Source organism: Fusarium oxysporum, chromosome VIII (genome assembly GCF_013085055.1).
Source record: "Fusarium oxysporum Fo47 chromosome VIII, complete sequence".
Classification (NCBI taxonomy): Eukaryota; Fungi; Ascomycota; class Sordariomycetes; order Hypocreales; family Nectriaceae; genus Fusarium; species Fusarium oxysporum.
The window spans coordinates 2,980,080-3,490,190 of NC_072847.1; the positions used below are offsets into that span (position 1 = coordinate 2,980,080).

Below are 510,111 nucleotides of genomic sequence, written 5' to 3' on the forward strand. Positions count from 1 at the left end.
TCTTGTGGAAGATGCCCGTATCCTGGAGCTGGACAGACTCACTAAATGAAACCATGAGCTTCTTGTGGGCGGGTGAAGGCGGCGCTCTTCTGGCTACAGGGCATTGGTCGAGGATCTTGTGTAGTGTAGCTCAAGCGGGACGAGACGCAGGTCGTGAAGAATTGATGTTCAGCATTGGGTCAAAAAGAGATGGCGACAGGCTTAAGTGTCAGATCAGTGGTAGAGCCATAGAAATGTGCTTCTTCTCGTGGTGATAGGATCATGAAGGGACCACTGTTCTCGACGCGATACTAATTAGTATTATGTTCCTTGTGGTAAAATATCACCCGATAACTACAAAGCTGCCATTCTCAGTCCACCGTTTGTAGAGCTGCTGGGTATTATTGACCGCGAGTGTGTTTTCTGCGCATGCGTAGGTTACTGACCTCCGGACGGTGGCATCTCTCAGCCTCTTCTATAGCTCAGGGAAGACACCGCCGTTAACGTACTTTCCGATGGCAGCTCATTAGTTTCTACTCAGGTGTCAGCCAAAGAAGCTCTCAAAGTCTTCGTGTGGTTGTGACGAGTGTGGTACCTTGACACGCCCCAGAACAAGTCAGTGGCCAGGACGCCGCGCCGCGTAACGCTCCCCCGTGACTCGTAGAATTCTGGCTTGAAGATGATCCCATGGAGAGTGTACTGTCACAATAGTGGTTTCTTTCAGTGGCGGTTTGGGACGGCGCTTAGCATTCGAGGATTGGACTGCGAAGCTGAACACTGGAAAACACGAGCAGCTGAAAGTGAGGAGGATACTGGAGAGGGCAACTGGTACTTCGATGACGAATAAAAGAGAAAAGAGTAAATCAGAGAAGTCTAGATCTCAAATGAGATGTAGCATGGGAGATTTTGGTGACTTTCGTTGTTGATGTTCATTGTTGTTGGAGTTGGTCTGTGATGGTAAACATAAGATTGAATCTCAGCGCAGGTTCAACTACATGGGTCTTTGAGCCACGACCCTGAGCAACGGTGATATTCCATATTGCAACAGCCGCTACAGTGCCCATTTGACATTTATACAGCAAAAGGAAAGCAGGAATTTCTATTCCACTTTACAGAATGTCCTTCAAGGGCTGTGTCTGGTTCAATACGATATTTCACAAATGGTTCAGGGTAGCCCTCTTTCACTTGGAACCTCGAACCTCGCATCTGCGTCTGAGCAACGTCACACATGATTACAGAACTGGTAAAATTGCAAAAGTTGAACCAAGACATGTAATTCTATTATGTCTAATACCACTGAAATAGAGGAGGACCTCTCGAAATATTGGAATCGGGTGAATGGAACTCGTCAATCTGCAATTTATTAATTGACCCCTCACATGGAAGCGGTGGACGTTAGAACTCGGACACAGGGATCGACAGCAGCCGATGAGACATAAGCTTGACCATAGCCATAACACATCGCTCTCGCAATGTTTATGATGCATGGGCTACTTGGTTGAAGGCGGTACAAGTGGAATATTCAGTTTCTACCATTGCCCTCATCTTCTCCCAGCGCCGCCAAGCCCCCAATCTGCTTGTACACAGTAGTGTGCAGATTTTATATGCAGCCCACTTAGATCATCTATGCAACCTCACATAAAGAACACCTCACCTCACACTCACCACATCATCGCCCTCACAAACGCACCATGAAGATCCTCCTCCACTCTCACTTCCCAGCCGGCCATGCCTACCCAATGCAAGCCGTAGCCCAATCCCTCATCCGCCGCGGCCACCAAGTAACCTGGCTCACCAGCGCCTCAAACGAAGCGCGCGTCCTCGCTGTAGGCGCAACATTCGTTCCAACAAGCGCCATAGCCATCATCGACGAACCCTTAATCGCTGCCAATGAAACTGGTATTCTCGACAAGGAGTATTCGCGGCTTCAGATCAGGCTTCTTGCGCAGGTGACGGATTACCGCCGGGTGTTGAGGGACTTTAAAGCAGATGTTCTGCTCGTCGATGTGATGCCGTATGGAGCGAGGGCTTTGTGTGAACTGGGTGAAGTTCCGGTTTATGCGACGCTGGGGGTAATTCCGATGTATATGTCGAGTTGGGGAGCGCCGCAGGCTGTTTCGGGGGAGAGTCCGGCGACGTCGTGGGTTGGATTGATCTGGAATCATATTCTTCATCTTGTTAGCCAGTGGATTCTTCTGCCGTTGCTTTTGAAGCCGATCATAAATGCCCAAAGGAGGGAATTGGGCTTGAAGAACTTGCCGTATGGGGAGCCGATCGAGTCTTTCACTTACAGCCCCTATCTTCATATTCAGGCGTCATCGCCGTCGCTGGAGTTCAAGCTACTGCCAAAGCCGCCGCAACAGCGGGAGCATACCAAGTTTGTGGGACCGGTAGTTACGCAAGTACCGACAAGTCTCGCCCAGCTACCCCCTGAATGGGACGAGATCGTTGCGCATCCCCGTGTTGTTGGCATTACCCAAGGCACACTAGCCATGGATCCAACATCATTGATCATTCCCGCCATCGAGGCACTCTCCGATGATCCAGATCTTCTCCTTGTAGTGGCTTCACCGCATGTAATAGAGATCACATCGAGAATAGGGGAGCCGCCAAATGTGCGCTTCATCAGATGGATACCGTACCATCTCTTCCTCCCACAGCTCTGCCTACTCATCACCAACGGTGGTTATGGAAGCATAACTCAGGCGCTGTCGCATAAAGTGCCACTGATCTGCGCTGGGCAAACAGAAGATAAGAAGGACACAGCGGCGCGGGTTAGCTGGGCGAGTGCAGGCATCGATTTGAAGACAGATAATCCTTCGACAGAACAGGTTCGAAGAGCGGCGAGGACAATACTGGACGATCCAGGGTTTGTGGAGAGGGCGGGGCATCTGGGCGACGAACTCAATGAACTTGGGGGCGCAGAACGAGCTTCAGAGCTTTTGGAAGAACTGGTAGAATCTAGAGACAGATGAACATCAGCAGTTGTCAACTAGAAGACTTGGAAGAGCGGGAAGGTGAAAATAATGCCGAGTGGCAGATGGATAGATTTGGGCAAAAGCGGCACGAAAGAAACACGATCACGAGCACATCAAAAGATTTAGAACGGGATTCGATTCATTGCTGGAGCCTAATAATCCACCAGTCCGGTTCCATAAATCCGCCGTCGATGATGATGATAATGACTTCCTTTTTTTGTTACAGGTAATATGTCCTGTGATTCAGATTCTGGAGAGGGTCAGTAAATGATAATAACTTGAAACGACGTACTCCAGGCTTCGAAGTGACTTACCACAAACATTTCAAAAATGGCTCGTAGAGATCGTACTCGAGATACCGGCTTGGGTAATGGTGCTTAGAAGTCCCAAACGTCTTCGCGCCAAGGCCACGCGAAGGCCAGGGGCCAGCGACGGACAACCATGGGCCATCCGTAGGCTCGGAAGATCAGAATGAAGATGAGGAGAACAATCCATTCCTGGATGTTGAGCCGGAGAGTAGCGCCATTGGGCAGGGGAATGTTAATGACGATGACCATGATGGGCAGTTCTTGGAATCAACGGAGACTTGAAGAACGTCTTGCGGTAGACAAAGAAGCAGTGCAGAATGAAGAGAGGAAAGCTTGAGAGAACTGAGCAGGAATGACGAGGTCAGTGTTTACTGTTCAGTGTGTTCAGGGGAAGAAGAACATAAAGCACATACCAGAACAAATGTTCAAATGAAAGCTTTTGTTGAAAAAGTGTGGTCGGAACACGAAAATGAACAACGTGAAAGTGTTGTGCGGTGGTTGTGTTGGAGGTAGAAAAGAGCAGGAGGGGAAGAAATGGGAGTGTTGCCTTGGCCTTAGTGGGAGGAGCGGGAGTGCGAAGGCGGGCGCCGTCTGAAGGGCCAGTGCGAGAGACAGCGGTACGTGACCTACGGTACAGATGACCTCGAAGTGCGAAGAGAGACGACTGATGGCAATTACGACTTGGCGAGACGATTCGACTACGAATATATCGTGTTTTTCGATATCACGGACGAGCTATGACGATCCTGCACTCGAGTGCATCCTCCGATACGATCCCCAGGACAGATACTGGATGAAACGAGACGACTCTACCCTCAAATAGCATGCAATATCCATGAGATAGTCCTCAACATGATGTATCCTTCGTATCCCAACTTGTATCCGCTGTGTGGTGGTTTGGCGCCGATGTGACTGTCGAGCAGCAACGATCTCGCATCCGAGTGATTGCCTCAACACGATCCCCAAGCCCAACAAAAGATGAAGCAAGGCGATTTTGTCCTCGTGTAGCGTGCAACATCCATAAGACCATCGTCCCCGTAATAAATATCTTGCATCTCATCCTGCGCCATCCTTGTGGTGGTTTTGCTACGATGCCACTGGCGAACCACGATGCGAGCGAGCCACCAAGCAAAACAAAAGATGAAGAGAGGCGACTAGATCCTCCAAGAGTGTAAAGTATCCTTGATATCATCCTCAATCCAAGTAATACTTCTCGTTCCGTCCTGAGTTCTCCCTGTGTGTTGTTTTGCTACGATGTCACTGGCGAGCCACGATGCGGGCGAGTCACCAGGGAAACACGGGAACTTTCACGACATATCAAGATGCGAATGCGCAGATAATGTGACCAAGCAGTCTGTAGTCAATGCCAGGATATTCATGAGTGACATGATCATCTGGAGAGGCGTATCGCCGTCACTCAAGCAACTGCGCGAGACGTCGAGCCCAACCGCCAAAACAACATATCGCGATACTTCACACGCTTCCCAAGAGCGTAGTAAGCCCCTTAGTCTCATTATACATTCAAACTACGCACGCAATGTTCCCCTCTACGCGTATATCAAAACATGTCACCAAGACAAACTACAGAGTTAAACAACAACATCATATCATACATCAGTCATAGTCAAAGCAAGTTTTCTTCTTCGAGCCACAGCACAAGACCATGAACCCAATGAAAAAAAGAAAAAGGGTGGGTGCCCCGTCGGGCGAAAGCAAAAATTATTCCAGGCTGATCGAGCAGCATTGGTGGGCGATCACCAAGGCCATAAGACCCGATGATTCCCAGCCCTCAGGCTTCATGATCCCCGAGAGCCACTGGATGTTTGGCAGTCCATGTTCATGAGTGCAAGCACCCATAAACATGGCATGAAAAGAAGAGAAAAGAAAAAAGGTCAGTCACTGGGAGAAGAGCGAGCTTATATACACAGGGGAGCCCGGGCGGTGAGGGCGAGTGATCTGGGAGGCGGCAGTATCCCAGCAGCAGATCCTCCGGGATAGTGGAGATGCAGAGATCTGACAGCTGGTGACGTGCAGCAAAGTGCTCCGCCCAAAGCGGGGGCAGGGGACCGTTGAGTAGTGGCGTGGGGCGGTTGGACGTTATATCAACGACAAGGCCGGACACTCAGCCGTGATCTTGCGACCACGCACAATAGGAAAAATAGTGCACCATTTTTGCGAAGATGGGGAACTCTTTAGCTTCCGAGAGATATTTTTGAAGGTATTTTTAATTGTTGTTGTGGTTGCCCTGAGTATTTTCGAGGGTGCGTTTTGAGCCTCATCCGCGTCCACAGGGGTTTTCGAGGAGTGGGCATGCGTCATCGCGCCGTAGCTACACCCCAGAAATAGAATGGCGAGGAAATCACTGGCACTGAATTGTGAGATATTGTATACAGCATAAATGCAAAAATGGACGAGCAATTGCAATGTGCATGTATTGTGGATGGTATTGACTACGGATCTACGATATGGAATTACATCAAGTACAATTGTGATGAATGCACAGAACACACATCGAAGCGTTTAAATGAATCAAGGAAGACCGCACAATAATTACAAGATGCATGGACCCGAGATGGTTGAGGCCCTCGCCGAGTGGCTTGGTCGCTTCAGGAGAACCAAGCTTGGGGAGGCAAAAAGTCTAAACTCAGGACGTTTGTATGCTAAGCAACAGAGAAACTTAGGTCAATTCAGTGCAACAAAGGAGGTATCTAGACTATGTTGCTTAAGTTCAGCTTGGAGCCGTTCCAAGTCACGAGCTTCTTGCTCCCCTGGGCTAGCTCGTGGAGACAGATCCCCTCTGCGCAGCTCCACAAGGACGAGGGGAATTAAATCGAGGCGAATGTAAATTATGTGATTAGCTCGAGAGGCTCTTGAGATCTCTGAACTTCTGAAGAGCCTACATCCCAGTGAATCAAGGTCCGATCTTGAGCTCGGGGCTCGGGGCTCTGGCCTTCGCCTTGCTGCTATTGTCCTAGGCAACCTCGAGCTCTCCGCACAGAGGATCAGCTGGCTCCACTCTTGCTGGTATTTATTCCATCTCCCGCCCTCTTCATCTCTCTCTTCTTCCTTTCCTCCTCAGCTCCAACACCAACACCTTTATCCTCCTCCATCTCCTCCTCCCACACCATCATCATTATCCTCCCTCACTCCTCTACCCTCTCTCTCTTATACATACACCATCTCTCCTCATCACCTGGACACACGACGGCCCTTCAATACACAAGCATCCGTTCGTTGACACTCAATGTGTTCAATGCAGCACTCTGTCCGCGACTTCGTTGGCCTGGTTCTTGGAGTTACTTCCCAGGGCTGGTTCACTGCAGTTCTGCACAGCGTGTTGCCTTGGGCATATTGTGTTGTATTTGGTGGGTGGTGGCGGCCTTTTCACCCCGGCCGCAGCCGGGAGTGCCCCGAGCCATTCGTGGCTCGGTGATGCATGGTAAGTTTCACTTTTCTTCTGGCCATTGCATTTCATCTCTTTACACTTTCTTTATGTTTCTTCTCCTCATCTTTTCGCTTCCCTTCATCTCACCTTATGGTATCTCACACCTGCCCTCAGCCGCCACCCGCCACCAAAACCCCACGATCATCATGGGTCTCCTCGCGAAGCTCAAGTTCAAGCTGCGCAAGCGTCTTGCGCAGGGTACTGTCGAGCCAGTCGCCTACGGGATACTCGGGCTTGTCAGCCTCGAACGAGTGTGCAAGGTATGTTCTTTTGACACGACACTGGTAGCTTGACCCTGACCCTTTGCAGAATATGTCTTTACAGGCAGTGCACTTGCATCTGCTACCGACCAACTTGCTGTCAACATGAACAGCATATCCTTCCAGCAGGCTCCTAGTGGCATTGACCGCGGCCGCAACCAGTCCTTCTTCGCGATGAACGCGCCTCAGGGAAACCCATTTGCAGCAGCTGGCGCTCTGCACATGCCATTCCCCCTCTCAGCTCCACCAGCAGCCTTTTTCACTGGACAGCAGTTTGGCCCCCCTGTCATGACTCCCAACAGTCTCGAACGAGCGTGCAAGGTATGTTGCTCTTCGCTTTGCAGTGTGAATTCAGTTCTGACTATGGGCAGACGTTCACTCACACCTGAGGATACGCGCAGAGTAATCAAGATCGCTACGATGCAGGCCGCCGAATATGCATCTAAACGGGCCACGGCCACGATGCACCTCCTCCGTAAGTCCATCCCCCCTCACACGCTTTTCATTTTCTGACTCTTGCGCAGTGCACCTTACTGACCAGGCATGCTTGCCTCGGGCACTGGTTGCGTTGGAGTCACAGCTCGTCCGATTGTGCAAGATCTGCACTGTATGTCTTGGTATGAACGGGATTCATATCATTGCATACAGTGTCGAACTTGCACACTCGTTCGAGCTGCGACACCAACGCAACCAGGACTTTGATGGCCTTCGCACACTTGACACACCACAAATACTCACTCTCTCTTTATCGCCCTCATTGAAATGCCTGGGAGGATTGGCTTGACTTGACTTGGCTTGGCCTGGGCTTGGACTTGGACTTAGACAGGATACTTGGATACGATACCACAGCTCAACCAAACACTTGAAACTCATCTTGACTCCTATCTTGACACTCATAAACTCGTGCACTTAGTAAATTCTAGTCTAAAGGCCTTGTACATTTGCACTTAACCTAGGATAGAGGTCCTGAATCTAGGTTTCTTGCCCAATCGAATGCTTGACGCTCATCTTAAAAACTTAGTGACTGCGGAATCTCTGCTCATCGCCTCATCAGACAGTACTTCCACTGAAGTATGATTCTCGCTCATTCAACGACTACCAGCTCATCCTCCACGTCAATCAAATCCCCCGCCTGCACCAAAACAGCCACGCATTTTCCGCCGACAGGACTGCGAATCTCAACTTCCATCTTACTCGACTCAATACAAACCAGAACATCTCCCTTTTCTACAACGCTCCCTTCTTTCACCATGACCTTGTAACATCGACCCGGCATCGTCGCCTTCACTCGTTCACCACGAAGACCCGAACTATCCAGACTCGGGCTGTGTCCATTGACAACAGGCTCGACTTGATACGGAAGAACCAATTCATCGACAAAGGGCGCGTTGGAAATGGCCCTTGCTTGCTGATCTGCGGCAGCGGTGATGTCTTCTTTGTTCGTCGTAAGCCACGTCTCGTACTGTTCAAGATCAAGAACACCATCACTGATCTGAACAAGCTCAGACCTCGCTGTTCCGTCCAGCGCCGCTTCAGTGACGGGATAAAACGAAATCCTGTCAAACCGCCGAAAGAACCAAGCCTCAGTGTCAACGAGGTCAGCATCCCAGATCTCAACTGTTCGTCCGACAAGCTGATACCCGCCAGGCGAATCCGTCGCGTAGATACACATATACTGGCCCCCGATACCAACAGCGCCGCGAGGCGTGAAAGAGCGCGAAGGATTGTACTTTGTTCCGAACAGGCGATGACGTGGATCCAAGGGGATTGCACATGGGGAGCCCATGAACACATCCCCTAGTCCAAGGACCACGAATTCTGCGGCACTCAAAACCTCGGTAAGATCAGGGATACCGTTGAGCTTTTGGAGGAAGTCGATGTTGCTGGGAAGCCAGGGTGCATTTGGACGAATTGTTGCTGTGTATCGCTCGATGGCGGCGCGGCTGATACTATCGTCGAACGCGATGGGAAGACGAACGCTTCTTGAGGGGACTTGCGAGGGGACTTTGTACGAGCGGATATGATCTGCTAAGCGTGATAGCATCAATTCTGGGGACAGGCCGCGAGTGTAGGTGACGTGGAGGCTGAAGACGCCTGGGGTGAGTTCCTCAACGCCAGGAATGGGTTTCTTCTCATGGTTCTCGCAGAATGCTGATATCTCGAAGTTGTGACGAAGATTGAAAGCGGAAGCATCACCGAACTCCAACAGAAATGCCCGGTCACCTGCTTGGAGGACAGTGACCCTTTGGCCGTCATGTTTGATGGTACCGATGGCGGCGGGAATTCTTCCCAACTTCTGTACCAGAGCTGCTTCATCAGACGGAATTCCCTCTAAAGCTTCAAGAGGTGAGAGAGTCTCAATGGCTTTATCAAGATCCCTTTCTAACCCAATCGCAGTCGCAACATCAACGGGATCGAAACGAATCGTATCCCCAGGCCGAACCTGTCCCATCTTCCACAGATCCGCAGAGCACACCACGCACAGCACCACGAATCCACCGAGACTCGGGCCATCGCACCCAAGAACGACAGCTTCATCTCCAGTGAAGCTAACGCTACCTATTGAGTACGGAGCGTCATGGATATTGGAAGGATGTAAGCCGGCTTCACCGCCGCTTTTGCGAGACCATTCTGGTTGGGGGCCAGTGAGACGAACACCAAGGCGGTTACTGTTGTGATGAACCTTCCAGTTGCTGAGGTACAACGCCCTGACGCTTTGAGGGGTGAAGTAGTCTGGAGCTCCGTGAGGGCCGGGTATGACTCTGATGGTCCATGAGGCCTTGGGGTGAGTTGGCACAGGCACTGGCGATATAGCTTGTGCCTCACTGACGGAAGCATCTGCAGGACCGGCGGCTAGGATATCACGCGCCTGGAGCTTACGACCGCCAAAGCCTCCCAGCTTTCCAAGTTCGAAAGTCGCTCGACTGCCCATCACGACTGGGACTTCTATTCCTCCTCGAATAGCAAGATATACACGATGGCCATGCTCAATGACCCCAATGCTTAGTATCTGACCTGCTTCGACACCAATGGCTTGGTTCATTGAAACAGTCACATCGTCGATTGTAACTTGCGCAACACCACCAACGGCGGCAATCACAGCATCACAATGGAACTTCAAAGATGGGCCTCCCAGAGTACATTCCAACCCAGCGGCGTCTGAAGGGTTGCCCACGAGACGATTCGCCAGTCGAAAGGAGTAAGAATCCATCGGGCCCCCAGGAGGGATACCGATGTTCCAATATCCAGTACGGCCGGGGTATTCTTGAACCGTGGTCAAAGCCCCAGGCTGAAGGACTTCAAAAGAGGAGGAGTGGAACTGGAAGGAGTCCAAAGATTTCGTCGTGTAGTCGCCGGACTTGAACATGGGAGACGCTATAATCTGGCGAAGATATTCGAGATTGGTTTGTACGCCTTCGATACGAGTGGCTGCAAGGCCTTTGGCTAAGTTCTCGATAGCCTCTTCACGATCGGACCCCAAGGCGATGAGCTTGGCCACGAGGGGATCGAAAGCCGTCGTGATCTCAGTGCCGAGTTGAATCCAGGTATCTACTCGAAGGGAGGGGGGGAACTCAAGAGCAGTGATACGACCAGCGCAGGGGCGGAAAGACTGAAGGGGGCTCTCAGCGTATACGCGGACCTCAATCGAAGCACCAGACACTTTGAGCTCCGTATCGAAAAGGTGAGTTGCGTTTCCATCGGCAACATTGATCATACACTCCACAAGATCCAGGCCAGTTACTGACTCAGTCACAGGATGCTCAACTTGCAATCGAGTATTCACTTCCAGGAAGTAGAACTCCCTCGAATCGATATCATAGATGAACTCGACTGTGCCGACATTGCGATACTTGACCGACGAAGCGAGGCGAATTGCAGCCGCTCGCATTTCCGCCCGAATTGACTCAGGGACCAATATCGCGGGGCTTTCTTCAACAACCTTCTGATGGCGCCGTTGTAGAGAGCAATCCCGTTCGCCAGCAGCAATTACACGACCTGTACCGTCTCCGAGGACTTGGACTTCAACGTGGCGAGCCCGTTGGATGAACCGTTCGATGAAAACGCCTCCGTTGCCGAAATTAGCTTCCGCTTGCCGTTGAACGCCCTCGAACGTTGTGGCCAGGCTCTGCCTGTCTTTGCAGTAGCTTAGACCAATGCCGCCGCCACCAGCAGTACTCTTCAGCATCAAGGGGAACCCAATTCGCTCGCCTTCTTTGAGAGCTTCTTCCAGTGATGTAAGGAGGGTGTCGCACCCAGGAACAGTGGGAACACCCGCTTCGACTGCAATAGCACGGGCACGATGTTTCAACCCGAGATCAGCCATTTGCTGTGGTGTTGGTCCAATCCATATCATGTCTCTTTCTTCAACAGCAGTAGCAAACTCAGCATTCTCAGAGAGGAAGCCGTAGCCAGGGATGATGGCATCAGCTGAAGATTGAACAGCCAACTTCAGTATCTGCTCCATATCCAGATAAGTCTCAGATACTGAAGAACCTTCAAGCTTGAGGGCAAGATCAGCTTTGCTAACGTGTGCGGCATCTGCGTCTATCTCAGAGTAGATGGCAACAGCTCGAAGACCCATTTTGTGTATCGTCTCGATTATACGAACCGCGATTTCGCCACGATTGGCTACAAGAATTGTCGAGATAGCAATCTTACGAACCCCGTTTGTCAAAAACTTGGACCCCTTCTCGAGAAAAGCGTGATAAACTCGCCAGCCGCCGTGGCTGGTGATGTCAACAGCTTCATCGAATCCACAAGGCTCGCACACGAACCCCTTTACCCAAGACCCATCTTTGAGTTCGATCGAGCCGATTGCTAGCGGAGGAGTTATTGTGAGCATGAAGCTCGCGAGGGAGGTCTTGGGCAGGTTCCAGACTTCGACCTCAATTTCTGCACCTTCGTCGGTGGGCACTCGCTTCAGACCTGGCTTCTTGGGGCCGGCTGCTATGTTAAGCGAGTATAGCCGATAAGACGATGATGTCTTTGTGACACCCAAGAACCTTCCTCCACGAGTCACTACATCCTTGTTGAGAGGAAAGCCAGTGAGGTGCGCACCAACCACAGCAATGGGGATGTAATTAGACGGGGCCGACGATGCTGCAATGCGAGACTCGCGAGCTCTTACACCAGTCGCACCCAACAACCTTTCTTCGTCACCAAACCACTCGCGAGCCCAAGACAGGAGAAACGGCTCTTGCCAACGAGTCGAGATCAGCGTCACACCAAATGGAAGCCCATCTGGTCTAAAGCCTGCAGGGATAGAGAGCGCCGACCAGTCCAGAAAGTTCACGAAATTGGTATAAGTGCCCAGAATCGAGTTCTCCTCGACCGGGTTCTTGACAAGCTCACCCAGCGTGGGGAATGTCGGAGACGTGGGTACCAAGAGACCATCAAACCGAGCGAATTCCCGCTCAATTTGACGTGTAAGTTCCTGTCGAAGGTACTCACCCTCAAAAACGTCCGCTGCTGAGAGGGATTGGGCTCTGATGATAATCTTTCGCACGACAGGATCCATTTCTTTGGCAGCGGCATTCTCGATAAAGCCCCGGATGGCTTCGTACCGCTCGGCAACCCAAGGACCGTTATACAAGAGCTGCGCAAGTCGAAAGAGGAGGGAGAAGTCCACTGGAACGAGACTCCATCCCAAGGCTTTTGCTTTGGCAAGAGCCTTGTCATATGCTGGAGAATGGCCGTCTCGACCAAACCAGTCTGGAGAGGCACATATTGCAAGAGAGAGCTTAGTGAGACTTGCTGACCCTCCGAACTCGTTATAGGGAGCAATATCGGGGTCAGGCCGCTCTCTCGAATATGCATCATGGATGTCATATCCTTCGGCGACAGATAGGGCTGTCTCTGCATCGCCGACCGTAAGAGTGAATATGGACACACAATCGAGAGATTTGCATGCCGGAAGTACGCCATGAGTGCTTAACGCACCACGAGTCGGCTTCAATCCCACGATATTGTTGAACCCCGCTGGAACTCGACCTGAACCTGCCGTATCCGTACCAAGAGAGAAGGGCACAATTCCACGAGCAACAACAACAGCACTTCCAGAGCTGGAACCTCCGCTGACACGACTGGGATCGAAGGAGTTCGGGACAGCACCGTATGGCGATCTCGTACCAACCAGGCCAGTAGCGAATTGGTCGAGATTCGTCTTTCCGATGAGGATTGCTCCAGCGGCCTTGAGCTTCGCAACCACTGTAGCGTCTGAAGTAGCTGGGGAAGAGCTGAATGTTGGGCATGCGGCGGTGGTGATGAAACCTTCGGCATTGATGTTATCTTTTGCAGCAAAGGGGACTCCATACAAGGGGAGGGACATGGAGTCAGCGCACAAGGTCTGAAGGCTTGTCCACTGGGCTTTGATTTGTTCAGAAGAAGCTAAAGAGATCCAGGCATTGGTTGTAGAATTTGCTGCTCTCTCGATTGAAATGAGGGAGAGGAGTCTTTCGATGCCATCTCCACGAATCTGGGCAGATCTCCACTGGGAAATTGTCAAGGGGAATGAATCCGTACTGCCGTTTGGAAGATCTTCCACGCCGTTGATGGCAGTATCAAGTTCAGTCATGGTGTCTGGGGGATAAAGGAACACGATCTTCAAAGGAAGCTAGGGGAGGTTATAAGCGCAAGGTAAGAACGACACTGCTGTTTATCGAAGCAGTTTCTTGCACAACCGAATAGCAATATTTATACTAATTTCTCGACACAGATCAAGTCGGATGAGCCTGGAGGTAACACCGCGGAATCGTCTCAACGGGTTCGAATTTCCTTGATTCGTAAACTTGCATAGCCTCGAGGATCAAGAAGCCGAACGATTTCATGTTCACTGATAACACAACAACACCTCTGTGATCAAGAGGACGAACCTGCCGAAGGCCCGGCGGCCAAACACTGAAGCCTGGCTGTACTGTATTATACGAATTGAGTGCTGGATATGCACGTGGATGAGTGTGAGAAGAAGTCAAGGTTGAGTCTGGGGGTTGAGATTATGTGGAAAATTACGCTATCGCCGAGTCTAAGCCGTTTACAAGTCCACCCTTCGGCCGTGTTGTCCTCGGACATTTACCCCGTCTTCAGGTGCGGGAATAACAGGCAAGTCAATGGCCTTCACTTCATTGATCAACATATTTTCCAGGACAATTGAAGTTCAATTCTTTACTAATTTTGTTTGTTTCATAGATCGTCAGCTCATAGTCCACGATAAGAAGACCCAGAAATAAATCGGCCAATCATGGAACTCGCCGGCGGCTAAAGTGGTTGTGAACCTGGCCCATGATGGACTATCTGTTTTGGCCGGCGGCGATATCGTATATTACCAGTCAATTTACTCGAAAAGGATATATCGTTTCAAGAGTCGATGCATGTCTGAGGCAAGGAACAATGCAGATGCGAGCTCGTGATTGAGACATGGCTCATGCCATTGGATCCTCGGCTTGCGGGTTTAAAGTGGAGGGACTTCCGCTGTGTTGCGACAGATCGACATATGTCTTCGACTTTTTGTGTGTATCACAGAAGATATACTCGAACTGAAGTTATTCAGACATGGCTAATTCCTCTCTTCAACCAAATCAACTCAAGTCTCACAATGAGTGTCCCATATGTCACCTCAGATCGGTATATCCGTTTCCCCGTATTTCCGACCCCGTGGGGCATTTCCATCTCCGATGAGTCCTTATCGTATTACGACCTTACCGTAGCAGGACGAACTGATAAGGCGCGACCCCCGATGGCGGATCATCAACATGCTCACTATCACGCCGTACGCCCACGACACGACCTCGACTCCCGCTTCGTCAACTGGTCGGCCCACAGCCAGAAGATGGGCCCCTTGTCTCTTATCACAAGCCAGACTCAGACCTAGACGCCCGCGTCCTGTGGGGTCATGTTCTCGCACCCGCTTCACGGCGCTGGTCCGTCTGATCTTTCCCGGTCCGGCTCCGGATCTGGCCGTCCTCTGATGGCTGCCGCCGGGCCGTCTGTCGGTAATACTAACGCCCGTGCGAGACCATGTGACACGTGCCGAGTTCGTAAGACGCGGTGTGTGAAGGAGGAGGGTCAGACGAGATGTGTTTTATGTACTTTTCATAACCAGCCTTGTACGTTCCTGCGTGGGCCTACACCTCGTCAGAGAAGACAGAATCGGGAAAAGGAACGTGAGAAGCAAACTGACGCTCGAGATGGGGATGAGAATCAGGGAATCTCTACGACATCGCCTGTCGCGGGCTTTGAGACGGGGGCCTCCCCGTCGAGTCGACATGGTGATGCTGCGTCTACTCCCGCGAGTGTGGAAAGCAACCAGCAGTTCACCCAAATACAGCAAGTGATGCCCTTTGAGGAGAATATGCCTGAGCCGTCGCGGCCTAGTATTCTCAGCAATACTCTCGGCTTAGACCTGAAGACGCATGCTGAATATATCGGACCAACCGACTATCGTGATCCTGTTCTTCTCGACCTCCATCGCCCAAATCTGTTGAACCAGGAAGCTCCACCGCTATCAACAACCTCAACGTTTGCTAGGCGATTGGACTATCAGACTGTCTTCCTCGTTCATCCTGATGAATCTACTGCTTCGGAGAAGATGCGCATTGCAGATCTAGATGCCATCGAAGCGACTGTTCACCCCCTCGGCCGCACGCTGGTCGATCTCTACTTTCGAATCGTTCACCCCAGCTTTCCGATCTTGCATAAAGATGTCTTTATCAGCAAGCACCGTTTATCTCATCGACATTTTGCGCCGTCTTTACTTGCTGCAGTCTATCTGGTAGCTCTCGATTGGCAACTCTACGACAGTCAGCTTGCAGGACGCGAAGTCGAATCTATCCCGGATCCAGCAGCTCTTGAAGAACTAGCTGAGCGAACTATCAACCAGGATATGCGACGGCCCAAGCTTAGTACGCTGGAAGCTGGCTTACTTCTCCTACAACGAAACCGAAAGATTGTCGAATCTGGGTCTCATACACACCCCATGTCTAACCGGATGTTTACAGCTCAAATTGTCGCCATGGCTCAGGATCTGGGTATCCATATCGACTGTAGCTCTTGGTCAATACCTGCATGGGAAGTTGGTCTGCGGCGAAGACTCGCTTGGGCTTTGTACATGCAAGATCGCTGGGGAGCATGTGTTCACGGACGACCCTTTCTCATCCAAGACAACGACTGGGATGTTCGGCCTTGCACTGCACCAGACTATCCCGAGCTTGGTCAGATGGATCCGGAAGCCAACCCAGATCATACTTCACCTATCATTGTTGGATGGGACTTGTTCATTCGTCACATCGAGTTGACACAGATCCTGAGTGATGTGATTCGAACATTCTACAGTGCCGCAGCCACTCGCGTTGGGGGAACACTGGATCAAATGGGTGTCGTCGCTGCTGTTGAACTGGCGAAGCCTCTCGTCTTTCGTCTTCGAGAGTGGCACGCGAATCTACCAGCTCGACTGCAATTGCAAAATACCCAGCTCAGAGAATTATGTGCCAATGGAGCTCTTCATCTCGCCCATGCAGCAGTAGAAATCGCACTCCATCGTGCTTTGGTCCGAATCACAACACCAGACACACCTGCCTCTCTCTACGAAGTTTTACGATCAACAGCTCGTGCCAAGCTTCAGTCCGCCATTGAACTGCTAGGATCTCTACGCCCCGAGCACACTGCTGCATTCTGGGGAAGCGCCGCAGCTTATCAAGCAGCCGAGATAGGATCTTTGGCTGGTCTGCTCTGGGCAACTGCAGACTCATTTGATGAGATGGCGTGGTGTGCATCTCGAGTCGACGAACTTAGATGGGCACTGAGAGTCCGTGGTGCAGCGGCTCCATTCGCTAGAGAAGCATTGAGGCTGCTCGAGCGTGATATCGGTGGTCTTGGTATGGTTAAGACTGCCAATGACAGCATCTCATGAAGAATGAGCCGACTTACAAAAGGACCAAGCCACATTTTTATCTGAATCAATAATGACGCTATCATTGTGTGGCTCAACTTGAACACGAAGCAAACACGAAAGTTGGTGAGACAAGATGTCTATGACATCACCTGTACGACACTTAACGCGACGCGTTCACCACTTTCCGTCAATCTTCCCATTTCTCAACGTCTTTATTCTTGACATCAACAATCTGTCAATTCTTCAATTTTGTTGTCTACAACACCATTGACTATCCAAAATGTCTGATTCAAAGCACGAAGACGTCGACAAGACCAGCAATGGCGAGGAACAAGCTGCAACTGGCGAGAAGCACCAGATTCAGCATGACTCTCATGATGCGAAGCGCACCAAGAAAGAGGCTGGCCAGACGACTCTTGATGATGTGGTGATCATTTCGGATGATTCGAAGGATAATGATAGCGCTGCGGAAAAGGAGGAGGATGAGCCCAAGTCAAAGTCTGATGCCAAGCAGGAAACCAATGGCAAAGACTCGAAGTCAGAGGACAAGCAGAAGACTGAAGGCAAGGACTCCGAGACAAGTGGAAAGCAGGGAACCAACGGCAAAGATGCTGTCCAGCCTTCTGAGGAAGCTGATGTCCCTTCAAGCATCCTCGAAAAGGGCATCATCTACTTCTTCATCCGCGGTCGCGTAAATCTTGAAGACCCTGAGAGCGTTGATGACATCGCTCGTTCCTTCATCATGCTCCGACCCATCGCAAAAGATGCCCGTCTCGGCGACGGTCCCATTGCTGACTCCGGAAACACTCGCATACTTGCTCTTCCCAAGAAGACCCTTCCCGAGAGTGGAAAAGAGCGCTACATGGTATTCGTCGAAAAGTCTGGAGCCTCATATGATGAGATCAAGAACTCCTTCTTGTCCGCAGACGAGTATGAAACCAAGACAGCTGGTATACGCCGTACACCACCTGCTAAGCCTGTTGGCGAGGGCGTGTATGCCATCACGTCGACTGGTCGAGAGAGTCATTTGGCTTATTTGACGACGCTGCCTGAGAAGCTAGAGGAGGTTCAGAAGGAATTGGGACTGAAGGAGAAGGGGAGCTTCATCATCAGCACCAAGAACCCTCAGTATCCGGGACCTCAGAATGCTCAGTTGCCTCAGGGACCTGACTTTCCCAAAGAGTGAGTCTCCTCATCTTGTTTTGCGAATCAATGGCTAACATGTCTAGAATCATCGATGAGTTCCGCTCTCTGCGCTGGCTTCCCTCTAAGCCATCCCACTTTGACTACCCTAACGCCCAGATCCTTCTCATTGGTGAATCAGACGGTATTGAGAAGGCTGTTGAGCCTCAGAAGAAGGATCAGAAGGAGGGAAAGGAGGAACCGGAGACGGTGCTTGAGCATCTTGAGGATGATGATGTGAAGCGCATGAAGCATCTTGCCGATGACCAGTCTGCAGCTATCTACGCGGACTTGCATGTCCAGGCTAAGGATTATCCTAAGATGCAGACGACCTTTTAATGGGAGACGGTTGGAGCTGAGAGTGGGTGGACTATGTGACCATGGGTATGGTCATGTACATCGGAAAAGGGCGGAGTGAACTGAGCCCATCTTTGAAGGAACTAGATAATAAAGATATTTACAATGACAGTTCAAGATCACTGTGCCATCGCTGCGTGGTAGGTACCCTTGTGCTGGGATTTGTTATGGACGGGATGTTATGCTACGGTCGCTTCTTGTTCCAAGGCCACCATGTCCTACCCTCTAATCCTTTACATACCGTCAGTCAAAACACTTTTGAAGGAGTCTGGCAACTGCCCATTCCGATATTTCCACAGTCGACTCAGATCTCCCATCATAGGAACCCTATCCGGCCTCATACTCCCATTCTTCGACCCCTCGTCACCCGTCACAACAAAACCTGGGGGGAGTTCAGCCTTGGTGGTCACTTTCATAGTACCGTCCGTCCTAACACGAACTTTTCTGTGCATAAAGTCTCCCTCCGTAGCAGCTCTCGCCCTCTGAAGCGTCTTTTCCAAAGGGAACATATCATCAAGATAATGCTGATTCAGCTGATGCTCCCCCTCTATTAATAAACACCTTCCCCGCAAACCGATTCTCATTCTGCGTATAATGCCTCGTGAAATTAAGAACTCCAAAACGACACGCAGAGTCCTTCTCATTTACATAATGTTCAATATGAGGAATAACAGAAGACCTTGTGCCGTTGCCACGGTAGGGATTGCTAAAGTGGTTGGCGAGGTTGCCGAAAGTGTAGACTTCGAGTTTTTGAAGCTTGTCGAGGGGCATTTCATCGAGGAGCCAGTCGATGATCATGCCGCCTTCTATTCCGCATTGGGAGTGGAGGATAAGGATTACTTTCTTCTTGTGATCGTCAAGAAGGGCGTTTTTGACGAGGATGTAGCATTCTCGTACGTCTTGAGTTGCGTAGAGGAGCGCGCGTTGGATAAGACATTGGATGAGATCGAAGAAAACGCCGGCACTACGAACATTAGAATTGATGATTATGTGAAGAGTTATTTCTGGGACTCACGTTCAGTTGTGAATACCAACTACTGGCCGATGGAATGTTCGTGAGATCAGGTCGATATTCTTCTGGAACCAATTCTTGCTAAGGCCGCGGTCAGCAATGTTGACAGAACAAGTAGCAGAACCCACCCGACGCAGATACCGTTGAGGAATATCCAAGCCTCGTCGTCATGACGAGGCCAACTCCTCGTAAACCCATCTTCGGTCGACTTCAACCCACTACTGGGAATTCCCTTATTAAAATGCCAACAAACAAGTTCGCTGCAAAGAACACCCCAACATAACCGATATACACAAAAGTCGGGAGAAACGACAGTGTAAACAGAGAAACGAGGAAAGCGAACTGGGTTACAGAGAGAATACAGTGGATTGTGATGCCGATGAGGTTCTCACGAGAAGGATAAAGTTCACAGAACGGACCGGACTTCCAGGGATAAAGAGGTAGGGGAGATAAAAGAAGTCCTGGAAGAAGAGTTTTATGTCGGAGAGGAAGAGAAAGAGGGGCGTTCCTGTGTAGGGAGGGGGTTTGCGGATTGGTTCGAGAGCTTCGTTGGAAGGGGGCTCCATGTAGGGGAGCTCTGAGTCTGAGTCTGAGCCTGGGTTGGAATACATCTTGACTTGTTAACTGACCATTGAATAGTTACAAATACTATCACATGTTGGTGCTCCTGGAATGCGAGAGGCGTAAACGCCATGACTACGCCCACAGCAATGGCAATTCGCTCGTTAATTTGAAGCCACTGGCATAGAGTAAATTCACTTCTATTCTCAATTCCTTCTGCCTTGCCCTTAGGGAGCAGAAAATCTTCTGATCCTAAGTTTATGAAATACTTAACTTAGTCTAAAGATCTACTGAGTTTATCCTAAGTTTACCTAAATTTATCTAAGTCTTTTAGTCTTTTAGGATAGAGACCCTAAGTTTTTATGCCTCCCCTTGCTTGCCAGCGTGTGAAAGCATTCCGAAAGCAGACGATACGAGAAATTGGCTGGAACTGACATATCTCGGTGGATCTGTACCACGACTATCCATCTTGGAAAATTGTGATGTGTTAGACACTGAACTGGGCTGTACATGGTACAGTAGTGAGATACCAGATCGAGTTGCTGCTGAAGGCCAATAGTGTCGCAGTGTATCTCGATTTGTCCCATATTGTGGTAGAATTCACCCCACTTTTGGGCATCATCTGTCCTAGCGTGAACGTCACGCACTTGTCTTCGGAGGTTTCTGTACTTATACTAAGGGTGAAGCTGCTCTTGAGTACAACCGACATGGGTAAAGAGGTGGAGTGAAACTTGTTTGCTCGCCCTTAAAGGGACACTGAGGCAAATTAAATAGCCTTTCAGAACAATCTAGCTATCCCCGTAACATAGGGCACTTAACTGGGCTTCTCATCTTTTGGCCTAAGGGACTAGTGATATGTTATTCACTGCCGAGGGCACTGATACTTCTCTCGCCACGTTATGTCTGGGAGGCAAGAAGACTTAGGATCTCTAATCTAAGTGATGATAAGATTCAGGTAAACTTAGGCAAATTTAGTAGACCTTAGACTACCTTAGGTCAGAAGTTTTGAGTGTTGTGATGTATACAGGAGGTAGTTGATGAGCAAGATGTCTTTAGTGATTTGTCTGCGCAATGGCAGAAACCTTGTATTTTGATGTTCTTTGGGTAGCTAATTGGCATGTAAGTGACTTTAATCCAGCTTACTTTCTAATTATTGCAAGTTTTGGGCTTCAATTCCGCAACGATGACTTTGCCGGTTTGCGTTGATGGCAGCTGTTAAGCATTTCCACCAAATTTGTTAGTGTACACTAACATTCTTGGCGCGTCAATTTCGACGAGCTCATCCAATGCGACCAACCTCATCCATCTTCTCAACACAGCCACTGGGTTCCCTTCCATACCAAAATGGATGTCCCCGTCGCTGCCAATATTCTAGGCACACTCGGAGCTGTAAGTCCCCTTGTCTGCCCTGTTGAAACTCCTCTGCTGATGTTGCTAGGTCTGTTGGTCAATCCAGGTTAGTCCTCTCACCCACGTACAAGGCCACCACTAATACTCTGTAGCTGATTCCTCAAATCATCGTCAATTACCGTCGCCATAATGCAACGGGTCTTCAACCATCGATGATGATGCTCTGGGCATGGGCAGGTGTTCCGCTAGGCGTGTACAACATCGTCAAAGAGTTCAACATCGCCTTACGGATACAGCCTCAGATCTTGACGCTTTTGAGTCTCGTAACATGGATTCAATGTTACTACTACGAACGAGTACGAACCCTAAGTCCATCCACACGTAATGAAGCTAACGAATGTCAGAAATGGAGTGTCTACCGCTCTTTACTCGTTGTCGTCCCAATCGCAGCCGTGATGGGCGGAATCCAAGCCAGTCTCATCATCGCCCTTCGCATCGCCAAATCACGCTCGCTAGAATGGCCTCTCATCCTCATGGCATCTCTGTCCGCAGCCTTACTCGCAGCAGGCGTACTAACCCACTACTGGGACATCTGGAAGCATCGAACGGTCCGCGGCATATCATTTCTGTTCGTGGCCATTGATGCCGCAGGCGACGTGTTCTCACTTGTGTCCGTGTTCTTCCAGCCTGAACTTGATGTTCTTGGTATTGTGATCTACGCGACAGAGTTTGTTCTGTGGTGTGGTGTTTTTGCTTGTGGTGGGTATTACAACCTGTTGCCATGGGTCAGAAAGAGGTTTGGGAGTGAGGGTAAGAGGGTTGAAGGTGAGGAGAGTGCAGGGAATGGGGTCATGATGAATGAGAACATTTCTTCTAGTTCGGTGTTCAGGACGGTGAGTGGGAACGGAGAGGGCGTGAGGGCGAGGAATGCGCATCATGGATCTCAAGATGTTGAGTGAGCATGGACAGAGAGGACGTTGCAATGCCCCCAAACTGTCGGTTTGCCAACATAGAGGAAGGCCTCGGGATATCAAATTAGAATCATACAACAATTTCCAAGGCTATCGCCATAAAGCGAATTGCACTGCTTAAACTCATCACAGGACATAGATGTCCCTCACCTTGTGTCGGTTTGGCTCGTGTTGTCCAGTTCAGAGTCATGTCTTGCGCCTATAGCCAAGCTATCATAACCTTAACCATAAGCTTACAACCTGTCAATTGTCTCTCGTATTTCATACTACCAACTCAATAAATCGGCGTCCCCAAGACTCGATTCCAGACTCATTCTAGAGCGTCCTGCTCCCGCGACAGGGGCTTGCTTTTAGTGGATCTAGCCCCTTGAAAACGTCACCCTAAGACTATCTCGGCTTTCCACTTCCATCCATTCCATCATGTCTCTTCCCGCGACAACCCAAAACAATCTTCACATCGTCATTTCTTAGCAAAACAGGGCCCTAGTGCCATGTTCGAGCTCCAGCCGCAATGCCTTCAAGCTGGTCCTCCTCCAGCCGGCGACTGATGCTGAATAAACGCTTCAGTCGCATGGCCATTGCTGGCCTCTGTACCGTCGTCTTTCTCATTCTTGTCTTCTGGGGTGCCATCCATGGTAGCTATGGCGTATCCCAATACTATTCTTTTTCGACGACGAGCTCTTTTCGCCCCGTATCCGTCGATCCTGAGGGTAAGACAACACAAGACCTTTGCGCAACGTTCCCCAAGCATTTGCTACAGACGATACAACCTGTTCTCAAGATGGGCCACGCCGATACGAAAGAAAGACTCGATGCTCAATTCGATAGTGTGAGCGCTTGCTTTGGAAAGGGTGAGCTGCTGGTCATCTCGGATCTCGACGAGTCGGTACACGACCATCAAGCGATCGATGTCCTCGCCGACTTGCCCGCCATTTACTACCACGACAACCCCGATTTCGTGAACTACATGTGGCAGAAGGAAATGCGGGCAAATGGCACCCTCGACGTGGACTTGGAAGCAACAGCGCGCATCCAAGGTTGGAGGATGGACAAGTTCAAATTTCTCCCGATGATCGAGCGCGCATGGAAAATGAAGCCAAACAAAGACTTTTACTTCTTCTTCGAGACAGATACGTAGGTTTCCATACCAACACAACTTAACACGCCACTAACGGTTACAGTTACGTCTTCTGGGATAACGCTTTCCGCTTCCTCCAAACCTTCGATCCCGATGCGCCGTTATACATGGGCTCTCCCTCGCCGGGTACGCACGACGTTAAACAAGACATAAAGACATGGTTCGCAAACGGCGGACCAGGCTTTGTTCTCAGCCGTGGTGCGATGAGGGCACTCCTCGTCCGTAAGACAACGCCCTACGGGCAGTACGTCGAACCGCCAGCTACGGAAAAGTGGCTTCCCATGCTTCGGGACGATTGCTGCGGTGATAGCGTTACGGGATGGGCGTTGTGGAACGTTAGTGTCCCTCTGAGGGGATATTGGCCACTATTCAACCCGCATCCTTTGCACAGTATTCCGTTCAGCGACAAGTATTGGTGTCAGCCTGTCATGACGCTACACAAGTCGTCGCCGAAAGACATGGTTGACGTTTGGCGGTGGGAGTTTGCGCAACGGCAGCTCGGGGTAAGTTGAACACCCGTAAGCTTTGTTTCACGTACTAACTGTCACAGCGCCCGTTACTTTACTCTGACGTATGGAAGTTTCACCATCCCGGCGATCGTGAAGTTGCAGAGAATTGGGATAATGGGAAATGGGATTTTACAGTTGCACCGCCCGAAGCAAAGATCGACTCATTTGAAGCATGCGGCAAGTACTGCAAGGACAGCAGCGATTGTCTACAGTACAATTGGCGAGGGCGCGACGAGAAAAAGTGTGTTACCTCCAAGTCCTTCCGAGTCGGCGAGCCACGACAACCGGAAAAGATCATCGAGCCTGAAGTCAAAGACGACAAGGGCAATGTTATACCACTACCACCAGATCGCCAAGATCGATGGGTGGATTTCAAGTCAGGATGGCTGACTGAGAGGATTGAGCAGTGGAGGTCGAACAGGAATTGTTCAGAAGTGCAATGGGTTGGACCCAGTACTAAGAGAATCTTCTGATGTGATACCAGGGTCGTTGAATATACATACTGTTAGCCAGGCGTTGGGGGTAAGGGCATCACAGGTTATATAACATGCATTCCTAGCTGAGGTAGCGATAGCATCTTCTAGGCGAGTCTTTTTGCTAGGTATACTTGTCATCATATCATGAATACAGCATCTCCGAGCGAGGCATCACTAAACGGGCCGTAGAGTGAAATCTCACCATTCATCGATCGACAAACCCCCACGAACCATTAATTTAACTTAATCCCGGTTCACATCCGCAGGTCCAGAACACCAACTAAAAAAACTCTGTAGTCTACTTTAGCTCAAAGAGCTACAAGGGTGCTTGAATGCAGCTGAGGCTTAAAACGGCTATCGATGGTGATGAAAAATTGCCTCATTGCAAATGATGCTATGCTATCATATGACATTAATTTGCTTGGCTGCGGCTAAAAGAAACAGCGCAGCCAATTTTTGAGCTCTCAGCTAGTTTTTCAGAACTCAATTGCTCGTTGCAACCTCATGATATCTTCGCCACATTAGTTGTCAAGAGCAAAATGGGAACAGAAAGTCAAATAAATGCCGCGCAGGCACCGATAGGAACGAGAGATGAGGCCATCGCCATTGTAGGTGAGGAGCAGCACTCAATTGATCCCATCGTCGCAGCGCGCGCCGTTCGAAAGATTGACTTGTTTCTCATCCCCGCCATGATCATAGGCTGTACGTTTCCCTGTCTCCCCCTCAAACTGTTCTAACATATATAGATGGACTTGTATACTACGATAAAGCCATTCTTGGTTCAGCTGTTCTCTTCGGCATGACGACGGATTTACACCTTACCATTGTTGATGCATCGACTACACCGCCAACAGTTGATACCCGTCGTTTAAGCTGGGCGACGTCACTGTTCTACTTTGGGATGCTGGCGGGTTTGTATCCCATGACATTTGCTCTTCAGAGGTTCAACATCGGTCGTGTTCTCGGTGGTGTGGTTGTTGTGTGGGCTGCTATTTGTATGCTCACTGCTGCGGTGACGTCCTACCAGGGCTTATACGTACAGAGATTCTTTCTCGGTTTCGTTGAGAGTATAATCCCCACTGGGTTCATGTGCATCGTCTCGGGGTACTATACGCAAGCTGAGCAGTCGTTGCGACAGAGTTGGTGGTTCTCGTCGACTGGACTGTTCACCATTATCGGTGGAGCGATGAACTATGGTTTTGCGCAGATTACGGGTGGTGGGTTGAAGAGATGGCAGTATATCTACCTCCTCGCTGGATCACTCACCTTTTTGTTTGGACTATTCTGCTTCATCATGCCAAATTCGCCTGTATCAGCTTGGTTCCTCACTTCTGAAGAACGATTCGCTGCTGTCGAGCGTTTGAGACATGGACAAACCGGTGTTCGTTGCACCAAGTTTAAAAGCTCCCAACTAAAAGAAGCTATCCTCGACGTCAAGATCTGGCTCGTCGCACTTATGATGGCATCAGCATACACCGTCAACGGCGCAGTAAGCGGTTTCGGACCCCTCATCGTCTCGACCTTCGGCTGGAGCACCCTCCACTCCATCCTGTTCCAATTCCCCCTCGGCGGACTGTGCTTCATCGTGATCCTCCTCACAGGCTGGCTTGGCTCCAAGTTCACCAACATCCGTATCTTCATGCTCATCTTCACATGTCTCCCCGTCATCGCAGGCTGTGCCATCATCTGGAAGAGCGAGTGGAGTTACCGCGCTGCTGCACCGGTGGTGGGATACTCGATCACAGGATTCTTTGGGGGAACGGTGAGTCTGATAATCACTATTGGAATGTCGAACGTTGCGGGTCATACGAAGAAGAGCTTTATGGCTGCTACAATATTTGTGGCGTATTGTGTCGGAAATATTGTTGGGCCGCAGCTAGTTTGGAGTCAGACGAAGAAGGATCACTATCCGGCTCTTTGGCTGGGGTTGATTATCTGGTAAGTCTTGTTTACATTGTTCTTGCTTCGTGGCTGACTGTTTTAGTTATATCATTTGTATTTGTGCGTCGACTACACTGTACTTTGTTCTGAGGAATGAGAACAAGAGGAGGGATGCGCTGGGGCTGGGAGATGAGAGCGAGAGAGCCAAGCTGGCGTTTCAGGACTTGACTGATAAGGAGAACCCTTACTTCCGCTATGTTTACTAATAACTAGAATATGGCATTGATAGACAGGGATAGAGAAAAGTTGCAGGGGGTTTGGACGGACCACAATACACGATAGAAGTTGGTCACATAAGCAGTTCAGAACAAGAGAATCCTACCAGCGTCATGTACCAGCGAGCATTGAACAGCCTTTCCATAAATCATGGCATATCATTAACTACCGACAAGGTACGGAGTATCTCATAAACAATCCCATTCCCTCCCCTACTTTCGAGGGGTCTTATTGTTCCTGATCTCAATAATCAACTCCCCCAGTGTTCATACCACAGACGAAAATCTTTGTCTTTTTGAGCTTACCCTCTACAGCTTCGAAGGGGTCTCGTTGTGGTTCTTGATCTCAACGATCAACTTTCCAGTGTTGATACCCTTGTACAGATCCACAAGAGCCTGCTCAGCAACCTTGAGACCACCACGAACAACGGTCTCCGTCTTCTTGAGCTTACCCTCCGCGATCCACTGAGCCAGCTCAGCGCGAGCAGCGGGGAAGTCCTTGACGTGGTCGAGGACGATGAAGCCCTGCATTCTGATGCGCATGGTGACGATCTGGGAGAATGCTCGGGGGCCCTGGGGCTTGGCGGCGTTGTATTGGCTGACGAGACCGCACTCGATGAAGCGAGCGTGTTCCTTTGCTCGCATGAGACACATGTCGAGGATATCGCCACCGACTGAGACATGTTAGTTCTGCCATGCTTGAAAGTTAAGAGGGACTTACCATTATCGTAGTAGACATCGATAAAGTCCTTTGTCGCCTCAGCGAACTTTTCCTTAAAATCGTCCGCCTTGTAGTTCAACGCAACATCGAAGCCCAACTCCTCAGTGAGCCACTTGCACTTATCATCACCACCCGCGATACCCACGACTCTCGCACCCTTGAGCTTAGCGATCTGGCCTGCTACACTTCCCGTCGCACCAGCAGCGCCCGACACAACGACGAGCTCACCGGGCTTAGGGTCAGCGATCTTGGACATGCCAACCCAAGCAGTCAAGCTGGTCATTCCAAGAGCAGAGAGCATGTCCTTGGGGTCTTGGAGGCCGGGGTACAGAGACGCAGGCTCGAAACGACCTTCGGGGAGAATGGCGAATTCGGTCCAGCCTGTTAGGGCGGAGACGATGTCGCCTTCCTTGGCCTGCTTGCTCTTTGAGGCGAGGACGCGGCATGCACATGAACCACGCATGGTTTGGCCGATTTGAACGGGAGGGAGATACGATCTCATGTCTGAGGGTGTTTTAGTAAAGATATGTGTTACGAAGGAAGGGGGGACGTACCTCGGAGCCAGCCTCTCATAGCGGGGTCAAGAGATAGGTAGAGAGTCTCAACGAGGATTTGACCATCTTGGAGATCAGCTGGTGTGGGAGCTGGAGATGTCTTTTGGGTAAAGGTTTGACCGGGGATGATGTCGGTGGTGGGACGCTCAGCGAGCACGATGGAGAGGTTATCACGGGCCATTGTGAAACAGTTGTGTTGTGTTGTTGTTTACTTGGTGTAAGGTACCTAGTGTTGGTGTTGGTGTAAGATGGTGTTGTGTTGTGGAATGTTGAGCAACAGGTTTGTGTCTCTCGATCTGAAGTTGTAAGACAGTAGGTCGATCTTTCCAGTATTTATACCAATGGCATATATGTATTTATCTTTTTTCACGATGATAAACACCAAGCGTATCACACTTCTTTCGTCCTCTGAATAAGTGAGTAAACAAAAGATCTAGTAAGTAGTTCCAATCAGTCTCAACAATCCGGGGACTCACGCCCTTTAGTACCTCAATTTTTCTCTTCCCACTCACGTTCCTTTAAATAAACCTTAGCATGCTTTCTAGTGCGGCATGTCTTGTCTATCTGGGGTTGTTATCTCCGTGAGTTTTAGAGCGGTGTTTGGTCAGCTTCCCACTGCCAACCACAGTATTAAAAAAAACGCTAGGACGCGGGACGCTATTCCCATGAGGACATATCCCCGTAAGTCAGTGTAAGAGTTCGGCACCGGCGCCTTCGGGGATCGACCGGCGGTGGGGAACGACCGGTCGAAAAAAAAGCTGGGGAGGTGATTCAGCTCTTTTCTTTGTCCATGTTGAGAAAACGTGTCCGGTCGTAAGCAGTGCCGAGGTTCGGTCGCTTCGCCTTAGGGGGTAATTGGGGCCTTGATTTGAACTCAGCTTTGATCTCAGGTGTCCAATGGTGCGTCACTACATGGCAATTGAGCTTTTTCTCTCCAATTCCGTCTCTTGTTTTGTTCTGTCTTGGTAATCTCTCCGACGGACAGAGTGATAAACCTCGGTATCCGTCGGTGCCGTGTTTGAAGCTTCGTCCGGAGGATTCGTAATACTGGACGTGTATGTACCTCATGGGATTGGTATATCTAGAGATGACGTTTGTTTGAAGAAGACGCAAGCCTCGGGACCCCGCTGGACGTTTGGCCGAAAGGTTCTAACGATGGAGATCTTTTGAGGCGGTAACATTAACGCTTCGCTTCGCTTCCGGACCCGATCTCTCGGCCGAAGTGACATGGATTGCTATCGCCAATCAATGGACGAACTCGGTAGTTGAGGGGACTATAATGCAGGTAATATCGTAGCCAAGTCGATTACTGTGTATGTGGTGGATGGTTGTAAGCACTCTTTTCGTCCTTCTGGATCGTCTTACGAGTCGGCGTGGCCTTTCTTCGTCTTGCAACATCCGGGCCTTAGTTCAATGTCAAGTTGTTTATTCTCCGATCTGATCTGCATTAAACGAGAGGCACATTATGCATGATGTCATTCCGTTCATCTTGAACATTGCTCAAATTGCTGTCAATCTTGTATGTCTTCTTCCAAAGATACATGGTAAGAGCTCAGGTTCGACGCTTTTGTAGGTCGTCTCTGAACATACTCAATTAATGTAGTCAGAGTAAACGGATTTCAAAGTCTCCAAGTCCGCCTCAGCATTGAAGTCTCAGGCTCTGATTGCCGTTTACGGACATACGGCGTCTGAGGTTGCATTGCGTCCGCTCGGCAGCCGAGACCAACACCTTGAGCCCACTGTTCTCCCCTCAGAGTCCCGGTCACTTTTTTAAATACCTCTAACTTACAGAACTTTAAAAATGTGATCGGACATATAACCATTGTCAGGGCTTTGAAGCGGTCATGGAAACTCACCGTTCTGGTATCATGATGAGGCTGGCGTCTACGAGCCGGTTGAATACTACTCCACCGAAGTGTCTCGAAGTCTTGTGCATCTATGTGAACGCAATTCGAGGGTTACTTCAAGGTTAGGTACCAGGAAATAATGGCTCTGTTAGAATTGGTCCATCTATGTCGATGCGCAGCGAGGAAGGTCTCTAGATAGGTATGTACACCAGAGCATGAATAATACCCAGCGAACAAAACAGTACACAGAACAGAATAGACTAAGGAGGCTGCTAGTGATCTGATCTGATCTGCATTCGCCTTGGGACATGTCACCTTCGTCTCCTAATCGCGCACAAGTAGTCCCTATCATCAAGAAATGTTTATCGTCTTTCACGGCACTTTCATCTTCAGTGTGTAAGTGACAGCCTTCTCAAATCCACCTCACTTACACTCCACGGCTTTCGGGATGATAGACTGCTTCATGCTGTAGGGCAACACTGTCATATCATGAGGTGCTTCAGATACCCGGACCTGTCACTTTCTTGTAGAGCTTGAGTCACCATTAATCCATCTGTCAAGTAACTCGGCCGAACAAGAGCGAGTCTGTGCTTTTCCTGTATCACTCACACAAATGGCATTGTCAGCTATCGAGTAACCTCGAGCCCTGCTGTGGATCCAGCATGGCTAAGGGCCATCGTCTGCAGGATACGATCAATTGATCTCGAATACCCTTTCTCTTCCCAGTTAATCTCTTGGCTGTGCATAGTATGAAGTACGAAGACTCGGCTTAAGAGAAATTAAATATCTTCGAGGAGTACTGAATGGCTGTTAGTGACGTGGATAAAAATTTACTATCTTCTAAAATGCATGAATCTATAAGTACATGGTCGACCTACTTATCACTGCGATAGCTTCGAGAGAAAGAGTTGAAGCTAATATCATACCGCAAGCAACAGGGACAACGATTCAGCCAGCTGAGTGAGTTAAACAAATCGCGCATAAACCAGGACGCTTCACCCATAGGGGCTCACTCAATTCAATTGAAAGAAAACATACTCCTTAATACCTTTTTGAGTGATAGAAAGGCCATCAATCGACTTTTTGCAGTCTAATTCTGACCTGAAATTGTTCAGAAGTCTCTCAGTTATGTCATTTGATAAAACGCGCTCTGGTCCCGGGTAGGCAGCTCCACCCCAGACAGCTGACTGGCACAACGACTTCCCTGCCTTATCACGCAATTCATCAAGGAGACTGGACAATTATGGGTTGGCGAGGTATGGACCAGATATCGCTTGAAGGTGAGGATTGTTGTCTCCTTCAACAGATGAATCGCAGCGTATCCGTAGGCAAGCTAACGTATTCCACGCAGAAACAGTTTCAGTCTTGGCGTTTCAACGAATTCTGTTACACTCCACGTTTTACCCATCTGTTTACTGAACCTTACCATTCTTCGAGGTGCCAGACGACTTCAGACTCCGAAATAGGAACATAACCCATGCAAAGACCCTACTGATATTTGAAAACTAAAGCATTTAAGACTAACCTAAGTATTCTCCTGTCAATTGTGATGGAAGTATTTAGTTTGGATCACTGAAGCAGAAACAAGTGCCGATGAGTTTCAGAATAATTGGTAGCGTCAATTAACCAGATCCCGATCACGATGTAACTCTACGATCTCCCATCTTAAACACGCAAACTAACTCACGCAAATCACCCAATAACAGCTCATACCAACTCTCGAACAATTCTTCCGTTAAATTTCTCCGTCTCCCACCACCGCATCTATGCATGAAACTCTAATCTGTCGATACACCCGCCAAATCACCACCACTACCACTACCACAATCTGACCAACACTCGATCCTCACGGTTCGATCGGGCCATTCCAAACGGGCCTTCGTACCAATCGAGTTTGGCTCGACCGTTTTCCATCATGTCCACCCCCGGCCATTGGCGTGGTCACCCCTGCAAATACCCCAGTTGCGAAATTAGAGGGATCGTGAAAGCGTGTATCAGCCCTACCGAAGGAGCTTCTAGACCTGTTTGTCACCAGAGGCGTTCATTTCATGCTGCAGGAATGAGATTGGATGATGTGCCGGGGATCCGATTAGTTTGATTGTAGGATGCTAAATAATAAGCTCATTCTCCCTCTTCGATCTGGGTTGTTACCTTTGACACTTTCTCTCATTCAGTCACTCATTTCTTGACACCGAATCTCGACGGTTCCGGTTCAGTTCATTCATTCATTCATTTCAAGTAAATTCACTCTTTTTGTATCAAATCTCGTTCTTGGCAAGTCCCAAGATAGTCACTTGGCACCTATTTAAACATCTGAAACTTGTTTCTGTCGATTACGATGAAGTTCTTCCTCCCTATTCTTCTCGCAGCTCCCGCTGTTATGGGCCGAGCCTGCAAGGTCCGACACTCGCACTCTTCTGCGGTTGAAGCCGTCCACACTCAGTACCCTGTTCCCGAGCCTGTGATCTCCCAGGCCCCCCAGGTCGTTGGCCAGAAGTCTTCTCCCGTCGAGGTCAAGACTGCTGCTTCCAAGCCCAAGACCACCAAGTCCAAGACCTCCAAGCCAAAGAAGGTCTCTAAGCCCAAGGCCTCCAAACCGAAGGCTTCTAAGCCCAAGTCTACCACGACCACCAAGCCCAGCACTCCCAAGACATCTACTCCCAGTACCGGCTCCAGCTCCAAGTCTACACCTCTTGGTGACGGTGCTTCTGTCTCTGGATCTTCCACCTTCTACGGCGGTAACCTCGCTGGTGGAAACTGCATGTTCTCAACCTACACTCTCCCCTCTGGTATCCTCGGAACTGCCTTCTCTGGCCAAAAGTGGGACAACAGCGCCAACTGCGGTGCCTGTATCGAAGTCACCGGTCCTTCAGGCACCATCAAGGCCATGGTAAGACCCTCCACACTAATATTAAGTACTAAACTGACTCCATCAGATCGTCGACAAGTGCCCCGAATGTGACCCCGGCCATCTCGATCTCTTCCCCGACGCCTTTAAAGCCGTCGGCGGCACAGACGGCATCGTCAAGACCTCGTACAAATTCGTCGAGTGCGGCATCACCACTCCCCTCGTGCTTCACAACAAGGAGGGTACTTCCGCCAACTGGTTCTCCATCCAAGTCGTCAACGCCAACGAGCCCGTCAAGAGTGTTCAGGTTTCCACTGACGGCGGTAGCACCTGGAAGAGCACTGAGCGCAAGGACTACAATTTCTTTGAGAACCCTGCTGGCTTTGGGAAGACTTCTGTTGATGTCAAGGTTACTAGCAGCACTGGAAAGAGCGTTGTTGTTAAGAACGTTGGCGTTACTGCTGGGGCTCAGTACAAGGCTAGCTCTAACTTCTAAGCTGTTAGTGTAAGCTTAGGTTGCTGAGTTGGCGAGAGTTGTGTATCAGTATTATGTGGCGCGTTCATGTGCTGAAGTATTTGGCGGCAAGTGTAGGTTAGGCAGCTGGCTGCTTTGACTGGGAACTTGTTGATGAGATACTTGAGCACTGAATGATGATGTGAGATGGGAGTATAGTTTCTTCTTCAAGTACATATTCGACATGAGGACTACCTCCAAAGATTTGAATCAGGGTGCCAAAATAAACTGGTCTAAAGGTATACTAAGATATCCTAAACTTACCTAAGTCTTCTCATCATTTAGAAAAGAGGTCCTAAGTTTTCTTGCCTCACCTTGTGAGCTAACGTTGCGATTTTACGGGTGCGGGTATGAACAGTTTATTACGGAAGATCCTCTAATTGATCTTCAGAGCCTACTTACTGTGCTGATTCAGAATCTATTCTGCTGATGGTGAGGGAGGATGGTATACCGTTGGCTCGGTTATGAGACTACCAAGACGCTTGGCTCGTTACTAAGAAATGTTCTCAGCATGATCTCAATCGTCAAAGACTGTTCTCACTGAACTTAGGTTTCAGGAGTGTCGTGAACCTTGGCCGAGACCCTCAGATCATTACCGTTTTCGTATGCACTATCAATTTACCCGTCTTGGGTTGAACACCCGACTTGGCAAATGGGCTTGTTCAAATGACAATTCCATTGTATTCGCGTAAAACCTGCTTCGGCCGAAATGGTTAGCATCGGATCATCTTGTCTTTCTACGGGATACAAGACCTCCCGTATTGGATCAAAGCTTCTCTAATGACTTTTGAAGAAGATCTTTTGCAAAGGCCACTGGCTAGGAGGTCAATAAGTATAAGACGACAAACATCAGAAGTTTTTCTTGCTCCCTCTCACCGTCTCCATGATTATCGTATCCCCTGATCCTTAATTACCCCGAATAATTTTGGGGAATTTGGGGAAGAATTCGGGGAATGGAGAGAAACTTTCGGCCCTTTCCCCACACGCCGCCGCTGATGACATAGCCAAACGGTTCCAAGATATCAGCTTCAACGACAATTTCCCGCCTTTTCGACGCCCAATGCCCCAGAGACTTTTAATTTAGGCAGAAGAGAGATAAACATGATTCGATCAGTCATTACAATCCATCCCCAAGAATGCAACCAGCATCAGTGAGACAGTGGAGCCGCAACATGGCCTCGAAATCAGGCACACACGAACACAGCGATGATCATTGCTCTTCTACACCTCCAACAGAATAACATGCGCTCCAATCAGGTTCATCCAAGACTTCTAGAGTCTTTCGAGAAATCGTATTTCGGATGTCAACTCTGCACGGTTAAGGCGCTGTTGGAGTACCGCAATGTGACATGGCGACAGGGGTTCCCATGTTAATCGATGATATCATTTCTTGGAATGTCTGTTCGCGGAGCCGCTCATATTTCCGCTGAAGTATCGAATCTTAGACTCACGTGGTATTGTAAGTGAATGAAACACTGTTTGTAATGTATACTGCATCGCCGCGGAGAAGAGATAATGAAGTTATTGCTAGAAGTGAGCTCACGATGCGAAGCTTGAAATGCATCATCATCCTAAATTTAGGGGGAAATAGTCAAAATTTAGGATTTCGTATCATGTTAAGCTAGTTCTGCCACTTTGCATCAAAGCAAGGCCAAGCTCAGAAGCCAAGCCAAGCCCACCAACGCCATCTCCCACGAGCGACGATCACCCCGTGGGCAAAACTCCACGAGTGCATGACGTTAAGCGGGCCCCCATCACATCGCAAAACCTCACTCGCGCGCTTCTAACCTTCTCCACGCCATCCTTGACGATGCTCCCGAGGGTGTTCTTATATAAAGAACAGCTTCAGCCCGACTGAGAACCTCACTGTTCAAGAGACTGCAGTTCTTTGAGTGTCATTCACAACATCCATCATGTATCGGATCTGGAACATCTACGGTACAGTTGCCTCCTTTTGGATAGGTGATTATGGCTAATGTAAACAGCGCTCGCTGCCATTGGCACGATCGGCGGCATGCTCTTCGGTTTCGACATCAGCTCCATGAGCGCCTGGATCGGCTCCGACCAATATCTCGACTACTTCAACAGTCCAGGCTCAACCGAGCAAGGCGGCATCACAGCCTCCATGTCAGCAGGATCTTTCGTCGGCGCCCTCGTCGCAGGAGGTATTGCCGATAAGCTCGGTCGAAGAAAGGCTCTCATGATCGCTTGCCTGTTCTGGATCGCGGGTGCTGTTCTTCAGTGTTCTGCGCAGAATGTGGGACACCTTATTGTTGGTCGTGTTGTTAGTGGTGTGGCTGTTGGTATTACTAGTTCGCAGGTCCTTGTGTACCTTGCTGAACTTGCGCCTTCGGATATTAGAGGGAGGATTGTTGGAATTCAGCAGTGGTCTATTGAGTGGGGTGAGTTTGACAACATCCTACGGCGAAGTTTCGTGCTAATGTTTACCAGGTATCTTGATCATGTATCTCATCTCTTACGGGTGCTCCGTTGGAGTTGATGGGCCCGCTGCCTTCCGCATCGCATGGGGAGTCCAAGCCGTCCCAGGTTTCATCCTCCTCGCTGGCCTGTTCTTCTTCCCCGAGTCGCCTCGATGGCTTGCTCAGCATGATCGTTGGGAAGAGGCGCACTACAACCTTGCCCACCTTCACGCTGGCGGTGATCTCGATAGCCCTCTTGTGATTGCTGAGATGGAAGAGGTCCGCGAAGCTGTGCGCATCGCTCGTGAGTCCAAGGATATCGGCTATCTTGGTCTCTTTGCGCCTGGAGTCTGGAAACGCACGGTTGTTGGTGTGAGTGTTCAGATCTGGCAGCAACTTCTGTGAGTGTACCCCTGAAACCCGTGGAAACAACTGCTAATAAGACCAGGGGCGGAAACGTCATGCTCTACTATCTCGTCTACATCTTCAACATGGCGGGAATGACCGGAAACACCGCTCTCACATCCTCCATCATCCAATACGTCATCTTCCTCGTCACAACCGGCGTGGTTCTGCCCTACATCGATCGTCTAGGCCGCCGACCTCTCCTCATCAGCGGAGCTTTGATCTGCGGTGTTCTTCACTTCACCAGCGGAGCAGTCATGGCTGTTCACGGCTACCCGGTTGATGGTATCGAAGGTAACGACATCCTTACCTGGGCCATTTCAGGAGCTCCCGCCAAAGCCGTCATCGCCCTGGCATATATCTTCGTTGGTGTCTACGGTCTTACCTGGGCACCCGTTGCGTGGATCTACGCCAGTGAAGTCTTCCCCCTAAAGTACCGAGCCAAGGGTGTTGGTCTCGCCGCCTCTGGTAACTGGATGTAAGTTACTCCCCCCACTACCGGATCAATTAAATTTACTGACAAATGAACTCACAGCTTCAACTTGGCACTCGCCTTCTTTGTCCCGCCATCGTTCACCAACATCCAGTGGCAGACATACATGATCTTCGGAACATTCTGTATCGCCATGACGTTCCACGCTTTCTTCACTTATCCCGAGACAGCACGCAAGACTCTTGAGGAAGTTGATGTTCTGTTTGAGAGTAATGTTCCTGCTTGGCGAAGTGCAAAGGCTAGCGGTGGGTTTGATGAGAAGGTTCAGGAGGCAAAGCGTACGGGTGGTCTGAAGGGGGAGCTTGAGGAGAGGGAGGCGACTCACGCTGAGACTGCGTGATGTTGATAGTTTGTTGAAGTATAGTCTTTGAGTTACAAAGTTTAGACATGCCCATGTACCCAATCATATTCTGTTATATCATCCAGTACTGAACCTTCCGTGCAGGTGTCCGTTTGACCTCCCCAGTTCGACACATCTCGCTCGTCTATTGCTCAAACAATCCCACTGATTGGAGAAGACTTGAGATTTTGATCTTTCGCAAAACCAATCATTCTGATAGGCAATCAGAAAGTAGGATACCGAGTTTGGCTATGCTGCATGTGTTCTCGGACACTGTGATCCCAGTGACATCCGATGCCTAGACAAGCATATAGGCGAGGGTTTGATAGCATCATGGCGAAGAATATTTCACAGAAATTCGTTTATCCGTGAAGTTTGGTGTCGAGTCCTACTACGCTTTCAGGCCCGCACACAATTTCCTTAAGCCTGATCGCAACGAGTCTGGACCATCTGTTCTGGGCACATCCATCCTCGCCATGACCGTAAAGTTCACAAAACCCCGTACGCAGTCGATCGCCAGTGCTTCATCAGGGACTTTGACTCTTCATCGAGCGGCTCTAAAGCTTCGTCTATTTTCTCAAGACCTGAAAAGCCAGCACCCCGTACTCGTGCTTCAACTGGCTCTGGAGAAAGCAATAATGGAGCGGTCTACCTCCTTTACCACCCAAACAGCAGCATCGAAGTTCAAGACCACTCTGATGGAGAGGAACTTGCGCCCGAGGCCAAAGATCATGTTCCTGGACGGCTTCACCCGCGCTGCAATGAGGGGTTTTTACTCGCCAAGATTGCGGACAATCTCAAAGAGTTGGGAAAGTTCAACAAGGAGTTCCGCTTTCTTCCCATCACCAAAACCGCCAGCAAGATCCATTGCGCTCAACTCTTTGAGAACAATGAACACGGGCTCACTATTGGACCTGCTCTTGCTATGGTGAAACGGGCTGCCTAGATGAGCACAGGCCTGTTGAGACTGATAACAGAGGAGAGGGACTATGAAAGACACATGGGCATGAGTTGCTGATAGGATATTCGGCTGGTGGATAGATGGACGCTTTTGTTTTGTCCTTTGTCCTCTATATGATAGGTTTACCTGAAGAGTGACCCTTCAAACAAAGAGGGAATGACCGGGCCATCAAATGACAGACAACAGAGATGTAATTGTTTTATCCCTCATTGAAATGTTCCGATATGTAGTTACCCCATAAAAACAAGCAATTCACAACGTCCCTGCATCAAATCCAATTCGACTGCCGTGGAATTGAAGGTCAAACGGTCCAACGGTCGAAAAGTCCATCAGCCAAGCCCGTTCGAATACACAATTGTCCCACAATCCCAGGACCATGTGTCGTAGTCCACAAACCCTAGTCCCTGACTTGCGCCACGCCTCGTTGTCAACGTCGCATCAATCTTGGGGCTAAAAGTGTCAAGCGGGATAACTTCGAACCGGGCTGATCCTTCAAAGGATTATGCTTAAAATATGGAAATTCGTTTACAGAAGACGAGGACCCCATATGGGGAAAAGGTAAGATAGATCTTGGCTAACACTACATTTTTGAAACCGTAAATTGTTGATCATCGGGCTGGTGAGCGTTGTTTTCGGGACCGAGACCAATGAGGGATGTTGATGTACGAGTAATGGGAGCTGGGGATAGTGGATAGCATCCACTGTGTAAATGCACATGACTACGGTGGATGTGACGATAGACAAAGCACTGCCGTCTTACGCGCAATGAGACGTGCTCACCTCACCATTGCACCACGTATTGGAGATTTTGTTGTTGGCCACTCACGCATCACTAACCTCAACCTCAAAGAGGCTATTTACCATAACATTCTCAAACAACCCAATGATTCATCCAAGCAAAACAACCGTTATCAAGCCTAAATATCCCTTCGCACTCGCATTCATTCAGATACAAAACAACATCAAGCCGTCATTAAAATGACGTTCCACCATCCCACCTCGAAAGGCCTTCCCAAAAACGACTTAGACAGCTCGAAAGCGTTCCCCCAAAAGGCTTAGCGCTACAAGGGTGTCATCCTAGCTTCCGAGACTCAATTTACTGGATCTGATAGCGCTCGGGGGTTCTGATTGGACACAAGTTCGGATTCGCTTGTCGCAGGGCTGAAGCGCTTGGCATGGGTGCGTAATGGGAGATGGATTTGGATAGTCATTCGAGGGTGGTATTGAGATGGTTTCACGGTTAAAAGGTTTCCACTGACGTGCAGGGTTGATGGGTGAGGTGAGATGTATAAAGCAAAACAATCTTCCGACTCGAAAAGGCTATTCCACTCCTGGCCGTCATCCATCAACCTTATCTCTTCCGCCCCCTCACCTCTCCCTCTCAATCTCAACATCAACTAAAATAATCATCATGTCGCAGGTACCGCCAGACAACTTGGTCATCTTTGGCCCCGACGCAAATTGTACTCTCGCTCTATGTCCCGTAGAATGGAGCGTCTACCAATACCGTCCATCGCTCGCCGCGAACATCACCTTCATCGTCCTCTACGCCATCGCCATGGGGACACATCTCGTTTTAGGTATCAAGTGGAAGCAGTGGTTCTACATGAGCTTTATGATGATTGGGTGCCTGTTTGAGATTATTGGATATATTGGAAGGATTATCATGTATAGTAATCCTTTCAACTTCGGCGGTTTCATGGTGCAGATTGTGTTTATCACGAGTGGTCCTGTGTTTTACACAGCGGCCATTTACGTGACACTTTCCAAGACGTACGTTCTCCTGTCACAATATCACGGCCTCTCTGACAACGCAGTATCAAATATTTCGCCCCCGAGGTCTCCCGCTTCAGACCTGAGCTCGTCTGGTGGATCTTCATCCCTGCCGATGTCGTCTGTCTCGTCCTCCAAGCTGCAGGTGGCGCATTGTCAACCGTCAGTCAAGGATCCAGCCAAACTGGTATCGACATCGCCTTAGCCGGTCTATCTCTACAGGTCGTCATCCTCGTTCTCTTCTGCGCTCTTCTCGGCGACTATCTCTGGCGATACTTCCGTAGTGGAAATGTCAGTGCTATGGGCAGACGCATGAGGATCTTCTTCGGATTCTTAAGCGCCGCAGTTATTCTTATTCTTGCGCGTTGTGCATTCCGATGCTATGAATTGAGCAAGGGGTATCGAAACTCGGATCTCATCACGGATGAGGGGTTGTTCATTGGCCTTGAGGGAGTGTAAGTTGCAAGTGTCTTTGCCGGTGACCTGTACTAACTGTATTCAGGCTTATTGTCATTGCAGTGTTCTTCTTGTGCATCAGCCACCCAGGTCCTGTGTTCAACGATGCGATGACGACGGTGCCGGGCACCTCGCAGAGCGATGCCGATGCCGAGAAGTGAGGTCGAACGAAAAGTACTTGATGTTTTGGTGATGTCGATGCCAGGATGATATCTGGGGTTTCTGTGTGAAGTAATAGAATATAAAGGACTATTGGATAGAAATATGGAAGAGTACATGAAAGCACGATCCAGTCTTTGTGTCGAACAAGTGACTTGGTATCCCCCCACTCTGCTGAGTGGCCGAGAACAAAGACCTATGGTGAACGCTAATCACTTCTAATAATCATATCCCTGGGGTTTCACCTTTGCAATGTATATCCCAGGTTTCTGTATCTTCCCTACATTCAGCGCTGTACATTGGGGGCTATGTTTTAGGTGGGAAGAGTGGAGGCTCAGCGCCAGTGCTTGCTTCTGAAGACTGGGGTCATTCACATCACCACAACAGATACAGCCACAAGTCACATCTTACAGTTTATCATCAAGTTCTTAGACGAAAGGATTTCGCATTTTCTCTAGCTTGTGGGCTTAAGCCACCGCTGGTCAGAAAGTCCAGCCCAACAGAGCGACTTAATACCAGAACAAAACATCATTCTCGAGCTCATAAACAGGGGAACATCGAGTCAACCACCATTTCCTTTCCTTTGGTCTCCATCAACCCTCACTCTGATCCGTTTATCATTCAATCCGGATTCTTCCCCAGTGATCTTGCCACGATTACTTGGAATCGCAGTTGCACCAGCAGTTCTTCTCACAGATAGGGTTCCATTCATGACGACGGAACCGGCCGTCGTTGCCACAGCTGTAGGACCAAGGGGCGTAGTAGCACTTCTGGTACCAGAAGGCGCACTGGATGTTGCAGGATGCCATCTCTTCACCCTTGGCGACGAAGGCATCGGGGGTAGCGACGGGAGCGGTAGTCTCAGTGGTAAGGGTGGCAGCCTCAGCGGGAGTGCGGACAACTCCAGCGTTGACGAGGCCAAGAAGGAAGAGGACTGCGATGGTCAGAGAAGGCATCGTGTTGGGGGTGGTGGTGAACTTGCTGAAAGCGATGAGCTTCATGATGAGGGATGTCTCTGGAGGTAGAGATGATTGAGTTGGGTAGTTTTTGTTGTTGTGGTTGAAGGAAGTTGCTGTGATACGATGTCAGGTGTGTGAAGGTTGAAGGGTGAGGATGAGAGGTTCAGAATTGAGGGAGAAGCTCGTAGCTTTATAGCTGTGGTAAATAGCCACCGCGCCTGAAATTGATTCTAACAGTCACAGCTGTTCAGCAATGATTCACTGTGAATAGCCTCCATTCTGACCTTAGTTCGCCGAATGAGTCCGCTGGTTGGTCATGCATGGGCGGTGGTTCGGCTGCCACTGTGCCGGGTAGTATGGTTCATAGCTCATAGCTGCCAGTGACAGAAGAAGGGATTGAACATCGCTATTGGTCTCTTGATACCGAGTGTGCAAGTGGATGATCCAGGTACAGGATGATAAGAGGGATTGTTCATGATCCAGACAGAGGGGATGGATGAACTGGGATGAAGCAGAACATCAGCCACAATGCGAACCCAGGGAATAGCGCACGGAACTTGATGACACTTATCTCAGAATACTTCCATTAGGGTTGTATCTACCATCAGAACACCAACATACGGGCCGATCGTGCCGGCAAGTTGACGTCCTGAAAGATGGCGGTTGTCTCTCACAGTCCTCCATGAGGCTGGAGCTTTTCTCGTGGTACCTCAGCCTTGATAAAGCCCCCCTTCTTACGTGAACGACGAGAGCAACATCAAATCAATTGTAAAGCTCTTGAATCCTTGATCTATAGCTGTGGAAAGCCACCTGATACAGGACTCCATGTATGCAGCGCCTATGTCTCCAGGCCCGAGAGACACCCTCTTTTCGAGCTGACTTTTCTCCTCTAGCAATTGCTTTGGAGGGAAGGAGATGACATTTCTTGTTTCCGGTATCTTTCACTTCCCATTCTAGTTCGCATTGTTTATGAGGGAAATGCTTGTTCCCTATGGTCTTCTGACTCTTCTCATTGAGAGCTGGTTCCATCTCCTAACCTCTCTGCATCCATCCGTAGCTCGAGTGCAGAGAACTTATGGCTCTGATCCTTAATTGTAAAAATGTTTAGATGAATTTAGGGTAATTTAAGATAAGCTTAGTATACTCTTGGACAAGTTTATTTTCGCCCCTGATCCAGAGTCACCGCCCTGATGCTCAATTCTTAAGATGAGATACCAGCCTCACGTTCAATCTCCTCCTTACTAGGACACCACTTATCCTGCAACTCCTTATCCGTCGACTTTTCAATAACACTCTTCTCCCACCACTCACCCCAACTCGTCAAGAAGATCCGATCACGGTCCTCGGGGAAGTCACTTCGAGTCATCGCGGCAAGGACACTTTGTGCACCTGTCACACAATCAGTTACACGTTCCAGCACAATGGTGCGCAAACTTACCCTCGGGGATTGACTTTGCGTCAGCCATGTCGGCTGTGATGCCCATACGTCCCGCAAGACCTGTACCCGGGATGAGACCAGGTGAAACAGCAACCACGTCGTTGGTATCAGCGAGTTGGCGACGCCACCACTGTGCGCCGAGGAGGCCGGTGAATTTGGTGTTACAGTATGTCGTGCTGGCGGAGGCACCAGATCCGGCTTTGAGTTCAGTGTCGAGTACGCCTGTACGAGATCAGAAAATGAGACTTAGTCTTAGGTGATTTGACTTACTGGGATCAGAGACTCGTCGAATAGCGCCGGATGAAACAAACACGATCCTCGACTTAGACTCAACCAACTTCTCCCTCAAAAGATGCACGAGATAATGCTGCGCTACAACCAATCAGCATCTCACATCCAACCTCACTTGGCAAACTTACAAAGATGGTTCACGACATGCGGTTCACACCACTTCGACCCATGCGGTCCCGGCCCCTCAGCAGCAACACCTCCCAACCCTGCATTAAGCAACAAGTAATCAATCTTCTCTCTCCCAATCTTATCAAGCGTCTGCTCCGCGAATGACTTGACGCCCTTCAAATCATTCAACTCCAAGGGAAGAACAGTGACTCCGTGAGATTCACGGTCGAATTTAAGCTCATCGTAGGCTTTCTGTGCATTTTTGGTGTTGCGTGCGCCGAGGATGACTTTGTATGGTTGACTCTGGCTGAGGAGCTGTTTGATTGCTTCGAAGCCCTGTAGATGTTAGTGTTTGCTACACAGCGCTGTGGTTTGAGGGCTTACGATGCCGGACGAAACGCCGGTTGCTACGATTGTTTTTGCGAGGGAAGTCATTCTAAACGATTAATTGAGGATGAATTGCTTGTAAGTGTTGGGTGCTGACGGGTTGTTCTTAAGGGAGTTTTTGGCGGGGTTATCGGATATAAGTGACGTAAACACTGTTGACTTCAGTTCACCAGCTTGCAGATTGTGTAAGCGGACAAGAGAGTGAACAGGGTTCATAGCGAAAAGTGGTCTTAAATCTGAGGTAATCAAGATGAAATTATTAATTGTCTATTCATTTTTACTTTTCTAGGCCGGGCCCGTTACGTGTTCATGTGTTGGGCTTGTCAAAGTCATGTTCTACGGTCTATGGTTTCAACGTTCTCGACCCCAACAGCGAGACCGTGTTCACTCACAAGTACGCAGGACGTCTTCTCTCCCGCCTTGCTTTGATCTTGATGACTGGTTTTGCGTGGTTTGAGGATCTGATAGCGTTAGATATACACTCTTGTACGTTCAAAGTACTGAATGTGTGCCAGAGTAATGATCAGGCTCTTCCCAGTACATTCTTTCAGTCGAGGGATGCTCGAATGTCATGGGGTGGAATAGAGGATGAGTCGATATCGTAGATAAAACTCAGCAGGTTTCAGAGCTGCAATGAGCCCATCCTTACCTCGGAATCGGTCCAAGACCCAGCCTGCAAAACAGTTAGCTTCATCACATCACAGTCCACAGAATCACTTGCATAGCTTTCTTCCACCCAGCAATAGTACTCCTCGGAATCCGAAAGTGATTCTCCGCATCCGTCGTAGAAGGCGGCACCATTTCTCCCCCCCGATCAACACGATGATGAAGCATCCACATGATAACCTCCTCCTTCTTCCTCTTCGAATAACTAGCCTCCTTTCGCACAATCGGTGTAGTCCGTAGCACTTTACGTTCTGACAACGGCTTTGGCTTTGGTCCTCTCTTCTTCTTGGGCGGAGGTCCCATATCATATGTTACTTGGCCCCTGGATGAAGACTCAGGTGCTGGTGTAAATGCTACGGAGGATGGTGCGGATGTTGAGGCGATGGAGTGAGCGGCTGGTGTTGAAGCAACTGATTGGGGAGCTGGAGTAGATGGCGCTGGCGTAGGAGTAGCGGATTGAGGTCCTGGAGTTGGAGTTGGTGTAAATCGAGGTGTGGCTAGTGGTGTAAAGAGAGGAGATTGCTGAGGTGTCATGACGGGAGTACCTTGGGGTGTGAAAAGGGGACTTTGAGTAGGAGGTTGTCCTGTTTGAGGAGCATAGTGAGGGTGTGCCATGTATGGGGATGGCGGCATCTGAGGATGAGGACTATGTGCCATTTGCGGACGAGGACTTTGTTGCATATGAGGATGTGGAGATTGAGGCATCTGATGGTGAGGTGGCTGCGGCATATGGGAATGTGGAGACTGTGGCATGTGAGTATGTGGTGACTGCGTCATCTGAGGGTGAGGACTCTGTGGCATTTGATACGGAGACTGAGGCATCTGATGAGGCGAGTGAGCCATGTAAGGTGAATGCGGAACCTGATGAGGATGAGGATACCCCATATGCGGATGCTGAGCCATGTGTGGCGATGGCGGCATATGAGGATGAGGCGACTGTGGCACCTGGTGATAAGGAGAATGCGGCATCTGAGGATATGGAGACTGAGCAACTCGAGGTGACTGATGCTGAACCATTTGAGGGTGTTGAACCTGAGCCGGAGCTAGAGGTCGTTGAGCCGTTCGAAGTGACTGAGCCACGTGCGGTGATTGCGGAACTCGTGGTTGTGAAACTCGGGGTGATTGAGAAGTCTGCAAAGGTTGAACTGCTTTTGAAGCTTCAGCCCCTTCGGATGGTTGAGGAACTGCTGGTTCAGCTTTTGAAGACTCAACAGCCCCTGAATGAGTCACCTTGGAGGCCTCATCGCCCTCAATTAACTCAACCACCGTATCATTCTTCTCCGAAGCAGCCATCACGACTATCACAACCCTTCAATGTAGTAAAGAGAAGCTGAAGGTGATGGTTATCCAGAAGCTATTTGAAGTCTCCACTGATCCGACGGAAACTCAACAAACTCGGTCAAGTTAGCGTCACGCTAATTTTTTGGACCATAAAAACGATCAATTCAGTACTTCACCGCCGGCCAAGTAATGCCCACGCTCTAAGTATCCTTGCTCAAACTATTTTGCTGCCAAAAGATCTACCAATCAACTCTTTGCTTGGTCTTCGTATTGAGCAGGGGTTTCCAGTTTTATGTTGTCCGACTTTCAGCTTCGCAATTGTATACTTCGGAAATAGTGCATACGCGTCTTCTTGGATCACAAGGGTTGTAATGAGAGACGCGGCTTAAGAATGAGAATGTTTTGTAAGGAGTTTACATGAGATGGTTGAGTTCAAGTACCGGCCGTTCTAATGTCAGGACTTTCACTCAATTGTTAAATAATGGCCGGAAGAGCCCCTGTATCATGTATCTGGTGATCTTATTTCCGTGAACATCTTCTGTTCAACGAACTGTACCGCAACTCAACGTTCACACTCATAAGCAAGTGTCCATATATGTCAAACAGGCCGATCTTGCAGCCTTCTATTTCGGTCTATGTAACCAGCTCAGCTACAACATAAATAGTACTTTTAAACTCTCTTAGTTCTCAACTCCTCGGGCAACAGAGCAACCTTCTCATTAAAGAGCTTCTCAGCATCAGCCCACACCCGCGAAGTCTTGCGGTCCTTGAGCGTAAGCAACGACTCCTTGAGACCCTCGCTAAAGGCCTCACTAGCCTCGCGGGGAAGCATTGAAGGAAGGTGATCAATGCTGATGACAGACAGGGGGAGGTTGTTCTGGTCGTCCTTGATCTCGACGGGGACAGTGGGATTCTCGAAGGTGGTGTTGATGGAGTAGATGGGGATGGGGTTGTGAGGGTTTGTGGTGTCGCACGAGACGTCGATGACAACGGCGAGGTTGCGGCCTTGCTTGGCGAGGAGTTCTTGGTTGATGAAAGGGGGAATAGGCTTGGAGAGGTAGATGGCGTTGAGGAAGACATCAGCCTTGGCGATCTCCTCATAAGGGCCTTGAAAGGGTTAGTTGCCATCATTGAAAGAACACATACAACTTACCATCACGGTCCTTGGTCTCGTTCAAGTCCCAACGGGTGATGTTCTCATCAGGCATGCCAGCCTTGAGGAACAAGTCAACGGCACCCTTACCACATCGTCCAAGAGCACCGAGGACGAGAGCAGTAGGCTTACGTCCCAGAGCCTTCTCCGCCTTGGCGAGATCCTCGCGAATCTGGTTGACGAGCTCATCCTCGTTCAGGTAGTATCCGCGGCCATCGGTGAATGTCTCGACTGAAGGGAGCTTAGAAGACGAGTCCTGCAGCTGGTGGGCAAGCGTCTTTATTCCGAGCGCAGCTCCTGCAAAACCAGCGTGGAAACCGAAGCTGAAGAGTCGTTAGCAAGTGAGACAGAGACGATCTGGAGTTTGCTTTGTTGCGAAGTTCAGTTGTCGATGGTTGAAGCACCCGCAAAACCCGCGTGAACCCCAGCCCAATCCAACACTGGTCAGACTTCGTATTCGGACTGCATGAATCCAACTTGGAAGGCCGTAGCAAACCTCTCAACCTTCCCAAGACCTCGCTTGAGGTACAGCACGGATACTGCTTTGGTCTCGATAGTAGGAACCCGGAGTGAAGCCCCATGAACTACGAGCTTTGGTAGATGAACGGTGTAAGAGCCCATTTACAGAGCTCATACACCCTCGATCAAACACCGGCAAAGCCCACTAACTCCAGGTTCAGATCGATTTCCCAAGAGATACCTCTTAGCTCTCCATATTCCAAGATCGTGTCGGGAAACTCAAAACTCCAGTGTACAACCGGGGCTTTGTGTATGTAAGACCCCTTTGAGGTTCTCGGGCAAAGATGACAAGAACAACCCCATTTGAAAGCTTGACTTCTGATCCAGTCAAAGGCCTTATTTACCGACCACGCTCTTAGAAGCTCGAAGCTCTAAGTGCGTTGGTTGTGGGGTTGGGGCGCGAACCCGCCCTCTCTTCAACTTCGAAATCTTCAAAAAAGGGGCAAAATCGCCACATTTCAAGCTTCATTTTAGGGGAAAAAACTTACGCCGAAACCCGACGACCTTCAGCATCGTGCAAGAACTCCAAGTCATACAAAACTGAGCCGCCTTGTGCCCAGCGACCGAGTACCTTCTCCCAGCCCCCTTGATTCTAGGACGTGATGCGTCAGTTGAGATTTCGTCCGGGTCGTGGGCTAGCAATGTACCTTGTAGCAGTGGGCAAATGTCTATGTCAAGTTAGCAAACGTCACTCTCTCGTTCCAGACATCTGACATACGATGTGGTCATTCTTAAGAGGGAAGTCCTCCTCGGGTATCTCCTTCAGCCCCAGGATGATTGTCCCAGGCTCAGCGTTGGGCCAGACACCCGTGTCGACAAGACGAGCACCAGCAGCCTCATACTCTGAGTCCTCAAAGATACGCTTAAACTTGGGGTCGGTGGACGATCGCTCGACGGAAATGGGGTATCCAGCATCGACGAGTGTCTTGATAACGGCGGGGGAGAAAGATCGGTGCTCGAGAGGCTTCTCCTCAGCGCGAAGTAGGATGTGGGGATATTCAGACATGATTGTGACGATTCTTAAGCTGTCAATTCTGAAGTTTCGAAAAGAATTAGCTATTTGCTTTGAATATTGCGATCGAATTGCAAAAGTTGGATGCGAGTGGCGGAGAAGAGTGCAGCGGGTGAAAAGACTCAATGAGGATTCAATTGACGCGACGGAAAACATAGAAGGGAAGAAACGCACAGTAAGACGCGATTGTTTTATAGAGGGATGATCGAAATAGGAAGGATATCGCGTACCTGGTGTATTGGATGTTTTTTTTGTATCTGAGTCACAAAAAAGAGTCAAGGTGTGAATATTGGGATGGTCTGCTCCTGGATCGGCCTGAGACTGCGACCCCGGCGAAAAATGGCCCCGCTCCCGCAGCCGAACAACCCCGCGGTGGGGAGCATTATTTCTCTTTTGGGTTTAGCGAGGGGAATTCGAAGCTGTTTTGATGATTGCATCATTAATTCAGGTCCTAGCTCTGAAGCTTGAGTGCAATGGAACTGCCGTGAATTCAATGCGGAAGTATTTCACGAGAAGACTGCGGTGAAGCCTGAGTTTCAAGAGACTGGGATCTATAGCTGTAGAGGCTTCAATTTTGTTACTTGGATTAAACTTCATTACGAGGTTGACTAGCACCGATCGGAGTTTGGTGACCAGTGCTATTATTCCCTTCCTTCACCTGATGATTCAAATAAAACTTAGGCCAGGCTGTTCCAGCATCGGCATCATGACATATTCATATCATTCAGGGGCAATTGTGTGACTTGAACCTTGATAATAGAAATTGAGTATTCGCAATCTCATCATTATACCTGTGGTGACTCGGAATATTGTGAGTCATCAAGATACCTTACGATTTGCTTTACTTTGTGACCCGTGCAGCTGTCAACATCAATTGAACAGAAGAACACCCCAAATATTACCAATTTTCAAGCACTCAGCTCTTCAGCTCTTCAGCTCCCTCCCATCATCATTATTCCCCTTAGTCCCATTAAGCCCTACCAAGCTTGACCAAAATGATCCATCTCACTCCTGTTCCTGGCCCACTTCCCAGCCAAGCAACCATCGATCGCCGGAAATGATGCGCTCATTCAACAGATCCGATCGCGTTCCTTGGACGACAGCATCAGATCGGTCCAACCTTGTTCAGGTGAGACCATGCACGCACTTAAACGTCAGAGTCAATTTACTTCAATTAGGTTGAATCGATCACCGTAAGCTATTAGCGACGCATTGTTTGTACCTTTTTTTCCTATGACGCTACGATTAAGAGATGGCTGGAATGACGACACGGCTGAGACCAAAAGCAATAACATTGGTTACAAAACCTGGGTGATGGTTTAGACAAATCTTTGTTTTTCTCATCAATTGATTGCAATTACTCAATTCTCTTGATATCACACATATTTCAATTCAAAGCTGTAAACAAGGCCGCAATCATGAAGGGCAACGATGAAGTTATCCAAGAGTTCAACGAGGTCGTCAACATGACGGCCTCGGAGCTCGAGAAGTGGCTCAAGTCGGATGATTCCAACAGTGCTGGCTGGCCAAAGGAGGATGAAAACGGCGAGACTGTCGGACATGACAGCGGTCGCAAGATCGTCGAGATCTTGAAGGAGAACCCCAAGAAGGAACCTGAGAAGTACACCGATGAGCAAGTCCAGCACATGCGCAAGGTTGTTTCCTACTGGTAAGTCTCTCACACTATTTGCGACTGATATCAGATGCTCTACTGGTCAATCAGATGTTAACACCCCGCAGCAAGCGACATCTTGCTCAAGAGACAAAGGCCAACAACGACAAATCGCCTGAGGAGGTCAAGAAGACAAAGTCCTACGCGTCGCTCAAGAACTGGGGCCACGATTTCCTCAAGGCTCAAGGCAAGGAGAATGGTAGTGAGAAGAAGGAAGATAGGGAAGAAGCGAACGACGACGCTGAAGATGCCGAAGAAGAAGGCGATGATGATGAGAAGCAAACCGGTGAGAAGAGAAGAGCGACTCGAAGCCAGACTGGTTCCAACAAGAAGCGCGAGACTCGCAAGGGAGAGTCTACAAAGTCCAATGATGAAGAGGAAGAGGAGGAGGAGGAGGAGGAGGAGGAAGATGATGATGATGAGAAGAAGCAGGGACAGAAGAAGCAGTCCAATGGCCAGTCCAAGAAGTCCAACGGATCCTCAAAGAAGGAGGAAGATGCTGAAGAGGAGCAAGATGATGATGAGCTCGGTGATGACTCTGGCACAAAGAAAGGACCAAAGAAGGGTGAGACTGTGAGCTGGAACTGGGGACAGGGACAGCCCAAGGGCAAGGTCTTGGATGTCAAGGCTGAAGAGTGAGTATTCATAATTATTTATGAGATGGGTTACTAACATTGAGTGCAGTACCACGATTACGACGAAGAATGGCAATGAGGTCTCCAGAAAGGGTGATGAAGAGGACCCTGCTGTTGTATTGGACACGGGCAAGAACAAAGCTATTAAGAAGGCCCATGAGCTGAACTAGACGGTTTCTATATGGGTTTTTCATTGAGTGGTAATAGAGGAAAGGAATTGTTTATATTTTGCTGGATCTTAACATCGTAATACCATGTTTGCATTTCAACGCTGGGCTTCTTTTCACTTCTCTGTGAAAATAACCCATTGACAAAAGTATTCTCAAGACACACAGTGAGCGCCTACGCGCCATCATCAATTGACACCACCAAGATATCGACAAAAATTACAAAAAAGAAAGCACATCTCAATCATGAATATGTATTTATAGGAACAGCCCGATGCGGGGGTCGAACCCGCAACCTTGAGATTGTGAACTCTTAAGAGTCTCACGCTCTACCGATTGAGCTAACCGGGCGTGCTTCGCCGGGTGATCAAGCCCGTGTGTTGAGATCAGTAGCCAGAAAGTGGTATTATATTGACGAGATGACGTAGTATCTATTGACGAGATCTTGGTGTTCTGTTGTTGGGTGCTGGTGAGGTTGTGGATGGGATAAGCTTTTGTAAGAGCCTAGAACATGTTAGTGAGTCGGCCAGTAAAAGCTTGTGTTGTTTGTTGTGGAAGAAGAGGAAATCACTCTGCTGAGACAAACCTTGGCTCAAATTGGTGGTAGCCCTTGAACTCAAGGATTTGGATGATTGAATTGGGAAAGCTTTGTGCAAAGTGAAAGGATTATGAAAATGCCCCTCTGGCTATTCTGACGACATTCTATCGAGAACCAGCATAAGTTCCGTGTAAATAAACTGTTTTGATCCAATGCCATGTAAACAAACAGGACTCGCCTCAATCTATAGGGTAAATCTGACGTCGATGAAGCTTCATCGTCACAAGCCAAAGACCATGACAGCGCTTAGAACAGTGGGTCTCGATTGAGCTTCAACCGTTTCATGATACCAACAACAAACCATGATGGAGATTACCTGCGGCAAGAAATCAATATACTCCTTCACATCTCGATTCCAAGTAAAGCCCAGCTAAAACCACTTATTGCCAGCTGCTTTCACGCACCTCTTCTCGAGTTCTCTTAGGCTCGTGCAACGAACAGCGGGTAAGCTAAGTTAGTGGATGTCAGCGCAATGTGGGGTCCGCGCCGCCTGTTTCATGAGGAGCTGCTTGCTGCAAACGGGCGCAGCACTTCCTCGAGTTAAGCTTTCCTGGAATCTTATCGTCAACGGCAACTCTGTTGCTTGCTTCCATTCCCTTCCCCTCTTTCATTACTTCTACAACGGCCTCATTTAGCGTTTCCTTTCTCTAACGTGTCATTAACATTATCTACCTTCAGCCTGTAAACTGCCTTTCTTTTCTTTGTTCTATTCGATTCTCGTTTTTTCGCGATTGCGCGGCATGATTCTTGACCTCCAATCGCAACCGTCATGACCAGTCACCCTCCATCATGTGAGAGCACCAACTCGAGATCATTATGCTCAGGACTAACAAACAACAGGATTGAACCCTCTATTCGCGTCCGTCGGGCAATTCATGCCAATGATGCGACTCTTCTCCGCCGAATTCTGAAGACACATCCCAATCTTCTCCTCAACCCCGACTCTTCACCATCCGGCCTCTCCAATTCGAACATGCACCTAGCAGCCTCCCTAGGTCACCGCGAAGTCTGTGAAGTACTCCTGCAACTCGGCCACGAAGATCCAGTCCCCGCACTCAACGAGACCCATCAAACAGCGCTGATGCTCGCCTCAGCCGGTGGCCATACCGAGGTTGTACAACTCCTCTGCGAACACGACAAAACATGCATTCTTCGTCGCGACATTCGAGGTCGTGATGCCGTGATGGAAGCTAGTCTTGGCGGACACGACACTATTGTTCAACTCCTCCTTACCTTTGTCCCAGGGGGACCTTACGACGCAGTCCGCCGTGCGGACGTGGAAGGAAATACGGCACTACATTTTGCGAGCGGGAACGGAAACTTGCTGGTGCTGCGAACGCTGCTGGCGGCGGGCGCGGATATACATAAGCGCAACATTTGGAACTGGACACCGGCTGCGTACAGCGCTACTGTTCAGGCTGAGGTCTATTTGAAGGGTTTGGTGAATGAGGTTGGAAAGAGACAGCAGCAGCAACAGAAGAGGGAGATTGAGTCGGCTAAGAAGGGAGGCGGAGTTCGAGTTGTTGAAGCCACAAGCGATGAAGACTGATTCAGGCAGAGTTGCCGAATCTGCCAATGCGGCTCTTCCATGCCGCCTGATGTGCGTTGGATCGCATGACCTGATGTCGACATCAACACCAGCAGAACCGGCTTCACACATCCAATCATTTCTTCGACTCTTATCAAATGCCTTTCGCCATCTTTTGTCAATTTGTCAGTCTACAATACTCAGGAAAGCGTCACGGAGTTAATCTGAATTGAATCGATTCACTATGCATTGTCCATCAACTGTTTTTGACCTGCGCCATTCACAACCAACTGTCGCCCTATCTGAATGGTGTTGCATGTTCACTCACAGCATGTCCTGTCGATCTAATGCATGATTACAACCATTCCAGCTGCTCTGACGAACCAGATATTCACTGCATTTTCAGGCGGACAACCACTACGAACCAAGCCAAGTGATTGGATACCAGGCATCAACCGAGCCGTGTGGCAAGTTCATGTGTGACGCACGACACGCTGACAGGGTTGTACCATCACGAGGCTGTGTTCGTTAGCTGCGTATCACATCTGAAGTTGACCTGAATAGCTTTGCCCCGGGAACTTCATCCAATCGTACCCCGCATCGCCGTCGTTTGAGAATAGCTGCGAGGTTGACGTAATGGCTGGTGAATAACTTTCAGCTCATGAGTCTCGTGACTCCTGTGAGAACATACTCACGAACAACCCGATGTCTTGCCTACACTACCTCTGCTTTGGAACCTGATTCATCGCCAAGACGTGTAGTTGATCATGTCCAGATCTCTGTCCCTCAGCAGCATAAATAAACACTTCCATCGTCTCACGAACTTGTTCCTGTCAACCAGCCGTCCATCATTCTCCTCAGTTCGTTTTTCAGACTCGTCCTTATGTCCAACTCAAGCCCGGTTCACTGTAGGACTATTGAGGACGTCCCGCTGCCATATCCCGCTTCCAAGCTGATCATCACCCAACGTCTTGAAGCATCACAAGAATCACCTTTCTGGGCGTGGATCATTGTTGGTGCATTCTACGACAGACAAGATAACGTCCTTTGGAGCACCGAGATCTTCGCTGGTCGCTTGGACATCGATTCGGACTCTGAAGACGAGTCTAGTGATACTTCGTCTGTGGCGGAGAGTTACACCGAGGAGACAGGTTCTTCAGGTAAACACTGATTCCTTGAAGATTTGCCTCAGACATTCATGCGCAGAATGCTCTATATAAGGCATTGTGTCTTCCGCAATTCTGACTCTCCTCAGATATCTTCTCTTCCTACCAAGAACGATCTTATCATCACAACGAAGCTTTGAACTATCAAGTGCCTCCGGCCCACCGAGTCTTTCCATATTGGAGCCAATCTCCGCCATACGCTATACCACCAACTTGGGATCCAACAACCCAAGGTCAAGTTCCCGGCTTCTGGCAAGCATCTTTCGATCCGAACGTTCGTCGTTGGGTTCATACCTGGCAACCTCTCTGACTCCCCTCCCCTCCCCTCTCGCGAACAACCACCATGTCTGGTTGGAACCCAATCAACGGTCGTGACGCTACAGGCTCACGACCGAACTACTCACCCGTTGGTGCACCGATCCCATCGCAGGGTCAGCCGTACATTCCTCATCTTGGTGGCCCTGGGTATAACTTTGGTCTAGCTTCCCCCGTGTATGGCTATATGTATCCCGGCACAGCTGCATATGGCCAGCCCGTTTACGGATTCCCTCCTCAGGGGCCAGTTGCTGGGTTTCAGACTCAGCAGACTTACGCTCATCAGCCCAACGGGACTGGTAACATCCTTCCTCGCCAGGCGCAGCCCATTCCTCAGATTGATCCAAAGATGCCTGCTGCGCAGATGACGAACTCCTCTGGTGGTGTTGGCTGTGAGCCGGGATACAACTACTTCTTCCCTGCCAACCATACCAAGGTGCATGTATTCAAGAGCGATATCCCCCCTTGGCAGCTGCAGGCGAACGCGCAGATTCCCTTTATCGCCTCGCACATCCCCACCTCGACGAAACTAGGCGATCTCCTGAAGGGATTCGGCTGCACCAATCCCTCAGCCAAGAAGAACATCTGCTTCGAGCTCTACAGTGGAGGAAATGGCAAGTGGTACAAGGGGTACTCATTCACGGGCGACGACAAGGATGAGATCGGCAAGACCATGGATGAGGTTGGCTGGGATTCATCCAGGACTGGAAACAAGGGAGAGAAGCCTGTTGTCTGTCTTTGGTTCTGCAAGAGCTGAATTGGTTTGATGCTGCAAAAGGTGATTTGGGACAAAGATAGCTGCTGGACGTGGATTTTGTTACTGTTGTTCTTTGCTGGTGGAACGTCACGTATATTTCATCTTTGAGCATTGGAGTTTGTGGTTTATGTCGCTGGCTTTGTTACTAGCTACGCAATCAATTGAGACGTCTGAATTCCTCCCATGATGCTTTCTTCAGTAATCTCGAACCGTGATGTTATAGGTCCAAGATAATCTTGGTTACGCCAAGATGTTGATCCGATGTCGTGACGCTAGGACCCCTGTACTAGAGCTTTTGGTTGCATGATCTGCATGAGGTACCAAGTCTATTTCAACGCCGTGTACGATGTCACACGAGAGGAACTGTCCGGTAAGAATAGCATGGCGTTACGAAATAGAAACCTTAGCTTTACCCAAAAAGAAAGCTGAGTTACATAACTCCATCCTCGCGCTTAGCCCCACGTTCTCAGGTACCGCAACACCAACGCTCTCTCTTCAGACTACTATACTACGGCTTCCTCCCGTAAATGGAATAACTAAGATTCGGTTAGTGTTGATACGTGATAGCATGGCCCGGAAGCTGAACTCACATCGGCCAGTAGGCGTGAACCTTCCTATCCCCCATAGTCTTTCTCACATCCATCAGAAACACAGTAGTATCCTCCACACTCCACCCGTGGCCCCTCGTCAGCGCCGCCATAGTAATTGCCTCCAAACCACTCGAAAAGTTCTCATAGCACCAAGCCCCCAGCTCTTTATACTTCTTATCCTTCGGCCACGAATTACTCGGCCACCTGAACCTCTCGATCTTGACATCCACGAAGCCAATCTCCGTCATAAGGTCTACTAGCGCTGGGATATCTACATAAGGACGCCCGAACCGCTCTGATGCCTCTTGTAGGAGCTTGAGACACTTGAGGAGTGCGTTATCGGGCTTTACGGTGCCGTCGTCGGATTTGATGGTGAGATCTGCTTCTTGGAGTTCGAGATAGCCGTTGGGGGTTAAGTTTCTGAGATTTGGTTAGATGTTTTATAGCTGGGATGTGAGAGGAGGATGTACTGGAAGCATTGGGTGAGGTATTTCTTCCAGTCGCTGATGCAGGATGTCATGAAACGGCTGTGTATGTAGTCAAATGGCTTTGAGTAGGTCCACTCGTCTTCGATATCGTCAATCTCAAAGGTCACGTTAGGGGGGATGCTGTACCACATAGTTAGCACTGTACAGACTAACTGATAACTATTTCATGCAAATATATAAAACTCACAAGCTTGGTTGAATAGGGGAGAGGTCGACGCCGATGACCTAGATCGTCAGTTTCTCCAAATCGATGGAAAGGATAGTTCGAATTGCACTTACTTCTGCTTCTGGATGTTCATCCGCAAAGTCCATTGCCCAAATACCCGTGCCAGTTCCCAGGTCCAAGACATGGTTCACTTTTGCGTCTGGATGACATGGTGGTGCGAGGCCAAGCTTATCGCCAAAGGTGAGAAGGAACAGATTATGCTGTAGATCTGACGGTACGCAATTAGACTTAAGCAATAGGCAATAAAGACCCAGGTCATACCTAATCTTTCATTCTCCCTCTCATCATTCGGCAAGACATACTCTAGAAGTAGAATTAGAAGGCTCTGGACAAGTTGAGACAGTGTAACTTACTGCCGTCTTTGTAAGCATGATACGTCCTCCCGTTTTCACAGCGGTAATTGAAGATTGACTCAGATACACTCGCTGTAGTAGATGCAGAGTCCTAAAGCCATGCATATTAGCATCTAAGATATGCCATGGATTGATTGGTTACTATACCTCACCCAACGTGGACTCATTATCCTCCTAGACCAATATGGTCAGATGTACTCACAGAAGCTCAATGTATCTGCTTACCTGCTCATCCGGTATAACAACAGGCTGTTCGTTCGTCTCAGCCATCTTAGCGTGAATTGATTGCTTCTGTTGAGATATTAAACTGCCTCAACCATTGGGAGGATGGACTGATTCTTATGGTGAACATGCATGCTTGGCGAGACCTGTGATTGGCGAGAGATGTTGCCTGTCATTTTGCATGCTTGTTGGTCATACATGCCAGACACGACCAACAACACCATGTTCCCCGCCTCTGCATCAGGAAATGCCACGTGTTGTTACTTGGAAGAGAAGTGGTCCTTAAGAAAGGAACACATCTTTGTGTTTCTCTGTGCTCCGAGTATATAGGGAGTAGTCTAAGGATTATTGAGATAGTTGGTGCCTGTTGGTGTTTAGGATGATCGAAGATGGGACACTACCGGGTGACCAGCGCTTTTATCTATCCTAAGTTATGAAAAGCCTCGGGTATATTTCTTTGTAATCTAGGATAGTTTAGGATAACTTATGATGAGTTGAGATCAACTTGGATGACCTTTTGTCCTTTATTTTCGACTCCTGATTCAGAGTCTTTAATCACTTGTCATCCTCTCTATTCCTTCACACTCTCATCACTCTTCTTCCTCCCCTTCCAATGCGTCCTAGCAATCTTCAACAACCCCCAAGCCAGTAATCTATACACCACCACACAAGCCGCCAAGCACGCCACATTAACAACAGGGTCAACATCAAAGTTATACAACTCCAACACCTGCTGCCCCGTCTCAATCGGACACTTCCCATTCTGTAGTCTCTGCTCCTCATTACACGTAAACGTAATATCCCGCAGTGAGTACGGCGCTACAGCTCGTGTGCCGTACCGAATAGGGGAGAGGTAGTTGAACGCTTTGAAGAGCTCCGGCATGTCGATGGAGAGAATACCAGCCATTGTGTTAGCCAGCGCGAGGAACACGCCCATGATGTTGACAGCGAAGCCGGTGTGGCCGAAGAGTGTGTTGAACATGATACCAAGGGATTCACCACATGATACGATTCCAAAGCAAGCAAACACTGAAACAAAGTACAGCGTCGCAGTCCGTGGCAGATCAACAGCAATAACTCCCAAAACACCAAAGATCATACAACTGATAATCTCAAACGGCACCTCCAGAATCGTATATGCCGCCAAGAACGCATGCACACTATAAACCCCATCATCATCCTCTCTATAAAACACATCCCTTTCATTCGGATAGATCGCCGTGTTCTGCAACATGCCCACAAAGTAAAACGCTCCAATTTCCTGCACAAAGCCCATTCTGTTCTGGACAGAGTAGTAGTCGTTGTCGAAGGGCGCGAAGAATAGGGCGAGGACGATGGCGAGGCCGATTACTTGCATGAGGCGTGCAACGATGAGCTCGGGTTGGCGGTAGGTGTTTATGGTGGCGCGGTGGAGGAGGAGGGGGAGGGATGTTGTTATGGGGGCGCGTTTGCGGATGAGGGCGCCGAGTTCCGCGGGGGTTGAGAGGTTGGCTTTGTTGAAGGAGCGGCGGTGTGTTGTGTTCTGGTTGTTGTGTTGTTCAGGGGTATCTTTGATGTCTTCATCTCGTGTACCAGCAGGCTTTTCGTTGGTAGAAGAACTCTCTTCTTTCCAATGATCGATCAGTTTCTGAACTCGCTTTCGAGACTCCAACTCTCTTCCTTCCTGTTGAAGATCGATAGTGATCATATCGAGTGCAAAGTCAGCCGGGTTGGTATGTGTTGGACACTCGTATCCATGACGCGCAAGATATCCGAGCATGTCCTTTCCAGGACCAGAGTAGACTTGCGAACCGCCTCTTGCTAAAAGTAAAACGTTTCCAAACTCCCTGAACAGATCGGATCGAGCTTGATGGATCGTGAGAATAAGAGTTCGACCTTCGTTGGCAAGACCTTGAAGAACTTCCATGATAGAATTCGCGGTAAAAGCATCCAACCCAGAAGTTGGTTCGTCCAGAAGAAGAATACGAGGATCAGTGAGAACTTGTACTGCGATGGAAACTCGACGTTTCTCTCCTCCAGAAATACCCTTGACAAGTTCACCGCCGATGAGGTTATCAGCACAATCCTTCAAACCCATCTTCAACAATACATCTTCTGCCCGACGGTTCTTCTCCTCTTTGTTCATGAAAGACGGCAGGCGAAGACCAGCGGCAAAGCGGAGTGTCTCACGAACTGTAAGTGATGGCAGCAGCGCATCATCGTCTTGACAGACATATGAACAAACTGATCGAATAACCGAATCCGAAGGGACAGCGCCGTTGAAAGTGAGCTTTCCAGCTGGTCGATACTTCGTCCCCACGGAATTCCGCAGTCTCAGAGCCATTGAGTTGAGAAGTGATGTCTTTCCACTCCCCGAAGGACCCATAATCACATTCAAAACTCCCGCGCTGAACGTCGCATTTACAGGATTAAGAATCGTCTTTGTTGGTAATTTCTTCCCCAATTGAGTTCTCTTATCCAAAGCAAGCGAGAATTGGTTGAGTTCCAGGTCAATGGCTCGAACGTCTGCGACTGATCGTGCAGTCATCTTTTCTTTTCCAGCAGAAAGATCGGTATCTGAGACACGAGCACGCGCAATCGTCATTTCGACTTTGAGAATATGAAGTCCAATGACTGAAAGCACGACGAAGAATATGACGAAGGCGAGGCACACAAGGATTGGCTTAGCAACCCAGGCTTTGGGGAAACCGAGAGATGCCATTACATATGAGCCCATGTACTGTTTACATCGCGGGTCGGATTCGTCGCCGAAGGGACAATCGTAGAAGCTCCCTTCAAACTCGTTTCCGCAGTACGCGCTAAAGACGTAGAACTACGCATGTCAGTATTAGACATATGAGTGAGTGTAGGATCATACCGTGTAAGTAAGCCATTTGAGCCATCGGACGTAGACAGGCAGACTGTTCACGTTGATGAACATTCCACACGCCATACTCTGCAGCGTAAAAACCAGATTTGCTATCACACTCGCTCCAGCAAAGTGTCTAACCGTAGCAACACACGTCATGGCACACGTTACAGCAATGTACTGGTTCAGCAACGTGATCGCAAAGAAGGTAAAGAACTTCTCAACATCACGATCAAATCCAGCCATGAAGTAAAAGATAACCGAGAAGAGAAACGGCGCAGCCACATCTTCTGTAACCATTCGTGCGATTCTTCGTGAAAGTACAAATGGGAGGGCATCGACGCATCCTTCAGAGTTCTCGCGGTCGAAGGTGGGAATGTCGAACGTCATGCGGTAGACTTCGAAGATGAGGATGAGGTATCCCTGTAGACCGGCGGCTGTGTATAGTCCACCCTGACGAGATCGAATGCCGGCTTGGTCGCGACCGAGATCGAAAAATAGGTATCCGCAGACAAGACCCATGAAAATAGCTTCGGTGAGAGTAGCTGCCATACCGAGGGGATCACGGTATGTAACTTTGAGGGTACGATCGGTAAGAACAGTGAGCTGTCGCACGAAACCCGCATGCTCCTCTGCCTTTTTATCCTTCTTCTTCTTCCCATCGCCAACATCAACAGTATCAAGAGGTCGATGCCGCTTTTGCGTCGCTGCGTTCCAAGCACTCTTCAACCTCTCAACCTTGGCAGAAGTTTCTTGTTCCAACTCAGGAGTACGATTATCAACGGCCGCAATGTCAATGATGAACTCAGCAGGATTAACGAAAGGAGGGAGTTGAAACCCTAGGTCTGCGAACCAAGGAACAGCATCTTTGATAGCGCCCGAGAACACAGGGCTACCTTTTGTAAGAACAATAAGATTATCGAAAAGATCCCAGATTTCAGAACGAGGTTGATGAATCGTCGTTATGATCGTGCGCCCCTTTTGCGCAAGGGTCTTGAGCGTTCGTACAAGCTGGTATGCACTCGTCGCATCAAGACCGGTCGTAGGCTCGTCGAGGAAGAGGACCGATGGGTTGGCGAGGAGTTGTACACCAATACTCGTTCGTCGTTTCTCACCACCTGAACATCCATGATGCTGCGAGTTGCCAATCCGTGTATCGGCGCATTCTTTCAGTCCAAGTTCAAGAATGACTTCTTCAACAACTCTATGGCGTTCTTCAGCGGTCGTCGACGGCGGTAGTCGCAGATCAGCTGAGTATCGCAACGTTTCCCTAACAGTGAGTGTCGGTAGCAGAATATCCTGCTGCATAACATACGCAGCTCGAACATTATGAACTCCAACTTTCCCGTTAAACGTCACAGCTCCCTCTTGACTTAATCTCGAGCTCAGAACTCTTTCAGCGACTGTGTTGAGCAGCGTTGTCTTTCCCGAGCCACTGCCTCCAATAATAGCCGTTAACGTTCCAGGTTCAAGATCGGCGTTTACGGCGTTGAGTAACGGCTTCATCTTTGGAGCGGTGCTGAACTTTGAGGAGAACAAATCTCCGTATGTCGAGGGAGCAAGCCATGACGGTGCTGTGTCAACTGATACGGCCAAGTTGTGAAGTTGAACATGAACAGCTTGAACATCGTCGAGAGAAAGATGACCCCCGGAAAGATGGTGAATACCAGGATCTATCGAAAGATCCGGCGAACTGGTTCTGTCGATCTTCTCAACGTCGGGATCATGATGCGACATGATTGCAGTTTGTCGTAAGCGCGATCGAAGGCCAAATGTTATCTGTTGGTCCAAGCCCGGGACATTATAGCATCAAGAGCAGTTATATCAGTAAGCTCGTTCTTATTATCCAGAATATTCAGGCTGGTTTAAATCTATGACGCCCAGTATAATAGCCTTAAAAAGAGGAGCAAGAAGCGAAATCTGACAATCACCACTCCACGAGAGATCCCACTGCATAAGACCCAACGGTCCTCGTCCCAAAGAGGTAATTCATGGTCAAGTCTGTATACATAAACGAGCTTCCAAGGTTAATACCCGAGAAGAGCGCCTGATTTGCTGGGTTCGTTCTAGAGTCGGGTGAGGTTTTTGATGGGTGTGGAGATCGAGGAATGGAAGCGAGGTTGCGGGGGCAAGGGTCTAGGCCGAAAGAATTGATCGAGAAGGAGATGGGCTTGTGATGCGTGTGATTTGTGGAATTGCGTTGGTGGAGGGTGCATTGTTGCTGACGTGGAAAGGGTTGATATTTCGGAGTTGGTCAGTTCCGAGCAAGGATGGATTGAAGAGGGAGGTCAATTCACATGCTTCTTTATACTAACAACACCAACCAAACTATATCTCACTGTCATAGAGGATGACTGTGTAAGACTCCTTCAACAATAAGCACAGTAGTCCCCAATGAACCCCTCAGAAAGTCAATCTCACTTGGTTTCTAACCTTCATGATCAATGCCGCTTACACCTCGCTTATCACTCCCATGATCCCTGGAAAGAACTTTCGCTAACATGTCCCAAAGAAAACATGTCTAGCGCTTGGCGTCCACTTCGGCTGCGAAACGATGCAACCGTCTCTTTCGCCTAAGCCGAGGGTTTCTTAAGATTCGATGCGACTTAAGCGAGCTCTTTAACGGTTTTCGCGAGACATGGTTTATTTCGTATAGCATGATGATACGGTAATCTTTATCCGTTTAAGAGTGTTTTACGGGGTAGCTAATAAGAATCATGAATTGAACAATGCGAAAGATGCTGTGGAATGGAATTGCCTGGGGGCAAATGACTTGAGGTCAAGAAATTGAACGAGGGATGAAGCTAAGAAAGGTAGATCTCAAATTAATACGAATATTGCTCATCTAGATCGAGGTCTCGATTCTTCTCATCCCGCCAATTGACTAGACTAGAAGCATAAAGAATAGAACAATAATAATAAATAACGACCTTCAATAGATCGGAGTAGAACCTCCAAATGCCTCACACCAAATCACAAAATGCATCGTCAACCCCACAATTTCTCCAAATCATCTTTCTTCGTGCTACGCTCAAGACACATCAAAAGCTCACATGTACATCAAAGACAATCCAATGACGCCACAATCTCATCAATCTCGAATCTCATTACTCATGCTATTCAATAAGAAAAACACAAACCCAAGACATAGATGATAATAAAATACAATTCTATCCGCCAACGCCCAAAATGCTATCTCGTCATCAATCATTTCAAAATGTTCGCTTCTCAGTGATGCTCTCGCCCAAAGGCTTGCCAACCACAAACCCAGAGTTGGCCGCTCCAAGCTCAAAAACCTTGTTACCACGCAGCCAAGTCTCCTTCACACGACCAGTGAATTGATGGCCTTCCCACGGTGAACAGCGGTTCTTCCATCGCATATCACCCTGTGAAAACGTCCACTCGTCTGCATCGTCGAAGACACAGATATCTGCATCCATACCGACTCTGATAGCGCCCTTGCGATGCGAAAGACCAACTTGGGCGGCTGTGGCTTGGCAGCAAAGACGAACAATGTCGGTGATGCTGGGTGTCTTGGAGAAGGCGCTGCGCTTCTTGGCTGCGGTGTGAAGGATGGGGAGACCAAGACCGACTGAGGAGATGCCGCCCCAGGCTGCGAAGAAATCACCGCGTTCCTTTTCGGCGTTCTGGGCTTCAGAGTGTGTTACGTCGATGCCTGAGTCATTGTGAGGGATGTTGGGTCGGTCGGTGTCGAGATGCTGAGGGAGGAGCTTGAGTTGGGGTGTGCAGGGTGAGTGATCCGACACAACAGTCTTGATGCATGAGTCCTCAGCGACGAGCTCTTCCCAAAGACCATCGCGGTTCTTTCCCTCGCGAATAGGAGGACAGCACTTGTGTCGAGTGTCGCCCTTCTCGATCTCCTCAGCTGTAAGGCCGAGGTAGTGGAAGCAAGTCTCAGCTGTAATGTTGATGCCTGCCTTGCGAGCTGCCTTGAGGAGAGGAATGCACTGGGTAGCAGACAGGTGAACGATGTGAAGGTGTAGCGAGGGGGCAATGTGTGCTTGGCTGAGAATCTCCTCGATGGCATATGTTTCGAAAGCAGGGGGTCGAGATTCGAGGAAGGTCTTGTATGCGGTGAGTTCACCGGTGGGAGCGAGCGGAGCTTCTGAGGTCTGAACGTCATCGCCGACGGATTGAGTAATGGGAGGGATCATTTCGGCGTGGAACATGAGAGTGGTAGGGCTGTCCTTGAGAGTCTCCATGGCGAGGGCGATATCTTTGGAAGACACAGCAGGGAACTCATCAACCTATGAATGTCAGCTTGCGACTCAACTTACAAAACAGGAAACTTACACCAGACTCGATCAAGAACCCTTTAAATCCTCGAACACCAGCTTCAACAAGAGGTCTCAGCTCATCAGCATTACCAGGAATAACACCGCCATAAAATCCAACATCAACCCAGCACTGTCCCCGACTCGCCCTCAACTTCTCCTCAAACCCACTAAGAGTGGTCGTAGGAGGAATAGCATTCAGCGGCATATCAACGACGGTAGTGACACCACCGCTAGCAGCAGCACGGGTACCAGTCCAGAAGCCTTCCCACTCCGTACGACCAGGCTCGTTCAAGTGAACATGAGCGTCGACGAGACCGGGCAGGAGAAGCTTAGGAGTATGGTCGACGTACTCTGTACCAGCAGGGAAGCTTGTTGAGGGGAGGACTTCGGGGATGACAGAGATGATCTTTCCGGTGATGGGGCTGACGACGATGGAAGCAGGAGTGATGGCGAGAGAGTCATCGGGGAGAGTGACGACTACTCGAGAGGATACGAGGGCGGAGAGAGGACCCTCAGGGTATTGCTCAGCGTTTGAAGTTGTCATGATGGGCAAAAACAGCGTTGCTGAACCAAACAGGGGAGGAATAAAGAAGAGAAAAAAAGAGAACGAAACTCAATCTCAAACAAAAAAGATAAAGCTACAGCTCATCAAAAAATCCGGGGAATCCTAGTTTCTATCCCTTTTCGTCCTCGTGCTTCTCGCCGAGGTCTTCTCTTATCCCTTATCTCTACACCTGTTGGAGGGGCTGACCACGGGATTGGTGGGGTTGTGTTGGCTTCAAAGATAAGACCAAACGTCAGATGAGGACGGCGCAGATAAAGATAAGAGCGCAGGCTAAGATCGAGTGATCGGAGAATTTCCTTATCAAAGAGGACAAGACAATTGGTTCAACGAGTGTTGCTCTACAGAGAAGAAGGGGGAGAGGGAAGAAAAAGCCACCCCCGGAATCCGGGAATGGCCTCGCTCTTATCGAGATTTCTCGGCTCGGGGAAATATCGTACATATTTCATTATTCGATCAAAACCTCAAGTTCCAGTTTGCTGTTCCTGATCCCCGTTCCGGCTTTCAGGTCCCACTTACAGAAAAGCTTAGCTTATCGAGCCTCGAAAAATCCAGAATTTCAGGGTCCATCGGACACTGCCGACGTCCGCCTGGCCAATCAGACACTGAACCCTTTACGCCGATGGTGATTGAATCGAGTAACCATCGAGTAATGCCATCGCAGGATAGGTAAGTTCCCAACGGTGCGGCTTCGGATGAATTCGTTAGTTTTCGGGTTTTTATGGCTTTTCTTGGTGCACTGTGGCTATTCGGGGTCTACGAGAAGAACAGTCAGCAGGTGTGTTCTCGTGTTGAGGGCTGAATGACTGCAGAACACGTTTTCATTACTCGATCAAAAGCCCATCGTCGTGGTGTTGTTGTTGCCCCCGCGGAGGTGCATTGATCATGATCTAACTGAGGATTACTCGATCACCTAATTCGGCAACACTCCATCATCACAGCGAGTATTACATGGGTATTACTCGATCAAAACACCAAGTTCAGCATACACACATCCTCCATACCCGAGGTTACCAAAGTCTAAAGCTCCCTTGCCAAGCTCACGCCCTCTTATGACACGTTAAGTACAGTAAATAGTAAGAACAGTATAATCATACATGCATCACTTTCCTGTCCCGTCTAGACGTTCTCGTTCTGTAACAAAGGGAGTCTAAGCACAATCATACAGTACACCGCCATGCCCCAGCTGACCAAAAACCCTCCCATGACTTTTTGACCAAAATGTTGCTTTTTCTCTCGTCCTCCGTCATGAAAAAAAAATAAATGTGATGCGATGTGATGTGATATTCGTACACGGCGTATATCCCGCCTTTTTCATCTTTCCCTCCCTTGAAGTAATGTCCGTTACTTCTGTCGCTTGAGCGACTTATGCGCCATCTCAATCAATCCGTCCTTAGCCTCACTCTCGGGGAATTCCGCAATCGAGGCAATAGCTTTATCCACGTATTCTTGCGCGAGAGCCCTCGTCTGCTCAATACCGTCGCTCTGAAGAACCAACTCACGTGCCTGTGCCGTTGTTAGCATGGATTATCTCCAACAGATATGATTCGTCGGGTGACAAAGAGTGAATGCAGCCAACTTACCCTTTGTACGTCACCCTCCTGGGCAAACTTGCGGCCAACGAGGGCTCCGAGTTCCGGCATCTGCTTCCAAGCAAATAGCAGTGGTGCCGTCGCGAGTCCCAGCTCCAAATCTGCCCCCGCAGGCTTACCCAGATCCGATCCGCTCTGTGTATAATCCAAAAGGTCGTCTACCAACTGGAAAGCCAATCCCAGGTTTCGTCCATACGAGTAAGCTGCATCGACTGTCACAGCATCCGTGTTACCCAGCAAAGCGGCAGCTCGGCAAGACTTTGAGATAAGCGATGCAGTCTTGAGGTACGTCTTTTGCAGGTAGTATGTGACAGTCTCCTCCGACCACTTGGGATTCCTCTCGTCCCGCTCCGTGTTCTTAAGCTGCATGAACTCGCCCTCCACGAGGTTAGCAATAACAGTAGCCAGCAGCTCGACAACCTCTGGGTTTCGAAGACGAGCCAGCGCAACAGATGCCCTGCCTAGCAAGAAATCACCAGCCAGAACAGCCATCTTGTTGCCAAACTCTAAATTTGCCGAGGGCGAGCCACGTCGAGAAATAGAGTGATCGATAACGTCGTCGTGAAGGAGAGAAGCCGTGTGGATCAGCTCCGTGATTTCGGCAAGCCGTCGCTGGCTGGGAAGAATATCGGAGTTTGCATCGGGGACTTCTTGTTCGAGAGATGATAGAGGCTGAGCAGAGGGGTTCACATCGGCGAGGATCTGAGCTGGCGATATCGAAGTGTCGACGCCACGGTGAGTAACTATAGGAGCCGTAGGAGGAGTCTTTGGGCAGAGATATGTAGCTCTGCTCATGAGGAGAACGATCAATGGTCTGACATGCTTGCCCTCAGCCTGGGTATAATATTTGGCAGCACGGTCAAGCGAAGGATGACCAGATCCGAGGAGTTTTCGAATGTTGCCCGTGAGGAACTTCATCTCTTTGGCGACAGTCCGCAGAGGATCGACATGCATTGCATCTTTGGAAGCCTTCTTGACGACATTGCTTACGACGTTGGAAGCGACTTGAACAGCCGCACCCCAGGCTGAGTCCCTTCGAGGACTAGTATGCAACGAAGCGCTGTGTATCCTCGAGGGAGATCGACTGACGGTCAATTGTCTGCACAGAGCGCAAGCCGGAGCAGCAGCGCTTGTCCTCGTCCACAAGGCCTGTCTGTTCATAGTGCCGCGCACCACCGAGGCCCCCGGACGGAGCATCGTAGCGGACCTTTATAGATAATTCCCAGACGGTGAATAAATCGAGTGTTATAACGGCATTCGTTTAATTATATCGTCTTGTCCGGGACGTTCGTAGGCGGTGGTAGTTTCGAGATCGTCAATGGCGAGGGAAATTTTGTTCGATGGCTGCTGGATTCTCGATTGATCCGATTCTCTAAACTTTTCCAGCTCTAGCTGTGTTCTGCTAAGCCGGGGGGTTTGCGGGTCCGTTCGGCGGGCAGCCGATAACAGGCCGTCAAGAGACGGAATGTGATTGGACAAATTGGGTATGGGGCCGTCGAGCTAAGCGTCAGCGGATGAATCGCTACGGAACTGGCCTGGAAATAGATGCCTGTTGATCAAGCTTTAGCCTTTGATACGTTTCAATTAAGCATCAACGACAGCTCACCACGACTTTACCACTATTGAGCTTGTACCGGTTGTTTGAACACGATAACTTGCATAAGAAGTGCTACAGAACAACATGGTGCTACTCACAATGACGTCCTCTATTCTGGAGGCGTTGTCGATTGTCGAAGCTACAGAAACATCACAAATCGAAGATCATGACGGAACAGAGGAACAAGAATCACAACAACCCACCAAAGAACCTACTTTAGACGACCCGGAACTTGGAAATCCCATATCGCATGGCCAAATAGTTGATCTGTGGAAGCAACTGAAAGCTCAAGGCAACTCAAACTTCACCCTCGAACAACTTCTTCGCGGCGCATCTGTCTACATCCCTCCTCCACCTCCCAAACCCGAACCCGTAAGTCATCCCAGATCTCCTCTTCTTCGTTCTTCATACTGACCACTGTAGTCCCCCGAATACAAAGCCCTAATGGCCCGTCTCCGCCGCGAAGAAGAAGCCCGCACCTACGAACGAATGATAAACCCACCTCCCCAACACGAAACCTTCAAAGACCACTTCCCCTCCAGCGCCGCTGCCTTCGCCGCCGCAAACCGACCAACATCCTCCGCAGACCTCGGCGACGACGACATGGCGATGGAAGAAGTGCACAAGCAAGTCACGCTGATCATCAACTTCCTCGTCAGTATCGCCGGCGTCGCAGGAACATTATGGGTTACAGCTCGGTGGTGGAGTTTGCCGGCACGGATGTTTCTGACGATGGGTGGGAGTATTCTTGTTGCTATTGCGGAGGTTGTGGTGTATAATGCGTATATTTGGAAGATGGACCAGGGGAGGAAGAAGCATGGGAAAGTTAAGGAGGTTAGGGAGGTAGTTGAGAGTTGGGTGCTAGGGAAGGATGAGGATGAGAAGAGTGTTTTGATCAAGGAGAAGGATAGAACGGAAGATGGAGTGAGGAAACGAAAGACAGAAGCGAAGGTCGAGACATGATCTAAGCATATACCGTAATATCATAATATTTAATTAGAAGAGAATGAGGACGCCAGCTTCACAACTGGCAATGCGATATTCGCTTTACATCGATATTGAGGCTTCTTTATAGCAATTGACAAATTCGATATGGCCATAATCTTACCTGGATAAAATCATGATCATGATTCAAGCAAAAGCATGGGCATTGCGTAGCAGCCATGATGGTGGTGATATCATGGCTCGGGACCCATGTGACTGCGCGCCAGGCGCGTCTTAACGCGTCTTCCCAATCCAGTGGGGCATCTATCACTTTCACTGTTTTCTCTCCTCGGCAAGCCTCAACTTCGAAGTCAAGACCGCATCCATTGTTTATTTATTAGTCCCTTTCTTTCGTTCTTTCCCAAGTCGTCTCCATTGTATATAAAATTCCCTTCTCCTGCGGACATTCCATACGCATTGGCAGTGCGGCGTGTTTACGTGCACCACGCGACAGCAACACGGATTAAGATTCATGTTGGGCAGCATGACAGTTAATTGAAGGGCAAACTCCCATAATGTATGATCCTCGAGCTTTGATCGTACCAAGGGAAATGTACTGACTCAATCAGGTGTGCAAGTCCAGCGCCATCGGTGCCGCGATCGCGCGTCAAACCATTACGAACATATGGCAAACGAAGCATTCGGGACGACTCACCGAAAGAGCCAAACACCAAGAAACAAAGGGTATTAACAGAAGTAACAGCTTCTGAACCAGCATCCAAAGGCACAGACACGGCGCCGCTGGAGAAGGTCACAGAAGAGGCGAAGAACACACCTGAATCGACAACAACGAACAAACCCACTACCGAGCCAGTCAAGAAAGGATCAATCTTGAACTTCTTCAAACTTGTACCTCCATCGTCTACAGTTACCTCCAGCCCAAAGAGCGACGAGTCTCAACCCGGAACCACACCCCCATCCTCACCACCGCAACCACCAAAGATAGAATTGCGAAAGAAACCACGCCTACTACGCTTCCGCGGCACATCAACACCATTACTAGACGACGAGAACACAGGAGATCATACACAAGGCGAGGACACAGAAGCCGAAGACTCCGGCACCAAACCCGCTCGACCAACTGCTCGGGAGAACTCTTTACAGCGTGAATCGAGCACAAGCGATATAAAACCAGGAAAGAGGGGGAAGGCAAAGACACCGACTGTACAAACGACACTAAACTTATCGTCACAAGCAGCGTTTTCGGAGTGTAAGGTGTGTAATACTGTGTGGAATCCGCTGTATCCGGATGATGTGAAGTTTCATACGAAGCAGCACGCGGCTGTTTTGAGGGCGAAGAAAAAAGAGAAGGAGAGTGAATTATAGAACTTGATACCCATTTATGAATGATGAATTGCATTAGAATCGAAGCCTTGTGTTAGTGTGATTGGATCTGTTGACAATGGAGCGCTGTGGTTAGTTCGGGTTCATTTGAAGATGGTAGATCCCTGCTACAGACGGGTAGGGCTGAGCCAACATGCGACGTAGATCACCGTCACTTCAAAGAAAACGGGAGAACACTTGGGACTATAATATCTAGTGATCAAAACAATCGAGATTTGAGGCTAATTCAGGATAACTTTATCAGCTTAGCAGGCTCCTCAAAACGTCTATTTCCGGTCCTTGATGCAAGGGTTTCAAGTCTAAAGCGTTATCTTGAAACCTTCACAATGCACTTATGCTTAAAAAGCCACAACATAGCCTTGAATCTGACGACGCATAACGGTGAGTCAATGTCACAGATCCTGGTTCATAGCCCACATCACGGTGATGCGTGGCTGTGCTGATGATGAAATATATACAAATGCGTCAGCCCAGCCTGTAATCTCATTCTCTACAATAATCTGAGCCAGTCACTAAAATCATGCCAAGAAAAGCAGGGAATGGGTGCATTACATGTCGGTAAGTCTTGGTATTTCGTGGTAGCATGAGGGTTTGGCTAATAAGAGCAGCATTCGTCGTGTAAAATGCGACTTGGCGAAACCTTCGTGTCAAAGATGTTTAAATTCTAAACGTCAATGCGATGGATATCTACCTGAGGACTCAACGGTTACACGACGTCAACTTGCAGAGGCAGCTCGGCAAATGTCAGTGATTGGACCGATCTCACAAGCTTTATCTCAGTATCCACGGGATAGAAGTCGTTCAGCGACACCGACAAATCTAACGCTATTCGATGTATTTCGTACATTAACTGCTCCGTCGACTGCATCGTTTATACCATCGCAATTCTGGACAAGGGAGTTACTCCAGCTGGCGCATTCTGAACCAGCAGTATGGCACGCTACCCTTGCTCTGGGGGCGCTTCATCAACGACATGAGCTGTTCTGGCAAGGTCATGGGTATCACAGCGGTGAGAAACTATGGTCGCAGGCAAATGAGAACTATGGCCGTGCGATAACGTGTGCTCGAGATGTGAAGGATCCAACACAACTGCTTGCACTGAGTCTTGCGCTTTTATCAGTTACAAACATGATGGGTCGATGGTCCGAAAGTCAAGTTCACATCATGGCTGGTCATCGGTTGCTAAGTCAAGCAGGACATGGTTCCGAGACGTCGGGTGCCGCAGAGATATTGACGAGGTTGGACTTGATGGCCATGACATTCTCTGATTCATCAGCGCCGTATCCTTATAAGCTGGCGCCGAGAACGGTGTGGATTGACGAGTACATGAAGACCGCAGAGATAGAGAGCTATGGCCAGGCTGGGACTGCGTTGTTTGGAATGATGAGAAGACTCATGATGTTGTCTGAGACGACGGTAGCAGGAGATGAAGAGGGTGCAGCAAAAGACCTCGCGATGCTGCATCTCACAATGAAGGATCTTAGCTCTTGGGAGTACAAGATGGCCCAGTTCGAGAAGAAGCATCCAAACCCCCACGACGAAACAGGCGCCGTGTCCATCAGGTTGTACCACACCATGTTACGCATGTTCCTATCAGGGGGCGCTTTCGGCCCAGAAACACGATGGGACAGATTCCTAGGCCACTACGAACGCATCCTCATACTCGCAGAAACACTCTGGTCCAACACACCACCATCCCAAGTCCAATCCCCCTTCTCCCTAGAATCAGGCTTCATCGTTCCCGCCTTCATGGTCGCCCAGCGCTGTCGCCATCCCTGGCTCCGACGCCGCGCAATTAGTTTTCTCTACAAGATCAAGCGACAAGAGGGGATGTGGCACAGCGACGGTGCAGCAGCAGTGGGCCAACGAATAATGGAAATTGAAGGACAGAAGTACTTTGATAGCGATTTAGCTTCTCCGTTAGAAGCTATGGAAGATGTTCCTTGGGAGGCGTGGGCGGAGACCGAGGATATTCCTGCGAGGACGAGCTGGGCGGGTATAGAGAGGGTTCCTGAGATGATGAGAATGAGAGAGACGTTGGTTATGGTGGATGCAGTTGAGAAGAGGGTTGAGTTATCGCTTATAATGAGTTCAGGCGATGATATCGGGAGTTTTGGAGAAGTGAAATCCGAGACTGTGGTGTTTGGATAAGAAGATGAGCCAGTAGTAATCACAACAGCGTACATCGATTTTCGTATTCGAGTGACGCGTTCGTATTCGCATCTGAAATACCCAAGATCACCAAACGGACCCCGAGATTCCCGCTTCCCATTTATTTTTCCGATATTATTCAAGATTGGCCAATGGGATTGTTTGGAGATAATCCTTCTGTCGTGGGGATGGAAATGGTTCGATGGCGGATCTTGAGTTTCCGATGTGCCAAGCGGGTAAACGGTGTAAGACGTTTGGGTGGAGGAAGGAACAAGGCTGTGGTGAATCAGTTTGTGTAAACTGCAGACTTAAGTTGATTGGAGTATTTAAAAGAGGCGTACTCAGCTTCGTCTTACAAACAACAATAAACATTTCAGCTTCTCGCACTTCCACTTTGACTTCACTTCTTGCGCAGCAGACACAGACACAATGGACACTCTCATCGAAAGCGTCAACGCAACAGCGAAAATCCCCCTTCACCCTTTCTGGCCATTGAACGCAGACGTTCCTCAATATGCCGCCAACACGCTATCCTCCCGCGCTCTCGTAGCATCCTTCGTCGTCGGCGCAAGTGCCATTCTCGGAGTAACACTGTCCCTGATCCAACAATCTCGTCGAAAACCATCAAAGACGGATATATTCATGACACTGTGGTTTGCTCTCTGCGGATGCATCCATTTGTTCTTCGAGGGTATGTACTCCCCCTTCTAATATCGGGTTGTTAGTGGTGCTAATGGATCAGGTTACTACGTCGTCAACTTCGTCGACATCCCCAACAGACAATTCCTCTTCGCCCAGCTCTGGAAAGAATACTCCCTCTCAGACTCACGCTACCTCACTCAAGACTCCTTCCTCCTTCCCATGGAAGCCATAACCGCCTTCCTCTGGGGTCCAATGTCGTTCTTTTGCGCATGGAGCATCGTCAAGCAACATCCCCTCCGACACCCTATCCAGCTGATCATCAGCGTTGGACAACTCTACGGCGATTTGTTGTACTTTGGTACTTGCTACTTCAACGAGATCGTTCATAGCATTGTGTACTGTCGCCCGGAGCAGTTTTACTTTTACATGTATTATGTTTTCTGTAATGCGATTTGGATTGTTGTTCCGACGGTTTGTGTGGTTCATAGTGTTGTTCAGACGAAGAGGGCTTTTGCGAAGGTTCAGGAGGTTGAGAGGGTGAAGAAGGGAATGTAAATGGAGGATAGTGATAGAGGAGAAAGGTGACGGACAAGTTGATACTGGGCTACGGAGGATGAAGTAGCAATAGTAAAAGTCACTCCTTTTCACTTCAACGTAATTGATTAAATCCCGTTTCTCTTCTCACACCTTACATACATTAGTCGAAGGTGTCATACCAACAGGTATGATCAAATCGCTTCCGAGACCCTGATTAGAGTAAGTTACCTTCGCTTTTGCCCGGCCCCTTCTCAATCCCCTTCTCCCAACCGCCATTTTCACCTTCACCCTCATCATCCCCTTTCTGCTCAAGCTTATCCGCACCTACACTCCCCCTCTTATTCTGGGTTTGCTTTCTCGCATCATCAAGATCTCTATTCCTCTTTATCTCTTCCTCAACATGCCTATGAGACCTCTCAACATCCTGTCAGTTACTCACAAGCTACTCCTCCTCTGCCCTGCCAATTTAGCTCCTTCTTCCCCAGCCCCGAGAGCTTCAGTCATTGAGCCTGGCAATCTGAACCTTCTGCCCATATGCGTTTTCCGTAATGTTGTAGCATTTCTTAGCCCATTCTACGGGCTTCTCTGTGCTACCCTTGAGAAAGGTTCCCTCGAAAATCACAGTAGACTACCTACCAGAGAAAAGTAAACAAGCCATGTAGATAATTAGGTGATTAAGTACAACGAAATAGCATACAAGGAATGATTCTTATTCAGCGATTCCGGGCATCGCTTTCGTCTCAAACACTGGTTTACCACCATCTTTCCACTCACAATACTGCACACTTAATCACTACAACAACAACAACACTCACAAGCATTCTGAACTGCAATGAAACCTGTTGCGCAGTTCGTCAGCAGCTTTACCGACCGGATAATCCTATCCTTGTCCCCTGCTGTCTTCTTTGTAGAGGGGGAGTCCAAGCCCAAACCCGAGAAGGACAGTGGTGCCGATGATTACTCTGGCCATCAAGCTTGTAGGAATGCTCATCGTCCAAGGTCTCACTTTCACCATCGGGTTCGAAAGCCAGACTCGCGATGCGTTCAACAAGGAGTTCACCGGCCGCCAGACGAGCCGTAGCGGGCTGTCCGTTAGCATTAACTTTAGTCCCAACTCCAGCACCAAACATAGTGAGACTCACTCACACAGCTCATGAGCGAGGTGTTTTGTCTGTTGCCCCTGTGGCGAAGCCTGCTTGTGCTACACCTTTTTCTCTCTTATTGGTAACAATGGTGCTTATCTTTGGAGGCGGAAACACTTTCTTGGTTTAGTGGTGCCTGAAGTTGAGGACGTCTTTTCGATCTTGTCACTGATTAGAAGTAAATCCTTTAGTCATGTTATGGGATTGAAGGTACAGTATTGGTGTTGGCCTTCTCCCGCTTGTATGTTCGAGCACGATGCTATTATGACCAGCACCACTCATAAAGATCAATTGTAAAATGTCAATACAATTCATAATACTCATTTTTATTCCTTTTTGCGACTCATAAATTACCTTCAACCTCAAGCATCCCAGCTATCTCTATACGTACATGAACCGTCACATAGTCCTCCTATCCATTCTCTTCCAATGTATCCATTTCTGCGTTCCAAACGACTCACAAACTCTCTGCAACTTGTCAGTGAACCCAGTTCACAAAACCCACAAGCACCAAAACTTACCTCTCTGTTATCCTTGAAGTCCGTATAAAACCCATTCCAGATCTCCCTCTCCGCACAGGTCGTCTCATTCGTAGCACAATCCGGCTGATTCTGCAGTCTCACTTCGGGATCATTAATCCACGGCTTGGGAACAGGCCAGTCCGAAAAATGCACAAACTTGGCCTCGTTCAGCACAGCATTCGGATCCCACTGCTCCCTCTCACTACCAAGATACGCTGAATGGTCTTTGGCTCTAAACTCCGCCGTGAGCATATCGTATTTCCTGTGAGGCAAGACAAGAGCGCTGTCGAGATATAGACTGTTAACAATCTCCATGTCGTAGTCGTTTGGCCCTATGCTGTTCATCTTTTGGACGATGCGCTCGAATTCAACCTCGTCGGGTTGGATTAGCATTATTTGGGAGGAGAGGATCTTCTTGGGTGGGTTGTCGTTGTAGAGCCAGTATGCGCGGGGCATTGCGACGGGACAGGGGGGGAGTTCGAAGAGTTCGTCCATGTGTTGGAGGACCGTGCTGTCTGAGTCGAGGGAGAGGACGCGCTCATATTGGGTTTGGTTGAAGGCGAGGAGTTTGGTGAAGGAATCTGCCCATGTTTCTAATAGAGTTAGGGAACAACGTGAAGTTGGACATTGTGATGAACGTACCGTCTTGTCCATCGCGGTGCTGGATCTCAATGGGCTGAAGAGTGACATTATACTCATCTCTTGCCCTGATTAGAAGCTTTCCACCATGTGAGCTTGAGTACTCGGCCTCTGGGTCAAGCATCTCCTGCGGATACATCAAGAGTCTGTCCGCCTTGCTTCCCAACCGATGCAACGCCTCAAATATCATGACCGAGTTGCAAAGGTAGTCCTCATTTGTCACATACTGAATGTAAGCGAATCTAGACCAGCCGCCACCATCATCAACGGTCTCGTTTTCATACTTCCCACCACTCATCTCCTGAAGATCCTCCTCATCTTCAATGTTAACAAAAGGAAGAACCTCATCGTCATCAACAAAGTCTCCAATCTCGCCCTTATTTTCAAGATCTTCGATATACGCTACTGAGGTTTGATGAGGCGTTGGGACGGCAGTCGTGTCGAATGTCGAGGTATAACCTTCTTCTTCTTCTTCAACAACATCCAAGGCGTGATTCTTCCATCTCCCAGGATCGGGTACAACTGCGTTGGAAAAGGGGGAGAGCTTAATGAGGAAGTAGAAGCATATCGTGACGATGGTGACGGGTGGTAAGATCCTGCAGAATCGCGACATGAGTGTTGACGCTACACCCATCTTGTGTACCTAGCTCCGCGACAACACGAGAATTAAATTGTATAAGATTACTTGCAATAGCTAAGAAGGAAGAATAATTGAGGTCAAGACATTTTTGCCGTCGTGGACAGGAAATAGGGACTCGAGGCAAGGGAGGGAAAGAGCCAAGTATCAAGGGATTAGGTTGGATGAATACAACCCTTTGCAAGGCTGATGTGAAACCATGTCTCACAGTCAACTAATCAACATCCTCTCTGTAGATCAATGGTATTTAGAGACATGAAATATTTAATTGATGTGGTTTGCCGTATTGGACACCATGCCAGGTGTTCGTATGTCTCAGAACGCCAAAAGAAACGAAAGAAAGGGAGACCCCACAAACGGGACTCGATAGCGCAATGCTTCATGCTGAATAGAAAGGGGTCCAAGCTCACACTCATCGGGGAGCAAGAAGACTGAGGACTTCAAAAAATAATACCAAAAAAAACTTAGTTAAGACTCCTCTAAACTTAGGCTACATTTACCTAAATATTTTCGTCGCTTTAGGGTCAAGGTCCTAAGGTTTTTTGCCTCACCTAGACACTCTCCCTGAAGAGAGACCAGAATTACATACGCTAGGAATAAGTTTAGGGTGCGTCACATTTTGCTTAACCCTCCTTAAAGCCAAGGGAGTTCAGCGCATGGTGTGTACCAAGAAATTCTCCATGACGATACCTTGAACCAAGTCGTAGAAATACAATTTTGAACGCATAATTGAATCAGTCACCGCACGTATAAGGCGAATAATATTGAAGAATTGATAGCTGTCAACGCGCAGTTCCAAACCGGTACGAGATGTAGACATTTCCTGGGATGACTCAAAGGCGCTCAATTGATCTCTGGCATCTGTAATAGATCTTTGTCATATAATATAACGATTTTTTCCTCCTTCCTTCTTAAATGACAAATTATTTTCTTCTACAGTTCTATCTTATGTGTTCTCACGATAACCTCTCTCCTGACCTCGCACCCACAGTACTCTCACTCACAAGATGGAGTCGTTGACTTCATCGTGGAACTCTCCGACCATGAATCGGGCTGAGGTATATGTGACTAGCATTCGATATACCATAGCTACAAATGGATTCTCGATTCCTTCGACAGTGATAATTGCTTCGGAAAGGTAGCTGAGGGTGCTGCTCATCTCAGTACGAAGACGATGATTGGTGATGGGAGTGATGAAAGCTCTATCAACAGTTGATCCGTACATAGTCGTCTCACCGTTGGAGGCTAAATCGACTGTCGAAGCCAGGTGACCTTGAGCTATCGCGAAGGGTCGATATCCGAAACTTTGGTGTCGTTCGTAGGTACAACAGTGATGTGCTTGTCACGGCCGTTAACAGTGACGTTTAATTGAGTAGGTTCAACGTCAACTCCGTATTTCGTACTGCCCAAGTACTTCCAAAACCCTCCAGATGCGAAACCAGTATACTTCTCTCAGGCGTGACGGAAATACTGGGGTCTTTGAAGTGCGCAACTCCCATCGCCACGATAGCATTCCCGTCACTCAAGTCAATGTAGGTCGATAACTTAGAAGCTGGCATCGCCTAATCCTGGGGCAAATCCAACTTTGTAGGATTGACCGACGCAGCTGTACCCTGTTCTGTCCAGCCTTTCGTGAGTGCGAGTGAAGTTATAAAAGGGCGACGCTGAAGCCGCTCCAGCGGAAAGGCCTCACATCATTTGAATGCCCTCAAGGGGTAATAAAACTTCTGACTTGAAATCATCATGCCAAAATTAACTGGTCTAAGTGCCTGCTAAATTATACTAAGTTATATTAAATTCACGTAAGTATTTTTATCACTTAGGATAAAGGTGCTAAGTTTTCTTGCCTCCTCTAGAATGCCCCCCCCGAGTAGGTGAACTGACCAAGGACAATGTATTTTATAGGCCATGTTGGTCGAAGTTCTAAAGCATAATCGTCAATTTATGAGATATTATTCCAAGTCAGAATCTGAACACGATCTTGAATGTACTCACATGTCTTAATAGGAGTCATAACCACAGTCCAAACAAAACTCAGAACCATTGCATTGACACCTACACAAAGAGATTCAACGGAACTATATAACCACCTATTAAATCTCAGTCAATGCGCGGAATTGTCATATCCTCGCACTCTCTCATCTGACCAAGACTCATACTCTTCGTTCAGACGTTTTCGCTCACCAAGACTAATAAGTCGACAAATAGTAACAATTTGGAAACTCAGGCATTGATTGGGGATGGTTTGAACGGTAAATTGAACTTACGGGCGATTGTCTTCAACGAATTTAGGGAATGGGCCTGAGAAGGGTGTTCCATTGATGGAGGCATAACAGAGGTGGCGGTGGGTGAAGTAATGTGTTGCGAATTAAGCAGCATGTATGTTGCTGGCATTTTCTGCAGCGGGACGGTGCAGGCGCTTATTTCGTGTGGGAGGGACGGGAAGGATTGACAAGCAGAATAGTGAGGGTGTTGGAAGTGGGTGGATATTGATGATCCGGCTTTGGAGAAACGGCCGGGCAGCACTGTTTAGAGTGCATTGAGTTCAAAGCCAACGTTGAGCTCGATTGCCGAACATCCATGATTAGGAGTAAGGAGGATGTGAACAGTGGGCCAATTACCCTCTATTTTGACACTTACACTCTGCTCATATCTCCGAATGCTATCTCGTCTTCTTTGTCGTATTCTCAATCTCCCATGTCTGATTTCGGTTATCGTAGTTGGCTCGGAAGTCGCCCAGATCCCGAACCTGGAGTAATCCACTTGATGCCCCAACCTCGACATCATAGGATGAGAGGATGTAGTGTCACTTGACTTGGCCTGTGAACCTAAACGAGGTAAGAAACCTAAACTTATGGCCTCTATCCTAAGTGATGAAAAGCTTTAGGTAAATTTAGGATAGATTTAGTGAGCTTTAAGATTAGTTTTCTGGGTCCCAGAGAAGTCGCCTTGCTCCCACACGTGAACATATATGAGCATTTCTTCGCTTGTGTTCCTGATATTGAATTGAACTGCCTTATTTTGCTTGATCAGATTGCTGTGATACCTCAGGCCTTGATTGAAGAAGAGCTCCTGCTTCATTTCGGTACGATCAAGTCCATGATATTTCCCATTCCAAGGTGATCAGGTTCTTGAGTGAAACTTCATATCTCTTCTCATCAGCTCTCTTACCATCCATCGATGACTTTACCAGTGGTTGGACTGGTGGCCTTGAATCCCTCCAGTCAGTTCAAGATCAGTTCTAGTCCATAGTACGGAGAAAGCAGAAGGCCGGCCGGATCTCAAAGTTACATGCTTCTTTAGAAAACTGCCCTTCTCTGGGGTCAGAAGAGTCACCTCCAAGGATCCGGCTACCCTCGAAAGTTACAACGCGACCATCATCCACGCCAACCATAGCAACATGGCCAAGTTTGGCCTTGTGGACGCCAGCTATTTCCGTGCAGCGCCGTGAGGCGCCAAGGCGCTCAGGCACTTACAACAAAACCGAGCCGCGCCTAGCTGCCTTGTGTCCCTACTCCGCTGGGCCGATGCTCAAGGCCTCAAGTCTCGTCCTCCTCTCCTGCACCATCGATGTCTTCACCGAATCACTCCTCCGATCAGAAGAGGATTCAGCGCAACCTGGAACAACTGCGCGCAGTGATTATGACCGGGCCAGATACTATTAAACAACGCCGCGCGCAGCCTGAGAACCTAAACGGCGCAAAGCAGCCTATGGCCAATCTATCACCTATAACACGGAACGTCACGCGGCACGATATTTCCGAGTGGCGGCAAGACAATAAGTATATCTTCGCCGGCTATTGCCCACTAGAAGCAGGTTATTTGCAAGTTATCAAAAGTCTTACCTTCTTGCATAATAAGACCTGCAATATATATACCTATTTAATCGGCGCTATACTGCTACCACTCTTTGCGACCGCCATTCTCCAAGCCATCTATAGGCCACAGCACATCGACATCATAAGAACCGATTTTATCATATTCACTATCTTCTTCTATTCTGGCGAGAGCTGCCTAATTTTCAGCGCTGTATATGATCTTATTAGAAGTCACTTATACAAGGTAGAATAGTTCTAGCACTAGATAGAGTTACTAGGGATTATCAATAGTACCGTTAGCACCTTTATCCCTGGGATCTACTATATATTTAACTGCAAACTATTTCTGCAGAGAATTCATTAGACTATTATTTATTACCTAGACCACTTAGATATACCCTCTGCTGCAAGAGGTAACAAGTCTTCAAAGCATACTAACCAGGTCATTAGGTTATATTTTGCAGATCTGCCATAGCAGCTCTCATCTCCATACCTAAGTTTAGGACGTTATAATAGCAGAAGGTCAGGATCGGCGCCTATGTGGTGCTCGGTGTATCCGCTTTTATCCCCTTATTATACGGCGTATAGGTCTATAGGCTAGAATATATGCTTAAGCACTTAGGCATGAAATGGTATCTTATGGAGCTCCTTCTATACGGAGGGGGCTGTGGCCTTTATGCAGTACGAACATCTTGTTTTCCCTTCCCCCGGCCTTTCTATATTAAGGGAGCCATCTCTGACCTAGGAGTGCAGTTCTAAGTCCCTAAGTGCTTTATACTAGGCTATTTTGATATCTGGTTTATCTTTCATTAGATCTTCTTTACATCGATTTTATGCGCCATATATGTGCATATGATTGCATTAACGCAGGATTTCACAGCGTGTTATACTTTGGATATATGCCACATTTAGTCTATTCATCAAGCTAGGGGCAAAAGGTTATAAGGGCCGGGGATCAGGATTAAGCAAGAAGATGCGCATGGCATGCTTCCGTTCCAATATGTTCTATCGCAATTACAGGGCCAAGCTGGTCAGATGGGGGTCACATATTAGGAATTTAGTTGCCAATCAACTAACGGAATCTAAAGGAACACTTCAATCTCTCATAAGATTCTACTATATAAACTGGTTAAATTGAGTAGTGCCTTTGGGTCTGAGGCAGCGCGTTTATTTGACCAATGGTGCTATTCAGCACACGTTAGATCTTTATGCCTTTAGTAGTTAGTCGGAATTACAGGGCCCAGCACGCCATAACCTCCAGACCCTGCAGGGGCCACACTCCCTTAACCACAGCCACACCGACGTCACTCCTCGTTCCACCAAACCATCTTACATGATACCCAACGATAAGAAACCCAAACAAACAGAACAAACTTTGTCAACAAAAAGACTCGCCCGTCGGGGTTGGAGCAACCATGTTGTCAAGGTTTTTCAACCGCTCGTATGCCGCAGCCATGTCGTCCCGCGGAGAGTACCAACCCCTCCCAAACAATGATGAACCAGAAAACAACACCATGGAGGGACAAGATGTCAGAGCTGGGAACTATCGTGATGCAGCGGCTATGTTGCTCATCAAAATGGGTCGTTCGCCGGATGAGCAGATCACCATTTCGCCAGCTGACGATGCCCGGATTCTACGGCGTATTGACATTGCGTTACTGCCCCTCATGCTCTCAGTGTACTTCCTCCAAGCTTTAGACAAAGCAACATTATCATACGCCTCAATATTCGGCCTTATCGAAGACACCAACCTCGAAGGCGATCAATACTCATGGCTCGGAAGTATTGTGTATCTCGCGCAATTAATAATGCAACCACCGCTCGCCCTCGCGCTAGTCAAGTTACCCATCGGAAAACTCACGAGCGCTATGGTGTTGGCGTGGGGAGTCACGCTTGTTCTAATGACTTGGGCGAGCAATTTCAAGACATTGATGGTTGCGAGGTTCTTTCTGGGTGCGTTTGAAGCTAGTATTGGACCGAGCTTTATTGCGATTACGCAGATGTGGTGGAGGAGAAGGTATGTCTGGTGGGTTGATGGTGTGAGATGTTACTAATGTTTTGAAGAGAGCAGACGTTGAGAATTGGATCGTGGTATTGTATGAATGGGTTGACGTGGGTGGTGAGTGTGATGTTCTTTATTGATAGCCTGAGCTAATGCTTCACAGCTCGGGAGTCTCATTACTTATGGACTAGCACATATTGATTCCAAGATGAAGCCCTATCAGGTATACCAAACTCACTCTTTTCCATGTCGCTGTACTTACACCAGTAGATCATATTTCTCTTCTTCGGCGCAATCACAGTAGGAGTGTCCTTCGTCATGTTCTTCTGGATGCCTGATTCACCCACCGAAGCCAAGTTTCTTACCGACGAAGACAAGATCATTGCAATCGAGCGTCTTCGCAATAACCAAATGGGTGTCATGTCTCGCGAGTGGAGGATTTCTCATGTTGTTGAGACTTTGAAGGACCTCAAGACATGGTGCTGGGTTGCCATGATCTTTTGCATCTCCGTACCTTCAAATGGCATCTCGACTTTCGGGCCTTTGATCATCAAATCATTTGTGTCGGATCCCTTTGAGACGATGTTATTCAACGTCCCTGTTGGTGTTTCGCACATCATCGCTGTGTCGGCGAGTGCTTATGTTGCCATGAAGTGGAAGCTCAAGGGCCCGGTCATCGTTATGCTGTGTATCCCTCCCATCGTTGGATGCGCCATTCTCTTACACTTTGCGCATAATCTTGAGAACAAGGGGGTTTTGCTGGCTGGCTATTTCTGCTTGTGCACATACACTGGTATCAGTGAGTATCTCCTCATCTCTTGTCGCGCTTCACCTAACAGCATTCAGCACCCTTGATTTACTCATGGTCATCACAAAACACAGCCGGCGACACAAAGCGCAAGTCCACATCAGCACTCATCTTCATCAGCGCCTCAGCCGGCAACATTATCGGTCCTCTACTCTACTCTCCCGATGAAGCACCAGCTTACACCCGCGGTCTTCGCGCCAACCTCGCACTATACATCATCGTTATCGCTCTCGTGGTACTCACTTCTCTGCACCTCACTCGACTGAACCGCCTTCACAGCCAGCGCAGAGTCGCGCTTGGAAAGAGTGCCGTGCTTGTCGATCGAAGTCTGGAGACGGCGGAAGAGGCGGAGAGGATAGAGCATATGGAGAGATCATTGCGTGGAGGGGTACTGCGTGAGGCGGAAGAGAATGAGGATGATAGGGTTACTGAGTCGGGAGATTTGGAAAGGGATAGAGCGGATCGGAAGGATGAAGATAAAGGCTTTGGTGATATCACGGATTTGGAGAATGAGGATTTCTTGTTTGTGTTTTGATACCCTGGCACAGGAATATTCAATGACGTTGCGACTGTTCACATAGAGATACAAAGATTCAGTATCAAAATTTACATCTTTCTTCAACAATCCGAAGGCAACGATACTGAAGTATTTGCGCTATTCTCAGACTGATCCGCCAAGCTGCCAATGCCGTTCAGTCCCGTCGTCTGGTGCGTTGTCTAGCTCATGCATTTACCCCAGCTGCCTGGGCTTAAGGAGCATAAAAAAGCTTGGGATCTTGAGCAAAGACGCCAAAAGTAATTCGTCAGGTATTGTCACATATTGCCCTGTAGCTGCCTCAGTATTTTAGTCGCTTAGCGTCGATTTCTTACCCCTCTAGCCAGGGACGCAGCATTGCCACGATTGTAGCACCGCCACTCTTGGCCGCTCAGACCCCAAAGCAAGTCAAGCCGCAGATGACGACGCAAAAACATGGATTGGAAGTTGGACATGAAGAGCTGAAACTGGTCAGTGAATTGCTGAGTAAGAGGCTTGGATGCCTCCACGTTTCTTATATCTGACTATTTGTTTGCTACACCTTCAAGACCTACTCAATTCACTTCGTTATTCACTTGTTCTTTGAAGCTGAAGTGATTCCCCACCTCCAGCCCCTCCAAGTGCCCCTCCATCATCACGGATATTCCACTGAGACAACGAGCTGGGCATTGTACCTGGTCAAGTGTCCTTCTTATAACCTCCCTTCTCATTGCATTGATCGCAGTATTTCTATCGAATACCTTTACGTCTATTACTTCAGTCAAAATGGGTGGTGGTCCTGAAGGTTTCCGCACCGTCGCTTACTTTGTCAACTGGTATGAAACTACCCTGTATCGAGACATTGAACTCAGCTAACGAGAACAGGGCCATTTATGCCCGACAGCATCGTCCTCAAGATCTTCCCGTAGAGAACCTCACACATGTTCTCTACTCATTCGCCAATGTCCGCAGCGACTCTGGCGAAGTGTAAGTCACACCCAACGCTCATCTCAATGCAGCCCAGCTAACATCATCAGCCATCTCACCGACTCATGGGCCGATACTGACATTCACTGGGATGGCGACTCCTGGAATGACCAAGGCACCAACTTATACGGCTGTATGAAGCAGCTCAACCTTCTCAAGCGTCGTAACCGCAACCTCAAGGTTCTTCTCAGTGTTGGAGGATGGACCTACAGCAGTAACTTCAAGGCTCCTGCCAGCACACCCCAAGGACGCGATACCTTCGCCAAGAGCTGCGTTGACCTTCTCAAGAACCTCGGATTCGACGGTATCGACATTGATTGGGAGTACCCTCAGAACGCAGATGAGGCTAGAGATTACGTTGAGCTGCTTGCTGCGGTTCGACGTGAGATGGATGCTTATGCCCAGACTTTGAGCCAGCCTTATCATTTCGAACTGACCGTTGCTTGTCCCGCTGGCGCGACAAACTTCCAGAAGCTCGACATTCGTGGAATGGATCGATATCTTGATTTCTGGAATCTGATGGCCTACGATTATGCTGGGTCTTGGGACTCTGTTGCTGGCCACCAGGCGAACTTGTACCCATCTCCCGACAACCCCCAATCAACACCCTTCTCTACATCCGCCGCCATCGACTTCTACGTTCGCAGCGGCGTATCCCCCAGGAAAATCGTTCTCGGCATGCCCCTCTACGGCCGAGCTTTCGAGAACACCGACGGTCCAGGCCGCCCCTACCAAGGCGTAGGTGGAGGAACCTGGGAAGCTGGTGTCCACGACTACAAGAAACTTCCCCTCGAGGGTGCTACAGAGTATGGGGACAGAGGATGCTGTGCAAGTTACTGCTACAACCCCCAGACACGAACCATGGTCACATACGACACGCCGCGAGTTGCCTGGGACAAGGCGGAGTATGTCAAGAAGTGGAAGCTCGGAGGTGCAATGTGGTGGGAGAGCAGTGCGGACAAGACTGGTGAACAAAGTCTGATCACGACTGTTGTGAATGGGTTTGGTGGACCGGGTGCACTTATGAGGCAGGATAATTGCATTGAGTATCCTGCGAGTAAGTATGATAACTTGCGAAATGGATTCCCAGACAATTAAGGCGAAGTGGATTTGGTGGGTCAAGAAGTAAGATGAGCGTTGAGTTAGGTTGACGCTTTCACTCTTGGGAGAAACATAAGTAAATGAACAGTATGAATAAATCACGGCCTCAACAAGAATGAACCAAGACAAAATATTGAGTTCACGAATACTTTTGCATGCTTCATTTCATAAAGTCTCATCGAATCGATGCTGGCTAGATCCATCCACGTGACCATTCACTAGCCACACCAGCCTCAACTGGTCCGTGCGCAAGCTGCCAGAAAATTTCCACCTGGAAAAAAAGTGTGAAAATCTTAAGCCTCGAGCCATCACCAAACCCATTCGACGCGGAATCATTCCCAATTGCGGCACCGGCAGGGAACGACAAGATGTCGCACATCGACTACGCTCTATACGAATCCCCCGTGGGCTATGCCCTCTTCAAGGTGGTGCATCAGCAGGATGCGGTGGGCCTGAAATTGAAGGAGACTCAGGCCGCCGTCAACGACCTCGCCAAGTTCGGCAAGATGGTCAAGCTGGCCAACTTCAGCCCTTTCAGGTATTTCCAACTCGGGTGTGCGATGCTGATGGACGCGCGATAACTGACACTTCAAAAAAGGGGTCACGTCGAGGCTCTTGAGAACATTAACCTCGTTACTGAGGGTATCGTCTCGGACTACCTCAAGTCTGTCCTCGAACTCAACCTTCCCCAGACAAGCGGCAAGAAGACCAAGGTCGTTCTCGGTGTTTCCGAGAAGAACCTTGCTGGCGCGATCAAGGGCCTCTTCCCCGGCCTCGAGTGCGAGACTGCCGATACCTCTGACATTGTCGGCGACGTTATTCGCGGTATCCGACTCCACGCCGACAAGCTTCTCGGTGGACTCAAGTACGGCGATGTCGAGAAGGCCGGCCTGGGTATGGGTCACGCCTACTCCCGTGCCAAGGTCAAGTTCAGCGTCACCCGCAACGACAATCACATCATCCAGGCCAGCGCGACCATCGACTTCCAGGACAAGGGCGTCAACCAGTTCTTCATGCGCGTTCGCGAGTGGTACGGATGGCACTTCCCTGAGCTGGTCAAGATTGTCTCCGACAACTACACCTACTGCAAGCTTGTTCTGGCCATTGGCGACAAGAAGAGCTTGAACGATGACAAGCTTCACGACATTGCTGCCCTCGTTGGTGAGGATGGTGAGAAGGCTCAGGCCATCATTGACGCCGCCAAGGTCTCCATGGGTCTCGACATCTCTGCTGCTGATCTCGAGATTGTCCACGGCTTCGCTGAGGCTGTTGTCAAGCAGGCCGACAACCGCAAGTCCACCTCCGCCTACCTCGAGAAGAAGATGTCCGACATCGCCCCCAACCTGCAGACTCTCATTGGCACTCCCGTTGCCGCCCGCCTCATCTCTCACGCTGGTTCTCTGACCAATCTCTCCAAGTACCCTGCCTCTACTCTCCAGATCCTCGGTGCCGAGAAGGCTCTTTTCCGTGCTCTCAAGACCAAGAGCAACACCCCCAAGTACGGTCTCATCTACCACAGCAGCTTCATTGGCAAGGCTGGTCCCAAGAACAAGGGTCGCATTTCTCGATACCTCGCCAACAAGTGCAGTATGGCCAGCCGTATCGACAACTTCTCCGAGGAGCCCTCAACCCGCTTCGGTGAGGCTCTCAAGCAGCAGGTCGAGGACCGATTAGAGTTCTACGCCACTGGCAAGAAGCCCGCCAAGAACACCGATGTCATGGTATGTGTATTCTGAAGCGCAATCACTGATCAATCCTAACTATTCTACAGAAGGGTGTAATGGACCTCCTCGACGACGGTGATAATGCTGGCTCCGACGAGGAGATGGCTGACGCTCCTGAGCCCGAGACCAAGAAGTCCAAGAAGGAGAAGAAGGACAAGAAGGAAAAGAAAGAGAAGAAGGAGAAGAAGGAGAAGAAGGAGAAGCGCAAGAGGGATGAGGAGGAAGCCGACGCCGTGAAGGAAGACGGCGAGAAGAAAAAGAAGAAGAAGAGAAAGTCCAAGGCTGCGGATGACGAGTAGAGCTCTTCCTATTGTTTGAGAGCGTCTGGTTTATGCTGTCGCCTCGGCAGAGCGTTCCAGGAACACGGATAATGGGAGATGCATCTTCAGTCATGATAGACGTTGCGCAAGGGTAGTCGGACTCTGGTCAACGTCTCCCGCCCAGCAAAATCTCCTCGCGCGGAGTCTCACACGACTCGCTCCAACAGAAGCACCGCCCTGTCTCAGGGCGGCGAAAGCGATGGATGGCGCGGGAGACTTGCTTCCAGGGCCCTTGCGCAATTGTTTGAGGAGTTTTTGTAGGATCTTGATCTCTGGCTTATGGCTTTTGGGCGTTTGAGGGCATTTGGCTTGATTGTAAAAGACTGTTTTTCACTACGAGGGAAAACTCATACCCTTTGTTTACAAAAACATGCAAATTCACTGAAGACTACGTTTATCGTGATTGGGACTGTGAATGTAGGCCATGGACAGCTGTGAGTGTATGCTGTCATGGCGTGGATGAAGACACAATGGTTGATGGTGTACAAGACAGACTCAATAGCAACTGAATGAGTGACATTTTATGGTAGCTAACGTATGCTATCTGAGACCTGCTGTGCTCTCCAGCCATCCATGTCTGATTTCTTGGTGTTGAGGACATGCCCCACCAGGGCAAACGAGGCTCTGGCGAGATGAAAATTTCACCAGTGGACACCAAGAAATTCATGCGAGGCTGCGAAATTCAACTGATAAGGACTGATAACAATGAGCGATTACGAGGGTCTTGGCAATTTTACAATGAGTTTGGGGTGTTGTAGAGCAGGCGTCGATGGGGGCGCACAAAGGGCATCCCAGACGGCGAAATTTGGTGCAGCTTAAAGTGGCAAATGATCATGTCAAACAGAGACATTCATACACAGGGAAAGTCACAGGGGAGAACGGCTGTGTGATTTAACAAGTTTGTCGTCTCAATCAAGCATGCATTATCTCAGAAACCGGATGTGCTTTATGCTACAAAAGCCCGTCAACGCCCATTTTTGGCACCCAATCCGATCCGTCATCAATCCCAATTCAAGTCCCTTGGTCATGCATTTATTGCTTGTCGAAGACGTAGGTGAGGTGGCAGCGACCACAGTACTGGCGGTCCTGCATGGCAGCCATGAAGACACCAGCGCCGCACTAGAGAGTCAGTTAGTCTCAAATGATCAAACCATCAGAGTTGTAGGGAACTTACGGTGTCGCTGGGGCACTCGCGTCGAAGTCGCTCGATCTTACCATCGGAGTCGACCTTGTAGTACTTGAGGACAGCCAGCTTGGTCTTCTTGCGCTTGTGCTTGATCTTCTTGGGGGTGGTGTAGACCTTCTTCTTGCGCTTCTTGGCCATACCACCACGGAGGCGGAGGACCAGGTGGAGGGTGGACTCCTTCTGGATGTTGTAGTCGCTCAGGGTGCGTCCATCCTCGAGCTGCTTGCCAGCAAAGATAAGTCGCTGCTGGTCAGGGGGGATGCCCTCCTTGTCCTGGATCTTGGACTTGACGTTGTCGATGGTGTCGGAAGACTCCACCTCAAGGGTGATCGTCTTCCCCGTGAGGGTCTTGACGAAAATCTGCATCTTGCCTAACTGAGACGGTTAGAATCCAGGTTCTCCCAAGTGTGAAGCACAGATGTCCGGCTGCGTCGGGCGGAGTGTTGTCTCGTTTTTGTGCGATGACTCTAGTTTTCTTCGAAGATGAACGAAAAGAGGCTCAAGGTCGAAAAAAGCGTCGAGCATGCGCGCAGAGAGAATTGCGATTCGAAATAACAAAAGAGCAATCCTCAAGTGAAAGGCAATGAAGCCCTCACAGAGACGGGTATTTGCAGCATCTTTCAGACGTACCTCGACAATAAAAACTATTGCCTTCCTAAGCAATCCTCAGATGGTGCGAATTGGGGTTGAAGAAGATCGACTTTTGGTGGAGGGCAGCGCCCGTTCAGAAATTACAACCAGCCCATCCAGTGGGGTCAGTCACATGATTCAGGGTTTTCACTTTTTTGCGGTCGCTCAGCACGCCCCTCGTCCAACTGGTGCGGTGGATCCGCTGACCTCAGCCGTCTCTGCAGGCGATCCGCTTGAGATTCGGGAGTGCTTTGCCCTACTGCCCACCAAACCGAAAAAGTGGACTGGCCCTCAACGTCAATCGACTAAACGCACATTTCAGAGTGCGCCTCTTCTCTTCTTCTTTTTCCTTTTCTCTTCACTTGCGTGGACCTGAATATTTACATCAGCAGCAACCGTCAAAATGGTCAAGAAGAGAAAGAACAAGTACGACTTCCCCCCCCATCCGCCTGCAATCGCATCGCATACCATCATCGCCGACGGAGACGAACAACACCAACGTCGCGATGATGTTCGACAACGATTGAACGGCACATCTCTTCACACTTTGAACCGAGTTACTAACAAGCCTTCTCCAGCGGCCGAAACAAGAAGGGCCGCGGCCACGTCAAGCCCATCCGATGCAGCAACTGCTCGCGATGCACCCCCAAGGACAAGGCGATCAAGAGATTCACCATCCGCAACATGGTTGAGTCTGCTGCTATTCGTACGTCCCATCCCACTCCTCGCTTCTCTCGATCACTCGCTTACAATTATTTATAGGTGACATCTCGGATGCCTCCGTCTTCGCGGAGTACACCGTGCCCAAGATGTACCTGAAGCTGCAGTACTGCGTCTCTTGCGCCATTCACGGCAAGATTGTCCGGTACGTTGTCCTCCCCGGGAGTGTGACAACTGCGCCCTGGTTGCGTATGTGCTTCAGATGAGCCTTGGAGTACTTTTATGAAACCATACACACTCCCAGCCTGTTGCGCAGTTGATGCCACACTCCCAGTACGTTCTCCCCACCGAATTTGAGCTGACCAGATTATCACAGTGTCCGATCCGTCGTTGGCCGACGCAACCGTGCCCCTCCCCCTCGCGTCCGCTACAACAAGGACGGCAAGAAGATCGTCCCTACTGCCCCTAAGGCTTAAATGGGTTGATATGGCTTGTCTTGGGATGGAGTCCGGTTATGATAGCATCATTCAAAAAATAACGGATGGGATGAATACCTTTGGGATTATGAGTCTAAGAGATTCCAAAATTCAATCGGACGACGTTTGATGTCCACACGTCATTGACAAATATCTTGCTGTTCCTCCCTTCGCTTTGTGTGATTGATGTGACTGTTTTTGACTTAAACGTTGATTGTATGCGGCCGAGTGTCACGTCGCATCCAATGACCTGCTGTAGATGAAGGCGTCGATATGATCCCATTAAGCAAACTGTTGCCAGGCTCATATTGCCGGTCGGCGGGCACCTATTTGCTGTTACTTTGGATGTTTCAATTGCTGTAGGAGCATTTGAAGATCATGTAGAAGTCGGCCATTCTTTTTCTGTGCGCGATTCCATGGTTATGTCCTGCAATTTGAGTGTTCATAGTTTATTGTGGCGAACTCCATGGGCCAACATGAGATTATACACAAATTGAAATGACATTTCTGCGACAACCAACCCATAGCGCACCATGACCAGATATTGAAAGCCAATCAACACATAAAGCAAAATCCTCAAACAAGGCGACGATGTCTAGATAAAATTATTCGACGAATTACTCTTCCTTGCGTTGCTGATTGTTCTCTCAATATTATACACCCAATCTACCCTAAAACCCTCCATCAAACTGCTGCACCAAATCCGTCCCATTCTCCGAACAAGCAAACGCATCAACACAAACACCCCCACCACAACAGCTTCCCGTCAAGCACAAATACCCATCCCCACAATCCCCATCAGCTTCACAACTTCCCTTGTAATTCGTACACTCTGTCCACTCAAATGCAATGCCTACACCCGCAGCACTCTTACCGCAGACACAGCCCGTGCCTGGGATGATAGCGTCGCGGGGATATGAACATGTAGCGCCTTCTCCTTCTGCGACAGCGCTGTTGGGACAGCAGGCGATGCGTGATGAGTCCTGAACTGTGATGTTGTAGGGTTTTGTTGTTTCGGGGGCCCAGTTGAGGGTTGTTATGGCGGGGATGCGTGTTGCGCCGGCGATGAGGGTTAGGTTGAGGGGGATTTCGCCTTCGTGGAGGGATTGGCAGATGTCGTTTTCGAAGCTTCGACGGGTGTTGTATACGTCGATGTAATCTTCCAAAGCACCCTGTGAAGTCTCTGTGCTCTTGGTGAAAAGTGCTCCGAGAGCTTGCCAGAGTTGAGTGTACGCCACGACAGCTGCATCGGCCTCTTGCTTTGCTCTGTCGCTGGACAGACCTTGGTTGGCAAGGTCTTTGCGAAGCTGTTCAGGGTCTACGATGTCTTGTCCTGATTCTTCAAGCGTGGTGACGACAGTGGACAAGTCAGGACATGCACCGCCGAACGGATCTGTGGAGATGAAGTCGACGATCTTGTTCTTGATCGCCAACTGACATCTCAAGGAGCCAGACTCAGATCCCGGAAACGTACACTCAAAGTCCCAACGCCCAGTATCATCGTCAACAGCGACATCTGCACAGACTGTATCGCCTACAAGAAGCTGAGGATACTGTCTGACCGACCTGTCAACGGGATTCCCGCATTGGTCATGTAGGTACAGAACCTGACTGAAGTCCAAGTCCTCGGCGCGCTTGTGCTTGAGTGCAGCACATTGTACACCCGCCAAGTCGGCAATCTGCTGGTACATATCGTCAATCGAGATTGATATGCCGTACGTGCAGTTACTCCCCGAGAAGTGAATCCCCTCAGCGTCAAGCGTGACCAAATACCCGTTAGGATCAACGACCGAAAGCCTTCCACGATGAGAAATGTCGACATAGTAAATCCCGCCTTGTTCATCGCGGACGGTGAGATACAGCGGATTAACGCCATCCTTCTCAAACTCAACAGACTCGATGTAAGGAATGGGGATTGAGACGTTGTCTTCTCGGAGTCTGGCGTTGTATAGCAATGCTCGACGGGTCGAATCACCGTCTGGGTTGGGGAGAGTGTAGCATGTTTCTTGCGAGATGGCTGCGGTGCGTGTAACGTGGGTGAAGTTGGCGGCAGGGAACTCGGGAACGTCAGTTGTTGTTGCGTTACTGCCTGGTGACGCGGGGCCGTTGGAGGCGCCGGACGTTGAAGTTGCAGCCACAGGTCTCGAGGCGGATGTAACGGTTCCAGTACTTCCTGGTGCAGAGCCCGTAGTGTCACCGCTCGGAACAGCACTTTCACTGGCAGTAGTACTGGACACCTCTGAAGAGCCTGTTGGAAAAGGCGGAGATGGAATTTCAGAGGTTGGTACACTGATGGTTGGGAGGGAGATGACGCCTGAGATGGACGACGTGATGTTCCAGCCAACACCGCCGCTTTGAGAACTGGTAATAATCTCTGACTCTGTTGAAAGAGCCACGATTGAACCAGACTCAGAAGAGCCGGCAGTCGCAACAGAACCAGAGCCCTCAGATTGCCCAGTTGTTGTGTTCCAACCAGTCACCAAAGTCTCACTTCGGCCCATGCCTGACGTTGCTTGAGAAACGGTCGGCAAAGATACACTTGGTAACGGAACCAGCGATGACGTCCCAGTCTGCGATACACTGGTCGTCGGGACGGAGACATTACCTCCAGGCGCAGAAGTGGTGCGATTCCAGCTCGGAACTGCGCTGCTTTCGGGCACCGAGCTTGTTCCACTCCCAGGCTCAGTCGTGATCGACTCACCCGGCAGCGGCAGTGTTGGAAACGGTAACGTCCCACCCCGAGTTATACTGATTGACGGTATAGTGAAGTTAACCCCTGGTGGGGCAGTGCTGTTCCAACTGGGGAACTGATTACCACTAGTCTCTGGGTTTGTCGTCAGACTGTCGCTTGGGAAAGGCTGAGTTGGAAACGGGACAAAGGTTTGGGATGGGGATATACTGATGGTCGGTATAGTCACGTTGCCACCGGATGGTCGAACAGTGTTGTTCCAGCTTGGCGAGAGACTGCTTCCCGATGTTGCTTCAGCTGACGAGAATTGACTCGGCAGTGATACCGTCGGGAACGGTATGAAAGATTCGCTGGCTGTACTGATGGTTGGTACTGAGGAATTCCCGCCAGGAGGTAGAGAAGTGGTGTTCCAGCTTGGAGACAAACTGCTCCCTGTCGTCGCCTCTACTGAGGATGATGAAGCTGGGAGTGATACCGTTGGGAATGGCACAAATGAACCAGTGGTGCTTACAGTTGGTACTGACAAGTTACCACCTGATGGGAGGGAAGTGCTGTTCCAACTTGGGCCCAAGCTACTGCCCGAAGTGATTTCTGTTGAAGAGAGTTGAGCCGAAGCTGATGGCAGCAAGGTACCAGTCGAAGCGCTGATAATTGGTAGCGACGTGTTACTCCCAAAGGGGATGGAAGTACTGTTCCAGCTGGGATTGAAGCTGGTCCCTGAAGTAAACCCTCCTGAAGACGTTTGAACCGAAGCTGACGACGTTGGGAAAGGGTCCAAGCTCCCGCTGGAAGCACTAGTTACGGTTGCAGATGTGTTTCCTCCAGAAGGAAGAGACGTGCTATTCCAGCTGGGTCCGAAGCTACTCCCCGAGCTTGTGACCACCGAAGATGCTTGGCTTGATAGAGACAACGTTGGAAACGGAACGAATGTGCCACTCGAGATACTGACTGTCGGTACCGAGCCATTACCTCTCGACGTGGTACCATTCCAGCTTGGACCTACACTCCCGCTTGATGAACCACCAGAGCTTGCGGAAACCGAGGCCGTTGGGAACGGCAGGAACGTCCCACTGGAGATACTGACTGTTGGTACTGAGCCATTACCCATCGAAACAGAGGTAGTTCCATTCCAACTTGGCCTTATAGTACTACTAGATGAGGCCCCAGTGATGGTAGAAGCCGAGGCTGTAGGGAAGGGTACGAAGCTTCCACCGGAGATGTCGGTAGTCGGAGCCGATCCATTGCCTCTCGACGCTGACGTGGTGTTCCAACTTGGAGCCACACTACCACTCGACGAGCTCCCAGAACTAGTGAAGTCCGAGCCTGTAGGAAATGATACAAAACTCCCACTTGAGAGACTGACAGTTGGAATCGAACCATTCGCTGTTGAGGCTGAAGTCGTATTCCAACCTGGTCCTACACTCTCACCCGTTGTCCTAGACCCAGTGGTTACAGACACACTTAGAACCGACTCTGTAGGGGTAGGTACAAAAGGCCCTGTCCCAGAAATACCGCCGCTCAGGGCAGTCATACTCGAGTTCCACCCTGTCAATGTCCCAGTCGGACGTGTCCCACTCTCCACAGGACTCGACGTCGAGTTACCAGGAAAAGACCACGGTGGCGAATCGGTTGTAGCGCCAGATCGTGTCGTTCGGGTATCTGATAGTTGGGATGTTACACCCGTGTTGGACTGGAGAGTTTGGGTCCGGTTGCCAGATTGGGAGTGAGATGAAGTAGGTGCTCGGTCTTGGCTTGAGAAGGATGCTGAGGAGGGACCTTGGGTATCTGCTGGTGACTCTGTGGTGGTGTTCCATGAAGCTGCTGAACCTGATCTTGTAAGGCTTTCGCTGGCTGATCCTGTAGTTGGACTGCTGCTGTTGGCGTATGTCGTCCTGGGAACATCTCCAGTCATCTCTCGTGCTGTCGTCTCTCCACCAGACGCTTCAGTCGTCGAATACGCTCCCCCAGTCGTCGTCTTAGCATACGTCCCCGACCCAGGCTGTCCCACCGACACCTCCGTCGAATCCGAATACCCCCTCGTCCTAGACTCATCTGCATTCGTAGTGCTGAAACTCGCACTCGTCACAATACACTCGCACTGAAACTCATAAGCAATCATCCAAACTTATCACGAGCCACTCACATATGAAGCTATCCTTGTCTGATTATACCTCACATACTCCGCAGGCGTACTATATCCCGCACCGCAATGATTCCCCTCAAGAACACTAGAACAAAACTCGCCATCATCTTGAATGAGTGATGAGTAAAGATCATCATGTGGACAAGCGATCGATTCGTTCCAGTTTGCAGGAAAGGCAGTGACCAAGTGAACGACGAGGGGGAGTAGCATCAACATGATGCGTAAACGAGTGTATAGCGATGAATGAGAATAGCCAAAGCTTGGCTTGATTGTAGGCGGTACTTATAGGACGTACAGCAGCCATACCCCAATATCTTCAGTCCTCGAGGCCGCCCACGTATAATCTGCCGAGACACAGCATCGTGACATCCAAGACTCACATACAGAGCCGAGAAGACCGGCACTTGGTGCGTGGTACGGCATCTACATCTGCGAGATCGAGGCGGGTATCTGCAGGGGCTCGCTTGGGGATCCTTAATGTCCCAGGTTCTCAGGTCTAGACGCGCTCGGTGACACGGGAGTTGGTTCCTGGATCGTGGGACGCGAGTGTGATACGAGTGGTGGGATGGGAGGACGGGGTTCAGGTTGAGTCTTTCTCACGATGTATTGGGAGATGGCAAAGGGAAGATGAGTTAGAGTGACTCGGCATGTGAATGTTAGCTGGACACGACGGGATTGTTCCCAGACGGATGAGGTTCTGTATCGATGAGTCGAGGAGAGGTCAAAGATGAGGGATATCAGAAAACACCAAACATTGGATATATCATAAGTCTAGCCACCATATCATTAAAATACCCGCCAAAGCCATATCCATAGTCATCATCATCGTCATATACAAGCCCTCTCATCCCTTACCGAAAGGGCAATATCGTCGTATTACCCCCAACCTGCGTCCGCTGCTGCGACGAGTGTCCCGGCGGTCTCGCGATGTAGTCCTTGTTCTCAATAGTGACACTCTTGGTCATATGATTGACCTTGTACACGCCCACCAACCGCGCCGCAAGCTCAAACATGTTGTTGCGCAGCGAGATGACGATGAACTGGGCGTTCTTGGTACGCTCTTTGATGTAGTTTGCGACGATCGAGACCTGCGTTGAGTGTTAGCATAGTGGTTCAATCAGAATTGAAGGTGGATTCGCATGTGAAATGTCCACGCGAGTGTGGTCGAATTGTAGCCGAGTGTCTTGGGTTAGGGTCGTACTCACGTTTCTGAAATCCAGCGCAGCATCGATCTCGTCCATGACATACAGAGGAGTAGGCTTGTAGTGATGCAGAGCGAAAACGAGAGCCAGACTGCTGAGCGTCTTTTCACCACCGGAAAGATTGCTGATGTTCTTCCAGCTCTTCTTAGGGGGCATGACGCTGAAGAGAATACCTTCGCTGAAGGGGTCCAGACTGTCGACGAGTTCGAGCTCTGCATTTCCACCCATGGTGATCATCTGATACATTTCCTTGAGTCGGAGGGAAATGGCGCTGAAACCTTCCATGAAACCTTCCAAGCGTAGACGGCGAAGGTCGTCGCATCGCTTCTTGGCAGAATCTCGCTGTTCAATAGCAGTCTGGAGATCTGAGGCACGAGCAGCGTGCTCTTCCACTCGTCTTCGGTATTCGGCCAGAACACCGAGGTCGACGTTGACATTTTGAGTCTTCTCCTCAAGAGCCGCAATCTCGCCCTTCAGTGTCCTCTCGTTCATATCGGCAAGCTCGTCGGGTGTGTATCTCGGAAGCTCGTTTGGCTGCCCATGGACAGACTCGTCCTCGTCCTCTTCCTCTTCTTGATCCTCCTCTTGCTCTTCGTCTTCTTGGGGAGCGTCGGTCATGTCCACATCATCCTGAGGGGCATCGTCCATGTCGACGTCATCATCGTCATCCGTCTGGGGCTTGGGTTGCGACTTGGGTTTCTTGGACCGGCTGCCTGAAGAACCTCCAGTAAGGTCGTCAATGTTCTGCAGGACAATCTTCGACAACTTGTCGTCCCAGTGACGAAGTCGTGCTTGGTTCTCCAGAAGAGCCTTCTGGTTCTCCTCAAGCTTGTTGCGCATCTCAATCTCAACCGCTCTTGTCTCGTTGAGCTCAGCCGTCTTCTCGTCAAGCTCGCTCTTGAGCGCCTTAAGCTCCTTCTTCTTAGCGGCCAATCCTTCTTCGGCTTCCTCAGCTTGTGCTTGAAGCTCTTCAGCTCTCTCGCCCTGGTTGTTGATGTCGTTCTCGAGCTTCCCAAGATCCCGGGTAGCAGCCTCAAGCTCCTTGGACGATTTTGCATGATCCTTCGCCAGCTTGATCTTCTGCTTCTCCGCCTTGACCTTACGGACCTCAGCATTAGAGATCTCTTCGTTGTTGGAAGAGATCTCCTCCTTTATAGAATCGACCTTGGCCCTTTGCGCACGAAGCTTCTCACCACCAACTTCCATGATCTTGTCTTGCAGAGCCTTGATCTCATCCTCCACGCTAGATGTTTCCCCGTGAAGTCTTTCGATCTCCTTGTTAAGCTTGGCGATCTCTTTTTGCAAAGCAGCGATGCGACTGTTGTCGGTAGCTGAGGGCTGATGCTCCTTGCTGACTTCCTTCATGCGTCGTTGCATATCGGTAATGTTTCGCTCGGCGCTCTCAATCTCAAGGCCAATCTTCTGCATCTTGGTGTCCAGCTGAGGAATCTGCTCGCCCAACTCCCTGAGTCGCGTTTCGCATTCGCGTTGATACTCTTGAAATTCTTGGAACTTGGTCTCCCAGCCATCGCGATCACTCTCAAACTTGGCGACCTGCTCCTTGCTGACGTCTGAGACGAGCTTGGAGGACATGAGACCTCTCTTGACAGTTGAGCCACCACCAGACATGGTACCGGACTTGTCAATGAGCTCACCATCGAGGGTGACGACTCGCCATCGCTTGGCGCCATATGCGATTCTGTTCGCTTGGGCGAGGTCGGCAGCGACAAGAGTATCTTGCATGGCGTGGTAGAAAGCAGCTCGGAACTTGTCTTCCTTGGCAGTGACGAGGTCGAACAATCGAGGAGCGTTCTCGGGTGTCTGGATGGGCGACATGTCTCGAACTCTCAGCTTATCCAAACAGATAAAGTTACCACGTCCAACATTGTTCTTTCGCAGATACTCGATACACTGCTGACCAGCCTCGACAGTCTCAGTAACAAAGTTGTCGAGGGCACCGCAAGCTGTTGAAATGGCGACATCGTACTTCTGATCAATCGTACCAAGATTACCGAGACGTCCATGGAAGCCATCGATTCGACCAGACTCCTTCATGCGCATCAGGGCAGCGAGCACGTTACCACGAGCCTGTGTGTTAGACAAGCTTGAGCGGGCCTCGTCGGCCTTTTGGCGTGCGTTCGAGATCTTTGAGCGAATCTTGGGCTCCTGCTCAGAAAGGACCTTGAGCTCCGACTTCATGTTCTCTGCCTCCTTTAAAAGCTCGGCCTTCTCGGCCTGGCAGGACTTGAGCTCAGCGCGCTTGGCAGTCTTGCCCTCCTCAATGGAAGCGATCTTGGTCTCAAGCTCTTGCAGGGCGACGGCACCGGCGTTGGCCTTCTCTTGAAGAATGTTGAGCTCACTCTCAGCGACAGCGACAGCGGACTGCTTCTGATTGATCTTCTCATTCCAAGGTTCAAGAGACTTTTGCTTGGCAGCAATCTGATCGGAGAAAGCTTGTGTCTTGCCCTTTAGGCTCTCTCTGATTTGAGCAAGTTCAGCCTCAGCAGTCTGGATCTGTTCCTCGAGTTCCGCAATCTCCTGGGTCCGGTTCTCGATCTCCTCTCCACACTGCTCGATGGTCTCGTCGGCTTCAGCAGAGTTCGTTTCGGCGTTGGCGATAGCCTTCTCAAGCTTCTTACGCTTATCGTCCAAGAACTTTCGCTTCTCATCGAACTTGACACGCTCCTGCTCAAACTTGGCCATCTCCTTCACCAAGGCTTGTGTTGACTTCTCTTGTGCCTCAAACTCCTTGGCGCCCTTGGCGTAATCCTTCTCGAGGCTCTTGATGATCTGTTCGCCTCCGTGGTGCTTCTCTAGCTCGGCGTCCAATTGAGCCTGCATCTGGCTGATAGCCTCCTCTGTAACAGCAATATTCTCGTTGCACTTGTGAATAAACAATTGGTAAAGAGCAGATTGCTTCATAGCCAGCTCGTTCTCGTCGCGAATGTAGGCGATCGCCTTGTCCTTCTTGTCTTCAAGGCTGTTCTTTTCCTTCTCGACGTGCTGAACGCGACCGCTCTTTTCCATGCAGACATCATTGAGGGTCTCTACCTCGGTAGCAGATTCTTCGATGGGCGCCTTGTACTTAGAGGTGCCGATAATATCCTCAAGATATTCGAGGAGACCATCTTCGTGTTCGTTGCCAGCCTTGGCCTTCATCTGAGCAATCGACTCGACCTCACCTTGGAGAATCAGGAATCGCTTGTGGTCAAGATCGACACCGCGATCGCGAAGGAGAGTGGTGACTGTCGTAAAGTTGGATTCTTTGCCATTGATGTAATATTTGCTGGAGTTGTTCTTGAAAGCTTTTCGGGAAATGATGAGCTCAGAGTTAGGGATAACCTCATGGCCGCCACCGGGCTGGGAAAGTTAGTCTAGGATCGCAAAAGAACAAGGATTTCCTTACCTGGTCCATGACCTCCTGGAAGTAGACAGCGACCTCGCAATGATCCAAATTCGGAAACTTTGCTGAGTTGTGAATGAGAGCAGAGATCTTGCCCTGTCGCATCTTGCTAGCTCGGAAACCGAAGACGAACAGCAGAGAGTCAATAACATTTGACTTTCCGGAACCGTTGGGCCCGACAACTGATGAGAATGAAGCATGGAAAGGACCGACTTCTTGTCGGCCAGCGTAACTCTTGAAGTTGTTGAGTATAAGATGTGTCAGAACAATTCGAGACTTGGGCGTTGTGTCTTCAACAACAGGGACAGCTAATGTCCGTGACTTGAGCACAATATCCATTGGCTTCTCCATGATGGTATCCATGGGTTTGATCGGCTTGATGGTTGCCTGGGTGTTGTCGACAACGGAAGTATTCACACTAGAATCAGTGATATCGGCCAATGCAGAAGCTTCCTGAGAAGCTGTCGGTGAATCTGGCTTCGGTGTAGGAGGGGCCAGGTCGGGAACTGAAGAGATTGATGATCTCGCTGTGCTCTTCCGCTTACGAGGCGACGCAACCTTTGCAGGAGAACTCGCCTCTGCCTTTAGTGTCGTATCGGCATCGAGAAGTTCGCTAGCCTCTACTGAAGCAGCTGGAGTAGGCGCTTTTCTAGGACGCCCTCTCGCCTTCGGTGCAGCAGCGGGCGTAGGTGCTGGAGTCGTCGATTTGCGTGAACGAGTCTGTCTTCGGGGCGCCGGCTTCTCAGGCTCAAAGTCCTCCTCCTCATCCTGGACTCTAGAGCGGTTGGAAACATCGTCTTCGTCGTCAGAATCGATAATGGCGGTGCGCCTTGTTGCGCGCCTTGGCCGAACAGGGGAAGACATTGTGAAGGAATACTCTCGTCACAGACAAGAGAAAAATGTGAAGGAGTGTATGCAAACAATGAATAGTACAAATAAGCGACAGCTTGGGTCGGTGTAACCAAGGTCGACTGGGTTGTTGTGTCGAGGGAAGCTGTACAAATTAGATTGGTTGCGCCCCGCGTTGGTTTGTTTAGAAATGTCCAAATCGGTCGTGTAAACAATACGTACCAACACAGGCCGCGGGGCGGCTCTTATCACGTGATCTCGCGACGGAGCCTTGATTGCCCGTTTCGCGATAGCTTTGAAGCTCTTGACGAGCTATCAAAACATTGGCTTGTGTTACGACAACAGTCAAGTATCCCGTCGCCAAAATGTTTGACTACACCAACCTGCACGAAGTCTTCGCGGAGGGTCTTGCCAACCCGTACGATCGTGAGACCCAGCGAGACATTGAACATTCGCGCAAGACATTTGATGGCGCTCTTTTCATTGATCGAGTCCTACGGGCCGTGGGCATAACAAAGGGTAAGTTTGTCGCACGAGCTGATTGCGACTTGCTAACTTATGATTGTAGCTAAGATCTACCCTCCCAAGACCGACAATGCGTTGAAGCAATTGCATCAGCAAATCTGTGAAGCCATCATGTCGACGCATCACAAGTTCTCGATCTTCTACTACATCCTCCTCGATTTCGACCAAACATCAGGCCGCGAGAGCGTCTCTGATGCATTCGTGGATGCGTCAGGTATACCCAAGAAGTACCAGATCTTCATGAAGGGCTTGTGGTATCTGGATCGTCAGGAATTCTCGGTATGTTTTGCGTTTGCGATTGCGAAAACAAAGACTGACAGGACTTTACAGCGAGCGCTCGAGTACATTTCGCATCCCTCTCTTATTCCCGACTTTGCCGACGATATTATGACCGTGCTCGTCCACTCTGCTCAGGATCGCGATTACAGCATTGCGCTGTCATATTTCTACGCCGTGCAGCCAGTTCTCAAGACCTCAGCCGCACTCGAGCTTCTTTTCGGTGCAATGGCGAACACCAACATCTCAGAAGCGCTGTTCTACTCCCGAACGCACCCTCCCCATACTCGCGAGTTGCTCTTCCGTCAATTGATCGCCTCTGTATTGGATAGCCCCCACGACGAGCTTTCCGAGCGCGCCAGCCAACTCACCTTTTTGCCTTTCGACAAATCTGAGGAGGCCTGGTTCGAGGAGTATCTGCTCCATGGCAACGGAAAGACGCATAAGAAGGCAAAAGATACGCTTGTCATGCGCAAGATTGCCTGCGATCAGTTCTCTGATGTGACAAAGATCCGACATGGTGGTCAATGGTCTGGAATTCTGGAAGGAATCAAGGGTGGAATTAATGGACATGCTGAATAAAGAGCTATTGACATGGGTGTTCGCATTCTCGATAGTCGTGCATAGCGTAGGCGTTTACTTGGTCATTTTTGTCATTTAGAACGTTCGAGACTTAGTATAAAGCTGAGTCCAGCCTAAACCTGATGATATACTCGTAGTGAGAATATGGTAATAATAACTCCTGAATCGTGCTAGCATTGCCATGATTTATTACTATTGCCTATCATATGAACGTTTTCAGAAGACAAGCTGGCAAGCCTAGCAGCTATTTTCTGGAATGCTATCTGTTGCGGCACGAGAAGAGAACAAGAGCTTCATATAAAAAGCTGATGGAATCCCCCCACCTGAGTTCAAGCTTCAATAATAAGGGTCAGGATAAAAAAGATCATATGATCATTATTCACAGTGCTAAGCTAACTTGACCAAAATGCGTATGTCCCTCTCTTGCTTCTCTTCTTCTGTTTCACCACCAAATCTCGGAGAATAATGTCGTCGAATATTCACTAACCAATTTCCCAACCGTAATGGTCCACTCTACCGAGAATGGGGCTGGATAGTGAGGCGCCACCGGGGATGACCCGGGTTTACGGTCATATCCAATGAGAACGGAGAACAAGCAGATCCTCCTCAGGGTCTCGACTGTGGAACTAGATAAGCTCAGTGGAACTCATTGACCTTGAGTTGATCCAAGGAGCGTCTCGCCCGTCTCCAGAACATCCTTCAATAGTTTGATCTTTGAAGTTGCAACTTTAGGTAAGCAGATAGAGACTCGGGATCCCACCTTCAAAGTTCAACGGCATGCGTCATCCCCAAAAAGTTCCCCGAGACATTTAAGTTTCCAAGTTCTGCAACGGTCCAATTTTATCACCGTAGTTTAATTTTCGCAGTCAAACTTTTCTTGTTGATTACAAACTCATTGTCTACCGAGTAACCAACCGGTCGGCAGCCTCGGAATATGCAAGTTGATATTTAGAAAAACCCCTGCGGGATTCGCGGCCCTGGATATTAAAGGTCCGAATAGCTTCCTTGGCTTTATCCCAAAGCTTACAGATCCATAATTCGAGATAAGCTACAGCATGGGCTGAGACCCCTATCGCAAGACATGCATGTCCTTGTTCTTCTTACAGGATGGTTCTCAAATGCATAATGTTGATTAAAAGGCAGGAGGCACGCACGTGACTTTATCCCAAACCATCTTGTTGTCACGGTTCACCTCATCATTGGTTCGTTGAAGTGTCGAGGTGACTACGCCCGAATAGGTAGGTTGTTTGAAGCTTCTTGGAACCCATGGAAGCCGAGCTGAAGACGAGGCAACAGGCGATCAATGCGTGACATTCTGGTTCCATGACAGCGCCAGAAGCGGCAGCTCATAGTCAGCACGAAGCGCCATTTACCAGGGTAGACAATGCCTCACAGTTGAAGATTCAATTGCCGCGGTGGTGAAGAGTTTTTCGCCACTATGATCGTCATATCAATTCTCCAAAAACAAGAGTCAAAATGGGGATAGTCTTATTGAGCACCTGACTTTGTCTAATCACAACGCTGGTCGTTCCGTTTCAGTGGAGTTCAAAAATGGGTCGAGTTCCCAAACTCCCCAGACCCAGCATCGATATCATCACGAGCATCAAGTCTCCCCGTGGGGGGCGCTAGGGGCGTTGATAGCGCGGTTTTTTTCTTCACTTTGCCCCCCTTACAAAATGGTTTCAAGCCTAACCGTTGGGTCCATGGTCCGGTTTTTCCATGAGTCGGTGTCCGGGGAAAATGCTTAGCCAAACTGGTGGTCTGCTTTTTGTGCCATCGACTCTTTAATACTTCCCCATTTCTCTGTTCTTGATCTGGTTCCCACTTCTCAATTGTCGTTTTTTTGCGGGGGACTCCATTTTGTTACCTTAGGAATACTGCCGACGATGCATCATGAGGGATGATACCCCCAATATCATTGCTTCGGCCGCCATAACACTTCCTCTCGCGACCTTGGCTCTTATTGCCCGACTTATTGCGAGGAAGATCACGAAAGCTGGATATGGCATTGATGATGCTTTCGCCGTTGTTGGCTGGGTATGTTAAACTCTCATATGGATATGATGTGTTCTGACATGGCTCAAGTTGGGCTCATTGGCCTTGTTGACGAACGGAATGATATGGATCAAGGATGGACTGGGAAAGCCAATGGAAGTTGGACTTACAGACGACTTGACGTTTCACGATAAAAACCGACTGGCTTGGATACATATGTGGACGACGAGCTTCACTTACACCTTCGCCATCGCCTTCTCGAAATTCGCCATCCTCGCTTTTTACTGGCGTCTCTTCCAATTCTCCGACATCCGAATCCCCATTCAGGTCCTGTCATGCATCACAGTGGCATGGTTTCTGCTGCGACTCTTCATGGTGTGTTTGCAATGTCTACCACTCACAGCATTATGGGATGGAGACCAAGCAACGAGGGATGCTAAATGCCATATCCGCGAATCGACGTTTTTCTTCTCGACGGTTTTGACGCATGTTTTGATCGACTGCGCCATTCTTATTCTGCCCGCCATCGAAATTGGGAAACTTCATTTACCCAAGGGCCAGAAGGTTGCTGTGATTGCATTGTTTGCGTTTGGTGCAATGACCTGTCTGGCATCCATTTTCGTCCTCGTTGAGTCATTCAAGTTCAAGTCGGATTCAAAAGAGATGACGTTACAAATGGGACAGCACTATGCTTGGTCAATCGCCGAGTGCAATTTTGCTGTCATTGCTGGTATGTTCATGTTGAATACTGCCAGTTTGACCTGTACTGACTTTTCACAGCTTGTCTTCCCATGCTTCGACCAGTCGCACGCAAGATCCTCCCAGGCTCATTCCTCACCTCCAACAGCGGCGGTCAATCAACCCAAATCAGCGCCCCCTTCAGCGCACCATTCAGCAACGGCATCCGCCTCACCAGCGTATCCAAGACGCGATCCCGCGAAAACGACGGCGGAAGCTCAACACACGAACTTTCCAACAACCCACCAGATCTATACGACATAAGCGAATGGCCACACGGTACACAAACCACGATATCAAGCCCTTTTAGGAAATATACATCTGCCAAGGACTATGAGAGCAGCGAGACGGGGATCCGTGTTGACGAAGAGACGGCTGTTTCTGTACAACGGCGTGATGATAGTGTATGAAACAGGGCGGCGACCCTCGGCGTTTTGGATGTGATATCAGCGAGGCTGAGTTCTTTTTTACCTTAGATACCACTGGATAAATACCAACAGAACCTTGATTGTCAAGCAAAACGTCCATTGCGTCGTAAGTTGTGTCATCTGCGTCTCACTCCAATGTGAGGTCGAATTTGGGTTCTGCACCAGCACAACGGTGTCGGCCCGTCAGCCTCAACCTTTTCAGCATTCCAGTTGCATTCGCTTGCACGGAATTAGCCAGACCCAAGCAAGGTATTGGCAACATGGGCGCTGGGGATTTAAATATCACGAGTTTGAATTTCAATGCCTGAGGCATAACATGACGTGAAGTCGTTATGCCGAACATTGCCGCAGCTATTGCTCAGCTAACTCACCTTGCTCCGCAAAGTACGGAGCCCATCATCCAAAACGAGGAATTATATGAATCGCAAAACCATTCTGGCCGTGAGCTTTCGGCGTTGTAACTGTTAAGCCGACGGAAGGATTCTGGCTTTTGGGTTATCAATGTCTTCCACTAAGCAGTTGAGGACCAGGAGGCAAGAAAGCTTAGGACCTCTTTTCTAAGTGATGAAAAGGCTTAGGTAAATTTAGCTAAATTTAGGATACGCTTAGTAGGACTTTAGACCAGTTAACACCTTGATTCAATGTCTGAAGTTTTCTTGCTCCCCTAGGCCGGGCTATTCACCCCGAACTTCAGTGTCGGTTTTCAATGTCCGGCGACCGTCCGGGTGTTTCCGCCTGTCCCGCGGGAGGGAAGTTTACGGAGAGAGGGCCACTCACCGAGTCATCTCTAAGCTCTTGCAGTTCAAGGTGAGAGCTTGTAACTTGCTGATGATAGAATTGAACCTCACCTCCAGTGACGTATTGCAAAACATTCATTTGGCTTCAATATGTATGATTCAACAACGCAACATCAATTAAAGAAACAATTGACCATTTAGTAAAATAATTTTAGCTATTATATCCCGTAAATATTGATCCATCCCCTTTTGTCCGTATAAACATCTCCAAAGGTACTGCAAGTCCGTGCGATACCCTCAAAGCTCGGCCCGCTTAATTCAGAACTTGTTTTGCTTTCCCCACGATCCCATCATTCTCCCGATCTTCCCACCTTCAATCCCGCCCAAACCCTCACAATGGCTTCATTCATGCGCATGAAGGCCGCAACAGGCCTCTCCGGCCTATCACGCGTCGCCATCTCCCGAGCCCAACCCATCGCCAGCCTCACACACAGCGCCATCCTCTGCCAGCGCGATCCTCAACGACGACTCTTCAGTAACTCCAGCATCTTCAATGGCTCGTATATCGTCTCCGTGCCGCCCATGGCAGAGTCCATCACCGAAGGAACATTAGCCAGCTTGCCCAAGAAGATTGGCGAGGCGGTTGAGCAGGATGAGGAGATTGCTAGCATTGAGACGGACAAAATTGATGTTCTCGTCAATGCTAGCGAGCCTGGTGCTATCGCTGAGTACTTTGCTGAGGAGGGCGATACCGTTGTTGTCGGTCAGGATCTCGCGCGTATCGTGACGGGCGAGGATGCTGGTTCTGTTAAGAAGAGCGAGGGTGAGGAGTCAAAACCTAAGGAGGAGCCCAAGAAGGAGGAGTCAAAGCCTGCTGAGCAACCCAAGGCCGAGGAGAAGCAATCTACTCCTGCTGCTGAAGCCCCCAAACCTTCAAAGCCCGCTGAGTCCAAGCCTGCGCCCAAGGAGTCCAAGCCTACACCTCCCGCTCAAGGTTCATCAAGCGGTCCCTCCCGCGGCGAGCGAGTTGTAAGTATCCCGCACATACGGCCATATCGCCCGTAGCTGACCGAGTCTGTAGGAGAAAATGACACGCATGCGCAAGACCATCGCCGCGCGCCTCAAGCAATCCCAAAACACCTGCGCCTCCCTAACAACCATCCAAGAAGTCGACATGACTAACATCATCGCCTGGCGCGCCAAGTACAAGGAAGAAGTCGCCGAGGAGCACGGCGTTCGACTGGGATACATGGGCGCTTTCACAAAGGCTACTACACTCGCTGCGCAAAAGGTTCCCCAGATCAACGCTATGATCGACACCGAGAAGGAGATCATCACGTATCGCGATTATGTCGATGTTAGTATTGCTGTTTCGGCGCCTAAAGGTTTGGTTACGCCTGTGTTGAGAAATACACATGAGTTGAGCATTGTTGAGTTGGAGAGGGAGGTTGCTAGCGCTGCTAAGAAGGTAAGTTCTCTCAGTGAACGAGAAGGTGACAATGCTGACTGTTGTAGGCTCGTGATGGCAAGCTTACTATGGAGGACATGGAGGGCGGAAGCTTCTCCATCAGCAACCCCGGTATCTTCGGCTCCATGTTCGGAACTCCCGTTATCAACTACCCCCAGGCCGCTGTGTTCAACATGAACGGTATCCGTCAAGAAGTCGTCGCCATCAAGGGCGAAGCTGTCATCCGACCTGTAAGTCTTTCCCTTAGTCGATCCATTGGTTCAAGCTAATTGTTGGCAGATGATGTACATCAGTTTGACCTACGACCACCGTCTCATTGACGGCAGAGAGGCTGTCACCTTCTTGAACACCGTCAAGAAGTACATTGAGGATCCTTCGCGCATGCTGCTTGTCTAAAAAGTTGTTGTGTTAGAGTAGAGTAGAGAGTTCATTTGTATGCTAGAGCGATTGGGTTTAGACGGAGGAATGGACATTGTTCTGCATGGCTGGCGCTTTGTAGAGTTGGACTAATGCAGATGCTTACTACGTCGCATGCATGTGTTTATCGTGTGATTGAGGAGGTGGAGAGATCTCTTTCTTGAACGCGGGGCCGTGCTTCGATATCTGGTTGATTCTGTAATGTGTAGACTACACTCTATGCCGTGATCTCGCTCTTCATACAAACCGTCCCATCCTTCTCAACAAGAACATCCCAAGCCTTCTCACCTTCAGCCTCCTTAGTCGCTGAGGTCCGGATGCGGTATGTTTGACCAGCATACAAAGGTGACATGGCTCGGTATGTGATGCCTGTCGGGCTTTCACCGTTGCCATGGATGTCTCGCCAGTAATCCAACAGATTGACCAGGTTGAGTGGTCCGTGGACAACTTCAGCGGGATGGCCTTCAACATTTCGAGTCCAGTCTTGGTTATAGTGTATCATATGCCCATTGAAGGTGAGGGCTGAGAATCGGAAGAGGCCGACTGGCGACCAGCGGAGTTCTCTTATGGGAACACCTAGTTCTATTAGCCAGCATCAGTTTACATTGCTCTGCAACACTTACCTTCACTCTTTACATCCAAGTCTCTGATAAGTGACGGCCCACGGACAGAATCCTCGAGCACTCTTGGCTCCTCTCTCACAGCACTAGGATCAATCTCAGGTCTAAACACCCAAGACCTCCGATCCGTCAACGCCAAGCCCTTCGACCCCCAAAACTCCTTCTCAACCTCCACAAGAACCATCTCCCCCGCCGAGCGACTCCTCTTCGGTGTCGCGCTCAGCAACCTCGTCCTCTCTTCAACTTGATCACCTACCCGAAGCGACACATCACTAGCCCATGTCATCTTACCACCAGCCCACATCCTTCTCGTAAACGGTTTCGAGGCATTATAGGTGGTATCGCTTCCATCAGCGCCTAATTCAGATTCTGTCCCATTTGGTGTGAAGTATACGAGATGATAGCCTGGTGGTACGGGTGTTCCTTCAATTGGCGGCTGCTCAGACACGTCCTTGCCGTTGAGGGTTGGACGGTTCAGTGTGAGAGCTAGTTTTTGGAGTTGGTTTGCGTCAAGAAATTGACGGCGGATGATGGATTTATTGGAGAATGTTTCTAGAAGGTGGGATGCTGCGTCTGAGGCAGTGGCTTTGAGATTGCGGAGAGACATGATGGGATGTGTAAGTGATGCGGGGTGAAGTTTGGAGGGGACAAGAGCAGTTATACAGTCGGTGATCGGCCAATTGCTCAAGTTGCCGATATTTTATAAAACGTCAAAACATCATGACTGAGCATTGAACAGGGATCGTTTATAATTATTGACAACAGACCTTTCCAATTGTTACTGTCAAGGCTACAGGTTAGGTAGTGTCTACATGTAGACACGTGAAGCTACGGCTAAAGGGAAGACTCCGCCACGAGTGCGCTCACTGAATAATGTGAGACAAACATTTTGAAACTCAATCAATTCAACCACATGTATTCCAACAATCTTAAAATTCACTCCCAAATATTTTCTCTCTGCAGCAATTGTAAGCATCAACATCTTGAGTCTGCCCTTGAGGTGTAGTTAAAGCTCCGGCTCCACTTTCGGCAGGCGGTCAACTTCCGGGTACAAGGGTATTCAATCTCCGACCAATCACATCGCCTCCATTATTATTCCGCTCAGATTTCCCCAGATAATTTTCTGTGACCCATCCTCCGAGGCCGGCTTCGCAAACAAAAAACATGAAGCTATCCCCAACCTAAAACTCGCACTCTGTTCCATCCACCCGACACCGTCGCTGTCTCGATCCAGAATTAACTTTCTGGTATGGTATTTGCTCTTGGTTACTGATTGAGCTTTCACAATGGTTGCTTTTGTATGTATATCCTCGCCGAGTCCCCATCATGGGACCTAGGACATTCCCCGCCACTGCGTCTTGAACACTTCCCTTTATCTCTTGACCACTCCCTTTCAGTCTTCTAGAATATATACTGACAATCTGTATAGAGGAGAGCAGTCGCTCTCAACGCTGTTGCCGTCGCGCGACTCCAATCCCGAACCTTGACATCCCGCTCCCGATCTCTCGCCATCGCCACACAACACCGCGCCTACACGTCACCGAGTGCCCGTCGACAGTATGCTTTCCATTCTCAACTCGAGAGCTCGTCTACTCCTAATCCTTCGGCTTTCCAGTACCAGCGGGCGCCTGTGGTGGAGAATCCCCAGACTCTCATAGAGAAAATCGCCCAAAAACACGCCCAAGGCCTCGCTTCTGGGAAGAAGATCAAGGCTGGCTCGTACATTGCTTTGCGGCCGCAGCATATTATGAGTCACGATAACACCTGGCCTATAGCTAAAAAATGGCTCGATTTGCAAGCTTCTAAGATCCATGATAATCGTCAACTTGGTGCGTTGTTGTGCCCTATAGACTGGGGATGTTATCTAGGTCTTACCATGGGACTGGAGGGGGGATAACTACCTCCTACCATGGGATACGCCTTACCAAGGGAATGGCTCCACTAATTCCTTGACAGTGTTTACGTTAGACCACGACGTGTCAAATATGTCAGAGAGTAACCTCCGGAAGTACTCTCTAATTCGTGAATTCGCCGAGAAGCATGGGATTACGAACTATCCTGCCGGGAGGGGAATTGGACACCAGATTATGATTGAGGAGGGTATGGAAGGATTGAAATGGCTTAATAAAATAGTCCACTAACGCTCGGATAGGATATGCTTGGCCAGAGACAGTTTCTGTGGCTAGTGACAGCCATAGTAACATGTATGGAGGTATGATACTCTCCCAAGGTTAGACTTTAGGCTGCTAACACACATGTAGGTGTAGGTTGTCTCGGTACTGCTGTCGTTCGTACAGACGCAGCCGCCATCTGGGCTACAGGACAGACCTGGTGGCAGGTCCCCCCTGTCGCAAAGGTCACTTTCACTGGCATTCTTCCCCCCGGCGTCACCGGAAAGGATGTCATTATTGCTCTTTGCGGCCTCTTCCGCGATGATCAAGTATTGAACCACGCCATTGAGTTTGCTGGTGGTGAGAGTCTCACTATTGACGAGCGCTTGACTATCAGCAACATGACCACGGAGTGGGGTGCCCTCGCAGGTGTCTTCCCTGTTGACGATATGCTTATCTCATGGTACCGCGGTAAGGCCACCACTAATGCCATGTTCAACGGCTCTTCGAAGGATCGCATAAACCACAAGCGAATCGACGAGCTCGAGCAGAACAGAATGTCTGCTGACCCCGGTGCCACATACGCCAAGGAGCTGTATCTCAACCTATCTACTCTTTCACCGATCGTCTCAGGACCCAACTCCGTCAAGGTCGCCACCCCCCTGAACAAGCTCGAGTCCGAGAACATCCCCGTGAACAAGGCTTACCTTGTGTCTTGCACCAACTCTCGCGCTTCTGATATCGCAGCTGCTGCTCGTGTCTTCCGTGAGGCTGCCAGGGAGGGTAAGCCTGCCAAGGTTGCGCCAGGTGTCGAATTCTACATCTCTGCGGCATCCATCCCTGAGCAAAAGATTGCCGAGGAGGCTGGAGACTGGCAGGTCTTGGTTGAAGCTGGCGCCATTCCCATGATTTCAGGATGTGGACAATGTATCGGTTTGGGTAAGGGACTTCTTGAGCCTGGTGAGGTCGGTATTAGTGCCAGTAACCGTAACTTCAAGGTAAGACGCTGTTCCGTCTAGTAAAATATGACCCGAAGCTAACACTTATTCAGGGCCGCATGGGTTCTACGTCAGCCAAGGCATACCTCTCCAGCCCTGAGATCGTCGCTGCCAGTGCTCTTCAAGGCAAGATCGCAGGCCCTGGTTGGTACCAGAAGCCCGAGGGTGTTGAGAAGGTCATCATTGGCGAGGGAAGTGGTGACTTTGTTGCTGACAAGGCTCTGTCCATTGAGGATGCTCTCGACAAGATCATCAACGAGGCTGATGCTTTGATCGCCGCTGCTGAGAAGTCCGAGGGTGCCGCTGAAGAAGCAAGCCCTGCTGCTGCTGCTGCTGCTGAGGAGGAGTCGCTGACTGAGATCCTCCCCGGTTTCCCTGAAAAGGTCGAGGGTGAAATTGTCTTCTGCGACAGCGATAACATCAACACTGATGGCATCTACCCCGGTACGTCAAGTCGTCCTCATTCCCGACGACTCAACTAACAGCTTGATAGGCAAGTACACATACGAGGATAACATCTCACCAGAGAAGATGGCCGAAGTCTGCATGGAGAACTACGACACCGAATTCGGCAAAATCGCCCAAGCGGGCGACATTCTCGTCACCGGCTTCAACTTCGGCTGCGGCTCATCCCGCGAACAAGCCGCAACCGCCATCCTCGCCAAGAAGATCCCGCTCGTCGTCTCCGGCAGCTTCGGCAACATCTTCAGCCGCAACAGCATCAACAACGCGCTCATGGGCGTTGAAGTGCCTCGCCTCGTCGAGCGTCTCCGCGAGACCTACAAGAACGATACCGAGAAGCCGCTTACTCGACGAACGGGGTGGAAGTTCGTCTGGGATGTGAGGAGGTCAAAGGTTGTTGTTACGGAGAAGGATGGGAAGCAGTGGGAGCAGAAGGTTGGGGAGTTGCCTGCTAATGTGCAGGAGATTATCGCCAAGGGCGGTCTGGAGAAGTGGGTTAAGTCGAAGATTGAGGCGTGAAAAGTGTGATTTTTGTGTAATATAGAGGGTATTTAGATGTTGGAAATAAGTAAAAGTCTTGAACCTCATGACACCCAATCCCTTGGCTGGGAGAGGCAAGAAAACTTAGGACCTGTATCCTAACTAAGAAAAAGACTTAGGTAAGTTTAGTATATCTCAGAAGGCCTTTAGACCATTAATTTTGGCACCCTGATTCAATGTCAGGTTTTCTTGCTCCTCGGGGCTTGGCGAAGGCTTTCCTAGATGACAAAAGTACGTAGGTAAGCTTAGTTGTTATTGAGAGGACCGTGGGCTGGATATTTTTGGCACCTTGCCCCAAGCTGCTCTCCACATCGCATCATCATTCAACACAAAGAATACTTCAACATCATCAAGCTTATCAACTGCTCTAATTTACTGGAACTGCAATCTGGCATTAAAATCACAACGCAGTGAAGAGGAAAACACTCAGCCCGAGGATGATACGTAACCCGACTGTCAAAATGTCACGATTAGCTTCACGATGCCTCATTCACCTCCGCCCATCGCTACCTCACCCAGCACAACGACACGCCTTCTCAACAAACCCCCCAAGGCATCTCATGAGCCTAGCAGGCTTCTCAGACAACCAACTAACAGTCCGCGACGCCATCAGCAAGATATGCGCTGAATTCCCCAATACATACTGGCAGTCCCATGACCAAGATGAGCAAGACCCAAAGGAGTTCCACGCCGCTCTCGCAAAAGCCGGTTGGCTTGGTATTGCACTTCCAGAATCCTTAGGGGGCTCAGATCTAGGGATTTTAGAGGCCACAATGATGATGCAGACGATCACAGAATCGGGCGCCGGTATGGCGGGTGCGCAGAGCATTCATGCTAATGTCTACGCGACGCAACCTCTTGCCAGGTTTGGGTCGAGGGAGCAATTGGAGGAAACTATTCCGAAGATTGTGTCGGGGGAGTATAGAGTGTGCTTTGGAGTCACGGAGCCAAACGCTGGGCTTGATACGCTTCGTCTAGAGACGGCAGCGAAAGAGAACTCGGATGGTTCATTCAATGTCACGGGTCAGAAGATCTGGATAACTTGTGCGCAAGTAGCTTCGAAAATGATCCTCCTCGCCAGAACTACACCACTAGATAAGGTTAAGAAGCCAAGCGAAGGCCTGTCCTTATTCTGTATTGATCTCAACCGTGACCAACCAGGCCTCGAAATGCGGCGGATCAAGAAAATGGGCGGCCGAGCAGTCGACGCCAATGAAGTGTTCTTCGATAATTACACCATCCCCTCCTCATCTCTCATCGGCGAAAAAGACAAGGGTTTCAAAATGATTCTTCACGGAATGAACGCTGAGCGCTGCCTCCTAGCTGGCGAAGCCCTCGGTCTCGGCTACGCCGCCCTCTCAAAAGCAGCATCCTACGCCAAAACTCGCGTTGTGTTCAAACGACAGATCGGAATGAACCAAGCAATTGCTCATCCGTTGGCAGATGCGTACATGAAGCTTGAAGCGGCGAAACTAGCGACGTATCATGCTGCGAGGTTGTATGATGATGAGAGTGGTACTGTTGGACAGGATGAGATTGGGGTCGCGGCGAATAGTGCAAAGTACATGGCTGCTGAAGCGGCGTTCACGGCGTGTGAGAGGGCGGTGTTGACGCATGGCGGGATGGGGTATGCGGTTGAGTATGATGTTGAGAGGTGGTTTAGGGAGTGTCTTGTTCCGAGGATTGCGCCGGTTAGTAGGGAGATGATATTGAACTATATCAGTGAGAAGGTTCTTGAGTTGCCGAGGAGTTATTGATGAGTAGTACCAGACTCCTTGTTGGTCGATATGGCCAAGGTAGTAGAACAGCGGGAGCCTAGAACAGACGCTTGGGAAGCCTCTGAATCACATCGGTATTGTTTATTTAACATTGTTAGATTTAGATTACATGAGGTCCAAGACTCTCCTTCACAGCTTTGACTTTTAAATAACGATACACTGATATCACATCTTTTATCAATGAAGAGGTCTCAGCTGCTCATGGTTGCGAGTCCGATCTCGGCCAAGTGCCAAAACTGCCTAATTAGGAAGTAAGTGTTGCAATCACGAAGTCGCCTGGGCCATTCTATAAAATGTATACAACATTCTTGTGACAAGTCTGCTCAATAACATATGATTCCCTGATGCATCTCATCGGCATTTCATTTGTTGACGATAGTGCTGCAAAAGACTTATCGGCTCTGATCGGATATCCATGGTCTTCGGATGACAGATCTACACCCCGCGATCGCCCTCATTTCGACATTTCGCTCACTCATCACCATCACCATCACCGATCAACAAAGAGACAATTGAGTATCTCATCCCTTCAAAATGGCACGAACACCAGTTTCTACGAAAAAGGCCCCCGCTGTGCCGCAAAACCTGATGAACCAGGCCATCATCGCCAATGGCTTCGTCTTCACATCTGGCGGCGTCGCAATGGACCCCAACACAGGGAAGATGATTGATGGTGACATTGAGGCTCACACAGTACGTCAGTTCTCTCTTGAATCCCGAATCAATTGCTAATATGATTCCTATTCAGCGCCAAATTATTTCCAACCTCGGCGCCATTCTTGACGAAGCTGGCTCGAGTCTCAATGATGTGATTGAAGTCAACATTTACTTGTCTGATATGAAGTACTACGCCAAGATGAACGAAGTCTATGCTGAGTACTGGGGCGAAATCAAGCCTGCTAGAACGTAAGTCAGTTGCGGGATGCCTATGGGATAAGAGTGCTGACCGTAGTAGATGCGTTGCTGTCAAGAGTCTTCCGATGAACGCCAATATTGAGATCAAGTGTGTCGGAGTCATTACCAAGCCCAAGTCAAAGCTGTAAAGGAGGTTGCCGCTGATTCGGGGCTGGTCTTTGGCTGAATGTAGAGGCTCACGATGATATTCCATAATTAGTAGTTACTAGGTCAGTCGTTATTACTGCACTCGACTTGTAAGATCCTCTGGCCAATTTGTTCCATAATTTATATCCTGCCTATTTTGTAAGCACACCGATCATGTGAGTAGGTGGCCTCCTCGTGCTAGGCTGTTATTCAAGTGCACAGGACACAAGACTGAGCATTGACTCCTCATTATACCGAAACCTCAAGGCGCCGTTCGCCATGAGGAAGAGGGCAAACTCCCCTTGGGCGCGGGTTATGCCGCCCGCATCTAGAACGCTCATCCCGTGGCCTTGTCTGCAGTAGCCGCGTTTAGCATTGACGTTGGCGCCACATGCGATCAGCAGCTTGTTAATTCTGGCTGCATCGGCGCTGCCGTTGCCCATAGCCTTGTACGCTGCTTCGTGGTAGTGCAGAACTGTCCTGCCAGAGTAACCGCGGTGGTGAAGATCAGCACCGTAATGGAGAAGGACTTGCACAGCATCGACGGTCTTCAACCTCACAGCGCAAAAGAAAGCGGTCTTGTCATCGTCAAAGATGGGCATGTTTACGCCGACGCCAGACTCGCATAGAAGCCGCACCATCTTGACAAGGCCTGCCACCGTCGCGTGAAGCAGGGGAGTCTGGCCGTGCTCGTCACGGGCATTGGGGTCGAGTCCCAGGTTGCGAAGCTGTTTGGCAACATCAGGGGGCCCCGTGAACTTGGCAAGATAGTGCAGCACACAACGCCCATCGCGACATCTGGTGCGCGGGTCAGCGCCGTGCCGTAGAAGCCCTGAGATAATGACGCCTGCGTGGACACCGTGCGTCGCGGCGAGATGGAGGGCAGAGGCTCCATTGCCGTCTAGAGCATTAGCACCAGCACCGCCCTGTAGCAGTACATCCATGAGGCCCCTCTCCCACGCTTGCAGAGAGCACGCTATATTCAGTATGGCTGTGTAGAGGGTCGGATTGCCAGATGAGTCCATGGCATTTGCATCAGCCCCGTGTTGCAGGAGCTTAGCAGCAAGTCATGTCAGGTACTCTACAGTGCCTCCAGACTGCGCAACGGTGTGTAAAATGTGTTGGACGGCTTTCGACAGCGCGTTGATATCTGCGCTGTGTCTGAGCAATACGTCTATGATATGCAGACATGCTGTAGGGCCGGAGCAATGGATTGCTGCATGAAGCGCAGTCAAGCCACCCTCGTCCCAGCTGTTCGCGTTTACGCCACTTTGCTCAATCAGCGTGGTACTAAAGGAGTGTTGCATCGCGTTGCTCAGGGCCGAGGCTCCCTTATCCGGTATAGGCCGGGCATCTCACGATTCACCACGATCAGCTTCAAGGGACAGTGGCTCGTAGTCGGAGTCACGAGGGCTGTCCAAGATGGAGCGTAGCCTGGAGAACAGACACCCTATAGATTCCACGGAACACTCATCCAGTCCATCTATCAGGTAGCATACCGGGCCTCATGCCGAGCCTGTGACGACCTTCTTGAAAACCCCCCACAGAGCCACAAACGATGACAGGAGATAGTGTGCCTCCCCCCCGCCCTTCATTATTGTATTTCCTCTGCCCGGCCTGCCAGAGATCCATAACAGCCCTGGGGCGGTATGTGGGGGGTTGCAGAGGGGGAAGACTGGATGCCTTGAAGACCTGAATAAACTGTGATTGATCCAGCATATTGAGTCATTTTTAAGCTCAGGAATGCCCCGAGATATCTTTCATCGCCATTTCAAGCCTTGCAGTTCGGAAGGAATCATCTTTAAGACGGTGAAAGGAAATTGTGAATCTGTCGCATGGTGATTGGTTGATTTGCATAGAGTCATGTTACACATATGGCGATACTCACCCGTGGCTATTCTAAGACCTAGACAGATTCGACTTCCATTTTGATTCAACCTTTACAGAGGATAATTGCCCAAAAACTCAGGGGCTAGTGTAGTATTCAAAAGAAGACATACAATAAGCCTCCCACAACTAACCCTAACGTGATGAACGCGGACGAAGCCAAGCATCGAGCAGCATCACTCCCCTGAGGAACATCAGTAGGCTCTTCCCCACCTGTCTCACTTGCTCCCGTGAAGTTAGAAGATCCACTCAATTCCAAACGCTCCAAACCTCCCTCAATCTTATCCAGCGGCGCAACAAACGCCATCTGACTCCAACTAAACTGCGTATTCCTCCCGCCATACACAAAGACCTCAAATCTTCCTACCACTTCACCATCGCTGAACACAACCGTTCCATGCAGGACGTCCGTCACCAAAGTGATGTTGACAGGAGTCGATACCTTGACAGGTTTGTGCGTGGATGAAGTGTTGACCCATATACGACCTGGAGCTCCAGGGTCAAGATCCAGCGCGTCGTCTTTTGTAACCTTGCGAAGGGGGTACTCCCATCCATCAGCGGTGAAGACCATGTTTCCACTCTTATCCAGGGATAGAGTATTGTCGAGACCGGAGAGGGTGAATGGGCCGGTGACGGAGAGTGTGAGGGTGTAGTTCATCCCCTTGCTCCCGTGACCAAGGTGAACTTCCTTTCCATCACCACCTGAACGAGTCCACGATACCAACGTACCATTAGCCCCAAGAGATAGCACCCTATCAAGGTTCTGATCGGGAGCTCGAGGAGAGTAAAAGTCAACACTAGTATCACTCGTCTCCTCCAACAACTTCGGTCCTCGACTTCCACTCCAAGCCCTCCCTCCCACTACAGCAATACCCCTCCGCATAGAGTAATACGCTTCAAGTTGCGTAGTCGCATCGGGACCATTGTCATTCCACGCAGCCAATGCAGCACCCCTCAACCTCTTCTCATCACTCTTAAGCTGCAGACTCGTATTCACAGGATTAAAATCAGCAGGCGTCCACTGCCATTCCTCCTTATCCGCAAAGTTGAAAACACGACTCTCGTTAAAGAACTGCGGGTAGCGCGCTGGGAGAATGGGCATGTGGTCGTTTTTGAGACTTGTGTAGGCCCACCAGTCTTCTGAGTTGATGACATCGTAGCCATCTTTGACGAGTTGCACGGGGTCTGATTGGCCGTATTGCCAGTGCTGGATGATGACGTTTTTATCGATTGTCTGGTTGCGTTTTGATGGTTCGTGAGTACCCCAGATTCGACTTCGCTTGTTGGCTGTAGAATTGATGAAACGGCTCATCTTGTTGACGAAGGTGATATAGTCATCAGCAAGCTCGGCGTCGTATTCGTCGGCGCCAATATGGACTTCCTTCGTGTTGAACCATGGTAGAAACTCTTGCCAGATACTCTGTACCGTTGGTAAGGTTTCCGGATGCGTCAAGTTCAGCAAATCCTTCTTGGCCAGGGCAAGCTCAGGTTTCCATTTGGTAAGATACAGAGAATGGCCAGGTGCCTCAATTTCCGGAATGACAGTTACTCCTCGAGAAGCGCAGTGACTCTGCAGTTCCATAAAGTCATCCCTCGATAACGTCTCGTTCTCTCGTCCATGAAGAATACCCAGCAGCGATTTGTCTCCCGGTAACAGCGAAAAATGCGAGTAGACATCCCTCCAACTGTCATTCTTGCCACGATTCAGCGGATAGTTATCACTAAGATGATAATGGAACTCATTCATCTTGAAGAACGAAGCATAACTGCACAGCTCTTTGAGAAAGTCCTTCGAGTACCACTTTCTCCCTGCATCAAGCATATATCCTCTGGTAGCATAAGCCGGGGCATCTCGACCAAGGGTACTCGTGATCGTCCCGTTGCCAGCTAGGAGAAGTTGAAGAAAGGTCCTGGTTCCCCACCACATTCCTCGAGCGCCTGATCCACCGATGAAGACGCGATTGGAGTTGATGATGATCTCGTAGCCTTCTGATGTCGATTTGCCGTTCTCGTATCTGAGATCAGAAGATTCTCCGGTGTATGAACCAAGAGAGATCCCGCTAGCATTGTTAGAAAGCTTGTCGACGCGCTTCAGTGTCCATTTTGATCCTGTGATCTTGGCAAGATCATCCTGAAAGGTTGTCGCGAACTCGTGAGCGGTAGGCGGAATCAGGGTGAGGCCGTCTTTATCCGACACAGACCCAAATTCATCGTCAATGTATATAACCTTTGGGCTCGAATCAACGGACCAAGTCTCTTCCACAAAAGAATCAGCTTTTTCAAGGATTGGAGGAATGAGGTCTTGTGCTACAGCCAGTAGAGGCGAAGCAAGCAGAATGCCCGCGACCAGATATTCCTTCAACATGACTCCACTATGTTTAAGCCCAAGATGCAAAGTGCAAGTTCCTTACTCCCATCATAAATTAATGCGGGCATCGTACTGTTTGTTTTTCCTCTGCCGATCTTGGTGAGATCCGGTCTTGACTCCGCAACAAGTGCGGGGATGTTACTTGATTGCAACAACGCGGATGTAACTGTAACCATGAGCTCTTATCATCCATTCGCAAAAGATCCCGAGACACACCTTCTTGTTTAAGCTTGGGCTTTAAGTTGACTACCCTAGTCTTGTTCCAATTGTGACCATTCCGACCGAGAAATGCCATGAGTTTACGACCATGTCTGTAGCCAGCCATACCGAGGCCATTCGGATTAGAAGGGAAATAATATTTTTTTTGTTACCCCAGGACTCATGTTGTACTTAATTGAATAATAATAGTCAAAGGGCTAGAGTTGCCAAACAGTCAATGCAAACTAAAATGATCAGATAATGGAACATCCAGTGACGACCAAATTTAAAGGTACAATGTTATAAGCAATTATCTATTCTAATATAATCATTAATGGTACGAAGAAATCATAAATAACAGTGTTCGCTTCAAAGACTCGCTCAAGCTCAAGCCAACTCGTATCGCTGCGTCAATGGTCGCTTCTGCTGTGACTCATGAACATACATCTCATATATCCGTCTCTCATCTGCTGACATCTCATATGGAGGCAGCTTATGCCTAGGAACGTGCATTTTTTGTGGTGGTAGATCACTAGGCCACTTTACCGAAAAGCCATCAGAGTTATCTTTATAAAGCGACGATTGAGTCTCAGACTGTTGGCCTTGAGCTCTACGGCGCCGTCGCCAGAAGAAAATGCCCAGACCTAGAGCGATGAGACAGAGTGCAGCACCTGCCCCTACGGCAATTCCAACCTTTGTGGCGGTCGGCATGGAAGGTTTCGACTCGACTTCATCTTGTTCTGAGGGACTGGCCGCTTTGGTTGGAGTGCTCGATGGCGATGGCGTTGGCTCATCGTCCCAGACACCTTTCCATGAAGCTTCCCAGTTGTTTCCACCCTTGCTGATTGTCTTATCTTTGGTCTCAATTGACGTGACGTCTGTCGTGGCTTGAACTCTGGGACCTGGTGCTTGAGCCAGCCACCAGGTGTTGGCATCAGGATGCCAATTCGCTCCGACGAAGGCATCTTGTAGGAATGATCGTCCAAGGACGTATCTTCCATTGTTATTTACATGGCATGGGAAGTAGGGGATAGGGTTGTCGACGATCGGTTCAGAAAGAGTGAGGTTGAGATGCATGAATGGAACTCTGATCTTGACGGGGTCGGTGTTTGTGTCTGATATGAACGAGAATGATAAAGCGGTCGCGGAGTTGACGATTTTGTCGTATTGGTCTGATTTTGTGTCCCATATATAAAGACCAAGATCCGAATTAAAGTTGACGGGAAGGTGTTCGGCGATGTTGTCGCAAGTGGACTTTGGAAGGGTGAGGTATGGGGAGCATCCGTCCACAGTGACCTTCAGACCGCTGCTGATGGAAGAGTTGCCTTTGGCCAAGAGATCACCCTTGGACTTGGAAGTAAATGGCGAGTGATCGCCAACACCTTCGATAGCAATATCCCAAAGTGTGATTCCATCACCTCTCGGACTTCCACTCAAGGTAAGGACTTCCCCAATAACGCGGTTCTTGTCGTAACCACCGAACCAGAGAGACCCAGCTATGGATGGCTTGACGGACCCGATGTGCATGCCATAAGAATTGGAGGGCGTGTACTCGTTCTCCCAAAACCATCCAGGTGGCATACTGCCATTGGTAGCAGGTCTTCCATCAGGTTGTTCAAAAGATTGGTTGACGGATTTTGGGCCGCCCAAACTCAGACAGCCCGCGAAGAACGGTACGGTCTGACCACCCGGATATTTAATCTTCTGCGCATCAAGCAAAGCAATAGTCGAGTTGATGGTGTTGATCTCACCAAACATTATGTCGTCTCTGTAGCGAATACTCGTGTCGCCTTCGAGGTTCACACCTTGCATGAAACCATCCAGTTCCACGAGAATATTCAAGCCAGTTCGGTCGCCGGTTCTTTTGTCGTAAGTACCCGCTTTCGAAGCATAGCAAGTTCCTCGTTCGCAGTAATCATCGCTGATAAGCCATGTTTCCCACGTTCCGCCAGGGTATAGGGAAATGGAAGTGGGACTGCTTCCAATCTGGACATGGACACCACGCCAGGGACCATCAGGTCCAAATGTGTCGTCTGTCCATTGGATTTCTCGAGGGATTTGGGCAGCAGACGTGAGAATGATGAAGACAAACATAGGTAGGATGACTTTCCAGGCCATGGTCAATGACCCGCCTTTGGGAGGTATTAACGAAAGGATTGATTAAGGTAGTGTAACAAAGAACGGAAGAGAGATCAAAAAGATGGAAAGCAACGGATCATGAGCACATGCAAAGAAAGTCACAAGAGAACAGAAGCAGAAAGAAATGGGCGGGACGAGCACATAACCATAATTAGAATTTGCAAGGCTCAACCAACACGATAACCAAGTCTTGGGCGTCACCAGGCTGAGCGACCTATCGCCAGCAGGTCAATTTACCTTGGCCCACTTGGTCGTGTAAGAGAACAACCAACATGCATAGGGGATTTTCAGCCACGGGCGCTCAGGTATGTGACTATACCTTTATCTGCAGGGTAAGCGCTGGAAATATGACTGTGATGTTTGTTAATTAGGTATATGTACTTATTGGCGGCACCCGATGATTAAAAATACTGAGTTGGTCAGTTGGGCTCAACCAACAAACAACATGGCACGAGAAGCAGGTTTCAGGAGAAGTGCACGCCAAGTCAGCAAGATATCATGTCATGAGGCATGAAAATAAGAAAGTTGAATTAAAACTTGATGAGAAAACAGTAAAGCCAAAGTAGAGTAAGGTTAAGCATAAATGAAACTCGCGATAGTAATAGACTCCATACACTCATAACTCGAAGCGAAGAAAATAAGTCTCACCATCGCGTTTAGCCACCCAGTATAACCTGAAACAACCCAAAATAACCGACCCCTGTCTCTGCATTTTTTAAGCTGTCTCAGCGGTTAACGTCCTCAAATGGTAGGACGTTGAAACGTGGTGGGGAAGACATGGATTGGCGAACAGCCACTAGATTTGCCAAGAAGCGATTGGCTAGCACAGCGCTTATCGTCGATCACAGGGGTCTAAGCGCCCGAGACTGACGACGTGAACAATCGCATGTCCTGAACTTTCTTCCTTTGTCCCCTGAACTGTTCATCATGTTTCTGCGTTCTGCTTTTAAACATCAGTTGCCGTTCAAGCTTATGTCTTAATCTAGGCACTATTCCCTCTTTGAAACATCGTCATTTTTTTCTTGCCATCTCTCTGATTGCGGGTCAATCTCGAGGTCGTCCTTTCACCCCACCTTTTGAGCATCTCATTCCTTAGCTCAAAGATCGAGCAGCGTCTTTCTCTTCCATCGCATCATGTCATCTAAGCGCCATCGCGTTGTTTTTATTGCCGTTCTCACTACCCTTCTCATCTTCTACCTTCAGAGCCAAACAGGCCAAAGAACATCATCATGGCTATCACGTGCCGAAAAAGACGTTGACTGGTCGCGTTTTGCGTATACACAATATGTCACGAACAGCGAGTATTTGTGTAACTCACTCATGTTCTTCGAAGCTCTGAAACGTTACGGAAGTCGACCTGATCGTGTTATGATGGTTCCTGAAAGCATGCTTGAGCCAGAGATGGTGAACTCAAGTGATGCTTATCTGTTGAACAAAGCGCGCGATGAGTATAACGTCAAACTTGTCCCGATTACAATTCAGACAAACTGGGCAGGTGACGGTAAGTATCCCCGCTCATGACCAAAGAATATGGCTGATTGGTTGTCTAGCTACTTGGGCAGACTCATACACCAAGCTTCTGGCGTTCAACCAAACTAAGTATGATCGTGTACTGTCCATCGACTCAGATTCTCTCTTGTTACAAGCAATGGATGAACTGTTCTTCCTACCAGATGCACCTGTGGCTATGCCTCGAGCATACTGGATATCACCCGAGAAGATCCTCTCATCGCAACTCATGCTTATCCAACCTTCCGAGACAGAATTCTCCCGCATCATGGAGAGAGTGCAATCAGTAAAGTCTGGCGAGTACGACATGGAAATCGTCAACCAGCTTTATGGCGATAGTGCTTTGATATTTCCCCACCGCCGCTACGACCTTCTAAGCGGCGAATTCCGCAACGACAAGCATGCTCACTATCTCGGTTCAGAACTGGAAACATGGGACCCTGCTGCGGCGTATAGTGAGGCTAAGCTAATTCACTTTTCGGACTGGCCACTACCGAAGCCTTGGAAATCTATGCCTGAAGAAGACCGACTTGCGGCACAGCCTAATTGCACACGAATGACAAGTGGCGAGGAAGACTGTACGACGAGAATAATTTGGAATTCGTTGTATACTGACTTTAGAACGAAGAGAAAGGTTTGTTCAACTCTTCCAGTTATCCCTTTTCCGTATACTGATTCGAGTTCTCTAGGAAATCTGTGATTATCGTGTAGAGACAAGAGAGTCTGCCGCAAGTGGAACAATGTTGATCTAGAGTTTAAGAGTATGGTGGAATCTACCAGAGGGCCGAGTTCCGAATGGAGTTTGGGTTTGTTAGATAGCAGGGGCATTGCACATGACGAGTCCGATTTAAGCAACTCGGTCAAAAATGATTACTTAGATAATGGTAAACAGAACATAGAGCCCAACTGAACATTATTGAGTGCCTTTGCCCTGTATCAACAAAGTGTTCACACCGACTCTAGGACATACTTCATGTCCTTCGCACATTTCTTGGAGAATTAGAAGATTTCTGGGCGGATAATACATGCAGACGAACTGTCCTCATCTTCGATTACTTCGCATGTTCAGAGATATCACAGCTTCATGAAAAAGTAAACTAAGGGATATCAAATAAAAGAGAAAACAGGTAAAGTCTCTGTTGAACAAATGAACAGGTCTAAGCCATATACATCGCTGCAGAATAGCGTATATAATCACACTCACCACCCTATTTAGACACTCACCACCAAGAAATCAGTTCTTAACAAATCTGACCAAGATTCCTCATTGACTCTATTATTACTCACACATAATATCTCCCTACCATTTATAATGTTTCCCTTCAAAAACATCTTCCAACGGCTCAAAGGGCTTTCCGTTCCTAAGTCTCATACCAAGGAAGCCCAACCACATCCCTTCGCAAGCTCCCAGACTCTTGAATTGATCACAAAGGTGAACGCAAACCCCAACCCCCTCCTGAACTCCCAAATTGAGAATCACGCTAACAATAAGGCCGAAGGCATTGTGACAGAGAGCTTCTGGCCTAATATCCGGAAGCATATCCTCGCCGATAACCCCAACGCTAAACCCATGAAAGCTATCTGTGCCATCTGCTGGGACGAGCTACATGTAACATGTATCTCCACCCCCGATGACAAACTCGACATCGCTCTTGTTGCTCCGTGTGGACATGTTATGTGTCCTAAATGCTGGCCACGCCAGGTCTTCGACTACTACGCCGTAGACTTCGTCGCAAAGAGAAAGTGTCCTATTTGCAAGACCGGACTCGAATGTGTTGCTTGCAAAAAGACTTGCAATAAGGAGATGATCCCCACGTATGGCGGAAAAGCGAGTATCGAGTCTTTTCCCGAGACTGCTCCAGAGTGTGGACGAGAGTACCGTCCTTGCTGTAAGGACTGTGCTGAGATTCTTGATTGGCAAGCGGATGGCTTTTGGTTTGAGAATGTTGAGGAGCGGGAGAGCTTGGATAGCTCTTGAGCCTGAAGTCGAAATGTGTAAGATAGGTTGAGAAGAGTTGGTTGATCTGCTTGATAGGTTGCACACTTCAGAAGCCTCGATGAATTTGCAGTTAGCAGTGTTGCTTGTTTTTGAGAATTGTTTTTTTTTTTTTTTTTTTTTTTTTTTAGTTTTAGTGCTCAGCGTTTAGACAGATTGGAAAATTGATTTGCATGATTTGACTGACATCTCTCCATCTTGTTCTAGTATTTCCAATTTCCCGATCACAATTCTTAGGCCAGAGTTGACTGCAGTTCCACAACCCAAGTCATTATGCCTTCTTGTTTCCCAAACTTAGTATCTGAACCATCAATCGGCCGTAAGTTATGTTCAATTGCACAAAAGGAGAGCCTCAAAATTCGTATAATAACATGAGTACTAAAGAAAAACTTGATAATGTCGGGACTTCGACAAAGCATCTTTTGGCGGCGGGGGTGTCAGGAATTCAGGGCTTGACAGAAGCGAAACCGGGTGCTCGATGGCTGTGTTGAAATGCAGGTTCCAGTGCGGCTGAGCATCTAGCTTTATTTACTAGCAACATCTCAGCATGGCAAGCAACCAAGACTCCAGGCACAATGACCCTTATAAATAGTCTCTCCTTGACATCATTGTGAAATGGTTCATATCATATATACCGAAAATGAAGAGCTTCGGTCAAGCCTGGCGCCGACCCAGAACCTCAAGTTCAACGGTGGCGGAATCTGCCCTTACTGACTTCCCAAACGGCGTCAAAATCTGGCACAGCCCTACAGATGCAGAAATCGACATATGCTTTATACATGGCCTGTCAGGCAATCGCGATAAAACTTGGACTGCCCATGGTCAACACAATCCCTGGCCTACCGAATTGCTTCAATCTCGACTGGCCAAAGCTCGTCTTCTCACTTACGGATATGATGCGTACGTTGTGAAGAAGTCTGTCTCTTCAATGAACCGGCTGATCGACCACGCCAATAACTTACTACACGACCTCACCGCTGAACGCGCATCTTCTGGCATTATTAGTCGGCCACTTATCTTCATTGTGCACAGCTTTGGCGGTATCGTTTGCAAAACAGCATTGATTATCTCACGCCAAAGTCCTGAGTCTCACCTTGGGCAGATTTACAAGAGCACAAGGGGAATTGCCTTCCTTGGAACTCCGCACCGGGGTTCGTGGGCTGCTGATTGGGCAAAAATACCTACTTGGGCGCTGGGTCAAGTCAAATCGACGAACCGCAACATATTGGATGTCTTACAGACCAAGAACCAATATCTCGAATTCATTCAAACTTCATTTCTATCAATGATACGCGAGCTTCGCGAAACAGGCCGGCCTCTGCAAATCACTTGCTTCTTCGAGGAACTGCCCATGCCCGGAGTTGGTACCATCGTCAGCAAGGAATCAGCCTCGCTCGAGGGCTACAGTGCCTTCAGCATCCACGCCAACCACTCTGAAATGGTAAAATTTGGCTCAGCCGAGGAAAGCGGGTTCAAGAGGTTACTTGGGGAATTGGTGCGGTGGGATGCTATGCTTGGAACGGGAGACTCAACTGCCAGCTCTGTGGCTGAGCTAGAGTCGGATGGGAAAACGCCAAATGCAACCTCATCCCTCCAAACGACAACTGGGCATATTTTCAATGCGAGTGGAGGGACGCAGCATAACAACATGGGAGCAGGGAATCAGTTCTTTGGAAATTTCAATGGGCCGGTATATTTTGGTTTGCCATCTACTAAGTAGCTAGTTTTATACAGAATTTGGGAGATTTCCTGCGTCGGCCCGTCTTGTTCATGGAGTACTATGTCACATCTCAAGAGGGCACCGCCACCACACCTTGGGGTTGAAAGAGGCGTTGGCGATCCAATCAGCCAACAGCACTAAGGCAGGCTGTCAGCACAACAGGGCGTCCTGCGTGGACAACGCATAAAGTACTTGCCTGTGAAAACGGACAAAGGTGTTCTAGGACTCCAGCTGAAAGACCATGACGCTAAAACAAAGATCAAGAAAAAAAACAGGTTTGGTCCATGCTAATAGCTGTCCAGGTCTCAAAGGCTGTTACTCATCGAGATCCACGGATGCAATGCTTTTCCTACTTTGTTAGCCTAAGTTATAATTAGAATAAAGTACAGTGCAGATTGGGCTTCAGCTCTCGCCCAGAGGCAATTTCAGATAACATCAAAAACACGTTCAAAAAGCATACCGACTGCTTATAACACCACTCGCTCGCTAGCTGTCAATCGTGCCTTACCGCATATGACGTGACATGTCGTCAGGCGAGGCATGGCGAGTACAGCCATGATTGAGAGTGGCCCCTCTCCGGAAAAGTCCAGACGTGATGTTATCATTCGGAAACCAGTGAAAAGCAGTACCAAGCAAGTAGAACAAACGAGTGCAATAGTCGAAGCATGCAAGAGTGACGACAGCCCAAGAGATGATACGCCTGTATCGACGTGGGGAAACAGTTTCAATGTTTCCGGAGGAACTCAGTATAATAATACAGGGAACGGTAATCAATTCCTCGGTAGTCAATTTCACGGTGAGGTAAATTTTGTTGGAGGGAATGGGGATAGCGGTAAGTCAATGCGTTCTTGCCTCACAACTTCCATTCTAGGTTCTGACCTTCCAACGAAGGAAACCATTCCCGAGAGGGAAGGAAGGCCCAGGTCCTGAAGCGTCTCGCGACTTCCCCATACCGTGACCGGAAGGACCGGAATCCCTCTGCTGTCCAAGGGACTTGCGAATGGTTCATCTCTCATCATCTTTATCATGAATGGTTGGGCCACGAAGCTTCAAAAATACTTTGGGTTTCTGCTGATCCCGGATGCGGCAAATCAGTACTCATCAAACACCTCGTTGACTCGATCATTCGGATCACTAATTCCCAGAAGGTCTGCTACTTCTTTTTCAAGGATGATTTCGCCGATCAAAAGAGCCTTCTAAGCGCCATGAGCTGCATCATTCAGCAGCTCTTCATGCAAGACACTACGCTACTATCGGACGAGATCCTCTTACAGTTGGATGCAAACGGCCAATGGATAACTGGGTCTTTTGTTGAACTATGGCAAATTCTCATCAAGGTTGCCGATAGCAATCCCAACACAGAAATTATTTGTCTCATTGATGCAGTTGACGAATGCAATGAGCATGAGAGGAATCAATTCTTCAAGGCTCTTTGTGAACTTTGTGGCTCCAAGAAAAGCCCGAACTTGAAATTTCTCATTACGAGTCGACCTTATCGCGAAATCGGAATGGGTTTCAAGCCATTGGAGAACTTGAACTTGCCAGTCATCCACCTCAGCGGCGAGAGCGATGCTGAGATGAGAAAGATCGTCAAAGAAATAGATATCGCCATAAGAGAAAGAGTCAGGACTATTAGCGTCAAGCAGAAACTCACAGATGATGAGCAAGGCATACTAGTCACACGGCTTTTGTGTTTTCGGAATCGAACGTATCTCTGGGCGCATCTGACATTGGATTTGATCGAGCACGAGCTTGACATCAACAAACAGAAGATTATCAACATCACATCGCACCTCCCTCAAAACGTTAACGAAGCCTACGAGAGAATATTGTGCAGGACCTGCAGCGTTGAAAAGGCAACCAGGATGCTTCACCTCATCCTCGCTGCAAAACGTCCTCTTACGCTGGAAGAAATGATAGTTGCCCTCGAGCTTCAGCAGCATCACAAGTCTATTGATGACATGGAGCTAGAGCCTGAAGACCGCTTCCGTGACAAAATCAGAGACATTTGCGGATTGGTTACTGTTAACGACTCACGAATCTTCCTTCTTCACCAGACTGTTAAGGAGTTTTTGATTTCCAAGGATCACGCTGAACCCACCAGCCCTAACAGTCTAAGCTGGAAACACTCAGTACTCGTAGGCGGCCCTAACATGACTCTGACCAATATCTGTATTTGGTGCCTCCTATTGGACCACCCATCGAAGGAGCGGCGTAGTACCGTCTCACATCCGAAACATACCAATGGGAACCCTTTTCTCAACTACGCTGCTAAACAGTGGGCGAAACATTTCAATGAGCTTCCAGCTCATTACCAAAAAAAGATGACAAGAGTGGCACTAGAGATATGTGATGTCAGAGGTTCTTGCTTCTCGGCTTGGTTCTCAATTTATTGGACAAGTCGACACGCCCGGGCCATTTCAGGGCATACAATCTTGATGGTAGCATCTTATTTCGGCCTTGAAATCATTGTGAAGCGACTTCTCAGGTCTGAATACTCTCAGCTAAACGAAAAAGACGAGACTTACCAAAGATCGGCGTTATCTTGGGCTGCAGGCAACGGCCATGATGGTGTCGTGAAACGTCTGATTCGTGGCTTATCGATTGGCCCGCGGTCCTTGAAAATCGTACTTCGACAAGGGGCCAAGATCAACGACTTTGATTCAGACAATCGAACAGCCCTTACTTATGCTATCTGGAATAGACACGTATCCGTCGTTCGACGCCTGGTCAAAGCCGGTGCATGGGTTGACGTTCCCGATGTCTTAGGAGCAACACCAACCTCGTATGCAGTCACAAGCGGAAATGTCGAAATCGAAGATCTGGTGCTACGAGGAGATGTTCCTAGTAGCACAGAACATAACGAGGGGGAAAAGCTTCTACTCTCCGCAGCCAAGTACGGCCATATTCATGTAGTGAGAGTGCTTATGGAAGCTAGTAAAACGAACGCCAATCCGAAGGATGACTGGGGCTGGACACCACTGATGTGGGCTATAAACTACAGGCATAGTGCAGTCATCAAGCTTCTCCTGGAACACAACTCAGATGTTAATATCAGAGACAAGACTGGGATGACCCCCCTTCACTTCGCTACCCGATACGGCCAATTCGAAATAGCAAAGCTCATACTGCAAACCGGTCGCGCTGACGTTAGCATACCAGATCTTGCTGGGCTAACTCCTCTCGATTTGGCTCTAAGTTTGACGAGAGATGATATAGCTCAGCTGATATTGGAAACCGTAAATGACAAGAATGTCAGCAGAGCCGAATACCAGGAGTCTGGGATATCTCGGTTTGTCAGATACAATTCTTGTTCCACTCTGAAATACACTCTTCAGCGCAATGGCAAGCAGTTCAGCGTTAGAGATTGCACAGTTGCTATTCTTGAAACCGAGAGCGATTGGGCAGACAAGATTAAGGTTTTGCTCGACTTCAAAAAGATAGACACGAGTCTTCCTGATGCCAATGGCGACACTGTTTTGCATCAGGCCGTCCAAATGCAAGCATACGAGGTACTCAACAGGCTCCTCATAGTAGCCAAGGGTTCACTCAACAGTCGAAATAAGCGCGGGCTTACGCCACTTGCTCTAAGCTGTTTGACCCAGAACCTGAACATGCTTAATATTCTTGTACACAATGACCAGGCGGATGTCAATGTTGCTGATAACAACGGCGATAGTCCGCTTCATCTTGCTATCCACGCAAATTCAGAACCGGTCACGGCACTCCTTCTTTCGACCAAAAGGATCAGCGTCGAGATGAAGAACAAGGAAGGGTTTACACCACTCTCTTTGGCATGTTTGACAGGAAACATAACGACCTATCATCGTCTCCTTCAATCCTTCCATGCAGATATCAACAGCCAGGACATTCATGGGAGAACGCCCCTTCACAACTGTATCTGGTTTGATGAAGTGTACATGATTCGTTTCATTCTGAAGACACCAGAAGCAGATCTCAACCGTACGGATAACCTCCAACAAACGCCGCTCTTATTTGCTTGTTATCTTCGCAAATGGAATATTGTTCGAATACTGTTGGAATCGGGAAACACAGACGTTAACAGAAAGGGCCCTAGAGCTAGAACGGCATTGCTTCTGGCGACTCTATATGGAAATTCGGAAACTGTCAAGCTCCTTGTATCCTTGGAAAAGATCAATGTTAACGTACATGATGATGAGGGGTTGACAGCATTATCATATGCAGCTCAAGAGGGGAATGAAGAGATCATCCGAATGTTGCTTAGCAAACCTGATCTTGACGTTGATGCCAAGGATGATGCAGGGATGACTGCCCTAGCACATGCCGCTAAGAGGGGGCATTTAGGGGCTGTCGAGTTGCTTTTGAACGAGGGTAAAGCAAACTCGCGGATTAAGGATAACAATGGGAAAACTCCATCGGCCCTGGCTTCGGCTGAGGGACACGTGTGGGTAGTCGAGAGCATCTATGCCATGATGGCAAAGAAATAGTTTTAGATATAACCTCAGTCTATAAAGGTATAGCGGAATTACTTCAATCGAAATCAAGATAAACATCGCTATTATACTGGGGATCAGGATCAGCTTTGAGCATGTGTATGAATAGCAACGAATGCTTATCACATAACTTCTATCAGGAATATTAAGTCAATTTACTCTATTACTAGTCCAGGCATTCTAAACGGGTGACTCAGCATGCACAGAGGCTTTCGAAGCTCCGTTTCGGTCTCCATACCATGACCTCCCATCATAAGTATTCATGTCATGACTGACCTGGTACGACTTCGAGACCACAATATCAGCCATCCTCACAGTCTTCGAAACGATCCAGTCCTGACTCCCCCTGACACTCGGTTTCAATCCCTCATTAATACTTGGCGTAAGCTCATACGGCCCCGAAATATCCTGCGTAAGCGTCCTATTACCGCCCCTCGTCCCATGAGTCGTCGTCCGATACGACGAAGTAATCTCACTCAGAGCATTACCGTTCCAAAAAGACTTGGAGAAGATCGGTCTCAGAATGGGAATGTTGACGGTGAGAATTCCAACGATGGTCTCTCGAACGCCCCATGCGTTAATTGTTAGTGCAGACGGGTTTGCGGAGAGGGTGAGGACGACGCGGGTTATAGCTGCTGCGATTACGAATGCTCCTGAGGAGAGAAGGAGACCGATGACGAGTTTTCTGTGGATGTTAGAAGGGGTTTTGGGGGCGGGAAGGGGAGAGACGGACTTGCGGAAGGGGACTTGGAGTTTCCACAGGAGAGGCATTGGAATTCCGAGGATGAGAGCGTCGGTGCTAGAGAGTTAGAAATGTTGATAGAAGTGAGAGGGTTGACGTACAGGACGTTTAGGACTGTTGTTACAAGAAAGTTCTGCATTTTGAAGGAGCATTTCTCTGTAAGAGTTGTTAGTTTACTTGGTCACTATCCTGTAGCTGAGCACGACAAACCTCCGGGATCGGGCACAACCCTGTAGTAGCGTCAGCCTAACTCATCTACACAAGTATTGAGACTTACTGCCAGTTCTTCTGGGTAGGAAAACATCCAAACGTAATCTGCATATAATCAGCTCTGCCCTCAACCCCAAACTTGACCGAGAGCTCGCTTACTGTGAGGAAGACAGCAAGGTAAGACACAGCACACAAGACCGACACAGTCTTGACAAACATATTATGCCACGTTCCAATCGTCATTCTCGAAAAGAAGCATAGCATTGTTCCCTTGAGAGACCAAATAAGCGCTGTGTATGCGTACCAAGCTGCAAGTTCGAGTTTAGAACCCGTTTCGTATTCGTGGATCTCATCTTTCGTCAGAGCTTTGGGATGTGAGTTTGCAATTCTTTGTAAGGGATCGGGAGCACTGACTGTGTGTCTTTGCGGCGACGCCAGCTTCGATGTTGGTGCCGAGGTAATCTGTAGAGTTAGACAGGAGATGGGAGATGTAAGTCATGGGGTCTTACAGATCAGATGTACGGTGAATGCATCGACAGCGTAGAATATGAGAACAAGAACAGAAAAGAAATCATCGCCTTGTAAGCTCCTCCATCCAACAGTCTTGAAACGAACTGCAAAGCGCGAGAAAAGAATAAGCGTGCCGAAGACATAAAGTGTCCACGACTCAATAATGAACTAATCAGATCAGCCAGTTCCAACAGCAATAACCATAGCAACATACGGACGGCCTATCTTCAATCTGAGGCATATTTTACAGCCAAACTGACAAACACAGAACAGAGCAGGGGGACAACCGAACATGCAGGGAACATCTCCATCTTTATTACAGAAACTAAAGCTGCATGAACTACAAGCTAACACAAATGCCCCTTTCACATCGGGATCCAAGCGGCTTTGAAGATTCGCGGCTGCATATGACTAGACCCCGGAAGGGAATAGGGCTGACACTCCAGCCTGAATAGTTTCGTTTCACGCATTGTTCTGAACGCACGATGAGCCATGGGATATCTAATTGAGACAATAGCTTTTTCGTCTTTTCTAATATATTAAATGCCTATTGTTAATAAAGATTCTTTGAAACGGCGTTTGTTTCACGAGTGAAGGAAACAAATTCCTTACGATTTTGAAGTGCCGATCTCTTTCGGGATTGACGAGTCATGGATCTCCGCCCGGGAATCTAGATCGCGGGAGAAAGCGGAGAATAATTCGATCGTTTCATGATGATCGATCATTTTTGACTCGATAAGCTTCTCAATTGAGTTATCTCTGCATGATCGACATGCTCGAATGGGTGGTCATAGGAGTTCTGCCTCGAACTTCTTTGCCTCATCGAGCAATTGACTTCATGACTCTCGCTTAACCTTGATTTATGATGCAATTCAACACACCGAGTCCTGCAAGCGCTGACTTATCAAGAATGACCAAGATCTTGACTCGACAATCCTGACACTTTTACCTCATAGCCAAACTCTAGATAAATTGCACCACGTTTCATATGCAGACCGTCTTGAACTCAATTGGTTTCCTTTCAGCCTCTGAGAGGTGGCTTGGCCCAGACCAATGGATCTTTAATTTTCTTTGGGGTTTGTGGCTTGACTAGCCGGTTAGACAACCCGCCTCTGCCGACCGGCGATGTGGGAGGCGGGCCGGTGACGGACTTACGTACGGATGATTTGGATATGTGGCGATGTATGTGGAGGAAGGAGAGTTGCGGATCGGGGAGGCAAGATGGATTAACCTTCGAGTAAGTCGCGAGAGTCCTTTCAGATTAGATGGCTCGGCTCTGCAGGACAGCTCTTATCCAGGGGCCTCGATTCAGCTAGTAGAATTTTGATAATTAGTAAGGGTAATATAGCTGTGGTCAATACGGCTTTATCTAATCTCAGAGTCGAATTCATGTTGCCGCGATTTGCAAAAGAGCTAATCTCAATGAAGTGTGACATTCATGTCATATAAAAGCGGTTGGAATAACTCATCAACTTGATGCTCCTCAGCTACAAGACGACAACGGAAGGGATTAGACCCTAGACACCCAGCTCACCATCCAGGAACCAACTCAACATTCAACTTCCACCCCGAAATAATCTTAAACAGCGTCAACGCAAAATCATCTCCTATCTCCCTCCCCTCATCCGACCCATTCTGCAAGTCAACAGGAGTAAACCTATACCGTCCAACGAGGCTCGCAACAAAACAGGACAGTTGATCTCTAGCATATTGCTCACCGACGCAACGCCGCGGACCACCCCCAAACGTCAGAAACGAGTACGCGTGGTCCGCTCCGCCGCTGGGATTATCCAGCCATCTCGATGGATTGAACATCCGCGCATCAGGTCCCCAGTGCGCATGGTCGCGGTTCAGCGCCCACGGCGAAAAGACAATCTTTGTGCCTTGGGGTATTCGCTCTCCTGCAAGGGTGATGTCCTGTGTTGGCTCGCGCCAGAGGAGGGTGTTGATGGAGTGGTAGCGTAGTACCTCGTTTGTGACAGCGTTGAGATATTTCAGGCTGTGCAGTTGAGGCTGGCTAACATCTGATCGAGGCTCGGCTACATGCTCCCTGATCTCCGCTCGCAGACGGTCTTGGATATCGGGGTGTCTGGAGAGCAAGTGGATGGCCCAGCATGTAGAACCAGCCACAGTCTCTGTCGCAGCAGCAAAGAAGTGAACAGTCTGCTCAACCAAGTCCTGATGCGAAAAGTGTCCAGTCTGCATCAGCAACGTGAGCATATCCGGATCAGGCCTTCCCACATATTTCTCAATATTTCGCTCGTGGTCTGTTGTTATATCCTCGGCCGTATCACGAACCAGAGCCATGATACTATCGATTGTCTTGACCGCTCGCAGAGGCAGCTTCAGCGCGATCTGGGGTCCGATGAGGGACGCAGCACGGAGGGTAGCCTGGCCTCGCTTCGTGGTCTTGAACATCTCAATGTAGGCTTTGCCAAAGCGGACCTTTGGATCTGAAGAGCCTTTGGTGCTCTGCCCTGATGTGACTCTCTGGAGGGTCTGGAACTCGGTGCTGAAGCCGAAACGACCGATGATGTCGATACTTGCTGCTGAGACCAGTTCGATGATTCCTACAACGCTGTGTGGGGCAAAGGGTTCTCTCTCTATGTGTTGAGGGAGGATGTCAATGGCGTCGACAGCCAAGTTCCAGATATTAGGGAACCACTTCTTCATCTGAGCAGGACTAAACACCGGATTAAACCTCTTGCGAGCCTGTCTGTGGTGATCTCCCTCCTGGATCAGCAATCCGTGGCCAGCGATGTTATTCGCCAGGATCCACTGAAGCTCAGGCTTGATAGTCTTGTAAGCATTTGATGATAGCAACTCCTGCGCGGCTTCAGGGGAGGCAACATAGATGCGCTCCTGGTTGAAGACTCCCATGTACCTGATGATTCCCTGGTTCGGGAGCTCATCCATCCATGTTTCTATCTCAGAGACCTTGGGCTCGTGTATGAGACGGAATAGAAAGGGGCCTTGCTTGGGAGAGGGGAGATGCTTGAGGGGGCTGAAGTGTGGTTTGATAAAGAGGCGGTTGATGCAGTGTAGTACTGTAGCTACTATGGCGAGGATGGGGAATATCCATGACGGTTTAGTGAGGTATGTTGATAGTGACATTGTAGAGAGGCAGACTGGGTGGAATATCTGTGCTGAGTTCTCTCCTTGCAATGGTCAAGATATCAGGAGTGAGAGGCAGTGGACATATCATTTTATGTACACTTACATGGCGGAAGTGAGCAAATACCAGGAGGGATCTGCCGAGAGTCGGACATCTTCCTTCAGGCCTATATCATCTTAGTCTGTCGCTGATCTACATCTGAGATTAGTAAAGGTTGAGTAAGTGTCTCAAAGGACTTGTAGTTCGCCTTATAAACGGCGACCTACATGAGGACTACGATGAATCTGGTCACAATAACCTAAAAAGGCCAGTTTAGATCACATTCACTTGTTGATCAGAGGTAAAGACGTGCCCTGACGTCAAAGAATATGCTCGACTTTACAAAAGCGACAAGATCATCTCCCAAATCCCGTCTAATCATGAAGATACAGCCCGGAGGTTCACCGAGATCTGATTCCATCCACGAAAGAGAGATGGTTCACCATCCCATAGGGCCAGTACTAAACCGGTCATGAAACTCTCGGTCGAGGTTACATCTCGCTTACGACCCCAGATTACGGGATTTGTCGGTTCCCCATGAAAGGGTAGTCCCTAGCGTTGTAACTCGGAAAATCCGGGGTAGCTGGGCAGCTTAAAGAGTCATATGCAAATACCTTAACTTTGAGACGATTATCTCATGGATATCAAGCTGTTATTCATTAACTCCCAACTCAACTCTTCTCGTTTCACATTCCATATCAACATGCACAATCAAACTATCAACGATATCGAGAACTCCATCTCTCTTGATGACCCTCAAAGTCCACCCTCCATCCCCGATGGCCTCAAAGAAGAGGACAGACCCGTCAACTGGCCCTCCTCCAAAAAATGGTCTATCGTAGTCAGCACCTCTCTCGCAACCTTTGTCGTCTCCTTCGGCAGCAGCGTCTACTCAGCTGCCATCCCACACATCCAAGCCCGATTCAGCGTCTCACCCGACACCGCCCTACTAGGCATCACACTCTACGTTATCGGCTTCGCCCTTGGTCCGATGGCATGGGGTCCCGCGTCGGAACTGTACGGCAAGCGACGACCCCTGTTTCTCGGCTACACTGTCTTCTGCATCTGCCAAATCCCCTGTGCACTCGCGCAAAACATGCCTCTACTCTTGGCGTTTCGATTCCTCTCCGGTCTAGCTGGTTCTTCGAGCCTGGCGATTCTGGGGGGTATGTATGTCGACTTCCTCCGCAGACCTGCGGAGCGAGGAATTTCCACGGCGGTTTTCAGCGTTGCGACTTTTTGCGGACCGACTGTTGGACCTATTGTTGGAAATCTTGCGACACTCAAGCTAGGCTGGCGATGGACGGCGTGGCTCACTCTGATAGGAGGTCTCGTCTTTGGGAGCGTCGCGTTTCTGCTGACTCCTGAAACGTCCGAGGTGGTGATACTGCGCCAAAGATCTAAGGGGAATACCTCGGTTACCCCATCTCGGATATATCGTCCAGAACGGGGTATATCGATATTTCTACAGAGCTACCTCACAAAGCCAGTCAGGATGTTTTTGCGTGAGCCAATAGTAAGTCAGCTATCCCAGCATTCGGAAACCTTATTGATGATCTGCAGCTTATCTTCTTCACCATCTACATGAGCCTCGCTTATGGAATTATATACCTCACGTTTACTATGTACCCTTTTGCATTTGTCACAGTCCGCGGATGGTCCCGTATGGACGGAAGTCTTCCGTTTGTTGGGATGACCATAGGGGTGATCCTGGCCTGCATAGGGATTGCTCTGCACAGCATCTACTACATCCAGCAGAGCCGAGTTCATGTGCCGGAACGACGTCTGCCGCCCATGATTGCCGGGTCCATCTTCTTATCCGCAGGTATACACACCAAACTGCCCTATCTTTAAATCCCGGTCTTACATATTTCAGGCATATTCTGGTTCGGCTGGACTTCGAGCACATCAGTTCATTGGCTGGCACAAGCTGCTGCTGGGGTCTTCCTTGGTAGCGGCTCCATCCTGGTCTTGATGTCTGGCGTGGTCTACCTGATTGAGGTATATCTCGTGCACGCCAATAGTGCCCTGGCCATTAATAATTTCCTACGTTGTGTGATAGCGGCTACGTTTCCTTTGTATGCTACAGACTTGTTAGTGAATGCGGGGCTGGGTGTTGGTGGCTCGGTTATTGCCTCCATCTGTCTCGCCCTCTCACCTGTTGCTTTTCTTTTCTGGCGATATGGTCGCACTATCAGACAGTGGTCAAAGTTTACAGAGGATTGAATGTACTCCAAGTTCTCTGCTTGTAAAATCACGTGAAATAGAGTATTATTGATTGCTTAGCTCGCATGCCCCAGGTCGAGCGAGGGTACGGTGTCTTGACGCTTTGAGGAGTCATGGACAAGCACGGTAGTTTGATGAGGAGAGTTGAACAATTCTATGAGAGCCTTTGTCATTTCGGGCACCGTCAGACTGCAGTTTGGGGGTCGCCAGTTTCTCACCGCCTGGCGAGGTAGACTTTGCAATCAGGCTCTCAGTGAGGCTCACTCTGCAGCCCAAGCCACCAACGTAAACCTGGTCTCCCATCAGCCGATCTGAGAAAATATTGCTTACTTTCTGTTGTATTATCTATAACAGTTTCGTATTTCGAGAAATCTAATTACTAAGGCGTGGTTAGTATGCATCATGTAGATAATTCAGCCAAAAATACTAATGTATTTCTAATTTTTGACACCTGCACGCTTCTACTGTAGAAAACCAGAGACATCCATTCGTATATTCCCATCACTTTCTGTATATCACAGCCTTTCCTTATGCCCCCGAATATCCATAAAGTAAAAGTGCATGGCCAAAGAACCTAACCTTGTTTCTCTGAGCATGTCATGGCTAGAATCTTTATTCATTCCTCCACTTAACCAAGAAGTCGAGAAACTCATCAAAATTCGCTCTATCACCAACCCAGAAATCAACACGTCGACCATTCATTATCTGCTCTAACTCCAACTTCTTTCTCAACTCCTCTATCGTTAATCCCCTCTGATTACTACAATTATTCCCGAATACTATAAGTGAAACCCCAGAAAGGGTAGGCTGACTCATTAGCATGAGAATCTGTCGACGAACGTGAGGTAAAAGCTCTGTATCTCCTGTGTCCACTACAAACATGACACCGTCGACTCCTCGAGAGTATTTTCCCCAGTTCAGCCGCCACTCAACATCTTCACTAAGATCCCAGATCTTCGCGATGACCCCGTTTCGTTGTATACGTGTGGTGCTGAACCCGACGGTGGACATTGAGGCCGTGGCTGAATCATGGTGTGTGATGCCACGGAGAAGATCTGATTTACCGCAACCTGGTAGTCCGACCATTGTGAATTGCATTTCGGAGTGGCTGAAAAGCCTCGACACCCAATCATATGCTTGCTTTATAATTTTCTTCTGGGCCCTTGAAGCTCGGTTCTCGCGGTGTCTTTGAGCCGTTACGCCCCTGACTCGGGAATGTGTGCTCGGAGGATCCTGATCTGAAACCGTCTTCCGACCTGACGCCGCCTCAATTTCATCAAGTGTCGGCAGGCCTCCAGCTCCTTTCAGATAGTTGACATGTTCTATCATACTCATCGGAGTACCAAACATAGCTGTCCAATCATCGGTCCATGTAGGGGAGCGAATGAGGTCAATGTTTCGCCCGGTACACATTATTAGATTTGTAAGGAAGTCGGCGAGATGGTTTCTGGAATACTTCGGTAGGAACTTGTTCCCTTTGTCGGTATGCTTCATAAAGCCCTGTAGCATGGCTGTTACTTGTAGTCCCTCAGTTGACTGAGATATCACTACTGGATCCAAAGCTTTTCGCGCAAGACTAACTGCCAGGTGATGTTCGTCACTGAAATAGTAGTGCTTGGCAAGATTTGCTAGCTGCCCAAACGGCGATGCTATCTTGACTTCCAGTTTCTTCTGATTCTGAATATCCTGGAAGATATCCACAAGAGGTTGTATCAATACGTCATCTGACGTGACAGCCATGATATGGCCATAGGCGGTGCGGTTGTTGATATTCACGACCCAAGCACCGGAATCTCCTCGTTGTAGTTCTGATATGATAGTCAGAGTCTCACTCATATCTTGTCAGGAATGCCAAACACTTACTGCATCCCAAGGCGGGCTTATGTTTTGCTTTCCAAGGCCGTATCCAAACCCCTGAAGGGAGCATCAAATCGACCGGTCTCTTTGTGAGGTCAAGCTTGTTCAATCCGCCTCGCCCTCCACAAACAAGAACTTCGCAGGCCTCTGGCTCCGAAGCCGCTCGGCTCAAGAAGACCACGTCATTCAGAATGTCCTCGAGAGGCTGTTCACCCAGCGTCACTAGTCTCTCATCAATGCAGTTTGGCGGAACGAGCTGATCGGCCAATCGCAACAAGGACCAATCAGTTCCAATGTGTAGTACTTTGCCTAGGGGACCAGCATCAGATCTATCAGAAGCCGTACTAGCGGCAGCCTTGTCATCCAGTAGTTGCTCAGTTGGTCTTTGGTGGGTAGAGACCGTGTCTACCACGAGCGGCGGAGGAATATCATCCCCGTATTCGCCTTCATCAAGTTTGACGTCGAGCATAGAGAAGAAGCTCTTGATCCGAGATGAGGCATCAACTGTGTCATTAGAACGGTGGCTGGTGGTGAGAGCCAAATACTCATCGCTGCTTTCGATAACGCCGCCGATAGTACTGATTCGGCGGTTATTCCCCGTACCGATCGCGACTAGTGCACCGCAAAGAGTGCCTGGATTGGCGTTCAGTGTCTCAACCTCGATGCCCTCGTCTGCCAGGAATCCGATCTGCTGTACAACATAGCATACAGGCATAGGAGGGCGATATCTTACGCGAAACAATGCCGCATGCAAAAACATCACCTCTCCCTCGTCGTACAGTCCTGTGAATTGAATGAAAGGGACAGGGAGATCCTGACTTTCTCTACCCATTTTAGAGGCCAACGCGCGCTGGGGCATCAGCATTCTGCTGATCTTACGGAAATGACCCAAGGGATTTTTCTCTGGAGGCGCATTGCGAAGATAGTCGATGTATTTCTCGTACTGGGTCTCAGCCTCGCCATCAGGGAACTCGTCGACTGTTATAACTTGAAGATCATGAACAGAAGTACGTTCAACTCCAAACAGGCGGAGTAGCTTATTGCCACGCTTTACCTGTACGGTCCTTTTTGCTTTTGGAACCGGATGACTTTTCCCTTCTGTGGAATAATTCGTATCCGTCGCAACATCATCGGGGGGGTTCGATGATTGACTTTTCTTGGCGCCATTAGATAGCCGAAAAAAACGAGGGATCTTGGATCCTGATGGTGAAGTCGTGCTCCTCTGAGCTGATCGCGAAAGCTGAGGAGCGACTGGATCCTGTTCTAAGGAAAACTCTGTTCCCGCGTCTGCAATTCCACCATCTTGGTGCGTGTGATGAGGCAGCATGACTTAGCGAAAAGTCAGTTTGCCTACTATTTGAATTCGCAAACGGTCTCTGAGATGAGGGGAATTGAAAACAAGGCTGCAGGACAAGGCGTTGTGAGATCAAACGGCACCGCCACCGCCATATATGCACGTCTCATGTGACCCCCATGCATAATACCAGAGCCTGATCTTCTACCACCGCCTTTATTTCTCCGTCCTTAGGTATTTTTATTTCTCTAAGCATGGTTTCTGCACCTAATGCTAGTAGTGTTATCCAGACCGAGCTGGACCCAATAGCTAAGAGACGGCGCATAGCTCAGAGGCTCTGGGGCTTGGATTTACAAAGCTCCAGCCGCGTGGATCAGCTCAGTGCTTACTTCGACCATTTCCGAGACCAGGCTGGCCAGCTCAACGTTTCGATGGACGATGTATTCACCGCAGCCGACATTCTGAAGAACAAACCTGACTCTACGCGACAGCATTTGAGAAATACTATGACCTCAGCATTAAACCATGGCCAAAGCACCAAGGATACTACGACGAGCCACGTACAGCATAACAGTGCGGTACCTGGACCTCAAAATATCACAGTCAGGGACAGCGTAATAGAAGAAACTATTGTTGCCACCATAAGAGTGATGCTAGCAGTAAATATCAACCTTGACTCAAGGACAGTATTTCTGGCGACACTTGGTCTTAACTGGGGCGAAAGCCAATCTTTAACAAGTTTCATAAAAGAGACCTTCCCAAAGCACGCCTATAATGATGAGCCCCATACACCCTTCATGGCGAGTCGACTTCGCGCACGTTACCTAGAGGACCACGCCGACGTTCAACTTGAGTGGACTCATCACCTTCCTGATCATCTGGTGTTGAACATAGGCAGCCAGACCAAAACCCTGCGAGTTTTCGACCTCGTGTCACTCCTTGAGATGACATACGAGGTGATGAAAGACGAACCATGGGAGACATCTGTTGAAGATAGCTTAAAGCGGTATGTACAAACAAATTCACAATCTGGATTTGACTGATCTATAAAAGAGGATGTTACACCCCAACATTCCTTTATGAAACTCTACAAACTATTCGACTGCTATTCCCACCCCAAGACCAACAATGGCTCGATCGGAAAATCGAATTCAACTCCCGCTGGTATCGCTGGAGAGGCAACGATGTCCGACTAGTAGATCAAAGAATATCAGCGCCGCTTAAGTGCCATCATGGGGAGACTGTGTACGAGAGGCCACTTACTACACGGCGAGAGCTCTTTGAGAGATATCCTCACTGGGCAATTCGCCTGCATAGTTTATATGCTGAGTCTGAAGATCCTGCACCTGTTTCTCGACCGGGACGATGGGCGCAGCGTAGAAGATCCCCTAGACATGCGTTTTGGTTGACTTTTGTTGCATTGGTAGCAGCGGCACTGTTTGGGATTGTAGCGACTATAATTGGAGCGGTACAGGTTTGGATATCGTGGTGTCAGTGGAAAGGTCAAGGTTCCTCCATTTGTTGACTGGATGAATAAGATTCACATAGACATTGGAATTCATGGTGCAAAAACTTAAAATACACTTATGAATCCTCCAGTGTCCTCGTCTTCATAAGACTAAAATTTTAATTTACTAGCTCAGCACTATTCAATGATTAGCGAGAGGGGAGAGGGTTTTGTTCGAGGTAAGGCGCGTGGTGCGAGCATCACTTATCAGGTACATTGACTTAAATGGCACTCCCAAAACATGATTCAGGAGAGACTTTTGTTCTTGATGCGTGTCTAATTTGTCTGCTGAAGCTGCTTTCGATACGTATCCAAATCAACAACAGACCAAACCCAGTGGATCTTGCCTGCATCAAGCCAATACATGACATGCTCATGGAACTTGACACTCTTCCCATTTGGTTCAGCACCAGCCCACGTCTTGACAGGAACACCGGTAAACTCCAATCTGGCCGCAACTCTCCCTGCGTCCTTATCGACGATGAGATCTTGAATGTCAAAGTACAGCCCTTGAATTGCACTTTGACTCTCTGAAATCAGAGATATGTACTCTGCGATGGTCTTTTTCACGGTATTATGCGTTACTACTGGCTGACAGAACTTGTCAAACTTTGCCTCCATAGTCTTGTCGTTGATGCTCTTGATGTATTCGCGGTACAGTGTTGCAAGGTCAAGAGAAATAGGTTTTAGTTCTTCCAGCGGCGAAGGAGTTGTAGTTTGCTTTGCTGAGCAAGAGTCGCCATCTTTAAGTCGTTTAATAGTTGCCAAGCGACCATCGACAAACCATGTGAGGATAATCTCCTGACACTCATACCGTTCACCATCGGGAAGTGTTTCAGTCTTGAGGACTCTCGCAGCGACGGCTTGGGCGTTGACATCCACCACACAGCTATCGAGTTTCACTGAGACTCCAGTGGCGGTACGTAAATTTGCCATGAAGTCGTCGCGCTGCTGAGTGGCAGTATCGATCAACAGACTCGGCTGGAACAAGGATTCAAGAGTTTCCCAACTCGTCTCATTTCGAGCATTTAAAATAGACTTTAGGAGGTCAATAAGCTCGGATCGTGATTTCAAAGAAGACATGATGGAGTTTTACAATAGTATCAGGTGGTAAATTGTAAGAAGCAAGTTGTTCACTGTCTCCGAAGAAGTGGAGGTTGCATTTATACCTGGCTTGGCTCGTTGACAATAGCGCCCTTCGAGAATCCTTCACCATTAGTCATCAAAACTCTGGCTTGGCGATGCCATAACATCAGTTCATGTTCGATAATGTTCAACTAAGAGATTTCCATTCCTTCCCCAACGAGCCTGGTAACGAGGCTGATAAAGTAAAACAAGAATCCTCGCTGATGCGAGCCTGTATAAGAACCACTCATACACGGTAACTGGCAGTAGTTGGATGAGAACTTGTATTCTTTCGATCCGACTGATCGATAATTGTATCACGGATCACAAAGATACATGAACTCTCTGCAGCTGCCACATGGTAATGGTAACCATCGCATACACTCACTGTCGCGAAGGTCCCATGGATGACAGGAAAAGGATAGGAATTGGTTTGCATTGGAGGTGGGTTTGGCGGAGCGTAATGTCACCTATAGCCTTTGAAAATAAGCAAAAGGTGGGAGGATGCGAATTGCTACGTGTTCTCTCCCTTGATGTCAGAATCCATAACGTGTCCAACCGGTATAACAAGGTCAATGTTATCCAAAGATAGACTTTCATGGATATCGATGTTCCGCTCGGTGTTCTCAACCTGTATTATAGAAGCTAGACCGAATACCATTTCATAAGATGCGATGCAAATACTGAACGGCTAAAGAGGAGCCTCTCAAACTTCGACATAAATCAGTTGACAATACCGGGAGTCGGGGCCATTGCCCACGGTGTCCGGCTAAGAACCAACTGCATCACGATCGATTTATTTGACTTACGCCACGAAGCCTGAATGTTATCTTGCAGGAAACTTGATATTCGAGGCATTGAGTCTGATCATTTTCCCATCCAGACAAACTGTCGATCTACGGCCGACAGAAGACACACCGCGGCCATCCTCATGTTTAGCAAGGCAAAGTAGGAAAAGCTTATACGAGCAGTAGAATCGAAGCTCAAATGTTTAGAGTTGATGCCTCTGCGCGATCCGGATGAGATTGAAGAAACCATGGACGTTCTGCATTCATCGATTTCTGGGCTTCTTAGATCTTTTATGACTCCTGTTTGGCGTACAGGCAGATCTCGGCACAACAGAGTCTCGCGTTGTATGATCAAATGCTATCGTGAGGCCGGCATTGATCCTCGCGGTCTCCCTCGAAGGTATTTCACTAGATACTGAATCGAAGCGCCAAGTTATGGCTCTTCATCTCGGGATGGGATGGATGGTTGGAGCAGACGGTGAGCCGGAGGGAACATCTGGCGTAGATCGAACCGGAATCACGTTGGGCTCATTGAGCAAGGTAGGATAGCAGAGAAGCTGGAAGATCCGAACGGTGGAGAAGGTGAGTTGTTGTCGAGACCAACCCTGGAAGGGATGCTTCTTGAGTCAACGGAAAAGAGTGCCTCGCATTGAAGGTGCCTCTCTCACGCCCCATAAGGGACTTCAGGATAAGTAATGGAACGTAGCATGTAGGTAAGTCCGTAATTACCAACAAATGCATTTGTCTTCTGTTAGAAATCTAGAGTAAGATTCCTCAAATGCGACACGCACGTAAATATCAGCCTGGAATTTAATGACCAAACGCTGGAATCAACAATGCCCGACGGGGACAAACTCCCAGTGACTACAGGCACCATTCGTGGCGAATGCTGTGTAATTCTGGTTTCCAGTGGATTAGAGAGGTCTTTGCGTCGATCAAATTTAGTGGATGGTGCACTATCTCCGGGGCGTTGGCTGTCCCATAGTCGCTTAAACTCAGCGCCCAGCGTCCCCGGCCTCACCGACAAACAGTGATGATGGTGAATGTGAGCAGAAGCCCGATTCATCACCGCCATCAATCACAGCGTTAAGCACTGTAAGTCACGCGACAGTTCTAATCCCAATATACTTTACCGACGAGACTTGCATGAGTTACATAAACAGATAACAATACAAATGGCTTCGTGCAAATTGCCGCTCACAATCGCTGTATCTCAGATGTCGAGGCATTATTCAGTGTCTCTCACTGCACCCACCAGAAGCTGACCAATCCAAAGCCCAGCATTGGAAAATTTGCCCCATCAACCTCGACACTCGCTCAGCCAAAATACCAGTAACACTGACTGATTGACTGCCCTGTCAACGTACGGACGTCACCACCACTTGACTCATCGAAGATGAAGAAGTCAATAGCATGCGGCGCATGTCGCTCCTCCAAGCGCAAAGTGCTCCTCTCCCCTCCCCATCCCTCTCACAGCAACTGACTCACCCTTCTCAGTGCATTCACTCAGGCGGTCCGCCCTGCACGCGCTGTCGCGACCGCGGCGACGAGTGCGTCTTCCCGCCCAAGGGCACATCCTTCATCTTCCGCCGGAGCCGTCTCGAGCGTCATCGGGATGAACTCGGAGCCGGGGCTGGGAGCCGGGCTGACTCGGAGCTCATCCGGGCCGGGAACTTGGCCACCACAGACCCATTCGGCTTCCTGACGGATGAGGTCAAGAATAGTTATCTGCGCTGCTCGTACAAGTGGTCGTTTCACCATATTCCGAATCTCCTCATTGCTATTCGTGAGAGGAGGTTGGATCCTTTGCTGGTTTGGGCGATGCTGGCTATCACTGTGAGGTGCGGCATATGATTCCTTCGCTTATCGTCTCACTCACATGTCGCAGGTTCTCGCAGGCTGCACCGCCGGGGTATGCGACACAGGTCGAAGCAAGCAATACATTCGCTGCTCATGCGCGGTCGCTTGTTCTGTCGCTTGTGGACCAACCGACCGTCCATCGCGCTCAGGTTCTTCTCATGCTGACTGGGCATTCCTGGGGCGCTGGCGAGGGTAGAAGAGCATGGGTTTATCTCGGTATGGCAGTGCGCATGGCCCAAGTCCTCGGGCTGTTTGAAGAACCACCACCAGCGACAACTCGAGAGGACTTTATCGACGCTGAAGAGAGGCGTCGCACCGCATGGACATGCTTCCTGATGGATAGTCTTCTCAGCGGAGGAAAGGGTCGCGACAGGATGTTGTCGGGTGATAAGATGCGGATACAACTCCCATGTGAGTCGGATAGCTTCAATTTCGGCCAGATCGTGCTGTGCGAAAGACTCGATGGCTCATTGCCGGACGGGTCCGCGATGGGTACTGTCCACGGCAGTCTAGGTATCGTAGCCAACAGCATGCGCGTCGCTGATGTCTGGGGCGCCGTCGCCAAATGGGCTTGTACACGGCACGACAACACTGTACCGCCATGGCAGCCTCAGTCCGAGTTCCAGATGCTGCTCTCCCGACTTGAGCTCTGGAAGAACTCATTGCCCGAACGGCTGCGATATGAACTCTTCCTCCTACGAGCGCACAGCGTGTCCAACCAAGGCCAAGCATACTGCTACATGCACTGCATCTACTTCATGAGCGTCATCTTCCTCTACCGATCTTACCTCCCTGAAGTTGAGATGCAAAAGGCTAGAGTTGGCGATAAGGATTGGGATCAATGGTCAACGTGGTCAAGCAAAGAACTCGAGAAAGTGGCCGAGCAGGTGTGCGACATGCTGCAAGAGATCCGCGCCTTTGGCTTGTACTTTCTACGCGGCCTCGTTCCATGGATTGGCTTCACCATTTACACGGCCGTCGGAACGATGCTGTACTTTTATCACTTCCCAAATCCCGGCGACACGGCGCATCAAGTTGAGAAGCGAAGGGAGCATATTGTCGAGGGCCTCTTGTTCCTCAAAGACATGCGACAAGCTTGGCCGATGGCTGACACCTGGGTAAGTCATCCGTCTCATGCCAGTAACTGTACTGACGGATCACAGCGCGAGAAGATCAAGGCGATGCAGATATTCTACAGCAACATCAAGGCCGACGGTGATCTCGCAGTAACACCCAGCGAACGACGAGAAATGCGCAACGCAATCATCGACTACGGCGCTCTCCAGCCCGATCCCGTGCGTCAACCCGACGCCGAAAGCACCGACGAACAAGTACGTCACCCCATCGCTCTCATATTCATTTACTAACAATTCCCAGAGCGCTACAGACGGCGAAAATGACCAGGCCTCGTCAAACGTCGACTTTTCCTTCATCGCGCCCGCAGACATTGACCTGTTCGACACAGATTTCGCATTCGGCAGCAACATGTACGCGACGTTCGCCGACGCAACGCAGGGCTTCTGGGAGAGTTTCCCTGGAAGTATGGACATCGCGGGCGACATGGTCACAGAGAACTGAGTGGTTTTCTTACTGCCAAGCCGGGAAATGTTGTAGGGCGATCGGCACTGAGACCCATCGTAACCTCATGACAGTGAATGGTGGGTGAGCTGAGTTCCCCGCGATTGCATTCAGGCTAAATGCAATGTTAGCCATCACGACAGACCAGCAATTATAAAAAGTCACCACTCATTCACGACAATACCTAATTCTCACCTCAATCTCATCGCATCAGTCAAAATGCCACAGGTCACAAACCCCATCCTTCCGGGCTTCAATCCCGACCCGTCAATCTGCCGCGTCGGCGATGACTACTACATCGCTACATCCACCTTTGAGTGGTTCCCCGGCGTTCAGATCCATCACTCCAAAGACCTCGCCAACTGGACTCTCATCGTGCGTCCAGTGAACCGCAAGAGTCAGCTCGACATGCGCGGTGAGCCTGATAGCTGCGGTGTCTGGGCGCCCTGCCTGACGCACGATGGAGACAAGTTCTGGCTCGTGTACACGGACGTCAAGCGCAAGGACGGTTCGTTCAAGGATGCGCATAACTACATTATCACTGCGCCTGCTATCGAGGGGCCGTGGAGTGATCCTGTGTACGCTAATTCCTCTGGCTTTGATCCATCGCTGTTTCATGACGATGACGGTCGCAAATGGTTCAACAACATGACCTGGGATCATCGCGCTCGGCCTCATCTATTCTCTGGTATCTTTCTTCAAGAGTTCGATCCCAAGCAGGGTAAACTCGTGGGACCAAAGAAGAACATATTCAAGGGCACAGATCTGGCTTATGTTGAGGGATCGCATTTATATAAGCGCAATGGATGGTACTACCTCTCTACAGCAGAGGGTGGCACAGGCTACACCCATGCCATGACCCTCGCGCGATCACGAAACATCTGGGGTCCTTATGAAGTTCATCCCCAGAAACACGTCGTCACTTCAAAAGATGCACCCAACGCAGCGCTCCAAAGAGCTGGACACGCTGATATCGTGGATACACCCGATGGCAAGACCTACATCGTGCATTTGACCGGGCGCCCTGTTACCCAAAAGCGACGTTCAGTCTTGGGTCGAGAAACAGCTATTCAAGAAGCTTACTGGGGCGATGACGACTGGCTGTACATCAAGAACGGTCCCGTCCCAAGTCTTCACGTAGATCTCCCTGCTGCACGCGACGACACAGCGTACTGGGAAGAAAAGCGATATACTTTTACCGACAAACTCCATATTGACTTCCAATGGCTACGAACACCTGAACCAGAGCGCATCTTCAACATCAAGAACAACCAACTCAGTCTCATCGGTCGAGAGTCCGTCGGTTCATGGTTCGAACAAGCCCTCGTCGCGCGTCGTCAAACCCACTTCTCCTACGACGCCGAAACGGTGATAACCTACTCCCCAGAAGACGAGCGCCAATTCGCCGGTCTAACAGCCTACTACTGCCGCTTCAACTTCTTCTACCTAACCGTAACCGCCACCGCCGCCGGCCAACGCGAGCTACAGATCATCTCCTCCGAAGAGTCATTCCCAATAGGTCGTCTAGAGCGTCCCTTCGCCGAGCCCGTGGAAATTCCCAACGAGGGCAAGGTTCGACTTGCGGTTAGTGTTCGTGCGGGAAGCACACTTCAGTTTTACTACGCTCTTGAAGGGCAGGAGTTGAAGGAGATTGGACCTGTGTATGATGCTTCTATCTTGTCAGATGAGTGTGGAGGACATCCTAAGGATGGAAGTTTCACGGGTGCGTTTGTGGGCATGGCGTGTTCGGATGTTAATGGGCTTGCGAAGGAGGCGCAGTTTGATTATTTTGTTTATAGGCCTGTGCATGATAAGTTGGATCGATATGAGATATAGAGAAAACGAATAGTCAATTCGAACACAAAGATTTCAACTTATGAAACCTCGCCACATATAATGAACTCGGAAAACAAAACGACTCAGAGAATAAAACCGTTAGCTAGAGAATGAAGGACAGAATACCTTAAAAACTATCGCAAGATTCACGGTCCTCGAACTTCTGAACCAACTACAAACCAAACGCCGTCTTCGCACGCTGAAAGTACTCCAACCTCGGCTGGAGATCCGTCCCAACACACTCCTCAATATACTTCTGAAACCCCGTATCAACATCCGTCTTGAACGCCTGTCGAACATCCTCCTTACACTGCGTCTTCAAAAACCAAGGTCCACTTCCAAAGTTGTACTTATCAACCGTAACATCATCCAACAAATCCCCCAACTCCTGATCCGAAAGCCCCTCCACACTCTCAACACCCTGCCATCCCTTGGCCAGCTCGGGAATACTCTTCGCATAGAGAAGATTATAGTTCGGCATTTGCATATTCGCAGTTCCTTGGCCGGGGCGTCCAGGATAGTGATTCCGCTTGTACTGAAAGTCTCCTGACTCAAAAGCCATGAGAGCGAGAACAGCGGCGATTTCAGCGGGGGAGTAGATTTGCTGGGACTGGAAGCTGGAGATGATGAAGGGGGCTGCTTGGGTTGCTGTGCGGCATTCTTTGTTGCCGGTGGGACAGATTTTTGATTTGGGGGCTATAGCTTCGATGATGGGGACTGCAGACAGCGAAGCTGCTGAGAGGGAGGCCAAGGAGGCGATGAGAGAGAGGGTAGTGAATTTCATTGTGATGAATGTCGTGGTATCAAGAGCTGATAGTAGCTGGTTGACGTTGAGTTGAGGCAAATGACCTGAAAGAGAGTGTGTTTAAGTAAAATCCACCAGGGATAGTCAATGCGAAAAGAACGTCTGTGAAACACAACGTATCACGAACAGAAAAAAAAAGGAGTGAATAACCTCACAATCAATCGGAGTGAATAAGGATGCCAAGAACAAACACAGATTCAGGGAATAAGTCCCCTAGATATACATTTTTTCCCCAAGCACAATTCGTGTAGAAACAATCCCAGCCGCGTTACCCAATAACATTCCTTGTCGAGGCGCAGGCAAACAAATGGTGAAACAGATGAAATGTGAAACGAACTGCTTCCGACCAATTGATGGGATCTGCAGGGGTCGGAGTCGGAAAGCTCGGCATTGTTTTAGGGGTAATGGGGGAAAGGGGCTGTGATTGGCGCTAGTGCTACCTTGCGGTGACATAAAGGAATAGTTAATGCTCGGCAGTTAAAGAATATGGGAGTGGTTGGTAAGTTTTGTCAGCTTGAGTGGAGATGTCTGTGTAAGTTGGGTCTGTCTTACTTACACCAAGGAACAGAGCGACACCAGAACAGAAGAGTAAAAAGATCAGTGCCACAGCCACTTGAGAGCATGAACAAAGAGAATTAATTACAATCTACCCATCCACCATTACATCACTACAGCTACCAATTGCCTACTCATCCCAGGTAATCTTCATACTCGTAGGAAACGGCCAAATGCTTCCCCAATCCTCCGTCATATAGACAAAGAAACCGCCCGGTCTCGGCACCTTCTTCAACTCTCCCTGCGCGCCCGGCACTCTCCTAACACCCTTCTTCCTAAACACCGCTCTGAATAGCTCCGTGAGCGCAACCTGGCTGATATCCCGTCCCAGACACGCGTGCGGTCCAACGCCATAGTGGATGTACTTATCCAGCGGACGCTTCGGGTCCACGACTCCAGGGTTGGGGAAGATCTTGGGGTCTTGGGCGGCTTGAACGAACGATACGAAGACGCGGTCGCCGGCATTGACGGGGATGCTGCGGCCGTCGTCTTCGTGGATCGTGTCGGGGCCTGTGGCTTCGCGGTAGAGACCGAATGTGCCGGCCATGCGGATGCCTTCCATTGCGTAGCCGAGGAGCAAGGCGTCTGTCTCGTCGCCTGTTTCGAGGGCGGCGATGCGGGCTAGTTCGGGGCGGTATTTCTCGCCTGCTGGGGAGAGATACCAATCCAGCGTTTGCGCAAACTAATCTCATTAGCACTCACTCACTCAATTGACGAGTAGGGGAAGTTTGACTTACCACTTGAGCCTGGTTGGGCACCATAGCACCAGCCGTAGGCAGGATCTGACTCCAGACAATATCCTCCGTACTCAAGCCCGCCTTCTTCAATCCCTTCGCCATATTCTCACCATACCTCGCCAGCGGATCATCATTCTTATCCGGCTTGCTAGTGAAAAGTCCCTTGACACCAATGCTATTCGCCAACTTGACATTCATCTCAATAATACCACCAAGTTTCTGCGCAACCTCTCGCGCACCCTGTCTAAGCGGGAAACTCTTGGCAGGATCAATGTCAAAGAAGATGCAGACAAAGATGACAGCGAGAATCATGTACAGCTCCTGCTCGGAGAACACACCCTTTGGATTCTCACTCGTCTTGAGGGGCAGGTTAAACATCCTCGCGACAAAGTGCGTGTGCGCAACGTTACCCACGTCCCGTACAACATCAACCTGCGTCTTCCCCGCAAGTCTGTACGACTTCTCCGCGAGTAGTTTCTCAGCGGTCGTCGCATAAAACGACTTCACTGCATTGCGCCACGTGTCGTTGTACAAGAGCTTGCCCATGCACTTACGCTGCTGGGCGTGCAGCGCCGTGTCGCCCGATAGCATGAAGCGACCGCCTGCTTCGCCCATGAGGTGCTTGAGGCCTTCTTCCCAGCAGACGCGGTACTTTTGCTGGTCCTCGAGAATGTACTTTGCCGCGTTGTACCCGATGATGTTGATGCGTGTGGCTGTGGGCTCAGGACGGGAAAAGTCAAAGCGGTCAGCGCGCTTGATGTTTGTGAGGATCTTCTTGTTCTCGGAGGGGATGACCATTGGGTAGTGAGCGTAGACGGAGTTGCCCTTGAAGTGCTGGGGGAATGCACGGAGGAAGAGTTTGTAAAAGACACAGCCGTGGTTGACCTTGAGATCGTAATCGACTTCCTTATATCCCCAGTTCGTCAAGTGGCGAGGGTTGTAGTCGGTGGTGTAGTACCTATCACCTCTGACCAGCGCCACGGCATCGGAGAGGACGACTCGAGAGATGGTGTAAGTCGGTGCGATACCAACACCAGGAACCATGGGAGTCTTTGCTTCCTCGGCGACGATGCCAGGGTACAACTCGACGTAATCAGGATGCTGATACAGATTGCGCAGGGCATCAGCGACGGAGGGATCAGAGTTGATGTCCTCAAACGTCTCATACGCCTTCAACCCGAAATGCTTCCTAAACTCATTCAATCCCGCCAAGTTCCACTTCCTCCCACGCATGATACCCAGCATCTCAATAGGCTTCATGATGCGTGGAACATTGCGTCCGCCGAATGCACCACCAGGCTGTTCAATAGCCGTAGCCAGCGCCTCAACCAGTTCATCATCGTTGAACTTGCCATCAGGACCTCTCTTGAAGCCGCCAAAGGTTCTCTCACTCGGCTCATCAGCAACACTAGCCTCGAACGCTTTGAGTGCCTTCATCATAGTCTGCAGGTTCATAGGCCCATAGTTCTCACCAAGAAGCTCAGTGTAGAAATCCTGAACCCACTTGTCGTCCATCTCCGAGAGACACGAGTGCCAGCGATAGCAAAGGTTGAATTCAGCAGAGACGACGTTTCCAGTGCCACTCTCCGACAAGTCCTTCGTGCCGACACTAACGCCCATTTCCTGTCTCGGATCAAGAGTCCATGTCGTATCAACCCTGTTCAAGTTGATGATGTTTCTCACATAGTCAATAAGCGTGATGTTGATGTACAGCCCACTGGTAACAAGTCTCGCTGTTTCGAAGAGCTCCGTGTCGCGCTTCTTCCAAGCAGCATCTGCAGCTTCGGGGGAGAGATGCTCAGCTGGTTTGGAGAAGCGACTGCCCTCGTTGATGTCTGCGAGGTTCGTGGCGACATGGTTGTGAAAGCGGTTGAACATGATGAGAAGGATGGGAACACCGGGTGGATTACCGATCAGACGCTTATCAGCGAAACAATCAGGTTTCAATTGACCGTCCTTGAATGTTCTGATTGAGTCGCGGTCTTTTTCGGTTGAGCCGTAGAGAGGGGCGAGGTCGAGATAGGAGGAGGAGTCGTTCTGGTTAGGGTCTTGGAGGTTTGTCCAGAAGAGGTCTGCGCATGTTAGTCAATTGATGAGACATGAGGTGAATGAAGGGGGCTTACCGTGAATGATAATAGTGGCCCAGTACCAAAGAATACTCGAAACATTGTTCGGATTCTTCCTAAAAGCATCTCTCGCAAAGACACTCTCGAAAATAGCCTCAGGATCAGGCTGCGCACCGAGACTCATGCCCTTGGGACGGACGGTTCTAGAGTAGGGGGTTCTCGCGGCGCCCAATTGAGGAAGATACGGGTTCTAAATCGTCAGTACCAATTACACTAAGCATCGGCGGAAGCAAGACAGAGTGTAGACTTACATTGTTGGACCCATCAGGCTGCCTGAACCGAAACTTGTCTCCCATGTACAGCATAGGTGGATGATCGATCGAGTTCCAAAGCTGCGAGATGAAACTATTCGTCAAAGACTCCTGAACCTTGGAGTGATCACTCAGATTAGCGACGAGCTGGATCGTGCGCTCCATGATCATCGTCTTGTCATCCTGTTGAGTTTCACCCTTGACTTTGGCCTTGACGATCTCGAGCAACGTCTTGAGATCTACTTCAATCAGCTTCATTCACTCAACACTCCATTCACCAATCACTACACCAGCTTCACGCTCAAGACGAATGGCGAAGTGGAGATTGAGAACATACCTCTTCCACGAAGACGTCGAATGTCTTGCTTCAAACCCGGTCTATTCTCCACAACACGATACGACCCATCGCCCATCTCCTTCGGGAGCGGCCGTTTACTCGCGACACGGAGTTGCTTGAAGCTCCTGACGATACCATCCTTCTTATCGCCGTTAGGAAGAGGCTTAGCTTCAGATTTGGTAGAAGACGAAGCAGGAGAAGATTTCTTCTCGTAGCCGTTTGTAGCTACGCCATTCTTGTGTTCCGCCATGATTGCAGTAAAGCTTCAAAACAAAAACACAAGAGAGTGAGAAGCTTCAACAAGAACAGTAAGAAGCTGGGAGCGGGGAGAGGGGAGCTGGGAGGGTGGACGTACGCCTCTTTATCTTGTCTCTTCTCTCAAGCACATGCGAGCTGCAACACAGTACAAGACCAGCTTGAGACCATGCAAGCTCCCAAGACACGGCATTCCAACCTCCGCTCTCCAAAACCCAATAAAACACACAGATTGACAAACCAGATGCAGTGGAACAAGACCTACGCGGAGCCGGACGCCCTCCTAGCTCCAAAAGAAGGTCAATCACCCTTGGAGATCCATGGATCTACAGCGCCACTTGAGACAAGAGTATTTGTAAGTGAGGGTAGATCTCTCTGCCATGTCTGAGATCTTTGTCTTGCTTCCGAGACACAAGTCTATGCACATGCAGCTACCTACCTGCATCAATCCCTATTTGGTTTATTGATATTGATGCTCGCATGATGCCGTGGCTTCAGCCCAATTCTTCCCAAGGTCACCAACTAAAAGCTACAAGCTCCAGCCAAAATCGATAGCGGACCGACCCGGTCTAAGCTGAAGCCGTCCCAATACGGCAGACTAACCAGCTGATCGACCAACCCGGCATTTACAAAAAATCTGGCCCTAAGCTTTTTTAGCGCAGTCACCTTCAACTGAGACACTTGATAATCAGCACGGTGTGAGTGGTCACTTTCAGAGCTGAAAGTCCTCTTTGGGAAAAGGGTGCGGAGGCGGGAGAGACAAAATGACGTGGTGTATTTTGTTTGGAGGGCTGAAACTGTATTAATATCCATTGTCTTGGAAACGATCCCCTTGCTTGAGTGTGCAGTAAATGGTACTGGATATCAGCCTTGATACAAATAAACAATATCGAAGAAGCCATTGAGGCAAAGCAATAGCATCAGCTCATTGCAATAGACAATACTCTCTCCCCTGCCTCTCCCAGTTCCCTCCGTCGATCCCTCACCACTCACCCGGTCCTCCCCAAGCTCCCATTTTCAGCTCGCCGATCCCTACCCCTAACGCCAATCCTGCACCCTTTTCGACCTCCTCATTATTGGATCGTCCCTCAGCCCAGAGACGGTTCCCCACTCCTCCCAAGATCCAATCTTAATCCCTAGATCTCATTCTCCACAGCGGGATAAAGATCGACCCAATATCCACTTTGGGCAGGGTACAGATCTGCATCGCACAGGTTTTCATACTGTAGACTGCATACTGTGCGGTAGGGAACACTTTATTGATCCTTCGCAGTGAGGGAGGTGCGGAAAATACCCGGCCTCAAATGCAGCTCTCACCAGAATCAGTCACTGAAGGTTGCGCAATAACGGTTTGTGACACTCTTTGTACCTCATCACACAACTCCAGCGCTATGCATCCTCTATTTAGCTATGCATGCTCTATTTGGTCCTTAGGTCATGTACATAAAAGTCCAGCTTATCGCTCTCATAAACATGGCCCTTCGGCTGTCCCGCGCCCCGGTAAATATTGTCAATCGAATGCTGATGAAATGTATCCTGGTGATTACAATTGAGAATATGATCCAGCCCCGGAGGATGCGTCAATCGAAAGATGCCATACCTAAAAATTGTCAGTGTCTACTCAAGCCTCACTTTGATCGCGTGACTTACGATGGTTGAAACTTCGGTGCGCATACAATCGCAACACTCTCGGGCATCATAACCTGATACCCAGCATGCGTATGCAAATCCCTCGAGCTCATAAAACACGTCTGCGTCGGATGCGTGTGAATCCACCCCAGCAGCAGCAAATCCTCCTTCATGCAATAATCAAACATGACCTCCTCGTTCTCCGTCTCACATGTATCCGACGTACACTTCTGATCCGGGATCAAGAGACACCGCACGAACAGCGCATTGTTGATCGGAGTGCCGCACAACATACCGCACATCTCCAGCCCGCGACGTGTATTGTCCGCTGCAATGTCGAGGAATTTCTGGCGCAAGTTTTTCGGAATGAAGAGGGAGCGTATTGGATCGCCGTTCTCGAGGTATGCGCCTGGTTTAAAGGTGAGACGCTCTTTTTTGGGGAGTGTTGGGGGGGTATCGAGGGCTTCTTTGCGGGGGACTTCGGGACGCGCGGTTTGGGGTGATGGTGAGGGGATGAGAGGTGGGTAGCCTGGTAGAGGGACTTTTTGAGGAAGAGCTGGTGGGAGACTTTGTAATGATGGTGTGTGTAGAGGTTCTTTTGGTGGAGGAGCGACGGGTTCCTTCGGTGGGCGACTTGGCTGTATTGAAGGTATTGGTGTTTGGCCCTCGTATTCAACGGCTCGTGGTCTCGAGATCGATGGATAACTGTACGTATGCGACGTCGGTCGGTAATCATCATCAGTCCGTCTCTCCTGCGCCGAATCAAGAGCATGCCTCGTCGCCTCCATCTGCCGCCTCAGATCCTCATCATCTCCAATCCTCGCCCCATCCCACTGATCCCATCTCCCACCTCTTCTTCTCGACATGATATCCTCATCTGTAATTCCGGACTGTCTCGTAGCCCTCCTCGCAGTGTCCCTCCTCATCAATTCCTTCTGCGCAAGATCAACAGCCAGATCTTGATTGTCAAACGCGTCCAGAATCTTTGCATTGCCCGTCAAACTCGGATCGCGCGCTGCAAATTGTTCATATCGTGACGACGGCTCGGGCTCGGTATTCGCTTTTGGCGACTGCGCCATTCGTTCCCATTCTTTGACGGCATTCTCGATCTCGGGTTTGAGCTGTTCAAGATCTTGGATGACACGCTGTATGCGTCTCGATAGCGCTTTGTACACCTTTTTGTTCTCGGGATCTTTGGCCTGGGGATGTGACGGGATGTACTTGAGGACGAGTATGGAGTGTCGATATAGCATCATATAAGCTCTTCCGAAATCGCCATCCGAGACTGCAAACGAGGCCTACACCGTTAGCTGCACACAAACAAAGATGCCGATAGGATTAGCAACAAACCTCTTGGTACAGCGTCTCAGCCGCACGTATCCAGTGCTTAACAGGAATGTTCGTGTTAAACTTGAAGTTCTCCGCCTGAGCCACCAGCTCCTTGACGGTCTGCGGCCTGGTCGGCCTCATCGCAATCCTCGAGTCCATGGCGAAATATGAAAGACGAGAATGACTTTCGCAGAGCTGAAGATGACTGTGTTAGAGTCGTCGAGGGTTATATCCAGTTCATGGTCGGGCGCCGCGTGGCTTGTTACTCAAAACAGTCCAACGTTTTAGAGCTGCCTGGTGATGGAATCATTGAGAAAACGGGTCCTGTGACGACGCGCCCGTTGTTCGGTACCTTGATTGCCCCTCCATGCCCAATGGCGGGGAATTCATTTACCCGATGCTGATTCCAAAAAGGAGGGATATGCAAGTAACCCAAAATGATGAAACGTCAGCCTCAAATTTGTGGCGCTGCAGCCACTTCTCGAATCATGGAGTAGATGGCGTGTTTTATTCCTGTGAATCGTACAATTATATCTCCCATCTGCAATGCGATCCCCACGCTGTCTCACCGAGTCGGATATCCCTTGGAAGTTTCCTCAGTAACTTGACTTGGCCTTGTATCCCGATATCTTCCGGCTTGTTACCTGTAGACATCGGGAGAATTCGCCAGCAGAAATCCCCATCATTCAAGGTTTAGGTTCGGGGAAACCGGGTCATGATCCTTGACGAAATACTTCCATAAGAGGCAACAAGACAGACGACGGAAGAAGATGCACATGTTTACAGAGTGCTTGATCAGGCAAGATCTCATCATGAAGTATAGAATGGGATATATCTGCCAAGAGAAAGCTATCTCTTGGTTAACCCCCAAACTTCGCATCATATCTCAGCTTCATCATGATCATGCCGCCACCATGTCGTGTCGGCCAAATAAACCCCACGGTGAAGGACGGTTATCGGCCCATCTATCCACGCCCATGACACCTCAGGTAAGGGGGGCATTGACCACGGTGTGGCCATGAGGGCCTTTGTTATTGAGGCTGCCAGGATAATATGCCGTATCCTCATCGAGTTGGGCATCTCCTGGGAAGAATTTTTGTAAGGGGCCGACGAGTTCAAAAGCCGGCGTATCCCCCAGGTCTTGAATGGTTATAAAGTCTAGCATCATATCTCAATTCAAGCTCATCATATCTCTTATACCTCTCATATCATATCGCTCACTTACATCTTCAAAATGGAAGCCATCAAGAACAACTCCATCGTCTCAAGCGTCGGGATCGACATCGACACCACCCGCAGAAGTAAACCACCCTCACTACCTCTCAAAACCTCAACTAACATCCCCAGCTGCTGTCAACGCCGCAATTGACATCTTCACAATTGACCAAGGGCACGTCACCCTCCCCAACGACCTCTGTCCTCTCGACGCCCTCTCCATCATACTTCGCAACATCTCCTCAGTCTTCGAGCTCGACGTCAGCGCTGATCTCGACCTAACCTGCCGTAACATCCTGCACCGCATTCTCCAATTCATCTTCGATACCAACACCCAATCCGCCCTCGAAGAAGACTCCGAGATCTTTGCCCATCTGAGCTCCAAGCAAAAAGCCCGTATTCTCGCACAGGCCATTGCCGCATTCACAGTAATTTTCCAGCGCTTAGCTCAGACTGGCGAGAAGGTCACTTATGGCGTTCTGAACCGCGAGGCACAGCTCTTCACGGAGAGTGATCAGCGCGCATTGATGCAGAGTCTCATTGAAGGCGATGCTGTTTTTGAGAATTGTACTCGGAAGAGCGACATTTCTGAAGCTATTCTCTCTGCTATTGACGCAGACGAAGACGCAGCGACACCTCAGCCCGTTGCTGCAGATGACAAGCAAGACTTTATGTTCTCTCCCAGCGCAGCTCAAGAGCACAAGAACATGGGCGTTCCCTGGGGATTCAGCATCATGGCGATCAACTAAACCACATCACGAACTTCAACTTGACGACTGGCGTTTTTTGAAAGGACTCTCCGATTAGCGCGGCGCTCATAAAGTGCCAGGTATTTGCATTATCATAATCCGCGTACTGTAGAATATAACTCAACTCATGGTCTATTTTTCTTTCATCTCTCTCGTCATTACTGAGGTGCTTCCTTGCCCTGGCTTTGAGCTGCGGTCTGAATCTGAATGATCTCTGTCTTTTTCTTCTCCAGCTTTTCTTGTGTCTCCTTGATTGTGTCTTCTAGTCGTGTACTGAGAATATTAGCACGCGATATGTAGTGAGGGCAAAGTGCTCACATTTCACCACTGATAAAGTCCAGACGACCCTTGACTGTGTTCTCAGCCTCAAACTTGTCTTGCTTCAGCAACACTGGCCCAGCGAGCTTGTAGATTGTCTCCCCCTCTTGTAGTCGCTCAAATTCCTGACCATCATTAGACCATGCTCACTGTATCTCAAAACATCACTTGCCTGCTGCACACCAATATTCTCCTGCTTCTGACCCTCCAACTTCTGTCGCGACGCCACAGCGTTCTGAAGTTCTACTCCCAATCAGCATAATTCCCCCTCCAAATGGACACAAACATACCGCCTTGAAGCTTCTGGAAGTCCTCAGACAGCGCCTGTAACCGTGCTTGAGGATCCGACATGATGATGTAAAAAGCGGTAAATTATCACTAAGCAGACGTAAAAAACCTGCTGCCTATTTCTGATTCGTCTTTTTTGAGTGTACTGTAGTTGTCGCCTAAATCGCCAAGGCAAAGGTCGAGAAGGTCGAGGTAAAGGTTGTGCAGCCCCTCTCTGCCCCGCTATAAGCATTGCGCTCAATCAATCCAATCCAACCGTGGATCTTGATGTTTCCCCGCCAATTCAATCCACCACAGCCTGTACCTGTCCGTCTGTACCTCCTGTTCTGCTTGCTGCTGCACTGCTTCCTCATCACCGTCCACCGTCTTTAATCCGACTTGAACGTCCCGAGGTTCTGTCTGTTCCCTCCTCCACTCTCTCTTCGACTTCCCCTTACTCCTCTGGGAGCCTCGAGTCTCGTCACCCCCTCCCCCACGTTCATCGACCCCAAACAACGTCACCATGTCGACCAACTTCCGCGATCGCGCCATCGCAGAGGTGCAAAAGGCCATCACAGCCGACCACAACAAGGAGTACCAAAAAGCCTTCGACCTATACATGTCTTCCATGGAACTCTGGGTCAAGGCGCTCAAGTGGGAGAAGAACAAGGCCCTTAAAGTCACCATGCAGGAGAAGATGGCGACGTACCTCGACCGCGCAGAAAAGCTCAAGCAATTCCTCGCCGCCGAGAACGAAAACGCAAACGGCGGCGGAAAGGCTATCATGGGCGCTAACGGCAGCTCAACTGGCAAGGGGAAGCCGCAGGCTGGTGAGGACGACGATAGCAAGAAGTTGCGCAACGCGCTGTCTGGTGCTATTCTCCAGGAGAGGCCCAACGTGCGGTGGGAGGATATCGCTGGTCTTGAGGGTGCGAAGGAGACGTTGAAGGAGGCTGTTGTTCTCCCCATCAAGTTCCCCAGTCTGTTCCAGGGCAAGCGACAGGCGTGGAAGGGTATCTTGCTGTACGGTCCTCCAGGAACGGGTAAAAGTTACCTCGCCAAGGCTGTAGCGACAGAGGCGAACAGTACCTTTTTCAGTATCAGCAGTTCCGACTTGGTCAGCAAATGGATGGGTGAAAGTGAAAGGTACGTTCCCTGCAGCCATTCGGTGCTCTATCTGACCCCTGCAGACTTGTCAAGCTTCTCTTCTCCATGGCGCGCGAAAACAAGCCCTCAGTTATCTTCATCGACGAGATCGATGCCCTCTGCGGCCCAAGAGGTGAAGGCGAATCCGAAGCCTCACGTCGTATAAAGACCGAGATACTTGTTCAGATGGACGGTGTAGGCAACGACAGCAAGGGTATTCTGGTCCTGGGCGCCACCAATATTCCCTGGCAATTAGACGCTGCTATTCGCCGACGTTTCCAGCGCCGTGTGCATATTGGTCTTCCCGACATGAATGGTCGCGCGCGCATGTTCAAGCTAGCCATCGGCGACACTGAGACCTCTCTCCAGGCTAGCGATTACAATATTCTTGCTGCCAAGTCCGATGGAATGTCGGGTAGTGATATCGCCAACGTTGTTCAATCTGCTCTTATGCGACCGGTCCGCAAGATTCTACAAGCCACGCACTTCAAGCCTGTAAGTTGCCCTTCAGTAGTATTTGATCTTCACTAACAAATCCAGGTTATGAAAGACGGCAAGCGCATGTTGACGCCCTGCTCACCAGGCGACCCCGAAAAGATAGAGATGACATACGACGACGTCTCATCCGACGAACTACTTGCACCAGACGTTGCGCTGAAGGACTTCGAGATGGCGCTTGACGATTCGCATCCAACTGTTTCCAAGGATGATATTGCAAGGCAGATTGAGTGGACCAATGAGTTTGGAAGTGAGGGCGCATGATAGCGGAGACAGGCAGATATATAACACAAGGGAGGTAGCGAGTTTACAGGATTATGTCTTAGCATGGCGGCGTCTTGTGGAGTTTTTATTTATCTCGTAGCTTGGCTTGGCTTAGGAATATGGTGTGTGGGTAAATGAAATGAATGTTGATATACAATTTTGAGTACAGGTCCAGAGCAACCCTTGCAGAAGTTGTGAATGATGATGGTGGGAGTTGGAGACAGCTGTACAGATTGGGCTTAGCGTTGAATGCTTGATGATGAAGTGCAGGGTAATTGAAAGACAATTGAAGTGAAGCATCAATCTCGGCCACGTGAAGACCTGAAGAAAAAGAATTGTTGAATAAAACACTTTCTTATAATTTTTTATCTGGGTTTATATTGAAATTTATAGAATATCTGACTTACGATTGAGTTACATCTCTGTGCTTAGGATGCATATGAAAAGAATGGTTTCCTATTACCCTTGAACAAACTCAGATCAATGACCCAGTAGGAAACTATATTTCATATTCAAAGGACAACATTTTTTTTTTGGAAGATGACGAAGTTACGTCTTAAATAGCCAGATACCAGAGACTTAACTCAACCAGTACCAAACTCTACCGGAAGTTGGCTGGTGACCTCCAGCTCTTGGTTGATCACAGCTTGCAGCTTTCATGATGAGTGCATCTGCTGTACTACCCCACCACCGTTCATCGCCGTACAGTCAACGCCAGCAATTTGAAATCCATTAAAGCGAAAGAGAGACAGGAAAGCAAAGTAACACGGGATGAGGTACGAGAGAATCTTAGTAAAAACAGAAATGGCCATGAATAAGAAGCCCAATTTCGAGTGTCTGCTTGTAAACCACTTCAAACACCATTGCCCCACTATCTTTATCTTATCCATCTTATCAAGCGGTATCCCACGGCAAAAACATAATTTCCTCCCCATCACCAACAATCCCACTATCCCAAATCACTAAACGCCATACACATTCCCATGTTCATCGCCTTCAAAAATGCTCGCTCATCTCTCCCACGGCGTATCCGCCCTTCAACCTCCCTAATCCGCCACGCCTCTAGCAAAATCACAAGCGAACAACTCGAACCTTCAAACGAACTCTCCGAGAGGCTACGAGATACAGGACTATGGCAATGGACTCGTGTGGCCGGCCGCCCGAAAGCGCCTATAGGTGATAAGCACCGCGCCAACCTCGTTAGTCAAAGTCTCTGCGGTACGGTTTCCTCTCCATTTGTTGGCTTGAAACTTATTGTCTAGATGATATTGCCCAATACATCGGCCCTTCATTCGATCGCCATAAAGGATGCGACATCGTCGATATCAACCCCGGTCCCGGCCTCTGGAGTCGCACTCTTCATGACCTCGTGCAACCGCGGAAACACATCCTCATGGAACCCGACATTGAGCTCTACAGGCCCTTTTTAGGCGACTTCCTCGACAAACCCAACGTCGAAGCCGTTCCCAAAGCTGGTATCCTCTGGAAAGACCTAAACTCGATCCTCGAATCCCTCCCCCACCAAACCATCCGCGATCCCGCCGCCGAGCCCAAACGCAACGACACACTCCTCGTCAACGTCAACCTGTGCTACTGCCCACCGAAGAAGTACCAATCGTTCGAATGCGTCAGCACAATGGTTCTCTACCAACTAATGTCCAGCATCCGCACCGCCTCTCTCTTCCAGCAATACGGTCTTGTGCGCATGCTAGTATGGATCTCCGACGACGGCAAACGGCGCCTTCTCCCACGAAGTGCCATCCGTCGAAAACGCAGCGCCTTCGAAGCAGAACTCTCCCTCGAATGGCTCCATGAAATCTGCGGCCATGACGTCGAAGTCGAAGATCGTTATGAGCTCCGCGATGAGTGGATCAACATGGAGTCAGGCTACAACTGCCTCAAGCGCATGAAGCAAGCTGGGTTGACGATGCCCAAGGGCCGCGAGACAATCATGTACAACAACCTCAGCGCCAATCAAAAACTCGCCAATAAGAAGCTCGCAGGCTTTCAACCACCACGACACAACCGACCTTTCCGCGAAGAACTCGAAGGTTTAGAAACAGCCTTCGCAGAAGACGAAGCCTCAGAGGCATCGTACCGACTAAAAATGCTGCGCTACCGCGAAAAGTACGACGCAGTAGATTCGCAGCTCTTCCTCGAACTGCTCCAGCAGCGCGACGCCCTTATGAAGCTCTGGAAGAAATCCCCCACCCAATTCCCCGCCGCCGAAGCAGAATTCAACGCCCGTCTCGACGGCGTAAAGAAAAACACACGGAAAGAATGGCTCATGGTCCGCGATAACTACCACCTCTTCCGTCAAAAGAAACCAACTCTATTCTGGGATCGCCGCCCCTTCGAACCCCTCGCCGCACGCGCCGATGAATTCTACCCCCGCATGCCCTGCGCTCTTCTCGACCTACAGCCCAAGGCCATGAGCAAGTACACACGCCAGCACGGCCCGACTTCGCGAAACGGTACCATCTCAGATACCATGCTTCGCTATTGGTTCCAGCACATGCTTGCACCAATACAGAGTGCGATGGACGGCGCGTGGCCTGGTTTCGGCGACTGTGCAGCTGATATCGCATCGCTTCATGATCCTAAGCTGGGCGGATCACCGGTTTCAGGACATGGAGCGCTGGTAGCGCGCTGTGTTACTGAGGAGCAATGGGCGGATATTATCAAAGCGTATCTGGAGTGGCCATTCGCCCCGGAGTATACTACGCTTGTGGGCAGATTGATGGATGATTATGATGTCGATCCACCTCAAGAGGACGAGTCCAAGGGTACGGCCATGGGCGGCGTTGCATGAATTGTACGAATATAGCGATACACCAATATTTACATGTACCATATCACACTATAGACAAAATAGAATTGTATATCATGATAATTGATACAATGAACTGAGAACTCATTCTGAGTCTATATGTACTGTACTTGACTTAGATGCCATAAACCCCGGTCGTCGTCCGTAGAGCAAAACGACATGCATCAGTAAAACATTTAAATAAAATATAAAAAAAACCACGCCAAAACGCCATCGCCTACCAAATCAAGGCCAACTCCACACAATGATATATCATATCTTCAACTTGCTCCACGTCTTCTCAATAGACGGATCCTTGAGCGCATCATCAACCCACCCCATCTTATCCCTATCATCCGCAATGACCCGCCCATACTCCAACAACAGCCGCAGAACATAAATCTGCATGTCTTCTTTTCTCAACACTTTATTCGCCCACTCCTTGCCCTCGAGTGCAATTCGCTGCGCAGCCTTATCATGGCCACTTGTTTCTCCATAACCCCTGAAATACTCCATTATGCCGTAAAAGTCCTGGAATCTGTTATCCATGGGGACAAAGTGCACCCACGGCACGAGACGACTGTCGTGCCACTCTCTGAAGAGCGTTGCTTTTATGGGTAGGGATGTTGAGTTGAGAAAGCCGAGGTAACGACCTGAAAAGGAGTTTCCGTCGATATCGGGAACGTATTTGTAGTCGAACTGCTCGTGCATGTCCATGCCGTCAACCTTGGCGAAGTAATGATCCGTGTACCAGCATCGGCCGTCTTCTTCAGATGGCGAGCACATGAGATCGACGAAGCCTACTTCAGACCATTCGCCGACCCACTCCCCAAGACGACCATCAGCTTGGGCGTGAAGATTATACTGCTCCGACGGAAGGACGAAATTCTCCGGCTTCTCCTTACCGTGCTCAACAGCCGAGACCTTTGTCTGGTTCAGCATCGAGACGAATCGATGACGATGAAAACCGCGCCAATTCTCAGGCTTATTCTTGCCTCCCGTCGCGACACCGCGCCAGACCACAGTGTTCCCCTTATTCTGCCACTCCACATCATCCTCACCGCCCGTGAAGCGATCCTCTCCCTTCCAGTAAATCGGCGGCGGGAGAAGAATCTCATTGTTGATAGCGAGTTTTGAGCCGCCAAACATAGGAAACAGAACTTTTGTAGACGAAACAGAGATGGGATTGATCAAAAGACCGTTTAGGCCCTGAAGGTCCGGTTGATGGCAGATTTCGCTCGATAGTGTAAAGTTGGAGACGTAGCCTGCGAAAGAGTGCTTCTCGGCGTTGGAGATGTCGATTTCCGGGGGATGGTTGAAGGACTCTTTTAGAGGGGCCTGGCGGGCTGGACTGTCTGGGGGACATCCTCGACGGGCGATTGGCCAGTATGGGCCTGTAAATGTTAGCAAACGTCAAAATGAAACTCTTTGGTTGACATACTGGTCTTTTCCCATCGCTTGAAAGGGATTCTGACGTCCCTATCATGTCGCCCAGCAGTAGGAAGCTTCTGAAACTCCGAAACAACCTCCTTCGCAGGCCAAAGGCTCCGCGACGCAGCGCCCTTGGTCATGTACCCATCAATATCCTCCCACGGCACCACAAGACGGGGCTCGTCCATCGCATTCAACGGCATATCCAGATCAGGAACCATATGTTCAATGGAACGAATCATATCAAGCCAGATCAACGTCCAGAACCAATCACTCGTTGAATTAGCCTTGCCGTTTCGAATGTGGATCGACATCTCAAAGCTGTACGCCTCTTTTCGGATAATAGGTTGAGGAACGCCCCAAAACGGGTCAATATCGTGGTAAACCTGATCCCAGAACTCTTCCACCACGATGGCGTTGTTCTGCTTGGCGAAATCCCACCATTTGTCGAAACCTGGCGGGGGATGACGACCACGGCGTTTACGGTACGCTTGGGCTGCTTCTTCAAGGGTATGCGATTCTCTGGACAGGATATCTTTGTATCGTTTTCCGCCGTCGTTAATGAGCTTGTCAATCGGATGAGCGCCCTGTACAGGTTTGTTTGAGAACTCCCCAAGTTAGCACGTGTCACCAAGCCCGCACAATTAAAACATACAGGTTGCTCCGCTGCCTTCGCAGGAAAAGAACCAGCGCCATCAGCAGCAGCAGGTTGTGATTTCTGTATCGGCAGGAGAGACGGCGCAGGAGAGCGATTGCTAAAAGACCAAAACGCAAAGAGAACGAGAGCAGCGAGGGCGCCGAATCGAATGAAGGAGGAGCTGCGCCGTGTCCTGAACCCAGGCGCAAGCATCTTGGGCATGTCGTCGGTATTCGAGTATCCGCCAGGAATTATCGTAGCCGATTACGGCGCAAAATCTGACGCCAGCGACAGAAAAATGAATGCGCAGGGTTTTCGAGAGGGCGAAAGGGATGACGAATGCGGTAGTGGAAGAAAGGTCGATCGCGGGGCAAGAAGACGGCGACGTTTTTTGTGAGACTAACGACGAAGAAAAAGAAAAAAACGTTGAGGATGTGAAATAGCAGTGGCTCTTTTCAACACATGATTAATCGATCTCTGAGTATGGCCGTTCGGAAACGGAAGATGCCAAGTCGTTCGTTTGGGGTATATCTGGAGTGTGTTCAAACGTGGGGAGAGTGGGTTAAAGGTTGTACAGTAGGAAGAGACTGGACAGACAAGGATTGTCAAAATAAAGGGGGTTATCTCGAAGAAAGAAGATATCCACGCCGAGTCGATGTGAGGTTTTTTTCTAGTTGTGGAAGAGACAAGAGAGGTTTAGGAGAATGAAACGGAACATGAATCGCTGGAATGGAATGAGGGAGGAGTTTAGTCCAAGGTAGTTAGAATTGAAAGGAGCTGCAGCAATCAATTTGCGTGCGATCTCAAATAGCAAGCAAGGAACAGCTCCAGCTTCAGACTAGCCCAACCTAAAATGTGGGATCACCAATTTAGCTGCCGGGCAGATACCTCTCCCTACGCTGTAATCTACTAGTGAATGTAAGTAGACACTCAGGGGCTTGGGCGGGCGATTTTGGAGTAGGGGACGTTTCTGTGGGTCCTTGCATCGGGGGTTCTTGTTTTTTTCCTACAGGGGATAATCAATACCTGTGCCAGGTGCTGCAGGCGCTATAAAAGAAATCCACATAATCTGTTGCATCTTGGATTAAACTTGGATAAATCAGGGGTCGATCAGACGCTTTACACGCGTCAAGCTGTATTCTATGGTCGCACTGTTTCTCTGTATTCCGCAATCATTTTGGAAGTGAAGCGATGAGAAAACGTGTTCGGTGTCTCAGAGAGAGTAGCCAATCTCATCTTGGGAGTATGTATTAGGTTAGACATGTTGAAGGGAGAGAGGGATAGTACAGTGTCCTCTTTGCAACGTTCCCTGTGATGAGGACAAAGCGGGTTGATGTGAGTTGCACAGTTTCATTGGAATATGATCCATGAAGGGACGCGTGTCAAAGCTGTTTCTGATTACAACTACAGGGATTCTCTCATCAACTTGCAACTTGGATAGATCAGCGATAAATATTATCATTCCTCACTGTAAAAAAACAGGTAATGAGCCTGTCCACTTCTAGCTTCAATTAATCAAGTTACAATCCAAAGTCCCACTGAATTATCGTGCTGCAAGGTACACACGGGAAGCAGCACTCAATGCCTCACAAAGTCACAACGGCGTTTCGATAGCCAAGCTTTTTTATGTTTCTTCAAATAGTTTTAATTTCAGCCGCACAAACTCGATCTAATCCCATCCTCCCGGCGGCGCATGCAGCGGTTTGAATTGAGCCCCTGAACGGTGTGGCTGCTAGTCTCCGCTCCCGGGCACGCGATCTCTCCTAAAGATCCATGGATGAATTGAATATTGGATGAGATCAAGTGGATATCGAATTTGCCTGTGTATTTACATGCCGTTACAGGAGGGCATTTGCTGGCGAGTTTGTTTGTTGATGCTGATCGTAGGTAACAGCAGCTGAATGTTTGGCTATCACAATCTTGCTGTCACCAGTTGAATATGTTGACAAACACTCCGGAGTGAGTGTTTGCAACACAGATTTGCAAACAGAGTCAGATTCACGGGACCCTGCGCCTCAGTCAAGAATAGAAGCAAACCACGAAGCTGACGGCTTGGCACAACTCACTCTCAGACGGACTGCCGGTTCATAGTACAGCAACACCGGTAGTTAACTCTACCCCATCTCGTAAAACCAGCAATTCAATACATTCCTCCATCTCCAATACTCAGGGTATGAAGATGCTAAGCTTTTTCCAGTGGAGAACCCATCCGAAACAATCGAGAGTCTAAAAATCCCGATGTCATGAATACGAGCTGTCATGGAATTTTCCAATGGTAGTCAGCTGATCTACTGAGTCAGCCTACGTTAGTCCTTCGTTCCAGGTCCAATTGCTCTTTTCCGTAGATTCACGATCTGTGCATGATATGACCATGTCCATTGGCTCGCCTGGGTTGGAGAATATCGCGAATGACCTCGGTGTTTTGTCCTACCCCAATCTGCTGCTTATCCGGCTCATTTGTCCAACAGAGTGATCTGTCAACTTCGCCAATAATTGCCAGAGTATTAAATCCCTCTGTGACCTGCCGTATCCGTCTCGAGATCCGCGTTTCCTCATGTGAGGATCTTTTCTGTGTCGCCAAGGCCGGACAATCCATTCGCTTCTGAACCTCCGAGTTTTTTACTGAATGTGCGAGTTGCGGTCTGCCGAGAACAAAGCGTCGAGATCATCGCCAGCTTCAGTGAGAATTGTTAGTGGTGGGGTAAAAAGGTGCGGCTCCGGAGCTTCCCCAGCTCAAGGAAATAAACCGGCCTCACTCAATGATTGTTGACAGCATCATGTCCTCTCAAATCCTCGTCGTCGGCGTAAAATCGGTCTACGACCTCGTGTCTTGCGTAAAAAGTTCCATCTCAACCGGGTCACGTCGGTCCATTTCTGGGTCTTGATAACAAGCCCCAACCATGAACAAAGTCTTGCGGGCGCTGGAGCGTGGGACAGAAAAACAGAGACAAACTCCTCCAAACTCCAGAAAGCTAGTAACTTAGGGGAAAGTTGCAGAGACAGCTAGTAACTTAGGGGAAGGCAGACCCGCGACTCTTATGCGCCGACTCCTCCGTCGAAAACACAGCTAGTAACTTAGGGGTAAAGGGTGCCGACCACGACCATGGCATACGCAAGAGGTATTACCTAACATTACATAAGATCAATAGAGGCTATCTACGGCTGTAAGCGGTGCATCCCACGTCCATGGCCGGCGGCAAAGAACACCAGAGACAATGAAATGAAGAATGTCTTTTGGATAAAGGTATAGAGGTATTGGACAAGGCGAAAAACATAGGATATATATCGTCGGCACTTGACTCAAAGTGGAGGAGACCTGTTCAAATTGGGGAATCGGGGATTTTGGAGCAGACGGGAATTGAATGGACACATAGCGAGCGAAAAACTGGAGAAGATGTGCGTAAGAGAAACCCAGATCAGCGGGACCAACAGGATCACAGCATCTGTATCTGTATGTATGTATCTCGTCTAGACTCGAAAGGGTTGTCTTATGACCCTTGACATGTGCCAGTGGCAGGCTGTTGATAACCTTCGAAGAGTGTAAGAGAAACCCCCGCGCCCGCCCGAAACCGACGCTATTACCTTATCCATATTCAATTGTCTTGGTAGAGCGAGAAGTGTGTCTGTGCCGCCGGCCGATTGCAGCCATGAGAGGGTTCAGAGAGGCCGAGAGAGAATAAGAAATGCAATTGACCTCCGAATACAAATGGAGGCTTGTTCCCATCTCTTTCTACTCAGTCTCTTCTCAAACTCAACTCAACCCAACTTCATCTCTCCCTTAACTTAACTTCACTTCCTCTTATCTTATCACACACCTCTACGTCACCCCCCACATTCCGCCCATCATGAACACCGGTCTCGTCAACAGCCGCTTCCTCTCCAAGCCCGATGAAGTCGGCGTCGTCGCCGTCGGTTTCTCTGGCGGCCAGCCCAAAGCCGGCGTCGACATCGGTCCCGCCGCCCTCATCGAGTCCGGTCTCCTGACCGAGATCCGCGACGAGCTCGGCTACAAGCTCTTCGGCGACGAGTCCGTCCAGCAGTTCGAGGACCTCATCCCCTCCTCTGACCCTGACTACCGCGGCATGAAGAAGCCCCGTCATGCCTCTGCCGTGACCCGCAAGATCGCATCGCACACATACGAGCACTCGCGCGAGGGCCGCATGACCCTCACCCTCGGCGGTGATCACAGCATTGCTATCGGTACTATTGCTGGTACTGCGAAGGCTACGCGGGAGAGGCTAAACCGTGAGATTGCTGTCATCTGGGTCGATGCGCATGCGGACATCAACACTCCTGAGAGCAGCGACAGCGGAAACATTCACGGCATGCCTGTTGCTTTCTTGACTGGTCTTGCTAAGGAGGACAACGAGGAGTACTTTGGCTGGCTCGAGGATGATATGCGCTTGAGCGTTAAGAAGTTGGTTTACATTGGTCTTCGATCTGTTGATGTTGGCGAGAAGAAGATTCTCCGTGAGCATGGCATTAAGGCTTTTAGCATGCACGATGTTGACCGGTAAGTTTCTCACTCTGATGACCATGAGCATTACTGACATCTGCAGACATGGTATCGGCCGCGTTGTCGAGATGGCCCTCGCTCACATCGGAAACGACACCCCCATCCATCTATCCTTCGACGTCGATGCCCTCGACCCCATGTGGGCACCCAGCACCGGCACACCCGTCCGCGGCGGTCTGACTCTCCGCGAGGGAGATTTCATCTGCGAGAGCGTGCACGAGACAGGTAACCTTGTCGCCATTGATCTCGTCGAGGTCAACCCTCAGCTCGCAGATGGTAAGCAAGCTGAGCAGAACACAATCCACGCTGGATGCTCATTGGTGCGGTGTGCTCTTGGCGAGACTCTTTTGTAAATGTAAATTGGGGGTGTTTGTGAGATGATTGATGATATCCTTGAGTTGAATGAATGGAATTGGGTCGGTGCATATGCATAGGTACATACAAGCGCTGCGAGATCACTCTCGAAATAAAATGTCTTTCTTTCCTCGGGACTTGATGCCTACCACATGAAACCACTATTAACTTTACGTTCAATTCCGGCACATTCGGTACTGAGACAAGAACAAATAATTTCTTCGATCTTCTGATCAATCGTAAAGAATTCATCACAAAGGCTGGAAAATGGACCTTCTCTTTTGACGTGTAACCATTCAGAGGCCATCGCAGCGTCATCATCCCCTGTTGCGTCGCATCCCCAGCCACCAACCAACCCCCTCTACCAGAAGCCTCACCCAAAAACGCTTTGTTGTAATTTCACACTTGACCTCAATTGGATAGAACATTTTCATCCCCTGTCTTGTTGACTTTTGTCCTTTTCTAACTTCTTTTGCTTTTCCTCTCTTCATGAGTATCGAAACACCAAGACATCAATCGCTATCGTGGGATTAATACCTGATAAGAGGCCTCAATTGGTACCTCTTGGCATCTCAACCCGACGCCAGATCCTCAGCCAACGCAGCACAATCTCCACACCTGAAATCCCCGATCCAACGGGACGCGCAAAAAACACCGAGAATCCCTTCGACGAGAGATATAACGCGTGAGGCATCAACGCAGCGCTTCATTTTGAGGCATCCAAACTATCTTCACTAGGAATTGAATTGAGGTTCCTTAAGGCGACGCTGGATTCACTGGTCGCCGATCGGCGGGGCTGTTCTGCGACGTGGCAGTCTTTTTGGCATTGCGGGAAGAACACCAGCGACGCGTGATTCTTGGGCATTCGACGACTTATACTATATCTTGACGACTTGGACGACAAATTGAGCTTCTTATTCACGCTTGGTTTATAGAACCAAAACGACAAAATGGTCGCCAAATCAACTGTTACCGGTTTGACCGGCACTACGGGATGGACTGGAACGAGCTTCACAAGATCGTCAATGACCTACGATGGGCCTCCGCCATCTACACATGTTCGAACATACAACTGGCCTCCTCTCCAATTGAATTTCTGGATCTTTGTTATCCTCCTCGCGTCGACGAGCATCATTGGCGTGTTCGCGACATTTATACAGATCCAGACTCAACTTGAGCTTGGAATTCCATGGTACGTCTCCCATTGCACTGTTTATTGAGAGATGGGTTATTAACGTCTTCAGGTACTTTCCCTACTTCATCACCGTCGGTTCACTCTCGATTCTCTTTATTCTCGGTATTTTCTGGCTCATCGCCCAACGACGCCTCCTCCCCGCCATCGTAATGGTCGGCGGTTTCATGTTCTTTATACTCTGGCTCGTTGGTCTTGTCGTCGTAGCGATACAGTTATTTGGACCGGATGGATCTATTCAGAGTGTGTGCGATGTTCAAGTCTTTGGAAAGAATCCCAAGGGCACGAGCATGGCGACGATGGCGTGGCTCCAACAACGAAATATCTGTACGTTTTTATTCTCATGGTGCAAGTTGAAATGCAATTGCTAACTGGTGCAGGTCAATCATGGCAGCTTGTCTTTGCGATGGCTCTGACTGGTACTGTCTTCTTCGTCTGGGTTATGATCATGGCGTACCAAGTCTTTGTCAACTCATAACCAGTAAATGAGGGAAATACAGAGAGGGGATAATTGGATTAATGACGAAGTTACGAAGCATGGCATGAAGCCTGGAGTTGCATGATTGTTATAATATGTTTGTTTGCATTGGATGGAGTTGGATTGAACAGAACATGGGGCATTTACAGGCATTCTATCGGAATAGTATAGACGAGATCATTAATTGGTACTACAGTATGCACATCATCAAATGACCTCCAAGGGACCATCACATGCTGGCTCCCTCAATCTTCAAGCTAACTGAGAGAAGCTCTGGACCCTTCCACCCCCGACGCTTTGCTCGATCCTCATTAGCCCTCCTGTTATCTTTTCAGCTCCCATTGCACGGCGGTGTCACTAGCTCAGCCAGCTTCTTGTCAAGGCCTCGACCAAGGTTTACTTACCCCTCACCAGGAAAGCATCGCGACAATCAACCAAGAAGCTTCCCATGTCCGAAACAGCCATGATCAAATGTCCAGAGTCATATACCGGAATTAGAATCAGCATCGGCAATTCGTGCCGTGAGATTGGGAACAGGTCTTGGTAACTCAGGGTCTGAAGTGACGTAGGTAGAACCCCTGTAAAGTGGGAGATGACGAAAGAGGGGGGGGATGCAGATGTTGGCACCTTTGGTGAGATCGAATGGATCTGCCGGTCTTATTTCTCCATTCTGTAAGGAGACTTGAACAAAGTTGGAAATGGTTCGTTATTATTAGCTGCGGCTTGAGAGGTATAAGAAGGACGGAATGTCGCTGCTTGATTGAGTTCATTATCACATCAAACTACTTCACTTACATCTACAACCCAAATCAACACACTCAACTCACAATGGATTTCGTCAAGAACGCTATGTCTGGTGGCTCCAAGTCTGGTGATGCCTCCAAGAGCGGCAGCAACAACCAGGAGGACTACGTCGATAAGGGTACATGCCCTTCAAATATCTCATGGACCTTGACAAATCACTGACATTCATAGGTGTTGATTTCCTCAACAAGAAGGTCGGTGTGAACATCTCCCGCGACAACCAGGAGAAGGCCACCGACTTTGCCCGCAGCCAGTACGAGAAGTCAACTGGGTAAGTGGCTTTTGTCCTTATGGCTTGAAACTGTGGCTGACAATCTCCAGCAACAAGGTCGACCCCAAGATCTCTAACTAGAGGGATGATATTTAATGATGGAAGCTCAAATAGTGAGCATGAATTAATATGACATAATTACTTCAATTCAATGGGTCTAGAGTGACATCCAAGGTTAACGTTAATCACCATCATGGAGCATCGTAGATCAAACTCCTGCGAATCATCAATCCACAAAATAAACGAATCTGAGGGATTGTTTCACTTCGATACGAAATGCTTACTCGCTTAGGAATTTAGTCCTCTTCTCCAACTCAAATCCTTGTTTCAACCTGCGATCTAACGATCAGAAGCAAGTTTACTGTCTCAGGTTGAATCAAAAGTGTTAATCACCTCGTATCTTCGCGTCCATGACGAGGCTTCGCTGTGAATTCGAGTATCACTGTCATTGAACTCTCGACTGATGCATAAAGCGCTGGCAGGTTGTCCCAAGCAACGAGCCAAGCTTCAATTCGACCACATGGATCAGCCCCGCTATTTCCCCTCCAACCACCGCTAAACAACCAGCGCAGGGGGAACGACACAGATTCTGATTGGCTGAAACGATACACCATCAACGGCGCCCTGAAGGGATGGACTTTAGCGCAGTCAGGTTTTCTCTTTAGTGAGAGCTTATGGCGGGCGATGCCCAGAAAGACATAACATTCAGCATCCCCATTCAATACCCGACAATCTCCATCCACATTCGCATCTGCATCAATCAAAAACCACCAGCACAGCACACCACAGCTGCCTCGCATAGCGGTCGCCGCAATGCATCATGGCCAACGATGAGCGAGAAAACAGCCAGAGCCCAAAGGCTCAGGCTCCCAGCCCAAGTCCGAGCGGCACCAACGACGGTTCGCGTCCACAGACGGCCCATCGCGTCTCACACACTGGCAGCGATGATCTGGACCACAACGAGGCCACTGAGACATCAGAGATGACTGGCGATATAGCCGCCGACACGTCGCAAGCCCAGCCAGCAAACCCAACCACAGCGACATCTCCACACGACATTGCGATAACCGTTGATGATACGCACGCAAAATCTCAGACCCGGACAAATCCCCAGAGTACCGGCAATCCCCCCACAAGCCACGAAGACTCGATGCTGCACCTGCCTGGTCACTCTGCCCCTGAAACCAGCTACTTCGACCCTATTTCCGTCGATGTCACACGGGGACATGACGATTCTTTGACTGAGGAGGACGTTAGACGCCACTTGAGGGACGTGGAGTCTAGCTTCTTGCCCGCCTTGTCGCCCATTCCAACTGCATCCACGAACCAGGAGGGCGGCGTCGACGACACGTACCAATTCGATTCACCGACAAAAAAGCCTGCGCCTCAACCTCTGCAGCGACATCAAGAAGAAGAAGAGGATCACGATGTAACTGTCGCGAGCACGAATACTTCCGGCTTTGAGAACTTTTCGTCACCGACTGCAGCTGCAACACGAAGAACTATTTCGCGCGCCGTTAGCATGGCGAGTCAACCTGACAATCGCAACACAAGCTACGACGAGAGCGAAAAGGACGACACGGAACAGGAGAGCTCACAGGTATCTAACGCTGGCGATAACGAGGCCCCTTTATCGAGAACCCATTCCTTGTCCGAAAAGGTCGATGCGGGCAGCACCCCTGGTCAATCGCTTCGAAGCCGACGACCAAAATATTTGCGCAGTCGTTTTGGAAGTCAGCGATCGTCGACATCCTCATTTGCTACGAATCCCGAGTCTCACGAAGGCAGCGATATGACCGTTGGTCTTGGTACCGATTACGCTTTGCAGTCTGGCGGTGCAGTTCCCGCAATTGGAATGCTACGAAATCCCAGCAATCCGATGCTACGATCCATCAGCATAGGAAGCATGGGTAGTGTTGGATCGGCATTTGGCGCTGAGGATTACACTGACACTTCATTACCGCAACTCGAACCGCTTCACGAAGTCGATAGTCCCGAACGGCCGCGACAAGATTTGCTAGAGACACCGAAGCCCTCTAAGGAAGGGTTCACTACAGCGCCTACGGATACGGTCATCGCGCGACATGTTAGAAACGTCCAGGTACCCGAATCTTTGGCCAAGGAGTACAAGTACAAGGGTGGACTCGAAACACCCCGGAAACATTCCTCAATCACCATGGGTTCCGTCAATACTGCCCGATCGGGCAAGAACTTGACGCTCAAAGAACAGAGCAGTACGATTGAGAGGCTGTCAAAGGAAAACTTCGATCTTAAGCTCAAAGTTATGTTCTTGAGCGATCGCCTTGACAAGCTGTCGGAAGAGGGTATCAAGGAAATGATCTCGGAAAACGTCGATCTTAAGACTGGTCTTGCGGTACTCCAACGTGACAACAAGGTTTTGCGGAGGCGGGTCAAAGAATTGGAGAAGCAAGTCCGAGATGAGGGAGAACGACCAAGCACAGCGCACAGTGGTGCATCATCGACAGACCAAACGGCCCGAATGGGAGATGAAGAGCGAGAAGAAGAGCTCATCTTTTTGCGCGAGCGGGTTGAGGAGTATGCCACTGAGATTGAGCGCCTACGGTCGGAAAGTTTAACCAAGGAGAATGAGCGACGAAAGTTTGCGGATATCGTCAGATCTCTTGGCGAGCGAACTAGCGAAAATATGGAGCGACAAGAAGAGGCCGATGTGTGGAAGGATCTCCTGGAGCAAGAGACTGCGCGCAGAGAACAAGCCGATGACGAGAATAAGAGACTACGGGAGGAGGTGTTCAAGCTAAAGCAGGACATGTCTAGCCTGACTAGCGGGGGAGGCTTACACCACACGACAAACATTTACAACATCACCAAGAAACATCGCGACGGCAATGTATCACCAGGTCGACCCGTCTCTGGCCTTTCAGGCGACATGGAGAGCTCAAATGGCAATTTCAGTGCTGCGACCACACTCGTTGATGAGCTGCGTCGCGAGAGTGAACAGCTACGCCATGAGAATGCCGAACTAAGACGCGAGGTCGGTGCGCAGACATCCATGCTGACTTCGAGGAACCGCGAAAAGGAGCGCCTCTACCAGGAGATTGAGGATCTCAAGATGGCTCAGCGACGAGGTCGGCCTGCCCCTTCAACAATTGACAGTCTTCTCGAGCGATCGGCTTCACAGGTTGGTGGTATGGAGAGACCCCAATCGCGGGGTAGCATGAAGACTCGGACGCAAATTGAGGAGGAAGCCGACCGTGAAGAACTCGAGAACAAGATGAACGAGATGCGCGACAAACTCAGTGAAGTCAAGTTGCAGAATCAAGAGTTGCAGCGCGAGCTTGAGATTTGCATGGAAGACTTTGAGACTGCTATTGGCGACAAGCGACAAGCTGAAGAAGCAGCGATGACTCTACAAGAGGACCTCAACAATGCGATGAACGATCTTGTTGCTCTACAATCCGAACGCGACGAAGCTCTCCGTGAGCAAAACGAGATGGAGAGCGAATTTGAAGCGCTACGGAAAGAGGCTCAAGAGGAGATTGACGCGTTGGAGTCAGAGGCCGATCAACAGGCCGAGGAGATGCAACGAGTACAAGCAGATCTACAGGACCGCTCAGAAAACTTTGACGCCTTGCAGGAAGAGATGCGCAAGATGAGCGAAGCCTTGATACGACTTGAAGACGACCAGGAGAACAAATTGCGACGCATCCAACAGCTGGAGCAGGAATTGGACTCGTCGAACAAGGAGCTTGAAGAGCTGGAGCAGAAGCTCATGGAGGCGAACGACAAGAACCAGCGACTTTCGGTACAGCAAGAGTCTTCACAGGGAGAGATTGCATTCCTACGAGAAGAGCAAGAGACCGACAAGATACGCATCGGTGATCTCGAAGCTGCGATGGCCAATGCCGAGCAGAGCATCCGCGAAGAAAAGGAACGGGTCAAGGAATTGGAGAACCGTCTCCAACAAGAGCGACACCAGCGAGAAATCGTGGCGGACCAGGAGAAGGAGGAGGTTCAGCAGTTTGTCAACGAGCTCAATCGGGAAGCGTCAGCGGCCAAGGATGAGGCTCGTCGTCTGCGTAAGAACTTGACGTCGAGGGAGGTTGAGGCGACAGAGTGGAAGGAGAGGTTGATGGAGCTCGAGAATAATCTTCGTGAAGCTTTGGGTGACCTCAATGGTACCCGCTCTTCGCTCCTCAAGGTGAGTTGTCTCATGATTGTGGGGATACAACGGAAGCTAACGGTTTTAGTCCATCGCCAAGTTACAGCGGGAGCTTGAGAATACGATCCGCGATCTGGATGCCAGCAAGGCAGCTCTTGTGGAGAAAGATCGTATCATCAAGATGCGCGATTCACTACTCGAGTCGCATGCCCTTGAGAGTCGCAAACTTGCCGAGTTACTCGACAAGGAGCGCATTGCCCACCGCAATACCAAATCGCAGTACGACACGTTCCAGAAGTCTCATCAGCACCTTACCCGTACTGCAAGCAGTCAAGATGTTCGCATCGCTGAGCTCGAGACAAACAAGAGTCAGGATCGCAGGAGGATCGCACAACTTGAACAGTCGATGCGTGATCAGCTACAGGAGCGTAATGAACTTCTCCTCCAGCTTTGGCACAAGCTCAGTAAATTATGCGGAAGGGAATGGGTCCACGGCAACTCTCTCATCGACCGCCAAGTCCTCCCCTCAATCGAAGTCATCGCCAACCGCCTCCCCAGCTTCACCAAGAACCTCATGGCCGCCGTCAAAGCCATCGAGAACATGATCGGCTCCTTCGAAGTGCGCATCAAATCCGTCGAGCGCGATCTCCACAGGGAGTATCAAACCCTCGAGTCCAACCTCGAGGTGCGCACCAAGAAACTGGACCGTCTTGAAACCATGGTTAGAAACTCGGTCGCTTCAGGATCCCTCAGCCACGACGCAAGGTACTCCCGCCTCGAAGAAGCATATCGCCAACTCAAAGTCGAAAACGCCACTCTCCGCACCGCAAACGACGTGCGCGCGCGAGCCTCATACTCCAGCACCGAGTTAGTTCCTCACTCCCCATCACCCTCCATCCCGCGCGGTCCCAACGACCAACGCACAAGCCGTTCCAAATCCCGCTCAACCGTTACGCGCGCACACACCACCACCGCACTACCCGGCTCTTCAGCGGGTGGCTTAGGGCTCCGCGACATGGCTGCGCTGAGCGAAGAGAACAACAGCGCTGCGAACGATAACAGGTGGTTGTTTAGACTGCGGGACATGGAGTATAAACTCAAGATGGAGCGGGAGGGGAGGAACCAGGATAGACATGCTGCGAGGCAGAGGCTGGGGGGGTTGGAGATGGAGAATAGGGATTTGAAGGAGAGGATGAAGAGGGCTCTGGGGGACCTGGATTAAAAAAAAGCGTGGTGTTTGAGAGGAATGATCGTAGGGAAGGGTGGTTAATTATTAGCATAGATGGGAGCTAGGTGTTGATTGTGTATAACTGGACTGCACGGCTTGTATAACTTAAGTACAGGTATTCTTTTGTGTTGGTTTTGGGGAATATATTTGGGTATTATGATCATTGATGTTGGTGATGCTGAACTCGGGTGATAGTGATTTTTGGTTGTGAGGCGTGTTGGTGGTGATGAGAGTGGAGTTTTAGCGCTGTGAGTTCCTGGAGGCACTGTAAGCGAAGAGTGACGTGCTGTCCAGATCTTGAGGTTGGAGACCGCGCGGTGTAAGTGATGGCAAATGCTTGTTTGTGTAAACTTAAGGCCTTTCGGGAGAGCTTTCTGCTCGCCTTTTAAGATTGTTTACTCAGGCCTCTGAACTGCGGTCTTCTCACTGTAGCTGGTAACTTTCATGCTTTGCTTGCTGAAGACAGTTCAATGTCGTGATCAAGAGAACCTTCTGAAGTTAACCCCACATTGAGCAAGGTTCTTATTCCCCGAAGCTGGGGAAGATTTCTTGCTTTTCCAGTTCGAAGTGCGGAATGTCCAAATGGAGTAAGACCGCGTTCTCCTCAATTCGATATAAGATCCAACACCATTATCTCCTTTCCGCTCACACTGCAATCCTGTATCTTATCATCATCTTCTCGTCACTCTCATCGTTTTTTCCACATTCTTTCTATCCAATTTCCTGTCATTTTGCTCATTAAACCGCCGTCAAAATGCTCCGCGCATCTCTAGCCAAGCCCTCCCCCCCTGTCCTCCGCCGCTGCATGACATCGCTAGCCTCCAAAAAAGAAGGCGACATCTCGGATGCATTCACTTCACTGTCCGGGGCCCAACGCGAGCCTTTACCCGATCGATATCGTCAGCTCAAGCTTAATCTCCTCCAAGGCCGTCAAGATAAGATTGTTCAATCGTGGAAAAAACTCCTTCGTGAGTTGAAGCGGGAGAATGAGATTGTTGCCAAGAAGGGACCAGGTGTTATTCCACAGATTGACTTCAAGGATCTTGAGAAGAGTAGTGATGGGCTGAGGGAGGAGGTCAAGAAGAGAGGCGTTGTTGTTGTGAGGGGTGTTATTCCGGAGGGTGAGGCGAGGGCGTATAAGGCTGAGGTGGAGGAGTATGTTGCTAAGAACCCATCTACACGAGGTATCTACCCCTACACTCCCCTCGCCAATTGACTTACACTAACGATATCAGCATTTCCACCTCACGATCCTCAAGTCTACGAACTCTACTGGTCGCCACCCCAACTAAAAGCCCGCTCACACCCAAACTTCCTCACCGTTCAACACAATCTCATGTCCCTCTGGCACACCACCACTCCCACATCCATCTCCCTCTCCCAACCCTTCAGCTACGCCGACCGCCTACGTATCCGCCAACCCGGCGACGCCAGCTTCGCTCTCGGCCCACACATCGACGGCGGAAGCGTAGAGCGCTGGGAACCAGAAGGCTACGGTGCAGGACACGTCTACGACGCCATCCTCCAAGGAAACTGGGATTCCTACGATCCCTGGGATGCCAGCGGACGTGTCGACGCTGTGAACAATCGCTACGATGGACTGGGTGCTTGTTCGATGTTTAGAATGTGGCAGGGGTGGATGAGCATGAGCCATACTAAGCCTGGAGAGGGAACGTTGCTGGTTAATCCGCTGGTGAAGCTATCGATGGCGTATGTGCTGCTGAGGCCGTTTTTTAAGGCAAAGAGTGAGAGGTTGGGGCAGGGGTATTTGGACGAGGGGAACTGGGAGTTGATGAGGGATGTTGATAGTGAGTTGCAGGGTGCGACGCCGGGGACGGGACAGGAGTTGACGGGGGAGTTACATCCGCATTTGGAGCTTGAGAGGACGATGGTTCACGTTCCTGAGATACAACCTGGAGATTTCGTAGCATGGCACTGCGACAGTAAGTCCCTTCACCCGTCCCCAAATTACCATCGGTACTAACATTACTTAGCAATCCACTCCGTCGACAAAGTCCACGCCGGCACATCAGACTCTTCCGTCCTGTACATCCCCATCTGTCCAATCACAGCCCAAAACGCAGAGTACATGGTCCGACAGCGCGACGCTTTCCTCCGTGGGACGCCGGGACCGGATTTCCCTGGCGGTGCGGGGGAGTCCGGACATGTGGGGCGGGGCACGGAGAAGATGCTGGACGGAGCGGCTCGTCGGGCGATGGGCCTGAGCGCGCTGAGGACGGAGGGGGAGAATGATGTTGTTGCGGAGGCGAATCGGATCCTTGGGTTTTAATTGATGGCCTGACTGTTTTCATGGAGCGATTGTTATTCCTTCTCGTCGTCCGTCACGGTCATTTCTTGTTACCGGGTATTTTCTGCTGTCATATTTGCCGGCCATTTCTTTGGTTCCCCGTGTCTCATTTGGATCAGGTAGTTTGTAATCAGAGCTGGTTTGTAAGCCGATGTTTCATGAATCGTGCGATATTCGACCGTTCAGAACACTTGTTCAACGCACGTCCAACGAAAGGCCTGTATCCCAATCCCGCACGGATGTCGGACACCGATGATCCGGAGACACTTAGCGTTACTGCCAGTCTCCGCAATGGTCTCAAAAGGCCCTCAATGGTTCTCAATGGATCCATTACTAATCGAGGAAGCATCTAGAGTCTTCAGCCGGTCGATCTGAGGGGAACTGGAAAGGTCCATTAGTAAAGCAAGCGGTGAAGACAGTGGAGAAGGGTTGAGGTCTCATGAAACGGGGAGACCAAGAGATATATATACCCCGTGGACATCGCCTCTCGGATTGTTCGGACAGACCAGCTTCATCACGCAATAACTACTATACCCAATTCACACTACCTCCTCTCAAATTAAGTTTCACTCTCAAAGTCACTCACTGCCCATCATGAGCTACACACTCTACGACGCCGCCATCCTCCACACCAAGGAAGCCCTCAACTCCCTATCCTCCATCCTCAAAAAGGCCGAATCCCACGCCAACTCTGCCTCATTCCCCACCGCCAAACTGGCCCCTGACATGCTGGACCTCAGCTTCCAGGTCTACTTCACCACCGACACAGCGCAAAAGATCGTCGCGCGCACAACCGGCACAGAGCCCCTCACCCTCTCTCGCGACGAGTGCACCACATTCCCTCAATTCCACGCTCGCATTGCCCAGGTCCTTGAAGTTGTTGAGAAGGCTGACCGAGAGCTTGTCGAGAAGCGTGGTGCTGAGGTTGTCACTATTGGCCTTGGCCCCGGAAAGAGTGCGGATATGAAGGTTCGGGATTATGTGCAGGGATATGGAATTCCTAATGTCTTCTTCCATTTGACTACGGCGTATGCGATTTTGAGAAAGGAGGGCGTTGAGTTGGGGAAGCAGGATTATATCGGTGCTTTCATGAACCAGTACTTCTAATCCTGGACAGTAATTCAGCTGTTGGATTGGGATCAATAAAAGTGATTTGACGTTCATTGAGGCTGCATGAGAGTGACAGTGATGAGGTGTTCTATAAGTGACCAAGATCCAACACTTACCTAACTTTAGGATAAGTCTGTGCTAAACTTAGGATAGTTTTGACAAGTTATTCTAAGCTCTTAAATGATCTCAAGCTTTTGAGCATTGATGAGTGCTTGATTGGCTCATGTCAAGTTCAGGGTAGCTGTAGCTGAAACTGTAGTCAAGCTGTCACACAAGATCCATTTGTCATCCTTGTCCGCCCCTCCATTTCCCGTGCCACTAACGCCGCCACTTCATCTCCATCTTGAATTCAGCATCTTCAATTTACCGTCTTCTTCACCAAAATGGCTGCACACTGGTGGCTCCTCCGCGCAATCCAATCCTTCGAAGTCCGTCTTCCCTCTCCCCCAATAAGTGCCCTTACTAACAAATCCCAGGATCACATCGTCGCATCCGTACGCCTCCATCCTCAATCCCCATCCCAATCTAACATATCTCAGATCCTCCGCCAACCGGGTTTCCACCGCGCAGTAACACGCATCCACAAGACCATCCACGAGAAGCAACACGGACGAAATCCGCACGAGCCTTTGGCACCGGGCGAGGCGACGGCGGATCCGAATACATCTGGTAAAAATTCACAGTTTGCGAAGCATTTTCTGGATGAGATCAAGAATCAGTTTCGGGGGAAGCCGACGGATATAACGAGGAAGTGAAAGAGATGGATTAATGATTTATGATACCCGGTTACTCTGCGATTAACAACGATTGGATGTGATGGTGGGAGGCACAAGAGTTGGATTGGAGGATGTTGGATAAGTGAATGGAACAAGCGATTACCTACCAACTCGTGCGATACGAATCTCGAATGCTACAACCATACACGGGATCTTGAACTGGTCAACGAGGAGATGGACAGTATTTATTGAGGACGATTGAGTCGCTCAGTTGAGCCGAGCAGACAGCGCTCTACTTGATCCTCCATACAACCCACACAACCCAGGACGATGGTCTGCGACCGGGACGGCGCAAAATCGGGAAGATTTTCTGGTCGATGGACCCTTATCTATCTGCGCCGTTAGCAAGAGTCGTTTGGAAACATGAACGGTCGCTCTACTGTACATTACCGCGCCTACGGGCTGCCAATCATACCCTTTGCCGCTCCATATCTTTTCGCTCATTGCTGAATCGTCTATTATTGCAAAAGCCATGTCCCTGTTACAGCTTACACGGCAAACAAACACGCCACCATGTTCATATCCCTCCCAATTAACGCCGATAATTGCCCCCATTTCTCCAAGCTCATCTTGCGACGTGCAAATCGATGATGTCTTGGCGTAGTGTGCTGGATATGTGTACTCGTAGCGTCGTCGTTGTCGTCGAGAAGAGCGACGATCTCAATGCTGGTATCTTTCGATGACGTTTTCCACATGGTAACTGATGTTTGAGAGCGAAATGCATTCCAAACCAGTAACAAAGCCAGTTTTATAGCCCAGGTGCTTGTCGCTGACCGTGAGCTTCTGTCATCTCACGCGTGGTCATCGTCTTACCAAAACTCTGGAAATAGCCGCGCCAAATATCACCAAAGTAAGTTTTTAGCCGTCGCCAAAAATAATGACGGGCGTAAGACACCTCCAACACCAAATCACCAACCAGTCATCAAAGATCACCACCAATCGTCAAAGATTCAGCTGACGACGGATGAGCTGTGCTCACGACAACGTAGCATACTGCCCCCAATCAACCCAATTCATCGGCAGCCCGATATCCAGATTCGCCTCCAGCGCATCCTCCACAGCCCCCAAGTTAAAACTCGGATCAATAGCCCCAAACACATCCGCCCCAGAAATCGCATCGATCAGTGAAAAGTCCACGGCCTGTTCCACGCTCGGCACAGCATTAACCATGCTTGGATTCGTCACAGCCACTGGATTCACCAGCGCCGGCGTGCCTTCAACCGGCGGCGGTGATTCCCGTGTAAGCGTGTTAGCAGCCCGTTCCATCTCCTTCAGCACCCGCTCGCCCAACCCCGCTACCACGTTGGCGCTCCAGAAGTAATCGCCGAATTTTCTGAGCATTTCGCAGTTGCGACGGAATGCGTGCATGGCGCGGGAGCGAAACATGGGGAGGCGAGAGTGGCGCATCTTGCGGTACTCTACGCTTAGGGCGAGACATACGGCGTAGGGGACGAAGGGCATTGGGGATAGATGGTCGCGCAGGACGGCGCAGGCGATGCGTTCTGCTGCTAGGGAGCGACGGGCGTTGGCAGATGGTGGAGGGAGTGTAGATGCTGCTGTAAGTGTACCCGGTCGTGGAAGCCGACACGATAAAATAATCACGGCGTGATAAAAGGTTTCGATCGTTGCTGTAACCATTAGCTAGGTACTTTTGATCGAACGGATGACTTACCAATTAGTGAACCCGGTACTTTGAGCGCATCAGCATTGACGATCATGGCCTCCAGAACCGGAAGATCAATATAAGCAATCTTATCCAACCCGCTCGCCTCAGCACTCGGTCCCGGGCGATACAGCTCAATAACCTGATCCAACCACTGCACCACACTCAAAAACAACCTGAAGCACGGCGGTCTCTTCCTAATACACCCATCCAGATTCGCGCCTATATCCCTCTCATGCATGAGACACGGCCTTCCATACACCGCCGCATTAATCCGATCAACCGCCCAGACCGCACAGAACAGCGTTTCCAGCTCCTCACAATTCGGCGCGTCGTACCTGAGCAGGTGAAGACCTAGCGTTTGGATGTGGTGAATAGCGCGGCCGCCGAGTTGCGCGGGGAGATCTGCTTCTTCGGAGGAGCTGGGCTGGGTGTAGAGGGATAAAAGGATGAGGGCGCGGATGTGAAGGACTCTGTCGGTAATGATGCTTGTTTCGAGAATTGCGCGGACGGCGGAGGAGATGGACTGCATGAAGTCTTGGCAGGGGAGAAGATCATCGCCTTTGTTTTGGAGATGTAGATACCGCGCCATGCTTGGATCTGTAGATGCGGCTAGACAAATGAGCTGTTTCAACACCACACTCGCCGGCTCATCGCCCTCCAGCGTCGTCTCCGGTATAATCGGCATGATAGGATGAATCTTGTCCAAATACAACGCCTTTAGTTTGAGGTAGTCTTGATGTGGCGGAAGACACGAGAGACAATGCTCTTTCACAAACGGTAGTAAAAACTGGTCCATTATGGGCGGCGGCCGAGAAGTAATGAATTGACTCGCTTGTCCAGGATTATTAGAAGAAAGCCATATTCCCACATCTCCTTTCTGCGACGTCTCGCGAATGGACGCTGAGCCTGTGGCTTCCATGAACATGCCCTCTGGGTTGAGATCCCCTACGAAGCGGGATGATTGGTTTGGCGTGCTTCCTGATTCGCGCCTTGGAGTTGGCGCAGCAGGACTTGCATTTGCGGTTGAGTTTGCATATTGAAGCGATGAGTCTGGGAGAGCAGTTCGTTGTGTTTGCAAGGGTAGTGATCTGGTGATGTTAATTGAGATCACCTTGGGGAATTGAACCAGAGCAGCGGTAGAGGCCCACTCACGTTGACCGGGATGTCTCATCTTCCACGGGAGGCGACGTCTCATCGACTGCATCTTCAGCATGAACACAGCGCCTCTACTCAATCAGCCCCCACTCTCTCCAAATATACCTTGGGTAATAGATGCTCACCTTTTTTTTGCGACATGATGCGCAAGCGTGTTGGACCTGTTTGCGTTTCATGGGGAGACCGCCGCGCGAGGGATCTGAGGCGACGAATTTGACATGTTTTGAAGGAGTGGGCATTTTGTCTGAGATGGCATGAGTGAGCGATGAGATGAGAGTCAGTGGGAGGATGCTAACGTTAGTGGAATAAGGTGAAGGACGCGTCGGTGAGGAATGGAAGGGGATTAGTCAGCTCGGTAAGATTGGTTGGCGGACAACACCAAGAGTGAGTATCACGAGAATTTGAATGGAGTGGTTTGTGCAGCGGAAGCATGCTCGAAATGGATTGTTAAGAGTGCGATAGAGATGTTGGAGGATATTAAATGTGACCAATCAGTAAAAGGAGGTCTGGGACCCGAGAGTCTGGGTAAGCGCCCAGAAGGAGATTGCGACAGAAGGGAAATAGCAGTTTGGGAATGGCTTCAATTGCCCTGTCATCTGGGTGATGGATCTTGGGTGTCAGATCGACCGGGTGGCGGGTCATCCCGTATGTCAAGACACCCTCACATTGAGGCTGCAAATAACACAGACAGTGTATCTCATCAATTGCAACTATCCAACATGCAATACTCTCCAACACAAAACAATGCATTATCGTCTCACAACATCAACAGATCACCCGTTGCCCCTTCAATCCCCCCGAAATCTACAGTGGACCCCCCAAACAAACAAGCACCGTGAATCCTATGGCCCAAAAACACGACCGCTCCCACCAAAAAACATGGCCCGAATTCACGGCCCCATACAATTCTCCAGCGGCCGTTTTGCGAGACCCTGCATGTAGCAAAACCAATTGGTTCTCATTCCTCCCGAGTTTACGCGCTAGGCTGTAAAGGGGAAAAGGTAAACATTATGCCTGGAGGTTGTGTAAATGATGGCCTGGGGATGTTTTTGTTATGCTGGGACTTGTGTTTTTTTTTTTAAATGCGAGGGGTTCGCTGTTTTGTTGATCTGTTATTCATGACTTGTTCAGTTCATTGGACTTGTTTTATTCGTCTTGGGTGGTCGCTTTACTTTATGAGTCTTCTTCGTAAACTGCTTGACGTCTCATTCAATTGCCATACGCACTCATCATGGAAGACATTCATCTCCCCATCGCAATAAGACGCTCCCGTCGCAACAGCATCAAACCAGAGCCAGACATGCCCTCATCTCCTATGCCCTCCAAGACCCCCAAGCGAGGCGCCAACCGACGAGTCCGCTTCTCCGACCCAGGCGCCTCTTCATCCGGATTAACCCCCATGATCAATCGCTTCACAGTCGCAACACCCAAACGCCGGCGTCACTCATCCCTACCTATCCAAACAACCCCCAGCACAATCCGCTCAAGTCCAGCGCTCCCTGAAAGCGGTGAAGTCACTTTTTTGCCACTGCGACAAGTCCTCGACGGTCGCGTCCAGCGAAGAATTCGTCGCAATGGTCTGAGCGAGGAGATGAACACGATTCAACAAGAAAAGCGCCGTCGGAATCAAGAAGCAAAAGAGGAAATTGAGAAGTTGAGAAATGAACTAAAAGCGCGTGATCGCGAGATCTACGAATTGCAGAATGCGACTATTGTCATCGACACAGATCGTATTTGGGATCTTGAGAAGCAGATCCAAGATCTTCAAGATGAGCTGTCCAAACGATCAGGTCGCGCTATGGATCAGAGTAGAGGGTATAACTGGACCCTTGCAGCGCGGGAGAAGTTTTCTCAGGATTTCATGGACATGACGCCCGATGAGGATCAGTTTGGGGATGAGACTATGGCGCAGTTCATTTGCAGTACGCCTTCGAGAGCGCGTACTTCGTTTATGACGCCGCCTGCTACGAGTCCTACTGTACCTGGAACACCGATCTTTGAGCCGGTTGAGACAACGGCTATGGTTGGTGTTCAGGCTTGTTTGCCGGATCCCAAGCAGCTGCAGTTAGAGGAGGAAGTTTCGTCGCTTCAGTTGGAGGTGACAAAGTTGACTGACACTCTCGAGTCTTACAAAACTCTCAGTGGACGCCTTAGCGACAAGTTATCGGACTTTACACCCCGAGATCAATCAGGTCTCGAGGCACAGATTGACGCCATGCTCCAAGCAATGTCCGACAGAACATGTGCTCTTCAAACCCTCACATCCTCCATCACAAAACTCGGCTTCACTGGCTCCGACGCCAGCGAAATGATAACAACCCTCATCACCAACTTCCGCGCTGCCCGCCTAGAGCTCGAGTACCTGACTCCCGGGGAAATCACCCTCCCCCTATCCTCGCACGGCGCAGAAGTCCTAGATCTCATGCTTACACGTCTCCGGGATATGGCGAAGCGCGCAAAGGAAGATGAGGATGCTATAGATGAGTATCACGAGATCGAGCTATCTCTACGGAAGCAATTGGATGCAAGAGTTACTGTCATGGATGGTTTGAAAGCAGAGATGGGAAAGGCTGAGAAACTCATCAGTGACAAGATTGCGAGGATACGGGAGCTCGAGGTTGCGAATCAGAGGCTCAAGGGTGCTGTTGACGGGTATATCCGCGACATTTCAGAGCTGGAAGATCTCGTTCAACGAATGGAGCGCGAAGCCCATGATGCCAATGACGAGTATGCTGTGCAACTAGAAGTCAAGCACAAGATCCTCACCCGCAAAGAAGACACCATCGCCTCTCTCGAAAGCAAACTCTCAGCCGCCCTCTCCCGCTCCTCCGATCTTCAAGCCCAAATCATCAGCCTTCAAACCACCAACACACAAACAATCTCCGAACTTAACAAAAAGCACGGCTCAGCACTCGCAGCGCGCGACGCAAGCGTTACGAAGTACCGCAGTGAGATCGACAAGCTGAATGAATCTCTCCGCTCTGCACATGATAAAATCTGTGGACTACGAGTTGAGAACGGTGGCTTGAGGAGGGAAGTTGATGAGGAGCGGGTCAAGGCGAAGGAGGTTATCGATGCGATGAAGGAGGAGTTGGAGAGGGTGGTCAAGATGAGTCAGGAGTTTTTGACGCCGAGAAAAGAAGAGTCAGAGGTTGTGCAGAGGCAGGGGGGTATGAGGAGGGTGAGTAAGAGGTTGAGGGGGAGGGATAGTGGGATGGGGTTGTTGGATGAGGAGGAGGAGGAGTTTTTCTAAACATGGCATGGGAATAGGAGTTTGGACGGACATTCACTGGCATTTTCCTTTGTTTAGCATATTATTATTTAATTCATATTCATATTGAGGTTGAGGTTGTCAGTGAGGGCGGGTGGCCGTGATGACTTGCCTTTCTGAGTAAGTACCGATTCGATAGCCGATAAATACTGATCTCCACACCAACCAATCTAATCAATCACTCATTTTTTTTTTTCTCATTCGGAATTACCGTCCGAGTTCGGCCGTTCGAAACCGCTTATCAAGATCCAATCTCATCTCAATAATCTCGCATCCCTTTCACTCCCCATACTTATACAACCCCAGACTCTCTCACTTACACATCACCATCACATATACCCTCACTCACACATAATGACAATACTCATCCTCCGCCCAGCATTCAAACATCCCCTCCGCCACCTCCAACGGCGCTTCCAAACCTCGCCCCCTAAAAAAGACCCCATCCCTGTGCCCGCCACCGTCGCCCCACTGCCTCTATGGCAGCGCCTCGGACCTTTGACAACAGCTGTTCAGGCTTATGCGCGTGCGCAGAATAAGAGTCCGTATAAAACACAGGTTGCCACCGCGGTGGTGATTTACATCGCTGGGGATCTGAGTGCGCAGTATGTTAGTGGCAATGAGTATGATCCTGTTAGGACGTTGAGGAATGCGGTTATTGGGTGTGTTGCTGCTATACCGAATTATAAGTGGTGAGTCTTTCTTTTTCCTAGTTATAGTGAGAGTATGAGTGAGGCCGAGGGTGAGCAACTTTACAGTTTGATATTAATATTCTGTCCAGGTTCATGTTTCTCTCCCACAACTTCAACTACTCCTCCCGCCTTCTCTCCCTCGCCACAAAAGTAACCGTCGGCCAAGTCGTCTTCACGCCAATCTTCAACACATATTTCTTCGGCGCCCAAGCCCTGCTGTCCGGTTGCGACATTCCCGGGACAATCGAGCGCGTCAAAGACACCGTGCCAACCAGTATTATCAACTCCTGCAAATTATGGCCCATGGTCACGGCGTTTAGTTTCTCGTTTTTGTCGATTGGGTGGAGGCCATTGTTCCATGGTGTTGTGGCGGTGGGGTGGCAGACGTATTTGAGCTTCTTGAATAGGATGGCTGAGGTCAAGGAGAGGGAGAGGCATGAGAGTGAGGGCAAGATGGAGGTTGGAGAGAGGGTTGGGTATGCTGTTGCTCAGGCTGCTTGATTACTTGGGAGGGTTTCTTTTGTTCAAGGTTGGGATAGACTTGGGTTTGATAATTTAGACAAAAATGGCGTTTGGGTCAAATAGACAATTCTCTTATGTTCTGGCTTTGCGAGAATGAAACATCCAACAGCTTCCTGCAACAGGGATCAATAAATAACCAGCCATTTCTGAAGAACCTTTCAACCTACTCAGTATCTAAAACACTAAGGATCGTCTAACATAGCCCGGGAGTTTAAATCTACCGTAACTGATACTGGCAGAAATGCTACTCTGGAATGGAGGGATGTTCAATAGAGCCGTGCAGGTTTGCTTTATAAAGGACAAAATAGCCTGCGTCGCTTTGTAAGTTCATCGTGGCCTTCAGGTCACGGATCAATATATTATCACTATTATCAATTTTTTATTACCAGCCTATAGACATAGGTTGAGTCGTGTATCTAAGCTAGTCAGACCTCGTTAGTTCTGATTTGCATTTCCCCTTCCTTCAACACTTGGCTGTTCTTTCTCAGAAACCTTTCAATGCCACGAAACCAAAGCCTGCAGCTTGCATGAAACTTTCAAATGCAGAAATGAACTCGATGTATTCATGATGCCCAGGAACGATGCTGCCCTTTTCAGACACGGCTATGCACAGTCGCCTGCAAGCCACAGCGCTAACCACGCGTTCGATAGATCCATTCCTTTCTGTACGTCTCAGCTCAGCCAGCCCGAAACAAAAACCATCAGCTCTCCACTTCCCCATGAATTTCCCTCTTTCGGAACCCCAGGGATCGGCCTGGAGCGACATGCATGGCCTAGATCCATCTATATCATCAAAGCGTTTCTATGTCCCGTTCGGAGGCGAATCATGTGATTGCCGAGTCGGCGCCACGAATATCAAAGCGCATCACCTGAAATTCCAATGGTGCGATACTCGTGAGCCATGTTTCGGCGGGGACTCTCCTTTGAGTCTTAGTCACGATTTCATTATCCCTGAACAACGGCAAGGCGTCTAATATCACAGAACATGCATGCTTCATGTAGCCACAGAACTTCTCAGCTGGTGATAGGCAAAGACATGCAGAGAATTATTGAAGTGAATTCCAGAGGGAACGGATATGGGTCGAAATGTGGAATCCATGGACCTCTGAACTCAGTTCGAAGACTTCACTAAGTATTTTACGTGAAGCCAAAGTTCGAGGTTTGACTATATATAGTTGCTCTACTTGCAGCTACCATCATTCTCATCATCAACAACTCTTCAATTCTATCGATTCATCGTCTACCCTTTTCTGACAATCTTATCTTCTCACTCATCACAATGTTCGTCTACGAAGGCCGTCTCGACTGGAAGCCCTACGGCGATAGCGAGACCTTCGTTATAATCCTGCCTGACGGTCCAGTCCGCGTTGGCGACACCGCCTATCTCTTTTCCCAATGGACAAAAGATGCTCAGGGCACCAAGAAGGCCAACTTCTTCCAAAAGTCCGCCATCGAGAAGGTCTCCAAGACTCCCAGCGGCGATGACACCTTCATCGCCAAGGCTTCCTACTACAGCTGGGAGATCACCTCCCACGACGTCTACGGCAAACTCGACGTTGTCATGTCAAACCCCGCTGGCGCCAAGAGCAACATGTCGTTCAAGCGTATCTGGCAGTCTAAGGGCGAGCAGGCCACTGGAGCTGCAAGGATCTGGACTGGTAAAATTTCTTGGTCCAAGTATGCTAGTGACGAGATGAGTATTTTCATCGTCCCCTAGGGATTCGGTGATGGAAAGCCTGTTCTTTCGCTTTGGCAGTGGACTCATGATGACACTGGTACTGAAAAGTCCCCGTCCTTCCGCGCCGAGTCCCAGAAGATGCTTCCTGGGGCTGGAAAAGGTGTCAAGTTCTCTTATCACTCATACTACGATATCACGTGTACCTGGGATGAGACGACGGAGAAGCTTGCTGTCCACATGAAAGGACCCGAGGCCAACCAGGATCTTGGCGAGTACAATCTCTCCGCCTTGATTGATCGCCACTCCCAGTAAGTCTGAGGCCACAGACCCATTTCAATGCTAACCGCCATTCAGTGACTGGACCCCCCCCAGAGTATTCTCCTCCCGAGAAGACCGAGGTCGAAGTCCGCCTTCCCCAGCCTCAGCCGTCTCTCCCTCGCATTCTAGGACCCCTTCCTTTCCCCAAGAACCTCATTGACACTCTGCGACATACCATCGCCTTTGCCGATCAGGCTGGCTACCTCGCCAAGTACGCTGAGGATGTAAGTAACCTCTATTGACTTGAACTAACATTGGCTAACGACCACAGCGATTCAAAGCACTCGATGCCGACTTCCATGCTCGAGGCGAACAGCTCAATGCCGCTACCACGGAGAACAGCGAGCTCAGGAAGGAGATCAAGAAGCTAATCGATGATCTCAATGTCGAGAAAGCCAAGACCGTTGATCTGACCAAGAGACTCGCCGACGCTCAAGCAGCTCATGCTGCCGATCTCAAGAAGAGAGATGAAGACCTCGCGAACGGCAAGAAACACGATGATGAAGACCACAAGACGATTGACCGACTAGTTTCTCAGCTTGAATACGAGCGAGCTTCCAAGGCCGAGGTGCAGAAGAAGTTTGACCAGACGACGACTGATCTTAGAGACGCCGAGGCTCGTCTCAAGGCTGAAGCCGCCAAGATCGTTGATCTCACCGCTCGCATCGCCACCCTCGAAGCCCAACTCGAAGTTGAGAAGCGAGAAGGCGATAGACTCCGAGGTGAGAACAAGCAGAAGGACGAGACCATCGAAAAGCTGGAGAAGGCCAAGAACGACCTCCAGTGCCAGCTCGAACAGGCCCAAGCAGACGTCAAGGATCTCGAAGCGCTTGCCAAGAAAAAGAGCAAGACAATCAGCGAGCAGGCTGACGAGATCATAAAGCTCAACAACACCATCAAGGAGAAGACACTTGCCTTTGACAATCTGGAGACGGAGTTGAAGGACAGGGCGAAGGAGCTGCGAACTCACATGCATGAAGGTCATGTTACTCCTGCTCCTACTGCTGCCCCTGAGCCTAAGCTCCGCTTCAAGTGCAACATTCGAAGTGAGAGTTCAAGCGGCAACAAGAATGTCTTCTTCGACCTCAACGGCGCAGGTGGCCAGAACCCTCCTGTTCATGCTATGTAAGTACTTCCCTCCTCGACAAATCGTGATGACAACTAATTTCTGTTAGCTCCGATGGATCGTACAAGTGGAACTCCAACCAGATCTGGGAGATCTTTTCAGTTCCAGGCTCTAACACGCGGGTCATCATCAAGAACGCGGGCAACAGCTTTGTCCTCTTTTCAGCTGGTAAGTACACAACTCTACACAACAGACCAGATTACTTACGAAGGATATAGGACACGGACAGACTGTCAAGTGCGAGAGAAACCGCGATGTCTCTGACCTTGCAGCTCAGTGGGATCTTCAGGGCGCAACAGTCGAGAACGTCACTGATAGCACTCAAGTCCGGTAGGTGACTCAACATCTTATGTATGAACTACAAACTGATGAGGGATTTAGATTCCGCAATGCTAAGGACGAGACGTACCTTGATCTGTCGGGCGGCAACACTACGAATGGCACAGCTTTCCTGACCTACAACGGTCATGGTGGTGCTAACCAGGCTTTCAAGCTCTGGAAGCACTAGGGAGGGGATTGCAGGGATGCGGCCTTGTCTTTCGACTCGGTGCAGTTTATTGAGTCTTAGTGAAATTGACTTTGATTATTTTGCGCTTGATTGGTTTTGCCACATCGTGACTCCGGAGAGCGTTCAAGATTAAGCTGTTGTCAATCCTGCTAAGCAGCTTATCCTCGCTTGCTGTATGGGATATATACCCTTCATGACAAAGGGACTGACAAGCGTGGGGTAGTCAGGTTGTGAGACATGCAAGGGGTTACCTAGCTACCACTTGATTTAAGACCAGCAGATGCGTTTGAAATTGAAAAGCGGTAGAGCCAGTCAAATTTGGAGCAAATGTGATGATGCAGTTGGTAAAGCTAGGTTTTACATGACAAAAGGGATGTTCTAAGTGAGGAAATCTAGTTGACTCGCTGACATGGCAAGTCTTTGTGGAACCAGTTTTGCCTTCGGCACTATTCCTATGGCTCCAGGCATCCGAAGTTGGTATCCGGTATAGGTTATTAAACAAGAGGCAAAACAGAGTCGGCAAGTACGATCATCTCCCAGTAGCTTTAGTTCTCAATAATCTAGTGTCCCTTTCGACTACGCGGTAAGGACATCATCTCAAACGAGATTGATGGTCTTTTGATATAGGCGACATTGATTGGCATTCAACCTTATCGCTATGATGCGGACTATGGGTTGGTAAGGTAATTGTAGTCTGAACCTACATACATGATAATCATTCTGGAGCTCTAGAGACGCCATTCAGGTGTGAGTAAGTACAGAAGTAAGTCTATTATAATTAATATACAGATGAATAATTAAAACCAACAAACCTAAGTGAACTTGTTCAGATGGCAGGCCTTGACAGTCGACCCAGCCATGCCAGGAATAGACTCTCCACTTGGCGTCCTCACACTCAAATCATTTCCAGCGCAACCACCTCCATTCGCCCAAAGATACGTAAACGGGATAGCATCACCCTGTTTCAACTGAATCTGATACGAACCTCCCTTCCACAACTGAGAGTTCTGTCCCGTTCGCGTCCCCTGGATAGCCCAGGCGTTGACGTTCCACGTATACGCTGCATCCTTGACCCAAAGATAACCCCAGTTATCAATCGTATCAGGAACAGAGAACGTATACATTCCTGTCTCTTTGGCGTAGAAGTATGCGTTGTAGAGAAGCGCTACTTGAGAAGGATCGAATGTTCCACTGCCGGAGAGGGAGAGAGTGCTGCAGGTGCTAAATTGGAGGGTCTGCGTGTTGCCTGACGATAGCGGGGTTTTGCCTTTGAAGTAATTGGTGGTGAAACCATCGTCGTAGATGTTGGCGTCGAAAGGGCAGTTGAATCGACGATAGGCAATGTCGTTGTTATCAGCAAAGGTAGTCTCGACAACCCAAGCGGTGACAGTCGAGGTCTTCTTCTCAGTAACGGTTGAAGTAAAGACACTGACTGACGTAGTAGTGATAACTTTGGTACTGTTTACAATTAGCTCTGAAATGGAAAAAAGAAAAATGGTAGGAGAATTACTATTCTTCAATGGGAGTAACAACATCTGTAGAAGCTGTGATGAAAGTCGTGGGCTCAACTGTCTCAGTGATTGTTGTATGAGCCGTAGGTTCTTCGAGATCAAGACACGAGCAGATATCAGAGGTTTGAGCCTCAGTCCAGTCAGATGGTATCGCCTCAGGAATCTCAATCTCATCCTGGCCACGCTTCTCTCGATAGGGGCCGCCTCGGTCGAAAGTAGGAACTGGGGCAGTGTAGGAGTATGCGGTGTCAAGGCATGTGATTGTTTCGATCGATCGCGTTGAAGTAACGGTTGCCTCTGACCACTATCACAATGGTTACTACACGCTCTCCAAGTATGGTCAGTGCATCTCACCTCAGTATTCGTCTTGTACTCTGTCACGATTGCAGTTATGCCATCGTAGTTAGTCTCAATACGCGTGAGAGCATCGGCGGTGATGGTGGCGACATCGACTTGGTACACGTTTGTGGGATCGGTTGTTGCGTAATCGGTTCTGTACGGAACGTCATGAGTGAGAGTTTAAGGTTTGTTGAAGTAGGGAACTTACATGGTATGCGTGGTCATAGACAGGTAACTGACACAGAAGGGAGAGGCAACTGGGTCAAAGGCCAACATTGAGATGACATATGCATTGTCATAGCAGAACTCAGAGGTAGAAGTCGGCGCAGCGGTTGTAGCCTCAGTGGTTGTACCCTCGGTCGTGCTATGCTGAGTTGTTGAAGGGTCAGTGATGGCACCACTGGTAGGCTCAATAGTATCGGTTGTTGGCTGCGTGGCAGACCCAGTTGTGTCGTCGGTCGTTGGGAGAGTCGTGGGAGAATCAGTCGTAGCCGTGCCAGTAGTAGGCCCATCGGTAGGTTCAGTGGTTGGCTCAGTCGACGATTGAGTGGCAGGGTCAGTTGTGGCCTGCCCCGTCAGTTCAGTCGTAGTAGTACCAGTTGCAGTAGCATCGGTGGTATCATCGGTGGTAGGCGCGGTAGTAGATTGAGTCGTTGGATTCACGTCGGTAGTACCAGTCGTGATACCAGTAACAGCAGTATCAGTAGAAGGTCCAAGAGTCTCTGTCTCACTGGTGGAGACCAACACATCACTGCTTCGAGAACCAGTTTCAGAAGTGGAGCGACCTTCAGAAACAGATCCAGAGTTGGACAGTAGCGTAGCCAACGTGGTGGAGCCCCCAGACGTGACGGTCTCAGAGCCAATAGTCACAGATGAAGTGGCTTCCTCTGTACCAGAAGACTCGGAAGTGGCAGTACGAGTCGCATCTGAGATTTCAACTGTTTCAGTTGAAGAGGGAATGCTGGCGTCGGCAGACGAAGAAACAGACGCCTTGGAACTCACAGGCTTGCATGGCCCAGCGTAGGTTGTAGCAACCGCAGCCGCGGCTAGAAACACCTTGTGAAACAACATCGCAAAACGAATGACAGATAAACGAGTGACTGCGCGAAAAAGAGTGAAAGCGCGATGAAGATTCCCAAGTAAACACAGAGAGAAACCTCCTTATATCCATCCTCCTACCAAGGTCTAGATTCATTACACCCTGACGCTATTTCCGAATGGCAGGCCCCTAGCAAATTTGATCGTCATGTATGTTAAGCTTATGTGTTGGTGGCTTCCATGCTTTTCGAAATAGCATGGCTGAGAAGTCAATGGTGTTTGAGCTATTGACAATAGTATTGGAAATATCGTGTGTTGCTGGCGGGGCGGGTTGAGGTACCTGCATTAGTGCGACTGGTCGGGTTTGGACCCTGTTGATCAAACGTTGATCATGTTACGGTTGGATAATAGGGCTGTTAGGGGAGGGCCAGGGGGCCTGGTTACGCTAAGATTTGCGAGCCCCGGCATTAGGCAACATTTCATCTACGGCTGTTAGATTAATAGGACCTCTATATCCTAAGGTCAAGGTATACCTTTAAAATGCTATAAAAGGATTAATAAATATTAACCAAATATAACTAACATACTAAGATAGTCGTTTATATAATACTTATGATACATTTTGTACTTATTTATTATAAATAAAATATTAAATAATAAAATCTATTATTAAATACAAAGCTATATATAAGTTTAATTTAATAACAGAACTAATTTAAATAAGCCTTATATAGTACTTAACCTATTTTAGTATTCTAAATAGACTTATTTAAGGTAGGCTACCAAGATGTTCTTTTTTACTATTATGAGTATTTAAAGTCACAGTGTTTTGGTAGGCCCACGTACTGTACCCTCCACTTTTCAGGCGTGCCCTATAAGGTTGACATCCACCAACAACATCACCATAAGACAGACTTCCATGACTCGTCGCAATGTCGAGCTCATCTTCACCGCCTAGATCAATGTCATCCTATATCGGAATTCGTTTCTCTGTATTAACTACATAGAATTAGTACAAGAACACGGTAATTATGTTATCCCGTTAAGGTATAAGGTTCGACCATTAATCAATCATCTAATACTCGAGCTTAATGACTGCCCAGCTATTATCATTATTAAGAACCAATTTAGTGTTACTTTCTGCAAGTTCAGCTCTCGTATTAATGCCTAATGATCCCGGGGTGATTTTCATCAGTGGAGCTTCTCAAGGATTCAACTTACTGAAGCGCACGACAAGCCCAAGCTCTGGACCAAAGCCAGGATCCACGATGACTTTCCCTGGTACATCGCTTACAGAAGCAAATGCAAGTACCCCATTACCCGATACAGGAACAAATCTCGATTCGTCGGTAAGCATCATGAATTTAATAGGGAGGAGTTCCATCAAACGAGAGCGGATTAGAAAGGGGAGCATGAAAGCCACCGCCAATAGTTCGCTTGACTAGACCAATCAGAGCTCTAAACCGGAACCAACAACCAACAGCAACCAACAAGAGTCGGCCCAAATAAGCAGGCCGGTCCAGAACTCACCCCCTCAGCCTCAGCCAGCCACTTGAAAAGTTTGCATCATACTTGAATTTCGCTTACGCTGTGATCAGAATATAACACCTTGCTGTTTGGAGAGTAATGTGTAGGCAAAGCTGGGATACTGGACGAAAGCTTTCAGATTATAGAAATTTAAAAAGTCTATTAGAGTCAAGTGGACTGCTTTGAGGGGCTAATTGTAGATGAAATCTTTACAATTGTCATATCTCTGCAAAGCTCGATGGATTTAAATGGTCTGAGACTTCATTGTTGGGAAGCATCTCCGCGGACCCAATCAATTGGGACTAAGGCACTCTAGCTGAGTCAAGCTGAGAAAAGAAAAGACGAACAGTACATAAGTAATATCAGAAGACCCACGGATGGTCAACGTTCCCTTTTGTCCGGTAATAGACTAGCCCGGCTCAATCTACGATTTTTCTTCAGCTCTTGGCCAGTTCTTGAGGTTAAACCAGTAGAATGTCCTGTATTTCAGGTGATGTATCAGTGGTGCTTTACAATGCGAGAAAGTCTCTCGGGCGCGCCAATATGATAAGCATTTTTTGTGACATAACGAGAGTCTCTTAGTCAGCTACCGATCGAGCGAAGTATACGCTGTCCAGTGTTTGACTCAATTCTCAGAACCATCACCGGGTCATCCTAACCTGCCATTGGGTCTCCCGTGCCAGATCATCATCATGCCTAGCTACAATTCTCACCAGAATGCTTGCATGATTATTATAAGACGCAAACCGCAGGCTTTGTAATTAATTCCATCACAAGAGTTTCCCAAGCATAATGGCTGCATCACCTAGCAAAAAACCTGGTGCTGAAACATTCGCCCCAGTGACGTCCAACCTTCCGGTAAGCGACGGAGATCATCCCCGAACCACAGATCCAGACCACCAAATCCATCGCGATCACGCGCGACATAGCCCAATCGGAGTAACCATCTTCCCAATTTTGTCCAGAGCCAAGAAATGGCTGATCCAGCTGAAAAGATCAGAGGCTCTATCGGGGCAAGTAGCGCTTGGCTGCACTACTAGAATAAGCTTAAAATAAAGAAATGGCGTTAGCTAGACTGGTCGATTCAGCCTCACGCATGCCATTGAGTTTGCCCTTGCAAACAGCCGGGTTAATATCCTTGTCCCTAACCCCCCCGACGCATGCATTCCATGTTACTTTTGCATCAGACTTTCTGTGACTGAAGGTGAAGGTAGTTATCATGGCGCAGTATAGCCAAGTCCACCAAGGCGTCTACGAGATGGGATCAGATGGGTCTTCAACGTATCATTCAACTTTAAACCCCAATGATCCGTCTAGCTATGGCTACTTCACCACCGGAAAGCCTGCACCATTTCCAACAAACATCGAGTTCGAAGCCAGCCAACACCTCATGCATCAAAATGCCCCAACAGGCTTCGTTCAACGACCAGTACAGCGCCAGCCTTTGCGAAGAAGACTGGGAAAAACGGGAATGACCATCATCATCCTCGGAACAATCGTTATTCTCGTCTCATGCGCTCTTCTCGTCTATCTCTGGCAGGGCGCCGAAAAAGCTCGAAACAGACAGCCCCGAGCCAAAGAATGGGACAAAATCATCTTTGACAACTACGCAGCGCAAGTTGCAACGCTTTGTTCCGCCGCAATTCGAGTATCGATGGATCTTCAGACTTGTCTCGCTGCTGCTTCTATGGCAGCCATTGTCCTTGAAACCGCCGGTTGTCGACTTTCTGACCTGGCGAGATTGTCAATTTCCAGAGCTTTTGGTTGTGATGCAAGCCCTTGGGATATCTTCCTGATTACAAAGAGTAACAGGAAAACCCTTTTCCACTGTATCATCTTACTCTTTAGTTTCCTCCTAAGCCTTGCCATGACTTTCACGTCCACCATCTTGCTTTTCGACTTCAAGACGCTTCCAATCGCTGCACCAATGGTCTCAAAGTCAATTTATGTTGGGTTTGATATATCCAAGGACACAGCTGTGTTCTCTGGTGTATCCTACTGGCAGTCCAAGCCGTCAGCACACTGGCGATTTGCCGAGACGCGTCCCTCGAGCCAGAAACTTGCGCCTAAGGATGTGGCAGACACTGGAGATGTTTATCGAGCCATGATACCGATGGCCAATGTTGACAACAGAACTTCTCTTGAGTATTACTCTGGGACTACGATTGTCAGCAACACGAGGACAGCATGTGTTGCACCAACCCTCAACAATGCGACGCTGGAGTATATATACACTGGAAACAATGCTACGGAAGGTCTTTATCTCCAAGCAGAATTCAACAGCTCGACTGGTTGGGAGTCAGGACCTAGCATCAACGGTTCCTATCCAGCGACACTGTCGTGCCGTATCAACAACGAATGGGATCAGACGAACTCCACATCCTGGCCAATATCGTTCTGCAGTTTCAACCTGAAACACTTAGCCCCAAAAAGCGAAAGTCTCAAGAACCCCCTTTCACGCCATCCTTACAACTTTCATCCAGTACTTCTCCTCAACGCGAGCGATGCTCTGAGCAAGCTGAGACCCACTTACGACGAGGATACAAACACGTGGTTGAATGCGACGATTCCTGATGATATGCAAATGACAAAGTCAAAGAGAAAAGGTCCGTGGACGACTGCGACGAGTGAGGACGGGACTCAACTCTTCCAAGCGAGCGTCTGCTTCCTCAGCCAGAACACACCGCTTCTGTACAACGTCACCATGACAGGTCGAGCGATACCATCCGAACCCACATCGATTGCGAAGTGGAAGACACTACAGGGCAAGAACGGGACAGAGTTTCTGAAACAGCTCGGCGTAGGTGTATCGCCCTCTGATACTGAAGCAAGAGGCATCCTCGACCTCAAGATACTCTCAGGGCCAGCATCTTTGGCAGATACAGGGGTTGCTGGGTGGGACGAGTGGGTCTACCAAATGATTCATTTCAGTCTTTTCGATTACAGTATTTCCGGTGGATGGACCTTCAACAACGATGCCTTGCAAGGGTGGTTCGATACAGTAGCGAATTGGCCTGCGCACCCTGAGCATTCACATCTTTTTCAAGGTGTTCTTCAAGAAACGGATGATCCAGCACGAGCGGTCCAGGAACTGTTCTTTCGTTTCTACCAGATGATCTTCCACGATATTCTACCATATTTCACTCAGCAGCAGTCCGTCACAACGATCAACGTCAAACAGGTTCTCATCCCGAATAAATGGACGGGCTTGATCGTTATTCTGTCGGGTGTCATCCTGCACTTGGCTCTTACGTTAATGACTATTATCATGTTCATGGCTTCTACAAAGAGTTCTATACTTGGTAATGCGTGGCATGCTGTGTCGCAGATTATTTCGCCAGAAACTAGCGTTGTTGTGGAGACTGTGTCGAGTAATGGGATGAGGGATGGTGATGTTGCGAAGTGGGCCAAGTCAACAGGTTCTGATGAACATTTGTATGGGTTGTCGACATGTGCTGATAACAAGATTCGTAGACGGTAGAGAACATCGCTTGGAGCTGTAATTAACACCAAGAGCAGAATAATATATTCGTTAATGGCGAAATGAATATCAAATCAATCATGAGCTAAATGTGCTTTTTGTAATTCGTAGTTGGACCTTTCTGGCCTACTATGAAGTATTCAGAACTACTTAAAGCTTCTTCCATGGAAACCAGGCAGAATCTGCTGTCCCTCCAACTCATCATACGTAATTCCTCTCTTCTGCGACTGCTGCCACGTCTGCTTCAACGTTGTAAACTCTCCCATAGTCGGGACAGGATGGTTTCCCCTCTCAAACTCATTCTGAGTGAAACCTTCACGCTTCAAAAGAGGCGAGTCAATAGTCTTGAGCACAAGATCGTTCTCAGCGCGGGAGAAATACAAAAGACCAAGACGGTCTACGTCACGTTGATCCTTAGGAGGAACAGATACCTAAACCTGTTAGTCTGTTAAACAAGCGAGAAGGGTTTGACGTACTCGATGGATGGTAGACTGAACATAACCCCCTGTAAGAAAACTCAACGCATCACAAGCATTAACCGTCAAACTTCCATCAAGCGGCTTAGCCCACTTCCAATCACCAGTCTTGTGATCCTTGATCTGAAGACCCGCTACAGGCTGACGGAAGAGAAGAGTATATGAGCCAAGATCAGTATGGCCGCGAGACCAAAGACCATCTTCGAGTTTCTCAATCTCTTGGGGGGAGAACTTTCCGTATTTCATGTAGCGAAGGTGGGATTCGTTGTGAGTTCCCCATTTGTGCAGGTTGACGAGATGGTCTTCTGGGATTTGGAGGGCGAGGGCTGTGAGATGGTAGAGAGGGTCGAGGACTTTCTCGTGCAAGTCCTTGAGTCGAGTGTCAGTATGGTTGGGGTCAACGAGGGTGAATGGGTTACCTTTGCGAAAGAGGTGATCTCATCGATATGATCCTTCAACAGCTTTGGTACAGGCTGGGTGATCTTCCCATTATCGGCTACACTAAGTCAGTACTGCAAGTTCATTTGATCAATAGATCAACTTACTAGCCATATTCCAAACCTCAGTCTTCTCCTTCACACCACCCGACAGGATCCTTCGTCCACCTGGTCTGTAGCCATTATACTCTCCCGCATCAAGATCAGGAACATATTTGAGCTTCTCTTCGATGGGGAGGTTATAAAAGGCATTGCCAAGAGCGAATTGTCTGTCAATGGCAGATTGAGGAATGCCAAACTTGGTTACGTAGAAAAAGCCTTTGGTGCGGATTGCTTCGATGAGCGTTTGCGCGAGCTCAGCGTTGCCTTCGGGAGTACCATATTTTGACAGATCAATGTTTGCCACTGGGAGGGTCAGATACATATGGGGAAGAGGGGATGAGGGGAGGTACAGTCTGCCCAGTCGAGATCTTCCTTTGTCTCTGGGACGTAGGAGTACTGGGGAATCTCTGAGATAGCAGATGGCATCTTGTTGAATACTGGCTGAGTTTACAGGTTTGGGTGCAAGTTATTGTCTCGAAATGAGGGCTGGAGGAAGATAGTCAAGTTGATATATATGCGCGACATTTGATACGCTGACATATCAATGGAAATAGCGATGTCGTGATTGACTTCTCCGCATGAGATGCCACGCTATGGAGGGGAAGATGTTTTCCGATGTTGATCAACTGCTTGCTCAATCTTGATAACAATGGCGCAATTTCATCCTTGAGGGCTTAGTCAGGCTTAAGACTTCAGCAACGTTATCTTGCGCAGTTTGATTGTTTTAACTGCTCAAAGCGCGATACGATCTGTTAAAGACTGTTGTCGAATCTGGTTTCCCGAGAGAATGGATGGTTATGTTCTCTTTGTCTTGTGGTGAATGGTGAAAGTACACTATCCTGGCTCTGTATTTTGAGCACCAGTCCTCTCATTCAAAGCGGTCCTCACCAAAATCTCGAACGCTCACATCAATAAATGCGTTTGAAACCCCAACTCAGAGGGGTTGTTATTGAGTAATATCACCCTTGGAACATCCTGAAAGATTATTCGGGAGAGTCTCGTACCTTTTCAGTTTGCTGCAAAGAGCTAGTACAGACGGATATGGCAGGCGGATCCATCAAAGTCACGCCAGGCCGTTAAAACTCTCAACCCAAAGTCAACATCATCAACCTCCTTTGAAATTCACAAAATGGCCACAGCAGCTTCTCAGCTACGACAAAAGTCATGGAGACGAGACGAGTTTCTCATCTCAACTGACCCCTCATTGATCCCAGTCAATGAGGTCATCAAAGTCTTCACCTCCGACGAAATTTACTGGGCGAAACCTCTCCCAGAAGACGCGACCCGCGAAATGCTTGACAATTGCCTCTGCTTCGGACTCTACGACACAGATCAAGACTCACCACCCCCGTCTCCCGGTAATCCCACCAAGAGGAAACCCTCCGGTCCAAAGTTCATCGGCATAGCGCGCTGCATCACAGACTTCACAACAGTTCTCTACATAACCGATGTCTGGGTCTCCCCCGCCTACCGCAGCGAAGGACTAGGCACATGGCTTATGGAATGTGTAAATGAAGTTTCGGAGTCAATGCCTCATTTGAGAAAGAGTATGCTTGCTACGGGCGATTGGGAGAAGAGTGTTCCGTTCTATGAGAGGGTTATGGGGATGAAGGTTACGGAGGGGAAGAGAGGGGAAGAGAGGGGAGTCGAGGGCGATTATGGAGAGGAGAGGAAGAGGAAATCCTAGATACGAGGAGGAGAACGGAGAGAAGAAGGAAGAATAGAGATGTAGGGGATTTCTTTTTGACAGTGTTTCTATGGTGGTCACTACTGCATTTCAATTCTCGTTAAATCACGGTTATGTATGTACTGCCCGAGGTTGAGCGGACAACAGAAAGTGCGGGGTTAGCCACCAAACTCACATCATATCATCAACCACCAAAGTCATCATCGGAATCCGACATCTCTCATCACATAAACACGAATATATCACAAACTCAACCAAAATGCCGTTCCCAAAACTCCCCCCAAGAGTCGCCTACATCCGTCTCTCAAACCCCACCAAGCGCAACGCCCTCAGCATCCCCGTGCTCAAAGACCTCAAGTCCCAGCTCGACAGCGCCCTCACGTTACGACCTACCAGGCGAATGGGCCTGCTCCCCAAATTCACCCCTAACGCTCTCGAAGAGCTCGAAGAGGCCTTACAAGATCCGACCTCGAAGCAATGGAAGCGTTGGGGCTGGCTCGTCAGCGCATCTGAATGGAAGAAACAACGTGTTGGTGCACCTGATGTTCTGGTCCTTAGAAGCGAAGGGCCTGTCTTCTCATCAGGCCATGATCTCAAAGAGCTGTCTAAGATGAGTCGGGATGATGTCAAGACTCTGTTTAACCTTTGCTCCGATGTCATGATGACCATTCGGAGGAGCCCTGTCCCAGTTGTTTGTCCAATCCAAGGGCTTGCGACAGCTGCTGGATTCCAACTTGCCATGAGCACCGACTTCCCTATTGTTCTACCAGACACCCAATTTGCTCTCCCAGGAGCAAAGATCGGATTACCATGCACTAGTCCCTCAACAGCAATTTCACGACGTTTTCCCGCCGCGGCGACATATCGACTCCTCGCCACAGCAGAACCAATCAAAGCATCAGACTACCCAGACGCCGTCGACGTTGTCAAAGTCTCACCAGGCGAAGATCCAGAGGAGGCTCTTGAAAAACGTGTGGCAGCTGTGATTGAGCGGCTAGCTTCAATGTCGCCTCAGCAGCAGGCTGTAGGAAAATGGGCATACTGGTCGCAGTTTGGATTTGGAAAAACGTATGGTGATGGATACGATCAGGCTACCCAATTTGCGGCTAGAGTTATGGCGCTGCATGCCAAGAGTGAGGATGCTAAGGAGGGTATTGCTGCGTTTTTGGAGAAAAGGGAGGCGGTCTGGATAAGTAATGGTGAACATGAGGCGGAGGAGACGACGGTTGATGATGCTTCTGCAACTAAAATCGCCGATCCTGTTACCGAGGGTTAAGCTGCTACAACTGAAGCTGATGAATCTACAGCTGAGATCGCGACTCCCGAGACTGACGGAGATCGTCCTCCCACGACAGATCGTAGCTAAGACATGTGACTGAAACCTTGCTTTTATTACATAGCTCAACACGAATTGAGACAGCAGAGTCGTTGAATTGAAGGGGGCATGCCTTGAAAGTAGTAAGTAACATTAAGAAAGTTGAAAAATTACAAGAATTTCCGAAATTCAGAGAGTCGAGGTGAGTCATCGCCAAACCAGTGGAGGAGATGAAGAAAACTTCCCAACGGGCGCGAATAGCAAAACAGTAAAACCCACAGAGACACCTCAATCCGACTAACCGCCACGCCCTCCACGCTTGCGGGTGCTGCGATGAAGACTAGAAGAAGGACGAGTAAAGACACCTTCTTGCGACGGATTGAAATGGAGAAGGGGTCGGCGACGAACTATTGGCGAAGGCTAGACGGCCTTGCGCTCACGCGGTGTGGCCTGGGAAGGTCCTCGGTTGACGGGTACCATTCCAACAAAGGCAGGGGGGCAGACAGGAGCAGTAGACCCACTGTCGCGGGCTTCATTCATCTGGTCGATGAGGGTATCGTCAATTTCCAGCGGCAAGTCCTCGAGGTCCCCATCGTCAGGTCCACAGGGGGTCTTGTCGGCATTGGGAAGGCGACGGAGCGCCTTGCGCAGACGGACAGCCTAGGAGTCATCGCGAGCGTATAATGGCGTCGCGGCCGCAACTCGAGCCTGGGTTTCCTCAAGGGAAAAATTGGCACCAGCCTATGGAGTGTCAACGGCGAATGAATGCTAAGCAAATCGCTTGTAACTTACAGACCGGAGGAGTTGCAAGGAGAGCAACTCGCGGTTCGCCGCAGAGTCTTGTGTCTGGATGGTCAAAGCAACGTCAGGATCGTCGCTTGGCAACTTTAGCGGACCTGAGATCTGTTCGGCGACGGCTCGCTAAGCCGAGGCCCAGTCTTCGAGGACGGACGAAAGGCGCCAGACTTGTCTGGTATCGAGAGCGTCGGGGGTGGCAGAGAGGGTTTGGAGTCGAGAGACGTGATTCTAGTAGAACTAGGCGGCGCCGAGGATTTCGTGAGGGATCTCCGATAAAGGCCAGAATGAAGTCAAAAATAAATAAATAAATGATAATGACTTACGGAGCCGCATTTCTTTCTTGAGTCCTGGTAGCAAAGATAAATGTGTTTTGCCGAGTCTTCGGTGACGCACAACAGACGCGCATCGCGATGGATGGTCGTGAGGCACCCAAAACAGGGAATCTCATCTGGTTCAGTGAACAGGGTAAAGCTGATATCTTGATCGTAGACAAACTCCGCCAAGGCAGTTGCAATAGTAGGCAGCATCGACATGGTGGATTAGGCGGTAAGAAATCGAGTGGAAAGGCGAAGGGTCGGCGATGAAATGAGATGGCGAGACTTGAAGAGAAGAAAGCATAAACACAAGAAGATTGATGATAAAGACCTTGGTATGCAGGAGTGCTGAAAAAAGGCTAGCGACCGGATAATGGTCGGCGAGGATGTTTGGTAAGTACCGTAGGTGAGAGGGAACCAGCACTGGCAACAGCTAACAAGGTGTTGAAGATAGTATGATCCGCAATATTCCAGCATATCTCTACTGATTTGTAGATACTAATGATACAAGAATTTTACCCCTGGTGCTTTATTTGTTATCTTTCTTATAAAGTACTTGTTTATAAGTCGTAATTAATGCTATATCCAGGGTGTGGTGCATTCAGCTGTTGCTCGTCTAAACACTACCAGTTCCCAGGTATTAAGTAACTGGCATTTTGTTCTATTGACGCTTCAGGTGTGCATGTCTACAAATTACTGTTGCAAGAAGAACTTGAGTGATTCAAGGACATGAGATTGTAGAACAATGACATGGCACGGTTCAGCTGGAGTGCCATGGTGAAAGGAGAGACCTTGGAAATGTCATCAACATTACATTTCAATGCTCCGTACAAGGAAACATCGGGGCTTCTTCTGCCTTGGATTCTACCAACTACACATGACTACTAGAGCAGTCGCAACAGTTAGTAGCAAGCATGCTGTTCACGAGGTGAGTGATGGGCCATCAGTTAGCTATAAGCGAAGAGTGAGTGGGCAGTGCGATGAATGGTCATAAGGCACTTACAAATAGGGAATCTTGACAAGGTGGGTGAAAAGAGTAGATTTAGCGTCTTTTATATAGATAGTTTCTGCCAGTGCAGTTATGGTGGCAGGTAATATTAATGTTTTGAATGGCGTGGTAAGTAAATAGCAAAGAGTCTGTAGTAAGGAGAGAATGTGTGGTCGAGTTGGGGTTGCGCAAAGCCCTTATGATGAGTTTTGTAATTTAGATTTAAGCTTAGGACTAAGCTTCATCCTAAGAATCTTTAAGATTAAGATGAGATTATCATAGAACCCTAACGCGTTTAATGATGTGATTACGAGTGACTTGATACCTTTTAGACCCTTTAGGTAGATTGATGATTACACAACTGGCTTTCACATCCGCAGACGATTTATTCACCGCATCGGCATTTTATTCTTCTACCATTCTACAGCAGCAACAAAGACACTTACGCCGCAATCTCCACCCGTCTCTTATTCCACTGATGAGTCAACGCCTTAGCCTTAGGCTGCCTCTTAACCTCATCATACAACCTCGCAGTAAGATACTTGTAAATCCAAGGCGAAGCTCCATTGTACACAATACTGTGATCACTATCCGTGAACGCAAACATCTTCATCTTCTCAGGTGACACGCCCGCGCCAACAAGAAGGTCAATCATAGCAGCGGCATGTTGGTAGTGAACGTTGTCATCACCAGTGCCGTGAAGAATACTGAAACTGCCGGCGATGTTTTTGAAACCATCGACGTTGTGGACGGCTGTCTCGAGATATCCATCCTTGTTCTCGTCCAGAGTCTTCATGTAGCGCTCTGTGTACATGGAGTCGTAGAACCGCCAGTCTGACACAGGAGCTGTGATGAGACCGAAGCTGAAGACGCCCGAGTCTGCTTCGACGGTCTTGGCTGTGAGATATCCACCATACGACCAGCCCCACATTCCAATCTTATCAGCGTTGATGAAACTGTATCTCTTAATGAGCTGTTCCGCAGCCCAGATCTGATCAAGAGGCTCAAGCTTTCCGAGCTGAGATGTAACAAGCGAGCGGTACTTGCGACCTTGCATGGCGGTTCCGCGATTATCGACGGTGTAGACGATGTACTGAAGTTCAGGATCAGACGAGATGTAAGACTTCCATCCTAGGGATTGGAAAGACTTGGCGACGCGCTGAGAGTTGGGTCCACCGTAGGGAGTGAAAAGAACGGGGTACTTCTTCGCGGGGTCGAAGTTGACGGGGAGTTGCTGCATGACGTTCAGGCTGTAACCATCAGGGTGCTTGAGTTCAAAGTATGTGATGTTGGGCATGCTGTACTGAGTAATGTTCTTGTAGAAAGCCTTGTTGTCGACCAAAGTACGAACGGGCTTGCTGGTAGTGTTGGTAGTGTAAAGCTCCTGGTACGGAACGTCGGGGCCCTGGTAGTGAAGAATGTAGTAACCACCGCTGGAAGAAAACGATGCAGACCAGTAACCGGGGGTCTTGTCATCAACGAGAGGAGTGATCTTCTTAGTCTCCCACGAGACCTTGTAGACATGTCGCTCGGTTGAGTGTCGCTTCGAAGCTTGGAAGTAAATAAGCTTCTTGGCAGTGTCGATGTTGAGAATAGTCGAAACCTCCCACTTTCCAGAAGTAAGCTGAATGGCCTTTCCGCCCTTGACGGGGTACAAGTAAATGTGGTTCCAACCATCCTCATCCGAAACATCAACGTAGTAAGCATCCTTCTTCTTGGAACTCAAAGGACCAACGAAGGAAATGGAAAGAGTATGCTCCAGCCATCCATCACTGCCATCTCGCTCCCGAACGACCTTTGATTTGAGCGTCTCAGGGTTGACGACAACATGAGCATCATGGTCTTGAACACGGTTGAAGGCGCGATAGATGAGAGAGCTGTGATCCTTGGTGACCCACGCAACTTCTCCAATGATGAGCTCCTCCGGCTCGAAAGCATCAACAGGAACAGGCTTGTACTCGCGATCCGAAAGATCAAGAATATTAAGCTCGACAGTAGGGTTCTTGGATCCGACCTTGGGGTACCGAAGGTCCAGCTCACGAGGGTATGTAGGCGCAAGCTTCTGGTTATCCATGTAGTAAGGAATAGTAAAAGTCCCAACGCCAGTCTCATTGAAGCTCAAGAACGCAAGGAACTTGGCATCAGGCGACCACCAAAGCGCCGAGCGACCACCGTAAATCTCCTCCTCGTACACCCAATCAGGCACACCGTGAAACATATCCGGTCCACCATCAGTCGTAATCTGATCAACCTTGCCCTCCGCATCACGGATGAAGAGATTGTTGCCCCGCACGAACGCAACAGCCTCTCCACTAGGTGCAAACTGCGCATACTGAATATCGCCAACCTGATCCTTTACAAGAGGCTCACTCTCGCCGGACTCAACATCAAGAATGAAGTAATCAGCAAAATACGAGTATCGGTATTGCTTGGTGTAGTTTGACGCGACAAGAACGCGCTTGGCATCGCCGCTGATCCAATACTCGTGCAGATCCTTGGGGAGTTTGTCGGCTGTGACGAACTTTGTTGTCTTTTCGCTGACGATGTCTTCAAGAACAAGATCGCCGTCGTCGCTAAGAACAATATAGTTTCCGTCTTGTCCAGCGGACGACCATTCTACACTCATGGTAGTAGGTCTCAATTTGGCGCTTGGACTCGTCTCATTAAAAGTAAGTAGGCGATCCCCCTCACCAACAGGTTGATGCGGCTGTCTAGGGGGATCAATCGCCAAACCAAACGGGGCGAGCGCCAAAAGAGTGGCCAGTAATTTCGCGGCCATGATGAACGATTGAACTGAGGTTGCAAAAGAGAACCTTGAGGAGAAAAGAACGAGAAAAAGAAGTCAGCGCGTTACACGGTGTTCTTATAGTGGATTAACTTCCGGGACGAGATTAAGCTTATACCGGGGATCGACAAGGCTAGTAAGATAGGCGCCTTCCCGCAGCGGTTTAGATGTGGAATCGTACAGGGATGTCAGACCTGCCGCTTTGGACCATTTTTACAAAGTTCCCCGTGTTATGTTGCGTTGGCCAAGACTTGGTTTCTTGGGAGAGCGACAAAAGTTCGTGAGAAGATAAGGAAGGAAGGTTATTGTTAGGATGATTGATGATAAGGTGACGATCCTTGAATTTAAAGTTGGGCTTGGAGTGAGCCAATTACAGAGGGGAATTGGGAAGAAGTGCAGGGTAAATATCGTTATTGATTGTGATGGTCTACCCCTCACTTGGATTGTTGTTGGATCATTGAAGTATAAACAGTCTTGCAGGTGGTGGAAAACTCGTGACACTTATCCTAAGTGACTATAATATTTGCATAAATTTAGAGTATTCTGGAGTAATTTAGGATAGCTCAGGTAAAACTTGGTGGACCTTTTGGCTAGTTTGCTTTTGCGGCTTCATTTTACATTCGCGAGTCTCGTGTCATCTACAGGCCAGTCCATGGAAGAACGAGACTTAATCTTGGCTGTATAATTAAGATTGATGTCGGGGCAGATTTGCTCTATGAGACTGATTGACCCGGAGTTTAATATAGTCTGCGGCTTGTGATTCTGCGGCCTTGCAGCGAAAACGCGATATAGTCCAGAATTTGCAGGGTCAACAAACAGAACATATGACGGTGATACTCTACCCCTCACTTGAGCGAGCTATAGTTAGATCACGCGACCAGGCAACATTCTTTGTCGATATGAATCGAAAGGAACAGAAGTCTTGGCTGCGTATACAATTTCAGCCCTTTGGCAGCCTGTGCATTATGCGCAGTTTGACCGACAGATACCATGATATCTCAGGCATCACCTTGCTCGCAATCATGGGAAGCCCTCCTTGGTGCCCGGAATGAATGAATCATGGCTATGAAAAGTCTCCAAGGGCGTAGCTCATCATCACCGTAATAACCATTAAATATCACACTATCATCAATTGATTTGTATGCCAGTTCAAAATATGTTGAAGTTTGCAGGGGATACTTAATGGAAAACTATTCAAAATTCCGATGTTATCTGCTGGAGGCCATGCTACGGTCTTGGAGATGGCCATAACTAGCGACTGATATATTCAAGTGAAGTCCAATGCTACGGTATTTTAATTATCTATGACAGCATTTACCCATGGATGTATCAACTGCAAGCCTCGCTTGTTAACCTCCTTAATACAATATCCCCCTTTACCCTTGCCTATCCATTCCAAGCCCGTATTAATGGTTTGCAACAGGGCAGACCACCCTTGCTCTGTAACCCGGTCATCGCGTTCTGATAGGCTCTCTTTTATATACTTGGCAATATCCCGATGATACTCTGTTGCAGGTGAAAAAAACTCTCTGTCACTGCCTAGAGGATCTTTATTATCTCTTATGAGAACTATCTCAAATCGTTCTTTGGCGTCTTGCGGAGGTTGGATGTGTAGAGCACAACCTACCCGATCTGGTAAGAGTTGACCAAGTAAGCGGTAAGCAGTAACGAAATTGCCAATAGCCAGGGTATATTGTCGAAATGAAAAGTTATACCCTTCGCTGCTTAGTGGAAGAAAGCCTGAATCATCACGAACCCCAAATTCCAAAATCAACGGGCACTGCCAATCGTTCGTTGAAGATAGAGTGTGGCTAAAGCGGCGTAGTAGATCTGTGATTTTATGTCCGTCGTCGCGCCATTCGTGGTGTACACGATGAAGGCACTGCATGACGAACCATGAATGCAGCAGGCGCGCTGTGTTTCTCACGTCATGTTGAACTTTTAAGGGAGAGTCTTGCCACCCTTCGCCAGTCGCACTTTCTAGGCGGGTTAGGATGTAGTCAACAAACCTCAAGCATGACTCTGCTATAAACCCATTGGGATCCACCAATGCGCAAAGCAGAACAGGAATAGCATCTGCCAGACGAACAATAGACAATTGGTCTACCAAATCGAGAAGGACTGTGTCCGAAATATGTACCCTGACGACATTTTCAAGAAACTCCAATTCTCTCGGGTTGGAAGGAACTTTGGGAAAGATCGGATAGCTCCAATATAAGTGGTCGTAAAACAAGCCACATTCCTGCCAGTCCTTCAATTTCTCAATCATGCTATTGCGGAAAGACATGTTGCTCTCGGACCAGTTGAGGGTAATATCCAAGGCTGGGGCTAGCTGGTGGGTGTTTTCATAGGTTATCATTGCTGTCCGTTTGCCCTTTGTCTTGAATTTGTATCGTATTGACTCGTGGCATAGAAAGCGGGATTTGACTAGGTGGCCAGCAAGTAACCTTTCGGCTTGCTCAATTGATGACCAGTGACAAAGTGCAAGACATTCGCGTCCAGATTGTGTGTCAGTAATGAAGTCGAACGCACATCTGTGTATAAATTCGACCCTTTTCAAGGCATAGTTCCAAAGGGCTTCGTTTCCAGCCCAATGAAAAGAGTCCCCATCTTCGGGTATCGAGACTTCAAGGAGACCTCGGGAAACCAACTGCAATCGAGCTTCTACCCTTGCACACCTAGCTCGAAGGTCTTCTGGCCGGATTTCCCGGCCTTCACTCCATATCGATGTGAGTGGTTTGTCCTCCAGGGCTGTAGTCATGACGAGTAAGGAGCGCATCGAATTGAGAGGTGGTATTTCAGCATTTTTCTCATAAATACAACTTTCCTTTTCGATCTTCGTTGCTGCAATAGCTAGACTAAAGAAGCGAGAAGCATCGACTCTGAAAGTTGATAATTTGGCATCATCTCCTGGGCGCTCCCACACATCGACCAACAGGTTGTGTAAATCTGATGGCGTCTGTGCGAGTCGTTCCTCAAATTCGTTGGCGCCACCTGAACGTATTGCCTGATTGAGGCTCTTGACGACCAAGACTACCCAAAGAAATACACCGTTTGCTTTCTCTACAACTGTTGCTAGAAGTCGAGATCGATCACCGGAGCTTAGACCAGATGCTTCTAGCCTATTCTTCGCAAAATGATAGATATCGTTCTCGTTAAGCTGATGGGTTCTTAGGCGGGGTTGACCTGTGAAAAACCTACTGAAAGGATTCTCTTCCCTACTTGATGCACATAGCTTAATATTGCCGAGACTGAGTAAGTCATAGATAACCTGAGTATTCTGATAGTCACCCCACGGTAAGTCCTCGAATTCCTTAGCCTCGTCCAGCCCATCGAGGAAGATGCAGAAAGTGTTTCCTGAAAATTTGATTGCCCAGCAGAGAGCCTTCTTTAGCTCATTCACATCCCAGTCTCCACGATCTCGTTTATCTTGAACATTCGACTGTTCGGTCCATAGCCGCTGGGCGAGACCGCGGTTCTTGTGAAGCACTTGATGGAGGAGAGAAAGTGTCATGCCTTCTATGTTCTTCTGTAGCGGTTGCCCTGGCTTCCAGAAATAATGGGTGAGGATTTGTATGTTGCTATGCTGGGCTTGCAGATGCCGTAAGGTAAGGGGATTGGTCGCAAGGAATTTCATAAGCGAGCTTTTTCCAGAAGCCGGCTTACCGCTGATCCAAAATTGCCGGGCATCTGACTCTAACCAGGCAGGAAAGTAATTGAGACCCGATGGTCTTGACGTAGTGGTCGGCTCTGGCGATTCTAGCATATCGTCCAGATCCTCACCATCAGTATTCTCTTCTCTTTGCTGAACGCTATCGTCATCTGACTCTTCACAACTGGGTGAACAGCATCGACTGCAGTAAATGGGGCTCCTGAAGACCCAATCGAAGGTGCCAGGGTAGTTTTCAGATATGTGATTCCTGCGGCTGTTCATCTCAGGGAATCGGAGGCTTTGGAGTAGTTGATTGTGCTCTTCCTCGAAGCTATTACTCTGGTCGCGTCGGGCCATAACCTGGAATTCTTGGGACATGGAGTCACGGAAAGTCGAAAGATAATCCTGTGTAGTGGTGAAACCTGCATCGATAATTGCACGTGTTGTTTCATGCTCCTGGGTTACTCGGTTCCTTGTCTCCAGTGACTCGATTGAAAGGTCAGAAATCCGTGTGCAGCCATCCGCCAGCTTTGTAATGATTGACTGTAGATCGGTGTTGAGTTGGTGAAAGGACTGTTTTGAGCTGATTTCTGCGGCCTGAGACTGGTTGCATATTCGATGTAGCACGACACCATGAAGAAGATTCTCGTATCTTCTGAGGTTTATCTCAAGGCTTTCGAGTTCCTTTCCTTGCCATAGAGATGCCAAAGTCTTTTTACCCATATCTATCTTCCCGCGGAATCCACGTCTAGATTCATCATCAACATGAAGCTGAGCGAATTTAGCTTGTAGCTGGGCCATGGATTCTTCTAGCTTTTTGCCGATCTCAATTATCTGCTGTTGGTCTCGGTTCGGCTGCAAAACTTGACAGGCCGCCAAAGCTGAGCTGTTCATATCATCAAAGCAAGCTTTCGCGCTTTTGAGATACGCCTCCAATCTTGGGTCAGGACAACGTTCATTCTGAACGTGACGGTAAACTTGGAGAATATCTCTACCGAAAGTCACGATCTGCATCGCATTGCAGAGGAATCCTATTCCAGCGATCGCGGCTTCGGCTCCGGACATTTTTGCTGATGGACTTTGATTTCTGAATTTTTTAAGGATACTATTAGGCTCGGTGGCGGTTTCTGGGGGTAATGTAAGGAAGAAGACAAACGGACATTTTGAGCTGGACAAAATGCGGGGTATATCAAGGCGACTGCATTGCGGCTGAGCAAGGCAGACACTCTTGTAAGACATAATATTGAAATTGTTTCTTTTATGCGCCACTAACATCATTACTCTCTACTGACTTTTTACCCTGCTCTCTAATATCTATATGCCTTACTCAAATTAATAAAGAAGTAATAATTCTAAGATACTATAGACTACTTAGTAAAATAAATATAAACAAATAAATAAATAAAAGACAGGCGGTGTTATCTTAAAGTCATTAGTGGTTACTCTGCCTTTTTTCAATGGTAGAGAGGGTCACTGGTCTGGAATACTCCATCAATGGATTTATCCTGATAACACAACATGAAACACATTAGGCTTATTGTAAACCTATCGGAGACAGGACTACAGTTGTTTTCAACATCAGATAATTATATATACGAGGTCCTAATAACTATGTAATAATAACGGTAACTACAAGGAAGCTTGCCCTACTTAGATACTCTTAAAAACAGAAAGACTCGACAGAGCCTTGCCAGGCCACGAGAACAAAGTGTTAGAAGGACACGAAGAACCAAGAGCCTGGTTATTCATCCAAGCAGGCTCCCAGTAATAAAGTCCAGCTCCACCCTTGACCTTGCTAACAATGCTAGCAACCTTCTTAATAAACTGCGTCTGACCATCAGCCGAGAAGGGAATGTTCTTCATGTCGCTAGGGAAAGGCTGAGCAGGAGAAGGGCAAGATGTCGGCCAGTCAAGCTCGCTAACAAAGATCTGCTTGCCCCATTTGTTGGCCATGTTGGTGAGCGAAGTCTCGAGCGCAGAGAAAGTAGCACCTGATCCGTAGAAGGGATAGTACGACACACCCATGGCGTCAAAGGCACCGAGGGTAAGACCCTTTTGGTTAAGGACCTGGGTGTAGAAGTATTCTTGGGTACCCCAGTCCCAGCCCTTGTCGAGATGAATCATGATCTTAGGCTTGGGGCTGATGGAAGAGTCCTTGATACCGTAGGCCGCAGAGTTGAGAAGACGTCCGATGTTGTAGTAAGACTTGGTCGAGCCGGTGGGAAAGAGAAGACCAGCTGTAATCTCATTTCCAATGGAGATAATCGCAGGCGGCACACCAGCGGACTGGAAAGCGTTGGAGACCTGCTGAGTGTAGTTGTACAGCCTCCAGGCCAGGTTATCGATATCGGTAGGCCATCCGGAGGGAATAGCCTGGTGGCCAGGATCAGCCCAAGTATCGCTAAAGTGAAGCGTCAGGTAGACGCTCAGGCCCGCAGCTTTGGCACGCTTAGCGAGTTTGAGGTTGTAGTCGAGGTTGTAATCGCCGTTGGATGGGTTCACCCAGACTCGCTGGCGGACTGAGTTGACACCATTGGCCGCGAGGATTTTCTCAAGTGGTTGAGCGGAACCGCCGGCAGTGTATTGAATGCCCTTTTGTTCCTCGAGAAGAACGGAGGACCAGTCGACGCCCTTGTAGGTCAGGGCCAAAGCGACCGAGCAGTAGGACAAAAATGCCAAGAATCGAAACAGCACCATTTTGACGATCGTGAGAGAACTCAAAACAATCAGCCTTTGCTCAGGGGATGGCGTTCTCTTAAGTAGCAACTCACCATCCCAGCATGACTTTCAGGCGCACCAGCTAAATACGCGGAGCTGTGTAGGACCGGTACAGGGATGTTCGTTATTCCTCCAATCACAGATCGGATGAAGGATGTTTCATCAATTCTTCCGACATGGGTCTAGCGCTCCTTAATGAACGATGAAACCTCGTGAGAGAGTTCGGAAGAGAACTACCGTAATCGGGTGTCTAGAAGCGGAGCTAGAAGTGCCGGCTCCGAGGATTGACATGCTCTAACGGGACTTGTGCATGTCTTTCATCCGCCCGAATGGGAATGCATGGAGAACATGGTCACTATGATGGAGTGGGGTAGATGAGATGATGCCTAGTTCTGACTCTCTCGGTTCATTATAAAGCGATGCTCTTCTGTCAATAGTAGTAAATATACCATTTCGACCATTTATTCCACAGTACTTCCAATAACGCTTATCCATATCAAGTCTCTATCAACTCGAGAACTCTGGAAGTCCCTGACAAGATATTATAGACTCCCAGACTTATATAAAAACACCCAATGAACAACTCACTCGACATCACGACACATGAGAGCCCGATGCCATTCCTCAGTGGCACAGATCGTGGTCTGCGACAGTGCAACTATGGTTTTCGAAGCAGAGATCATGTTTTCCCGTTGCGTAGGTTGTGCCCGTAGCTTAGCGTCGTAATAACCATATAGCGTAGGGAAGATCTGCACATATCGGGCGCGTATTCGATGAGAACTCCAGGAAGGGACCGCTCCTCGGAGATCCCATAACAGCCACTCGTTTCCGGACAGCCGAGGGGCGTCTCTTGAGAAACAGCCGTCAAGATCACTGAGCCTGTAAGGATTCTCGCTAGTTGCGAGCTCCATAAGCTGAAGATCGTGAACCCCAGCAAGCTTGATCTTGTACTGACTGTACAGTGCGTCGGAGTATTTCTTCACGTCAAAAAAGACCTTGATGATATCCTCGGACTCCAAAATACCCTTTAGAAAATTCTTCAACCTATTAACCGCCCAGAATGTCGTGGCGCCGAGCCAATACACGTCGATGAGGTAGACGCGGTGAGACACAGCGTTGTAGATCTGCATAATGGAGATTCTACTTTCGTGTCCTATATAATTCCCTTCGAGGGTGATGAAGAGGCGTGGTTTGAATTTTGGGATACCATCAAGATCGTCAAGGAGATCGTACAGAGTTTCACGATCACCGACCCAGATGATGCACGGTTCGTCTTCATAGGTGGGTATTACGTCGGGCTCCGTTTGGGGACCCATAGTCGATATCGTCTGCTGCAAGATGAAGAGGAGGGATGAGATGCAAGTCTGAGGAGAAAAAAAGGCAACGAGGAAGAGAGGGTTTTGCTTCAGAATAGACAGAGACTGGATAGCTGCCTCGACGAGAAGTTTGAAGAGAGAGAGCTGAGTTTTTTAGTCTTTGAAACAAACTCAGAGTTGGCGAAGTTTATCTATACTTTTACTTTTAAATGTGCTCAAATATAACGTTTTCGCCGGAAGAAGTTTGAAGAACCCGGCTTTAGGTAACAAGGGCACAGGTGCAGGCTATTATCGTTCGTTGCGTGAAAATAATTCTTAAAGCGTTATCACCTGCTACGTCTCAAACCCTTTTTTTATGCATTAGACTTTGGTCTTTGGGACGTCACTGGATCCTTTAGAAAATAGAATTAAGATCCATACATGATATACGCACACTTAGTGTTGCTGATATGCTTATCCCTTGAAAGGCGACTTTCATGGGCCTTATTGAGATCTACATTGTTAAAAGATTCAAGGACTCATATGATAAAAAGGTATCTCTCGATACCTTTCAATCTCTTCCATCAAAGCCGTCATCTTTAAAAGAGTACGTTTTGCCACAGTTTCTGCTCGTTCAGACCAATGATCTCCAAGCTTTGACAATAAGAAGGTTATGCTCCTTGTGTCGAAAGTCACTTCTTACCGCAGCCAATAGTACCGCTCATATTAATGAGCACCATCCCTCGACTTTCTGCGTTCAAAGTAATTTACTCTTCCATGGAATTTCTAAACAAGCATGCGCCAATCGTCGACGAACTGGGTTTCGCACAGCAGCGAGACCAGTCTCACAAGACAGAAAAGGACAACACCTGCTCCATCCCCGCGACCCGGTATTGGCTCTCAGATAGTGCGGCCCGCGATGCGAGTCATCATCAGATTTGCAAAGCGAAGCATGATGGCAACCTAAGCTTAAGTAAGGTCTACTATAAACTTTCCTCAATTTATAAGAATCATCATAAAGTAACCTAAGTTATCATAAACTGCCATGAGAATTTATAAACATAATCATAATCTTGCCATATTTATGTAAAGCTGTAATAACGTTTGACCACCCTCAAGCTTCTCCGATTGTTCAGCGATCGATCGGTGAATGGCCTCCTAGACCACAAGTTTTGTCTCGACATTGACGATATAGTCAATCCATACTCGTCGGAGAAGGGCTGGCCACAGGGACTGCGCAATTACAGCAGTGTCCCAGCATTTCCACAGGATCTCTGACATCCTGGCCTCCAGTAATGTTCTCCAGACATACCAATAATCGAACTTTCTTTCGAGTTCGCTAACTGCTAATATTGCGCTCCGAGGAGCTGTCTTGACCAAGGCGCAGTGGCTCTTCTAATAAGGTTTACTAGTTACCGCACAGTAGCTTAGGTGATTCGGATTGATGTCGCCGCTTCGTCAGTCAAGAGGACTTCTCTCGGGATTGTATTGGCCATGCTTTATGTCATACCGGTCTTCCATAGGTGGGTGAATCGCCAGGGGCCGCGTTGGGTGACGAAGCTCGGCGACGAGTCTGCGACCTCTCTCCAATGCATCAAGATATAATTTATACCTGGCCTCGCTACCTCACTGGAACTTACAGAGGCTACAGTGCACTAAAGTTTCTGAGATACCTTGAAGAACCTGCGGACAACCACTAGCTTGCTCATCGCAGTGGACCCGGCCATTAAGGTAACGCGTCGATGCTTAACTGTCAGGCGGATGTCTCTCTCGAGATGTTTCGAGTGGCTGGATTCGCAGCGGGCCAAGCGACGCTCTTCCATCCAACATTTGTACCTTTAATCGGATTCTGCAAAGAACTAGGTGGCATTCGTTGATCAGCAAGACTCGTGTGACTAAATATCTTTGAGCCAATTTATATGCCACACATGTGAATATCAGCCTGCTTGATGCCATTGGAAACACCGCGAGGTACCTACATATAGTTCCATAAAGAGCCCGTTAACCAAAGTTAAAATTGAGTCTTTGGAACATGTCTGACTCATGGAATCCCCTAATACTTGGTATAAACTATGCGCAATCTCTCGAGCCAGGTCTCAAGATTCTCCATATTCTCATCAATCTCTGCCTCCTCACCTCAAGTCATCAAATCAACAACCCGCGCAATTAACCTCGATATGTCAGAAATCACCGGGTCAGCCACGTCCACCACTGGCAACGGCGGAAAGAAAGTCATCTCTTTGGTTGCCAGTTGCTCGCCCTACCAAATTGAAGCATTCCGAGAAATAGACCACGGCAGAGAGCATTTTGGTGTTGATCCGCGATATCTCAAAGCTCCTTTGTCCTTGACACCAGAAACATTACATCTGGTGCGCAGGGAGTTGGAGGAAATATTCTTTGAAGATGTTGCCTTGCATGTGCGCCATAAAGACCGGTTTAGAGGAGGCTGGCTCGTGAACGGAACCATTACAAAGATCGATACGCCGCGTCTCACGGATTTCGAACTGAAGCCCGATTATCTTATGGACTTCTTCAACAAAGAGATCATGGTTTACTTCGAATCTGACTCATGGACGAGAGATGGAAGAGGCAAGATTATTGGGTATATATACCGAGAGTGGCTACGGCTTCACGGTGGTCGACCGTCCTTCCAACGAGGTGCTTTCTTCGCCAAACCTGCGCAGATCCACAGTACTGGACCACAAGGTCTGGATCAGATCACGACGTTTCATCATGACCTCTCTAATTATATCACTACTCGCTCACAAGATCTTGTACATTTTAAGCAGTGGGACTACAAACCCCCATGGTTTTCAACGAAGCCAAAGGAGGAATCACCCGAACTACAAAACGACAGCGAAGTAAAGTCTTGGAAAGATCATCGTTTCATGGTGGGACATCTATTTCCTGCATTATACATGGTTTTTGACGACCAATGCCTACCGGAGCCATCACCACATGTTAGCCCAGAAGGACTTCACGGGAATGACAGGATCTACTACTTGGAGGGCGTCATAGAAAGAGAAATGGCAAAGTGCACGGTTCTGCTGGTCAAGACAGGAGATGAGGCACATCTGAGCGCCCCTGTCAGCTTTGAGCCATTGTTTGATGCTGGGCTTGCACTCAACGTCAACCGGGACGACTGTGATGACGGGTATGGAGATGGCGAAACGGCTGTGAGGGTGAATCTCGATGTGGCAGTACGCTTTTTATGGGGGTTACTGCAAAAGGAGCGAGGAACATTAAGGGGATTGGGAGAGATTGCGCGAGAGTTGGAAGAAGAGCAAGACATGCTGTTTGAAAAATGGCTTGACAAGGTTATGCGTCGTTCTCATGAGGTTGGTTTTGAGAATAACTATCACACATGGTCTGCTACCCGTCGCGCTGCCGCGAGATTGAACGGGGAGGCTTTCGATGTAGATCAGGTGTTCCCGTTCTGGGAGCGTTTGAGGTCATGGCATGTATGAATTTGTGATACTCACGTCACTCCTTCAATCTCACAATATATTTCATCCCGGTTCAATTCATCATCCAGTTCACGTTGAATGTTGATGACTTGTGGTTTTCTCGGATTTGGTGCTGCATGGTTGACAGCTGTCCGCCAGTGCCAGCCTGCCAGCCAGAACTAGAGCAGCAATTCAGAGTCAACTCGTTTCTGCGCGTCAACACGCGACTCGCTGAAGGCCAACAATCAAGAAAAGTTTTCACTCTTTTGTTTTTCTCCCTCAAACATCCCTTTGTGATCTGTGCTTCTGACCTTTCTTCCGATTCTTCGCTGCATCTTCGCCACGTTCTTTCTCCCTTCTCAACCCTTCAAGCGTCCTTTGTTCGCGGACACTTCCGCGATGGCTTCCCTTGATCATATCGCGACCGTCTTCTCTGAGTACAAGTACGACAAGGATGTTGGTTTTGAAAGCAATAGCGGCATGCCCTGCCTTGCTTGCATTTCGGAGATCGATCGCGATATCTATTGCGTCTGTGTCACGAATGACGACCCCGCTACTTGTGTTGTCTGCAAGAACTACGACAAGAAGTGTGGCTCGGTAAGTCTTGTCAACGAGTGTTCGGCGATGCGTCTAACTTCTTCCCGTAGATCCCTTCAGAGCTTCTCGGCGCGGCGCAATGGTACTGGAACTTTGTGGCTGGCCTGGACGTTCAAAAGCCTCTCCTCAACAGACGTCAACTCTGGCGCATTCGTCGTGCTCTTGAGGACTGCGCGTCGGCCTGGCGTGGACTAGAAGAACATCTCATGAACCCGAACAACCTAGCGATGCTTGCTCTCCAAGAGTCGGCTGCAAGTTGCAAGACCTTGGCTCTGTCCATCCTTCAGTCGGTGAGTCCAATTTTCACCGAAGGGTCCGTAATCTCATGGAGCTCGCTAACGCATCGACTCGCCAGGCCGGTGCCAACTTTCCCTCGATGAGATCCACGAGCGTATCGACTTTGTCCAGCCAGGCTATACTCGCGATGGCAATTGTGTTGTCACTCTTCGAAATGCTCTTGTTCATCTGTCCGTCTCTCAGGACGTGGTGGTGTGTTCCGTCGAGGAAGGAAAGTGCTGCTCCTTGTCTAATGGATCCCCCTCCGAGCTCGAAACCGCCATGAATGAAGCTTCCGGTAGCGCCCCTAGCTGTGAGGTCGTCCACAATGGTATGCCTGATTCTCCTCGCCAGTAATGAGGATGAATCGGGAGTTGAGACTAACGAGTTGTTGATGAATCCCAAATTTTCTTGTGGCGAGATCAAGGGCTCTGATGCGGAGGAACGTTAATGACGGAAGTGACTCAGAGGTTGAGTAAAGTAATAGTAATAGAGGACATGGGGCTGTCTTGCAGGGATGTTTCGCAGTTGCGTCGGCGGTCTTTTTATCTTCATTCTTGTTGGTGTTTGCTCTCTCGTTAGTATAGCCAGGCTCCGAGTCTTGGCTCAATCAATCCTCTAGCTTTTGATAGCTCTCAACCTTATCACAGTGACACCACACAACATGTGACTTGAGTGGTAATTGTTAGCCATGTTTGTCCTTTGCTCGATTGAGAAGCTCTTGAGTCCTTCCGTCTGCGCACGATACTGCTATCATTTTCAACCTTTCTCATTCATGGACTTTTAAAAGCGAGCGACGTCGCGGATTAATGAATACTTGTCAGACCATTAAAACAAACTTGCCGTGTACCCGGATCAAATCCAACATTGCACTAGATATGCCAGGGGAGCAAACAGAACTATTCAACACGACAAAAACATTTAAAAATTCTAGCATTAAAGTAAGGTATCAAAAATAACTACTCTTAAGTCTACCAAATCCTATATTAAATTTGCCCAAGTCTTTTTGTCATCTATGTTAAATGTCCTAAATTTTCTTATCTCCCACCATCTCGACGTCCAGACTTTCCTCCCTGGCATGGCACGTTCAAGTCATGATACAAACTATCGATGACCTGACGAAGCAATATAGTCGCATTGACAGGAAACAGAATCCGTGTAATTTAACTGGTGTTTTAAAACCTTCAGCCCTCCCCTCCCTTCCATTGGTGGAATAGTCCTCAAGTCATCAATGCTACGCTCCAATTTTCTCCGCGTCCCAATCCGGAAAGGCTCGAGGTTTCAAGTCCCACTGAAACACACCACGATCGGTTATTATCCCAGGCTAAACTCGCCCTTTATCCTCGTCAGAATTAGGAAAATGATCAGTTTCTTCCTCTGCATGAATTCATTGCGGGGGCGATTTTAGCCAAAAAGGCCCATCGGCATATCCGCCATGTACCGAATTCGTATCATGACCCCGACATTCCAGGCTGAGGACCAGCGGTGTGGAGTTCGTTCCCTAAACGAGATTCGTTTGGTACTGGAAACAACGGCTGGCGGAGGATACACGTCCGTTCGATCCATTGGAGCAAGGTCAGGAGATGAGATCGATCCATGGCCCTCCGCATGGCTTTTGGAGCGGGTATATATCTTGGCTGGTACACCATCCATCATGTTTTGTTTCCCCATACTTCTTGGCACATTATTCTTTCAACACATTTCATCATGCAGTTGATATCCATCATCAGCTTCTGGCTACTAGCCCTCTTCAGCACCGTCCTCGGCGCAGAGGTCGTTCCTCGAGGTCAGCTCAAGGAGGTCACCAGCTATGGCAACAATCCAACCGGCACAAAGATGTTCTTGTACGTGCCTAAGAACTTGAAGTCCAACCCTGCTGTCGTCGTTGCTCTTCACTACTGCACTGGCACCGCTCAGGCTTACTACCAGGGCACAAAGTGGGCTTCCAATGCTGAGAAGTACGGGTTCATCGTTGTTTACCCTCAGACTCCTTATACACCTGGTAACTGCTGGGATGTCTCGTCCAAGATGACATTGAAGCACGAGGGTGGTGGCTGCAGTACTTCTATTGCCAACATGGCCAAGTTCGTTCTTAAGGAGTACAATGGTGATGCTAAGAAGGTCTTTGTCACTGGTGAATCTTCCGGCGCCATGATGACCGTAAGTGCACTCACTTTCTCTGATCGAACACTACTAATAAGAACAGAACGTCATGCTTGCTACTTACCCCGACGTCTTCGCCGCAGGAAGCGCCTATGCTGGTGTTCCCGCCGGTTGCTTCGTCAGCCAGCAGAACCAAGCCGCAGCATGGAACTCGACCTGCTCCCAAGGAAAGTCCATCTACACCCAGACCCAGTGGGCCAACGTCGTCAAGAACATGTACCCTGGCTACAACGGCCCCCGACCCAAGTTCCAGATCTACCACGGAACTGCCGATCCTACTCTCAACGTCCAGAACTACTACGAGGAGATCAAGCAGTGGACTGGTGTCTTTGGATACTCTTCCAACCCTCAGTCATCTACACCCAACACTCCCGCTAGCCCCTTCACCCGCCAAGTCTTTGGTGAGAAGTTCCAGGTAAGATACAAACCATCATGAAGTGAAGGATGATAGCTGACATGTTTAGGCTTTCTTGGGCCAGGGTATCACACACGGTGTTCCTCATTTCGATGACAACGACCTCAAGTGGTTCGGCATTATCGTAAGTCAGGCTTGAGTCTCGGTTTGATCACCAGAAACTGACTATCTTGTGTGTAGTAAGCCGTTCGACATATCCAAGGATACCGCATGATGGAATTTACGGGGAGATGCCCGTGATATCCTTCTGGAACGGTCTACCAGAAGGACATTTAAATTTCTATGAACTATATTTATCGACTGTACATATCATCACACTAGATCTGTATATATATTGCATCGAATATTGCCATTCCGTTCCTGAGTGAAGTGACTGTACTGGAAGCTTTACCTGCACCGTTTATCAGCTCACCGATTCTCTGTCTGGTTATCTAATAATAGCCTTCTCTAACATTGCTGTTGGAGGATCTATTTCATGGTTCTTGATACCGTAATCCATACAGTACGCGATTCCTGTGAATTTGAGAGTCTCGGTAGCGGCCCTGTTCTAGCCTATTACGCGGTACCGCCCGCATTTCTTGTTCCCATTGGGCAGAGTCTGCTTTTAGGTCTTCTATCATCGCCTAAGAGTCCGGTCAGAATTCTCTTCTCCACCTGTGAGAGCAAAATCGACTCTTAACTTACTGAAGTCAAGTTCCTAGATGCCGTTATATAGTAACACTGAATTGCTTGGCCAGTTTCGGGATTCTATAATTTGAGCAAAACTTGGGTCAGCCTTGGATTACACGAAAGCCCGGGACTGGCAAGTATGCATTTGGTTCTATGTCAAGTTAAAACGTACCTCATAATGTCCAGGTCGCACAAGGGCATCTTGCCCGAGATATTGGCAGATATCGGCTGTAATGACCTCTCGATCAATGCCATCGCGTTGTACGAAGTATTCGTTTTGTCTATTGGTCATGCTAGCATTTGGATCGTTAGGTGGTAAAGCAGTCATCTCGTCTGTTCTGAGCATCGAATACGAGGTCGGCGGCTCCTCAGGTTGTATGTTATTAGTGCCTTGTTCGTCCTGGTTAGATATTATGTCAATCGACTCAGCATTTGAATCACTCTCGCTAACACGTTCGTCCTTATCATCCGATTCTACAGTTGGTAAAGCGAATAGTGCTAGTTGCTCTTGATGTCGGCCAACGTGACGCTGATATCGTGAGGTGGATCGCATCATTTCGGCACAAATTGGACAAGGGATACCTTGTTTAATCTTCACGGGCTTCTGGCTCAGATACACAAGCGTATCTAGGTCCCTAGTGGTTACCGATCCCCCGTGACTTCTGGAAACATGCTTTATGCTTTCGGATGGAGAAGAGAACTCCAACTCACACGCCAGTGGGCATGAGTATAGCTTCCAGTGAATCTGTCTCACGTGTTCCATCCACTGGTACCTCCTGGAGAGCTCTCTCCCTGGAGTCTCACAGTCCTTCTCCAAACATATATATGGCCGCAAATCGCCATAAACGTGCTTTCTTGAACATCCTTTTAGCTAAGGCTCGAAAATTTGGGTTGGGGGACATACTTCCACGAACTTCTAGTGTTTGCAACAATGATTGTATGACAGAAAGGGCATTCGAACGGACCCTCTGATGAGTCTTTTGGTAAGGGGGGGATTCGACATTGATCGAGATCTGCCAGCGAAGTGGCATATGACGTTTGGGAACATCCAGAGTCTGAGCCCTCGTCCCCAATCGCATTGATGGGTAAGGGCTGACCACCACGAGCGACATCTTTAAGGTATTCCGGAAGTGACGAGGCAATCGTCTCAGCGTCGCCTCCCTCGTGAGTGAGGCCCTGCGATAGTTTTGTGCGGTGAGCCAATCTGTAATTGAAGAACTGGCGCCGTCGGCTTATCGCCTTGCCCAGTCTTTCGGCAAGGAGAGGTTCTATCGTTCTAAACTTCGACGAGACGTGCTGGATGTCAAAGGTCTCATAGTGAGATGTATCAATTGAATGAGACTTGATGAAGCGATCGTGGGGTGCAGGATTTCGTATGGCCACGCTCAGTCGAAGGAGACAGTTTACCACGTCCGCGATATCGACAGAAATCTGATTGAATTCTGTATCACGGCCATCGAAATCCTCATCATCGCCAGCATTGATCTTGTCCCAAGGAACCTCATTTCCTATGAGGATGTCATGGGCATCTTGCATGAGCTCAATCAGGTCTTTGAGAAGACTCAACACCTGGTCTTCTATTTGTGAAGAGTCCCGAAGTCGCTAATCGAGTGAGCTCAAGCCAGTGCGGTGAGCGCCGATGTTTCCAGCCCACACATTAAATCGTGTCTGTTGGTCCGCCATATCCCTTCCGAAGGTCGGCGAGTTTGGGGCTAAAGTTGTGGGTGCTCTGACAATCTTTCCAAAGCAATCAATGCATTGCGTGACGACGGCTGCAATTCCTTGGACCATTTTAGTCTCGTTAGTTCAGATACAAGACTGAGACCTGGCCTCCGTTGAGAGAGAGGTGAAATGCTGTACAAGGGTGATCCTCAAACTTGAGCGAAATAATCTGTGTAATAGTTAAGTAGTACAAATCAGTTGATCACAATGCATCGAATCAAAGATAATTATTTCGGTGTGTCAGCTGAAAGTGCATATTTCCCCGCTCGAGCTGAAAGTCGACAGTACCTCATGAGTAAGACCTTGTTTTCCTCTCGATAATTACTCTCCTCAAATCCCTACCAAGTATGTCCGGGTTAGAGGTCGCCGGAATCGTCCTTAGCTCCATACCTCTTCTCATCATTGCACTGGAGAAATACACTGAGGGTCTGTCCACTTTGCATCGATGGCGCAAGTACAAGCGCGAGCTACAGAGCTTGATTCGCAACCCGGAAACTGAAAGGATCAAACTCCAAAATTTCTGCGAAAAGCTTCTCCTAGACTTGGTCCCTCATTATGATATTGAGGCGTTGATCGATAACCCAATGGGAGATCTTTGGCGCGAAGAAGAAAGGTTGAAGAAAGTTCAGTTTCGCCTTGGGAAGGGCTTCAAGGTTTTCCAAGACACTGCCAATGACCTAAGGGCAACGCTTTGTGATATTGGGAGGTTGATCGACTCCCAAGGTGAAGGGATGTTCCCAGGTCTTAAACGAGCTGTCTTTACATTGAGCCGCTCACAATACGCAGGTATCCTGATGGAAATCAGAGACAGCGTATCGAATCTCGAGAACCTGACAAACCATAACATGGAGCTCGAACCTGCACGGATAGTTAGATCCAAGCAGAAACATGGCGACCATGGTTCATTCAGATCATCTTTCACTGCTATTCACTGCCATAGTGGTGTTCGAAGACATCTCAACCATTGGTGCCTCGCCGCCCCTTGGGCTGTCGATTTCAGTAGGGCTCGAGATCGGAGGCATCGCCCTGAGCCTGCCCTTCTTTATTGCTGCGATGTTGTATGCCCTTGCTGCGATATTACTGCTCTTGGGCATGCCTATAGACTCTGGTGCCTCCGACACCTAGGATCTAGTATTTATCGTCGACTATGCTATCAAGGCTGCCTTCTCTCTGATATAATTGATACTTGATAATTCAATACGCTAGAATAATTCTGGGTTCCCGTTAAACCGAGAATGGAGACGTAGAATCCTGGTCTTGATGCCAAAACCATCCACCCTTCATATTACGGAACCAGCCCCTGTACCAATTGAAACACTGCCAAGCTCCAAAATCCGCTCCCTCCTACAGGCGATCAGCAGGATCAGTCTGTACCAGTTTCCAATCGACAGTACAACCTCCTTACAGGGCCCATTATCTTTTTTTCACGCAAATCCACCTTACCTGAAAAACCCCTCCTCAATGCAACAGCAAACGGATGACAACCAACAACCTGGCAAACGCTTAGATGCCATTGGTCAATAACTTGTCGCGTATGCATAGAACACGCAATAATGTCATGTTATGTTCCTTGTCACTTCCCTTGCTGGGCTTGCTCCGGAAAGCCCCCGGCTTGTGCTTTTTAAACAACCAACAGGTTAAAAGGATTTGGCCCTGCTGCTTCCTTTTAAATTCCTTTGTTATTTGCTTTAGTTTGCCATCCATTACTTCTGGGAATCTCCATTATTAACACAATGTCCAACACTAGCAGCCCAAAGAACCGGTCTCCCCGGTCTCCGCGATCGCCCCAGGATCCGTCGGTAGCAGTCAACGAAACAATTGCAGTTGACGAGCCTCAAGATGAGGGGGAGGACTTGACATTAGGATCTGACGCTGAGAGCTCGACGGCCTCCATGTCATCGAGCATTCTTAATTATCGTACGATCAATGGCAGAACGTTTCACAGTGAGAGAGGAAACGCAGCCTATTGGGGGTCCAACGATGAGCGCCAAAGTGATGCCATGGATATCGCGTGAGATACACCTCCTGCGAAAGTTGTGCTACCTCTCGCCTAACAGGACACTAGTCACCACATTTGGACACTCGTCCACGACGGAGAACTATACTTTGCGCCTCTGGAAGACAACATACAGGTTCGTTAAATAACACAATGCTGTGCCTGTCGTGTTACTGAGCTATTTTTTGCCAATTATCAGAAAGTTCTTGACGTCGGGACTGGAACTGGTACGAAATGACCTCCCTTGCGTGACCGCGAGATTGCCCGTACTAATTTATACTGCAGGTATTTGGGCTATGTAGGTTACCTATCATACTGTAGTTTACCAACTCTTAACCAATTTTGCAGTGATTTTGCCGACAAATTCCCTGGGTGCGAGGTCATTGGTACCGATATTTCACCCATCCAGCCCGGCTGGGTCCCACCGAACTTGAAATTGTGAGCTACTTAATTACATTTATCTTTATAGATATTTTATATCTAACCCCGATATCAGCGAGATTGAAGATTGCAACCAAGAGTGGACCTTCCCATCTGAGTCATTCGATTATGTTCACCTTCGTTATCTGGTCGGCTGCATTCCTGACTGGACAGAGCTTTTCAGCCAAGCATACAAGACCCTCAAGCCTGGTGGCTGGGTTGAGAGCTTTGAAATTTCCCCGACTGCAGAAAGCGACGATGGTACCGTCACGTATGACTCTGCAATGGCTCAATGGGGAAGGATCTTTGTCGAGGCTTCAAAGAAGATCGGCAATAGCTTTACCGTCGTCGACGATAAAGTCCAGAGGCCTGCTTTACAAGAGGCGGGGTTCGTCGATATTCACGAGTGGGAGTTTAAGGTAATGTATAAGACCATTCTGCTGCACTATCAATAACTGACTCGAAAAGTGTCCCTTGAACCCGTGGCCCAAGGACCCTAAGCTCAAGGAGATTGGCCGGTTTGGAGAGGTCTTCCTCACCCAGGATACTGAAGGTTTCGTAACATTAGCCGCCAATCTATTAGGCTGGTCGATGGAAGAGGTCTATGTTTATATCGCCAAGTTCCGACGTGAGGTTCGGAACCGGAAACATCACGTCTATATACGTCTCAGGGCTGTCTGGGCACGGAAGCCAGAGACGAAAGAGGAGCCGACACCCGCATAAGCATGAAGTCGTACAAATTTACATCGGAAGCTGATCAACAAGTAGTATTTCTCTCGTCCCTACTATAGCTTAGAAATATTAAAAAAAATATTAAAGGATTTAACTTAAGAAATGAAAAGAAAAATATAAAGTATATTATTAAAAAGCTAATTCTTTACTAACTATACCTTACTTCGTAAGCTAATAGGTCCAACCAGTATATTCTTCTCTCCTAGTTTTAACAGGCCTTCACTTACATCTTTATCAGACATTATATTGGCCATTTCTAACCAAGTATCTGTAACTGGGCCTAATACAAGCGCAACTGCTGCCCAAGAGCTACCTATAAAGCTATCTTCCGCACCCCGTAAGAATACCAATATTACAAAAGCCATAATAACCAGATGTAATGCTAGACCTGTTCAGTCATCTTCCAGCTATCCATTTGAGAAGTCCGCCTACTTGGATGATGCGTCTGAATATAGCAAAAGTGATGCTCTCAAGATTTGCAATACTTATCCGCCAGTGTGAAGAGTGGAGAGTTCTCTGCGCACTAGGAACTGACACCTTGTCATATGCCGCGACAGTATTGCCAATTGAATCCGAGGCCAACAGAAATCCAGCCAGGTCCCATGCATCTGCCAAAGCCGTGTTGGCACCATTTCCAGCGAAGGGGCTGACAGCATGGTTACTGTCTCCAATAAAGACCACACCAGGTAGAACGTTCTCATGGCTGAACGGCTTCTTGTCGCGCGCTGGGATAACAAAGGCTGTTGAAGAGTCTGTTGAGTTTATCAAACTTGCGAATAGCTCTCCTATCTCGCTGCAATGCTGTCGCACTTCATCCAGGAGTGCACGTCCACCTCCGCCAGCGGCTTGAGCTGGCATCTCTTCAGCCTTGCTAAAAGCCCAGATAACAGTCTGGCCTTCAAAGGGGCTCACAAAACATCTATTGCCGTATCCAGAGGCCATAATACCCTATGAATCGGCCAAGGGATTCGGAATCTCTTGTGGAAAGACTGCGAGACCACCGATTTGAGTAGCCCCAGCGTAACGCAACTGGTCGCCTGGTCGAAGTGAGGCTCTGATTTTGCTGTGTGCGCCGTCCGCGGCGATCAAAAGGTCACAGTCGATCAAGTGTTCGGATTTATTCTGTGAGGAAATAGTGACCGAAAGGCGACGATCGTCTAGTAGCTTGACGCCCAAACATTGTGACTGCCATCGAATACTGATACCCAGATTTTCAGCTTCTTCGATCATAATTTCTCTCAAGCTAGCTCTGAGAATCCGCAATCGCGCCACGGGGGGGGGGGGACCATATGGTTTTGCAGGGACAGCAATCAACTCATTCCAGTTCTTATCCCAGGATACAGCATAATGTACATGCCAATAGATCTTTTCGGATGAATACGAATATCTGGGACTTGGAAGAGTTGGAAACCTTATCTCCGCTGCGTGCTGAGCTTATCAGGGGCCTACGCCATGGTAGCAAGCTGCAGACCTTTGCTCATGCGGCCTGGGGGTCTGGATGGCGGAATATTGTCTCTATGCTTTGGGTTAGTGTGTATGGACAGGTATAACAGATTGTATATTACCATATCAAAAGTACATTACTAAATTAAATAATTTCTCTATATTAAAGTTTTAATTTACTAGTATCTAATTACTAGTATAAGATATGTAAAACCTGGATATTTCTATAAAAGTAATTATATATATGTGATAAATAAGGCTTCTGCCAGGTTATCTTTTTCCACGGCTATCCTGCATACTCATAATCTTCGCAATCTACAAAAGTGACTAGATGAATTTCTGGTTTCGTGGTCTAACGGTTATGACTGCGGATTCTGATTCCGCCAGCGAGGGTTCGACTCCCTCCGAGACCTTCCTTTTGCTTCTGTCATTCACATCTTATTTTTATCCCGTTTTCTTCTTTTCAATCACACGAACCGTAGACCACATTTTGATATTTTACGCGCAAGTGTTTTTCTGCGTTGAGGTCCTTGTGTAGTGCATACCACGGTGATTCCTTTAGCAATTGTCCCGGTTTATCGGCCAGGTCGCGAAGCCCTCTGCGTGTCGCGAGACAAGTGGAATGTAGCTGTAAGTACTGTCGTTCTGTCCAGAGAGTCTTATACACATGTATAGTGATAAACTTGAACTATCCTGAAGCATTATAACTGCATGTTGACGCTCTGCAATGGCTCTGTTGTTTGTTTGCATGCTACCCTGTATCTTCTCACACGACAGCCCCATGACTCATGTTCCAATCGTCAAGTCACAATAATGACTTATTCCCGGCGGCTCCCACATGTCGAAGGATTTTAAAGCCTTGGCACCCTGTCTTTCCCACGAATGATTGACAGGAACAAGTGAGACGGGATGAAAATGGCGCAAATATCCGAAGATTCGCCAATGACGAAAAACAATCTGACCCATCAGAGTCAATAGCATGTCCACTTGCCGGAGCCGGACGGAAAAGATGAACCGAGAACAAGATCATTATCTCAGATCAACCCAGACAGTTTGTCTCAGGGGCTCATCTGAGAGTCGAACTCAATTGACCTTCTATCCTTGTGATTATGCTGCGGCCGCACAGCCACGGGGTGGCATCCAGATCTGAACCACATCGCCGGGAAGTGGCTAAATAATGCAGTAACCAGGGGTTGATCACATGCGTCTTCAGCTGTGTTATCTCGCATCTGTTAAGAACGGCGACATGCTCATTCTGGAAGCGCTTGCGATGGCGGAATAAAAGTCACTGTCTGAGCGGCGGCTTAACCCCTATAATGATAAGAAATATTTTTTAGTAGGCTTATGTCACTGATAACAGACGCCAGCCAATTGTCTGATGGATTGTGCGTTGACGAAATTCAGTGGATAAACCCCCAATTTATTTTCAGCCTTCTGGGGCGTTCCTCGTCCGACCTCGCAGAAAGAATTACTTTACGCAATATGATCATCAGCTAGATAATCAATCAATCACGAAATTTCACAGCGTCGCCCCACAGAAACTTTCTAAAAAGGAATTTGGAGTGCTAGTTCGTGGGTCCGTGGCTTACCAGTAACGCCGGGCCTAAGACTTGTCTCGTAATAGCGGCCGATTGACTCGCAGCCCCAAACGTCGAGACGAGGCTAGTAAACTCTATTTTACCCAGTGAAATGGGCAGGCTCCGATAATGCACCGGATGGGCTGATTAAGGGTCCCATGTTTTCCACGTGTCTACCCTGACGGTCTTGGGTCTGGATCACTGTTGATGGGTTCTTTTAACTGTTGACGTTCTGCACCCCTGACTGGCGCTGCAGATCTTGTCGTTCTTTTTTTTGTTACTTTTTCTTATAATCGATGCCCCGGATTTTGACTGTTTTGCTTTTTGGATCTGGGTGAAGACCCTTTTCAGTACTGACGATTTGGTATACGATTTTGCATCAGCAGCCATGCCGTCCCTCGATGCTGAGATGTGGGCGTGGTACGCCTTGACGGTGATTGTGGTGTTTGCGCGAATGTGAGGATATAGTCAGGCGTGTTGAGAATTGTTACTGACTTCCTACAGGGCGTCCCGTCGTATGTTGCTCGGGTCATTCAAGCGTATGTTGGCAGATGATTACCTCATGACGGTGACAATGGTTTGTATCTCTCTACCGTCTATCGAATTGATACTGACATCAGTAGATCACGTATACTGCCCTCTTGGCAATCGTCAGCGTCCTCACACGAACACCCACCAACCTCATCAATCCCGACGATCACATCGTACTCACCCCTGAAGACATCAAGCTCCGAGAATATGGATCGAAACTGGTACTCGTCACGGAACACATGCAGATGATTACCCTCTGGGGCGTCAAGGGCTGTCTACTGTTCATGTACAGCCGACTGACGTGAGTAGTCGCTCATCGCCAACACAGCCACTATTGACTAACGACTTTCAGAATGAGTTTGAAGCAAAACTTCTTGGTCAAGCTGGTGGCAGGATATGTCGTCGTTGGATTCGTTGTCATGCAGATCTTGTGGTTTGCTGCTTGGTGTCGGCCTTTTAATCACTACTGGCAGGTTCCTCCTGATGACTGTAAGGAAACCGTTGATAAGATAAGAGACTTGGACTAATGAATCGCAGTGAACTGTTCAGCTGAGACCAACCATATGATCACCAACGCCGTCATCAATATCTCTTCGGACATCATGATCATCATCCTTCCTATGCCTGTCTTTTTGCAATCTCAGCTGCCGCTCAAGAGAAAGATTATTCTCTGTGGTGTCTTTGCGCTTGGTATCTTTACTGTAAGTTCTCATCCACTAACTTCGTCTTGCCATTGTGATGTCAAACTGACTTGGCCTTCAGATACTGGCAGCAACCATGAGTAAGATCTACAGTCTCGGCGACCCCTACGGCACAGAATGGTCATATTGGTACATCCGCGAAGTCTCAACCGCCGTCATCGCCGCCAACCTCCCTCTCACATGGACCCTCCTGCAACGTGTCTTCCGCCTCGGTTCATTCCACGCCAAGTACGGAAAATCCTCCAACCAGCGCACCGGCGAAGGAACGTCCCGATTCCGATCAGCATACGGAAACCTCAGCAGTATGGATAGACGACCCAAGAAGACCACTTTTGTGGAACCTGGAATGAGTTTCTCAGAGAGTCAGGAAGAGATTAATGGGAAGGATATCCCGTTGAAGATTTATCAGAAGAACGAGGTTACTGTTAACATCACTACTGAAGAGGCGTCGCCCGATAAACGATCGCCATCACCACCTGGTCAGGCTGGATTAGAGAGGATCAATTTCGGGGAGGTAAATGCGCATGGCGGTAGTGAGAATGGTGATAAATCTGCGAATGAGATGGAGCTTGGTGTTGTTACCAAGGTCTATCATGGAGTATAATGGGTCAATGGGCTGACGAACTAGACATATAAACTTTCCCAAGTACAACTATTACAACCACTAATTGAAATATGAACTTCTTTCTCGCGAATACTACCAAAGTTCTTGTTGTCCTGCTGAAGCTGATTGGATGACTTCTTCGTCCAATTAAATCTCTTCTAGGTGCTTGAAAATACACAACTGTTCCACGTGACCTCAGCTCTCAGCCTCATGTCAAAGTCCAAGAACGCTTACTCCGCACCTCATCATCCATCCCTTGCTTGGGTGATCATGGATGCCCAAGGAAGCTCTTCGACAAGGGAACAATGTTCTCCAGAGTTAATCCCTTCGACCGGGCTCAGTGTTATATACGAGCCAGAGACGGATGCTCCTATAGTAGAGTAAGTAGCGAATGAGGCTATTTCAAGACCGCGCTGCTGAATATCCGTCAAGCATTATTATGGTTCATGGTCTGAAAGGCCACCCATATAAAACATGGCGACGCAAGCAAAATCCGAATAACATGGATAAGCCATCAACGCACCCCGAAAAAGAGGCACCGAAGCCGAGGACTTCGAAACGACTCGAACTTAGACAAGGCTTCAAGGCGTTCTTGAAAGGCTCGTCAAGCAGCAGCCGACAGGACAGCAGTCTCACAGAATCAACAAGCAACACTGTCCCAGCTCTAGAGAATGGTGATCTTACTGTTTTCTGGCCTGCTGATTTACTCCCGCAAAACTGCAAGAAGGCTCGAATTCTGACATTTGGTTATGATACGAAGATAACCAAGTTTACCTCTGGGCCGACTAACACAAACAGTATTTTCTCCCATGGCAAGGATTTTCTGTTCTCGCTGGGGCGCGAATACGTGCCAGACCGTCCTATGATATTTGTTGCTCACAGTCTCGGTGGAATCCTGGTGAAGGAGGTGACTATTTACTCCATCTTCATAAGTATACCCGCTGACCGCTTTAGATGCTCGCACTATCGTCAACTTCGGACACTCCAACACACAAAGGTGTTATCGAATCAACTGCAGCTGTCATATTCCTTGGCACGCCCCATCGAGGGAGTCCTGAACTGTCAGCCATTGGTGAGTGGGCAAGGTCAATGCTTAGTAGTCTGAAGTTCCAAACAACATCCACAATCTTAGACACTCTGGGCCTCAAGACTACAGACCTGGAACGCGCTCATGAAGCGTTCTGCAGACTTTGGCATCAGTATGATTTTCAGGTCAAGACCTTTCAAGAAAGCTTTGGTCTTACTGGAATCGACCTGGGTGTCTTGGGAAACAAGGTCGTACCTCATGAGTCTTCCTTGATTGGGGACCCGAGGGAACATGCAGAGACTCTGCAGGCCAATCATAAGCAGATGAGTCGCTTCAGTAGTGCTCAGGACCCGAACTACATCAAGGTTGCTGGGGAGATTAAGGATTTCTATACCGCCATCGATAACGCTCACTCTAGGATCTCGTTAACTCCGGAGCTAACTCAGATTCTTGAAATGAAAGCTGGTCAGAAAAAGAGGTCTCTTTCTGATGAGGGTTCCCTGGATGACCTAGACCAGAAAGTGCTCGACGACCTTCTCGCAGCACTACGCTTCGATGGAATGAATACTCGCCGGGAGTGTATCTTGACACCTGCCGTGAATACCGGACAATGGCTATTCCAAGACCAGACATTCCGTCTTTGGACGACTACAACTGATCCAAGCCAGCATCTACTCTTGATCAAAGGAAAGCCAGGAGCAGGCAAGTCAACCTTGATGAAAGAGCTTGCACGACGTATGCAACGTAGTGAGAGAAGAGGCGATATCTGTGCCAGCTTCTTCATTGATGCTGGTGGCGAGCTCCTGCAACGGTGCCCGGCTGGGATATTCCGATCATTGCTCTACCAGCTTTTGTTGCAGAGCGGAATATGCAGCCCGGCCACACAGGCGACCTTTGCGAGGCGGATCTTGATCTGTAGCATCAAGGATGCTATAATTAACACCGCTCTGCCTTCGGTAGAGTGGAGCCAGAGTCTTCTAGCAAACTTGCTTACAGAAACGCTTGTATTTCTAGCGTCGTTGGGTAAACCGGTATTTATCTTCGTAGATGCACTTGACGAATTAAGTGCTGAGATGCAGCGACAGCAGGTTGACTTCTGGAGTCTCCAGCAACTATGCTTTCAGGGGCTAAGGGGGCCAAGAATCTGCTTATCCTGCAGACATTTTCCAAACATTGCCGTTGCTGGCTGTCTAGAATTGGCCTTGGATGCTTACAACCAGGGAGATATCCTGAATTACATCACACAGCGACTCAATGCGCGAATCTCCGCACAAGAAGAACCCTGGAGGAGAGAACTGACGAACAGGATCTGCGCTCTATCATCAGGTGTTTTCCTCTGGGTCGCCTTGGTGGTGGACGAAACTCTCGCCAGTTATGATAAGGGCACCAGTTTACTTGAGCTTGTCCGGCGCGTCCACGAAATGCCAGCAGAGCTCGAGAAGCTGTATGGGAAGATGTTGACAATAACCGCATTCGGGAATCCTCTAGTGGTGGGAAAGATGTTCCAGTGGGTCCTTGCAGCAAACAGACCGCTGCGGCTTGATGAGTGGCATCATATACTCGCTTTTATCCAGCCGTCGAAACCAGCCTCGCTTGCGAACTGGCGAAAATCAGAGTCTTATACCGAGAATGATCATCAGCTTGAAAGGAAGATTAAAAGTCTATCGAGAGGTCTATTGGAAGTCAGCAGCAAGCAGCACGATATCCTGGCGGAGAAGAACGCAGAAGTGTCATCGATCAATGCTGGTGCTGGATCTCTGGACCATGAAGAGGGCTCAGCACGCGTCGTGCGTGTTATCCACCAGTCTGTTTACGACTTCTTCATATACAAAGGAGGATTCAGGAACCTGGGCTTGGAGAGCGTCAACCCTCTTGCAGATTGCCATTGCACCATCGCAAACACTTGTATCGACTACCTGTTCATCCCTGAGCTGGATGAGTACGTTGTTGCTCGACAACACGTAGACATGGCAAGTTTAGTCAGTGCCTCATTATGCTCTGAGACCTCTTTTAGAACTGAAGAAGCTCCAAAGGTTGAAGCTCAGCGACAGGGACGAGGTTCTAGGCATACCTTTGAGGGCTTGGAGGCATTGCGCCCCTGGCAGCCTCTTGAGGTCGTTGAGAACTGGCTGGCTGGAGGGGCTTTATCTTCATACACAGGCTCCATTACAGGTTCTGCAAAACATTCTGTCTCGAGTGAGTCTCTTGCCACTGCTACATCGCGGGTTCTGGACGACTACCCAGCTCTACTCGTATATACGATCACAGAAATCATGCAACACATCGAGTTTGCAAAGCTGGACCTTAATCCCACCCAGAAAACACAGAATCTCATGGCGAGATTGGGAGACGATGCTATCTGGAAACGTCTCCGAGCACTACAGCAGGAGAAGCGCACGCGAAAAAGAACCGCCGAATGGATTGAAGCGGTTACGCGTAATCGGTTACCCTCGTATCCAAAGTTAGTAGCACTATCATGAGCTTATTGAGAGAAGCTGACAGGCAACTAACTATTCATAGTAGGATATCCACGCGACTCCCACCCCCAGCAAATGGACCAAGAAGCCCTAGAAGTATCACGAGTTTTAGCTCGGCGAGTAGTTTTAGCCATCAGAGTTATAAGTCCCATGTAGACAAGAAAGACTAACTGAACAGGCCGAGTTGGATGACTTGAATGATGGATGATCTTGACAGACATTGGCTCTTGGACCAAAATTTAGAGTCTCCAATTCTAGCAGCGAATGGCTTGACGCTAAGGTTGGTCACTTCCCGGGCCGGATCTCGTCCTCGGATGTCGTATGTGGATCATCCACGCCCGGATCTCGTCCCTCGGGGAGTTCACCCCCAATTTTCTGGGGTAAACCACAATTTCAGTGGCTCCAACAAGGATCTACCATCAAAATCGCACCAATTCGTCAAACAATCCCAACCATCACGACATCTCTACCACTCGCCATATAAGTCTATCGCTCCAGCCTTCATCATGACAACTTAATCACAAGCATATCTCCATCATGGGCGTCTTTACAAAGTTCCGCTTCTTCAATCGACGACTCGCGCTGTCATGCGTGCTCATCGCCGTGTCGACGTTTAATTATGGATTTGACAACCAGGCATTTGCGACGACGCAGGCGATGGATGCGTTTGATAAGCAGTTTGGCGTTTGGAATGAGAAGACGGGGACGTATATTCTTGAGCCGTCGTGGCTTTCGCTGTTTAACAGTTTGAACTATATCGGTTTTGCTGCTGGTGAGTCCAGCGCGAGGTTTGGCTGTGCTTTGCTGACGATGTGCAGGTGTTCTTATTGGAACTTGGATCTCTTCACGATGGGGTCGACGATGGTGCATGTTCGTCATGAGCGTGTATGCCCTTGGTACAGCGACTATCGCTGTCACGTCTTTCCATCGTGAGCAGATCATGGCAGCTCGAATTCTCAATTACGTCTACGTCGGCATGGAGCTTGGTGTTGTTCCAACCTTTCAGTCCGAAATCGGTACGCATACCACAACATACAGCCACTTCCATCGCTAACAATAACAGTTCCCGCTCAAGCTCGTGGCTTCATGGTCGGATCGTACCAACTTAGCCTCGCGGTCGGCGGCCTCGTCATCAATAGCATCTGCTTCGGAACAAGCTCTCTCCCCGACAACCGCGCCTGGCGAATCCCTCTCGGCATGTTCTACATCGTGCCTAGTATTGTCGTGGCAGGCATCTGGTTCGTTCCCGAGTCGCCGCGATGGCTGCTTCGAAAGAATAGAGTCGAAGAGGCGCGAAAGAGTCTCCAACAAATCCGCGAAGGAGCTTTTACAGATGAAGAGATCGACGCTGAGTTCACGGAACTCAAGGTCTCTTTGGAGCAGGAGACTGAGCAGGGACGATTCGTTGAGCTTCTGAGGGGTATTAACCTGAAGCGAACTCTCATTGTTATGGCCGTCAACTTTTATCAGCAGGCTGGTGGTCAAGCTTTCGTGTCGCAGTATGGTACTATTTACGTCAAGTCTCTTGGGACCATCAACCCATTTGGCTTCAGTTTAATCACATCCGCCATCAGCATCATTTCAATTACCTGCATCCTTCTTTGGACTGATATCGTTGGTAGACGGTATGTTATTTGCCTACCTTGGAGTGCCAACTGAAGCTGACCAATATCTAGTGTCCTCATGATGGCATCGTCTATCACCATGTTTGTTGCCATGATGACGATGGGGGGTCTTGGTATCGTATCTCCTGTGGATGATTCGAGGAAGAAGGGCGTGATCAGCATGATGGCTGTGTTTGCCTCCGGTTTCGGAATGGGGTGGGCACCGCTCGTCTACGTCGTCACCACTGAGCTCTCGGCTCTCCGGCTCCGTGATCTCACATCGCGAGTTGGCTTCACCACCAATGTCATCATGAAGTAAGCCCACCACCCACTTCCTCTCTATCCAGTGCTAACAGATTCTTCTAGCTTCACTGTCAACTTCAGCATCCCATATCTCATCTACGACAAGTACGCTGGCTTGAACAGCAAAGTTGGCTTCATCTTTGGAGGCATCATGGCTACTGCCCTCGTGTTTGTTTACTTCTGTGTTCCTGAGTGCAAGGGTAAAACGCTGGAACAAGTCGATTTCCTGTTCAACCAAGGTGTTCCGATCCGACAGTTTGGAAAGGTTGATGCGGCGGAGATGATGCGCGCTACACAGGAGGAAGATGGATTGGGCAAGGTGCATTCTGATGGCAAGGATAATACCGTGACAGCGGAACGGCGAGTCTAAGTCATCAGTAAACATGTATCGAAGCTGGGGGGCGATGTTCGGAGATCTTGGTATCATGTATTGAACTTTTCAACTAGCTACTTAATATTGGGGTGCATTGGCATCAGTATAAGCATTCATCTGGAGGTCAAAGGGATCCAACGGGAAACCGAGTTCCTGGTCTCCGAACACCAAGTTAGTCGAATTGATCGAGTCATAATTGATGAGTGGATATCCCATTGATGAGAATGAGCCCAGAGATCCGTCCCCAGTTGACCCAGTCAGACCCTGTTCATCACCCTGAATTGGGAAAGACCAAATATCTTGCCCACTAGAGTTCTCTAGTACCGTGGGCTCAAGGGACGTCTCCGGTATCTCTTCGTCAGTATTGGACTCTGGTGGTCGGATAGCGGGATCTTCCTCCTCTTCATCGTCCGGAGCAAAAGCATGCTTAGAACGACGATGCAGCTTCTCCTGTAGGCGGAGAGTCCCCGGCGAAGCGCTACTGGTGTATTTGTCAGTTGGTAGACTTGAGTAATGATCGTTGAAACATACGGTGAGCCAGGAGATATGTGTCTCGTCCCCAATCGTGGTATTAGATTCTCGATATCAGTAATCTACACTCATGTCAGCTTCTCGACGCTTAAAGAACGAGGCGAATACTTACGCATGATCCAACCCACCCGACCTCAGCTCGACTTCGTGACACGATAAGCAGTATATCAATAAACTTCTGCTTGATCACCGACAGTGATGACTCCCCGTGTAATGGCAGTAGAGCAGCCAGATGATCTACCATCTTGACAAACTGGTACGTCACTACCGCAAAGGTTGGTGTCCCGACACGACTACTCGTCTCCATCTGTCTGACCTTGGACCACATGTCTATATATCTCAACGCAGTCTGCAGACATTGTTGCTGGCAGTAGTCGATAAATTCTCTTGGTGTTTGGTTCACTGCTTCTGGTGATACGGCCTCTCGAATACCAGGAATGAGAAACCGGTGAAGATCGCAGCGAGAACTGAATAGAATGGTATGGAGGGTTGTATATGTGCGTGCTTCCTCTGAATGACACATTATCATAAGCCTGTTTTCGTTGAGTTGCAGTTCATCTGGCAGTGACTCTTCGAAGGATGTCAGTTCTAGATCAAGAGAGCGTAGCTGTCCTCGGCTAAGATAGGGGCTGGTCCCACTCAATATAACCTGTCTGGTATATCTTGTCCCTGTCAGCAAAACCCTTCATGCATGATATGGTGTCTTACCTCAAAACTCTATCTCGAATGTCATACAGCCGCATCAAGTACGCCAAGACGTTCAAATCTGTATCATTCTCGCTCTTACTCCGTAGAAACGGCGCTTTTGACTTTGAACCAAGTTGGAAGTTATGATGACTGCTCGGTAACCGGATATGCATCCTTTGCGTCGGACAAACAGTGAGGTCCTCAATACCACCAGAGAAGACTTTATCAACAACATATATGGACCACATCAATCGCCGAAGGCACTCTTGTCTGACTGGATCAATGGCCGGACGTTCATAGTTGAGCCTCTTGGTGAAAGCGACCCTCGATGCGATCGAAAGAAGAACCCAGACATCCCCAGTGAACCGCATGGAAAAGAGGAATTTGATCACAAGCATTAGAGCCTGAAGCTTTGGTACTGACATGTCACCCATTTGATTGACCAACTCATGCTGAACTTGTTTTATCCAGTTATGCGCTGGTGAGCTCTCCGAGTGATATGTTGGTGTGAGCCGGAGTGCTGAAGCGCAGATGGCTTTTAATAAGGTCTTTTCGAGCTTGCCCTGACTCCATTCTGCGATCGTTGTAGCTCGATGAAGAAAGACACAGTCGGCGATGTCGGATTTGTCAAAGTATGTATCCAGATATTGACGTATGGTATCTCGACTCTCAAGTTCAAAAACCCTTCCTGAATGTTAGCGAGAGGAAGCGATCTGCGGACACGGAACATACCGCTGCGCATCGCCAGCTACACCAGCAGAGATGTCCATTGGTGATGCCTGACTGGGTACTGATCCATAGTGTGACTGGGAAGTACTCGCCGGCGAAGTCTGTACTTCCATGCCAATATCGACACTAGAACTCCCCGGTTCACCACCGAATACACAATCCTGCCCTTGTGACTGACATCGGTTACAAGGACATGTCCCCGAACACTTGGACTTAGCACTCCGACAAGCCGCACAAGCCCTCAGAATCCTCCGCCTCTTGATACCCGCCTGCGTCAAGTCATCCCCATGACCATCCGACATTTCAATACTATCGCTCGCGACATAACTACACGTCAATTCCAACCGCTCACAGCGTATACATCCTGTGATTCGTCGATCGCATTTAACCTGATGACCTAGATTAGTGGAGAACCCCGCAAACTGTAACAAGAGCACGAACCTTTCTCCTGCGACATTGTTTACACGCGAGTTGCGGGGCTGATCTTTCCATTGTACGAGATCCGAACGAGTTCCTTGGTTTGAGTCAGGAGTGGGGTTGTTTAGGTCTTTACATAGCTGGGTTTCAAGCACGTCAGGCCGAGGCTGAATGACGAGGGGGCGAGATCCGGAGAACGAGATCCGAAGCTAAGTTACGCGAGGGTGCTAGCTCATGACTAGATAACTACGACTACAAACTCAGCACCGAAGGTTGAATCTCTTGATCATAGCAATTCACAATGTCACAATCTCATCGTCTTCCTCCGAAACCACTGCCTTTGAAGGTTGATTCCAAAAATGGAGGAGACAGGCCGAATTACATCATTTTTATGCCTGATCAGTTGAGATATGACTCTCTCGGCTGTACAACTGGCCCCGATTCTGAGATCAAGACGCCGAATATCGATGCATTCGCTGCAAGGGGGAGTCTTTTCACCAATTGTTTCACGCAGGCTTCTGTGTGTTCGCAATCGAGATGTAGCATGTTCACTGGAACGTACCCTCATGTCAGTGGTCATCGAAGTCTCGAGAACCTTATCAAGCCATGGGAACCAAATATCTTTCGGAGTCTGAAGGAGTCGGGATATCATGTTGCGTGCCTTGCACCACGAGGCGACACTTTTGCACCGACTGTCACGGAGCTGAGTCTTAGTGAATACGGGTTCCTTGAAACACCAGAGTTTACGCCAAAGTTTGCTGGTGGTGGACGAGAGGTGGATGAGAGTATTTGGGGACGATTGTTTTATCGTGGATTGAGAGATGCGGATAAAGCTTTGGACTATGATGAAGCTGTGGTGAGATCTGCTTTGACGTGGTTGGATTGTCCTCCTACGGATAAGCCATGGGTTCTTTTCGTGCCTCTCATCTTTCCTCACTGCCCCTTCCAAGTTGAGGAGCCGTACTTTTCTATGTATGATCGCTCCAAAGTCTCCAGTGTTGAAGCGACGGTCGACAAGAAGACGGGATATGAACCGCGGTATATGAAGTCAATTCGGGAGAAGTATGGTACACATCGCGCCACGGATGAGATTTGGAGGGAGATCAAGGCGACATACTATGGTATGATCACACGCCTGGATGATCAGTTCGGTCGAGTGCTCACAAAGGTCGATGAGCTTGGTATTTGGAAGGACACTGTTACCATGTTCTTCACTGACCATGGAGAATATCTTGGTGATCATGGGCTCATTGAGAAGTGGCCTTCAGGTCTCTCAGAGACACTGGTTCACGAACCTCTTATCATTGGCGGCGCGGGACTGCCAGAGGGAAAGAGGATTCATGCAATGACGGAAATGGTGGACTTGGTACCGACGATGCTGGAGACGTCGGGAATCGGAGAATCATTCGCTCACAATGGACTCTCATGGATTCCTCTTCTCTGCGGCGATGCCAAAACGCACAAACAGTACTCTTTCTCTGAAGGTGGTTTCCTAACATCCGAGGAGCCCATTCTCGAACAAGCGCCATACCCCTATGATCTCAAAGCCGGGCTTCAGCACGAGGATACCACGTTGGTTGGAAAAGCTATTTCACTGAGAGATGAGAACTGGACTTACGTGTACCGACTGTACGAGCCGGCGGAGCTGTATCATCGACATAACGATCCTCATGAGCTTTATAATCTGGCTCAAGATCCGGAGTATAAAGAGTTGGCGGACAAGTATGAGAAGGCAACCCTGAAGTGGTTGTTGGAGGGGGCTGATGTCATGCCTTGGACGAAAGATCCGAGATTCCCGGAGGTTAAGTTGAAGAGTCCGAGGGAGCAGATGGAGGAGAGGCTGAAGCAGGTCAAGAGCGATTGAGTCAATTCAAATTAGACAGATCAGGTCTTAAATACATTATAAAGGAGGATTCAGGAAAGGATAGACGTTTGCAGAAACATTAAACTCAATCGATAGTAACTTGATTCAAAAAGGCCCATGATGAGAGGCGTTCATAAACAATATAGTACCAATAAAATGGTAACGAGCTTACACATCAAGGATAAGAATACAAAAGACCAAATACAAAAGAAAGATCAATGATTGACTGCTACACGTGTATGCAAAGAAATAACCTGCGCCCAATCCGGTAAACCTCAAACAGCGCTTATAGAACCTCACGAACAGGCAAGCTCCAGTTCTCAGGATGCTTCCACTTGGTCTCCATCTTCTCCCCATCCAACTTAAGAGCATCACCGAAAGACGCTGACTCGACTCTATGATGTCCACCAACCGAGCTCTGCGCATTTCGAAGAATTGAGAGGTAAAACGACTCATCCTTGTCGTCCTCACCAGCCTTGCTTTGGTGGCTGTGATGAGCCCACTTCAGCCTCTTAGCCTGGTCCGTAACCAACTCGGCAAGATCATCACGGCCTGAAATGGCATCGTTGTCCATGTTGCCAATTTGCTCAAGGAGATGAACATGGATGTCGCGTGCTGCCTTGTGATTCCCGCATGTGTTGTGAAAGCTTGCGCGGAGAGTCTCACAGTCGACTGTGAGGTGGTGAAGAGAGCCATAGACGTCGCGAAGGTTGTAGCAGATGCTCTCGATGAGGGACATGGCTGCTGATTGATGGCCAGCGGCGAACTTGACCTCGCAAAGTCGACGACCAGTAGCAACAGTCGCAGCTCCGGACCAGTTACGGCTCATGCGTGTATCCCAGAGGTACTGAAGGATACGTTCAAGCATGGAGAAGTTCTTCCTCTCACCAAGAAGACGAATGATGACGTTCAATTGATCAAAAGGAATGGTACCAAAGTCGATGTCAAGACGACCTACCTTGAGAACTTCGACCAGAATCTCCGATGAGATTTGCTGGAGCTCAAGAATAACGTGATCGTGATCATGAGTGTGACGACGCGAGAACGACTCTGAGATCTTGAATGCGAGTTTGACAACATGAGAGTGCTTCGTCTTAGTGAGTTGCCGGAAGTAAACTTGCGACCACTTCAACAGCTGAAGCGAAACCTTGAAGTCCTTAGCCTTGTAGACCTGAAGACTAACTTCAACCAAACGCTCAAGAATGTCAATATGCACAATCTTCTTGTTAACATTGGAAAGAGTCAGCTCAAAAAGCTGCCAGAGAGACTCAGAAGACACGGATGTTGAGCAGAAGCCCTTGAACATCTCCCACATATCTGTACGGAGCTTTCGCACCTCAGTTTGTCGACCCTTGAGTTCGAGGAAGGCGATGAGACGGGCACCAGCTGCGAGACGCATGTGGATAGGACGGCTTGAGGTCCTGGCGGATACGGACCATGCTTCGTAGAGACAGGTCTCAGTGTAGACATCACGAATGATGATGTCGAGCATGTTCTCGCGTTCATAGCCGCAGAGAAGTTGCTCAAAGGCGTGGATGAAGATGAAGCAGCGTCGATCGAGATGAGCAAGACGATCTTCGTGACCGAAGCCACAGAAGCCCTCGACCTTGCTCTTCTCACCCATGAGGACCTCTTCCTTGAGAGTTTGGATGAACTTGATACCAAACTCGACGGAAGATAACTCACGATACATCTTGGACAAGCTGCGAGCAATGTCGAAGAGGACAATCTCATTGCGCTCTTCGACGAGAAGGCCGACGATGTACTCCTCGATGACCTTGATGGCAACAGAGATACTCTCGCGACGCTTCTGCTTGCGATGATAGTCGACGATGCGGGTAAGTGCTACCAAGACCTTCTCGTGGGAGTAGGAGAGTTCCCATTTGAGGGAGACGAATGAGTCGATGAGGAGGGTTTCGGCGCGATGGCCAAGATCGCAGTGACTCTCAAAGAGAACTGACAGGCGATACTTGGCAATCTCGAGAAGAGCGATGATGGAGTCGCCCTCGTCACAGCAGTGGATGTCGAATTGACACAGCTCCTCGTAGATAGAAACAGCTTCGACGTATCGAACCGTGTCAATCTCAAGGATCTTGGCGAACTCAATGCTCGCGCGGATGTAGTACGCATGAGTAGCACCAAAGTCCGCAAGAATGACAGCTCTAAAGCTCTCAGCCAGATGAAGGCGCTCAGTATGTTGCTCATGAACACCAAGAATTATGAGATACTCCTGATACACCTCGAACCACTGCTCAGAGCTGATGATCTCGTGGTTATGACGATGCTTCTCAATTGAGTTCCAGAGGAAGCGGAACCAAGTGAGAGTCTCGGAGTGTTCGCTGTGTGACTTGTGAAGAGAAAGGCAGACTTTCATGAGGATGGAGATGTAGGCTGGGGGACAGGAGTCAAGACCAAAGTCGCCGAAACCACGAAGGATAATGAGGAGTGAGTCAACGGACCCGTGACATTCGAGCCAGTGGTTGAGATGACACATGTGAAACTCCGCCTTGAGCTGCGTAAGCCTGAGAATGATGATCTCAAAGCGAGACTCGAATTGGGCCACGATAGTCTTCTCACTTCCACTTGAGCGATGGGTGCCGAAAGATGCAGTGATGTCAACAACAATGTCAACAATCATAGCGAGGGAAGACTGGAAGATAGAAGTAACCCTATGCGAAGCATGGCTCGCCTCCAACTTCTCCACCATCTTAACAACAGTCGCCATCGCATCATCAAGAACCGTAAAGAAACGCTCAACAGCAAAAGAATACTTCCCAGCAAACCCAAGAAGGGTCTTACACGACGAAAGAACAAGCGCAGAGCTATCATAAGTCGATACCTCAATCATCTTGATTGCCGTCATGATCTTGTCAAACTTTTTCGCAAAGGCCTCAGCTTTCTTGAGCGTTTTGTCAAGACGACTTCCCTTCTCCGGCATGTATCGCAATCTCTCGTTGGTGACCATGGCGAGAAACTCCTTTGATGTGACGGAGCGTGCAAAGTCGAGAGATTTACCGCAGACGCGGGCATATCTGTCGATAGCCCTCTGCATGTGCGAGTCAAGCTCGAATGAGAACCCTTCGTAATCTGCTCCGTGTTTCCAGATAGCTTGCGTGTCGTATAACTCGCTTGCATAAGAGGAAGAAGAGAAAGAAAAGTCTCGCTTGGAGATTATAGACATGGCCTGGGATGCATGGCGCGTCGTTGCGCTGGAGAAGTCGCGGTGGGAGAGAACAGTTGTCGTGCCGGTGCCGTACTCAAAAACTGAAGACCGAGCGGGCGCGACGATGCTTTCGGTGTCGTGGTGGTGGATTATACTCTCGGCGGGCTCGTCGTCTGATGAAACGGAGCCGGAGCGGATAGGGCGCGTTTGAACGGTGGTGAGCCAGTTGGACTTGACGTTTGATGGAGCTGACTCCAGCTGGTGGACTAGAGAGGTCAGTGGGAGAAGGGATAAGAAGGGAAGAAGACGTACGTTTGGCTTGGCTGAGCATGTTGTCTGTTTCGCGGCCGAAGAAGATATCTGCAAACATGAGCACTGCCTTCGAGGATGGCATTGAAGCGAGGACCATCGTGGACCATATATCTAGTGATGAAGGAGCTTATCTGTCTTCACGCTACAGATGCGCTCCAGACCTTGATCGCCATGCTGAGGCAGGGTGTTCCTCATGAACTAGTGGTTTGAGGAGAGCTGGACGGTGAGACAATACGAAGCCCAGAATGTGACGCCCTGGAGTTCATTTCCACCTCGTCAGCCATATCACCCCAATAGTCCTTCGATATCTCACCTCGAATTGCATATCACACTCTTGAGGCTTCATCACATGAACTGGCTATCCCTGAAATTGGGTTGAGCCGAGACCCTTATCTTCAGCTGTTGCTCGGGTAAGCCACAACGCCACGAAACAGACTATTGGCTCTAGAATTGGGCCATGTCTCAATATGTGATTCAACGCCAGGCTGAAGGTCAGCTCGCCACGAGGGAGTTAAGGTATGTGGCAAAAATTGAGAGACGCGCCGTGCCGCGATTGAGTATGGGGAACTTGAACGCCTGTACTTTAGATAAATCTGTTTCGAGGGTCATCCCCTGGGATGGGTTGAGAAGAGCGTATGGCAGATCATTCAATTGAACTTCCATAGTGCGATGGAATTAACAGCAAGAACTAAACTTGAAGCCATCATGAATTGGCCTTCTCAATTTCATTATTGAATTTCCGAATTAAATTCTCGTTAATCGCGCCTTGACTCCCTGGCCTTGGCTGGCACGCGTTCAGCCAGCCGGGGTAGCAGCTCAGCTTCAACCATGTCAGCCACATTTGACGAATTTGGATGACTATCTTCCATGATTCTGAGACATACATATATAGCTCCAAAGTTGGGTCAGTAAGAAACCCTAATCAAGGCATTGCCCTGTATGAATACCTATCTGGCGCCTCCACTCCGTTGTATGGTGGCGAAATTACTCGATAGGTCGACCATACCATGCCACGGATTGTCCAAAGTGGCATTCGATTTGGCCTCTCGATAATCTGAAACAAGTGAGCGGCTGAGAAGGGAGGGCCTCGGGCCGTCCGTTCTTCGAGTTATGCCCTCTGGTCTTCAGCCGCAAGCCACAATATCCTTACGCGTGCCTCGAATCTCAGTCACTAATCCTTCAGCAACGCCACTTCTCGGAGGAACCATCTGACACCAATCATCACAGAGATTCCAGAGGCCCAGCCGTGTCCATAAGCCACATGTCTAGATCGAAGTCTTGGATGCTGCTAGGATCTTGGATCTGATTATCGAGAAGGCTCTACAGAAACTGTTAATATGCATGATGTGCGGAATATGACCTCCAAGCCTTACCCAGTCGATGCTGTCAATCATGTCGAAGTCTGCCATCTGATCCGCGAAATTGTGCGTCAGATAGTCTGGTGTTTCTGTGTTTGTCGTCGCAGAAGTCGGCCAGCTCTGAGCAGCCATTGCGGTTGATGACGTGTTGATAAACTCGTTGACTCGCTGTATAGTTGAGTCTAGGGCATGAGAAACTATTCGTCCCTCAGACGTTTCTGACGAACTGGACCATATTTCATGGGCCCTTTCGACAATCGCCAGATATTTGCGTAACTCGACATCCTCGGGATAGGCACTCATTCTCGTACCATTTCGTATACTTATGGTTAGATCCAAGCAGATAACCATAGCAGCCAGAGTAAAGTCACTCAGTGTCAAGGACGTGATCATCCACTTCTTATCATGCAACAAGCCACCTGGTAGAGTAATCTGGTGTATCTCAGCCTGTCTCTCAAGTAGCCTTTCCGCTGCATCAAGAGAGGCCTTTCTGGAGAACGCAAAGCGACCGTCTTGTCGATCTGTCAAGTATTGACGATGAAGAACGATGATGCTCTTGAGGTGCAGCAGCTCTATGGTAGTTCTGCTCATTATGATACTGACTTCGTCAACGATGAAGCTAGTGAGTGGTTTGTACTTGAAGCTATCGGGTATTTTGTCGTAGGCTGCCCGGACTTCAGCGTCCAGTGCAACTGTCTCTTCGTACGACGGTGGCGTAAGTGACCGTGTATGTCTGACCACTTTCTTGAACATTGCCATTACAGAAGCTTTTACGATGGCATAGGAGATAGTCGTGTTCTCAGAAAGAGGTCTAGACGGAGGCAGTTCCGCGATACCAGGATAAAAGTCCGATTGGTTCAGGTTCCTCGGCAACTCTGTATCACAGAAGTCCGATGGTATCATGCTTGGCAGACCCATCTGGAACGACATTAGAGAATCAAGCTGGTACAAACAGACCCAGACTCGTCTCCTCATCTCCCCGTCGAACGGAGAAATCCTGGAGCCTGGTACCTTTGTCGAATCTCGATGGTAACCCTTGCAGATGGCAAGTTGCACTACCTTACCCATGAGGAACCAGAGATTGGTGTCTGAAACCTTGGCGCGAAGCCAGCATCCGACGAGAAGTAGGAGAAAAGCTTCGACGGCGTGTTCAGTGGCGGCAGTGTAGTTGCTCAAGAGGAGACATTCTTGGGTTTTCTTGGAAAGAGCTTTGCTGGAGGGAATCGGGAATTGAGAGGAGCGTGCCATGCCTGAGATTTCGTAGACGCCTGCTGATAGACTGAGAAGAGCTAGGAGTAGTGCGATCCACACTGGGGAAGTTTCTGATGGCGAGTCCCAGAACGATTCATACTGAGGCAAAGTTAGTCAAGCTTCAGTCAGACGTTTCGCATAAGGCTTGCCTCTTGTTGGAACTTTTTCGGATGCAGGATAGCTATCATTCCATTGTCAGCTTCAACCAAACAGTGCATCAAACTTCAGACTAGCTTACGCATCATGGTGTAGTGCGACAGGAAGAACACAGATATCAGTGTATCACAAACCTGTCGTGGCGGCAAGGCTGATAAGATATACTCAATTGACAGGCCATCAGGAGATCCCATGTCAAAGTCTGCCTCACTCGTAGACGCCTCATTATTCAGCGTAACTGAACTGAGAGTCGAGGTCTGCGGGCTAGCGGCAGGTAACTCATCACGAATGGCTCTGATGTTCTCGAGGATAGAGGACCAGTGGCTCGAGTCGACTTGGCCCACGAGGCCGCTGGCGATGTTATCGTCACTGTGAGCGACAGCCTCTGATATGAAGTTTTGAGAAGGCTGAGCATTTCTTGGACTCGGTGTTTGATATTCCTTTTGAAGTGAGTTCTCATTGAGAGAAAGCGCAGACAGCGAATCTTTCTTCTGGCTCTTCTGAGCCACCGTAGCAATCAGACTCTCTAGGTTCTTGAGCCGATCAGCAACAGATTCATTCTTCTCGCCGCGCTTATCGTGTCTGTCAGCGTTAGAAGCATAGTGGCAGAGCGTTTGCTTGTTCCTTTTGATGCATGAGTCGCAAGGTAGACTCCTATTACACTTCAACCTAGCCAAGTCAGCGTCATCATTTATTCCACTTACCAGCGCTGAGACTCACTTTCGTGTCCGACACGGCTCGCAGGACTTTGGCGGTCGGTTCCGCTTCTCAACCTTGCCTGGAGCATATCAGGGTCTGTTATTAGGTCGAATTCTCGTCTTTGGTGCGAGCTTACCTGCTCCAATCATGATTTGTACCAGTTTTAATGCTTGTTGAAGCGAGATGCAGCTGGATCAAGGGAGATAAGCAAATGCTGACGGTGATCGGAGACGGGGCGGATTTAACAACCCCGCGCTCTGTTCATTGGCTGCTGGTATAAGCGGAGATATTAAACCCACTTCAGTCATGGGGTTTTCGGACTCCATATACGATATATAAGAACGACGATGGCTGTTCAACATTCTCTCGTATCATCACCATCAATCACTCACATCAATAAAACAATCTCAATAACTTACTAAGATCTTATTTCTAACTTCAGTTCCCTGTCTACATTCATAGCAACCATGTCGATCGCCTCAAGTCTCTACGGTATCAGCGGTACCATCCTATCCAACCTCTTCATCAATCTCCCTTATCCCGAAACAAAAGATGACTTGTCCGACAAAATCATGATCGTCACCGGCTCCAACACAGGCCTTGGCTTCGAAGCCAGCCAACATCTTCTCCGCCTTGGAGTCGGTAAACTCATCATGGCTGTTCGTAGCGTTGACAAGGGCGAAAAGGCTCGAAAGGAGCTCCTCCAGTTGACGAAGCGATCTCCAGAGTCCATTGAGGTTTGGCATCTTGACATGGCGAGCTACGAATCTGTCAAGTCATTTTCTGCTCGGGCGATTGCCGAGCTGCCCACCATTGATGTCGTCCTAGCCAATGCTGGCCTTGCAACATCTGACAAGTTCTCAATGGCTGAGGATAATGAGAGGACCATCACAGTCAACGTCATCTCGACTTTTCTTCTCTTCTTTCTTCTTCTCCCAAAACTTCAGAAGTCTTCATACCCTGGCAAATTCGTCATTCCCAACTCGGCAACGCATTACTGGGCCCCCATCAAAGAGCTGATCCCCGATGAGAAAGCTGACAAGATCTTCTCACGACTCAACAATCCTGAAAAGTCCATCATGGAATCTCGATACTACGTCAGCAAACTCATCGTTCTTTACATCACCCGTGAGATCGCAGCTCGTCTCAGCGCCTCCGAGAAGACAAGTGTCATCATCAATGCGCCGAACCCAAGCTACTGCAAGTCTGGTCTTCTCCGCGAGAAGCAAGAGTCTACGCCACCAGATTTTATGGCTCGGTCAACAGAAATGGGCAGTCGTGCGCTTGTCGCTGGAGTCCTCGCTGGTCAGGAAAGCAACGGACAATACATTAATAACTGTCAAGTTCGCGAGTAAGTAGCTATTTATACGGGAACGAGTTCCTTGAAGCTAATATGCTATTAGTCCCGCTTGTCATGTCACGAACAAGACTGGCGCAAAGATCCAGACTGCGCTGTATGAAGAGCTGGTAGACAAGCTGGAAATCGTCGCCCCAGGAGTTTCTAAGAACATGTAGAATCGTGCGGGTTATCGGATAGTGCTAATTTCGCTTACTTGTCTTTTCCTTTCTAATAATGTAATGATAGGTATCGATGTCGTTTTCGGTTATTCAAGTCAGAATAGAATATCAATACTTAGGTTTTTTTATTGCACCATGCTTGCTCATTTAATTCAAGTGAAATCACTATTAATACAGAGCCGACATAATCCTCACCCGCATTATGTTCCATGAGAGAGAATAGATAGCAAGCGACTCTGTGTTTTTATTTATGGAAGAAAGGCTATGGGAGGCTCTCAAACTACTTGAGCCAGTGGCAAGCTCTACGGTTAAACCCTCGACACTCTGCTGTTATTGTGATTCCGAATGAATGACAGCACCTGCAATAATTGCTCCTCCTCCTCACTTTCATCATAGTTCTGGACCGCAATGCCATTCCTGATTGCACTCTGCCACTACATGCCTCGTAGTGGGTTCTTTGCTCTGTGTAAACGACCCGTAATGACTGAACCTGAACATCCCAGGCGAGCCCTATGGGTAGCCTATCAGTCGTTCCGGGTACGGATTTCAACTACTCTGGGCTCATCAGATGGATCATTGAAACCAACCGACCAGTCTCCATTCCACAGCACCATCTGAGTATAGATGCCTGGTTCCGTAGTAGCAAACTCGTACGTACGCGCAGGTTTCATGCTAGAAACGCGAATACCAAGTTCGAAGGTGTAAGGAAAAGTGACCTGCTGCTTGTACAAGCGATATGGGGTGATATGGAAGTCCCTAGCGACCCATTCAGAAGTTGGCTTCGATCCGTCATTGCCGAGACCCCAGCCAACACGGTACCAATCAGAGTATGATGAAATAACAAGATCCCTTGCGCTAAACCACGACTTGACCGTGTTCCAGGCTCCAACGAACCAATTGGCTGTCTTGTTGGCCCATTCTTGATCTTCTCCCAAGCGCGCTTGAACCACTCCACAACAGTTTCGGACGCATTGAGGGGCTAAGCCAGGTAGTGGCATTTGCTGCCAGCATTATGGTCTTGTATTAATTTAGATGAAGGCTAAACTGTTATGAAAGAAAAGGTTTATAAGGCACAAAAATCCAAGCTTCTATCTGCAGTGGCTCTCAAGCAGCTAAAGCTTCTAAACTCTGCGCCTCACACATCTTCTTGTATAACCCGCCCTGAGCAATCAAGTCCACATGCGATCCTGCCTCTGCAATTCGGCCATGATGAAATACAAATATGCAATCAGCATGGAAGATCGTAGACAATCGATGAGCCACAGCGATAGTGATCCTGTTTCCAGATGTCGCAGCCTCTATCAAAGCAGCCTGAACCACCTTTTCAGACTCCGTATCTAAAGCGCTGGTAGCTTCATCGAGAAGGATGACATTGGGGTTTCGAATTAAAGCCCTGGCGATAGCGATACGTTGTCGTTGGCCGCCAGAGAGTTGACTTCCGCCTGTTCCACAAGGCGTGCCTAGGCCGTCCGGTAGGGAACTAACAAAGTCCCATGCATTGGCAGCTCGGCAAGCAGCCTCGACCATCTTGTCACTCACTCCGTCCTCAGCCAAGTCGCAATATGCTTGATCAACGCCCATGACAATGTTCTCGCGAATGCTGGTTGGGAAGAGAGTCGGTTCCTGCTGGACAAGGGACACATTTGCACGATACAATCGAGGGTTGAGATCGGCTAACGAGGATGTACCATCGATCGTGATTTTGCCGTTTGTAGGATCGTAGAATCGTTCAAGGAGCGAGACCATGGTACTTTTACCGCATCCTGAGGAAAAGAAAAGTCAGATCGATGCTATTTGACCATAACGGAAGGACTTACCTGATGCGCCGACAAATGCCACGAATTGACCGGGTTCGATCTTTGACAACTATTAGCCCCATGAACGAGGGAGCAGATGTAGCGTGCTCACCTTGAGAGACAAGCCCTTCAGCACGCGGTTATTTGGAGCAAGGGGGTATGAAAACTCGAGGTCCTTCAAGTCGTAGGACTTACAACCATCAGCGGGGGCGTTGTCGATGTTGTCAATTGTCTCTTGGATAGTGGGTTCGAGATCGCAAAGCCAGAAGAAGTAGTTGGCAGCTGAGTTAGCCTTGGTGAAACCTTTTACGACGGTTAGCGATAAAGCTCTGAAGGCATGACTCAAACTGAAAAGGCGGGCGTTGCCGCATGAGAAAGCCAGCCCATGCAGCTAGATAGCGTATAGAGGTAGTATGGAGACTTACTGCTTGCAAAACTAAACATCTGGCCTGCTCCTTGGCCAGAGAAGTATACCCCCATGAAAGAGACGAAGAACTGATAGAAGGTGATCTGATTCTCAGAAACCAACTTGGAACCGTACCAAAATCCTAAAGCTAGGATGAGATACTCGATTGACTGTGTCAGTGAGAACCAGATCATGATCTGGAACAGGGGGCTTCTGGATCGATTAATGGCTGTATCAAGCTCAGAAGTATACCTCCGAAGCACATTTTGTTCGATAGCGAGGGACGATACTGTCCTTATAGCAGTAACCGTCTCGGAAGCAAGCGAAGCACTTGTGGAGAAGTTTGCATCCATGTCGGCATCCATCTTGGTCTCGAGACGTATCCTGGCATAACCTCCTATAAGCATTGGAGGAATTCCAGCGCACACGCCCACAAGTCCGAGTTTCCAAGAGAAAGCGATTGACAGTATACCACAGACAAATACTGACACCAGTGCCATTGTGATAATAGCAATCGTAAACCCCATGAGCTCAAAGATGGCCTGGGCGTACGAGTCGATTCTGCTGGTCAGTGCACCAACTGTATTTTCCGGACGATCGAAGAAGGCAAGGTCTTGGCGGATTATGGAAGAAAACAGATCCTCTCGGATGCGTTGAGCAAAAGTCTAGATCCAGAATTAGAGTCATGATAGGAGAGGGCGCGGTTGGTGCGAGGGAGTGTACCTGGGAAACGACATTGGTGGCCCAGCCTAGGATACCGTAGACGATGATCAAGCCAAGTGCCATAACGAAAAACATGAGCGCCAGCAAGTTGCCTTGCTTCTGCATGTCATCTGCTTTGAGAACATCCATCACCCGTCCGAGAAGAATCGTCTGGCCAGGGTAAACGCCAGCTAAACACAAGTCAAAGGCTGTCTTTCACAGCGAGGACGAAATACTTACCACCCACGATGCATGTGGCCGCCACGAGCAGAATCCACAGTCTTATCTCAGGAACTAATCCGACAAGTTTCAAGACGGTCCTGAAAATACCAGTACCTTTGTGTAGGTCATAGTCCTGGAGATCGGTGCTGGTAGGGAGTTTGTCAGTCGCGCTTTGGCCCTTTTGCAGGGAATTCGTAGGTGCCAGAACGATATCCTCATCAGCTATCTCAGAGCATGTGTCAGATGTGTCATCGCTACTGGCAGTTGAAAGGTCCTGCGCTTGCACCAGCTTGGCATAGGTGCCCCCACGAGCAACTAGATCACTATGGCGACCCTGCTCAATTATGGAACCTCGGTCCATGACAACGATGTTATCGGCATTCTGTATCGTTTTAAGCTTGTGAGCTATAACAATAGTCGTACGGTCTTTAGAAGCTGCATCGAGTGCCTTCTGAACAGCACTCTCGGCATAAGGGTCTAGGGCACTGGTAGCCTCGTCAAGAAGAAGGACCTTTGGTTCAGATATTAGACTGCGAGCAATAGCAATTCTTTGCTTCTGGCCGCCTGATAATAGACTGCCTCTCTCACCGACACAGGTGTCATACCCTTGGGGAAGTGCTTGGATGAAACCATCGGCAAAGGCGGTTTGAGCTGCGGTCTGTACTCGGCGGAGTTTCTCTTCTGGACAATCGTGTTCCCATGGGGTACCTATCAATCCAGTACAGATATTCTCGTAGATCGTACCATTGAATAGGACAGGGTCTTGCTGGACAAGTCGTAGATTCGTTCGGAGCCACTTCAAGTTGAGGTCCTCAAGACTTCTACCATCTAGCTCAATGGAGCCAGACGTTGGCATATACCACCTTTCCAAGAGGCCAATGATAGTACTCTTGCCAGATCCGCTGGGGCCCTGGAAAAACCGTAAGAAAGATAAGGGATGGAGTAAAGGGGTGCTTACTACTAGCGCCGTAACCTTGCCAGCCGGGATAGACAGTGAGTATCCATTGAGAACGCGAGTGTCAGGGCGGGAAGGGTAGCTAAAAACGATATCCTTGAGCTCTAAGGAACCCTGTGTAGTGGTTGGTTTGTCTCCAGAGTCGTCGAAGGGGTTGATGCGTGACTCTCGATCGATCAACTGGAACAATTCTCCAGCAGCTGTTGCGGCACGGCTAAACGTAACCATGTGAGGGGCGATAGAGTTGAGGGTCGAAGCTGCCAATATGACAGAGAACAACACTCTATTAAGAATGAGTTAGATTTGAGTGGCGGGTGAAGCATCCAATAAGTAAGGCATAGTGCTTGATGCTCTGAATTTAGAGTCTGGAGGAGACGGGGTGACTTACGTGAAGATTGTACCTATCTTCGAAACTTCTCCTCGAGCAAGCATGCTGATACCTTGCCAGAATGCAAGACTCATTCCAGCAAAGATGACAAAATACTCACCTCCAAACATAAAACTATAGAGCGCATTCTTCCTGTCGCCAAGTACTCGTGCCTCATGGAGGATGTTAGAATATTGGTCTGACATTCTTGGGGCGAGCCCAAAGGCCTTAGTGGTCCGGATACTGGCAAGCACAGTCTCAACAAACGAACCGGCCTGCCCATAGAGCTTGAGAATCTTTGTCTCGATGGCGGCGTCTAAGCCACCAACAATCCCCACAATGATGAGGAGGGCGGGAACAATAGACATCAGGATAAGCGTAAGCTTCCACTGGCTGATAAACGCGATTATAAAACAGGCAAAGAAGGTCGCGATAGCTTGGAAGACTTGACCCAGCTTCTCGGAAATACCAGACTGAATCAATTTGCCGTTCGAAGTGGCCTGCATAGAAATCGAGACACTGGCGCCTTGATCGAAGTAGCCCACTTCCTGTCCAAGGGCTGATTTTAGGTATTCGTATCGCAGGTTTCGGGTGATTCTGAGGGCCGTGTACGTAAGGAGCGACGAGTAGACATAAGTGCAGATGAATCTCGCGATGGCGATGTAAACAAAGTAAAGCCTTATTGTGTTAGCTGCGCAAGCTGGTGCAGTGGAGTGGACCTACGCAGACTTGGAGACTTGCGACATGAAGCCATCAGGGGCAGACCCGGAGGCAGTGAAGTCGGTCATGATGGAAATAAAGTCTCCGATAATGAGGTTAACCATGGCAAAGGCAACGCCAGAGCCTATGGCGGCGAGGATTCCGATGGATCCAAGGAGGTAATCGACTGGGCGGCCATAATGAGCGATGCGCTAGCTACGTTAGAATCAATGAGTAGGGCGCGAGAGGAGACTAACTTACAATGTAATCTTGGAAACTGGATCTCTTTTCTTGGGTCGAACTGGCACCTGGAGGTGACTTTCGCTCGATGGCTGCCGCCGCATCGCCAAGCTGAATGGCCTCTTTTTCCACCACGGCAGAGGCCATGATTTCTAGGAGGCGAAAGAAGTTCTGGATAGAATGTGTATATATGAATAAGGAAACGAAGATAGTGATGTTTATGCGATTTTAAGAAGTATTAAAACGAAAAAGAAGGACGGTAATGAATGAATCTTAGTCAATTTGTCTCAAGTTAGATACGACAAGTAACATATACGATGTTGTCAATAAAAAAAAGGGGAACATTTAAACCATCTCATCTCATAGAAGTCATGTTCGGCCCTTGAAAGATAACTTCTGCCCGAGCCTTTGCTTGGCCATTACGGATTGTAGTGTATGATGCTCGCGTCTCGGTGGCACCGAAGGACCGAAGGTGGATAAAATCATTATGTCATTGGGTCTTCTTCTCCGCTTGCTAAACAACCAAACTCCGCTAGGTTTCGCTAATAAATAACTAACCTCGGGGCGAAAATCGCACCGATGTCCCGAACTCTTACAACGACATATTCATCGAAAGAAAAAGAATGCAACAAGACGCCCTGAACAGCGATCCAGGCGACGATGCACGCTCTGACACCCCTACAAAGACAGCCCATCCTCTATCGGTAAGACCCTGTTCTAGCCGGAGGCCGCTTGACTGACAACTCTACAGTGTGATCAATGTCGCCAGCGCAAGGTGCTATCCTACTAGGCCCATATGCTCATTCCTGTGGTGCCGATGCTGACCCCTCTGACAGGTGCGCTGCGATCGAGGTATCCCCTGTGGGCCATGCTCACGAAGACGAGAGCAGTGCGTGTATCCTACGTCAGCCAAACCTCGAGCCAAGAGACAGCGTGCACTTGTGTCTGATGGATAGTCTGTGCCTCCTTTTCTTCTTTTATGCATCAGATGCAGAAACTTACATCCCAAAGCGAGTCCAAAATCGACCATCTTTCAGTAAAGCTCGACAAGGTTCTTGCATCCATCGAGAATCTTGAATCTTCCTTTGGCCAAATAGATACTAGTGCCCCCAGCACGCGAACGAACCTTGCAGAAAATACGCCCCTGTCATTGGCAGGCTCAGCTCTGCTTCACAAGACACCCGTTGAGGATCATTCCGGCTCGGAGCTGCAGAGAGACGCTGTCTTGGCCACGCAAGCTGCGTTTGCCACCAAGTTTGCGCAGAAGGCTGTTGATAGTAGCCATCTGCTACAGGTCTCGCCAGATGTCAGGCCCTGCTTAGACGCGTTGAGGGATGAGCTCAAAGAAAGAGGGCCTGGTCATGGGGATCCGAAGCCGCCTGAGACCCGCGGAATCTCGGCCGGTGCGAGTCAGCACCACTTCACGCTGCCTCCCATTCAACTTGCTATGGCTGCGATCCATAAGCTCAAAGGCAGGTTTAGTTTACAAACCGGCATCTTTCGTTGCAAGCCAAGCTGACCACGGTCGTAGAGTCGTCTCGTCTTAGGTTCTGCTGGTGCATGGAGATAGATGTCGGCCAGTTTGTCGATTACTTCTTCACTGTGTACTCTGGGACTCCGTCGCTGGCTGACCTCATCATTGTCCATTGCGGTCTGCACAACCTCCTTGTACCATATGGAAATCAGCAAAAGGACAAGACGTCGCAAGACAATATCAAGTCTCAAGCCGCACTATGCCAACAGAATCTGGAATCAATTCTAGCCAATCTGCCGTTTAGTATCCCTTCGACATATGACTTTGCCCTTGCTCTTCTCATGGCTGTATGGCTGCAGAACCAGAGGCACGCATTGCAGAAGCTGACCTTCACATAGACCACCTATTTCGTCCAGCGATGCAGCATGTCTCAAGCTTGGAGCTACCTCGCAGCTGCTGCACAGATCTGTCTCACTTTGGGGTATCATCGTGAGGTACCTAGTAAACCAGAGAAGAAACAAGAGCGGCAGCGAAGAGTTCGGCTCTTTTGGCTGGTTTACATAATGGACAAACTTCTTGCCTTGCGTCTGAACCGACCATCACTCCTCCGAGATAGAGACATCACCGTATCATACGAAAGCTACGGTGAGACGGCTGTAGATTCCTCACTACCCATTGCTCCTAAGTGGATCAAGATGGGTATGCTGTACGGCAGGATATACGACGAGATATTCAGCCCTGGCGCGCTGTTACAACCGTCGACGCCACGAGAGACTAGAGCTCGGGAACTAGCTGTTGAACTTGATTGTCTATTTGACAGCAAGGATCCAGTTGAAGTAGGCCAATACAACATCTTGATATACGACACATTCTAATACAGGATATCAGGAGTCCTTCATGGAAGAATTACCCGAGCATCCGGATGATCTGCTTCCCAGGCTTGTCAAGCGTGCAGATAGGATCTCTCATCTGGCCATCATCACACTGATATACAGAAGTATACAGCCCAGTTCTAATACTGGCTCCGCATTCTGCAATGAATGCCTGTCTTCAGCCAAGCAGTGTCTTGAGGAACACAAAGAAGCCTTTTCGCTACTACAAGATGCCGAACCTAGTACTGTTGAGCTCTACGTGCAATGGCAAGTCGTAAACGCATAATCCTTAACCCTTATATGTCTAACGGCTTGCTACCTAGGGCTCTTTTGGCGGCACCATTTGTGCCATTCATAGTGCTTTTCTGCCACGCGATTGAGACACGGGATCCGAGCCATCTTGAGAATCTGTCAGCTGTTGTTCGGGCGTTGCAGATTCTTCCCCGTGAGACTCCAGATATCTATGGTAAGCAGCGCCGTGTGTTTGAGCTCATGTATAGCGTGGCGTGTAAATACGTGGACGAATCGGGCTCTAGCCAGCATCAGCATCAGCATGGGCGACCATTCTTCGGGGTACTCCTTGCCGAGGCAGGGGTCCCCATACTAGGGGAGACGCAGATGAATACTGAAATGCAGAGCTTCGATACTCAAATGGATTACGGGCCCGATGTGCAAATTGGGGGCATGGATTTGAGACAGGAAGGGATCTTTTGGGGTGACCTGGAAGGGTTGAATTCTAGTGAAGAATTCGGGTCTTGGTTTCAACCTTCAAATTTCGGAGACAGGCCGTGATTAAGTGCAGTAACATTTATCAAACGCCTTATCAAGGCGACAGCTTGTTTTCTATCGATTCTGTTCAAGAACTATACTACTGGAACGATATCCACATTTAGGAAGATATGCTGGCAGCCAGATTTCGCCAAAAGTCCATTGCCAGCCTGGCGGGGCCACTAACACAGGCTCTTTTACATAGCCACTGGCTTCATCATGAACATGTCGTTTAGACGGAGAAGGACTTGCCACCCCAGGCCTTGGCGACGATCTCTTCCACAGACGTAAGAGGAACATCTGGAAAGCGCTTGTCAAGGCGGCGGTCATCGTCGGGCAAGATGCAAGCGCCGGCAATGATCATCCGGCACAGTCCCGCCAGCAAGGGCTTGAACTCATCCTCGGTGACCTCTTCGGGGTGCCATAGCAGTGTGGCGTCACCCTGTTCCAGCTTATCCACAGGGTCGTATAGAATCTCCATCTTGGAGCCTGCGCTTTCATGTTAGAAAGAACTGGATAAAAAGAGAGGATGCATACCTCGGATTCTTTCGGCAATCTCGATAAGTTCATTGACAGACATATCAGAGCCTGACAAAAATCCGCGCTGAGGCCACTCTTCACCCGTATCAATGAGGCGAACGATGAATCGGGCGAGATCTTCGCTGTATGTGACTGTGAATTTCTCATTGCCAGAGCCAGGAATCACAGCTATACCCTTTTCCATGTCGAGGAGCCATCGGAAAGCCTTGAGGTTACTCTTGATATGAGGCATGCCCCAGTAATCAGAAAAGAATCCAATCGAGATGCGGATGTACTCGAGGCTCGTCTGCTTGAGCGCTCTGGCATTCGGAATCCAACCTCCGATGCCAGGGCCCGAACTTGGGTCACTATCATCTGATGTGAGTAAGCGAGTTGCAATTTGTTATTACGACTTACTCCTCGTCAATTGGGGTAACAAATTCGCTTGGAATAAGCCGTCGCGTGGTCTGAGACTTGTCTGCTGCAGCAATGAGGCTCAGCTGTGACTGGCCGCCCGCGTCGGTTTCGAGATTAATGGCAGATACCACTGTATCTATCTTGTGATCTTCTAGCAGAATGGTAAGGGCCTCGACGCTGGAATAGTCCACAACAAGAAATGTCGGAGACTCAGGAGTACTCTCAGCTGGAGCCTATGGATCAGAGTCAGTCTGGCCCGCGTTATGATGAAGTGTAAGCTGTATACCTTGCGGCCGAGGATGAAGAGTTTGTGGGCCCCGTGATGCTGTAGATGCTCAACGATGGTCTTTCCTACCCCCCCTGTACCTCCGGCAATAGCAACAATGGCCATGTTGATGAATCGTTAGAACGGATAGTTGACTTGGAGTAGTCTGTTATGTAAGGGGGACTTGTGTAAAGAAGATCTATGGTTCTTATGAAATGAGCCTTCTAGTATTTATAACATGGCCCACGGTGGTCTTGAACTATTCATATTGCGGGTTTCCCTTTTTGGATGCGGAGTTTACGCTGCGGAGTTGGCGACGTCAGGTTCCTTAAATGCCTAGCCTTCAGCAGTTCGGATCTTCGGTCGTTCCGCGGTCCGTATCTGATGTCTCCGTGTAAAGTCGGTATGCGGATCCCGCGCGTTCCATATAAGCTCAGAAGTGATACTGGCTAGGTTTTTGCACGCTAAGTTTTATATGGTTACATAGTCTAGGACCGCCGCCACAGGTCTCAACTGCAAATAAACACAGTTTGTTGCACACAGAAAAGCCATGGTAAACAATACTCCAAAGCTTGCTACTGTTATGATGGCGTGTTATTAAATAATTACTATTATTATCTAGCTAGGGTTTCATCTAAGGGCATAGATATTATCTCACCATTAACTATTACCTCCGCTTTGTTTAAATGTATAATAATGGGGAATAGTTGAACCTTTTGATAACCTCTGTAGTTTGGATCCTTCGGTGTGGAGGTATTACTGCTATTAAAGCCACAATACTCCATTCCATATATAAAGTATTTGGTGCCTTCCTTCTGGTAAGGTAGCTTGGGGATGCTGAGTTATGCTATGCACATCAAATAATTTCTTTTGTCCGAATCGAAACATAATAGTTAATAGTACCTATACTATTGTCACTTCCTATATCAACCGTCAAATTCAAATGAAAGCGTTAAAAACCCAACACCTACGACACTTCTCATGTTCACAATCCCGACATTCCTTCGTTTCAACCTTTGTAGGTCCCGCCTCACAATTACAGCATACCCAGCGACTTTGCGACTCAGGAACGTTTTCAACATCCATCAAGCCAGCTAGTTTGATGCACTTCTCGCACCTTTCATGACTACGACAGCCCCGGCAGTGATTGAATCTCCCCCGTTGGGGTCCGCCATTGCAAGCACAGCAGAACCACATCGGGTAGTCGATATCCTCCGAGAGTGTCACGAGACTGCGACTTTTCGTTTGTGCATATTTGGGATCCTCCAAAAGATCAACGATTTCCTTCCGTCCTAGTCTCTTTGCCCAGAACAATGCGGTGCGGCCATCACTGTCAAGGAGGTTGATATCTGCGCCGCATTCGAGCAGCTGACGAGCTATTTCAACGTGCCCTCTGTAACATGCTACATGCAACGCACTGGATCTGAATCGACCACCCCGCGCATCAACATCCACACCTTGAGACGTCAAAAGACTTTTGACAAGGCCCGCAAGACCAAAAGAAGAAGCGTAGTAGAGAGGCTCGCTTGCCATGATAGCCTCTCTCGATGCATCGGGCATTAGGCACTGAACCCAGAAGCTAAAGTTGCCCCTACCAGCCTTCTTAGAACTCAGACAAAATGTCATAGCAGAGTCCTCCTGGCGTCCGTAGTTGTCAGATAGTCTGGCGTGAAGGGGCCAATATCGAGAAGCGTAGCGAAGAAGAGGGTACTCCCGATACTTCTTCTCAAGCTCTTCGTTGGTGCAGCAACCGTCTTGAAAGCTCTCAAGAAGTAGATACAATAAGCACTTATTGGCGATGTCGGCGTGTATTCCTGGGATATTGTAGCTGAACCAGGCAACGTCTCCTTCGTTCGTGTGGCTGGAGGTGATATACGCCCGAACCGATGAGTGGGCTAACCTAACCACGCTTGTTGCTGCGTCGTAATCCACAAGGCCTTGGCATATCTCCAGCAACACCATGGGCTCGGGCAGTCTGCACTCCTCGTCGATACGTGCTTCATAATCGTCTAGAACTGCAGCTTCTGCCAGTTCTTGTATCGTAAGTGGTCGCAGCGCTACGGAGAGGAAGAATAGCGATTCTCTAGCGAGAAGTCTATCTGCTTCGGGGATAGTAAGCAGAATCTTTTCGTATACTTCGTAAATATCCTTTGGGAGATCATATAGGGCGTTGAAAACCATTTTGGCTGTTCTGAGAGTGCTGAGGGAATCGAGTTGGCACTGGGCGTACCGAAACCTGAAAACGTCAGAAAAAAGGCACATACAAGGTTTATGGCATAGGTTTGCTCACATTCCTTTCGCGTTACCAAGTACTTTCTCACGCAACTCTAGTTTTGTCTCATTGCTGAGTCGTCTGAGGAGACGCTCTCCGCTTATTCTCGTGGTGATGTAGAAGTCGATATCTCTATCAACGTCTTCTGTACCCATATCTACCTCGATCATCTCTGGTGGTTCTTCCAGTTGCAGATCTTCTAGCCAATGTGAACAGCTCGATATAGCTGTCACAAACAGTCGCACGTTGGAGTTCTCGGTAACAAGTTGTAGAAGCATCTCAAACACCTCGATACAGCTGAAACTCTCGTTGATAGCATCAATTGAAATGTGGAATTTGTCAAAGTTCGACACGTATTGCGAGGTTAACTTGAGTATAGAATTCTCACCCAAGACCTCACCTGACTTGCGCAACTGGTCGATGCCTTCGAGGGCTTCGGGATGCTGTTCTGAGAGTTGATGAAGAATTGACCCCAGGATGTTGAGGGGCTGCTGAGACTCCCTGTCATCAAAGGAGCAGTAAAAGTAAGCTTGGCCGATTTTGGGGTCTTCTTGCTGATATGACTTGAGTTGTTCGACTGCAGCAGCACTGGTATCCGTTTCAGCACCGGTGACAGGAAATCGGTGATTTGACTTACTGCAATGTTGTTTTTCCGGAACCAGCTACATATATATGGGTTAGAGGGAGCGCAAGATTCAGCAGATAAAAGAGCTGCCGACTTACATTTGCCGCGAAGCCAGAGGATTCTTGGGGAGCCTTCACCGCCGTTCATCCAAACTTTGAAGTCACCGTCCAAGAACCATGACCCTGTAGATTCCATCCTCTTTTTGATTGCTTTAGCGTGTAGCTGTTTAGGACTGAAGGGTTGTATCCATTCCCTTATCTTTTCTCTCTTTTCTTCTGTTCAAAACGTGAGTGGTAGCGAGCTGTAGCATGGTGGATGCAGACCTTCATCTTTAAGCTTCCCCTTCTCTTGACCTTCTCTAGCAATATTTAAAATCTCATGCGACTCAATCAGCAAGACTTCCATTTGCGTCCTAGTGCAATCAGAGACACTCAATCTTAGGTATGTGGAATTAAAAGACTTACGAGTTCTCAGCCATCATCATCACAATAAACCAAGTCTTCACACGTTCGAGATCCCGAATATCCGCTTTCACATCATCTTTCACCCACGGCCACAAGAATGCATTAACCCTACGAGATGAAGTCTGCTTTTTATTCAAATTCTCAACAAGACGACCTACAAGCTCCGAAGTCGAAGATAGAGTCTTGCGAAACTCTTTCGAGCGTATTAAATCGGCTATATGTGGTTCTGCTGAAGCGATGTCTAGTTTCTCCAGCTGCTCCAAGACACCTTTGAGACCGAGAAGCTCTGTGTAGAGCTTGCGCATGTCACTATGAGCATCGTGGACTGCTTTGCCGTAGTTGTAGGCTCGTTGAATTAAATCTGAAATTTGACCCACTAGGCCAATGATAGATATGGGATCAACCATGGTTTTGGGGCCGGGATAAAAGGCTTGGCATGATTTCGTGATAGATGCATTGGCGAAAGGTCGAGCGGGGTTGATGAGCTGACAGGCGGTCAGATGAAGCAGAATGTCAAGCCACAATATCGATATCTTGAACTCTATGGTTTAGTCTCCGAAAGAAATCGGACAAACTAATCCAAGGTCCTTATTAGGAGAAGGTATTGTTATATAAGCTTATAAAGTCTAGCAAGGAGTAAAACGCCATTGAGCATATTAATTCAAACTGAAGCTTTCTAATGCTAACCTGTAGTAATGGTAGGTAGTTAACCTTTCTCTTCTAAAGCCAAAAATAGTAATGTTACAAGTTGGCTAGAAAGCAAGAGTAAAAAGGTAAATAAGGATAAAATCTTTTATTAACGATCTTGTGTTTTTTTGTTTCGCTACCAAGCACTTGAAATGCATTTGCACTGGTGAGGCTGTAAAATCTCATGTTATAAACCAGATCATGCGTTTCAACCAATCGGTGTCATTAGACAACCCTGCGCGAAATCAGTCTTAAATGTGCAGCCTATGTCAGATCCCGCCTCCATAAGCTAGCCTTGAGTTAAAAGACTTCAGGCTGTAAGTCATCAGAAAGAGAGAACTAGTTAGCATTCTCAACGTGTTCTTCTACTGCATCTCTTCTCAAATACCCAAGTCAGGAAATCATGCACAGTTATCTTGGTCGTTGTTTCATGCTTTACAGAGCAACAGAGCGGTGCCGCGAAAGACTCTGCCGTAATTGGTTTAAACTGAATGCAACAAAAGAACAGTGGCCGCGGCTAATTGAAAGGTATAGCTAGGAGCAGAGCGGTTACTCACACAAGTACCAAAATTCTGAGCCAACAGGAATCTACACACTAACGCTTGGCCTCCAGTAATGAAGCCAATGTAAAGTCCCGGTGTCAGCCTTCTTCCCGCCCACCTGAAACGTTGCACTGTGACCAATGCTTTGCAGGAACTGATTGGGAGTAAAGGCTGTTGGTGTGGTAGAAGTGCAACTGTAGATTACACATCCCATCTGCAAAAGGTTGAAATTTGGTCTCAGCCCCAAAATGCCAGGGCCGGGTTGTACGGCACAAGGATGTTGACAGCGGCACGATTGCAGGACCAGGACAGACCATTATTTAAGGGGACGAGCCTTCCCCCTTTGATTCTTTGCACAATGCAACCCAAAAACTCCACCTATTCCAAACGTCAATAACGATGGAAGCCATCAGCTGGGACGACGGATACCCAAACTATAAAGGCTGGGTTCGCTGCGGCTGCCACTACGTCCAACCTGACGTAAGTTCCCATTTACCACCAGCAATCAAGCAATCTAACATTATCCCTAAAATAACAGTGGGAACAAGAAAGAGGAGTAAGTATATCCAGCTGTGCGCACGACATACTAACCGCGTCACAGTGTGTCCACAAAGACTGCGACGGAGGTTTTTATGGTAGTGATGGAGGGTTCTGGATCGACTGGGAGTATGAAGATACAACCAAGAGACGATGGTATTGCAGCAGAAAATGCGCCAAGTGGACGGCGAAGAAGATGGTGAGTGCTTCTTGACTACTTCTGTGGATCTTGCTGATTTAGTAGTGTGTATGCACAGATCGGAGCTGTCTATGCAGCCGCTAAGCGCTCGATGGGTTCGGTGTGTTTCCTTATCAGTAGTTCACGTGTCATTTGGGTTTCATTTTATATTACTACATCAATAAATTGACTACTCATCGTTGAATCAAGAACATTAGAGCAAGGTCGTGTTATCAACGAAAAGAGGAGTTCTTAATAACAGAGTGACGATAAGGTCCAAGTCGAACAAAATGACGTATTATTGTAAATAGCAATCTTGCGTGACTCAACCCCAGCTAGAAGATCTGACAGATGGTAAGCGATTGCACTATTTTGGGGGGCTGCGTTTGCCGCCAGCCTGATTTCTATTTTCATCCCCATTTCAGGTGAGAGGCCAGCGAAACGACTCCACATTTCTATTGGCAGAGCTGAATCTCAGCTCTCTAAGCCGTAATCAAAATACCTCAAAATATAGAGGGTGTTATTGGTCGCCTGTACTTCTTGCGATTCCAATAGTATCTAGCAACTCGTCTCCAATAATCACATCATGGACCTTGCTGGTGACTAAACACTATTTTCGTGAGTGCCTGAAAGTCGAGGATACACTGACGCCCTCGTCTTCCCCATCTGAGTTGGTGGAATAGCATGCCGAAGAGCGAAAGAGAAAACAAGTGGGGTCTATACCGGTGCCGAGATTTGTTCCGTCCATAACCGTGATGCAGGCAGACTGTGCAGTAGCAGTGGCAATCATCTATGCGTTTGGCCGGGCATCGAACTTTTCGTAATTACGACTTGTATTAGTATAGTTTCAGAGCCTCGCATTGTTCAGTGGCTGTAGTGCAGCCAGGCATCCCTTCGCCGTAAGCTTTGTATGTGCAAGTCTGGAAGCCAGAGCTTGAGGCAAGAGAATATTCCTACTGACCATCTAGCCAGGATATAAGTTGAATTTTCTGGCTCTCAAACCTAGTTTTACTTTGGAGTTGCAGTAGGCTCCTCACAAAGTTGTACGCCAGGCGAGAGGCCTTGAACGACGCGGATATACCCCGAGTTGCTACGAGGCGGAAGTCCTATGATAGTGTCAAGCCTTATCGCCTGGAAAATGTGTTAAGTTTGCTGGGGCATTTATACAGTCTCATTTGGGGCATGATGGAAGGCTTTCAAGGGCCGTCCGTATGAGGTAAAGATGAGATGGCCACAAACCAGTGATCAGGGCCATCAGCGGGGAACTGCTACCACCGCCCGGGTACTTACAATATCTCGCCGCTGCTGAGATTTCGGCAGTTTTCTTTGTACATAAGTCTCATCTCTGAACTTCGTATATAATTCGACTAGTAATGGCAAATGAGCCGTCCGGCTTTGATCGCAAGGCCTGAAATAAAGCCTAAGTTAAGAGCCAGATGTGTTATTTGCAGTTGAGACTTGTGGCTGAGAGCTTATATCAGCACAGAGAACTTAGCTGAAATAAAACCCGACATTTCCAGGCCGTTACATATTTTCAAAAAAAAAAAAAAAAAAAAAAGGGTAAGTATTTTCCTCCCAGCAACATTATATCTCAAGTCTGTTCACTTACAGAATGTTCAACACTGAATAGTTTATAGCAAACAAAAGCAACATATATAGTAAATTGCGACGCATGGGTTGGGAAAGCTATATCATTTTTACTGCGTCGAACTTCTTTCATCCTCCTCATGCAGTAAACGCAGATTATGCACAAAGAAATTGGATGCTCGTAAATCGCAAAGCCAGATGAAGCTATTGGCAGACCGTTTGATTTTTCCCCTGCATTTCCTGTCAATGGTCCCTGGGCTAATCGTGTTAGCGTGCAGCTGAGATCAATAGTTCACTAATGATAACGCGCTAGCGCCAAGCCCCAACGCCATAAAGACATAGCAGGGCCCATTTGCGTGTTGTACCTGATTTTTCTCCCTCAGCGTCTCAATTCCAACTTTAGTCTTTCGCTAACTATGTATACTCGTGCCTTTTTATCTCTGGCCGTCGGTCTCATTGGCGTGGCTGCCAGTCCTTGCAAGCCGTTGACATCAGGTATGATGGTGTAAGGGATCTGGCAAAGAGCATGCGCTAATTGGGAATTATACAGCCTCGATCGTTACTTCGGCAACTTTGACGTCAAGCGTGGCTGAACCCACTGTATCTACCTCTGTTGAATCCGCTGTCACTGAGACGTCAACTTCGGCCGAGTCTTTGGTAACTGATACTCTGACTTCAACCACTGCTTTGACCACCACATCCACCGACTCAACAACGCTCTTTACAACAGAAACTTCAGCTGCTACAACTGATTTCTCCTCCACCGAGACCTCAGCCGATACCACCACCGCCGACGCGACAACCACAACATCCGACGCCCCAGCCGAAATCACCACATTCTCCATCATCGCCGGCTCCGGCCCCGCAGCCGACAACCAGCTCAGATCAGACAACAACTTCGGCACCCCCCTATACTTTGGCTCAAGAGTAACCCTCCCCGCGCAGCACTACAACATCGACGCCGCCACCGGACAGATCAAAGCCGGCACCAAGTCCATCTGCGCATGGTTCACACACAGCGACATGACCAAAGCCTACATCACCGCATGTACCAGCGACAATGAGAATCTCAACAGCGGCGTAGTTTATCTGACCTGCCAGGTTCCTTCTGAGGGTTCTGCTCTCCAGTGTAGCGTTCCGGTGCTGAGCTGCGTGCAGCAAGGTGGTGGTGTTCAGACTTGCGCTGCAACGACGGATACTTTGAGTCACTTTAGTATGGAGGGTGATGATGGATTGGTTTATATTGTTGGTGATGGCTTTACGGGTATTAATCAGACACCCGTTGATCTGGTCGTTGACCAGGCTGCGGTTGCTGCTCCGACAGCTTGAGCTGCAAATAGAACACGAAGAAAGTGCATAGAGCCATTGTTTCTTCTGTCCTGGTGTGCTTCAAATTCCTTGTACATACTTTTCAATCATTAGCAGATGGTGACATATTGATCGAACAAACCTGGGGAGTGTTGCTGAGGCTGAAGCGACCCATCCCCAAGCAATTATAATTCTTCTTTCGAGCTTCCTGGCTATATTACCTGATTATAACGATGATTGGCTACGGATCTATTCTCTCTTCCTCCTCATAAACTTTGGCGCATTGTCAAAATCTACCATCGTCTAAATTCAAATTCGATATGCGAAAAACTCGCCTCATATTGGCATTTCTCAAGTTGTGGATCCAATGGCAAACTTGATCAACGATGTCTCGACAGGCTACCCAGAGAACAACGATGCAGCTTCTATAAATTTCCAATTACCTGAGTGTCGCGTCATAGTTCTTTGTATCTTCAAAATTCACCAAAATTGTGATGCGCTGGTTGTTATTCCTTGAAGAGCCCTAGCTGTTCCATCTTTGGTGCCACCCACCGTTTGAAATGGTTTCGTGGCGAAAACAGGAGAGTGTAGGGTAACTAATTGCCGCGCGCGTCGGGCGATCCCGCTTGGACTTCAGCTGCTGACTCACGCAGCTTATTAATAGCAACAGTCACGCAACCAACAATCGAGTTTAAATCCCCCGCATCTGGCCCCCAAGAACAAAGCGACGCTACTTCACTGTAACATCAAGAGAACCTTAGCAATTCTTACCTTTATATCAATCTAATAAACTTTGACCTCGCCCTCACAATTGCCCGGAAAAGAACCATGGGCGACGCCTCAGTCTTCAAATATCCCTCTCCCTTGACTGGGTATGAGAATGCCCCACCATTGCCAGACGAGAAAGCAGCAGACGGGAAGAGCTATGTGAATCCCCCGTCAGAAAAGCTCAGCGAAGCATACGAGAAGTTTATAGATCCATTGGATCGAAGTGATCGGGGTGGCTTGTAAGTCAGATCAATCCTCGGAGTACCACGTGACAAGCTGACAGGTATCAGTGACATTCATATCTACTACCTACAAACAAACGAAACGCAGGTCAAGTACGCCAAGGAGCTTTGGGAGCGAATCCGACGAGAGTGTAAGTCGTACCACCCTGAATAACATCTATCAAGCCCACCAGCTAACATGATCAACTTCAGTCCCCGAACTACGAATCTACAAGCTCTGGGAGGGGCCAATTGGACCTCATCCTATCGCCATGTTTGAAGTCAACGTATTCTCGCCCGCTCAATTCGGCGCTTTCGTCGCGTGGCTTGCTATTTGGAGAGGACCCCTATCCGCTCTGGTTCACCCTAATGTTATTCCCGAAAAGGGCGTGAATCGCTGGGCGTCGATGAAGAGGGATCATTTGGAGAGGGCGATCTGGATGGGTGAAAGACTTCCACTGGATGCTAGTCTTTTCAATAGAGAGGATTAGATGCAAGAAATATTCCTCAAGTTAGCCAACAGCCTACAGATAATTAAAAGTACAGCAGTTTATGAACGGGATCAATTGTGTGAATTATTGTGTCATTTGAGCTCGATCTTGCGACAGGCGCTCTACCACCTTGCGCGCCGAACCGGACCCAAGCTCTAAGCTAGAGAGTCTTATTTGTGCTCGCCCTCACCATTGCAGAAGGGAACGGGGTAAGTTTCGCTGCTGCAGAGACGAATAATACCCTTAACCCACTCAAGATTTCCATAAGTCTGACTCTCATACGAATCCGAGGTAAACTCCGTTTTCTCAATCTCATCACCGCATCCATCAAGAACATTGCCTTGAACACGTCGGACATAAGGCTGGCTGACAATAAGACCATGGTGATTCTCAGGAACTTGGAAAGACAGAGACTGCTGCTGGCTCGAAGTCCAGGTCTCGGTGTAGTCAATGCTCAGCGAAGTGGTAAGAATGTCTTCGATGAGAGGGATGCTGAAGCTAGCGCCTACTTTGAGAGAGTTGGCGATGGTGAAGCCGGAAGTGACGCTGACGGTGGCCTTGGAACCGTCGAGACTGCTGATGACAGGAGACATAGGGACATCCCAGTTGAGGAATTCTTTTTCGGATAGGACTTGGACTTCGGTGCTCTCACATCCACGACGCTCAATGTTTCGCTTCGAGGGAGTCTTGGTGTTGACAGCGGGGGCAGTCTCGAGACGTTCGAGGTCAGCGGCTTTCATGACTTGAGAAGTGCCATCGGTCTTGAGAACGATGACATCGTCGGCGGAAAGAATCTTGGGAGCGACTGCGGCTTGGGTAACCGAGACAAGGCTGATGAGGGCGAGAAGCGTGGAGGGGATCATAGTGGGGAAGTTGAGTAGTGTTGTGATTAAATGCGAGTATTAAGCAAGACAGCTAAAGCAAAATGATGCGATCAAATCAGATGAACGAGTGACTTGGTAAAGACCGTAAAGATTGACTAGATGCACAAACGAATGAACGACGAAAGCTCGATGCTGATAAAGCTAGTCTTGTTAAGCTGGGGCGCATTGATCTTTTAACCCATCCATCTCCAGATATCTCGGACCCAGTTCATCTCGACTACCCTCCATGACTCAAAAAGGCAATGCGTAAATTCACATATGACACAAGGACCCCATTATCAATGCACTCGAATTATGTAACTCTGGCCCAGTAAGGCAGTGCACACAAGGAATACAGACGGGTAATCCACACGGAAAATCGTATCCCGAGGTTTCAAATCTTCGGCTGCGTCATGAACTTCTCCTATTTTCGCACCGACAGCGAGAATTAGAGTTTATGACATGTTTCATCCCTATATTCTATCTCCATCTTCGGAACTGCCGATGCTGGGGTATTTCTCAAGATAGAATGCTTTGGATTGGATGAGAAGTAGGTTTCTGGAATATAGGCCCGCGGGAATATCGTTATGGCTCGTCGGATGTTGGCGCTGATCTTTCGGAGGGTCCTTGGTATTGTTTCAGGTTGGCATAATATTCGTGTAGATGCTGGTACTGGCTATTAGTGACGTTGCATTGATGGAGAAAGCTCGGACAAACCCGTTCAGCTGAGGAGATGGACGCATGATCTCTGAGATAAGGTGTTATAAGTGTCTGCGCACGTCCGTTGATAGTCAATGGCTTGTCATCCATCACCAACAGTCTTTACCAGTTTTGGACCTTCGACACTCTTTTGTCCTCCAGTCATTCATTATCTACATCGGATTATCTGCGATTGCGAGCTAATAATACTTCTTTCTATCTCCTCAAATAATACCAGAATTCATCATGTTTGCCAAGATTTTCAGCGCTTTCCTGCTCATTACTGCCGTGTAAGTCTATCAATCCGGCTGTCGAAATACGATGTCTAACAAGACTAAAGGACGGCGAAGCTTCACGACAACTGTGCTTGCCACAACGGCGATAGCTACAACTGGCGTTTGACTGCCGCTGCATGCACAGAGTATAATGATGAAGGCTACGAGGTATGCATTTGTAACCAACTGTCAAGTAATCTCCTATCAGCTAACTGACCCTTTAGTGGGGCGGTGCTACCTATAATGAGACGTCTGGTCGCGTAAGTCAAACTGCCTTTTATAAATAAGATGCACACTAACCTGAGAGTAGTGTGCCCAAGCCACCACTGAAGACAAGATCGCCGGTGATCAGTGGGAGGATGCTTGCAGGAAGATCGCTGAGGAGGGCTACGACTGCGCCGATGGAGAAGGGAAGTGCTACGCCAACCCCAAGAAGGTCCGTGGCAGATGTTAAAGGCTTTGTATAATACCTGGCGGGGAGTGACTTCTGCCGAAGCGTTTGAAGACTCTTTCTTTTTCCGTGACCCAAGTCTTTGTTTGTAACCTGGCCATATTGACTCTATCACAAAGTATCTTAATACTGAGCAACTGGGAAGAAGGTCTAAGTAAAGGTGAAGACCCTCTAGAATTAGACTTGATGAAGGATGGTGGGCATAGTATCCCCCCCATAGAAGAGAGAGTAGCGCGGGCTTGAAGGACATCCTGGCAATATACTCTACAGGTTATACGTAGCGGCGCGATGGAGGAAGTTGTATTTCTTCGATTCATGTGAGCATTTCGGATACTAAAATGCCTCGGTTTATGCTGCAGATAGAATATCTAAATCAAGCAGTTCCCTTCTCCGAAAATATTTATAAAACTATTCATATAGTGTTAGTCGTGCATCTCAAATATCTCATGTAGCAGGCGCGGCAGTGTTCGCGTAGATTTACTAACCAATCGCCGCCAAGGCCATCAGAGCATATAAAAGCTTCCTGAGCACCCTCATTGCAAGTAAGGCCCTTGTTGCGGAGATCCTCGACCCGCTTCGTCTGTGCTACTCGGTCGCCATTATTATCAGGATCACGGTTGAGGTCAGGGCGCTGAGGCGCAGCCACGGTAAGAGTGGCGAACGCAATGAGGCAAAACGTGTTGACGAGCATCTTGACTTTGAAAATTGGATACTGCGGGGGTGAAGGGAAGATGGAGATCGAGAATTGGATGATTATGTTAGTGAGTTGTTGATGGACCAGCCGAATGAAAAATAGAAGTCAAGAAGGAAAAGCATTTACATGAAATGTAGTCCTGCCGCTTAATATATCTTCAGAGCCTATTCACAAGCTAGAGGACAAGTTGCATCGGAGTTTCACTGATTGGTCGGTGCTCAACCTCTGACCAGGGGGTTTTGGTCTGAAACACCTGGCGATAAACCATACTCTTGATACACAGAAGGGAAACAAGCTTATTACAAACTTAGAAGCTTAGTGAAGACGTGTTTCGTCATCTATCAAATCACCTTACGAGGACGGAGAGCCATTCAAGTTTCAACTGTTCTTGGCTGCGACAGAGAAGAGTGAAGTTGACACGACATGCATGTAAACAGAACTTCCTAATTTGGAATATTGACTGTTAGCCTAACGATGGTACAATGAACAGTCAATGATTTTGTCTCAGTTGAGATAGAATTTGAATAGGCATGGAGTACTCAACGAGTAGTATAACCGCCGTTAGCGAAGATGGTCTGCCCCGTAATCCACCCCCCCTCTGTGACAAGGAATTTAACAAGGGGAGCAATATCCTTAACATCCGTCAGTCGACCCTCCAGCGCTTGACTTTTGTGAAAGGCCACAGCATCATCGGCCTCCTGAGGATAGAAGAAGGCTACAGGACGCGTTATTGTTAGTATATAATTACAAGAGCATTAGGGACAACTTACGTGTATCCATCGGTCCAGGCGCGACAGCATTGACGCTGATTCGGCGTCCCATGAGCTCTTTGGCAACGCCACGGGTAAAATGCTCAACAGGAGCTTTAGATCCTGCATATGAGGTGTAGAACCCAGTGAAGGCAGCGAGAAGGGCAGTGACGATAGTGATGATTTTCCCGCCGTCTTCGACATGCTTTGCGCCAGCTTGGAGAATCAGGAAAGCCGATTTAGAGTTGACGCTGTAGTCTTGGTTAGTAAGAATAAACTTGGAGCTTCAAGCGGCAAGTCTCACTCAAACATGCTGTCGTACTCTGCCTCCGAAATGTCAGCAATGGACTTCTTGAGAACCTTTCCAATCGTGTTGATGACAATGTCGACCTTGCCAAAGTCCTTGAGCACCGATTCAAACAGGTTGTCAACTGCTGCTTTGGTGGTAAGATCGCCTTGATAGAACTCATATTTCACCTTGGGAAATGACTGGCTGATTGTCTTTGCTAAAACGTCGGCATTGTTCTTTGTAGATGGTGAGTTGTAGTGGAGGGCTAGGTTGCCGCCAATGCTGGCTAGGGATAGGGCAATTTCGGCACCCAGGTTCTTGGCTCCGCCGGTGATGAGGACGACTTTTCCTTCGAGAGACATTTTAGAAACGATGAGATCAGTTGTAGGCTGTAATTTGTATGGGGGAGAATTCCTTCTGTATTGTCCGTTACAAGTCAGGGGATGCATCTATATATAGACAACCTGGCTCAAGTAGAGATCTCGATGAAGGGAAGACGACAACAGCACTTGTTGAACATATGCATTGGCGGAATTGGGCATAGTACCTAAGCCAAATTCCCAGGAGGGGAAAAAGCACTGAACTTGACATCTGCGAATTTGAGGGTTGGGAAGTTGGACTAATCACTAGTTAACGTGATGCATTTACGAAATTAGGTATAGCGTTTCTATCGAATCCCATTGCAGATCGGAAGGCACAATACAAGTTTCTATAAAAGTGACATCCAGCTGAATTCTAAATATCAAGGATACTCTCAATTGCAACTGGACCAGAGGTAGATTGAGGTAGCTCTAAATAGCGCAGGCTATGAATCTTGACCTTTCAACCTCTCTGACACTAGAACATATGGCGTATTGATCAGCAGCTGTCATGCCACTTGGCAGCTGAGTCCCAAACCTTAAAAGCAACTAGTGAGCCATGATGCATTTCCCTATTTAGGTCTAGGGCTGCCTGACGTCAGCTTTCACTACTCCCTGCCGTACATCATTGAGAATACAGAACCTCTACCGCGCCTCGTCATCTGAGCATAACACACATGTCTCGCTGTCCACTAATCCAGTGCACCCCTCAACTGCACTCAGACCTTAAATTCGTCATCGCCGATCAGCCTGATTTGCTGAAAGCGGATTCAAGTGTCCGGTCACATATTTCCAAGCGGGGTTGGAAAGCTTACACGAAACCCGGCCGTCCAAAAGGACGTCGGGGACGGGATAAGGAACAGAAAATTGTCTTTGAATGTGTCAGCCAAGATGTCGACCAGTTATGTTGGCAACTTCCTCCCGTCGAAAGGCAGCTCGGCGGCGGCCGGGTCGATCCCTTCAGAACCTATCCTGGTCCTTGGAACCCGCAGGTCCCTGGCCTCGTGGATCACTGTTAGTGTCCGTATACGTCGTACAACATTCCAGTCCGACTAACAGGCTGTCGATGTTACAGATCTCGTACACATGGCAGTAGATATCCCAGAGTTAGACCAGCCCGGAAATAAAGGTCTTTTGCGCACGAGCTGGTTCCCGCTGGTCCTATCTCAAGAGGCGCCCTTCCAGACAATTCTTTTACTTTCTGCCGCCAACATGTCATCAGTCTCTGGTACCTCCATTTCACCAAGCCATATCCTGCAACTCAGGCTCCAGGCAATTTCGGCGATCAATGCACTGATGGTTACAAATGATGACATGAGCGACGCGCTTATTGGGGCTGTTGCAAAGATGGCTAGCTTTGAGGCGATGCATGGAGGTGTCGAGGCGTATCGAATACACATGCAGGGGCTCTACGATATGGTTGAACAAAGACACGGACTGAATGTACTTGGTTTGAATGGGCTCTTGCGTCGAATCATTATCTGGATTGATATCAATTCGTCCTTCCTTCTGCAGATTCCGCGTCGGTTTCCTGGTGAATATTTTACAAACAGAGGGGGCTCGGTAGAACCTAACCTAGAAAGGTTTATTGCACCATAAAATCTTAAAGGCTGATACCTTCCTAATCATGGGTATTAACTGCTGGCTCCTTATATGTATATTTCCTTATGTGGTAGCGTTAGTTCTTTGTCCTCACTAAGAATGATGCCAGGCTATGCAGAGTCTGTTTCATATCAGCTCATCAGCCCTACGGTTAATGTGATGATGGCCAATTTGATTATGTAAAGAGCCTTAATTCCGGTTCATTTCATTCTCTGTGCTGAATGAACTATAACCCATGAACCCTATCTTCACTCTCCCCGAGAGACGGGATGCGTAGCATGTAGGAGGGCATCCTTATGCTCCACTATCCAGCCCCTGACTGTGGTAGGCTTCCTTCCCAAAGTCGGTTCAACAAAATTATTCAAAGCCCATTGTTCCTCCTTAGCCTGTTCGAACTTGAAGAAATCCCAGAGTCCCTCCGCCTTCTTTCCCATTCTAGGGCCCCAGAACTCCGTGAAGCCCTCATAGCTTGCGTCAAAGACAATCTTTTCACCCAATTCATCACTAAGGATCCCTGCCACTTCTTCGTACGTCAACCAGTTACGGCCGTTATTCATGGTGTGAAATGCCCCTATGTGCTTAGCATTGTCTGAGAGAAACAGGCGCCCTGCAACTTCTGCAATGTCTTGCGGGTCGAGAAACGGCACACGATGCTCTGGCCAGATGAACGTCTTATTCAATAGGACCGGCTGGATACAGATTATCGATAATAGAAGCTCCGCAGTTGATGTATGTGACTGGAAGTCCGCTTTCATTGAGGATCCGCTTTGCAATCGGGTGCTCAATGGGCAGGCTCCCCGCCCCAAATTTGCGGGCACGCGGTGGGGGTTGAACTCAGGGAATATACCGAGCAAGCGGATGACCTAAACTGCACTGCCATCTTGTTTCAGCACAGTTGTAAGATTCGTCATGGCAACGCTTTCCGACATGCCGCTGGACGATATGACGAAAACACCTTCGACGCCCTTTACAGCCGCTGCAAATGAAGATAGATACTCGTGATCAGCCGCGAGAACCCGGCCTCGGGACACTTGTTCTGCAGTATTTTCTGCTTTTCGGTGCTTCTGGCGACAAGCGGAAGTTGGGATATCCGGGCCTTCGCATGTGACATATTCGGCGAGGGGTTGGCCAATGTGACCAGCAGCACCGAAGATCAAGATGCTTTTCGGAGTTGGTTTCTTGGTAAGCTCCATATTGACAACCCGGCAATCGCTCGACTTGTACGTTGGATTTGGGGTGAGAGTTGCGGAGTGGGATAATAGATCAGTACTGATGTGATGATGTGCTTAAAGATTGAGGAAGAATAATAGAGTAGTCAAAATAATACTAAATTTGGGTTCTCTGACGGTGCTGCCTGAGCTGTATACCCATCTAATTCCATTTTTTTCGGAAGCACTGGAGTTTGTTTGTTTAATGCTACTGTAACGAGCTTACAAACTCTATTTTGTAGGTCGCAGTCTTTTTCATGGCAGAAGACAGAGCTCTATGCTTCCCAGTGCCTGTAGTTATCATTCGCTATTTGCGCTGATACAAGGGAAATCCCCGTCACTACAAAATTTGGTTTTACCCAACTCAACCCATGCCTTTATATCTTCTGCCGGTGTCAGGAGAATCGGGCTTTATCTAACCCCGCCGGGCCGCTGAATGGATGCTTTCCAGTGGGAATCTCATGCGCAAACCACCATAATCGAGCTAGCACGTCCCAGAACGACTTAAACACACAAAGACACGGCCAAGTTTTATTTGAAGTTGAGTTTTGTGGCGGAAACAGTCTTTTCCACCAAATCCTGATTAGTCATGGCAAAGCTCGGAAAAGTCGTGATGAGCGCATGTTTGGTTCAAGATCCGCTTTACAGTCTGTAGCAAACCCGCATTTGCCAAGAGAGCAACTTTGATATTAACTCACCGGATACCAAAAGACGTCAGCCATGTGCAAGCCCTGCTATATTGACGAATTCCAAGCCTCTACGTCTAAAGATTTTACTCAACGGACGGACCCTTGAAGACACGGAAAAGAGCGACATGATGTGGTTAGTTCGAGAGATTATTACTCATCTGAGCCGCGCAACTACCATTGGGCGCGGAACAGCTATCATGCCCAGCACACTCTTTGGAGTTGGTTACTTGGGGAATGGGGTTCTCACAGGTAATTGGTGACACCGTCCAGACTGAGATAGAGGTAAACTGCCGGCCCATCTCACCTTGGTTTGGAGAGTAGAATTTAGAGATAGAATAAAATATATAATCTAGCTACTTGTTACGAGAGAACACTACAAGAGGTCCACTGGCCCATTTTGTTTTGTCCTCGTATAAGCTATGGTAAAGGTTTCTTTTTCCTCGTGTACCATGACCTACATATGTAGTAGAGCTGCAATGATCCATCTACAAACTGAGTCTGGACGATAATTTAGAGCGTTGGGATAGGAACAACGGCGTCAGCAACGCCGTTGTACTTCTTGTCTCCAAAATTGCCACCGTTTCCAATCAAAAGCCTTCTGGTTCCCTTGATAGTAATCTCTCTGACACTGCGGGAATATGCGGACCAATGGTTAATATCGACCTTCTTCCACTTTCCTTCGGCAGGGTTGTCACCTTGAATGAGAATGTTTTCGGAGGAAGTGGTGCTAACAATGATGATGCCAGAGCCATCACTGGTGTAAGGGTTACGGACCCAAGTCACATATGGTCCGCTAGAGAATAGGCTACCGTCGGTGGCTTTGAGTCTGGTTCCGGGAATGGGTCCAAAAGTGAGAGGGCTATCGGAGACTTTGTAGTAGACTCTGCAGGCATCAACACCACAGCGTTCCCAAGTCATGATCCACTTGTTAGTGCTCTCAATATGAGCGACAGTGGTCATGCCGGGGCGAGCGTCATAGTTGCTCTCGGCCTCATCCTCGACAATGTCTGACCACGTTTTGAGATCGGTGGTAGTGGTATGGACGAGCTTCTGGGCATGCTTGGGGTCCCGTTGGTCAGAGTAATAACAGACCAGCTGATCCTTGTACATTAAGAAGAAAGGCTCCCACAGTGCTTTATCGCCATTCTTGATGGTATTAGGTCCATCGCCATACGCAATGTGAGAGACAAACTCCCAGGTTTTTGCACCATCTGTACTTGCATAAACTTCAATGTATACACCACCTTCGAGGCTTTCAGGGGTTGAAACACCAGCTGCCAGAATGGTACCCCTGGCATAACCACCAAAGTCAGTTGGAAGAGTATACAGGAATGGCTGGAATCGCATGCCCCAGCCGTTCTTGGTGTCTTTGACAGCACTGAAATTGGACCAAGTTGCACCACCATCCACAGACTTGTAGATAGGGTCTATTTGATGGGTTAGCATCCGTGGCGCACGAAAGAGTTTATAGAAGACTGACGGTTGACGGGGTAGGCCTTGGACTCAGCTGGGTAGTTTTCCCACGTCATGAGCAGCGACTCATCTGGCAACTGGAGTGATCGGGCATAGAGTGTGCCCCAGAGTTGAGCATCTGCTGCAGGCTTGAAGAATTCGTTTCTGGTAAAGTTGGAGAAAGGGGCTGGAGCGCGTTTCTCAAGTACGGCTCCGTAGGCTGTGGCAACATATACCAAACCAAGAATAATGGACTTGATCATCATTGTAAAGGCAGATTGTAGGTAAGACGGGTGTCTTTGATGACCGATTTGAAGAGGGTTTATCAACCAGAGGACAACTGAGGCTTTATATATCTTCACACTCTGGCAGGATCAGGGGTAGCAAAAGAGGCAAAGATAGCTGCTTATTACCATATACGATGGAGACATGTAACTTGTAAGAAACCAGACTTAGCAAGAGGGTAGCTAATTCAAAAAAAGACTTTCGTATAAATGCGGAACCACATAGTAGTGTTGGCTGACTGCTATGCAGCACTTAAACCACGCTACTCCTTGACCAAACGGATGATATCGTGGATCTTCCAGAACTAGTTAAATGGCGTGGTATAGACTGGTTAAGCTAAATAGCCTAAACGCGGGGTTTGGTGCTTGGCTGGATCACCATGCGGGGAATTGTCTGGGGTAATTACTCTGTAGTGTCTGTGCCATTCAGCTGACCAAAATTGTAACATGACATGACTCCTTCGGGTTATGCCCCGACATTCCGCGGATTGGATCAAAACCGACTCGGTATGCGGATGGCACATGTTCATGATGCCTTTCACCCGAGACTCCGCGATATTGTGCTGAGCGCATTCTAACTTAGAATATAGCTCTAGCCGCTTTTACATAGAGTCGCTCTCATTAAGACAGGCCTTCATATTTATTTTTTGACAGGTGTACAGCCCCCTTCAGTCTGCATCTATCGCATCTTGTCTACCCTTGACCTTTCATCTCAGTGCCAGTCAACATGAAGAGCATTACACCGCCGACATTGGTACATCATCATCATCCTGTTGGTCGTGAAAACCACCAGCCTCTGACCTTTGCTAAGGCTGTAAAGGAAGTCAGCTTCGGTCACGACCCTTCAGCTGTCGCTTCTCGTCTACTGACAGAACTCTCTTTGACGGAGCGTTTACATCTACTGGATGGGGATGTACCATTCTGGGAGGGCCTACGAGGAATACTCTGCGATCGATATAATCGCAAGCCATTCGTCATGGGTGCGATTCCTCGCCTCAACATACCGGGAATCAAGTTCACGGATGGACCCAGGGGCGTCGTCATGGGCTCGTCAACTGCATTTCCAATCTCCATGGCACGCGGCGCCACCTGGGACATTGAACTTGAACGCCGTGTTGGTAACGCCATTGGACTGGAAGCCAAGGCACAGGGCGCCAATTACTTCGCTGGCGTGTGCATCAATCTTCCACGTCACCCAGCGTGGGGCCGCATCCAAGAAACATATGGAGAAGACCCATTTCTGTTGGGCGAGTTTGGAGTTGCACTTACTCAGGGCGTTCAAAATCATGTTATGGCATGTGTTAAACACTTTGCCCTGAATTCCATGGAGAATGCACGATTTAGAGTTGATGTGGAGGTCGAAGAGGACGTTCTTCATGAAGTCTACCTTGCCCACTTCAGAAGGGTTGTTGAAGCTGGCGTGGCTTCAGTGATGTCTTCTTATAACTCGGTCAACGGAGAATGGGCAGGGCAAAGCAAAGCTCTCCTGACAAATATCCTTCGAGAACAGTGGGAATTCACCGGGTTTGTTATGTCGGATTTTATTTTTGGCTTACGAGACGCCGCGCTTTCGGTCAAAAATGGTCTCGATATTGAAGCGCCTTTCGCGCAGCAACGAGCAATGCACCTGGAGAATTCCCTCCGTAGCGGCGAACTATCCTGGATCGATGTCAACAAATCAGCGACGAGGATTCTGAGAACACAGCTCAAGTTTGCCTCTCGATTTCTCTCAGAGACACCTGATGCGTCCGTCGTCTTTTGTAAAGAACATCGGCAACTCGCCAGAGAGGTCGCTGAACGGTCAATCGTCCTCCTCAAGAATAACAAAATCAATAGCACGCCTCTCCTTCCGCTCAAAGAAGCAGATGTAACTCGTTTGGCCCTTATTGGTCGCCTGGCAAACAAACCCAATACCGGGGATAAGGGCTCTTCGCAGGTGTTTTCACCGACGGTGGTCACCCCTTACCAGGGACTCAAGGACGGGATTTTTAATGCAGAGATCATGCTTGACGATGACGACAGCCCTGATTCTGCTGCAAGAGCAGCCGAGAAAGCAGACGTTGCAGTTGTTGTCGTGGGCTACGACGCCAGCGATGAGGGCGAGTATGTGGTGCCTTCTCTCCAGAACGATCCTCGCTTATCGGAGCTGTTCCCTCCCACTAAGAACTCCGACCAAAAGGAGATGCTGTCGATTGTGCAGGGTAACACATCTCAGGACAAACAAAGTTCAACTTCGGCACTCGAAGTTGGTGCTGGCGGCGACCGCCTGTCCCTGAGATTGAGACCTCGAGATGTTGAAATCATCAATGCAGTGTCGTCTGTGAACTCTAAGACAATTGTCGTGCTTATTTGCGCCGGCGCTGTCATAATGGAAGAATGGAAAGACAAAGTCCCCGCCATAATGATCAGCTGGTACACGGGGGCAGAAGGCGGCCATGCACTCGCAGACGTTTTACTGGGAAGGGTCAATGTTGGGGGCAGATTACCATTCTCTATCCCACAAGATGAGAGCCATCTCCCTGATCTTGACATTGAAGCATCGGCTATCAAATACGATCGTTGGTACGGTCAAAGTCTACTCGACAAGCTTGGAGTTGATGCCGCGTTTCCACTCGGTTATGGATTGTCGTACACCGAATTCAGGTTTAGTAACCTCGAATTTGAGCCTAGAATGGAGTCTACAGGTTGTAATAGTGTCAAGGTGGCGGTCGATGTGGAAAATACGGGACAAAGATCTGGGCATCACGTCGCCCAGGTTTATGGATATCCCAACATGGCTGAGTATCCACGCCGAGTCCTTCTTGGCTTCGAGAGCGTTTATTTACGAGCTGGAGAGTTTAAGCGGATATTTGCTGATGCATCGTTGCGGCCGATTGAACGATGGGTTGATGGCCAGTTTTGCTTGTTGGTTGATCACTTCCAGATTGAGGTTGCAGCATACGCTGGGGATAAACATGGAGTTCGCAAAATGTGTCAACTTTAGTCAAGCCATAGCCTGCCTGAGATATCGAAGCAGATGGAACATAGATCTATTGAGTAAACAAGTTACCTAATTGCCAGAAATTTCAATTATTGTATAGTTTGAAATAACCATGTCATACTTTGTAACACCGAGAGCATTCCCTCAGCTTCATTGCTCCAGTACTCAACCATCTTTAGTGTTCCCAAGACTGTATTCTTCCAACCCGAAGGTAAGAGGCTTGAACCAGGGTACATGCGGGCAAACCCGAGCAAGATGCACGCGCTTCTTGCCGAGGTTCGTAGCATGAGCCAAGTCCCGTGGTGACGATGATAGTAACCTGGTTCGTTGACAAGAAGCCTATCATAGTGGAAAGAAAGAGCAGCCGCGGTTTCGTGTTCAGCAAGATCACATTCAGCGATCCGATTCAGAGCCACATGTATAAAAGGCCAAGAAACGAGCTCATGGATGTATGTTATGCGACCACGCAGTACAAATCGGATAACATCGTCCTCGGCCCCTTGATGGATGCTGACGAGTGGCGGTAGTGTTGTCTTCCATGTCTCAAGTTGATCTGATGCATCTTGGCCAATTTCACTTATGGCTTTCGAGACCGACGGCCAGTCCTCATGCTGGATCTGCGTCATCAAACGACGAGCGTTCACCTCGAGCCTCCAGAGCGCTATCTCAGAGAGGTAAAAGTACCACGCTTGCTCTACATGACCTTCACAACCTTCAGGGGGATTGGGAAATAGTTCAGGCGGGTCATCAGCTAGACAAGTAAAGTTGGACATTCCCAGTTCCAATCTGAGCTCCTGCTCAGACTTCCAGCATGCCCACAGGACACTCTGCTCCGAGGCCTCCCGAGAACCCATCTGTCCCACATCGTGATCACGTTGTTGGGTGCAAGCAAATGTCTGGCAAATAGCCAAACCATGGACAAAGGTCGTCCAAGCCTCGACGGGACGCATCAGTGACATGAGGAGAACTCCTGATAGAAAGGCACACTGAGCCTGTATCAGGCCCGTGGGGCCCAATCCCCCACTGAGTCTTCTCTGCGCTGTGCTTAGCAAGGAAATCGCCATGCGTCGGTCTGAATGCGAAAAAGGAAGGGTTTCTTGCAAGGGACGAGCAATGGCTCCGTTGGCGCACACCAGAAGAGCCAGGCCCGACTCTACGTCCCAGTCAAGTCCCCTTGCGCACAATCTCGAGACTAGTCTTCTTGTGTCCGTCTCATCCAGAATCGGATTCTTGACGTGTATATGGGCAAAAAAGTTGTCGAGCCATCGGTCGCATAACGTCCGGTCGAGTATGTCGCCGACCCACGAAGTCTCTGTATTATCATTGCCGCCTTGTGGCTGTGATGCAAGGGATTGCTGTGTGCTGGCTGTGAGAGTCGGGGAGGAAGCGTCGCGGAAGAGATCCCATTGCAAGACCCTGTCTACCGTACAAGGAAAAAAGGAAAGATTTTGATTAACCTGGTTTCGGGGTAATGTCTGGCCAGGAATATCTGGCATGACAGACTGTGACTGTGCATCTATCTTGCGCTCCAATCGGTCGAGTCGATCTATGATTGCAAGACTTGCTTGATCAAAAGTTGCCTTTTCATCGAGATCGAAAACACACTCCACGCCGGCTTTGACGCAGAATGAGCAAGCAGGTCTTTGTTGATCACATTTTGTCCGCCGTGCGCGACAGACCTGGCATGCTTTGGTGGCTCGTTTCCGAACGTATGTGGAGCTCGTGCGACTAATTGGGCCACGATGGGAGTCTGATCGAAGCCGGGATTTAGATGCCATGTCGAGAAGAAGGAGTGCGGAATATCGGGGGAGAATGTAGAAGGGGAACGACGGGTTTGGTAGAGACTGGCTGGTTTCGTTTCCTTTATCCGAGGGCATTGATTACGAACTAGCGGAGTGTCGGGGCTTAATCCGACATTTTAGTGACGCCACTAAATATGTCTTTTATGCTTCCCCGCCTGACGAACGAGACTGAGAGCCACGCTAACTACATCGCTGATTAGACTAAACCTTCCCCAGATTGGGCGATTATTTGTGCGGGGGGCAAGCGGCTGCACATTGCTAAACTAAATCGTTGCTGTAGACAGTGTCTGTTAGCCAAAATGATATAAGATACATGGCATATCCTGTTTGTTAACCTACTTTCCATCACCCAACCGCCAGCATCTGGAGGACAGCATCTCTTCAAAGGAAAAAGCACGGCTGAATACCAATCGCACCATGACCACCACTAACCAGTACTCGATCGACCAAAAGAGCACCTCAAGCGATAAAGATGCGACTGTTGAACATATGGCAGTCTCCGACAAGCACACCCTTGATCAGATACAGGTTGCCAATGCCAATGAACACAATCTAACATTTAGGGATGTTGCTAGAAAGCACCCAAAGATTATCTGGTGGTCATTCTTCTGGTGCATGTGTGCTGTCGGCTGTGAGTCTTCTTTCCCATTCCTTCAATCACGCAAGCATACCATAACACGACATGTAGAACTAACTTGTCGACCAAGGGGGTTTCGATACGCAAGTTAATGGCGCCATGGTTGGTGTGCCCGCCTTTCGCAAATACTACGGGTAAGTCACCAAAGCATCTATCCGTACGACCATTGCTTCTGATCAACTCCCAAGTCATGAACTCGACGGCGACTGGGTTATCCCCGCTGATTGGTTGACCGCCTTCAACATTGTGTCCTCAGTCGGTCAGTTCTTTGGAGGATTCGCTTGCAGTGCCATCTCTGATAGAATGGGTCGCAAGAAAAGTCTCACCTTGGGCGTCTTGATTGTCACAGGTGGCATAATGGGAGAGTCCTTTGCCTCAACTCGCGCCGCTTTCGTCGTCAGCAAGCTCATCCTCGGCGTCGGAGTCGGCTTCTACCTGACCCTTGGCCCAATCACATGCTCCGAGATCGCCCCGACTGTCCTACGTGGTCTCTCTACTGCTGGCGTGAACCTCGCTATTGCTGTCGGCCAGCTAATTTCCAACTCGGTCACCTCCGGCTTCGGTAACAGGGACGATGTGTGGGCTTTTCGGGGGCCTTTCCTTGCGCAGCTGGTCTTCTCTGTCTTTCTTTTCGTCGGTAGCTTTCTCTCTCCAGAATCGCCCTGGTACCTCGTGCGAGCTGGAAAGATGGAAGAAGCCAGGACTGTCCTTCAAGACCTGTACGGATCCGCATTCGAGGCATCAGAAAAGCTTCAGGCCATTCAACAGACAGTTGAAGAGGAAGCCAGTATGGCCAGTCCCTCATACATCTCTGCGTTTCAGGGCACTGATAGGATCCGGACACTGATTTCAATCGGCGTATTTGCTTGTCAGCACGCCGTAGGTATCATCTTCGTCCTCAGCTTCTCAACCTACTTTTTCCAACTCGCTGGCCTCGATGTCAGAAAGTCTCTCAACCTCGGTGTTGGTGTCACCGCTTGTGGTGTAGCCGGCAATATCTGTTCGTGGTTCATCGTCAACCGCTATGGTCGCCGTCCCATTTTCGTCGTTGGCATGTTCGCCTGTACCTCGATTCTTCTGCTCATCGGTATCCTCGACGTTGTGCCAACAGGTGCAGCCAAATGGGTCATGTCTTCTCTGACCGTTGTCTTCTCTTTCGTTTACTTCCTCACGATCGGTGCGGTCGCTTTTGTTCTTTTAGGCGAGGTATCTTCTCTATCCCAGAGGGCGCGAACTACAGCTTTGGCTACAGCAACCCAGGCCATCTTTGGTATTATAATGTTTTTCGCTGTCCCATATATGGTGAATCCTGACGCTGGTGTAAGCTTTTTTCTCTCTAATACACGAGTTAATAAAAACACTAACTGCTTTAGAACCTCGGTGGCAAAGTTGGTTTTATTTTTGGTGGACTCTCTGCTTTCGCTTCTATTCTCTGTATCTTTTATATTCCTGAGCTCAAGGGTCGAACTTACCAGGAGATTGATACCCTGTTCTATCGCCGAGTTCCAATCCGCAAGATGGGCTCTTATACGATCTGATAGTTAAGTGCAACTTAGCGAGCCGTACCATTATAAGCATCGTGTTTAAATTCATTAACTATTAATCTTGTGAACTTGAATAGCTTGTATTCTCTTATCTATTAAAGCTTCTAGTTACCAGCCTAGATATAACTTACCTTAATAAAATATTATAGTTTAACTTTTCCAGTAAGCCTAAATAACTTAATTAATAAAAGCCTTAATAGTTTAATTATTTTATTATAATATATATAATCCTTCTTAGAGTCATTTAATAATTCTTATATGGCAATGGGGTTTCTAAACTAGTAACCTATACTCTAATGGGTTTATATTTATAAGGATTACAAGGCATAATACTAAGTAAGGTAAAATATTATATCTCTTTAAAGTAGATATAATATATATTAGGCTTAATTACTATTAGGAGGTTTTACTAATAGCTAGAAAGCTAAGTTTATAAAAGTACTAATAAATTATTACTACTTAAACCGAGAAAGTGCTGCTGGGAGTCCAACGACCCTCTGCGCTCCACAGGCGTTTAAAGTTTTAGTAGGCCATATACTAGAGATTCTGGAAGATTCGACGAGTGTTTGGACGGCTTAGGGGTTTACAACAAGACAAGGAAGACGCCGTATACCAGTACAATTGAGGCTGCTTAGGACCTAAAAGAAGGGCCCTAGCGCCTTTGATGATTTGGATACCTCTGCAGACGAGCTATCACTTGACTTCAAGCGCCCGGTCAAGCATTCCCGCTCTCTAGAGCAGTAAACTTCCACTGTGGCGTCTACCGCGCTCTGAAGCCGAACGCTTTTATAGACTGGAGAAGATTCTACCTCACTCTGCCTCTAGGGTCGAAGGCGAAGGCGTATCGACTTGTTTAATGACCAGCCAATATTTCGTTTCGTTCAGCTCCATGGTTGTGGTTAAAGGCATTTCGAAGTCGAGTTTCAGTTGTAGAATTCTAGTACTAGCAAAGAGACTGTCTATTACATCTAACTCATCCGAAATTTGCAAATCGTTCTCAAGAAATCGGCATTTCAAAAATCCTACTCAACAGGCCGCTGGAGTAGGAATCCAACTAGTGTAACCATCTGACCTTCATAGCCCGCGCGGCTATCCAGCACCTCCCAGTCCTTGAACTTGCAGAAGCCGAGCTTCCTCATGACGCCGATGCTGCCGGCGTTGGTGGAGGCGATGAAGGCGAACAGGTGCTCGGGCACTTCCTCGCCGGCGGCGACGGCGCGCCCGACCGACGAGTGGTTGAGCTCCATCTCCACTCCCGGGGACCGGGGCAGGCGCCACCAGGCAGCCACGACAGCGGCCATGGCCTCGGAGGCGTAGCCGCAGCCCCAGTACTCGCAGCGCACGTAATAGCCGAGCGAGGGCCAGCGGGTCCGGGCGTCGACGCCGTAGACGCCGCCGGCGCCGATGAATTCGCCCGTCGCCGCCAGCCGCATGCCCCAGACGAAGGTGGCGGCCTCGCGGCCCGGGCCGGCGACGCAGTCCAGCACTGCCCGCGTCTCATCCAGGTCACGGTCCGCCCGCCCCGTCGACATGTACTCGACCACCTCGGGCTGCGTGCGCAGCGCGTGGTAGTCGGCCAGGTCCTCGTGCGACAGCGGCCGCAGCACCAGCCGCTCCGTCTCGATGCTGGCCCGCGGCGTCGCCAGCGGAAGGGTTGGCATCGTTGTCTTGACCCTGATCTTTGGTCCGGGGGCAGCCATAGCGTATGTGGCTCTGTGTGGTTCTGCTCAGGTAAATGCTCGCAGTTACATGGCGATGCCATTTTATCCCTCTGGAGCCCATGGGACGAGCAGTCTCGGGTTTGCCGTAATTGCAGCGAGGCGACAATAGCCGTTTCGGGACATGAGCCAGCCCCACCATGCCCATACCTGGAAATGGTAGTGTGAGTCATAACAGGGTGTGTATTTCGTGTCTCGTGCTCGCAACATTTACGATCATGTTCTGTTTGCATGTGATTCCAGAAGGTTTCGCGCCCAAGAAGGGCTTCTTGAGCAGGGAATATGACGGTTGGGACAGAAGCAGCTGGTGCTGGCTTGGAAAGCGGCAGACTTCATGAACTCAGAGGTACCTCTTCAAAGTGTCTCTTTAGAGGGCAAGCAAAGTTTCTTGTACCGAACATGTCGCAATTAAACAACTTCCTATGCTGGAAATCTCTCCTATCTGTAGAGCCTCCCCTTCCTCAGCGGCTCGGCTTTATCCTGTTTCAAGCCTAGAGCGATGCGGTCAATGTCGGCATTCGCCTTGACATTCTGCATCATGACCTCGATGCCCTTGAGGACGCGGAGGCGCTCGCTCCCGCTCATGCCGCTGTTGAGCTTGTGCTTGGGCAGGTGGACGTACTTTGAATTGCGGACCAAGGAGCTGGAGTAGCCCAGCACGTCGGGCGCGACGGTTATACTCTAGATGACGACGCTGAAGCAGCTGGCCAAGACCAGGAGCGCGACGCATATCAGGAAAGCCGTAGCCCAGCGCTAGTCAACAATGTAAAGCGTCTTATCCGCGCACTCCACAAAGGCAGGGACCGTCTCGAAGTCCAGGCTCGGGCTTTTTTCGTGCTTGCCACCATCGGCAATGTAAAACTTATTGAAATCAAAGACCGAGTCATTCTATTGTTTGACTGCAATGCAAAAGTTACATTTGAGCTGCTGTACAATCTTTCGGCGGAGTGGATTCACCATGTTGACAAGGGAGTTATCGCTCAACCCCACCCACCATCTCAGACCCGCCCTGTCCCCACCAGGTCGATTTCGATGATAGTTTCGCGGTCTGGTGTGTTCAAACCCAGAGAATCAGATTTCCCTGCTGGCTAGCATTGCGAGCCGATGTAGATAGGTCCTTATTTACCTAGGGTATGTAAGAGCTCTTTCCCAGATAGGAAGGGTCTGAGAGTTTATAATATAATCTGCCGCAGATTCAAGAAAGAAAGTAACTAAAGCCCAGGGCCGACTTGATAGAAATACATATCTAAAATGTTTGAAGATAGAGTTATAGAAATGCATATTGGCGCTGAGCCTAAATAGCTCAAACTGTTTGCTTATTGTGAATTGGTTTAGACCGAGGTTCAGAGACGACAATGTTGGTTTTTAGGTGAAGGGTTGAGTCCTCAAGGCGGAGGCCAAGAGTAGCAGCTGTTTCCTTCTATAACAGAATATAGCCCAGGCACTGCAACTAAATGCCTTCTAAAAATTGCGCTTATTAGGGATCTCTGATTCGAGATAGATGTATTTCCTGGCTCCCAGAGACCAAAGTGTCCTATTTATTCAGTATCTTATTAGGGGTCTTTATTACTATATTACAGTCTATACAGCATTATTCGCTTACCCTCTCCAATAATCCTTGGAATGACTCAGGCATGGCTCCGGTTACGAGGCTCTGGAAAGTGACCTTAGTCCCCAACTCCAGAAAGTCTACCAATGATAGCGTGTGATGTGTGGTTACACGAGGCCAACCGCATGGCTCTCTGTGGGAAGTGATAGAGTCGGCGAATAAGCAAATGGGAGAAGGGTTATCGTGCTTACTGTGCATATAGTTACCCCCCTTCAACCCCATATGGAACTAGAAAGACCGCGACAAAACCCCATGGGAGACGTAATTTGAGCCAGTTTCTCCATTCTTGAGATTATTCCTCTTTGTCCTTGCAAGATCATGGCTACCCCACCTAGACCCTCAACCCTCGCAGACAACAGTCCGCAATGGGCATCTGGATGTCCAACCTGCATGGCTATCTGGCTCCAATTCTCAGGCCCTGAATCTGCACCTGACATAAATCTTGGATCTTATGAAGAAGCGCTTTCGACTGCGTTTCCCCGCCACAAAGAGCTGATACAAGAGTTTGTTCACTATATCCGCTCTGAAGAACCGAATAGCCAAAGCTTCGATAGTAGTGACTTGGGGTTCAGAAAACCACGCCAAGGCTTTAGCATATCTATCAGTCAATCTGTATCTGGCAGCGGCCATCTCTGGAATTTGCTATTGGTGAAGAAAGATGACGTACCTGAGCACCCAGGTAATGGGCGCGTACTCGACACGGACTGGGTCGATATCGGATTTATTAAGAAATGGAAGAACAGATGCATTTCTTCGCATGGCGTCAAATGCCAAAACCCTCTTGAAGTATAGTCTACCCGCCCTGCTTGGCTAGTCGACGTGCAGAAGCAGTGCGTTGTCCCGGGCCATGAACCCGTTGACTACGTGGCGATAAGTTACACTTATGGAAGCCATACTCCACCAATAATTACTTCAACCGCCTTCAAAGGGCTACAAAAGCCGTTCGCTCTGGCAACCCCCGAGTTCTCAGACTTTGTCTCGCCTATCATTCGCCACGCCATGTACCTAACCTCAGCCATTGACGAGCGTTGCCTGTGGGCTGATGCACTCTGTGTCACTCACCACGATCCCGAGGTTGCTTCTGAGCAGTTGAGGTCAATGGGGGCCATCTATGTTAATGCGGTTGCGACTATCATTGCCACAGATGGTGACTCTAGGTCTGGGGTACCTGGTCTCAAGGGCATATCCAACCCCCGAGGGCTGAGCCAGAATGTCATTCCTTTTGGGGACGAGAGGCTCATTCTTCGGAACACTTCCTTTCTGGACGAGATGATTTTATTTCCTACCCAGCGTCAGCATTATTATCAAAGAGGCCGGACAATTCAAGAATATGCATTGGCGAATAGAAAGATCATATTCAATAACCTCGAGATCCACTGGGTATGCTCATGTAGTTTATGGCATGAAGAACTGACGCTTTTCACCGAGATCGATAATTAGCTCCATCTTCACTCTAATATCGTGATGGATGGGCTCCCATACGACTCATCTCTTCGCCGCTATCTTGACGAATACAACCAGCGGTCGTTGTCCTTTGAGGAAGATGCCCTCCCTGCTCTCTCCAGTTTACTATCAGTCTTCAGTCGAACCTTCGAATGTGGATTTCTGTATGGGATTCCAGAGATGTTGTTCGAGCATAGTCTCTGCTGGCGAGCATCTGGGACGAAAGGTCTGCAACGCCGCACCGCGTCAAGCAGACCTATCGAAAGTCGTTTCGAATCTTCCGACCTTCCTTCGTGGTCGTGGCTAGGTTGGAAAGGCTCTGTCTATACGCGCAGCCAGACAGGAACTCGGGTTGACAGCAACTAGATCTCTGAAAAAGAATATGTTGAAGAAGCTTTTCCTATTACTGAGTGGTACATAAGTAGCTTACCAACTGATCCGCAGGAGCAAAGGCGAAGAATTCGACCGAGCTGGTTCGAGAAACGTGAGCGATATAAGGATTTCACCAAACCTATGCCACCAGGGTGGAAGCGTGTACCAGTACCCGAAAGTGAGCCCCGCCTCTGCCCTGATGGCTGCAGCAGATATCTCTTCGAGCATGAATCTATGCTTGAGACCTATGGGAGAATTTCGGAGTGGTACTACCCATTTCCTGTGAGTGAGATCCAGGAATCAACAGCTCCCTTTATGCCAGAGCAAACCCCATATTTATTCTGTGAGACAGTCCAAGCCAGGCTGTCAGGATATCAACAGGATTCTGATAAGCTACAATACCCGTGGGAAAACGAATCAAAGCTTTGCGATAGACTTGGAAAGGACATTGGAAAATTGCACATTCCTAACAAGGAAACAAGGGATCGGTTCCCGGAGAATGTGAACGGAGCTGAGATAGACCTACCGGTTGATATAGTAGCGGTGTGCAGATTGAAAAGATGTTCCAAGACATGGGATTGAGAACATTGGGAGACACGACTCCCGATTTTTAAGGAGGATTTATACCTTGTGCTCTGGGTTGAGTGGAAGGATGGTATTGCGTACCAAGTTGCAAGCGGGGAGGTCATAGCAGCTAAGTGGGAAAATCTAGAAGGTTTCTCTTATCCTTGGGTAAATACTAAGCCAGGCTTGGAGAGGAGTGGCTGTAGATAACTAGGACATATCTGGACTTTTAAAGGCTTTGACCTGTATACAAGTAGCTAAGTATATTAAGTTCCTTCTATCTTGGGCTCCCCTTAATGCCATATTCTAAAAGCTTAGCCCATATTTCTAAGTCTTATATATATCCCTCTAAATCTAAAGAGTAATTAAACTATTTATAAACGTTTTTAGGTTTTAAGATATTATAAATAAATAAAAAATTTTATTTAAAAGTACGTAAATTAATACTTAGAAAAAATAAATAAAAAAGCCATATTCTGGTGATCTTTTATATAAAGCCTATATATTCTCTATATTATCTCTTCTCCCTGTTGTTATATAAATAGTATTAACACTGTGCTTTATAAAAGTGCAATCATTGGTTGCACAGATGTGTCAAGACATCTGAAGGAGTAAACAATTGCATAATCTCGACCAATGTCGACAAATAACGTTCGTTGACCAAGCGCCCGACGTAGCAGGGGTAGTGAGGCCTGTGGGGTGAACAAGTAGGCATCAGACTCAACCATGAGGCGGGGAAGTGCGGCTGAATTAACTTGTTATTTAGCGCCCGTTTATTGTGGGGAGCTGAAAAGCCAATCTTGCAATATTGGATTCATTCAGCAAAGATCAGCCCGCCCTGGTATACTCCTTGAGCGGCGGTGATGGGAAGCATCATGTCAGCCCATCATTACCTAGCTTTGGAAGGAAGAGCCTCCTGATAACCCTTGAAATAAAGCCATCAGGGGACTGCCGTTAGTATGGCTGATAACATAGATTTTTATTTCTCATAATGAGGCCTGCCACTACAGGAAGAAGTGGCGTTGAATTGTTCGTGACTGTCAACCAGCTAACAATGTAGGCGCTTTGCGGGCTCAATCAGACACCTGGATTGTCTGCACAATATCATTTTATAAAGATACACCGTGCTTACGCAAGTGGGGTTTTTTTTTGTAAGCCATCTCCAGTACGTGTCACCTGAGCAGTTTTTGACCTGGTATCTTGCATCGAGCCTCACCAATCGGTTTTTAATACCTAAAACAGAAGTCTTGCAGGCGTCAAACATCTTTCTTCAATAATTCATTTAGGATTGGCCTTGGATACCTTCTGTCGACATCCAACTAAACTCAAAGTAAAATCAGGCTGCAGGTATCCTCATGATGGCTCAATACGGTCTACTAGAAGTATACAATGGAGAAAATGCGCAAGCCGAGTAAGTTTGATTGTTGTTACCACGTCACTCAACTCACACAAATCCATCTAGCATTGTCTTTTTACATGGATTGCGGGGAGATCGAGAAAAAACCTGGACAAAGAATGGAGTCGTCTGGCCAAAAGATCTATTATCAAATGATATTCCCGCAACTCGCATCTTTCTCTTTGGCTATGACACCAATATCACTAGTGCCGGTCAGTCGGGTGTTACCAAGACTGAAATCCATAGTGATGCCGAGGACGTGTGTGCGAAGCTGGCAGCAGAACGATTAAGCACACAAACCGTTAGTGACTTCAGCCGAAGTACGATGTTTCCTTTCGCGTATGGAAATGCTTACTCTTGGACGTGGAAATAGGTGGACCGACCAATAATCTTCGTTGCTCACAGCCTCGGCGGTCTAGTTGCTGCTCAGATTCTGGTTCATGGGGAGCATAAACCTGAGAACTCGGCAGAAGCGTGGATCGCTAAGAATGTCCGTGGCATAATATTCTTGGGAACACCGTTCCGAGGATCCTCAGTGGCGAAGCCCGCTGAAGTTGTCCGCAGAGTTCTTGACTTTTTCGGGGTCGACACACAGCAGCAAACTTTGAAGCTTCTGGGGGTTGACTCCGAGCGCCTTGATGAACTCACAAGAGCGTTTCCGCAGGTTCTCAATAAGCGCAGATCCTCCAAAAATATCGACCGCAGGATCGAAGCTTTTTTCTTCTATGAGACTCTAAAGACAAGCTGGGGTATAGGATCGGTACAGGTATAGTCCCTTTTCTTGAACTCTCGTCCCAGCCAGTGGACAAATATTGAGATTGACGCATTTAGATCGTTGAAACCGAATCCGCTCAACTTCATGGTTGTGGTGATGCCGCACCTATTCGCGCTGATCATATTGGTATCTGCAAGTTCGAGACAAAGGATGCTGACGGCTATGTTACTGTTGTGGCGGCAATTCGGAAAGCCATGATACCACCAGGCATATCCCCATCAAATGTGAGAGCCTTGTACGCCGGTGGGTACCGACATACCGATGCTAATTATCAGTGTAGGGTGGCAGGATCATCAATATCCTTGGGAAGGCTGTAAATGTCGCCAACGATAGCATCAGTATTGGGAGCCAAGTGAACAATCTGTAGTGGCACCCTCTGTTATAAATTCATTAACTACCAACTATAATGGAGGGTCCCAGGAGTCTGCGGATGAATTCTAGTATTTTTACAATGGCTGTCGTAGCAAGCTAAACATAGTTCATTGTGTCACTCGTCTGATCATGAAAGTGGTAATGAAAAAAGATATCATGCTCTTATCGTCTGTGTGGGCAGCCTACAATTCAGTCGTAGGGTCGGCAAGTACTTGTGTTGTTACGCGTTGGAAATATCATGTTAAATGTATACTAAATAGATCCATTTTATGACAGACAAACATAATCTCGAATATCCTCATCAATCAAGGCCACTAAAGAGTGCTCCTCTGGTGCACAATAAGGCTGCGAGACGTTGATGTTGGCCCTTTGCGTCTCGGTTATTGGGACCCATATTTATCACCGGGGTGATGCCCATCGTGCTGTTTGTTTCCAGCAGTGGTCAGGGCGGGGTGAGAATATCGAGGTGTGTAGGTTGATGCCTAAATGCCAAATCCAGCGTCTGTACTTGGTGATATGTGACGGGCCCACCCAGCGAGTGCTGCAGTGTGTGGCACAGGGATGGCTAGAATGAGTTGTCTTGGTTGGCCAACGCCCCCTCCATTACGCTCTATCCCGTTTGTAGTAGGCAATGAAGTTAAGACAAGACGTGTTGGGTGAAATGCATGCAGGGTTTGTTGTGACGTGGCCAGAAGTAAAGGACTTTTGTCCTTTGTACATATTGATGAAAATTGGCACTTGCATCAAGTGATGCATCAGACGTGATTGGGTCTCAACAAGAAGAAATAGATGTACTTGACGGTTGCTTATGTGCATGGTCGTTCTTCCTGGATTCTTACGAGATCAATTCTCTTTCCAAATTTGATACCCGGCCTTCACAATGACCGACATGCACATAGGGAAGGCTGCCAACGTCGGTCACGTTGAAATCGCCCAGCAGACTAATAATGTCTACGACACAGATGTAAGTGGGTTTCCAGACACGCGATGTCCTCTTGTGGATACATCCGCGAGCGATATCTGACAGCGATTTAGGTAGAGAAAGACTCGTGCCTCAAAGACCTTTATATCACTAACCCCAGCGCCGATAAAAAACGGATTGAACGTGACAAGGGCGGTCTGCTTAAAGACTGTTACAGCTGGATTCTATACAATGACAATTTCGTGCAATGGCGCGACGATCCAGAACAACACTTACTCTGGATCAAAGGCGACCCCGGAAAAGGCAAGACGATGCTTCTAGCTGGGCTTATTACAGAGCTAGAGAAAACGTCACATGACGGTATCTTTTACTTCTTCTGCCAAGCTGCACGGCCTTCCCACCGAACTGCATCAAATGTGCTTCGCGGGATCATTTGGTTTCTCGTCAGCAAGCGACCAGGTTTAAAATCTTATGTTCGCAGGGAATATGATCAAGCTGGTTCAAATATTTTCACCGATCATAACGCTTGGTACGCACTATCAGGGATCCTTACCGCCATCCTCGAAGATAAGACATCTGCAGATTATATCATCATTATTGATGCCTTGGACGAGTGCATCGAAGGTCGCGAGAAACTTGTTGGCTACATTAGTCAGTGTTTAATCTCATGCAAAGCCAAATGGGTCATCTCTAGCCGCAACTGGCCTGAGATAGAATCACAGCTTGATGCAACGCAAAGTCAAGTTCAATTACAACTGGAACTCAACCACGCTTCGATCTCAAATGCTGTCCTCAAATTCGTTGATAGCAAGATCGACCGGCTCAATTCAACATATGATCGGCCTAATCGAGAGCGTATCCGCAAACATCTTCTTGATAACGCGAATGATACATTTCTTTGGGTTGCTTTGGTATGCCAAGAACTGGGAAAGCCCGGTGTCAATAACTACCACAGTTCCAACATCCTAAAACGCTTCCCTGCTGGACTGAACGAGCTTTACGCAAGGATGATATGCGACATCAAAGAGCAAGATATGGACTGGTGTAGAGCTATCCTTGCCGCGATTGCTGTTGCTTTAAGGCCCCTGAGTCTACAGGAGCTAGCCGCGGCTGACGGAATTCTTACTGAGTGGGTTGAAGACAAGAAAACTCTATCAAGCCTCGTTACATCCTGTGGCTCCCTCTTGACTATACGAGAGAATAAAGTCTACACTGTCCATCAGTCGGTCAATGATTTCTTACGCGATACACCCAAGATCTTACCTTCAGGTATAGGACAACAACATTACTTCATTTTCGACTGTAGCCTAAATGTCATGCACGATAGGCTCCATCGAAATCTCTACAAACTCAAAGACAGTTGTGCCTTGATCGACGAGATAGATGTTTTAGAAGGCTCGTCTCTGACTATTATTGGATATGCCTGCGTCTACTGGGTTGATCACTTCTGTTCATGGCTTCTGACCGACAATCAACACCAAAACAACTTCTGTTATACTATGATAACCCAGTTCTTGGAGAATAAGTACCTCTACTGGCTTGAGGCTATGAGTCTGTTGCGGTGTACCTCAGAGGCAATCGAGGCAATGCAGAGACTGGAAGATAAGTTGGTAGGTAGTGATATCTCGAGAGAATTAAATCAGCGATTAACTATCATGCAGGAGGGTAGAGTTTCTGACGAGCTAAAGCTTTTGGTCAAAGACGCTGTACGTTTCGCTTCTAAACACAGAACCATCATGGATGTTGCACCACTTCAACTCTATGACTCGGCTTTAATATTGACCCCCCAACTCAGCAAGATCAAAGGATGTTTCAATCAGGAAATCAACAAATTCATAGATGTATTCTCCCCCAACTTCCAACGTTGGGATGCCTGTCTCCAGACTATTCCAGGTATAGCAAGTCGATTCGATAACTCGGCCATATGCGAATTTTCACCTGATGGTGGGCAGGTTGCAACGATCAACAGTAACGCCGACAGTTTACTCTTGATGGACGCTTCCACTGGTGGACTTGTCAAGTCGATTGAATCTCCGGGAGGTCGCCTGCACAAATTTACATTCTATCCAAGCGGAGATCATCTTGTCACATTATCTGGCGACACAAGAGACGAAACAAGACTCTCCATCTTCCATCTGCCTAACGTGGAACGCAGTAAATCCTTCACATTTCTCAAAAGTAGCGGATCAACCATTCTATCCGTGTCTCCAGACGGAAAATTACTTGCAATAGCATCAGACTACCACACCGTGGACATTTGGCATATGGCGAGCGAAACAAAAGTGGACAGCTGCCATACAATACCAGGCTGCTTTATCCTGTATATTTTCTGGATAAATATTCCTTCGCATCCACAGGCTCTCTTAATTCTAGGATGGGACGATATTTCTATTTGGGGTCTTGATACGAGACATCAAGCGTCCAAGCTAATGTCGCTGAAGGGCATAGAACTTTCTTACGCTGCCACGATTAGCCGTGATCGGGCATGCTGTGCGGTATTCCAAGGTCGGAAAGAGCTCGTATTGTACTCTTGGGGGTCATCCATAACCGTGCAGAAGATTGCGCGATTCGACCGAATGAAGTATGTAAATGATGCATCATGGGTAGCCGATGGCCGTTTAATAGCCCTTTGTGGTGACTTCGGCATCGAATTATGGGATTTAGAAGCGAAGAGACTGGTAGCGCAGGTACGGGGCGATCCTGCTAAGACAATATGCTATGGAAGGAATCGCCAACTTGCTTCGCTCGGGTTTCAAAACGGCACTCTCAAGATTTGGAGCCTGGACACAATCTTGAGCCATTCGAAACCTACCACCCAACAGTCTGCCAGCATAGTCAGGGCGTTTATCACATCGCCAAGTGGCAAGGTCGCTGTCATCAGTAACAACGCAAAATTCGACATGTTAAGCATAGTAGTCGATGGCAGATTTCACCATCTCCCCAAGACACTTCAAAATTCGCCTCCAGCGGCATATTACACAACTGAGTCACTAGTATTTGGTCACGACGACTACTTTGCTGTGGCCACCAACCTTGGTGCCATTGATGTGTTTAATTTCGACCACGATACGGGCCTCTACTATTGCGAGCGACGCATTGGAGAGCACTCGACTGATAGGATCCGTTTCAATGACTGTACGATCATACAATTTTGGTCACAAGGGCAGATCATGACTTTGGATACTCGCATAAGATTCTGGGATCTAAAGACAGGCATATGCTCGCGGGTATTATCTATCCCCATTGAATCTTGGAATATTAGATCAGCCGTTACAGCCGACGGCCGAGTAGCTATGGCCGAACGTTTGTACAGTGCTTGGATAGTGATATGGGACATCATGAACGGAAAGGAAATCCAACATTTTGAGCTTGGAGGTCTCCTAAACCATCCAGACTTGGTTTTCAGCCTTTCACTCGATTCTCGTGGTATATTGGCGATCTGCACTCAACGTTATATATTCATTGGAAATGCGAACGACGGTACCTGGATTCGGGGTTACTCTTTGTCGGCCGTCGTTCCACGTATGACATTTTTGACCCCCGGGCTACGGCTCGACACGGGCTTTGGCGTTCTCAAATACGATTTAAGAGATGATGGTTCTGATGACATACCGAGATTGGTTGCAGATGATTATTGGGACCCGCGGTACCTTAGACTATCATATACGAAATCTGAGGCCTGGCTTATGAAAGGCTCTAGGAGGATATTGTGGATTCCTCGCCAGGATGTCGATCCAAAACGGTTCTCGATTCAAACAGACTTGGAGACAGGTAGATCAAAAGTTATACTAGTCCATGATGAGTGTTTGCTTATATTAAATATTAAGATAGATTATATATAATAAGTTGTGTATTTAGACAGTGTGTTTTTTTAATTAGTATACCTTGATGTATTATATTCGTCTCAACCTGGGTTCCATTTAACATCATCGCCTGGGAACTTGGTCCTCATCTTCAACTCAATCTGTCTAGGTCTCTTCTTAAGCATCGATGAAGTCAAAGAGTATCTTGTGTCAATTTGTGCTCTTTACCTTTGTGTTGGGACTGCAGCTCTTTTTACCCCTCAACCTTATCACCTCGTCACAAAAACTAGGTCTCTTTCATAAGAGGGAAAGAATGTCTCATTTTGGCAGCTGAGTTCCAAGATTCTAGTCAATAATCTCGTACATCCACCCAATAGCCTCGCTACAAGAATACCAATGCCAATCACATACAGTTGACGCTTAGCTCCCGACCTCACTATTGGGCCATGCCATCTTTCAGCTGCAGTCTGAGCACTGCACTGCAGTAGTGTCTCGCAGATCTCGCCCGCCACTGACGTGGCCCCAAGATGCATCACTTTATAAGACAAGACCTTTTCTGCATTTTGTAACATTCATTTCATCTCTGTCTGCACCATACCAAGTCTTTCCATTTCGTAGTTAATTCAGTCATGTCCACTGTTGAGATCAACGACGCAGTGTTCTGCCAAGAACATCTCGCAGAAATTGTCAGTATGCCATCTCTTGTCCAGACCTATACATAACTAACATATTGTCCATAGTGTGAAGATTGCAGTGTCGACTTACGTGAGGAGAACGACGCTTTCTACGGAGTACGTTGACCTTCTTTTTTTCCCTAAAAGCAAAACTATTTATTTACACTCCTTACTCGCGATGTAGTTTGACTCTGTGGAGCGCGATGCAATCGAAAGTCCACATGCCTCCATCAACGACGATGGCGTTTATATGTGCAAGAAACATGACAGCGCTAGTAATTCACGACCATTTCCCGCGGAAAAATGGAATTCTAACCGGAAGGTGTAGCGTGCAATCAGTGTTTTGGTTGGAAGAAGAAGATCACCAAAGCTCGGATGGACGCCAAAAAGGCTGGCAAGCACTAGTGGCTAGAGGAGCGGCCTCTCCTTCATCAGTCATTATCTAATTCCACCATTCTACCTCCTCTGTCTGAACTCAAGCCTCCTCCTAAACGCTACCAACTTGGGAACAATCTCACTCGCAAGCCTCCAATTCAAATTCTCTTGATAGCTTGAGAACTTGAGCACTGATGTAACCCTGATGCCGCGATAGACACCCTCAGCATCATGCATCGCCATCGGCCAGAGATTCTCAAGAAACGCGCTTTGCATGATCAACAGAGCGCCGAGCTCATCCCAAAGAAGACTCCCCAGTATGCGCAAAGTTCCCTTGTAGCCCGGTGACTCGACGTTCTCTTCGTCGGTTGGTTTGTACTTCTTGTCAACGGCAACGACGAATTTCTCTTTCCCGGGCTCTGGCTCGAGATATGATTTCATGGTTGCTTCGTCGATGACGAGGAATACTCTCTCGTGTACCGCCTGATCTGAAATGGTTTCGAAATGCCTGCATAATTTTTAGCCTTTTTCATTGTCTTCACATCATTGAACTTACTTCTTGGCAGCTTCAATATCATCGTCTAGAATATCCTTCTCCTTACCATCAATCCATTGTATCTTGCACGCTTTTCTTATATCATTGATGCCAACCGTCCCTCGTCCCCAATCCGAAATATCAGCCTCAAGCTTTGCCTTGAACAAATCCCACTTCTCAGGACTATATCCATGACACAGCCTATACGCCACAAAGCCCAAACGTTTGTTCGATTTTCGTCGAGCATACTCAATCCATGGCACAAAGTCAGGATGGTTTGGAAGACCTCGTAGTTCTTCCCTAGCCATAGCCTGTGCGTCAATCTGACTAATCACCGAGATAACCATACACGCTGGGTCAGTGACGCCAACGGAGCCTCGAAGCTGTCTAAAGTCCTCATGCTCGAAATGACTGTACATCTCCTTCCGGTCGAGATATCTGACACGTTTGGTGTAGTCAGACGCTCGCCATGCTAGATTCGCAGACCAGCTGATCGTTTCTGTGCGAAAGCCACCTCCATGGGCTTCTGTGAGTCGATCGTCCTCTTTCACTGGAAGACTATCGCCTTTGTATCCATCCGTGGGCATCATTATGGTGTAATCAGCCTGAGAGGTGTTTTCGGCAAGGTCGTGCAGCTTGTTTGTCAGTTCCCATTGTTTGTCGCTGTAATGATCCGGGTGATCAGGTTGATGCAGCGCGAGCTCTTGCACAATTGACTCTCGTATGCGATCAATGTGCTCGATGATCCAGTGGTGTGCATTCTCACAGATAGAGTCGTATTGGGCTCTGATGAACTCATACCAGAGACCAGTGACTGATACATATTCATACACGCCGTCCTCCGCTTCCGCTTTCCTCTTTGCATTGATCGCCTGCTCAAACACCTTGAGATGGTCCCATATCAAGTTATAAGTCTTTCGCAAAGCCGCCTTGGTGCGCTTTGTGTTCAGGTAGATAAAGACATTGATGACCGCAACGAAGTAACTACAGGCTTCGGGGAATCTGTCCGGATGATCAAGCCCCAACTCTTGCCATCGTCTCTCAGATATCGGTGGCAACCCTTCCCAAAGCCTCGACTTCATAGCATGAAGTTCTTTGGCAATCGGCCAGAGTCTGGAACTGTCTTCATAAGAACCAATTCGAATACCTATCCATTCCCCAGTCGATCTCGCTTGTCGATTAAGTGGAGCAGGCGCCCATTCCGAAGCTGGTCTAGTCAAGTTCTTGACCTCCTCGACCGTAAGCAATGGGCGAGACGTTTTTCGATCGCCAGGAAGTTCTCCGTTCATGAGAAATTCAAAGAAGTGAGGAATTGTTTGAGGATCCATGATACGGTCTGTGATCCACAATTGATGCTTCTTCCCAGGTTGCGGACCGAAGACTAAATGGCTGATGTCTGTAGGGCTGTTTTTTCGTTTGATCCGCGCTTGACGGAGATGAGGCGTGGCTGGTGTCCCATTCTGGGTCAGAGCCATGTCTAGCTGTAACATCCGGCCGCTTAGACCCGACATTGTTGCGATATGGTGATGGTTTGCTTTATTGTACTGAATTGGTGATAAAAATAGATGTCGTTGAGTGAGGTGATCATGGAAAAGGGGAAGACTTTTTAAGTAATTCGTAGCGAGGTTGTTGGTTCGCTGGCATTAAAGCCGGACCCGTTATTTCGGGCACAGTTAGGCAGCCGGTGGGCAAATCATACGGTGAGTTGACAGCTGAACCAATCATATCAGCCACTTCAGAGGGGAACTAACTCAAAATGCGTTAGAGCTGTGACAACCAACACTGTTGGTTCTATCAACGTTGTTGTTACAGAGTGATGTTTATTTATGCCTCAACTCAGAAGGGGAAGTTGAAAGGCAATTTCAATTATATCTTAATCAAATCTCACCTCTAAAGAAAGATCTAGTTACACTCTAATAGTCCGCTGGAGTCAACGTTCAACAACGGATTACATCTCTGTTATATGTATTGGTTTTGGAGCCGCGAAAGCAGATTCCCTTGAGAGGTGTTACGCTTCAAGCTGAAACCCAAGAAATTCTAGTCAGTGAAGTAATCTATTATATTAGAAGCGCGGGTGAATTGCTCGGCCGAATTAGTTAAAGGTCAATGAGAAATATTGATGGAAATAGAGGCTACCCGGGACTTGTCTTGTATGAATAACAAATCTATAATATTAAACCGAAAAAACCCGCTAAATAACAAGTCTATGTACAACTGAAAATCTACAACTCTTTATACAAATTATTTTAAGCCTTGGGCTTGATGGACTGAGGGTTGCGGAAGATGTTCTTGGGATCGTACTTCGCCTTGATCGACTCCAACTTGGGCAGGTTGCTTCCCCAGTACATCTCCGTAGCTCTGTCGCCCTTGAGCTGCGAGTCAGGGTAATTGACATACATACCCCAAGTACCCGCCTTCAAGGTATTGGAGATACTCTGTCGCAGACCCGTGATCAGGTTGAAACCATCAGAGGGGTACTTCTGGTTCTGAGCAACACTGTCGTAGAACTGGAAGAGGAGAAGGGCGTCGCGATGAACGTAAGCTGTGTCGGTGGGCTTGTGTTTGGAAATCGCGGAGTATTTGCCTCCAGAGATGTCCATCTGCAACCACCATGAGTGACTGCTGCTTTGACCGGTGGTGGAGATGTAGTCGACGAAGGATTTGAATTGAGCGAGAGTGAGCTCAGGTGCTTGAAGACTGCTAGCATAGAAGTTGTCATGCTGCCAATTGTTAGCGAAGAATCACCATTATGTGAAAGGAGATAGACTTACTGCATCGTATGAAGCACTGGTAGGGTTGACATCGACATTGGCACCAGCAAAGTGAGTAACCAGCTGAATCCAATCAACAGTCGTCGCGCTGACTTGAACATTAAACTTGGTAAGCAGCGGCTGAAGAGCCTTCTTGAGCTCAGCTTCCGTACCAACAAAAGCACCATCAACACTGTATCCGCTCTTGGAGATAAACATCTGCATAGTGATTTCCGCAGGCATAGTCTTTCCAAACTCCTGAAAGTCCAGCAAATTCTGAGGAGCGGTTTGCTGATTCCAGTTAAGACCACCAATATCGAAATATGTAATTTGTTCAGGAGCAGCGAAGGTGTCGAACTCGAGCTCGGCGACGACACCGAATGAAGCACCAGCGCCACGAATGGCCCAGAATAAATCGGCGTTCTCGGTCTTAGAGCAGTGAACCACTTTTCCGGTGGGGAGGACCACAGTAGCGCCCTTCATCAAGTCCAGAGTGAGGCCGTACTTGCGCGCGACCATTCCGTAGCCGCCGTGCAGGGCGTGACCACCGATACCAACACCAGGACAAGTTCCATGAGAAAGAGCACGCTTTCCCTGGTTCCAAAGCTCAGTAGCGACGTGGCCAAGCCTAGCGCCAGGTTGAATCTTTGCGGTTCCATCCTTGGCAAGCTTGACACTATACAAGCGATCCAGCTCAATCATGAGATGGCCGTCTTCTCCACCGAAACCAAGGGATGTATAACTGTGGCCACCGCTCTTGGCATTGACTGCGACGCCGTGTTTTGAGCCGCAAGCGACAGCGGCGGAGATTTGAGCGACTGTTGTAGGGACTGCGATGGCGACGGGTTCAAATTGAAGGCGCAGATTGTAGGCGGTGCCGTCTTCGGTCCATGTTGGAGTGCCTTTGCTATCAATTGGAACTTTGGCTTGGACAAGACAGCTGTTCACAGCTTCTCGTTTCGTCGGCACAGCTAACGACTTTGAGGCATTGGCCACGAGGCCGATGACCAAACATTGCAGCGTATTCAGATGCATCGTGAATTAATTGGGGGTATAGAAGAGTGATGGAAGGATGAATGGAATGAGATGAAACAATAGGGGATGGAGCAGATATTAAATGTTATTAAATACATCAACTGCCGTGGCCACCCTCGCACTCGCATGATCCACAGATCGACATGTTACGAACTGACATTCAAGCCCAATACGACATGAGCTAAAGTAAAAACTACGTTGCGGATCTAGCATCAATGGTCCTCGCTGTCCCCGGTTGCATAACAAACATTACACCATCCCTGCCAACGTCACCATAGGAGAAATTACGAACTTTAAGCCGCTAAAACAATAGGTTCTCTTCCCGCGACACTAACTGCCGCTCAATACTAACGTAAGACATGACCAGCAGAGGAAACTCAGATCGAAAATGCAACGTTGATGAAAAGGGTCTCCAGCTAAAAACTGAACTAGTGGCGCTGATTCTCGTGATTCCAAGCCTCAAAGTGCCGATCTACCGCGCAGCATACGAAGTGGACCCTCTATAATTAGCATCTGGCAAATCACGGACCTCACTAAGCATAGGCCATGATGTCACAGCTTGACTAGCTTCAAGCTAGAGTTACTAGTAATGGCAACGTTTATGGGGTTGGAATGATGGCTGCTGACTGTGTTAAAGGGATTGCCGATTTTGAAAGAAGCTTTTCGGGTAGTGCGAAGCATCCAACCTCCGAGTCTACAATTCTCTGATTACAGTTTCTCCAGCTTCAACTTTGCAGCCTGTCAAGATGCCGTCAACGGGCTTGACTTTGACTCCTGACGCCATCAAGCTGATCTGAATTTATCTGCTCGAAGCTCAAGATAGGTAAGTGGTGCACTAATGAACAGGTAGAGTTTCCTGAAATGTCTCTTTTTCAAGCCAGGAAGTCAGAGCTCTGCACAAGTTATCAACGACTAGAGAAATATTAAAAGTGATAATCATCACATTGTATGCAAAATTACCTTGCATCACTTACTTACTGTCCGGAGTTTTTAGGTCCATAACTCAGAGATTTACTAGCAGCGATAGCGGACTAGATGCAATTGCTCAGTGGAACAGCCTTTTCAACTAGCTGGTTGTTGAATCTTGATATGTCTGCCCCTAAAACGCGTGTTTGGAGGCTTCATTAACGATGGTCCCGTCGAGGCACAATGTAATCGTTGTTTTGCCATGGGGTCTGATGCTCTAATACCGTTGACCATGTGAGGCTGCCTTGATGCTCTTGCCATGCCATAAAATAAGAGAAACTACCTAGGTCGCCCAGACAGTATTTGTCATTAATCAGCGTTGTATGAATGAGAGCAGGTACGTGGATAGCTCTACAGGATATGCTGGAAGCCGTCGGTCGGTATGATTTAATGTCTTCTGCCTGCGTCACTAACAGTAGCAATGTGGTAGTAATAGTGACACTTCGCGCCGCTACTTTGCTGAGGAGTCTGTGAGCCATTTACGATGGTTACAAGTTGCGGGTCACTTATTCATGACATTTAACAGCAATGAAGGCACGACAGTCCAGTCATGTTCACTCTCCGAGGATTGTCGTGACTGTGAATCCAAACTTCCTCATGTCGATAGACAGAGAGTAACAGCAAAAGTCACGTTCGAGTCGACCACGTGAACCAGTAAAACGCAAGCCAAGCAGCCTATAAAAGCTGGTCCAGGTACGCACTACAAGCTGTTCCCCAAACCAAGATATTCAACAATACCCCCAATACTTGCCAATATACCCATACCAACATGCCGCTTCGAACTAAGACAGAGATCGCGATAGAGCTCGTTAACGTCAGAGGCGAGATAGACAGGGTAGCAACCGATATAAAGGACGCGAGTTGGGAAATACAAGAGGTCCTGGCGAGAAAGATGGCTGCCGAGTCGATAGTAAGTGGGAACTTTGGGAAAGACGAAAAGGCTGTGGCTCAACAGCAATGTCACGAGATTTGTACACAATTAGCGGGTCTATACCGTAAGCAAGACCGACGCGAGCAGGACTTGGACAACCTAAAGAGGAAGGAGACAAGGCTTAGCAGTCAGTTGCAATCCGCAAACTAGGCGATTGAATACATTCAAAGGGCGTTTCACTTGCAGTATAAGATATACTACCTTTATGGAAGGCTAAATTGTAGGTATAAGAAATGTTATGGGGCTTCAAATCCACACTCTTGCATCTACGACTTCCCTCTTGTAATGAATAAAGCAATGACGTATAGGAGTTGTTCCTTGGTAAAAGCCATGCAGTAATGATCTCATCAAGTCATCATGTACTCGAACCTTGTCAGTATTTTAGAGGCGAACTGGAAACTGTCGAGTTCCTGGGGACCCAACTAGGTATTGAGTTAATTAAAACCTTTCATGTATGAGATTGATGCATCTTGTTGAGAGCTCAGACATCAAGTGCTCTAGCTATCAATCCACTTGAACATGGGAGGGTATTTCGAAACCCTCAATAAGGTTCAGAATTGAGTAATTAGTAGGCTGAGGCATAGTCTATAGTAAACGATGATTGGTTGATTTGTGACAATTGATCCATGAATAACTCCACGACACGTGCTGGAAAGCAGTAAGTCTGATTTACTATTCTCAGCCGCGGTCACTCACTAACAGCAACGACCCTGACATCACACTCAATCATCGTGGTGATTAAGCCCTTTGATTGCGCAGTGCATACTAGACCTCATTGAATGGGCGGTTATGTTGAGTTTGAATCACTCGCCGCTTTCTGCAGCTTCGAACTAACGAAGTTTGTACATCAGTAGATTCACCGCTTCTGCCCAACGTATACCGTGATCCCAAACCGTAGTTCCCTGCATATACAGTGTTGGCGAGAGTCATGATTCACTCTAATTTACCCATCAGTGAAATCTCAGGCAATTGAACTATAAAAGCGAGCCGCGCTCGGGATTTCAACCATTTCCTGCCAAGCAAACCAATCCAAGAACCGTAACAACAACCGCTATAATCTTCCTACCACTCAACAGCACACTCATAACACCATGCCCTCCAAATCCCAGATCGAGGCAGAGCTCAAAAGCCTCAGAATCCGTCTGCAGATGTTGCAAATAAACGTCGACACGGGAAGGCGGGAAATCCAGGCCATGATAAAGGAAAGAACAGAGCTAGAATCAGTTATGAATGGAGGCTATACTCAATCTGAAAAGGATTCGGCACAGAGGCGAAATGTTCAGCTTTGTATGACTCTGAGGAGTCTCTCCCATAGGCAAACACTGCGGGTTCAGGAGTTGGTGAGTTGTCAAGAAAAGGAGAGGGAGCTCGAGAGGGATTTGCGATCAGCGAGTTAGGTCTCCGGGAAGACCCAAGCCCAAGTACGCTTCATGGGCTTGGTTGTGAGTGAAGGATAAGGGTTTACTGCTACCATCTTCCTTTTGCGATAGCCCGTATCTGGCTGTGGAATCCGAAGGGTCCCTCGATGTGCTGATGACTCCTTGTTTGACTCCATTCGCAGCAACTGAAGACAAGCTGGTTAAGATTTTTGTGGAGAGGCCAGTGAGTAGATTGGGTGATGGGTCAAGAGCTACACGCTCCGCAAGCTTCCCCATCAACTCCTCAAGCCTGCTCAAACGCTGCGCGAGGTGTCGCATGGACAGCTGTGATGCCTCTGAATCGTCGGCGAAGTCCTGATCGCGACATATTTTGCCTCGACTTTTGCACGGTGCACACGCAAGATCGTCTTGGGCCGTGAACTGACATCGCATCTTGCGACGCCGACCTTTTGCAAGTTAAACAATGAGCTTTAACCTCGCGAATGCTGAGCCTACATTCCCAGCAGCTATGTGTGCCTTTGCGAATCTTCCAAAGTTGGATGTGTTTTGCGGTTTTTCTGGTTTGTTCATTGTTATTGCCACGAAGAAAGCGGTTAGGCAGGAATGGGAATGCGCGCGGGTTGAATATGGAATCCCAACTGCCAATTAATAAAGTCTGTCTTCATTATTGACCAGTTTAGGTTCATTTGAATTGCCAGCTAGGCATGGTCAACAGGTTTGGGTGGCGCCCTGAATTCGGCGGCTCGGAATATCGATTTTGCAAGAACTCAGATGGGAAAATGACCGCCTTAGATGAGAGGAGACGAGACAGGTGTTGCGAAGATGTAATCTTGAACCAGCAGGCTCAAGCACGAGAAAATGGGTTCACGTTCGACTAGTGTACAAGTAGCGTAGAAACTCGATAAACTGGCATTTCCACTTCTCCTTCGCTTATGCACAATCTGCCCCGCTATGCCCTTACTTGAGCCATAGAAAGCCTTTCGTTCCTCAAGGCAAATATGAGCTCTTTTTCTTCCTTATCCGCTCTCCGTCCCAGCATCTCATCATACGATGGCATCCGATCTTCCCGAACAACATCAGGCCCTCGTCCTCGAGGATCGTGAGGCCGGTTTCGAGCTCAAAACGCTGTCAACGCCGCAGCCCGGTCCTGGCAGCGCCATCATTCTCATCGAGTCCGCTGGGATACTTCCATACCATCATCAAGTCATCCGCCATTACCCAATCCCCATCCCGCTCGTTGGCGGCTTTAGTGCGATCGGACGCATTGCAGCAATCGGCCCAGACGCAGTTGCACTGCAGCTGGGTCAGCTCGTGTACGTGGACTGTGTTATACATGCGCGCGACGACCCGGATGAGTTTTTCCTATCGGCCGTCATCGAGGGATTCACGGATGGAAGCAAAAAATTGATGCGAGACGTATGGCGCGATGGGACGTTTGCCGAATATTTCAAGGCTCCGCTGGAGAACTGCATCCCGCTCAACGAGAATCGTTTGTGCAAAGAGCTAGGATATTCGATCCCGGAGCTTACGTACATGGCCTACTTGCTCGTCCCGTATGGGGGGCTAAGAGACATCAAGCTTGAACCGGGTGAAACCATTGTCATCTGCCCAGCGACCGGCGGATACAGCGGCGCAGCGGTACAAGTTGCCCTCTCGATGGGCGCGAGAGTGATTGCCATGGCTCGGAATGGAGAGAAGCTAGCCAAGCTGAAAGAGCATGTGGAGAAGACATCCCCCGGTGCGAATCTCGAGACAGTACTCATTACAGGAGACGAAAGCAACGATGCCGCTGCCCTGAGAGCTTTTGGCACCATTGACGCCGCGCTCGACTTAACACCATCAACTGCCGCCACGTCGGCGCATACGAAGAGTGCGATCCGGGCGCTGCGACGGGGAGGGAGGGTGAGCCTGATGGGCTCAACTAACAACATCGGCGCTGGTGAAATCTTGACAAACGATATTACTCTGAAAGGTGAGAATTTCTCGAATTGACGGCCTGGCTTACTGACGCTTCCCAGGGAAAATGATGTACGACAGGCCGGACATCCTGCAGTTGATCAAAATGCTTGAGAGAGGTCTGTTCTCCCGCGGCACCAACTTTGTTGACGTCAAGACATTTGCTCTGGGAGACTGGAAACAGGGTCTAGACACCGCGGCTGACCATGTGGGCATCGGCAAGTGTGCCGTCTTTGTTCCACGGGCTTAAGCTCTCGTCATTCTACACCCCATGATATGCCTTATACTGACGATGATATTCGGGACCGAATGTTCGTTTCGGTCCTTCCGGCCGGTCCCTGGCGTGCACGTGGCTGGTCAGTCTGATTCTGCCCTTGTTGACCGCCCTCGTGGTACCATGTCGTGCGTGACATTGGTTTCCTTTATAGCGCGCTGCTAAGATATAAAAAGAGACCATTCTAACCTAACGTACTACACTAGTGAGTACTGTTGGAGAAGTGGCATTACATGATGATGTTACACAGGCAGCCCCCCCAGGGAAGATGTCACCCATGATATCTGAATTATTAGAACAGTGTTTCAGATCTGTTATAGGATTAGCAGGTCTAGTATCTTGGCCTCGCCCCCTCGGATACAAGGACAACGGGGGAGAACGAAGAATAGGGAGGACTACAAATACACTTAGAATCATCCTAACATTATCTTTCATTATCAGTTTCCTAGTAAGGGCGCGCTATCTGATAAAAGATTGGGCGACTTTATCGTTATGTTTCCACAACGCCCATACGTGATATCACTCGTTTATATATGGCTAACTCAGTCACATTCTCGCCCCTCGTCTTATGTCCTCCGTTCGATCCCGGCTACAACAACTATTCCATGTCTTCTGCCACTGTAGCACGCACTTTCAATCCAAAATCGCGGAACAAAGCGTAACTCTCAGATCGCATCGGACTGAGAGGCTCGGTAAGCTGAAAATCGAATGCCCGCAGCAACTATACCGTCGCAAGTCAGTGGAAATTATACCCTTGGGATGAACTCTGTTTGGCAACAAACCTCGAAGTACACTTTTTGCAGCTCCATAAACGCCAGCGGCTTTCCAGCACACATCCATCGGCCGTGACCAAAGTTCATTTCGACGTTGCGACGCATCTCGGCGAGATTGGAGGCTGAAAGACCAATGAAGCGTTCTGGTCGAAAGACATCGGCGTCTGGGCCGAAGAGGGCTTTGGAACCTAAGATAGCCGAGAAGTTGATGGCGATGGATGTGCCACCGGGAATGAAGTACCCGTTGATGGTGTCGCCGCCAGCTGGTACCTCTTTCGCTTGCTGTCCAGTTGTCACTGGCCGCATACGGAGACCTTCATATATAACTGCCTGTCGGGAGGGAGTTCGGGTGTTAGTATTCCATACACGGTAAATTCTGCGTAAATGTACTCACTTGGAGATAAGGTAGCTCGCGTGCCTGAGCAGCAGTAACTGGACTTGAAGCCCTTCCCTCACGAACAGCGCCTCGAATCTCTTCCTTCAGCTTCCGATAGACGCGAGGACACGACATGAGGTAGAATAGAGTGACTCGGATAGCCGCTGCAGTGGTATCGGATCCCGCGACGAACATGAAAAGCGTCTCGGACTGGGCATTACCCTCGGATAGACCATGGACTTTGAACGAGCTCTGATAGCAGAAGATATCAATGGTCGTTCAACAAATCTGCTGGATAGGGGAAAGTGAGGCACTCTGACATACCAACATATCTGTCTTCTCTGTCTGGTCTTGACTATAGCGTTGTCGGACGTTGTCATTCGTAACTCTAAGCGCCATGAGTTAGTCCAAGATTGTTCCATGAATTACTTGACAATCGGAAGGAAGTGCCACATACTTCATCAGCGGGCCAATTCCATGAGTATCAGTCTCGCGTGGCCCAAAATACTTGAGAAACGTAGTCGAGTACATCACAGCTCGGATCCACGGTACATCACTTGTCAGCGCCATCAAAGGCATATGCTCATCCAACCCCTCATAGAACCTGTACGGGTCCGAGTCAGAAGTGCAGCAACCAAACTCCGTCCCGAGCGCCACTTTGGAAATGACGTCGAGGGTGAAATACGACAAGACGTTGAGGAGGGGCAGTGTACGGATTAAACCAGATGCGGGCTCCGAGAGATATTTGCGACGAATCAAGGATATGAGGCTGTTGATCTGCTGGTCTACAGCACCCTCGAGATTCGGCGTATCGCGACCACTATACGCAGGGGCCACCCTTGCTTTCGCGCGATCATGTTGGCGAGGATCTCTCACTGCAAACATAGTTTCGTGGTACGGATTGAACCGAACACCGTCGACCCAAGAGGATTTGCCATATGAGCTCTTTGTCGCCGACATGCGCTTGACGAGCTCAACATCTGAAGTGAGCAGGACCTCCGGGCCAATTCGCACCAACGAGCCGTATTTTTCATCGAGAGCAACGAATACATGGTGCTGTTTACCACTGTAGGCAATCCAACCGTTCCAGATGTAGCTCAGTCCTGCAAACCAGGGGCCTGGGACGTGTCGGAGACGATACCATGCTAGAAAGGTTGTGCCGAGCCACCAGGATGACAGCAAGCAGAAAACGGCTATGCCAATGCCACTAGAAGTCGGGAATTCTGATAGATAAGATAAGGTCATCGCTACTTGTAGGTTTCTATTAGATATTGACTTGGCCGTCTCTTCACCGAAATACAGGGGGAAAAACGTTGAAGGGTTGAATGGGGATACAATTGAGATCTTAAACGCATTTGCAAATCAGGCTGGGAGTCTAGATATCCTCACTAACATCTCAGGAGCAGTGTCTCATAATTGTTCTTTCGTTCTGTATTTAGCCGGTTGGTAGTAAAAGACAGCCATATCTACCTTATACAGCCTCGCGCATATGCAGTTGCTTTGTCACGCTTATGCATTACATTGCAGATTGGCATAAATACGACCGCCTTCGACGGCCAACAGCCAATAATCACTTTTCTATTTATCTTCTCCGTTTTCGAAACGTATCACTTGACTCTTTGTCTCTTCTGGGTCTGCAGGTAAGAAAGTCACATGCTTTGCATGCATACATAATCGTCATACATCCCGGAATGAAGCCCGGAAAGGCGCTTCCTGGTGGCAGTTCATCATGCCCATTTGGCGTGGAAGGCCTCAAAATCAAATACTGCGGCTTCAAATGCATCGGGCTGGACTTGAAGCAGTGGCAACGCATTTCTGTGAGAATTACACCACAGTTTTCTTCCTGTCTGGTTCCCAGCTGGCTCGAGGAGGGATAAGACAATCACTAGGACGTATCTAAAAGAGAGGAAGTATGTACGTCCTGGTGGAGGTCAGTGACTAATAAATGCATACTGGGGCAAAGATCTGCACGTTCTTGAGCGCGGCCGGCAAATGATATTTCCGTTATGTGATATTCAGGATAACGTTACCCGTGCCCGCGGGCTATGATTCCAAGGCAGGCCAGTCAACTGATGACCGATACCACCAATGAAAGCCACCAGCACCATGGATCAGGCTGTATTATGAGGGTTTTGCACGTACTTGTCGAAATCAAATAAGCAACCAAGGTAGGTCTTTTCGGTGTTGCTGAACCGAGGCTTAGTTGAATTGATCTTTAGCCTGGAATGAAAATAATATGGAGGCTATCCTTCTCCAGTTAGGGATTGGCCTCAATGCTCAAGACGAAGAAAGCCGTGGAATCCTGAAGCTTGAGATTGGCTCCTTCATGGACAGAGATGTCCCCGTAATCTATCGACCTTTTTATGATGTCCTCGATACAGGTTTTATGTGGGGTATGGACCCAGGATTATTTGACCTACCTGAACACACCCATCATGAACACAACCTGGTATTTCGAGACGCCATTGAACAGACGGGGGATCTGGCACTGGCGATCCAGGCTGTTTTGACACTACTCTTCCAGATGACTTACTACTATCTCATGGACGAATACAACGTTGCGGTGCCAATTACAACCACGCATGCAGTCATCCCGGTACGATGGCTAGGGCTGAAGCTGGTCATCATTCTTGTGGCTGTACACCTCTTTCTGATGTTCTTGATAATATGCCCCTTTTCAAAGTGGACGAGAGTATCTGCACTGGGTAATGCATGGCAGGCGGTTGCACATGCAGCCTTCAAGACCACGGATTTCGAGTCGGCAGATACTGCGTTGGACAAAGAGGTGGAGAATTGGACGAAGGTTACGGGACGGGATAGTGAAATCTTCATACTGTCACGCACTGCAGACGGTGATAAAATCAAATTTTCTTGCAGGAACCGGGGAACAATGGGGGAAACCCTCCCTTAACCCATGAAGTAGAGGGCCACGTGGATAACACACTGTTGCCCGAGAGCTAGGACTGCGGCATATCGAAGGATGCTGTGAACAAGTCCATGACGAGATAAGGATAAGGTTACCGTTACCGCTCACCACTGTCGAAACATAGCGTGGCGAATGATGGGCGAGACAAAGCTTGAGAAGCCTGCGGTTGGAGACCGAAAATAACACAGTCACTTTCACGTTGCAAAGGTATCAGATGCCCTGAAAAGAAGTACGTGACCAGATTCAATTTAGCTACCTGAACTATCTGGTCCACTACATACTCTTCCCAAATCTGTCTAACAAAATCCACACAACGGGATTTACAGACGCAGCCCGCATAATCAGGAGCTGGGAAGGTACTCAACCGGCTACTGTCGACCCTGGTATTCAGCAGCCTTGGGTTGTTCATCGACCTATAAACGTTAGTCACATAGCGTTTCACGTTACGGTTAGGGGGTTTACTTACATCCTTGGAAGACGAATCAACTCGTGGAGTTTCTCGGCCGAGGTCAAGAGCACTTTGAGCGAAGCCGCTTAGATCTGGAACTGTGCTCCGATTATGGCCCGAAGGTCCAGTGGATGAGTCATCTAGGAACTGAGACTGTGATCCGGAACACTGTAATGTAGGTCTAACTTCGGAACACATGATACGACTCAGTGACATCTCGGCCCGACGTCCGCCACGAGCTCCAGTCTCTTCATTTCTTGAAAAGGAGGGCTGTTGGTTAGAAGGGCCAGCTTCGTGCTGTTCTGCAGCTTGAGGTCGAATTGCGCCCCGAGGCTCAAGGTGAGTTCCGTTTGAATATCCATGACTGGGTAGGCGAAATGGATGGTAAGGAACGAATGGACCTGCAGCAGTGAATGCATGTGCCGGATCAGAAGGCTGTGCATTTCTACCAACAGAAGTCAAGTCGATTACTTCTCGACGGTACGGATGCATACTGCGTTCCTCTGGACGTGGAAGCTGGCGCTCATCCGCACGTTCCCGTGTCCTTTCACTCGATGGCCCAGCATTTCTGGTTTCCCAAGGCCTTTGAACATCTCCCTCACTCATTGACGCAGTCCTTCTTGCGGATCCATCTCTCCAAGGCCCATCAAATACACCAGGCGATGGTCCGATTTGCTGAGAGAGGGTTCTCGATCGAGGCTCATGCGAAGTTTGATACGGACTTGCAGTTCCAGCTTGATATTGATCTCGGGTAGGGTAAGTCCTGCCCGAGACCTCATAGTCACGTCCAGAATGCCAAGAGCGCTGCTGATCCTGATACCCGGCGTCGTGCGGGCTGGAGATCCCATAGTCTTCGGTGAGCGGATACGGCGTAATCCGGGGTAGCCATCGAGGTGGGGAAGGGCTCCGCGGTCGATACATGGGCGGGTGGCTTGTAGAATGGATTCCAGGGGAACGGTGATCATTGGCACTCCCGAATACCGTGGCCGGCTTTGGGGAAGGGGGACGACGCCCCTGTGTCGACGCACCGTGAAACGATCCACGCGCAGAACAGTTGTACTCTCCCATTGCAGCGTAATTAAGGTACTCCTGGTCGTGGCGAGGTGGCACCTGAGGGATTGTGGGTAGAGAAGTACCTTGAGCCACAGATTCATCACGACGGCGCTTCGAGGGTACATGGTTCACAGGAGGTGCCGGACGTGCATCCCTCTCAAAATCCCTAATCGGGTGGTCATGATCCTGAACCTTTGGCAGCCCGTGGCTTCGTGGGGTCTCATCGCTCGATTCTGGCTCCGACAGTGGGGGTGAAGGTCGAGATCGCTCTCGAGGTTGATTCACATGGCTATCTAGGTAGCCAGCCTTCGGATCGGAAGATGGATGTTGAGATTGGCTTGGACCTCTATGGGAATATTGGCCTGAGGGTCCACCGTTCCGATCATGCGGAAATCCCTGGTCCTGGGGTGCGTAGACCATTGGTGGGTGAGCTGGTACAGGAAGTAGCTGTTGTTGTTGTTGGTACTGTACGAGACCTCGTTTTTCCGGTCGGCTTTTTATCTCCGACACAAGCTCAGCCATGGTGCGAACAACCAGAACACACGTACCCTTAACTTCCACAAGAGCGTAATTATGGCTTGGCTTGTACAAAATTGGCTCTGCGTCAACCTCCATGATACCAAAAATATCATCATCCAACGAAGCGCCAACGATGACAGCATTCTTCGGAGAGACTCGGCATACATCTAGGGCCTTTTGAAACACGCGAGCGTCTGGCTTGCGCACTGTTGGATCTGCCGGAGTTATCAAAGCATCGATGTAGTGCCAGAAATTGAGATCCTTCACAACATCCCACTCAACAACATCGTCGACAACAACAATCGCGTACTCGAGCTGCTTCAACTCCCCCAAATACCGAGAAGCGCCGCGGACTTCGAACCGGTTGCGGCTGAATTCACCAGCAAACTCGCGGCCGATCAGTTGCCGCTCACTCGCCGGCGGCAGATTAAGATCAAGCTGTTGAAAAATCATTCCGACTTTATCAATCGAAACCTGTGGAATGCTGTTGGGTTGAATGCCGCGCGGATCTGACCGATGGATCTGGCGGTGGAGGAGCTGTCGGTACGCCGCAGTCATGGCAGCATGGTAGCCGCGTTTGAGCTCTTCCATGGATTTCTTCCGAAGGTCCGGGCTGAGCTGCCTGCACTTCTCAAGACCACGCTCAGTCGCATGGTCGCGGTCGAAGAGGGCGTTCAGTGTGAAGAAGATGACCTTTCCGCCTTGGAGATGGAGTGCCAATTTCTCTGGGGGTTTAGGAGGCGGTAGTGGGTTGACAGCCATTGCCTCCTTGCTTGAGCTTGGCTGGGAGGACATTTTGCAACGAGAACCTGTTGAAGAGTTTTATTTGAATGAGTGTGTGAGGAAGAAAAAAACCGGCTCTTATATAGAAGACTTAATGCGCTCATGTTCAGGCAAGACACTGAGTTTGTTTCAAAGAAATAGATGCATTATAAGTTTTTTATTTATTCGCGCAAAAGTATATACCTTCCATGCGCTCGAGATGATGAAGTGCCCTATGGCTCAGAGATGCAATGATGGAAGCCTTCTCGTGTTGTCGAAAAAAGCTTGATACAAAAGAATTGATAGAGTTAAACTTTTGGAGGTAGCTATTGATTGAACTCTATCTTTTTATCCGTTGTGAGATTGATAAATTATATTTCATCGTAAGTCTGACAGCCTGATTAATCTTCGCCGATTATCAGATCCGCCTTTAGTGGCCATTCAACTTTTTTTCCATCCACTTTCCGATCAGTCCGTTAGACGGATTCTCAATAAAATAAACATTCACGATATAAACAGCGCAAAACACTATGCAATAAACTCTTAACAAGCTGATCAAACCATGTATGGAGAGCAAATGCACAAGAACCTCCGACCCGGGTACGTCAAGAGTAAGTTCAGTTGATATCAAAGCACAAAGTGCTCACAACGCTCACCATGTCAGAATCTGAGTATGTTGGCGGATCTTCAAAGCCTGCGACATGCTAGCGAGGCTCTGGTCTTGTCTCTACTGTGTCGAATTCTATTGATGCTGCGCTTTGCGTGGCCTTCATGCTCGAAGGACTTGTCCTGCTTGTTCACCCAACTTGGATGCATTCGCTTGCTAATGTGAGTTTCCTACTGAGTTGCCTCATCATGAGTATGGTCTCAGAGAATGGTGTAATGGCAAGAGTCGCTCAGAAAGCGAGACTGCTGATATTTTTCTGCTTGCTTCCTCAACCAGTCCAAGGTTCCAGGAATGAAAGTCAAACGAGGCGGCAAAAGTTATGTCACATGATTATTCACTGACGAGATTGGTCTCACATCTGTGTTGCAACCTGATTCAAAACAAATTGGTGTAAAAACAATTTCGCTGTCGCTTCCTCAACTGGCGCATCTCACAAACACTGAGTCCGGGAATTCATCCTGCGGGTCTGGCAGCGGATTGCGACCAAAGTTTTACCAGATTGAGCTATGGCGATCTACACATGCTCATTTCGGCAATGGAGATATCGCAGGGTCGTCGGGTCATCTATTCCCGCAGCGCACGACAACCGTTGGACAAAAGGATCAGCTGATTGCCGGCAAAAGAGCCCTATTATTTATCCATTACTCCACTGCACCTTGGCCATCAAGGGTCTGGTCGGTCAACAAACAAGGGGCCAATGTCACGGTTCGGTTGGCGGCTTCTAGAGCACGTGGGCTGTCAACGGTTAGGTCCCTTGCAGTAGCCATGGCAAAGTGCCATTGCGAACAGGGATCAGGGGCTTCGATTTTCCCGTCAAAAGTGCATGAGTCGGATAAGCTTGATGGCATTTAACTAGCAAGGTTTGTGGGAAATGCACGAAACTTCGAATCTGGAAGTCTGTTCATCTCAGTGCCACGATGAACCAATCAGCGCTGAACATCAATGCGCGCATAATTCCCTGCAAAGTTTAAACCACCATTCTTCAAAGCCCATTCGTGGAAAGACTACTGATGGCTTGTCGCAAATAACGAGGGAGCACTAATGCACCACGAGCCGTTCCCTATTTGCTTATCTCAGTCCCCAGCACGTTGATGATCAGCGCGAGTCATGTCTCGTCTGTCAAACTGCGGGACCCTTGCATCTAAAGCTGCGGACCCATGGTGAACGGCCAATGCCGAGCTGTCACGAATACCGCTTTCCGATTTTTATACGAATTTCTTGTTTGGTATTGACCTATCACAACTTCTACTCAAATCCTGCACCGTCCTTCAGGGTCCTTTTGATGAAACACACGACAAGGCTGTTCCATACTAGTTCGCCTCTGCTCCCTGAGCTCCGCACTTCTTCTCACAATAGTAGGTAAACTGAGATTCATGGTCAGCCAGTAATCCAAAAGAGACCCAGTAACAGGGACTGGGGACAGTATGCTACGTTACTCACCTCGTCACCGCCAATATGCCAGTCCTTGGACTCACAGACAAGACCATCCTACTTCGTGTTAGCGCCTCATTCTATCAAGACATTACACCTGGGTTGTCCCACAAAGCGACAGTCAGGGCACTTGTCCCACTGTTTGTTGCCAGTATTGCGGTTCCTGTAGTAGTTGCAGGCGCAGTTGGTAGCGCCGGGAAGAATCTCATAGTTCACCTTCCAGTTGTAACTGGGGCTCCATGGCGTTCCTCCGATGGGGTCGTAGTGGCGGTTGGTGACGCAGACAGCTTGGCTGTGAAGCTTTGCAGAAGCGCTGTTGAGATCTTGTTAGTACTGAGGTGTGTGGGTGTGGACCCTAGGGAATCGTACAGAGTCGCGAGAGCGAGAAGAGAGGTGATGCTGAGGAACTGCATTGTGACTTGTGATGTGAGAGAGAGGGACAATGAAGATTCAGGCTGGGGCTGAGAGAGGTAGGGAAGAATGTGATACTGGATGATCTGGGCTTCAACAATGGGATCGAGAGTGCTTATATGCTGAACATCGCGGCTAAATCTCAAGGACGAGCCCAAAGGCGGAAGATTCAACTCTTTCATGCCAACCCGTGGCCCAGGCATTGTCTGACTGTTATCTGAAGCTATACCCTTTTCTCAGACCTGACCTGCCAATTTCGTACTCGAGTCATGCTATACCATAGATAACCAGGATACATCGTGTCTCCAAGTCCTATCGCTCTCCCACGAGGCTTGGCAGTCACAACTTTGTGGACGAAAACACCATAAGTGAAGTCATTATAGCAATAGCTCTGTAAGCTACTCGACCAGTGATAATTTAATCCGTATCTCGGACCGACGTATCAACCTTGTTGTCGTGATCGTCAGTGTTAGTTGGACCCGTCGACTAGCGAGTCACCTTCCTAATGCACCAGAAGCTCGGGTCTTACCGAGACCTAGACGGGATAAACCCACAATCACTGATACATTGATATCCTGTCAATGGACGATCTTTGTAGCCGCGCAAATAGCCTCAAGTTTGGGCACGTTGGGAGATTACGAGAGAGTCTCCGGAAGCAGATGAGAAGCAACTGCCGATGTTGCAGTGATGAGTGAATTATCAACGGCCTTGATAGAATGAGATATACTTTGAGGATTTGGGTTTCCGGCCTTCCATACTTGGGTATAAAGGGGTGAGCTGCTCTTGGCAGCAGAACGGCTTTCATTCTTCAACCAGCACCTCTTTTCCAACTTCTCAAGAACTTCTCTCTATCTTACCTTCTCTGGAGTCTTCGAAAGATGATTGCCCCTAAATTTATCCTGCTCAGCCTGGCCGCTGTTGCCAGTGCTGCTCCGTTCATGACTGAGCGAGATCTCAACGCGACCCTCTGGACCCCCGACCACATCCTCAAGCAAGATGAAGTCATCCTCTACGGCGAAGGTCGCAGTAAGTCACCATCTCACTTTCAAAACTCATCATAAGTTAACATACTCTCAGTGGAGGTTGTCCACGTCAGCGTCTATGAGAAACTTCTCGAGTCAGAGGGCATCTCCCCCATCACTCCTGAAATCGACCAAGACTGGCTCGACGCCGGATCCAAGGCCATTGCTCCCCGCAATGTCGAGGAACGTCAGTCCTGCGGCTCCACCACCTCCTACGTGACCGACCGCACCGAGCGCTTCGTCGACTGGGACGTGCAAATGTCCCCCGTCGTCATCGGCGCCGGCCGCAGCGGCATCGACGTCAGCGTCGCATCCTCTTTCAGCATCTCCAACGGCGTTTCCGTCAGCGCGGGTCTCGATCTCAAAGCCGTCAAGGACCGTCTCGGCGCCAGCTTTGGTATCAACTACTCTCGCACCTGGACTACTCAAGCCACCGTCACTGTCCGCGGTACCGTGCACGATGGTGAAACTGGTGTTGTTATTACTCGACCTTGGACTAACCGCCGTTACGGACGTCAGTTCAGAGGATGCGTTGGGTCTATGCAGCAGACTGGTACGTGGATGGCTGATGCGCATGAGGAGGGTTCTTATGAGGGTGTTAAGTGGGTTGCTGGTGCTATTACTATGTGTATTAAGAGACAGAGCGGTATTCCTCTTTCTCGATGCAATGGTGGTGGAAACTTCCGGTAATTCGTTGTCGATGGGTCTAGAGCCGGTACGAGTCATGGCCATGGTATATAACCTGCTACTTGGTTGGTGCAAAGACCGAGCATATAGTAGGGAAGTATAAGGAATTAGGGTATTTAGCAGGTAGATAGTCTAAGGTAGTGGCTAGGTCTGTAATTAGCTGGAAAAACTTTTTAAGATAGAATATAAGTAAGATTATTGTTTACTTAACATATTATAGCTAATAATTACTTCTTTTCTTTTAAATATTTTATATTAATAGATTAAGGTAATATACTTAATAAATTAATAGGCTAAATAAGTAAATAGGCTGGATAAGTAAGTTATATTATATATTTTATATTTTATATTAACTATATTTAATCATTATAAGCTATGAGATTTTCTCAAGTTATAAATTAAGTAATTAACTTAATTATTTATTTAAAATTTCTAAAATATATTATATTATCTTTAAAAAGTACGTAATTATTATATAACTTTTTTATTCTAAGTAATATTACTCCTTTAGTTAAAATACCCTACTTATAGTATAATAAACTATTATAAATCACTTTTTTTGTTATGGTGATTCCTAAGTAGGAAAGTCAGGTAGGTTTAACGGTATTGTATTAACTAAAGCTTTGGCAAGAGGAAACTCTGCTATGAGGCAATTTCAGGAAAAGGGTACTATTCGTATCCGAATCGTTATAGTCACCTGACCGATAACCAGATAGCCTGGTTATCATGATAACAGATAAGACAGGAATTGGCGCATGCATATTATTGTTTTTATTTTCTTTTTCCTTTATATCCTCTTTTTATTATACCTCTTTCTTTCCTATATTTTTACTATCCCTAATCTCTTATATATCTCTTTATACATCTCTCTCTTATTATATATTATATCTCTTTCTTATATTTCTTATATCTACCTCTTCTTTATAATCTTGAGAAACCCTTATATAAATAGTATATCAGTAAGATAGCTTTCGATGGTATAATAGAACCCTATCCTAGCCCTAAGAGTGATAATTAAGTCTAATATATTAATTTAGCTAGATTATTATCTTGTGTGCTTTACTTTTACGAATTGTTTCCTAGACAATAGGTAACATTGTCGCCCATCACCTGGTTTAAACCCTGGCTTCTGACTCCATTACCATGCCAAGTAACAGATCAAATCCCCTTGCGTTACCATAGGAATCAAGGGTTCACTCATGTCTAGCACAGAAAATGTCTCGATAGCGATTAAAAAAAAATGAAGGCGTCCATTACTTGTTGCCCCTGTTAAGTACATTCCAACAAACCAGCCACAAAGTTACCAAGCCCGTGGTTTCTTCCCCCGTTGAGCCGTTAGCAGTTTAAACGGGCAACCAATACGAGTATGAGTTCAGCGCTAACCCGAACGCGATTGAATTATTGTCCCTGACATATTTTAGATTCCACTGAAAATGTGGCGGAAAAGAAGGGCTTTATTGGATTCTAACAGCGCAAGGGAGGATACTTAGCAGGCTCTCACTAAAAACAATGCTGGGGAGTTCGACTCAGAGTTTGGGCATTCTTGTCATTGTCTACATGGCCAGATAAGACTCGAGAACAAGAAATGTCTCATACTGCCCATGCCGAATAACCGTTACTGTAGGTGAAGCTTGCGTTGGAATGTGACTGTTCTGCATGCATGCAAGACATGGACAATGCCACCTGTTGATGGGGAAGCTGCATGTATATAAGCCATCCTCAACCCGTGTTCGCGCCGCCGACACTTGATCTTCACATTCGCTTCCTGTCACTCATTCAATAAATCGTCAATCTTCATCATGCGGCCGTCTTCAGGCCTCCTCCTGGCCAGTGCCTCCAGTGCGTTTGGCCAGTTTACCCAGTTTACCAGATTTACAAACACTAGCACCCCTGCTGTAAAGACCTCAATCTCTTCCACTGAACTCGAAACCTCTTCTGTCCCGCCTACCGCGAGTATCGAGACCACTACTACCAGTGTCGAGACCACCACTTCATCCTCAGCATCAGTCCTTGCACCAATTGTACTGAGTCTCAAAGACGCCATATTGGGCCAGGGTGCTTCATTCTACCCACCACCTGACGGCGATACTATGTAAGGATCCCCCAGAAGTTATCATAATAACCGCAGTAGGTCTAACATGCCGTGAATCTAGTCTTATGTCTCCTGTGGCCATTGACTCTACCCTCAAGCGTCGCGCTAATCCTGCTCCTGCTCCTCTTCCGATCATCATTCCCAACTTCAATGTCCCCAACTATGCAGTTGCCTCTTTTAAACAGGCATTCTCTTCAATTACAGCTGCTTCAGCAGGTATTGGTGTGCAGCGTATCATGGTCACAAATGTCACATGCGTTTCGTGCGGCGGATCCCGTAAGCGGGCTGAGAGTACCCCTTGTGCTTTCGAAATTGTCGCCAATGGTGAGGTTGTCCAGATTCAACCTATTCCCGAGAATTTCAGCGGCAGTCTTGAAATATCCACCAACCCTTTTATCCTGAAGCTATCCAACGAATACCAATTGCAACAAGCTTGCGGCGATGTAATCGTCCCTGTAATCATTGCGGGGGTCGCTCTCAAGGATGCTCGGGGTGCAAGTTCAACTCCTCTCCCTTCCCCCAGTATTGGTACTTCCACTAGTAGTAAGACTGGTTCTTCTACCGAAACCAACAGCGCAGAGTTTACTACCAACTCCGAAGGCGAGACCATCTTCCCCACTGAGACTGCTACTGAAACCAACAGTCAAGGGTTTACGACCAACTCTGATGGTGAAACTATCTTCCCTACCGGGACTGATATCGCTACAAATTCAGAGGGTGCCACTACTAACTCAGACGGCGAGACTGTCTTCCCGACAGAGACTGTTACAGGTGTCAACACTAACTCTGAGGGTGCCACTACCAACTCGGAGGGTAAGACTGTCTTTCCCACCGGCACTTCTACTGGTACAATTTCTGCTTCTTCAACTTCTACCTCAGTCGCTGGGTTTCCCGGCGATATTGGCGGTTTCAGTCTCTTTGGATGTGCAGGATCTACCGCTGGCTTCCCTACCTATACCCTTGCCGAGTCCAGCCCGTTGATGGATCTCAATGTATGTGCTGGCCTTTGCGAAGGACGTGCTCATTTTGGCGTCCATGATACGTAAGTCTTATCCTCACATTCTAAGAAGGCATTGTTAATAATTATCTAGTGCTTGTTACTGCGGAGATGTGTATGACGTTGATAGTACTGTCTTTTACAACTTGGACCAATGCGATATCGAGTGTCCTGGAGACAAAGCCCAATTCTGTGGAGGTGAAGCCGAGAACAAGCTTCAGGCCCGCCAGGCCATCGCTAGCAATATCCTTCTTACCCTTTACGCTAGGACCGAGGCTGTTGTCTCTCTTACTGAGTCTGTCACCCAAACGGTAACAAACCAGGAGACCATTATTACCACTTTTACCACTGTCGCTAGCGGTGAAAGCATAGCCACCGAGGTCGTCACCGCCACTCTGGTATGCATTGATGGGAAATGCCATTCAAGCAGCCCTAACACCGTTGCCGTCTACATTTTTGTCGAGGTCAACGGCAGTGATTGTAACGGCCAATGGGTCTATATCTCTGAGCCCTGCCCTGGCGGCCAACAGTATATTCCCCACCTCTGCTCAGACGGAAAATGCGCCAGCCTCAAGGTTTACAAGCCTCAACAATGCCCAGATTGGTATAACTATAAGTCCTTCTTTGTTCCATCAGATTGCACAACTTGCGCCCAAGGTAAGATTAGTTATCAGCCTTGGGAGAAGTCTTGGGGTACGCCTGATAACTGCAACGGCCAAGTTCCTACCTGTGACACATTCGGATGTCCTTCCCAACAGGGCGTTGTTAAAACCCACCACGGTATCAGCTGGAACTCCACTATTCCTCATGGAGGGTCCGGAGGAGGCTATAACCCCAGCCCCAATGGCGGTTCTAGTAGAGGATCAAGCTCAGGCTCGAACGGAGGTTCAAGTGGAGGTTCAGGTGGAGGCTCCAGTGAAGATGCCAGTGGCGGCAGCGGCGGCAGCGGCGGTGGTTCAAACGGAGGTTCCAGCTCTGGTTCCCAAGGAGACACAGAGGGTTCTGGCGCCTCTGGTACGAAAGGTTCTTACCCCAGCACTGTCCCTGTTATTAGTGGTGCTATCAAGCAGGCCTCTGGTATACTTTCTCTTCTTGCCGGACTTTTAGCCCTTCTTTAAGTCTTAGAACTTTCTTATATATTATATCTTTTGTAATTTAGAGTTTATCTCAGCCCCAAGTCCAAATTGCCTAACAACTAGGACCTTTGTTTCTAAGCCATTGGCATAGTGAACAGTCGTGGCATCCATGTGCCAACTCATAATTCACTTAGGAAGTCGGTGTACGCCAGAATACCAAGCACCGTCAAATTCTATAGAGTAGCGCAATCGAGGCTTTGTAGAGCATCTGCCAGCTGCATGCACTGCGCGAGACGAAATTTCAGCTACTAAAATTACTATATTAACCTACTTCAAGCCTCCCCATTCCTATGACAACGAACTATTGACTGTATCAGGCTATTTAGCAGCACTTAGCGGCGTACTAAGCCGGGATAGCTCCATGTTGAAAGCCCAGAACAGAACCAGGCCTAAACGACAATTGAACTATTAAAGAGGGCTTACTCGCTTATTACGACTGAAACACAGGAAGCCATGAAGGTGTAAAATGTAAGCATAAGCTTATATACCGCAAGACCTTGCCAGTCATGCAATCTTATACCTAGTTATCTTGCAATATACTCGGTACTTTTGGAATTTCTGTTAAGTGAAAATGGTCTCATTAAGGAAAACCCTGGCGCTGCTGTTTATCAGTGCAGCAAGCGCATTACCCCCTATCACTGAGAGGTACAGCGACAACTCATATGGAGGGCTCTCGGACTTGATGGTCAAGAATAGAAAGTCTCTTGACCCAAGAGCAGGTGCGTAAAAATAGCAACTCAGCGCATTTCAATCCTCTCAACTAACATCGCCGAGGTCTCTAGTCTGCAAAGCCAGCGATCCAGATAACCAAGCGTTCCAGAAAAATAAGGCCAATGGATCCGAAAGGTAGTATATCATTAGTCAGGCTGACGTTCTCGTTTATAGGATTTGGTTCTAACATGTTCCAACAAAACAAGCCAAGATGAGGAAAAAATATGCGCCGAGGAAGCTTAAAAAATCGCATGTCAAGGTGCGGTCTGTGCGGGCGACCTAACAAAAGAACAATAAAGCTCAGATTCAAATGAGCTGATGTTAGGCTACTGTCTCAACACCTCTGCCGTGGCATGAAACTATTATAGAGGTCTAAATTATTATTTGGTTTACGGCTTGTTGGTTTGAAGAGAGAAAGGATATTCTGGAACAGCCTAACCTCATTTAATGGCGCGTGCTTGTCCAACTAGGCCAAGGACATCAAGATACCGAAGACATGACAGATTGTCTCAGATTCTTTGTCAGACTTGCTAGAATAAACATTGGGTTTGGTGGTGGAGAAAACTGGCGAAGTTGTACCTCATTAGCAGGGGAAATCCTGGGTTATTGGGGTATCTAAAAACACGGCCTCAGAATGGGGTTTGGGGATCCTAACTATATCACCAAGCATAAACTAGCGTGAACTCTATTACTTGCCGTGCACAATTGCCGCCATGCTGAGCCGAGGGTTTTCTGTTTGTATCACTTGACTCTCTATGGCTGATGATATTCCGATGAGATATATTAAGCCAATACTTTGCAAGTCCACAATTCTTTCGCATATATGCTCGAACCTGCGAAACATCTATATCCAGAACCCTAGCGAGACGACTCTAGTGGAGACTAAGATACCAACTAGCGATGAAGTCAACCATTATCCCAACACTATCTCTCTTGGAGAAACTGGGCCTTGCAGTCAAGATACTTCTAGGTAAGATGTCATTTCACACCACAGTGTCTTTGGACTCCTAGACTCACAATCCCAAAGTACCCGGGACCATCGTGGGCATTCTCATCCGAGGCATGCCTCTTGCCATCAAATACAAAGTCCCATTACATCTGTGGTTCACCTGTATGGTTGGGCGCATCCTCCTAGGCAATTTCACCCCACGCCAGGTTCAATTCCTCTCAACACCAACGATAGATGTCTACACAGCCTGGATCAAGAAGCAGCGAGACCAGGGCCATCACACTCGACTAAACCTCGACATCGAGCCCCTCGCTGACACTGACGCATCTATAATGTGGATCGGGAATCGCAAGAAAGCGTCTAAATTCGTCCTGTTCTTGCACGGCGGTGGATATGTCGCGCCCCCTCTACCGGGCCACTTCACTTGGTGCTGGGAGGCATACGTTAATGGTGGACCTGGTGTAGACAAAGAGGTTGCTGTTGCGGTGCTGCAGTATACGCTTGCGCCAGGTGGGAAATATCCTGATCAGCTCCGCCAAGCTTCCGCCGCTCTCAATCATCTACTTCAAAGCGGCGTGAATCCGCGTGATCTGATAGTCGGTGGTGACTCTGCCGGAGGGAACTTGACAACTCAACTCGCCTATCACCTCCTGCATCCCAATCCCGCTGCTCCAAAAGTCAAGCTACACAGCCCACTCGCAGGGATGTTCTTTGTGTCTCCTTGGCTCAGCGATCGAACAGACACAACCTCATTTGAGGAATATGGCAACGTCGACATGCTCTTTGCAGGCTTACTCCAGCGTACTTCCGTACACTCGTTCCGCAGTGAGGACCTGGAGCCAAAAGTCAATGGAGCTCATCCAGCCCTTGCCGTGGATGGAGATCTGTCATGGTTGAGCGATCTCCCAGCGATCACGAGCGCGCTTTATGTCACTGCTGGTAGGCGCGAGGTTTTCTGTGATGCAATCGTCGAATTTGGGAAAGCTGCTCAAGAGAAATGCCGTTCGATTCCTGTGCAGATTGAAGTCGGCGAGCGTGAGTGTCATGACTTTATCCTCATCGAGAACCAAGCAGAAGTAGCAGGGGATGCCACAGAGAGGATGATGAAATGGGCGTCTGGCATATTACTAGATTAGTAGTATTGAGGCAGAGGAGCAATGTGGAAGATGGACATGTTAGTCGATGGAAAGGACAGGAGCTGCACGGCGACATGGCAACAACACGGGCAAGACTTTGGAAGGTGGTTTGGTATTTATCCTGAGGACTTGGCAATACGAATAGCGATGACAATGTGACACAGTCTACACTGAGAGCCCTTTTGTAGAGAAGCAGAATTTGATAGCTTGCTAGTCTAGGCAGCCGCAATCTATGTACCGTTGTGGGTTCGATAGCGCTGACCTCGGCTCTTCTATCCGCCAAGGAGTCTAAGCAGCTGCCTTCAACACCTCTGTCAGTTCTACCAACATCTTCCGCCCATTGACAACCTTAATGCTAGCAATCAGCAAGGTAGAAGACGTGCTACCAACGCCAGTCTCCTTGTTGGAGTCGGTAAAGCGAAGAAACTGGGAGACGCAACCAGCACCTGAGCCATCGGGTGCATCCCAAGATTGGAGCTCCTTGGTTTCATGAATAGTCGTCTTGTTATCGACACGGAATTTCATGATGATATCGTGGAATGATTGTCGCGTGTAGTGATCATGGTTGATTCTAAGCGGCACAATTAGCTTCTATCAGTATGAGACTTCTTTTGGAGGTTGGTTACCTGGCCGCGAAATCTTCTGAAATTGATTCTTTGATGGTATTTGCCGAGACTTCATCGTCTGGCTGAATAAAGATTCGGGCGTAGAGATCTTCCATCCAGCTACTAAGGGCAGAAGCGGGGAGAGTGGGTTCAAGGGCGCTGGCCATATTGAAGGAATATCAGGTTTGTGACTGGCTGTGGGAGGTATGAGTGATGTTGTGAAATGGAAAAGAAGTAATCAACTTGAACAGCTTTATGAGGAGTTATTTATACCCAATTTCCAAGTCATGGGCTTCGACATCTGTATAAGTCGGGAGTGGATCTTCCCTAAGGATTGAGTCTAGCGTGCGGAACTCCGCATCTTAGTGAAACAGGCTCGGAATGGTCGGGCTCGGCGCTGACCGACTTATCTTTCCATTAGCTCGAGCATTTACAACAACCATCTCGTTCTTAGCCAAAAATCAATCAGCACTCTCACAAAGCGCCTCGCAGACATGGTATCGTCAAGACAAAGATCCTGCTCGGCTTGTGTCCGGGGTAAAAGGCGGTGCGACCTCGGATTTCCGCAGTGCGGACGATGTCTTTCAAGGCGGGTCACTTGCGTGTATGCTTGGATGTCACCTGAAGACGCGCAAGAGGTGGCTGAGAGCTCTAAGGTAATTGTTTGGAATGATCAAACCGACAGTACCGCAACCTCTCATTCCGATCACGCTTCATCCCCACCAGAAGTTCTCCCAGGAAACTGTGATGTTTCCTTATTCCCAACTCCCATAACCCTTCCCCCGCCTCTGGTGCCGCTCATAGAGGAGATTTCCGGCCAAGGAAGAACCATATCACTATTTACCCCAGACCCTTATCCTCAGTCCACGAACCAGTCATATCCAAATACAGACTTGAATGCACAAACACCCTACCCTGCAACTACAATTGGCACTTCTTTAGTACCGTCATGGGGTCCAAAGACTAGTTCTGTATATACAGGCAATGCTTTCAAAGAACGTGCAGAGTATGCTGCAAGTCGACTGGTCCATCAGGTCAAGAGCTTTGCGGAATCGGGACAAACGTCCTTTATCCACTATTCTCAAGTCAGCAGCTCCACTGCATTGCGAGACGCTTTCACTGCTTGCTCTTTGTATACAACCCGCAACTCGGTCAATGCCTCTCTGGTTGCATCGGAGATTGCACGACGAGCAGAGCTACTCATAAAGGCTACGGATACAGCAATCGCTTTGAGTCCTCCGAACCCTTACTCAGTCATGAATCTTGACCTCCTGCCCTCCATACAGGCCATTCTTATATACCAGTCCATGCGGCTATTCTCAGACGACAGCTCACAAAAGATACAAGCTGAGCAAAACGCCAAGTCACTCGCCAGATGGGTTGATATCTTACGAGCACAGACGGCGGATGCTTCTTCGATACTTTCAAAGTCTGGTCATAGTTGGAAAGATTGGGTTCGGGCAGAGAGCGTCCAGCGAACCATGGTATTTGCAGATCTTCTGGGCAGCATTTACACTTTTCTCGAATTCGGCTGGTACCAACCCAGTTCGACGATGGCCAAGTTAAGCTTTGCAGGACAAGAAGCTATTTGGAACGCAAGATCAATGACAGAGTGGCATGCAGCCAGGAAGCAGAAAGCTTGGCTGAGGGTGGAGATGTCGAGATTTCGTGACAGTATCAAGGGGGCTTCTTTGAACCAGATTGAAGAGTTGGGAATCATCATTTTGGTCAGTTATGAGGGTGATGAGGTATTGAGAGAGTGGGCTGGTGATGACAAAAGTCTACTTGAGAAGTGGGGGTTAAGGTCTGGTGCTGACATGTTCTCTTGGCCGAATTAATTTACCATATTACGGCATTGCCAGTTTGCGTTGTTTAATACCAGAGCAAGAGACATTTAATCACATAGTTATCGAGTTTATAGAAGATCAAGCGCGAGGTTCCTCATCGCCTTCCCTGAATACCATCTGTAAAGTCTAGCATAGCCAGCCAACGGTCACCCCAAACCGGCACAGATAACTCTTCTGCCTGGATCCTTAGGCCTACTCATCATCCTCCAATCCCACTAGCTTCAAAGAGTCCTTCCACAGCCTTGCTGCCTTCTCGACATCGTATGCGTACGGAGCATACGTAGGTGTGATCATCTTGTCCTCTCCACCGACACTCGGCTTTGCCACATCGCAGTCGGCAAGGTACCTGCCACCATCATGCTTCCAAGCCTCACCAACAGCCGCCCACACCGTCGTGGCAGCTCCTTGCTCGACACTCTTCATTGTAGGATAGATATGTTCCATGCCTTTGAAAGCGTCGGGGGGCATGTGCCTAGTCAATCCGGTGGAAATGATACCTGGGTGAACACTAGTGGCGTGTAGGTGCTTTGCACCATAGCGGCGCTCGATCTCATTGGCCATGTAGATGTTTGCTGTTTTGGATTGGGCGTAAGCGACGTTGGCATCGTAGTCGCCGTGCTCAAAGGCGTAGTTATCAGAGTCGTTGATGCCGTGGATGTTATGGCCGGAAGACGAAAGAACCACAACGCGTGAGGGGAGGTCAGGCGAGGCAGCAGCAAGGAGTGCAGGCTTGAGGAGTTGGAAGAAGAGGAAGTGAGATAGGTGATTGGTGCCGAACTGGAGCTCATGACCATCGGCTGTGAAGCGAAGGTCAGGAATAGCCATGATACCAGCATTGTTGATGAGGCAGTGGATCTTGGAGGTCTTGTTCAAAATAGCAGCAGCGGCAGCGCGGACAGATGCAAGCGATCCCTGATCCATCTGGAATAGTTCCATACGGGAGGGGTCGAAGATGCCATCCAAGGCAGCCTTGGCCTTGTCGAGGTCGCGGGCTGTGAGGTAGAGAGTTGCTCCAGTCGCGGCGATGGCGCGGACAGTTTCGATACCAATTCCAGAGGATGTGCCGGTGATGACGAAGATTTGGCCCTGGCGTTTTTCCTCGAGACCTTCGTCTTTGATGATTTGGAGGGCTGTTGGGCGAGCATCGCCTGGGCCTTTGGTGTTGGCGTGAACAGCGGTGTAGCGAGACATGGTTTTTTGCAGATATAGAAAGCGAGCTGAATATTCTGTTGTAGTTTTTACTTGAACTGAGAGTTGTGTGAAATTGAAATTAAATGTTGAGACTGAATGGAAGTAGAATGCTGAGCATTATATACCCTCATTGTTGAAACATAATCGCAGTGTTTTATTATAGACTATTGCCAGTCGGGACTACATCGCGGAGAATTACTTACAAATCACCATCCTACGGGGTTAAAACACTACAGACAGTATTATCACCGCCAACTAAAGATAAAGTCTGAGAAACATGTATCGTGATTATTCAGTATCGAACTGTAGGGTGAGCTGGTGTACCTGGCTGATGACATTCCTGCCTTTTCAGGTCTAGCCCGTCCCACCTACTTTCCAGGGAGCGAAGGTGGGGCTGATGACAGTTTATCCTTATCCAGTTTAGCTTGCGGGACTCGACTGTCGGCATGCGCCGCTAGCGCAGGCGGAGCATTTTCTCGCCGAAGGAACTCGGCCGCCAATTTCATCGCCTTCTCCTTACTACATCTCAAACTCAATAATACACATCGCCTTGACATGGAATTCAGAGATAATTACTCCGCAATTGCCGAGGCGAATAAGCAGCGAAGAAAGCTGCAGAATCGGAAGAACCAGAGAGCCCGTCGTGAGTTGTCCCTTTGGCCAGAAATAACCGGGAGGTACTCATTACTTCATTTAGGACAACGAATTAAGGGTAAAGACTTTGGGATAGATCAAGTGTCGAGTTCATTTGAGGTCAGACGCTGGCGCGTTGATGAAGTTGATGATGGCTGTTCCCAAGACACAGATACAGACTCAACTGCCGTGTCCATAAACTACCATCCGTCTTGCACACTACCCTCCACTACCAAGAGCGTCATTGCCGTTCAAGCACCATCATCCACAGATCAACCCGGTCAAGTCACGACCCTAGAATCAGCCCCCCAGCCCATCAACGTCAACTTCCCCCTCCCCTCCGACCAGCTCCTCCACCTCATTCAGTTCAACGTCTACCGCGCCTTCATCTCCATCAAACGCACTATCAATACAATATCACTAGACCCAACAACCTGTCCCGTCTTTGGCCCCTGCTTGGACGACACAACCCGCTACCCCCCAAATCCCAATATCCCTTCCTCTCTCGCCCCTACTATACTACAACAAACTCAATACCATTTCCCCTGGATCAACATCATGCCGTTCGCCCGCCTCCGCGACAATCTTATCCGACGCGAAGGCCGCTTCGACAATTTCGAATTATGGCGGGATCTCGTTGGCGATCTTATGAGCTATACAGCAGCTCCTTGGCAGCGAGGAACACCGTTTAGCTTCTCTGCCAGTACCCCCGAGACGGAACAGTCACGGGGGTTCATGTTGGAGAATTACATAGATACGGACGAACTTACGGCCGGACGCAATGGACTCATTATTTGGGGTGAGCCGCACGACATGCAGAGTTGGGAGGCTACACCTGGCTTTCTTACTAAGTGGTCATGGGCGGTCGAGGGGTGTGAAGAGCTGGTTCAAGTTAGTAATCGTTGGAGGATAAGAAGAGGGGCGGAGCCTATGCGTCTGCCGACGTCGGTATTGGGGACAAATGCCTAATAATGACTTAATACTTTGTAAATTTGAAGAAGAGTAAAATAAAATAAAACACAGCTAATTACTTATAAATCTAGTCACCCCAGTACAATGAGAGCTTAAAATGTTAAATTTGTTACTCTCCTATATTAAACCTGACCACCTGCTTGCCTCCTGCCACCTGGCCTGCCCGCAATTTATCCAGTCCCTCAAGCACACCATCAAAACCGTTCTTGAGTTCAATCGTCGGGATAGGTTTCAGGAGATGAGTAATTCGTGGTAGACTTTCATAAAAGCGAACAAGGGCCGCACGATCTTGCGGCCTGGCTTCAAACTTGGGTCCAATTGGTGGTAACCACTGAAAGGCATGCCCCATAGCCGTATACGACATGACGAGGTCGTAAGTTACACCAGGAGTGCTAGATTTACCGTTTGGCAGAAGCGTAACCACCTTACCGCCACTGGGCTTGAGCACCGCGGCGCAGATGGATGTTGATTTGCCCTCGGAGAAACAATCCACCGCCTTTGTGATCTTGGGATATTCTTTGATAATGTCTTCTGCGACGGAGGGTGAATTGTAGTCGAATACGACATCGGCGCCGTATTGCTTTACTAGCTGGAATGAACGGGGCGAGGCAGTTGTGACTACTGTGTACCCAGCTGCCTTTGCAAGCTGGATATGGTATAGGCCTGCACTTGTTGCTCCGGCGTAAATGAAGATGGCTTCATTCTTGGGAGTAGCAGGTTTGGTATCGACGAAAGGGATCCCGTGATGGACATTGAGGACCAGCATGGCTGTCACAGCAGAGACTCCATATGTAGTTGCGTCTGTATCGCTGATGTCATCGGGGACTTTCCAGGCCAGATCCGCATCAATCTTCAAGTACTCTGCGAAGGCGCCTTTGTCAGGATATAAACCGCCGTGAACAGCGCCAGCGACACGATCGCCGACCTTCCACCTATCTCTGACAGAGTCACCGACTTGATGAACGACGCCTGCGTAATCACATCCGATGATCGAGTTGGTGGGAGAGATAATGTCGAGATGCTTGAAGTCGGTAGGGTTCAGGGCTACAGCTTTGACCTTCACGAGGATTTCGTTGGAGGAGATGGTGGGAATGGGTACATTGTCCTGGACACGGCCACCCTGGCCTCCGATGGCCTTGGCGCGTGTGGCGTTGATGAGTCGTGTGACGATACTGCGATTAGAGACTAGAGCTTTCATAGTAGTCATGATGATAATAACGATTTAGAATAAAGAGAAATAGAATTTAATTGTACTGATCGTGGGTTTTAATGGATATCATTTAACCTATTTATTAGAGTTGGAAGCAAAACGCATTTATCAAACTGCCGTGGAGTATGACGGTGTTGTTGAGTAATCAGCTATGTACACCTTTTTGGGTTCAAGCCACTGCCGAATTGACGTTTTCCCGCCTCTGATCTCCTGTTCGCGGAGCAACTATCTCGCCGAGACAAGAACGCTAGTATTAAAGTTGGTCCGGGTCCACGTCCGTCCTAGCGGACTTTCGGGTCTGTAAACGGTGTCTTGGATAAAGCTGCCGACCCTTGAAAGGAAGAAAGCAGTTGGTGTAAAGAAGCTTGCAGTCGTTTCTATCAACCTTGGCAGTCTCCTTGAAGTAAAATTTATAGCCATCCTCGTTGTGGTCCGCTTTGACTGATTTAATCATACGCTATTTGGTGTAGTAGAGTTTCTCCCTGTCAAGTCGCAAGCATAAAAAAAGGCCTTCCCAATGCTTCCCAAGCAGCCTTCTTGTAACCAAGTTCCTTTTTACTTATATCAAAATAACAGTAATTTCTGCAAAATTGCAATACACCTTGAATATCCTTGAGCCGTTGTATCTCCTGTAGAAAAGCTACATAATAGATCTCCGCTAGAATTGACCACGACTCACCATTGAGCCGGTAGATATGGATCGATAGGACTTGACCACTTCGCCCACAACACATCCTTAAATACCATCTATGCTCACTGATAGACCCTCAATACCAGCCATCAGGAACCTCGGGTTCTTCTTCACCCCATCTTCAATTCGCGTCTTAAGCTCCTCAACGTCCCAAGCCGCCCAGACGAAGCGTCCGTGAATAAACTCCGCCTCGGGACTTGCTGCCCACACGGCAAAGTTTCCAGGAAGGTTCTCTTTCACAAAGATTAGCACTTTATCATGCAACGCTCATCCAAATGCCTACCATCATCCCAAGGATATGTAGTCTCGTCCATGCCACGCGCCGCGGCAAGTTCATTGAAGATGATGCCAGGATGAAAAATAGATATCTGCATTTTTTTCGGGCCAACTTCAAACGCTAGCTGTTGGAGGTAGTCTGTACCAGCAAGCTTCGTGATGCCATATGACGGACGGTCACTTGCGTAATGCCTCATGTAGGTCACACAAGTACTGAGACTAATCAAGGCCTGACTAGTTAGCATATACAGGCGAGTGATGATTTGATCACTGTCATATTATCTTCTTACTTTGTGTGTCTCAATCCCCTGAGCCTCTTGGCCATAAAACCTGGTGGTGAAGTCAATGGTAGCGCGTGTGTTTGTTTCAAAGTCATCCCAGACTCCATCACGTCCGGCTTCTAGCAGAGGCTTGTTTTTACCCAGTGATGCCGCGCTGAGGACTAGCGTGTCGACGTGTATCCCATCATCCTTGAGCCCCTGCCAAAGCGAGGCAGTAGAGTTCAGATCTCCCACGTCACAGACACGCCCTTCAGCAGCGGTCGGCGAACCACTATCTTTAGCCTGTTTCGCCAGCTTGCTCACAGCAGTCTGGATAGAGTCATGTCGGCGAGATGCAACAATGACTCGCTTTGCCTTGGAAATTACAAAGGAACGAGCGATAGAGAAGCCTATGCCGCTGTTTCCTCCTGTAATGAGGATCGTGCGGCCCTCTTGGCTGAGTTCTGGACGAGTAGGGTAGATAACGGGGTAAGGCTTCTTATGTAATGTCTTGAGTCCTGGAAGCGACATGGTGATAAAGGTGATAAAAATAGTAAAGCCGATTGAACTTGTAGAAACTGATGATGGGTATGCTGCGTTGGGTATACTTCTTTTTTGTGGCGGGCAGCCATTCTTCTTATATTCTGTACTTTTGGCTCAAAGCTACAGGTTTTCGTTGGCCCCCCTGTAATTTGAGGCCGAGTAAAGCTAAGATACGTGGTATGAGATTCGTCATGGGCCTCAAGCCAATGACCCCATGGTCGGCGTTCCTTTTCGGAGTGGGCGCGAATCTGGGTGGGAAATTCTGCGCGACTACACAGTTCAGATAAGGTGTTTACCGCGGGCGGACGATGACTGGCCAATAGGTCTCACTTGAGGTCGACCGACGACCCACCTTGGCGGGTTTTTTTCCGCTGCCCGCAACTAACCTCGCGATTTCACCACTGCTGGCTCCTTGCTCTCTACCATCTAACATCAGATACCACCGTCTTTCCCAAGTACTATCCGTTATGGCGGAAAATCGGACCCTCAAGAAGCGGGCCTGCATCCTCTGTACCAGGGCGAAGCGGAAATGTGACAGGCAAACACCGTCCTGCGCCCGATGCACTGCAAAAGGCTTCATGTGCAGATATCCTGCACCCCGGATAGTACCTTCTTATGATATCATATACGGTGAACATGGAACATTCGAAACCGTTCCAGCCACTACTGCTCTGCAAGGCGTACAGATATTTGACGAACCTTGTCTCAACCAAGATCAGTCACCTTCAGACCCAACAAACCCAATTGCCGATACCCTGATCCCTGTCTCGAATTGGGGCTCTGATCCTCTGCCTTCTTTGCCCTGGTATCTCACTACATCTTCCTGAGATCTTTCCTCCATCCCTCGTAGTGAATGCTTGACATTCGAGGAAGAAAGTCTCAAGTCTTTTATCCGCTCACTACAAAATTGGATGAAACAATGGACGTCACACGGTCATTGCGCATTCATTCACTGTTCTCTATACTCTGATCATATGCCTGTCGTTATTCAGGATGCCTATACCACTCTTGCCGCCTACCAGAACAAGACGCCAACGAATCGTAACATAATTTTACGTATCTGTAAGGAGCGTCTCAGTACCCTTATCGAATGTCAGTCGCTGGATTCCGTCGATAGTACCATGAGAGATACTTCAATGCATCTTTCTCGCACACAGGCTCTCATCGTCTACATAAGTATTTGCCTCTTTGACGGAGACATTAATGCGCGCGCCCGAGCCGAACAAGGACTGGATGTCCTGATGCCCTGGGGACACCAATTGATCCAAAGTGCCTCTTCTTGTAGTGGTTTTCCAGCAACCTGGAACATATCAGACTGTGGAATTTCTGTGCCTGGTGAGCCTACACCTACGACACATCTGACACCCTGCCTCGATGGCAATCTCGATTCATTCTGGCGTTCTTGGGCCCACGCTGAGTCCATTCGGCGCACGTACCTCATAGTCGTACTACTAGTGACTATATACTCGACGCTCAAGACTGGTTGGTCCGGCTGCCCGGGAGGTGTTACCTTTACGGGTGACGAGGGTTTATGGGATGCCTCGTCAGCTCACGCCTGGAAAAGAGTTATGAAAGGAGTTAATGAGAAAGCCATCGGGTTCATGCCAATATTTAGTCACCGAATGGGCGATGTACTCGCAAACAGGAAACCAGCTGACGTTGATGACTTTACATGCACACTTCTAGATGCCACGTTTGGCCGAGAAAGGCTGGAGGGTTGGAGGGCCTTATAGAAAACCTAAGCTAAGATTGAACTAGCAGATCTAAGCTGCAGAAGATGCCCTAATAAACGATTTAAACTCATCCATGTTTCGAGTCTGTATGTAAACCGAGCCAGGGCCCGTGAAACGGCATACCAGACCCTCGCCCGTCTTCAATCCAGTCATAGCTCCTCCACCAGCCTTTTCAATAGAATACTTGCAACTCCAAGCCACAAGATGACCGTTATCAACAATGTGTTCCTCCCCAGGTCGAAGCTATTTTGAAACAATTAGCAGTGTCAGGTAGTAACATGTTGAAGGAGTCTTACATCCAGTCGATCGACAGCACCAAAGCTCGTCAGCCACATAATGCCTTGACCCTCGATACGAAAGACAAAGAGATCCTCTCCCGAGAACAAAGCCTTGCCAATCCCCTGCGTTTCTCTCTTCTTCGTAACCTCAGAAGTGCAAGCAAGGAAAGCGTCTCTGCCGATGGTCCAAGACTGATGACCATCAACGTGCAACGTGATAATATCGCCAAAAAGCGTCGGGCCAAGGGCAATACGTCCTGGACCGGTGTACGTCGACTCAAACAAGTTGCCGCCCGTGAAGAGCTTTCCTAGAGAGAACTTGGACTTTCCGGTTAACTCGATAGAGCCAGACATGTGAATCATGGCGCCTGACTTGGAGCGCACCACGGCTCCTTGCTGAAGATCCACGTTGAGAACGGCGTTGGTGTCGCGGTGGGCGATGCTGTAGGTACCGCCTGGAAAAGCACCGCTGTCACTGCTTGCGTGTTGCATCGCTTGTTGATGCTGCGCGTATCCTTGTTGGTGAGACATGGCGATGTATTGACAGGTAGAAGCTTCAAATTAAGAGATGATGAGGGATGAAGATGTGGAAGATAACAGGTATCAGATTTTAGTTATATTCTTTTGGCTCTGCTGACATTGATCTAATCTTTTCCCAGCAGTGACATAAAATTCGGTACTTCGGTAAAATGGAGAGGTTCAGCTCTGCTGATCATGGTGAGACTTGGCCTGTTTAGGCAAGTCGGTATTCAAATGTGCCTTGTCTTATCCTTCTCAGGACTAGAACAAAAAGCAAGCACGGCGATTCCGTGCAGGGATCTTTCACAGGTAAACAGCCTTATGTTCCTTAAATCCCTGAGCCATCCCTGTACTCTGTTTAATGATTCGTGGTGAGTTGAAATACCGTATAAACTTACGAAATTGAGTAGCGCCTGTGGGTATTTCAATTCCTGTCTTTGGTGCTTTTATTGGTTCAAAGGAAAATAAACGATCTGGCATTTTGCCATTCGTCAAATGGCCACAGTAGCCTGGATCCACAGGCGCTACTCAATTTCGTGAGTTTGTACGGTAACTATTATATAAGTCTGGTCAGTTACTTACGCAACTGTAATCACATGAAAATGTCGCTTCTGCAAGCGTGTTTCAGACATGCTCCCGGCTCTCGTACTGCTGGTCAAGCTAATCTTCTCAACAAGTAGGTGTGAAACAAGACTGCCGATTGTGCTAGCCGCTTCAGTTGGTGAATTAAATAGCAAGTTTGAGCACCTACTAGGCAGCTCGGTCTTACATACGCCGTCGGGGATTACCCAGCAGTGTTGCATATATGTTCTGGCTTTGTCAATATTGCTTTACTGCCAGTAGCTGTAGCTAGAGAAATTAGGACTAGTTGACGGTTAATGTTATAGGGTGTATTCGTTTAAAGACTATATACTAGCAATGGTATGTCAGTACACCAAGGAACTAAATACTAGGGACCCTGCTAAGGTGCTGGCTATCTTAATCATAATGCAATGCAGCTTTTTATGTACCACGGCTTGCATACCTTAGTGGATAGACTACAGAGCAGCAACATAGCCCAAGCCATTGCACCAGAAGTCTCCCTTTCCAGAGCGCTTAGGGAAACAAGCCAATAACATCTTCAGGTCGTCCAGTAGTAGCCACTACTGTATGAGGACGCAGTCCAGAGATCTTCCAGTCTCCATCAATGAGACTGTAGGTGAATTCGACATATGCGCTAGAATCCCATTGACGCTCTTCACCGTTCACTTCCCTGACATGGCGAGCTCGAACCTGCCAGTCCCCCTTTGCCTCGCTCTTGCTGATATGGGTAAAGAGGGACGAGCCGAGGAAATGTTGTGTGTGCACTAGCGATGGTATGTTAGTAATGATGATTTAACAAGGCCGCTAACTTGCATCGTTTATCACCAAGGCCTCTATCATCAAACGAGTGATCGAATATACTCGCAGGGCTGCTGATAGTGAGTGTCCCGACAGCTGGATAGTCGGTGTAGTTAGCAATAACTTCAGGGGCAGTTATTGCAAGCCATGTCGCTTTGTCCTGTAGACGATTAGAAATCTGGGCCAGAAGCATAAGACGCATCTAATACCTTCTGATCCCAGGCATGGGTCCATCTGTAAGACAAGTCGCGGAACTTCCTTTCATCACTGATAGAATATTCTAATAGATTGGCATGATTATCGGATGTTGAGTGAGTGGCAAATTGGTTTTGCCTGGGAGTGCTAGAGGCAAGGACGCTTAGGTATGCAAGAGCAGTTAAGAGGGCAAATGACACCATGTTTGTTGATAGCAAGAAAGAACGTGGCCTATATGTTTCTTAGAATTATTAAATAAATAAAAAATAGAGAGAAATCGATTTAAGTTATTTATGATCTGGGATAAAAAGACTTTAAATAAGTTCATAAACAACAGTAAAGGCATTAGGTCTAGCCTCTAATTAAAGGACCCACCAACCTAATCGGAGGTCGGATACTAGAACCTCCGACAACTGCTAAACTGGATATGCAAGATAAGTCGTCGGCTATATTAAGCATATTCTATAGCAATGCAATTAAATTACTCTCATACTTTATAATTAATTTACTAGGTTTTTACATCCATGTTAATCACAGTAAAACTGCTTGGCTCTAGGGAGGTTATTATACAATGTGCTTAGCACATGCAGCTCCAATTTGCAATTGTAATTGTTGCTATAGTCGGAAGATCTTTAGCTGTCGCCGATCGGCCTCGTTTGTTCCGTGACCTTTAGTTCGATGATCTTCCTGTTAAATCACACCATGAATCGTTTATTAGTGATATTTTCTCATAATCCGACGTGCAGATTGAGGCTTCTTGTTCTCATTGGTTGACTGTAGTATGCATTCAGGTTATGAGAGCGGTTCTTGCAGGGGCACTTAAACTGGTTGGCCAGGAGGTGTCGAAATAATCGAGACTCAGGTAAGGGTGTCTAAAAACAAATGGGACAATAGTGGGGATATAATCGCATAAGTCTGCATGTATCCTTCTGTCACTGGAGCCGCAAATGCTAGTAGAGCTGAGTAGGCTCGGTTCTCGCGCAGTTATCAGCGCCGGCTCTCACCTCGTCATCGGCATCGGTTCTCGAGCAGTTACCGTTTAGTTTTGCACTTATATGATCTGCCTAGGTATGACACGAGTCAATACTTAGAGAATATCATGCCTTGAGCCCCTGTATGTATATTGCCATTGTGTTCTATTTACTGAGCTACTTGTTATTGTTGGACAGCTACTGTCCCTTTCTTGTGACTGGTCCACTGCTTCCCAGTACTTTTGCACCCGTTCTGCTACCTCGTTTAGGAATATAAGGCTGGGCACCCGCTTCTTGCAATTAAAACGAATCTGAATGCATTTTATTGTGGGTATTTCCTTGTATTTGCTTGTGATAATTCTCTTGAAGCTATTTACTGGGACCACTGCTGAGCACGTAACCCTTTCCTCTGTAAATGGCAACATAATAGCCCGCCGATGGCTTTCCGTGCCTCTTGTTTTTGGCCACTAATCTTCAGCAGAATGGTTTTATCTTCTTTAAACGCGGTGGACAATATAGCCGCACACGCGACACTTTCGCCCGTTTCATTTTGGTAATACAAAATATGGAATTAATTAAATTCTTTGTTTTAGGTAGTGTAAGCTTATTTTATACTATCTGACTTCTTCTCTAGGTATGTACATACCTTCGCTAGCTATCTACCTACATAAGTTAAGGAAAAAGCTAACTTGATAATATCAACTTCAACTTCTAAGCTAAAAAATAAAGTAATCTTCTGTTATTCATAGGACCCTACTATTATACAATAATCTAGATATTAGAATTTCCTAAATTTCAGGCTCCGCGGAGATGTCTCTATACAGTTTGTCAGATGTAACGCTAGCCCCAGAATCTTCTCCCTCGTGCGCGGGGACTTTCATCATGCTCACCCCCCACAAAGCATGGCACATGATCTAGATATTAGTGTCAGGGCTAACAACACCAAGAACCATCTTTCACGAGGCATATACAAACAACAAGGTGTATCCTATCAGAGTAGCTGTTTCGCCCACGATAGCCGCTCGCTTGCCTATTTGCCTAGAAAATGTAGATCTGCTGGTAGATCCGCAATGCAGCCTACATGGACGAGTTGGTGAGAGTCAGAACTCACACGAGCTTCGGAGGCTGATTCAACGGATTGCACATGATGTATCAACGGGGAGTTCGAAAGATGATATCTTGGTGTTTATGATCTGATTTGTTTTATCTTTATCTTATTTAGACTAATTCTCTGTTAGAATTGCGTTCCTCTTCATTCCTCTATTCTTTATTTCCCTTGGCCTAGACCCAGATCTAATATCACGAGACTCTTTCCCTCTTTTAGACTTCATTTTTCTGGAGGCTCATCTACTATTCTTTAACTCATTTCAGCTTCTTGTCTTTGAAATCAACGACAATGACGTCTCGTGATGTGTCTATCAACCCTAGCAGATGGACCCGTCTATTCGAAAACAGAGCTTCGAACAATGCAGACTCTACAGGCGATTCTATTGGCCCTGCCAAATGGACCATGGGCATTCTCAATGACAGAGAAACAGTCGAAGTACCCGGTCAGTTTTCTCGCCGTTGAATATCCGATAGTATCTTACCCCATTTAGGATCCGTTTTACTCCTCGCAGAAGACCGTAACGAGCCTCTCGGTCTGCGCAACATCCACGCTCGCACATCCCACTCTTCCATCCCCGCTGGTTTCGCCGTGGAACCCCAAACATCAAGACCGATCGCGCCAAGTAAAAAGAGAACCGATGACGGCACAATCATCCTAGACCCGCAACCCGATGATTCAGCCAACGACCCTCTGAATTGGCCTAGCTGGCGTCGTGACGCAGCGCTATTGTCACTGGGTTTCTACTGCATGATCGGCGGTGGAATCACCCCCCTTATCGCCGCTGGTTTCACAGACGTTGCGGAAGAGTTCAATGTGTCAGTTGAGAAAGTCGCCTTGACGACGGGTCTTTGCATGACTGGTCTCGGCATTGGAGCCGTTATCGCATCTCCTACTGCTATTCTCTACGGTAAGAGACCGATCTACCTTGCTGGCGCCATCATTTTTATCGGCACTGCCCTTTGGTCTGGCCTTTCGCCTAGCTTCGAGTCATTGTTGGTCGCGCGTGTTTTCCAGGGTATTTCAATAAGTCCGGTAGAATGTCTACCTTCTGCCACTATTGCAGAGATTTTCTTCCTTCATGAAAGGGCTTATCGGATTGGTATTTATACACTTCTACTCCTTGGTGGAAAGAATTTGATCCCGCTTGCCGGAGCTGCCATTATTGGAAAGCTTGGATGGAGGTGGGCGTTCTTGTAAGCCAAGCCTCACCGTTTTGCATTGAAGTACTGCTGACTGTTCAAAGCATCATGGCCATGGTTGTTGCTTTCGCCTTCTGCCTCTTGTTTCTGTTTGTCCCAGAGACATTTTGGGATAGAACTCCGTCTCGAAAGCCATCTCACAAGCCTAGTCTTCTTCGACGCATGTCCTCTCGCAGAGGAGAGCAATTATTGTCAGCCATGGTAGAGGGCAACAAGTCTGATGAAAAGGCTCTGATTCGCTCCACGAACGAGAACCACAAGCATGTTGGCTTTTCTGCAGACCCAGAGGATCAGTACAAGATCTCTTCAGAAGGAGCAGCGCCCTCGCCAACAGAGAATGAAAAGAACGGCGAACCTTCTGGCTCAGCTGAACAACCAGACCCCGAAACGGCCTCTCCCACCTATCCCGTCCCGAGCAACTACACACAAGACCTCCGCCAAAAGCCCGCCCAATCATTTGTCCAGCACATGAAGGTCTTCAACGGCCGTCTCAACAACGATGACTGGTTCAAAGTTATGATACGACCATTCATTCTACTCGTATATCCTGCTGTACTCTGGTCAGCGATCATGTACTCATGCTCCATAGGCTGGCTGATCGTTCTGGCCGAGACGATGGCGATGATCTATCGAGACCCTCATAGGTACAACTTCACAGCCATCCAAACCGGTCTTGTATACCTCGCTCCCTTTATCGGAGCTGTTCTCGGTACAGGCGTCGCTGGTAAGATCAGCGATATCTTGGTGCGCTCTATGGCTCGTCGAAACGGAGGTCTGTACGAGCCCGAATTCAGACTCATCATGGCCCTCCCTATCTTGATTACAACATGCATGGGATTGATAGGATTTGGATGGTCCGCCGAGGTCCACGACGAATGGATTGTACCAACAATCTTCTTCGGCATTATTTCATTCGGCTGCTCTTTAGGTTCCACAACATCCATCACCTTCTGCGTCGATAGCTACCGCCAATACGCTGGCGAAGCCCTTGTCACACTCAATTTCACCAAGAACATTGCACATGGGCTTGTATTTAGTCTTTTTGTGTCTCATTGGCTTGACAAGGATGGACCGAAAAGAGTTTTCATGTGGATTGGGATCATTCAGCTTGTTGTTTGTTTGTTCTCGATACCAATGTACATCTTCGGTAAACGAGCGCGTATGTGGACTGCAAGGAAGAATCTTATGGAGAAGTGGTAGACTTCGGTCTTGACAAGGTGTAAAATGAGAACGGACTGGTATATACTGTCAATCGAAAACCGATTACTCAAGCTATGCTGAAGTAAGCTGCGCTGCCGTGCAACATCTCTGTAACTCCAATCCTAGGACAACCATCAAGATCCCTTCAAGCCAAGCTTAACTCAATTACCCTACGCCACCAGTTAGGGGACAGCACATCAGAAGCAGCCACCAACCCCTATAAGTCGATGATGTGCCTCATAGTGGCTTCTCTCCCGTTAAACCGTCAAACCCTGTGACCTCTAAATTTTTCCAAGGTCATGTAGGCTGTTCTTATCTCAATTCACTAGCTTCTGACGCATTGCGACAACGACCTGAGAGAAGTAAGTCGATCATTTAACGAGCTTCTGCTTCTGAAGAGTGAAATGGTCGCAAGGCGACAACAAGTGGAGGGGCATTTCATCTTTCGAATAACAGCGGCCCTCTCCTATGACTCAGCGATCACGAAGTTAAAATGCTTTAAATATATCTCGGCCATTGGGCTGCCAGCCATGTGTATCATTATGACCAGACTGATTAATTGTTATTCTTGAATAACCTGTAAAGGCCATAGCAACCATTCTTTCCAGTAGCTCCCCAAGATATCTGCTATTACCTCCACTATTGCTTTACCCCAGCCTTCTAAGAACCAGTAATTCCTTATCCTATGCATGAGTGCTCCAAACAGGGAAAACAGGATCAAAGCTGGCGGTTGTCTCTGCCGCAGGAGTGAGAAGTATGGTTCAGGTGCAAAATGAATGAACATCAGGGGCGCAGACCACTCTTTGTTATATCCCCAGTTGCTTCTCGTCTCAAAGTCCATTTCGCGGAACTGCGACGAGTAAAGCCGACATTTCCGGAGAACTTGAAGCGCCTCTTCAAAGACTTCGGCACAATCGGAGTTACTCCAAGAATCACGGGCGCGACAGAAGTAGGCGTCTTCAGGGCCCTGGCTATCTTGATCCGGGTCAAGCTCATACCAATTACCCACACTCATTATGTCCTTCATTCTCCCAGAACGGATGTAATTATGGGTAGGCTCAAGCACAGCTTGCATACCGCGGATCATGGGAATCCATTCTGTACCCAAGACCTTCTCCTTCTGTACCGATATCGACGAGCTAGGGTTTCCCTCTATAGTCTGGCGAAATGGATTCGATGTAGCAAAGACATATAGAGCGTTGCATATAGACCATGTAAATAACGCTTCGCTGTTCTCTGCGGTGACGATAGCAATCTCTTTCTGGAATCCGGTCAAGGCCTCGTTATGATGATGCATGCCGACTAGCCAACTTCGCGTTCGCTCGGTTGGAGATTGGTAGGCAATGTGCAAAGCGGCGAGGCCTAGCAAAGCATGCAAAACGAATGGATGTCGGAAACCAATTTCAGGAAGGGCTTCCTGCCATATGTACAGTGTCTTGGGACATCTGCAAAGGTCAACACTTGTAGAGACCGTCCAGTGGTGAAGCAAATGTAATTGGTTCAACTCCAATACCTGAGTCGTTGTATGACCAGGACTCTGGAGCGGAATGATGGCCGAGGCCGACGTTCTTGTTGATACTGAGGCATCAGAAGGGAACGGCGATACTCTCTGTGGTGATTCTACAGAAGTGCGTAGCGGCGGTACAGACACTGATGTTGTGGGAGATTCTGCTACTCTTTTCGGGTATTCACAAACGGTCCTGCGGCTCAAGCATGACCGGCATGTCGGGTGTTCCTCGCTACACTGAGAACGGGTAAATCCTTGTTTCAGCTTTGGTCGGGATGGGGTAAAAGGACACGTAGACTGACATACCTTAACTCGGCGTTTTCTGCAGCTGAGACAGCCATTCTTGGACTTGAAGTGTGGCCTCCGCATCCGAGGTCTTGATGACGTCTCCATGATTGACAAGCTGATGCATGAAATGCCAAAAGGGTCTAGCTGATCGGTAAGCAACCGGAACGGTAAGCGGGGCTCCTGGGACGTTGAACGATTTACGATGTACGATGAAGAACGACAAAATGGGATGAGAATGTGATAGATGGAACGAAGAGACGACGGAAAAATTGTGTTGTTAGGCGGCCAGCTTCCAGTAGTTAGGTGGCAAATAGGGAGCTTAGCGAATCAACTAGGGGTTGGTGGGTACGGCTCGTGGAAGGATCACCACTCATGTTTATTCTCTTAGCCTGTACCTCGTTTAGCCTCGTTTAACTCCGTTTAGAATCGTTTAACTTTCCAATTGCCTATCTGCACTAATCCCTTTTTGTACCGCATGTTCTAGCTGATCCACTCACTCTGTTGGAGATGTCCGTTCTGGCGATCTACATTGATGATTGGTTGAAAGGATGATTCTCGACGTATGCGGTGTCCTCGGTGATCCGCTCGCTCGAATCTTAACTCGCGACATGCGACAAGGTCCCCGTTGCAGAGGTATGAAGTGCGCAGCTCTGCATGCAAGCAGAATCAATCTCATAATTCAAAGTGTAATGAGGAAGGTAAATAGTTTGATCTTATTGTTTTCCCATCAGAAAGGTCACAATGTATTAGGAACATATAAGCACCATGAATTGGCATGTACAAAGGTTGACTGTTCTTTAGTAACAGAAACAAAGAGGATCCGAAGTCATTGAAATAGGTACTATAATGTTTCGATTGTCCTTTCGTTGATCATGTCCTTAATCATCAATGCCGACTTCTTCGGCGTCCTTTCAAGTGTGTCGTAGTCTGTAAAGGTCACGCCGAACCTGATGCCATATCCATCGGACCATTCTAATGATTTTGTCAGTATTGGCACTCTCGCACCGCAATCGTGGGTGAGACAAACTGACCTAGGTTATCCATCAAAGACCACCCAAAGTATCCCCAGACCTTGGCACCATCATGTATGGCCACGACCAGGGCATCTAGATGGTCGCGGAAATATCGCTGGCGAAATTCGTCGTCAACAGATTCCTCCTTACTCATCTTTTCCTCACCAGGGCATGGGCAACCGTTCTCAGTGACACAAATAGGCTTCCCGTACTTCTTGTAGATCCTCACAAGGTGCTTCTGGAAGCTCTTGGGCGAGGAGCGGAGCCAGTCGCAGCCGCTCAGCTCGCCGATGGGGATACCTTCCTTATTCACTGGCAACTCATCTACATTGCCTTGGAAGTCTGTATCTGGCGGTGGGGCAGTGCGGTGGCGCGCGAACTGAGCAGTATAGTAGTTCATTCCGCAAAAGTCGATATCGGCCTCACGCAGCAGAGCAAAGTCGTCTTCTGTAAAGGCGGGGAGACGGGATCCAAGCTGCTCTCGCATGACAGGAGGGTAGTCCTGTGCAAGCCTGGATGATATCAACAGGTTAGCAGGGCTGTGATCGGGCGACAGAATTAGATATGGTTCCTTACATAGTAGGGTTGGCGAACCAGCCATACCAGAACTCCATTCTCTTCTCGGCAGCTTCTTGGTCCCTAGGGTCGGTAGCATCCCACGGCTCGAAATAATCTCCGCTGAGTGAGATACCAATGCGGCCAGCCTCCTTCGATTTGAACTCCTTGTTGTATAACCTTGCCGCTCTCGCATGGGCTAGGATCAGGTTATGGCCGACGATCCAAGGTTCCCTTCCAGAGTCGCCAGCATCACAGTCTGGGTTCGTACTGCTTCGTCCGGGGGCAAAGCAGCCCAAAGAGAACCCCTGATCCTGCTGTCAATACGTGCTGATGCAACGTCTTTCGGGAGTCCACCAGAAAAGCTCACCTTAATAGAAACCACCCACGGCTCATTGAACGTGATCCAGTTCCTAACTCTGTCACCAAAGCGTGAATAACATAGCTTGGCATAGTGCTCAAAGTCCAGTTGTGACTCTATGTCGAGCCAGCCTCCGTACCGGTTCTGCAATGCCAATGGGAGATCCCAGTGATAGAGAGTTATCCACGGCGTGATCCCGCGAGTAATTAACCCATCAATGATTTTGTTATAAAAGGTGATGCCTTCTTCATTCACAGGATCACATCGTCCGCCTAAAGGAATGATTCGCGACCATGACAGGGAGAACCGATAGGCTTTGGCACCGTATTTGGCAAGGAGGTCAAGGTCCTCCTCATATCGGTGATAGTGGTCACAAGCGATATCGCCGTTGTCACCGTTGGTACGCGATGGTTCGAGGTGTGTAAAGGCATCCCAGATGGAGGGGCCTCGCCCGCCGTCTCTCACGCCACCCTCAATCTGATAGGAGGCGGTGGCAAACCCCCACTCAAAGTCCGAAGGAAGTCCCTTGGGCGCTGCTGCAAAGGCATTGTGGCGTGCCATGGCTCTGGTGCTTCTCTTTCTTGGGTTACAGGCGTCTCAGGGTAGATCCGTCGGGCTGGTAAATGTCCCAAGTTCAGGCAGATTGATTCTTTATTGTTGAGAAACATTCTAGTAACTTGAAGTTATGGGAAAAAAACCATAAGCTTGAAATATTACATACTACAATCACTTTCACGACCCCTCGTATGCCCCACTAACGCAGCATGGTGGGACAAGAGCTAGCCTCGAGGGAAGCAACCAATGTCGAGCCTTTCGGGCGATCTGTGGACTTCCTCGGCCTACCCTAGTCACGAACCCCCGCATGGCCCACCGATGTATAACTAATTGCCCGACCCGTCTGCTGCATTTTGTCCGAGTTTCTCTCCCTCCCTTTGTCATATCCACACGACAAGGGAATGGCATCTTCTTCAGGCCCGAGGCGGGCTTGCAAGCTATGTCGCCGCCGCAAGGTCAAGGTTCGTGATGACGAGGTTCCGTAATTTGCGAATCTCTTTCTTTCTTGGCTAGCTAGTCAAAGAGCCTTGTTGCTGACACGGTAACAACGCAGTGTGATGGATTGCCGACTTGCAGCAATTGTCGAGCCGCAGGGGCCGCTTGCCAGTATGCCCCTCCGAGGAAAAGAGGTCCCAAACCTGTTCGGTACTGTGGCAGTATCTCAGACGATACCCCAACCCCAATATCACCAGCCACCTATCCATCCGAGATCCTCGACGATTCACCCCTCTCCTCTCCAGCGACCTGCCTACAACCAGCCACACCTACAGCTGTGAGCCAGGCCCAGCACAGCAGTATCAGCAGCAGCCAAGGGTTGAGACCAGAATCATTGTCGGAGACTCGGACTGAAGCTGCTGTCAGAATTTATCTTGACCTCCTGACAGGGCTGCAAAACTCTGCCTCAGGTGAATCCTCAGCATCCATTGCTCATCGGTGCATCTTCCTATATACTCGCTATGTGTTCGGGTCTGTCCCTCTTTGCCATGAAGCCTCACTGCGAGCAACAGTCGGTCGATTCTTTGAGGTAGAACAACACTCGCCTTGTGAAGATGCCCTCGACATTTACAGACGGACACTGGCCTGCCTGTCATCTGAAAATGAGTATAGTGCGATAGAGAAGCTCAGGAGTCTGACACTTCTCCTAGCCCTGTGTGCGGCTGTGTCTTATGCTGTTCCAGAGTCTCTGTTGCCGACTAAACATCTCACAGCGCCACTATTCGTCAAAACAACGCGAGAGCTACTTCATCTCTACCACGACTACGATCTCGAGCACCCTGAGTCGTCGTCGCTCACCATCCGCATGTTCTTGTCATCGGCTATACAAACCTCTACAGGCACCAACGGTGTGGCCTTTCATATCTTGAACGAAGCGGGTCTAATTGCCATGAGAATGCGTCTGTACTGCGAGGCCTCTCTTGAGGGAAGAGACCCGATCGAGCAGCAGATCCTCCGAAACGCATTCTGGCAGTTATACGTGTGCGACAAGACCGTCTTGGTAATGGGAGGCCGTCCCGTTTCCATCCATGAGACTTTGTTCGACACCCAGCTAAGTCTGAAACCAAGTTCACCAAGCCCAGTGACGCTCTTTGAATATGGTCCGGAACTCGACGGTGCCGAGATAGAAGGCCGTCTGTTGGAGGGTTTCCATATCATACGTCGTCTATGGGCCATGGCTGCACGAGTCATTCGAGGGATGGAGTCAAGATCCATCGGGCATACAGATAAATTCACGGAGCTTTACGAAGAAGACATGGCTGATCTATCAAACGCATACTTCGAGGTAATCACACTAACAAACTGTTTCCCAGGCTGGGATCTGTCACCAGCTGCATTGTCACCCGACACCGACTGTCGAGAGATAGACAAAGGTCTAGATGACGTTCTACAGAGACAAAAGACCAGTTATCTGATTTCACTCCACTCGATCAAGCTCTTTGTGCTAAACTCTGCTATCTCATGCAACATGACCCAGATTGTGGGCCTAAGCGCAGCGCCTCTGTCTCTGGCCATGAGAATAATAGAGCTGGCTCAAGATTTCTTCAACGTCCTTGAAACCATCCCATTCCTTCATCTCCAAGCTGAGGGGGAACAATGCGTAAGTGACAACGAGAGATCGTGCCCTGCGTATTCACACAAGCTTACTGGATGGAATAGGCAGAAAAGATAAGACGTGTTGGCAGTCTACTGCTCGAACTTGCACATAATTACGATGAGGAAGTTGTTACGTCCCGGGCAAGCCAGTGCGTGCAGCGTTCGGTCAACCTGCTTGTTCGGCTAAATTCAAAGGCTTCTGATGGCGTCGGTGGTTTAATATAATAATTAGCCTTCTTGATTTGTACATAGCTGTAGTCGAGGAATGTGACATCTCCATTTCTGTCGTCACCTTGACGAAACTAGAAGAATGACGGTCGATGAGCTCTCGCTCAAGTGATCAGTATGAATATGATTAGGAATAGAAACAGTGTATGAAGTGAGGTGCTATTCTCATTTGCGGTTGGTGAAGTCTTGACAGGGGTCTCCGAATGGAATACCTAAGTTGACTAAGTTGACTAAGTTGACTAAGTTGACTAAGTTGACGACTCGAGGATGATGAGTTTTCGAGCTACCATTATACCGATGATCCCCCATCTGTTTCCAATTTAGCCAAAAGGGCGGGATATTCCATCTCAGCCCATAACAGTCCAGTCGACAAAATCCGATGCTTAAATTGACTAAACTAGTATTATTATATTTTATCGCTGGTCCGTGTCATGATTCCGCACTACCTTATCGTACTCGGTGGAATTTAAACAGGCTGTGGGCCTCTACTCGGGCAAATACAGTATTTATCCATTAGGCGACACAGCTGGCCAGTGTCAACTTAGTGGCGTTCCCCAGTCAAACTTTCACACTACGAGTTCTTCCGAACTACATCCAATCGACTGACAAGCGACAGGCTCACGGCCAAATCGAACGACAATATCACTGGCTCTGTGTACAAGGCAAGGGGCGCGATGTAAGCAATAGCTTCAGGTCTATTAATTCAAAATACACTATCAAAAACACACTTTAGGCAGCATACCAACTACCCACACAAGTGGCTCTGTGCACATGCTGTCGGTTGTTCCCAAACTCGTATCTAAGAAGAAGTGCAGTTCTGGAGGCATGTCGATTAGTTGTATAGCCGTCAAGGCTTTCAGAGTCTAGCTCGTAGAAGCTTTTTCACCAGTGGGACACATCGCCGATAGCTCTCGGGCCTCGACGGCGATTAGCCCAACCCCCGGAAATATTTTAGTTAACGTTGGTAGAGGCTAGCACTCCAACCCATCGCTGGTGTCACTAGTCTCGTGCCCCATGGGGTGATGTGTGGGGTAAAAAAGCCTTGATCCATTCCGCACTAGCTATTCATCAATAGAGACTAGACTGTTGGCTCTCTTTTGTTGTATATAACCTCAATCTATCATCTCTCGATCCCCAGAAACATCAAGATATCGGCCAAAGTTCCTTTAGCATTATCTCCTCCACTTCTTACTGTTTTCCCTCAACACTTCGAACATACAAGCTTGTCTAATTCCATTATGGGAACCAACGAGAATGGCGGGCATGATGAAGTGCGAGTTCACGACCTCTGCACCAAAGAGTCATGGTGGAATGTGCCTCATCTGGTGAGGCTGAACCTCATGCTTGCGGTCCCATTCATGTCGGCCTATATAGGCGGATATGATGGCAGTGTGCTCAATGGAATGCAGACCCTTGACCATTGGAAATCTGGTAAGTTTACAGAGCCTCAAGCCTCATCCTCTTGGTACTGTGACTCACTCTGTTTTGCGTTTTAGAATTTGACTATCCCTCTGGTGGTGTTCTTGGCCTTTTGGTCAATATCCAAACCATCGGTGGCGTGGTTGCTTTGCCTGTCGCCCCTTGGATGGCCGACAAGTACGGGCGACGCCACCCAATCTTTCTTGGGTCCTGCATCATCATTGGCGCTGCAATTCTGCAAGGATGTGCCACCAACATGGCCATGTTCTTAGCTGGGCGCTTCTTCATTGGCCTTGGTGGAATGTTTATCTCATGCGCTGCTCCTCCACTTCTTGGAGAACTGGCATACCCGACCCATCGACCTATCATCACCGGCATCTACAACACCACCTGGGTAAGCAGAATACCTTCCTGACCTTGCGAACTCACCATCTAATCAGTCATGTACGCAGTATACTGGCGCTATTGTCGCTGCCTGGGCCACGTACGGTACCTTTCACATGAATAGCAACTGGAGTTGGAGAATTCCTTCGCTCCTCCAGGCACTAGTTTCCATATTCCAGGTTATCTTTGTCTACTTCCTCCCTGAAAGCCCTAGATGGCTGGTTGCGAATGGTCGTGCGGCAGAGGCGACCAAAGTCCTCAGCAAGCATCACAGCGGCACCGACGAGCCGACTGAGCTTGTGCGCCTTCAGATCGCCGAAATTACTAGTGCCATCGAGTTTGAACGCTCTGCCGAGTCTGTCTCGTACCTCCAGTTCTTCAAAACCAGTAAGCCTTGTATACATGCTCTGACATGTTCCCAAACTACGAGGTATTGCGATGCTAACCCGTGCCCTGCTCACAGAGGGAAACCGCCATCGTCTAGTTGTTGTTGCTTCCCTAGGCTTCATCATCCAGTGGTGCGGTAACCAGCTTATCGGTCCCTATCTCGCTCTCGTCCTCTCAGATATCGGCATCACCGATGGCGAAACGCAGAACCTCATTAATGGAGGTCTTCAGATCTACAATTTCATCATTGCCTGTAGTTCTGCTACGCTTATCGACCGAATTGGCAGGCGGCCCCTTCTACTAACGTCCACTATTGGCATGTTATCTACCTTTACTGTTTGGACCATCTTGGCGGCGCGAAACCAGATGGAGAATGGCTCCCACAAGGGGTTCGGCATCGGAATCGTCGTTCTGATTTTCGTCTTCTTCACCTTCTACAATATTGCCATGTCGCCTCTACCTATCGCCTACCTTCTCGAGGTACTGCCATATACGCTTCGCTCCAAGGGTCTCAGCATCTTCAACTTGGCACAGATTTGCAGCGGTCTCTTCAACGGATTTGTTAACCCGGTCGCATTGAAGGCCCTGAGGTGGAAGTACTACATCGTCTTTGTTATCGCTCAGGTTCTGTGGCTCAGCATCATCTACTTCACTTACCCTGAAACTCGGGGGTTGGCCCTCGAAGAGGTCGCCCAGATCTTTGATGGTAGACAAGTGCTCGACAGAACCCTTGATATCAAGGCTGAAGGCATTCCTGAGGTCGATCACAAGAGCAGAGTCACATCAGATGACAAGGAACTGTAGTGTTGTGCTTTGTGGGATGGTCAATTTAAGTCGGTAAGAGGCCAGGTAATGTTGGAACGAAACTTCAGTGGGTCCTCATATCAACCGCAGAATTAACAATAATCCAAATGTGTCAGACTGAAGGGGGACTCGACTTCGGAGGTTGTTTTGGTCTGGTGATGCAGTAATAGCTTCCGCATATTTCATGAATTAAATACAGGAATTCCACTCTTGCTAGCCTCTCGATAAAAAGTTTTGTAACCTTACATATCCTGGTAAGGCGCTCTGTTCCTTTGCACAAAGAGGAGAGCCAAGAGGTAGAGCTGTCCAATACCCGAGACAGTGACCTCCTTCACGTTTTCAAGTTCATTCTAATCAATGATAGGAACATGATGTAACATCGGAATATATTGCGAATTGAAGACGGCCCTGCAAGCCATCGCCTGCATTGTTGCTCGAGCGTCGATACTGGGTTTAGTTGATAGAGCTAGGCGGCACCTTTCTAGAGGCTCAGGGCTTTATAGAACTTGGAGGGCGAACTTTTGGCGATAAGCTATGCCGCGGTAAATGCGGCTCCCGTTTTGATGCTGCGAACCATGGGAATGTCAAAACAGGACAGAGTAGCCGCTTCAGGCCAGCAATGAGCCACTGACTCGTGCGGAGCCAAGGCCTTCAGTGACTGTCACACTAGAGGTAATCACGCTAATACAGAGCGGTCAAGACATTTCCCCGAGAGGCTAACGCGCAAGAAAGTGGCTCGGACGATTCGTGCCCCTCAATATCACCGAGACAGTCCAACAAACGACCCCGCAACGATACCGAACTCCATGACGATTTCCCCGAGAAGGGAACTTGTGGTCTAACAAGATCACGCGACTTACCGGGTGATGGTTCGAAACCCTGGGATTGAGCTTGAAGCTGGGTGATGGCGCTTGGAAAGTCCCATAGAGGTATAATAAGCCTGTATCGTACTTGAGTGGTGATGAATCTCGTCGAGCCAAGAATCGCCGATAATGGAGCGTGTTAAAGTCAACCCCATTATTCCCGGGTTCGCCCCTGACCCTTCCGTTATCTACGTGGATGGAACATACTTTCTTGTAAACTCCACCTTTCACATGTTCCCTGGTCTACCAGTTTATGCGTCTAGAGACTTGAAGGAATGGAGCCATATTGGTATGCCCTTTTGCCCTTGCATCTCCGCCATAACCACTATCATGCTTACCTCTGCATCCAGGCAATGCATTAAATCGAACGGGCTTGATGTCCCTCCAGCGCTCGATGACTAAATTGGTCGGCCCTGATGAGGATGGTGTTAAAATTGCTGCGCAGGGAGGGCTTATGGCTCCCTCGATCAGATACCACAAAGGCACCTTTTACATCGTCTGCACCAATATTGCTCACAAGGATCTTCTGCCTGGAGAAACAGGCTGTGAAAACTTCATCTTATCAACCACCGATATTTGGGCTGATGAATGGAGCGATCCGGTCTTCTATGACTTCCATGGAATCGATACTAGCTTGTTCTGGGATGACGACGATCGCGCGTATCTCATAGGCGCTCGATCTCCAGCTCCTGCAACGCAGATCTGGCAGTTCGAAATCGACGTCAGGACGGGAAAAGACCTCTCTGAGAGGAGGCTGCTCTGGGAAGGTGTCACAAAGGTTTACCCAGAGGGCCCGCACATGTATAAGAAGGATGGATGGTACTATCTTCTCATCGCTGAGGGTGGCTGTTTTGCCGACCACCATGTCATTATGGCTCGGTCGAGGGATATCTGGGGTCCGTATGAGGTCAACCCAGCTAATCCGGTGCTACCAAAAGCGGACCCTAATGGGTATATCCAGTACACAGGCCACGGAGACCTGTTCCAGCATCCTTCGGGACAGTGGTATTTTGCATGTCTCGGTGTACGCAAGAATAATGGGCGTTTTATCATGGGGCGCGAGTCTGTTCTTACTACGGCCTCGTGGAGCGAGGGAGAATTCCCCGTGATCGACGGCCTTCAGGTCGATGTGCCACTTCCAATACACGAGAGCTCATTGTCTTCCAATTTTTCTATCCCGAAAAAGTTCGGAAGTCCAGATGTCGCCTATCTTCAGATCCGCGACCCCGTGCCAGGCAGCTATGAGCATGATGGAAAAGGCGTCACTCTGACATCCAGCAAAGCGGACTTGAACCAGGACGACGAGCCGGTGACATTCATTGGAAAGCGCCAAAGGAGCCTTCATGGCACGTCTTCCGCAACACTCGAGTCCCTAGACAGCTCCATCATGGAGGACTCTCGACTCAGGACAGGTCTATGCTATTATAAAGATGAGCACCGATATGCTCGTGTCTTTCTTGACGTCAACCCCGAGAATATTGTCTTTGAGCTTGTCAATAAGGCCCGGTCCATCGAACGAACATCATCTGTCAACATCGGTGCAATAGCGAAGGACAATAGTATTGTATTTGGGATAGACTATACTGAGCTAGATCTTGTCTTTTGGTATTCGCTTGGGGAGGTCGGGACGAGGCGAAAGATGGGTACGCTAGACTCCTTAGATATGACTGGGCATGACTTTGTGGGGCCTGTCATTGGTGTATTTGCTACCGGCAATGACCAAATCAGGGTGAAGTATCTAGACATTACAGTTGTATAGATCAGTATTCCACAACTGTAGCCTCATAGATCAGTGAACGATGTTTCTAAAGTGTATGGTGAAAGAACCCAGCACCACGCCATCCAACTGAGTCTCAACACTAGGCTTAAGGCAGAGCAACCCATAGTCACTTGTAAGCATTAAATAGATTACGTTATCTATTCCATGTTTTATAATCTAGCGATACCTTGATTCTCAAAGCACAATAAAAATTCATGAAGTTTCCTATGCGTCATCGGCGTGGTGTTGTATCTACCTATACACCTCTCCAGTACAAATCCCTGTCTAATCTGAACTCACGCTGCAACACTTCATCTTTTGGGTCTGCGCTTCGCGATATCACCACCTTGAAAGTACCTTTCTCAGCGAGCCACTTCTCCTCCTCTTCGTCCCAATATGACACGGCGTACTTATCCAAGCTGATTGTGGCCTTAACCTTGCCACCCTTGGGCACCCATAGCTTAGCGAAGCCCTTCAACTCTTTGCATGGCCGTAGAGTGGCACATTCTATATCAGAGACGTACAATTGTACAATCTCGTGTCCATCCTTGTCACCGGTGTTCATAACATCAACCGACACGTTGAAGGTTCGCTTCCCATTATCGCCCAAGTCGACAACCTCCGGGAGTTGGAGGTTCGAGTATTCAAAGGTCGTATACGAAAGACCGAAGCCGAAGTAGAAGAGTGGATCGTTACGAAGCTTCTCATAGTATCTGTGACCGATGAAAACGCCTTCTCCGTAATACATGTGCCGCACTCCTTTGCCGAAGCTAAGGAAGGACGGCGTGTCTTCCAGTCGGCGCGGGAACGTAATCGACAGACGCCCCGATGGGTTATACCGACCGAAGAGTACATCGGCGATAGCGTTGCCTGTTTCCTGGCCACCAAACCACGCCTGGAGCAGAGTCGAGGCATTGTTGGCCCAAGGCATGGTCACTGGACAGCCGGACTGATTGACAATGATCTACTTTCACGTTAGCCAGGGACCATGGTGATCTGGATGAAATCCTCGATTGGCTCACGGTTTTAGGGTTCGCTTCGATTACCCTCCGAACAAGTTCGTTGATCCCAGGTGGCAGCTCTAGATCGTGTCTATCCACCGCCTCGGTTTCGTAATCAGCGTTCAGACCAGCGATGAGAATAGGCACGTCCACATTCCTCGCCACTTCAACAGCCTCCGCCAAAGCGACAGCGGGGTCGATCTTCTCACAGCATCCTATCCGAACACCACCAATACATGTCGTTCCAACATAGGGCCCTCCAATGTGAGAGGACATAGATTCATTCTTTAAAAGAACAGATATCTCGTAAACCTGTCCTTCATGGGCCTCCAGATCAGCTGTCAATTCCATGCTTGCTTGGTTGAACATAGGCGTCTGAAGCGTCTTCTTAGGATGGCTCGACCAAAGATCAATGGCCGCTTTGCCATCAATGTACAGGCGTCCTTTGCCCATCACACAAAGACCGATATGCATAGTCGCTGTCTTAGTTGCCCTGTATAATGTCACGACGCGAAGCCAATACATATCAGGAACACCGGAGGGATGGTTGTCTGCAAAGTACATTGTGGCCTGGGTTGTAGTCGTAGAGTGAAGTGGCTCAGCCTCGGGGTTCGTCTCTGGGTCTTCACCGTACCAAAAGAGTTGATACCCCTCTTCGTCTGTTCCCGGAACAGTGACGTTTTCGGATAGAGGAGGTGTGAATATGTGAGCTATTTGTGCAATTGGTTAGCGGAATGATGTCCTGATCCTAGGACATTCTAGAAGTCGGCCTACAGTAACAACCAACAGCAGTCCTCACTTTCTCCCTGCCGACAACATCTTGGATGGCTTCAAGCGGCTTTTGGACGTAGTATGGGCGCAAATCGGCAGAACCGCCGCCACTGACGGCGGGGTATGTAACTCCAGGGCCGATCAGACCATAGGTTTGCTGCGCTGATGGGTCAAGAGGCAATACCTTGCGTTCGTTCTTGAGTAGGACGATCGAGCCTCGAGCAACTTCTCGGCATAGCGCTCTCTTTGTAGGTGTATCGCCAGCTTCTTCATTTGGTGTTGTGTGCTTAATAGCCGGCTGCACTCTGTTCACGAGCTTGACAACGTTCCGAACGCGTTCATTAATCATCGACTTCGTGACCTTTCGAGACATGAGGGCAAGGTGCAGAAGATCGCCTCTCCACCTAGAAGGACCCGGCATCTCCAGGTCCAAACCAGCATTCATTGCCTCAGTAGTACTGAAGACACCACCCCAATCGCTCATCAGAAGCCCATCCCATCCCCATTCTCGCCGTAGGATCTGAGTATTGAGCCATTCATTCTCTGAAGTGTGAACTCCGTTTATGCGGTGATATGAAGTCATAAATGACCAAGGGTTGGCGTGTTTCACAGCTAACTGGAAGGGTAAAAGGTGTACTTCTCGTAAGGTTCTTTCAGCCACTTGCAAGTCGTCCTCGGGGGACATATAAGATTGGTCATGTGCTGCATAGTGCTTGATGGAGGTTGCAACCCCTTTCTCCTGCACACCGTTGATATACTCGGAGGCCATCATGCCACTGAGAATTGGATCTTCGCCAAAGGCTTCAAAGCCACGACCTATAAGGGGGGACCGTTGCAGACAAACGGTCGGAGCAAGTAAAATCTGACAGCCTTTCTCGATGGTTTCTGCAGCCAGCATATTACCGACGGACCGCATCAACCTGGTATCAAAGGTCGCCCCCATCGCCGTTGCTGACGGAAGCAGAGCACCGAGCGGCTGACACAGATAAGCTACATCATCTTGGTGGGCTGTTGGGATGGGGATGACGTACGCCATTGAAGAAAGACGTGCCTCGCGCCCCGTGTGGACCATCCGTAGCCTGTTAAACGAAAGTAAGCCTTGTACGCCATCTTTGGCTTAAGCGTGACAACACGTACCACAAGAGAGGGAATGTTCAGGCGCTCGATAGGGTAGGTAGACCAATTGTCTTTGCCCGAGAGAAGCTTGACCTTCTCCTCGATCGTAAGCTCTTTCAAAGCATGGTCGACGTCTACGAGAAGAGGCATTGTGAGATTCGACGAGTAGCAGACGCGATAATTTCCAGTAGTATCCTATGGGCTAGTTGAGTTTGAAAAAGAAAAAGAAACTTCAGAGGCAAAACATACTTGATAAACCGCATTTTGAAGAGCTCGAAGAGATCGATGTGCGGTCGAGCATCAGAGATCTCAAAACGTGACGCACAGACAGGCCACTCTCCGCAATTAAACCGAGGGCAAACATTCGACGCTAAGAAGGTAAATATGGAGTGTAGGCTACCCGCGGAGTCGGACAAATACAAGTGTGCATATCGGGCAATTGACAGGATACTACACTGGTTTTTTGCAGTAAAATGGAGGGCTCGGGCAAATTCCCGTTGAACGCAGTTCATAAAACACCCAAGCTAAATAGCTGAATTGACTTATAGCTGGATTGTAAGATTTGCTTCAGAGACTGATGCCACAATTTAGCCGACTTCAACTGCCAATCAGGCATATATATTGGTTATGTGTTTAATTCCTATTAAAGCAATCTGCAGTCAAAGAATATAAGCGTAGAGTGAAGAGCAGTCCTAGACTCCTTCGAATTTTGAACTATATTATTTCCATTGGCAAAACTTTCTAGTACGGTCCACCATGGAGCGTTCTGACGCGGAAATTCAATATTCAAATCCAATTGTACCCGGATTTGCACCAGATCCCTCGGTTGTCTTCGCCGAGGGTACATTCTTTCTTTGCACCTCCTCATTCCACGTATTCCCAGGTCTTCCTATCTACGCCTCGAAGGACCTTAAAAGCTGGACACACATTGGTGAGTATTATCCCTCAGAAGCCATCATTTAGCAGCCCAAGGACTGACATTTTTATTCTATTGGTAGGTAATGCTCTGCATAAACGTTCACAGCTAAGCCTACGAAATGCAAACACGATACACGTGCCGTTAGATACAGGCTTCACCATGGTTGCAACTACTGGCATCGTTGCTCCCAGTATACATTACCATGAAGGAGTCTTCTATATCGTCACCACAAATCAAACCTTCAACGGCGAAGATTACGAGAGGCACAACTTCATTATCAAGTGCCACGACATCTGGAGCAATGACTGGAGCGACCCTGTCTATTTCGACTATCATGGCATTGACACCAGCCTCTTCTTCCATGACGACGGGCGAGTCTTTGTGCAGGGAGCTTGGCATATCAGAGACGATCGACAGCCGACAAACACCATCAAGCAGGTCCAAATTGACATCAACACCGGACAGTTACTCTCTGAAACGATAGAGATATGGTCTGGTTGGGCTAAATACGACACAGAGGGGCCACACATCTACAAAGTTAAGGAATATTTCTACCTCCTGGCCGCAGAAGGCGGAACATTCGAACATCACATGTTGACAGTCGCAAGGTCCAAAGATATTTGGGGACCATATGAATCATGGGATCAGAATCCTATCATGACGGCTGATGGCACGGATGAGTATATCCAGAATATTGGCCACGGCTCACTCTTCCAGGATGGTGATGGGAGATGGTGGGCCGCTGTACTTGGTGTTCGAAAGCAGCCAAATGGTACTCTGGGCCTTGGTCGTGAGTCTTTTCTTTCACCCGTCGACTGGCCAGAAGGGGGATGGCCCACTGTCCGCCAGCCTAGGATGGGCTTCAAGAGGGAAGCTGTGCAGTCGCTCAATCCCTCAAAGCCGCTCCAGGCTCCTTCTCATATCGAAGATCTTTACATTCGAGACCATGACGAAGAAAATTATCAGTATCTAGATGACGAGGAAACCTTACAACTCATTCCAAGCCGTTATGGACTTGATTCAGCTATTGAGAGTCCCACATTCCTGGGGCGACGCCAGCGCTTCTTGACCGGCACAGGGTCTACGCGCCTCACAGCCGACCAGGGTTTGACTGGGAAGAGTATCAGAGCTGGTATCTCTCTGTACAAAGATCCCTTGCGCTTTGCCAGCCTAGCCTACGACTTTGACAACACTACTGCTGTCTTCGAAGTTCATAACTCTGCCACTGGGCTTTTTGGTACTGTCTCTCACAAGCTGTCCTTGGGACTAGTCGAAGTTCAACTTCAAGTTGTAGCTATGTCTTCGCGGTACAGTTTCCAGGTGAAGGAGACTCTACAAGAAACTAAAGTCGACATGGATAAGGGCTGGATTGAAATTGGTTCTGTGGAGACCAAAGCACTTGATGCTAGGGATTTTACTGGTCCGTTAATTAGCGTTTTTGCGCAGACTCTCTTGAAGGAGGCCAAAAGGGAACCTGTTATTTTCCATGAGTTCAAATTACAAGCTTTAGAGTAAAAAAAGGTATTAAAAAAAGGAATAGCTATCTTCAATTAATTCAAACCAGGACATGGGACCAATCTGAAGAGTGTACATATTGCTGCTTGGTAGAGAGGATATGATTCCAGCTCGTTGGCATATGATGGATCGTTGCTTGGTTTGGAAAGTAGGATATTGCATCTCGATATATTTGAGATATCTTTTACTCGCAACTACTACATAGTGGCCTGATTAACTTTAGTCTTTGAAACGGTTGACATTCATCTCATGGCTTGTTTCCGCGGAACTCCGTGGGTATATGATGCCATGATAGACCCACTTTGATCATGCCCAACGCTGGGAGCACTAAACATTGTTGGGGTTCCGCAGGGTTAGTGCGCTCTATTCAGCCATTCCGATACAAAATTCCGGCCAACTCCTCCAACATACAGCCTATTCTTTACGAAGTATAGGCAGCATTGTCCATTGTTGGTCAACTAAAACAAGAGGTGACTGACGTAAACTGTGCTGTCGAAATCCATCTTCCTCTTAGTAACTAAGTAGATCAAGATCAAAAAGTCGCACATCTGGCTCATACGTCCTCTAATAACATCATAAGACATATCAAACTACCATACAAAGCCGAACAACAATGCAAGATCTCAAAGGCAAAGTTATTGCCGTCACGGGTGCAGCATCCGGAATTGGTCTTGCAACTCCTCAACTGCTGTTCTCAGTCGGAGCCAAGTTATCCTTGTCTGATAGATCACCCATTCCACTTGAGAAAGCCACCCAAGCCCTTCTCGCCGCGCACCCAACCCGTGATAAGCAATACATCATGACAGCAGAGGTCGATGTTATATCCAGCGCTCAAATTACATCCTGGATCGAGGAGACTGTGAAAATATTTGACAACTCGATGGGGCAGTTAATTCGGCAGGAATAAGCGCTGTTCAGATGGGCAAGGGCAAGATCCGCGACCTGGCCGATGATAGCTGGGCTTTGTGTGTGGGCATCAATGCCACGGGTGTCTTCTACTCCATGCGAACTAAGCTCAATGCCATGATTAACGGCAGGAGCATTATCAATCTGGCAAGTCTGGCTAGTCTAATAGCAGTCCCTAGAGCTACAGAATTCTCGGCCTCGAAGCATGCAGTGGTTGGTCTTACAAAAACGGGAGCCAGAGAAGAGGGCCCAACTGGCATCAGAGTGAATGCAGTCGCACCGTAAGTTTCAACAATTCCTACTTTGAGAAAGATAAAAGTCTATTAGACTCTGCTAATACCAAGCTTAGTGGCACGATAGATACTGCAATGACTCAGAATGCTCCCCTGGAGTTTATAGCATTTCTGAAAGAAAGGGTTGCAAAGCAGCCCATCTCAAGACAGGGACGAGCCGAGGAGGTTGAGGCGTTGATTTGCTTTCTTCTCAGTGAAAGTTTGTCTTTTATAACTGGTCAGATTATTCGCATTGATGGGGGGTTTTCAGTGTAATATAAAATTATGTGTTGAATTTAATGACCAAGACCTTGGTGTCGACGTCAGGTTTTTCGTTACCAGACGAGGTACGGATGCCCTTTTTAGTGAACGCCTCGACTATGCCCAAGATTACCTGTACCTTGGGGAACGCCAGAGCCTCAAGATACCCATTGCCGGGTGTTGGACGACGACACCTGTACATCGCGGTCAGTGATGCATTCCATGTCTTCTTTTTCTCTTAACTTACCCAAACGCAAAGTCCGGGAGCAGCGCTTGAAGCAAGTCCTGTCTCAGAAGGCTGTTGAGTCTATCGTTCTTTCAAGCCAAGGGCTGAATATTGTGTGTATAATTGGTTGAGCTGAAACCTTTCAATGCAGGCACAGCCAATTGTGCCTTGAGGTCGCGTTTCACAACAGCGAGGGGTATAGGCAATTGATAAATTAGAAAATTGACCTTATCACGACAGTCGATGGTCCAGCGACATCTACTAAGGTGGATAGACTAGGCGATTAGGTACCGTGTCTTTTTGTTCGTGTCTCATTAATATGCACTTGAACTCTTTTTCTAAGGCGTCAACGTAATCAGACCAAGCAGCTAAATTGCATTTTCTCCTCAGTTTTCCAATAAAGCTACATACATAGAAATCTCTATGGTGCTATTTGCGATCTTAAAAGAGAAAGGAGCAAAGGCCCTCCCTCGGTTGTTTGGGCAGGATACGTATCGTCTGGCTGCTCTGTGATTCCATTTGGAACAAGGCATGATCGCAAACCATAATTTCTCCGAGATCAAGCTTCATCGATCAAGGAACAATGTCACAAAGTGCAAAAACAAGACCAGAGGCTTTTCTAACGCTACCGATACTAGTCTGCGCGACAGACCACCATGCGTCTTACAAACGTAAGTTCTTGCTGGGTACTAACTAAGACTAGGTGAAAGACAAGTTTTCTACCTCAGGGCTCAACTACAAATAACATAACTACGTCACAGCTTACTAGCCGAGTACCAATCCCTTATCAAAATTATATTCTTTACTTTCTACGAACGGAATCCTCACGTCTTGCCGTACGACAATTGGCTTGTTCATCAAGAGACGCCGTTTGAATTTATTATGTAGAACATAGACTAAAAGCCTCTAAAGCAGGTCAAATGTATCAGGCTATCTTTATCTTATTAGAATGTCATAGGGGGCAAAGTAATGCTACTTAGAGATATAGCCTACGCAATATATCCGCATTAAGATATACTAAGCTTAACCCCTCCCTACCTTTCATATTGCAAGGTTTAAGTAAAGTAACTGCTTTTTACTAGGAGCTAGGCCAAGCTAGGCCGTTGAGGATAAGTGTATTATTAGGTAAGTACTTAGTAATTACTTTAAGACTAGGTCATATACTTAATAACCTAGCATAGAAGGCTAGCTGAACTTGTATCAGTCTATTCAATACCCGCGCTCAGAGAAAGTTCAGCGAACGTCTCGAGAGGCTGGCGATCTATATGAGATACTGGTCAATAAGACAGCCGGCCTAAGCTTCGAGGATGCCCTGTCCCAATCAAGGTCATGCTGAAAGACCGCTTGAGATGGATTTGGAGCGAGGATATAGATGAGCTTATGAAGAAGCCCACGTAAAGCTATGACGCACTGTTGCCAGTGCTGTACTGGGGTGCTTAGGGTCCTTCCCTCTAGATATTATCAATTTGATTAGAGAGGAAAGAGAGAAAGTGGGCAGGCGCATAGATGCGTGGTCACGTATGATATTCCCTGTGGCCTGCTCCATGCGCTCTAGTTACAATCGACCAAATACCACCAATCCAACAAGCATTTCACTCCGTTGCAAGAAGGCCCGTAACCACACCCCAGCCTCAAGGCCATCTACGTATAAGTCCAAGTGCAGAAAGACCTATATGCAACAAACCAGCTGCCCGTTCAACTTCCGGATCTGGCTCTAATAGGATAGCTTCAAACTCGGGTTCTTGTTTATTGTTCCTAGTTGCCATTGTCTATCACGAAGGTATAAGACCCTCACCTAAAATCAAGACCGTTGGCTTTATTTTATTCCATTTCTAACACTCAAAACTCTGTGGGTGCCATGAAAACCGACCTCGGAAAGCGTCAGCCCTATCTTGAGAGCCATCCATCAAATGTTGAGGGACGCCCAGACAGTCCCTATTTACGTCGCAACAGGAAAACTGACAAAGTAATTTGTCAAGCTTTAATCCCAAAACTAATACTCTTCACCGTGAGGAACTCTTCAACCCCCAGATACGACCCCTGAATTCTCTCAGCATTTAATTCACAACACTCACCTTCCAATCGGAGTACTTACCTCTCGTCCTTGACCACTCTCTTTTACGCCTCCAAAAGGGGATGCAACATCACTTATTAGACCTGTATTGACACCAACCTTGATAAGGGCTTTGTGAGCACGGGAAACTACAAGCGAGAGAGAAGAACACATACCATTCCGACGTCCATCTTCTCAGCCACTGTCCAGGCCTTATGAACGTTCTCGGTGAAAAAGTAACCAGCCAGACCAAAATTAGTGTCATTTGCCAGGTTGATGGCGTCTTGATCACTTTCGAATTTGAACAACGGAAGTACTGGGCCAAAAGTTTCTTCTTGTGCGCATAAAGCGTCCGCAGGAACATCAACAAGGAGAGTAGGCTCAAAGAATGCATCACCGAGGCTCGGTGCTCTTCTTCCACCTACTATCACCTTGGCTCCTTTTGAGAATGCATCCTTGACATGACCCTCTACGCGGGCGACAGCAGTCTTCGTAATCAAGGGGCCAATAGTTGTGTTTGCGTCGCCCCCAGGACCTAGAATCAAGGACTTGACCTTTGCGGCAAGTATGGAGGCTAATTCTTGATAGATGCCCGTTTGAGCATAGACTCGGTTAGTGCAGACGCATGTCTGCCCAGAAAGCCGGAATTTGCTGGCCATGATTGCTTCAGCCGCCGCCTCAAGATCTGCATCGTCAAAGATGACGAAAGGTGCGTTGCCTCCCAGCTCTAGACTAACACGCTTCATAGTGGTGGTACACTGACTAGCGAGAAGCTTTCCAATGGCAGTAGACCCTGTGAAGGAGAACTTTCGTATAATTGGATGTTGCGTCAGTACTCGACCGATGTCAATAGTATGCGCCTTTGTTGTGACAATGTTGAACGAGCCAGGGGGGAATCCTGCCTGAGCGGCAAGAGATGCCAAGGCAAGAGCAGTGAGAGGGGTTTCAGGGGCTGGCTTGACTACGCAAGAACAGCCTGCTGCTAACGCCGCAGCAACTTTTCGTGTAATCATTGCAGCTGGAAAGTTCCACGGCGTTATGATACCCACGACACCGACTGGTTGCTTAATAACAAGTACCCGCTTGGTGGAGTCGGAGGATTCGACAACCTGTTGTGCACATTCAGATTCAGTCGCTATTGGAAGAGTAAGGTAGTTGACAATACAGTTAAATGAAAGGAAGTTCATACCGTGCCTTGAACACGAGGGGCAGCACCAGCATACCAGTCAACGAAATCTGCTGCATATGAGACTTCTCCTCGAGCCTCAGATATAGTCTTGCCGTTCTCGGCGGTGATGATATCTGCTAGGTCGTCCTTTGCTTGCATAATTAGGCGAAACCATTCACGCAGGAGCTGTCCCCTATGTTTCCCTGTCATTGCGGACAGCTTGTGCAACGCGGAGTCTGCAAACTGAACAGCTTTAATACACTCTGCCTGTGTAAGATCTGGGACCGCAGCGATTGGCGTCCATGTTGCCGGATCTTGAAAATCAGGTCAGATGGCGAGAAGTACAAGGACGACAAAGGGTAGGTGCCTCGTACCTAAAACATCAAATAATTGGTCATCCTTCGCTTGCAGCCATTTCCCGTTGATGAAAGCACTGTTCGCTTGAAGAAGGCCATTATTATGAAGGGCCATGATTGAAGCTGTTGTAGGGTAGCCGAGAGATCAAGTGCAGGAGGAGGTAAAGGACATGTATGTGTAGGTAATGCCCACAATCAGGCGTAATCCAGGTATCTTTATCTCTCTGCTTCAAAGTATATCTTAGTTCTCGACTATCGTACTGCTGTCGACACGATGTTGACTTGCATCCCTCGTCATGGTGTTTTGCTCCAACGTTGTGGAGGTGGTTGTCAGCTCCGTTTTTAGTTCTCCAACTTCTAATTGCCGAGAATGTGGAGTCAGCTACTTGCTACAGTGGGGGGCAAAAACTATTCGACCCCTGTTAGCTTGGACCATATGACCCAATTAGTCAGGATGTGATTGTGCGATAAGGGATATGATTGGGCAGCTTAGCTTGAGTTATGCAAGGCTGAGACTTGATGCTCTATAGGGTAGCACTAAATAGCCCCAAATAGGCTAGTTAAGCTAGCAGGAGATCGAATACCTCCCACTGTATGCCAGCATGCATTTCCCTCTCCACACTCTTCTCCACGCCCAGGCAATTCCTTGGTTCCACATGACTTCAGCCACTGGCTAATAGTGCCAAAGACTCGGCAAGGGTTGACTTTCGGCGATCGTCCCATTTACGCCGAATTGTCGTGGAGAAGGCCGGGGAAAATGGCATCCTGATGCTCTTGATACCATCCCAAGTCATGCGCCAGGATCACCTCCACATGCTTACATCCCGCGAACCCCTCACTTTGGAGACGGCGAATCTTGGCTAGCGTTTCAATGGCGAGGGCCATGTCGGCATGGATGCACACGGTTGCACCGCTCTCCTCCCACTCGGCGAACTCGGTCATGCCCCTCAGGAGACGGCCATGATGGCAAGCATCCCCAGCCAGATAAACCCAGTGATCTCGGCCTATGCGCACCAAGAGGTTCAAGTGACCAACCAGGTGGCCAGGGCTGTCGACAATGTATATGAGACCGTCTCCGAATAGATCAATCGCATTATCGAAGGGAGCAAGAGGTTGCCACCGGTGCTTGATACCTAGAACGCCCTCGAGCGTATGGGTAGCAGACATGTCGTTCTCGATTGGTATTCGATATTTTGGGGGCGTGCTCTGACTCAGGAGCTCGATTGTACGGTCATCCGGGAGAAGATCTTTCTCAAACTTGGCAGCCGAATGATAGCTCATACCGTGCTGTAAGAGATGTCTGGTTCCATACCCAACCACAAAGTGAGCGTTTTTGAAGTCGCTTGGCGTACCGATATGGTCATAGTGCACATGGCTCAGGATGACAAGGTCGATATCCTCTGGTTGCAAGCCACCAACTCGTAAGGAATCAGATGCATCAGGGATTGTCGTAATGGGTTGCCGTGTTTGCAGATGGGGGTGAATATTGGAGGGATAATTGCTGAGATTCTTTCGAAGTCCCAAGTCGAACACGATGCGAGTGTTGGTGACGGGATGTTTGATGAAAAACGACAAGGACGGCACCGTGCTGCGTACCGATTTATCGAGCTGATCAGCGCAGAAAAAATGTTCAGGCAGGGTCAAGAAGCCACTGGGAAGCAGCGATAACTCGACGTATTGGGATTGAGTGGTAGACATATTGATGAGATAATTTTGACTTTTAATCACTAGGAAGTGTGAAGATGAGTTCCGGATCTGACCTTTTATGTCTAGGTGCCTTATGTGTGTGCCCTACTGACAGTAGTCTCCTACCCCAGAAAACCGAACCACTGATCCCGGATCAGGTTCCAATGCTGGCACGTGATTTGAAGTCCCTCCTCCGCTCCTCACCCCGCACAGCGCCGACGTAGCCCATATGTCATCAGTCCAGATGTCACAGTTTGCTCAATTGGCCATTTCAGACTGCCCTCGAGAGGGTTGAGGTCGCATACTCCTCTCTGAACCATCTACCCCGTTTGGATCAACATAGCCATGTCCGACGCATCGCTTCCTGCCACAACACTTCATCGTTGCAGGCATTGTCTTCGCGAGTTTGCGCGCGCAGAACACCTAGTGAGGCACGAACGGACACGTCGGGAACCTTCCACACCAAAAGTGGGCCTTGATGAATACTCACATGCCTCTAGATACCAAAGAGAAGCCTTATGCTTGTCATCACTGCTCAGATGCCTTTTCCCGCCGAGACCTGCTTCGGAGGCATGAGATCAAGGTACACGGCATTTCAGACAGACTGAGACGACGAAGGCGCTCTGGCAACTCTCCCGATGTAATTTCTACCGTGCCTAGAGTCAATCCACTGTCCCAGTCCATCGAATCACTATTGGCGGATGGACATTCAAATGAATCGCCTGGCACCCAACATACGATCGACGTTAGTGGAATTTCCTTGGATCCGATCTACTCACTCTATGTTATGAAATAGGCTCTATTCTAACAGTGATATTTGTTCAGACAACATCCTCCCTCCAATGCATGCTCAACGACCTTGGGTCTTCGGCGATTCAGGCTCCTCTAGACATTGACATTGTGTTGGACAGCCAATGGCTGAACTTCGAAGCTAGCTCAGAAATGAACCTCGAATTTTTGAGCAGAATGGACGACTCTCAGACTCAGATCTACACCATCAATCCCAATGCTATGCACTCGTCGACTCTCGACTTGGCCAATGAGCCTGCTCACTTACGAAACCAAAACGCCGATTTCGACCTGCATGGCCACGCGCGCCCTTCTACATCCGCCACGCTAGATTCTCAAAACCCGTCTAAATCTTCACAGTCTGAGGAAAATCTCACCATCACGGAGGACTATTGGCACTCGATGCAAGCCCAAATCGATCAGATCGGTGGTCCCAAGCTGCCGTCTCGGACAAAGCTGAGCCAATATATTCATCGCTACCTAGCCTGCTTCCACCGGCATCAGCCACTCTTCCACGACTGTACCTGGGTTCCAGTGGAGTGTCCAGTGCCCTTAACGTTAGCAGTTTGCGCAAATGGTGCTCTGTACATTCTGGAGCGCAAGATCGCTGTTGCTCTATTCCACACAGCAGTTAACCTGGCAAAACTCGCTCACAAAGGTATTTGCAGCTTACAACTATCGATGCTTCTTATAGCTTTTGCAGCTTGGAGCGGCGACCCTAAGGACCTTGAAATTGCTATGCAATTTCATGGGTGTCTGGCACTCGACATACGGCGGGAATGGACAAAGGCAGCGGCGACTCCGAACCTCGACAGTACGACATGGGCTGGTTGGCGTGACAAGGAAATACTGAAACGGTACGTGGGCAAGAGTATCGAACCAATTTGATCCAAGATTTCTAACAGTGGTTCTAGTACAACGTATTGCTGTTTCACAGTCATGAACCTCATGTCCGTTGCTTACGATATCCCATCTCAGATACGCCTCGAAGATGAGTACGGCTTACCAGGACACGAGGAGCAATGGTGCGCCGCGAACGAGGAGGCTTGGACCAGGGCGACATACGAGGCAGGCCCACAGAAATGGCTGACAGCGGAATCTGTCATCCGGGGACTAGCTGATGCGTTCTCGCCATTGCCAACCAAGATTGGCATGTTCAGCTGCCATGTCATCATGTCATCTCTTTGCCAGAAAATCATGCTTTTCCGAAAGTCCTGCCATCCTGGAAGCCGGGCATACGATGAAGGGCGTCATTACTTTAGTCGGTGCTTGACTAGGTGGCAGATGATGTGGGAAAGCGAGCCACAGTCGTTTATTTCGCCCGATCACCCCCGTGGGCCCATCATGTTCAACTCGACTGCTTTGCTGCGAGTTGCGTATATACGACTGGCTGCGGACTACTCACCTATTCGCAACCGTTTTGCCACCTGCATCTCGGATATTGATATTGCAGCTGCAATTGGGCACATGAAACCACTAACTCGAGATGTGCACACGTATAAAGCCGTGATGCAGGCATGTCAGGCCCTGCGAGTCCCGGTAGGACTAGGCTTCACGGTTATTTGTCGATCAGCGTTCTGGACTTGGAGTGTTCAACATGCTCTCAGTTACTTTGAGTGCGCTTTGATGTTGTGGCAATGGCTGAACATGGCGCAGAGTGCGACCGACCTGACTGCGGACGAGATCAAGATCCTGGACATGGTAGAACAACTGGTCGACTCATCCAGTGCGGCCCAGAATGGAGAGGAAGCTCAGCATAGTCTATCAGTCCGCAGTCTGTGGCTGTTTGTCAATCTCTTAGATACGGGAGATCTGACAGTCTGGGGGCTTTGCCCGAAATTGGCCCGCGTGTTAGATGCGCGTTTGAAGCAGGCGACTGATCCTGCAGCGTGAGGTCGCGAAGTTCTTTTTCGTGGCGAAGTAGGTTGGAAAACGTCTCATTTAGGCGCATTACCTTTATGCAAATCAACGTGGGAGTTTTGGTATGTCCATCACGATGAGGTGAGTATTGTGACCGTATTTGTCTACACTGGCTGTTTCGCAGGCATGACCTCGAGATGTTTCAAGTTTTGTACATCGGATCTCTTGGAATAAAGCCACACCACTGAGGGAATGAATACGCGTGGAATGGAGTATGGAACAGAACCAATGTATTTATCTCATCCTAATCGCATGGAGAACCGCGATATCTATTCAGGCACCCTTTCTTTCAAGGCTTGACCTCAACACCTTCCTCCTTCATGTCGATCAAGACCTTCTCAGCGGCCTTGAATGCCTCCATACCCGCCGGGACACCCATGTAGATACACACCTGCACAAAAATCTCTCGAATCTCCGTAGCCGAAACTCCGTTGTTGACAGCGCCTCGGGTATGAACGGCAAGCTCGTGGATCTTGCCAGTCGCGGCAAGCATGGAAAGGTTGATGAGAGATCGTTGTTTCCGATCTAGGCCAGGTCGGTCCCAAACAGCACCCCAGCAGAATGCCGTGGTGAATTCTTGCATAGCTTTGGCAAACTCGGTAGAACCGTTCGCAAGGGCGTTGTCGACGTAGCTGTTACCCAAGACCTTGCGGCGGATGGGCATGCCAATGTCGTAGAGAGCCTGCTGGAGCTCAGGGCGGGTGGGGGCGTTGGGAGCCATTTTGATAGTGGAGATGTTGGTTCTAACGTGAAGTTAGGTTTTGTATTGGTTTAGTCGAGGTGGTGTGTGGGTGTTCTGGGAGATGGCGTGTACAGAATGATTTGAACTGAATAGCCCTGGAGGGCAATGTATCTAGGTAATAAATAGTAGATGGAAGGCTCAAGTCTTCGGCGACAGTTCAATCCATAATTTAGAGGATGGAGACGGTCCACAATGCGGAGGTAGAAACGCGACCATGAGTAGCTCAGATCAAAACCACGGCGATGGCTTTCGAAGGAGAAACTCCAAGATTCACAACCCCACAAATTCACAAATACCACCCACCTACCAAGAGAATCGTCTTCCGTGCCAGTCTCTCCACAACTCTCCACACCTTCCAAATGTCCCCATGCCTCTCCACACTCTCCATATCCTCACAATGTTACGGTACCTACGCACTCTCTACACCCTCGCACGTTCTAACAGCTTCCTCACACACTCTCCACGGTACACGCGCACACTCCGTAGTGTAGGGAGGTGTGTGCGATGCGGCAATCACGCTACAGGCCCTACGGGCGATTAAGATTCGGCGGGATGTTGAACACCCTGAGAGATTGGAGATCCCTTAGACCTTCCTGGAATGACGCCACGGGGGTCGTAACGGCCATTCTCATGATGACTTCGGCGAAGGGGAAGTACATGCGGCCTATACAGACTGCTCCATGAGGACCTATATTAGTTCCGTACTCCTATGGCTTGGGCTTGCCATATGTTTGGAACTGTCTCACTTTCCTCGAACACCGTAACTGCTTTCCTTAGCCTCTGTCCACTTCTTGGGCTGTTATCTTCGCAGAAACCCAACCACGCATCCACCATGGGCAGTATTCCAATAACCACATATGGATTCATTGGTATGAATATGATGCTAGCTCTATAATAATGTTAGCTGACACGAGCTCAAGGCCTGGGCCAAATGGGCCACGGTATGGCCAAGAACCTCCGACAGAAACTGCCCCAGAACTATCCCATGATAGTCTTCGACGTCAATAAGGAAGCAGTCAACAAGTTTCTCCAGGAACATGCTGGAACAAATGTCACTGCCGCTTCGTCCCCGAAGGAAATAGCGGAGGTCGCAGTGAGTACACAAATGAGGAATATTGTGCACTGAACATGCCCTGCTCTAACAAACTCTTCGTAGGATGTGATCCTAACATCTGTGCCCCAAGCCGCCCACGTTAAGGCAGTGTTTCTTAATCCGGAAACGGGACTTTTGGCGGCGGCGCCTGGTGAGAGAAAAAGGTTGTTTCTTGAACTCAGCACAATTGAAGTTGCCGCTTCTACTGAAGTTGCGAATGCGGTCGAGTCTGGAGGCTACGGCGAGTTCATTGATGCGCCGTGCTCGGTGGGTTGAACCCTGAAAATTCTAGCACCATTCTGCGATACTAAATATCTACATGTTAGGGCGGCGCGATGGGTGCAGAGAAAGGAGCGTTATCCTTTATGGTCGGTAGCCCGGATCATCTTTTCCTGCGGGTGCTCGAGATCTGCAAGCTCATGGGAACAGAGAGCAGCATTTTCCACTGCGGTGCGCTCGGTGCCGGCCTCAAGACCAAAGTCTTGAACAATTACCTATCGTCTCTGACAACTCTGGCCACTGCAGAGACCATCAATATTGGAGCTCGAAGTGGCTTGGATATTTACAAACTCAACGAAGTTATCAACGCGAGTTCCGGCATGAGCTTCAATACTAAGGTTAACAACCCAGTTCCCGGGCTGACCCCCAAGAATGCCGCAAGCAATGGGTACATCGGCGGGTTTTCGCTCGAGCTTTGCCTGGGTGTGCTTGAGTTAGGATACCAGGAAGCACAAGCTGTTGGCGCTAGAGTCGTACTTGGGAAGCAGATGGTGGATGCGTACCGCGCGGCAGCTGAAGAGCCTAGGTACCAGGGCAAGGACTCGAAGATCATTTACAAATGGCTTCAAGGAGAGGACGCTAAGAATATTGGATGACCTGGGACAGATTCGTAACTATGCGCCAGACTAGATTGAACAGGTAGAATTTACATTTCATGACATGGCCCGAACTCTATCTAGAACTGGTAATCGTCGTGACTCTAATAAATCAACAAACGAAACTCGTAGTGATGCCTGCGCTATTGTTAGAACCACTCTTTCAACCAAGGTCCAGCGAGAAACTTTCCCCCACGGATCAATTTCCATTTCTTGTTTCTGTCTCTGAATCTCGCGATTTGCAGGTCGCTATTGGAGTACAGGACCGAGCCCCGCCTGTTTTGATTTAGTACTACTAATGACTATACATGCTACTCATACTCGCTCCAAAACTGCTTAGCTCTCCAACTCGTTCTCCAACATCCTAGTCATCCAAGCCCTTCTCCACAAACTCACCCAGGACACCGCTCCAACCGGCGTGTATCTAGTCATTAGACTTTGCAAGGGCGAAGGCGTGGCGCCACATGATTTGGGTTCATTTGGGGTAAAACTCGTTAGACCGCGTTCGCTAGGGCTCTACTCCAGGTTTTCCCCATGGGGACGGGAGATAGAGGCATTGAACCTCTCAAACCAGGCGTGAACAAAAGACATCATAGAGATATTTATAAAGACTCCTTTTCAACATTTTGAATCACCCAGCAATCTTCCTTTCAGAAACCCGTACTATCGTCTCTGCGAAAATCCTCTACCCAGCCTCGTGCTCGTGTTCTCACCATGACCCAACAAAGCGACCCAACCGACAATGTTTCGGCCGATAAGCAAAATCCTGTATCTCCTTCTGTTGAGCATGTTGATCGCTCAGAAGGAACATTGCACAACGAAAAAGGTGTTGCTCTAGCCGATAGCGATGTCATTGACGAGGAGTACCGAGCGCGAGAGAAGAAGCTCGTCCGAAAGCTTGACATGACCCTGATGCCTATCATTTTCATTCTCTACTTGTTCAACTATCTTGATAGGAACAACATTGCGTATGCGACAAACTATCTTGGTGTACGAAATTGCTGCTTATAATACCAAACTCTTAGTCAGGCCAAGCTGGACTCATTCGAAGAGGACCTGGGATTGACTGGGAATGATTTCAATATTGCAGTTTCAATCCTAAACGTCGGGTGAGAGCACACCACAAATCATGAGTTGATTCATATTTTCCATCCATGAAGTACTAATGAACCCCCCCTTTTTTTTTTCAAGATACATGCTTATGCAGCTTCCGTCGAACATGATTCTCACGCGAGTGCGACCTTCTATATACATGCCGATCTGGGTTTGCGCTTGGTCTTGTATCTCCGCTGCAACGGCGGGTGTCCATAACTTTTCAGGCCTCATCGCGGTGAGGTTCTTCCTTGGAGTCTCCGAAGCTCCGTTCTTTCCCGGGGCCTTCTACTTGCTTTCGTGCTGGTACACCAGAAAGGAACTGGCACTTCGCTATGCTGTACTTTACTCGGGATTGGTGCTCGCTACAGCCATATCTGGCCTCCTCGCCGCTGGTGTCTTTGCTGGGCTTTCTGGTGCGCACGGCCTCGCAGGCTGGCGGTGGCTGTTCATCATTGAAGGGGCGGGCAGTTTCTTCGTCGGAGCCGCAGCGTTTTTTATTCTTCCCGATTTTCCAACCTCAAAGACTGGCGCGACACAGTGGCTGTTCAATGAAGGGGAGCGTGAGTTGTCTGTTTCGCGAATGTCTAGTGACGCTGTGTCGAACCAAGAACAGAACGAATCCATCCGATACGGCCTGAAACTGGCCGTCACAGATTACAAGGTCTGGCTTTTTGTGAGTATTCCTATCTAGGGCTGCTTTCTTATAGATTACGCCATGCTCTTTGGGCTAACTAACTATTGTTAACTAGGCACTCATGTTGTGCTCAAATCATACTGCATATGGATTCAACAATTTCTTCCCAGCCATCGTACGTGGATTCAATCTCGGAGACCGAACAATCACACTCGTATGCACCGCACCTCCTTATCTGATCGGAGCGGTCCTATCATACGCCATTGCATGGTCTAGCGATCGAAGGGCTGAGCGAGGCTACCATATCTCCATTCCCATGATTGTGGCCATGGTCGGATATATCGTCAACGTCTCTGTCTTGAATGTTCCTGCCAGGTATTTCGCCGCATTTCTTTACGTGTCCGGTTGTTTCGGCGCAAATGCAGCGGTTTATAGCTGGGCGGCGACCTCTGTCAGCCAAACACCTCAGAAGAAAGCCTGCGCGACGGCTATCATCAACGTTGTGGGCCAGTTTGGCAATATCTGGAGCCCTTATTTCTTTGACGACAAGGACGAGCCACGATACACGAAAGCTATGTTACTCTTGATGGCATTTTGCGTTCTCAATGCTAGCTTGTGTTTCCTCATGAAATTCATCTTGCGCAGGGAGAATAAGAAGATCATTGCTCAGCACGAGGGAACGGCCATAATTCCCAACCTTTATACTCTTTAAAATTAGTACGATGATCAGAAATTGAGGATGGGCTTGCTTTAAGGGGAGATTCAACTACTGTTAGGCCGTCTGCTCCATCGAGAGCAGTTGCTGCTGGCACGGAGTCGGGGAGAGTCAACATTTGCGCAATATTGATGATTCCAAACCGCTGCCAATTCTCATGGGCCTTTTATTAATTTACCATAAAGAACCCCGCGACTGAGACTCAAGAAACAGGTATGGGAAATGTCAAAAAGATCCGGGGAGGTTCTGCGTCATTCGCGGACGCACATGTCGTATAGCAATTGTCAATTGAGCCTCTTCAATCTACATGGGCTGCATCATGCCATTCATAACGTTCATGTCCAATATTGCATCTCTGGCGCAACGATCCCGGCAACCATACCCCATCGCAAGAATATCTCAGCTGAGGCTGCATTCTATCTCGTACATCATCGTCGCCTGGTTCAATAGTGTGAAAGCCTTTGAGTCATGTATCAGCATTCTCATCCAAATCTTGCGCTCGATCACCCAAGCAACGAAACGGTCAATATTAGAGAGTACTTACTCAACCAAGTTTCCATCAGGGTCTCTGACATAGACACTGCGGATCGGACCTTGCGCACCAGTACGCTTCACGACCATCCCGTCTTCAAGAACCTCAATTCCGTCCTGCGTGAAGCCTTTTATCACCTCTTCAAGGTTTGTCCCTTCTTCGACCACAAAGCAAAAGTCTGCAGTGCCGGGAGATGCAAGAGTAGCTTTTGGCTCGAACTCCTTGCCTTGTTGATGTAAATTGATCTTATGTGGGCCAAATTTAAGCGCATGACGCTGAACGGATGGCTCAGTGGGCGAGGTGAATATTTCTGGCTTCATACCCAAGTACTTTGAGTACCAGTTGGCCGTGCTGGTCACATTTTTGCAAGTGAGGACCAAATGGTCGAGTGATTTGACGATGGCGCGGGCTCTGGACATGGTGATAAGTATTAAGGGAAAGACAAGACACAATCTGTGACAGACGCTGCCGATGAGGTCAACGACTAATACTCGGATAATGAGGAGCCTGGAGGCAGGCAATGGATAGGAGATCCGAAGGAGGATCCACAGGTCTCGGGTATTACCATATCCGGTTAGACATTGCCACACTCGGGCAAAGGGAGCCGAGCACATCAGCTACAACAATTCGATTCGCTAACAGCATTAAAAGCCCATGCTACAGCGAGCCATTCAGTGAGCTATCTAGTCGCCATGATCAAATCCCTCCCGATGCCAGCAAAAATGTCACAATTAACTGCAAGGGCACTGCAACATCTGAAGGCTCATTCCAGCCTCTCCTCGTGGCGAAGCCTGCCACATGGGTACACCAGGCGCTCATTTTCTGTCACATGCTCAAGACGCCTTATGGAGATGAGCGGCTTCTCGGATACGCAATTGACTGTTCGAGAAGCAGTCAGTCAGCTCTGCTCCAATTTCCCCAACACCTACTGGCAGGAAAGAGATCAAACTGAACATGATCCGCAAGACTTTCACGCTGCCCTCGCCAAGGACGGATGGCTCGGCATAGCCCTCCCCGAAGCCCTCGGCGGTTCAGGCCTAGGCATCTCCGAGGCGGTTATGATGATGCAAACTATTACCGAGAGCGGCGCAGGCATGGCAGGCGCCCAGGCAATCCATGCGAATGTCTATGCTACGCAGCCCCTAGCAAAATTCGGCACAGAGAAGCAGCTGGAAAGCATAATACCCAACATCATCCAAGGCAAATGGCGTGTTTGTTTCGGCGTCACAGAGCCCAATAGTGGTCTCGACACATTCCGGCTGACCACCACGGCTACCAAACAGCAAGATGGCTCATATCGCGTCAGCGGCCAAAAGATCTGGATTACCTGCGCCCAAGTCGCATCCAAGATGATTCTGTTGGCGCGAACTGCTCCATTAGACCCCAAGAAGCCAAGCCATGGATTATCTCTTTTTTGCATTGATCTCAACCGAGACCAGCGAGGTCTAGACCTGCGCAAGATAAGAAAGATGGGAGGAAAGGCTGTTGATGCAAACGAGGTCTTCTTTGACAATTATAGCATCCCTGCTGATAGCCTTATCGGAGACGAAGGACAGGGCTTCAAGATTATCCTACATGGCATGAATGCCGAGCGTTGTCTTCTGGCCGGCGAGGCTCTTGGTCTTGGTTACGCAGCTTTGAACAAGGCAGCCGAGTATGCCAGGGACCGGACTGTCTTCCAGCGTCCTATCGGCCAAAACCAAGCTATAGCACACCCGCTCGCAGATGCATATATGAAGCTTGAAGCTGCTAAGCTGGCGACCTACCATGCTGCCAGGCTTTACGACGACAGCAGCAAAGAGGGCTTCTCCGATACCAAGATCAGCCCTGTGTCTGTGGGAGTGGCATGTAACAGTGCCAAGTACATGGCGGCTGAGGCGGCCTTCACGGCCTGCGAGCGGGCTGTTCTGACACATGGTGGCATGGGATACGCGGCTGAGTACGACGTGGAAAGGTGGTTTAGAGAGTGCCTTGTCCCACGCATCGCCCCTGTAAGCCGCGAAATGATTCTGAACTACATTAGCGAGAAGGTTCTGGCGCTTCCCCGTAGCTATTAAAAGCCACCTTGATTAGCGAGCTTAGGCTCTGGACAATGTATCATGTGTTTTAGCTCAGCTTGAGGAAGCATGAACAAGCAGCCTATCATCACACCCGACCGAAAACCTCGAGTTAGGGCCCCGAATCAGTTTGTGAAACGTGAAAAGTGCCTTCATATTTGTGTCTTCGGTCTTTCCAATCAGGCTGGAGTCTCGTAAGTTTTCTTCTTGAGCTAGACAGTTACCCGTAAATGAGGCTTGCAGTTTCTTGCGTTTCTCTTCCGGCTCTGATAGCCGACTTCGGGATGGCGGAACCGGAGGTGCCAGTTCCCTGCATATTAATCTACCCAAGGGGACCGACGCATAAGATTTGGCTGGTTTCTCACCATGTAGGGATGTCTTACTTTCTTGCGAGCCATGGAAAGTAAATTAATCGCACCCCATCAGCCATGAAACTATTTACCACCTCACGTCTTGGTAGTCCACTACGCCTGGTAAGCCGTAGCTCTCAAAAGCGATTTGCAAGCACTTCGGGTTCGGATGTTGCCCAACAACTCTTGAGCCAACTCAAAGGTCGTGTCACAACGCGTCGACAAGTCCTAGACGGCAACCAGCTTCAGAAGCTCAGTCTCACTCTTGACCGACGACACCTCCACCCTGGACATGATATTTCTGTAATGGCACCAGCTAATGGCACGGTCCTACCACCAGGCTACCATCTGGTCTATTTCACACCAAGCGGAACGGAACTTGATTTAGGAGTAGATGGGACTGATCGAAGCTTTAATGCTCTGGAGCCGTTTACGCGACGTATGTGGGCGGGAGGACGTATGCAATGGGCCAAAGACCGTCCCTTGCGCGTTGGTGAAGAAATCGAGGAGCGCACCTATTTGCTATCTGCGGAGCCAAAGAAAAGCCGGGACGGAACCGAAATGATAGTAGTTACTATTGAGAAAGAGTTTTGGGGTTCGCAGGGGCTCACTCTGACCGACCAAAGGTGAAGTCCCTTGTTCATCAATGGCAACTCATATTGAAAAAGATAATAGGTCTTGGATATTCCGCACAGAGCTCTCGGAGCCTTTGGAGAACACTGCTGTGCCTACCCGCTTGGTGACAGCACAGACAAGCGTCGAAACTGTGCAGCACTCACCGACAGGTATGTTTGCCATAGCATCGCCGGGCGAGGCTCTCGCTAATGTTTGTTAGGGTACCCAGAGCGCCAGATGACGTGGTCTCCTATATCTCTCTTCCGCTTCTCGGCGCTGACGTTCAACGCGCATAGAATACACTATGATGCGGCCTGGAGTCAAGGAGTTGAGAACCATCGTGGCCTTGTCGTGCATGGTCCGCTTAACTTGATCAACTTGCTTGACTACTGGCGTGACGTTCACGCTGTTTCCGATGGTGCAGGACCAAGTGAGATTACATACAGAGCACTGTCACCTCTATACTCGGGCGAGCGTTATGCCGTCAAGACTAGTCCTGGCGAGAAGTCCAAGGGAAATGTCGAGATTCTGGTGGAAAGGAAGGGCACATTATGTATGAAGGGGGTGATTTTAGAATGATAGATAGCGGCTGAGCCCTGTAAAGGAAATGCGGACGGTAGATTAGTCTGAATGAATTAAACCATGTGATTTTCCAAAGTCTCCCAATCTAGTTGTTCTACACCAGTCAGTGAGAGCGACGGATTGTGATAAATCCAGTATAAATCATCTTCGCCCTCGAGCACAATGTCCCCAAGGTCTTGTGCCCCAGCCATCACGGCATCTTGCTCTCCAAGAGCATTCTCAGTGGTCAGGGTTTGACCTTGTGACTCACCTGATGCCATGGGCGCTGCCCCCGATGCATGAAAAGAAAAAGGTTGCATAAGCATTTGTGGTTGTGCCGCGTCGACATCTGGCGTCTCTGTCTCAAGAGTTAGGCTGGCGCACATCTGATCGATCTCGGCCAGACGCTTCGTAGCGGCTCGATTGCCCAGGTTGGAGAGATGCATGAGGATGCTCCGAACACTCTCAATGCCTTGATAGGCCTGGGCTTTATCAGAGTTGATTATGACCGCGAGAACGAAAATAAACCCGGTGGAGAAAAGACAGTCGAGATCAAGGAAAGCATGCTTGGCTAGTTTGTCAAGAGTGTCAGCCAAGAGCTAGATTAGCAAAGCCAAAGATGCGCACCAATAATGTCTTGTTTACATAAACCATGGAGAATGACCAAGCTCTTGCGGGCTGCTTCAACGCATGTATCTGCAAGCCGGCGAAGAGCGGGACTCATGGATGTGTACAAGTCGTTTCCTCCGCTGAAGCTGCTACGAGCCATATACAAGAGGATTGGTCGCACTGCGTATATGATGTTCTGCCACAGGTCAACTCAACAGAAGGCTAGATTAACACGGCGAGATCGTTACCTGATTGACTGTCAAATGGAGGGATGCGATTGTCCTCGCCGACGACAATTGTGAGCTGGACAACGGTGCCTCGTTGAGTAAGAGCTCGGCAGGACTTGATCCGCCTGCAATTTCCACTGGCATATCATTTTCGATCTTGCGGAGTGAGTGTAGGATGTCCTGTACCTCCATGATGAAAATGGCCTCCTGGTCATTGTTTTGCGAGTAGATGGCTCGAAAAAGGTCAGTGTGATGTATTCAGACACGAATGCGCAGGGTTAGACTAACTGGTGGTGATACGGCCGGTAATCTGAGCCAGCTTTGCATTAACTGCGATGGCAGCAGCGGATTGGTATCCGATTTGGTCCGCGGGCTGGGTTGCAGTGATTTCCGCGTCTGAAATGGATATGGGGAAGCCTACAGCAGCAGCAAGTCTTCTGCTACGGCGTCAGGCCATGCCGACACTATACTCGAGGGTGACATACCGTTCCTGCATGTAGATGGACCACCAGAGCCGGTTTCGATGCACAGCTTCCGAACGCCTGTGACTTCGGTAAGATCCAGACTTGTGAAGAGAGAGACCTAACGATAAGCGGAGGGCTGTGCTCGCCTGCAACGATGTAAGCTTCTGCTGGCAAGGCTGAGGGTCTGAGTCAACTACTGACGTAGAGATAAGCGTCCTCTTTTCGGTCTGCGATTTGCAGGTAGAGAGCCGACAGTCCCATGAGTTCGATGCCCAGGACTCCTTGCTTTCGCAGGCTGCTCAGATCGGGCATACGCTTGAGCGCCTCCTGAAAAAACTCATCACCTGGCGGTTTGGACATGTCATCCCATTTGGCTTGAAGAAGCCTCCCGATTGCAAAGACCAGGAGACACTCAGCATACCATAGCTCGGTCACTCCAGTGTCAACGGCGTCATCGTTGAAGAGGGAGAATAAATTATCCGAAAAGGTTCTAACGTCGAAAAGGTGCTGTGATATACCCACGTTCAGGACAACAATGTTCAGCAGGCTGTATGCGTCTTCTTCTGTAGGCCAGTACTTGATCTTGTCCGTACCTAGCCGGTTCTGGCACATTGACCGTGGCGTAGCATCAGCAGGCCGTGCGGAGACCGGACCTGGGTTTGGACGCGATCGCTCAGTCAAGAGGGTCCTCAGCTCAGAGCTAAATGTGTCGCTCGAAGAGAGAGACGTCCCAGGCGCAAGAGCTGGGTGAAAGGAGGTCAAACGGTTAGCACGATCCGATAGAAGTAACATGAGATGGTGATGTTTCCTCGCTCACCTCTCGGTCCCGGGTTTGGCTTTGCGCTGGATGTCACTGCCGGTCTGAGGTCCTCACGATGTGGAGATTGAGGAGCTAGCGACGGTTGTTGCTGGTGCTGCTGCGTATCTTGGCCATCATGTGAAGCACTGCCTTCTGCCCGGCCTCCGGATAATGAAGGCGGTCTCTGAGCTCCAGGAGATGGCAAGCTGTGTGCAGAGGCAGGCTGTTCAGAGCCTGCTTGGCCTATGTCTCGGATGAAGTCAGCACCCGAAAGTCTTGTAAGAAAATGTGATGTCATGCGATGCCAAGTACCGTCACGGTTCTCATATTGTGCCACTCTCTCCTCCAAGTTGCGTATGTGGCTGGTGGTAGTCAGTCAGTCAGCCAAGTGCCAACTCTTTTTGGGGGGGACTAGGCAATGTAGCGTACGTGACTGAATAGAGTCTCCGCCTGGACGGCCGAGTAAAAACACAGTTCAGGTCGCGTTTGACGCAGTAGACGCAAGGTCGCGTGCCGGAGCACTTGACCTTCTTGTCACGGCACACGAGACATGCTGTAGAGGTGCGTAGGCCGACGCCGACGCCGTCTCCGCGTCGGGCACGGCTTGGCGGCGGTCTTGGTCCCGGCTCTGGGCCCGTCTGCCCGGGGTCGTCTTCGATCAGTGTCTCATCCATGGGCGATCACTTCCGAGATATCGGCAACCATGCGCGGACGGATCAAGGTCAATGAGATTTGTCTATTCAACAGTCCATGGGCGCGTTTGCAGGACGGACCGGACCCAGGAGCTACTCTAATTCCGGCATCATCGGATGCCTTTGCCGAAACAGACTTGGCCTATTTGTGCATGTGACCCACTCATCTCGGTCCACCCAACTTGCAGAGCTGTGAATAGATATGCATCTTGGTTTTTTATCGTGCTGGAAATCTATGTATCCGAGTGTTCTTCATTAGGTTTCATTTTTCGTGGATTCCAACAATGTCGCCTACGAGTTATCTTCGTCGGGCATTACTTTACGGTGCGTGCGAGATAGCGACTCTTCCGTTATATCATGCTGCGCAGCAGGGAAGGCTTACCTGAATGTAGTCCCTGGGTCTTCCCAGAAAATGCTGACCAAATCGAGCACTATTTATGTTGACTCGGTCATATATGACCTCGAAGATTCTGTCACCGCCGAGTCCAAAGAGCTGGCTAGGGGACTGGTCGCGGATCATATTGCCGGGGACGCCATGCAAAGGTCTATCCGAGGACCTAAAGAGGTCTCTGTGCGTATCAATGCAGTGAATACTGGTCTTGCACTGCAAGATATTCAAGTGGTACGGATTCAGGACCCGATCTGCCCATTGCGTGCTGTGCTGACGGTCGAATAAAGATGCTCAAGAGGGTAGATAACCTCGACACAATTGTTGTGCCCAAGGTTCAGTCCGCAGCAGATTTGCATTTCGTTGCCGACGTCATTCGTCATGTTGCCCCTCAACGGATATTCTTCCAGCCTCCAAAGACGGAGTTTTGCCAACAGACAGAAAATGTACCCTCGTCACGGCCCATACATGTTATAGGTTTGATTGAATCCGCCCTGGGCCTTGCCAATGTATTAGACATATGTCGAGCAGGTCAAGCATTGGGACTGGCAGGGCTAGGCTTTGCTGCCGAAGATTTCATGGCGAGCGTCGGGCTTTCGAAACTGCCAGATCGGCGGGAATTGCTCTTTGCACGGTCTGCAGTCGTCAACGCGTGTCGAGCCTATAATATTCCTTCCATCATCGATATGGTGTCTGTCGATGTAACCCATGGCACCAATGGCATGGCCTTGGAAGAGGAAAGTAGGGAGGGCCGAAGCCTTGGCTTTACCGGCAAACAAGCCATCCATCCTTCTCAGGTCGAGACCATACAGCGTGCCTTCGGCCCATCTGCCGAGGATGTACAATGGGCGGCACAGGTCTTTGTGGGGGATATTGAATCGCAGAAGCAGGGCAAGGGCGCTTGGAAACTGAATGGTCACATGATTGATGCACCCGTCGTTAAGACGGCTACGGCATTGCTGGATAGAGCCAGGGCATGCGGCATAGATGTCGACACTCATATCGCAAGATTGAATGTTGGTTCCTTGGAGGAGAGGATTAACAGATCACTGTGATGTTGGTAGCATTAAACTACTGCATAATATGTTATGGAAATCTGTATTCCTTACATGCGCGAAGAAACGTTTCGACTTGATAGTAGTAAATGGCTTGTTAATCCTGGTCTTTCTTATGTTTGATGTGAAGTTTATACTACTCCAGGCTAAGATGCCTTTGAAAAGAGACCAGTCATGAGTTTCAACTCCTTGGCTGACTAAGAGCTATATACCTAGCACTTGTTAGACCATTCTTGCCCAGCTTGGAGATAGTGTATAAATATATATTGGGCATTCGGATGGCAATCATAGACAACCTTGACCGTCTCATTTATATTCCAGTAGATAGGTTGAACTACCAAGTTTATTCAGCCGATAAGCTTTGGGTCAGCTTAGGTACCGCTTCGAACAGGTCTCCGATTGACCCTACATCGGCGACGTGGAAGATGGGTGCGTCTGGGTCTTGATTAATGGCTGCGATTACCTTGCTGTCTTTCGTTCCAGCAAGATGCTGGATTGCCCCTGATACCCCGGCCGCCACATACAGCTCTGGATCGACCACGTTTCCAGTCGGGCCAACTTGTAAGCTGTTGTCGGCAAATCCGCTGTCAACCGCGGCACGGGATGCGCCAACTGCGGCTTTCAGAGAGTCTGCGAGAGGGAGAAGGACTTGATCGAAAGCCTCCTTGGACTTGAGACCCCTTCCACCCGATACAGCCCTCCCAGCGGTTCCAGCTCAGGCCGATCGCTCTTGACCAAATCCTCCTGTACCCATTCCGCGCTGCGTGAGATCACTGAGCTTTCTTTCTCATTGAAGGTATCGATGGGCACGGGACCGTCTGCGAGTTCTGCTGCCGGAAAGGCTGACGCGCGTACTGTGAGGTATTTAACGTCGTCGCTGGACTTTACCGTCATGACTGCGTTGCCGGCTTGTTGAATTGGCCGCAGGCTACGTAGGCTAGCAAGATTGAAATTGACGGAGACATTGCCAGGGTCATGAGGGAGATAGACAGAGGAACACAGACGGTCAAGGTCCAGCTAGCGATGGTGGTGACTACTGATCTACGGCTGAACGAGCCACGTTATGCAACACTTCCGAGCATCATGAAAGCCAAAAAGAAGAAAATCGAGCAGAGGGCTCTCAAAGACTATGGCGTGGAAGATCGAAAACTGCTGTAAGTTCTCCGGGTTCAGGGTAAGTACCACTAATGTTTTCGTGCATGGAGACAATGGCCCCTAAACGGAAGGCAGGTAGCATTGTCGGAGATGTCCCCGGGTTTGGGGGCAGACACTTGTTGACAACAGGTTGCTGTAGATTCAAACCGGTGTGCAACGTCAACAGAGGCATAAATCCAGGGACGACAAAGACTTCTTATCAAATGTTTTATCATGCTTGCTCACAGGTAGTTAGCAATCAGGTAATGAGTCTGCAACAAGAAATCAGTCGCAGACTTGAGATGTGTTGTATTTCTAGAGCGCTGAAGTCACCATGCGAAATACAAGATGCGTTATTATCTAATTTTGAACATTAAACACATCATCAAGGAGTGCATTTTCCTCAGCATAGTGAACATGCTTGAGACCTGTAGCCGGACTGGCGCTCGTTCCACGACCCGCAAAGAGCACGCGACGTCTAGCAAGATGTTCTGTCTCGTTAAGGACTGCATCTAATCGATCGCGTATGTAATGCCACGCTCCACCGTTGTAGTGCTCCTCTTGCGCCCAAACAATCGTCTTCGCATTCTTATACTGATTAAGGTTGGATTTCACCTCAGCCCAGGGGAAGGGATGAAGCTCCTCTATTCTCGTGATGGCCACGTCCTTGATGCCTACCGCTTCTCTATGTTTTTGGATCGCGGCATATACTTGGCCTGAGCAGATAATAACTCGCTGTATGGATTCCGGATCCTCGATAGCTTGGCCGTGCTCGGGGTCGGTGATGACTGGTTGGAAGGTTGATGAGCCAGTGAAGTCAGCAATATCGGAGCGAGTTAGTGGGTGGCGAAGAAGAGATTTCGAGAAGAAAATGACGAGAGCTATATGATAGTCAGTAAGTGATTTCTGAAGCTTGGCCTTCAAAAACATCAAGAAAGTCTGGGGACTGTGTAACTGCACAGGCAAGTCAAAAGGTCTGCAAGGGGCATCTGCGGGAAATACATACGCTTTCTGTACTCTCTTCTCATCTGCCGACGTAGAACGTGAAAGTAATTGGCGGGCGTAGTCATGTAGACCAGTCCCATGTTGGCATCTTGATGGGCGCGCTCAGGTTCCGATGGGTATATCCTACCCTCCTCCGAGCAGAGCATCAAGAAGCGCTCGATGCGGGCAGATGAGTGCTCAGCGCCCTGTCCATCATAGCCATGGGGCAAAGAGAGGACCAGGCCAGAACGGTCAAGCCATTTCGTCTCACCGCTGGCAATAAAGTTGTCAATGATGACCTGCGTGTTGTTTGCGAAATCTCCGAACTGAGCCTCCCACATGACGAGTGAGTGTGGATCGGCCAATGTCACGCCGTACTCGAAGCCCAGGGCACCAAACTCACTCAGCGGCGAGTTCTCTACCTCGAAGGGTGCCTGCTCTACGGCAAGGTTATTCAGAGGTGTCCAAGACTCGCCAGTTTCCTGGTCGTGCAGCACGGCATGACGCTGCGAGAAGGTTCCTCGTTGGACATCTTGTCCTGTAAGACGCACAGGATGTTTCTCAAGACACAGAGTTCCAAAGGCCAATGCCTCTGCGGTAGACCAGTCTACCGTTCCGTTGTCCAGGGCCTTCTTACGCCCCGTAAGGATTCTCTCCAAGTTACTGTGTAGCTGAAAGCCACTGGGGACGCTTAGAGCCTTGGCTGCCACCTGCTCAACGATTGCTTCGTCAATGGCTGTAGTGACGGGTGGTAGAACTTCGTTCTTTAGACTCTCCGGAGACTTTAGACTCTGCCACGGGGCCGTAAATGCTTCCCGAGACGAGACAAATCCCTTGCTGCTGTCGTACATCTCGTTCAGACGGTTCCAGACGCTTTTGCGCAGGCAATCGATCTCTTCCACCGTGAACGAGCCTTCGGACACCAGCTTCTGGACGTACTTATCTAACGAGGGTGTTTGTGCAGCGACCTTTTGGTACATCAGAGGCTGCGTGAAGCTGGGCTGGTCGAATTCGTTGTGGCCAAACTTCCGGTAACAGATGATATCCACAACGCAGTCGCTATGGAACGTGGCTCGCCAGTCTGCCGCTAGTTTACAGAGGAAGACCACTGACTCTACATCATCAGCATTGACATGGAAGATGGGGGCGTCGACAACTTTGGCAATGTCTGAGGCATAAGGGGTTGATCTGGAACAATGCACATCTGCAGTGAACCCAACCTGATTGTTGACAACAAGCCGAATGGTGCCACCCACATCATAAGCCGGCAAGCGCGACAAGCCAAGAGTCTCGTAGACAACACCCTGCCCTGCAATAGCAGCATCGCCGTGAAGAGTGACACACATGTTTCTCTTCTTCTTCGGGTCGTTGTTTAACCGCTGGGTTGCAAAAGCCCTGCCTGTGGCGACGGGATCAACTGCCTCGAGATGCGAGGGGTTCGCAAGGACAGAAATATCCACAGTATGCCCATCGGGAGAGACCCGCTGGCCCTGGTGGCCAAGATGGTACTTGACATCACCAGCCATGTTTCGCAGCATATCCGAGCGAACCCGCCCAGCAAACTCAGCAAATATGGCCTCTGGTGCCTTTCCATACACAGTTCCAAGCATGGTCAGGCGCCCGCGATGACAGCTGCCAATTGTGATGTCTTGCACACCATGGACGTCGGCGCTGTGGTCAATCATGGACATGACACCAGGAACGAGTCCTTCGGAGCCATCTAAGCCAAAGCGCTTCTCGTTGGGGAACTTGGCGGCGAGAAATCGTTCAAAAGACGTTCCCCAAATGAGACCATCAAGAATTCGGCGTTTCTCCTCTCGCGAGAACTTGGCCGGGTTGGGTATCTCCAGACGATCCCTTAACCAGTCACACTTGGCGCGGTCTGGGATGTGCAGGTACTCAACTCCATAGCTGCCGCAGTACCTCTGCTCGCAGGCTGCTATAATGTCACGTAAGTTCATTGACTTTCTGCCCTCAGTTGCGTAGCGAGGAAGTATGCCAGGGCCGAGGTTGAAATGGCGGTCCATGTCCTTCTCGGTAAAGTCATAGTAGGATGGCTCAAGCTCGACGGCGCGTGCGAGACCAGATTGATTGGGACCCACGTGCAAGGCATTCACTCGTTCACCCAAGGGATCCGTCTTGGCATGATAGTGTCCTCGGGACTGATACGCGCGCACCAAATGCTGGACTTTGAGATGTAATAACACCTCGGCTGTCTGGCCGGAGTCGAGCCCCGGTGTGGCCAACGGTCGACGAGAGGATACAAGTCCTGGTGGTGGCTGGAAGGCCTCAGATGCGGGCCTTGACCTGTCCTCCATGTTACGGAAGTATGTCCTCCAAGAAACATGGACAGACCTTGGGTCCTGCTTCCACGACCTAAACATCTCGTCGATGTAGTTGGCCGCCCCTCCCTGCAGGAATGAGTCGGAGATGCTCTAGGTTAGCTTAGTATCAGCACCTTGGTTAAGTCTTGTATACCTTTTTTTTTTTACTCACCGGCTGTGAATCTTTATCTAGATCTGACGATCTAGTCATCAAGGGAATATCTTGGAACTGATGCTGTGCAATATGGCTCTCGCCCCTGGCCAACGCCTCTGCGGCCGATGCGAATGTCCTTTGGGCGCATGGTAGGTTCTTTGGCTGCACGCAAGAACAGGCACCAGATCTGACGATGGAGAGGGAGTAACCGACAGAGGTTGTACGACGATACCGAAACTTCAAGGCTTCCCGTGCCACCAGGGTTCTTTGGGCATAGAGCATCGTCGTTGACGGTGTGCGTGTTCCCCAAAGCTTGGTGATGCTTCCAGATTTCTCAGGCGCAAAGAATGATCAGGTAACATGTAACCCTGAAGATTGCAACCTCAGTCTAAACAGTAAGTGACCGTGGTGATAATGAGGCCAGATTCAAAGGCATGATAGCATGGCCACCTCAACTCCCGGCATTGCCAGACAAGCCTCCGAGCTTGAACCAACAATTGCTCACACGTACTTCCCCGCCGCCGGGGTACCCCCGGGCCGAACGGATGTTGGCTCACATAACTCTATGAGCATATCCGTGATCCACGGAAACTCAAGCCGAGGCCCCGACTCCCGAATTTTAGCGTGCAGATGCGGAACAGTGACAACTCCGAATGTCTTCCCACTAAACATGCTAGGTTAGTCTTGGGCCTAATTTTAAACAAGCATCCAACTTATAATACTTGAAAAGAAGTCCTGCACTACTTGGGCTTCCTAAAGCGATAAGACAGAGAAGTTACTGGCGAAATTCACGACCTTGAACGCAAAGAGCATATAGGTTCCTACTAGATATATTAGGCACATTGCATAGGTAGAGTGGTAAATATCATAATATTAAGGCCATAGAAATACTCTTCAGAGTCTCTTAACAAAATACATATTTGTTACTCTCATATCTAGAATTTTACCCTTGGTGATATAACTAGCGATGTGGTCCGACGATGCGGAACACAAGAGAGCTTGAAAGATTGACAACTGCCGCCTCTTTTGTTTATCATTTTCTTTTTGACAGCACACGTCTACAATAATTGTAAAACCCTGGGAGATGGAATGAAAGTTGAATATCCCTAATGTCCCGTCCTTCTCCATACTACTCAAGAAGCATCTGAGCAGGGTCCTCGATATAGTTCTTAACGATGTTCATGAAGGAGACGGCTTCTCTACCGTCAATCAGTCTATGATCGTATGTTACGGTGATATACATCATCTGTTAGATTCATCATGAGCTCGCCGATATACCAGGAAGGATTGAAAAGCAGTACCTACCGGTCGGATCTCGGGCTTGCCGTCCACTGCAATCACACGGTCTTTGATTGTGTTCATGTTGAAAACCGCAGCTTGTGGATAGTTGATCACCGGCGTCCCGAACAAAGAGTTAAAAATGCCAGGATTACTAATGGAAAAGTTGCCACCAGTGAGATCATCCATGGTCAACCTGGCTTCTCGGGCCTAGAGGTTAAATCATGAAGGTTAGTTAGCAGAACGAAATGCACAGGCGGAGTGATAGACTCGCCTTCTGTGCCACGATGGCAATTTCCTTTTCTAACTCGATTATGCTCAGCAAATCACAGTCTCTTACCACAGGTGTCACTAGGCCCTTAGGAGAGGAGACGGCGATGCTGATGTCGACGTAGTCTCGATAGGTGATGACCTCACGATCCGAGTCGATACTGGCATTGATCTCGGGGACTTGCTTCGCAGCAAGAGCTGTGGCCTTTGCAAAGGCACCCATGTAGCCTAATCTTACGCCATACTGCTTAGCCACGTCTTCCTTATACTTTACCCGCCATCGCATCAGAGCCGTCATATCAATCTCTTGAACCGTCGTCAGCGAGGCACATGTATTCTGAGACTGTTTGAGGCGTGTAGCAATGGTTTTGCGCATGCGTGACATTTTCTCCTGCCAAGGGTAAGCATTTCCGAAGGAAAACACTGTTATGTCACATCATGGCTTCTGGATATTCGGCACATACCATGTGCTCGGCTCGCAAGGAGGATTCGCGTTTCGGGTCAACAGCATGCTCATCGATGGGCTGTGGTGGGCTTGCCGGTGAAGGACTTGTAGGAGCTGCGCGCCTTGCGGAGCGTGTTGAGCTTTCGATTGCCTGCTCTTTGTTTTCAACACTCTTGCTTTCTCCGGACTCTTTCTGTACGGGAGCCGGGTCATCCTGTGCGGTTTTATTGGAGGATTGCTTTTCGGGAACGTGAGATGTAGTGGCACTGTCCCTAGGACCGGTTTCTATGCGGGCGATGGGCTGACCAACTGTGACAACATCGCCTTCATGAGCCAACAGCTCAGCAACGACTCCCTCCTCGGCTGCGTTGACTGCCACATCGATCTTGTCCGTCTCAATGCTGGCAATCTCTTCATCCGCTCTGATTCGGTCCCCAACCTTCTTGTGGATGGTTGCAAGAGTGCCCTCGCTGATAGACTCGGCCATTGGAGGGACCTGGACGATAAGATCCGCATATCGAACTCCACTGCCACTGAAATGACGGCAGGATGGCGTGTACGGGGTTTGTATCTTTTGATGGGCACGTGCCGCATCTATTGCCGTTGGGGGAGTAAGCCGAGAGGGCCAAGCCACGTATTGTAGCGGCCGAACTTGCGACGCCGCCCGTTGGCATCGAGTTTTCCTCAACATCCTTGTCCAGTATGTGGAAGTTGGTCAGAGAGCAGGCGACCAGGCGTGCCTTTTAGGATCGATAGGACTGAGATCAAACTACGGAACAAGGATTCGTCCTTTACAAATGCAATTGCGGCCGGGCCCATTTGGAACATAATGACCGAGCTCTCGGTCAAGGCCCAGACGAGGGACTATGGATTGTCCTTTCCGGATGTTTCTTCCGAAAGGCCTCGAGCTCGGGTTCGGCCTCGGGTTTGGGTCAAGCGTTAACCGGCTCCGCACTCCCCATGCTTCAAATATTCGAGTTTTCTGTATGGACGTCAAATCATGTGCGTACGTTATAAAATTCAATAGCGTTCAAGCCACTATTCACAGTTGCATAGGCCTACGAGATTCTTTATTGGCTTACTTTGTTCATCATTCTTGTTTAAGCTTTGAATACCTACCTGCCATCGTAACTAATGGTTGGGCCTATCGAGATTGGGACGTCTTGAATCATCGCAAAGTATTCGCCACTTACACTAACGTGTTCAGGATTCTCTAGACATTGTCAAGTGCCTAGTTACAGAATGTATCGGAAGGCCTTGTCCTGGCGATCAGTCAAGTCCGAATCAATGGCCACGCCACTCTGGATGCCCGCGGCACGCCCTTGTGACTCCACCATGTAGTCAACGTGACCTTCTGCCGCCTTTCTGTCCCGCAGTTTGTTTTCCTTGTCCATCAGAAATGCGTAAACGACCAAAGTGATCATCAGGTAAACCAACGAAGCGATGCTGAGGATGCATCCCTTAAGATACCGGGGCGCGTCAGCCTCAGTCCAAGCCTGAGGTGAGATGATACAGCCGACGCAATAAGCCACGAAAAAGACTGTTGTGGTCGACGACTTCTTCGTGTTTCCTTTCACGTTGCTAGCCATGAGAGCTGAGCAGCTGCTGAGCAAGCAAGTTACAGCATTCGCCATCCAGGTTGACACAACGATACCCCAAGACTTGGAGGCAGGCAGCGTCGCAAGCAATATGGCGCCCAGAAGGGGTATGCAGCACAGAAAAAGGGCCGTACACGTTCGACTGTACTTGCTGTTGACGAGACGCGGGATAAAAGCTCCAAACCAAGTAGTCAGAATGTTCAGGGCACCGCCGGGCAGCCCCACGAGCATCGTAGTATACTTATCGTAACCGAAGCCGTTGATAACGATTGAAGAAAACTGCCGCCAGAGTTAGCAAGACCTGCAAATCAACGGTTAGGTCAGAATCTACTCGCCTTGATTATGGCTGTCGTGAGAGTAATACCAAGCGCCATTGATACGTAGAGCCAAGTGATGGGTGACTTGTAAGCTTCATTAAACTGAGATCGATTAAAGTCTGTGCGATCGCGGGTGCTGCGATCTATAGCGAGCCTCCTAGTGGCGATCTCTCGTTGGCGAGGCGTCAGAAACCAGGCTGTCATGGTGTCTCCTGGGAGCAGGAAGTAGAACAGCAGCCCAGACGTGACAGTCAACCCACCAATGATAAAGAAGAGTACCCGCCAGGACTCGATAGCCAGTTTAGCACGGCCAAGCCCGAACATGATAAGTGCATTCATGATTTGAGCGAAGCCATTCATAGATACCCAAGTGGCAACGCGAACAGGGTGCTCTCGACGCTTGTACCAGACCGAGGTCAACATGACAAAGGCTGGAGAGACGGCGCCTTCGGTTAAACCGAGAAAGAATCGTGCAGCCATCATTCCTCCAAATCTTTGGGGGAGACCTACACAAACGCAGGCCACGCCCCAGACAACGATGGTGCAGCCGATGAAGGTCTTCAAAGGCAGTCGGCCGAGGAGGTATGCGGCAGGCCAGTTGGAAAGTAGCTGACCAAGGTAGAATACCGAGACACACCAGCTGTACTCTTCGCCAGTTAGGTTCAAGTCTGAGCGCAATCCGAAAATGGCAGCGTATGTAATCGATTGCTTGTCCAAGTCTGCGTTGGTCAGCCTGTTGTTCTCCAATTCGGATGATGGGGCTGGAAGACTGTCAGAAAGAGAGTATACTCACACATGCAGAAATATACCAAGGTCATCAGAGGGAGCACATGGAGATCGAGCTTGCGTACGACTTGCCTCTCCTCGGCTTCATCGATAGCCTCGAAAGTGACATGGGTGCCGTCTCTGTGCTCGATTTCAGTCGAAGCAGTAGTGGAGTCCTTGTTCTTTATGTCCTTCGTGTCCATGTTGCGTTACTGTTTGGTGGGTAGTTGTAAATATTTGGTTGGAACGAGCACGAGAGGGATGACAGGAACAAGGGAAAAGAAGATCCCTGTGGCATTATATATAAAATTCTAAGACCTTAGTGGAAGTCTCGGCCAATCTAGGGTGTCATGTTATTGGGTGGCCTCTCAAGGAGACTCTGTCCGGCCCCAAGTTCTCAAGTCGGATCACACAATGCGGGGGTTCTCTCAGTCCGGGGCATTCGCGGGGTAAGGTTTGGTCTTGGGACCAGTGAAGTCAAGAGTCTCCAGGTTCTACCCCATCGAGTGGGTGAGCTAGTCATTCTACCCCGCGTGGGTTTCGGCTGATCTGGGGTCCAGGCCTTCGCACTGGTCTTTTGTCGATCCCCTGAATGGGATGAGAAATCAAGTCATTGACTCCTGATGGGGTTAGAGGCACGAACCTTGGGCACGAATCCGGATCGATACCGGAAACTGTTCCCGAGCCCAGTCCTCCATGTAGCTCAATCACAAGTCTCGGATGTTGGCTTCTAAAGAGCCGAACTCATATATTACACATTGGGTATGAGTATTGATTGAATATAAGTGGTAAAAGTGTCTGATGTTTTCGCAGCGAGTCGCAATATAGCACAATGGCTTACCACGTTCTACCGCTCGGTATTACATGAGTATTATACAATAAATTTGTTTTGTCTTGATCGTTTCCTCTGTCAAAGAAGAATGGGTTCTTCCTTGGTTGCTAGCGACGTGCAATCCGAGGTAGGTACTGTCACTAAGAACTTACAGCAGAGGACGGAACCTCAGGTTGCTAATGGCATTCTCCATACACCACTCAGGAGAGGTATCTTACCCTTAATCAACCGGGGCATTTCTGGTATGATTGCAACCACGGTCATCCAGCCCATCGATATGGTCAAGGTAAGCATTGAACCAAAGTTAACTCCCTTAAAATGACGTGCGCTTGCAACTTGTCGACAGTAGCCAAATGGGTGTGCCAAAACCCACGCCACTTTCGTTGGCGAGGACGAGAATCGTCCAGGGCAGGATTCTCGACTTTTACGCTGGCCTATTCGCCGGTCTCTTCCGTCAGGGGATCTACACAACATCTAGATTGGGATTCTTCGATATGTTCATGAAACGCCTATAGCATCATTACCAAGTACGAATTACAACTGTCAACTTTGCAGAACGATGCGCCACCGGATTCTTAGCAGGTGGCCTTGGTGCTCTCCCAGCAAACCAACGGACCTTGCCCTGGTCCGAATGCAGACCGATGGCCTCCTCCCAGCTGCTAAGCGGAGCAACTATAGGTCGGTCATCGACGCATTGGTATCTATCACTAAAGCGGAAGGCGGTAGGTAATAGGTGCTAATTTAGCTATATAGGTGTGCTGCCCGAGAGTTCTCGTGAGAATTTCCCGTATCGCAACCTCTTTTTCTTTTTTCCCCTTTCCCTACATCTCACGAATCATGGATATTTGATGTCCCTCTCTTTTGGCTGCAGATCACCGCGTTTTTCCTGAACGGCACATTTCACCAGATCGATCCAACTGTAAGGAAAACTCTGACCCATTTCAACGGTTTGCGACAGACGAAATGATCGCGAACGGACGTCATAAGAGTCTTGTAGCCTGCTATCCGACGAGTTGACCCTACGCGACACAGGCAGAGAGAAAAGAGGAAGGGAAAAAGGTGTGGCGCCCTCCTTGCACTGGAAGCACCCCACGTGCTGGCCCATCCGAAACAATGACTAGTTGCCGAGGATTTGATTTTCAGAAATGCGATTTGGAGAGAAGTGTAGTAGAGGCAAACCCAGATATCGCAGGTATTGGTGTGAGTCAATGGTTACCCATGGCCCAGCTTGAGATGATAGATGCAGTCGCTAATGTGCCGTCATGGAGGCTCGATCATCATTTCTTTCCTCGTGACCAACGGCCTTGCAATCCTTGCCGGGATCTACCGGATCTTCTTCGACTTAATCACCGAAATGCTTCTCCCCTACAAACAGGACGAAGCTCGATTCGTTACCTGGGCCGGCCTGCTTTGAACCCAGCCTGGATTCTGGGCGAGAGTGGTCGATAAGCTGCTTCTTGCACTAAGCGATTCCCAACTATTTACAGGCACAGCTGTCCAAATTGCCTCTCTCGTACAGCATTGTGAGATTGCTGTCTATCATCTACAGATAGTCGCCGAGCTGGCTTTTTTGAGCACCGTAACCCATCTCGTAACCGTGGTGGCGATGAGCGGGTATTTTATCGGCAATACTGGATCAAATGCGCCTCGAGTATTGATCATGCTGTTAAATGTAGGCCTTCTTGGATACACGTCCTGGTTTGTTTATGCTTATGAAGCCGCAACGGATTTCAACAACTCTATTCAACTTGGTTGTTACTAGGCGGGTCACAGACCGCCATTTGTCGCGGCATTCATAGTCCGCTGGATGTTCCTTCTATTCGCTGCCATTATAGGTCATTTATCGATATTCCTTACCATGTATTCGAAGGCCTTCCGCAGCTGGGCTTACCGTACAAGAGTAGGGGCAGCCCTGAGATTCTTCCGGACTGCAATTATTGTTCTCGCTTACACAATCTACGGACTGGTCAGTGGTTCTCTGGTATTACGGCAAACGCAGGCGTTAGGAGCCCCTACTATTGAGATAGATGATAACGAGAGAGAATGGGGGTTTGGGCAAATCCTCGCCATGCTACTTCTTGCACTCGTTCTTCTCCCCGGGTGGGATTCTTTCATGGAGTAAGTGAGACACTTACCTTTGTTGCGTCCTTGTAGTAGCATTTCTCTAGAACGAGCGAGAGGTTACAAAATGTTCGTACGGGAATGCATTTTCGGGAAAGGTTACCGGAATTAGTTGGGCTGATATTCATATGGGTAGGTGTGTTGTTCTCTGAAGCAACCTTTTACATCCCCCTCTTGGGTACAAGGTAAAAGACCTGCCATTGTATTGAAATCATTGCATCATTATAAATTGTGATATAACAATATAAGCCATTTTCTGGCACCTGTTCTTTTTCATGAGTGGCATCCGTGCTGGCTCTCCGGAGAGTCCCTCACTGTTATGTAAATATCATAACGCCTCGTTGCCGCCCGTCCTGAGGGCGCTGGCTATTCCCACCTAGAGCCCCAATATTGTATTCAGGCACCCTCATCCTAACTACGCGACACAACAATTTCGTTCTATTTCTGCGGTATGGTATGCCTTCAAACTATCGCTACACAACTTTGCCATGGCTTTTGCGATTGCGTCATGAGTAACTTTAATTATCACATTATTTCATGGCTTGATAGCATACCTAATGACTTGTCGTCTGATAGTATGCCTTCTATGCCTTGAGATCATGCATGTAGTAGAAAATGACCTTATGTAGGCTTGCATATCTCTCTTTTGCCGCCAAACCTATAGAGTCATACTTAAGATATCTCCCTAAAAACTTATTCAGCGCTTAAAATGTAGCCCGCTACACCTTCAAACGAGAGATAGAAACTCACGGGGGGTTCCGCCTTAGGAGCACACGCACCTTACACCAACGCAACCTAGCCAAGAATCTGCGCTATTTTTACGTGATTCTGTCACTTCATCTCTCCCTTACCAAAAAAGCCGTGCATCAAACAACTCGTCTCCCAGCAAGATGTTCTCCTCTTAGCCTTTATCCTACTGCAGTTAAGCAGAAGCAAGTTGACCTGGATAACCCAAATGTTTCCGACGCCTTGGCAGAACTTTATACCGAAATGGACACTATTGCTACTGGAAGCTGTATCGTCCACGGGTATCTTGAGGTTCGCAGAATTGCCTTTGCCTCAGAGCCCTTTGGCCAACCCATGACAGTCTGAGATATCTGACCTCAAGAAACTCAACCCGGACTTTTGCTCTGTTTCATCCTAGAGTATCTAGTGAGATTACGGAAAATTTAGTGGCTTCAGAGTCCAGGTCAGGTATGCATCCAGAAACCTCCCAGGTATGCACCACAAGCTTATACTTGATAAGGTAATGCAACTTGTAAGCCACGCCAAGGACTGTCAGGATATAGAAGAAGATAAGGCTGGCTAGGATAACCTCATTTACATGCCCCTACGTTAAACTGTCTTCTACAGAAAAAGCCTACATGGCCGTCAGCTTAATAGGTTTCAGCCATAGATAGTACTTCTCAGAGTCTTACATGGACAAATTACAATAACTGATTTTCATGCATAGCACTAGCGCCAATATCCTCCCTGGCTAACAGATAAGCAACTCGGAATGCAAGGTGAATGGTGTCTTCCATCCTGACCCAAGCAAGGATGATAATTAGTCTGCAACCACAGAAGCCGTTATTAACCTTTATCAAGCGCTTATTAGCACCTCTATTAATTATATAAGTTATGCGCCTTTGCATTCTCTTCCTGTATCAGTTAGCATTAAAAGTAAGCAAAGCAGAGAGTTTAATTATAAGGTATAGCTGTAAATAGAACTCTGGCAAGTAGCCAAGTAAAAGCATCTATCTAAACTTGCTAGCAATCACTTAAACATTACCCTGTATCTCTAGCATACTTAATTACAGGCACAAATGGAAGTATATTGCCTTAACCTATTACAGTAATAAGACAGTAAGATATTTCTATGCTTAATTATTTGACATTAAAGACATGTGTACCTAACCTGCTTTGCAGACACTAGAGACAGACAACACCTGCGGCTTAATGAAAAAGTCGCTTGCAACTTTCTAGGCAATTGTAGTACTTGACGCTTGAGAGCCTAGGCTCTTAAAGTCTTTTGGCCTTTGTATAAGGGTTACATACTTAAGGTCCCTACCTCATCGGCATCGGCACTAAGCACATAAGACTGTTTATGACATTAATGAAGAAGATATAAATGGGTTGGTTCAGAATTCTCGGATTAAAAGGAATCCATCATTTGACAAATCCTGGCTCAGTGGTTTGAAACTGCCTTGATTTTGTTCTTTAATTTAGCAGTACCTGTCATCTATTTATCTAGCCATACTCCTTCAATACCCCAGATCAAGTCGCCGCATAGCTAAATAATGCATTAGCAATATCCGTGCTCTCTTTCCATGGTCAATGCCATAAGTACCTAAGTGTGGGACGGCGCCTTGAAGAATTAGATATCCCATCCATAACGCAGCATTTGTTATTTATACTGCGCAGTAGTGCTGAGCTAACTCTAGGACTTTCAGATTGCTATTCTGAATCCTGGAGGGAAGCGGGATCCCCAGATTTTCCAATGCTGCTACACCTTATAAGTCGAGAATGCTGCTTACTCCCGCGTCCAACAGTACATAAAAGAGCGGCGCATGTTAGAGGACAATGTGAGGCATATTGTTTACTACAAACCTACTATCTTAGATATTAATAATTAGTCCTCTAACTAGGATTTATCTTTAACTGGTGACATTTGCCATCTCTTGATTTGCTTTTAACATTAAGACAGTCTTTACAATCAACTGGCTGGTAAGGTATCTTGTCCTTACCTGCAGTGTCTAAGGTTTCAATACCACTAGGGAGTATGACCTTTAAGGACTAGCAATAACGCCTGTAATAAGATTTATCCTATAAACCTAACTAGTGCGCCTCCTTATTATTGCCTCGGGATCAGTATATGCCAGTTAGAGAGCACCTCTCTATGTATAACTCGAGATTTATGATTTGACTTATATAATACATTTCTATTGCAATAGAAAATGTAATCCAAATAATAAAGTGATGGTCTGATCCAACTTATATAAAAAAGATACAAACCTTAATTACTTGACTATTCTAACTGTTTTTACTTGCCTTAGCTTGCTACTGCTCGAGGCAGCTGGTCACTTATTAAGGAAAGGGGACGAAGCCAAGAACAAGCTCGATTGAACTATTCAAGCACCCGTTCATACTTACCCCACTAATTCGCTTGACATGACGAGGGCGGAGCCTGGCTTGTCCGATATGTTGTATGAGTTATACGTCAGTAGCGAGCAGGAGGAGGGAGGCCGACAGGACTCGTTTCCGCACAGCTGGCCAATCTTTGTCACTGTTTTGGGTCATCTGACTCGCAGGATTCGGGCGAGTGAGCTACGAGCCTGGTTTAATTTTCCAAACGAAGTGAGGCAGGGCGGGACTGCTTTTAAGGACTGCTTTGAGGCGAATGTCGGGGACAACATGGACACGTTCCGGTCATACATCCGAGGCGATCTCGAGACGTGGGGCCCTGCGTCAGCTACGACTAAGCGGGCGGTAGAGATGTAGTAAGTTAGGGGAGACTTCGGTGACGGTTGGGAAATTGCGATCAGAATGAAGAATGAGTAAGGCGTCGATGATCTTCTTCAGTTTTTAAGAACCTGGCTACGTGCACGGGCCAAATTCTGTGTAATTCGGCACATTACAGCAAGCCCTTGTTATGGTAGTGGGTAAGGTTTTCTTTAATATAATTTCAGAGCAAAAGCTTTCCTTTTATGCCTATTCTTAAGATTTCCTATTTATATAACTTTATAAGATACTTTAATAACATCTTATAACTTTTAAATTAGAGCTTATAATGCTTACTGGCTAAATTATATTGTATTATTAAATATAAATATAATATAAATCTGTTAAGTGATAATATTAAGATATTAAAGTTAATAAATTATAAAAATTAAAAAAGTTTAGTAATATTTTAATAATTTATTTTAGATATATAATATCTTTTTTTAAAATAATTATTATTTTTTAAATTAAAAATATTATATATTATTAATAATTAACTAAGATATTTTTTAATATAATTTTAATATTTCTAGTTTTTAAAATTATTTAATAATAATTCTTTAAGTTATTAAGAGGACTTTAAAAACTTATAAAAATATAATCTTAAAATACTATTTAAAAAAAAGCTTTAATAAGTTGATATTAATAACTCATAATTCTAAATATCTATTAAATTTTATTAAAATAATATAAATTATTATACTAGGAATAGGCCCTATTATATATTTTACAAATATAACTAATCTAAAAATAGGCCTTATTCTAAGTTAGAAAGAGAGGGTAAGATTTTGAAAGTTCTGATTAGTCTAAAACCTAGAACGGGCCCTGTTCCTGACTAGAATCCTTAAGTAGTTGTAGGCTAATGCAGTAACCGCGAAACATAAAACGGCAATTTCGACTAACCCGATGACTTTATACACAAGAGACATCACGGGGTGTAGAATAGTTATTGCAATATAAATACTCAGCTTATAATTAAAAGGTGGCCCATATATCTTTTGCCTTTTGAACCTCAAAGGACAAAACTCCCTGTCAGACGCACATCACGGCTGCTTGCGCCAACATATATCTTATACTCCCCCTCTTGGAGAACCCAACTTTGTTGAACCACATCCCATATGCTTAGGTCCCTACGTGTGAGCGAGAAGCTGGCTGTCTTGCTCTCCTCCGGTTGCAAGGGTACTTTCTCGAATCCGCGCAGCTGCTTTGCCGGGGCATTTGGGATGCCGACGTAGAGCTGCGGGACCTCGGACGCGGCCACGGCGCCGGTGTTCTTGACGTCCACGTGGATGATAGCCAAAATGTCCCAAAGGGACTCAGACCCACCCTGGGTAACAGGCGTGGGGGGCGGGAAGGTCGATGCGTTGGCGCCTCTCGCGGTGACGCTCAATTTGAGATCTGCGTACTCAAAGGTCGTGTAGGTGAGGCCAAAGCCGAATTCGTACCTTGGGGTAATATTGAGCGCGTCAAACCGGCGGTAATCGATGTAAACGCCTTCAGTGAAGTTGGCCGACGTGTAGTAGGTAGATGTATTATCAGCTGTTACAGGTAGCAGCAAGTCGCCGTAGTCGGATTCGTTCTTAGCAACTGTGTACGGCAGACGACCGGACGGGGCTTGATCTCCATACATGATCTCAACAAGCGAGCTGCCCGCATCCTGACCCGGTAGATGAGCGAAGACAACGGCGGTGACATTTGGATTATCAATCCACTGGTCTACCAATCTAGTGCCAGCATTGTGGATTGATACAATTGTCTATACACAGGGACACGATTAGCTTCCTCGTCCCAAACCAGCGAAACTAAATCTTAAGAGCGAAATATATAGATTCTCGCGAAGGGTGCAGTGAACCTACATTAGGACACTTGGCGGCCACGTTCTTGACCAGTTGGTCTGACCAAGGATCGGCTAGCGTTGATCTATCCGAGCCTTCTGCAGCGAACTCGTTAATGAAGACGATACATGCGTCAGAAGCAGCATTTGCATAGACAGGGTCTTGGGACTCGAAGTCCCAGACCAAAAACGTGCTGTCCTGCAATGCGCGTTGTTGAAAGGCCTCATGAGGGGAGTTAATATAGGCGGGGACAATTGAAGGGCTGCCGCCGCCGCTCACGAGCGTGCCAAGACGAGCAGCACCAGGGAGCTGCCCGATGCCCATGAAAAGGCCTTGCATTTCTTCGTCGGTGACATCAACGCTCTGGAATCCGAGACTTTGCTTGGTATTAACGCCTTCTGGCGTGTTCTTAAGAGGTGCATGAGCGTCATAGCCGAACAAAGATAAGATCTTTGGTTTTTTCAGGGGAAGGGTGTTGTTGAAATTCTTGACCAAGACAACACCCTCAACTGCACCTTGGAAGATTGTTTTCTTCGACTTGTGAGAGATCGAGCTGATGACTTTATGTGGCTCTGATACATCGGGGACAATCCCAGTACCGGGCTCAAACTGCGCGTACTTGAACCAGCTCGCGAGAATCCTGCACTGATATTAGCAACCTGATGGAAAAAACAATCTAAGCTCATTCTTACCGCGTTACCATATCATCAAGCCTACTTTCTTCCATTGTACCATTTGCAGTCGCCTTGCTTATGTTCCCCCCCCCCCATATCTCGGCGAAAGGCGTGGTTACATCCATACCGGCGTTCGCGCTGGCAGTCCCACTATGTAGAGCTCCATAGTCACTGATAACAAAACCTTGAAAGGCTAACTCGGTCTTTAATAGGCCGTTCTGGGTGTAGCTATTCTGACAGCCATGAGAGCCATTGATTCGGTTATATGAACACATAACCGATCCGACACCGGCTCTGACTACATCCTGGAACGGCCAGAGGTATAGTTCATGCATGGTCTTATCGTCTAGAGTGACTGAAATTGAAGCGTTACCCATGCCAAAGGTGTTTGGATTGCGGTTAGTTTCCTGCTCATTAACGATGAAGTGTTTAGCCGTTGCAATGACGTTCTCCTGTATACCCAACACTGTTTGGGCTCCCATAACTCCACAAAGATAAGGATCAACGGAGAAAGATTCCTGAATCCGCGTCAGATATATGGCCGTACGATTGGAAGACCGTGGAAGGTGGGTTGCGAAATACCTACCCAGTTTCTGCCGCCAAGGACAGTGCGGCCGAGTGGACCTACTGTCGGTCCCAACAAGTTGTTCACTATGAAAGACGTTAAGAATCCCTGCTGAAGCACTTTATTAAATGGGTTGAATTACCTCCCTTGCTTTTGGCTTCCAGACCCATGTGGTAACCACGGGCAAGAGCCAGTTCTTTATTCCATGCGGCACCAACCGTAATGGCAGATGCATAACCGTTGACAGCTTCAACTTCCCGAAGTCCGTTAGGGCCATCACTGAGGCACATTCCTGGGAATCCAAGGCGCTGCACGCCTGGGATCATACCAGCACATCCATTCGTGACAGTTGTCTGCCCAGATGTTACGGCTACTTTCTCCTTAATTGACATTTGAGCCACGAGTGCTGATGCTTGTTGATAGGCACTAGACCAATCTCCAAGTCCCTTCCCCGGCGCTTAACATTAGGTCCCTTAGATTAGTCGCTGAACGTTTCTAAGGCGTTACCTGCCCGACGTAGCAGGTGAGAGGGGTTAAACTCACGGGTCGGGTATACGGGGGGGCTCTGCCCGTAGCTCCAGATGAGCTCCTGTGCCTCAATGACATCGGGTGATGCGGGATATTGGCCGGCAATGCCCTGCTCGTAGATTTTAAGAATATCAGCCAGCTTGTCAGGGGGCAGGCTTTCGAGATACTGTTTTTCTGCCTCGTCAATGGGCAAGTTACCGGGGATCTGAGCAGCAGCTATGGCAAATAGTGCCAAGAATGACAAGAGGTGAGAAACGGATGGAACTGCCATTTTCTTGAAATTTGACTAGTTGGAGGGATATTCTTTGTCAGAATGCAAATGTATCTAGGTAGACTGGTGGGTATGTAGGGCCTTTTTAAACCCAACTGTATAATATACGCCAAATGAAGATAGGGGATAAATTTCCTCCAAACCTGGTCGGTCGCAGGCAACCGAGCGCGAATACATCACGACATTAGCATCAGTTAATCTCCGACCTACGCAGAGTTGTTGCAGGGGTCCCTGGCCGAGGTGTCGATTCTACGACGTTATTTTACGATGTAGCTTTTATTACGGTGTATTAGTAGCTGAATTGAAAGGTATAAGCCGACCAGCTGACGTCATTGTCGTATCCAAGTATACGATGGCGAGAATAGAAGATCTGGATTATCAGCGCCTAACTTTCAGTACATCCAAACGCGACGAATATACTTGTAAAATGGCTTTCAGTAATTCAACTTTGTACCTACTTCCACAACACTTGCGCCGCATGTTTCGCTCTTGTTCAGCTGAGATGGTTAAGTTCAATACGAGGGAACTCGGGTAGAGCGTGGCAGATATATTGCCGGGAACCTTCCGTCCGTCCTTCCTTCGGACCTGAGCAGTTGTTTGTAGCCAAATACGAGGTTTTGGCCTTAGAAAGTGTCAGTGAACTGCCGGATTCCATCCTGAGGCCATGGGATCGCCATGATGCCATCTTCGTACTCGGCAATGTGACAGACACCGGACTACCCCAATTGACGTTTCTGAGCGGTGTTGCGGCGCCTACAAATTGCTTTTATTTCAGGAATTTCTTTCTCCTTGGTATTGATGGTTCAAGCATATCATAAATCCTTTGTCTAGGAATTGATAGCTACATGGTAAATCATATCTAGTCGAGGTTACATTATAACCAGCCACGACAGCTTATTCAGGTTGCTCAAAAGAGATCGATACTGTAGCAAGATGTGGCATGTATTCCAGCACTGGCCTTTGCTCTGAATTACAATTAAGTTTTACTAGTGTGACGCTGAGCAAACTTGAACCAGGCTTGAACTAATATTAAACGAGAAACGAGCGTCTCGCAAGCGCATAAACCAAGCCGATCCATACGCATCCGCTTATTGTACTAAGCCTCGAAAGCGAGCTCTATTATTAGGGTCAACAAGGTATACGATTCCGATGGGCCCTTTCTACAATTTATCCTAAAGATCACCAGTTTGTTATATTCTTTACCCTTAGTGTTAAGACCCCCGCGGCTACGTCGCGTGGCCCCCACAATGTTCACCAATCATATCAGGATCACCACTCCCAGCTACGATCCTCTTCCGGTGGATCACTTGGTGTCACAGGCCGGGCAAGGTATCAACGAACCTCAGGAACAACAGCCCTTGGTAATCAAGCTGGGTGATTTAAAGTAAAACCTGTAGGATGGAATATCCCACACAGAAGATAGAACCAATCAACTCACTACTGCTGCTAATTATGAATGACCCGACCTTCAATCCACTTTAAGCACATCCAGTGCAACACTTGGATCACGAAGCTCTAAGACGGGATCACCTTCATTTCACATTGAGCCATACGACCACCTTCAGTGTATAGATCACATTCATTAGCACTTTCATAGATTCTAGCTCACCGGCTATCAATAAAACTTCTTTACAGCAATAAGCCTAACACGCATTACTTGCCTATTAAGAGACGTGACACCTCGCACCGTTCAGCACCACGCCTTACGTCATCTGCCAACATAAACCTAGTACAGACTAGTTCATCCCTTGGGAACCCCAACCGTCACAAATCAGGTCTATCTTATATTACTATTAGCATAACGTGTTTAATAAGCATGCCGACCAGACAAGTATGCCGACCACTGTCCTATACACCTTAAAATCTAGTTTTTAAAAGCTTATAAAAAGCTTAAAATAAGCCTAAAATAGCTATGATTTTAATAGCCTATATATAAGTCTTAATTAAGTTATATTATTTTTCTTAAAGTTTTAAAACAAAAGCCCACTATAATTAATATATAAAAGCCTTATTTATAGTATATAATTAAGCCTTTTTATATAAAATACAATAGCTAAAAGTTTAAAAACAGAATTCTTAATATATTTAACTATACTATTTTAAAGAAAATCAAAATTCTGTTAAATTTTTAATTATTTTATTTATAATAAAAGAAATACTCTAAGGTAGGATTTCCAATAATACATAGTGCAGTGGTTGGTATACTTGTCTGGTTGGCATGCTTATTATATATGTTATTTAAATTTTTTAACTAAAGCAGGTACATAAAGCAATAGTAGGATATAAGCATAGGCCTATACTTTTTATTTCAAGGTAAGAACATTAAAGTTAAAGAGATACAATAGGTTTTTAAAGGATATCCGGTTCTAAGTATATTAGATATAAGCCAATTTAATATATTCAAACTTACTAATAGCTGTATTCACCCGGGTAACTAATAGTTATATAATATCAATATTATATTCTACTAGATCTGTCTTAATAGTAATAGCAAATTATATACTATTTCCTTCCCGTTATCATAAAGAAAATTGAATATAAATAGCGGTATATTTTCTAATAGCTTAGGAGGTAAGCATAGCCTCTCTAGAATGTTAATACAATTAGCGTCCACACATTATGAGAATAAACGGTTCAGCTCCTAACACTTAGCGCTTATTTACTACTCCACATTACATTAACCTAACACTTCAAGTACGTTCAGTGCAATACTTTAGTATTTCCTTCTAAGGGGGCTTTCGAATTTCTCTCATATTCTGTAATAACGAGTGGAGCCCATCCTTAGGCGCCAATTTATATCTCTCACCCTATGCGATAGACAGTGAATACCGAGAGAGATCGCGAGGAACGAAATACGAGAAACGGCCTAGACAAAACCGTGTTGGATATTTGACTGAGCGCAACAGGGCAGTTTCGGGTTTGACAGTGGGTCCTTTCCTATCTGGGCTGGGACGCCAACCAGTGCTCGCTTTTTCCATGTTGTGGAAAACACGTGGGGCCGAGTGTCTCATCCCATGCGTGTCCTAAGATTTAGGCATCATGAAACCCCATTGGCTCTATGACGGGTGGAGGTTGCGTGGGCCATGCGCCCTCTCATTCTAAAACCAACGTCTCGATTGAAAACTCGTACTAGTTCCGATGTTAACGAGTCAGCCTCATGAGCCTCGACTTTACAAGTGCGATTCAACTTCTGAGCTCGAGCCATCTGAAAGACTGTAACTCATGCCACATTCACACCGCCACAACTCCTGAATACGTACTCATTCAAGCCCATGGATCTCTCTGGTCCTCCTGACTTGTCGGTCGTACAGGAGTAAGAGGTCGGGCCTTTGTTTAGGTCAATACATATAAAGTATAGGCCATCACGCCAATGAATTCCTTCTCTTCTCCCACAACTTCTCATAGGATTACCTTCATTTTCCTCCACTGCCTCAGCGAATAATAGTATCATTGTCGTCCCCCTGCACCTTTATCACATGGAATTCGAGAGACAGCTGGGGTCCCAGCAACGTCTGGGCCTTACGTCCGCCTCCAAGAGGAGAGCCTCTCTTAATCGTTGCCAAGAACCCTTCCATACAGTGGCTGCCAGAAAGGATCTTTCGTGGCGAAACAGGCGCAACTCATGGCTATCCAACTTAGCCTGTATCTTCATGATTACAGTTCCTCCTAGCCTCACTGTCTTAGGCTGGATCGCCTTCGAGTATTTTGGGGGCTCTCTCCTCAACGCATTGGGAGAGATGCACAAAGTCGGTTTCTTGTATTTTTTGAAATATTACGGGCCCGCCCCCAATGGTATAGTTGCGGTCGCGTACGTCGGTTGGGTATTGTTCCAAGCCTTACTCTACACAGTCCTGCCTGGCATGAGCACAGGTCAGTTGACTGCTGGAGGAGAGCTACTACACTATAACACCAACGGCCTTTCAGCTTGGGCCATTACAGTCTCGGTCTTTACGCTACTATGGCTGACTGGAGCCGTTGATCCGTCTATCATTGCGCGCTACTGGGGTTCGCTCATTATCGTTTTTAACTCTTATGGGTATATTTTGTCCGTCATCGCCTATGTAAAGGCATACCATGCTCCGTCTCATAGTAGAGATCGCACATTCAGCGGTAAGTTGAGATTTCTCACTCCTCACGATAGCACAGAACTAATTACTTGTATTCCTTGTCTAGGGTCCGCTCTTTATGACTTTTTAATGGGTATTGAGTTCAATCCTCGCTTTGGACAGGGCTGGGACTGGAAACTTTTTCATAACGGTCGTCCCGGCATCATTGGTTGGAGCCTTATGTAAGTCCATTTCTTTCCATCTACTAACCAACTGTGTTGCGAAGGTCACTGACTGAGGTCTGCAGCAACATTTCATATGGAGCCCTCCAGTACCAAATTCATGGTTATATAACGAACTCTATGGTTCTTATCAACCTTTTCCAGGCAGTCTATGTTGTTGACTTCTTCGTCAACGAGAGCTGGTAAGTTCCACACGCAACGAATCTCTTTACTTTACTCACAACCTTCGTAGGTATCTCCGGACCATTGATATATGTCATGACCACTTCGGTTTCTATCTTGCATGGGGCTCCGCTACCTGGCTGCCTACGATGTACACGCTCCAGGCCCAATACCTCTCTCGTCACCCCGTGCATCTCTCACCACTGGCTGTTGCCTCACTTGTGGCAGTTGACCTCGGCGGCTACATAATCTTTCGTTCCGCCAACGCGCAGAAAGAAAGCTCCCGCCTGAGTAACGGCAACTGCAACATCTGGGGGAGAAAAGCCAAAGTGATGCGTTGTACCTTTAGAACTGCAGACGGAAAAGAACACACGACCTTGCTACTACTTTCCGGTGAGACATTACCAAGATAAGATTTCCTAGTCCCTCTACTAGGCATACTTAGTAGAATTTGAAACAAGCTAACTTTATGAAAAGGCTGGTGGGGAATTGCCCGTCATTCGAACTACGTTGGCGACCTGCTGCAGGCATACGCCATGTGTGCTCTCTGTGGCACCAAACACCTCCTTCCTTGGACCTACGCGATTTTCATGACATGGATTCTTTGGCACCGTTGTTATCGCGATGAAAAACGCTGTAGTATCAAATATGGAGCTCAATGGAAGGAGTATTGCTCGCTAGTGAGATGGAGGATGTTGCCCGGAGTCTGGTGAGAAGAAAAACGAGCTACTCAACCACAAAGTGTTTAAGGCGCGGAATTGCACTCCAATCAGCTGGTGACGTAACACCTTAGAAACATTAGATAGAGGGAATTAGTCAGGTCCGATGAATCGCTTTGAATATACTAATATACACTGGGATATAATTATTATAGCAGGAGCTATAAGTGTATAGTGTATTTAATAGGATTACAGTTAGGGGCGTGATTCTTAAAGAGTATTATGTAAGTAGGTGAAAATTGCAGTACACACGTAACATAGCCGCGAGAATCGTAAGACTAAGAAAAAAATCCATCCAGCTATTATTTTCATATATGTTGCAGTATTTAAAAGAGAAATAATAAGAATACCGATTTTGTATTAACCTGTCTTATTGCAAGAGCCTTTTCACGTCCTATTACAGCTAGAGTATGATGGTGCTGGTTGGTGGTGGAGAAGGTGGATGGTTGGTGACCAGGAGTTGAACTAGGAGGTGACGTGGTTGTTGGATACGCAGCTATACGATGGGGTGAGTGTAATAAGATGTGGAGCAGAATGTTGTGATATTCTTGGTTGTCGACTTCCTTCTCTTTTATTAGTCTGTCAGGGAGGGGTTGGTTCCATTCTCCCCTCCTTTTCTGGATATAAGAATAATATTGTGATAAAGGAAAGTGGAGCTCCATCCCAGCCGCCAATCCAACACGAATATGGCCCAAACGCACCAGCGAACAACACGTCACTAGTAGGCGCAGCTCCGTGGCAGGACCCAGGGCAATCACATCCATGCACTGACGCCAGGGCTGCTGAACGAGTCAGCCTAGCAACCTGAACTAGTAGTCATAGCGCCTTAGGACAAAGCTTGCATAAAAATTACTAAATATCCGTAGTTTCCGAAGAAAACCCTGTCAGATTAACGCTGCCCTTTACTTTACTTAGACGAGCTTAGACGAGACCCCACAGCATTGAATTCCAGAAACAGCTTGACGCATCGTTCCCCGTATCTCGTTCATTGCCGCCTTTTTTTCCTTTCTCCATCTTGATCGATTTCCTTTGTCCGGCTACTGCCGTGGCCGTAACGATAAGACCGTCCCACAGCAGATTCAAGATGCCGGAACGAGCTCAGCCAAACCAACGCAGAGCCCATACAAAGTCAAGGCGCGGATGCATTGACTGCAAGCGGCGTCGCGTCAAGGTAGGAGTCGAGATCCGCTGCGTTAAGGTTCCGACCTTTCGGGTTGATCTTATCTGCTTTGTCCGTCCCTCATTAGCTGACAGGGCGACTGTTTGCCATTTATTAGTGCAGTGAAGAGAAACCTGACTGCTCGTCCTGCATTCGACGTGGTTTGCTTTGCATATATCCGGCCTCAGCAACTTCATCGAGGCTGGAGAGCAGGAACATATCAGAGAGCCATAGCCCCGTTCCATCAGCCACCACGAACCAATGCTCCGACTTGAAACTTGTCCCGATTTCAGGGAATAGCCTTTCAGTTGCAACTATCCCAGATTGCACCTCAACGACAACCTTCGACATGAACGATTTGGCTTTGCTTCATCATTGGACCATCTCAACCAGCCTGGACATTGTCAGATGTCCACAGGTCGACTACTGCTGGCAGACTGTATTCCCGCGCATCGCCTCACGTCACCCGTTCGTGATGCACGGCATTCTAAGCCTCGCTGCCTTGCATCTCGCGTATAGAAAAGAAAGGACCAAGGAAAGCATTTTGGCAGCAATTCGCCACCACAACACGTCGCTGCAGGGGTTCCGCGACAATATACTGCACGTAACCAACGAAAACAGCGAGGGTCTGTTTGTAAGCTCAGCATTGAACATCATTTACATCTTTGGCATGCTTGGACGTCCCAGCCGCAGCGACACTGCTGAAGTAGATTCAAGTTCTCCAACCACACGCGCCCTTGGCAGTGAATGGATTCCTATGATCCGTGGAGTGCGGGCCGTTCTACATCGCGTATACGACCATGTGCGACTTGGTCCGTTAAGCCCCCTGCTCGAACTTGGGAACTGGAACGAATTGGATATGGATCGCGAACTATCGCCAGAGGACGAGTATCTCTACCAGATCCAGGAAACATGGGCACTCAGCGAACAAAACGAAACTTATAATGAGGTATTGCAGGTTCTGCGGAGATGCTTTCTTTATGCCAGCCAGTTCACAATGATGGACAAGCAGACTTTGGAGAAATGGAGTTACAATCGAAGCTGGGCAGCACCTTTGGTCTTCCTGCACTGGGCTCCAGACGAATATTTCATGCAGCTGCAACAGCGTCAGCCCCCAGCGCTGATTCTGTTTGCTTACTTTGGAGCCTTATTGCATGATCTTAATGACTTCTGGTTCTTGGAAGGCTGGGGCCGCGATATCGTACAAATAATTAATGAACAATTAGGTAGTTACTGGCAGCCTTGGATGGACCGTCCTCGACAGGCAGTAGGATTGGCTTAAATCAACAGATAATGTAAAGACTTTTTCTATGGTGTGTAAAAGTTATTTGTTTTTAGATATCATCTTATTAATATAAAGATAATACTTCCCCTGAGTTGTTATATCATGTTATGCTGTAATATAATGTATTTATCTTATTATTTTGCTTCGCGACCTGATTATTACTAGCTATCAATTAAATCTCAAGGTCCAAGCCAACTATATAACCTATTAATTTAATATTAAGTAAGGTTGCTATATTTTTAAATATAACATAGTTGATAAGCGAGTTGGCCGGCATACTGTGCAGCTAGTAATAGCTTACCCTATAGCATTATAAAGCTTAAGTAAATTAGCTAAAAATTAAATAAAAAGATTTTCCTAATGTTGTAACGGCTGCACCTAACCATTACGCCATGAGGCAAAAGATTGGCTAATAACTGCTATTGTAGCAATTACAGTGGTGCATATAGCTACTTATGGAAGCCTTACAGCGCTGTTACGGGCACGAATCGTAATAAAAGTAGTATAGTTAGTGTTAATAAGAATTATTTTTAAAAGATTTTTAAGTATTTTAGTTTATATAGAAAATCTTAAACTATAGTGTAATTTATAATATATATAGACTTTAAAGTTTATAGCAGTATAAGATGTTTTTTTTCTTAATAATCTAGGAAAATTAATATAACTTATATAAAGACTTATATATATAAGTTATTTAAATCTTAGTTATTTTAATCTTAATTTAAAATTTTAAGAATTATTTAAAGAATAGCTTTTAAGGTGAAGAGTATGCTGGTTAACTTACTTATTAACTATGTTAATGTTTTATATCTTATATCTCATTTATTATCAAAGTAAGGTTAATATTAAAAGAAAAAAGTAAACCTATATATTTTAAATAGTAGATAAAAACTATACTCTCATAGATAGTTAGGCACACCCATAAGGGGGATACGCAGTTTGTGGCTTGCATATAATCCTGATAGGTCCTGATCCAGTGTTACATCTCAGGATTGAGTATATAATGTTGTCTACTATGACGGATGTGGCAAGCATTCCAGGATAAGAGGTCTAGCCTCGTTGGTGGGGTTATGTGGCTGTTAATGAAGACAGAAATAAGGGATGGAATCCCCTCAGGACTTTAGCTTCTTCATGCTTTTTCACACTCAATTTTACACTACTTTTTGCCCATGCCTGGTATCATTGAAATGATCATTTAATTCTCTATCTGTTGATGTACTTTTTATCTCAATTGGACTGTGATTACCGGAGGAAATCAAGTTGCAACTGAGAGGTATTTGATTTTGCTGTCTTGTTCAGTCTTCTTTTGTTGTTGTTCTCATCACCCTCAATCTACCACTATCTACTTCAGGCCTGCTGAAGCGGTCCGGTGCCCTGAAGATCTTCTGAATGCTATCTCATCATACCCAGGACCTCGAATCCCAACTTTTTCGCAAATCAAGTAGAGTACCTCTCCATTAGACGCGATCTCGTAGGCCGATTTCTGTTGCTGTTGCAAATTTCTCGATCCTGCTCCGGTCCACAAATAGCTCAGCTGGGTGCATGAGATTAAATAACACCATGACAATAAACATCAGCAATGCATCAAAGACATATAGATACCCCTCCCGGGCAAGCAGGTACCCGTCATCGCCCTGCAAGTATTCGACAGCGCGGAAGACAGACCGCACCATGATCAGCATTCCGGTAGCATAGAGCAGCTTCAGGTGCTTCTGCCAAGGGATGCCAATGCGCGAGCGAGTGGTCGGCCTGCGGACAATGTTGATATGGAAATTGACTGCAACGACAAGAAAGGCGCCAAAAAAGGCAAGCTGGACGAAGAGACCGATGATGATAATCTTGGCGCCCATCCTGAGAGCCGATAACGAGCCAGCTGATTGATATCCGCCGCCTGTGAGAAAGCTTGTGAGATTGAGGCCAGCTTGAAGGCGTTGTGTGTAATGCTTACCTCCACCCTGAAGAAAGAATGAGAGAACATCGCCGACAACGAAGATCTTGGTCATCCATTTTCGCGAAATAAGGGCAAGACTCTCACCATTGACAAGAGTGATAATTCTTCCAAGCTCCATATATATAGTTGCGGCGAATAGGGCAGGCGCTACAAGGAGTAGGATGGCCTGGATGATGTACGGCGTGAGGGTCCAGTTAGGGGTTTCCTTTCCCGAGGCATAACGTGCGGCGTAACCAATCATCTCCACTATAGTCCCAGGCATCATGATTAGCTTTCTGAAGATTTGCATGGATGGGGGGTTAAGTTAAGACCTGGGAGTGGAAGACACGTACAAATACCTCCTACAATAATAGGAATAACAAACCAAACACGGTACCGGAACAACTGCCATGTGTGCGCCAAGGTCGTCGCAAGGAACAAAACCACAAAGGCAATAGCACCGGCCTCGGTAGGATGGTAGTGATACATTTTAAAAGTGTTCTCCGACGGGTCCTCGGCCCGTATAGAGTGGAGAGCAGCATGTGCTAGATTATCGAGAAGATCCATGATGCCGACTAATGAAAGTAGTGCCAGTAAAGCAAATACAGAAGTGGTGCAGGCAAAGAAAGCAAAGTTTTGGAAATTGATGTTGATCAAGAAATGAAAATGAACGATGGCAGGAGACGGGAACAGCCTAAGAAGAAGCATCGATCTCTCATTTAAAGTACTTTAGGGGTAGATCTCTGCCAGGGGCAAGCAAGGCGCACACAGCTTATCTCTAAACGAGGCAGCTAACCGCGCGCCTTGACCACGCCAAATTTTATCGAACCATTTTGAAGGCTTAGCTCTAACGATTTGTAGTTTCAGAGGGGTTCACTGCCTCGGTGGGCATTCCTGTACGGCGAATCCATCGTATTGAGTTTAACGAGCCCCATATCGTTATCTTCGTATCTCGTTCTTATGTGATACGTGCGCTCAATTAAACGAGGTAACGAACGACTTGCCCCACTCCCAGCAGCCTTGCACTTTCAAGCCACGGCACGGCACGTCGGGCGTATGTGGCTGGTTTGTCGCACCTGGGGTCGAGGAACAAGGAGATGACCGTGTGTAGAACTAACTATTCAGCCGTGTTTGCTTGAGGGAGGGAATAAAAAGTAACTACAGAGTAATTTCCTAAATTAACTGCCCAAAGTATATTCTTATAGTTTGCAGTCCCTCTAATAGCACCATAATATGTCATATATGCAGGTCAAGGTACAATTCGCAGCTTTTGCTATTATCCAATAATAAAACGCGCAAGATAACCTTCCAAGAGCTTCATCTTAACAAATGCATGCCATCCTATAGCTATTCCTTCAAACGGCCGTGCTAATTTCCAGTCCCAAATGAGCTCAAAACTGATGCAATCTCCTGCTCACTGATCGGGTCAACCCTAGCAAAGTACGCATCATGCGCAAGCCGCGCCTCCAGAACCCTCTTCTCCGTCTTTGAAAGACTCCCCACGATACTCTTGTAAATGCCTAGGGCAGGATATGCGAGCAGACCAAACATGGCTAGCCGAGTCAACACCAAATACATCAGCAAAGATTCCCAACTGCCTACTTGAGACAGACGGCACGGGACGTTGGAAAACTTAAACTTACCGCTTCCAGGCTTGGCAATCAGCCCGAAGCCTGCCTTGCCGAGACCTGTTACTAAACCCACGGGACCTCCCTTGATTGCGCCGACGGCGGGCTGCTTAAACAGACACCACGTGGCATCGAGAAAGTTATACGCAAAGTTCTACAGCATGTTACTACTGCTCTTCAAAGTCTTGCTCCTAAGCCGAGCAATGGGCGGAGAGGTTAGATAGAGCCCGGGGGTCATACCTTGCCAGCTTCAGCGGTGCCGCTTTTCCAGTCTGTAACCTTGTTATGCTTCCGGACCTTGTCGCCGTACAGCTCGGGCAGATTATGTAGGCCCTCAGTAAGAGCGAGGGGTACGTCAACAAGCGACCCTTTGAGAACGCTCGTGGCCATCTTGGAGACGCCCTTTCCGGCGGACTTTCCGGCGTTGGAGGATGTTGTTGATGCCTCTCGTCCTGGTTTCGACGAGGCTGCACGGTTCGCTTCTACCAGACCTTGGTCTTGGGTGTCTGTACCAGTTGCAGTCGATCTTATGCTATCGCTCCGGGAATTATCTTTGATGAGGGCTGCTGTGGCGGCATATCTCCTCTCCCGGTTTGCAGTCTCGTGCCGGACTTTGATAACGGGGGCGGACATAAGGCTTCCGAAGCCCTTGGAGAAGTCAACCAGCGAGCCTAGTAGGGCCGATGATGTTGCGGTCAAGGGATCCCATCGATGATTTTCGATCTCTACCGGCTTGGGATGATTCCTAGGCGGTATGTTAACAAGCCCGATCTTTCATCACTGATAGGAAGAGCGGGGCATTAAGACTTACAGCTGCACCTTAGTCAAGTCAACCTTCTGGCGGTTACTCAGAACGCTCAGGGCCCTAGGAGACAGTCTCAATCCATTCTTATGTTTCTTCCTGTCAGCCTTGCTCAGTCGCTTAGCATCGTACATCCAGGCGGCTACCTCGCCAGGCAACAAGTCACACGTAAGCGTGTCCCGCGGGAGATGGTGATGAAAGGACTGTACGGCTTGTGCAACGCCATGTTCGGTCTGCATGGTTTCCGAAATACGAATGGCTGCAGTCTTTGTAGCGGGCGCAAGCAGCGTCTCTATAGCGTTGGTGAGGTTGTCTACGTTGAGTTCTTTGTGGCGGATGGGAAACGGGCCAGCACCGGCTTTAGCCACCATTGATCCCCAGAACGGTTGACTAGGTACTCGTTAATCATGTCGCACTCGGGTAGGAGGATAGATGTATTTGCGTACTCTCCGAAGAAAGGGACGATGAACGTAGGGCGAGCGTTAAGCAGCCCGCATGCTGTTGTTCCAGCTCCACCATGGTGTATTACTCCTGCAACGTATTTGAATAGCCATTCTATGTTCAATTATTCATCAGCACAGAGTTTGGTAGGATTCGAAAGTAATCCGGCCAGCTTACCGTGAGGGCAGTCGTCGATGAATATAGCGTTTTCATCGCTACTGCCTTCACCAAGTTTGGCCCAGCCCCTGGAGATGATGGCTCGGACGCCACACCTTCGTAACGCCGTCAATATCAAGTCTGTCATCCTTGCTGAATCATCCATGACAATACTGCCGAAGCCAATGTAGATTGGTGGCGGTCCTGCTTGAAGGAATTGGGCAATATGGTCGGGCGGGGTGTACTGTGGTTCCTCACGGAAGAAGAAGCCACAGACATCTGGGGCCAGTCAGCTAGTCTGCGAGTGCCGTTGATATGGGCGCCGAAGACTATAAATTCTTGTGACTTACCAATATAAGGGGGCCAGTCGGCGGGCTTCGGTACCAAGGCAGGAGACCAGCAATACGTATACGGCACCTCCTGGGCGCTGAGCATACTAGTCGCAGTGGTAGACGAGATCGGGTCCAGGTTTAATGATTTCCTTCTCCAGTGATTGATGATATCTCCAAGACTGCGCTATAGTCAGCCTATAATGAAACAGCTCTACCAACCAAGATACTTGCCCTTGCCATGTCAGCGTCTCTACCATCCCATACGACAAGTAATTTGTAAGCTTCGGGTCGAGGTTCGACTGCTTGATATTCGCCAACGGGTGCGGAAAGGCCTGGGTAGGACTATAAGGCATAGTGAACATGAGATGCAGGGGGATGCCTAGGGCCTCTGCTAGGTGAATATGGGCAAAGCTCGGCGGGTTGGAAATAATGGCCTCGGCGATGAAAGGGACTCCCGAGATGGGGTCTGGTTCGATACACGAGAGCCAGAACTTATCTAGCATCTCCTCAACCATGTCTTGCTTGCGGCTAATGTCACCAGCCATAAGCGAAGAAACAGAGGGGATGAGGCCGGGGTTCTTGACCATATACTTCATTCGGAGCATTAGATAAGCCAGAATCTCGAAATCGCTAGATATAGGTCTCTCACTTACTGCCATGAGGTCTGAAGGGTCTCCGCCGGCGGGGTAGAATTCGAGGTTGGACTGGCGTACAAAGTCGGCAAAGACATCGTGGGAGGCGATGCGGACACGGTGGCCGTGCTTTTGCAACTCGTTACCCAGCGCAATGAAGGGCTGAACGTCGCCTACGTGGCAGGAGAATATGATGAGCTATACCATTGCAAATCTGAAGCTGAGTGAAGCTTATTATTACCTCGGCTGCCAACAATTTGTAGCACAATGTTCAAGGTACAAGGCGCTCTTGCACCTAGATGAGGGCGGATCTCGACGTTGCTCGCGTAGGAATCAGGTGGCATCGCATTCTGTAAGACATGCTGTAGAGAGCTTTTACCGTCAAAGGTCAAGTCGATACGGGCCTCATCTATCGAGCGATGGTATCAACAGACATGTTCTGTCGGTTTAATTGTTATAAACTCACCGTTGACAGCTGCTGCGGTATCTAGGTGAGTACCGTGTCCCTTGATGAAGAGAGCGCCATCTTCGGCCGGTGCGCTCTGCAGCGCATTGTCTGTCGCGTGTACAGACATTTATTTCCGTGACCTAGAGGAGTGGCTTGGTGAGAGTGGGTAAAGGAGGAGTTCGGTGATGATCGGTAAACGGAGGAGAGGCAATGATGATGTCTGGTGATGTTCGACTCTGCTTCGATGCTGAGTGTACAATTAGCTTGGCGGGGGGGGGGGGGCCAGCTTTAAAAATGGAGGGTCAATCATTATTAAAAGTCCGAGCGATGGACCCCTAAGTCATGCGGGGGTCATCGTGTATCCAGACACACAGGACTTGCTCGCCGAGGGACCTGGTTCCGGCGAAATATACTAGACCTAGTAAGGGTTAGTAGGTGGTTTTGGGAACGAACCTCGCTCGTACAGCGGATTTAGTCAGGTAGCGAGCTAAGTACGATGAGTCCCTAGTGACCAAATTATGATCAACATTCTGACCTAGTTCATAATAAGGATATTTATTTGGATATAATAAATATGTAATATGCCTAAGAAATATACAAAATAGAGAATATAACTAATATGTCTGGTAGATATATACGGTGTAGGTAGGTAGGTAGGTAGGCAGGTAACATAATCTATGACCTATATAAATTTAGAAAACGACAGATCCTTCGACAGGCAGATCACGGCTGGAGAAACCAACCTTGATAGAAAACCGACCCTTCGGAATAAGCCAATCCTGCTTAGTAACGTCCCAGAAGCTCATGTCCTTCCTTCTAAGCACAAACGAGATCTTTTGGCTTTGATTCGGCGAGAGCTTCTTTGTCTTGTCAAATCCTCGAAGCACCTTGACAGGGGTCCCGCGAGGCGCAGAATCGGGCAGAGATAGGTAGAGGTGCGGAACCGTCGCCCCTGCAAGCTTGCCCGTGTTCTGCACAGTAATGGTAACCTTCACCAGAGGCTCGAATAAAGCCGGGTTACCGCCAGGCTGGGTTGGACGGTTCAGCGGCATAGGAGAGGCATTTCGCACGAGTTTCGTCACTGAGCCAAGCTTGACGCTGAAAGTAGTATAGCTCAGGCTAAACCCAAACTCGTACAGTGGTTCAATGTCGCTTTCGCTAAAGTGTTGGTAATCAGTGTACAAGCCTTCGGTAAAGGCAGACTGCCAGGAGTCAATACCGGTAGAGCCAGTCAAGTTGACGACGGAGGCATTAAAATCAGACTCGTTGTGGGCAATGGTGTATGGAAGCTTGCCACTTGGGTTCAAATCGCCCCAAAGAATATCTGCGATGGAATGGCCAATCTCCTGGCCTGGTAGGTGACCAGCGATGATTGCTGTAACATTCGGGTTGTCTGCCCAAGGCGTATTGTTAGGACCGCCTGTATGGGTAACAATAGTGTTATTGCATTTTTGGCTGACAGCGTCGATGATTGCATTGCCATCCCAATCAAGGCCCAGGGTTTCGCGGTCGGTCGCTTCACCGATATGGCTCTTGACAAAGACAAGGCAAGCCTCTGGGGCAGGGTAGATGCTTCCAATGTTGCTAGCGATCGCCTTGTTGTCCAGGATGTACTGCACCAAGTCACTACCCATGCGTTCCTTAATCGCCTGTAGTGGGGATACGAAGTACGAGAAACGACCAGTGCCGGACCCGCTGCCTTGGGTATTTGCACCCATTTCAGGGCCGATGGGGTCGATGGGGTTTAGCGCGAATTGTCCCTGACTCAAGTCTGCTGCGTCATTGCCGAAAACGGCAATGTTCCTGGGGGCCTTGAACGGCAGTGCACCGTCATTCTTCAGGAGGACTGCACCAGCTGCACCAAGCTCCCGAACAAATTTGCCGTGATCCTTGCGGACGTCGCGGTTCTTGGTCCCGCCTATGTTCCACATAGGTATCTCTTCAGGCGTCGCTGGCAGGAGAATGGTGTTTCCCGTGGCCGCGGTCTCTTGTTCCTTGAACTCGTTTAAGCTGAGGTCGAGAGCGGGATAATCTGGGCTGTTCTGTTTGTGGCGAAAGTAGGGCGTCAAGATACGGCGAACCATGTCATCAAGGCGCTCCTCGGAAATATCGCCGTTCTCAACATACTGCGACATGTTCATGAAGTATGGCGAAGCCCAGCCACCTGGCATGTTGAGGCCAAGTCCTGCGTTGATTGAAGAGACTCCAGAATGCGTTGCGAACCAATCCGACAAGATGGAACCCTGGAGCCCTAACTCGCCCCCTTTAGAAGACCATTGAGCGCTTTGGAGTTTGCGCACGCATGTGTCTGGTTGAGTAGCTGATACGAGCACATAGCATGGTCGGCACCAGCGCGGATGCCGTCCGCAAAGGGCCACATGTAAAGCTCGTGCATAGTGCGGTCATCGATATTCGAGCTCAAAGAGTTTTGTATGACTGTCCCATCCTTGCGCATCGTAGGGTTTCGCATCGTCTCAGCTCGTTTCCGATGAAGTGTTTGATAGTGGTTTACACGCCATGCTCCGTAAATGCGGCGATTGTTTCCGAGACAGCAATGCCGGCAAGGTAAGGGTCGGCCCCGAATCCTTCCCAATTGCGTCCGCCGAGGGCCGACCGGCCAAGAGGTCCTGCGACGGGCCTGTATAGCACCCAAGGTTAGTGACTGGATCAGACCGCGAGTCTGTATAAGCAGGACTCACTACCAAGCGATGTTGATTCCTTTTGCTCGAAACTCCTCTGCCATGAGAAGCCCGCGCTCTCGAATCATAGCCCTATCGAAGCTTGCACCAGCTGTGATTCCTGGTGGAAAAGTAGTAACGAAGTCGGCCTCTCTGACGCCTAGAGGGGAATCCTGAAGGCATATTCCTTTGAAGCTTAGGCGAGGAATCGGCGCAATGTTTCCACCGCAAGGTCCATCAGTGCCATCGACCAGGCTTGATTTCTCTTCGAGGGTGAGTTTGAAGTCGTCATTTTTACCAGTCATGGGAGCTATTGCTCGGGTTAGTCTCTGTCGAAACCTCAACGCCGCTGGTTTAGGCATATACGGGAGGGATAGACGGGGATCATCTTGAAGTGAGAGCCATTCTGTGCTATGGCCAGATGCGTGGATGCCAATAAGGCCAGAAGGCACTGCACACGAGCCATGGTTTCAAATTTGAATGCAAAGGCAGTGAAGGGTGAAAGATGTGCAGTGTTTGCCTTGATGGCCCTGAAGAGGTCTGAAACTCTGCTCTACTTATATTTATTAAGTCTTAATGTGCCAGTGGCTCTAAACAACGCTACATACGACGGCCGGGCCATGGTCACTCCCCGTCTTCCAGAGAGCCCGGTTGTACGCCTCCATATTTAGACAAACGTCATCTGCTGTCTTTCCGCCCCGTACAAGGTTTCTCTGGTTTTTTTACTGGAGTAATTAATTTATATGCGACCTAATGCGTCTAAAGGAGGCATGGCTGGCTCATGGAGCTCCGAGGTGCATCCGACTCCCTAATATTGGAGCTATTAAAGCAGAGGCTAGTTGGGAGATAGCAGAAAACTAACCTTAGTCCAAGACCTGGATCCTAAGTGAAAAAATACCTAGGCAAGCTTAGGATAATCTGGGGTAAACTTAGAAGTTTCTAATTAGTTGTTTTGCCTCATTAACTAATGCCTTAAGTCATCTGACACCCGGAGAAATAGTTACACACAATGTCTTTACGACTAGCTAGATGGAGATATGCAAAACCTTGGCAACGATAGTCATTAGACTGTTAAATATCGCATTGTTATAGATAGCATCTGAACTTCTTTCGGCATTAACAGGTTTAACTAAGCCTCATCCTATATAACAGATCTGGGGCAGCCCTCAACTTAGTGTTATATATCTTAAACGAGATACATAAATAAGATACATAAACAAGCTACTTAAATAGGCTACTTGAGTAAACTATAAGGATATATATATTAAATAGGATTCTTTTATAATATTAAAGAAAAATACTATAATTTATATAATTATTCTTTTTTTTAAATTTTATATATAAAGTTTAAGTCCTAAGTATTATCTAACTATATTTATCCTTAACTTATATTTCTCCTACTATATTATTTTATAACCTAATCTATTCTATTACTAACCTGCTAAGCTAGCCTTAATCTACTAATATTTATAGTTTTTCCCTAAATACTAAAACCTTTTTTTCTTAATTTACCGTTTTCCCCCTTTTTTCCTCCTTACTTCCCCTCCTTTACCTTATAATAGCCCTTAATTCTTATAATAAAATATTTATATTATTAATTTAATTAACTTAATTATATATTTTAACTTTATAAACTATATCTAATATAAACTATTATTACTACTTAATATACTACTATTAATAAAGGCTTATTATTACCTTAATATACCTTAACCTTATTTTAAGTAATTAGCTAGGTTTTTAATGCCTTTATTTAACTTATAATATATCTAATAATAAATATATTTTATATACTATTATAAAGTTATATTTAGTAATTAAAAATTATAAGATGAACTTATTATATTAATTATAATTTATTAATATATAATAAGTCTTTAACTATAATTTTATAATAATAAAAAAAGAAATATAAATTTAAGATCTCTTTAATATTAAAATTATTAATTTATATTAGAAGGCTAGTTATATAATAATTAATTATTATAATTAAATAATTATAGCCTAATTAACTATTATTAATAATAATTATATAATAATATATCTTATAATAAAAGTAAGGGTTTTTAGCTTATTTTAATATAGCCTTTTAGGGTTAAAGCCTTAGTAGTAATTACCTTAAAAAGGTAATAATAAAGAAGGTATTTAGCCTATTAAGGATAAGAGAAATATCTTTATTATACTTATAGATTAAGGCTACTTAGTTAGTTAAATCTTAAGGTTTAAGGCAGTAATTATATAATCTATTAAGACTTAATATTAAGGTTATTATATTTTTTAATATAATATATAATACCTTATATTATATTATATTAAAAATAAATATCTTATTTTAGTATCTTACTTTAATACCTTTGGCTTTACTTTATGTATTCCTTAATAGCAATTTTAACTTTTAAATAAAGTATAAGTAAATTATATGTCTTATTATATAATTTAATTAATTTATTTTTAACTTTAAGTCTTTTAACTTTTATTACCTATAACCCTAAATATTATTTTATAACTTAATACTTAATTATATTAATAATTATATAAGGTTTTTAATTTTAATAGTTATTTATTTATATTAAGTAGTTATTTATTATTTTATTTTATTAGTATTATAATAATAATATTATATATATAATACTTATAATATCTACCTATAATTTAAGTAATTTAAGTACCTTTTAGAATTATATAAATAGACTCTATTATATAATACTACTGATTTAATAATTTCTTACTAGCTTTAAGAAATGTTATTATTAGCATAGTATAGCATCCATATACTAAGACATCGGCATAACGCCAATTAAGTCTTATAGTAAAAGAGGCCCTAAGTCTTCTAATCCATGCTGAAGATAACAAAAACTCTATTAAATGATATAAAGGGTCTTGAGATAGATGCTTAAAGCCTTTAGCTGGCTAAGGTGTACTAGAATGTGGTCTTTATATAGAACTTGTGTAAATTTGCAATAAATGATATTCCAGAGACTATAAGCCTATAAAAGAGTATAAAACATAGAGACCTATAAGGTAGAGCTCTTCCAAGCATGGAGCCTCTCTAATGGCTATATCCTACACTTCTTACTTAGGTTAACCAGTCCCGTATAGTATACGGGTTCCGCGGAGCCGAAAGCGGGACATAAAGGCTGTTAAGATTGGCTAATTAAGAGTCCCAAACCTTATACTAGGATAAGGTCACTAGGTATACGGAGTTTGGCTCGGAGATTGGTGTTTACCTCCAGTACAGGATATTAGTACATTAATTATAAGCAGTTAGCACAATAAATGTAGTCCCTTTTACCTCCGCTTAACTCCAGGATATCCATAGCTCTTTATCTACATAAAGTCGTAGCGGCCAGGCAGTCTTAATCCTCTTTAACTATTAAAAAAGATCTCAACTTCTATAAGATCTCTACTAATAAGTTTAACATTATCTTCAATTCAAACTCAGCTGCATAGCTTTGTACAACATGTCCGCTATTCAGAATGTTGCTATAGTTGGGGTATGTCCTGTCTTAATCTTCAGAACTTCTAAGCGAGACGATACTGACTACTTCAAGGCTGGCGGTCACATCGGAGGCGCTTTCGCCAGAGCCCTGATCCAGGCTGGCAACCATGTGGTGACGGCATTATCTCGCTTTGATAGTAAGAGTCAGCTGCCCATGGGTGCCAATATCATCAGGGTCAACTACGAGGACGTGCAGTCAATTGCTGAGGCTTTAAAAGGGCAGCACTTCTTAGTAATAACTCTGGCTGCTACAGCCCCAGAGGAGACTCATGCCAAAATCGTTAAGGCAGCGGCTGAGGCTGGTGTTCCATATGTCATGCCCAACGCATTCAGCTATCCGATATACCAAGACAATCTCTGCGAACAAGATCTTTATACGAGCATTATTAGAGGTGGCATTGCAAACCGCGTATCTGATATCCAAAGAAGCGGTGCAGCCTCTGTTGTCCTATGCTGCGGTTTCTGGTATGAGTGGACTTTGGCGATGGGGGAGTCATCATTTGGGTTCTCCATTAGGGACCGCAAAATCACCTTCTTCGATGATGGCAAGCGTACCATCACCGTTAGTACATGGGAACAGTGTGGGCTCGCTTTAGTTAGCTTGCTAAGCCTTCCCGAGACTATCACATCCCCCTCACTTGCCGGCTACAAGAATAGGAACGTCTTAATCAGCAGCTTTAGTATCTCGCAAAGGGACATCCTAGACAGCCTACATCGGGTTCTGGGCACCACCGACGACGACTGGGATATAAAGTATGAATCGTCAGCGCAGCGGGTTAAGGAAGGGGAAGAGGAAATGAGAGAAGGAAGTCAGCGCGGCTTTATAAAATGGCTCTGTGCAAATACATTCTTGCCTGGTAATATCGCGAGTGATTTTACCGACAAGGAGATTGCAAATAGTGTCCTAGGCCTGCCAGAGGAGGACTTGGACGACGCGACGAAACGAGTGGTGACTAGGCTTGAGAATGGCTGGAGCCCATTCGAAGAGCTTGGAAAGGGCGGCAGTTAAGGTTATGCCCGATAACCTGTGGCAGCATTTGTCTGCCTGGTTCAGATAGCTTAACTCTATGTTTTCTCCTTATCTAACTATTCTAACCTTGTGATACTTTCTTAATACTACGTACATATACTATAGCCCCTGTTTATATTAATAGTGTATTAATGTTTGGCTAATCTGTTAAATCTATTATATGTTGTACCCTATGACTTTAAAAGTACATGAGAACCAGTGGTTCTCATGACATCTATCGTTGTGGTATATTTAAATAGTTAATCGATGAAGAGTGAGGAGCAAACGAGGACCTCCGAGATTGATAGATTGATTTTGTAAGTACGAGTTCCAAAACTGATGGCGTTGACCTATCGCCAACGATAACCAAGTAATCACTCTGAACGAACAAATTTTGGCGGTAGACGTTGATATCGATCTACTCGGAAGGATTTGATGAGCCTAAATGGAAATCGCATCAGTTAATTACCCCAAATGGCTGTGTGGCTCAGCATCATGTATGGCTGTCGTCGTGTCTAATCCTCTTGACCTGAGCTTGTTCTCCATCTACCCGACTTTTTCTATGCGCCATGTTGATGAATTGTAGTCAAGATCTGCATGCAAACCGCCGCCATCGAGAGAAGGACTTGGGATACAATCAAAGGGATACTTCGCGTGGAAGGTATACGTGGTTTCTACACCGGTGTATGTGCAAGCCTGGACCTCTGAGCTCGTGCTGTTCTTAACCCTGACTTAGCTGTCGTCTGGGATACTGAGACAATGTACGTAAACAACTCCTGGATTCTTTGTTGACATCAGCCATAAAAACGTTTGTGCCGTTACTTACGGCTCTACACGGTTCGCAATTTATGAGACTATCAAGGAGACAATCGGCAGATCTTTTTCAACACCACCGATATTCGCCCTGGCTCCTGTGGCAGCACTTTCGAGATTTTGCGGCGGTTTCGTGGAATCCCGCTAATATTGCCAACGTACGAATGCAAAATGAGCAATCATTACCAACTTAGCTCTGCAAAAACTACCGTCAGATCTTTAACGCGCTGTCAATTCTGGCACAAGAGGAAGGATAGAGGAGTTTCCTATAGGGTGCTTGGCCAACTGCATCCGAGGTGCAGCTATGACGGCGAGTCAACTATCATCGTATGATCTATTCAAGCATCTCTTGGTCAACAAGTGTAAGTTGACCGATCACACGATCGCGCGAAGTGTATCGTCTGTTTTTGCGCCTTTAGTAGCCACCACCCTCTTTAACCCTATCGATGTTATCAAGACTCAGCTTATAGTATCCTCCCAGCGGGGTTTGACCATCTTTTCTACAGCAAGGACTATGACTACTAAGGAAGGATGCCGTTGGATGTGGCGATGATGGCCGCCGAGCTTCAAACGCCTCGGACCACAAACTGTGGTAATTCTTGCGCTTTTGGAATAACATCGCTCTATATATAAGCGGTCTAGCCAGACGGAGAGGATAATGTCGATGTAAAGACCTCGTGCTGCATATGTAATACTTGATGGAAGTCTACGACCAATATTTTAGGTCTCCACGTAGTTCTATTGTCAGTAGCACTGTACACGTTATCTCTAAGGGGCAGAAAGACCTTTTCAACCAATCGACTTAATACCCCTAAAAGTCATCGCTTATGCCAAAGCCTCGTGTGCTTCGTTCCAGCATCTTGTTCGACGTCCAATGTCATGAGAAAAGATGCAGTATTTTAGGCTCTGAATAGTCACAAATTCGATCACATGATATCTCAATTAGATGCAAGGTCTGGATACAAGGCTTGAGCATGTGACTCGTGGGAGATAAAAGACATAAGACCCACAGCGATGGAGTGATATCTATCAATGTCGTTGAGTGTGAAATGACCGTGAGCGACCGAATGGGATATCCTGATGCCGCCAAGAAATACTTTTTCTTCTCAACTCTAAGCAAGTTCCGTTCCGACACTCAAAAAAGGTTGGTCATGAGCTATTCTTGGAACGTTGTTGCATGCATAGATCTACAAGCAGGGACGGAACGTCACAGTGCGCATACGGCACAATATTCCTTGTCAATGGTATTGTCTTCCTCCCCCAGCCTCGTTCCAGCCTCCTCGACGAACTACTCCATAATTAAGCTGTGTGGTCTATACTCCCTGTTCTCGTCTGAATCCTCTCGGTCGCGGTACGTGTTTGTAACCTCGTGTAAGCCTAGAAATGCGAATATTGGTACCTCTATCTTTGGTTATATCTATGTATTGATTTATGGACTAGAAGTATTTCGGAGCGTTTGTGCTAGTATATTTGGCATTGATGACCAAGAACAAGTCGAATATACAGATAATTGACATATCGAGGGTGAGTGCGGCGCATTCGTGTTATGAATATTCTGAACACTATACTTTGAAACAATACGTCAACAAACATACAAATAATTGACATTTCTTATTGTCACGGTTTTCGTAGCACACGGCGATCAAACAGCTTTTCATGAAAGTTTCGATTTTTACATCCACTACTGACACAATTTTACCTTGTCCTACAACAGCTTATTCGTCCCAGGGTTTAACAGACGGCAGATAACCGGCACTCTCCAACCCCCCTAATCTATGCAGCCGATTCGTCTTTATTCGCTACCGCTTATTTCTCTGATTGATATTTATAGCTCCACAGTTGCAATCGTCAAGTACGTAGGTCCCTATTCAGTATAACTAGAGAGTCTAAATAGAGTAGAGTTCTTAGTATGAATCTTGTGGAAAAGACTATTTAGATGCCGCAGTAGAATAGTCCCAACTTGCTCAATTAGGTTCCCATCCGGATCACGAAAATAGATGCTCCGAACTTTTCTAAGAGCCCCGGCTCTATTAAGGATCTTATCACCTTCAAGGACCCGTATACTATTATTACTAAACCTCTTGATTAATCTCTGGAGCTTGAAACCGTCTCAGACTATGAAGCAGATGCACGCGGTGCCGGGTAGAGAACTAGATGCCTTAGGTTCAAACTCTTTACCCTGCTGGTGCAGGTTGAACTTGTGCGTGCCGAACTTCAAGGCAGTTCGTGGCATGGAATAAGGGTCGCTGGGTGAGGTAAAGGTCTCTATTTTCATGCCGAGATGCTTGGCATACCACTCGGTCGTAATAGGTACGTTGTTACAAGTGAGGACGAGATGGTCAATAACCTTGACAATGGCTCATGGTCGAGACATGGTGAGTGGGCAATGTATGTATAGTCTCTGGCGAAATCACGACTGTTCAGAAAAAAGGTTGGTCGATACGTGGGCTGTAAGTTTTGGCTTATAGCTTGGACAAAACAACTTAAGACTTGGAGAGAGTTGGGCGGTGTCTACTGGCGGAAAAAAGAAACCTTGCACAAGGGTGCAGAGACCTGATGTAATGGTCACATGTTACATCTTAACTGTAGAGTCTAGGCCTATGTCCAATGGGGAGGACAACTTTTAGCCGAGCAAAAGGCATGAGTCGAGGCCGTTATCTTTACGCTGACAGCTATACTATCTTAGGACACCTGCTTTGGTAATCAAATTAGCAAAATACCATACTAAGACGCCAGGCATCCAAGACACAAAAATTCTAATTTAATGGAGAGTTTATATACAAGCCGGCTATGATCTAAAACGCCGCTTCGTGTGGGTCCCGAGTAAGATGCTTGCTCAAAGACGGAATCAAACGATGCCTCGATTTCCATTTTTTAACATCTAATGCATCTTCAGCAACAAAGCATGTGGCCTTTATGATGCCACTTCGGCCAATACTGGTTTTGCTAGGCGTGAAGATAACTAACGGCTGAACGCAACTGCTCTAGCCTTTATACTCCCAAACACCAGTGTTCGGGACAACTCTTGCAAGAAAAATAACTATTAGTCCACCGAAGATCTTAAGAAACGTGCCTATATCTTGATTAGCCTGCGTAGTATTGTCAATAACGCTATTTGGTGCCTACAAATAGTGAATGTCCAACCGACTCCTGTTGCATTCAGAAGAGGAACGATTGTAGCCGATATGGTCGCACCAAAAGCATACTGTAACACGTACTTGCTGCATACCACTTCGGAGCGTTCGGCAGGAAATATTTCTATTACCAGTCAACATTTGTTCCTAATGGCAAGATGGGGACGAACCAGCGGTATACGTATTAAGTCCATTCCAAGCCCCCATCAGGCCAACGCCAATCCAGAAAGCCATGACGATGGGCAACGCCAAGCCCCCGATTTCTTTTTCCAAACTCCATCCATAGAGAAGTAAAGAAACAGGCAGTACGAAAAATAAATGGACCAGTCCGCTGTTCAGCCTGTCTTTGGGCAGGCGACTGCCGCCACGTTTCACAATGTATCGCTTGACAGCATGATCCGACATACGCCCACCTAGGACACTCCCAACGATGAAGCCCATCCCCGGTGCAATGTAGAAGAGACCGCTGATCAAGGGCGTCGTGATATGGTATCGAGGAGTGATAATGTGTCTGACACATGTAAGCAGACCGTATTGTGAAATTGCAAGGAACCCGCATGTCAAGTCTGCTAGAAAGACTTGTGGCCGGAGAAACTGCTTTAAAATCTTGCTAGGGTTGAATCTTTTGAGGACTCCCGAGACAGATCGTTCCGATGCTGATAGCTTGCCATGAAGTTGCTGAACCTCGCTCTTAATAGTCGGGATGAAGAAGAAAGAGAGTACAAAGCCTAGGCCAGTCATTGAACACTGCAACCAGTAGATACTCCGCCAGTGGCTAAAAGTGATGATTATACCACTGAAACATGGTCCTATTCATTGAGTTAGTAAGTTCAATCTCGGTGAGCACTGCTGCAAGGTTTACCTATAGCCGTTCCCGCGACACTTCCAACTTGCATTAAACCGACAGCTCTACCGCGAAGAAAAGGCTCGTAGATATCAGCAATGATAGTCTGACCAGCTACCATATAGTACGTGCCTGTAAGGCCTGAAAGTACTCTCAGCGCTGTGAAGTCTGGCAAGTTTGTCGCCACAGCAGTCCCAACAGATGTAGCCAGCATGAAGAGGATAGCGGCATTATAGCTGTGTCGTCGGCCGATTAACTCAGCGAGGGGAGACCATATCATCGAGGAGCATCCCATAGCAGCCAGAACGCCAGCATTCGTGGCATTGATGATTTCTGTTGTGGTTTTGAGATCGGAAGCGATCTCGGGAGTGGCTACAAGTAGCGATGTACTAGAAAACGTCACAACTAGACAATTCCAGCTGGTGATGAATAAGATCAGATACTTGCGTCTATTGCCAAGCTCCTGTTGACCATCCGTATTTGAGGGCGGTGAAAATTCGACTTCGTCCGCCGAGCCAGATTCGTTGGTCAACCATAAAGTTGGCATCTTGCTCGTGTATCGAAATTAAATTTTCTGTTCCATTCTGCAGATATCCTTATCGTAACCGAGGATCGGAGCAAAAGGTGGACACCGAGCGCTCGGCGGGTTTCACACGGCGCCGACCCAAGGTTACCGAGATGCTGACTTAAGGTTACCGAGATGCCGACTTTGAGCTAATATTAATATGCCCATCGATTTTTGATCCAAGCGTACATACCGGGGTCTGAGAATCTGTAGCGGGAGGCAAAAGATATTCAATTGAATGAATTTTGGGTACTTTGCAGGGCTCAAGAATAGATTGCGGAAATACGGGTCGAGCGACGAATAAACATGTTTGAAGACTGTTGTTGTTGGTTTGAATAAAGAGTTTGCGTGCGCTGGATCTTCTGGGTGGCTCACGCAGGCAGACAAAGAAAGGACTACAGCGGGTCCACGAGGTACTCGAAGCCATCACTACCAACGCAACGGATGGATTGTAAAGGCCATGGCCATATGCTAATGTCATATGCTTATCAACATTTGTGTATTGAAGGTCCAAGTTGGCTGAACAGCGCGACAGGCGAGCTCCATTCCAGATCGTCATTTCCGCACTGAAGTGCCGAGGCAGATCCACTAACTGTATTGGTATGTCATGTCAGTCACTTCCCCGCAATTTCAGAACCTGGGGTTACTTATCACTACACTACCTCTGTAGTTGGCTTGAACACGCCAGACAAATAAGGCTTCAATAATAAAGTTTATATCTCTATATGTAGTACTATAATATCATCCAATAAACAATATATCAGCTACTCTAATACAACGAGCTATCATCGGCAAGGACTATATAAGCCAGAAGGCTCAAGCTTACATCCACTCCGTCCCCGTAAATCCAGAGCACAAGTGCATTGCTACGGCTGATGCGACGTGGCGACACATTTGGAAACCTCAAGGATCCAAGCCTCAACACGTTGGGGATGGGGTCATGGTTCGAAGCTGCTGCTGGCAAGCATCTGTGTGAAAGCTAGCTTTCCCACCAAGTGTTAGTGGATTTGATCAGCTCAGTAAAGCGATCCAGGGTAAAAGGTATAAATAACAGGTACCTCCCCCCTTGTATCCACGACAATACTGCTTGCTAATACGAACTCAATCTTAAATATGCAGACTAAGTTATAATTACAACCTAAATGCTTTATTAATTGGCTCTCTTAGTAATTAATTCCTGAAGTTGCTCGTTGCAAGCGGAAGCAACTTTGGTGAAGCAGACACCAATGCGCTAATTGTTGGCGTGGTTGATATTCCCCAGTAGGTACCTTCATGCTGGGGTCGAGTCTTTAGATCTTATGCCACGGCGTGATTTATTAGCACTTGTACACATTCCTTTGCTGACAGCTGAGACCTGTGGCTGAGAGCTTATATCAGCACACCACACTTAGTGCATACCCTTATGCTAGCCAGTCTAGTAGTTCCCTCCAAAACACACTTCGTGCTGTATAACAATGATGCCAGGCCTGCCAAACGTAACACTCTCGCGGCAGCTACGTTAACAAGATCAGGCGACGGTTATATTAAGAGCGGCTTATACTACTAAAGCTATCTTGATGGATTTTCCTCTCCTAGCCCTCTATTACCCTGATATCAATACCTATCACCTTCTCAATAGTACAACCTCTCTTAAGGATTAATAAGTGTCTTGAATCTCACCTCCGGGTCATACTTTCGACGCAGCTCAATCAGTCTATCCCAGTGTGACCCATAGGCCTATGAACAAGTTAGACGTGCGACTTTATCAACAACGTATATCTTACCAGTTTAGTATCCACCAATTCATCTGAGCTCGTAGGGAGGACGTTGTATTCCTGTGATCCAACGATGTCTTCCGGGGCATGCTGAATAAGTTGACGCGACATTTCGTTCTGTAGCACCGTGCCGTCTGATGGGCTGCCAACTGCTGCCAATATATAATGCCTGAGGTTCGTGGGCCGAGGCCATGCAACCTCGGCGACGCCTCCAACCGGCGGACTCTGCGTCCAAATTAGTTTCCGGCCTCGGCAGCGGTAAGGGTCATAAAGGACTTCTTACGAAGACAAAGAATTCTGGAACGATCATGGTCAAGTTGTGAATGTCTTTGTCGATGGCGGCAATCTTGTCAGGCCATGTGAGAGCTCGGAGGACTGTATCCTCATTCGCGTCCGCAAGGCCCATTGCCAAGACGTGCAATTCGGCCATGGATCTGTTCATACCGCTGATGTTCACTACAAAGAAGAGTCAAATCTGCCGCACTTTGCAATTGAGGAGAAACTTACTCTGCATATCGAGGACTGATTTAATGTCGCCTACCCTGGTCTTGTCGATGGCCCCTGGCATCTCCAGTGCCCAACGAAATGCTTCACGGCCGTGGTTCTCTCCGCAAGCATCATAAACTTGGAGAACAATGACATCTCCAGTGAAAGTACTCAACTGGCCCGTCTCCAATACCGCAGGGAGCAAGTGCTGCTGTACGACAAAGGTCAAAAAGTTCAACTTGGGATGCTGCGGCTTTGATATGAAGTCATGGATTTTACTTGCAAGCGCCTGTAAGTGATCTTTTGGAATCAAGATCATGCCCGACCAGATTCTCGTTGGATACTGATGGGCTCGTAGCACAACCTTTGTCATGACTGGTAGAGTTAGTCTGTGGAGCCTGCGGCATAAGGACAAGAATTACATACTGCCAAAACCACCTCCACTCCCTCGGAGGGCCCACATAAGCTCTGGCTCAGTCGAAGCCATGACGATGGAACCATCGTACTTTACGACTTCCGCATCGATGAAATTGATAGGATCAGATATCATGCCGAATTCGCTGCTCATCCAGGAAAATCCGCCGTGAAGAATAGATCCACCAACCCCAACACTGGGAGTCCTGGCATAGGTCACTGCCAACAGATGCTATGTCAGCTACAATGATAACCCCTGTGTCGCATCATTCATTCTCAAGAAGGGAGTGTACTTACAGCTGTATTCAGGATCAAGCTCTTTCATTCGCTCCGCGGCCTCAGCCCACGTCATCCCCACGCCGACTGTTGCGAGCTTCTTCTCGGCGTCATAGTCAAAGTCAGTAAAGCCCAGGAGGCTGACTATGACATCTCGGGCTGAAGGAGACTTGAATCCCCGGCCGCGGATGTGAAAGTCCAAGTCTGACTTGTAAAGGAAACGCATCATTTCGGCGAGGGAGTCAGCGCAGCTAGGGATAAGTACAACAGCAGGTTGGCAGTTGGCGTTGGCAGAAAATGTTGCGGTATGGCGGGAATAGTCGTCATGGTCCCGGGTAATGAGATCGTTCGGGCTCAGCTGGTTTGTCAATGGCCTGAGCTTGGTGAGAACTGCCTCAACCCCGTTGCGGTGCGTCATGTTGAAGAATTCTAAAGCGTCGTAGTATGTCCTTGCAATGAATGTTATTGTCAGTATTTACTGCAAAGAGATGAATGATCGTACAGAAATTCATCATTTCTAGATGGAGGGGGACTTGGATCTTGAGCGTATCTATCCCAGCTTCTACACAGAGACATCATTGGCTGCATTGCAGCATCGATATGCGACCGCGCTAGTCCGACACTAGGCCGAAGGCTCCATCTTCAGACAGGAAGCAAGGAAGGAGAATTAGTCACTAGTGCCGTGTTCATAGCGGAGTAGCGTCGGAGTAGCGTCAGTTTAGCGCGTCCATTACAAGTTTAGAACCAAAACGATTTGCCTGTGGGAAAGACCGATCCTAATGTTGCCATTCCGCATATTGTAATCAATTATTCTTGCTTTATATTGCTCTCATCTGTCAACTCCTCCGCTGTCGGCAGTTGCATGGAGACTAGCACAAGGTTTGTTATTAATGTATTACTAATTGGTCGACGATAACCGAGGCTGGAACCTAATTTGGAAGATAAGTCATATCCGCTCTTCTGCATATGAATGAGGTTTGTTTGGATTATTCTGCGGTGCGAAACTAGAGAGAATTTGCTTGCGGATGGCACATTTTGAAAGCGCTGCTAGTTCGAAAAGCTGACGTATTTCTTATCCGCCCTTTCCGACGAACTGTTTGGCATGCTCTAGCTATTGAGTCACATCCGTTATATAAAGCACTGTTCCTATGCCCTCAGCTTATATATGACGATATTCGAATCTAACTCGCTTCCCATAAACAAGCTCTACACAAGAGAACTTCTCAACCTCACGGACTTTTATACCGTCTCATCATGTCTTCTATCGTGGCCGTTGCAGGGGGTTCCCGTGGACTGGGTCGTGCTATTGTTGAGGCGATCCTTGCCGACAACAAACATCATGTCTTCATTCTTAGTCGACAGGTAAGTCTTGATCCCTTCGATCTTAGGGAATATGATCAATGGCTAACGAACCCTCCAGACGAGCGAAGAGGGAGAGAAAGAGATAGGTGCAAGATTTCTGCAAGTTGACTACAGCGACATCGATAACATCAAGACTCTACTGGAGCATCACAAAATTGATACTGTTATCTCAGCCCTTAGTGCTAAGGCAATCGGATTATACGAGATGAATCTTGCTGTCGCCTCCGAAAAGTCCAATGTCACCACGAGGTATATTCCTAGTATTTGGGGCATTAAATACCCCGCGAGGCAAGTAGTAGTGTAAGGTCTCTATATTCATGACCTTTGACTAACTCTCTGCTAGCTCGCCTCTACCATTTGGTCCACCCAAGGCCGCTGTAATGGACTTCCTCAAGACAACGGACTTGGAATATTCCGCATGGTATACCGGCTTTTTCATCGATTACTACGTCTCGCCTCCCCTTATTTCGCCTCTTGATCACTGGACCGTTTTTATCGATATTGCAAATCGTACTGCGGCGCTGCCGGGAAGCGGTGACGTTCCCGTTGCCATGAGCTACACGATGGATGTTGCAAAGTTTGTCGCCGGATCGCTTTCCCTATCTAAGTGGGAGAGAGAGACGCTCATCTACAATGACAAATTGACAATGAATCAATATGTCCAGGTTGTTGAAGAAGTTAGAAGAGAGAAGATACAAGTGACATATGACTCTCTCGACTTGCTGAAGTCGGGGAAAATCACGGAACTTCCCAGTCATCCTCCCATGTACGAGTTTGTTTCTAAAGATGTCATTCAGAGCTTTCTGGCAGCTTTCGGAATTCTGTTTGAAACGGGCGAGTTCGACCTCAGGGAAGGTTATCGTATCCAGGATGGTTTACCAAGTCTAAAGCTTCAGAACTTTAGGGATCTTCTGACGCAGAGTCAGTAAGAAGTTATCCAAAGGTTATCTCGCTGCGGCAAATAGAAACTACCCTACGGACGCTGCATGGGGACCAGAAATCCGTGCATGGCACTAAGTGGGCTATACAGTTGGTTTGATTGGTTGTTTGACCCACAACCAATAAGTGGCTTACTAATCTCAGAAAATATGGCTAGATAGCTCTCATTGCGAAGAAATAGAGTCAACACTATTATCCTATCTTCATTCTAAACGACATGCCATCCACAAATGGCGGCATCAAGATCAGCCAGAAATGCATGCTTCCCGTGTTCTGCCCAGAAACGTGCCTGTGATAGACAGCTGCCTACTTGTAGTCGCTGTGCACAGTAGGTTCCCATCATGCAACAATAGCTCTCGGAAGCATCGCTAACTAAGTTACCAGGCACAATGTGAGATGTGGTTATAGCCAGCCAATGCCCTTGCAGGATTTATCAACCGAACTGTCCGTTCTCAACTTTAATACCACGGCGCTCCCTCCGTTATTTACCTTATCTCTTCTGCAGTTGCGAAGCATACGAAAGAAGCAGAACCAGACTGCAACAGGGCATCATGAGTTGGATGCTGTTCTTACATCGCTTCTCTTCAATACTCTCGAGGGTCTTGGTTTGGGATTGCAGGAGGTTATCGACATCTATTTCCAATCTACACACCAATGGCTGCCCATAATTCACCCTGTCACCATCAGACAAAAGGCTGCAGCGTTGAGGAATACGCCGTGTGCTCAAGTCGCATGCCTTTTGTTTCACTTTCTTCTTGTTCTTCCACCGTGCTCCTCGAATTTTCTTTCAGACATCGATGTCTTGTCGTGTTTATATCATGACTGCAAAACCTTATTCTCGCTTTTTCAAGCACACTATCGGAATGAACTTACTACAATACAGTCAGGTCTCTTGCTTGCCTTGTATGAGCAAAGTCGTGGCTGCTATTCTGATGCGTATGTAACTCTAACGACCTGCATGAGTTTGGGTTATATATCGCGCTTGAACATCCCCTCGGTCGGGCCGATAATTGTGGAGGACGAAGGAATGCGTGTCTGGTGGGCAATTTACTTCCTCGGAATTTTGAATAATTACTCGTCCAAAGAGTGCGACCGATTGCCAATCATCCGCGAAGCTAGTGTAGGCGAAGTTCTGCCAGGGGACGATGTATCATGGAGCGAATCCTCCTGTCCAACATATTCTGCATCCCCGGCAACCCTGTCTTTTTCAAGAGAACAAAGCCCAACAAATCCAGGTCGATTTCCCCACTTAATACAAGCTGCCTTCAGTCTGCAACGTGTTCTACAATTGACCAGGAAAGCTTTTTCGCTCACAGAGCCATCTATTGAGGATGAATTGTGGAAGCTTGATTCATATCTTCAACAGGAGATACATGGCGCATTGAGCATATCTCAATTGAATGTGCAGCATTCATATTCCGTTCTGTCCATATACCTTATGTAAGTCAATCCTCGACAGAATCATTGGCCTGACTCAAGGTTCATTGACTGTGATAGCTCGATAATCGAACTGCACACAACCAGGCTACTGCGCTTGAGTAATCAAAACAACATAGAGAATTCAACAGAGCTATCTATAGCGGCTCTAGAAATGGCCTTAAAGGTCGTAGGAGATTTACTACATGCGGATGGTCTCGGGAATATTCTCGACGTAAAACAAATGCCTCTTACGGCGTTGTTGCTCCTGAAAAATGCAGGATCGACAGTCTTGCTGTTGGAATCGCAGTATGAGCGTCAGACTGGGGATGTACTTCGAACCATTCTTGAAGTATTACGTGCACGGGCAAGTGGGCGATGGTGCGCAGCAGGTCAGTCTTTCGCCCTGATTTTCCTCGGCAAATTAACTCAGCTTCCTCTACTAGACGATATTCGGTTGGAACTCCAAAAGGCAAGGGACAGAGATTTACATTATAGAACTACAATTCCAATGTAAAACTTGCCGTAATGGCCCTTCAAGTTTCGAAAAGACCTGGTATAGAGCCTTTGGGAAGCAAGGTACAAGCTTGTGATAATCTTGAGTCTGGTGGAATTGAAATTCTTAAGGCCAAAAACCTCCTAAGCCGTAGGAAAATGCAACTTTCCAGTCTTGATCCTCAATGTCTTTCCAAATACTTGTAATAAAATAATAATAAGAAATGCAAAAGCACAAATACCAGCCTGGGTACCAAAGCTGACTTTAGCGCCTACAGAATGAGCCCACTTGACTTGAAAATAGCTGATAATAAACCCTCCAGCAGCTACAGGGTGTCAGCAGTAGTCGGTAAAATGTTGTATGAATAGGAATACGTTAACTTACTTCGAGCAAAATTAATCCATGCAGAGACCTCCCCTGATGCTTCTGGATAACTGTCGAGGTTATACGCATTCAGAGCAACTGTGGTTACCATTATACCAAAGACATATAGGCCCCAGAACAGGGCTGTAATCATGAAATGATACCCGTCTTCAAGAGCGAAACCCAGTCCGACTAAACCAGCAAGCATGAACGGTGTACTCAGCCAAATTGCACGCAGTCTGATTTCTGGCTCAAAGTGACCGTTGTGCGTCTTGATGAATTGGCGTGCAATTCCATCATGCAGCCAGTGGCCAACTACCTCACCCAAAATAGCGCCAACAACCGGTGTGAAATAGAAAAAGCCGATCTGCTTAGGACCAAAGTTGTATAATGGTGTGAGGAAGATTGACAAGGTTGTGTTGATGCCAACAACCCACGCAAAGGTCAGTAGGTAGTAAAGGCAAGACAGGAAGACAGTAGGCTTAATGATGACACGAAAGGGTCGCATGCAAGCCTGACCGAAGCTGTTGCGGAGGTGGCGGGATTGATACTGGGCAAAGCCCAACAGGTTGGCGACACGTGATCCTCTGGGTGGTTGATTCGCTGCAGTGATGCGACGGTCATAGTAGGTCTCTTCTACAAACAGGATTGTAAGGATGAGCGCGAGTGAAGTCTGTTATGCTTCGGTCAGCTTTAAACTTCAGGTTATAAAGACTGTAGTCAGTCGCACCTCAGCAAAGTAGACCCAGAATGCAACGGGCCACGGGAGTGTCGTGATGATGAAGGCAGTCAACAGTGGTCCCATATATGGAGAGAGGATAATAAAAGCAGCCCAAATGTTAATCTTGCGAGCACGTTCGTGGAAAAAGAACATGTCAAAGATGAACATCAATCCTCCGCCTTGGGATACAGTACTAAAGAAGCCATTCAGGATACGAGCAGCCATGAAAGACTCAAAGGTCGTAGCAGCGGCACACCAGGCAGCTGTGGCTGTGGCGAGGACAAGAAAATAGAATAAAACGGGCAGACGGCCTGCCCATGCGGAGAGGGCTACAACAAAGATACCGCCTGCACCAAGCATGAAAACATTACCAACTTGTGAGTGGTTAACTGTGTCTGGACTCATGTTCCATTGCCTAGAGAAAAATAATGAATAGGTTAATTACGTCTGTAAAAGAGTCTTTACTTACTCTGCCTGCGGGATGAGAGTAACAGCGCCGGTCGCACTACCATAATCAGGAAGAAAGGCTGCGAAACTGATGATGAAAAGAATCACATGTTTCTTGACAGGACTCCAGTTGAGAGGATCACGCGCATCGTCAGAAGGTTGTGGAATCAGAACAGTATGGCCATCCTTGGCGGTCTTGAGATTGCCATGGTGTTCAGTGTCGACCTTGGCTATATAGCCTTCTGAATCTTTGAGATCTGAAGGCAATGCAGCCTCGCAGACTTGTTCATCCATTGACTGCTCTGGTTTAAGATAGTCCATGCTGGTGTGAGCTAAGATCTATAGTGATTGATTTGTAAGTAGCTTGTCACTGAGCTCAGATGCAACAAAAGGGAAACTATACGGACTCCAATAAATGGGCTGCCCAGAAGTGAAGGTCTGCTTTAAGAAGATCTGCAACAGAGGGGAAGTCCATGCTTTATGTTTGGACTCTCCAGCCTGCTATTAGGACCTCCGGCAGTATTGTGACCGGATCTGATCCCCGGATGCGGGGAAATAGGATGTGATGCGAGATCCGATCTAGAGTCTACGATCCCCCTGGAGCACGGGGCCCCGCGTCTGCAAGTACTCTAGCCTCCGGAAGAACATCCGGTTTCTCGGAAAACATTAAACTCAAATTCGAATCTTCCGCCTTCCGGTCTCAACATCTCAAGTTTTCCGGGTCATCCGGATCTTCCGGTCCAATACAAAACAAAACAACTGAGTGAGATATTTTAATAATCTATTTCGGCGTGAAAGTCTGTTAAACGAACAGCCTCTCAGTAGTTGGCTAGGTTCATCACTGCAACAATTTCTGCATACCCAACATGAAAGACTTTGAGTACAATGTCCAGACAAACCGGGTTGTCTTTGCTTCCGGCAGTATCAGAAAACTCCCAGCCGAGATCAAGCGCCTTCAGGTTTCCCGACCACTCCTCCTTTGTACGCCTGGGAAGAGCCACCTCGCAGATCAACTGTCTGCTATCATCAAAGATGCTTCTATAGATGTTGCTGGTATCTTTCCCTACGCGACAGCACACACCCCAACATCGGTAACAGAGCAAGGAACTGTCTTTCTGGGCTCTGTATCAGCAGACTGCGTTGTTTCTATCGGCGGAGGATCGGTAATTGGACTCGGAAAGGCCATCTCTATCCGTTCAGGTGTACCTCACATCTGCATTCCAACGACTTATTCGGGCTCGGAAATGACTCCCATTCTCGGCGAAACGCAAGACGGCCTCAAAACTACTCGATCTGACCCTAAGATCCTGCCTGCTGTAGTCATCTACGATGTGGACTTCACCTTAACCTTACCACCTATAATCTGCAGTACATCCGGAATCAACGCAATCGCCCACGCAATTGAGGCACTCTACGCCCCAAATGCCAACCCAATCAATTCTATACTTGCCCTTGAAGGCATAAAATCATTGGCTGAAGCTCTGCCTCAAATTGTCGAAAACCCCAACTCTAAGGCTCCTCGAGATCAGGCTCTATATGGTGCATGGCTTTGTGGCACAGTCCTAGGCAACTCATCAATGGGACTCCATCATAAAATCTGCCATGTGCTCGGTGGATCGTGTGGACTTCCTCATGCTGAAACGCACACTGTTATGCTTCCCCATTCCTTGTCTTACAATGCACCCTGTATCCCTGAACAGATGGCCAAACTAGCCGCTGTTCTCCCTGGAAGCGACGGGGATGCGCTGAAAGGATTAGACTTACTACTGGGAAAGCTGCCAGTACCCCACGGATTAAAGGAGTTGGGAATGAAAGAAAGTGACATTGAGAGAGCAGCTCAGATAGCCACAAGTAACCAATACCCCAATCCGCGACCTTTGGAGTTCAAATGGGTTTTTGAACTACTGCGGCGAGCTTGGGCTGGGGAGCCTGGAAAATCAAATCTACAGTAAATAGTTCTATGCAACCAGTTAATTGATCCAGAGCATCAATGGAACAGTCACGGCTGTAAGAGACAGAGAAAGGCTCCACAATAGCCGATTGCACTGCATGTTATGTACATAAAAGAGAGGCTGAGAATAACTAACAACAAAGAAAAAGGAAACCTTATACATGATACACCAGAATACTACAATAGAGCATAAGGATCCTTTGAGAAGACCGAAATCCTATCGCAAAGAAAGTCAAACATCTGCTCTGCGAAGTCCTTGCTTATAGTTCCATCCCCATTATAAACCAAACAAACTTCAGTGCTGTTGACATCTTGAGGCGTCGTCACAACACTTAAGTCAGCACAGTCTTCCTGCGAAGCCATCACACCAACTTGGTACGTGTTCCCCCCCATTGTGAAACTCTCTGTCCGCGGCATACTCTGATGTTGAACAACAGTAGAGAAACCGTTGACTCCATCATCATCCCAGTCAGTGCACTTGTTGATGATCTCCCTGAAGCCTAGTGTCTCATACGGCATATTGTCCACCTGCTGGTTTTGGATGTATTGAAGGAGATCTAGAACGGTCCATGAGGGTTTGTGGCGAACACGTACGGGAACAACGTTCAGGCAGGGGCCGACAAGGCTTTCGATGCCGGGCACATTGCTGCTATTGCGTCCACTGATAATGTTGCCGAAAACGACGTCCGTCTTCCCTGTGACTCTCGCCAATGCTGAGGCCCAGGCAGCCTTGATGACAGTAGAGGTTGTGATGTTGACTGACGCAAGCGACAGTGTAGAAACGACCTTTCTCAAGACCTGGATAGGGCTTGTTTGTAAAGATATATGCCGTCGTTGGATGACGTTGGTGGGAGCGGAATCCTTCAGAAGGGCCCTCCAGTACGCGTAGCATCCTTGCTTGTTCGTCCCCAACACCCTCTGGATGTAGCTTGCGTATGAGGGTATGGGATGAATAGGCTCACCCTCACATGAACCTTTCAGACTCTGTAGGATAGTTGAGAAGCATACACCGTCATACTGTGCGTGAGATATCCTGATGAAGATCCGATGTCGTTCCGATGACTTGAGTCGCGCTACTATGAAGCGGAGGGAGGGTTCATGAGGATGCGGAACCTCGTGCTGATAGGCTGACCTAAGCTCTGAAGTAAATTGATCTATGCTCTCAACGTCTTCAACAATGAGAGTGGGCTGGACCTGTCGGAGGATGACCTGCAAGTAACGGCCTTGATGATAGACAAAGACGGTGCGCAAGATGTCGTAGGCTGCAACAACATTGGTGATGCTTTCTCGAAGGAGAGCTATGTCAAGCGCGCCTGAAGAATCCAGATGGAAGTAGTTGAGCTGCCATCGTGACTTGAGAAGGCTTCCGTGAATGGCCTGGTCTTGAAAGTCGGTAGTTGGCAGGACGTCGATAATGCTGGCTCGTGACACGCCGACAACAGGGCAGATGTGACTTCGAACGAATTGCTCAACATCATCTGTGTCAAGCATGCAGAGGGGCTTGTAAAGCTGTTCACTGGTGTTACAATTTTCCTTCTTAGAGGTCGAGATATCCACGTGGTCATAGCTAGAAGCCCTGTCACTATCCTTGTATGACTTATCGTTGAGGCAATCCAACAAGGAACCGAATTCCGGATTCTTGAAGATATCGGCCACAGTGAGCGGCAAGTCCAGCTCTCTGGCATTGCCGACCATCGACATGGCGATAATCGAGTCACCGCCGGATTCGAAGAAATTATCAGTAGGTGAAATTGCACAACCCTCATACTCGAGACTGTCTCTCCATAATGCGGATAGTTTGTTGTGGAGATGCTTCCTGTCGCGGGAGAATGAGTTACACATGTTGGACGACATGGAGGCTGCGTCGCCAACGTCAATCAAAGTCGAAGATGCACTGATCCCCGAGCTGTGTGTTTTGGGTTGGTTGTTTGCATCGTCATGTTCGGACGTTGAGCCGTCAACCTCGGGTGAATGCGTATATGTGCTGCGAGCCACCGGTGAGCTCTGTAATAGTCGAAGGTGGGCCAGAGCGCTCTCGCTGTGATCGATAAAATCGTTTAGTAGCTCGGACATGTTCACAGCGAGATCCTGGGCCTGTGAGCTTGAAACTATATTGGTCCAGTAACGGAAGACAATGCCTTCGTCACCTCGTGTAGCATTGGCGTTGAGCGTGACGGCGTACTCGCTTGGGTCATAGGCTTCAACAGCTTCGTAGGTTAGCGAGTTGGGCTCGGAGACACTTGATACACCGGCGTTTTGGATGGACACCGCTGTGTTGAAGAAGCCCCGTTTGGCTTGGCCCAAGGCATGACTAACACGAGATAGAGAGAAATGCTGGTGAGGTAGACTGGCCATGTAGTCATGCCGAGCACTGCGGAAGAGTGTCTTGAGAAGCGTCTCGGGCGTAAACTGGAAGCGGAATACGAGCATGTTGATGAGAGGACCGACAATGCCTTCAACGCCATCGATACGGGCATCACGTCCAGACGCTAGATAGCCAAAGCACACATCATGGCGGTCTGTGTAGGCTCCGAGCAGCAAAGCCCATGCCACCATGACTATGTTGGAGAATGTCACCCCGAGTTTGGAACCAAGCGATTGTAGCTCTGGGAAACGATCGAAATGGACAGTAACAGACTTTAGGCGGCGGTGAGCCGTTAGGTCGGGGTTGATTGTAGGGAACGCGGTGTGTTGTGATCCCGAGAGGTAGCCTTTCCAAAAGTCAAGACTGGATGCTGTGGATTGGTTGGAGATGTATTTGATGTACTCCTTGTATGAAGGGGCTCGAGTTGGAGGCAAGCTGTTGGTGTATGCGTTGGAGATATCCTGGAGGAGGACCGATGTCGAAGCACCGTCGGTAACTGCGTGGTTCAGTTCAAGCTTCATGAAAACCTTTCCTTGTGGTGTTTCGCAGATGGTGATCTGATAGGGGAGCATAGGGCCATCGTGTCTCTTATTAGTCTCGCCGAGGGACCTGCAATTTAGCTCGGCCATGACGTCGATCTCCCGACACTTGATCGTGCTGATGCGAGACTCGAACGGCCGCAGCACGACCTGATCGAATGAGCCGCCTTGACGCAGGCTATCAATAAAGATGGTTCTCAATGCTGGATGACGCTCAATGACTTTGTGACAAGCCTGGAGGAGCTTTGCAGTATCGATCAATGAGCGGTTGGGGAGAGTAACTTCAAGGACAACGTGGAATAGATACTGCGATGGATCTAGGAGTTGGCTGAGCAATATGCCCGTCTGCATAGGGGAGCATGGGTATATATCCTCGACCATGTCAAATGAAACATGAGCATTGGGAAGATGTGTAGTGATGATCTCGTGCAGATCCGCGTAGCTGATGGGCAAGAGAGGAAAGTCGCTGAGTGTGGGGGCAGAAGGGGTCTCGGCAAGCTTTCTCGTAGTATTGATGAGGATCTCCTTACAGTTGGACACCCATTTCTCGATACCGTCTTGGCGAAGCATGTGTTGATTATACATCAAGGTGAAGGCAATGCCCTCATCAAGTACAGATATAGAAATCTCAAAGAGAGCCAGACGGCAGGTCTCAGGCGCGACGTCGGAAATAGCGAGAGTGTCTTGCTCCGTGAATGGAAAGTCAAGCGTGCTAAAGAGAGAATTGCCGTGGCCTGATTGTTGAGTGCGACCGAGATAATTGAGCAAAATCTCCATTGGTTCGTCATTGCCTGACTCGGTGAGGTAGCGATGGGCAAAGTACGGGCGGCCATTGCTAGGAACGCTGCGGCGCACATCTTTCACCCTCCGAACATGGTCGATGTCATCGCCGTGATCGAGACTCTGTCGTGATACGTGTACAGGGCAGAGCGAGGTGAACCATCCGACAGTCTGTGAAGGGTCAATCGTTTGATCCCAAGGTTCGCGGCCATGCCCTTCGTTGAACAGTGTTGGCAGCTCCCGCTCGACGAAGCTCTGTGCAAAGGATTTGAGAATTGCCGTGATGAATAGATCTAGGGGTTCAGTCTTGAAGGCTCTGTGCGAGTCACCCAGTATGGAGGAGACGACATCAGTCTCTGTGATGACGAAAGACTTTTGTTTCATGTCTCCGTAGACGTTGGCAGTCTCTGATATGCCCCAGAAATCCAAGTCGGCTGGTTGTATAGCAAATGGCAGAAGTGTTGCACCATTGTCGAGGGAATTGACATGTTTGATCTGTAAAGCATTCCATCTGCGGAACGAGAGGGGCTTGGAAGATGGCGAATAGGTAGAGGTCAGTAGTGCCTCGAGGTCGTGGATGATATTAATCCAAGAAATGATGTCGACGACCAAATGATGCGCTACAAGTGACAATACTTGAGAGCCATCAGACAGTGTGAATAGGTCGACTGCAAAGACGGGCCCATAAACATCAATACTGCTCTGGCTGGCGGCTACGATTAGAATCATGTCAGGTTCCGAAGCAACCCCGTGATTCTTGAAACCATAGGAACCTTGAATATGTGAGGCGATGTGCTGTGTCCACTTCGCATCAGGGGACTTGTTGAACCGCGCGCGAAGCATCGGATGTCTCTCAACAATAGCATCAAGAGCGTTTTGGAGGCTAGATATGTCGACAGGCCTGCTGATGGACAAGAGTTGGCTCTGGTTGAGGCGATCTCCACCGTCCCTGTCGATGCTGTTGTTGAAGAAGAGGCGTTGAATTGGGGACAGCTCGAATGCTTGATCGTCATCTTCCTCGTAGAAGTCAAGCACTTGGTGTTCTTTGGCGGCGACGACAGTGGCTAACTCCGAAATTCCCTTGGCGCTCAAGATGTCCTGCATAGTCAATGCAATTGATTGGTCGTGGCAGCGCGTAAGTATTTGGATTGCCATGATGGAGTCGCCGCCGAGAGAAATAAGAGAACGGTTCAGAGGCGTTTCCGTCTCTGAAATGTTGAGGACCGACGCCCAGATACGCCTGAGCTGCTGGCTAGCTGGTGTCATTACCGCGTCCACAGCATCTTGGCCGTGATCCAAGTCGACGGTGATCTTGCAAAAGTCCACATCTGCATCAGCAAGCCAACTGCTCGCACTCGCTCTGTCGAGCTTGCCAGATAGTAAGAGGGGAATGGCTCGGACCGCCAACCAAACCGACGGAACCATATATGGTGGAAGCGTCTCGGCGAGATCGTGTTGGAGCGCGCAGATCTGTGTTCGGGCAGCATCCATGGCGGAATCGTGAATAGGGACAAAACCAGACGTAGCAAGGGATGACTCGGCGGGCAAAGGATCTTGGAGAGAAGTAATGGCTACCAGTCGGCCCTTGAAGATGCCAGATTGTGGTAGATTGACCAAGACCTGGCGGATGCGCGGGTCAGATTCAAGGCAAGCCTCAATCTCACCGAGCTCCATGCGCTGGCCGTGAAGCTTGACCTGGTGATCCTTGCGCCCTAGATAGTCGAGAGACCCATCAGGACAATACCTGACCAAGTCGCCAGTCTTGTACAGACGCACGGGCTCGCTCGTGAAAAGGTACATCCATGCTGGGTCCTTGATGAACGATGCAGCCGTCCGATCCCTGTCGTTCAAATACCCGCGGGCCACAATGGGCCCGCTGATGAGAAGCTCTCCTACACATCCCACAGGGACAAGGCAGTTGTGATCTCTCGGATCGACGACCCAAGTGTGGTTCCCGTCCATGGCGTGGCCGATATTCGCGGGGTCCTTGGTAGAAACAGAACTGTTTGCAACCGCAAACATGGTACACTCAGCTGGCCCGTAGCCATTCATCAGCTCTACCTTGTCTCCCCAGGCACTGATCGTTTCGGTGGTCAGATTCTCGCCTCCACAGATCAGTGTCTGCAATGTCTTGAACTTGGAGGGGTCCTGTAGATTTGCGAGTGAGGGGGTTAGGAATGCCCAGGTGACCCCGAGGGTGTTCATGGAACCGGCAAGATCGGTAATTCTCATATCCTCGCTGGGAACGCAGACACAGGCACCAATGGTGAGTGGAGCGAACGTCTCTCCGATTGCGATGTCGAATGCATAGGACGCAAAATGGAGTACTCCCGAAGCTGGATTCATGTTCATGCGTTTCATGAAAGCCCTCGAGCTTGTTACAAACGAACCATGTTCAATGACCACTCCTTTCGGCTTTCCGGTACTGCCGGAGGTATAGATGACAAACGCGGCATCTCGAGGTGCGACGGCTGGCAGATCATGCACAGAAACATGTTGACAAGGTAGCTGCATAGTGAAAAGCTCAGCCTCGATCAAGACAACAGACTCGACAAGGCCCTGAAAGCGCTCTGAATATTGCGGAGCGCACAACGCAACACGGGCCTTGCAGTCGCGGGTGATCTCGGCATGGCGCGCAGAAGGATGCGCAGGGTCCAAGGGAACGATGGCGCCGCCGGTGAGTATCACAGCGAGCATCGAGACTGTCGTCCAGAGAGATTTATCCATACAGCATGGAACCAGTTCATTAGCGCGTACACCCTTTTGCATGAGTATCCTGGCGAGGTGCGAGGCGTGTTGAGCAAGATCATCGTAGCTGAGTTGACCGTCCCAGGCGTGAATGGCGGTGTCGTTACCATTTGTTGCTACTGACTGCCAGAACAAGTCGGGAATGCTCTCTTCTGAAGTCTCAAGAACTCGGCTGTTCCATCCTCTGATCATCTCCACGTCCTCTTGGCCATAGAGCCGAAGTTCCGATACCTTACGAGTAGGTTGCCGAAGCGATAGATCCGTGAGTTGTTCTACCAGCGTCTCGAACTGCTGGGCGATGCGCTGCGTCTGCCAACTCGAAACGACCTTGTTGTCGTGGTGAATAGTCAAGACGAGCTCGTGCGCCTCGATGGAGCATTCGACAACAAGGGGATATGTGAAGAAACTTTGCTGACCCACCTCGTCTTGGATCGGGTTCAACAGGTCATTCTGGCCCGTTCCTTGGTCGGATGACTGTATGACCAGCAAGTTCTGGAAGTCACAAGCGACTGCTATGGCATCGTCTAAACGTCTGATGCGCTGGAGGCCCGCATGCTGATGGGGGATTACCTGCGTGGCTCGTGCATGAAGACTCTTCAATAAGTCGCCAATGGTACTGTTGCGATCGATCTGAACTCTTGAAGGCACCGTGGTTAATGTAGGTCCAAGAATGTCTTGTACATGATCGAGGGCAATGTCACGTCCAGACAGGGTCTCGCCGAAGACGACATCGTCAGCTCCAGTTTGAGACCCCAGGACAAGCGCCCATGCTGCGCGGACGATTGTTGGGATCGTTATGTCCATTCCAAGTCCGTTTCTGCTGTACTGGATCGTATGTGTCAAAGACTCATGACATGATTGCGCGGCTGGTGCAGAAGAGACTTTAGGGAAATGAGATACGGAGGAGGCTTCTTGGAACCTAGCTCTCCAAAAGTCGTCAGAAGCCTCAGCGTCAATGTCGGCTAGGTACTTGATAAAGTTGGCGTATTCGACCACGGGCTCATGGGCAGTGTCTCCATGGTAGAACTGAGATACTAGCTTGAGTAGAGAGGGCATACTCCACGCATCGTATAGCGCGTGGTGGATGACCCATACAAAGTGGCAAGGCCCATCACCAGGCGAGCTAACGATACTGTAGCGGGCTAAAGCTCCTCCGTTGTGCTCAGGTACCGATCCAGCCTTGGTAGTGGCAGACTCGAGATCGTCATGATTCTCCCACTCGATTTCGTGGGGCGCAAGGACAGCTTGGTAGGACTTAAGTGAGAGGGTGTTCACGATACGCGTTCTCAAAATGTCGACTCGGTCAACGGTATTCTGCCAAGCCAGCTTGAAACGATCGATGGAGATGTCCAAGGGAAGCTCGAAAACATACCTCGCGACATATGCACCAGGCTGCTGCAAGGACGAGGCAACAAGACCCTCTTGGAGAGAGCTACAAGGGTAGACATCCAGGATCTGGCTCTCCTGCACGCCGCACCGACCTGCAACCTCGTGCAGAAGCAACGAAGGGTCTTCAACGTCTGAAAGAAGCGAAAACGGGTCTACGATTGAGACAGGAGTTTCGTCCGAGTGTTTGCATGACATGGCCATGTCTGACAAGACAGGGTTGTTGAAGATGGCCATGACGGTGATGACAACGCCTTCCGTCCTGGACGCCGCAACGAGCTTCATGGCGTCGACTGAATCACCACCGAGTCTGAAGAAGCTATCGCCTTTGCTGATCTGGTCGATAGGAATGTTCAACACTGTGGCCCAGGCTTTCTGTAGCTTGCGCTGCATCGCCGTGGTAGGGAGGTTCCCAGTTCGAGCCGTCCCAGAGAGCTTATAGGAAGCCATGAGCTGAGGTGGTATAGACTTGGCAATAACCTTGAGTCTCTGGCGATCGAGTTTCCCAGCCAAGGTCAATGGCATCTTTGACAGTGGGATGTAGATGGTAGGGACCATGTACGATGGTAGAGCATTCCTGAGGGCTGACTTGAGAGACTGGGCAAGTTCAGTTGAAGCACTCGACATGCTTGCTAGAAGTGGGTCAACATCGTGGGTAAAAGTATCCTCGACATCATCGTCACTGGTAAAGAAGACGGCTAGTGCCTTGGTTGACGTCTTGCTCTGCGGAACAACTATATCAACAGCGGCTTGAATGTGGTTTGGTACGTTGGCTTGAACATGATACTCGATCTCGCCAAGCTCTATACGTTGTCCATTGAGTTTGATCTGTGTGTCCTTGCGCGACACGTACTTGAGAGATCCATCCGAGTTGTACATGACCAAATCACCAGTCTTGTACAGACGACCTATGCCATCTCCCTCAAGCTTCATGCCTTGACGCCATGATGGAGGTTCGATGAATGCCTCCTTTGTCTTTGTCTCGTTGCCAAGATAGCCTCTGGACACAATGGGCCCTTCCACGAGTAGTTCACCGATGCTGCCGACTGGCATAAGGCGATTGTGGTTTCGCCCATCGACAACCCAGCAGCGACTACCAACAGCATTACCGATAGTAGCGGAGTCACTGTTGAGGATGCTTCCGTCATGATCAACCTTCGTGCTCGTTGCAGCGATAACAGACGTCTCACTGGGGCCGTAAGCGTTGATCAGAGTGGCGTGGCCAGCCCATTTCGTAATGTGGTCTCTTGACATGGCTTCGCCGCCGGTGACGAGGACCTTGAGAGTAGGAAGGCTGCCCGGCTTGAGAATGCTTGCGACAGATGGCGTAAGCAGAGTCCAGTTCACGTTAAACTTGGTAATGGCGCCTGTCAAGTCGTTCATGCGGTCTTGGTCGCTGGGGATACAGATACAGCCGCCTACTAACAAGGTGGAGAGGATCTCCATGACGCTGGCATCGAATGTGTGCGACGCGAACTGCAGCACACGAGAGGTTGATGTCATCATGATAGCCTTGGCGTGAGCGGTACCTCCAGTGGTGAAGGATGCATGCTCGATTATCGTACCCTTGGGAACGCCTGTCGTTCCTGAGGTGAAGATGATGTAGGCAGCATTTTCAGGCCGAACCGTGACTCTGGGCGAACCTGGCAACACGGGGGGCAGCAACGACATAGTCTCCTTGCCAAGAGGAATAGCCGGTAGGTCTAGGCTCTCGAATTTGGTCTTCAGGGACGTGGAGCAGATGATCAGCTTGGCGTCAACATTACTGACCAAGAACCTGATACGATCGGGCGGATGAGTAGGGTCCAGAGGAACAAAGGCGCCGCCGGCCTTCAAGACTGCCATCATGGCAACGACGGTCCATGCTGACTTTTCGAAACAAAGCGGGATATACATCTCGGGCCCGACGCCGAGAAAGACGAGGTACTGAGCAAATCGCGAAGCCGCTGCATCAAGTTCAGGGTAGGTAAAGGTGGCATCCCATGCGTCGATAGCGGGTGTATGGTCAGGTAGTCGTTGACAGTTGTGCTCAAAGACGTGGTGCACACATTCGTTCAACACCTCGGGCTCGGCATTGTTCCACGAAATCAACTGCTGTCTACCATGGTCACTGAGAATGTTCAGTTGGCCTACCGGAATTGCCGTGTCACATCGCGCCATTGAGGAAAGGACCTGGTCGAATGTAGAAGCAATGTTGGCGGCCTGCGCGTCTGAGACTTTGTCTTGCCAGTAGCATAACTGGAGCTCGACATTTGAGTCCCACACTTCGACGTTGACAGTCATGTCGTATTCGCTAGGGTCCTGCGCATCTCTGACGTCGAACGAGATGGCACCGGTTGCCATGTCTTTGGAGACTGATCTACGCTGGAAGGAATAGGCGGTGTTGAAGAGAGGCTCGTTGGAGATACCCATGGCGTGCTGGAAGCTGGCAAGCGAGACATTCTTGTAGTTCATAGCCGTGGCGAGGTCCTCCTGAATGGCTTGAAGAACAATGTCGAGGCTGGCGAATGGATCGAGGCGGACTCGGCAGACGAGCATAGTGATAAATACGCCAATTGCCTCGTCAATGCCACTGACGGGAACGTCTCTGTCAGCGACGAGATAACCGAAACAAACATCGTCAAGGCCTGTGTATGCTTGGAGGACCAGTGCCCAAGCCAGTTGTAGCAGGTTGGATAGAGTGATACCTCTTTCGGTGCAGAGCGCTTGAAGCTCGGCAGCATGCGAGATACCTTGAGCAAGAGTTCGAAGAGTCCTGGGCCCTGTAGCCCCGTCAGTTAGCAGAGGCAGACAACAAGGCTCAGCTCCGTCCAAATACTCTTTCCAGTACTTGGCGTCCTGAGAGCCCCCGCTCTGCTGCAAGAAGGAGACGTAGTCCCTGTAAACTGCAAGGTTGGTAGTGTCCAGGCTGCCCTCGTACGCCAAGCCAAGGTCGCGGAACAGAATAGGCATAGAGGTTCCATCGGAGATGGCATGACTCATTTCAAGAATACACAGCACCTTATCCCCTGCGGTGTTGAAGATTGTGAAACGGTGAGGTGGGTGGTTTGTAGGAAGGCCGAGTGGTGAATGTTCACTGAGCCTCTGGTCTACCTCTGTGGCGGGACATTCAATGATGGCAACATTGATATCGTGATTCCTTAGAACAACCTGACTTATAGCGCCCTCCTGTAGCAGACTGTCCATAAAGGCGGTCCGAAGCGTAGAATGGCGATGGACCACACGCTTCCACGCGTCTGATAGCCGCTTTACGTCGACCACATCGCCTGGTCGTATGGATGTAACCGAAAATGCGATCGAGTAAGAGTAGTATCCAGGGTCCTTGATCTGGGACAAGAGGATGCCCTGCTGAACAGAGGAGCATGGATATACTGCTTCAACATTGTCAAGAGTGATGCCCACCTCATCGAGACTCTGTTTAACCTGGGACTCCTTCTTGAAGGCCAGAGGAAGCAAAGACAGATCCGGGGATGGCTCTCGTATAACCTGGGATAAACTTTGGGCTGCTCGGTGTATATAGTCCCTACAGCTCTGAGTCCATCTGCTGATAGACGACTGGTTGTGCATGTGGCGGTTGATGGAAAAGTCAAAGGTTAGCCCTTCGTTAGTGAAAGAGGCAGAAATCTCGATGAGGGCTAATCGTGGGATGTTGGCCCCAATGTCAGACAGCGAGCTCAAAGAGTTCAACATGTTTCCATCGACAGATTTGAACACGGAGTCCACAGTTCCAAAGTCCTGTATATGACCAAGGAAATTAAAGGCAATTTCCACTGGGAATTCGATCTGGGACTTCGAGTCAGGTAACATGCTATGAGCAAAGTACGGTCGACCGTTGCCGGGAAGCTTTCTCCGAAAGTCGCGTATCCAGCACACTACATCAAGGATGTCATGCTCAGCGGGAAGAGCTTCCGGGAGGAAGACAGGACAGAGAGTGGTGAACCATCCAACGGTACGTGATAAATCCAGACTGTCATCAGGAGGCTCTCTTCCATGACCCTCGTTGAATATGGGGGGTATCGAAGACCGGTCTGGAAATGTTTGGCGGAAGGATGCTAACAGTGATGCTAGCAAGACGTCAACAACATCATGACTGCTACCTGAGAGCAGGTTTGATGTGCCAGTGGGTATCGTCATAGTCTTTGTGATTGAGTCGCCATGGAGATTCGGTACGCCTTCCATACCCCAGTATCGGTGATCCTGTAGAGGGACTGGAATGTCGTGGAATGAACGCTCCAGAGAAGCCTTCCGAGCTTCTTCGTGTTGTTTGGAACTCCAAGTCTGGAAGGAGAATGATTTCGCTGGGCTGTGGAGAGATGCTGACAAAAGCCCTTCTAGATCCTGTACGATGATGTTCCAAGACACGACATCGACAATCAGGTGATGAGCCACGAATGTGACGATCTGGTTGCCAGTATTCTCCATCTCAAATATGTCGGCAGCAAATATCGGTCCATCAACAATGTTTAGGGTAGTCTGACGCTCCATGACCAACTCCAAGAGACGCTTCTCGTCAACCATGCCGTGTGAACGGAGGGTATAGGAGCCAGCTATATCGCTGGTAATCCGCTGGGTCCAGTTGCCATCGATCTGCGAAAAACGAGCACGCATCATGCTATGCATCTTGACGATACAGTGCAACGTATTCGACAGCTCCTGTGAGGTGATGTTGCGGCTGGTAGCCAGAGTCATGCTCTGGTTGAAGTGGTGAGAACCCAGGCCAATACTCTCAAAGTAAACCTTTTGAATAGGTGAGAGTTCAAAAGGTTTCTCCAGTTGTTCTTCATCATAAGTGACGTCCTCGACGTTCGTGACAGTAGAGGCAAGGTCGATGATGGACTTGGCTCGCATGATCTGGCTGACAGTTACAGCCATGTTGGAGGAGCGGCAAATGGCCATAAGCTTCATGGCGGATATCGAATCACCGCCGAGGTGAATAAACGACTGCTTGAACGGAACCATGTCGACCTTGAGATTGAGAGCCTTGGCCCAAGCAGCCCTAAGCTTGATCTCCACTTCCGATGGTTCTCTATCCAGAGCGGACGCCTCTTCCTGCGCGTCAAGAACGAGGTGGTATTGTTCAAGAGTCATATCCTCGACCCATCGCACGGCGCGCCTACGGTCAAGCTTACCAGAGGGGAGTAGGGGAAGATGGTTTACAACAATCCACAGAGATGGGATCATGTATGATGTCAGATGCCTTGCAAGACCCTCACGAATGCCCACCAAGAGGGACGGAGCATATTTGTGCACGATCTGCATCTCTTCATCTCCCGTCATTTCTCCTCTGATGACAGCAAGATAGTTGGGGGATATGATGGCTACCAGGCGGGCTTTGGATGGGCCGGAAGCTGGAACAGCCGCCAGACACGACTCGACGGCAGGGTCCGCGCTCAGATGATGTTCAATCTCAGATAACTCGATTCTTTGACCGTTGACTTTGACTTGATCATCCTTGCGTCCATGGAACTCAATCCCATCCTCAGTAAGCTTGACCAAGTCTCCCGTCTTGTAAAACTTGCGTTCTATGCCTGCAGCCGCGGTTGGGAACTGTTGACACCACTTCGGATTGGTGATGAAGGATTCTGCCGTTCTCTCGGGGTCATTCAGATACCCTTCAGCGAGGATGGCGCCTTCTATCACGAGCTCGCCCACAGCGCCGACAGGCATGAGTCTGTCATGGTTGGCGGCATCAGTGACCCAGCAGATACCACCCACTGCATGACCAATATTCGAGGGAGAAGAATCCAGCGTAACACTGGGGTTCACAGCAGCTACCACGGCAGTCTCACTGGGTCCATAAGCGTTCATAAGACGAACAGACGACGCCCACGAAGAGATATGGACAGAGGACATCGCCTCACCTCCGAGCACCAGTGTTTCGAGACCAGGGACATGCGATGGCTGAAGCAGCTGGGCTACCGAAGGCGTTAACAGAGCCCAGTTGACATGCATTCGGTTTACAGCACCCGCGAGATCGTGGAGACGCTCGTCGGTACTTGGCACACAAACTGTGCCGCCGTGAATAAGCGTGGTGAGGATCTCCATGATACTGGCGTCAAATGTATAGGAGGCAAATTGCATGACGCGCGACGATTCTGTCATGTCCATGGCTTGACCGTGTGCATACGCGCCAGTGCAGAATGCTGAGTGGTCAACAATGGTTCCCTTGGGCTTTCCAGTTGTGCCGGATGTGAAGATGATGTAAGCTGGACTGTTGGCAGACAAGGATGGAGCTGCGTGCTTGGCTGGGTCGTCTTGACCCAGGGCACTATCGTCTGCCAAAGCTTGCGAGACGGAGATGATTTGCGATCCGAGCTTCATCAAGCGCTCAGCATGCTGGTCGGAGGATAGGACTACTGTGGCGCCAGTATCGGCGAGAATGCCCTTGATGCGAGCATCAGGGTGCGCTGGGTCGAGAGGCACAAAGGCAGCACCCGATTTGAGAATGGCCAGGATGGAAACAACAGCCAAAGATGACTTGTCCATGCAGAAAGGAACAATAGAATGCACTGAAACGCCATTTTCGATCATGACACCAGCAAGACGTGTAGATTGAGAGTCCAGGTCCGCGTATGTGAGGTTCCGGTCCCACGACACGACAGCGAGTTTGTCTTGTACTTGGGCTAATGTCTGATCCCTGATAGCGTCGTGGATAAGCCCCTCGAAGGGGGGAGGCGGAGTACGGTTCATATCCTGCAGCATCTGGTAGTCATTAGAGCTCAACAAAGGTATACCTCCAAGTTTCTCATCCAACAGCTCAGAAGATGAAACGGACTCCAACATGAGTGCAAAGTGATCCATGATGCGCTGCATCTGAGGCTCAGGTATCACGTTCTGATCAAAATGCACGACAGTCTCTAGCTCGCCATCTGCAAAGTGGCACGAGAGCATGAGCGGGTATGACGAGTAGAAATTAGTACCAGCCATCTCATTAGACTGCTCGCACCAAAAAGCATCCGTCGACTCTCTAGGTCCATAGTTGATGGCCAAGAGGTTCTGAGCGCCGCAAGCAAGGGCCGTATCAGCGCTGATGTTCCTGATGGACTGGATGCCAGCGAATTGATGCCTTCTCACAGCTGCTGAGCGATCCTGCACAGAGGCAAGGAGTTCAGCAACGGTCTTTGAGGGCTCAGTAACTACACGTGTTGGTACAGTCGCCAACGTGATACCCGCCATTTCCTCGATTCCAACCACAGGAGCATCGCGCCCTGTCATGGTTTCCCAAAAGACGACGTCGCTGGTTCCAGAGTAGGTAGAGACCGCCATTGCCCAGGCTGTGCGGATTCTAGTAGCAGTAGTGATCTCTGATCCCGATGTGCTCCCCAATGTTGCCTTGTGAACCATCAGGCTCGTTGCGGAAGACTGGTAATCGGCGTTGGGAAGACGTGGGAAGTGCTGGGCGGACATATTGGAAAGATAGGACTTCCAGAAGTCGGCGTCTTGAGTCGGGTCCAGGTCTGTAAGGTACTTGATAAAGTTGGAGTAGTCGGGGCTCTTGAGTTGCGTGGAACTCAAATCGTCATGATAGCATCGCTTGACCTTGTCGAGGATGAGAGGAAGACACCAGCCATCATAGATGGAATGATGGATAGTCCATACAAAGCATTTGCCTGTAGAGCCATCGTCAACGAGACCGTAGTTGGTCAATCTCGCGCCATTATGGAGCGGAAGCTGGCGTCGAATCGTGTCGGCATCGGAGAGGCTGGCAAAGGTGGACCATTGGGGTATTTCCCCGGCAACAACGACCTGCACGAACCCAGCATGTTCATGAACAATCCTCGTTCTTAGGGTTGGCTCAGCCTCCACCACGATGCTCCAAGCCTCCTGGAACCTAATGGTGTCTATGTCGGCTGGCAATCGATAGATGAGTTGGGCCACATAAGCTCCAGGCTCCTTAGTCGAGAGAGCCATGAGACCCTCTTGCAATGCGGAACAAGGATAGATATCTTGAACATCACCGACCTCGATACGAGCAGAGTCAGCAACAATTTGTCGCAACGCATTGACCGAATATTCGCCAGACAACAACGAGAACGGCTGGTATGTCGTGGTTGGGGCCTTCGATAATGGCACCGCGGACTCCGCCATATCCAGTAGGGATGGCTTCTGAAACACCCCGGCCACTGTCAAGTCGATGTTGGAGCATCGAGCAAGCGTCACGAGTTGCATGGCCCCGATTGAATCTCCTCCAAGCTTGAAGAAATGATCTTGGACTCCAATAGACGCCACGTCGATGTTCAGCAGCTGAGCCCACATAGCAGCCAGCTGTCTCTCCACTTCACTAAACGGCGCTCTGCCACTCTTGAGAGCAAGCTTGTACAACTTCATCTTCGCTGCCGGAACCGACTCTCCCAAGACCCTGAGGCTGCGCCGATTCAGCTTGCCCGACGAAGTAAGGGGCATCTTGGAGACGGGAAGCCACGCGGATGGGACCATATAGGCAGGAACTGCATTGAACAGCACAATCTCGAGGTCTTTTGCAAGAGATCTCAAAGTCTGGTCCATATCGAGTACCATGCTCTCATCGCTTGTTTCTCGGAGGGAAATATCGGCATCAGCACAAATAAAGCAGGCGAGCAATTTTCTGCCCTGTGATGTGATAAGCTCCACGGCAGATTCCCAGCCCTTGGGAAGATTCTCCTCGATGTGGTGCTCAATCTCTCCAAGTTCAATGCGCTGGCCGTTGAGCTTGACCTGGGTATCTTTCCTCCCCAAGTAAGTAAGGGTGCCGTCAGAATTGTAGCGCACAAGGTCTCCGGTCTTGTAGAGCTTGCGATCCAGTCTAGCGTTCTCAGTCATTCCCTCGATACAGGCGGGTGGAGGAACAAAAGACTGTGCCATCTTCTCTGGCAGGTTCAAGTAGCCTCTAGACACGATAGGACCATCGATGAGGAGCTCGCCTACGCAACCGATTGGGATGAGGAGGTTATGATCGGTTGCATCGACTACCCAAGCGACGCTACCAATGGCACGGCCAATGTTGCTGGCTTTCCCTGGCTGGGCGATGTCGCCACTGTAGGTCGAGTTGACGGAGCATTCAGACGGCCCGTAGCAGCACCGCAGAGACACAAAGTCGCGCCAGATGCCAACACACTTGGCAGTCACGGCTTCACCTCCAAGAGCCAGAGTCTTCAGGGTCGGGACTTCTGACGGCTTGAGGAAGCAAGCCACCGTGGGTGTTATATCAGCTAATGTGACCCTATACCTATTAATTGCTCCGGCCAAGTCATTCAGCCTCTCATGATCAGAAGGTACGCATACGCAGCCTCCCAGGCTGATGGTGCTGAAAATTTCGGCAAGACTATTATCGAATGTGTACGAAGCGAACTGCAAAACCCTCGAGTCGTGGCCGTAGCCTAGCTTGGGGCCTGAGTGCATGGCATTGCTGGCTATTCCTCTGTGCTCTAGCACTACACCCTTGGGACGCCCTGTACTACCGGACGTGTAAATAACGAAGCAGGCGTTGTGAGGTGTGACTTGGGGAAGAGGTGGTTCAAGTGCCGTTGAGATAGTTTGAAGTAGATCTGCGTCCACACCCACCGTTGTCTTGGCGATGGAGCTGAGCTTGGACACTACTGAGGGAGATACGAGGGCGATAGTAGCCCCTGTATCCTCGGCGCGAAGTCGAAGCGCCGCATCCGGGTGTGCTGGGTCCAGAGGGACGCATACACCACCAGCTTTGAGGATGGCCAGCATCGAAACTATGGCAAATGCAGATTTCTCGAAGCAGACCATCACAAAGGTTTCCAGGCCGACGCCTAAGGAACTGACGTGATGGGCCAGCTTGTCGGAGGCGCTATCAAGCTCGGCATAGGTAAAGTCCATGTCCCATGAGACAATCGCGGGGCTGTCGGGACGTGCGGCAACCTGCTGCTTGAACAGGTCATGGATGCAGCATTCAATGGCTTCGGGGATCCGTTGGTTCCATCGGCAGATCTGGTTGCTATGCCAAGAACCTAAATGGTCGAGCTGAGCAAGGGGCTGGTCGCAATGACGTAGAATATTGCTGAGCGCCTTTGTAAAAGTGCTAGCAACATTGGAAGCCTGTCCGTCCGACAGAGTATCAGACCAGTACATCAAGTCGATGGCCATGTCTCTCTCCCCTGCTTCGACGTTGACTGACACGTTGTACTCATCGGGGTCATAGGTAGGGCAGCATTCCTCGAAAACAAGGTCCGTCTGCGGGGTTGGCGGTAGCTTTCTGTACGACAAGGCCGTGTTGAACAGAACGGCGTCGGACAGCTGAAGTGCGTGGTGGACCTGAGCCAGGGGAGTGTGACGGTACTCTAGACTGTCGAGATAGTCCCTCTGCACTGAGCTCATGATGTCTCCGAAGTTAGTCGTACTGTCAACGTTGACACGGCATGTGACCATGTTGATGATGGGACCGACGGTATCACGGATACCTTCGATCGGCAGATCACGAGCCGATGTCAGATAGCCAAAGCAAACCTCATCAGAGCCAGTGTATAAACGCAACGTGACTGCCCAGGCAGCATAGATGGCGTTGACAATCGTGACTCCCTGGCGCTCACAAAGGTTCTGCAACTCAGCGACCTCGTCGAATCTGACCCTCAAGTGTCTCAGCTCCTTGACCTCCGCAATTTCCCCATCGTCCAGGACAGGGAAAAGACACGGCTCGATACCAGCCAGATAAGTCTTCCAATAGTCGATGCCGGGTTGAACCGGCTGGCTTTGCAAGGCTTTGATGTAATCGCGATACGGCGGGCCTGTCTCAGCCTTGAGACTTCCTTGATATGCAAGGGCAAGGTCGCGGAAGAGGATTGACAGCGAAGTGCCATCCATGATGACATGACTGATGTCCAACCTGCAAAAGACCTTGCCGCTCTTTGCTGTACAGACGTGGAAATGGTGTAACAGCCGGGATGCGTTGTCGCCGTGGTTCGTAGGAACTTTCAGCGCCGCAAGTGCCTCGTCGTCTGTACCGCTCTCAAACACAGTGAATGGCACTTGAACTTCTTTGAGCACTACTTGGTCGTAGATGGAATCCTCCAACGTCACGCTCTCCAAGAAGATCGTCCTGAGAATAGTATGGTACTGAACCATGCGTTTCCAAGCTGTGATAAGCTTTACCACATCCACTGTCTCGCCGCTCTTGCTCTTGACCTCGTGGAACGTGTAGGCAGCGTAAGCAGCGTTCTCCCTTGTGGTACTGACCAAGAGCCCGGACTGCATCGGAGAGCAAGGGTACGCGTCTTGAATAAAGTTCACGTCTGTGATCCCAGCCTCGGGCAGCTTCTCCTCTGTGAATACCCTCAGACGATCGTAGGTCAGGGAGAGGAGCGGGAAATCGCTTAGAGTAGGCTCAGGTGCCATTGAGGCCAGAGATGTAATGACTTCGCCAAGACTCTGCTCGCAGCAGGAAATCCACTGGCGGATCTGCGGTTGGTGTTTCATGTTCTGATTGAACCCAAATGAGAAACGGAGAGATCCCTTGACTAGGACGGCGGACACCTCAAATATGGAGATGCAAGCTGTCAGAGGCCCGACGTCTGCACCTTGGCTAGCCTCTCTAATCTCGCCGGCGATATTGCTCTCAGGAGTGAAAAGAGCACCCTCACGCTCCAGTTGCTGGTACTGGCCGAGGTAGTTGAAGGTGATCTCCAAAGGCCAGTGGCGAGAAAAGGCTTCTCTACCCTCCTTTGTTAGCCAGCGACTCGCAAAGTAAGGCCTACCGTTATCAGGAACTTTGCGCCTTGCGTCCTTGATCATCTTGACTGTATCGATGAGGCTGGACTGTGAATCTGATCCAGCAAAGACGGGGTAAATGGTAGTGAACCATCCTACCACGTTTGACAAGTCGATTGAGCTGTCCCAGACTTCTCTGCCGTGGCCTTCTGCAAACACGGCTGGGATTGGACGGTCCGTGAATATCTGGCCAAAGGAATACACCATCGCTGCCATGAGAACATCTGGGATCTCTGTGCGTAGGGCGTCATGGCACTTGGATACAAGGAGAGATGTCTGGCACGGCCCGATTTCAAAGCCTTGACGAGCCATTTGCCCATAGATATTGGGAACGTTCGTCATGCCCCAGTACTCGGCGTCTCCTTCAGGAATGCCATGGATTGGCAGTACTTGGTCTCGGGTCTGGGCGTGAGCATGCTCGGACTGCATCTTGCACCAGACCTGAAACGGGAGTGGACGATCTGTATCGCGCACAGCTTCTGGGCGGAGTAATATCTCCTCGAGCTCTTGGAGGATGATCCTCCATGAAACAAGGTCAATGACCAGATGATGCGCCACGACGAACAAGAGCTGCTCTTCTGCCCCTCGATCAATAAGATCAGCAGCGACAAGTGGACCGTGTACAGGATCCAGGCAAGTCTGGCTATCGACAAGCGAGTGATCGACGTCCTCTTGCGAAGCCAGTTTCAAGGCACGCAGTCGGTATGAGGACGTACAGTCGTTGGTGATGCGTTGTTGCCACTCTCCACTGACATCCTGCTGGAACCTCGCACGGAGCATCGAGTGCCTGGAAATAAGAGTCTCCATTGCCTTGCGCAGATCTGACTCATGGATTCGTTGGCTCGTCCGGAGGAGAAAGCTCTGATTGTAATGACCCTGATCGTAGTTGGGCCTCGAGAAGTAGAGCTTCTGGATAGGCGAGAGGTCAAAGGGTGTTTCGACCATCTCGTGCAGAAGCGCAGGCCTCTCAATATCCTTAACCTGTAGTGCCAGTGCGCTGATGGACTTGCAATTGATGATATGCGAGACTGCCAGGCCGAGGCCACGTTTCTTGCACTCGCTCATAACTTGCATCGCTGAAATGGAGTCGCCACCGACACTGAGGAAGGATTGTGTAAGGCCAAGCTGTTCTTCTTTGAGGTTCAAGACGTACGTCCAGATCTTATGTAGCTCCAGCTCAATCTTGTTTTCGCACTTAAGATCTCCCGAGCGCTGAACGACTGCTACAGGGTTCAGTTGTCGATACAGAGCCTCGCTCATGCTATCGACCCATTTTGCTGTTTGCTTCCGGTCAAGTTTCCCAGATTGGAGACGAGGGATAAACTCGACGGCAAGCCACATGGACGGTATCATGTACGAAGGTAGCCTCTTACTAAGCAGATCCTTGGTCTCTGCGATCTTTTCCTGCATGGTACTCTCTAGCTCGCCGTCGATCAGCTTGTAGGGCTTGCCGTTGGGCACGAGGTCCTGATTGAGAGCATCGCAGAGCTGAACGATGGCCAAGAGTCGGCCATTGCAGAAGCCTTCTCTCGGCAGGACGACTATGCCGTGCTTGATGCTGGCGCTGGCATTGATGTGATGCTCTATCTCTCCGAGTTCGATGCGTTGCCCGTGAAATTTGATCTGCGCGTCTTTGCGGCCGGCAATATGAAAAGTCCCATCGTGATTGTACTTGACGAGATCACCCGTCTTGTACATTCGTCTAGAGCCCGTCCGCGGTGATTGGTCTCTTACCCATGAGGGATCTTCAATAAAGGCTTCGCTCGTCTTCTTGGGCTCCTTATAGTACTCGCGTGCAAGAGTATGGCCTTCAATGACTAACTCGCCCACTGCACCAACGGGCATGAGACGGTCGTGATTGTCCCGATCCACAATCCAGCAGTGTATGCCGACCTGGTGGCCAATATTAAGAGGATTGGTCCCTTGCACCATGCCTCGGTGGACGTGCGAAACAACAGACGTCTCTGCAGGGCCGTAGCAGTTGATGAGGTTGATGTGCGACCACGAGCGGATGACAGCCTGCGTCATGGCCTCTCCACCAGTGACGAGTGTCTTCAAGGTCGGGACATTGGCGGGGTTGATGAACTTGACGAATGTCGGAGTTAACAGCGCCCAGTTTGCTCGGAGCTGCGTGATGGCCTCCTCAACTGCATTGAGTCGATCGTCTTCGCTGGGTATGCAGACACATCCACCCAAGATCATGCAGGTCAGGATCTCGGTGATGCTCACGTCAAAGGTAGACGCAGCGAATTGGAACGATCGCGTGTTGGAGTCCATCATCATTGCAGGACCGTGAGCGAGTGCACTCGACATGAGGGCTCCATGCTCGATGAGGGCGCCTTTGGGCTCACCCGTTGTGCCACTTGTGAATATCATATAGGCTCCGTTGCGCCACGATCCGCAGTCGACCTCGCCACTATTCTCAGGTAGTTCGGTAAATAGTTGATCATCGACGGGGATCAACTCGGGCGCTACACTCTCTAGCATGCATTGGTGTTGAGGGGAACACAAGATAGTCTTGGCTTGCACCTTTTGCGCGAGAGATTGTAGACGAAGCAGTGGTTGCGCAGGGTCGAGGGGTACAAAGATGCCGCCTGCTTTGAGGACTGCCAGCATGGAAACAACAACCCATTTGGACTTGTCGAAGCAGAGGGGCACAAACACTTCAGGTCCAATGCCTGAGGCTTTCAGACGACAGGCCAGACGGTCTGATAGTGACAAGACCTGCTGGTAGGAAAGACTTCCATCCCAAGCGCAAACGGCCTCTGCATCGGGTCTCAACGCTCCCTGCATTGACACGGCTTGGTGGATGCACTTGTGCACATCTCTTATAGGGTTGCTGTTCCAGGCCAAGACCTGTCGCTCATTTCGCTCACTGGACCAGTTTATCTTTGACACGAGAGTCTCAGGGCGGTTGATTATTTCCCTGAAAATCTTCTCGAAGGTGCTGCTGACGTTCTCTGCTTGATCTCGGCTCATGAAGGAAGGGTTCCATGTCAAGACAGTGTAGAGCGTCACAGGATCTATCGTCATGCGAATCTTGCACCACGAAGGAAAGTCTCCGGCGTCGTTGCTAGGCTCATGGTCGGGGCTCTGAATTGATAGAAAAGTGTTGAATAGTGTTTTGGCCTTGTTGTCGCGTACCAGAACCAGCGATGAAAATCTGCCGGTGAGAATATCCTCGACACGCTGATTGGCAGGCAAACGAACATGCACAGCTTGCCTCATGCGCTCTGCAGGGCCCGACGTTTCGGTAACGTTGTGCTGACTGTCAAAGCCGAAGCACACATTGTCCATCCCGGTGAAGCAGCCAAGAAGGATCGCCCATGTTGCCCAAAGAGCAATGCACGTGTCGCTCAGATCGTCAGATGCAACGTGATCTATCTGGGAGGCATATCCCAGGTACTCAGAACGTGTCACCTCAGCCAGATCGAACTGCGGGAACATGGCAGGCTCCAGGTCCGGCATTGACTGATCAGCGGTCCTGAGACAGGCGCAAGAAGCAGTGGGTGCCATTGTTTAGGTATGCAAATTGATTCGGTGAGTATTTGCTGTTGGGGACTTGTTTGACAGAAACATGTAGACCATCAAACGAATAAGATGTGAGGTTTCTGCGTCACGACAGCGATAGTATTCTTTAAGGTGACTGCAGCTATGCGGATGGATGTTACAGCAGATATATCCTTGTTACAGACCAGCAACATTACTACGAAGAAACAACATTCAAGGGGCCATTCAGGGATATACACAGCCAGCCATACCGGATTAGAGGACTGTTTTCAGCTCTACAGCGACATGCAGCCTGTTTCGCCATGCTGGCTCCTTTTTCTTGCTTCTGAACCGCAACAGGATAGTTGTCTCCGCCCGTTGGCCACTTACAAGGCTGTTACACCAATGACACCGTGGTAACTCCAATATTCCTGCTCTGTTTTGTTACCTCCTTTCCTCTTCTCTCTCGTGTCACCATAAACGAACAAGTTTCGGGACCCGGAAACGCCGGATGTAGCCATGGTATGGAGCACAGAATTATCTTCTTGACTGAGACATGAGAGGCGGATGAAGTCCGGGATGCTTCGACGATCAACTGGATAGAGCAAACTCGGCCAAGACAGTGTTGAGAGCACGTAGGCGGCGCAGCTTGGCCAAGAAGAAACCAGAATATCCGAATGGAACCGTTCTGGCAAATCTATCCTTGTCACTCAATTGCGTGATTCACACTCATCAAGTGATGGAGTGACAAATATTGCACGCAAAGACCAATAAACTAGATTATGCATCGAGATACTCCATAATACAGCTTGGCGCTAAGAAGCGGCAGTTAGTCACGAGCCGGCCTGCAGCCGTTCTGTTCGTTTGGTGGAGGGCTGCAGCTGTAAATCACGCTTGTTTCAATCCCTTCTTGGTGGCGGACCGTTGGGCCTTCTGCACAGACTAGTTCGGTTCCGCTGCGAGGTGGAGAATATTGGCTGGCCTCACGAGGAAGCATTCTATATGATATGACGGGCATAATTCTATGTCAACAGGGTATGATAGGAGGGAGTTCTGGCTTGCAGGAAGTGAGGTCATGTGGCGGCTGTAGTGCCAGGTACAATGAAAAGCTTTTTTTTTTTCTTTTTTTTCTTAATCCCACTGCGTATTTCACGCCAAACTTGGCATTTTATGTAAGCTTTCAATCTCGTTGAACTAATGACTTTCGCCCCTATTTATGAGGTATCGCGACTAGATATAAACGAATTCAGTCAAAGGCGTATCAAATACTAATGAATACGTATGTCCTCTTCTTGGAAAGTTCACAAGATCTCCCTTCCAGTTTTAAGCGACTGCTAAAGGGGACTTCGGTATTCATCCGTGTAGCCGCGGACATGACTCACGGGGCGGCATATGCATGTAACGTGTCGGTATGGATTCTGGTGCAACACCACAGGGATAAGAGACCACATAAACTGAAATACGAGTCGTGAAGTGGAACTTGTTATCTAATTCCATGATCTGAGCATGCCTCCTCGGGATGCATAGAGGTGGGGGGAGAAAAAGCAAAGAATTCGAGATGAGAGGCTGAAAAAAGTGATGCTATCCCAGGCTTGAAAGGGAAGGCAAGTATTCGGGTAGTGGAAGATCCGTGCATAGCCTCAGAACAGGATCGTATAATAGTTTTCTTGAAAGCCAATGAAGCAATTAGTCTGGAATATGGTCCTAATGGCCGTTACCGTGCTTGCATTAGTCCCCGCCCGTTGGGTTGCACTGATCTAACCCAATCTACACTAGCTACACCAGTTAGGATTATGATCGCCGTTGTATGCTTTTCAGTGGAGTCAGCTGAACTTGGCCCTGGGAGATTACCCTAAAAAACGCCGATCTTTAGCATATCCGTTCCGTTCCTGATTTAACCACTGTTGATCCAGATTGATCATATCATGGCGTCTCGGAGCTCAGAAGTAGAGTACGTGCAGCAGTTAACTTGAGGCCGGGCCGCCGGCTCATTTCCACCGGCCTCATAGCCGCCATGCGCGCCGTGCCGTGGCGAGCCGTGCCGAGTTCCTCCCTTACCCTGTATGTACCCTTGCACCACGTCTGACGTGGCTTGTTACTCTGTCAGAACATTTGTCTTCCCACATTTTCTCATTCATCCTGTTTTTTAGTCTGTGGGGCGTTTCCTCGGGTGAGCTGCAGAGGGGCTGACTAGTGACCGGTGAAGATTTCTCAGCTCACCTAGCTTGTAAGCAATTAATTGATGCCCCGTTGATGAAATAACCTTATTCGATATTTCCACGACATCGATGGTAATCACAGATTGTAAACTTTTGGTTGCACATCAGGTACAATCATGGTCTCTTGGTCGTGCGACGACTCCTTTGGGCCATATGCTGGTGACTGTAGAGGCGGTTTCGACTTCACACTGCTTTTTGAGGAGTCCATACTCACCATACCGATTACTGCCTTGGTACTTCTCGCTGCTCCGTGTCGAGTTCTGTACCTCTTGCACAAGAACAAAGTAAAGGTAGACAGCAGCCGCTGGCTATACTGTAAAATTGTGAGTTGGTTGATGACTACGTCCCCCGGCCTTTATTTTGTCGCATGTACTAACAGCCTCACGACATTATGTCTTATCCTCCTAGCATCGCAGATCGGCTTTCTCATCTCGTGGACTCGCCCTTCCGCAGTCGCCACCAGAGCCTCTCTTCCAACTGCTGCCCTATCTTTCGTTACATCAATCAGCCTCTTGTGCCTATCCTACGTCGAGCACGTCTATTCATACCGACCATCAACAGTTCTCATCCTCTTCCTACTCTTCTCTGCTCTTTTCGATGCTACACGAACACGAACACTATGGCTTCAAGGCTACAATCGGCCCGCCGCCATCACCGCGCTCATCGCGACCGTGATAAAGATTGTCATGCTCGCTGTTGAGGCAATTGAGAAGCGTCGCTTCTTGCGGCCCCAGTACCGTGCTTTGCCCCCCGAAGTCACTGGTAGCGTCTTGTCGCACTGGTTCTTCTCTTGGCAGATACCACTGTTTCGCGCTGGCTATTCTAAACACTTGGAGATTGAGACGTTGTTTCCCCTCGAAAAACATTTCAAGTCTCTATATCTTCAGCAGCTTTTGCAGAGAGCGTGGGCTAAAGGTCTGTCATCCGGCCAATTCCGCAGACAACATTTGGCTTACAAGATACTGACAGTGGCATAGCATCTAGAAAGGGCAGCCATGCTCTGATGCTTACGGTCCTCAGGACCTTGAAGTGGCCTACGATGTCCATCATCTTTCCACGTTTGTGCTTCATCGGCTTTACCTTTTGCCAGCCATTCCTCATCTCAGCAACCCTCGAATGGGCAGAGAACGACAGTGACTCTGACGACATGAACCAAGGATATGGTCTCATAGGCGCATGGTTTCTTGTTTTCATGGGTCTAGCAGTACGTGAATCTCTCACGATACAGGTTTATCTCACTAATGCTTCATGCTACAGGTGACGAGTGGCCAGTATCAACACCTCACGTACCGCGCCATCACCATGGCACGCGGTCAACTCGTCTCGATACTGTTCGACAAGGCTACAGATATCAGCATCACAGCTGCTGACCCTAGCGCAGCCCTCACCCTGATGAGTGCCGACATTGAGAGGATCGACACGGGATGGCGCACCGCCCATGACGTTTGGGCCAACTTGGTCGAGATTGTTATTGCAGTCTACCTGTTGGGACGCCAGCTCGGCATTGCATGTCTGATTCCTGTCGGAGCAGCAATTTGTGAGTCCACCCATTATCTATACATAGATGAGAATGAGGAAGGAAAGTACTGAACAGCCCCTGACGCGTCTAGTCTCCATCGTCGGGTCTGTTATCGCAGTCAGTTTCGTCATGGCTCGTCAAGCCGCATGGTTAGAGGCCATCGAAAAGAGAATCTCCGTTACCTCGCAGATGCTAGGCAGCATGAAGGGCGTCAAAATGTGTGGACTGACCGACGTGCTCAGCACTCGTATCCACGCCCTGCGAAACGACGAGTTGCGCATTTCCGGCAAATTCCGTAGATTGTTAATCTGGAATATGGTCTTGGGTGAGTACCTACCTTCCATGTATCAAACCGCTTCGGTGGAACGTTTGCTTACGAGACACCTATAGCCTACCTCGCTCCTATCTTTGCCCCAGTCCTGACCTTTGCAACGTACAGCCTTGTCGCCCGGTCACGGGGAGGAGACAACAACCTAGACATAAACCGCATGTTTACATCTTTATCACTGTTTGCACTGCTGAACGAGCCTATATCCTCGTTTGTTACGTCGTTGTCCTCTTTGATGGGGTCCGTCGGGAGCTTTGCGCGTATACAAGCTTTCCTCAACACAGACATTCGCGTCGACGGCAGAATCATCTCACATGGTAACAAGAGCGAAGGTTCCTTGACCACCAAGTCTTTACGCAGCGAGCAGGAGAAGGACTCGGTCTCATCCGAGAAAGATTCCAACCTTCAGAAAGTCTCGTTGTTTGCGAATTCGTTGGACGGCAACTGTATAGTCGTCAAGACAGGCGCATTTGGTTATGATACAACCCAGAAACCCATCCTCAGTGATATCACTGCCCAGGTTCCACTGGGAAAGCTCACTCTCGTCGTGGGGCCAGTAGGCAGTGGCAAATCAACTCTCCTCAGAGCATTTCTCGGAGAGGTGGCAGTCATGGCCGGATCTATCCAAATGATGAATTCAGAAATCGCTTACTGTGACCAAACCCCCTGGCACATGAACGGTACTGTGCGGGATAGTATAATCGCCTTCTCGCACGTCGATGAGCGTTGGTACCAAAAAGTCCTACAGGCTTGTTCTCTGACGGAAGATCTCGCTCAACTACCCAAGGGAGATCTCAGCAAGATAGGGAGCAAGGGCATCGTCCTCAGCGGCGGCCAGAGCCAACGAGTCAGTCTAGCGAGAGCTGTCTACGCACAAAAGAGGATCATCATCCTGGATGATGTCTTCAGTGGATTAGATATGCACACTGAGAATGCTGTTTTCCACAACCTACTCGGCACTCAAGGTCTCCTGCGACAATTGAATACAACCGTCGTCATGGCGACTTCTCGTGGTACGTTCAGTGCCCCATATCGGTCTTTACTCGTACTTATGCTAACTCGGTCACAGCAAACCGACTTTCCTATGCAGACCACATCATCAGCCTCGATGGCACTGGTATCGGCTGCGAGCAGGGAAGCTTCGATAAACTGACCAATGCTGACAACTACGTGTCCCGCTTGGCCGTAGCATCTGCGAACTGGACGTTTAACCAAGCAACTGCTTCCTCTACTTCTACCGAGCCCTCGGTTAATGCGTTGGTGGATTCAGAAGTAATCCTCTCGGATGAAGCCAAAGATGACGCTAGTCGTCGCACTGGCGACATGGCAATATACCTCTACTACATCCGCGCCATTGGCTGGATTCCAAGCTTGATATTTGTCTTTGCTATCTGCGCCTTCATCGTCTGCCAGTCCTTCCCCACCATCTGGCTCAACTGGTGGGCAGCTGCCAACGCAAAAGATCCTTTCGCACGGCTGGGCTACTACCTGGGCATCTACGCAATGCTGGGTGGACTGGCGATTATCTTCCTAGTCCTCAGCACTTGGCAGATGATTGTCACCATGGTGCCGTTGTCGGGCAACAGCTTCCACCAGAGTCTGCTAAAGACGGTACTCAACGCGCCCATGTCCTTCTTCGCCGCTACAGATGCTGGCGTCACCATCAACCGCTTCAGCCAGGATCTGCAGCTCGTCGATATGGACTTGCCTCTCTCAGCGCTCAATACATTTGCCACATTCGTGCTGTGCATCGCTGAGATGGTTCTGATCTCTGTTGGTTCATACTACACAGCCATCGCGTTTCCCTTTCTGTTCGCCGCCTTGTGGATGGTCCAACATACGTATCTGCGGACATCTCGACAGCTCAGATTCATGGATCTTGAGGCTAAGAGCCCATTGTATGCCCTCTTCACGGAATCTGTCGCTGGACTGGCGACGCTGCGTGCGTTTGGCTGGCGTGATGCACTCGAGAAGAAGCATCATGACCTCCTGGATCGGTCTCAGAGGCCGTTCTATCTTCTCTACGCCGCTCAGAGATGGCTGACTCTTGTTCTCGACTTGTTTGTCACAGTCATTGCTGTACTGGTCGTGGTACTTGTCACACAGTTGAGAGGTGTACTGCCGACTGGGTTGATCGGCGTGGCCCTTGTCAACATTATCCAGTTTAGTCAGCACTTGAAGCTGCTGATGACATTCTGGACGACCTTGGAGACACACATTGGTGCAATATCTAGGATCAAGTCCTTCACATCTGATACTGCTTCAGAGCATGAGCCGCAGGAAAAGGAGCAGCCGCCGTCTATATGGCCGTCCAAGGGCCAGATTGTTTTCGACAATGTTTCTGCCGGATACACGTGCGTTCATTTTGATCCAAAACTCACAACCAGTCACTGACCAGTTTGCTTGTAGCCCATCTGAAAATGTCTTGAAAGGTATATCCTTATCGATCGAGGCAGGTCAGAAAATTGGCATTTGTGGACGAACCGGAAGGTAATATGCTCTCATCATTCACAAGTCATGCTTAAGCTGACATATAGGCACTCGCAGCGGCAAGACTTCCATGGTCTCATGTCTTTTTCGCATGGTGGACCTTCACGGTGGTCAAATTATCGTAGACGGGCTCGACATCAGCACGCTTCCCCGCGAAGAAGTTCGCGCTCGAATAGTCGGCGTGCCTCAAGATGCATTTATCATCGAAGGAAGCAGCGTGAGGTTGAATGCGGACCCTGCTCAAGGACTCTCAGATGCTGCCATTGAAGACGCCATGAGAGCCGTTGAGCTGTGGGACATCATAGCTGAGAAAGGCGGGCTTGATGCGCCTATTGAAACGCTGCACCTTTCCCATGGCCAGAAGCAGCTATTTTGCATTGCACGCGCTATCCTGCGCCCTTCGCCCATTGTAGTTCTCGATGAAGCTACCAGCAGGTAAGCTTATGAACCGTCCATTTGCTGCCGTCTTTGCATCAAATACTAACATTATGACTAGCGTTGACCCGCATGTTGATGAGCTTGTGCAGCGTGTTATACGCGAGCGGTTTGAGAATCGCACAGTGATTGCAATTGTGCACAAGCTCCAGTCAGCCCTTAAAGACTTTGACATGGTAGCTGTGCTTGATAAAGGTGAACTGCTAGAGTTTGGACCTCCGCGACAGCTTCTGGAAGAGGGACCTGAAAACTCTGCATTTGCTGCTCTGTATAAGAGCCTGGGTACGGGAGACAAGGAAGCACCACAGGAATGATTTAGAATTAGATTCCATTAGAAACGTACGATGAAACATGGCACGGCTTTCCTTGGGCTCCATCAAAGGGATTCCGGGGCTGGAGCAATATACTTCTTCCCGTCTTCACAGCTTTTACTAGATGGGTTGGCTTAGAGCTTCAATTGTGATTACGCGAGATCTAAAATATGGTCACTAGCTGATCCCCAGAGAGATGGTGTTTTCCAAGGTAAGAAGTGGATAAACGGCTTCATGTGACCCAACAGGCCATTATGGTCTCTATGCTACATTGAGAGACCGACTACGGGCTCACATCAAGGCCAGAGAGAATGTTGTTACACATGGAGGAATCACGAAAGCCTCCTATGTCATACTCTTGTGCTTGCCGCGTTACCCACTGTCGTATAGCCTCACTTTCAAATTTTCAGCATGCAGATTCATATTGCAAGGATACTTCCCTGTTTGATTATTGTGATCAACCTGTGTAAGGATCATGGGCGGATACTCGCTTTTCAGCTGCAGCCACAAATACTGGATCATGCATTTGTAGCATGTTTTATATGCCGCACCATCATTTTATTGGGTCAGAGAACGACCGATAGCCTCACCTATCGAGATCGACATGGTGGCGCTTAAAATAAATATGTTTGACTTGCAAAAGTCTTCCCATCTCGAGGCGTTAGCTTGGAGCTCTGCTGTGTGACGTGAAGAGGCTTTCTGCATGCAGTAGTGGGCTTGGGGGGCTGGCTGGTCTGATACTACCCAGGTCCCGGTTGTCCGCTGTTTTGTTTAATGCCGCGCCGAGCCGTGCCGTGCTTCCCGTGCCTGGACAACTGTGCCTGGGGATTATTTACTATTTTTTTCAGCTTGCTCAGAGCCCTATAACGGCAGCGTGCTTCTACCTGTCTTGTGTAGGTCACCACCATTACATCCACCAATTAGTGTGCTGTCACAGGCCTTCGAGTATAGGTGGTCATGCGTCTCCCTAATAGCTTGATTCTTTGTTTCTTTACTGTCCTGAATGGGATATCGGCTTATCCTGGCCCTGCTGGTCCAGCAACACGGCCTCATTCCCTCAAACGCCTTTCAGAGTACAAGTCCTCGGGAGCAGGATGTAACTCTGCTAAAGATGTAGCCATCAAGGCACCGGTAACGAATATCTTCCAGAGCCTCACGGACGAAGAGTACGCCCATGTTACGGCGTATCTTCATAAGCAAAAAGACCTCAACTTGACGGCTGTAGTTAACTCGACCTCGTGAGTCACTCAGTTTCGCTTAACCCTCAAAGAAAGCTTTCTTCAACATCTTCTGTCTACTTCTCACATATAGCTATCGCGATACCTCAGCTAATGGTGCCTAGTTGGGATAATGTCATCGTGTCTCTGGACCTATTACAGCCGAACAAGACAGACGCATTGGCATATCTTGAAGGCCATGGTCCTGCTCCAGTCCGCTATGCGAGAGCAACCCTCCAGTTTAACTCGAAGGCGCAGCCCTATATTCAAGAGTACATGGTCGGGCCGCTGCCAATCCGAAATGGTCTTACGCATCATGAGGAACTCAACTACATGTTCACATCTGGCCGAGGCCGAATCAATGTGTACAACGCTGATAGTGAAGCTATCGCTGCTTTCAACCTCAAGATTGGCACCGAAATAAAAGACATCACTAAGCAACTTCTCAACGGTGTTAGTATACCTTTCTAGTATGCCTCTGAGAAGCCCTCGACTAACCGTGCTAACAGACCGCAACCGGAGCCAAGACCGACAATCTGCTGATTGCAGGCAGTGACCCTCTGATTCATCGCCACGATAGGGTCTACCAGTGGAACGAGTTCTACTCTGCTCATACTGGCGAATTCTTCTCGGAGACGGTACTGCCCACCAGTCTGCAATTCAAGGTCGACCTTACGGGCCGAGATCCATCCAAGTGGAAGGTGGTAGGTTGGTACTACGACGGTAATTTCTGGCCAACGACTGCCGCCTTTCGCAAGGGCATCAAGACCTTGAAACGAAAGCCAGGACCAGTCGTTGACGGACCTTGGACTTCTACTGATCAGCAGGGCAATAGCTTTCCGCGTGATCACCTATACCCTCCCATTTCCGTCCAACCAGATGGTTCTCGGTTTGGAGTGGACAGAGAACAGAACTACGTTGAATGGAGTAAGTGCTTTGGAAATCGTTGTGTCGTAGATGTAGCTGACAAGACTTGAAAGTGGACTTTAGTTTCTTCCTCTCTAATCACAAAGAAACGGGTTTGCAGCTACACGACGTTCGATTCAAAGGCGAACGTCTGATCTATGAATTTGGTCTTCAAGAGGCTCTTGCGCACTACGCTTCACAAGACCCGTTACATGCCTCATCGGCATATCTTGATTCCTCATACGGTATAGGCACCAGTCAATGGAACCTCGTCGACGGCTTTGACTGCCCATCCCATGCTACCTATCTCAACACAACGTTTTACATCAGCGAGACTACTCATGTACACCCAAACAGTTTGTGTCTATTTGAGTACGATACTGGCTATCCTATCCAACGACACTTGACCATGGACCATGTGTCTGCGACAAAGAACATCGTCTTTACCATACGGAGCGTCTCTACGGTAGGCAACTATGACTATCTCTTTGAGTACACTTTCCACTATGATGGCTCTATCGCCGTTACGGTTCGCGCCTCGGGCTATATTCAAGGAGCCTTTTGGTCAGGAGACGGTGATTATGGTTATCATATTCACGATAATCTGTCGGGGTCTATGCATGACCATGTCATTAATTTCAAACTGGACTTGGATATCAAGGGCAGAAAGAACAGTGTGATGAAGACAGAGTTTGTACCTCACACTCAAGTGTAGGATGTCCTCTGGTTTTATACCTCAACCCGCTGACTTTGAACAGATATGCATGGTCTGATGGTCAATCGATAAATACAATGAAGGTTGACCACTCATACATTTCCAGTGAGGACGACGGCAAGATAAACTGGGCACCCAATGGAGCTACTTCATATTCTGTTGTTAACAGGGACAAACTGAATGACTTCGGGGAGGCACCCGGCTACTCCATAACCCCAAGTATGACACCCTCCCCATACACGTAGATTTATCATAGTAACTAACAGGTTCTACAGATAGCGGCAGCACTGCCCACCTTACTGTCAAGTCATCCTCAGCCCTCGGTCAAGCCGCCAACTGGGCTAATCATAACCTTTACGCCCTCCAGCACCACGACACTGAGCCAAAGAGCGCATATGCCTTTAACAGCCACGACTTGAATCACGCAGCTGTCGACTTCAACAAGTTCTTCAATGGGGAAAGTCTGGAACAGGAGGACATTGTTCTGTAAGTACCTGCTACTTTGACATACCTGTCATTCAGAGCTGAGAATTAGTACAGATATTTCAATCTAGGCATGCATCACCTCCCCAACACAGCCGACCTACCCAACACTGTGACTACGAAAGCTGTCTCTTCCATGATGATCTCTCCGCAGAATTACTTTACCGGTGACCTATCGCGACGGACGGTTCATCAAGTTCGAATGTCCTTTGATAAGACTTCAAATGTTACCGAGGTGAAGAGGTTTGGTGTCAAGCAGCCGACCTGTGCGCTCGATATGGAGAAGATGGCACCTGATCTGAGCAAGTTTGTCGGGGAGATTGAGATTCCCAAGTTTCCGTGGAACCCAAGTGGTAGTTTGCAGACAAACCCTGGTGGCTAAGTGAGAAGGATAGAGACTGGGCAATAGTGGTATTATATATTAGTGTAATAAATTAATTACATTATATAATTGCTTGTAACTCTTGTATTGCTTGTAGGTTGTAGGATTATAATAAGGAAGCTAATTAAGTAGAAATAATCTTATAATAAATATAGTCCTAGGCCCAGAAAGGGATATATTTTAAGATACTTCTTACTATTAGATAAGTTATTATCCTAATTCACTATTTCCTAGTTAATAGGTAGATTATTATTAACTAGAGTTAGGGCGGTATTAATAATAGTTTATTAATAAGGATTAATAGATATAGATATTATATTTCTTAATAATAAATTTAATATATTATAAGATTTCTTAAAAGCCTTAGAATTATTTATATTAACTATATAAGAATATATTAATAAATATTATTATAAATTATAAGAAATAACTTTATTATATATTTAAATAGGTATAAAAACATTAGAATAAAAATAAACTATAATAATAAAAATTAAAATCTAATAGCTATAGTAAAAGAGATTAATTTATATTATATAACTTAAACAGAAGAGCACTTATATTATATATATCTTATTTATATTCTACTACTTATATAGCTATTTATACTTTATATCTTACATTAAAATATAAGCCTTAGAGATAGCTTATAATAAACTTATAATATAACTTGTAACTTATATTAATCCTATATTACTTAACTATAAGCTACTTAATATGAATATATTTATTTATTTAATATTAAAGATTACTTAGCTTATTAGCTATTAATAAGGCTTCTTGATTTTAATAAGCCTAAATTATACTACTAATTATTAAGACAAATAATACTTTATATTATATAATTTATAAATATAAACTTAACATTGACTAGTCTCCTTATGTTTATTTAGAAATCTAACTGTTATATGTAGTAGATAGGTAGACTAATTGGCTCAAGCTTGCCAATACCGGCGAGAAGAGGAAGTTAACATCTAGGTAATTAAATAAAAGTGCTTTCGCCTCCTGTAACGGCGCATAGGAGTTGCTTCTCTTTTGGTAAGGATGGTTATACATTTAAAAGATTATTATTGCCTAATTTATATTCAGGATTGGCTTAAGATGTTGCAAAATCATACTAAATGGCAGTGGCCTCGTGAATGAGGTTGTAGTAACAGGCCGGGGTGACATGATTCTGCCTGTCTGAAGGGAATTATAGATCGGTAAGACTTAGTATAGCAAAGAGGAGATAGAAAAGGGCCCCAAGACTTGGCAGCGTAACCCAAGCCAGGACGAGGTATAACTTCTGCTGCATGAGGCTTCTACCACCTCCTGTGAGTTACTACTAATATGGAATATCTGAGTAGTGTGCGGCTGTCTCGACCAAGCATCGTCTACAGATTAACCCAGGAATGTCTCAAACTAATTCTATATCCCTTCTAGGTCCTAACTAAACAACGTTATAAATATTGCAAACTAACTACTTTCTATATTACATATTATAAAGTGCGATTTGAAGCACTAGAAATGCCTGCACTGACGCCGCCATTGAGACAACAAATGAACTCCACCATTTTGATACAAAACAGTAGAAAAATGGCGAGAAAATCGTTAAAACCACTGCGAAACCGCTTGGCAAGAGCCAAGCAGCCACGGGTACTGTCCTGCCCCTCATAAGCGAAAATGCACTAACACAAAGACTGAAGACCTGCAATATGCAGCCCTGAAGGAGAAAAAAGAAATCTTCTTCTGCCCAAAGACCAGGCTTTCGATCTGAGAAGTTCCAAGCATACGCGAGCATTGGGCCGCTACAGAACACTGTAATAAAGAAAGTAGTCCATAGTATTATAGAGAAAGCCTTAGAGCCCTATAGTACATTAGCAAAAGTTCCATCAGGCGAGGTACATAGAGATTAAGTACTATATTCTCATCTGTTGTTGTGGCCTTGGATACTGAGGCTTTCGAGGATAACTCCCTGAGATTCTCAGAGATGCTTTCCCTGATAAAAGAATTTAGTATGATATAAAGACATATGGTTTAGTCTATATCTTACCATGTTGGCAACTGACGATTTGTAGACAGTTTTTCGTGAAGGAGATTAATTATCGCATCCAGAAACAAATATTTATCTCCTATCGCATTCCTTGTCAACACGTCAAGGCTCCCTTTTTCGGCAGCCAGCTTTAATGCTGCTGGCAGAGGAGATGCTAATTTCTCAAGACCTTTGGCAGAGGCTGTTGCAATTTGGTAATTTTCCTGGTCGTTGCTTGTGGGATCTTGTCTGAATAATTCACGGTGCACAGCAGCGGCAAAACCCCATTCCCTCAAAAGTTCCCGATCTTTTAGATAGCCTACTGAAAATTGATACTTGCCGCCATGGACGTCAAGTAGGTCGCGGTCAGCCTTTTCAAGGCGAATCAAACGCTGTTGCTCATCGGGCTCCCTCTGGTCCTCGTTTAGAGTATGGTTTTGCAGAACCTGGGCAGAACCTTGAAGAATTCGGCATTCGAGGCGGCTGAATATGTGTGCCACCTCAAGAAGCTCGATATTCTTTAGCGGGGGCGTATACCTGCTGTTGACTGGAACGGGCTGTATGTCGGATTCGAGACCTGTTTATGCCGTAAGCCTTTGGCCAAATTATCTGTTGTACATTTACAAACCTGGATATTGTCTTGGAAATCGCCGGCGAATGCCCTGCTGTTGAGCTACGGTCGACATGGTTACGGATTGACTCTGGTCTCAAAAAGAGGTGCCTCCTTGTTGGACTTTATAGGGAAGTGCAAAATGCACTGCCTCATAACCAAAAGCAAACACGCTAGATTTGAAAGAGCATAGCCACTTGCAAATACGTCATTGGCGCACATATATACCAAAAGCAAGGCCTCAATGGTCTCACCCAGCCACTCGGCTTAGTAAGCTGTCTCGCCAATCACATCGATTTCAACACTTTCCAGCGCCTGGCCCCCTGCACAAAGACTGGGCGTAAGTATGAGGCTGACGCCTCGTAAGATCAGGACTGGACGCCAAGAGTCAAAAACGGGTGCAGGATTAAAATAGCTTGTTACCTATACCGCCTTATAAGGCTCATTTCTCTAAACTAGGATCGCAGTGCCCTGGTAAAGTACAATGAATAAATCTCAATCCCTAGTAGTTAATAACAATAGGAACTAGGTAGTAGAGTTCTTTTAAATGCCCCACTCTACAGGGGGTAGAGTTCTTTTTCATCACAACCAATCATAACCTCGTAGACTATATCATTATTCCAGCTTCAAATTCAAGCGAAAAAGGACTTTTACGCATCTTAATTAGGCCATTACCCCTGTTTTCCTCTTTTACTTGAAAGAGGGTAAATAGTGAAACTGCCGCGGCAGGGATGTCCAGGTGGCGCTGATAGTCTCAGAATCTAGACTTATCGAAGTCTAAAGCATCATACGGTGGCGAATACAGGAGCGAGCCTCGAAGTTTAAATTGCGCTAAGTCAAACGCGAACAGTTCTGGTGCTACAGCACTTATGCATAATCCCTGAATATTGCCTATGGCTCCATGTCTCTATTGGGCCTCTCTCTTAAGCAGAGTACCAGTATTAAAACTAGACACAGCCCAGAACAACTTAATGCTGCCAGACTATTAACTGATAGCACTTCTCCGAGTTAACAGCTGCACTAATCTCCGCGAAAGCCTCGCGAAATAAGTATTCTAAATTATAAAATCTCATTATTATAGAGAAATAAAAAGGATTATGTAGATTCAGACTGATCTTGAATGCCCGTGGGTAGACAAGTTAAATTATATCATAAGCTGGTGGTAAGCAGCCCTGCAAATGAACGTGTAAAAGGTCTCGTTAGTCTATGTAGTCACAAGGCTGAGATGCCGTCTCTCAGCTGCACAGGCCTTTTGCCGAGGCCGACGCCACAATTTTCAGCGCGAGAAGAGACCAATAGGAACATGCCTTTGGGCCTCTATGGGTGCAATCAGGGATCTAAAGATGTGTTTGCTAGTGAGACAACCTTGATTCTTTGATGCCGAGATGCCGTTGTCCCTCTACTGGCGCAGGCCTTTTATACAACTAACTTCCTCAGAATCTCTCAACTGAACAGCGAATGCTAGCATCTTCAACATCTTTATTAAGAACTATCAGCAATTTATATTATGTATCTGTCCACTTTCCTCCTTATTCAAGCCTGCAGCCTTGTCTGTGCGCAGGTTGTCTCCCCATATCCAGTATCAAACTGTGATGGCCTAGCTGGGACGGACCTTCAATGCCCCGATCAGCCCGGCTGCTGCTCGGGTGGCGCAATGTGCTGCGCCGGAGGCTGTTGTCCATTATCTGCCATTTGCGTAAACAGTGGCACGTCTAATGAGCAATGCTGCGATCTCTCGGATAAGTCTCTCTGTGGAGCAGCTGTTACTGACTCGGTAAGATTCCTATCTCGTGATTCGGATACGCTGCATTTCCGGTGAGTTCCCGTTGTCTGCACAAGTACTGATACCTATTACTGCCAGTCCCCTGCTTGCCCAACCGCCGCCGGCATCCATCCATCAAAGCTCTGCGTCGGGGTTGACAGTGACTGGTACTGTCCCTGGGATGCTGTATGCGATAACTCAGGCGGAGGCTGCTTTGGTGGAAGAGTTAAAAGAGACAACTGCGATACACAGGCAACAGAGACGGCAACAGAGACGGCAGGAGAAACAGCAGAAGACACAGCAGCAGAGACAGCAGCAGAGACGGAATCGGACACTTTCACTGGGGATTACGCAACGACCACGGGGTCCTCCGCTGCTACTACATTGGTAGATACATCGACCTCTCATTCAGAGACCAAGACTTCGCTTGCTGCATCTGGACATAATCTTTCAGCTGCATTCCTTACCATGGCTTTTATTCTTGCAGTATATTAGTCTGATCTACGGTGATGAGTTATAGGAATTGACTAGTATCAACTTAACACATCTAGGCATTAAGATAATAAAGAAAGAGATTTACTTAGCTACTACGGTTTATCTGCAGACCACCACTTAGATTGCGGGTAATATAAGGAATCTCAATCTCAGCCTATAATCACGACACATAGTCAGGATTCATTTGAACTAAGTCGGCTGTCGGCAGGCATTAGTGTCTTCTTATGAGTTTCAAATCGGACTGTGGCATATATAGTTCAGCACTTCGCGGGCTTCAACGTGGTCTTATGTAGCCAACAACACAAATTATCCAACAATATTCTTCAGGATTAGTCGCACTTGTTCTATCCTTGAAGAGAGTATCAGGGTTACCCAGCAAAAGTATCATGTGGCCTCCCTGAACATAGCTCGAGGCATGGCGCACATTGCCCAATATCACGTCGTAATATTAAATCTTAGAGTTCTCCTTGGCATCGACGTAGTCACGCTTTAGAAGTACAAGCTTTTCGTTATATCGAAAGATGTCGAAACGGCCGAATGTCGAGCTTTTATCATCCTTTTACTCAGGACTTACACGCTTAATGCAAATGATGTTGAAGGCCAATGTGCCATTAAAGTTCAACGGCTTGTAACTTGTTGGTATCCTCTGCCTTCCCAGTATCGCGATCCAAGGGGCCAATTAGTGTTATCTTCCCCATGGCTCAGATTAGGAAAGGTGTAGAGCATAAAAAGGCGGGCTATTTGGACGGCAATTTAGATAACAAGCGAATGGTAGAAGCTCAAAGCGCATACGCTAAAACGCGGGGAAGTGCACCAGTCGCTCCAGATTTCCATCTTGAGAAGTTCTTCAGATTACCCCGTCTACGATAGCTTATCTACAGCAGCCCATGACCTCATGTGGCTGATATACATTCGCAAGTAGGTTGGTCAATCTGCACAAGCATGGTATATGTCAAAAGGACCTCAAAGTACAGTCCATGTATGTAGTACCCGATGACTGTATATACTAGGTCTCAGATGTTGAAGCACGGGCATCAAGCATCCGATGCTTTCTTGATCGCCAAGATTTGCCGTCTTGGACGAAAATGACATTGTGTATTTCTTCATCCGAGATACTTATGCCAGGACAGGGGGCATTTATAAAAGAAAAATACATAGTTAAGTTTAAGATAGCTTAAGGTAAGAGTTATAATATTTTATTACCTATTATTTAATATGAAAATAAGAGTATAAGTTTAAGGTAGACTTATAGACCTATTTTATGTTATAATAATAAGAATAATACCTAGGTATAAGTAATATATATATATTTTAAGTTAATTAGCTTATAAATTTATAAATAAATAATAGGCTATTATTATAGCTTAAGATATATTTATATTATATAATAATTCTTAAAAGTTTTATAACTGCTATAAGATCTAGACTTTATTAATATTACAGTATAAAGCTTACTAGAAATGCCGATCCTAGGAAGAAAAATGATAACATATAAGAATTTAGTCTCATGCAGCGCAACGTAGTCTTTACAGTTCGACAGGCCATCTTTAAAGTGCGAGGAAGCTCGTGGCTCCAATTGAATTTTATCCGCACGACTGGCAAGGCATTGAGAACCGAGATTATCACCACCCCTGGAGAGGTTCTCTTTTTTGCTGTCACAGCCACGCCTGAATACAAAGCTGGTGACTACTACAATTTTCAACACATGGGTAGTGACAACTACTATGGAGATGGTAAGGGCTTCGATATGTCAAGCTGGAACTTCCCAGGTATTGCAGAGAGCTGCTTCGGAGGACCAGGCTCTTGCCCATACAATCCACAGCCATCTGTAACTCCAGCATCCTTTCCACTGCTAGTGCAAACCCCAAATGAGACTCTAGCTTGCTCACTCCAAGACACAACCTACGACGTATCATTTAGATCAGGCGCGGATATACAAAGTATTATACAACCTTATAACCTCACTTGGAGAAAGCCAGCCAAAATTACAGTATATCACATGCCCACCCAGGCATCCTTCGTTGGCACCGATCGCAATGATAGGACGGCCTATGGAATGATCTTCTAGGTGGGGCTATTGGTCGACAGAAGACGAATCTAACTGAGACCGGGGATCCGGTGGCTCAGGTATTCACCGTTGGCACTTTTATTATACAAACCGCCCTCATCGCAGCTATGGATATAATAGTTAACACTAGCGGGAGTTCGAAGGATGTTAACATCAACGTGTAGCTTCAGCCTTTTCGAGAGGCAAATCGGATGCTTACTCGTAATATGTCGGTGGGGCAGTTAATTGAAGAATTGTCAAGAAATCAAACACTTGGTCTCTTCAGCGATCCCAGATTCCGGTAAGAACAGTCGGCCTTTATCCGTTTCCACCTCTAACTAGTAAACCTCGAGATCTGCCAATGGTGCAAACAGGACTGTTGCCCAAGAATTGTCAGTAAACGTCTGGGAGTATCGGAAACAGAATCTATGGAGCCCTAACGATCTGACAATCCTAGCAGCGGGCTTTGGGATTGTGATTGGATTCCAAGCTTTGTATCATAACCGCACAAGCCACAATACAAGCTTTAGTACGATCCTAGCAACGACACGGAACAGAACCCTCGATGGTTTGATTAAAGACTCGTCCCAAACAGGGGCTCAGATAGTGACGGGACTTCTCAAAGCGAAATTGGTATTTGATATCTTGGAGAAAAGGGACGATAGTGTTGTAGCTACGACTTCGGTTGGACTTCCAAAAGAGATATTCCGTTTAACCAGGAAATAGCTTGGAATATATAGCACATAACTACACACGATAGCACCTTTAGGTTGCCTGTGAATAGATATGTTTGAGGTCTATTTTATCATGGAAATTGTCCAACGCTTCTCTTTTTTATAAACCATGAGTGAAGAAAGCTTGATTCATGTTGCCTCTCAATTGACCATTTGTTATTGTCTGTACAGCTTGTAATTAATTGAAACAGCGACATCTTTCCGTTCCATCACTTTAACATAAAATTCAGATTACAGACTTATGACGACATATTCACCTACCCTGGCTAGCCTTATGGGAAAGCGGGATATTTCTCCGACCTTAAATGATGGGGTAAGTGAACTCGCTTCCCCGCGTTTTTCTCCCTTCTCTTCTTCACAATCATCTTATAATCAATAACTGTTTATAATCTCTGAGCAGGCTACAGGTACTAAAAAGCTACGGTAAAATTCATTCGTAGCCGACAATGAGACTCCGGTACAATAAGGCTGACATGAGCTAGAACAACATTCGTCACCATGCCTCACTTTAGCTTCTTAGGAGAGACCTCGACTTCGGCCGACACTATCATTCAGATGTTGAATGAAGATGACCAGACTCAGAAAGATGAGATGACAAAGAATTGGCGTGACCATAAGCTGCAGGAGCTGAATTTTGTTGGAACACTTGTACTTGACTTCTAAATCCCTTCTTCTACTACCCACTCACCGAAATTCTAAACAGGGCGCTCTTCTCGCAAGTTGTCTCAGCACAACAGGTTCCTGGCCAGATGTCCTCCCCAACGGCCGCAACAAGCCCTGGTCAGTGCGAACGATGTGGTTCAGCGGCCTCGTGTTTGCCCTCTTCTCAGTAGTAATTGCAGGAGTTCAGAGCATGAGACTGCACCGCCTGTCTGCTCACCCCGACGGCCTCAGCTTGATCCGAAACAGCCTTGTTCGAAAACGGCAATCCGATAATAAGTCTCGACCCAGCTGGCTACAGGTATACGCATGGGAATTCAGCCTTGCGTTTTTAGTCTTGGCCATATTTTGTATGGTAATCGGTTTGACAACTCTGATATGGGCTGGCACCGAGTTTGGGCCCTCGAAGCCTAGAGAGGATGGCTGGTGGGATGGCAACTCCAAGGCAAGTGATGTTCTCCATGTCACTGTGTACTTTACTAACACCAGGGCTTTTAGATGGCGGTGACCTTTACGATTGTCCTCGGATTTGCGTCTTTAATCTTGGTCCTATCGCAGTCTGCTCTGTCAAAAAGTAATGTAATTAGGCTATGATGACTGAGTTCTGGCGATCTCTCAGCTACATGAAATGTCGGAGAAAACCCATCAAGATTCAAGGCAGAGAGCTATTCGGTGGGCTGGTTCGGCTGCTGACTATTGCCAGCGGAAGAGTCAAATTCCAGTGCCCGTAAAACCCAGAAGTAAAAGCTACAAAACGACCAGCTGACTCTTCTTTGCATCGTTTACTCATTAATATTGAATGAAGCCTTGCTATGGAAAAATGCCAGTGTATTGTATTCTAAAAAAGGTAGCTATAAACCATGCATCTCAAGCCTTACGCACTAACCGTAACTGAGTCAAACCAGGTATCTTCAGTAGTCATACAATCAATGCCAATGTAGAGACTCAAGCCTCCGGCAGCAACTTGAGCTTGATTATAGTTGCAAAAGTTTGAGATCTGTTGCCATGTGTTTGCAGAGGAAATAGAAAAGTCCATTTGTTGGGCGGTACCACCATTATAGCCACACCAGATAGAAGCTTGGTCGCATCCGGAGCCTGTGCGCACCCAAGCGGACACCGAATACGTGACGCCGGCTTGGAGTGAATTGAACGGTTGCCAAATGTAGTTGGTTTCAGAGGTCAGATGCCCAGAGCTTCTGCCATCGTGCTTGATAGTGGCATCGAGAGCTAGTGTTCCATCGTTCACGAGTTGCCAGGGTGCCGTAATCTCGTCGTCAAATTCGCCGTTGAGGATATACTGTGTAGCAGCAGTAGCTTCGGTGGTGGTGGTGGTGGACCCCGACACTTCAACTGTTGATGAGACCTGGATTGTTGAAAGGGTGGTGGCAGGATCAGTCGTTGACAAGATCTCGGTTGTTGAGAGGATGGCGGTAGTGGTGACATCATCGGAGGCAGCAGACGTCTCAGTGCTGCTCTCAGATTGAGTTACAGTGATGGTCTCGTCCTCGGTGGACGAAAGAACAGTAGAAGAGAATGCGGTCTGGGTAGTCATCGAAGCCTTCAAGGTAGAAGTGAGCGCCTCGGTAGAGGTCGAAACATCCCTAGACCTGGAGCTGACTTTGCAAGGGCTAGCATTGGAGCTAGACATGAAGCAGGCCGCCACAAAGGCGGCCACAAGCGTCTTAGAGGCCATTGTAAGAGAGCGAAATGAATCAGAAAACGAGTGTAATTGAAGGACAAGTAACGAGCGACAAGTGAGCAAAGATGGACGAGATGCTGATATTTTACGAAAAGGGCCTTTGCTTCTTCTTATTGTTGCTAAAACTTCTACGTGATTGGTGGACGCTGTTCATTCACTTCAGTTCTAGTACTGTTCGGTGCAAAACTATTGGCAGTCTAGGCTTAATAGAGCCTTGCTATACCAGCCACTGGAGCTATAGCTAATAGTTTTACTTTAGCGAAATTAGTTATTAATACAGCGGCAATTAATAACAAGTACAAAGAGCGGTCTTATATTTCATACTAGTATTAAAATAAGTAATATCCTTTATATTAATAATATGTTTTATTTAAATCTTAGTAGTTTTTATAATTACCTTACACTTTGCGTTAGCAGTTTTAGGTCTATTGCAAGCTACTTTATAGTGGTATATAGTAACTAAATCCCGACAATATCCTAATGAAGAAAATATCCTTCTAGAGGGAATCTACTAATTTATAAGGCAAAGTCTGGCTGCTGGGGTTTGGTTATGAGACGAGCCTTGATTCGCAGTTTTACTTGAATATCTTAGCCGTTTTGGGTTTGTTATCTCTGCAGCTAGGGTAACCCTGTCGCCTTTTTTATTCTTCTTAAAGGGCAGGTAGAAGGAGAATCTCTCAGACTAGTATTAACTCGCCAATTAAGTTAAACTTAAATAATGATGCCTACTTTACTAAGGTGCTAAGAGTGTAAATATAATTTTGTCCCAGAGTTATATGCAACTGCGCCAACATATGCCAATAAGTAGACCTTAGCAGGGATATGAAGCTCTGAGCAAATCGCTAATGATTTAGCTTTGCACTGCCTCGCAAAGTAATCCTTATCCAAGCTGAGATCCGGCTACTTATTAACATTCTCCTTTGACCTAAGGATGAACTTTATTCTCTATGTGTGTGCACTTAATAAGCAGGCCAAATCTTCCCTCAAGCTTAGGATTTTAAGTGTTTTCTATTAAGATTTAGTACACCGGGTTTAATAAAAGTTTCTATGTATTATGGTATATATCTATTCAAGCTACTGTAATAGAGCTTTATTATTATAGAGATGCTTAGGTAAATATATTCGAGATGTGGTGTATATATCCGGCTATTAATATATGTTAGTGACTATCTCAAGTGACTTTCATCTCCCTTAATATGGTGTAAGGATTGTTTGCAGAGGTTTCAAAGTTCTTTGAGTAATTGTGCTCTGGATCTTGCTAGGGCTGGCTACGAGAGAACATGCACTAAGATGCCTAGCTCGCAGGCGTTGTTAGGATCATTGACACGATGCTGGCTCTTCGCCGCCGAGCCAAAAGTGGTAGATCCTATTATGCGACGGTTACACTCACTGCTGTTGATGCGGTGCAGCTCGAGCAAGAGGTCGGCCTTTGCCCACCCGGAACTGTCAAAACGATCCAGGGTACGTACAAGTTTGCACCCATGACTCCGGATTTGCATGTTGGAGAGCTTCTCTATATCCTGAGTGACTCCTGGGCCGAGCACCCGGACATTTTGCACAGAGGATACATGGTTGAGTTTGAGACGGCTTGGGGCAAAATTTTGTCGCCTATTGTTCAGTACGAGAACGAGTGTAAGTCCAAGGTGGACTCACGAACCTGTTCCGTACTGTAGCAATGAGAATGTCGCCTGGGCATGAGCAATGTATACACATCTCAGGTTAGTTGGTCCGTGAATTTATAAGGAAATGAGGGGCCGTCTTTATAGCTAAAGATATACTTGCATATTAAACCATCGCAAGTCCAATACCGGTAGTTCTCCAAAGTTTTATAACTTCCGCGAGATCCGGATCATACTAACGACGTTGCAGTGGAAAACTTGTCAGAAATGCCGATCCCAGGAAGATGAATGATGACATGTAAGAATTTAGTCTCGTGCAGCGGACAGCCAATGAACAGCGCCACATTCCGAACATGCCAATCGGCTAATTGAATGTCTAATCCTTTGATAAGACATCATAAATACCACTGCGCCCTCACTTTTGCGACAATTTCATATCTAATACAAGTCAGGCGTAAAGGAAGCCAGACGAAAAGGCAAAATGAAGCACGTCAGTGTTGCCATCATAGGCGCCGGTGAGTACTCGCGCGACATCTCATGTTGATCTCTAACATGTCAAGGTCCAACGGGCATTTCCATGCTCAAGCAGCTTCTCCAAAATGGCTTCAGCGCAACGTTGTTCGAGAGACGTAGTTCCGTCGGAGGTTTATGGGCATACGATGCAAATAATGGGTGGACTACTGCTTTAGCATCCACGAGTGCGAATATTAGCAAGTATACTTGTGGATTTACCGATTTTCCAATACCAGACAGTAAGTTGGGCCTGGCTCTGCTGACGTGATGTCGCTTACTGCAACTAGAGTATCCTGTCTATCTCAGTGCAGCGAACTTTCAAGAGTTTATGCAGAGTTACGCTGAGCACTTCAAGCTCACAGAGCACATCTCGTTCAATAGCAGTGTTCAAGTTGTCAACCGTAACAGCGACGATAGTGGGTGGGTAGTACAGGTTGAGAAAGTCGGGACGGGAGAAACAGAATCTCGCCCATTTGACAAGGTTGTTTTCTGTCATGGCTATCAGACTCAGAGAGTGATGCCGACGTTTCCAGGGCAGGATAAGTTTGAGGGAGAGATTATACACTCGCAGCAGTACCGAAGGTTCGTGACACTCTGATGCGCGATTCCCTGGAACATACTCACCAATAAATTCTAGCCCAGAAGCGTTCCGGGGCAAAACAGTGGTAATTCTCGGCTTATCCACAACAACAGGCGAGATCACGCCACAAGTCATCAGCACAGCGAAAAAGGTCTACGTCTCCCATAGAAGTGGCCAAATGATGGTAAAACGCATGCGTAAAGGACGGCCGACAGACCTATTGATCTCGTGGAGACGCCGCCAGATTACACAATGGATGGCAAGAAACGTACCTAATTTCTACAGGTACTTAGCAGGCTGGGGAGCCAGACTTCTCTCGTCTCAATTCTCAGACGTGAAACTTGACCCGGAATGGCGGATTCAGTCATTCCGTAACCCGACGTTGCGATTACCGGGTCTCATCCAAGATATTGTTCCTCATCTGCAAGACGGCAGCTTGACGAGTTTGCACGGGATCAAAGGCTTCTTGGGCGGACGATCAATCGAGTTTGATGACGGGACTGTAGTGGATGACGTGGACAGCGTTATCCTTACTACAGGCTACCGTGCCGACTTTTCAGTCGCTCCTTTCATTGAGAAGAGTATGCCAAAGTCACCTAGCTATCAGGGACCCGCCATTCAACGCCTATACATGAATGTCTTTCCCCCAAAATACGCAGACAGCTGCGCCGTGCTTTGCTACTCAGCATATGGCAAAAACAACGGTTTCTCATTCAGCGATGTCATGAACATGGCCATCTCAAACATTTGGCGAGGCGTGAGCAAGTTACCGCCTTATGAAGAGATGGAGAAATGGGTTGACGAGCATCAAAAATGGGTCGCAGCAAACTGGGCCCGCGAGCCGCATCTAGACGTGAGCATGGTCAAACAGTATGAGTTCCAGCCCTGGATGCACGAACAAGCCGGAACGGGTATGGAGAATTTGGGATGGGGATGGGCAGGGTGGAAGTTCTGGTGGAAGGACAAGGAGATGTATAACCTCATGAATCACGGTGTAGAGACGGCTCACATGTTTCGGTATTTCGAGACGGGCAAGAGAAAGACGTGGGAGGGGGCGAGGGATGAGATTATTCGTCAGAACAGAATTGTTGAGGAGAGCTTTTCTGGGAAGAATAAGAAGCTGAGGGAGGAATAGGTTACAGCCAAGTCACAAGATCTTTCTAGAACTACAACTCCTATGTCTTGGGCCCGGCATTAGAATCGGATGTAGGTGGCTATATTTGGATTCACTGGAATTATGACCGCATTTCATTTACATCCCCTGCATATAACGGTCTTGCTTAAGCCCCGCGAACGGACCAGTTGCCTATATCCTGCACCGCATAACTCCCTCTCCAAAATTATGGTCAGGAGAAAACGGCGAGCTGCGGAATTGAACCTAGCCGCTGATCTTCGATGCGACAAGCACCAGCCCCTGCAGCGGGGGATTCGATGGTTCTGGTTGGTGCATGTAACGATGTGCGGCTCAATGCCCCAGTTATGTCTTAAACCCGCGGGAGTGGAACCCGGGCCAAGCTACAAGTTCGGGGATGGGCGGAAACGCAGCTAGTGTGAGCCGATACTATGCCGTTCGTGGTAACTGCTCTGTCTGATCGTTGGGGTGGTATTGCACAGCCTGCAATGCGATGTGTGAGCCAAGCCTGTAGATTCTGCACTCGATGTTGGGTCTGGTAACTATTGGTTCTGTATAATGGGGGATTTGGTGCTGGGAGTGGTCAGGCATATGCAGCTGACCCCTGACTAGTTCTGGACTGAATGCCGAGGTCGTTACATTGAACTGATTCAACGAGACCTCCCCTGGTTTGAGTTGGGGCCCTGATATTCTATGAATGGATAGATAAATAGCAAGTTGCAGCCGACAATTGTTGTACCTCACCATCCATTCATTACAGTCATTCCTTCATTCTCCCTTGTTGACCTACCACGGCCACAGGGACGTCATTCATTTATTACACTCTTTTGATTGGATCTCACTTAATACATCATGAGGCACGCCTTCTTTGCCGGCCTTCTGGCCGCCCCAGCTTCCGTGTGCGCCGTTGCCCTCACAGGCTACGAGTACATCGTCGTTGGCTCAGGTGCTGGAGGAGGACCTCTGGCTGCTCGCCTCGCATTGGCTGGTCACAAGACCCTTCTCATCGAAGCTGGTGACGACTACGCCTCGCTCAACTACACCGTCCCTGCCTACTCTGCCAATGCTTCTGAGGATCCCGAGATCTCGTGGAACTTCTTTGTTCGTCACTACGCTGACGATGAGCGACAAGCTCGTGACTACAAGACCACTTACGATACGCCCGACGGGGAGTACACTGGTCTTAACCCTCCTGAGGGCGCTGAGATCAAGGGTACTCTGTACCCCCGCACTCAAGCTCTGGGTGGCTGCACGGCTCACAATGCTTTGATCGCTGTTTACCCTCACCAGTCTGACTTTGAGTATATTGCCTCTCTCACCGGTGATGATTCATGGTCAGCGGATAACATGCGAAAGTACTTTGTCAAGGCTGAGGACAACAACTACCGCCCTGCTGGCGAGGCTGGCCACGGCTACGATGGCTGGCTCAGCACTGAGACTGCCCCCCTCAGCATTCCCCTCAACGACGAGCAGCTTCTCAGCATCCTCAGTGGAGGTGCCGTTGCTCTGTCCGAGATGACTGGAAAGAATATCACCATGGATGGTCTGATTGCCGACGATGCCAACGCCGACACTCTGGCTCGTGATCAGGAACCTGGCTTCTACCAGATCCCTCTGTCTACCAAGGACGCTAGCCGTATCGGACCCCGTGAGCTCATCCTCTCTGTCCGCGATGCCAAGCACCCCAACGGTACCAAGAAGTATCCTCTTGATGTCCGAACCAACTGCTACGTCACTAAGGTCACATTCGATGACTCCAAGCCTCCTCGTGCCAATGGCGTTGAGTTCCTCGACGGCAAGCATCTCTACAAGGCCAGCCCCCTTGCTACCGGTGCTGCTGGTACTCCCGGCAATGCCACTGCTTCTCGCGAGGTTGTCGTTGCTGGCGGTGTTTACAACACTCCCCAGATCCTCAAGCTTAGCGGTATCGGACCTGCTGATGAGCTGAAGAAGTTCGATATCCCTGTCATCTCTGATCTTCCTGGTGTCGGTACCAACCTCCAGGACCACTACGAGATCTCTGTCCAGGGAACTCTCGAGAACAACTTCACATCCTTCGATGGCTGCACCTTCGGCCTCTTCACTGATGAGGACCCCTGTGTCGACCGCTGGAGAGCTCCCGTTGATGGTGATCACGGCATCTACTCCTCTTCCGGCCTTGCTGCCTCCATGTTCTACAAGAGCTCCACTGCTGAGAAGGACAACTTTGACATCTTCGCCTTTGGTGGTCCCGTCAACTTCAGAGGATACTTCCCCCAGTACGCTGTCAACGCCACCATCGAGCACAACTGGTTCTCATGGGCCATCCTCAAGGCTCACCCTCGCAACAACGCCGGCGAGGTCCTCCTCCAGTCAGCTGATCCTCTTGACATGCCTGCCATCACCTTCAACTACTTTGACACCGGAAACGGCGACTACTCTGCTGATCTCCAGGCCTTGTACGAGGCCGTCGAGCTTACCCGAAGCGCACTGGCCAGCCAGGCTGTCAATGTCACTGAGGTTCTCCCTGGTGCCGATGTTACTTCTCAGAAGGACATTGAGACATATGTCAAGGATGTTGCTTGGGGTCACCACGCTTCCTCTACTTGCCCCATTGGTGCTGATGATGACAAGATGGCGGTTCTCGACTCCAAGTTCCGAGTTCGAGGTGTCACTGGTCTTCGTGTTGTTGATGCTTCGGTTTATCCTCGCATCCCCGGTACCTTTACAGCTGTGTCGACCTATATGGTTGCTGAGAAGGCTGCCGACATCATGCTGGCTGAGCTTGAGGAATAGATGTTGATGAGAAAAGTGGTTATAATGTATATTAATGTTGAGCTGATCTTAGACGAAGACTAATACCAAGTAATGTTTGAGATATAATTGTTTTCTAATTGATTGATCAACACGTAATGCTTATCTATAACCGATCAGACCATTCCCTCTGAGCATTCAAGAACAGTCCCTTGCTTGGTCCATCTAAGCAAAGCCGAGGTTCAAAGTATACTTCAGCGGCGTCGTGCCTGTGATGTACACATGATTGCCTTGCAAAGTGAGATTACCGCCATGCCAGCTATACTGCTCACCAGCATCGGCTGCGATTGGTCCTTTTCCATTTCCTGGCCCGAAGGTGATCTTGTCGTCGCCCACGCTGTACTCTCCCTTTCCTTCGATGAGGTGGTATATGGTTGTGTTGTCGCTATCAAGAATCTCCTTCACTCCCTTGAACTTTCCACCCTCTCTGAACGTCAGTTCAAAGGTCAATTCGACATTATCCTCTCCTGTAACCTCAAAATCGAGATCATATCCCTTCTTTGTCGGCTTGATCTCAACATCGGTTTTGAGACGACGAACACTGGTTGGGCGGTTCGTAAAGTCAAGCATGGCGTAAAAGCGACCATCGACCGACTTAGACAGCGCATATGTCCCGTTGTCGTCGCGTTTATCAGCTGGAATAGGGAGGTAGTATGGAACTTCGATCTCGCTCCCCAGCTTGATAACACCATCCTTGGATAGCTCAACGCCATTCGATCGGAAGTGACCCATGCTGAAAAAGCTAGCACTAAGTCGTACGGCTTCAAGAACCGCCTTTCCGTTCCAGGCTCGGAACATGGTCGGATTCGTCGAAAGGCCCGAGCCCATTCGGTTGTAGAACTCGGCCTTCTTTCCGTCCATGGTATACCAGTCCGACCCACCAAATGCCGACACTGTAAGCTTTCCACGTCTGGCTCGTACAAGACCTGCCGACTTGTAGTGCTTCTTGAAGTCAGAAAATGGTTGCTTTGGCTTGGGCAATTCTGCTGCCAATTCGGGGCGTTCTATGATGTTGCCTAGAAAATCGCCCAATTGCGTCCCAACTCGCTTCTCAATGAGACGAGCCATTGCAGCGAATCGGCCGTTGTTGTCCAACAGAGCAAGCTCGCGAAATTGTGGGTAAAAGTTCCCCATGTTGTCCCCTGGAGGCTGAGACTGGTCCTGTCGGCGGCTCTGGATTGTTTCCATCTCGCCGTTTGGCTCGGCATGCTCAATGGAAAGCTCGAGGTTTTTGCGGACAAAGCTGACCAATTCTGTGTAATTGAGCTCGTGAGCTACCGTCAATAGAGAAGGGTTCGACACGGCCGAGTAGTAGTTAGGGCTACGTTCCGAGTAAATGCCATCAGCGTCGATATCAATCCCCTCTGCAAGCCACTCATCGATCCTCTTAATCAAGCTGGGATCTTCAATGATGTTGGAGATGCGTGCCAAGGCGCTGCAAATTTTCCATCTATGATTGGGGGTATGAATTCCGCCCTTTGCAAGACCAGGCGCTGCCTTCTTGAGAATACCACGCATGGCTTTGGCAAAAGGTTGCGAAGCCTCATGATCGTCTCGCTCGAGGATGCGTACCATGATACCAAAATCTTCGATCAAGAAGCCGGTATCAGGCGGGGAGTGTCGATTGCCGACGGTGTAAGTCCCGTCATCATGCTGAACCTCTACCAGAACAGAGAGCATTTCCTCGATATGCGGCAACAGAGATTCATCGTGGTAGTAGGTCGAGTTTGGCCACACAAATGGTGTAACAAGGCGACGGACCTCACGTGTCAATGACCTTGGTGAGCCAGTCAATGAGGCATTTTTACTGTCGATAACGGTCTGAACCTGAGAATCGGCTGACTTTGTGAGAAGCTTCAAACTGGTCCAATCCTTGGCTGGAGTAGAAGAGGCATTGGCAGTGATGGCAAGTAACGCCACGCCTGCGGCCCTGAGGGCACTCGACATACAGGGAAGATGCATTGGGACGCGACAACACGAGAAACTCGAGTTAGCATGAGAGTTAGCGTGTGGTACAAGCTTAAATAGATAAACAAAGAGTGCCAAGCCCGAGGTTCGGTGTCTGATATACCGATTACAGCAGCAATCGGGTTCATGAAGAGCTGCCGAAGCCCACTTCCCCGTGGGGGAGGCTTTCAGATACCTTCTTTTTACAGGTTAGATCCAGCGGGGTGCTTTTTACTAGCACGATTAAGCTTAACCTTAGTAAATGAAGCTGGAGATTGGGGGATGGCTCGGACAAGTGCCCGAAATAATGCAATTTGTTTTATAATGGACTTCCCCATTGTGTATGGCCTTATGGTAGTGACGAGCTTTCACGATGGTAGGTCACAACAGGGTATAGCTTCACAACTAGTGAGGATGTTTGTCCCAATCGTCTTTGAGTTTCATCGCTTCTTGACATTCACTGTAGCAGCGACCTTATGAAAGGGTTTATACTTGATATGAAATGATATAATAGGTCACATCTGTTAAATATTCCTTTGTTGCATCTGCTATTAATCATCGTATCAGCCGGTGGTCAAGAAAACAGTCATGATGGAAATATCTTCATTTTGTATTTACCCGGTAGCGTTGAGCGAGTTCGATGACTTTCGGATCTGACTCGGCCGAGCCGAGCTCGGTCGGCTTTTGATCAACACGGGCGGTTTCTGCAGATCATTTATAATCATTCATATTTAACTCCAGGTCGATGAAATCGATAAAACTTTTTTTGAAACTTTAACAGAAACTCTCAGGCTTCAAAAGAACATTGAATTGAGATGCTTCCTACTATGCGTTCACTGGGCCGTACTGCTCGTGGGCTTCCACTCCACGGAGAATCATCAATACCCTCCCTGTTAGTCTTGGACGACTACCTTCGGATCTCAGCAAAACATTTTGGGCACTTGCAGCCTCCGAAATTACAAGTAGAATTGTCTGATGCCCACCTTCCTCAGCGAACTGCTGAAGAGCGGAGCAACTTGATTGAGAAGCTCTACCCGTACGACATCATCTCCACCATGCGTGAGCGAACCCCGTTCTCTGGGGAGCTGCTGCACCAGCTACCCAACTTGAAGCTGCTACTATGTACCGGTACTCAGTTTGAGACCTTTGATCTAGAGACAGCCAAGAAGCTGGGGATCACAGTTGCTTCAGCGCTAGGTCGCGGCCGGAGTGACGGAACACAGCATAAGCAGGACATCCGCAAAGGAGGAAGCCATCCTGCAACGCACCACACATGGGCTATGATCCTTGCTCTGGCTAGAAACATCGCTGCAGACGATACTTCCATCAAAGCCGGTGGATGGCAGTCAGACATGGCTATTGGTCTGTCGGGAAAGACTTTGGGGGTCGTTGGTCTGGGAAGGTTGGGAGCAGCAGTGGCAAGAATTGGGTCTTTGGCCTTTGGCATGAAGATCAAGTGCTGGAGCAGCAGTTTAGACCAAGCTAGGGCTGATGAGATGGCTGTCAAGCTTGGCCTGCCCATTGAGGATGAGGATGGCGACAAGACCTTTCAAGCAGTTAGTAAGGAAGAGCTGTTTGCAACTGCTGATGTAGTCACTCTGCACTACGTTTTGAGTGACCGATCACGTGGTCTTATTGGCGCCAAGGAACTTGCAGCGATGAAGCAGACGGCGTTGCTAATTAATACATCCCGCGCCGCGCTCATTGATGAGACGGCACTGCTGGAGGCAGCCAATGAGTGTTCCATTCGCGGCGTTGCACTCGACGTCTTTGGATCTGAGCCTCTACCTGCAGATAGTCCATGGCGGTCTCAGGACTGGGGAAAAGGTAGGAAGAGTCGCGTGCTGGTAACGCCGCATATGGGGTACGTGGAGGAGGGCATCATGAATCGCTGGTATGCTGAACAGGCAGAAAACGTCGAGAGATGGTTAGACGGAAAGGATGTTCTCCATCAACTGGTTTGAGGCAGCACTTATTGTCCCTTCAGTATGTACGTGTACAGCTTGTACAACTAAACATAGGAGAGAAGACAACTCAATGTAAGTGACACATTGCGTGCAGTATATTAAAGAGAATCTAAAATAATTCCCCAATCATATCTAAGATAAGTCATCAACGCCATCGTATGAAAGAAACCTGCTCTAGTAATATCAATAAATACATTCTAAATCATCTTCATTCTCGATCTGTAATCATCTCATCAAAGCAAGGCAAGAGCACTGAGTGAGGAACCAATTCACTCCTCTGCTTGCTTATTCGCCTCAGGCTCTTGACCAACAATTGACTCGAGTTTCTCTCGGAACGAATCGTCGTAATAGCTCATAACGGAGGAAGTCCGCGCAGTGTCCATCGACGTGCGAGGCGACGGGGCATAAGCGCTGCCATCCGCCGAGAAGATGGACTCGCGCACCGACGCTGAATACTGGCTGCTTGTGTTCCTCGCTGGTAGTTGGAGGCGCTTGGAGGAGGCGGATGTGACGGAGAGGTTCTTCTTCTCAAACATGGCGAGCTTGTCTGAAACGGAGCCAGCTCGTTTCTGAAGCGCGGTCAGGTCGTTGTTTGGTTTGGTGTTTTCTTTCTCTTCTAGCTTTCGCATCCAGGCTAGGCGGTCACTCAGTGCGCCTGGTCGCTTTGAATTGACCCTAGCGAGGGGAGTTTCTGATGAGGGTGACTCGGCAGCCTTTTGTGCAGGAGGTCCAAGGCTGGTGGGTCTCTTCAAGGCCAATTGAGGGTTTCGTGGAATTTGGATTCCTTTAGAAGGCGTAGCAGTAGACGGCGAGTCAATTGGGCTGGTGCTGAGTGGTCTAGGTGGTGGCGGCATAGCTAACCGTGCCTCACGCTCTGCAGTCCATCTTGGCGATTCTTTTACCGATGGAGTAGATGGAGTGGCAATGAGACTTTCATTTGGCACCAAGCGAATAGTGGCGGTGCGTAGTGCATTTGAATCGTGATCTTCGTTAGGGGCCTGGAACATAGTCTCCAGGTCTAGAGGTAATGACTTGCGATGGTTCTTGAGGTTCTTGACCGGCTGGTGAATTAAATGTCTGGCCTCGACTGGTCGACCACGGTCTAGGATACTGGGCGTTGCCGACACATCTGGATTGTTGATGGCTTCCAGCGCCGATGCTCGAGCTTGGTGCTGGTCTGCATCGCTGCTGTCGATAAATGTCAAGGGTCGAGTGGCTTCATTGCGATTAACTGGCTTCCGCGAAAACGGATGACTAAGTCTCGCTGACTGATGCGACGCGTCGGCAGGCGATGATTGCTGCTTGTCGGCGTCCTTGGGCTGGAGGAGCCAACTACTCGGGAGACGAAGGCTCTCGAGGCCGTTTAACTGAACATCAAGTCGAAAGTCCGACGCGTTGGATTGCGAAGCATGGTCGGACCTGACATCGGGCTTGGATTTGGCTTTATTGAGGCGTCGCAGCGGGATCAGGCTGGACAACTTATGTGCCAGCGGTCGCCACAGAGGTTTATCGTTGCTGCTGCTGCTGCTCTTGTTGCCTGCCATTGTCTTACGACTCTTCAAGATCAAAAGGGTTGCATCAAAGGTACCGATTGCATCACTATTCTGGCTGCTGTAAAAAGCAGTCATAAGTTTGCTGCTGTGTTTGTTTACAGGTCCATGTTTTGGCAAAAGGGGCGAGGAATGCGTTGCATTGCTCGCTTGACGTTACCCCCTTCATTGTTTCAAATGACCGGGTGCCTAATTCGGGCTTAGCCGATATTACTGCGTGATTTCACTATGGGCTTGACTACTTCAGGATAGTGTTCTCCAGCAAAAGAGGTGGGGCAGACTTGGCCGAGGTTGCATCCTATCCTAACCTGGAGTCCAACAATTGAGGACAGCTATTGACGAGATACTCAATAGTAAATGAGAGACTATAAAATGTATAGAGAGGTGTAACTGAATGCAAACCGAAAGAACTGCGTTATTGGCTCTAATTGGAAGGTTGAAGTGAGAAGATGATGTTGTTGTCCGTGCTTCGTAAATATCTCGTTAAAACGTAAATGTCATCAAGCTTAATGCAATTCACTTCACATGACGAGATTCTTCACGGGCACGTCCCCAGGCAACAAAACCAGAGTAAATTGGACCTAATAGCCGCAATTGCAATTTTGAAATGCAATTTAATACCGTGCTCTCCCATGTGATCCCATGACGTTCTGAAAGCCTCAGAGTCAAGCTTTTACAACTCATCTCACCAGCGGAATGCACACTAGCACTAACGAATTAGCTTGGCAACGTCGCTTGATTAATTCTATGAGTTCGTTACGACAACATTTAAAGGTGTCGTACAAATGACGTTTTACGAGATGCTCTCGAGACTCCTTATGTCTCATAACAGCTCCGTCGAGGTCACCTGAGTGCCGTGCAAATGTGGTTTCAAGTGCCAGACCTATGTGAAACAATGGTTGATTGGTACAGTCCCGAATATATTATTCGGACCCGACTACGTCGCACTGCCCAAGAAGATAGCGTGATTTGGATCGCAAACAATAGCTTCATGGATGTAATACTTAAACAGAGTGCTTGGCCTTGAACAATTTTCTCTCTTGGTGGTCTTGAGAATTCTTGGAGCCTGGCTATCTATTCGAAGGACAATAAACGCCTGCTTGGTAATCCCATGACACCGTAGTATTATTCTGGTTTGCGGCCGTACACATAGCGCACCACAAAATAACCATGAATCTTGCGGTTGCGAAGAGCCTTTCGTATACCCATCAGGAACACCTGGTACTCATCCTTTGGCCACTGCAACACATTGTTCCACAACAGCAGAGTATATCCTTTAAAAGCTGTGAGCATAGAACAGAAACAAATAATAGGCTCAGCATACCTTCAATGTCATTCTCCAATGTCAGCTTGACAAATCGGCCGACCTCGGCCAGCCTTGGGTCCTTGGGCCAATCCCCAATCGGGATCTGCATATCGCGGACGGAATCAGCCTTGCAAGAGCTCACTGATCAACTGTAAACTCACCTTGTAGTCCACCGTCTTGATATCCACAAACCCTGCCTCTTCCATTCCCTTCGGTTGCAAGTCATGCACGAAGAACGTTCGACCAATTGCTTTACCACCCTCCTCATACAGCTTGTTGCACAACTTATAGACCTCTTCCTCTTCAGCTGTGCCATCGTCGCTGCGAAAATGAATGTCGGCTTCAACAGACTCAACCCAGCCTCCCGGCGTACAAACACGGTAGGCCTGTTGGTATAAAGCAGTCCAATCTTGGATGGCTCCGAAGAGATAACGCATGTGGACGAAATCAAAGGTGTTGTCTTTCCAAGTCCACGTTTCGGTGGCATCGTCGATTTCGAAACGCACATTTGGGGGGACCCATTTGGGCTGTGTTGGTGAGAGATCAGTTGCTGTCACTTCTGCTTGCGGGAACTGATCTGCAAAGTCTCTGCAAGCGTGTCAGCATCACGTCGCTTAATAGAACCTACAGTTCTCATACATCGCCCAGATTCCTCGAAGGCTTGTTAGCTTTGAGTTTGAGTCAAATGTACGGAGACTTACCGCTTCCTGTCCCAACATCAAGCGCTTTCTAATCACATATCAATGCCGACACTTCTTGACCACGATACGACTTCTTCACATACCTGGATGTTGTCTCCAATAGGAGCTAGATACAACTGACCGTCGAGCAGAACCGTCAAGTAATGATGGCTTGGACTTTGATGAGCAGGCGGCTTGAAGGGTCGAGGACGCTAGATCTCACCTGATGTCAACAGACTCTAATTGTTGTTCATCATTTGGAAAAGAATATTCAGTCACGAACTTGTCGCTATGAAAAGTTCGGCCCTGAATGCTTCTGTAATGAAGGATGCTTGAAGAAACAGAGGCAGTTGAGCTATCACTAAAAGTGTTGTTAACATCGATTGTATATCACCGCAAGAGTAAAGCTCACGCGTCTGTTTCAAGTGTTGAGTCGGCGTCGTCTCGAACATCCTTTCTAGCACGTTAGCATAGCAAGTGGTAGAGAACATCTCAAAAAACCTCACGTCATCGTTTTCAGCAGCGGGTATAAGTTCAGTTTGCGGAGACGGTGTCGACTTGGGCCCAGAGGCCGGGGATGACGGCCCAGTTGGTGATTTGGTCTTTGGCGACGACATGGAGAACTATTTTTTTTGTGACACTGGATCAAAGTGATTGCGAGAGATATTTTGACAGTTTGAATTGAGCGGACTTGAGAGGGAGAGGGGAACCCTGCCCTCGCCAATGACCAGTTGTGCTGACGTTGCATCATGGTGGGCTGAGTAACAGCCATTCTTATCAGATCATATCATGATATAAAGGGAAATGCCTATAAAAAGGAGGTATTAGAAATAGGCTGTATTACTATGCACAAATCAAGTCGCGCAGCCACTATGGATATGCAGATACAGCTGTATTTGATGTAACGATATTTTATGCCTTCCCAAAGCAAGATTTAAGGTAGCTACTAAAATAACAGTAAATTCTCGATTGAACTCTATGCATTGTGCATTGTCTAAAAAAGTTAGCAGAACACGAAGTTGAAGATGCATCCTTTGAACTAACGAACTATAACATATAAACACTGATTGGAGATTCTTTCTTCACACAGATTTACACTGTGCCTGAGTTTCTAGTCCGCCTTTGTCTCCCCGGACTGAAAACTCCACAAGCTCTTGACCTTTCTATACAATAGTATAGTGCAACCTACAAAACTACCAACGACTAGCGGTAGTCCGTACCGAAACCATGTTGTAGGTTGCCAAGGGCTCACTAGAGGAATGAATGGCTTGTTTGCTACTTCGAGTGCCTTTGGCGATTCGTCGGCTCTTGTGCCCGTGAATGACTCAAAAGCCTGAAGCATGATCTGCACAACCTGCGTTGGCTGGCTTAAGAATGGCGAATGGCTTGTCTTCAGCTCGGTATAAACCACGCGACCACCCAACATCCTCGCCATCCCAATCTGAGCTCTTTGCACGACGATTGGCAGCCCCTGATCTTCGACAGTTCCGATGAACCATACAGGTACATCCAGCCACCCGGAGTACGAATACTCACTACCTTCAAACAATGCTCTAAGGCTTTGCGTGGTGAGCATAGAAGTCGCGTGATCTGCCTCGGCAGGCGGTAGATCGTGGTAGAAGAACTTCTGAGGACGAACTGCGAGATCTGCGAACCCAGTCTCTTTGTTGACGCGGAAGAATGGAGGAGTGATGTTGAGAAAGTGGTCCATAAAGGTGAGCCCCGTGAAGCAAAATCCGGTAGCAATGAGAACAAGACCGACAACGTGTCCTGTCTCTGGAATTCGTTTGCTGGACGTAGCTGTTGATATTGAACTCTGGCTTGATATGGATGACTCCTCGCGTACAAAGGTTGGCTTCGAGAAACCTTTAACGGCACTGTTCCCAACCGTTCCTCCATAGGAATGCGCAATGACAATCACGTCACGGCCGTTTTCTGTTTCCTGCCTGATAGCAGAACGGACGGCGCCAACATCGTCTTTGAATGTTGCCATTGGGTTATCCATTGTTGTTGGAAGCGTGACGGGAATGCATCTCAAATGATGTTGGCTTCGTAAATGTTCCATTACTTTGCCGTAACATGATGGCTTATGCCATGCGCCCGGAACAAAGACCAAGCTTGTTTCATTGGACATATTGTCGAATTGGCGACGTGATGAGATAGTGGTAAAAGACAGATTACCGAGGAAAAAGAGAAAAGAGAATTAATAAAGAGCGCCGAAGCGGAATATAAATAGCAAAGAGCAAAGCGTGGAGATAATAAATATGGGCATGATTAAGAGCTAATGATCACTTTCCTGATTTGGACTGATTGACGAGCGGGTTCGAGAGGCAGCGGACTTTACCAACCAATCAAGTCACGGAAGCTAAGCGTTTAGTGCGTATTTAAACGATTTACCTCCAGTCACAAATCTTCTCTGCCATTCTTCCTGCAAGGCTCAACACTTTCAAAGCAATCCTGATTTGAATCAGATCAAACTGGTGGAGTTGTTCCTACCTTGGCTCTGGCAGTTAAGAGCTCGATAATACGCAAGCACGATCGTGAGAACTTGGGTTAAGCTGTAGATAGGACTACCTTGTGTATTGCTGAAGCTTAGGCGAGAGTAATAGTATATGTTTGTCCTGACGTGGTCTCAACCTTATTCACTCCCTTTCCATCGATCTCAAAGCTTGAACCACCCGCAACCCTTACTTTCAGAGAATTGCCTAGTCTGGATTTGACTTTCGCTTCCACGAGGAGCCCATCCTGCCAAACGATGGATACTTGGAAGCCCCCACGGGCCACAAGTCCAGAAACAGAACCAGTCTTCACCTGGGAGCCCAGTGCAGGCAAGATATGCACAACGCCGGCTTGGCTTTGGACTAGAGTCTCCGCCACAGCAGCTACTAGACCATAGTTACTGTCAATCTGGAATGCCTGGCCAGGTTCGATATTGTGAAATAGGTTGGTGGCGGGATGGCGACCAAGTAGAGTCTGAATATTGCCATAAGCCTTGTCGCCGTTGAGCAATCGAGCATAAAGTGCTGCTGTCCACACGCGTGACCAGCCAGTGGACGCACCACCCGCAGCGAGCCGAAGTTCAATACTCTTCTGGGCTGCATTCGCAAGAGTCTTGTTGAGAAGAGGGGACATTGCTCTGGCAGGGAAGAGATCGATGAGGTGTGAGTAGTGGCGGTGTCCCCGTTCAGCTTCTGTATAGTCATGGCGCCACTCTTGAATCTGACCTCGAGCGCCGATTTCGGTAGGTCGTAAACCATCCCGGTAGGCCTCTACCTTTGAAAGGACCTTATCTGTGCTAAGATCAACGCCAAGGATGCCTGCAGCCTCGATGACGTTGGAGAAGAATTCGCGCAGCAGAGAGTTATCCATAGTGATGGAAATATCGAGAGACTCTTTGCTACCAGCCTTTGACCCATCCTTAGGAATAATGAAAACATTCTCGGGCGAAGTGGAAGGTCCAGAGGTCCATTTACCATTAAACTCAAAGAGATAGCAGTCAAAAAATGCCGCGATGTCTTTGAATAATGGCCAAGCCTTTTGTCTCAAAAACGTCTTGTCACCAGTGAATCTATAGTGCTCCATCATATGCTGAGAGAGCCAGAGGTTACTCGATGGCCAGATGGTATAAGCCGTACCACTGTCGTGAGGGGCCGAATCACCCCAGAGGTCAAGATTATGGTGCGACACATAGCCTGGGCAGCCATACATCTTGGCGGCAACTTCTGATCCTCTATCAAGGCTGCGATACATGAGGTCCCACAGTGGCCTGAGGGTTTCCGGGAGGTCGGTTGTCTCAGCTAGCCAGTAATTCATCTCTGTGTTGATGTTGACGGTAAATTTACTTCCCCTGTTTCATTGGTTAGCTAATACCAGATGGCTATTT

General features: G+C 48.5%; 187 protein-coding genes and 2 non-coding genes across 189 annotated transcripts in view; 99 read left to right on the forward strand and 90 right to left on the reverse strand.

Moving 5' to 3' along the window:
* The first annotated feature begins 1,493 nt into the window (after positions 1-1,493).
* FOBCDRAFT_252502 (uncharacterized protein) lies at positions 1,494-3,034 on the forward strand. The gene has a single exon (XM_031187793.3). The coding sequence runs from the start codon at positions 1,671-1,673 to the stop codon at positions 2,952-2,954; it is 1,284 nt and encodes a 427-aa protein (XP_031035058.2). The 5' UTR covers positions 1,494-1,670; the 3' UTR covers positions 2,955-3,034.
* Positions 3,035-6,856: 3,822 nt separating this feature from the next.
* On the forward strand, positions 6,857-7,754 carry FOBCDRAFT_205586 (uncharacterized protein; the record flags this gene model as incomplete). The annotated part of the gene is made up of 4 exons (XM_059609152.1): positions 6,857-6,970; positions 7,100-7,291; positions 7,382-7,445; positions 7,495-7,754. 4 exons carry the CDS (start codon positions 6,857-6,859, stop codon positions 7,752-7,754), a joined length of 630 nt encoding a protein of 209 aa, XP_059465650.1.
* A 300-nt stretch (positions 7,755-8,054) lies between these two features.
* FOBCDRAFT_242889 (allophanate hydrolase subunit 2-domain-containing protein) lies at positions 8,055-13,544 on the reverse strand (the record flags this gene model as incomplete). The annotated part of the gene is made up of 13 exons (XM_059610497.1): positions 8,055-9,422; positions 9,459-11,599; positions 11,630-11,855; positions 11,886-11,954; positions 11,994-11,996; positions 12,033-12,166; positions 12,197-12,317; positions 12,354-12,566; positions 12,600-12,682; positions 12,722-12,900; positions 12,946-12,967; positions 13,007-13,460; positions 13,515-13,544. 13 exons carry the CDS (start codon positions 13,542-13,544, stop codon positions 8,055-8,057), a joined length of 5,043 nt encoding a protein of 1,680 aa, XP_059465651.1.
* Positions 13,545-14,561: 1,017 nt separating this feature from the next.
* FOBCDRAFT_297560 (fungal-specific transcription factor domain-containing protein) lies at positions 14,562-16,874 on the forward strand (the record flags this gene model as incomplete). Its single annotated transcript, XM_059611912.1, has 2 exons — positions 14,562-14,735; positions 15,069-16,874. The coding sequence occupies 2 exons, from the start codon at positions 14,562-14,564 to the stop codon at positions 16,872-16,874; spliced, it is 1,980 nt and encodes a 659-aa protein (XP_059467777.1).
* Positions 16,875-17,136: 262 nt separating this feature from the next.
* On the forward strand, positions 17,137-18,475 carry FOBCDRAFT_297564 (uncharacterized protein; the record flags this gene model as incomplete). Its single annotated transcript, XM_031187787.3, has 2 exons — positions 17,137-18,038; positions 18,086-18,475. The coding sequence occupies 2 exons, from the start codon at positions 17,137-17,139 to the stop codon at positions 18,375-18,377; spliced, it is 1,194 nt and encodes a 397-aa protein (XP_031035052.3). The 3' UTR covers positions 18,378-18,475.
* Positions 18,476-18,754: 279 nt separating this feature from the next.
* Positions 18,755-20,018, reverse strand: FOBCDRAFT_322358 (uncharacterized protein; the record flags this gene model as incomplete). The annotated part of the gene is made up of 3 exons (XM_059612080.1): positions 18,755-19,359; positions 19,427-19,488; positions 19,827-20,018. 3 exons carry the CDS (start codon positions 20,016-20,018, stop codon positions 18,909-18,911), a joined length of 705 nt encoding a protein of 234 aa, XP_059465652.1. The 3' UTR covers positions 18,755-18,908.
* Positions 20,019-21,277: 1,259 nt separating this feature from the next.
* Positions 21,278-22,378, forward strand: FOBCDRAFT_230235 (PQ loop repeat-domain-containing protein). The gene is made up of 4 exons (XM_031187786.3): positions 21,278-21,357; positions 21,407-21,424; positions 21,471-21,674; positions 21,723-22,378. Exons 1-4 carry the CDS (start codon positions 21,313-21,315, stop codon positions 22,275-22,277), a joined length of 822 nt encoding a protein of 273 aa, XP_031035051.2. The 5' UTR covers positions 21,278-21,312; the 3' UTR covers positions 22,278-22,378.
* A 291-nt stretch (positions 22,379-22,669) lies between these two features.
* Positions 22,670-24,581, forward strand: FOBCDRAFT_230237 (uncharacterized protein). Its single transcript, XM_031187784.3, has 3 exons — positions 22,670-23,423; positions 23,471-23,930; positions 23,978-24,581. Exons 1-3 carry the CDS (start codon positions 22,801-22,803, stop codon positions 24,407-24,409), a joined length of 1,515 nt encoding a protein of 504 aa, XP_031035049.2. The 5' UTR covers positions 22,670-22,800; the 3' UTR covers positions 24,410-24,581.
* Positions 24,582-24,781: 200 nt separating this feature from the next.
* On the forward strand, positions 24,782-26,752 carry FOBCDRAFT_166930 (major facilitator superfamily domain-containing protein). The gene is made up of 3 exons (XM_031187781.3): positions 24,782-25,114; positions 25,159-26,350; positions 26,397-26,752. The coding sequence occupies exons 1-3, from the start codon at positions 24,952-24,954 to the stop codon at positions 26,557-26,559; spliced, it is 1,518 nt and encodes a 505-aa protein (XP_031035046.2). The 5' UTR covers positions 24,782-24,951; the 3' UTR covers positions 26,560-26,752.
* FOBCDRAFT_252508 (uncharacterized protein) lies at positions 26,708-28,487 on the reverse strand. The gene is made up of 3 exons (XM_031187779.3): positions 27,844-28,487; positions 27,290-27,793; positions 26,708-27,242 (listed from the first exon to the last, which is right to left on the reverse strand). Exons 1-3 carry the CDS (start codon positions 28,022-28,024, stop codon positions 26,878-26,880), a joined length of 1,050 nt encoding a protein of 349 aa, XP_031035044.2. The 5' UTR covers positions 28,025-28,487; the 3' UTR covers positions 26,708-26,877.
* A 3,541-nt stretch (positions 28,488-32,028) lies between these two features.
* Positions 32,029-33,034, forward strand: FOBCDRAFT_278453 (RlpA-like double-psi beta-barrel-protein domain-containing protein-containing protein; the record flags this gene model as incomplete). Its single annotated transcript, XM_031187776.2, has 2 exons — positions 32,029-32,580; positions 32,627-33,034. The coding sequence occupies 2 exons, from the start codon at positions 32,029-32,031 to the stop codon at positions 33,032-33,034; spliced, it is 960 nt and encodes a 319-aa protein (XP_031035041.2).
* A 2,032-nt stretch (positions 33,035-35,066) lies between these two features.
* Positions 35,067-36,710, forward strand: FOBCDRAFT_188478 (general substrate transporter; the record flags this gene model as incomplete). Its single annotated transcript, XM_031187775.3, has 4 exons — positions 35,067-35,454; positions 35,504-35,873; positions 35,921-36,355; positions 36,413-36,710. 4 exons carry the CDS (start codon positions 35,067-35,069, stop codon positions 36,708-36,710), a joined length of 1,491 nt encoding a protein of 496 aa, XP_031035040.3.
* Positions 36,711-37,186: 476 nt separating this feature from the next.
* On the forward strand, positions 37,187-37,656 carry FOBCDRAFT_278455 (uncharacterized protein; the record flags this gene model as incomplete). The annotated part of the gene is made up of 2 exons (XM_059611552.1): positions 37,187-37,211; positions 37,274-37,656. The coding sequence occupies 2 exons, from the start codon at positions 37,187-37,189 to the stop codon at positions 37,654-37,656; spliced, it is 408 nt and encodes a 135-aa protein (XP_059465653.1).
* A 1,426-nt stretch (positions 37,657-39,082) lies between these two features.
* Positions 39,083-40,061, forward strand: FOBCDRAFT_297568 (RTA1 like protein-domain-containing protein; the record flags this gene model as incomplete). Its single annotated transcript, XM_031187773.2, has 3 exons — positions 39,083-39,444; positions 39,489-39,899; positions 39,947-40,061. The coding sequence occupies 3 exons, from the start codon at positions 39,083-39,085 to the stop codon at positions 40,059-40,061; spliced, it is 888 nt and encodes a 295-aa protein (XP_031035038.2).
* A 654-nt stretch (positions 40,062-40,715) lies between these two features.
* Positions 40,716-41,060, reverse strand: FOBCDRAFT_263581 (uncharacterized protein; the record flags this gene model as incomplete). Its single annotated transcript, XM_031187772.2, has 1 exon — positions 40,716-41,060. One exon carries the CDS (start codon positions 41,058-41,060, stop codon positions 40,716-40,718), a length of 345 nt encoding a protein of 114 aa, XP_031035037.2.
* Positions 41,061-42,110: 1,050 nt separating this feature from the next.
* On the reverse strand, positions 42,111-43,412 carry FOBCDRAFT_230243 (uncharacterized protein). The gene is made up of 5 exons (XM_031187771.3): positions 43,240-43,412; positions 42,876-43,191; positions 42,727-42,828; positions 42,457-42,678; positions 42,111-42,407 (listed from the first exon to the last, which is right to left on the reverse strand). The coding sequence occupies exons 1-5, from the start codon at positions 43,288-43,290 to the stop codon at positions 42,220-42,222; spliced, it is 879 nt and encodes a 292-aa protein (XP_031035036.2). The 5' UTR covers positions 43,291-43,412; the 3' UTR covers positions 42,111-42,219.
* Positions 43,413-43,935: 523 nt separating this feature from the next.
* Positions 43,936-44,442, reverse strand: FOBCDRAFT_278459 (uncharacterized protein; the record flags this gene model as incomplete). Its single annotated transcript, XM_054706574.1, has 1 exon — positions 43,936-44,442. The coding sequence occupies one exon, from the start codon at positions 44,440-44,442 to the stop codon at positions 43,936-43,938; it is 507 nt and encodes a 168-aa protein (XP_054562549.1).
* Positions 44,443-44,531: 89 nt separating this feature from the next.
* FOBCDRAFT_278460 (uncharacterized protein) lies at positions 44,532-45,242 on the forward strand (the record flags this gene model as incomplete). Its single annotated transcript, XM_054706575.1, has 1 exon — positions 44,532-45,242. One exon carries the CDS (start codon positions 44,532-44,534, stop codon positions 45,240-45,242), a length of 711 nt encoding a protein of 236 aa, XP_054562550.1.
* A 541-nt stretch (positions 45,243-45,783) lies between these two features.
* Positions 45,784-48,158, reverse strand: FOBCDRAFT_230257 (uncharacterized protein). The gene is made up of 6 exons (XM_031187764.3): positions 48,104-48,158; positions 47,580-47,895; positions 47,509-47,529; positions 47,350-47,453; positions 46,343-46,665; positions 45,784-46,296 (listed from the first exon to the last, which is right to left on the reverse strand). Exons 2-6 carry the CDS (start codon positions 47,865-47,867, stop codon positions 45,860-45,862), a joined length of 1,173 nt encoding a protein of 390 aa, XP_031035029.2. The 5' UTR covers positions 47,868-47,895; positions 48,104-48,158; the 3' UTR covers positions 45,784-45,859.
* Positions 48,159-49,239: 1,081 nt separating this feature from the next.
* Positions 49,240-50,412, forward strand: FOBCDRAFT_263584 (uncharacterized protein). Its single transcript, XM_031187762.3, has 3 exons — positions 49,240-49,542; positions 49,614-50,180; positions 50,230-50,412. The coding sequence occupies exons 1-3, from the start codon at positions 49,292-49,294 to the stop codon at positions 50,348-50,350; spliced, it is 939 nt and encodes a 312-aa protein (XP_031035027.2). The 5' UTR covers positions 49,240-49,291; the 3' UTR covers positions 50,351-50,412.
* A 203-nt stretch (positions 50,413-50,615) lies between these two features.
* On the reverse strand, positions 50,616-50,698 carry FOBCDRAFT_t173. The gene has a single exon. It is a non-coding gene; the product is annotated as a tRNA-Lys (tRNA).
* Positions 50,699-51,495: 797 nt separating this feature from the next.
* Positions 51,496-52,783, forward strand: FOBCDRAFT_230262 (ankyrin repeat-containing domain protein). The gene has a single exon (XM_054706576.2). The coding sequence runs from the start codon at positions 51,715-51,717 to the stop codon at positions 52,492-52,494; it is 780 nt and encodes a 259-aa protein (XP_054562551.1). The 5' UTR covers positions 51,496-51,714; the 3' UTR covers positions 52,495-52,783.
* A 403-nt stretch (positions 52,784-53,186) lies between these two features.
* FOBCDRAFT_50310 (uncharacterized protein) lies at positions 53,187-54,033 on the forward strand. Its single transcript, XM_031187760.3, has 2 exons — positions 53,187-53,633; positions 53,729-54,033. The coding sequence occupies exons 1-2, from the start codon at positions 53,357-53,359 to the stop codon at positions 53,947-53,949; spliced, it is 498 nt and encodes a 165-aa protein (XP_031035025.2). The 5' UTR covers positions 53,187-53,356; the 3' UTR covers positions 53,950-54,033.
* FOBCDRAFT_297587 (uncharacterized protein) lies at positions 53,702-54,892 on the forward strand. Its single transcript, XM_031187759.3, has one exon. The coding sequence runs from the start codon at positions 53,983-53,985 to the stop codon at positions 54,709-54,711; it is 729 nt and encodes a 242-aa protein (XP_031035024.2). The 5' UTR covers positions 53,702-53,982; the 3' UTR covers positions 54,712-54,892.
* Positions 54,889-56,729, reverse strand: FOBCDRAFT_230265 (S-adenosyl-L-methionine-dependent methyltransferase). Its single transcript, XM_031187758.3, has 9 exons — positions 56,594-56,729; positions 56,516-56,542; positions 56,369-56,459; positions 56,277-56,318; positions 56,069-56,223; positions 55,977-56,014; positions 55,772-55,909; positions 55,302-55,721; positions 54,889-55,247 (listed from the first exon to the last, which is right to left on the reverse strand). The coding sequence occupies exons 1-9, from the start codon at positions 56,636-56,638 to the stop codon at positions 55,220-55,222; spliced, it is 984 nt and encodes a 327-aa protein (XP_031035023.2). The 5' UTR covers positions 56,639-56,729; the 3' UTR covers positions 54,889-55,219.
* Positions 56,730-56,793: 64 nt separating this feature from the next.
* On the reverse strand, positions 56,794-61,276 carry FOBCDRAFT_322376 (P-loop containing nucleoside triphosphate hydrolase protein). The gene is made up of 2 exons (XM_031187757.3): positions 59,448-61,276; positions 56,794-59,402 (listed from the first exon to the last, which is right to left on the reverse strand). Exons 1-2 carry the CDS (start codon positions 61,173-61,175, stop codon positions 57,162-57,164), a joined length of 3,969 nt encoding a protein of 1,322 aa, XP_031035022.2. The 5' UTR covers positions 61,176-61,276; the 3' UTR covers positions 56,794-57,161.
* A 1,242-nt stretch (positions 61,277-62,518) lies between these two features.
* On the reverse strand, positions 62,519-64,694 carry FOBCDRAFT_50335 (uncharacterized protein). The gene is made up of 2 exons (XM_031187756.3): positions 63,753-64,694; positions 62,519-63,706 (listed from the first exon to the last, which is right to left on the reverse strand). The coding sequence occupies exons 1-2, from the start codon at positions 64,278-64,280 to the stop codon at positions 62,651-62,653; spliced, it is 1,584 nt and encodes a 527-aa protein (XP_031035021.2). The 5' UTR covers positions 64,281-64,694; the 3' UTR covers positions 62,519-62,650.
* A 603-nt stretch (positions 64,695-65,297) lies between these two features.
* Positions 65,298-67,243, reverse strand: FOBCDRAFT_50337 (isoprenoid synthase domain-containing protein). The gene is made up of 2 exons (XM_031187755.3): positions 65,882-67,243; positions 65,298-65,804 (listed from the first exon to the last, which is right to left on the reverse strand). Exons 1-2 carry the CDS (start codon positions 67,085-67,087, stop codon positions 65,643-65,645), a joined length of 1,368 nt encoding a protein of 455 aa, XP_031035020.2. The 5' UTR covers positions 67,088-67,243; the 3' UTR covers positions 65,298-65,642.
* Positions 67,244-67,438: 195 nt separating this feature from the next.
* Positions 67,439-68,558, forward strand: FOBCDRAFT_263591 (endoplasmic reticulum-based factor for assembly of V-ATPase-domain-containing protein). The gene is made up of 2 exons (XM_031187752.3): positions 67,439-67,859; positions 67,911-68,558. The coding sequence occupies exons 1-2, from the start codon at positions 67,572-67,574 to the stop codon at positions 68,448-68,450; spliced, it is 828 nt and encodes a 275-aa protein (XP_031035017.3). The 5' UTR covers positions 67,439-67,571; the 3' UTR covers positions 68,451-68,558.
* A 203-nt stretch (positions 68,559-68,761) lies between these two features.
* FOBCDRAFT_230275 (uncharacterized protein) lies at positions 68,762-69,841 on the forward strand. Its single transcript, XM_059609827.1, has 2 exons — positions 68,762-68,988; positions 69,041-69,841. Coding segments are annotated over exons 1-2 (759 nt in total). The 5' UTR covers positions 68,762-68,986; the 3' UTR covers positions 69,798-69,841.
* Positions 69,842-70,325: 484 nt separating this feature from the next.
* On the forward strand, positions 70,326-73,292 carry FOBCDRAFT_166954 (Emopamil binding protein-domain-containing protein). The gene is made up of 4 exons (XM_031187749.3): positions 70,326-70,373; positions 70,424-71,956; positions 72,416-72,657; positions 72,709-73,292. Exons 1-4 carry the CDS (start codon positions 70,336-70,338, stop codon positions 73,161-73,163), a joined length of 2,268 nt encoding a protein of 755 aa, XP_031035014.3. The 5' UTR covers positions 70,326-70,335; the 3' UTR covers positions 73,164-73,292.
* A 67-nt stretch (positions 73,293-73,359) lies between these two features.
* Positions 73,360-74,275, reverse strand: FOBCDRAFT_205612 (uncharacterized protein; the record flags this gene model as incomplete). Its single annotated transcript, XM_059609153.1, has 4 exons — positions 73,360-73,549; positions 73,585-73,671; positions 73,920-73,938; positions 74,017-74,275. The coding sequence occupies 4 exons, from the start codon at positions 74,273-74,275 to the stop codon at positions 73,360-73,362; spliced, it is 555 nt and encodes a 184-aa protein (XP_059465654.1).
* A 354-nt stretch (positions 74,276-74,629) lies between these two features.
* Positions 74,630-76,385, reverse strand: FOBCDRAFT_230280 (nucleotide-diphospho-sugar transferase). The gene is made up of 3 exons (XM_031187747.3): positions 75,451-76,385; positions 74,809-75,401; positions 74,630-74,755 (listed from the first exon to the last, which is right to left on the reverse strand). Exons 1-3 carry the CDS (start codon positions 76,079-76,081, stop codon positions 74,687-74,689), a joined length of 1,293 nt encoding a protein of 430 aa, XP_031035012.2. The 5' UTR covers positions 76,082-76,385; the 3' UTR covers positions 74,630-74,686.
* A 4,795-nt stretch (positions 76,386-81,180) lies between these two features.
* Positions 81,181-83,337, forward strand: FOBCDRAFT_230285 (major facilitator superfamily domain-containing protein). The gene is made up of 5 exons (XM_031187736.3): positions 81,181-81,919; positions 81,967-82,021; positions 82,068-82,127; positions 82,175-82,703; positions 82,751-83,337. The coding sequence occupies exons 1-5, from the start codon at positions 81,318-81,320 to the stop codon at positions 83,245-83,247; spliced, it is 1,743 nt and encodes a 580-aa protein (XP_031035001.2). The 5' UTR covers positions 81,181-81,317; the 3' UTR covers positions 83,248-83,337.
* A 354-nt stretch (positions 83,338-83,691) lies between these two features.
* On the forward strand, positions 83,692-85,460 carry FOBCDRAFT_230286 (glycoside hydrolase superfamily). Its single transcript, XM_059609828.1, has 3 exons — positions 83,692-84,062; positions 84,112-84,213; positions 84,264-85,460. The coding sequence occupies exons 1-3, from the start codon at positions 84,013-84,015 to the stop codon at positions 85,309-85,311; spliced, it is 1,200 nt and encodes a 399-aa protein (XP_059467779.1). The 5' UTR covers positions 83,692-84,012; the 3' UTR covers positions 85,312-85,460.
* A 155-nt stretch (positions 85,461-85,615) lies between these two features.
* On the forward strand, positions 85,616-87,487 carry FOBCDRAFT_50375 (uncharacterized protein). Its single transcript, XM_054706579.2, has 3 exons — positions 85,616-85,852; positions 85,913-87,035; positions 87,086-87,487. The coding sequence occupies exons 1-3, from the start codon at positions 85,683-85,685 to the stop codon at positions 87,335-87,337; spliced, it is 1,545 nt and encodes a 514-aa protein (XP_054562554.2). The 5' UTR covers positions 85,616-85,682; the 3' UTR covers positions 87,338-87,487.
* Positions 87,488-88,390: 903 nt separating this feature from the next.
* Positions 88,391-88,910, reverse strand: FOBCDRAFT_278477 (ubiquitin family-domain-containing protein; the record flags this gene model as incomplete). The annotated part of the gene is made up of 2 exons (XM_054706580.2): positions 88,391-88,477; positions 88,533-88,910. 2 exons carry the CDS (start codon positions 88,908-88,910, stop codon positions 88,391-88,393), a joined length of 465 nt encoding a protein of 154 aa, XP_054562555.2.
* Positions 88,911-89,437: 527 nt separating this feature from the next.
* FOBCDRAFT_50389 (ribosomal protein S26e) lies at positions 89,438-90,467 on the forward strand. Its single transcript, XM_031187729.3, has 4 exons — positions 89,438-89,600; positions 89,753-89,880; positions 89,937-90,039; positions 90,211-90,467. Exons 1-4 carry the CDS (start codon positions 89,578-89,580, stop codon positions 90,308-90,310), a joined length of 354 nt encoding a protein of 117 aa, XP_031034994.1. The 5' UTR covers positions 89,438-89,577; the 3' UTR covers positions 90,311-90,467.
* Positions 90,468-90,981: 514 nt separating this feature from the next.
* On the reverse strand, positions 90,982-92,811 carry FOBCDRAFT_278479 (uncharacterized protein; the record flags this gene model as incomplete). Its single annotated transcript, XM_054706581.1, has 1 exon — positions 90,982-92,811. One exon carries the CDS (start codon positions 92,809-92,811, stop codon positions 90,982-90,984), a length of 1,830 nt encoding a protein of 609 aa, XP_054562556.1.
* Positions 92,812-95,917: 3,106 nt separating this feature from the next.
* Positions 95,918-100,611, reverse strand: FOBCDRAFT_297606 (RecF/RecN/SMC; the record flags this gene model as incomplete). Its single annotated transcript, XM_031187727.3, has 3 exons — positions 95,918-96,230; positions 96,348-99,704; positions 99,751-100,611. The coding sequence occupies 3 exons, from the start codon at positions 100,609-100,611 to the stop codon at positions 95,994-95,996; spliced, it is 4,455 nt and encodes a 1,484-aa protein (XP_031034992.2). The 3' UTR covers positions 95,918-95,993.
* A 277-nt stretch (positions 100,612-100,888) lies between these two features.
* FOBCDRAFT_322390 (nuclear pore complex assembly-domain-containing protein) lies at positions 100,889-102,207 on the forward strand. Its single transcript, XM_031187726.3, has 3 exons — positions 100,889-101,115; positions 101,165-101,400; positions 101,452-102,207. Exons 1-3 carry the CDS (start codon positions 100,962-100,964, stop codon positions 101,977-101,979), a joined length of 918 nt encoding a protein of 305 aa, XP_031034991.2. The 5' UTR covers positions 100,889-100,961; the 3' UTR covers positions 101,980-102,207.
* A 1,665-nt stretch (positions 102,208-103,872) lies between these two features.
* Positions 103,873-107,741, forward strand: FOBCDRAFT_242915 (uncharacterized protein; the record flags this gene model as incomplete). Its single annotated transcript, XM_031187723.3, has 9 exons — positions 103,873-104,016; positions 104,065-104,704; positions 104,755-105,116; positions 105,213-105,246; positions 105,766-105,947; positions 106,151-106,906; positions 106,959-107,345; positions 107,393-107,575; positions 107,625-107,741. 9 exons carry the CDS (start codon positions 103,873-103,875, stop codon positions 107,739-107,741), a joined length of 2,805 nt encoding a protein of 934 aa, XP_031034988.3.
* Positions 107,742-107,979: 238 nt separating this feature from the next.
* On the reverse strand, positions 107,980-108,989 carry FOBCDRAFT_242917 (uncharacterized protein; the record flags this gene model as incomplete). The annotated part of the gene is made up of 2 exons (XM_059610498.1): positions 107,980-108,344; positions 108,386-108,989. 2 exons carry the CDS (start codon positions 108,987-108,989, stop codon positions 107,980-107,982), a joined length of 969 nt encoding a protein of 322 aa, XP_059465655.1.
* A 558-nt stretch (positions 108,990-109,547) lies between these two features.
* Positions 109,548-112,540, forward strand: FOBCDRAFT_230304 (uncharacterized protein). The gene is made up of 7 exons (XM_031187720.3): positions 109,548-109,680; positions 109,812-110,211; positions 110,339-110,482; positions 110,535-110,594; positions 110,644-111,491; positions 111,545-111,935; positions 111,985-112,540. Exons 1-7 carry the CDS (start codon positions 109,669-109,671, stop codon positions 112,470-112,472), a joined length of 2,343 nt encoding a protein of 780 aa, XP_031034985.2. The 5' UTR covers positions 109,548-109,668; the 3' UTR covers positions 112,473-112,540.
* A 291-nt stretch (positions 112,541-112,831) lies between these two features.
* On the forward strand, positions 112,832-114,405 carry FOBCDRAFT_230305 (acyl-CoA dehydrogenase/oxidase). Its single transcript, XM_031187719.3, has one exon. The coding sequence runs from the start codon at positions 112,931-112,933 to the stop codon at positions 114,248-114,250; it is 1,320 nt and encodes a 439-aa protein (XP_031034984.3). The 5' UTR covers positions 112,832-112,930; the 3' UTR covers positions 114,251-114,405.
* A 587-nt stretch (positions 114,406-114,992) lies between these two features.
* On the reverse strand, positions 114,993-119,564 carry FOBCDRAFT_252532 (uncharacterized protein; the record flags this gene model as incomplete). Its single annotated transcript, XM_059610994.1, has 7 exons — positions 114,993-115,167; positions 115,568-116,367; positions 116,398-116,602; positions 116,672-116,781; positions 116,870-116,987; positions 117,197-117,250; positions 117,313-119,564. 7 exons carry the CDS (start codon positions 119,562-119,564, stop codon positions 114,993-114,995), a joined length of 3,714 nt encoding a protein of 1,237 aa, XP_059467780.1.
* Positions 119,565-120,152: 588 nt separating this feature from the next.
* On the reverse strand, positions 120,153-121,883 carry FOBCDRAFT_140911 (aspartic peptidase domain-containing protein; the record flags this gene model as incomplete). Its single annotated transcript, XM_031187715.2, has 1 exon — positions 120,153-121,883. The coding sequence occupies one exon, from the start codon at positions 121,881-121,883 to the stop codon at positions 120,153-120,155; it is 1,731 nt and encodes a 576-aa protein (XP_031034980.2).
* Positions 121,884-123,038: 1,155 nt separating this feature from the next.
* Positions 123,039-125,391, forward strand: FOBCDRAFT_297614 (nucleotide-diphospho-sugar transferase; the record flags this gene model as incomplete). Its single annotated transcript, XM_059611913.1, has 3 exons — positions 123,039-123,405; positions 123,455-123,991; positions 124,796-125,391. 3 exons carry the CDS (start codon positions 123,039-123,041, stop codon positions 125,389-125,391), a joined length of 1,500 nt encoding a protein of 499 aa, XP_059467781.1.
* A 658-nt stretch (positions 125,392-126,049) lies between these two features.
* FOBCDRAFT_322398 (uncharacterized protein) lies at positions 126,050-127,146 on the forward strand (the record flags this gene model as incomplete). Its single annotated transcript, XM_031187711.3, has 1 exon — positions 126,050-127,146. One exon carries the CDS (start codon positions 126,050-126,052, stop codon positions 127,127-127,129), a length of 1,080 nt encoding a protein of 359 aa, XP_031034976.2. The 3' UTR covers positions 127,130-127,146.
* A 4,638-nt stretch (positions 127,147-131,784) lies between these two features.
* FOBCDRAFT_322400 (uncharacterized protein) lies at positions 131,785-133,307 on the reverse strand (the record flags this gene model as incomplete). Its single annotated transcript, XM_059612081.1, has 9 exons — positions 131,785-132,289; positions 132,338-132,403; positions 132,448-132,502; positions 132,557-132,576; positions 132,624-132,661; positions 132,716-132,921; positions 132,971-133,018; positions 133,066-133,234; positions 133,281-133,307. 9 exons carry the CDS (start codon positions 133,305-133,307, stop codon positions 131,785-131,787), a joined length of 1,134 nt encoding a protein of 377 aa, XP_059465656.1.
* Positions 133,308-134,596: 1,289 nt separating this feature from the next.
* Positions 134,597-136,335, reverse strand: FOBCDRAFT_188532 (cytochrome P450; the record flags this gene model as incomplete). The annotated part of the gene is made up of 2 exons (XM_054706584.2): positions 134,597-136,113; positions 136,287-136,335. 2 exons carry the CDS (start codon positions 136,333-136,335, stop codon positions 134,597-134,599), a joined length of 1,566 nt encoding a protein of 521 aa, XP_054562559.2.
* Positions 136,336-136,923: 588 nt separating this feature from the next.
* Positions 136,924-138,446, forward strand: FOBCDRAFT_205635 (major facilitator superfamily domain-containing protein; the record flags this gene model as incomplete). Its single annotated transcript, XM_031187707.2, has 3 exons — positions 136,924-137,736; positions 137,784-138,045; positions 138,097-138,446. 3 exons carry the CDS (start codon positions 136,924-136,926, stop codon positions 138,444-138,446), a joined length of 1,425 nt encoding a protein of 474 aa, XP_031034972.2.
* A 612-nt stretch (positions 138,447-139,058) lies between these two features.
* FOBCDRAFT_263611 (ADP-ribosylation factor family-domain-containing protein) lies at positions 139,059-141,630 on the reverse strand (the record flags this gene model as incomplete). Its single annotated transcript, XM_059611326.1, has 3 exons — positions 139,059-140,254; positions 140,310-140,994; positions 141,037-141,630. 3 exons carry the CDS (start codon positions 141,628-141,630, stop codon positions 139,059-139,061), a joined length of 2,475 nt encoding a protein of 824 aa, XP_059465657.1.
* A 221-nt stretch (positions 141,631-141,851) lies between these two features.
* Positions 141,852-143,187, forward strand: FOBCDRAFT_242928 (uncharacterized protein; the record flags this gene model as incomplete). The annotated part of the gene is made up of 3 exons (XM_031187704.3): positions 141,852-142,603; positions 142,651-143,071; positions 143,146-143,187. The coding sequence occupies 3 exons, from the start codon at positions 141,852-141,854 to the stop codon at positions 143,185-143,187; spliced, it is 1,215 nt and encodes a 404-aa protein (XP_031034969.3).
* A 168-nt stretch (positions 143,188-143,355) lies between these two features.
* Positions 143,356-144,108, reverse strand: FOBCDRAFT_230313 (uncharacterized protein). Its single transcript, XM_031187703.3, has one exon. The coding sequence runs from the start codon at positions 144,038-144,040 to the stop codon at positions 143,381-143,383; it is 660 nt and encodes a 219-aa protein (XP_031034968.3). The 5' UTR covers positions 144,041-144,108; the 3' UTR covers positions 143,356-143,380.
* Positions 144,109-146,430: 2,322 nt separating this feature from the next.
* FOBCDRAFT_297616 (fungal-specific transcription factor domain-containing protein) lies at positions 146,431-148,588 on the forward strand (the record flags this gene model as incomplete). The annotated part of the gene is made up of 4 exons (XM_054706585.2): positions 146,431-146,858; positions 146,906-147,995; positions 148,041-148,208; positions 148,255-148,588. The coding sequence occupies 4 exons, from the start codon at positions 146,431-146,433 to the stop codon at positions 148,453-148,455; spliced, it is 1,887 nt and encodes a 628-aa protein (XP_054562560.2). The 3' UTR covers positions 148,456-148,588.
* A 1-nt stretch (position 148,589) lies between these two features.
* FOBCDRAFT_297622 (glycosyl hydrolases family 43-domain-containing protein) lies at positions 148,590-150,291 on the forward strand (the record flags this gene model as incomplete). The annotated part of the gene is made up of 1 exon (XM_059611914.1): positions 148,590-150,291. Exon 1 carries the CDS (start codon positions 148,675-148,677, stop codon positions 150,289-150,291), a length of 1,617 nt encoding a protein of 538 aa, XP_059467782.1. The 5' UTR covers positions 148,590-148,674.
* Positions 150,292-150,463: 172 nt separating this feature from the next.
* On the reverse strand, positions 150,464-155,352 carry FOBCDRAFT_297624 (heme peroxidase; the record flags this gene model as incomplete). Its single annotated transcript, XM_031187698.3, has 7 exons — positions 150,464-150,939; positions 151,653-151,708; positions 151,786-152,333; positions 152,389-154,460; positions 154,512-154,704; positions 154,766-155,004; positions 155,103-155,352. 7 exons carry the CDS (start codon positions 155,350-155,352, stop codon positions 150,464-150,466), a joined length of 3,834 nt encoding a protein of 1,277 aa, XP_031034963.3.
* A 1,318-nt stretch (positions 155,353-156,670) lies between these two features.
* FOBCDRAFT_230321 (uncharacterized protein) lies at positions 156,671-158,650 on the reverse strand. Its single transcript, XM_031187695.3, has 3 exons — positions 158,337-158,650; positions 157,008-158,284; positions 156,671-156,957 (listed from the first exon to the last, which is right to left on the reverse strand). Exons 1-3 carry the CDS (start codon positions 158,472-158,474, stop codon positions 156,777-156,779), a joined length of 1,596 nt encoding a protein of 531 aa, XP_031034960.2. The 5' UTR covers positions 158,475-158,650; the 3' UTR covers positions 156,671-156,776.
* Positions 158,651-159,549: 899 nt separating this feature from the next.
* Positions 159,550-160,279, forward strand: FOBCDRAFT_205643 (uncharacterized protein; the record flags this gene model as incomplete). The annotated part of the gene is made up of 2 exons (XM_031187694.2): positions 159,550-159,616; positions 159,663-160,279. The coding sequence occupies 2 exons, from the start codon at positions 159,550-159,552 to the stop codon at positions 160,277-160,279; spliced, it is 684 nt and encodes a 227-aa protein (XP_031034959.2).
* A 148-nt stretch (positions 160,280-160,427) lies between these two features.
* On the reverse strand, positions 160,428-161,090 carry FOBCDRAFT_230324 (Prefoldin). The gene is made up of 4 exons (XM_059609829.1): positions 160,888-161,090; positions 160,770-160,840; positions 160,598-160,722; positions 160,428-160,552 (listed from the first exon to the last, which is right to left on the reverse strand). Exons 1-4 carry the CDS (start codon positions 160,946-160,948, stop codon positions 160,438-160,440), a joined length of 372 nt encoding a protein of 123 aa, XP_059465658.1. The 5' UTR covers positions 160,949-161,090; the 3' UTR covers positions 160,428-160,437.
* Positions 161,091-161,181: 91 nt separating this feature from the next.
* FOBCDRAFT_230325 (P-loop containing nucleoside triphosphate hydrolase protein) lies at positions 161,182-163,016 on the forward strand. Its single transcript, XM_031187692.3, has 3 exons — positions 161,182-162,010; positions 162,055-162,505; positions 162,551-163,016. The coding sequence occupies exons 1-3, from the start codon at positions 161,388-161,390 to the stop codon at positions 162,770-162,772; spliced, it is 1,296 nt and encodes a 431-aa protein (XP_031034957.2). The 5' UTR covers positions 161,182-161,387; the 3' UTR covers positions 162,773-163,016.
* Positions 163,017-163,589: 573 nt separating this feature from the next.
* On the forward strand, positions 163,590-165,665 carry FOBCDRAFT_230326 (uncharacterized protein). Its single transcript, XM_031187691.3, has 2 exons — positions 163,590-163,990; positions 164,035-165,665. Exons 1-2 carry the CDS (start codon positions 163,756-163,758, stop codon positions 165,582-165,584), a joined length of 1,785 nt encoding a protein of 594 aa, XP_031034956.1. The 5' UTR covers positions 163,590-163,755; the 3' UTR covers positions 165,585-165,665.
* Positions 165,666-165,706: 41 nt separating this feature from the next.
* Positions 165,707-167,991, reverse strand: FOBCDRAFT_50470 (uncharacterized protein). The gene is made up of 3 exons (XM_031187690.3): positions 167,668-167,991; positions 167,023-167,620; positions 165,707-166,975 (listed from the first exon to the last, which is right to left on the reverse strand). Exons 1-3 carry the CDS (start codon positions 167,869-167,871, stop codon positions 165,855-165,857), a joined length of 1,923 nt encoding a protein of 640 aa, XP_031034955.2. The 5' UTR covers positions 167,872-167,991; the 3' UTR covers positions 165,707-165,854.
* A 3,503-nt stretch (positions 167,992-171,494) lies between these two features.
* FOBCDRAFT_242936 (uncharacterized protein) lies at positions 171,495-172,518 on the forward strand (the record flags this gene model as incomplete). Its single annotated transcript, XM_031187689.2, has 2 exons — positions 171,495-172,162; positions 172,209-172,518. The coding sequence occupies 2 exons, from the start codon at positions 171,495-171,497 to the stop codon at positions 172,516-172,518; spliced, it is 978 nt and encodes a 325-aa protein (XP_031034954.1).
* A 743-nt stretch (positions 172,519-173,261) lies between these two features.
* FOBCDRAFT_50483 (uncharacterized protein) lies at positions 173,262-174,396 on the forward strand. Its single transcript, XM_031187686.3, has 3 exons — positions 173,262-173,711; positions 173,764-174,038; positions 174,092-174,396. The coding sequence occupies exons 1-3, from the start codon at positions 173,470-173,472 to the stop codon at positions 174,187-174,189; spliced, it is 615 nt and encodes a 204-aa protein (XP_031034951.1). The 5' UTR covers positions 173,262-173,469; the 3' UTR covers positions 174,190-174,396.
* Positions 174,397-174,869: 473 nt separating this feature from the next.
* Positions 174,870-175,411, forward strand: FOBCDRAFT_230336 (uncharacterized protein). The gene is made up of 3 exons (XM_031187684.3): positions 174,870-175,111; positions 175,165-175,264; positions 175,315-175,411. The coding sequence occupies exons 1-3, from the start codon at positions 175,018-175,020 to the stop codon at positions 175,343-175,345; spliced, it is 225 nt and encodes a 74-aa protein (XP_031034949.2). The 5' UTR covers positions 174,870-175,017; the 3' UTR covers positions 175,346-175,411.
* Positions 175,412-181,190: 5,779 nt separating this feature from the next.
* On the forward strand, positions 181,191-183,362 carry FOBCDRAFT_230339 (uncharacterized protein). Its single transcript, XM_031187682.3, has 3 exons — positions 181,191-181,817; positions 181,869-182,576; positions 182,628-183,362. Exons 1-3 carry the CDS (start codon positions 181,388-181,390, stop codon positions 182,921-182,923), a joined length of 1,434 nt encoding a protein of 477 aa, XP_031034947.2. The 5' UTR covers positions 181,191-181,387; the 3' UTR covers positions 182,924-183,362.
* FOBCDRAFT_230341 (uncharacterized protein) lies at positions 183,363-184,104 on the forward strand. Its single transcript, XM_031187681.3, has one exon. The coding sequence runs from the start codon at positions 183,536-183,538 to the stop codon at positions 184,046-184,048; it is 513 nt and encodes a 170-aa protein (XP_031034946.1). The 5' UTR covers positions 183,363-183,535; the 3' UTR covers positions 184,049-184,104.
* A 315-nt stretch (positions 184,105-184,419) lies between these two features.
* FOBCDRAFT_50505 (uncharacterized protein) lies at positions 184,420-184,920 on the forward strand. The gene is made up of 2 exons (XM_059612226.1): positions 184,420-184,479; positions 184,528-184,920. Exons 1-2 carry the CDS (start codon positions 184,435-184,437, stop codon positions 184,804-184,806), a joined length of 324 nt encoding a protein of 107 aa, XP_059465659.1. The 5' UTR covers positions 184,420-184,434; the 3' UTR covers positions 184,807-184,920.
* An 882-nt stretch (positions 184,921-185,802) lies between these two features.
* FOBCDRAFT_141097 (uncharacterized protein) lies at positions 185,803-187,664 on the reverse strand (the record flags this gene model as incomplete). Its single annotated transcript, XM_059608117.1, has 2 exons — positions 185,803-186,455; positions 186,500-187,664. The coding sequence occupies 2 exons, from the start codon at positions 187,662-187,664 to the stop codon at positions 185,803-185,805; spliced, it is 1,818 nt and encodes a 605-aa protein (XP_059465660.1).
* A 1,089-nt stretch (positions 187,665-188,753) lies between these two features.
* On the forward strand, positions 188,754-192,287 carry FOBCDRAFT_252548 (uncharacterized protein). Its single transcript, XM_031187676.3, has 3 exons — positions 188,754-190,829; positions 191,226-191,611; positions 191,701-192,287. Exons 1-3 carry the CDS (start codon positions 188,880-188,882, stop codon positions 192,110-192,112), a joined length of 2,748 nt encoding a protein of 915 aa, XP_031034941.2. The 5' UTR covers positions 188,754-188,879; the 3' UTR covers positions 192,113-192,287.
* Positions 192,288-193,412: 1,125 nt separating this feature from the next.
* On the forward strand, positions 193,413-195,763 carry FOBCDRAFT_242941 (uncharacterized protein; the record flags this gene model as incomplete). Its single annotated transcript, XM_059610499.1, has 8 exons — positions 193,413-193,841; positions 193,890-194,119; positions 194,166-194,184; positions 194,231-194,353; positions 194,401-195,254; positions 195,305-195,423; positions 195,474-195,585; positions 195,637-195,763. The coding sequence occupies 8 exons, from the start codon at positions 193,413-193,415 to the stop codon at positions 195,761-195,763; spliced, it is 2,013 nt and encodes a 670-aa protein (XP_059465661.1).
* An 812-nt stretch (positions 195,764-196,575) lies between these two features.
* FOBCDRAFT_278523 (uncharacterized protein) lies at positions 196,576-198,684 on the reverse strand (the record flags this gene model as incomplete). The annotated part of the gene is made up of 4 exons (XM_031187674.2): positions 196,576-197,221; positions 197,274-197,578; positions 197,629-197,767; positions 197,822-198,684. The coding sequence occupies 4 exons, from the start codon at positions 198,682-198,684 to the stop codon at positions 196,576-196,578; spliced, it is 1,953 nt and encodes a 650-aa protein (XP_031034939.2).
* Positions 198,685-201,397: 2,713 nt separating this feature from the next.
* FOBCDRAFT_278524 (uncharacterized protein) lies at positions 201,398-203,659 on the forward strand (the record flags this gene model as incomplete). The annotated part of the gene is made up of 1 exon (XM_031187673.2): positions 201,398-203,659. The coding sequence occupies one exon, from the start codon at positions 201,398-201,400 to the stop codon at positions 203,657-203,659; it is 2,262 nt and encodes a 753-aa protein (XP_031034938.2).
* A 146-nt stretch (positions 203,660-203,805) lies between these two features.
* Positions 203,806-204,996, reverse strand: FOBCDRAFT_242943 (uncharacterized protein; the record flags this gene model as incomplete). Its single annotated transcript, XM_031187672.3, has 4 exons — positions 203,806-204,090; positions 204,136-204,504; positions 204,555-204,631; positions 204,681-204,996. 4 exons carry the CDS (start codon positions 204,994-204,996, stop codon positions 203,806-203,808), a joined length of 1,047 nt encoding a protein of 348 aa, XP_031034937.3.
* Positions 204,997-205,777: 781 nt separating this feature from the next.
* FOBCDRAFT_252549 (uncharacterized protein) lies at positions 205,778-206,361 on the forward strand (the record flags this gene model as incomplete). The annotated part of the gene is made up of 2 exons (XM_059610995.1): positions 205,778-206,181; positions 206,221-206,361. Exons 1-2 carry the CDS (start codon positions 205,804-205,806, stop codon positions 206,359-206,361), a joined length of 519 nt encoding a protein of 172 aa, XP_059465662.1. The 5' UTR covers positions 205,778-205,803.
* A 246-nt stretch (positions 206,362-206,607) lies between these two features.
* Positions 206,608-207,727, forward strand: FOBCDRAFT_297663 (ClpP/crotonase-like domain-containing protein; the record flags this gene model as incomplete). The annotated part of the gene is made up of 2 exons (XM_031187670.3): positions 206,608-207,632; positions 207,669-207,727. The coding sequence occupies exons 1-2, from the start codon at positions 206,621-206,623 to the stop codon at positions 207,725-207,727; spliced, it is 1,071 nt and encodes a 356-aa protein (XP_031034935.3). The 5' UTR covers positions 206,608-206,620.
* Positions 207,728-207,937: 210 nt separating this feature from the next.
* Positions 207,938-212,555, reverse strand: FOBCDRAFT_322425 (dipeptidyl peptidase IV N-terminal region-domain-containing protein; the record flags this gene model as incomplete). The annotated part of the gene is made up of 4 exons (XM_059612082.1): positions 207,938-208,336; positions 208,379-208,417; positions 208,469-208,553; positions 210,223-212,555. The coding sequence occupies 4 exons, from the start codon at positions 212,553-212,555 to the stop codon at positions 208,097-208,099; spliced, it is 2,697 nt and encodes an 898-aa protein (XP_059467783.1). The 3' UTR covers positions 207,938-208,096.
* A 1,776-nt stretch (positions 212,556-214,331) lies between these two features.
* FOBCDRAFT_242947 (uncharacterized protein) lies at positions 214,332-217,278 on the reverse strand (the record flags this gene model as incomplete). Its single annotated transcript, XM_059610500.1, has 2 exons — positions 214,332-214,443; positions 214,571-217,278. The coding sequence occupies 2 exons, from the start codon at positions 217,276-217,278 to the stop codon at positions 214,332-214,334; spliced, it is 2,820 nt and encodes a 939-aa protein (XP_059465663.1).
* Positions 217,279-217,863: 585 nt separating this feature from the next.
* Positions 217,864-218,995, reverse strand: FOBCDRAFT_322426 (family 53 glycosyl hydrolase; the record flags this gene model as incomplete). Its single annotated transcript, XM_031187665.3, has 2 exons — positions 217,864-218,929; positions 218,985-218,995. The coding sequence occupies 2 exons, from the start codon at positions 218,993-218,995 to the stop codon at positions 217,864-217,866; spliced, it is 1,077 nt and encodes a 358-aa protein (XP_031034930.3).
* Positions 218,996-219,515: 520 nt separating this feature from the next.
* On the reverse strand, positions 219,516-220,247 carry FOBCDRAFT_278531 (uncharacterized protein; the record flags this gene model as incomplete). The annotated part of the gene is made up of 1 exon (XM_031187664.2): positions 219,516-220,247. The coding sequence occupies one exon, from the start codon at positions 220,245-220,247 to the stop codon at positions 219,516-219,518; it is 732 nt and encodes a 243-aa protein (XP_031034929.2).
* Positions 220,248-222,298: 2,051 nt separating this feature from the next.
* Positions 222,299-224,996, forward strand: FOBCDRAFT_242949 (uncharacterized protein; the record flags this gene model as incomplete). Its single annotated transcript, XM_059610501.1, has 5 exons — positions 222,299-223,687; positions 224,045-224,269; positions 224,320-224,559; positions 224,651-224,758; positions 224,838-224,996. 5 exons carry the CDS (start codon positions 222,299-222,301, stop codon positions 224,994-224,996), a joined length of 2,121 nt encoding a protein of 706 aa, XP_059465664.1.
* Positions 224,997-226,193: 1,197 nt separating this feature from the next.
* On the forward strand, positions 226,194-227,448 carry FOBCDRAFT_252553 (Alpha/Beta hydrolase protein). The gene is made up of 4 exons (XM_031187661.3): positions 226,194-226,705; positions 226,752-227,123; positions 227,173-227,247; positions 227,304-227,448. The coding sequence occupies exons 1-4, from the start codon at positions 226,253-226,255 to the stop codon at positions 227,304-227,306; spliced, it is 903 nt and encodes a 300-aa protein (XP_031034926.2). The 5' UTR covers positions 226,194-226,252; the 3' UTR covers positions 227,307-227,448.
* Positions 227,449-227,596: 148 nt separating this feature from the next.
* Positions 227,597-229,328, reverse strand: FOBCDRAFT_205669 (uncharacterized protein; the record flags this gene model as incomplete). Its single annotated transcript, XM_059609154.1, has 5 exons — positions 227,597-227,746; positions 227,808-227,870; positions 227,965-228,451; positions 228,504-228,584; positions 228,697-229,328. The coding sequence occupies 5 exons, from the start codon at positions 229,326-229,328 to the stop codon at positions 227,597-227,599; spliced, it is 1,413 nt and encodes a 470-aa protein (XP_059465665.1).
* Positions 229,329-229,861: 533 nt separating this feature from the next.
* Positions 229,862-230,639, forward strand: FOBCDRAFT_205670 (uncharacterized protein; the record flags this gene model as incomplete). The annotated part of the gene is made up of 2 exons (XM_059609155.1): positions 229,862-230,414; positions 230,455-230,639. The coding sequence occupies 2 exons, from the start codon at positions 229,862-229,864 to the stop codon at positions 230,637-230,639; spliced, it is 738 nt and encodes a 245-aa protein (XP_059467784.1).
* Positions 230,640-231,167: 528 nt separating this feature from the next.
* Positions 231,168-232,798, forward strand: FOBCDRAFT_230358 (S-adenosyl-L-methionine-dependent methyltransferase). Its single transcript, XM_059609830.1, has 7 exons — positions 231,168-231,525; positions 231,580-231,646; positions 231,710-231,737; positions 231,796-231,808; positions 231,859-231,948; positions 232,007-232,349; positions 232,399-232,798. Exons 1-7 carry the CDS (start codon positions 231,248-231,250, stop codon positions 232,651-232,653), a joined length of 1,074 nt encoding a protein of 357 aa, XP_059467785.1. The 5' UTR covers positions 231,168-231,247; the 3' UTR covers positions 232,654-232,798.
* Positions 232,799-233,058: 260 nt separating this feature from the next.
* On the reverse strand, positions 233,059-233,604 carry FOBCDRAFT_278539 (uncharacterized protein; the record flags this gene model as incomplete). Its single annotated transcript, XM_031187655.2, has 1 exon — positions 233,059-233,604. One exon carries the CDS (start codon positions 233,602-233,604, stop codon positions 233,059-233,061), a length of 546 nt encoding a protein of 181 aa, XP_031034920.2.
* An 842-nt stretch (positions 233,605-234,446) lies between these two features.
* Positions 234,447-234,518, forward strand: FOBCDRAFT_t172. Its single transcript has one exon. It is a non-coding gene; the product is annotated as a tRNA-Gln (tRNA).
* Positions 234,519-235,893: 1,375 nt separating this feature from the next.
* On the forward strand, positions 235,894-243,691 carry FOBCDRAFT_167034 (and other transporter-domain-containing protein). The gene is made up of 16 exons (XM_031187654.3): positions 235,894-236,138; positions 236,187-236,259; positions 236,306-236,514; positions 236,566-236,702; positions 236,751-236,914; positions 236,976-237,500; positions 237,725-237,858; positions 237,951-238,425; positions 238,596-240,988; positions 241,036-241,160; positions 241,268-241,341; positions 241,548-241,794; positions 241,841-242,038; positions 242,086-242,647; positions 242,699-242,941; positions 242,993-243,691. Exons 1-16 carry the CDS (start codon positions 236,071-236,073, stop codon positions 243,297-243,299), a joined length of 5,934 nt encoding a protein of 1,977 aa, XP_031034919.3. The 5' UTR covers positions 235,894-236,070; the 3' UTR covers positions 243,300-243,691.
* On the reverse strand, positions 243,381-245,706 carry FOBCDRAFT_205675 (uncharacterized protein; the record flags this gene model as incomplete). Its single annotated transcript, XM_059609156.1, has 6 exons — positions 243,381-243,780; positions 243,834-243,895; positions 243,946-244,495; positions 244,542-245,204; positions 245,253-245,613; positions 245,691-245,706. 6 exons carry the CDS (start codon positions 245,704-245,706, stop codon positions 243,381-243,383), a joined length of 2,052 nt encoding a protein of 683 aa, XP_059465666.1.
* A 241-nt stretch (positions 245,707-245,947) lies between these two features.
* Positions 245,948-247,762, forward strand: FOBCDRAFT_263636 (alkaline-phosphatase-like protein). Its single transcript, XM_031187651.3, has one exon. The coding sequence runs from the start codon at positions 245,968-245,970 to the stop codon at positions 247,528-247,530; it is 1,563 nt and encodes a 520-aa protein (XP_031034916.2). The 5' UTR covers positions 245,948-245,967; the 3' UTR covers positions 247,531-247,762.
* Positions 247,759-251,102, reverse strand: FOBCDRAFT_188580 (uncharacterized protein; the record flags this gene model as incomplete). Its single annotated transcript, XM_031187650.3, has 2 exons — positions 247,759-250,959; positions 251,006-251,102. The coding sequence occupies 2 exons, from the start codon at positions 251,100-251,102 to the stop codon at positions 247,817-247,819; spliced, it is 3,240 nt and encodes a 1,079-aa protein (XP_031034915.2). The 3' UTR covers positions 247,759-247,816.
* A 1,031-nt stretch (positions 251,103-252,133) lies between these two features.
* FOBCDRAFT_252559 (uncharacterized protein) lies at positions 252,134-254,618 on the reverse strand (the record flags this gene model as incomplete). The annotated part of the gene is made up of 5 exons (XM_059610996.1): positions 252,134-252,325; positions 252,379-253,713; positions 253,905-254,424; positions 254,475-254,565; positions 254,606-254,618. The coding sequence occupies 5 exons, from the start codon at positions 254,616-254,618 to the stop codon at positions 252,227-252,229; spliced, it is 2,058 nt and encodes a 685-aa protein (XP_059465667.1). The 3' UTR covers positions 252,134-252,226.
* Positions 254,619-254,936: 318 nt separating this feature from the next.
* On the forward strand, positions 254,937-255,984 carry FOBCDRAFT_278547 (uncharacterized protein; the record flags this gene model as incomplete). The annotated part of the gene is made up of 2 exons (XM_031187648.2): positions 254,937-255,820; positions 255,873-255,984. 2 exons carry the CDS (start codon positions 254,937-254,939, stop codon positions 255,982-255,984), a joined length of 996 nt encoding a protein of 331 aa, XP_031034913.2.
* A 527-nt stretch (positions 255,985-256,511) lies between these two features.
* FOBCDRAFT_242960 (P-loop containing nucleoside triphosphate hydrolase protein) lies at positions 256,512-261,521 on the reverse strand (the record flags this gene model as incomplete). Its single annotated transcript, XM_059610502.1, has 13 exons — positions 256,512-256,966; positions 257,127-257,750; positions 257,805-257,853; positions 257,896-258,086; positions 258,209-258,854; positions 258,913-259,082; positions 259,132-259,821; positions 259,858-260,023; positions 260,072-260,351; positions 260,457-260,508; positions 260,557-261,113; positions 261,159-261,346; positions 261,396-261,521. The coding sequence occupies 13 exons, from the start codon at positions 261,519-261,521 to the stop codon at positions 256,512-256,514; spliced, it is 4,194 nt and encodes a 1,397-aa protein (XP_059465668.1).
* Positions 261,522-261,997: 476 nt separating this feature from the next.
* FOBCDRAFT_188584 (fungal-specific transcription factor domain-containing protein) lies at positions 261,998-263,723 on the forward strand (the record flags this gene model as incomplete). Its single annotated transcript, XM_059608663.1, has 4 exons — positions 261,998-262,078; positions 262,363-262,850; positions 262,922-263,195; positions 263,247-263,723. The coding sequence occupies 4 exons, from the start codon at positions 261,998-262,000 to the stop codon at positions 263,721-263,723; spliced, it is 1,320 nt and encodes a 439-aa protein (XP_059465669.1).
* An 889-nt stretch (positions 263,724-264,612) lies between these two features.
* On the reverse strand, positions 264,613-265,815 carry FOBCDRAFT_252561 (uncharacterized protein; the record flags this gene model as incomplete). Its single annotated transcript, XM_059610997.1, has 4 exons — positions 264,613-264,977; positions 265,026-265,150; positions 265,425-265,657; positions 265,711-265,815. The coding sequence occupies 4 exons, from the start codon at positions 265,813-265,815 to the stop codon at positions 264,721-264,723; spliced, it is 720 nt and encodes a 239-aa protein (XP_059465670.1). The 3' UTR covers positions 264,613-264,720.
* Positions 265,816-266,628: 813 nt separating this feature from the next.
* FOBCDRAFT_297676 (uncharacterized protein) lies at positions 266,629-269,457 on the reverse strand (the record flags this gene model as incomplete). The annotated part of the gene is made up of 6 exons (XM_031187643.2): positions 266,629-267,925; positions 267,980-268,549; positions 268,599-268,623; positions 268,685-268,861; positions 268,910-268,998; positions 269,051-269,457. The coding sequence occupies 6 exons, from the start codon at positions 269,455-269,457 to the stop codon at positions 266,629-266,631; spliced, it is 2,565 nt and encodes an 854-aa protein (XP_031034908.2).
* Positions 269,458-272,974: 3,517 nt separating this feature from the next.
* On the forward strand, positions 272,975-274,168 carry FOBCDRAFT_322438 (uncharacterized protein). The gene is made up of 2 exons (XM_031187641.3): positions 272,975-273,076; positions 273,132-274,168. The coding sequence occupies exons 1-2, from the start codon at positions 272,998-273,000 to the stop codon at positions 273,908-273,910; spliced, it is 858 nt and encodes a 285-aa protein (XP_031034906.2). The 5' UTR covers positions 272,975-272,997; the 3' UTR covers positions 273,911-274,168.
* Positions 274,169-274,603: 435 nt separating this feature from the next.
* FOBCDRAFT_230381 (DOPA-like domain-containing protein) lies at positions 274,604-275,438 on the forward strand. Its single transcript, XM_031187640.3, has 3 exons — positions 274,604-274,896; positions 274,948-275,030; positions 275,092-275,438. The coding sequence occupies exons 1-3, from the start codon at positions 274,718-274,720 to the stop codon at positions 275,367-275,369; spliced, it is 540 nt and encodes a 179-aa protein (XP_031034905.1). The 5' UTR covers positions 274,604-274,717; the 3' UTR covers positions 275,370-275,438.
* A 10-nt stretch (positions 275,439-275,448) lies between these two features.
* Positions 275,449-276,276, reverse strand: FOBCDRAFT_252563 (uncharacterized protein). The gene has a single exon (XM_031187639.3). It carries the CDS (start codon positions 276,230-276,232, stop codon positions 275,540-275,542), a length of 693 nt encoding a protein of 230 aa, XP_031034904.2. The 5' UTR covers positions 276,233-276,276; the 3' UTR covers positions 275,449-275,539.
* Positions 276,277-277,177: 901 nt separating this feature from the next.
* FOBCDRAFT_263645 (uncharacterized protein) lies at positions 277,178-277,792 on the forward strand (the record flags this gene model as incomplete). Its single annotated transcript, XM_031187638.3, has 4 exons — positions 277,178-277,221; positions 277,272-277,374; positions 277,431-277,466; positions 277,517-277,792. 4 exons carry the CDS (start codon positions 277,178-277,180, stop codon positions 277,658-277,660), a joined length of 327 nt encoding a protein of 108 aa, XP_031034903.2. The 3' UTR covers positions 277,661-277,792.
* Positions 277,793-278,025: 233 nt separating this feature from the next.
* Positions 278,026-278,348, reverse strand: FOBCDRAFT_278557 (uncharacterized protein; the record flags this gene model as incomplete). Its single annotated transcript, XM_031187637.2, has 2 exons — positions 278,026-278,065; positions 278,143-278,348. 2 exons carry the CDS (start codon positions 278,346-278,348, stop codon positions 278,026-278,028), a joined length of 246 nt encoding a protein of 81 aa, XP_031034902.2.
* Positions 278,349-278,868: 520 nt separating this feature from the next.
* FOBCDRAFT_230385 (uncharacterized protein) lies at positions 278,869-279,777 on the reverse strand. Its single transcript, XM_031187636.3, has 3 exons — positions 279,405-279,777; positions 279,122-279,351; positions 278,869-279,066 (listed from the first exon to the last, which is right to left on the reverse strand). Exons 1-3 carry the CDS (start codon positions 279,749-279,751, stop codon positions 278,891-278,893), a joined length of 753 nt encoding a protein of 250 aa, XP_031034901.2. The 5' UTR covers positions 279,752-279,777; the 3' UTR covers positions 278,869-278,890.
* A 648-nt stretch (positions 279,778-280,425) lies between these two features.
* Positions 280,426-281,347, forward strand: FOBCDRAFT_263647 (uncharacterized protein; the record flags this gene model as incomplete). The annotated part of the gene is made up of 2 exons (XM_031187635.2): positions 280,426-280,762; positions 280,824-281,347. The coding sequence occupies 2 exons, from the start codon at positions 280,426-280,428 to the stop codon at positions 281,345-281,347; spliced, it is 861 nt and encodes a 286-aa protein (XP_031034900.2).
* A 251-nt stretch (positions 281,348-281,598) lies between these two features.
* On the reverse strand, positions 281,599-282,543 carry FOBCDRAFT_205690 (uncharacterized protein; the record flags this gene model as incomplete). The annotated part of the gene is made up of 2 exons (XM_031187634.3): positions 281,599-282,213; positions 282,244-282,543. The coding sequence occupies 2 exons, from the start codon at positions 282,541-282,543 to the stop codon at positions 281,599-281,601; spliced, it is 915 nt and encodes a 304-aa protein (XP_031034899.3).
* Positions 282,544-283,757: 1,214 nt separating this feature from the next.
* On the reverse strand, positions 283,758-284,965 carry FOBCDRAFT_278561 (Sialidase; the record flags this gene model as incomplete). The annotated part of the gene is made up of 2 exons (XM_031187633.2): positions 283,758-284,674; positions 284,728-284,965. 2 exons carry the CDS (start codon positions 284,963-284,965, stop codon positions 283,758-283,760), a joined length of 1,155 nt encoding a protein of 384 aa, XP_031034898.2.
* A 745-nt stretch (positions 284,966-285,710) lies between these two features.
* FOBCDRAFT_278562 (glycoside hydrolase superfamily) lies at positions 285,711-287,966 on the forward strand (the record flags this gene model as incomplete). The annotated part of the gene is made up of 1 exon (XM_031187632.2): positions 285,711-287,966. One exon carries the CDS (start codon positions 285,711-285,713, stop codon positions 287,964-287,966), a length of 2,256 nt encoding a protein of 751 aa, XP_031034897.2.
* Positions 287,967-288,052: 86 nt separating this feature from the next.
* FOBCDRAFT_252565 (uncharacterized protein) lies at positions 288,053-289,741 on the reverse strand (the record flags this gene model as incomplete). Its single annotated transcript, XM_031187631.3, has 1 exon — positions 288,053-289,741. One exon carries the CDS (start codon positions 289,739-289,741, stop codon positions 288,053-288,055), a length of 1,689 nt encoding a protein of 562 aa, XP_031034896.3.
* A 441-nt stretch (positions 289,742-290,182) lies between these two features.
* FOBCDRAFT_242969 (general substrate transporter) lies at positions 290,183-291,940 on the forward strand (the record flags this gene model as incomplete). Its single annotated transcript, XM_031187630.2, has 4 exons — positions 290,183-290,396; positions 290,473-290,536; positions 290,591-291,722; positions 291,776-291,940. The coding sequence occupies 4 exons, from the start codon at positions 290,183-290,185 to the stop codon at positions 291,938-291,940; spliced, it is 1,575 nt and encodes a 524-aa protein (XP_031034895.2).
* Positions 291,941-292,892: 952 nt separating this feature from the next.
* FOBCDRAFT_297683 (GNAT domain-containing protein) lies at positions 292,893-293,714 on the reverse strand. The gene has a single exon (XM_031187629.3). The coding sequence runs from the start codon at positions 293,644-293,646 to the stop codon at positions 292,969-292,971; it is 678 nt and encodes a 225-aa protein (XP_031034894.2). The 5' UTR covers positions 293,647-293,714; the 3' UTR covers positions 292,893-292,968.
* Positions 293,715-295,591: 1,877 nt separating this feature from the next.
* Positions 295,592-297,824, forward strand: FOBCDRAFT_242970 (uncharacterized protein; the record flags this gene model as incomplete). The annotated part of the gene is made up of 7 exons (XM_059610503.1): positions 295,592-296,059; positions 296,099-296,453; positions 296,586-296,653; positions 296,714-297,067; positions 297,128-297,631; positions 297,683-297,772; positions 297,804-297,824. 7 exons carry the CDS (start codon positions 295,592-295,594, stop codon positions 297,822-297,824), a joined length of 1,860 nt encoding a protein of 619 aa, XP_059465671.1.
* Positions 297,825-299,010: 1,186 nt separating this feature from the next.
* FOBCDRAFT_263650 (Alpha/Beta hydrolase protein) lies at positions 299,011-300,223 on the forward strand (the record flags this gene model as incomplete). Its single annotated transcript, XM_059611327.1, has 5 exons — positions 299,011-299,063; positions 299,115-299,349; positions 299,422-299,814; positions 299,880-300,047; positions 300,104-300,223. The coding sequence occupies 5 exons, from the start codon at positions 299,011-299,013 to the stop codon at positions 300,188-300,190; spliced, it is 936 nt and encodes a 311-aa protein (XP_059465672.1). The 3' UTR covers positions 300,191-300,223.
* An 852-nt stretch (positions 300,224-301,075) lies between these two features.
* On the forward strand, positions 301,076-305,223 carry FOBCDRAFT_205698 (uncharacterized protein; the record flags this gene model as incomplete). The annotated part of the gene is made up of 4 exons (XM_059609157.1): positions 301,076-301,159; positions 301,231-302,727; positions 302,779-304,888; positions 304,997-305,223. 4 exons carry the CDS (start codon positions 301,076-301,078, stop codon positions 305,221-305,223), a joined length of 3,918 nt encoding a protein of 1,305 aa, XP_059467786.1.
* Positions 305,224-305,549: 326 nt separating this feature from the next.
* Positions 305,550-305,999, forward strand: FOBCDRAFT_278569 (uncharacterized protein; the record flags this gene model as incomplete). The annotated part of the gene is made up of 4 exons (XM_054706604.2): positions 305,550-305,606; positions 305,661-305,711; positions 305,779-305,869; positions 305,923-305,999. The coding sequence occupies 4 exons, from the start codon at positions 305,550-305,552 to the stop codon at positions 305,997-305,999; spliced, it is 276 nt and encodes a 91-aa protein (XP_054562579.2).
* On the reverse strand, positions 305,678-308,100 carry FOBCDRAFT_230393 (uncharacterized protein). The gene is made up of 2 exons (XM_031187624.3): positions 306,526-308,100; positions 305,678-306,477 (listed from the first exon to the last, which is right to left on the reverse strand). Exons 1-2 carry the CDS (start codon positions 308,013-308,015, stop codon positions 306,051-306,053), a joined length of 1,917 nt encoding a protein of 638 aa, XP_031034889.2. The 5' UTR covers positions 308,016-308,100; the 3' UTR covers positions 305,678-306,050.
* Positions 308,101-308,600: 500 nt separating this feature from the next.
* Positions 308,601-310,398, reverse strand: FOBCDRAFT_230395 (chitooligosaccharide oxidase). The gene is made up of 2 exons (XM_031187623.3): positions 309,276-310,398; positions 308,601-309,224 (listed from the first exon to the last, which is right to left on the reverse strand). The coding sequence occupies exons 1-2, from the start codon at positions 310,287-310,289 to the stop codon at positions 308,751-308,753; spliced, it is 1,488 nt and encodes a 495-aa protein (XP_031034888.2). The 5' UTR covers positions 310,290-310,398; the 3' UTR covers positions 308,601-308,750.
* Positions 310,399-313,248: 2,850 nt separating this feature from the next.
* On the reverse strand, positions 313,249-314,015 carry FOBCDRAFT_297692 (uncharacterized protein). Its single transcript, XM_059611915.1, has one exon. It carries the CDS (start codon positions 313,995-313,997, stop codon positions 313,572-313,574), a length of 426 nt encoding a protein of 141 aa, XP_059467787.1. The 5' UTR covers positions 313,998-314,015; the 3' UTR covers positions 313,249-313,571.
* Positions 314,016-314,581: 566 nt separating this feature from the next.
* FOBCDRAFT_50583 (chaperonin 10-like protein) lies at positions 314,582-315,878 on the forward strand. Its single transcript, XM_054706606.2, has 2 exons — positions 314,582-315,537; positions 315,584-315,878. The coding sequence occupies exons 1-2, from the start codon at positions 314,616-314,618 to the stop codon at positions 315,769-315,771; spliced, it is 1,110 nt and encodes a 369-aa protein (XP_054562581.1). The 5' UTR covers positions 314,582-314,615; the 3' UTR covers positions 315,772-315,878.
* A 515-nt stretch (positions 315,879-316,393) lies between these two features.
* FOBCDRAFT_188596 (cytochrome P450) lies at positions 316,394-318,189 on the reverse strand (the record flags this gene model as incomplete). The annotated part of the gene is made up of 5 exons (XM_054706607.1): positions 316,394-316,516; positions 316,578-316,898; positions 316,963-317,196; positions 317,269-317,332; positions 317,402-318,189. The coding sequence occupies 5 exons, from the start codon at positions 318,187-318,189 to the stop codon at positions 316,394-316,396; spliced, it is 1,530 nt and encodes a 509-aa protein (XP_054562582.1).
* A 991-nt stretch (positions 318,190-319,180) lies between these two features.
* FOBCDRAFT_205705 (uncharacterized protein) lies at positions 319,181-319,855 on the forward strand (the record flags this gene model as incomplete). The annotated part of the gene is made up of 1 exon (XM_059609158.1): positions 319,181-319,855. The coding sequence occupies one exon, from the start codon at positions 319,181-319,183 to the stop codon at positions 319,853-319,855; it is 675 nt and encodes a 224-aa protein (XP_059467788.1).
* Positions 319,856-320,100: 245 nt separating this feature from the next.
* FOBCDRAFT_263657 (uncharacterized protein) lies at positions 320,101-322,810 on the reverse strand. Its single transcript, XM_031187619.3, has 2 exons — positions 320,337-322,810; positions 320,101-320,283 (listed from the first exon to the last, which is right to left on the reverse strand). Exons 1-2 carry the CDS (start codon positions 322,683-322,685, stop codon positions 320,239-320,241), a joined length of 2,394 nt encoding a protein of 797 aa, XP_031034884.2. The 5' UTR covers positions 322,686-322,810; the 3' UTR covers positions 320,101-320,238.
* A 1,819-nt stretch (positions 322,811-324,629) lies between these two features.
* FOBCDRAFT_242976 (uncharacterized protein) lies at positions 324,630-325,163 on the reverse strand (the record flags this gene model as incomplete). The annotated part of the gene is made up of 4 exons (XM_031187618.3): positions 324,630-324,683; positions 324,760-324,807; positions 324,862-325,063; positions 325,120-325,163. 4 exons carry the CDS (start codon positions 325,161-325,163, stop codon positions 324,630-324,632), a joined length of 348 nt encoding a protein of 115 aa, XP_031034883.3.
* Positions 325,164-326,039: 876 nt separating this feature from the next.
* On the forward strand, positions 326,040-326,873 carry FOBCDRAFT_278578 (uncharacterized protein; the record flags this gene model as incomplete). The annotated part of the gene is made up of 2 exons (XM_031187617.2): positions 326,040-326,187; positions 326,239-326,873. 2 exons carry the CDS (start codon positions 326,040-326,042, stop codon positions 326,871-326,873), a joined length of 783 nt encoding a protein of 260 aa, XP_031034882.2.
* Positions 326,874-328,669: 1,796 nt separating this feature from the next.
* On the forward strand, positions 328,670-331,077 carry FOBCDRAFT_263658 (uncharacterized protein; the record flags this gene model as incomplete). The annotated part of the gene is made up of 3 exons (XM_031187616.2): positions 328,670-328,962; positions 329,024-330,004; positions 330,054-331,077. 3 exons carry the CDS (start codon positions 328,670-328,672, stop codon positions 331,075-331,077), a joined length of 2,298 nt encoding a protein of 765 aa, XP_031034881.2.
* Positions 331,078-332,643: 1,566 nt separating this feature from the next.
* On the forward strand, positions 332,644-334,126 carry FOBCDRAFT_322454 (alpha/beta hydrolase). Its single transcript, XM_031187614.3, has 2 exons — positions 332,644-332,776; positions 332,834-334,126. Exons 1-2 carry the CDS (start codon positions 332,707-332,709, stop codon positions 333,889-333,891), a joined length of 1,128 nt encoding a protein of 375 aa, XP_031034879.2. The 5' UTR covers positions 332,644-332,706; the 3' UTR covers positions 333,892-334,126.
* Positions 334,127-334,179: 53 nt separating this feature from the next.
* On the reverse strand, positions 334,180-334,663 carry FOBCDRAFT_278581 (uncharacterized protein; the record flags this gene model as incomplete). The annotated part of the gene is made up of 2 exons (XM_031187613.2): positions 334,180-334,462; positions 334,518-334,663. 2 exons carry the CDS (start codon positions 334,661-334,663, stop codon positions 334,180-334,182), a joined length of 429 nt encoding a protein of 142 aa, XP_031034878.2.
* A 327-nt stretch (positions 334,664-334,990) lies between these two features.
* Positions 334,991-336,427, forward strand: FOBCDRAFT_263660 (uncharacterized protein; the record flags this gene model as incomplete). The annotated part of the gene is made up of 1 exon (XM_031187612.3): positions 334,991-336,427. The coding sequence occupies one exon, from the start codon at positions 334,991-334,993 to the stop codon at positions 336,332-336,334; it is 1,344 nt and encodes a 447-aa protein (XP_031034877.2). The 3' UTR covers positions 336,335-336,427.
* A 108-nt stretch (positions 336,428-336,535) lies between these two features.
* FOBCDRAFT_205712 (uncharacterized protein) lies at positions 336,536-337,534 on the reverse strand (the record flags this gene model as incomplete). Its single annotated transcript, XM_031187611.2, has 1 exon — positions 336,536-337,534. One exon carries the CDS (start codon positions 337,532-337,534, stop codon positions 336,536-336,538), a length of 999 nt encoding a protein of 332 aa, XP_031034876.2.
* A 531-nt stretch (positions 337,535-338,065) lies between these two features.
* Positions 338,066-339,218, forward strand: FOBCDRAFT_230407 (uncharacterized protein). Its single transcript, XM_031187610.3, has 2 exons — positions 338,066-338,177; positions 338,232-339,218. The coding sequence occupies exons 1-2, from the start codon at positions 338,090-338,092 to the stop codon at positions 339,134-339,136; spliced, it is 993 nt and encodes a 330-aa protein (XP_031034875.2). The 5' UTR covers positions 338,066-338,089; the 3' UTR covers positions 339,137-339,218.
* Positions 339,214-340,366, reverse strand: FOBCDRAFT_230409 (chaperonin 10-like protein). The gene has a single exon (XM_031187609.3). It carries the CDS (start codon positions 340,344-340,346, stop codon positions 339,249-339,251), a length of 1,098 nt encoding a protein of 365 aa, XP_031034874.2. The 5' UTR covers positions 340,347-340,366; the 3' UTR covers positions 339,214-339,248.
* Positions 340,367-341,085: 719 nt separating this feature from the next.
* Positions 341,086-342,107, reverse strand: FOBCDRAFT_242983 (uncharacterized protein; the record flags this gene model as incomplete). The annotated part of the gene is made up of 3 exons (XM_054706608.1): positions 341,086-341,273; positions 341,324-341,546; positions 341,607-342,107. The coding sequence occupies 3 exons, from the start codon at positions 342,105-342,107 to the stop codon at positions 341,086-341,088; spliced, it is 912 nt and encodes a 303-aa protein (XP_054562583.1).
* Positions 342,108-342,545: 438 nt separating this feature from the next.
* FOBCDRAFT_252575 (uncharacterized protein) lies at positions 342,546-343,852 on the forward strand (the record flags this gene model as incomplete). Its single annotated transcript, XM_059610998.1, has 3 exons — positions 342,546-342,924; positions 342,970-343,400; positions 343,434-343,852. Exons 1-3 carry the CDS (start codon positions 342,587-342,589, stop codon positions 343,850-343,852), a joined length of 1,188 nt encoding a protein of 395 aa, XP_059465673.1. The 5' UTR covers positions 342,546-342,586.
* On the reverse strand, positions 343,814-344,755 carry FOBCDRAFT_50588 (tryptophan RNA-binding attenuator protein-like domain-containing protein). Its single transcript, XM_031187605.3, has 2 exons — positions 344,149-344,755; positions 343,814-344,095 (listed from the first exon to the last, which is right to left on the reverse strand). The coding sequence occupies exons 1-2, from the start codon at positions 344,659-344,661 to the stop codon at positions 343,883-343,885; spliced, it is 726 nt and encodes a 241-aa protein (XP_031034870.2). The 5' UTR covers positions 344,662-344,755; the 3' UTR covers positions 343,814-343,882.
* A 453-nt stretch (positions 344,756-345,208) lies between these two features.
* Positions 345,209-345,530, reverse strand: FOBCDRAFT_230412 (uncharacterized protein). The gene has a single exon (XM_059609831.1). The coding sequence runs from the start codon at positions 345,450-345,452 to the stop codon at positions 345,228-345,230; it is 225 nt and encodes a 74-aa protein (XP_059467789.1). The 5' UTR covers positions 345,453-345,530; the 3' UTR covers positions 345,209-345,227.
* FOBCDRAFT_322460 (uncharacterized protein) lies at positions 345,517-346,485 on the reverse strand. The gene is made up of 3 exons (XM_059612083.1): positions 346,239-346,485; positions 346,045-346,189; positions 345,517-345,995 (listed from the first exon to the last, which is right to left on the reverse strand). The coding sequence occupies exons 1-3, from the start codon at positions 346,425-346,427 to the stop codon at positions 345,745-345,747; spliced, it is 585 nt and encodes a 194-aa protein (XP_059465674.1). The 5' UTR covers positions 346,428-346,485; the 3' UTR covers positions 345,517-345,744.
* A 2,062-nt stretch (positions 346,486-348,547) lies between these two features.
* On the forward strand, positions 348,548-350,732 carry FOBCDRAFT_263666 (putative MFS transporter). The gene is made up of 3 exons (XM_031187603.3): positions 348,548-348,745; positions 348,794-349,496; positions 349,547-350,732. The coding sequence occupies exons 1-3, from the start codon at positions 348,592-348,594 to the stop codon at positions 350,700-350,702; spliced, it is 2,013 nt and encodes a 670-aa protein (XP_031034868.2). The 5' UTR covers positions 348,548-348,591; the 3' UTR covers positions 350,703-350,732.
* Positions 350,733-351,168: 436 nt separating this feature from the next.
* On the reverse strand, positions 351,169-352,748 carry FOBCDRAFT_230417 (uncharacterized protein). The gene is made up of 2 exons (XM_059609832.1): positions 352,516-352,748; positions 351,169-352,446 (listed from the first exon to the last, which is right to left on the reverse strand). Exons 1-2 carry the CDS (start codon positions 352,600-352,602, stop codon positions 351,265-351,267), a joined length of 1,269 nt encoding a protein of 422 aa, XP_059465675.1. The 5' UTR covers positions 352,603-352,748; the 3' UTR covers positions 351,169-351,264.
* Positions 352,749-353,338: 590 nt separating this feature from the next.
* On the reverse strand, positions 353,339-354,987 carry FOBCDRAFT_242988 (putative beta-glucosidase; the record flags this gene model as incomplete). The annotated part of the gene is made up of 4 exons (XM_059610504.1): positions 353,339-353,495; positions 353,525-354,022; positions 354,087-354,373; positions 354,436-354,987. 4 exons carry the CDS (start codon positions 354,985-354,987, stop codon positions 353,339-353,341), a joined length of 1,494 nt encoding a protein of 497 aa, XP_059465676.1.
* Positions 354,988-355,356: 369 nt separating this feature from the next.
* FOBCDRAFT_230421 (uncharacterized protein) lies at positions 355,357-357,445 on the forward strand. The gene is made up of 3 exons (XM_054706612.2): positions 355,357-355,442; positions 355,535-357,076; positions 357,136-357,445. Exons 1-3 carry the CDS (start codon positions 355,383-355,385, stop codon positions 357,295-357,297), a joined length of 1,764 nt encoding a protein of 587 aa, XP_054562587.1. The 5' UTR covers positions 355,357-355,382; the 3' UTR covers positions 357,298-357,445.
* A 1,093-nt stretch (positions 357,446-358,538) lies between these two features.
* FOBCDRAFT_278593 (general substrate transporter) lies at positions 358,539-360,294 on the forward strand (the record flags this gene model as incomplete). Its single annotated transcript, XM_054706613.1, has 4 exons — positions 358,539-358,731; positions 358,797-359,113; positions 359,172-359,490; positions 359,567-360,294. The coding sequence occupies 4 exons, from the start codon at positions 358,539-358,541 to the stop codon at positions 360,292-360,294; spliced, it is 1,557 nt and encodes a 518-aa protein (XP_054562588.1).
* A 939-nt stretch (positions 360,295-361,233) lies between these two features.
* On the forward strand, positions 361,234-362,938 carry FOBCDRAFT_188607 (putative xylosidase/arabinosidase). The gene is made up of 2 exons (XM_054706614.2): positions 361,234-361,446; positions 361,508-362,938. The coding sequence occupies exons 1-2, from the start codon at positions 361,287-361,289 to the stop codon at positions 362,914-362,916; spliced, it is 1,569 nt and encodes a 522-aa protein (XP_054562589.1). The 5' UTR covers positions 361,234-361,286; the 3' UTR covers positions 362,917-362,938.
* Positions 362,939-363,172: 234 nt separating this feature from the next.
* On the reverse strand, positions 363,173-365,954 carry FOBCDRAFT_242991 (glycoside hydrolase superfamily; the record flags this gene model as incomplete). The annotated part of the gene is made up of 5 exons (XM_054706615.1): positions 363,173-363,880; positions 363,939-364,627; positions 364,692-365,664; positions 365,720-365,767; positions 365,826-365,954. The coding sequence occupies 5 exons, from the start codon at positions 365,952-365,954 to the stop codon at positions 363,173-363,175; spliced, it is 2,547 nt and encodes an 848-aa protein (XP_054562590.1).
* A 606-nt stretch (positions 365,955-366,560) lies between these two features.
* Positions 366,561-368,238, forward strand: FOBCDRAFT_242992 (xylosidase/arabinosidase; the record flags this gene model as incomplete). Its single annotated transcript, XM_059610505.1, has 3 exons — positions 366,561-366,735; positions 366,803-367,161; positions 367,372-368,238. 3 exons carry the CDS (start codon positions 366,561-366,563, stop codon positions 368,236-368,238), a joined length of 1,401 nt encoding a protein of 466 aa, XP_059465677.1.
* Positions 368,239-368,851: 613 nt separating this feature from the next.
* Positions 368,852-369,692, forward strand: FOBCDRAFT_242993 (3-oxoacyl-reductase; the record flags this gene model as incomplete). Its single annotated transcript, XM_054706617.1, has 3 exons — positions 368,852-369,097; positions 369,157-369,425; positions 369,494-369,692. The coding sequence occupies 3 exons, from the start codon at positions 368,852-368,854 to the stop codon at positions 369,690-369,692; spliced, it is 714 nt and encodes a 237-aa protein (XP_054562592.1).
* Positions 369,693-371,703: 2,011 nt separating this feature from the next.
* FOBCDRAFT_188612 (Aldehyde/histidinol dehydrogenase) lies at positions 371,704-373,753 on the reverse strand. Its single transcript, XM_054706618.2, has 5 exons — positions 373,499-373,753; positions 373,146-373,438; positions 372,133-373,065; positions 371,999-372,076; positions 371,704-371,943 (listed from the first exon to the last, which is right to left on the reverse strand). The coding sequence occupies exons 1-5, from the start codon at positions 373,593-373,595 to the stop codon at positions 371,878-371,880; spliced, it is 1,467 nt and encodes a 488-aa protein (XP_054562593.2). The 5' UTR covers positions 373,596-373,753; the 3' UTR covers positions 371,704-371,877.
* A 327-nt stretch (positions 373,754-374,080) lies between these two features.
* On the reverse strand, positions 374,081-375,225 carry FOBCDRAFT_230426 (beta-lactamase-like protein). Its single transcript, XM_054706619.2, has one exon. The coding sequence runs from the start codon at positions 375,176-375,178 to the stop codon at positions 374,204-374,206; it is 975 nt and encodes a 324-aa protein (XP_054562594.1). The 5' UTR covers positions 375,179-375,225; the 3' UTR covers positions 374,081-374,203.
* Positions 375,226-375,656: 431 nt separating this feature from the next.
* On the forward strand, positions 375,657-377,848 carry FOBCDRAFT_278600 (uncharacterized protein; the record flags this gene model as incomplete). Its single annotated transcript, XM_054706620.1, has 3 exons — positions 375,657-375,911; positions 375,992-376,812; positions 376,870-377,848. 3 exons carry the CDS (start codon positions 375,657-375,659, stop codon positions 377,846-377,848), a joined length of 2,055 nt encoding a protein of 684 aa, XP_054562595.1.
* Positions 377,849-378,164: 316 nt separating this feature from the next.
* Positions 378,165-378,596, reverse strand: FOBCDRAFT_242996 (AhpD-like protein; the record flags this gene model as incomplete). Its single annotated transcript, XM_054706621.1, has 1 exon — positions 378,165-378,596. One exon carries the CDS (start codon positions 378,594-378,596, stop codon positions 378,165-378,167), a length of 432 nt encoding a protein of 143 aa, XP_054562596.1.
* Positions 378,597-379,449: 853 nt separating this feature from the next.
* FOBCDRAFT_278602 (NAD binding domain of 6-phosphogluconate dehydrogenase-domain-containing protein) lies at positions 379,450-380,585 on the forward strand (the record flags this gene model as incomplete). Its single annotated transcript, XM_054706622.1, has 4 exons — positions 379,450-379,486; positions 379,538-379,710; positions 379,774-379,977; positions 380,037-380,585. 4 exons carry the CDS (start codon positions 379,450-379,452, stop codon positions 380,583-380,585), a joined length of 963 nt encoding a protein of 320 aa, XP_054562597.1.
* A 714-nt stretch (positions 380,586-381,299) lies between these two features.
* Positions 381,300-383,026, forward strand: FOBCDRAFT_142128 (major facilitator superfamily domain-containing protein; the record flags this gene model as incomplete). The annotated part of the gene is made up of 4 exons (XM_054706623.1): positions 381,300-381,553; positions 381,611-381,694; positions 381,777-382,353; positions 382,430-383,026. 4 exons carry the CDS (start codon positions 381,300-381,302, stop codon positions 383,024-383,026), a joined length of 1,512 nt encoding a protein of 503 aa, XP_054562598.1.
* Positions 383,027-383,445: 419 nt separating this feature from the next.
* Positions 383,446-384,068, reverse strand: FOBCDRAFT_322469 (Glyoxalase/Bleomycin resistance protein/Dihydroxybiphenyl dioxygenase). The gene is made up of 2 exons (XM_054706624.2): positions 383,574-384,068; positions 383,446-383,488 (listed from the first exon to the last, which is right to left on the reverse strand). Exons 1-2 carry the CDS (start codon positions 383,978-383,980, stop codon positions 383,473-383,475), a joined length of 423 nt encoding a protein of 140 aa, XP_054562599.2. The 5' UTR covers positions 383,981-384,068; the 3' UTR covers positions 383,446-383,472.
* A 162-nt stretch (positions 384,069-384,230) lies between these two features.
* On the forward strand, positions 384,231-385,678 carry FOBCDRAFT_230431 (acyl-CoA dehydrogenase/oxidase). The gene has a single exon (XM_054706625.2). The coding sequence runs from the start codon at positions 384,254-384,256 to the stop codon at positions 385,616-385,618; it is 1,365 nt and encodes a 454-aa protein (XP_054562600.2). The 5' UTR covers positions 384,231-384,253; the 3' UTR covers positions 385,619-385,678.
* A 368-nt stretch (positions 385,679-386,046) lies between these two features.
* Positions 386,047-387,162, forward strand: FOBCDRAFT_142146 (uncharacterized protein; the record flags this gene model as incomplete). Its single annotated transcript, XM_054706626.1, has 3 exons — positions 386,047-386,594; positions 386,644-386,753; positions 386,804-387,162. The coding sequence occupies 3 exons, from the start codon at positions 386,047-386,049 to the stop codon at positions 387,160-387,162; spliced, it is 1,017 nt and encodes a 338-aa protein (XP_054562601.1).
* FOBCDRAFT_322471 (uncharacterized protein) lies at positions 387,141-389,917 on the reverse strand (the record flags this gene model as incomplete). The annotated part of the gene is made up of 8 exons (XM_059612084.1): positions 387,141-387,715; positions 387,772-387,949; positions 388,002-388,213; positions 388,269-388,417; positions 388,466-388,590; positions 388,646-389,187; positions 389,262-389,605; positions 389,673-389,917. 8 exons carry the CDS (start codon positions 389,915-389,917, stop codon positions 387,219-387,221), a joined length of 2,292 nt encoding a protein of 763 aa, XP_059465678.1. The 3' UTR covers positions 387,141-387,218.
* A 302-nt stretch (positions 389,918-390,219) lies between these two features.
* FOBCDRAFT_263678 (Pyruvate/Phosphoenolpyruvate kinase-like domain-containing protein) lies at positions 390,220-391,378 on the forward strand (the record flags this gene model as incomplete). The annotated part of the gene is made up of 3 exons (XM_054706628.1): positions 390,220-390,259; positions 390,328-390,557; positions 390,614-391,378. The coding sequence occupies 3 exons, from the start codon at positions 390,220-390,222 to the stop codon at positions 391,376-391,378; spliced, it is 1,035 nt and encodes a 344-aa protein (XP_054562603.1).
* Positions 391,379-392,872: 1,494 nt separating this feature from the next.
* On the reverse strand, positions 392,873-396,256 carry FOBCDRAFT_278609 (thiamine diphosphate-binding protein; the record flags this gene model as incomplete). Its single annotated transcript, XM_054706630.1, has 3 exons — positions 392,873-393,393; positions 393,519-395,931; positions 395,993-396,256. 3 exons carry the CDS (start codon positions 396,254-396,256, stop codon positions 392,873-392,875), a joined length of 3,198 nt encoding a protein of 1,065 aa, XP_054562605.1.
* Positions 396,257-397,103: 847 nt separating this feature from the next.
* Positions 397,104-398,454, reverse strand: FOBCDRAFT_243002 (uncharacterized protein; the record flags this gene model as incomplete). The annotated part of the gene is made up of 4 exons (XM_059610506.1): positions 397,104-397,220; positions 397,280-397,462; positions 397,527-397,913; positions 397,987-398,454. The coding sequence occupies 4 exons, from the start codon at positions 398,452-398,454 to the stop codon at positions 397,104-397,106; spliced, it is 1,155 nt and encodes a 384-aa protein (XP_059465679.1).
* Positions 398,455-399,202: 748 nt separating this feature from the next.
* FOBCDRAFT_243003 (major facilitator superfamily domain-containing protein) lies at positions 399,203-400,850 on the reverse strand (the record flags this gene model as incomplete). Its single annotated transcript, XM_059610507.1, has 3 exons — positions 399,203-399,844; positions 399,901-400,601; positions 400,676-400,850. The coding sequence occupies 3 exons, from the start codon at positions 400,848-400,850 to the stop codon at positions 399,203-399,205; spliced, it is 1,518 nt and encodes a 505-aa protein (XP_059465680.1).
* A 7,168-nt stretch (positions 400,851-408,018) lies between these two features.
* Positions 408,019-410,953, reverse strand: FOBCDRAFT_167078 (glycosyl hydrolase family 3 N terminal domain-containing protein; the record flags this gene model as incomplete). Its single annotated transcript, XM_059608431.1, has 6 exons — positions 408,019-408,836; positions 408,937-409,543; positions 409,608-410,107; positions 410,176-410,240; positions 410,297-410,611; positions 410,698-410,953. 6 exons carry the CDS (start codon positions 410,951-410,953, stop codon positions 408,093-408,095), a joined length of 2,487 nt encoding a protein of 828 aa, XP_059465681.1. The 3' UTR covers positions 408,019-408,092.
* A 3,058-nt stretch (positions 410,954-414,011) lies between these two features.
* FOBCDRAFT_252589 (ergosterol biosynthesis ERG4/ERG24) lies at positions 414,012-416,167 on the forward strand (the record flags this gene model as incomplete). Its single annotated transcript, XM_054706636.2, has 6 exons — positions 414,012-414,018; positions 414,614-415,063; positions 415,127-415,241; positions 415,307-415,423; positions 415,474-415,796; positions 415,881-416,167. 6 exons carry the CDS (start codon positions 414,012-414,014, stop codon positions 416,114-416,116), a joined length of 1,248 nt encoding a protein of 415 aa, XP_054562611.2. The 3' UTR covers positions 416,117-416,167.
* An 855-nt stretch (positions 416,168-417,022) lies between these two features.
* Positions 417,023-418,678, forward strand: FOBCDRAFT_230435 (uncharacterized protein). The gene is made up of 2 exons (XM_054706637.2): positions 417,023-417,293; positions 417,400-418,678. The coding sequence occupies exons 1-2, from the start codon at positions 417,207-417,209 to the stop codon at positions 418,561-418,563; spliced, it is 1,251 nt and encodes a 416-aa protein (XP_054562612.2). The 5' UTR covers positions 417,023-417,206; the 3' UTR covers positions 418,564-418,678.
* A 1,345-nt stretch (positions 418,679-420,023) lies between these two features.
* On the reverse strand, positions 420,024-421,063 carry FOBCDRAFT_141453 (RTA1 like protein-domain-containing protein; the record flags this gene model as incomplete). The annotated part of the gene is made up of 3 exons (XM_059608126.1): positions 420,024-420,457; positions 420,515-420,763; positions 420,850-421,063. 3 exons carry the CDS (start codon positions 421,061-421,063, stop codon positions 420,024-420,026), a joined length of 897 nt encoding a protein of 298 aa, XP_059465682.1.
* Positions 421,064-421,759: 696 nt separating this feature from the next.
* Positions 421,760-425,062, reverse strand: FOBCDRAFT_263682 (uncharacterized protein; the record flags this gene model as incomplete). Its single annotated transcript, XM_059611328.1, has 11 exons — positions 421,760-422,049; positions 422,140-422,278; positions 422,365-422,869; positions 422,936-423,316; positions 423,373-423,481; positions 423,545-423,802; positions 423,874-424,034; positions 424,075-424,445; positions 424,509-424,660; positions 424,729-424,896; positions 424,954-425,062. The coding sequence occupies 11 exons, from the start codon at positions 425,060-425,062 to the stop codon at positions 421,865-421,867; spliced, it is 2,538 nt and encodes an 845-aa protein (XP_059465683.1). The 3' UTR covers positions 421,760-421,864.
* A 565-nt stretch (positions 425,063-425,627) lies between these two features.
* On the reverse strand, positions 425,628-427,918 carry FOBCDRAFT_243015 (avenacinase; the record flags this gene model as incomplete). Its single annotated transcript, XM_054706642.2, has 4 exons — positions 425,628-427,218; positions 427,263-427,408; positions 427,450-427,573; positions 427,638-427,918. 4 exons carry the CDS (start codon positions 427,916-427,918, stop codon positions 425,628-425,630), a joined length of 2,142 nt encoding a protein of 713 aa, XP_054562617.2.
* Positions 427,919-430,997: 3,079 nt separating this feature from the next.
* Positions 430,998-432,236, forward strand: FOBCDRAFT_230442 (uncharacterized protein). The gene is made up of 2 exons (XM_054706643.2): positions 430,998-431,107; positions 431,165-432,236. The coding sequence occupies exons 1-2, from the start codon at positions 431,075-431,077 to the stop codon at positions 432,119-432,121; spliced, it is 990 nt and encodes a 329-aa protein (XP_054562618.1). The 5' UTR covers positions 430,998-431,074; the 3' UTR covers positions 432,122-432,236.
* Positions 432,237-434,798: 2,562 nt separating this feature from the next.
* Positions 434,799-435,287, reverse strand: FOBCDRAFT_142612 (uncharacterized protein; the record flags this gene model as incomplete). Its single annotated transcript, XM_054706644.2, is given in 2 exon segments — positions 434,799-435,032; positions 435,051-435,287. Coding segments are annotated over 2 exon segments (471 nt in total), but the record flags the coding sequence as incomplete, so codon positions are not given.
* A 369-nt stretch (positions 435,288-435,656) lies between these two features.
* On the reverse strand, positions 435,657-437,531 carry FOBCDRAFT_230449 (major facilitator superfamily domain-containing protein). Its single transcript, XM_059609833.1, has 3 exons — positions 436,931-437,531; positions 436,239-436,877; positions 435,657-436,192 (listed from the first exon to the last, which is right to left on the reverse strand). Exons 1-3 carry the CDS (start codon positions 437,457-437,459, stop codon positions 436,008-436,010), a joined length of 1,353 nt encoding a protein of 450 aa, XP_059467790.1. The 5' UTR covers positions 437,460-437,531; the 3' UTR covers positions 435,657-436,007.
* Positions 437,532-439,106: 1,575 nt separating this feature from the next.
* On the reverse strand, positions 439,107-440,825 carry FOBCDRAFT_278620 (FAD binding domain-containing protein; the record flags this gene model as incomplete). Its single annotated transcript, XM_031187596.3, has 6 exons — positions 439,107-439,193; positions 439,241-439,456; positions 439,515-439,687; positions 439,739-440,092; positions 440,144-440,350; positions 440,429-440,825. 6 exons carry the CDS (start codon positions 440,823-440,825, stop codon positions 439,107-439,109), a joined length of 1,434 nt encoding a protein of 477 aa, XP_031034861.3.
* An 836-nt stretch (positions 440,826-441,661) lies between these two features.
* Positions 441,662-442,698, forward strand: FOBCDRAFT_141176 (uncharacterized protein; the record flags this gene model as incomplete). The annotated part of the gene is made up of 3 exons (XM_059608121.1): positions 441,662-441,769; positions 441,828-442,069; positions 442,113-442,698. The coding sequence occupies 3 exons, from the start codon at positions 441,662-441,664 to the stop codon at positions 442,696-442,698; spliced, it is 936 nt and encodes a 311-aa protein (XP_059465684.1).
* Positions 442,699-444,763: 2,065 nt separating this feature from the next.
* Positions 444,764-446,445, reverse strand: FOBCDRAFT_143082 (major facilitator superfamily domain-containing protein; the record flags this gene model as incomplete). Its single annotated transcript, XM_059608154.1, has 4 exons — positions 444,764-444,945; positions 445,005-445,656; positions 445,714-446,119; positions 446,174-446,445. 4 exons carry the CDS (start codon positions 446,443-446,445, stop codon positions 444,764-444,766), a joined length of 1,512 nt encoding a protein of 503 aa, XP_059467791.1.
* Positions 446,446-447,017: 572 nt separating this feature from the next.
* FOBCDRAFT_278623 (alcohol dehydrogenase ADH4) lies at positions 447,018-448,103 on the forward strand (the record flags this gene model as incomplete). Its single annotated transcript, XM_031187593.2, has 1 exon — positions 447,018-448,103. The coding sequence occupies one exon, from the start codon at positions 447,018-447,020 to the stop codon at positions 448,101-448,103; it is 1,086 nt and encodes a 361-aa protein (XP_031034858.2).
* A 110-nt stretch (positions 448,104-448,213) lies between these two features.
* FOBCDRAFT_297701 (uncharacterized protein) lies at positions 448,214-471,145 on the reverse strand (the record flags this gene model as incomplete). The annotated part of the gene is made up of 3 exons (XM_054706646.2): positions 448,214-454,122; positions 454,177-461,835; positions 461,887-471,145. The coding sequence occupies 3 exons, from the start codon at positions 471,143-471,145 to the stop codon at positions 448,280-448,282; spliced, it is 22,761 nt and encodes a 7,586-aa protein (XP_054562621.1). The 3' UTR covers positions 448,214-448,279.
* A 2,308-nt stretch (positions 471,146-473,453) lies between these two features.
* FOBCDRAFT_297716 (P-loop containing nucleoside triphosphate hydrolase protein) lies at positions 473,454-478,527 on the forward strand (the record flags this gene model as incomplete). The annotated part of the gene is made up of 9 exons (XM_059611916.1): positions 473,454-474,252; positions 474,315-474,541; positions 474,595-474,874; positions 474,948-475,181; positions 475,247-476,197; positions 476,254-477,538; positions 477,594-477,674; positions 477,732-478,109; positions 478,171-478,527. The coding sequence occupies 9 exons, from the start codon at positions 473,454-473,456 to the stop codon at positions 478,421-478,423; spliced, it is 4,488 nt and encodes a 1,495-aa protein (XP_059465685.1). The 3' UTR covers positions 478,424-478,527.
* Positions 478,528-479,315: 788 nt separating this feature from the next.
* FOBCDRAFT_230461 (copper amine oxidase) lies at positions 479,316-482,167 on the forward strand. The gene is made up of 7 exons (XM_031187590.3): positions 479,316-479,658; positions 479,763-480,090; positions 480,147-480,564; positions 480,618-481,254; positions 481,302-481,477; positions 481,534-481,744; positions 481,799-482,167. The coding sequence occupies exons 1-7, from the start codon at positions 479,378-479,380 to the stop codon at positions 482,121-482,123; spliced, it is 2,376 nt and encodes a 791-aa protein (XP_031034855.2). The 5' UTR covers positions 479,316-479,377; the 3' UTR covers positions 482,124-482,167.
* Positions 482,168-483,517: 1,350 nt separating this feature from the next.
* Positions 483,518-484,827, reverse strand: FOBCDRAFT_230462 (uncharacterized protein). Its single transcript, XM_059609834.1, has 4 exons — positions 484,763-484,827; positions 484,156-484,711; positions 484,023-484,101; positions 483,518-483,969 (listed from the first exon to the last, which is right to left on the reverse strand). Exons 1-4 carry the CDS (start codon positions 484,818-484,820, stop codon positions 483,595-483,597), a joined length of 1,068 nt encoding a protein of 355 aa, XP_059465686.1. The 5' UTR covers positions 484,821-484,827; the 3' UTR covers positions 483,518-483,594.
* Positions 484,828-486,237: 1,410 nt separating this feature from the next.
* On the forward strand, positions 486,238-487,008 carry FOBCDRAFT_322483 (uncharacterized protein). Its single transcript, XM_059612085.1, has 2 exons — positions 486,238-486,518; positions 486,606-487,008. Exons 1-2 carry the CDS (start codon positions 486,252-486,254, stop codon positions 486,999-487,001), a joined length of 663 nt encoding a protein of 220 aa, XP_059467792.1. The 5' UTR covers positions 486,238-486,251; the 3' UTR covers positions 487,002-487,008.
* Positions 487,009-490,163: 3,155 nt separating this feature from the next.
* Positions 490,164-491,215, forward strand: FOBCDRAFT_188649 (uncharacterized protein). The gene is made up of 4 exons (XM_059608664.1): positions 490,164-490,205; positions 490,265-490,430; positions 490,486-490,887; positions 490,941-491,215. The coding sequence occupies exons 2-4, from the start codon at positions 490,281-490,283 to the stop codon at positions 491,034-491,036; spliced, it is 648 nt and encodes a 215-aa protein (XP_059465687.1). The 5' UTR covers positions 490,164-490,205; positions 490,265-490,280; the 3' UTR covers positions 491,037-491,215.
* Positions 491,216-491,255: 40 nt separating this feature from the next.
* On the reverse strand, positions 491,256-492,206 carry FOBCDRAFT_230465 (uncharacterized protein). The gene has a single exon (XM_031187586.3). It carries the CDS (start codon positions 492,133-492,135, stop codon positions 491,317-491,319), a length of 819 nt encoding a protein of 272 aa, XP_031034851.2. The 5' UTR covers positions 492,136-492,206; the 3' UTR covers positions 491,256-491,316.
* Positions 492,207-493,469: 1,263 nt separating this feature from the next.
* Positions 493,470-493,864, forward strand: FOBCDRAFT_205760 (uncharacterized protein; the record flags this gene model as incomplete). Its single annotated transcript, XM_059609159.1, has 2 exons — positions 493,470-493,773; positions 493,860-493,864. The coding sequence occupies 2 exons, from the start codon at positions 493,470-493,472 to the stop codon at positions 493,862-493,864; spliced, it is 309 nt and encodes a 102-aa protein (XP_059467793.1).
* Positions 493,865-494,241: 377 nt separating this feature from the next.
* FOBCDRAFT_263691 (flavin monooxygenase-like protein) lies at positions 494,242-496,108 on the forward strand (the record flags this gene model as incomplete). Its single annotated transcript, XM_054706650.2, has 4 exons — positions 494,242-494,275; positions 494,321-494,512; positions 494,561-494,855; positions 494,911-496,108. 4 exons carry the CDS (start codon positions 494,242-494,244, stop codon positions 495,986-495,988), a joined length of 1,599 nt encoding a protein of 532 aa, XP_054562625.2. The 3' UTR covers positions 495,989-496,108.
* Positions 496,109-496,744: 636 nt separating this feature from the next.
* On the forward strand, positions 496,745-498,828 carry FOBCDRAFT_230468 (uncharacterized protein). Its single transcript, XM_031187584.3, has one exon. It carries the CDS (start codon positions 496,838-496,840, stop codon positions 498,758-498,760), a length of 1,923 nt encoding a protein of 640 aa, XP_031034849.2. The 5' UTR covers positions 496,745-496,837; the 3' UTR covers positions 498,761-498,828.
* Positions 498,829-500,740, reverse strand: FOBCDRAFT_167118 (uncharacterized protein; the record flags this gene model as incomplete). Its single annotated transcript, XM_031187583.3, has 1 exon — positions 498,829-500,740. One exon carries the CDS (start codon positions 500,738-500,740, stop codon positions 498,944-498,946), a length of 1,797 nt encoding a protein of 598 aa, XP_031034848.2. The 3' UTR covers positions 498,829-498,943.
* A 775-nt stretch (positions 500,741-501,515) lies between these two features.
* FOBCDRAFT_230471 (glycerate dehydrogenase) lies at positions 501,516-502,721 on the forward strand. The gene has a single exon (XM_031187582.3). It carries the CDS (start codon positions 501,541-501,543, stop codon positions 502,687-502,689), a length of 1,149 nt encoding a protein of 382 aa, XP_031034847.3. The 5' UTR covers positions 501,516-501,540; the 3' UTR covers positions 502,690-502,721.
* Positions 502,722-504,357, reverse strand: FOBCDRAFT_230472 (uncharacterized protein). The gene has a single exon (XM_031187581.3). The coding sequence runs from the start codon at positions 504,318-504,320 to the stop codon at positions 502,962-502,964; it is 1,359 nt and encodes a 452-aa protein (XP_031034846.3). The 5' UTR covers positions 504,321-504,357; the 3' UTR covers positions 502,722-502,961.
* A 721-nt stretch (positions 504,358-505,078) lies between these two features.
* Positions 505,079-506,906, reverse strand: FOBCDRAFT_230475 (S-adenosyl-L-methionine-dependent methyltransferase). Its single transcript, XM_031187580.3, has 9 exons — positions 506,735-506,906; positions 506,641-506,681; positions 506,452-506,589; positions 506,333-506,399; positions 506,250-506,277; positions 506,188-506,200; positions 505,710-506,136; positions 505,567-505,651; positions 505,079-505,516 (listed from the first exon to the last, which is right to left on the reverse strand). The coding sequence occupies exons 1-9, from the start codon at positions 506,843-506,845 to the stop codon at positions 505,368-505,370; spliced, it is 1,059 nt and encodes a 352-aa protein (XP_031034845.2). The 5' UTR covers positions 506,846-506,906; the 3' UTR covers positions 505,079-505,367.
* A 433-nt stretch (positions 506,907-507,339) lies between these two features.
* On the reverse strand, positions 507,340-508,362 carry FOBCDRAFT_263697 (Alpha/beta hydrolase fold-1; the record flags this gene model as incomplete). The annotated part of the gene is made up of 2 exons (XM_059611329.1): positions 507,340-507,391; positions 507,449-508,362. The coding sequence occupies 2 exons, from the start codon at positions 508,360-508,362 to the stop codon at positions 507,340-507,342; spliced, it is 966 nt and encodes a 321-aa protein (XP_059465688.1).
* Positions 508,363-508,820: 458 nt separating this feature from the next.
* Positions 508,821-510,111, reverse strand: part of FOBCDRAFT_142758 (alpha-L-fucosidase) — a gene marked incomplete at both ends in the record, with an annotated part of 2,612 nt that continues 1,321 nt past the window's right edge. The window contains 3 exons of the mRNA XM_059608147.1: positions 508,821-508,865; positions 508,950-509,452; positions 509,789-510,075. Coding sequence (XP_059465689.1) covers positions 508,821-508,865; positions 508,950-509,452; positions 509,789-510,075 — 835 coding nt within the window. The remainder of the gene's footprint in view (positions 508,866-508,949; positions 509,453-509,788; positions 510,076-510,111) is intronic.

Excerpts from the sequence above, each read along its gene's own strand:
- FOBCDRAFT_252502 (XM_031187793.3), top strand. The coding sequence starts at position 1,671 with ATGAAGATCCTCCTCCACTCTCACTTCCCAGCCGGCCATGCCTACCCA.
- FOBCDRAFT_230235 (XM_031187786.3), top strand. The coding sequence starts at position 21,313 with ATGGATGTCCCCGTCGCTGCCAATATTCTAGGCACACTCGGAGCT. Across the intron at positions 21,675-21,722 it reads AATGTTACTACTACGAACGA|AAATGGAGTGTCTACCGCTC; the intron begins GTACGAACCCTA and ends AACGAATGTCAG.
- FOBCDRAFT_230237 (XM_031187784.3), top strand. The coding sequence starts at position 22,801 with ATGCCTTCAAGCTGGTCCTCCTCCAGCCGGCGACTGATGCTGAATAAA. Across the intron at positions 23,424-23,470 it reads TTCTTCTTCGAGACAGATAC|TTACGTCTTCTGGGATAACG; the intron begins GTAGGTTTCCAT and ends TAACGGTTACAG. Across the intron at positions 23,931-23,977 it reads TTGCGCAACGGCAGCTCGGG|CGCCCGTTACTTTACTCTGA; the intron begins GTAAGTTGAACA and ends TAACTGTCACAG.
- FOBCDRAFT_166930 (XM_031187781.3), top strand. The coding sequence starts at position 24,952 with ATGGGAACAGAAAGTCAAATAAATGCCGCGCAGGCACCGATAGGAACG. Across the intron at positions 25,115-25,158 it reads CCCCGCCATGATCATAGGCT|ATGGACTTGTATACTACGAT; the intron begins GTACGTTTCCCT and ends TAACATATATAG. Across the intron at positions 26,351-26,396 it reads TGGCTGGGGTTGATTATCTG|TTATATCATTTGTATTTGTG; the intron begins GTAAGTCTTGTT and ends TGACTGTTTTAG.
- FOBCDRAFT_252508 (XM_031187779.3), bottom strand. The coding sequence starts at position 28,024 with ATGGCCCGTGATAACCTCTCCATCGTGCTCGCTGAGCGTCCCACCACC. Across the intron at positions 27,794-27,843 it reads TATGAGAGGCTGGCTCCGAG|ACATGAGATCGTATCTCCCT; the intron begins GTACGTCCCCCC and ends AAACACCCTCAG. Across the intron at positions 27,243-27,289 it reads CGATGTCTACTACGATAATG|TCGGTGGCGATATCCTCGAC; the intron begins GTAAGTCCCTCT and ends AACATGTCTCAG.
- FOBCDRAFT_230243 (XM_031187771.3), bottom strand. The coding sequence starts at position 43,290 with ATGACTTCCCTCGCAAAAACAATCGTAGCAACCGGCGTTTCGTCCGGC. Across the intron at positions 43,192-43,239 it reads CCGGCGTTTCGTCCGGCATC|GGCTTCGAAGCAATCAAACA; the intron begins GTAAGCCCTCAA and ends TAACATCTACAG. Across the intron at positions 42,679-42,726 it reads TCGACGAGTCTCTGATCCCA|GCGTACTCGACACTGAACTC; the intron begins GTAAGTCAAATC and ends GATCTCGTACAG.
- FOBCDRAFT_230257 (XM_031187764.3), bottom strand. The coding sequence starts at position 47,867 with ATGTCTGAATATCCCCACATCCTACTTCGCGCTGAGGAGAAGCCTCTC. Across the intron at positions 47,530-47,579 it reads CTCTTAAGAATGACCACATC|ACATTTGCCCACTGCTACAA; the intron begins GTATGTCAGATG and ends AACTTGACATAG. Across the intron at positions 46,297-46,342 it reads CGAGACCAAGGACCGTGATG|GCCCTTATGAGGAGATCGCC; the intron begins GTAAGTTGTATG and ends AACCCTTTCAAG.
- FOBCDRAFT_263584 (XM_031187762.3), top strand. The coding sequence starts at position 49,292 with ATGAAGGGCAACGATGAAGTTATCCAAGAGTTCAACGAGGTCGTCAAC. Across the intron at positions 49,543-49,613 it reads CGCAAGGTTGTTTCCTACTG|CAAGCGACATCTTGCTCAAG; the intron begins GTAAGTCTCTCA and ends AACACCCCGCAG. Across the intron at positions 50,181-50,229 it reads TTGGATGTCAAGGCTGAAGA|TACCACGATTACGACGAAGA; the intron begins GTGAGTATTCAT and ends CATTGAGTGCAG.
- FOBCDRAFT_230262 (XM_054706576.2), top strand. The coding sequence starts at position 51,715 with ATGACCAGTCACCCTCCATCATGTGAGAGCACCAACTCGAGATCATTA.
- FOBCDRAFT_50310 (XM_031187760.3), top strand. The coding sequence starts at position 53,357 with ATGTCCAACTCAAGCCCGGTTCACTGTAGGACTATTGAGGACGTCCCG. Across the intron at positions 53,634-53,728 it reads CGAGGAGACAGGTTCTTCAG|ATATCTTCTCTTCCTACCAA; the intron begins GTAAACACTGAT and ends GACTCTCCTCAG.
- FOBCDRAFT_297587 (XM_031187759.3), top strand. The coding sequence starts at position 53,983 with ATGTCTGGTTGGAACCCAATCAACGGTCGTGACGCTACAGGCTCACGA.
- FOBCDRAFT_230265 (XM_031187758.3), bottom strand. The coding sequence starts at position 56,638 with ATGGCTGAGACGAACGAACAGCCTGTTGTTATACCGGATGAGCAG. Across the intron at positions 56,319-56,368 it reads TCATGCTTACAAAGACGGCA|AGTATGTCTTGCCGAATGAT; the intron begins GTAAGTTACACT and ends TTCTACTTCTAG. Across the intron at positions 56,015-56,068 it reads ATGAACATCCAGAAGCAGAA|GTCATCGGCGTCGACCTCTC; the intron begins GTAAGTGCAATT and ends CTGACGATCTAG.
- FOBCDRAFT_322376 (XM_031187757.3), bottom strand. The coding sequence starts at position 61,175 with ATGTCGCATCATGATCCCGACGTTGAGAAGATCGACAGAACCAGTTCG. Across the intron at positions 59,403-59,447 it reads TCAAATGGCTTACTTACACG|TTCTACGTCTTTAGCGCGTA; the intron begins GTATGATCCTAC and ends TGACATGCGTAG.
- FOBCDRAFT_50335 (XM_031187756.3), bottom strand. The coding sequence starts at position 64,280 with ATGACAACTTCAAACGCTGAGCAATACCCTGAGGGTCCTCTCTCCGCC. Across the intron at positions 63,707-63,752 it reads GGTTCTTGATCGAGTCTGGT|GTTGATGAGTTCCCTGCTGT; the intron begins GTAAGTTTCCTG and ends TGACATTCATAG.
- FOBCDRAFT_50337 (XM_031187755.3), bottom strand. The coding sequence starts at position 67,087 with ATGCTCCGTCCGGGGGCCTCGGTGGTGCGCGGCACTATGAACAGACAG. Across the intron at positions 65,805-65,881 it reads AGGAGGGTGACGTACAAAGG|GCACGTGAGTTGGTTCTTCA; the intron begins GTAAGTTGGCTG and ends ACAACGGCACAG.
- FOBCDRAFT_263591 (XM_031187752.3), top strand. The coding sequence starts at position 67,572 with ATGGTGCTACTCACAATGACGTCCTCTATTCTGGAGGCGTTGTCGATT. Across the intron at positions 67,860-67,910 it reads CACCTCCCAAACCCGAACCC|TCCCCCGAATACAAAGCCCT; the intron begins GTAAGTCATCCC and ends TGACCACTGTAG.
- FOBCDRAFT_166954 (XM_031187749.3), top strand. The coding sequence starts at position 70,336 with ATGCCAAGAAAAGCAGGGAATGGGTGCATTACATGTCG. Across the intron at positions 71,957-72,415 it reads GTGAAATCCGAGACTGTGGT|CGTCAACGCAACAGCGAAAA; the intron begins GTTTGGATAAGA and ends TCTCATCGAAAG. Across the intron at positions 72,658-72,708 it reads CATCCATTTGTTCTTCGAGG|GTTACTACGTCGTCAACTTC; the intron begins GTATGTACTCCC and ends CTAATGGATCAG.
- FOBCDRAFT_230280 (XM_031187747.3), bottom strand. The coding sequence starts at position 76,081 with ATGGGTGTAGCGTCAACACTCATGTCGCGATTCTGCAGGATCTTACCA. Across the intron at positions 75,402-75,450 it reads GCACCGCGATGGACAAGACG|AAACATGGGCAGATTCCTTC; the intron begins GTACGTTCATCA and ends TAACTCTATTAG. Across the intron at positions 74,756-74,808 it reads ACTTCAAGGATAACAGAGAG|AGAGTTTGTGAGTCGTTTGG; the intron begins GTAAGTTTTGGT and ends GACAAGTTGCAG.
- FOBCDRAFT_230285 (XM_031187736.3), top strand. The coding sequence starts at position 81,318 with ATGTTGTCAAGGTTTTTCAACCGCTCGTATGCCGCAGCCATGTCGTCC. Across the intron at positions 82,128-82,174 it reads CCAAGATGAAGCCCTATCAG|ATCATATTTCTCTTCTTCGG; the intron begins GTATACCAAACT and ends TTACACCAGTAG. Across the intron at positions 82,704-82,750 it reads GTGCACATACACTGGTATCA|CACCCTTGATTTACTCATGG; the intron begins GTGAGTATCTCC and ends AACAGCATTCAG.
- FOBCDRAFT_230286 (XM_059609828.1), top strand. The coding sequence starts at position 84,013 with ATGGGTGGTGGTCCTGAAGGTTTCCGCACCGTCGCTTACTTTGTCAAC. Across the intron at positions 84,063-84,111 it reads GTCGCTTACTTTGTCAACTG|GGCCATTTATGCCCGACAGC; the intron begins GTATGAAACTAC and ends TAACGAGAACAG. Across the intron at positions 84,214-84,263 it reads CGCAGCGACTCTGGCGAAGT|CCATCTCACCGACTCATGGG; the intron begins GTAAGTCACACC and ends TAACATCATCAG.
- FOBCDRAFT_50375 (XM_054706579.2), top strand. The coding sequence starts at position 85,683 with ATGTCGCACATCGACTACGCTCTATACGAATCCCCCGTGGGCTATGCC. Across the intron at positions 85,853-85,912 it reads GCCAACTTCAGCCCTTTCAG|GGGTCACGTCGAGGCTCTTG; the intron begins GTATTTCCAACT and ends ACTTCAAAAAAG. Across the intron at positions 87,036-87,085 it reads CCAAGAACACCGATGTCATG|AAGGGTGTAATGGACCTCCT; the intron begins GTATGTGTATTC and ends ACTATTCTACAG.
- FOBCDRAFT_50389 (XM_031187729.3), top strand. The coding sequence starts at position 89,578 with ATGGTCAAGAAGAGAAAGAACAA. Across the intron at positions 89,601-89,752 it reads GTCAAGAAGAGAAAGAACAA|CGGCCGAAACAAGAAGGGCC; the intron begins GTACGACTTCCC and ends AGCCTTCTCCAG. Across the intron at positions 90,040-90,210 it reads ATTCACGGCAAGATTGTCCG|TGTCCGATCCGTCGTTGGCC; the intron begins GTACGTTGTCCT and ends AGATTATCACAG.
- FOBCDRAFT_322390 (XM_031187726.3), top strand. The coding sequence starts at position 100,962 with ATGTTTGACTACACCAACCTGCACGAAGTCTTCGCGGAGGGTCTTGCC. Across the intron at positions 101,116-101,164 it reads GGCCGTGGGCATAACAAAGG|CTAAGATCTACCCTCCCAAG; the intron begins GTAAGTTTGTCG and ends TTATGATTGTAG. Across the intron at positions 101,401-101,451 it reads TGGATCGTCAGGAATTCTCG|CGAGCGCTCGAGTACATTTC; the intron begins GTATGTTTTGCG and ends AGGACTTTACAG.
- FOBCDRAFT_230304 (XM_031187720.3), top strand. Across the intron at positions 110,483-110,534 it reads CCAGATTATGATTGAGGAGG|GATATGCTTGGCCAGAGACA; the intron begins GTATGGAAGGAT and ends ACGCTCGGATAG. Across the intron at positions 110,595-110,643 it reads CCATAGTAACATGTATGGAG|GTGTAGGTTGTCTCGGTACT; the intron begins GTATGATACTCT and ends ACACACATGTAG.
- FOBCDRAFT_230305 (XM_031187719.3), top strand. The coding sequence starts at position 112,931 with ATGATACGTAACCCGACTGTCAAAATGTCACGATTAGCTTCACGATGC.
- FOBCDRAFT_230313 (XM_031187703.3), bottom strand. The coding sequence starts at position 144,040 with ATGGCAAATTTACGTACCGCCACTGGAGTCTCAGTGAAACTCGATAGC.
- FOBCDRAFT_230321 (XM_031187695.3), bottom strand. The coding sequence starts at position 158,474 with ATGGACTCGAGGATTGCGATGAGGCCGACCAGGCCGCAGACCGTCAAG. Across the intron at positions 158,285-158,336 it reads CTGAGACGCTGTACCAAGAG|GCCTCGTTTGCAGTCTCGGA; the intron begins GTTTGTTGCTAA and ends CTAACGGTGTAG. Across the intron at positions 156,958-157,007 it reads GCACCGAAGTTTCAACCATC|GTATGGCATCTTTCGATTGA; the intron begins GTAAGTCACGCG and ends GACAATTTTTAG.
- FOBCDRAFT_230324 (XM_059609829.1), bottom strand. The coding sequence starts at position 160,948 with ATGTCGGATCCTCAAGCACGGTTACAGGCGCTGTCTGAGGACTTCCAG. Across the intron at positions 160,841-160,887 it reads CTTCCAGAAGCTTCAAGGCG|AACTTCAGAACGCTGTGGCG; the intron begins GTATGTTTGTGT and ends GATTGGGAGTAG. Across the intron at positions 160,553-160,597 it reads GACTTTATCAGTGGTGAAAT|TACACGACTAGAAGACACAA; the intron begins GTGAGCACTTTG and ends TAATATTCTCAG.
- FOBCDRAFT_230325 (XM_031187692.3), top strand. The coding sequence starts at position 161,388 with ATGTCGACCAACTTCCGCGATCGCGCCATCGCAGAGGTGCAAAAGGCC. Across the intron at positions 162,011-162,054 it reads TGGATGGGTGAAAGTGAAAG|ACTTGTCAAGCTTCTCTTCT; the intron begins GTACGTTCCCTG and ends TGACCCCTGCAG. Across the intron at positions 162,506-162,550 it reads AAGCCACGCACTTCAAGCCT|GTTATGAAAGACGGCAAGCG; the intron begins GTAAGTTGCCCT and ends TAACAAATCCAG.
- FOBCDRAFT_230326 (XM_031187691.3), top strand. The coding sequence starts at position 163,756 with ATGTTCATCGCCTTCAAAAATGCTCGCTCATCTCTCCCACGGCGTATC. Across the intron at positions 163,991-164,034 it reads CGTTAGTCAAAGTCTCTGCG|ATGATATTGCCCAATACATC; the intron begins GTACGGTTTCCT and ends CTTATTGTCTAG.
- FOBCDRAFT_50470 (XM_031187690.3), bottom strand. The coding sequence starts at position 167,871 with ATGCCCAAGATGCTTGCGCCTGGGTTCAGGACACGGCGCAGCTCCTCC. Across the intron at positions 167,621-167,667 it reads CGAAGGCAGCGGAGCAACCT|TTCTCAAACAAACCTGTACA; the intron begins GTATGTTTTAAT and ends TAACTTGGGGAG. Across the intron at positions 166,976-167,022 it reads CAAGCGATGGGAAAAGACCA|GCCCATACTGGCCAATCGCC; the intron begins GTATGTCAACCA and ends TAACATTTACAG.
- FOBCDRAFT_50483 (XM_031187686.3), top strand. The coding sequence starts at position 173,470 with ATGGTCGCCAAATCAACTGTTACCGGTTTGACCGGCACTACGGGATGG. Across the intron at positions 173,712-173,763 it reads CTTGAGCTTGGAATTCCATG|GTACTTTCCCTACTTCATCA; the intron begins GTACGTCTCCCA and ends TAACGTCTTCAG. Across the intron at positions 174,039-174,091 it reads GCTCCAACAACGAAATATCT|GTCAATCATGGCAGCTTGTC; the intron begins GTACGTTTTTAT and ends TAACTGGTGCAG.
- FOBCDRAFT_230336 (XM_031187684.3), top strand. The coding sequence starts at position 175,018 with ATGGATTTCGTCAAGAACGCTATGTCTGGTGGCTCCAAGTCTGGTGAT. Across the intron at positions 175,112-175,164 it reads GGAGGACTACGTCGATAAGG|GTGTTGATTTCCTCAACAAG; the intron begins GTACATGCCCTT and ends TGACATTCATAG. Across the intron at positions 175,265-175,314 it reads CAGTACGAGAAGTCAACTGG|CAACAAGGTCGACCCCAAGA; the intron begins GTAAGTGGCTTT and ends GACAATCTCCAG.
- FOBCDRAFT_230339 (XM_031187682.3), top strand. The coding sequence starts at position 181,388 with ATGCTCCGCGCATCTCTAGCCAAGCCCTCCCCCCCTGTCCTCCGCCGC. Across the intron at positions 181,818-181,868 it reads TAAGAACCCATCTACACGAG|CATTTCCACCTCACGATCCT; the intron begins GTATCTACCCCT and ends TAACGATATCAG. Across the intron at positions 182,577-182,627 it reads CGTAGCATGGCACTGCGACA|CAATCCACTCCGTCGACAAA; the intron begins GTAAGTCCCTTC and ends AACATTACTTAG.
- FOBCDRAFT_230341 (XM_031187681.3), top strand. The coding sequence starts at position 183,536 with ATGAGCTACACACTCTACGACGCCGCCATCCTCCACACCAAGGAAGCC.
- FOBCDRAFT_50505 (XM_059612226.1), top strand. The coding sequence starts at position 184,435 with ATGGCTGCACACTGGTGGCTCCTCCGCGCAATCCAATCCTTCGAA. Across the intron at positions 184,480-184,527 it reads GCGCAATCCAATCCTTCGAA|GATCACATCGTCGCATCCGT; the intron begins GTCCGTCTTCCC and ends AACAAATCCCAG.
- FOBCDRAFT_252548 (XM_031187676.3), top strand. The coding sequence starts at position 188,880 with ATGGAAGACATTCATCTCCCCATCGCAATAAGACGCTCCCGTCGCAAC. Across the intron at positions 190,830-191,225 it reads GGCAGGGGGGTATGAGGAGG|ACTCTCTCACTTACACATCA; the intron begins GTGAGTAAGAGG and ends ATACAACCCCAG. Across the intron at positions 191,612-191,700 it reads GCTATACCGAATTATAAGTG|GTTCATGTTTCTCTCCCACA; the intron begins GTGAGTCTTTCT and ends TATTCTGTCCAG.
- FOBCDRAFT_252553 (XM_031187661.3), top strand. The coding sequence starts at position 226,253 with ATGCAGTTGATATCCATCATCAGCTTCTGGCTACTAGCCCTCTTCAGC. Across the intron at positions 226,706-226,751 it reads CTTCCGGCGCCATGATGACC|AACGTCATGCTTGCTACTTA; the intron begins GTAAGTGCACTC and ends TAATAAGAACAG. Across the intron at positions 227,124-227,172 it reads TCTTTGGTGAGAAGTTCCAG|GCTTTCTTGGGCCAGGGTAT; the intron begins GTAAGATACAAA and ends TGACATGTTTAG.
- FOBCDRAFT_230358 (XM_059609830.1), top strand. The coding sequence starts at position 231,248 with ATGTCCAACACTAGCAGCCCAAAGAACCGGTCTCCCCGGTCTCCGCGA. Across the intron at positions 231,647-231,709 it reads CTCTGGAAGACAACATACAG|AAAGTTCTTGACGTCGGGAC; the intron begins GTTCGTTAAATA and ends GCCAATTATCAG. Across the intron at positions 231,949-232,006 it reads GTCCCACCGAACTTGAAATT|CGAGATTGAAGATTGCAACC; the intron begins GTGAGCTACTTA and ends CCCCGATATCAG.
- FOBCDRAFT_167034 (XM_031187654.3), top strand. The coding sequence starts at position 236,071 with ATGCCGTCCCTCGATGCTGAGATGTGGGCGTGGTACGCCTTGACGGTG. Across the intron at positions 236,515-236,565 it reads TTCATGTACAGCCGACTGAC|AATGAGTTTGAAGCAAAACT; the intron begins GTGAGTAGTCGC and ends AACGACTTTCAG. Across the intron at positions 236,703-236,750 it reads GCAGGTTCCTCCTGATGACT|TGAACTGTTCAGCTGAGACC; the intron begins GTAAGGAAACCG and ends AATGAATCGCAG.
- FOBCDRAFT_263636 (XM_031187651.3), top strand. The coding sequence starts at position 245,968 with ATGTCACAATCTCATCGTCTTCCTCCGAAACCACTGCCTTTGAAGGTT.
- FOBCDRAFT_322438 (XM_031187641.3), top strand. The coding sequence starts at position 272,998 with ATGTATACTCGTGCCTTTTTATCTCTGGCCGTCGGTCTCATTGGCGTG. Across the intron at positions 273,077-273,131 it reads TTGCAAGCCGTTGACATCAG|CCTCGATCGTTACTTCGGCA; the intron begins GTATGATGGTGT and ends GGAATTATACAG.
- FOBCDRAFT_230381 (XM_031187640.3), top strand. The coding sequence starts at position 274,718 with ATGGGCGACGCCTCAGTCTTCAAATATCCCTCTCCCTTGACTGGGTAT. Across the intron at positions 274,897-274,947 it reads CGAAGTGATCGGGGTGGCTT|TGACATTCATATCTACTACC; the intron begins GTAAGTCAGATC and ends GACAGGTATCAG. Across the intron at positions 275,031-275,091 it reads GGAGCGAATCCGACGAGAGT|TCCCCGAACTACGAATCTAC; the intron begins GTAAGTCGTACC and ends GATCAACTTCAG.
- FOBCDRAFT_252563 (XM_031187639.3), bottom strand. The coding sequence starts at position 276,232 with ATGATCCCCTCCACGCTTCTCGCCCTCATCAGCCTTGTCTCGGTTACC.
- FOBCDRAFT_230385 (XM_031187636.3), bottom strand. The coding sequence starts at position 279,751 with ATGTCTCTCGAAGGAAAAGTCGTCCTCATCACCGGCGGAGCCAAGAAC. Across the intron at positions 279,352-279,404 it reads GAGTACGACAGCATGTTTGA|CGTCAACTCTAAATCGGCTT; the intron begins GTGAGACTTGCC and ends CCAAGACTACAG. Across the intron at positions 279,067-279,121 it reads GCCTGGACCGATGGATACAC|CCTTCTTCTATCCTCAGGAG; the intron begins GTAAGTTGTCCC and ends CGCGTCCTGTAG.
- FOBCDRAFT_297683 (XM_031187629.3), bottom strand. The coding sequence starts at position 293,646 with ATGGCTGCCCCCGGACCAAAGATCAGGGTCAAGACAACGATGCCAACC.
- FOBCDRAFT_230393 (XM_031187624.3), bottom strand. The coding sequence starts at position 308,015 with ATGTCGGGTCTAAGCGGCCGGATGTTACAGCTAGACATGGCTCTGACC. Across the intron at positions 306,478-306,525 it reads GATATTGAAGCTGCCAAGAA|GCATTTCGAAACCATTTCAG; the intron begins GTAAGTTCAATG and ends AAAATTATGCAG.
- FOBCDRAFT_230395 (XM_031187623.3), bottom strand. The coding sequence starts at position 310,289 with ATGCATCTGAATACGCTGCAATGTTTGGTCATCGGCCTCGTGGCCAAT. Across the intron at positions 309,225-309,275 it reads CCAGTGCTTCATACGATGCA|CATGACAACTTCTATGCTAG; the intron begins GTAAGTCTATCT and ends AACAATTGGCAG.
- FOBCDRAFT_297692 (XM_059611915.1), bottom strand. The coding sequence starts at position 313,997 with ATGCGATGTCAGTTCACGGCCCAAGACGATCTTGCGTGTGCACCGTGC.
- FOBCDRAFT_50583 (XM_054706606.2), top strand. The coding sequence starts at position 314,616 with ATGGCATCCGATCTTCCCGAACAACATCAGGCCCTCGTCCTCGAGGAT. Across the intron at positions 315,538-315,583 it reads AAACGATATTACTCTGAAAG|GGAAAATGATGTACGACAGG; the intron begins GTGAGAATTTCT and ends GACGCTTCCCAG.
- FOBCDRAFT_263657 (XM_031187619.3), bottom strand. The coding sequence starts at position 322,685 with ATGTCCTCCCAGCCAAGCTCAAGCAAGGAGGCAATGGCTGTCAACCCA. Across the intron at positions 320,284-320,336 it reads TTGATTCGTCTTCCAAGGAT|GTCGATGAACAACCCAAGGC; the intron begins GTAAGTAAACCC and ends TAACGTTTATAG.
- FOBCDRAFT_322454 (XM_031187614.3), top strand. The coding sequence starts at position 332,707 with ATGAAGTCAACCATTATCCCAACACTATCTCTCTTGGAGAAACTGGGC. Across the intron at positions 332,777-332,833 it reads TGCAGTCAAGATACTTCTAG|TACCCGGGACCATCGTGGGC; the intron begins GTAAGATGTCAT and ends ACAATCCCAAAG.
- FOBCDRAFT_230407 (XM_031187610.3), top strand. The coding sequence starts at position 338,090 with ATGGAATTCAGAGATAATTACTCCGCAATTGCCGAGGCGAATAAGCAG. Across the intron at positions 338,178-338,231 it reads GAAGAACCAGAGAGCCCGTC|GACAACGAATTAAGGGTAAA; the intron begins GTGAGTTGTCCC and ends TACTTCATTTAG.
- FOBCDRAFT_230409 (XM_031187609.3), bottom strand. The coding sequence starts at position 340,346 with ATGACTACTATGAAAGCTCTAGTCTCTAATCGCAGTATCGTCACACGA.
- FOBCDRAFT_50588 (XM_031187605.3), bottom strand. The coding sequence starts at position 344,661 with ATGTCTCACCAACAAGGATACGCGCAGCATCAACAAGCGATGCAACAC. Across the intron at positions 344,096-344,148 it reads GTGCTGTCGATCGACTGGAT|CTTCGACCTGGGGAGGAACA; the intron begins GTAAGACTCCTT and ends GTTTCAAAATAG.
- FOBCDRAFT_230412 (XM_059609831.1), bottom strand. The coding sequence starts at position 345,452 with ATGCAACACTGCTGGGTAATCCCCGACGGCGTATGTAAGACCGAGCTG.
- FOBCDRAFT_322460 (XM_059612083.1), bottom strand. The coding sequence starts at position 346,427 with ATGGTGTCATTTGCCCTCTTAACTGCTCTTGCATACCTAAGCGTCCTT. Across the intron at positions 346,190-346,238 it reads CCCATGCCTGGGATCAGAAG|GACAAAGCGACATGGCTTGC; the intron begins GTATTAGATGCG and ends AATCGTCTACAG. Across the intron at positions 345,996-346,044 it reads AGGCCTTGGTGATAAACGAT|TGCACACACAACATTTCCTC; the intron begins GCAAGTTAGCGG and ends TACCATCGCTAG.
- FOBCDRAFT_263666 (XM_031187603.3), top strand. The coding sequence starts at position 348,592 with ATGACGTCTCGTGATGTGTCTATCAACCCTAGCAGATGGACCCGTCTA. Across the intron at positions 348,746-348,793 it reads AGAAACAGTCGAAGTACCCG|GATCCGTTTTACTCCTCGCA; the intron begins GTCAGTTTTCTC and ends TACCCCATTTAG. Across the intron at positions 349,497-349,546 it reads GGATGGAGGTGGGCGTTCTT|CATCATGGCCATGGTTGTTG; the intron begins GTAAGCCAAGCC and ends GACTGTTCAAAG.
- FOBCDRAFT_230417 (XM_059609832.1), bottom strand. The coding sequence starts at position 352,602 with ATGGAGACGTCATCAAGACCTCGGATGCGGAGGCCACACTTCAAGTCC. Across the intron at positions 352,447-352,515 it reads GCAGAAAACGCCGAGTTAAG|TGTAGCGAGGAACACCCGAC; the intron begins GTATGTCAGTCT and ends ACCCGTTCTCAG.
- FOBCDRAFT_230421 (XM_054706612.2), top strand. The coding sequence starts at position 355,383 with ATGGCATCTTCTTCAGGCCCGAGGCGGGCTTGCAAGCTATGTCGCCGC. Across the intron at positions 355,443-355,534 it reads GTCGCCGCCGCAAGGTCAAG|TGTGATGGATTGCCGACTTG; the intron begins GTTCGTGATGAC and ends GTAACAACGCAG. Across the intron at positions 357,077-357,135 it reads AAGCTGAGGGGGAACAATGC|GCAGAAAAGATAAGACGTGT; the intron begins GTAAGTGACAAC and ends TGGATGGAATAG.
- FOBCDRAFT_188607 (XM_054706614.2), top strand. The coding sequence starts at position 361,287 with ATGGAGCGTGTTAAAGTCAACCCCATTATTCCCGGGTTCGCCCCTGAC. Across the intron at positions 361,447-361,507 it reads GAAGGAATGGAGCCATATTG|GCAATGCATTAAATCGAACG; the intron begins GTATGCCCTTTT and ends CTCTGCATCCAG.
- FOBCDRAFT_188612 (XM_054706618.2), bottom strand. The coding sequence starts at position 373,595 with ATGGCCCTTCATAATAATGGCCTTCTTCAAGCGAACAGTGCTTTCATC. Across the intron at positions 373,439-373,498 it reads CCAATTATTTGATGTTTTAG|ATCCGGCAACATGGACGCCA; the intron begins GTACGAGGCACC and ends CTGATTTTCAAG. Across the intron at positions 372,077-372,132 it reads AGAAGATGGACGTCGGAATG|GTTGGTGTCAATACAGGTCT; the intron begins GTATGTGTTCTT and ends GCCCTTATCAAG.
- FOBCDRAFT_230426 (XM_054706619.2), bottom strand. The coding sequence starts at position 375,178 with ATGTCTACCACTCAATCCCAATACGTCGAGTTATCGCTGCTTCCCAGT.
- FOBCDRAFT_322469 (XM_054706624.2), bottom strand. The coding sequence starts at position 383,980 with ATGTCCAGAGCCCGCGCCATCGTCAAATCACTCGACCATTTGGTCCTC.
- FOBCDRAFT_230431 (XM_054706625.2), top strand. The coding sequence starts at position 384,254 with ATGATCAAATCCCTCCCGATGCCAGCAAAAATGTCACAATTAACTGCA.
- FOBCDRAFT_230435 (XM_054706637.2), top strand. The coding sequence starts at position 417,207 with ATGCCGGAACGAGCTCAGCCAAACCAACGCAGAGCCCATACAAAGTCA. Across the intron at positions 417,294-417,399 it reads GCAAGCGGCGTCGCGTCAAG|TGCAGTGAAGAGAAACCTGA; the intron begins GTAGGAGTCGAG and ends GCCATTTATTAG.
- FOBCDRAFT_230442 (XM_054706643.2), top strand. The coding sequence starts at position 431,075 with ATGTCCGCTATTCAGAATGTTGCTATAGTTGGG. Across the intron at positions 431,108-431,164 it reads AGAATGTTGCTATAGTTGGG|GCTGGCGGTCACATCGGAGG; the intron begins GTATGTCCTGTC and ends GACTACTTCAAG.
- FOBCDRAFT_230449 (XM_059609833.1), bottom strand. The coding sequence starts at position 437,459 with ATGCCAACTTTATGGTTGACCAACGAATCTGGCTCGGCGGACGAAGTC. Across the intron at positions 436,878-436,930 it reads TGTCGCGGGAACGGCTATAG|GACCATGTTTCAGTGGTATA; the intron begins GTAAACCTTGCA and ends CTCAATGAATAG. Across the intron at positions 436,193-436,238 it reads ACTTAATACGTATACCGCTG|AAATATTTCCTGCCGAACGC; the intron begins GTTCGTCCCCAT and ends GACTGGTAATAG.
- FOBCDRAFT_230461 (XM_031187590.3), top strand. The coding sequence starts at position 479,378 with ATGCGTCTCCCTAATAGCTTGATTCTTTGTTTCTTTACTGTCCTGAAT. Across the intron at positions 479,659-479,762 it reads GCTGTAGTTAACTCGACCTC|TTGGGATAATGTCATCGTGT; the intron begins GTGAGTCACTCA and ends AATGGTGCCTAG. Across the intron at positions 481,478-481,533 it reads CGGCTACTCCATAACCCCAA|ATAGCGGCAGCACTGCCCAC; the intron begins GTATGACACCCT and ends CAGGTTCTACAG.
- FOBCDRAFT_230462 (XM_059609834.1), bottom strand. The coding sequence starts at position 484,820 with ATGTCGACCGTAGCTCAACAGCAGGGCATTCGCCGGCGATTTCCAAGA. Across the intron at positions 484,102-484,155 it reads AATCGTCAGTTGCCAACATG|GGAAAGCATCTCTGAGAATC; the intron begins GTAAGATATAGA and ends TTCTTTTATCAG. Across the intron at positions 483,970-484,022 it reads CAACAACAGATGAGAATATA|GGCTCTAAGGCTTTCTCTAT; the intron begins GTACTTAATCTC and ends AATGTACTATAG.
- FOBCDRAFT_322483 (XM_059612085.1), top strand. The coding sequence starts at position 486,252 with ATGTATCTGTCCACTTTCCTCCTTATTCAAGCCTGCAGCCTTGTCTGT. Across the intron at positions 486,519-486,605 it reads GAGCAGCTGTTACTGACTCG|TCCCCTGCTTGCCCAACCGC; the intron begins GTAAGATTCCTA and ends TATTACTGCCAG.
- FOBCDRAFT_188649 (XM_059608664.1), top strand. The coding sequence starts at position 490,281 with ATGCCTCACTTTAGCTTCTTAGGAGAGACCTCGACTTCGGCCGACACT. Across the intron at positions 490,431-490,485 it reads TGAATTTTGTTGGAACACTT|GGCGCTCTTCTCGCAAGTTG; the intron begins GTACTTGACTTC and ends AATTCTAAACAG. Across the intron at positions 490,888-490,940 it reads GGTGGGATGGCAACTCCAAG|ATGGCGGTGACCTTTACGAT; the intron begins GCAAGTGATGTT and ends CAGGGCTTTTAG.
- FOBCDRAFT_230465 (XM_031187586.3), bottom strand. The coding sequence starts at position 492,135 with ATGGCCTCTAAGACGCTTGTGGCCGCCTTTGTGGCGGCCTGCTTCATG.
- FOBCDRAFT_230468 (XM_031187584.3), top strand. The coding sequence starts at position 496,838 with ATGAGGCACGCCTTCTTTGCCGGCCTTCTGGCCGCCCCAGCTTCCGTG.
- FOBCDRAFT_230471 (XM_031187582.3), top strand. The coding sequence starts at position 501,541 with ATGCTTCCTACTATGCGTTCACTGGGCCGTACTGCTCGTGGGCTTCCA.
- FOBCDRAFT_230472 (XM_031187581.3), bottom strand. The coding sequence starts at position 504,320 with ATGACTGCTTTTTACAGCAGCCAGAATAGTGATGCAATCGGTACCTTT.
- FOBCDRAFT_230475 (XM_031187580.3), bottom strand. The coding sequence starts at position 506,845 with ATGTCGTCGCCAAAGACCAAATCACCAACTGGGCCGTCATCCCCGGCC. Across the intron at positions 506,682-506,734 it reads CCGCTGCTGAAAACGATGAC|GATGTTCGAGACGACGCCGA; the intron begins GTGAGGTTTTTT and ends CGTGCTAGAAAG. Across the intron at positions 506,400-506,451 it reads TTAGAGTCTGTTGACATCAG|CCATCATTACTTGACGGTTC; the intron begins GTGAGATCTAGC and ends TCAAAGTCCAAG.